At 42.6% G+C, this 576,716-nt stretch overlaps 4 protein-coding genes, 3 long non-coding RNA genes and 1 pseudogene across 24 annotated transcripts; 3 read left to right on the top strand and 5 right to left on the bottom strand.

Moving 5' to 3' along the window:
* The first annotated feature begins 108,678 nt into the window (after positions 1–108,678).
* Positions 108,679–116,959, top strand: astl2f.S (astacin-like metallo-endopeptidase 2 gene f S homeolog). Of its 2 annotated transcripts, XM_018260200.2 has the most exons (12): positions 108,679–108,703; positions 110,231–110,287; positions 110,518–110,631; positions 111,344–111,478; positions 111,663–111,780; positions 112,747–112,925; positions 113,493–113,574; positions 113,977–114,104; positions 114,656–114,771; positions 115,090–115,315; positions 115,459–115,577; positions 115,666–116,959. In XM_018260200.2, exons 2-12 carry the CDS (start codon positions 110,278–110,280, stop codon positions 115,930–115,932), a joined length of 1,494 nt encoding a protein of 497 aa, XP_018115689.2. In that variant the 5' UTR covers positions 108,679–108,703; positions 110,231–110,277; the 3' UTR covers positions 115,933–116,959. The 2 variants fall into 2 exon arrangements, with proteins under 2 accessions (XP_018115689.2, XP_041416853.1); XM_041560919.1 differs by lacking the exons at positions 108,679–108,703; positions 110,231–110,287 and having other exon boundaries at positions 110,456–110,631.
* A 7,659-nt stretch (positions 116,960–124,618) lies between these two features.
* LOC121393442 (traf2 and NCK-interacting protein kinase-like) lies at positions 124,619–176,620 on the bottom strand. Of its 3 annotated transcripts, none has more exons than XM_041561997.1 (13): positions 176,269–176,620; positions 176,132–176,170; positions 175,956–176,021; positions 175,738–175,791; positions 175,519–175,644; positions 175,315–175,425; positions 175,098–175,188; positions 174,826–174,953; positions 174,280–174,334; positions 174,022–174,094; positions 126,170–126,345; positions 125,711–125,901; positions 124,619–125,023 (listed from the first exon to the last, which is right to left on the bottom strand). In XM_041561997.1, exons 1-12 carry the CDS (start codon positions 176,293–176,295, stop codon positions 125,789–125,791), a joined length of 1,059 nt encoding a protein of 352 aa, XP_041417931.1. In that variant the 5' UTR covers positions 176,296–176,620; the 3' UTR covers positions 124,619–125,023; positions 125,711–125,788. The 3 variants fall into 3 exon arrangements, with proteins under 3 accessions (XP_041417931.1, XP_041417933.1, XP_041417932.1); XM_041561998.1 differs by lacking the exons at positions 124,619–125,023; positions 125,711–125,901; positions 126,170–126,345 and adding exons at positions 170,866–171,281; positions 171,973–172,163; positions 172,432–172,607; XM_041561999.1 differs by lacking the exons at positions 174,022–174,094; positions 174,280–174,334; positions 174,826–174,953; ... (5 more) ...; positions 176,132–176,170; positions 176,269–176,620 and adding exons at positions 127,788–127,860; positions 128,046–128,100; positions 128,592–128,719; ... (2 more) ...; positions 129,283–129,408; positions 129,502–129,586.
* On the top strand, positions 130,419–155,431 carry LOC121393449. The gene is made up of 5 exons (XR_005961070.1): positions 130,419–130,480; positions 135,542–135,581; positions 142,968–143,133; positions 144,806–144,876; positions 154,650–155,431. It is a non-coding gene; the product is annotated as an uncharacterized LOC121393449 (long non-coding RNA).
* Positions 150,115–152,010, bottom strand: LOC121393454. Its single transcript, XR_005961075.1, has 3 exons — positions 151,814–152,010; positions 151,240–151,294; positions 150,115–150,620 (listed from the first exon to the last, which is right to left on the bottom strand). It is a non-coding gene; the product is annotated as an uncharacterized LOC121393454 (long non-coding RNA).
* On the bottom strand, positions 153,740–153,830 carry LOC121393468 (annotated as a pseudogene).
* Positions 161,456–239,216, top strand: cttn.S (cortactin S homeolog). Of its 5 annotated transcripts, none has more exons than XM_041591262.1 (17): positions 161,456–161,476; positions 213,982–214,062; positions 215,730–215,803; positions 218,305–218,434; positions 220,736–220,846; positions 224,435–224,489; positions 225,472–225,582; positions 225,828–225,938; positions 227,605–227,715; positions 230,242–230,352; positions 232,385–232,440; positions 233,179–233,248; positions 233,397–233,545; positions 233,658–233,732; positions 234,575–234,713; positions 235,646–235,717; positions 237,702–239,216. In XM_041591262.1, exons 2-17 carry the CDS (start codon positions 213,982–213,984, stop codon positions 237,836–237,838), a joined length of 1,593 nt encoding a protein of 530 aa, XP_041447196.1. In that variant the 5' UTR covers positions 161,456–161,476; the 3' UTR covers positions 237,839–239,216.
* On the bottom strand, positions 194,758–196,496 carry LOC121393455. Its single transcript, XR_005961076.1, has 3 exons — positions 196,302–196,496; positions 195,719–195,773; positions 194,758–195,098 (listed from the first exon to the last, which is right to left on the bottom strand). It is a non-coding gene; the product is annotated as an uncharacterized LOC121393455 (long non-coding RNA).
* Positions 239,217–243,511: 4,295 nt separating the features above from the next.
* On the bottom strand, positions 243,512–543,168 carry shank2.S (SH3 and multiple ankyrin repeat domains 2 S homeolog). Of its 11 annotated transcripts, none has more exons than XM_041561941.1 (26): positions 542,918–543,167; positions 473,062–473,290; positions 468,839–469,042; positions 468,660–468,731; positions 467,678–467,786; positions 456,746–456,897; positions 448,259–448,426; positions 444,046–444,162; positions 441,180–441,257; positions 423,642–423,708; positions 392,261–392,567; positions 386,376–386,533; positions 382,513–382,626; positions 342,459–342,534; positions 322,728–322,810; positions 320,345–320,469; positions 268,048–268,183; positions 265,746–265,826; positions 265,484–265,495; positions 263,698–263,718; positions 260,947–261,006; positions 260,583–260,713; positions 258,919–259,030; positions 256,476–256,496; positions 252,828–255,240; positions 243,512–247,448 (listed from the first exon to the last, which is right to left on the bottom strand). In XM_041561941.1, the coding sequence occupies exons 2-26, from the start codon at positions 473,275–473,277 to the stop codon at positions 246,893–246,895; spliced, it is 5,589 nt and encodes a 1,862-aa protein (XP_041417875.1). In that variant the 5' UTR covers positions 473,278–473,290; positions 542,918–543,167; the 3' UTR covers positions 243,512–246,892. The 11 variants fall into 11 exon arrangements, with proteins under 11 accessions (XP_041417875.1, XP_041417876.1, XP_041417877.1 ...); XM_041561942.1 differs by having other exon boundaries at positions 265,484–265,492; XM_041561943.1 differs by lacking the exon at positions 256,476–256,496 and having other exon boundaries at positions 542,918–543,168.
* Between the last annotated feature and the right edge of the window lie 33,548 nt (positions 543,169–576,716).

Here is a 576,716-nt window from a genome sequence, read left to right as displayed (position 1 = left end):
ATTTCATATTAGGTGGCTTATTAAAAAATCTTACCAAACTGCAATATGTACTTAAGTAAATATTGCCCTTTTACATCTCTTGCCTTGATCCACCATTTTGTGATGGTCTGTGTGCTGCCTAAGAGATCACACGACCAGAAATACTACAACTCTTAGGCTAAGGCCACACTAGGCGATAGCGCCGCGATTTGACTCGCGGCGACTTTTCGCCGCGACTTTTAAGCCGCAATCGCTGGGGAAACTTTTGCGCTGGCGTCTATGGGGAATCGCCAGCGTAAAAACACATGCGGCGATCTTTTTTCTATTGTCGCTCGAAATCATCTAGCGAGGCAATTTCGAGCGACAGTAGAGAAAAGATCGCCGCGTGTGTTTTTACGCTGGCGATTTTTCGCGATTCCCCATAGACGCCAGCGCAAAAGTTTCCCCAGCGATTGCGGCTTAAAAGTCGCGGCGAAAAGTCGCCGCGAGTCAAATCGCGGCGCTATCGCCTAGTGTGGCCTTAGCCTTAACTGGAAGAAGTTTTGAAGCAAGAGACACAACTCTGTCTGTTAATTGGCTCATGTGACCTAACATGTATGGTTTGTTGGTATGTTTGTGTGCACAGTGAATCGTACGATCTCAGGGGGCGGCCCTTATTTTTTAAAATGGCAATTTTCTATTTATGATTACCCAATGGCACATACTACTAGAAAAGTATATTATTATGAAAATGGCTTATTTACATTAAGCAGGGTTTTACATATGAGCTGTTTTATGCAATATCTTTTTATAGAGACCTACATTGTTTGGGGGGTATAGTTTTCCTTTAAAGTTTTGCTAATGAAGGTGAATTTGCCCTTTAAGCTGCAAGTCACAGTTTCCCATTCCTTAACGTGTTACAACTGTTTCTTTGCTTATCTTAAATTGTTACAAAAGTATCTAAATACACCTGCCACATATTCTCGGCTCCAATTCAAAAGCCAATTACGTTTTACAAACGTATCTTTTTCTGGCTGTTCAGTGCAGGAGATCAAAGAGAAAGTCAGGACATTTCGGTAATAATGTAGAATAGCGCCAATTAGTGATGAGCAAATCTGTCCCATTTCACTTCACCAAAACTGCGAAAAAATTTGCGAAACTGCGAAAAAATTTGCAAAACAATCGTGAACTACATTAAAGTCAATAGGCGTTTATTACAAATATTTAGATTGTAAGTTCTTGTGAGCAAGACTCTTTTCTGCTTCCTCTATAATTACACCACTAGTGATCCCCTGCTTATTTCCACCATAAGACAATATAACCTCTGTACTTTAATTATTGTAAAGGTGGGCTTTGGGTGTCAGAATCTCTGTTGGCCCCTAAAAGGCCCAGTCTGAAAGTGACCCCTTCATTCGGCGAGCATACCTGCCAACATTTTGGAAAAAGAAAGAGGGGCAGAAAGGATTGCCGTGTGTAGAGTGGCGGAATTTTTTGCCCATTTTTATGGCCCCACCCCCTTATTACCATGTTCATTTTACAAAATTTGGCAGGTTATGAAAGTTTGAACACAGTTCTGTGTTTTTTCTGTGTTATTAAAGTTTTGCTAATGAAGGTGAATTTGCCCTTTAAGCTGCAAGCCACAGTTTCCCATTCCTTAACGTGTTACAACTGTTTCTTTGCTTATCTTAAATTGTTACAAAAGTATCTAAATACACCTGCCACATATTCTCGGCTCCAATTCAAAAGCCAATTACGTTTTAGAAAGGTATCTTTTTCTGGCTGTTCAGTGCAGGAGATCAAAGAGAAAGTCAGGACTTTTCGGTAATAATCCAGGACTGTGGGCTGAGCTGTCAAAATCACGACTGTCTTGCGGAAAACCGTACAGTTGTGAGATATGAGGAGGGGTGTGAAAAAGCGAGATTTCTTTAAGATTCCCTTTTAATCACACTTTTCTATGGCGACTTCTGACAAATCTGCTCCATTCTGACCTATATTCAATCTCTCAAGCAGATATTCCCATTCCCGGCCTTGTGTGCGCTCCATGCCTCAGACAGAGTGTTGCCAGCATAGATAGGTGGGCTTTTGGGAACCTCCGCATCCGACCTCCCCCACCCTGTTTCTAAAGCCTTTTCCATAAATGGGATAATGTGCCCTTTGACCTTTCTATATCAAAGTTTTGAAGCAGCAGCATCACTCAATTTCACACTCCTAATTCATCTCCTCACTCTCACCAGGGCTGGAATAAGAGAAAAAAAAACTATTCTAAGATGCATTTAACTCAGCAAATCATAGGAAATATCTGAATATTACATGTAACCCTTTCAATGCCAAGGGAGAAATGTATCTTTCCAAGCACAGTCCATATAGCAACCATTGGCATCTTGGGTACTATTTGTTTGGCAAACAATTAGCAGTTGCAAAGATACACAAATTTCTCTTTTATAATGTTTATTCTATAGGGAATTATGTTATCCCCCTCTGCTGTCAATTATAAGGATATTAAAAGTCACTGAGGAGGTATGTGACCAAATAAAGGCACAAGGCTGCAGGCTGAGTTATACAGGGAACTCTGAGTATCACTCATATATTATAAGGGATAATGTACCCCCTACTGTAAATGATAAGGATATTAGAAGTCACTGAGGGGTTGTTCTGTGACCATATAAAGGCACAAGGCTGCAGGCTGAGTTATACAGGGAACTCTAAGTATCACTCATGTATTATAAGGGATAATGTACCACAACTGTAAATAATAAGGATATTAGAAGTCACTGAGGGGTTCTGTGACCATATAAAAGCACAAGGCTGCAGGCTGAGTTATACAGGGAACATTGAATATCACCCATGTATTATAAGGGATAATGTACCCCCTACTGTAAATAATAAGGATATAAGAAGTCACTAAGAGGTTCTGTGATCATATAAAGGCACAAGGCTCAAGGCTGCAGGCTGAGTTATACAAGGAACTCTGGGTATAACTCAAGTATTATAAGGGATAAATAAGAAGAATATTAGAAGCCACTTTTTTTTTTTTGCCTACCTCTGGATCAACTGGCAGTTAGGCAGGTTAAAAAAAGTAAAACAGGTTGAACTTGATGGACGTGTGTCTTTTTTCAACCTAACTTACTATGTTACATTTTATTAATTTTTTAATGATTGTGAGTGTGTCTATAACTAATGATCTAATGGCCCAGGTCATACAGAGCAAACACTAGAATGAAACTTAGGCTTCACCATCTTGAAATGTACCAATATACAGCCAATAATACAATGATCGTTCACTAGATAAATGAAAAAAAAAAAACATGTAAGAATGAACTGCTCTCCAGACATGGAATGGACCCCACTTATGAGTTTTTGCAATAAGATCCTACATGCAATAAAACTCATATTTTCAGTCCACCTTTGTATCTTTTTTTTAGCCAACACATTCGTCTCACATTCTTCCTGCACCTTCATCACATTTGTCTGCATCGCTCCCATATCTCATGGCCTGGTGTTTACAAAAAGTTTACTCTGTCGGCCAAGGAAGGCTTTCAGCTCCTGGTCAGTCTACCGTAGAACTGGCTGGTACTAATTATGGTTCTGATCAACTCTTCTTTTCTAGTTAGTTTTTCCCCCTCTGGAGCTCCTGAAACTTTCCAGATGGCTACAGTGGACAACTTGGAGAAATTGCCTGACGGAAAAACGGTCAATTTAAGATAAAGGATTTTGTGACGGGTGCAAAAACCTAAACAGGGAGTAAGTGAATTTTCCAAATAAATTTCTAGATAGGGATCTTCTTTGTTTATTAGATGTGGATAGAATCTGAATTTGGTTCAGAGGAAAGAAATATAAACACTATTTTGTTAACAATAACAGTATGTCCATTCGTTTATATGTCTCCTTTTATGCTTTCTGCCTTAAAATGCAGATATGGGACCTGTTATCCAGAATGCTCGAGACCTGGGGTTTTCCAGATAATGGATCTTTCCAAAATTGGGATATTCATACCTTAAATCTACTAGAAAATCATGTAAATATGAAATAAACCCAATAGGCTGGTTGTGCTTCCAATAAGGATTAATTATATCTTCGTTTGAATCAAGTACAAGCTACTGTTTTATTAGTAAAGAGAAAAAGGATGGGTAATGGGTTTCCAATAAAATATCTTATACCTGTTTATGTATTTGTAGGTCCTGAAGGATTCCAGGTGGCCAAAATGGACAAATTGCTAAAAAAAAAAAAATCAAGTCTTCAATCATATCTTCCAACATTTGAAAACAGTTTTGCAAATGAAGGTGAAATTGCCCTTTAAGCGGCTAGACAACTGTATCTTTGCTTACCTTAAATTGTTACAAATGTATCTAAGTGCAGATGCTGAGTATACTGGGCTTACTGCCAAAAAGCCTCTTAATTAAGTTTCAGAAACTTTATTTTTCTGGAGTCAGTGCAGGATATCAAAGAGAAACATTGAACTTTTTAAAGACAGAAAAGTTGGGAGGTATGTTAAAGGCTCCATGGATCATTAGAGGAACTTGGACACTTTCAGATTTGGGAGTTGTGTAGCAAGCAAGCCATAAAAGTATATGCTCCACAAATGTTCACAGTTGTCTATCTATTGTGGAGACAGTTTATAGGTTGTTACCTACAGCCCAGACATTGCCTTGCTTGTTCATGTCCATATCGTTGTGTAAAATAATTGTTGCTGCCTGGACCCCATTCTAGGCCTAAAATTTTTAGAGCCCTAAGCAGCTGCTCCTCCCCGTTGGTGGCTCTGTAGGTAACCATTAAGTCTACTGGTCTAGTCCTAGATGCATCTTCATCAAAGACTGTCTGGCCAATTATATTGGTGCACGTATGGAGTAATCAGCTGGAATTGGGGGTATAAGTGGTGTTGCTCCTATGAGTCAGTCAATTGTCCTTCAGGTTGATTGACTATATTGTGGCCAAACTGAATATGGTCTATCAGATAGCCCTGGATGTCAAGTTCTCTGGTGGACGCTAGGAGTCCAGGCCGGTTACTTAGGCAACATTTCATCATATAAAATCTGTGTAATTTAACTGGAACTGCTGACTGTGTTTACAGTTAGAATGCCCTCAGGCAGCAGAAATGAAATGATGAGATTTTAGATGTTAATATGGATCCCTGAGATTCTAGCTAACTGTATAACAGAGCATTCTGTCCAAGTGGCTCCACCGATTCTATCTGATCCCCATTGTAAGTAGCAGTCCTGTCCTGCTTTATGGATGAGATTCTAGCTATCTGTATAACATAACAGACCATTCTGTCCCAGTGGCTGCACAGATCCTATCTGATCCTAGCCAGTATTTTACCGGACTGGCTGGTAAAAATGATGACTGATCCCAATGTTATTAATACGGAAAAAAGATAAATATGTAGGAAGGCCGGTACTTTTTTCCAGAAAAGGTGGCAACCCTATCTGATCCCCATTGTAAGCAGCAGTCCTGTCCTGCTTTATGGCAGCTGAGATTCTAGCTATCTGTATAACAGAACATTCTGTCCCAGTGACTGCACAGATTTTATCTGATCCCCGTTGTAAGCGGCAGTCCTGCTCTGCTTTATGACTGAGATTGACCGTGACCGTTTAAGATAGTATATTAATAAAGATGTCCCTCTTGTCTTTGCTTATTGTGCCAGTGTAGTGAACCACCTTTGCCCTGAGTAGGGTTCCTGCCTCAAGAATAATGCAAGTGCCTGTGTGGTTCTCTACAAGGACCCCTTTGCCAGAGGGAGGCTTGAAAGTGGATGGAGAATTGTCATAGAAACCTGGCGCTATTCATGCAGAACCAGCAGAGATAATGACAGTCTGAAAGTCTGTCTCTGAGAAAGTAGCCCCAGTCTGAAGAAGAGATGGGACAATGGCTGCTAGTAGATATATATGAAGGCATTTCTAAGGCCTGTTCGGATCTCAACTTTCTGTTCAAAAATAATCTGGCCAATATATGAAAACCAATTAAAAACAAAGATACTCACCTTGACATGGATTAGTTGTTATCAGGTGCAGATCATTTCTTGTTATTTCAGAAAAAAAAAATAAGCAAATCAATCAAAAATAAGATATAGTTTTCCTAAATGAGCATTGCTGTATTTCAAAGCTTTCTGGATAACTGATTTCTGTATAATAGATCCCATACCTGCAGTTTAAGGATTGGTCTTACTCATCGGGCAGAATAGATAGATGTAGGGTTTCCAGCCATGTGGGTTTCAACTGGACATCTCAGTTTGTCAAAGGGCTGTCCGAAATCTTTCTGTCCCATTTAAAACACTGCGAAAACTGGACAGAAAACCAGCCAGTTGCATGTAAGTGATGCAATAACCATGACCCGGCATCATAACTCCACGACATCATCTCTGATATCATCATGCCCACCTGAACATCAGTGCTCCACCCCCAATGCTATCTGCCCCTCCCCTTTGTTTGGGTTTATCCACCAGCAAAGATGGCAACCCTATTTGCAGCATACCCTCCATGTGCCATCTCTTGTCACAATAGGGTTGCCACCTTTCCCCCCAAAAAATTCCGGCTGGTGGGGGCGGGTACAAAAAGGGGGAGTGGTGTGACGTCAAAGGGGCGGGGTTATGCTGTAAAGGGGCGAGGCCACGGCGCGAGCAGGAGAAGAACCGATGGACAAGGTAAGTTTAAAGGGGATTGGAGGCTGGCCGAGGGGGTCTTATTAAGGGTATTACAAATTTACCGGCAGCTACATTGCCGGTAAATTTGTAATACCGGCCCCGGCCAGGTGGCAACCCTATGCTAGGCTCCCTGGTCTAGGCTCTTGCTTCCACGTTTAACAGCCGCCTTTCACCTCGGGAGGAGCCCTCGGCTAATTGGATGGCGCCAGGTCTTATTAAGAGAGGAGCCAAGCTACGGGTTCTGGACGAGCAGAGGGGCACGATCGTTAGCAAAGTCTTCTTGGGCAGAAGCTCACAGTTCAAGGAGCAGACAGAAAACGTAGTCAAACCAGGCCAGGTCGGTGCAGGCAGAATTCAGGCGAAGTCAGACAGGCAAAGGGTCAAAACCAGGATACCAATCAGAAGAGTCAGATAGGCACGGGTCGGAATACGGATTTCAGAATAGTCGGTTACCAGGCAGGGGTCAGGATCACAGAAGTCGGATTAGTCAGGCAGGCAGGGGTCAAAAACAGGAATCAGATACAAGATAATAGCAAGAATGCACCCAATGCGCCGATAAAAGAAGGAAATACACGCCATGAGCACCCATAGGAAACCGGCACTACAGCAGAGGAGAGCATCCCAGCCATCCCCCTCGAACCCCTAGACCACCAGGGAGAGCAGTTGTTACATTGCTGCACTCGTCACATCCGGCCTGGGTTACAAATAGAGATGTCGCGAACTGTTCGCCGGCGAACTTGTTCGCGCGAACATCGGGTGTTCGCGCTCGCCGGAAGTTCGCGAACGTCGCGCGACGTTCGCCATTTTGGGTTCGCCATTGTTGGCGCTTTTTTTTGCCCTCTCACCCCAGACCAGCAGGTACATGGCATCCAATCAGGAAGCTCTCCCCTGGACCACTCCCCTTCCCTATAAAAACCGAAGCCCTGCAGCGTTTTTTCACTCTGCCTGTGTGTGCTGAAGAGATAGTGTAGGGAGAGAGCTGCTGCCTGTTAGTGATTTCAGGGACAGTTGAAAGTTTGCTGGCTAGTAATCGTTTTGATACTGCTCTGTTATTGGAGGGACAGAAGTCTGCAGGGGTTTGAGGGACATTTAAGCTTAGGTAGCTTTGCTGGCTAGTAATCTACCTTCTACTGCAGTGCTCTGTATGTAGCTGCTGTGGGCAGCTGTCCTGCTTCTGATCTCATCTGCTGACTGCTGCAATAACAGTAGTCCTTGTAAGGACTGCTTTTATTTATTTTTTTGTTGTTTTACTACTACTACTACTACTACTATAAGAGCCCAGTGCTATTAGTCTAGCAGTGTTGGGGAGTGGGACTGGTGTGCTAATCTGCTGCTCCTAGTAGTTCAGCAGCACCAACTTTAATTTTTTTTTTTTAATATTCATTTTTTTTTATTTTACTTTTTTTATTTTACTACCGCTGTAGTAGTGTATAAGTTGACCTTTTAGGCATTATTTGCCCTGTAGGCATTATTTGCACACTGTTTTCTTCAACCCGCCATCTAGCTGTGTGACCTTGTTCACATTCTGTCTAAATATCCATAATATTACCGTCTCCAGAAAAAACACCGGAGTGACTTTTTTCAAGCAGCCATAATATATTTTACGTAATCCGTATCCACCGCTGTTGTAGTGTATACGTTGACCTTGTAGGCATTATTTGCACACTGTTTTCTTCAACCCGCCATCTAGCTGTGTGACCTTGTTCACATTCTGTCTAAATATCCATAATATTACCGTCTCCAGAAAAAACACCGGAGTGACTTTTTTCAAGCAGCATTCATATATTTTACGTAATCCGTATCCACCGCTGTAGTAGTGTATACGTTGACCTTGTAGGCATTGTTTGCCCAGTTTTTTTGGCCGCAGCCACTGAAGCACAGAGGCCAGAAAAAATATGCCATATAAATGCTGAAAATAGTCATTTTTTGCCATACGTTGACTCAACGTATATGGCAAAAAATTACTATTTTCAGCATTTATATGGCATATTTTTTCTGGCAACTGTGCTTCAGTGGCTGCGACCAAAAAAACTGGGCAAACAATGCCTACAAGGTCAACGTATGGCAAAAAATGACTATTTTCAGCATTTATATGGCATATTTTTTCTGGCAACTGTGCTTCAGTGGCTGCAACCAAAAAAACTGGGCAAACAATGTCTACAAGGTCAACGTATGGCGAAAAATTACTATTTTCAGCATTTATATGGCATATTTTTTATGGCAACTGTGCTTCAGTGGCTGCGTCCAAAAAAACTGGGCAAACAATGCCTACAAGGTCAACGTATGGCAGTTGTTTAAAGAGAACAGTAGATTACTAGCCAGCAAAGCTACCTAAGCTAAAATGTCCCTCAAATCCCTGCAGACTTCTGTCCCTCCAATACAGAGCAGTATCAAGCAGATTACTAGCCAGCAAATTTACTATCATCTGTCCCTGAAATCACTAACAGCTCTCCCCCTACACTATCTCTTCCAAGCACACACAGGCAGATTTTTCAGATACATTTTTGCCCTTGATCCCCCTCTGGCATGCCACTGTCCAGGTCGTTGCACCCTTTAAACAACTTTAAAATCATTTTTCTGGCCAGAAATGTCTTTTCTAGATGTTAAAGTTCGCCTTCCCATTGAAGTCTATGGGGTTCGCGAACCGTTCGCGAACCGCTCGCATTTTTGCGCAAGTTCGCGAATATGTTCGCGAACTTTTTTTCCGACGTTCGCTACATCCCTAGTTACAAAACTGCTCAGGAGTGGGACTACACAAGACGCTCTGCTGCTCTTTGGTCCTTCCATGAACTTTTCATTAATTGCCAGTTATCTAGATTTACAATCATAGAACACAGACCAGAGCTGCTTAAGACGTTTTGCTCCCTAAAGCTACCATTTTGTCATATTGTGTGTGCTCTATCTGTGATCACCTGACAGGAAGACATGCACGTTCGAAGCATAACAGGAAGTGGGGGAGTAAAAGACACGGCTCTGTCCATTCATTGGCTGGTTTAATCGAGCAAGTACGCGTGCCCTTGGTTTGTGTGTGAGCAAGGTGCCTCATAGAAGCCAGAGGGATAGACTTGAGGGCTGAAAATTGCAGGGTTTAATATCATTATTTATAAATGAATATATAGTGAATAAAGTACCCCCTCTTGTAAATTATAAGGATATTGTAAGTTACTGAGGAGTTTCATGACCATATAAAAACACGAGGCCGAAGGCTGAGTGCTTTTATATAGGTCATGGAACTCCGAGGTAACTTCTAATATCTTCATATTTTGCAACTGGGGGTACATTATTTATTATAATACACAAATTTCAGTGAGTCATGTGACAGAAATGACATCAGAACTCACCTTTAATAACTGATGACATCAGAACTCACCGTTTATAGCTGATGACATCAGAACTCGCCATTTATAAGGATATAATTTACAAGATATTGATGGCTTTTTTGTATTATATAGATATATGTACACAACTGCTGATACACAGATCAGTCATCTATAATCTCATACATTACCTATGATTTTTACACTGCTATAATAAAAATGGTATATATCTATTTTCCCGCTTAACCTTTCCTGTTGGATACGCAGACGAAGCAACTGACGGACATTGAATTTTTCTTTAATCCAATGACATCAGAAAGGCATCTAGCCGTGGCGTTTGATGTGGCTCGCAGCAATTAATGGGGCGCACTGCAAACAAACACTTTCTCTGTTTAGATGTAGGGCTGGAACAAGAAAGCAGGACTTGGCATGAGAGAGAAATGATGAGCGAACAACAGGCAAAGCCATTTCCTGTTTTCCATGAACGGATGTAGGGCACAAGACAGCACGCACTCACTTCTCCTTCCCTAAATCGAGTGTAAGAACAGCACGTCGTTTGTTTTCATGGAGGAAGTTACAGCTCATTTACATCTGCCGCTAGCCGGGGGGCTTGCATTGCACTGTGGGACCAGGCCGGTCCATCTAGAACGCTAGACCCCTGCGCTGTTAGGAAAGCAAAGGGCTGTTGCTATACACAAAGTATAGGAGTTACTACCAGTAGCAGGGGAATTTAGGGGGACTGGTACAGACCTGAGATGCTTTCCCCCAAATTATACCCTCACCAGACGGGAATCGTGAGTGGTGGTGGGTAGGGTTGCCACCTTGTCTGGAAAAAAATACCGGCCTTCCTATATATTGTATTTATTGATTACTCAGCAAGTCCAGTTGTTTTTAGATTTACCTATACTAGATATACCATGACCTGGATGAATGAAATTCTTCATAGTCATATTGTATTTATATTTTTTCCCTACAAATAACATTGGGCTAAACCATGATTTTTACCGGCCAGATGGCAACGCTAGTGGAGGGGCCTAAGCAGGGCAACAGTTGCAAGGAGGAAGAATGACAGCGATATCTATGGTAATGTACTGAATCAGTGCTTTTCAACTTGTGGCCCTTAAAGGGATACTATCATGGGGAAAAAAATTTTTTTCAAAATGAATCAGTTAATAGTGCTGCTCCAGCATCTGCACTGAAATCCATTTCTCAAAAGAGCAAACAGATTTTTTTATATTCAATTTTGAAATCTGACATGGGGCTAGACATATTGTCAATTTCCCAGCTGCCCCTGGTCATGTGACTTGTGCTCTGATAAACTTCAATCACTCTTTACTGCTGTACTACAAGTTGGAGTGATATCACCCCCCCCCCCAGCAGCCAAACAAAAGAACAATGGGAAGGTAACCAGATAGCAGCTCCCTAACACAAGATAACAGCTGCCTGGTTGATCTAAGAACAACACTCAATAGCAAAAACCCATGTCTCACTGAGACACATTCAGTTAGGGTAAGGCCAGACGAGGAGATTCAGGGAGATTTTGTCGCCTGGCAACTTATCGCCACGTCTTTTGCGCGACTATCTCCCCGAACTGCCTCAGTGTATTTTCCCCATAGGCTAGAATGAAAAGTCGCCTGCGCTAATGCACACGCGGCGATGCGTTTTCAATAGTCGCCCAAAGTTGCCTCACTGAGGCAACTTTGGGCAACTATTGAAAACGCATCGCCGCGTGTGCAGTAGCGCAGGTGATTTTGCGCTGTAGCCTATGGGGAAAAGACGACGAGGCAGTTCGGGGAGATAGTCGCGCAAAAGACGTGGCGATAAGTCGCCAGGCGACAAAATCTCCCCGAATCTCCTCGTCTGGCCTTACCCTTACACTGAGAAGGAAAAACAGCAGCCTGCCAGAAAGCATTTCTCTCCTAAAGTGCAGGCACAAGTCACATGACCAGGGGCAGCTGGGAAATTGACAAAATGTCTAGCCCCATGTCAGACTTCAAAATTGAATATAAAAAAATCTGTTTGCTCTTTTGAGAAAAGGATTTCAGTGCAGAATTCTGCTGGAGTAGCACTATTAACTGATGCGCTTTGAAAAAAAACATGTTTTCCGATGACAGGATCCCTTTAAGACTAGGTAAATTCAATTCATGTGTGCTTCAAGAGTAGGAAACGGCTCTTTGCAGTCCCAGGTGCACACTGTCAGCACAAAATTGTATAGACCAATAAAAGCAGCAGCACTCCAGTGATTTGTAAAAAGTCCAAACCTATACTTAAGGCAACGTTTCGGGCTACTATGGCCCTTTGTCAAGCCTTTAATTAACAATACCAACAAGTGTTTGAATACCCACAGGAGGGGCCAGAATTGGTCACCTCCAAATTACCCATAATGCACAGTGAAACATTTTAGTGTCTTAGATAATAAAAAGTGAAGCTTTTAACTTATACTTATACAGTGAAGCATAAAAGATATTATGTGTCATATATTAGATTGTTGTGATAAACATTGTAACAGTGTCATTTAAAAGTTGCAAAAAACATTGTAGCAATAAATATTGGACCTTACTTCAATGTATCTTAAATTATATTAAATATCTTGGAAATAGACCACATAAAGCAAGGAACATCACCTTATCCAATTGCCATGCACCTGGTTGAGGTCTCTGCTGGAACAGGCCTGCTCTGGGTGTCCCCTGGTAAAGTTGGGAAATGGGGACTGGGACTCATGCAGGGAGCACTGGGCTTAATGTTTGGGTTTTGTTCTTCTTTGAGCTGTTCAACAGTCGAAGGGAAAATGGATGAAACATATGATGGAAGAAATAATCATTTTTTAGCAGCAACAGAAGTATAATGGAGTTCCATGAAACAGACTGGTAGCAAGCCCCCTGCAATAAAAACAGGACTTCTGCACCAAATAGACCATTATTTACTTGTATAGGATTAACCAATATGGGAAATGAATAGGTTTGTGGTCTTAGTGGTCTGTTAGTGATGTTTAGAGAGGAGGATCCAGAATTATTTTTGTTATAAAGCAGTGTACACCTTTAACACCATCTGTTAATCACAGGCAATTACCCAAACAATAAATGAAAAGAGGCCACTCCAGTAACCAGAATCTGATCTTAAAGCTCTTCAGCTTTAATGCCTCTAATTGTATTTTAATTGTAGAAGATATATGTTTAATTACATACATAATTAGGAATTACGAACACACAATTAGTTTCATTGATTATTTCCTTGTGCCACAATATGACACTCTTTAAGTAACCTAAATCATCACACTGACACACGTGATCCTACGGCAGGAACCTTAGTGTCCAGCAAGCATTAAACATATCATCATGAATATCAAAGGCACACTAATCCTTTTTCCTTTTCTCTTTGTATTTTTCGATTATAATTATTCCTTCTATTTCACTCAGCATTGCAGCAGCAGGAAAAATACACCCTAAACTCACTTAGAATATATAAAATGTACCTTAAATTATATTATCACCATCTCTCCCTACTATACCTGCTATCTCACAGCGCCAGTCCCTTCCCAGAGACTATTATCCCACTGTTACTATAGGCACCATCTCTCCCTACTATACCTGCTATCCCACAGTCACACTCCCTTCCCAGAGACTATTATCCCACTGTTACTATAGGCACCATCTCTCCCTACTATATCTGCTATCCCACAGTCACACTCCCTTCCCAGAGACTATTATCCACTGTTACTATAGGCACCATCTCTCCCTACTATACCTGCTATCCCACAGTCACACTCCCTTCCCAGAGACTATTATCCACTGTTACTATAGGCACCATCTCTCCCTACTATACCTGCTATCCCCCAGTCACACTCCCTTCCCAGAGACTATTTTCCACTGTTACTATAGACACCATCTCTCCCTACTATACCTGCTATCCCACAGACACACTCCCTTCCCAGAGACTATTATTCCACTGCTACTATAGGCACCATCTCTCCCTTCTATACCTGCTATCCCACAGTCACACTCCCTTCCCAGAGACTATTATCCACTGTTACTATAGGCACCATCTCTCCCTACTATACCTGCTATCCCTCAGCCACACTCCCTTCCCAGAGATTATTATCCACTGTTACTATAGACACCATCTCTCCCTACTATACCTGCTATCCCACAGACACACTCCCTTCCCAGAGACTATGATCCCACTGTTACTATAGGCACCATCTCTCCCTACTATACCTGCTATCCCACAGTCACACTCCCTTCCCAGAGACTATTATCCACTGTTACTATAGACACCATCTCTCCCTACTATACCTGCTATCCCACAGTCACACTCCCTTCCCAGAGACTATTATCCCACTGTTACTATAGGCACCATCTCTCCCTACTATACCTGCTATCCCACAGTCACACTCCCTTCCCAGAGACTATTATCCACTGTTACTATAGGCACCATCTCTCCCTACTATACCTGCTATCCCACAGTCACACTCCCTTCCCAGAGACTATTATCCACTGTTACTATAGGCACCATCTCTCCCTACTATACCTGCTATCCCACAGTCACACTCCCTTCCCAGAGACTATTATCCACTGTTACTATAGGCACCATCTCTCCCTACTATACCTGCTATCCCACAGTCACATTCCCTTCCCAGAGACTATTATCCCACTGTTACTATAGACACCATCTCTCACTACTATACCTGCTATCCCACAGTCACCCTCCCTTCCCAGAGACTATTATCCACTTTTACTATAGACACCATCTCTCCCTACTATACCTGCTATCCCACAGTCACAGTCCCAGAGACTCTAAAACTGGCCATTTTCCTAACTGGTCCAAATTCCCCATATCCTTTGCATATATACAGCACTTGTGTAATTATTACTAAACGTGAAAGTTGCTCCTTAGGGCTACAAGTGAGTAATTGTTATCTTGGTTGATCTACAGTAAATATCACCGGAGTAAAAAGTAACGTCACTGAATGATCAATACATTCTACAAACAAATTCAAAATCAATGACAGAGGAAAGAATATTCCAATGGTTGAATAATGGTCTGTGACATTTTTCTATATTTCTCTAGTTATATCACATGTGCCATCAAATCTGTATGTGGTGCATACCTAAGGAATCATATCTGCCTTCCAGGTGTTTTCATGGGTGTGATCTCTTCTTGCAATTTTTCGGCACATACCTGTCAGGCTTGCAAACATTGGCATGTATGTGCTTCATCAATCTGCAGTGAGCATGTATAATTAACCTGATTCAGTGCAATCCATCTTAAGCTTGGGTTATCCGTGGGTGAGTGATAGATTGGGTTGCTGAGTAACATTCGCATAGGAGCACTATGACAGTCTAGGTTCTGGCTCATCCTTTTCTTCCACGAAATATCATAATGAGTCAAATTTAGCCTCAAAAATGATCTTTTAAATCCCAATTGTGTACATAAGCTTACCCTGATCTACTGTAGGTTACAATTAACTCCTCATACACTGAATGCCACGGACACCCGCTAAGTGCACTACTCAGTGCCGCTTTGCTCACTTTGAGAAATCTTTGCTCCAAGAGGCAGAATGCCAAATGTATCAATAAATATCAATATTTATAAGTTATGGATGGTATATATGGAAAAAGTAACAATTATTTGTGGCTGGTATCAGAGCTGTTTTTATGGTGGTTAAAGGGGTGTCTACCCTGGGTGCAACACATGGTGGGGTTACTGCAGGGCAGCATTTATAGGTTTGAGGGGCATCAAGTATAATTAGGCAAGATGGTGACATTTTATATTAATGTTGTCAAACCATCACCTCCTCAGCTGTAGCTATTACCCCCTCTGAATCATTCTCCATATCACACACACTATATCACTTGGTGTACCTCTAAGTTCAGTTTGTGGTTACATTTTGGAAAGGCATGAACCGCTATAAATCAGACTTTATGAATGCAGCTAAAAAACTCATTCTCATAGGATTTTGAAATATTGAAGCCTTCTCCCCTTGCCCCCTCTTCTCAATGAATAGTGTTAGGCATAGCCCTCAACTGACTCCTGCATGTCTAATCCCCTCACACTGGAAAATCCTTGTGCTGCGGGGTCTCAGCCTGGAATGTGCAGAGGGCAGACAAGGAACTGGGAAATGGGGTAGAGAGGAGGGAGAACCACACACACGCCAGCAAGGGAAGAGAGAAAAGGATTAGGTGACTGTTCAAAAGCAGCCTTGGGTGATGTACCACAGCCTGTCAATTGATGGATATACACTTGTAAGTCCAGAGGCACTAGCTCCAGATGTGCAAAGTCAAATTTGTCATTACAGTATGTAATTATGGGACAGACTCGTGCATCATTGTGCCTTGAGAAGGTATATTCTTTATACAACTAGTCTATATGTATAAATATGAATATATATATATATATATATACATATATATATATATATATATATATATACATATATATATATATATATATATATATATATATATATATATATATATATATATATATATATAAATATATTGAATAAAGTACCCCCTCTTGTAAAATATAAGGATATTATAAGTTACTGAAGAGTTTCATGACCATATAAAAACACAAGGCCGAAGGCCGAGTGTTTTTATACAGGTCATGGAACTCCGAGGTAACATAATATCCTCATATTTCTCAACTGGGGGTACTTTATTTATTATAATACACAAGTTTTAGTGAGTCATGTGACAGATATGACATCAGAACTCACCGTTTATAACTGATGACATCAGAACTCACCGTTTATAAGGATATAATTTACAAGCTATTCATGGCTTTTCTGTGTTATATATATATATATATATATATATATATATATATATATATATATATATATATATATATATATTGTTTTTTTATATGTTTAGGAAACTCCTCGGTAACTTATAATATCCTTATATTTTTACAATATATATATATTTTTTTTTTTTAGGGGTTAATCTGCACAGAATTCTAAATGCCCACATGCATGCTTGTGACCCTGCATGTAGTTTTGAGCAGCCACATATTGGGGGTCACTTTGCATTTAGTTCTGAGTAGCCACATTTTGGGGGGTCTGTGCCTTAAGTTTTGAGTCACACATGCTTGGGGGAGCACTGTGAACTTTGTTAGGGATCCTCTCTGCCTTTAGTCCCTGTGCATTTAGTTCTGAACATGAACACACACATGCTTGGGGAGTCCCAGTGCATTTCGTTTTGAGCACACACATGCTTGGGATAACACTGTGCATGTAGATGGCCATAGACTCAAAGATCCGATCGTACGAATCATCGTACCATCGGACTTCCCCATCTCCCGACCTGCCACTAACCATTCCGATCAAATAAAGTAGAAAATAACAGATCAGCCGATGTTCTGCCCCTGACAGAACGTACGAAAGTTATGTCCGACCAAAGCTAGTGACAGTCTCCCTCTGAAAATCGTATGATCGGCAATACACGCAGAGATATTATCGGCAGCCGACAGAGATCTTTTAACCTGTCCGATCGACCAAACGACTGATCTCCGCCGGACAAAAAATGACGGGACTCTTCGTACATGGTCCGAAAATCATACGAATTCTCGATTCGTATGATCTGATCTTTGCATCTATGGCCAGATTTTGTTAGGGATCCCTTCTGCCTTTAGTTTTAAGCACACGCATGCTTGGGGGGTCCCAGTTCATTTAGTTCTGAGCACACACATTCTTGTGGGGTCCCAGTGTATGTAGTTTTGAGCATACACATGCTTGGGGTAACACTGTGCATTTGTTAGGGATCCTCTCTGTCTATGCACATTTGTTTTGAGCACACACATGCTGGGGGGGAGGCAATGTGCATTGTATTGGGGTGCCCCTGTGCATTTAGTTCTGGGTGCACACATGCTTGTGGTGGGTCATTGTGCATTTTGTTGGGGATTCTCTGTACCTTTGGTTTTGAGCACACACATGCTTGGAGAGTCTCTGTGCATTTAGTTCTGAGCACATACATCCTTAGCGGGGGGGGGGGGCACTGTGTATTTTATTGGGGTGCCCCATGCATTCAGTTCTAAGCACAAACAGTGCTGCATACTTATTTCTGAGCTTACACATGCGTGGAGGGATGACTGCACATTCTATTGAGGGGCCACTGTTCTTTTAGTTCTAAGCACACATGCTTGGGGTGATCACTGAGCTTTATTTCAGGGCACACCCATGCTTGGGGGCCATCCTCCACACACAGAGGCAGGCTGTACAGGGAGCTTTCATTGTGCATATTTTTAACTCCCCTTTTTTATGAATGAGCTCAGCCAGTCTCCAATACTTGTAAAACTGCATTTTATAAAACCTTAAGGCAATTCTATGGCAGATGGATTATCTAGTTAAAATAGAACAAAGCTTATGCAAACAGAGCCTTCCCCTGGCGAAGGGGGTGGGGGCCCCGCGTGTTTATTCCTATCAACTAGTGACAGATGAACCGCGTTTCTGCCTTTAGCCGGATGAATGAAACCCCCGGTATCAAGCCATTTATTGATTGCAGGGAACCTGAATCTCTATCATAAATCTCCCAGCTCTGCTTTTGTCAAAGGTGAGATTTCTCAAAAGGCGGATTTGTTAGATGGGGAGGAAACATCCATTTTTGTTTTATTTTCACATGTGCTCTTTATTTCACTATTAGAAACGGAGTGTAAATGCTTTCATTTTGTGTGTGTGTGTGTGTGTGTGAATTCTTTCACATTCTAGTTAATTGCAACTCAAAAGGTAGCTTGATAATTAAAGGAATGGGGTTTGCAGAATAAAGGTCCCCGGGGTTAAAGGCACATGGGCCTCAAAATGTTAAATTACTTAAATCTAGGATGTTGAAACTGGTGTTCTCCAGAATTGATACCTATTGACTTGACAACATGGATAAGGGGGTTAAAAACTCTGGGGGTGCACCTCAAGCTGTGTCATTTTGACCAAGAATGGAAGCTTCAGTGAGTAGCTGTTGTTCAGTGAGTAGCCAGTGTATAACCTTGTTTGAAGATGTACAGAACCCTGATTAGATGATGATGGCACCATTGCTGTTGGTCAAAGTGTCTTTGGGTCTCTGTGTACTTTTGACTCCCAGTCCAGACCTGAGCAAGTCTATAATCTTGTTATAAGATTAGCAGAACCCTGATTAGATGATGGTGGCACCATTGCTGTTTTTCATAGTCAAAGCTTTTCCCTAGGTACCATTAGCCTTGATTATAAAGTTGTGGTTTCCAGCATCTTTGATTGGGCTAAAAGTGATATATGCAGCATAGCTACCAGTGTCGGACTGGCCCACCGGGATACCAGGAAAAGTCCCGGTGGGCCCAGGTGTCCGTGGCCCCTCTTGCTGCTAAACATTTGGCCTATTTCATGGTCATTCCCTATTTCTATGAGGAAAACAGGCTAAATAGATAGAATAATGAATTACAGTATGTAAAGAAAAGAGACTATGAGAATAGAGGTTGAGTGAGATAAGGAAGACAAATAGCAAGAGAGTGGGCCCCTGGTCTAAAGTTTTTGGGCCCCTGGTCTAAGGTTTTCGGGTGGGCCCCTGGTGTTCCAGTCCGACACTGATAGCTACTGCTTCCTTTTGGGTTTATTAATGTAAATCTCAGTACAAACATTTCTCAAACTCTAAAGGAACAAATTCCAGTGACGGACGGGAACAGAAAATATACTGCCACTGAAATAAAAAAGGCCCCTTGATAACATCTGCCAACGATATTCACTGAAAGGGCAATCCAAACTTCTTTTTAAACTTTCATCAGCGCAGCGTTTCCCAGAGTGCCGTGCAGCATCTGTCTGCCAGTCTGCAGCTGCCACATTACATCTCACAATAGCAGCGTCCTGTGGGGCTTCACTTGTTCTAAACTTAAGGCCCCCCCCACCTCTGAGGGGATTGCCGCACTAACACACACAAAAAAATGGGAAGTTCTAGAAGCGACAAAGGGCTGCTGTTTATTAATTCTAATCAGGGCCCGGCACGTGCAGCTTCCAACAATGATATAAAAGAGCAGCCTCTTAAAGGTTGTCCAACTGGGGGCCCTGGGGCAGATGTGCCCTTCCAAGGGATCAGAAACGGCCCCAGCCTGCCAATAGGCTTCCTTACATGATATCAACACTTCAATATAATAAAGCCTGAGAACATGTGGTAGGGGGGGGCTGTCTTTAGGGGCTGCCAGCACCCAGCAAGGTTGACTCTGTGGGGAGTCGTGTAGAGCAGCAGTTGGATATAGAGGAGAAGTAAAGAAACAACTTTGTGCACCACAGATGTCCCTTTTTTCTTTGGAAAGGGGTTGTGAAATGTGTAGAGTAAGATGTTGTTTGGGAAAGGGGCTTTAACAGTAGCAAAGTGACTATAGCACTGCATGCGGTGAATTTAATGTTTGTGTGGTGGAATCAAACCACAGTACTGTAATTTGGCATACGCTTACTATCAATGGCTGATGGGTCAGGTGCACCATGTTGACTAGGCTTGCCTTAAAACACCAGCTGGGTTTGCCCCTGAATCACCAGTCATCATAGCCATGATTTGTCAGGGAACACCCTAATTCACCCCAATTCCATCTCCCATCAAAGACAGCTTCCCCTGATTGGTTAGACCCCATCCTGATCTGTGTCTTCCCTATTATGCAGTGTCAGACTGGGGGGTCTGAGTCCATGACAGCTGCCACATCAAGGACTCGCTTCACACTCTGAGCCTCTCTCCACCCCCATGGCCCCCTGCTTCAGCTACAAACCCCCTCCTGCCTCTTTCCCTCCATCTTAATTGCAATCAGGGCTGGAGAGATCAGGCAATAGCTCAGATAGCCGTGAGGTGTGGGTCTGGGTCAGTGGGGCCCATTGGGTTTTTTCCCGGTGTCCTGCAGGCCCAGTCTGACGCTGTTGTTATGTCACTACTCCATGCCATTTACTTTATCGTCTGGTACTTGATACTGAGCTGTCAGTGGAAATAGTGAAACCATATTTGTATATAAGCCTGTGAATGAGGTGGCAGCTTTCTGGGGGCACCCTTGGGTGTCTTTATGAAAGGAAAAACAATTCTAAAAATAACCCCCCACCAAAGCCTGGCAGCTGAGGTGACAATGAGGGAACACATAGATTGTCCTGTTCTGTATGTAGGTCCGGAGGTCCTTGTGTCTAGGGGAACACTGGGCCTACATTAGGGTTGCCACCTGGCCGGTAAAAATTATGGTTGATCCCAATGTTATTCATAGGAGAAGAAAGATAAATATATAGGAAGGCCGGTATTTTTTTCCGGAAAAGGTGGCAACCCTAGCCTACATACAGCTGTGGGAATCAGCCCCGTTACTGGGCAGACATAAACTGCGTATAGAAGTATCAGATATCTCCACAGAAGGTGGCCATATTTCCAGCAAAGTATGGCCTGCTACATCCACTTCCTGGTTTGACAGCTGCAGAGGCAGGAACAACCAGGAAGTGCTATGAAAATGGCTTCCCTCAGCCTGTCCAAATACCCTCTAGAATTAGGGTTGCCATTTTACCAACCACAAAAGGTGGCGGCCCTAATTCTACAGTCTTTTTCAAGAAAGAGAAACGGGAAGCCATGTTCATAGCACTTCCTGGTTGTTCCTGCCACTGCAGCTGATTAGACCAGGAAGTAAATAGAGAAGGCCATACATTGCTGGAAACATGCCCGCCTTCTGTGGAGATCCTTCTGTGTCCTATCTGGAATATTACCTCTACATTCGTATCAGATACAGGGTTAAAGGGGTTGTTCACCTTTAGATGAACCTTTAGTATGATGTAGAGAGGGATTTTCTGAGACAATTTCTGAGACAATTTTTCAATATTTGTGTTTTTTGAGTTTTTATTCAGTAGTTTCCAGTTTGTAATTTCAGCAATCTGGTTGCTAGGGTCCAAATTACCCTACCAACCCTGCATTGATTTGAATAAGAGACTGGAATATGAACAAGAGAAGGTTGAATAGCAAGATGAGTAATAAAACGTAGCAATAACAATACATTCGTAGCCTTATAGAGCATTTGTTTTGAAAGCTGGAAAGAGTCAGAAGAAAAAGGCAAATAATTCAAAAAAGAAAAAAAAAAAAAAAAATCAAGTCCAACTGAAAACTTATTTATAATGAACCATTCTATAACATAAAGTTCATTTAAAGGTGAACCACCCTTTTAACAAACATCACTGTGTGCCCAGTCCCTTGGGGTAGCCTCTGGTGTCTGTAGTCCCTGGAACCCTTCCCATTCTACCTATTTGTTACTGGGCCCTCCTTGGCACAAGGTGGAAGCACATAAAGTCTGCCGCCATTGCTTCCCGCTAATAACCGATTTAACACCGGAATGCGTGGCCTTCTTTGTACGCAAGCCCACCTCAAGGAATCCCATTTGGACCCCTTTGCTGGGAACACAATCTGCCTGTGTTATTCCTGAGACTCGCCACCACATAGCAGCAGCCAGACACCAGCAAATAACAAGCAGATGTTTAGGGCCCGAATAACAAGGGGAACTCGGCACACACACCTCTGCTGGTTGCACTTAAACTAATCTAAGGAGCATAACAACCCTGCTGGGTCAAATGTTGGAGGCTGCTCTCTCACAACAGAGCTCTGTTTTATCCAAGTCTCCCTCGGCAGGCAGCAAAGGTCACCGGGGAGGAAATGTCCCTTTTATAAATCTTTCCCACTCTGCAAAACATGAATCAGCTGGATTTCATAGACCACATGCATGCAAGGAAAACAGCACTTCCTATTTATACTCACACTTTATCTTCCATTTAGTTTCCCTTTTACACACATTAAGTTCTCAGGGCATCACTTATTCAACATTCCCTTTGTAATTATAATTGTAATTATAATTTTGTTTTGTGCTACAAAAAAAGGTTGAAAAGAACGGCCACTGCCTGCCATGTGTTTGGCAAAATTTCCCATGATTCCAGTTTCATTCACCACTAAAAACAAAAGATATATATATATATATATATATATATATATATATATATATATATATATATATATATATACACACCTGTATATGTGTATATATATATATATATATATATATATATATATATATATATATATCTATATATATATATGTGTATATATATATCCAGAAAGCTCAGAATAGACTTTATTTTATCCAAATAATCCAAATTTTTAAAAAATGATTTCCTTTTCTCTGCAATAATAAAACAGTACCTTGAAACTAAGATATAATTAATCACTATTGGAAGCAAAACCAGCATATTGGGTTTATTAAATGCTTTCATGATTCTTTAGTAGACGAGGTATGGAGATCCAAATTACCAAAAGATTTGGATCTCCATACCTCAGGCATTTTGGATATATATATATATATATATATATATATATATATATATATATATATATATATATATATATATATGCACAGCAGTAGCATCTTGGCAGCTCCCACATTTTGCTAATAAATATAGTAAATAATGGTATAATGGTAAATAATAGGTAGTATAAAATGACCCCCGCCTAACACACACACACTGAACACTGAAAGAAAAATGAAGTGACAGTTACCACTACATTATCCGTAGGGAACTTTTCCTCTTTGAAAAGACTGTCTGATGTTCAGCTGGACCCTCTAGGGGTCCAAGGTCCCCTTTGACTTTGGCCTGTGTTCTTGGGAGTTAGACACATTTAAGCAGTGAAGAGAAGAGAAACTGGGCCCTGAAATGAGCGGAATTGAAGAAAGTGATATACGTGTGATTGTTAGCAACACGGAATGAAACAAAACCTTAGAGGAGGCGGAGGAATCAAAGGCAGAACTTACACTGGTGGGAAAAATGGGTCTGTAAAACAAACTCTTCACACGCTCTGAGAAAGGACAAAACAGCAGTCAAAATATATGTGACAGCTGCACAAATTGCCATTGGTGTTGTGTCTGCTCTAAACCAGGCCCAAAAATCCCACTTTCCTCTGAAATGTACGTCAGGGGAATGGGATGTTAGCGGGGGAAATTAAAGGGGTTGTTCACCTTTGAGTTACTTAGCTTTTTATTCAGCAGCTCTCCAGTTTGCAATTCCAGCAGTCTGGTTGCTAGGGTCCAAATTACCCTAGCAATCCATGCACTGATTTGAATAAGAGACTGAAATATGAATAGAAGAGGCCTGAATAAAAAGATGAGAAATAAAAAGTATCAATAACAATACATTTGTAGCCTTACAGAGCATTTGTCTTGTAGATGGGGTCAGTGACCCCCCGTTTAAAATCTGGAAAGAGTCAGAAGAAGAAGTCAAACTGGTAAGGTCATAGCAGGAGCTCCCCTGCCTTGGTATTGGTTAATAAAAAACACTAGCTGGAGGGGGGTACAAGGTGGTATACAAATATACATACATGAATCTCCTGGGATCCTAATAATCTCCATATATGTGTAACAATAGAAATATACAGGTATTAGATCCGTTATCTGGAAACCCATTATCCATAAAGCTCCAAATTACGGGAAGGCCATCTTTATCCAATTTTTTTTTAAAAATCATTTCCTTTTTCTCTGTAATAATAAAACAGTACCCTGTAAGATATAATTAATCCTTATTGGAAGCAAAACCAGTCTATCGGGCTTATTTAATATTTAAATTATTTTCTAGTAGATTTAAGGTGTGAAGATCCAAATTATGGCAGATCCCTTATCCAAAAAAACCCAGGTCCCAAGCATTCGGGATAACAGGTCCCATACCTGTATAGAGAAGGGATATTTTGATATTGTGCTATTTAGGGTCAGCAATATGGCAGCATTATATTATATATACCATATTTTCTGGTAGAGGCAATGACTTGGCTCAAATGAAAATAATGCACAGAAGAATATTTTTTTTAAACCTAAAAGAAAACACAGGATTTCACATATGTCCCATTAAACAGAGCTGGTACTATAAACCACAGCCGAGGACATAGGGTGAACTCGTAGCATTAATGGATTCCCCGCACACTAGTTTGTCTGAAGTGGCCACTAATGGGCAGAATGAAAAACAATCAACCAAAAGAATTTCATTATTTACTTAGACTTTTCCACAACACAGAGCGCATTCACATTGATGATAGAGGCGGTGAGCCGAGGTGATTAAAGGGAGAATATATACCGGAAAGATAATACCATTATTTTTGAATTCACGGTCTTCTAAATATATTCATTTGCACAGGCAATAAAATCTCCATTCCCTGTTCAACCTCTTCTTTTTATTTTTCGACACAGAATAAGCTGCTTCTACAGTTTAGTTTAATATTCTAGAATTAATCAAATAAAAAGCTTTTCACACTGGCCAATCTGCACAGGGAGCCCTATTTAATTGTATATTTATTTTATACCTAGCAAAGGTAGCAGCCATGTTTGCTCTAATGAGGCAATAGAGATGCAGAGTCTCATCGACCCCTGGTGGCTAAATGACTGGCAAAAATGGAGGAGATTTTGTAAATATATATTTATGCTTATCACATGGGGAGAAACCTCAGCTGGAGTATTCTGGAACTGACAGTGTATATATATATGTATAGAGATGCATGATAAAATAGTAAAATATTGGTGTAAAATTACTGTAGGCGTCTTCTGGGACTTGTGTGGCCACATTGTTAAAGAGTAGAGGTTGTTCACCTTTGAATTAACCTTTAGTATGATGTAGAGACAGTAACATAACTAGGGTTTCCACCTTTTAATAACATTTCCGCCGGGGGCGGGAACAAAACGGGGTGGGATGTTATGTAAAAGGGGGCGGGATGTGACTGAAAAGGGGGCGGATGTTGCATACAAGGGGACGGAGCCACATTGCGCGATGGCCAGAAGGAGGCAAAAAGGTAAGCTTAGAGCGGATTGGGGCGGGCCAAGGGCTTTTGTTAGGCGTATTACAAATTTACCGGCAGCTACATTACGGGTAAATTTGCAATACCGGCCCCGGCCTTGAAAGGCGTTTTACCGGCTAGGCAACCTTAAAAAAACCTAGGCCCCCCCTCAACCCCCTCCGGAAACGATTTTCTTGCCAACTACGCAGGCGCGCGAACCATCGGCGGGCCCTGAGGGGGTGCGGACCCTGGTGCAATCACACCCTCTACTCCCCCGGTAGTTCTGCCACTGTGTAGAGAGGGCTATTCTGAGACAATTTGCAATTAATTTTCACTTTTTATTATTTGTGGTTTTCAAGTTATTTAGCTTTTTATTCAGCAGCTCGGTAATTTGCAGTTTCAGCAATCTAACATAAATTAGGTGGAAAAAAAGAAACAAGTCCATCAAGTTCAACCTTTTAACTCTATTTTAACCTGTCTAACCTCCAGTTAATCCAGAGAAAGGCAAAAAAAAAAAAAACCCCATTTGAAGCCTCTCCAATTTGCCTCAGAGGGGGGGAATTCCTTCCAGACTCCAAAATGACAATTGGACCAGTCCCTGGATCAACTTATACTATGAGCTATCTTCCATAACCCTGTATTCCCTCACTTGCTAAACACCATCCAAACTCTTCTTAGAGCTATCTATCTGGTTACTAGGGTCCAAATTACCCTAGCAACCATGCACTGATTTGAATAAGAGACTGGAATATGAAAAGTAGAGGCCTGAATAGAAAGATGAGTAATACAAAGTATCAATAACAAAACATTTGTAGCCTTACAAAGCATTTGTTTTTTTGATGGGGTCAGTGACCCCCTATCTGGGAAGAAAAAGGCAACTAATTCAAAAACTATAAAAAAAAGAAAAAATGAAGGCCAATTGAAAAGTTGTTTAGAATTAGCCATTCTACACCATACTAAAAATTAACTTAAAGGTGAAGCACCCCTTTAAGAGGAAGAGACACCCTGGCTCCAGGAGGGCAAGGTGTCCATTTTTGAATAGCCGTAGTTGTGGTCCGGAAACTTTAGAAGATATTCAGAGAGATATCATTAAGTTGTCCTTTTTTTAAGCGGTAGGTTATTTTGCATATTTATCTACAATCTTACCCAGAGGCCTTTGCCCAACCTCAGATTTTCTTACACATTCCTTTCTCCTTAATCTATTAAATGGGATTTGCATGGAGGCAAATATAACCCTCCCCAAAGAGAAATGTCTCATGCAAATTCTAGAGAGGAAACATGGCTTTGATTACATTCCTTGCTGGGCAAATGTTGGGAGTCATGTCAGTACAAGAATTGCATGTGCAAGAATTAGCTGCAGATTGGCCTAGGTAATGCCAGGGAAGGCCTGACTATGGAGGCATCTCTCCAGAAAAGTAAGCTATATATCAATATTTCAAAGGAGAACTCAACCCCATTTGTTTTGTTTTTTTATTGCATCATGAAATAAATAAATCCAAGTAGATTTAAAATATTCATTCATTTTGTTTTTCTCCAGAGTTTGAGGCTATTTGTAAATGTATTTGCAATTGAAAGCAGCATTTCTTTATCCCTTTCTTTTCTCCAGGGTCTGACCATTGAAACAATATATCAGAAGTCTCCTCCAGGTCTGTAGAACAGCTTGCTTCTGCTGCTACATTGTTTCCGGGCTCTAGGGTTGCCACCTTTTCTGGAAAAAAAATACTGGCCTTCCTATATATCTTTTTTCCCTATTAAAAATTGGGATCAACCATAATTTTTACCAGCCAGGCCAGTAAAATACCGGCCAGGTGGCAACCCTACCGAGCTCCGAAGCAGCAGTGCAGGCCGATGTGGTCCTTGATCCAACCACCCATATTTTCCTTGTTTGATCTGATCATTGGGCCCTAGGGCCTATGATCGGATTGGCCTGATATTGCCCACCTCAAGGTGAGCATACTGGAGAGAGAGCTGCTTGTTTTGGCGACTCCACCAAACCTGCAAATCTCTGAATGTATTGCCAGCTATATAGTATCCAGTTGGACTTTATACAGGTTTCTTAGAACATACAGGATCAATCTATCTGGACATGGAAGAACAATTTATATCTTTCCAAAATACACATGGAAATGATCCTGTGCCTTATGCACAGGAAAGGGCATGGGCTGTATTTTGGCAGGCAGGGGGAGCAATTTTATGTTGCGCTTCTGCTCAGGAAGTGGTTACCCAGGTTGTTTCATATCTAGGTTGTGGTTATGCCAATTTTTAGTGTTCTCTACCTGTTTTGCAGAAGGAACAGACCCATTAGGATTCTTTGACTTCAAGTAGGTTTTGGCATTGGTGCTTTGCATAGTTCCATACTCTCAGCCCTACAATTTAGCCCGGGGCTTCATCCTCTCTGATAATATCAGCTGCTACAGACTTAAAAAATGGCAGGTTTATTTTAGCCTGAAATGTTGTTATAATTTATTGTTTTATGGAACCTTCTTGGATTCTTCAGAAAAGCACCCCCCAACCTTTAGGGGACCTGTTAAACTATTAAAGGGAAAATCTCTTTCCTACAGCAACACAATAGCACACCATGTGTAATTACAGACAAAAATTGTCATGTTTTGTAGCCATAATGCAGCATTCCTCTCCCCCATAAATATACAATATTACAGGGAACAGATGTACACTGAAGTCATGTGCTGAACAGTGGGGTGACTACAAAGGTAGTAGGTTCCACAACCACAGGGGGAGTCTGAGGAGGAGAAAGGGGTCTGCTAAAGGCCAACAAAAAGAGTAGTGAGCGGAGTGAAGTTTTAAATTTGAGTAGGGATGAAGATGTGCAATTGATGGAATGGAAAGAAAGCTTACACGGATGGAAAGGATAATTGCACAAGATAAAGAGGGTGCTTGCACGAGATGTACTTTAACGGAATAAAGAAGGTGCTTGCATGGAATGAAGATGGTGCTTGCACAGAATGGAGGAGCTGCTTGCATAGGATGGAAAGGGTGCTTGCTCGTGATAGAAAGGGTGCTTGCATGGGATGGATAGGGTGCTTGCATGGAATTAAGGTGGTGCTTGCACAGGATTGAGGGGCTTCTTGCACGGAATGAAAAGGATGAGTGCATGAGATGGAAAGGGTGCATGCAAGGAATGGAAAGGGTGCTTGCAGGGAATGGATAAGGTGCTTGCATGGAATTAAGATGGTGCTTGCACAAGTTTAAGGGGCTGCTTGCACAAGATGTAACAGGTGATTGTATCGGTTCTAGATGGTACTTGAACAGGATAGAGCAGGTGCTTGCACGGAATGAAGACAGTGTGGTTGCAAAAAATGGAAAGGGTTCTTCCATGAGTTGCAGAGGGTGCTTGCAAAGGATGTACATGGTGCTTGCACAAGGTGTACTTGGGATGGGATAGAGAAGGTGCTTGCATGGAATTAAGATGGTGCTTGCACGGGATGGATAATGTGCTTGCAGAGGGTGGATAGGGTGCTTACACGGGATAGATAGGGTGCTTGCACAAGATTTAGGGGCACGGAATGTAGAGGGTGCACATGATGGAGGGGATCCAGCACAGAACCCATGTCCTGGTGCCAAGTAGTGGCACCTTGGGTGAAGCAAGGAAGCTGGTCTGCACCAGAGAAACTCCTGTTTCTGCCTGTCCTTTGCTATTCCCTTCACTGCATTATCTTCCAGTCAAGAATCAATTCACCACAATGCCTTGCATGAGATCAGCAGACCTGAGAAGAAGGAGAATAAAAGAAGCATGCAAGGCATTATAGGAACTGGAGTCTTTATTGGAGGGGAGCTGACTGTCAACATAATATTTCAATATGCAATGTTGCAAAAAAAGTGAAAATAAGCTCCACTTCTGCCACGGTGATCATTTTCCACTGTGCTTTTGAAAGGGTTAAAGAGTCAACAGTAGAAATACAAGTTGTTCCACTCTGCCATGGAGTCTGGCATATCCGTGGGAAAGTATTTCTTTTACGTGTAGGTATAATTATCAGCAATAAATACAGCTTGACTATGTGCCACGAAGGGTGTGAGTATATAGACAGGAGCCTTTGCATTCCTCTACCTGAGCAAACAGGTTAATATAAAGGGGGAAATCATGTAATTTACATCTTGGAGATGAAGAGGCGTCAAAATATAGAAGGGAGGGGGCCAGGATTTTATTAATGACAGCAGAGAGGGGTGTACTATGATAACCCTACCAATGGATCTGCCACTCTATCTGATATTCCTTTATAGAACCAGCCCCGAGGAACTGAGAATGTTGGTACTGGTGAGGCCATGAGCAGAGGTATAATTACAAATTAATTTGCCCCACAGAAACATTGTAGAGCTCCCACCAAAGGCATTTTAATTAAAGAGGCGCTCCCTTCCCAGAGACTATTATCCACTGTTACTATAGGCACCATCTCTCCCTACTATATCTGCTATCCCACAGTCACAGTCCCTTCCCAGAGACTATTATCCCACTGTTACTATAGGCACCATCTCTCCCTACTATACCTGCTATCCCACAGTCACACTCCCTTCCCAGAGACTATTATCCCACTGTTACTATAGGCACCATCTCTCCCTACTATACCTGCTATCCCACAGTCACACTCCCTTCCCAGAGACTATTATCCACTGTTACTATAGACACCATCTCTCCCTACTATACCTGCTATCCCACAGTCACACTCCCTTCCCAGAGACTATTATCCCACTGTTACTATAGGCACCATCTCTCCCTACTATACCTGCTATCCCACAGTCACACTCCCTTCCCAGAGACTATTATCCACTGTTACTATAGACACCATCTCTCCCTACTATACCTGCTATCCCACAGTCACACTCCCTTCCCAGAGACTATTATCCACTGTTACTATAGACACCATCTCTCCCTACTATACCTGCTATCCCACAGTCACACTCCCTTCCCAGAGACAATTATCCCACTGTTACTATAGGCACCATCTCTCCCTACTATACCTGCTATCCCACAGTCACACTCCCTTCCCAGAGACTATTATCCACTGTTACTATAGACACCATCTCTCCCTACTATACCTGCTATCCCACAGTCACACTCCCTTCCCAGAGACTATTATCCCACTGTTACTATAGGCACCATCTCTCCCTACTATACCTACTATCCCACAGTCACACTCCCTTCCCAGAGACTATTATCCCACTGTTACTATAGGCACCATCTCTCCCTACTATACCTGCTATCCCTCAGTCACACTCCCTTCCCAGAGACTATTATCCACTGTTACTATAGGCACCATCTCTCCCTACTATACCTGCTATCCCACAGTCACACTCCCTTCCCAGAGACTATTATCCCACTGTTACTATAGGCACCATCTCTCCCTACTATACCTACTATCCCACAGTCACACTCCCTTCCCAGAGACTATTATCCCACTGTTACTATAGACACCATCTCTCCCTACTATACCTGCTATCCCTCAGTCACACTCCCTTCCCAGAGACTATTATCTACTGTTACTTTAGGCACCATCTCTCCCTACCATACCTGCTATCAACACAACCATGGTTCCTTCCCAGAGGCTATTGTACCCTTTCTCCCTTGTCCATGCCCACACAACAGCAAACCCCAATGTGTACAGTCTTAGGTACAGAAAGAGTTAATTGCTGAGTAAGTGAGTAAGTCCAAAAAAAATCAGAGATTCCCCATCAAAGCCTTTTTCTGAGTTCTGAAAAGCTCCTGAAACCTTTGGGCATAAATTCTTGTATGTAGATGTCAATGTTACAGTGGCTCTTTATATAAAGTATTTTATTGATTCTGTTCTTTACCATCATAAATCAGTAAGTTCGTAAACCTGACTTCTTTAAATTTCATACTGCGAAGAGTAAACAGACGCTCACGTGTAATGATTTTTATAATGTGGAAGACTGTGAATGAAGGAGCCCAGCAGCTGACACGTAGGCCAGAGTATCAGTCCAGATTAGTGGCTAGTGTAGATAACAGTTCAAAAAGTGGTTCTCCTTTCCTTCCTTTAACAAGTCCCAGGTATTAATCAATTGCTTTCAGACTGTCAGTCATTATCCCTTCCTTTTAAAGTATACCATATTTTGAAATTACTTTGCCTTTAGCTTTCTGGTGCTTTAAAGGGGTTGTTCACCTTTGTGTTAACTTTTAGTATGATGTAGAGAGTGATATTCCGAGACAATTTGCAATTGGGTTTCATTTTTTATTATTTGTGAATTTTGAGTTATTTAACTTTTTATTCAGCAGCTCTCCAGTTTGCAAGCTCAGCAAATCTGTTTGCAAGGGTCCTAATCACCCTAGCAACTATGTATTGGTTTGAATAAGAGACTGGAATATGAAACGGAGAGGGCAATAACAATAAATTTGTAGTCTTACAGAGCATTTACGTTTAGATGGGGTCAGTGACCCCCCCCATTTGAAAGCCGGAAAGAGTCAGAAGGCAAATAACTAAAAAACAATTAAAAATAAATAATGAAGACTAATTGAAAAGTTGCTTAAAATTGGCCATTCTGTTACATACTTAAATGTCATTAAAATGTGAACCACCCCTTTAAAGGAGCAGTAATCTCATCATCCAAGAAAGCAGACACTGGCAGATGGACGGAGTTGCCACGCTGAAATGCAGCCATTGGGTCAGCTTCGGATATATATTCCTTGAATACTTTGTAAAGCTGCTGTAGTTTAAAGTCTTTTGTTATCTCTTCAGTAGGAAGCATTGTGGGAATCCCCACCGGATATTTAGTGGAATTACACCTCTCATTAAAAGATAAAATAAAGGTATTTTAATGTTTTCTTTCCACTTCCTTGGTTAAACAAACTCCGCATAGGTGCCAGTGCCAATATTTTCCTGGAGAATGGTGTAATTGTAGCACGGTATTGTCCCAGACACAGCAGGTTTTTCTCCCATGTACTGCAAGGAGATTAAAGGGAAAAAATATATACAGAGATATGCAGCGCTTTATATGAATAAAAAGGGGTCTTACAATAATTTGGCAACATAAGATTGATATATTAGGGTTTTAAGATTACTTCTAGTAGTATTTCTAGTACAATGGGAACATTTGGTGGAAGGCTTTAATTGCCTTTAGAGGGGTGCCTCACCTTTAATTAAAATTTTAGTGTATTATAGAGCAGCCAATTCTAAGCAACTTTTCAATTGGGCTTCATTATTTATTTTTTTATAGTTTTTTATTTGCCTTTTTCTTCTGACTCTTTACAGCAGGGGTCCCCAACCCCCGGGCCGTGTATATATCTGAACTGGGCAGCCGAGCCGAGTCCGCATTTTATCATGAACGCACCGAATTTGACGCGGACGCACCGAATTTAACGCAGACGCACGAATTTGAGTCGGATGCACCGAATTTGAAGCTGACACTCCCAAATTTGACAATTGTGAATTTTGACGATTAGATGCGGCGTGCGCAGTTGACGCCCCCCACGGTCTTTGCAAGAAGTTCCGTCTTTACACCGGTCTCTGGGGCAAAAAAAAGTTGGGGGACCGCTGCGTTACAGCTTTCAATTGGGGGGGTCACTGACCCCATCTAAAAAGCAAATGCTACTCAGGCCCTTTCCTATCTATATTCCAGTCTGTCATTTACATCAGTGCATGGCTGCAAGAGAAATTTGGATGAAAATTGCTGAAATTGCAAACTGGAGAACTGGAGAGGGGAATCTGGGCAGTGCCTATCTTTTCCTGGTCCAGTCTTTGTTCCACCCCTGTCCCACCATCTGCTGTGCTCCCTGCTCCACTGCTTTGGACAATATTGGAGTAATAGTGGTCAACCAGGCAGTGGTTTGAATGAGAGACAGGAGTATGAATAGGTAAGGTACTAAATAGGAAGGTTAGCTGCTGGGGTCAGTGACCCCTATCTTAAATCTGATACGAATCAGAAGGATATCAGACAAATAATCAAAAAAATATTTAAAAAATTGCAAAGCTGCTAGAACAGGGCATTTTATAATATACTAAAAGTAAACATAAAAGCAAACAACTCCTTTAAAGCAGAATATATAGACAGTGAAACCTGACACCGGATGCACAAGGCATGTGAATTGCACCTTCATTCATAGATATGTGCAGGTCAAACCCAGTTGAAATATCTTTTAAAAGGCTTTTTATCCTCTCTAAAAAGCTTCGGGGGAAATGTAAATAAAAGCTGGAAGCCAAGTCCAATAAATGCACAGCAGATTGCTTTTCTGCTATAAAATGCTACTTGCTGATTGGTTAATATGAGTATCAAGGCCTGATGCAAACCTTTGACTTGTGTGATATTGCGGGTAGAATTGCATTTTCTCCCTGGAACCCAAGAGGCCCTGCAAACTAAGTAGTATGGAGGCCAATGATTTCTGATGGTGGACCTCATCAAGGGGTAAAGCAGCCTGGGTGTTGTAGTCTGCGGAGCGACATTCTCACTCAAGATAGTTTGTAAACACATCTGAATTCTGTCGACCCAAAAGTCAAGCATTGTACATTTTTGTTGACAAATTTTAATTTTGAAATGTATTGGGGAAAAACGGAATATTTCCATGTTGTTATGGTGGCTCCACCTTGGACAATTGTCTCCATTTTGCCCCATCTTGCTTTATTTTCCTGCTTCCACTACTGGTCCTATCTATAGCCTCCGATCTGAGAGGGACCCAGGGGAAGTCAACCCTACTGCACCCCTAAAGGCAATTTTGGACCAAGGTCTAGGGGGTGATATGGGAACACATATTAGACATTCCCCAGTGGAAGACCTTCAGTGACCCCAAAGTTAGTTCTGGATCAAGCTCCTATGGGAACACAACATACTACACGTTCCCACCACCGAAGAACAGTGGAAGACCTTCAGTAGCCCCTAAAATAACTCTGGATTATGACCTAGAAGGACCTATGTGAACACAAAGTATTAGACCTCCCTCCTCAGAAGAACAGTGAAAAGCCTTCAGTACCTGGGCAGGGAGGTGGTAGGGATTAATGGACTATATTTGACTGGTGGCATTGTGGCTTAGCAAGAATGCATTATTTCAGGACCAACCACTGGTTATTAAAATTACTACAATAATAAAGTTGTGCAGTGAGATCCCATAGTGACTAAAATGGCTAAACTACATACTCATCATAAACCCCTGTACAGATGAAAGTTCAAAGTTCACTTTATTCAAATACATTAAAAGGTATATTGACCCCATACAATCAGCCCAACACATTTCATGCTTACCTAGCACCTAATCATAGGCTCCAAAGAGGCCCTGACATTTGAATGTTCCCTTTAGAGCCAAGTACTAGGTAAGCATGAAACGTGTTAGGTTGTATGGGGTCAGTATACTGTAGCTTTTAGTGTATTTTTAATGAGGTGAACTTTGAACTTTAACCATGCAGTATTTGGAAAGAACAGCCTGGGCCTTTAGTGCCCTGGAGCAGTGGGTGGAGCCCAGAGTGACAGCTTCTGCCTGACCGCTAACATATTCCTTCCATGCTGCCAAGTTCTTGCTGACCTTCATTGTTTGTTAAAGCGGCTAAAGCTGAATGGGTGTAGCACAGCATGACAATTCTCAAACACACCTTCGTTTGTGGAGGAGCATGGCTTAATTGTGGAACGGATTGAAGCGTAAAATAAATACTATAATCTTGTCTGTGTGAATGGAAACACAGAATAAGTTTCCTTCCGCTAGCTGTAAAGGGCAAGGAAAGCCCAACCGCAGTTAAAGGAGCAGCTCATGGGACCTATTGGATAATCCTATATTCTTGTAAATATCCTTCTTGTCTTATGTGTGCCCCGGTCCAGCAGCATGCACACTTCTCTGCACTATAGGTTTGTGCCCATGTATCTGCCCTTTACAGCTGGGAATTGCTGGAATCCATATTGCCTGGCAAACTCAGAGTCTACTTTGTTGGCAGGGGCAATGGTTGACTCTTGACATGTGGTTGAGGGTTGCAACATTTGGGTGGAATATGCCTTCTATGGAAGAATGATGTCCCACTTTTACTTTATGGCCTTAAAATGCTTTATATCTATAAATTATTGTTTGAATCTATGATTTAAGATGCCCATGCTAAGTAGATACAGGCCCTAACCAAGCCTGCGGCCTATTGGCATGTGCATGGTTTGCAAATGTGGCCATTATGGTGTCTGACTGGAACTTATTCAGATCTCAAGATGTCATGGGGCCATGGATGCAGGTCAACATCAAAGACCAAAAGGAAAAATCACATCATGTCTGTATAAATACCTCTACTCTGCCGTGGGTCCCACCACCTCTAAAGGAGGGCCATGGCTCGGGCAAATGTCAACATTCTAGATTCTACCTACACAGATAACAAAATCAACACAGTCTGACAGATCCATCAGAAAAAGAATGTACGCTGTGCACAACATGATATCCACTTGCAACCTACTGACAAATGAGGGTTATTTTTAACCGTGGCATTGTACCTTCCACCCCCATCAACATTGTGGAGCTGTTACAGTAGTGCAGCTTCACAATGGGGTGAGTTTGTGGCTGTAGGCCCCTATAGAATGGGTGCCAGACTGGAGGCAATCATGCTTAAATCTTGTATAAACTGAGAAACAAACCATTCCGGTTCTTAGGCTTTGCACATATCTCTAGCACTCACCCCGAGAACATCGAAACACATAAGTAATCACGTACTGCCTTTGTGTTGCCACTTGCCAGTAAGTCATCAATATTTGCTTTTTGTTGTTTTTTTTAAAAGTTTATTCTCAGAATTTAATTGAGTCAGCAACAGGAGTTCACATTAAACTCTGCAGGAAAATTGAAAAACCCTGATGTTAATAAGCCTTACTTTGGCTAAAACTGACAACTGATGGTGCATAGGCTTTCACCGTCCATATACAGTATGCTCCTTGCATTGTCCCAGCCAGTTCTAATAAATTACATGGAAGTGCATGCTCATAGCGAATCAGGCACTAGTGCTGTAAGTGCATTGATCACAATGATTTGCCAAACAAAAACTAATCTCAAGCCCACATTGGTGCATTATAAGCAAGTTATAATAGACAAGCCTGTTCTGACAAAAATGCTAGGATTTTTCATCTAGATCTGTGAACTCTAAAATGAGTGACTTGGACCACCCTTGGTATAAACTAGCCTTATTTTGTATGGCAGAGACCACCACTAGTTTAATGTGTGAGGACTGGGTCTCCTAGGGCCTACTAAAGAACCTTACATTGAGGAGCCTCCAACACCAGGGTCACCATCAAACTTGAAGTGAGGTCATCAGAGACCAGCAGTGCCATCATCATACAATTTGAAGTGATGTCATCATAGACCAGCAATGCTACCTTCATAAACTGGAAGTGAGGTCATCATAGGCCAGGGAACAAGCTCAGATTCGGGGAGATTAGTCGCCCGGCGACAAATCTCTTCTTCGCCGACTAATCTCCCCGAATTGCCTCATGACCAGCTAGAATTGAAATTGAAATGGATCGCTTTGTTTTCCGAAGTCACCCAAAGTTGCCTCACGAGGAAACTTCGGCCAACTTCGGAAAACAAAGTGCTCTGGGGCAAATTCACTAAGCCGCGAAGCGCCGAACGCTAGCGTTAATTCGCTAGCGTTTGGCATTTTCGCTACTGCGCAAATTCACTAACGAAAGCTGGCGTAGTTTCGCTAGTGTTACTTCGCAACCTTACGCCAGGCGAATCTTCGCTAGCGACGAAACTACGCAAATTCACTAACTTGCGCAGTGTACTGAACGCTACCTTTTACGCTAGACTTCCTTCGCCACCTCAGACCTGGCAATAGAGTAGATAGGGATTGTTTCAAAAAAAGTCAAAATTTTTTCTAAGTCCCAAAAAACGCTGGCGTGTTTTCTACATGATGGCTGATAGGCTGAAAAAGATCAAAATTTTTTTGGGGCTCCCCTTCCTCCCCCCTACATTTCCTGACTCATGGCAACTTACCTAGACAGTGTGTAGGGCAAAATAAAAATTTTATTTGCTGATTTGAAGGTTTTCTAGGCATTTGTAGTGCAGATACGTGTTCCTCCATTGAAATTTGAATTTCGCGCCGTATGCAAATTAGCCTTCGCTAGCGTAACTTCGATTTATATAGCGAATCAACGCTAGCGCAACTCAGCAACCTTACGCTACCCCTGTGCGCAACTTCGGATTTTAGTGAATTTGCGGAGCCCTGGCGAAACTACGCCTGGCGAAGTGCGGCGAAGTTGCGCCTGGCGCAACTTCGCATCTTAGTGAATTTGCCCCTCTGAGTGCCATCTCGCGGTCAATTTAGATTCTAGCCGGCGGGAGGCAGTATGGGGAGATTAATCGTCTCGGAGAAGAGGAGATTTGTTGCCGGGTGACTAATCCCACCGAATCTGAGCTTGTTCCCTGACCCTAAGAGTCATGTTTTGATACAGAGGATATAACAATAAAAACAATAAAGCTTACAAAATGCAGCCCAATGAAAAAAAGGTTATATATAAAAGGGCAAATAACTTAAGCCAAATGATAGTGCGTAATTTCATCCCCACAGAGAAAACACAAGGTAAAAAACCAAAGGAGGAGTGGAAAGGTTTTTTTCCCTGTGCACTCTGCAAAGCCTGTAGGTATGGAAAGAAAGGGACACAATTTATATCCAGTGTGACAAAAAAAGAACACACCATTGATCACTGTATTAAATGCACAACACAAAATGTGATATATTGTTTAGAATGCCCTTGTGGCCTTCAATACATCGGTAAAACAAATAGGAAATTAAGGGAAAGAATTAATGAACACGTAAGAAATATAGAAAAGGGAGTTATGAATCACAGCGTGTCAAAGCACTTTAAAGAATGTCACAATCAGAAAGCTAAAGATTTGAAATTTTGGGGTATAAGTATAGTACAAAAAGACTGGAGGGGGGGAGATTTAACGAGAAAAACACTACAAGAGGAAAGCAAATGGATTTACAAGATGCACACTTTTATACCACAAGGGTTAAATATTGATATTAACCTAAGAGCTTTTTTATGAAAGATACTGAACACAAAAAATCTAGAACTAATATATGCGGGAGAAATTAATGAGAAAAAATATGTAAAAAATATATGAAATGAAAGATTTTTCATGTTTTAAAAAAAACAGAGAAACTACATTTCCCATAACTCCCCTGCATTGTTTCTTCTAAATGCTTCTAAATGCTATAAAAAAGTATGTATTTTTTGTATGTATATATGAATGAAAACAAAGTTTTTTGAACAGATAAAAAAACAGGGGAAACTACATCTCCCATGATCCCCTCTGATCACTATTTTTGCATATTTTTATATGTTGTTAGAAATATATATATATTCTTTTGAGGAGCTGGGTTGTTGTATTTTGGCCTGGTGGGGTATTAAGCCAGAGGAGCGATGAAAAGAAGACATGGGAGAGAAATATACTAGCCTACATTACAATACACAGAAGATCGAGACTTATATGCGCTAAACCGGAAGTGAAGACGCTGGAACGCACAAGCTGGAACGCATAAACCGGAAGTGAAAGCGGAAATCAAACGAACACGCTGGAATGGGCTTTAAAAGGAAGGATACAAACAAAGATGGTAGAGACGCCTCTGAGGAAGCTGGTAGCATCCAGCGAAACGCGTTAGGCATAGTTTGGGGGACGCAACAACCTGGACCAAGGCACCTGGAGTGAGCAGAAAAGATTTTTGGAGCAAGCTGGCAGGACTGCCTCTGGGGACCCCAGAAAAACTGTTTGTTGGACTCAATGCGCAAAAACCCGCAAGGGAAATGTGAGTGTAAATTTTAATTGCTTTTAATTATGTTTTAAATAAACGGTGTTACACTATCATCGGTTTGTATTCCTACTTTGGGAACCTGGAAGGAGTCGAACACTGGAGGAGAAACCTGAGAGAGCTTCATAATAAACGCATTATACCACGCTAGTGGTTTGTAAGTAGGCATTTTATATAGAAGGTGGAGGCACCTGCATCCTTGGAACATATTCCATTTTCACAGGAAAAGCACTCTTCCGCCCCTCTGTTCACTTGAATTGCCACTTTCATTCACTAATAGCCACCTGAAGGAAAAGGGGAAAACACATCCACTTAACATCCAGTGCAAGCACGGGGTGATATTCTACATTGCAAACGTATTGCGCTATTTTTGTTTTTTGTTTTTTATTTCTGTTGCCACAGGCGCTGATCGCTCCCTATACATATTCCCTCTTTTGGGGGTTTATATATATTCGATTTTTGATACAGAGGCCTGTGGCTGGTTAGCAGTGTAGGGACTAGTGGTTGCATGCTGTCTGTACAGTTTTCTGCAGAGGCCCAACACAACTAAAGGAAGCAGAGCCGGATAGGACAGGAAGCTATAATCCTTCTTGTTATAGTAAGTATGTACTATAAATATGTATGGTTTACAGGCATTAGAAAAGCAGGAAATTGGTGTTTTCACCTACAGTTGCTTGGATGCCCATCAAAGATCCTCTGTATTTTTAGTATCAAAGTCACAGAAAAAAAGGCATTGTTAGAAAGAACAGGCTTCTTATGTTCTTGGCAAGAGGAGCAGCTGCGGCGGCAGCAGCGGGGAAGACTGGATATTACTATATCTGACTTCATTCAAGGCTCACATTGGCTTCCCAGCGTTTTCTGTCCATTTCAGAGATTCCAAAGATGGCTTGTGTTAAGGGAATGCTGGGGTGGAATCTGAACCGAGGTGCAACCTCCGCAGTTATGAGCAAATCTGCGATGGCGTTTTATGGCTCGTTCAGCGCATCTCTGGGTTCATGGCATGCGTTCAGTCCGCAAACATCATTAAAAAAAAAAAAAGGATTGTTTTGGCAGAACATGAAGCTTTTGCAAAATTATATACATCCTGTATTCTAGAAACATATTGAGATTTTTCCCTTATTAATGCTTTTTATTAATTCAGTTAACCAAGAGTATTTCCTGTGGTTCCATCAAATTGCTCCTTAATGATCCAACAACAAACAGCCCATAGCATTCTTCATATGGTTTCATTAACTCTCTCCCTGGGACTTCTGGATTTTCCCACTTGGATTGCTCTATGTAGTGCCTCATAGATTGTAAGCTCTTGTGATCCCCACAAAACGTGGAAGTCTCTTTGATTCCTCCTCTGTTACTTCTGCTACTACCAGGTCCTGTTCTAGCGCATACAGACCCGGACACATTTACTTTTAGAATTAGTACTAAGGGGTGCTCCTGCCCTTGCATCCAGGGTCTCTGTTAATTACCCCTATTGACTGCATTTTGGCCTTTCATGATTCATCTGGCACAATACTGGCCAAAATAAGCACTATTCCTGATCATTATCAGCTTGGATTTACTCAAATATAGGTTGGAATCCAAGGGCAACAAAATAATTTCTCAGTGTTAGTAGTGTTGGTGACCTTGGTTTGAATCTGACCAGGGCAATAAGTAGCTAGTATGTTCTCCTTTGTTTCAGCATGGTGTTTTCCATGTGGGTGGGAGGGTTAGGGTTAGGGTTAGTCACCATGTCAATCTGATTTTTCCAAGATGTGGTCTTGGAGCTGCCTGTAGAAAGAATTACAAAGGCTTTGAAAGCTGGATAATCTAGGGAAAGCCTAGGAATAGCCTTGTAACAAACTGCATATACTTTAACTTATTCAGATTTGCCTGGGCTCACATATATTCTAGATTGTAAGCTCTGGGGGTACATGGACCTCTGCTTGAGTTTACCAAGTCACACAGGTGGCTTTGAGCATTTAAGTTCCCTTGTACTCTAAGATGCACTCAAGAAATGGTTGGATATGTGTAAGTCTTGGGCAGATGTAAGGATAGTCTGAAGCAATGGTAGGGTCTCTTTTATGAAATTGAGGAATAAGGTCTAGGGTGATTGAGACAGACACACACTTGGTCACTTGGTCTGAAATTAGTGACAATAACACAGTAACATCAAATCAACCAGGGCCACCTTTGGTTGTGGAGTAGTGTAAAATTGTGAAAGTAAAGCCCTTCAGTTGTTGACCTGTAACTCTTGGGTTCTGCCGTACTGTTACTACCTTGCCCTGCTATTTGCACCTACAAATGCTGTCCTAATAAAGGTCCCCATGTTATACCCAGGACAGTTGGGCCTCCTTAAGACAGCTATGAAATTCTAGTTTTCAGAGGTTGACTTTCTACACCGTCTGGTTAAGATCTATTTTTCCACCAATGTACATACGTATACAAATAATGTAGCTGCATTCCTGTATCTTATGGTGAGGTCAAAAAATGCTGAGATAAATTCGTCAATATATGTTCCCCTCCCCTAAATCTCTTATGGTTCATTGCCTCTGAAACAGGAAGAATGTGGTGAATGTTCTGTGTAAGAACTGCTGCCTTTTTTTTGCACATCTACCAACCAGATATTTATATGACCCCCTATAGCAGTGCTCAAGATAAAATCCCAAAATATACAGATACTACATGCAAATACTGACTGATACAATAGAAAAGGAGGGTTCGACTTTACAATACCCTTAAACCCTCTTGCAGAATAGAGTTAGTATACGCCTATGTCAATGCAAGTAGGCAACATTTAGTAAGGTTAAGATATCTAATGGTAGGCCAGATTTGTGAAGCTCACTGTAAGAAGTGAGAGATGTTGGTAGGCCAGCTAGCTGAGCAGCAAGTAAGGATTCAGCACCCCAGCAGTACCTTGCCAATTAGGGACCCGATGTAACGGTACCTGGTGGTCTAGTGGGGCAGCGAGGACACCCACCGCTCTCCTTGTGGGGATCCCTGCAGTCTCCCTCATAGAGTTGGTGCACGCATCCGCGTGCACACACTTCATGTTCGTTTCGGTGCGTGTCCTTTTATTCAGCACGCCACTTCTGATGTCATCACTCTATTTAAATGTGCCACGTCTTTTTTCAGGTTGCTTAACGTAGGTCTATTCTAGATAGTTCCTGGGTGTGATTTTTGTTTCTGTTCCTTGACCCTTGCCTGTCCTTGACCTTTCCTTTCTGTTGCCTGTTTACTGACTACCCTTCCAGATTCTGTTTCTGTACTGGGCTGACTGATTGGTTATTGACCTCTGCCTGTTCCATGACTATGCTTACTCTGTCCCCGTCCCTCCTGTAACATGTTCTTCAGGGCCGGATTTACCTTTTGTGCTCCCCTAGGCCCAGCTGCTGTGCCGCCCCCCCCCCTCAGAAGGGAATCTTAACCCAAATAAAAACAGACAATAAACTGGAAATAATTGTGTATATAGCAGGCAGCTAATTATAACATAAAAAACCCCTTTTAAAAAAATCTCTGCAAGCTGCATTTGTTAAAGCCTGTTTGAATTGGCTCATATTATTATTTTAGTCAGCAGACAGCTCAGATTAATATAATAATTATTACTTAACCTACCAAGTGGAACTGTGGAAGATAATAAATTTACAATAAAGGAAAAAAAGGACAGAAATCAAATCCTGCCTGCTGACTGTGACTGGCTGCGCTTTTAAATTGCAGATAACACTGCACTTGCTGACTTGCAGCCAAGCAGGCAGCAGCCACCAGCCAAATCTATCCTGTGCCGCGTGTGCGTGCTGTACACAGAGAGATCCGTGTCCGTGTGGCTTGCAGAGTCTGTGATGCGAACAACATCGCGGCCGTGCGCAGAGTGACATCACAACATTGTGTGCGCATGCACGGCACGTGATGACGTTCCTTGCGCACAACCAGGAAGAAGATATACGTGCTGGCCTGGCGGTTCCCTCTCCTCTCTCTGTGTCTAGTTGTCTACTCTTCTCGGCTCTTGGGGGCGATGGCGATCATGGCGAGGAAAGTACTTTGGCGAGGAAAGTTTGGGGCTTATACTGATAGTTATATAGATGTTAGGGGTGCCTGCTTGCCGCCCCTAAACATCTTGCCGCCCTAGGCCCGGGCCTAGGGGGCCTCTCCCTAAATCCGGGCCTGATGTTCTTGTTCCCTTGCTTGCCCAGAACCCTAGTCTTGTAGACTAGGAGCTGTAGATTCACCTGATCTAAAGAAAGAGAAACAAGAAGATTGGCAGCTGGAAAGGGCCAAGGCAATCCCTGTACAATATATGATGACGATATATGTTGGGCCTTGAGTGAGCAATGGAGACTGGAGAAGCTATGTTCATAAAACGGTTACTGTGTTCAACTGCAAGATTGTGTGGACCTCAAAAGTGTTCAACTACTGTAACGGTGGTGGTTAATTTCACTTCTAAAGTTGAGAACCCTCCGTACACCATGTTATAAGTGGCCCCTATAGTGTGTGTATGTGCATGGGCCTTTATATAGATGACTAAGTCCCCAATCCAAAGAAATTCAATTCAGTTTCTTATTCTGTTTCATCAATCCTTTTTGGTTAACAGGCCCATTGAAGTTCTCACCTCCAGGTCCTTCCAGCTGTTACCCTGGCGCTGCTTAAGGAAGACGCTCTGTGTGCAGTAGCGGTTTACAAAGGGTATCCATTCCCAACCTCAAATATGTTCCCTTCCTGATGTATCAGTATGACACCGGGGTGGGATGTTTTCATTGCACATTGCAGGGAATGGCAGCCTTAAAGAGGACATTGGTCATTTTATGCCTAATTACAGCACATTGTGATGACTTCTTGCTTTCTTACATGGCCTTTGTAGTTTCCAAGGGAAAGGGGAATTTTCTTACTTTGCCCACACACACTGCAGATTTATGACACTTCTTGCAGAGATGTGAAGTCGATTCACTACCGCTGGGATTTGTGGAATGTGGAAGTTCAGACAACAGGCGTGGAATGCAATGTAGCCGAGTCTTGTTCATGGTATTGTGAAGGGTGATGAGTGGGGCCCCTGACAATACATAAAGGCCTTGGCCCCCATGTAAGGTAAGGGAAAAATACATACATTGTAGCTTTGATGCCTTAATCTACCTGCCACTGGTCATTTGGCCACTGTGGAGAATCATGGTTAGACCTACACATGTATGATATGTTTCTGGAGAGGGGGTTGGGGTCTCCATAAAAAAAATTCCAGACCATCTCCTTCCTGCAATGTATTTACTGCCTACATTTCCCAGGCCCAACACCATGCATAGTCTCACTAAAGGCATGCATGGTATTTATTGGTGCTCTCCTTAAAACCATTCCAACATTTTATATGGTAGAATGTAACTGTCTCTTCTGCACTCAGCCCCCTGGCTATAAATATCCCATAGGAATCAGGGGCATTTATATTACAATAAGTCGCAACAAGGGGATGGTACTTAGAAAATAGAAAATCAGGACAGTAGAAAATCAGGACAAAGAAGGAGAAGACCTCATCATCATGATAGACCACTGCTGGGCTCACCTACCGAGTAAATGTGCTGGCTATGTGATCCTTGATCACTTACCAGTGCACCAAGTCAGCCATGGTGTATCAGCCGATCAGACAGTGAGGTGCCACAACTGTTATATATTTCTTCATCTTCTACAAGGTCTTTGCTCCTGCCCCAAGACCACCATGAAGTTTCCAGCAGGGGAAGAAAGAGACTCCAAAGCAGTTAGTGAGAAGGTATCATGACAAGGTATGAAGATAAAAATAAAATAGTACAAGGGAGTACCTATGCTGTCTTGACTAATGTTCCATCACTGTCCAGGTTAGAAGAGGTGCCCATTATAATGGACATTTTCATTTATGACCTTATTCAGCTGGCCACACACAGGGATGCCATACTAAACCTCTTGATTGCCGGGCCACATCCCTTCTGGCTTCTTGCTGGGATTATTAACACAAGAGGAACCTTTTGACACCCGCCATGGAATCACTTCCCGATCGCATATCAGTTTTCAAAAATGTATTTATTTTATTATTATTAATAATGATAATAATAATAATTCACTGTTCCCCTTCCAGCTCCTTTAAAAGGATCAACAGTTGATGGATGGCTCTGTGATGTGGATGCTGTGGGGTCCAGGAATCCCAAGTTACACCCCTGCACAGCATCATTTTTCCCCTTCTGCATTGTGCCCCCCATTTTATTAGTGTTGATGCAAATTGGCATTGGTCAAGTACCAAACGGAATTTGAACACTAAATTCTGATTTAAGAATATTTTTCAAAACTTAAGCAAGTAGGACCTAAGGAATTGTTTTGATTAGTTCTCCAAAGCTGTATGTTCAGGGTTCTGATTCAGGCATGGGGGGCCTTACATGAGCCCTCCCTAAAGCAAGGATTAACCCTCTATCTCTCAGTCTTCTATGGAACCTCTTGTCTTAAAGGGATATTGTTATGGGAAAACATGTTTGTTTGTTTTTTTCAAAACACATCAGTTAATAGTGCTGCTCCAGCAGAATTCTGCACTGAAATCCATTTCTCAAAAGAGCAAACAGATTTTTTCATATTCAATTTTGAAATCTGACTTGGAGATAGACGTGTTGTCAATTTCCCAACTGCCCCCAGTCATGTGACTTGTGCTCTGATAAACTTCAGTCACTCTTTACTGCTGTACTGCAAGTTGGAGTGATATCACCCCCCCAGCAGCCTAACAACAGAACAATGGGAAGGTAACCAGATAACAGCTCCCTAACACAAGATAACAGCTGCCTGGTAGATCTAAGAACAACACTTAATAGTAAAAGTCAAGTCCCACTGAGACTGATTCAGTTACATTAAGTAGGAGAAATAGCCTGCCAGGAAGTAGTTCCATCCTAAAGTGCAGACACAAGTCACATGACTGGGGGCAGCTGGGAAATTGACAATATGTCTGGCCCCATGTCAGATTTCAAAACTGAATATAAAAAAATCTGTTTGCTCTTTTGAGAAATGGATTTCAGTGCAGAATTCTGGAGCAGCACTATTAACTGATGTGTTTGGAAAAAAACATGTTTTCCCATGACAGTATCCCTTTTACTATTTGAGATCATGGCCAGTGTCTGGGTGCCCTTCTGCTCAGACAGAGGCGTATATATTTTGATCCCAGGGGGTTAATTTAGTATATGCAAAGCCAATCCCCTCTCCCCCGTAGCCCCAGGCGTATAAATTTTAGCTGCACATTCTACAGGGCGATTATATTTCGTCACCTGTTTCCACAAGAGAGAAATGTGTAGGCATCCTATATTTTATTGCCTAGCTAATGAGTTTGTTCCCGTGGCCGGCTTCAACTGCACCATAGGTTCCAGTTGCTAATTCCAACAGGAAATCTTGTGAAGCTGCCTCATGTCCTTTGAATGAGTTGACAAATCCAAATGATATAGATACAGCCCATTGGTGCCACTGCAGCTGTCCAGCCCTGACAAAGCTCTGACTGTTGGATAAAGCGGTGCCAGATGAAACAATCGGTTTCCCTTATTATTGGATGCCACGCACTTAGCCAAGTGGGCAGCTGTCCGCTTGGGTGGTAGCTGGGCGATATGAATGGGATGCCTTGGACTCATCCTGAAGCAATACCCCTGTCTGTGCCAAGGCCTGCCAATTTTATGAATGAAGCGGCCAAGGGATGATATCATCCAACGTGCTCACATAAATCATGTATGGACGGGTGCGTATCTGGGTTAGTCAGCTATTATCTGCACCCGGCGCTCTTTTGGATTATCCTCAGTGCAAGGGCATGGTACCAGCTGCATGTTTCTATGGCAGGCTGGAGCAAGTATTTGGTCAGTATATATATTGTATTTAAAGTTTCTTACATTTTCTACTTGTCTGTCAGGCAATAGAAATGCTGGCTTGGAGCAGTCACCCCTCCATGAACATGAATCCTTGCATTTTAGACCTTCAATTATTGGATGTGATTAAATGCAGGCAGGAGAAATTGCCCTCCAACTAGAGCAATGCCTCCTGCCGTCTGAAGCTCAGCACTACCTACAGACTGTAGAAAACACAAGGCCCCAACCTACAGTAAGACAATGTTCAAGCAAAACCAACAGGTCTGTACAAAACTAACTCTACAACAGAGGGATCATTTTATGGATTGGACCTCTTCGACCCGTCGCGGAACCTGATATCCAGGACCCACAGTAACAACAGATGGAGACAATGCAAAGTCATATACAGGTTATATAGGTTTGTGGTGGATAAAAAAAGATATGGCTTTTGGGCACTGTCTCATGTAGGCTCCATATATAGGCCACTGAATTTGTATGGCCACATTACTCGGTATTGAAAGTATGGAACAATTGACTTAAGCTTACTCTTTTGGTAGACTCCAAGGTATCTTAAAGGGATACTGTCATGGGAAAAAAATTTTTTTCAAAATGAATCAGTTAATAGTGCTGCTTCAGCAGAATTCTGTACTGAAATCTATTTCTCAAAAGAGCAAACAGATTTTGTTATATTCAATTTTGATATCTGACATGGGGCTAGACATTTTGTCAATTTCCCAGCTGCCCTTGGTCATGTGACTTGTGCCTGCACTTTAGGAGAGAAATGCTTTCTGGCAGGCTGCTGTTTTTCCTTCTCAATGTAACTGAATGTGTCTCAGTGAGACATGGGTTTTTACTATTGATTGTTGTTCTTAGATCTGCCAGGCAGCTGTTATCTTGTGTTAGGGAGCTGTTATCTGGTTACCTTCCCATTGTTCTTTTGTTTGGCTGCTGGGGGGGAAAGGGACGGGGGGTGATATCACTCCAACTTGCAGTACAGCAGTAAAGAGTGATTGAAGTTTATCAGAGCACAAGTCACATGACTTGGGGCAGCTGGGAAATTGACAAAATGTCTAGCCTCATGTCAGATTTCAAAATTGAATATAAAAAAATCTGTTTGCTCTTTTGAGAAATGGATTTCAGTGCAGAATTCTGCTGGAGCAGCACTATTAACTGATTCATTTTGAAAAAAAATGTTTTTTTCCCATGACAGTATCCCTTTAATTAGGGCTAATGCACATCAAGTTATAAACCATTTTGGAAAGTTCATTATAAAAACTGGTGTTATAAAGGGGAACCAACATTGGCTGCTGCCAAATCAACTGCCTCACCACGTATGCAAAAAGGTGCCTGCTCCCAAAGTGTACAGTGGCATCCACCATGTTTGGCTGCAAAACTGGGTGCACTTGGTTAGAACCGGTGATTGGTCTTATTGATCTGAGGACCCGCAGGGACTTAGAATAAGCAATTCATGGAAATGCTTTGTTATTATTACTACTGGTAACACCTAGTTCTAGGTGTCATAAACCAACCTATTCCACAGCACTGTGCAATAAAAGGTACACAAACAAGCTACATACATATACTGGCTGATTCAATTAGGAGTATCTTATGTTTTCATGTACCCTGCCTGCTTTTTTGGATAATTTGTCCAATTAAATATAAGGAAAAGCTGCCCTCCCATGAGTGGATTGCAGCTGTGTTGTCCCTCTAGTTAAAGACCCATTCATTTCCAAGGGATTCTTTGCCTTTAAGTCCATGCTGTAGATCCAGACCTATGTGAACTGAAAAAGTGGATCCCGATCTCTCACTTTCATCACCCATGGGCTTGACGTGAGCTCAGGTCACCGTGACTGTGAGAGCCGGCCACATCTATTGACTTCCTCGCATGTTTATCTTAAATGCTTCGCTACAGAGAAAGCCTGGACGTGAGAAAATAAAACAGGAGGGCGAGAATGGGACTTCCCTCATCAGAGCCTGCTGAAGCTGTATTTCTACCTGCCACATGATGGCACCAGCGTGCTTGTTGCCTCAGCTGCCAGATATCAGAGGAGTTGTCATGAGTCCCCTCAATGTCATTTGACTATGCCGATTGGTTTAGATCAGTGATCCCCAAACAGTGGCTCATGAGCAACATGTTGCTAACCAACCCCCTTGGATGTTGCTTCCATTGGCCTCAAAGCAGGTGCTTATATTTGAATTCCTGGCTTGAAGGCAAGTTTTGGTTGCATAAAAATCAGGTGTACTGCCAGTCTCCTGTAGACTGCCAGTCCACACAGGGGCTACCAAATAGCCAATCACGGCCCTTATTTGGCACCCCCAGGGACTTTTTTCATGCTTGCATGTTCCCCAACTATTTTTATATTTGAATGTGACTCAATGGTGAAAAAAAGGTTGGGAACCCCTGGTTTAGAGTCTGCTCAATTGTTGACTTTTCCAGAGCATTGGGATGGGACTAATGCAAGGAAGAATGTGCAAGCAATGTCTATCATCCCTGGAAGTTAATGAAAATGAAGCAGCAACATAACAGTAGTAATTAGAGCTTTATTTATTAAAGAGGAACTAATGTGAAAATGAAAGGTTACTTAAAGGGATCCTGTCATCAGAAAACATGTTTTTTTCAAAACGCATCAGTTAATAGTGCTACTCCAGCAGAATTCTGCAGTGAAATCCATTTCTTAAAAGAGCAAACAGATTTTTTTATATTCAGTTTTGAAATCTGGCATGGGGCTAGACATTTTGTCAATTTCCCAGCTGCCCCTGGTCATGTGACTTGTGCCTGCACGTTAGGAGAGAAATGCTTTCTGGCAGGCTGCTGTTTTTCCTTCTCAATGTAACTGAATGTGTCTCAGTGGGACATGGGTTTTTACTATTGAGTGTTGTTCTTAGATCTACCAGGCAGCTGTTATCTTGTGTTAGGGAGCTGTTATCTGGTTACCTTCCCATTGTTCTTTTGTTTGGCTGCTGGGGGGGGAAAGGGAAGGGGGTGATATCACTCCAATTTGCAGTACAGCAGTAAAGAGTGATTGAAGATTATCAGAGCACAAGTCACATGACTTGGGGCAGCTGGGAAATTGACAATATGTCTAGCCCCATGTCAGATTTCAAAATTGAATAATAATAATAATCATAATAATAATAATAATAATAATAATAATAATAATAATTGAATTGCTCTTTTGAGAAATGGATTTCAGTGCAGAATTCTGCTGGAGCAGTAATATTAACTGATTCATTATGAAAAAAATGTAAGTATCCCTTTAAAGCTTAATCTCATAGCGTCACCTGATGGTAACAAAAAGTAGTGCATCACATTCCCATTTTGGATGGTTCCCTCTGATGGGATACACCCCCTGATGAAAAATAAGTTATAAAGTATTTTGCAGAGTTTATTATATAAGAAAGTGGCATTATAAAGTGGAACTAACCTCTAAATATACTGCTTCAAACCCAACTGCCTCATGACCACAAAGGTCTCTTGTACCTGCTCCCAAAGTGCATAGCGGGGTTGGAATCCACCATATTTGACTGTCAAACAAGGTAAACTGCCATATTGTTTGCATTGACTGAAGCTTTCTCTATAAAAAATACAAGAAGAAGAGCACAATGTATTGGGACCACCAAAGGGCTCAGTTGTTCTTGCAGACAAATTTGCAGAGCAGGGGTTGAGTGCGGGCACCATAAATCCATCCCCTGTTAATGGGAGAATAAGTGGAAAATAAGTGCGGCTACAAACATATCAATTTCTTTCCTTCCCAGAAAGAGGATGTTGTGACATTTGCAAATGTGCAGGGAGAGGTTTTCACACTTCTCCAAATGTTCTACTGCGTGACCGGCTTTGTTCTGTAGTTATGTGTCGGAAAGGGGGTGGAGGAGGTAGAGGGGATCTGGATTAAATTGTATGTAAAAAGTGTTTTTGATGTGAGATAAAAATAAAGATAATTTCCATACAGTCGTGACCATAGACTAATCAGTGATATATAACCTACAGTTTGGGACTCATCAAGAAGCCTTTCGGCCTCGGGGGTTCAAGGTCCCTGATGTAAATGGCGTCGGAAGGTCCAATAGTAAATGCAACAAAAGCACTCTTTATACTGTCACATTATAATAAATCCATTAATGTATTAAAGCATGCTGGGAACTGTAGTCCAGCACAGAACTACAGAGAGAATCAGAGGACCACCCACAATGGAAAGAAGAACATCAACCTCAAGTTCCAGAATCCATCATTTTGCAGAGGGACAAGGTGAAAGATGGGTTGAATGAGCCTAAGGGGGGCTTGGGAAGTGGCCGGCGTCTGATATATTTATTTTTTAGGAAGTTCAGATAGTGTTTCATTTTGGTGATGCCTGGAGAGCTGCTGAACATCTGGGCTGGTACAGTGAGTTCCGTGTATAATATACAGCATTTATAGCCAGGTTCTTTTTTTAGGATTTGGTTCTCCTTTAATGAGCATCAATATTCCATAGCTATATATACGTTATCGATGTCCTTGAATAAGAGTGCGTCAGCTGAGCATAAGCAAGAACAAGAGATTAGCATGGTGGATGAATCCTCTTTGTTTCTCTTGAATGACACATTACAACTCCAAATGAAGGTTAAATACACCTGGCATTCTGTTCCTTAGCGATGCACCGTGTCCTGGGGCAAATCCGAAGGTGTCGTCTGTGACTGTCCTATGGTTCCTCTTAGTTCAGGGGGTTTAATCTTCCTCTTCTATTGGCTTTTAAATCCCATGAGGTCTATTTTTGACAGTGGTGCAAGTATCTTGGAAGAGGTCCTAAGGCTAATGGCATTTGGCCAATAAGGCACAGGCTGCTGGTAATTTCAGGTTTCCCATGTGTCCATCCACATAAAGATAACCCCACCCATGTTAAGGCTCCACATTCAAAACTGGGGCAGAACGTTGGCACAACCGGAAGTGGAGGCACAGCATCTGGAAGGCCTGGAAGTGCAGCTTGCATCTCAAGGTAGTCTGCAGCCATTTTTTCACCAGATCCCCATGACCCAATCTGGCCTGGACTGGCAATCTGTGAGTTCTGGCAAATGCCAGATGGGCTGCTGCAAGATGCCATAGAAAGTGACTATAAAGTGGGCTGGTGGGGGCCTCTATGTACTAGCAATGCCAGGGCCTATTTTGAATCCCAGTCCTGCCCCAAATGCCCAAACACAAACCTGATTCATGGGTGGCCACTTCCCTAAAGATCTTTTTGTTTGGTGAGCTGGCCAAACACACACCTCTTTCAACGCGTATTAAGGATTTATATAAGAGAGAGGAATATGTGTGAATTCCAAATGCATTTTTTATAATGTTGTCAGCTTCCGATAAATACTGGTTTTTGTTTACTCCTGAACCTCCTGGTGTCAAATTAGCCGGCACTGTGCAAACAGGCAGCGGGGCTTGTTCTCAGGAAAATGATCATTTACTTGTGGCTGTGTCTTTATAACTCACTTTCATTTAAAATTTCAATTTGTTTTGCTTTATCTGAGCTTGCAAAAAGAGACACCAGAGAAGCACAAACAAAGCATATTCCCCTCAGCCAGTACCGGCCTGGCAGGTAAAAATTATGGTTGATCCCAATGTTATTAATAGAGGAAAAAAGATAAATATATAGGAAGGCCGGTATTTTTTTCCAGAAAAGGTGGCAACCCTACTTATAATACATAAGTGATACTAAGAGTTCCCTGTATAACTCAGCCTGCAGCCTTGTGCCTTTATATGGTCACAGAACCCCTCAGTGACTTTTAATATCCTTATCACTTACAGTAGGGGGTACATTATCCCTTATAATACACGAGTGATACTAAGAGTTCCCTGTATAACTCAGCCTGCAGCCTTGTGCCTTTATATGGTCACAGAACCCCTCAGTGACTTTTAATATCCTTATCATTTACAGTAGGGGGTACATCATCCCTTATAAAGGTTTCCCATTCTCAGCCTCAAAACTATAGGCCGGTTAGTCTGACGTCAGTGGTAGGAAAGCTTTTCGAAGGGTTAATAAAGGATAAGATACTGGACTTTATACCAAATCATAATACTATGAGTTTGTGCCAGCATGGTTTTATGCGTAATAGATCTTGCCAGATTAACTTAATTTCTTTTTATGAGAATGTAAGTAGAGACCTTGATTCTGGGATGGCAGTGGATGTGATTTACTTACACTTTGCTAAAGCATTTGATACAGTGCCACACAAAAGGTTACTGGTTAAATTAAGGAATGTTGGCCTGGAACATGGTATTTTTACCTGGATAGAGAACTGGCTAAAAGATAGACTACAAAGAGTGGTGGTAAATGGAACATTTTCTAATTGGACCAGTGTTGTTAGTGGAGTACCGCAGGGCTCTGTACTAGGTCCCTTGCTTTTCAACTTGTTTATTAATGACCTGGAGGTGGGCATTGAAAGTATTGTTTCTATTTTTGCAGATGATACTAAATTGTGCAGAACTATAGGTTCCATGCAGGATGCTGCCACTTTGTAGAGTGATTTGTCTAAACTGGAAAACTGGGCAGCAAACTGGAAAATGAGGTTCAATGTTGATAAATGCAAGTTATACACTAAATGGCAATGTGTTGGGAGTTTCCTTAAATGAGAAGGATCTAGGGGTCTTTGTAGATAACAGTTGTCTAATTCTGGGCAGTGTCATTCTGTGGCTACTAAAGCAAAAAAAGTTCTGTCTTGTATAAAAAAGGGCATTAACTCAAGGGATGAAAACATAATTATGCCTCTTTATAGGTCCCTGGTGAGGCCTCATCTGGAGTATGCAGTTCAGTTTTGGACTCCAGTCCTTAAGAGGGATATAAATGAGCTGGAGAGAGTGCAGAGACTAAGTGCAACTAAATTGGTTAGAGGGAGGGAAGACTTAAATTATGAGGGTAGACTGTCAAGGTTGGGGTTGTTTTCTCTGGGAAAAAAGGCGCTTGCGAGGGGACATGATTACACTTTACAAGTACATTAGAGGACATTATAGACAAATAGCAGGGGACCTTTTTACCCATAAAGTGGATCACCGTACCAGAGGCCACCCCTTTAGACTAGAAGAAAAGAACTTTCATTTGAAGCAACGTAGGGGGTTCTTCACAGTCAGGACAGTGAGGTTGTTGAATGCACTGCCGGGTGATGTTGTGATGCTGATTCAGTTAATGCCTTTAAGAATGGCTTGGATGATTTTTTGGACAGACATAATATCAAAGGCTATTGTGATACTAAGCTCTATAGTTAGTATTGCTATGGGTATATAGAATTTAATTAAAAGTAGGGAGGGGTGTGTGTATGGATGCTGGGTTTTCATTTGGAGGGGTTGAACTTGATGGACTTTGTCTTTTTTCAACCCAATTTAACTAACTATGTAACTATGTAACTATGAGTGATACTAAAGTTCCCTGTATAACTCAGCCTACAGCCTTGTGCCTTTATATGGTCACGGAACCCCTCAGTGACTTCTAATATCCTTATCATTTACAGTAGGGGGTACATTATACCTTATAATACATGAGTGACACTCAGAGTTCCCTGTATAACTCAGCCTGCAGCCTTGTGCCTTTATATGGTCACAGAACAACCCCTCAGTGACTTCTAATATCCTTATCATTTACAGTAGGCAGCGGCGATTCTGACTAAGGAGCCGCCTGAGGCGGCTCCTGCAATGCCGCCCCCCGTCACCAACTTACGTGTTGGGAGGGGAGGCAGAAACACTATTGCGGAGAGCGCAATTGCGCTCTCTCGCAATAGTACAGTTGAATTTCCGGTTCAAAAACCGGAAATTCGGCTCTTAAAGGTGTAGGAGCGGCTTTTTGCCGCCCCTGGAATCCTTTCAGGTGCTGCCGCCTAAGGCGAGCGGCTCAGCTCGCCTCATTGGCGGCACGCCCCTGACAGTAGGGGATACATTATCCCTTATTCTACACAAGTGATACTCAGAGTTCCCTGTATAACTCAGCCTGCAGCCTTGTGTCTTTATATGGTCACAAAACCCCTCAGTAACTTATAATATCCTCATCGTTAACAATAGGAGATACATTATGCCTTATAATACATGAGTTAGTATGAAATTTCATAGGGAAGGATAAGCACAAACCACATTTCTTTTATATATCTGTATATTACAATACCACAAAACCTCAGTGTTTTTTTACAGCAGGACTTTCATTCACAAAATTCCACAATATTTTGATCTCTGTTTTGAGCCCACTACACACCCCCTCGGCTGCCATCATACATACCTCAAGCCCTTTCTTACTCTTACTAAATGTCTCACGACATAGTGTTTATTTTTGCTAAGCATGCAATTGGTTCCAGATGTCACATTGTGCACAATATACCTACATGGCCAATAGACTACTTGCATAGGATTTTGGGGGGGGAGCGAAACTGGAGACCTCTCTATTTGCCTTCTGATAAATAGGCCTCTATAGGGGGTTGGACCACCACAAGTAGTCAGTACCTTGATATAGATTGGACCCAACCTTCCATGAAACATTTGATCAGCTCTTCATAATGCTGTTTTGAGCACTGGTTCAGGATCTTGTATATAGAACTAACATATAAGAGACACCATTATCTTGCCCATCCAACCATTCCATGACTTCTCATTAGGGATGTCGTGGACTGTTCGCCCGCGAACTAATTCGCGCGAACATCGACCGTTCGCGTCCGCCGAATGTTCGCGAACGTCGCGCGACGTTCGCCAATTTGGGTTCGCCTTAGCTGGCGCTTATTTTTGCCCTCTCACCCCAGAGCAGCAGATACATGGCAGCCAATCAGGAAGCTCTCCCTCCTGGACCACCCCCACACCCCCTGGACCACTCCCCTTCCATATATAAACTGAAGCCCTGCAGCGTTTTTTCATTCTGCCTGTGTGTGCTTGGAAGAGCTAGTGTAGGGACAGTTGATAGTAACTTTGCTGGCTAGTAATCTACTTGATACTGCTATGTATTGTAGGGACAGAACTCTGCAGGGATTTGAGGGACAGTGAGTTTAGGTTAGTTAGCTTTGCTGACTAGTAATCTACCTTCTACTGCAGTGCTCTATATGTAGCTGCAGTGGGCACTGCTTCTGATCTCATCTGCTGACTGCTGCCTGTAACCCAATAGTCCTTGTAAGGACTGCTTTTATTTTCTTTTTTGTTTTTTTACTTTGCTACTGTAAGAGCCCAGTGCTATTAGTCTAGCTGTGTTGGGGAGTGGGACTGGTGTGCTGCTCCTCCTAGTAGTTCACCACTACCAGCACCAACCAGAGTCAAAATTGTTACAAAGTATCTTATTTGCACCTGTTAGCTGTTCTGAGCTCTCTGCCAAAAGCTAATTAAGTTAGAAACTGTTTTTTTTTCTGGCTGTTCAGTTCAGAGAAAAGAGGGACTGGTGTGCTGCTCCTCCTAGTAGTTCACCACTACCAGCACCAACCAGAGTCAAAATTGTTACAAAGTATCTTATTTGCACCTGTTAGCTGTTCTGAGCTCTCTGCCAAAAGCTAATTAAGTTAGAAACTGTTTTTTTTCTGGCTGTTCAGTTCAGAGAAAAGAGGGACTTTCCAGTACAAAAGAGGGACAGGGGGTTGAGTGGTCAAAAGAGGGACAGTTGGGAGGTATGCAAGTGCCACCTAGCTGTGTGAGCTTTTTCACATTCTGTCTAAATAACAATAATAATTCCGTGTCCGTAAACATCACCTGAGTGATGTTTTTACAGCAGCAATAATATATTCCGTACCCACTACTGTATACGTTGCCCTTGCAGGCATTGTTTGCCCAGTCTTTAACCAAGTGCCACCTAGCTGTGTGAGCTTTTTCACATTCCGTGTCCAGAAACATCACCTGAGTGACGTAGTGTGATTTCTGCCCTTTACAGCCCAAAACGCAGCGCTGTGTCAACAATGGATTTTTTAGAAACATTTTTGCCCTTGATCCCCCTCTGGCATGCCACTGTCCAGGTCGTTGCACCCTTTAAACAACTTTAAAATCATTTTTCTGGCCAGAAATGTCTTTTATAGCTTTTAAAATTCGCCTTCCCATTGAAGTCTATGGGGTTCGCGACGTTCGCGAACCGTTCGCATTTTTGTCGCAAGTTCGCGAACATTTTTTCCGCCGTTCGCTACATCCCTACTTCTCATGTTCCATGTTCTCATGTCTTAGAGCATTGCACTCTTGTCGGGATGGAGATGTGTCACTATGGTTTGAAGGTGTTCATGTATTTTATTGATTGCTGTTGAACTTGGCCTCAAAGGCAGAGGTCTTAAGAGTTTTTGGATTTGGGTAGTAAACTCACAATAAGGAAAATAGAGGAGAAGTAATGACACTCTCTAATGGTTCCAGTAATATCCAAGATACCTTCAAGCATGATCCCAACTGATCTTCAGGCAGGACTCCCTTTCTCTGCTTTGGATCCTCACTAGAACATAACCTATACAACTTTTCTTGGTTTGTAGAACTATATTTGATCAGAGCCATCCATAGCTGTTAATTAGGTTACCTGAATATTATAACATTATTATGACAACCATTCAGCCCTAGTAAGCCAGTGTTTACCCCAAATATTGCTGATGTTCAAGCTTGGATTTCAAAAGTAACCAGTAGAGTAATTTGACATTAACTCCAAAAATAATATTACCCTTACCAAGCTTCAGTCCCCATCAGCCACAGTTTTGGGCTGCCCAAAGAGAAGCCAGACCCACAATTTGGGAACCATCAACAGATGAGCTCATCCATTTGAGTTGATTTGATTGAAGAGGTGTAGCAAACTCCACTACTATTGCACCTGAGGATGGAGCAAAGAAGTGTATTGTAGAAGATATGCCAACGACTAGGTCAAGTAGGAAGACAGTAGGATCTGAGAGACCAACAGGGCAGCTTACAAATTATTCAGAGAAGCATGTAGACACATGACCACAACAAGACAATAAATCAAGCTGATGCTTCAGGATAGTCAGCAAACAAGACCAGGAATCTGCAGAGCAGGCCATGGTCCAGGTCAAAAGAACAAACTGAAATAAAACATAATGAGGAACTGGATAAGAAAAGAAATGGAGAAAATGTATTCCTGGAACCCAGCTAGGTTGCAAGATATTCAAGTGCCCTTGCGTACTTTGTGTACGTGATGTAGTAACAGGTGCAACATTACCTTTAGTTGTAGAAACCCATGGCAGCCAATATGCGATATGTACTGGCCTGATATTCAAAAGTAAATAATTCATTGGGTTTTCTTGAACACTAGATCAAGTGCCTCAACTTGACTCATGGAAGGAGCACCCACAGTGCTCTGATACATAAATTTGGACTGTAGTATACAAACAGATGGTGAAACACCCAAAGCACTTTTCTCCCAACTATAAATAGTCAAAGATAAGGAATAGTGCATACAGGTCATTATTGGGTACAAATGGTGCTTACACAGAAGCATGGGCCAAATTAATATACCTGAAAAAAAGAATGTGTAAAAGAGCCATTTTAATGACAGCCCAACTTATGATCCTGCAGCCAACTTGCAGTACCCTGATAGCCTTCAGCAAGGGCCACACGTACTCAACACTGTTTGTGTTCAAAAAAGTGTAATATACCTGCTATCCCACAGTCACACTCCCTTCCCAGAGACTATTATCCCACTGTTACTATAGGCACCATCTCTCCCTACTATACCTGCTATCCCACAGTCACACTCCCTTCCCAGAGACTATTATCCCACTGTTACTATAGGCACCATCTCTCCCTACTATACCTGCTATCCTACAGTCACACTCCCTTCCCAGAGACTAATATCCCACTGTTACTATAGGCACCATCTCTCCCTACTATACCTGCTATCCCACAGTCACACTCCCTTCCCAGAGACTATTATCCCACTGTTACTATAGGTACCATCTCTCCCTACTATACCTGCTATCCCACAGTCACACTCCCTTCCCAGAGACTATTATCCCACTGTTACTATAGGCACCATCTCTCCCTACTATACTGCTATCCCACAGTCACACTCCCTTCCCAGAGACTATTATCCCACTGTTACTATAGGCACCATCTCTCCCTACTATACCTGCTATCCCACAGTCACACTCCCTTCCCAGAGACTATTATCCCACTGTTACTATAGGCACCATCTCTCCCTACTATACCTGCTATCCCACAGTCACACTCCCTTCCCAGAGACTATTATCCCACTGTTACTATAGGCACCATCTCTCCCTACTATACCTGCTATCCTACAGTCACACTCCCTTCCCAGAGACTATTATCCCACTGTTACTATAGGCACCATCTCTCCCTACTATACCTGCTATCCCACAGTCACACTCCCTTCCCAGAGACTATTATCCCACTGTTACTATAGGCACCATCTCTCCCTACTATACCTGCTATCCCACAGTCACACTCCCTTCCCAGAGACTATTATCCACTGTTACTATAGGCACCATCTCTCCCTACTATACCTGCTATCCTACAGTCACACTCCCTTCCCAGAGACTATTATCCCACTGTTACTATAGGCACCATCTCTCCCTACTATACCTGCTATCCCACAGTCACACTCCCTTCCCAGAGACTATTATCCCACTGTTACTATAGGCACCATCTCTCCCTACTATACCTGCTATCCCACAGTCACACTCCCTTCCCAGAGACTATTATCCCACTGTTACTATAGGCACCATCTCTCCCTACTATACCTGCTATCCTACAGTCACACTCCCTTCCCAGAGACTATTATCCCACTGTTACTATAGGCACCATCTCTCCCTACTATACCTGCTATCCCACAGTCACACTCCCTTCCCAGAGACTATTATCCCACTGTTACTATAGGCACCATCTCTCCCTACTATACCTGCTATCCCACAGTCACACTCCCTTCCCAGAGACTATTATCCACTGTTACTATAGGCACCATCTCTCCCTACTAAACCTGCTATCCCACAGTCACACTCCCTTCCCAGAGACTATTATCCCACTGTTACTATAGGCATCATCTCTCCCTACTATACCTGCTATTCCACAGCCACACTACTTTCCTAGAGACTATTATCGCACTGTTACTATAGACACCATCTCTCCCTACTATACCTGCTATCCCACAGCCACACTCCCTTCCTAGAGACTATTATCCCACTGTTACTATAGACACCATCTCTCCCTACTATACCTGCTATCCCACAGCCACACTCCCTTCCTAGAGACTATTATCCCACTGTTACTATAGACACCATCTCTCCCTACTATACCTGCTATCCCACAGTCACACTCCCTTCCCAGAGACTATTATCCACTGTTACTATAGACACCATCTCTCCCTACTATACCTGCTATCCCACAGTCACACTCCCTTCCCAGAGACTATTATCCACTGTTACTATAGGCACCATCTCTCCCTACTATACCTGCTATCCCACAGTCACACTCCCTTCCCAGAGACTATTATCCCACTGTTACTATAGGCACCATCTCTCCCTACTATACCTGCTATCCCACAGTCACACTCCCTTCCCAGAGACTATTATCCACTGTTACTATAGGCACCATCTCTCCCTACTAAACCTGCTATCCCACAGTCACACTCCCTTCCCAGAGACTATTATCCCACTGTTACTATAGGCATCATCTCTCCCTACTATACCTGCTATTCCACAGCCACACTACTTTCCTAGAGACTATTATCGCACTGTTACTATAGACACCATCTCTCCCTACTATACCTGCTATCCCACAGCCACACTCCCTTCCTAGAGACTATTATCCCACTGTTACTATAGACACCATCTCTCCCTACTATACCTGCTATCCCACAGCCACACTCCCTTCCTAGAGACTATTATCCCACTGTTACTATAGACACCATCTCTCCCTACTATACCTGCTATCCCACAGTCACACTCCCTTCCCAGAGACTATTATCCACTGTTACTATAGGCACATCTCTCCCTACTATACCTGCTATCCCACAGTCACACTCCCTTCCCAGAGACTATTATCCACTGTTACTATAGGCACCATCTCTCCCTACTATACCTGCTATCCCACAGTCACACTCCCTTCCCAGAGACTATTATCCCACTGTTACTATAGGCACCATATCTCCCTTCTATACCTGCTATATAATTATACAATTACTGTATATTTTGGTTACATCTTGTGTATGAGGGGGCACAGGGATGTGCCATGTTTGGTACAAACAAGAGATCACAGTTAGTGCCAGCTATAGCAGCAACGTACTACAGAATTCTTGGTCATTATGTCCTTTTTTCATTGACTACAATTTCAACAAAAACACTGGAATGAACTTTTGCCTTTTCCTGGCTCAAGTCATATGTAAGGGAGAGGAAAGGGAGATGTAAGGAGAGTTGGACAGAGGGTGCCGTTGCAGCAGAATTTCCATTTGATTCCTTTTTGCTTTCAGGTTATGGAAAGAGGGAATGAAAGAGAGCAGCCTTTCCCGTGTTGTCAATAGGTTGCACTGTGCCGTCCTTTATGCCGCTTCACATTTCTTGCCATTGCTCTGTGGGGCTTTGAAAGGACTTTTGTGAGCGACCCCCCAATTAAATAAAGTATTTTTGTAAGAAGCGGCTCGAAAGTACAGAAAATCGGTTTTGGCAGAAAGATATAAATCATTTAGGCTGCGTGGTCAACCCAAGTACGTTAATCTCACCCTAATACTTTGGGAATATCTGCGAGTATCAAAGAGGCCTCTATGTGCCCGTCTTTTTATGAATGTTTGTGCCTCCAGCACGTAGATGCAGTAATGGAAAGCAAGTATGATTCAATAAACACATGTAAATATGGATAGGCATAGACTGAAAAGAACTTTTTGCTGTATGAGGGGCCCCCAAGTCACTTTAGCTGCTTGTACACCCATCGCCTTGATCCTATGAGGTTACAGAGCAGAGGGAGCAATGCACTGGGTCCCCACTTGTATAGGGGGCTGTTATGCTGGGTTTCAGGTTGGACACTATGAGACTGGGGTGTCTGGGGCAGGGCAAGAACTAGGGGTTGGCAGGAGAGGCATGTGCCTAGGGTGCAAAGCTTGTGGGGGGCCAGGCACGTACCTTCCCTATTGCCTACTCCTAGTACTGCTTGTTTATGCGAATGTCTATGGGCATATGCCTGCGTTGGGAGGGGTGGGGGGCAATGTGGCCGGCTGGGTTTCCTAGGGCATGCGGCTGGACAGGCTCGGCCTGACCTCCGGCTTTACCTCTAATAAATGCCAACCCCCCTGCACACACCTTGTACCTTACAAATACAATTCCACCTTCCAGCCGCAGGGCAGGGGGAGTGCTGGCTCCCACAGTTCTCAGCAGGGGTCACGGGTCTGAGTTTTTTCCCAGTGTCCTGCTGACCCAGGCTAACCCTGTGGCCCTCTCTCACACACAGCATGGCTGGTGTTAATTACAGGGCTTGTGCCTGTCCTACACAATCTGGTACAAGGTTGTTATGTTTTGGTAGCCGAGGATGAGTAGATTATAACAGTGCTTTTATTAGCAGGCTCTCAAGCAGCCATTACACAACAGTAAGCTTAAACTCTAACACTCTCAAGCTGTACAGAAAGTCCTGTGTGTGCACAGTACAAGTCCTGTGCACAGTGACACCCGCCGGCCATTTGTATAAACACCACAAAGGTGCAGAGTGTAGTCATTGTGCTGGATGCGAGTGCTTTTTGCACCGGTACGAACAGGTGCAATTTTGCTGGTACAGACCTTTGGACTGTACCAATTCTACTAATTAAAAGGACTCCCTAAGGATCATGTTTTAAGTCACTCTAGATTTCCGTGATCAGTATAAAAGCTCTCAGTCCTCATGGTCACAGGGCTCCATATCTGTAGATGTCGTTGTATTTATTAATGATTTCTCCCGTCTTTTCCATGTTTTGCATTGCTCCTTTCCAAAATGTACACCATCTTTTTTTGACACATATTTATATTTCCTTGTCTAACCCTCATGCGTATGGATCATATTGGGCCACTTTGGGTGTAATTCCCCTTCTAAAAATTATTTTCAGAATGTAGAGCTCCCAATGGAGGATAGCTCAGCCTATCAGCAGCCTTTTAGTAGCCCTATCCCAGGTGCCACAGACATCAGGACGCTTTGCTCGTTATATATATGAGATGATGTTGGGCGTAGGGGGCTATGTATAGCTGGAGCAATGTGTTCCCTGTAGGGTACGTTGACTAAATCTTGGAAATATGCATTGCTGAATTGTACAGGTATGCCAGAATTTACTTAGAAGCTACTGTGATTTACTGAATAAACAGAGATTTGTTTGGAGCAAATGAACAACATCTGGTACCCGTGTACAAGCACAGATGCCTCTGAGGATAGAGCAGGGATGGGAGAGCCAGCAGTGAATAGGTTAGTGATGGTGTCTGGGATTGGGGAGAGATGTGCAGCCATGGAAGCCTGGATATGGGCTCCCCTTATGCTTGTTTGGGTTTTTCAAGGAGCTGTCTGTTACCAGAGCTGGAAAAGGGGGTCCAGCTATTCTCCAGGACTCTAAACTAGAGATAGACAGAAAGAGGAGGCACATGCTCAGCCCCCCTCCCCCAGTGTTGTGCCCTAGGCACATGCCTACCCCTAGTTCCGACTCTGGTCATCACATTCCCCCAATGTCAATGCTCCACCCTTGATATCACTGACCCCTTTGTGCAGGTTTAACACCAGAAAAGGTGAACCCTAGATAGGCTGTGGACTTTGAGGACTTTACCTTGCCATCTTGGTGTAATTTGCATGTCCAAATGGTGGCTGGCATAAGCAAAAGAAGTGGTTGGCATGGCAGGGACAGGTCATTGTGCACCTGATCATCCACCTATATCAAGGAACTTTCATTTGTGTGTCTTCTTTATATGCAGTGTCGGACTGTGACCCTTGGGTCCCCTGGAGAACCTGAACCCCAGCACCACTGACTGGCCCTACAACCAATATCCTCATCCAAACCTCCCACCGCTTACATGCAAACCTGCACCGATTCACTAGGTGGCCCACCACTCGGTGGCCCACCAGGATTTCTCCCAGTATCCCAGAGCCTGTTTATATGCCATTCCTATCCTTCTTAATAGGCCATAAGGTATCATTCTCTAAGCAACATACTTGCCTCCCCACAATCACAAAAGCAAACTGACAGTGTAGAGCAGGCAGTTGTACTAAGGAATTCAGGAAACAATGCAGACAATCCGTATAACTGGCCACAGACCATGCGAAAGCAACGGAACAGCACAACTGAATCCTGGAACACAGGTGATGGTCAAGAAGAATGTGAGAATATTTAGCGATGCAACACATGAGCCGGCAAAGGCGGCCAAACAATGTCTGCTGATGGATTGATGAGGAGCCCTTGCTTGAAAAACCAAGGTGATAAACCCCAAGTGCCATGTAAGGAAATGCCTATGAGCATGGACCCAGCACTAAGTAAGTTGGGGAACACTGTCTTATTATGAGCAGTGACGGTATCATAATGGGGATCCTAAAAAAAAGATTCTGGCAGTGGTTCGTAATCAAGACACGGATAGACAGTGTAAGACACAACTGAATGAGTGATAATAAGTTATTGGGTCATTCGTTATATAATAGTGCAGAGCAGTTCCGTCCGCAATATCCCAGGGAGGGTATAACAGCATCTTTCCTCACTTTGATTTCATTGCATGCACTTATAGACACAACAGCGCCACCTACAGGGCTCGCACAACACGCCAATATATGTTTCTCAGCCACTTATCATCATCATCGGTTTTTTTACACAGCTTCAGCAAGTTATGCATAATTATTATCATTTATTTATATAGCTCTGACATCCTCTGCTAAGCTGTACAATGATTACACATCATCCACATGGGTCCCTGCCCCAGAGGAGCTTACAATCTAAGGTCACTTATACATTTAAGGTCCTATGCTGTTCAGACTCATAACCTTGTTTCTGCATTAAGAGTTTAGTGGTTTCACATAGGTATGGCGCCCCTTTTGGAATTGGAAAGTCAAACCCAACTGTGGGAACTGTTTGGGGACACTGTGGTATTGACTGAACTGAACAGTAGAGTAGATGGATCCAACAGATTCGGAATGATATTCCTCGCTGCTGCCAGCAACCTGCTACAGACTAATGTGCCATTAAATCCGGGCATTTTTCACGGCAACTATGCTCGTCAATAAACCCTCTATCCCTTATTTTTTCACCTGCTCCCAAGCCACGTGAGTGCCAGTCCCAGCATGCTCCCAACCACTTGTAAAGATCTCATCTTAAAGGGAAACTATCTCCACATTATGGTTTTGTTTATAACTTTTGTTTATAATCAATGTTTAAAAGGGAAGCTAAAGGTGACAGTGATGTAAACGTATTCTCTAATTAAATAAGGCACACTGAATGAAATACCTGAGGTTGGCAAGAGGAAACTGGGAGCATTCCAATTATCCCACTAGCAGATAGAAAGAGGGCAGACCACACCAGACACCCCTTTGTCTTGAGCCCCCCCAAAATTTGAGGGTTAGGTCAACACAGTTGGGCGCCCAAGGCAAGCCCCTGACCGTATCTACCCTTGCCTGCAACTCTCCCCTCCACTGACAACTCTAGTAACCCTGTTTTTTCCGCTTCTTCTGTTTCAATGTTCCCTGTAAACTCGCCACTGTTACAGGAGAGGTACGTGCCTAGCAGGGCCAGAACTAAGGGTAGGCAGAAGAGGCACGTGCCTAGGGCGCAAATGTGCCCACTTCCAACCACTTAACCCTAGTCCGGGCCCTCGACTGCACAGTATGTGAGCTCTCTGGCACCCCCTCCTGATGCAAAGTAGTGTAGGAGAGCACATGACCAATTGGGTTGCCTAGGGAGCCTGGCCAGCTTGGCCCGGCTCTGGTGCCTAGGGTTCTAGCATGCCACCTTTGAGCCCTAGGCATGCTCCTTTTCTGCCTAGCCCTAATGCCACTGCATCTCTGGCCATCTTAACACACTTCCAACTTGGGGTCACCTGTTACCAATGCTTCCTTGCCATCCATTTTGGTAAGCTGTAACTGCTTGGGGTAAAAACCTCTGACCAATCCAGCAGACTAATTCTAAGGACAATTTGGCCATCTCTGTGTGACCAAAGTATAACATTATGTGCCTGGCTAATCTGAAATCAGCAAGAAATCAGCAAGACTTCTTCTATTAAAGCCCTTCCCACAAAGGGCCCAGATTTGTGCATTCTGTGCCTTTCCTGGTGCGATGGCACAACTGTGTTTATAGTGTTCATAATAATGTTGAATCTCTTTAAACAATGAAGAGGAATCTTATCTCTCACAGAGTACAATCCTTGGAACTAGAGCACGGCCCAAGAGAATTATTTCATCCAAGTTGATTTTTCTCCCTCTCGTTGGATTTCCTTCTGTGATTTATTACCGTCCCTCATAACTCAAAAATGACATTCCCCAAAGCCTGTAATTGCAATTTCCCACTGGATATTAACATTATTCTGTGCCCGAAATGACATAACCAGGTTGGGATTCATTTATTTAACATCTGTTCAGTTCGTCCAGCAACCACTTGTCTTTTAAGATATGGATATTAGGGCAAGGCTTTAATAACAACGGAGGTCAATTATGGCTGGATAATGAAGTCAATGCCATAAACACTTGAGTAGATGAAGACTTTTTATTTAAGTTATAGGAGAGCCAATCAGAAGCTGCCATTTGTATTCGTAACACTGTTTCCATGATGACAATTCTAAGAATACATGGACTAACTGATGTACAGTATAAGGATTTTCACGCAGTTAAAGAGAAAGAATAGTCAGGTAATGGCCATTGTGCATCACTGCCTGCAGGGCTAAACTAAAGGGGATAATAATGTATTATATTCCAATAAATAACTTTGTAGGCTCTATAATAGAAATGGGTCCTGAAGGCCCAAAATGTTTTCTTTAATGCAATCTCCTAATTAACACTAGGGATCTACAGATTTGCCCCAAGTCAATTGGGAATTCCATTAGGATGCCATCCACAGCAACTGTGTGCCACAGGAAGTGGTAGCATCATTGGTTATGTATGGGGTAAACTGGGGATAACTTATGGTGGCCATCAAATACTGAGCAAGTACAGCTGCTACCAATAGAGCAGAGACAGACCTACAGTTACTGTATACTGCATGGACCTTCACAGTCAGATGAGGTGGATATACATATTAAGATCCAAACTTTTGACAAGGTTACCAAACGAGAGAAGACCTGGCTACCTACATGGTATACCAACTCAAGATGACCAATAGTTTTATCCCCTGGGTCAACAATTTATGCTAACCTGTCAAGAGAGGACTACATCAGATAAAGATCTACAGTGATACTGCATGCACCTTCTCAGCCAGTTAAGATGAATATAAATGTTAAGTCTCTTGTATGACAAGTTTGTCAAACAAGAAGCTCTTTAGTAGATTTGGCCACCAACATAATGGACCAAACCAAGATGACATTCCTGGACAACAATTTACACTAAGCTGTGAAGAAGGTACTGCATCAGCTAAAGACATTGATACTGCATGGACCTTCTCAATAAAGTGGACATAAACCAAGGCAACTGATAGTTTGTTCCTCCGGGCCAACAAATTAAAGGGTTGTGAGGGGACCACATCAATGTGTTGATGGGTTCCTCCCTCATCAGGATTTTCTAACCTACCTAATCGATATCTGCCTGATTTTTGGGCAGATATCGCTTGGATGGGATCTTCTGAGGACCTCAGACATGGACTTTCCTTAAGTACTTGGCCCATTGAACTCTGTGAAGATGGCCGCTATCATATAGTAAATTATAACCTTATGTTATCCTAAAAGACCAATATACCAGTAGGAGCCCAGTCCCAGTACTTATATAACTAGGGCTAAATTCACACGCTATGTACATGACTGGGAGTGTTACCGGCATGGCATCACGAGATGATTTGTTATTACATCTGCCCTTCCCCGGGGCAGAGCAGCTGGTATTGTTAATATTTGCTTGCATTTCTGATAAGAAGCCTCATTTCTTCATAGCTCATTGCTCTGTTATTTAGAACATTTCCTGTCCAAGCTATTACTGATAATCCCCGCTATACAGAGAGGAGCATTGTGCTTCCCTGTGTATCATGTTCAAATTGTTATATGCCAAGGCAAAGAAATGTGGGAAATTGTTCTTTCTCACAGCATGACCTTTACATTGAGCAGGACTACGGATTCATGGGCCGGTGCTGAAATAAAGATTGGAAATGTTATTTTAACTTGTTTCACATTAAAATGCTCTGTGCTGGATTTCACCTTCAGTGCCTCTTCTGCTTCCTGCTTGTGGGATGAACCCAACCAATTCCCAGCCTACTCCACCATATTGTTAAGAGTTAAGGCATTCTGGGTGATCATATGAGATGCTTTTGCTCCACGGCCAAAAACCTACTTAATGCAAGAGGACCCTCCAACAAGGATCCTTCATGTCTGTCCTTCCCTTGAAGCCCCATTTATGTTCAAGTGCCTGTAGACATTAAACGTACACAAATACTTAAAGAACACAAGTGTAAAGTGTTCTAGTGTTGAGCGGCGGACCCCAAACCATTTGGACCAGTTGGTTTACCTGTAGGTATGGAGGGTTCAGGGCAGCACAAGACTTTTCTAGAAGGTTGTGGGCTGGTGGTGAGTAGGGTTGCCACTGGGTGCTGAGTGGAAAGAGAAGTGATGTGGGGAAGGGATGGGCAATGATGTAATTGGGAGAAACATGTGGTAAAGGGGTGGGACTTGCCACAGATTCTGGACCATCCAGATGATCCATAAGGCTTAAGTCTATTGTTATTCCAGGGGCCCAAAAATTGGTTATTACGATTTTACCAGTAAGAACATTGCCGGTAAATGTGTAATACCGGCTCTAGCCTTTGCTGGTGAAAATCTAGTCAGATGACAACCCTTGTGATGGGCATGACTCTGCCCATAGCCCTCTCCACCTATGATGTTTGTGTGTTCCATTATTCCTGCATTCATCCTCCAGCTTGCTAGTGTTTCTCAATATACAGGTATGGGATTCGTAATCGGGAAACCCGTTATCCAGAAAGCTCCAAATTACGGAATAGCCATCTCTCATAGACCCAATTTTATCCAAATAATCCAAATTTTTACAAAATGATTTCCTTTTTCTCTGTAATAATAAAACAGTCCCTTGTACTTGATCCCAACTAAGATTGATGTAATCCTTATTGGAGGCAAAACCAGCCTATTGGGTTTATTTAATGTTTACATGATTTTCTAGTAGACTTAAGGTATGAAGATCAAAATGATGGAAAGATCCGTTATCCGGAAAACCTCAGGACCCGAGCATTCTGGATAAAGGATCCTATACCTGTATACTCATGCTCTCCCCCGTCAGTGACCCCAGCTTCCAAAAGTCAATTGCTGGTTTAGTTATGGGTGAGAGAAGAAACATACCCCTGCTTAAACATGACCCATAGGCCTGGTATTATGGGATATTCTATGACTGATACATGCAATGCAATCTAATTCAGCCCAGGGGATCATTCCTAAATACTTTTCCATTCAGCCAAAGGGCTGTTTAACATTTGAACCAGGCAATCAGCAAAATTAGGAGCCTCCCCACCCCCCTAGGGTTAAGTGATATGATTCCATTCTCAATATGGCATTTTAGCATCGGATACCTGTGGCAGATGGAGGGAGGAGGGGAGGCACCAAGACTGAGCCAGCACCAGAACAATACCCTGCTGCACACAGGGACCTACTGATACCTCCCTTTATCATTTCCTACTCCTACTGCTCCATGGGAGTCATGGCCGATCCCTGGGTTAAGTATTAGTCTCTGGGAAATAAGAGTAGGAGACATGCGATAGCCTCCAATCAGGGGAACAATGAAGGTTAAATAGAATATAAAATGTACTATATTATTATATTGGAGCACTGAAAGTCATCAGCAATATGGCCTCCCAGAGTCAGATCCAAATGTAGAACTATCCGATTCCAGGCTGTCAGTCTCGGCTGAACTATAGAACCTTTCTATCTATCTATCTATCCATCCATCCATCCATCCATCCATCCATCCATCCGCGAAAAACCTTGTCTGTATTTTCTCAAATGACTTATTTCTATAAGTGCAGCCATGAAATGTTCCGTATGATACCAAGATGGTGGTGATAAATCTAATTTACTGGCTCCCTTAGATACCTAAACACAATAAATATGCAGGATATAAGCAATATACAGTAATATTGTCTTTCCATATCTGTCAGTCTATCTCTATGTCATCATTAGTGATGGGCGAATTTGCACCGTTTTGCTTCGCCGAAAAATTTGCGAAATTCGCAAAACGGTGAAAAATTGTGCGAAACGGCGCCGGCGTCTCGTTTTTGACACCGGCGCCCGTTTTTTTTTACGCCGACGCCCGTTTTTGACGCGAATTTTCGCGGGCGTTTCACAAATTTATTCGCTGTCGGCAAATCGCGCGAATTCGCGCCTGGCAAATAAATTCGCCCATCACTAGTCATCATCAATCTCTCTATCTATCTATCTCTCTTTCAACTGTCTGTCTGTCTATCTATCTTTCTATCAAGTATCTATCTATCCATCCATCCATCCACCTCTATCTATCTATCTATCTATTATCTATCTATCTATCTATTATCTATCATCATCATCTATCTATCTCTCTATCTATCTATCTATCTATCTATCTATCTATCTATCTATCTATCTATCTATCATCTATCTATCTATCTATCTATCTATCTATCTATCTATCTATCTATCTATTATCTATCTTCATCATCATCTATCAATCATCCATCTATCTGTCTGCCTGCCTTTCTATCTATCATCTATCTTTTCAAATTCTTTTTATCGAATTTACAATAAAACAAATTGAACATTTTACAGCATATAAGTATATGTGTAGATTCATGTTTCAAATAAATGACATTCAGATTTATACATAAACAATAAACAATTATTAAATATTTTGACCTGTTTCTCATTTATTTATTATTCACAGTTGCCCAAACACAAGGATTTTAAAATCCAGATAGAGTGAACCAATAAATATCAATTGAAAATTACGTGAATGGAGTAACAACCAAATTCTATTCCAAAATTCCTAGTCAATCTTCCCCATAAGTTTATGTATAAATTCCTTTTTGTGGTCATCTAAGGTTTCCACATAAATTGACCATCTCCTTTTTATTTTAAAGAAAAATCTTCAATCTATCTATTACCTTCTTGAATACATAAACTATGCAAATATGAGAGTACTTCTTTAAGTGTGGGGGCTTTTTCTATCATTTATCAATCATCAATCTACATATTTATCTATTGTCTATCTATCTTCATCATTATCTATCAAACATCTATCTATTTATCTATCTCTATCTATCTATCTATCTATCAATCATCCATCTATCATCTATCTGTCTGTCTCTCTGTCTGTCACCTTCCTTGAGTAATTATCGTTCCATCTATCTATTGATCTGTATCTATTATATGTTGATCAACAAATATAATTATTATGTTTTTATTTATTGATTGATCTATCAATCATCTAGATAGTCTTTCTATGATATAGACACCTGTCTATCTATTATATAAAGTATCTATCCATATGTGTCTATACTGTATATTGATTATTATTATTATTATTATTATTATTAACATGTATTTATATAGCGCCAACATATTTCGCAGTGCTGTGATTATCAATACATATATCAATTGAGCCATCATCTATTATCTTATCAGCTGTTTTGTCTGTTATCTATGTCTCTCTCTACTGAGTCATCAGCTCTCTATTATCTTATCTATTATCAACGGAACCATCATGTCTGTTATCTTATCTATTATATCTCTCTGCTGCAGTTCCTCTGGGTACTCTAGTTTCCTCCCACCCACTAAAAACATACAGGTTAATTGGCTTCTGATAAAGCTGCCCCTAGACCGTGTGTATATTATAGGGACCTTAGACTGTAAGCTCCACTGGTGCAGGGCTGATGGGTAATCTGTGTAAAGGGCTTGGGCATACCTCAGCACTATATAATATATATTTGAGAACTAGAATGTAATGTTACTGTTTTGCACCCAAGATTTCTGCATATTGTATTTTTCTCGTGCAGGTCCTTTTTTCCCCATCCCCACAATGGGAAACATTGCCAGTACTCTAAGCGCTTTAGAAGCCATATTCTGGTATGGTTTGGCTGGAGATAAATGACACCTCATGCCGCCATGTTTACTGAACATTTGCTAGAACATTGTATGACTTCTTGCCAAACCTCATCTTCCAGATCGGCCCTAGCTGAAGTCACTCACGTGTACTGGTGATAAGGATATAGCAATGTACACTACTCCTTTTTTCCCAGGATTGGGAATCTAAGATTAGACCCGATATTCTTGATGATGCCCCTTTAGAATATGGATGACCAACATTCAGACTAAGCTCACGTGTGAGCATTCATATACATACACAGTACTTGTAAGTACATAAATAAGGGCACAGACCCCCAACATATATATATTGCTGCTCCCTATTGCCGCCTGTTCTTGTGCATGTATTGGAGTATGTGCAGGCCAAGGATACTGTTGTATATTTGCATATGCTGTGTTAAGTTTTATAAAGTTAATTACCTTTGAAGGATGTTAGAATGTTGCAGCCTTGGGAATAGTGGGAGGAGTCTGGGAAGCTAGTCTCTCTGTGTGTGTGTAAAATAAAGATGGTGAACTGTAGTGATGGGTGAATTTGCAAAAACCGGCAAATTTATTCACCGGCGGTAAATCGCACAAATTCGCAGCAAATTTGCACCTGGCGAATAAATTCGCCAATCACTACTGAACTAATAACAGCCTGTCTGCATTACTGAGATATAACAGATACCCCACTCTTCTTCTACAGTTATGATACTGCTCTTAGTAGACTCACCCATCCATGCTATTAAGACAGCTATGGAGAAGACAGGGTTTTGATAGGCAGGCAGGAAGCCTATGATCCAAATAAGAGGGGGAATTAATTTAATTATATAATCATGAGTGTCCAGCCTTTAACCCTCCAGCCTCACAGCCAAAGGTTTCCAGGTTTCCTGAAGAAGTCTGTGTCAAAAGAGTGAAGCTTAAAGAGACATGGCTACTGTTTCTCCCACACCATGCCAAAGATACAGCCATTTGGGCAGTTTATGGGTATTCTTCTGTGAATAAACCTTACATTATTTAATGTTCCTAAGGTTAAATGACATCCCAGAACCTGGGAATGTCAATCCCAAACAACAGCCTCTTGACGACTTACTCTAACCCTGCCCCAGTTTCATAAATTTCACTAGAATAACCCAACACCACTTGATCACCATGTTATTGTTGTTTACTCTTCCCTTATGTTGTTGAAGTCAAACAATGGGTTTGCCAAACATAAACTTTGCCTTTGTTGAAAGATGTCCAGTGCTGCTTCTCTTTCCCATGGGAAGTCAAAGAAACAATATCACTTTCCTAGGCATCCAACTCATCTCAAAGCCAAAGGAAAACATTTCAAGCATGAGAGCAAATGAGAAAAACACCCAACACAAGCAAACAATGACTACACTCCCTTAATTGCTTTGATGCCCTTTTAAGGCCACACTCACATGAGAAGAGAGAAAATCCATTGGAGCCAAGGGATTGCTTAGTTAGGGTGTTACACAGTTGCACATTTGGCTCTTTTGTCATGGCTAATGTCTACTACTATGTGATGCATTTTGGATGTACTGCACACCATTCATTTCAATGGAAGAACTAACTCAGTGGAGTTATCTCTATTAAAGAACTTTGATGTTCATATTAACCAAACAAATATATTGAGTTAGCCACTGGCCTCTAGCCACTAGTCATGTGGGTCAAAATCTAATCTAAGGTGAAGGGGGGTAAGTGGTTTCTATTCTCCTACTGGTTCAATACAATCTGTAATGCACATTTGACTGAACAGGAGGGATGAGTGTCACTTCCTGTATACCTAAACCCTACAGTAACCACACCAATGACCCCTATAGCTGCCACCAGTCGCACTGATGAGTGCCAACAGAGAGCATAACAATAAGGAAAGTAGACCCTGTGAATCAAGGGAAGATCCAATGATTATTGTGATCAAAGTGAGGCTCTAACTGATGTTACAATATGCACCATCTCTCCCTACTATACCTGCTATACCACAGTCACACTCCCTTCCCAGAGACTATTATCCCACTGTTACTATAGGCACCATCTCTCCTCTACTATACCTGCTATCCCACAGTCACACTCCCTTCCCAGAGACTATTATCCCACTGTTACTATAGGCACCATCTCTCCTCTACTATACCTGCTATCCCACAGTCACAGTCCCTTCCCAGAGACTATTATCCCACTGTTACTATAGGCACCATCTCTCCTCTACTATACCTGCTATCCCACAGTCACACTCCCTTCCCAGAGACTATTATCCACTGTTACTATAGGCACCATCTCTCCCTACTATACCTGCTATCCCACAGTCACACTCCCTTCCCAGAGACTATTATCCACTGTTAAGGTGGCCATACACGGATAGATCCGCTCGTTTGGCGATGGCGCCAAACGAGCGGATCTCCCTCCGATATGCCCACCTTGAGGTGGGCAATATCGGGCTGATCCGATCGTGGGCCCTAGGGCCCAGCGATCGGATCCTTCACGTTCGCAAACGGGCGGTCGGATTGCGGGACCGCATCAACAAACAGATGCGGCCGCGATCCGACGGGATTTTTAACCCCATCCGATCGAGATCTGGCCGACTTTCGGCCAGATCTCGATCGGGGAAGCCCGTCGGGGGCCCCCATACACGGGCCAATAAGCTGGCCACCTTTACTATAGGCACCATCTCTCCCTACTATACCTGCTATCCCACAGCCACACTCCCTTCCCAGAGACTATTATCCCACTGTTACTATAGGCACCATCTCTCCTCTACTATACCTGCTATCCCACAGTCACACTCCCTTCCCAGAGACTATTATCTCACTGTTACTATAGGCACCATCTCTCCCTACTATACCTGCTATCCCACAGTCACACTCCCTTCCCAGAGACTATTATCCACTGTTACTATAGGCACCATCTCTCCCTACTATACCTGCTATCCCACAGCCACACTCCCTTCCCAGAGACTATTATCCCACTGTTACTATAGGCACGATCTCTCCTCTACTATACCTGCTATCCCACAGTCACACTCCCTTCCCAGAGACTATTATCCCACTGTTACTATAGGCACCATCTCTCACTACTATACCTGCTATCCCACAGTCACACTCCCTTCCCAGAGACTATTATCCACTGTTACTATAGACATCATCTCTCCCTACTATACCTGCTATCCCACAGCCACACTCCCTTCCCATAGACTATTATCCCATTGCTACTATAGGTACCATGTCTCCCTACTATACCTGCTATCCCACAGCCACAATCTCTTTCTATTCCTACAGACCCTGCCAATAAAGTCAAAAGGTAAGCTTGTGGTAGATTGCTGAGAAATTCCCATGCGTATTCTTACCTACAACTGCTATATTGCGTTGCCCTGGGCTGTTGCCCCTGTTTAGACCTCCCTCAAAGACATCTTTGTCTATACCTGGCAGAGCACCTTGGGATAAAACACAAAAGATAATAAGAAGAAATACAAATGTGAATACAAGTGTTTCCTCTTTTCCCCTCTACGATCCTTTCCAATACACCTCTGGGCTAACAAAAAATGTTTCAAAGCCCACCCCAAATGTGACTGTGCTGAAAGGAATGCCTTAGGAACCCTCAAAGAATCTTCACTTGTGTGATTTTATTCTTTGGCACCCGTGCATGCAACTCGCTGAATATGAACACAAACAAAATATTGATTTGTGTTTGAAAGATGCCTCTGTTCTTCCTACCTTTTGTGGGTGTTTGGGTGCTGTTTGGGGAGGAAAGACTTTCCTTTGATGAAGACATCAAACTAAAGACCTATTCTCCAGGCATTAAAAAGGGGGGTGTATTTATTAATCCCATGGAGTAAATTAAAAAGCGCATCTTAAATCATTGTCGAGATGTTCCGTGTGACAGTGAGGTGTGCCCATCGGCAGTTTTACACAATGTTGGATCACACAATGGGGAAGACTTTGTTACAACTGGCCCAACTTCTTAGGCTCACAGGTGTTTTTGGAGGCTCCAAACAGGGAGGGAACTTCCTTGGATTCAAGACCCCCCAGAACAAGAGATAGAGTAGAGCAAGAAGGCAAACGTAGGGCATGACAGTGACAAAATTGGATATTTTAGGAATGGATTAAAAGGAAACTTTTCCTAACAATTTTAAGGTAAAGAATCCCTTTAATCTATTCCTAAAATATGCATTGGGTCCCTCAACAACTCCTGGTTCTAACTGTACCTAATATCCAGAAACACAAAGGGTGAGGCACTGGGCTGCCTAAAATTAAAAAGGGAGCAGCTGGACTACATTTTGCCCATGACCTCCCCCCTGTCAGTGTGATTATATTCCTTACTTTTGTATGCCCCATCCTACTCACTAGTGACGTCCAAGCAGGAGCAGGTCAATGGCATGAGTATGGGGGGGGGACGAAGAGGGCAGGTTAGGGATGGGTGCTGTTGTTGACCTGCATATCACTAGAGGGACACCCAACAGGGCTGCCAGAAACAACCTACCTTCATATTTCCAAACAGCCACAAGGTATTGTTCCAAAAGCAGCCAATCAGAACAGAGAGGGGAGAGGAAACTTTATAGCCCTGTCATGCTCCTAATCCTTTATGCACCGCTGTGTTCTGCTCTCCAAAAAGCTGTGATTGGAGCATTTGAGCATGTTGTTCATAATTGTCACTATTTTAATAAATACAATACATAGCCTTGATTATTATACAGCCATTCAGTGACCCTATAGCCACCTGAACTCAGTAGTACTCCCTTGGGTTCCTTGGGGTGCTCCATAATCCAATAGAATCAAGAGGACCGAACAATAAAAGTAGCAAATAATACGTTTAGAACGTTGGCCAGGTGGGCACTAGCAAATCATAAATCCAAATAAATACTGACATATACAGTAGACTATGACTTCATAGTGCAACTTGATTAGGGAAAGGATAATAGATGCAGACAGAGAATGAAATCCCCCCCCACCCAATGTATTCCTCTGCTGCATGCACTTCTGAGTCTGACTGTGCCGGGACGTTGCAGCCTTAGGGCAGTCATATGGCTGATTTATCTGTGAATGACTGATCAGTAGGTCTGTTAGGCTGTAAACATTGTGTTCTCCTCTGTATGTGATGCTGCATGGATTTCAGATGTACAATACAATTCCCTGACATTCATTCTAGTGCACCCATGACTCCAGGGTTTGTGGGTGCCACAACCTGCCAAGCTGGTCTCCTTACTTGACCAAATCCCCTTCCTAGGGAGTATACTGTACCTACCCATGCGGTGTCAGGCCTGCCCATTAAACCCCAAGCTCCCTTAGTAACATATTATTGTGGTCAACCATCTTGGGTTCTAACCACACCAAATAGTCAGTTACAGGTTGGAAGTGGGGCATAGTGATGTGCAGGGTGGTTAAGAACCGACAGGTCTGATGGGTCTGGGATGGCTTGTATATGACCCTCAACCTCAACATGCCTATATTTATCCTAACATCCACAAGATGCCAAAGCTATAGAGGGGGAAAATGAGGGGGTGAAGCAACATCCTAGTCCCTTAGTTCCCTATGCTTCGATGTGTGTCACCGAAACACTTGTTCTACTTTGAGACTATTTAATAGCAGCTGACTAGGATACAATGACTTGTGCCTGCCCAAAGCCCCTCACGTGAGGTACTCAGAATTAGAAGGCATGGGGAAAAAGAAAGGTCACTCAAGTGAGACAGAGGAGAATTAGGACAGAAAGGGTTGAGTAAATGAGAAGACGGCAGCACAAACCAAAGTACTGGGTTGAGAGAGTAGGAAAAGGCACAGTGTTTTGCCAAGGTGACTCCAGACAGTAGGGCCATTGGCTAATGGACCTTGGAAAATGATGTCCCAATATTTCAAACCAGAAGATACCTGCAAAGTGAGAAACAGCAGGGGATCAAGCGTGGGTGTTAGTCAGTTATACTGTATGGTGAAGCAATCTCAAATGCCGACACGCATCCAATAACAACATGTGGCTGGATGTTTGTGATGGGAAAGTGAGGTGGGGAAGCAAGTGTCTCTCCAAGTTTTGCAAATCTGTGAGAACCCTGAATCCCGAATGCAGCAAGAGAAAGAAAAGGAAATAAACATTGTGGGGATGTTTCTCTACTTGCAGGGATGATAAGGAGAAGCAGATAAGCTCATATTGACGTCTTCGTTTGCACTTGAAGGCCAAAGCCTAGGTAGAAATAACTTCTCCATAACCAGACCAACCACTATACTGTATATTCATATATAGGTTCTCCAATGGAAAGCCATCTATTTTTAGCCGCTCCAAACAAAAATGGTACCTTCAACCCTTATAGAGTCCTGCAGTCAAGTAATCAAATAAACCTGCAAAATACACGGGTATTAGGTGGGTATTAGTCCAGGTTTAGGTGATTACTGACTCATTGATGTCTATCATGGTGCACACTGGGTAGCTGTATGCCTCCATAGATTGGCTCATGGGTAAAAAAGTTTGGGGATCCCTGATCTTCTCTATATTTGTGCCATACAAGACATCATTCTAATTATTACAGCGCAACATTGACTTGGACAACCAAGCAGTGCTATTACTTGCGTCAACATGTGTTTCTTAAAGGGATACTGTCATGGGAAAAAACTTTTTTTTTTTTTTTAAAATGCACCAGTTAATAGTGCTGCTCCAGCAGACTTCTGCACTGAAATCCATTTCTCAAAAGATCAAACAGGTTTTTGTTATATTTAATTTTGAAATCTGACATGGGGCTAGACATATTGTCAGTTTCCCAGCTGCCCGAGTCATGCAACTTGAGCTCTGATAAACTTCAGTCACTTTTTACTGCTGCACTGCAAGTTGGAGTGATATCACCCCCCCCCACAGAAGCCTAACAACAGAACAATAGGAAGGAAACCAGATAGCAGCTCCCTAACACAAGATAACAGCTGCCTGGTTGATAGAAGAACAGCACTTAATAGTAAAATCCAGGTCCCACTGAGACACATTCAGTTACATTGAGTAGGAGAAACAACAGCCTGCCAGAAAGCATTTCCATCCTAAAGTGCTGGCTCTTTCTGAAAGCACATGACCAGGCAAAATGACCTGAGATGCACCTACACACCAATATTACAACTAATATAATTCATTCAGGAATTAAATTTTATACTGTAGAGTGAATTATTTGCAGTGTAAACAGTGTAATTTAGAAATAAAAACTACACCAAAAAAATCATGACCGAATCCCTTTAACATCTTTCTCAGGAAACTCCAAATATCAAATCTTGCGCTGTTCTAGGACTCCTGGGTTTCCCATGATATTGCCTACCTACATAACAACAGAAAGGCCTTTCATTTAATTTATGACCACCAGGGGTGCTGTTGTATCTGCAGTCAATGTAGAATATATATATAGTCATATATATATACAGTAGGTGCACACTTAGAAGATAGCAAACATTGCATAATACCCTGCAACTGTATATTTAAGATGACCAGTTAAAGTCATCCACATGGACTTACTGAGGACCCTCCTCCCCCTCATTATCATCTTCATCATCAAAATGCAAAGTGACAGGATTTCTTTGTTGGATTTCTTACACATATAAAAATTATGGCACCAACCAGTTCCATGTCATTTCCAATAAAGTCACAGTCAACTGCCACCCTGCAGCTCCGCCATGTGCCAGGCCCCTGTTGTCGTTTCTTTTTGCCTCATGTGAGCTCATTATTCTGCTCCTTCTGTGATGCAGAATAACTGATGTCCATCTATTATAAGATGGCAGTAAGAAAGTAGGACCAACTCCCTATTAGGTGACTTGAAGCAATGGCAGGAGAGGTTCTTCCTGAATTTTTATTTGGTAAGATAAAAGGGATACTGTCATGGGAAAAAAAAATTCAAAATGAATCAGTTAATAGTGCTGCTCCAGCAGAATTCTGCACTGAAATCCATTTCTCAAAAGAGCAAACAGATTTTTTTATATTTAATTTTGAAATCTGACATGGGGCTAGACATATTGTCAATTTCCCAGCTGCCCCAAGTCATGTGACTTGTGCTCTGATAAACTTCAATCACTCTTTACTGCTGTACTGCAAGTTAGAGTGGTATCAACCACCTCCCTTTTTCCCCCCCAGCAGCCAAACAAAAGAACAATGGGAAGGTAACCAGATAGCAGCTCCCTAACACAAGATAACAGCTGCCTGGTAGATCTAAGTACAACACTCAATAGTAAAAACCCATGTCCCACTGAGACACATTCAGTTACATTGAGAAGGAAAAACAGCAGCCTGCCAGAAAGCATTTCTCTCCTGAAGTGCAGGCACAAGTCACATGACCAGGGGCAGCTGGGAAATTGACAAAATGTCTAGCCCCATGTCAGATTTCAAAAATGAATATAAAAAAATCTGTTTCTCTTTTGAGAAATGGATTTCAGTGCAGAATTCTGCTGGAGTAGCACTATTTACTGATGCGTTTTGAAAAAAACATTTTTTTTTCCGATGACAGGATCCCTTTAACTTTAGTAGATGTTCATCTTGAGTGGGTGATATCAGGCTGATCTGATTGTGGGCCTTAGGGCCCAATGATCGGGTCACAAGGCTTGGAATGTAGGTGGGAATTTTAAGCCTGCTCGATCAACATCTGGCCAAAATATTGATCGTGGAAGCCTGTTGGAGGGCTCCATTCACTGGCCGTATATGGCCACCTTAAGCCCTGCCTGAAGGTCACTTAGGGTGAAATTTGGTGAAAATTCATGTCGGCTCTCATAGATGCACCTGAAAGCCCAGCTTGAAGGTCAGTTAGGGTGGCCTTTGGGGGAAGTTATTGATTTCCTCCCACAGATATTCTTGAAACAATGTCTGAATGACTGATGTGTTTTCCTATATTTGTAATGTGATTAAGGTTGGACCACTAAGGTGGCATTAACCAAAAAATGTCTGACAACCTCTACTGCTCAAGTAACATAAGAGTACATGGGAGCACATTTGAGCACCCACACACACGGGGGGGGGATGAGGTGGCCAACTGGTTTCCTAGGGTGCCTGGTCAGCTTGGACTGGGCCTGCAGATGTCACATTATGGTACACATGCTGTCTATTTTGCATATTCTATAAAAGATTGTATATAAAATTGTAGTTGCACCCATTTGGCCCACCTACTTATGTCCACAGTCCCTATCCTGCCAAATTAGTGGCCCTCAACCCCACTCCATGTATACTTTTGGGTCTCTAATGGCAGAACACATACGTATTCTTAAATACTACCCCCAGGGAAACACCTGACAATGCGTGACGGGTATAATTTCATAGAATGAAACATTAGCACATGAGACAATTTACCTTGTAAACATTAATCATTTTCTTTGTATTTGTTCTGTATTGTAAATAGATCATATAACTACATTTCCAGATACACAGCAAAGACAAATTTTAAATACATTTGCAGCAATAAAATGCTTTATACAAGAGATTTGCAACTGCCAGCCCTGCAGGCTAGAGACATCAGCAGACAGGATCTTCTGGGACAGCTGCCTCACCAAGGGCCCTTACAGAAGGCCAAATCAGTCAGTTTAAAGTGTCTGGCTGATCCAATTAGATAGTCATTAATAATGTTGGACTCAAGATCCTGAAAGCTAATCACAACCTCCAGCTTTCAGACAATCAAGTAATGGCAGGGGCCTTTGCACCCTGACATCTTCCATGTCATCCAATACAGTTCTCTGTTACAGTGTACAATTGTCACCCATAATAGCTGGTTATATAGTGTCCATAAATGCTGTTCACATACCTATTTGTTTTTTGAGGGCCTCATACATGTAAGATGTTTCAGGCCTCAAGTGACTAGATGAACAGCATCAAATCATGACCTTCATAGACCCTCATAGACCCTTCTTCTTGTACTTAATCATTTGCCACCTATGATATTCTGTAGGGGTCATTATGTAGACCTGGGACATAAGAACAGGATCACTAATGGCCTTTCAGCTGTTGTAAACTGCAATTCCCAGCATGCCTAAAAAGCTGGTAGATGTAGCTCCCAGCACATACAGGGCTGCCTGTATGGTCTAAGAGAAATCACTTCTTTACTCGAATACCTACTGATATGACACAAATCTGGCAGTCAGTAGGTATCTGAGTAATTAAAATGATGAAACCCTGAATTTATGTTATTGCCCCCATGTTTCCCAGGTCACCTTGCATTACATTCCTCTACATTCCTGAGCTGACACGTAAAACAGAGAAAATAAAATTTAATAATGTGCCGTGCATGTAAAGACATCACAATCCAATTGGCAAGAGAAAACACGACTCTGGCTGACAGCAACCTCCCAACATCTACCCAACACCCAACTGCCATCTTGTGTAATGCACAGAAGAGAAAGAATTTCCCTGGTTCATTGGGTTAAATTCGATGGACTTGTGGCACAGTAAGGTTATTCATGGTGCCCTTGGCTAATTTGGCTCATCATTCATTTGCCACAGAGGAACCTGAAACCTGAGCAGAGGAATGAGAAAGATTCCAGGTCAGATATCAAAAAATGATGGGAACTCTGAGCGTAGAAAAGTGAGGTTTTCCCATGAGTCTGTGTGCAAAGAGCATCACCATTAGTGTGGGTGAAAGATAACTCAGTGGGACTCGAAAACCTAGATCTGACCTTGGAACATGCTGGTTCTTAAAAATTTTAAAATAAAAACTCTTGAATAATACATACAGATGCAACACACTTCACTGCTGTATCTGGCACCTAATGTACATAGCACACTGTTCGTTTAAATGAGGAAAAGCGGTGTAGCTGTGTGTCTGAGGTTTCGATTGGGGGATTCTCCATCTGTAGGTTCCCAATCATACATTAAAATATCAAAAGATTGAGAAAACATTGTTTTGGTTTTGCACAGTTCTGCATAGAGTCTGCATAGAGTCTAGAACCAATGAGTATCCATACAATACCTGCAAAGCAGTTGGGTTTCTCATAGAAAATCCCTGTTCTTGTTGCCCCTTCACAGCATTGACCCCCCACTTGTGTAGTTGGCCTGTCCCTGCTGGTATTTCTCTTTATTAAAGGTGGCAACCCAATTAACCAGGAATAGGCTCTAATCTAGGGCCTCCCACTTCCTGAAGAGGATCAATGTCATTGGAGAGTTCTGCTTTGGGTTGTGGGTCAGTTGACCTATGCAGAACGAACACAGAATTAATTACAATATTAGAATTATTGATGTATTTAAATGAAATGACATGGTAAAACATGGTGAACCATCTGAGCCAGGTGTCCATAGAAAGTTTACTCCACCAGTACAACAAGAGAGACTAAATTAAGGATAGCCTAACTCACCCTTCTAGCTTTTGTGGATATACCGATGGTTTTAGTGAAAGGCATCATTAGCATTTACTGTGGGCCCCAGGTCTCATAGGGCACGCTTGACCTTTTTAAAGTATATGAACCTCGGGGATGACATACATCAACCATTTGCGTAATTTGCAGGATTGACATATATATATACTGTTACTAAAGACTATCTCCCACAAGCTTCCAAATCCTATCAGCACCAGCCCACATGCATTATTTCTAACCGACCTGCCATAAAACATACGTTATCTGCTGTGTAGGAAATTGAGCTATTAAGCATATCATGACATAATAGCTGTCAGTCCAAACAAAGGAACAATCTATTGCCCTACAATTGCTGGATTAGCAGACAGCCTGCGGATCAGAAAAACTGATAAACTGGTAGATAGTAACCTCCACCTCCAACATCTCCATGACCGGCAGGTGCAGGCAGCCATAATAGCAGCTGGGCAAACAGCAAAAACTATTTGCCTCTTCCTTTTAGTGTGATAGTCCCTGGGCTAATCAAATTGTTGAGCTACTAAAAATCCAGTTGACATTCCATATAAGGCAGTAAGGAGGATGTGCAAACAGAGAGCTTTCAGTTACCTGCCAGTGCAAGAAGGGACCTTCCCTACATAATCACAGAGCATGTGTTTTGGTTCAAGCCAACTTTGAGGTCAAACATTTAGGCCCTTACTTAATAACAAGGTTGTAGATACATGAAGGCTTTACTGTTGCCACACGTTGGCCAGAGTTCAAGTTTAAGCTGGACTTCCAGAAATATTTAGGAGGGCACCCTAACAGGTGCTCAGACAAGGTCCTCCATTACTACCTCCAGTAAGGGGACCAGTGGCACTAACCATGCTCCTCTTCCTCATTTTATCCTTCTTACTTTCTATTTTTTATCTTTCCTTTTAGTAACATAGTAACATAGTAAGTAAGGTTGAAAAAAGACACATGTCCATCGAGTTCAACCATCATATTATCCTCCATCTCTGTGTTATATGTTCCCTTTGAAGCAGCCATAATAGTAATAGAGGAAGTGCTATTATATCTGTATGGTACGTTATGGAGGCCATAGATAGACTTATAAGAATGTCAACCCGGCCTCCAGACAAAGTCAGCAGATTATTGGCCTTTGTTTGGAGCCAAGCAAATGGCTTGCCAGATTGATATCTAGCTGAACAAATATCTATTGGGCAGGTTAAGCTGGGCATTCACTAAAACTGGTTCTTTATTCAAATTTGCCATGGGCATGCTGGTCCAAATTGGGCTGGTTCAATTCTAATGGCCCCAGGCCAATTATTGCATCAGAGAGAGACCCATCAGGAAAAGCCTGCATCAGTGTGCTCCTTGACTGATGGGGTTTTCCAAACAAACCTGATAAATATGTAGCTGATGGAGGGCCATTAAGCTGCCAACTTGGTCTGTAGGGACAAGGTCAGCAGCTTTTATAAGAATGTGTATGGCTAACGTTAGAAAGTCCTGTAAAGTGAGGACTGCATCCAATCAGCATGATGTGGCTGACTCCAATGGAGTCCTGATGGAGTCCTAGCTGTGGCTGTACAGGAGGTCCATATTTGAAACTAGGCAAGAGAGTCATGGCTTCCACACTGCTATTAAAATCATAATAAAGGGTAACTTTAAAGTGAATAACCCCTTTAATCATCATTATATAGTCAGCATATGAAGATGGAAATGCACAGCAGTAAATTGTTCAATATTGGCCCCAGGAGACTGCTCTTCTGGCATAACAATGTAGTGTGGCCCTGTGGAAAATATAAGCTATAAACAACCGAACCAGGGAAATATTAAGCAACTGTGGGATATTTTGCTTCATATCTCATGGAAGATTAAACAGAGGAGGCTCTCAGTGGAGACTGAGGGAAGGCAGGAAATTTCTTGGGACATGTGGCGACGAGGAGAGGAGCCAAGTCCAACTGCCCACGTTACTGTGCTGTGACAGCCGCACCCAAGGCAGGAGATGAATAGCTTGTGTCAGGTCTCTGCTACTGTTCTGAAGCAGATTCTGGGCGACTCCCAAAACAAGCACGCATCATTAACATTATTACTATTGATAATTCTAGAAAAGCTGAATCCTCATTATGTTCTCAGCAGCCTGGCGAGGCTTCTACCCATCCATAACCATGACTGTGTGTGATGTTCCTTGGGCCTTCATTCCATTCTCCTTCTTGGGTCTTGGTGGAACGGAGCCCTTGCAGCTTATAAATTAGGTTCAGTGTTAATTGCTTACAAAGGATTTACCTTTTAATAAGCCTGGGGTAACAATAACAGCCGTGTGAGAAAGTTCCCTCAGATACTTATTTCTAAGGTTGGCCGCCTGCCTGTCACCACTAATAAGACTAGGGAGAACAGAGACATGTCACCATAATGGGGTTTTGGCCCAGGGCAGGTATGTTGGGTTTGTGGTTTATTAATTGTATAAAGACTATAAAAAACAACATTCATTTTTCCCCCAATCTCAGAATTCTTTTGCAATGTCACAAGTTCTTCTTTAAATATTTGGAATATCTGTGCCACACTGAATCAACCCCCCTTCTGGGGGTTATATTGGGGTATGAAGGGTCATCTACAATGACCACGGACAGATGAGCACTTTTTATAAGTGGCAGGGCACAAGGTACAAATTTCATAGACTTTGTACCTTGCCCTGCACTTAGCAGATGACCCCTCTAGAAACCAATCACATGCATTCATTACTGGCTGCTAGAGGTTACACGTCCAAAGCAAACATTGCACAACCCCCTCTCTATATCATGAAACCAAATTTAATTCTGGGCAACTCTCCATTCTATAGTAATTACGGTGTTGCAATGATTTCAACGTTCTTTGAAATGTGATTGCGATTGAAAGCAATCTCTCCTTCGCAGTTGGTTTTGACTTCACGAACCATTGAAACAATGTAGTAGTGATTAGCTACCTTCGAGATGAGATGCTGTTTCCCACAATGCCTTACATGCTGTAAGATCTGTATGGAAGATGAAGTGGGACATTCACTAAGATTCGTTATTGTGCCAGCGTCCGCTTCACCGCACTTCGTCAGGCTTATTTTCGCCAGCACTACGCAAATCCGAAGTTGCGCTCAGGGGAAGTGTAAGGTTGTGAAGTTGCGCTAGCGTTAATTCGCCAAGCAAAGCAAAGTTACGCTATCGATGATTAATTTGCATACGGCGCCAAATTGAAGTTACAATGGAGGTATATGTAACAGCACTACACAAGCCTGGGAAACCTTCAAAACAGTAAATAAAATTTTTATTTTGCCCTACACATGTGCCCACTGTATAGTAAAGTTGCCATGAGTTAGGAAATGTAGGGGGGAAGGAGGGTAGCCCCAAATTTTTTTTCAATCTTTTCAGCCTATCGCCCATAAAAAATGAAAAAACGCCAGCGTTTTTTGGGACTTAGAAAATTTTTTAACTTTTTTTGAAGCAATTCCTATCTTCTCTATTGCACTTCGCCTGGTCTGTGGTGGAGGTGGTGAAGGAAGTCTGGCGTAAAAGGTAGCGTTCAGAATAATTTGCGCGTTAGTGAATTTGCGTTGCACAAATTCGCCAGGTGTAAGGGTGCGAAGTAACACTAGCGAATTTACGCCAGCGTCAGTTAGTGAATCGGTGAATTAACGAAAATGCGCTACGCTGGCATATTCACGCTAGAGTTAGGCGCTTCGCCGTTTAGTGAATTTGCCCCGAAGTGTGAAAGGCACTGTGGGAAGTCAAGACTAGATTGGCGATTATTATTGCTGCATTGAATTCATGGTGCTTGTAGTCAGAACCAGCAGTGTAGAAATGAGCACCTGCTTTCAAAAGCAATTACATTTACCACTTGCTTTTTAAATGAATGTCCTTGCTTGGAAAGCTGGTTCTTTATTGTAATGGTCTATGTGGATAGCTAAGTGGTCGTCCAAATTGAACACATGGACCAGTGAACAAGGGGGTATGTGCAGACCTGTCGCCCACCGACTGCTTCCATATACCAGCTTGGTCCTTGGCCTACATTAAGGGGCAGATTTATCAAAGGTCGAAGTGAAGGTTCGAAGTTAGAAACTTCGAATTTCGAAGTCATTTTTGGGTACTTTGACCATTGAATAGTCCAACTTCGATTCGAAGTTGAAAAAAACGTCGTAATTCTAATTTTTTTGAAGTACTGTCTCTTTAAAACTTCGACTTCAACCATTCGCCACCTAAAAGCTGCCGAAGTGCTGTTTTAGCCTATGGGGGACCTCCTAGAACCTGTATGGAGGCAATTGGGGGAGTTGGGAGATTGAAGGTCGAAGTTAAAAAAAACTTCGAATTGAAGTAACGCTACTTAGAATCGCACGATTCGAAGTAGGCCCACTTCGACCCCATTCGGTTGGTCTTTTTGAATTCAAAGTTCAAAGTTTTTTTAACTTCGAACTTTGACCTTTGATAAATATGCCCCTGAATATCGTGCCAGATCAATATCTCAATGAGTCATAATCAAATATTGTTCAGGGAAGGGGTGATAGTAGGCCAATAAATGAACCAACAGTAAATGAGAATTAGGTAAATGCCTGAAGGCTCACCATAGATGTAACAATTATGATCTTTCTTGGAAAAGATCTTTCAAAGAAAGATTGTTTGTTTCAATACACACGTGTAGAGCTGAATGGTCAGATATACACGTAGAAACAATAGAATTCTACCTCTATCTGATGATTCAGCACTAACAATGGCTGATGTTTGAGTGCCTTCAAAGGCACCTGATCAAAATTTTTCATCCAGCCCAATCGACTAGCCAACTGATATCCAAGTCTTCTGCTGATATCGGTCGGTTCTTTTTCCACCATACACGCACCGAATATTGTATGAAAATTTGTTTTGGATGATCGGGGCGGATTTACATATCAGGCACCCCTAGGCCCACTGCCGTTCGTCGCCCCCCCCCCTTTATTCTGGCAAATTTTTGTTATTGGGACAGGAGCAATGGGTATTCGTGCACAGGAAATGTAAAAAAACTATCATATCTCCTGTGCATCCCCAGTGTTTCTGGAAAATGGGGGTGGGGTTGAGCAGCATGCCGCCCCCCTAAAATCCTAGGCCATGGCCTTGGTAGCCTTTCCACAAATCCGCGCCTGCGTATGATATTATCTGTGCATCTATGGCCACATTAATCCATATTTATACCAGAATGGTTATTCAGTTGGTGAAAGAATTGGTTAGCACTGCAGCTGTATGGCAGTAGCCAAGAAATAGTTTCTACAGATTCTTCTTCTGTTTTATTGTCTTCTTCTACTTCTACTTCTTTTATGTTGGTGTCATTTTCTACTTTTTCTTCTACCTCTTCTACATTAGTATTTTCTACCACTTCTACTTCTTCTACACTATTGTCATCTTCTACTTCCTCTTCTACTTCTACTTCCTCTTCTTCTACTTCTTCTACGTTGACTTCTCCTCTTCGACTTTTACTGTATTATGATCTTACTCTTCTTATTTCAACTTTTTATTGAGCCTGTGAGGGATTCATGCCATCAAGCTGAGGGCTACATGTGATCAAATGAAAGGCATGAGAAATTAAGGCTCCAAGGCACAACTCCCTCCCTTGAATTGTTTAATTACATTTCTGTCTGCAAACTAGGGTTTATTATAGCTTTCATGATTGCACAATATATGAGCATAAATCTATAAATATGTTCTCACTGAATTTTAAGTTAAAGAGAAGAAGAAGCAGAAGGAACAGAGCTTGGGTTTCTTTGTTTGCAGAGTTAATGACTCAGGGCATGAGGATTTCCATGACTTAGTCGTACATATATTATAACTAAAGAATCATGACAAACAAAAGAATTCAAGACAGCCTTAAGGCTACCCCTACACTAGGTGACTTTATTACAGTGAAGTAGGTTGCTGGCTATGGTGTGAGGTTCCTGCACATGAGTGAGAATTTGTTCTTTCCCCAGGACATTCTGGGTTTAGCTTTGTAGGCAACACTCCCATAGTGAGGGGCTTTTCACAATTCATGTAGTAAAGACATATGGGTATATTTATCAAAGAGTGAAGTTAGAGGTCGCCACAGTCATCTAGAGTGAAATTCCGCCACTCTCCATTCATTTCTATGGTATTTTTAAAAGAGTATTTATCAATGGGTGAAAGTGGAAGTTCATCCTTTAAAGTATATGCCTTTCAAAATACCATAGAAATGAATGGAGCATTGGTACAGTACATACAGAAATAAGAGGGGCAGCAGAATAGCTCATGCAGGCCACTGGAGGAACGAAGAGTTCAATACCATATGGCCACATCAGACAACAACTTTTTGACTATTGCTGATACTGACCCCTTGTTATGATTGGTATCCCAAACCTAGAACAAACCCCAAGGTCCCAATCACGGCTCACTCTTCCGCCTTTAGCAACCACCTTTGGCTTCGGGAGGAGCCCTCCGCTACTCGGGTGCAGACAGGTCTTAATATGAGAGGACCAAGGGAGGAGTTCTAGGCAAGCAAAGGGAACCGCACGTTATACTGAATGGGAGAACCAGGAACATAGTGGAGGTCACAGGCGGGTCAATATACCAGATGAGAAAACCAGATCAATAACAGGAGACGGTAGCGTAATCGAAGTCAGAAGCCAGGTCGGTTTCACCAAACGTTGCAGTACAAAACAGGCTGGGTCAAAATACCAGAAAGTTTCAGGATCAGACAGAATGGTCAAACACAGGCAGGGGTCAAAGACAGGCAGGGTCAAACATGAGTAGAACACAGAATAAACACACCCAGGAACTAATGAATAGACCTTTACATTGGGCAAAGAAAACTACACAGAGAGCCCCTTAAAGTGGACCCGTCACCCAGACACAAAAATCTGTATAATAAAAGTCCTTTTCAAATTAAACATGAAATCCAATTTCTATTTTTTATTAAAGCATTCATAGCTGTTGTAAACTCATTTAAAAATCTTAGCTGTCAATCAAATATTGTCTGCCCCGCCTCTATGCCGAGGCATAGAGGCGTGGCAGACAATTACTTTCACTTTCCATTCAGCACTTCCTAGATGTCACTGCTCTCCCCACATTCCCCCGTTCTCTTAACCATTTAATTGTGTAGTCAGGGCATGGGGATGGACATCGGGTCCCACATTCTGGTGCACAAACAAGATTCTGAGATGATACAAGGCTTGTCTTAATAACAGTGTGCACAAAATGGCTGCTGCCTGCTTGCTATAATAATGAATTCCCAGACTGAAGGAAACAAGATTCAAATAATTTATATAGTGAAATTAAACTTTAGTTTGCTTGACTAATGTGATACAATAGGATTTTGAATAATTTTTTTGGGTGACGGGTCCCCTTTAAGTTCTGCTAACCTTTGTATGGTCTTATAGTGGACAGGTTCCTGGTTTCATGATTTAATCACTCGTTTACTAAAATCTCAAACAATCAGATGGAATTAAAATGTCAAAAATTAAAATAAGTTTTACTTACAGATGTTTCTTGGGGAAGTAAGCGGTTGGACTGGGCTGGCAGGGCAATGGAAGAAAACCTGGTGAGCCCCGGCCCTCATGGACCCTGCCACCCATGGACCACCCCCAGATCATTGTGGAGTGGCCACAAGTTTTCAGGAGGAGGGATGAGGTACAACAGGCAGGAGGAAGTGGGGGAGGAATTTGAGACATGGGTGGGGTTAGTGGGCCGGTGAGGTGGTAGCCCCAGGACACCCCAGTGAGATGAAATGGTGCAGAATTTATACTACTCTGTGTTCTGGGAGCATTATATATGGAATTGGCACTAAATGTATCCTGCCATGTGTTCTGGGAACATTATATATGGAACTGGCACTGTATTTATACTATTATGTGTTCCAGGGTATTATATATGGAATTGGCACTGTATTTATACTACTACTATGTGTTCTGGGGTATAATATATGGAATTGGCACAGTATTTATACTACTACTGTATGTGATCTGGGGCATTATATATGTAATTGGCACTAAATGTATCCTTCCATGTGTTCTGTGGCATTATATATGGAACTGGCACTGTATTTATACTACTTTGTGTTCTGGGGTATTATATACGGAATTGGTACAGTATTTATGCTATTATGTGTTCTGGGGTATTATATATGGAATTGGTACAGTATTTATGCTATTATGTGTTCTGGGGTATTATATATGGAATTGGTACAGTATATATGCTATTATGTGTTCTGGGGTATTATATATAGAATTGGCACAGTATTTATGCTATTATGTGTTCCTGGGTATTATATACGGAATTGGCACGGTATTTATACTACTAGGGGGAGATTTGGGTGAGTGCTTATTTGTGCCCTGGGTACCCCTGGAACTATAGCAGGGTGACTGTTACCCCCAATGTTTCTATATGTCTGTAACCTTGTTATGAGCTTATGGGGCCCAGTCTGAAGGTCAGTTCTGGGGAGATTTGGGGTGAGTGCTTATTTGTACCCTGGGTACCCCTGGAACTATAGCAGGGTGACTGTTACCCCAATGTTTCTATATATCTGTAACCTTGTTATGAGCTAAGGGGGCCCAGCCTGAAGGTCAGTTAGGGTGAGATTTGGGGTGAGTGCTTATTTGTACCCTGGGTACCCCTGGAACTATAGCAGGGTGACTGTTACCCCAATGTTTCTATATATCTGTAACCTTGTTATGAGCTAAGGGGGCCCAACTTGAAGGCCAGTTAGGTTGAGATTTGGGGTGAGTGCTAATTTGTGCTGTGGGTATTCCTGGAACTATAACAAGATGACTGTTACCCCAAGGTGATAAGGATATTAGAAGTCACTGAGGAGTTCTGTGACCATATAAAGGCACATGGCTGCAGGCTGAGCTATACAGGGAACTGTGAGTATCACTCATGTATTATAAGTGATAATGTACCCCCTACTGTAAATGATAAGGATATTAGAAGTCACTGAGTGGTTCTGTGACCATATGAAGGCACAAGGCTGCAGGCTGAGTTATACAGGGAACTCTGAGTATCACTCATGTACTATAAGGGATAATGTACCCCCTACTGTAAATGATAAGGATATTAGAAGTCACTGAGGGTTTGTTCTGTGACCATATAAAGGCACAAGGCTGCAGGCTGAGTTATACAGGGAACTCTGAGTATCACTCATGTATTATAAGGGATAATGTACCCCCTACTGTAAATGATAAGGATATTAGAAGTCACTGAGGGTTTGTTCTGTGACCATATAAAGGCACAAGGCTGCAGACTGAGTTATACAGGGAACTCTACGTATCACTCATGTATTATAAGGAATTGAGTTGAAAGTGGCATCCAAGGCTCAGGAATGAGGAGACAGCAGCAAGTGAATGAGGATGACTTCAGGCTTGGATGAGCCATAATAAAGTTTAATTCTCACAGATCAGCAGATGGCTTTCTCTGGCTGTTTGCAGCGCAGCATAACTACACAGAGTTAATGGAGGAATGTGAGCAAACATTGTATTGTGCATCACTCTTTATCTTACATTTCCTCTGTAATATTTGGCAAACACAATTAATGTCACGCGGAAAGACTTCCCTGCAGCCGGTTAACCCTTCAAGGCTTTGCGGCAGAGGAAAGGCTGTGAGATGAGGACCTTTGCCTGTGGGGGGGTTTGTGCAGTCCCCCAAAAATGGATTATCCTCTATTTATATAGCGCTGATTTTATAAATCATTTATATCAGTCACCCAGCAGAGCTTACACTCTAGGGGTGGCGTTTACCCAAGTAGCATTGCTTTGGACACAGATACTACTTGAGGCTGCTCTCAGTGTATGTTCTCCCTGTGTGGGTTTCCTTCCACCCTCCCAAAATATACAGGCAGATTCATTGCTTCCTGATAATATTCACCATAACATGTGGGTAAATGTGACACTTAGATTGTAAGCTCCACTGGAACAGGGACTGCTGGGATTGACGTATAATCCCTTCAACATAGTAATTTAAGTTAATAAAAGACACATGTCCGTCAAGTTTAAGCTTTTGGTCCATATAAAACCTGCCTAACTGCTAGTTGATCCAAAGGAGGGCAAATACCCCATCCGAAGCTTCATTGTGCCCCAGAAGGGGTAAAAACTCCCTGTAACCCTGTATATCTTCACTTGCTAAAAAGGTCGTCCAACCCTTTCTTGAATCTATCTAATGTATCTGCCATTACAGGCATGGAATGCTTTATCTGGAAACCTGTTATCCAGAAAGCTCAAAATTATGGGAAGGTTGTCTCCCACAGACTTCATATTAAGCCAATAATTCTCTCTTTTAAAAATGATTTCCCGTTTGTCTGTAATAATAAAACAGTACCTTGTCCTTGATCTCAACTAAGATATAATTAATCCTTATTGGAAGCAAAACCAGCCTATTGGGTTTGTTTAAAGGGGTGCTTCACCTTTAAATAAAATTTTATAAAATGCCCAATTCTAAGCAACGTTTCAATTGGTCTTCATTATTTATTTTTCATAGTTTTTTAATTATTTGCCTTCTTCTTCTTTCCAGCTTTCAAATGGGGGTCACTGACCCCATCTAAGAGTAAATGCTCTGTAAGACTATAATTGTATTGTTATTGCCCTTGCTGGTTCCAGTCTCTTATTCAAACCAATGCAAGGTTGCTAAGGTCATTAGGACCCTAGTGACCAGATTGCTGAGCTTGTAAACTGGGGAGCTGGTGAATAAAAAGCAAAATAGCTCAAAAACTACAAATAATAATAAAGAAAACCACTGTTTTTCCAAAATCTAAGTTTAAAGTTGAATATTCCTGTCTCTGGTATTTGAGTCTGGCCACTCAGTAATTCAGGTGCAGACTCTGAACTGTTTTGCCACATTTAGTTGATCCATTTCTCAGCAGCACCTCTGGAGTATTAGCAACTATTGTATCAATTCTAACAGCTGCCTGTAATGAAACCCAGAGATTCTGCTCAGCAGGGACAAAGATAAGAAATGTAACAGTTTAGAACAGTTTACAGGGTCGGTGACCCACCTCCCAGAACTGCTTTAGAAGGCGAAAAAAGACACTTTACACTTCAATATTAGAAAAACGGCGACACATAGAAAATAGAAGGTAATTGGAAGAGGTCGTTATTACTGGCGATCTATCGGAAAACAACTAGTTGTTTGAAGGTGAACAACCCCTTTAATGTTTAAATTATTTCTTTTAGTAGACAAAGTATGGAGATCTAAATTACAGAAAGCATTGCAGATAATAGATCCTCTAATTGTACAGGGGAGAAAATTGTGTAAACAATCCCAACTTGTCCAGCCTGAGACTTTCCATAACCTTTCCCAGCTTAGTCGCCCCTTTTATTGTCTCTCTCTCTAATTTAATAATATCCCGTTTCAGCACTGGACCCCGAATTTGCACAGCATATTATAGATAGGGCCTTATCAGTGCATTGTCAAAGGGAAAGACTGACTATACCTTTAAGGAAAGACCAAGATATTTGCCCTTGGGTGAAAAAGAGGCCGTTATGAAGGAGCATTTTCATTCCATGCCAGAGAATACAGGATCCATATTTGCACTTGGGGATTGAGGGTAGCGCTGTGCAAATATCACCTTTATGTCTTTGGTTTGCCTGTGCTTAATGAACCTTAGCTATGAAAATATTGTGGAAGGAAAGGGGCACAGCAATGAACCCCCCTCCCTCCTCGCAACCAGGCAATTTTTTTGATGCACCAGAAGTGGATGAAAATGACGCCCTTTCCACAGCCTGGGAAATCACCCTTGTCAACATAGGCAAATACAGTCACTAATTAATGGTTTTTGCTCAGGTCCCTTGCTTGGATTTTTCAGGTCTTGTAAACCCTCCATGTAACTGTCTTATGGCTCCAGTGTTGGACTGGGACACCAGGGCCCACCCAAAAACCCCAGGGGCCCTCCTAGGGTTGCCACCTGTCTGTTTTTGACCCGGATAACTCGACTTTTTGAAGGGCAGCCTGGATCAAAACTGCCTGCCCTGTTTTCCAAATGAGGAAAACCAGGCAGGATTCCTGACCAATCTCAGACTGCCATGTCATAGACCAGCCCTTGACATCATGGACCACTCCCTGATGCATAATGGCTCCGCCCCTATTGCATCATGTCCCTGCCCCTTGCCCAGAGTCAGATCAGGCAAAAGGTGGCAACACTAGGCCAGCCAAAAAGCATTAAGGTGGCCATAGGCACCAAATGAGCAGATCTCTTCCCGATATGCCCACATTAAAGTGGGCCATATCGGGCTGATGCGATCGTGGGCCCTAGGGCCCAACGATTGGATCATAATGGATCCGATACAGAGGGTCGGATCGCGGGACCGCATAGATGCGGCCGCGATCCGACAGGATTTTTTAACCTGTGTCACACACGGCCAATAAGCTGCCAACTCGGTCTGTCTGCAGCTTTTATCGGCCCATGTATGGGGGCCTTTAGACCAGGGGCCCACTCTCAGAACTATTATTCTCCTCTCTTCACTCAACCTCTATTCTCCCAATCTCTACATACTATAATCTATTATTCCATCTATTTAGCCTCTTTGTTCTCATAGAAATAGGGTATGGCCATGAAATAGGCCAAATGTTTAGCAGCAGGGCCCACCGGGAGTTTTCCTGGTTGCCAGTGGGCCAGTCCAACACTACACGGCTCCCCTCAAACTCTCTAAAGCAGATGACCAAAAAGTCATATACACTTGCAAAAAGGCCATCAGCCATGGAAAGCATACATGTCCCAATGTGGATCCACCAGGCATCACCAACACTCGCATCGGTCCCAATGAGATACTAACAGGGCCACGATGACTTTGGACCACACACAGCCAATGTCATCCCTGCCTTCAGTCAAACTCAATTTAAACATGGGGTTCCCTTTCAATGAATAAAATCAAAGGAAACAAAATGCAATCTACAGAAAAGATTTAGAATTTGGAGCTGTTCCTTTTTATAAGTGAATTCAACCTAAATTCCTTGGGATTTCTAAGTAAAGAGGGTTAATGAGCCGTGCGATTCCGCAGCTCTGATGTTCAGGAGTGCGACACAGATGTTTCTCCCTCCACCTCCAACCCAGAGGTTTATCTCCTGAAGAAGTCTGATACATTCATGTTAATGGTCATTGTATTCAGCCAGAATGGGAATCAAATACCTTGTGTGTGGCCCATCCCATTAATAAAGCGCACCCAAAGGTGTCCTCTTCCAGTTACTATGCATTGAGGGGAGGGTGTATATCAATGATCAGTAGCACAAAGTCGTATTATCCACCAAACCTGCCCGAGGATCCTGAGTCTTAATGACAGTGGCAGTTGCCATTAAAACAAATGACAGCTTTCTGGGCAGGATTTCAGATCAAGAATAGGCTAGTAATTCTGCTGATTAATTATTATTATTATTAATAGTAATATAAGTAGCATTGCAGCTTCCCCATATATTAACATATGTAGGTTAATAAGTCTATCTGTGTGAGAGGCAGATGAGGTTGGCAGGTGTCCGTTTATATAGTGAATAAAGTACCCCCTATTGTAAAATATAAGGATATTATAAGTCATCGAGGATTTCCATGACCATATAAAAGCACAAGGCCAAATTCAGATTGCTTTTATACAGGTCGTGGAACTCCGAGGTTACTGCTAATTTCCTCATATTTTCCAACAAGGATATACTTTATTTATTATAATACACAAGTTTTAGTGAGTCGTGTGACAAAAATGACATCACTAAGCTCCATTTATAAGTGATGACATCAGTAAGAGCAGTTTATAAGGATATTATTCATGGTTTTTGTGTATTTTATAAAGAGATCATACATATATTTTATCTACAGTCTCACAGTGTCTTCCAGACCCTAAATTGATAGATCCTTGTCTGCCACCCAGTGGCAAGGTGTATAACCGCATTATTATCAATTTGTATTTATCTTTATTTTGGGTATGAGAATTAAAATGGGGTATTTTATGTTCCACTAGGGGACATGAAACAGTAAGCGAAATGGTACAAAAAGTTAAAGGGCATGTAAACATTTAATAAAACGGATTTTCCTGCACACATCTCTCTAGTGTAGATTTCCCAAACTTGATAACAAGAGGATCCTCCAGTGGTCATCAATACCAGCACTATATCAGTTATTGCTAGATTTATATAAAGGTGCATAATATAGAAATATATATATGTGTTGTTATTTCTATTGCAGCTGGCTCTCCAGAGGCAGATGGAGCTACTACTGCTTGTGGTTACTATGCTTGTTAATGCTGGGGGTCACTGTACTGGTTAATGCTGGGGTCACTGTACTGGTTAATGCTGGGGTCATTGTACTGGTTAATGCTGGGGTCACTGTACTGGTTAATACTGGGGTCACTGTACTGGTTAATGCTGGAGTCACTGTGCTGGTTAATGCTGGGGGATCACTGTTCTGGTTAATGCTGGGGATCACTCTACTGGTTAATGCTGGGGGTCAATGTGCTGTTAATGCTAGGGGATCAGTGTGCTGGTTAATGCTGGGGTCACTGTGCTGGTTAATGCTGGGACACTGTGCTGTTTAATGCTGGGGTCACTGTGCTGTTAATGCTGGGGATCACTGTACTGGTTAATGCTGGGGTCCCAGTGCTGGTTAATGCTGGGGTGGGTGGCAGATACAGGAAGGGTTCAGGTCCAATCACTTAGTCCCTTTGAGGTTTCGGCAATGATTTAAATCAGCTTTGTGGAATAAATTGAGAAAACTTGCCATGGGTCACAGCTTCACCCAGAATAAAGACAGGTGCTGCCATAATTGCAGCGGCTAAACATTAACTACATGGCTATCCCTCCCCGAAGTTGCAGAAGACCAGGTGTAGTTCCTGCTGGAGCAGGCAGCGACTTTGATTGAATGACAAAAGAGAATAGCTACCTTTTCATTTTGGGGGTTAATCTGCTGTTACAAGTATACAGGCTGCGGTGGCAAAATGTAAAGGACAATCTGCTTCCCCACCGGCACCTTCTGTTGGTCACTTTGATCTCTCATTGTGCGGCTTTAACACCTTCATTCTTTGTTATAAATTGATCTCCCTGTTCTTTGGGGCCCTGATTGTTCCCTGCCTTTTCACTAGGAAACCGGCAATTATCTGGGACACAGGAAACCAAATACCTGAGGGGTTTGTGCTTTAATGTAACACAAGAGCCATCTAATTGGGGGGTTTAACAATTTGGGCACCAAAGCGGAACTGGGCTGGTGACTTTGAACACCCTGATCGCCCTTCACTATGAAAAAGTGACAATGAAGTTGGGAGCATGAACTTCTGTAAAGGTTGACATTGCAATGCTCTGATTGGTTACAGGCTGGTCTAACCCTTTTATTACTATAATCTACTTTAACTTTAAGTATGACGTAGACTAGAGAGTGAGGCAATTTGTAATTGGTCTTCATTTTATATTATTTGTGGGTTTTGAGTTATTTTTATACAGCAGCTCTCCAGTTTGCAATTTCAGCCGTCTGGTTGCTAAGGTCCAAATTCCCCTAGCAACCATGCATTGATTTGAACAAGAGGCTGGAATAGGAATAGGAGAGGGCCTGAATTGAAAGATGAGTAACAATTTGAAAGCTGGAAAGAGTTAGAAGGCAAATACTTCTAAAACTATAAAAAAGAAATAATGAAGACCAATTGAAAAATTGCTTAGTATTGGCCAACGTACCATCCCAAGCAGCCTATGTATAGTGCCAGTAGAATTATAATATGTAGCTCAGCTAGTAAAGTTTTATAGTAACAATCTGAGCAACCTTAGGCTGTTCCTGCTGAATTGTGCTTTGTGCAGGGGGGATACCTATGAGTAGGCTACGAGCAAACCTATCTTTCTTGCAGAGCTCCATTGACTGACTGGGTATGGCTAGCCTTGCCCCAGTCATATCACACTAACCTCTGGGGGGATTATAACACAATAGGAGGGCTATGGAAAATGACTAAGAAGCTTTATGAAAGATGAAAGATGCTGGGCCAGTTAGAGGAGATCCTGCACTAGTGCCCAGTCTCTGTTATAAAACATTGAAAGGGGGTTTGTGCCTTTAAATTAACTTTGAGGATGATGTACAGCAGGGTTCCCAACCTTTTTCACCCGTGAGCAACATTCAGATGTATAAAGAGTTGGGGAGCAACACAAGCATGAAAAATGTTCCTGGGTGTTGCCAAATAAGGGCTGTGATTGGCTATTGGTAGACCCTATGTGGACTGGCGGCCTTCAGAAGACTCTGTTTGGCAGTACACCTGGTTTTTATACAATTAAAACTTGCCTCCAAGCCTGGAATTCAAAAATAATCACCTGATTTGAGCAACATCCAAGGGGTTGGAGAGCAACATATTTCTCACAAGCTACTGGTTGGGGGTCACTGATATAGAGAGTGATATTCTGAGACAATTTGCAATTGGGTTTCATTTTTTATTATGTGTGTTTTTATTTAGCTTTTTATCCAACAGCCCTCCAGTTAGCAATTTCAATAATCTGGTTGCTAGGGTCCAAATTACCCTAGTAACCATGCATTGATTTCAATAAGAGACTGGGATATGAATAGGAGAGGCCTGGATAGAAAGATAATAATAAAGAGTAGCACTAACAATACAATTGTAGCCTTACAGAGCATTTGTTTTTAGATGGGGTCAGTGACCCCCATTTGAAAGCTGGCAAGAGTCAGCAGAAGAAGGCTAATAATTCAGAAACTATAAAAAATGAAGGCCAATTGAAAAGTTGCTTAGAATTAGCCATTCTATAACATACTAAAAGTTAAGATACTAAAAGTTAAGGTGAAGTTTAACAACTAGACGATAGTGTGGCACAGAGGCTAACTGTTAAAGGGGTGGTTCACTTTTAACTTAACTTTTAGTATGTTATAAAATAGCTAATTCTAAGCAACTTTTCAATTGGCCTTCATTTTGTATTTGTTATAGTTTCTGAATTATTTGCCTTCTTCTGCTGACTATTTCTAGCTTTTATTGCAGTACGAAGATGTCTATACCCCTGCCCAATAACTTGCTCAGTGGCAAAGCTTTGTAAGGCTGAATGGGCAGGTGCTGGGTGCGGAGGCCTTTGAGCTGATAAGGGGTGAGGTTGGGCAAGGTCAGAATACAGCTGCCTTCACATGTACATAAACAGCAGCTGGAGAGGGAGAGAGAGATAAAGCTCCCAGGGCAGGTGTGTGAGCACCTTCCTACACACTCCATTAATCCTTATTATATAGTCCTGCTTCTGTATATCCTTATTATATACCCTTCCTGCACAGGGCCGCCATCAGGGTGGCACAGGGAGTACAACTGTACCGGGCTCAGGCCTGAAGGGGGGCCCAGCTGTGCTGCACTTTTCGGAAGAGCCGGCAGGATTTGTGGAACGGCCACCTAGGCCCGGGCCTAGGGCGGCAGGGTTTTAGGGGGGCGGCATGCTGCCCAATCACACCCACATTGATTCTAAAACACTGGTGATGAGCTGGAGATACAATCATTTCTAAAATTTCCCGTGCACCAATCCTCATTGCTCCGGTCCAGATGATGAAAATTTGAACGAATAAAGGGGAGGGGACAGGGACGACGAATCGCAGTGGGCCTAGGGGCGCCCGCTATGTAAATCCAGCTCTGAGAGCCGGGCCCCCTTGACAGCGCCAAAGCCGCGCCACCCTTCTGAAGTCCCATACTGCTGAAAAGCCAGAAGTCCTGAAGCGGTGAAAAGACCCAAAGTCACGAAAGCAGGCAAAGTTGAAGTCTGGGGTGGGGCTTGGGAGCCAGGGTGGGCGGGGCACCAGGGGGCCCCAAAAATTATGTTATACGGGGCCCCGTGATTTCTAATGATGGCCCTGCTCCTGCATATCCTTTTAATATACCCCTCCTGCATATTCTTATTAAATACACCTCCTGCATATCCTTATTATATATATACCCCTGATGCATATGCTTATAATAGACTATATACTTTGAATATATTCCTAGCTCAGCAAGAACAGGCCTGTACAATACAATAAATCTCATTGTGCTTATATACTTCTGGGGACATGGACAGAACTAGGGGTAGGCAGAAGAGACACTGGCCTAGGGCACAACTATAGGGGGGCACTGGGCAGGTACCTATTAAACTGCCGACCCATAGTCCAAGTTTGCTCCCCCCCCCTTCTCTCTGCCGCTCTCCCCTCCCTCTCCGAGTTGATTTGAGGCTTGGGATTAATTATCTACCCCAGGCACGGTTTACCTTGACTTATTTCCATTTCATTCTTTGTATATTCGAGGGATAACATTTTTCAAACAGGGAAGTAGTTTATACTCATTGAAAGAACTGTAACTGAATTATATGTGCCAATAGCAAGAGAATTATATTTAATGCAAAAAAAAGTGCACCTTGCCCTGTGAAAGTATTGATGCTGTTTTTGTCTCCCTCTAGTGGTCATTTTGAAACATGATCCCATAAGCACAAGAACTACAGGAGCCTGGCATCTGTACTAACTACAGGTGGAAGATAAATGCACCGATCCTTCAGAAACTTAACCCAATCCTAGTTTCATACCTAACCACATGAATTCTTCCTGCCAACTATCCCCCTAGCCCATCTTTTTGTACAGTGGATAATATCACTTTAACAGATGCTCCATACCTCCCAACTGTCCCTTTTTCAGAGGGACAGTCCCTCTTTTGACAGCTCAACCCGCAGTCCCTCATTTGTACTGGAAAGTCCCTCTTTTCTCTGCACTGAACAGCCAGAAAAAAAAACAATGTTTCTCACTTAATTGGCTTTTAGCAGAGAGCCCAGAACAGCTAACAGGTGCAAATAAGATATGTTGTAACAATTTTGAGAAAAACACAGTTTAGATAAGGAGAAATATTTTCAAACTTTCATAACCTGCCAAATTTTGTAAAACGAACATGGTAATTAGGGGGTGTGGCCACAAAAAGGGGTGTGGTCAAAAAATTTGCTGCACTACGTGCGGAAAATATTTTTTGTCCCTCTTTTTACTTCCAAAATGTTGGGAGGTATGGATGCTCTAGGTAAGGCTTCTCCCACCATTCCTGATATCAATTGCCCAATCCAGGGCTGCCCAGCTGGAGGCTCAATGACTGGATGTGGCCCTCCAAGGCATATTTAAGGCCCTAGATCTTCATAGACCTCTTTGTGTATTTACCAGTAAACTACAGTGTGATATCGTCAGGCAGGAGGATCTGAGCTCTAATAGGAGATGCTCAAGGCAGGGGTGATTCTTTGCCTCTTGCCATCTGAACTGCTCCTGCAATGCCACCCCCCCCCATATTACCTTTTTTGAGCAGGAGCAGGTCCAGGTGGAGCACCATCTCTAGTGCAAAGAGAGCAATTTCTCTCTCTCCGAGGAGCCAAAATTCTGGTTTAATAACTGGAAATTGGGCTCTTTAAGTTACCATGAGGGGCTTTTTGACACCCCTGGTAACTTGGGGGCTGCTGCCGCTTGTGAAGAATTTCTCAACTTGCCTCATGGCATCAGTGCCCCTGGCTCAAGGGTCAAATCCCCTTCCTTATCCCTATAAATACAGCAAATAAATTCAACCAAAAAAGGTGGAATTTGTTTTAATCTCATAATTACACATTATTAAAGAAAGGTGTGGGATCTATAACACAGGGTTGGGTTCTTTCATATAAACCAAGACACAAACTGAATAAATATAATTAAATACAGTATTTCTGAGGGATCAATGACTTTTCTCCATTGATTTTTTTAGTTCTTGTTCTTGGCACTGGAGAGAAATGAGATGCAAGAACACAATTTTAAAATTTTAAACATCCAAGTTGCTGAGTCCGTATCTCTGCCCAATAACCACTGTTGGGTCAGGTTGAATCTAGCTTGTCTTGCTTAGCAAATGCATTCCTAGAAACAAGAAATAGTTATTATAGGGTAGCAGCCACTGTCATCACTAGGTGACCCCAATGCACAACCATGACTTTGGGGGGGGTGGGTTGGGTTAAGGGTTAGTGGGAGGTTAAATGCTTGTTTTTCTTCTATTTCCCCCTGGAAAATAGCTTGACACTGTGCTCATCTATTCTCTGACTCCCCTCCACTTCCCCCCGTGTGCATGACAACACCCCTCCTTCAATGCTTGATCCATATGCTGAATGCCAATTGTCCCCACTGCTTTGTAAACATGCCCCACTTTTGTTTATGCCCACTGCTCAGTTGCAGCTCTTCTGCCTACCCCTAGGGATGACTCTGGGCATTTCTGGACCCCTAAGAATTCAGTAGGGTTGACAGGTCTGTACTCACCTTCCATAGTGCATAACAGAGGAGTAGTCATATTCCTGGCCAAGGTTAACAGTTGCTGGATAGAGGAGCCCAGAAGAGTCAGGGAAGAGCAATGGAGGCTGATGAAAAGGAGAAGACATGTTTTTATCTTATTAACATAGTGTTATTCATGCTCAAATGCCTTGGCAGCACCACTACCAATGCCCACTAGAATACAAGGGCTCAAGGGACAGAGCCATTGACCGACATTACCCAGAGCCATTTATAATTTGCACGTAGTCGTGTTCCACGGTGCACGGCACAAAGCGTACACAAGTGAGCCGATCATGAAATCCATCATTTTTTGATAGTTAGATACTGGCAGCATGGGTGGACCAATGTCCAGTGAATCTGAAGTCTGGTACTGGGAATAATCACTGAAGTTGGAAGAGATGGTGTATGGCACATTGAGAGAAAGAAACCAACTTTGGCTGGTTAAAATCCCATATTATGTGAGGACATGCCCCTTAGCTGTCATCTTATACATCAACATTGGCTCCTTACAATGAGATTATAACATATTGGTAGGTCAATGTAGAGCAGTGATCCCCAACCAATAGCTCATGAGCAACTTGTTACTCACCAGCCCATTGGATGTTGCTCCCAGTGGCCTCAAAGCAGGTGCTTATTTTTGATTTCCAGACTGAGAGGCAAGTTTTGGTTGTAAAAAAACAGTTGTACTGCCAAACAGAGCCTCCTGTAGGCTGCTAGTCCACATAGGGGCTACCATATGGCCAATCACAGCCCTTATTTGTCACCACCAAGGAACATTTTTATTCTTGCATTGCTCCCCAACTCTTTTTACATCTGAATGTGGTTCACAGGTAAAAAAAAGGTTGGGGACCCGATGTAGAGTGATAAGGGGCATGGTGAAAAATGCAGAAAAAGGTATAATCCACAATGTTTTTTGTTGCCAGTGTTCAGCCCCCTGTATACATGACAGGTATGGAAAGGCACATATGTGTCCTCACTCCCACCCCCAACCATCAAATTGCACATCATTCAGACTTTCCCATAAGGGAGCACAAGCTTCTGCTGCATCAGAGAGCCCTATGGGCAGGCAATAAGAACGGGGAATCCTTGCGCCCATCAGTGCTGCACCTAATACCAGATTTCCATTTGTGCAGAGCACGGCCAGGTCCAAGCACCTTTGGAATGAGAACTAAGGGGACTTCTTTTTTGGAAATTTAAATAGACACAAAGGAAAACTATACCTACCGTTTTTATTCATATTTTCAAAATAAATCAAAAAATCGAAAGAAAAAAAACTTTTTACAAACTGAAAAACAGTTGGCACAGGGCAAATTAAACTAATAGTATAAGAGCTATTATTAGGTAGGTCTAATTGAAGTCAAAACCCCATAGCAAATAGGCACGTAACTCACATAGAAACCATACAATTAATGTATAATTAACAATTAGGGGCAGGTGCCTCTAAAACCAAATCAAATACATTATGGGAGCCCCACCTCATTCCTGCATTGCATTGGAAGGTCTCACTTACAAAAATTTAGTTCTTGATTTGAAAAGGACTGACATATGAATAGGAGAGGCCCTGAATAGAAAGATGAGTAATAAAACGTAACAGTAACAATTAGGGATGCACCAAATCCACTATTTTGGATTCGGGTGAACCCCCGAATCCTTCGTTAAAGATTCGACCGAATACCGAACCGAATCTGAATCCTAATTTACATATGCAAATTAGGGGTGGGAAGGGGAAAACACTTTTTACTTGAAAAACAATACATTTGTAGCCTTACAGAGCATTTGTTTTTTAGATGGGGTCAGTGACCCCCATTTGAAAGCTGGAAAGAGTCAGAAATAGAAGGCAAATATGAAAAATAAATAAACAATAAAAAACTAAACAATGAAGACAAATTGAAAAGTTGCTTAGAATTGGCCATTCTATAACATACTAAACAGTAACTTAACAGTGAACCTCCCCTTAACAATAGGGAAGGAAGATTTTTTTTTCCAGAAAAGGTGGCAACCCTAACCCACCCCTAGTTTGGCATTAATGTCCCCTCCTTGGCTGACAAAGGAAATGGTCCTACTCATCACCCCCCTCATCAACTCACTTTCTCCCCCCTCGTCACCTCACTGTGGTGGTGGGGAGAATTGTGGGAAGGGGGCTTGCCTAGGGTGCCCCATAGTTTTGGTCCGGCACTGCAATCGCCTTTAAAATAAGCACTAAGTGGTGCACTTTACTATCATTATACTAACTATATAACTAGGAATGATTACATTACAAGACATTTAGATAATAAAGTTCTATAAATGATTATTTGTGTTTCCACTGCAGGATGTACCCACTAGTGACAAGTTTGGGAAGAAGGACTGGAGGAATCAGCACACACCTGTCATGCACCTGTATAATCCTAATAAACTCATGTGCAGGGTGGAAGCTCCCATTGTACAAACCAAGCACAACTAATCATATCAGGGACACACCGAGGGTGGATAATGGAACTCCTCTCAGTCCGGCCTGCAGGCAGAGGCAGCGGAAGGAGGGTCGGGAGTGCAACAGGTGCAACTGGGCCCAATTCTGGTAATTAATTACATAGTAAGGATTTTTCTGTAAAATAAGGACCCACAATATTTTTAGACTAAGGCCCCTAGTCTACCACTGACTGGGGAAATGTCAAATGGGGTAGTTGGGGGTTACAAAAAAAAATGTTTTTGAAAATTAGTACACCACATCGAATTGCTTCTTTCCGCCATAGACACTCATTATTGGGTTGGTGAGGGGGCTGCTTGGGCCTCTGTGAAATGGGAATTCCAGGGCCTGTTTTGAATCCCAGTCCAGACTAAAGTATTTAGCCAACTTTAGTTTTTCAGCCAGTGTGCTTGCAAGTGCAAAAATGTACAAAATGGTGCAGTTACTTCCATAAAAACTCCTGGGTCACCCGGCCAAAAGTTGCAAAGTTCTCCTGAGTTTTTTCAGACCTGCTTCACCCGAAGACTAGGGCAGGTCCCTTGATATCCCTGGCCAAAAGGTGTTGATGTCTCCTGAGTTTCTTCAGACCTGTTTCCGAAGACTAGGACGGGTCCCTTTATATCCGGCCTTCCCAGCCAAAAGGCCCACAGGGAAGAAGGGTTTTCAGTCCACCTTTGTGGCTAGGCTAGGGTGGTCCCTTTGTCCCTTCCCCTTCAGCCCAAAGGCTTACAAGGGGTCAAGGGATATAAATGGACCTCTAAAGAGTGCCCATGGAAGGGTCAGGTTCAGGGGAGAAGGAGCCTAATGGCCGCACATCTCCATCCTAGATCATTGCGTAGCCCAAGGGATTTATTGCTCCAAAAAGTGCTTAAAAGTATGGAGGGAAAAAAAATAGCTAATAGCTTATAAAAAAGTGGTTGTGTGCATCCCCAGCCGATTGGCTAGAATGTAAACATTTGTTCATCACCAGACCAAAAGGCTGGGGGTAAAAAAGCATGGTGCACAGAAAAGTGTTCAAGTGTGCAAAAGTGCCTGCTCCATTGTGTCCAGTCTCACAGGGAAATCAAGCACCCCAGGTTTGCAAAGGGGTGCTATCTCAGGCTCCATTTAGTTGTATCCTTTGGCCAGAAGATCATGTGCCTCTTTTCCTCACTAGTGAAGGGCCCCCCCTAGCACCAGTGGAGGGATTTGCCTACTGCCCACCCAGACCTTCAATTGCTTAATCAACAAGGGGCAGCCAATTGTAGCCAAGAAACAGGGAGCCCAGGAGGTCAGTGGGCCAATAACCAAGGTCTATTGGTGACTTTCATTGTGCTCCCCACTAGGACCAAACCCTGGACAGGACTCTCATTACAGCCTCTCCTCCAGTGTCAGGAGCCCTGTGTCTGTGAGGGCACCATGAATGAGCCACAAGGCTCTCTATCCATAATCTCTGGTGCCTTCTTTGCCATCATGTTTGCATCACACTTGGGACAGGAGGACACAGTTGAAGGATAGTCTAATGCTGGAATATTCCCAGGCACCTCCTGTACAGTTGGACTGGCACAGTGTAATGACAGTCATTATCATGTTAACATTGGTCACCCTAGATATCCATGACTTCATGCTGAAATTGGCTTTTTTTTTCCACGGGTGTGTCCTTTGTGGCCCCCATTCTTACTGTTTAAAAAGAAGGATTTACGGGGTTTTTAGGGCATAGACAGACACTGCACAAACAGACATGGGCGGCACAGCCAAACTGGTGGCCTTACTATGTATATTGCAGGCGGCTGCAGCAGTACCTCTGGAGGTAAGTACACAGCTTTCTGGCAAGTATATTGTACATTGGGTAAGACTGGCTTAGTATCTGCACATGGGGGAAATACAGTACATGTATGGGACCTGTTATCTAGAATGCTCGGGACCTGGGCCTTTCTGGATAACGGAGCTTTCCATAATTTGGATCTTCATACCTTAAGTCTACTAGAAAACAATGTAAACATTAAATAAACCCGATAGGCTGGGATTGCTTCCAATAAGGATTAATTATATCTTAGTTTGAATCAAGTACAAGGACCAGGAATGGGATCCGTTATGTGGAAACCCGTTATCCAGAAAGCATTTTTTCCCTTTCTCTCTGTAATAATGAATCATCAGCTTGTACCTGATACAAACTAAGATATAATTAATCCTTATTGGAAGCAAAACCAGCCTATTGGCTTTATTTAATGTTTAAGTAATTTCTTAGTAGACTTACGTTGTGAAGATCTAAATTACGGAAAGATTCTGAATAACAGGTCCCATACCTGCACTGTTTCATTATTACAGTGAAAAAGGAAGTCATTTTTGAAAATTCGGATTATTTGGATAAAATGATGTCTATGGGAGACAGCCTTTAAGTAATGTTCTGGATAGCTGGTGTCCGTAAAACGGATCCCATATATATGTAAAAGATGATAATAGCACAACAAAGGTATAACTGACATTTGTCTTTGTTCATTGTTATAGATCACTGACGGCCGCATCAATATCGGTAATGGTAAGTGTAAAAGTGTCACATAGACTTTATGAAATTGGGCTTCATGAAAAGGTAGCTTTTCCTTTAAAATGACATGGCTGTATAGGAGTCAGCCGCTGAGCAGGGGCGTAACTATAGAGGAAGCAGACCCTGCGGTTGCAGGGGGGCCCAGGAGTGTAGGGGGCCCAGTGAGACCCTAATTAATTAGCAATTTTAATATATCTTGGTAAAATAGGCCAACTTATAAATATTTTGGGGCCCTAAATTGAATTTGCTATGGGGCCCAGTAACAACTAGTTATGCCACTGCCGCTGAGCATTCCTACAGTAATTATAGCTTATTGCCCGCACTAGCTGTCCCTTCTGTGTACACTGGCATTTGTGCAAGTCCATAGGAGCTGCCATACTGATTACCATAAACTCTGCATTGAGGATTTCTTCCTTTTTTATTTTCTTTGTGTGTTTGCAGTGTAGACTGAGGGTAAAATCATTCAGTTTCCAGATCTCTGCCAGTCATCGACCTGATTGATTGATTATCAGGAAACATGGCCAATCGGGTTGCTGTGGCTGCTCAGGGGTGGGGACCAGAGACAGAGGCTACAGGTTGGGGCTCAGACATTGGGCCATGGAAACATTTAGGATTAAAATACTAGTTACACCTGCCTGTTCCCATATGCCTAACTAGGAAACCTGGGTAAGGCCAACCTGTTGGTGGTTCACAATGAACATTGGCTTCGGGCATTATATATAGGTACACTTGCATACCTCCCAACTGTCCCATTTTTCGTAGGACAGTCCTGATTTTGACAGCTCAACCCGCAGTCCCGTGTTTGTTACAGAAATATCCCGACTTTATCTTTGATCTCCTGCACTGAACAGCCAAAAAGAGATACAAAGTTTCTGACTTAATTAGCTTTTGGCAGAGAGCCCAGAATAGATACTTTGAAACTTTTGTAACAATGTAAGATTAGCAGGTCTCTTGGGAGAACTTAGACTCACAGCTTAAGGGCTCTTACTGACGAGCGGTTGAAGCTGCAATCCCCTGCGTACCGTTTTTGTGCGTTCAGCCGCAGGGGAGCACAGGAATAGACGCATTAAGTTTTTTTCAATGGGGCTGTACTCACACAGGAGCGTGTAGGCGCCGAACGCAGGTTGGGACGCAACATGCTGCATTTTTCCTGCGTTCGGCGCCTACACGCGCCTGTGTGGGGAGCGCAGCTTCAACCGCTCGTCAGTAAGAGCCCTTGAAAGCAATTCACCTTTATTAGCAAAACATAAAAACCACAGAAATATGTTCAAACTTTCATAACCTGCCAAATTTTGTAAAATGGACATGGTAATTAGGGGGTGTGGTCACAAAATGAGCATGGCAAAAAATTCACTGCGCTCTGCTCAGCAAGTCTTTTTTGTCCCTCTTTCTATTTCCAAAATGTTGGGAGATATGCATTTGTAAGCTGCATGTTGTACCTCTCAAAAAACATCACTTGTAGGCTAAAGGCTGCAATGAATGACACTGTTCTATCCCCACCCCTCTGATCTTTTTTTTCAGAATTCCAGGATAATTTGGGAAATGATCATTCTAAATCTCTTCTCAATATGGAGAAAGGTAAATATGAGATGGTTGGGGCATGGGGCATTTGTTATTACACAATAATACTAGCCATTTTCACATTTAGAATTCTAGGTCTACTAAACCACCCTTGTAACAAATCAGCATTTAGTCTGTTGCATGTAAAGAGGAACCTTGGATGAGGGAATCTTGGGGGGCCCTAAATTCTGAGTCCTTGTTGGAATAACACATTTAGGATTGTCTGTATCTGTTTATGGCTTTTGCAGAATTACAAGAAATGAAAAGGACCTTAGCATCTCTCAAGCTTCTAGAAGGTCAGAAGGAAGAAGGCAGCAGTGATCCACTGGACATCTTAAGTGAGATTCTACAAGCCAATGAAGGTAACAAAGGGCAAAAATAAGTTCTATATCTATAGTGGGTTCTATATCTGCACTGGGGCCATGGTGATAGGGGCCAGTCTGCTACCAAGGCACTGTGGGCATGGGAATGTCCTTCATGCTTTTATCTATGTTCTTCCACCCCAAGCAGGCCCGGACTGGCAATCTGTGGGTTCTGGCAAATGCCAGAGGGGCTGCTATAAGGTCCCATAGAAAATCAGTATTTAGTGGGCTGGTGGAGCTGTTTGGGCCTCTATGTGGCTGATTGGGCCTCTGTGTACCTGAAATGCTAGGGCCTATTTTAATTCTCAGTCCGGACCTGACCCCAAGGGTCCCCTTATGTTAGAGACCCAAGGCAAACACACCCATTCTACCCAACCCTGCCTTAAAAAATATTTTGCACCAAAAAATGTCCTCCTTTGTATACATCCATGGCCACTAGAAGTCAGAAGTGTCTAATTCAAGAGATGTACTTTTAGCGGGTAGACAAGGGAAATAAGACAGTGTGTAGATGCCACAGCCATAAAAAAACCCTGAACTCTTTAAGGCAACATCCATTTTTAAGGAGTCATGTGTCAAATGCCTAAAGTGCTGCACAATGACGTATCATATCCATCATAGCTAGGAACTTCTGTTGACCCACCAAAAGAACAAATGGTTTTCCTGTAATAATCAAGGGAACTGTACACATGTATGTTTATTTCTTATCCAACAGGTGCCAACATGCCAATAGAGTATGGAGATATATTCCAAAAACTGGGGCGCAGTGCCACAAACTGTACAAAATGCCTGTGGCCAAAATCCAGTAGTGGGCTGGTCAATGTCCCATATACAATATCCCCTGTGTTTAGTAAGTATATATATGTTAATTACACTATGTACTGTAGACTCAAGTACTGACATGTTGATATCAATGATGTGCAGGGGGTGCACAATTACTATCCCTTAGATCATTAGAATTTATGTGTTTTTTGTAAGGGGAAAGGTCAGGCAAAGAAACTCTGCTATGTAATATATTGCTCTCTTTCCATCAGGTGACAGTGAGAAGACACTGATTAGAGGGGCTCTAAATGAGATTATGACACTGAGCTGCATCAGGTTTAAAGAGCGTACAACACAGGCTGATTTTCTGAGGTTTCAGTCAGGGAATGGGTAAGGCTAAAAGAGATCCATTATGCCCAACATTCAAGGTGGCCCATACCCAGATGTTCCACAACCCACCCAGACCACACCCAGATGCTCCATGGCCCACTCAGATCACACCCAGATGTTCCATGGCCCACTCAGACCACACCCAGATGTTCCATGGCCCACTCAGACCACACCCAGACCACACCCAGATGTTCCATGGCCCACTCAGATCACACCCAGATGTTCCATGGCCCACTCAGACCACACCCAGATGTTCCATGGCCCACTCAGACCACACCCAGACCACACCCAGATGTTCCATGGCCCACTCAGAGCACACCAAGATTTTCCATGGCCCACTCAGACAACACCCAGATGTACCATGGCCCACTCAGACCACACCCAGATGTACCATGGCCCACTCAGACCACATCCAGATGTTCCATGGCCCACTCAGACCACACCCAGATGTTCTATGGCCCACTCAGACCACACCCAGATGTTCCATGAACCACTCAGACCACACCCAGATGTTCCATGGCCCACTCAGACCACACCCAAATGCTCCATGAGCCACTCAGGGCACACCCAGGTGTTCCATGGCCCACTCAGACCACACCCAGATCCTCCATGACCCACTCAGACCACACCCAGATGTTCCATGGCCAACTCAGACCACACCCAAATGCTCCATGACCCACTCAGGGCACACCCAGATGTTCCATGGCCCACTCAGACCACACCCAGATGATCCAAGCCTGAGCCATACTCAGATGCTGTGTAGGGCTATAAAAGTGGTGGGAGTTAGAACCAACTGGTAGAGCTTAATAAATCATTATAACAGTTACCCCATTCTAGTGTTGGTGAACTAAAAAAAGGAGGGATATACAGTAACTGACCTAAATAAGCACCTTGTGTAAAGTATAGCTCTGTATAAAATGAGAACTTGCAATTAAACAAAAATGTTTTTTTTTTAATTCTTTGTAGCTGTTGGTCATCTGTGGGGAAGACTGGAGGAAGCCAAGATGTGTCTGTATCCAAAAATGGGTGTATGTCTCATGGAATTATACAACATGAGTCTCTACATGCCCTGGGATTCATCCATGAACACAGCCGAAGTGACCGGGACAACTATGTGGACATCATATACAAATACATCAATGATGGTAGGAGCTGCATTTATTCAAACCAACATACTGATGATTCTAGGTGACTTGATAATCATATTATCAAAACATAATCTATATATCTGGTATTATGTATATTTTTGCATAAATAATTCTAGGTTTCTCTGAAGTGTTCTACACAGTCCCAAGTTTACAAAATGCAGAGCCCTTGGTATTTTCTCTGAACTCTTCTAGTGTCTTCTGTTATAGGTGGCAGATAATGATGGGTGAATACATTCACCAGACACAAATTTGCAGAGAATTTCCAGGTTTTGCCGCAGGCAAATTAATTTGCAAAACTGCGGCAACAATTTGCCGGCGAAAAATCCACTGCGTCAAAAAGAAATTGTCACGCGTCAAAATTATTCGGACACCCAATGACGAATGTTCTAGGTTATACTACATTACTTTGCAGGTGGCGTGATCAATTATAGGCCAAGAGATCAGGGCTTTACAATATATTCAAAAATATACAGCAGTGTTCTTCAACTGATGATCCTGCACAATTCAGGGGTTCATCATGCACCCATTTTGTATCTAGTGTCTAATTCATCTCTCATTTTACAGTCAACAGAGCAAGCTTTGATAAAGAAAACTCCAACAATCTTGGATTTCAGTATGACTACTCATCAGTGATGCACTATGGCAGGTAAGAGAACATTAGACTTTATTGGAGAAATAGCTGAGGCTGCTTTGAATATTGCTGCAATATTAATACATCCAGTGTTGGACTAGCTGACCTACCAGAATACCTGACATCCAAGACCCATTTTTGACACCAATTAAATGATAATAGTAAGCGTTACAAGTGTTATATATCGCTTTTTTTTAATAAGAAAAGGCTGATAAGTATTGCCCTTGGATGGGGCCCAGCCTTGAAAAATTCAGTGGTACTCTGGTAGGCCAATCCAACACAAACACAACTGAAGGACCTTATATTAGCTTCCCATTAAGGCAATGAGCAATCCGAAGGAGTTGTTCCCTGCTACTATAGATATACTATCAAGAAGTAATGACTAACACCATGTTATTAATAGTATCTTTTCTACAGATTTAGCTTCACCAACACTACCGGACAGGCAACAATAAAACCCAAACCAGATCCAACTGTGTTTATTGGCCAAAGATACGGCATCAGCAGACTTGATGTCTCTAAACTGAACAGGCTCTACGAATGCAGTAAGTGGGGAGATCTATGGGGACTTACAGTTTCCCTGGTTCTATACCTCTGCTCATAGTACCTCTAAAATTTATTCTCCCAAGGCCCTAGCACAATCCCATCATTGCCATTTTGAGAGGCCCAAGAATAAGTTGGGCTTTTCTTCTTACAGTGGAGTAGTACAATTCTACAGCAGAGCATTGTGTAGGTTGAAGATCCTTACAATAAGAAATACCTTTTCAACCGGAAACTTATACATCTGTAAAATATAGGTATATGTTGAAACCCACACAGGCACCACTGCCTGAATGGGAACCAAAAACTTTCATTGGGATTTTATGTTTAATTCATTGTCCCAATATAAGGGTGTCAGTCCTGAATCGAGGATCCCAAAATGGGATGGGGATTTGTGCAAAGTGGTGGTTGGGGCAGGTGTGTTGTAGTAGGCGGGCATGGTTATGGGTCAATAAGGGGTGTGGCCTAAAACATCCCACTATTTGCATACTAAAATGTTAATATAATTAAGGTTTATGTTATAGAGGTCTGAAGCATGTGTGTATTTGCTCTCCAGATATATGCAGCAATTTGCTTACTGAACCCAATGGAACTTTCACCTCTGCAAATTATCCATCTGCCTACCCTCCTAATTCCGACTGTATCTGGTTGATTCGGTTACCGGCTGACAAGGTTCGTCTCTTAACCCCGTTCCTAACTTCGTCTAGTTTGGCAATCTACAACCCTCAAGCTGTTGTTAGTGGGATGCTGGGACTTGTAGATTATGGCTTGAAATGATACACTTTATACTGAACATACTATACCAGCCCAGAGGTTGAGCAACCCTATAACAGGCCTTCGTCTTGGATCTTGTTAGGCATCTCTTAAGTGTCAGTGGCACTGCACATGCTCAGTGGGCTCTGGGCTGCTGTTGACTCTAAGCTTAGGGGTTTCCTTCCATTGTGATTTTTTTAACATTTAGATTAAGTTAAAATCGGTGTTTATTTGCAGGTTTTCCTCCAGTTCAATGCTTTCGATGTTCAGTCCTCTTCAAAATGTGCTTCGGATTATCTCAAGGTGTATGATGGAGACAGCAGGTCGTCCCCGGTGTTACTTGACAGAGCTTGTGGGACAGGGAAGTTGCCTCCTCTGGTGTCATCTGGCAATACAATACTGGTGGAGTTTGTCTCTGATGCTTCGGGACTTGGCATGGGCTTCAAGGCTTCGTACAGCACAGGTACACTTTTCTCCCTGTTATGCCCCAACTACTCTCCTTGGGGGGGTCAGATATAAATACAGGTGACTTCGAAACAATCCAGATCAGTTGACAAGTATGTAGTGCTGACCCATGCGATGCCAAATGCCAATCTGTGTTTGCAGTGACAGGTGGTGGCAGCTACTTGACGGACAATGGGGTTATTACATCCCCCGGATATCCTTCCAACTATCCTAACTCCATGGATTGCATCTACAACATTGTTGCCCCTACAGGTTACAAGGTGAGCAAATCTATTTGTGCTCTAGGATACGTACCTTCATGCTGTGCCAAGAATTACCCACGAGACATCTGTCTTTGACCATTTCCAGATTTCACTGGCATTCACCAGCTTCCAGACAGAGTTTGCCTCAAACTGCATGGCGGGCTACGACTACCTGGCAGTCTATGATGGCAGTAGCCTCACTTCCCCATTGCTGAGGAAACTCTGTGGCTCCCCAGAGAACATTCCACAGGTGGTCTCTACTGGGAACAACCTGCTTCTCCAGTTCATAAGTGATATCTTTATGAACTATCCAGGGTTCCATGCCACCTACTCATTTGGTAAGGACGAGGGGGGGGGCTGGCTCATGTTGTAGAGTAGAAATACACATGAGGGGGAGCTTCTACTGACAAGCAATTTTTGAATTCCTTTATCTTACTAATAAAGAAAAGCCACATCAATTATGATTATACAGTAGTGTAACTCGGTACCTTAGAAGATGTAGTATGTCAGCTGAACGATGGTGGAGAAGTCACGAACTGATTCTGACTTCATCCACTTCAAATTCTTGCTCTCCTGCTACAATCAAACTCTATCAATAGCTAAAGAGCAATACTTCTCTTCTTTAATCTCTACTCTGTCCTCTAAACTGCAGTGACCGTTTGCCACATTTAATTCACTCTTATGCCCCCTCCACTCCCTCCACCCATTAATATAACTGCCCAAGATCTTGCTCATTTCTTTAATGAAAAAATCGATCTCATTAGACTGAGCATACCGTCTGACAATCTCAGACTAACGTGCTGTCCACTTGCATCCACTTGTACTCCTTCACCCCTGCAACACTAGAAGCAAACTTCTAGCCTGCTCAAACCCGACAACCTGCTCCCTTGACCCCATACTCTCTCGCCTCCTTTATCCAATCTCTAAAACACTCTCTCCTGTACTTACCCACCTATTTAACATTTCACTTTCTACTGGTACTTTTCCATCTACAAACAAACACTAATTACTCCTATCCTCTAAAAACCTTTCCTTGATCCCAGCTGTCCCGCTAACTATCGTCCGGTTTCCCTTCTTCCATTCGCATCCAAACTACTAGAAAGGCTTGTTTACAAACGCCTGATCCAGCATCTCACTCACAACTCCCTTCTCGACCCCCTGCAATCTGGCTTCCGCCCAACACACTCAACTGAAACTGCACTCACCAAAGTAACCAATGATCTTCTACTGGCAAAGTCTAAAGGTCACTATTCCATACTAATCCTTCTAGATCTCTCTGCAGCCTTTAACACAGTTGGCCACCTGCTCCTCCTAGGCATTCGTGACACTGCTCTTTCATGGTTTACATCTTATCTGTCTGACCGTTCCTTTAAAGTTTCCTTCTCTAACTCTACTTCTACTACGTTCCCTCTCTCTGTCGGAGTTCCTCAAGGCTCTGTTCTTGGCCCTCTGCTGTTCTCGCTCTATACAACTTCGCTAGGAAAACGTATTCAGTCATTTGGACTTCAGTATCACCTTCATGCTGATGACACCCAACTCTACTTGTCTACTCCTGACCTCCCTCCTTCTGTCCTTTCCCAAGTTACAGTCTGTCTCTCTGCTGTCTCCTCCTGGATGTCACAGCGCCACCTGAAACTGAACCTTTCAAAAACAGAACTCATTATATTTCCTCCAAGATCTTCCCCTGTCCCTCAGATATCACTCACAGTAAACAACAACACCTTTCATTCCACCACACAGGCACGCTGCCTAGGAGTTATACTAGACTCACATCTGTCTTTTTCACCACACATCCAAACATTGGCAAAATATTGTCGTATTCAAGTGTGCAACATTGCCCGATTACGACCATATCTCAGTTCAGAATCAACCAAAATACTTATCCAGTCTCTTATCGTCTCCCGCCTTGATTACTGCAACTTACTCCTCGCAGGTATTCCAACAAGTCAAGTTTCACAACTCCAATCAGTTCTAAATGCAGCTGCTATACTCATTCATTTATCTCACCGCTCAACATCAACTGCTCCCATATGTATGTCCCTTCACTGGCTCCCAATCTCCACTAGAATCAAATTCAAATTACTAACACTCAATTCAAGGCCCTTGATAATGAAGCCCGTCCCTATATTTCATCTCTAATCTCCAAATACTCTCCTTCACGAAACCTTCGCTCTGCTCCTGACCTTCACCTCACTTCTCCTCTGATCACTTCTGCCCATTCTCGTCTACAAGACTTCTCTCGGGCTTCTGCTTTTCTCTGGTACTCTCTGACACAAGCTGTCAGACTTTCTCCTTCTTTCCAAACTTTCAAACGCTCCTGAAAGACCCACCTGTTTATAGAAGCTTATACAATGTACCTATCAAAAATCACAAAATTGTTTCTAAAATCCTAATGTCTCAATTGTACCCTAAACTTTAGTTGTAAACTCTAATTTGTAGGTCCCTCTAAACCTTTTGTACTCTGTAACCCTTGTTTGTTATACACCATTTATTCCCTGTTTGTTATAACTAAGGTAAAGCACTGCGTATCTTGTTGGCGCTATATAAATAAATGATGATGATCGATTATTTATCACTTCTAAAATCCAAAATCGATTGGCGGAAATTCCATTTAATTATTGTTTTTCTCTTTTTATTGTTGTTTTAGTACCAGCATAATGTAGAGAGAAGAGGCAGTGTTGCCATTTCAATCAGCAGAACTGATACTCTGATCTATGAAGAACATGAGAGAGAGAGTTTGCATGACTTCTAGTTAACATACACACAATAAAGTTTATTTTTAACAACCACAGTTTGTTCTACATTTTATGTATGTCTAACCTGTTAGCTTTCTTTTTCTACCTCTAGCTCACACAAAATACAACTCTGCAGATAAGTAGTTAGCTGCAGGTAGAACAACTATGAAGATACTAGCCTTTCTGATTGTTCCTGGGTTGTTAGAAAGAGGGAATAGTAGGGAGAGATGGTGCCTATAGTAACAGTGGATAATAGTTTCTGGGAAGGGAGTGTGACTGTGGGATAGCAGGTATAGTAGGGAGAGATGGTGCCTATAGTAACAGTGGGATAATAGTCTCTGGGAAGGGAGTGTGACTGTGGGATAGCAGGTATAGTAGGGAGAGATGGTGCCTATAGTAACAGTGGATAATAGTCTCTGGGAAGGGAGTGTGACTGTGGGATAGCAGGTATAGTAGTGAGAGATGGTGTCTATAGTAACAGTGGATAATAGTCTCTGGGAAGGGAGTGTGACTGTGGGATAGCAGGTATAGTAGGGAGAGATGGTGCCTATAGTAACAGTGGGATAATAGTCTCTGGGAAGGGAGTGTGACTGTGGGATAGCAGGTATAGTAGGGAGAGATGGTGCCTATAGTAAACAGTGGATAATAGTCTCTGGGAAGGGGAGTGTGACTGTGGGATAGCAGGTATAGTAGGGAGAGATGGTGCCTATAGTAACAGTGGATAATAGTCTCTGGGAAGGGAGTGTGACTGTGGGATAGCAGGTATAGTAGGGAGAGATGGTGCCTATAGTAACAGTGGATAATAGTCTCTGGGAAGGGAGTGTGACTGTGGGATAGCAGGTATAGTAGGGAGAGATGATGCCTATAGTAACAGTGGGATAATAGTCTCTGGGAAGGGAGTGTGACTGTGGGATAGCAGGTATATTAGGGAGAGATGGTGCCTATAATAACAGTGGATAATAGTCTCTGGGCAGGGGCGATCCTGGCCCCTCCGCCGCCTGAGGCAGCAGCAGTTGCTGCTGCCCCCCTTCCCCCGGAAATTCGCTCTTAAATTACCAGGAGCAGCATTTTTGCTGCCCCTGGTACCTAGTGGGGCGCTGCCGCCTGAGGCGACAGCCTCAACTTGCCTCATTGGCGAAGCACCCCTGTCTCTGGGAAGGGAGTGTGACTGTGGGATAGCAGGTATAGTAGGGAGAGATGGTGCCTATAGTAACAGTGGATAATAGTCTCTGGGAAGGGAGTGTGACTGTGGGATAGCAGGTATAGTAGGAAGAGATGGTGCCTATAGTAACAGTGGGATAATAGTCTCTGGGAAGGGAGTGTGACTGTGGGATAGTAGGTATAGTAGGGAGAGATGATGCCTATAGTAACAGTGGGATAATAGTCTCTGGGAAGGGAGTGTGACTGTGGGATAGCAGCAGAGCCGGACTGGGAGTAGAAATCAGCAGCCCACATGTAAACACACAATGCTCTTGTACTCAGATGCTTAAATATTGGGTTAAAACATATATATTGGGGTTCACTTTGTGTGTCTGTTCACCATCCATGTATGCAAATGATCCTCTAAATAACTGTGATATACTGGCATAGATGCTATAATTCATCAGTGCAGTTGCCTATATAAATCATAAATCCTTTAATGGCTTGAAAATTAAAGTAAAGGTCCAAATGGCTGTTTTCGGGAACCACTCTTGTGCAATTTAGCATCTGTTAGTAAATCAGCCTCAGTGTATTTATTAAAGGCAAGGTGCTAGAGGCAAAGCATAGATAGGATATCTGGTTTAATGTAAACAACCTGTAGGGCAAATAAAGCGACACCAGTGATTTTTGAGTGTTGAGATGAGGTAACAGACTCCCTTCCTCAAACTAGACAAGAAAGAGTATCCTATAGTTTTGTGCACACACTCATTGTTCCCATGCGAGGGGATGCTGGGAGTGTTGGAGAAAATGCTCATGACATCGGAATGCGGATTTTGATCACTAATCCCACAGCAGGTATATTTCCCTCTAATACTTCTAAATTTTCTACTTTGAAATGTTTCCCTCTAATAGCTGTAGGGAATAAGTAAGGACACCCTGTGAATGGGGATTTTCCTAACCATTCCTGAGCCATTTAACTTGTGAATCAAAGAATGGGACTGACATGATTATAATAACAAACAGAGTGGCCATAACCTACATATAGGAGCAGTTCAGCAGATAAGTTTAAGGACACATTACTGAAGAAATAACCATACCACAACATCTGGCTGAGATACAAAGACATTTAATGAGCGCTTGAGAAGCTGGAGGACCTTACAAATCCTTTGGAGGGAAACAAGTTTCCCCTAGGTGTCCATTTTAGAAACCTGTTCTACATAGAGGTCTTCCATCATTCTTGTTCTAGGTTAAGTAGTGGCAAATGGAAGTAAAATGTTCATGACTTCAACCAGGCAACAGAAGTGGCACACAAGTATTAATACCAGTAGCCAATTCTTATTTTATTTTCTAAAAGAACAAGTACTCCTTTCATTAAACAATTTCTTTTATCTCCCATTACCACTTCATTACCCTTCATAATTTCACTGTTCTCCTTCTATGAAGCTGAAAATAAAATCTGTTCTTCTATGTGCAAGGTATTATATTGTGGCCTACACAAAGACTTGTTTGTAGATAGGTTTCTTGTTTTTTTCTGTAAATGTATATATATTAAATGATCCATGCATCTCCAACTTCCGTCTGATTTTCATAATTAAAATTTTCCAAGACCCTTTTTGACCTTTTGTCCTGTATCAGTGGTTAATTTCATGCCCCCACTGGAGGTCCAACATTTGGTCAGGACCCCTCTTGATTTAGAACAAGGTTAAAGATATTGGAAAATATTGATGTATCCAGTCATTCAGCTATAGTTTCAAAAATACCCAGGTTATCCAATCGTATTCTTATTGACCATTGATGTATCTTGGGTGTATCTTAAAGAGCAAATAAACATTCTGCTTAAATCGTACCCATTCACAAGCCTTCAGACTGAAACCCTGCTATACTGCAAGCCCAATTCCAGTGAGGCTAGTCCTATAGTTTGAGTAGTACAGCAAGGTCATGGGCCCCCATCTGTGCCAAATTGTCCCTTTCCCAGCTCTCCCACGAGATTTGGGTAGAAGGTCTATTAGCTCTCCAAGATACACCTAAAAGCATGAAGGTAATTTTCCACTAGTGTTGTGACCTCCTCTTGCACGGCGAGTAAGGGGGACAGAATCACAGAGCAAGGTTAAAGTTGAATTTAGGACCAGATTGCTCTTGGCCACAAGGGAACTGGGAAAAGCACATCAAGTGACCAGAGATGGCATCCACCAAACCTTCTTCTCTACTCTTCAATGTGGCTAATATTGGGTTGTGTAGTTGTGTAGAAGAACTGTCTGATCTCCCATCTTAAGGTGGCCATACACGGGCCAATAAAAGCTGCAGACAGGCCGAGTTGGCAGCTTATTGGCCCGTGTATGGGGCCCCCCTACGGGCTTCCCCAAACGAGATCTAGCCGAAAGTCGACCAGATCTCGATCGGAAGGGACTAAAAATCCCGTCTGATCGCAGCAGCATCTGTTTGTTGACGCGGTCCCGTGATCCGACCGCCCTATTTATCAGAGGGAGATCCGACAGTAAAAGTGGCCATACACAGGGAGATTTAAGTTGTCGAATCAGGTCCTTTAGACTGGTTCAGCAGCTTATCTGCCGGTGTATGGGGCCTTCCGATGGGCCTCTCTGACTGATATCTGGCCAAAAATAGGCTAGATGTTGATCAGCTAGATGATACCCTCCTTGTCCAAACGGCGCAGGGTGCGTGGCACACACACCCTGCAGTCACCAGCACCAACCTCCTGCTGCATGCAAAGTTCTGCTTCACCACTGCACCTGTCTAAGTTTGCACTCCCTAGCCTGCCTGAATTCCCCAATGGCCTAAAAGAACTCAAGGACCTTCTTCTCCAGGGGCCTGAACTGTACCACCACTGAATCTACCTCCAAACTAAAGGGGACCTGCAAATTCTGCTGGAACCTCCTGCAATTTCAGGATGTGCCTACAAATATCTCCAGCCCCACACAGAGAAGTCGTCTTAATAGTGCACCATATAGCCATACCCGCCATACCTCCTGACAACACATTCAGTAAAACTACTAAACATCTCAAAAGTATTTGCAGAATATAGAATAACCCATAGGGAAAAAGAGAGAAATGCAAAGGAGCCTGTCAAACCAATTCCTGAACAAGTGATGGCATTCCCGGTGAAAGGGGAGGAGGCGGAATGCGATGCTGAAACGATAGTTTTTCTTTTCTTGTTGTGTTCTTGCTCTGCTTCCTTTATGTTGGCAGCACCCCTCTGTCTGGCTGCTCCTCTCCATCTGCCCCAATCTTGCCTGACCCTGCACTATCCCTGTTGGACTTACCCTCTTGCCATCATCTTCCTGTGCCCCTGACCCCATTGAACCTGGCACTGTGCCAGGCTTGTTCCAAACTCAGGCCCTTCTGGTCCCTACTTGTGTCTCTGTCACTGTGGTCCCCTGATGACTGTTTATTGCTGCCTCTCCACCCTGCCAGTCAATTCCTCCTACTCTCGCTGCGCTGCCACTTTGACTCCTGGCTAACCGGCGTCTCAGACCAAGACTCCTAACCTGCCCCCACCTCCTCTGCTCCACTTGCCTGTGCCTTCTAGTGGGTCTTGCTGAGAACTTGGTCCCCTCCTCCCCTGAGTGTAGGGTTGCCACCTGGCCGGTAAAAAAGATGGATGATCCCAATGTTATTAAAAGGGAAAAAAGAAAAAGGCCGGTATTTTTTTCCAGAAAAGCAGTGTCATTGGTAAAGTAACATCCCTCCACTTCAGCAGAACAAACCTTCCTGGTGACTCTGGACGGACCCTCCTCTTCCCATTTTCCCAAAGCGAGTGATATGTGCAGTGAACTATGGTAAAATATTCACTACGAATCAAAATATAGAGTCAATTATATACGTCTTACTTTGGCCCAGGGCTCCTTGAATTTCCAGTGGCCAATAATATCCCGCCTGTTATCAGTAGACCAAGCATGGGATGGACTGATGCCCAATGGAACATCACACAGACCTGCCCTTCCTCTGCCCAAATAATACCAAAGGCAACTTTATCATGGGAGATATGTCTTCTAATGACAGTGGCATGTTTATGGGTCAGCTCTTTCTAGACCCAATGAGTCTGTTTCTCCTTGGCCCAAAGAATACTAATGGAAGTGACATGTATAGCCAAGTCCCTGCTAGGCCCAATATAACATATTAATAAGTCAGCACCTTCTGAACCCAGTCTCATTATGTACTAATTCCAGTGATATGTTTATATAAACTATATATCATTTGTATGTGATTGATTGACCAAACCTCTGGCATCAGTGCAGATCAGTAGGACTAGGTCCCCTCCTCATATTTCTTCATCCTTAGCATCTCCTTTCACCCATTTCTCCCACCCCTGCCTCTTGATTCCACCTTCACTTTTCAGTGACCCTTTTCCCTTGCACTAGAGGTCTCCCTCCTCTGTAATGTTCCCTGGCAATACTATAGAACTATAACAAATGCAAGAACACCAATTAAATGTGTATTAACATATTTATTTATAAAGTGATTGTTTTATTTATGCATTTTAGATTAATTCATACTAATTTAGGTTGGGAAGGACTCACATCCATTAGGTTCAAGTTGTAAAAGGGATCTTCCTATTTAGAAGTTGATCCAGAGGAAGGCGAAAAACCCCATCTGATGCCGGAGCCAATTTGCCTCAGATGGGGAAAAAATTCCTTCCTGACTCCCAAAGGGCAATCGGACAAGTCCCTGGATCAACTTATACTAAGAGTTTATGTCAGTATCAGTACTAAGAGTTTATGTGAGGGTTTAGAGGAGGAGATGTGACTGGTTGTTGAGTGGAAGGCTGGAAAGGATAGAAAGACAATTTGAAAAAGGAGAAAGGAGAAACCACTGAGGAAATGGTGTTAGGAGATTGCAGGGGGGAAGCAAAAGAAAAAAGTAGAGAAGAGAAGCCTCTGTGTAGGTGGCAGGGGGCATCATTTTAGTGTGTGGTGGTGACTAAATGTCTTGTTATTGGTGGAATGGAAGAAAAAATGGAGGTACAGGAAGAAGGGTGAGGATTAAAAGATATTTTAAAGAGGAGAAACTCTTGATGATCTGTAAATAAAAGAAGATATTGGTGGAGGTGTGTTAGCACAAGGACAGAACCTGTGGGTAGAGGTAAAATATGGGATACGGGCTGGTGGTGGAGCTAAAGTTAAATGAAAAGTCCTTGGGTGGAGCGGTGGTAATTGGATACTAATGAAAACTAAGGTCCTAATAGTGGAGCTATGGTGTGAATGCTGCTAGTGGAGCTGTAGAAATGGATATGAATGTTGGAGCTATGGTGGCTATGTGTGAAAAGTAGATGCTTAAGGCAAGATGTTGGAGTTGTAGTAGTCTGCAAACAAAGGAAGATGGTTGGAACTATGGAACTACAGTTGAAAAGTGAGGTGGTGATGTGGCCCTTGAAAGTGAGACTGCTGGGGGAGTGATGTAAACTGAAGACACCACTGGTGGCGATGTGGTAGTCAGAAAATAATATGAATATGGAGCTACAGAAGGATATAAAGTCCCTGCTGGTGGAGTTGCGGGAATCTTGAAGTCCCCACTGGTTGAACTGCAGTAGCCTGAAAGGAGATGTTGCTGGTGGAGCTGCAGACGCCACTGGATCTGTATGAGAAAAAAGTATGTCAGTCAGTAATAGATCATCATGAATTCTCATTCAGAGGCATGGCATTAATGCACAAGCCTTATTCATTAGAGTTTTTCTCCCAGGCTGATGCTCCTTTTAGAAATAAATGCACTGACCATGGAAATAGGAAATAATGCCTGAATTTTCTCAATCACATTCTACCCTGTTGTGTTGCTGGAGTGAGGCTAATGTCCATCAGCACAGAAATCCTTGATTCAGCCCCTACTGCCCTGGGGAGGATTGTGACCAAGAAATGTACTTGTACTTGAGCATCTTCTAGCCGAAACCCACCTCTTGTGCACAGTGAGGATTCGGGTCGTACCAAGTAGACACCCACCAGGCAGCAGGGGATCAAATTGCTATTTGTCTACCAGCTGAGAACCATTATACAGGGATACTGACAGGTCCGGATTTGTGGCGAGGCCACATAGGCCCGCGCCTAGGGCGGCAAAAAATAGGGGCAGCATTCCGCCCAGCCGCATTATAGGGACGTGTTTGTCCCCATTCAATTACACCAGCTGCGCCGGCGCTTTTTCGCCGGCGCGCTGGGAAGGGGAAGTGTAGGCGGGCGCTAGGACTGCGCGGCCGCCTGGTCGGACCTCGCGGCCTAGGGGCGGCCAGCAAACAAATCCGCTGCTGGATACTGAATGGAAATGGGACCTTACCCTGTGGATGTTTCTTTTTCCTCTGCTGTGATTTAGGAATCTCATTGTGGGCTGTTGATGTAATTGGCCACAAAATCACTAACAGGAGAAGCCCTCCAGGGCCATTTGCAGAGCTGCTTCTTGTTCTGCCGATGTCCGTGTGCAGAAGTCATAAGCGAGCCGCAGGGTCCAGAGAGCTCTTTCCTTCAGTCCTGTATAGGGAAAAATCATATTTGTCATTCATGAATACTAATTACAGTTTGTAAATGATTCATAAACAAAAAAATAAAGACTGAAGACCAAATGCAAATTGTCTTAGAACGCCATTGTGACCATTATACTAAAATATAATATTAAGCTAAAGTACCCCTTAAAACATGTTTATTATTCCCAGTGCCATTATGATAAAACCAACTCTTGCAGCTGTTGAGTTACACTGTGTGATGGTGCAGTCGTATCAAATATAATGGATTCCCTCACCTTTCTTGGCCGGCCGGTTCTGCAGAGTCCGGAGATGGTTTTCAATCTCAGCCCTGATGATCTTCTTAGGCGGCAGTTGGGTGACAAATGGGTGCTGCAGGAGTTCTTCAGCACTCCCTCTCTCCGAAGGATCCTTCTTCAGACACGACTCCAAGAAGGACACAAAATTTTGTGACCTGGAAAAAAAGAGATTTTAGCTTTAGCTAGAAAAAAAAATCCCCAGATCATTATTTCCAGATTCCTGAAGCTTTTACCCAGTAACCATTAGCTATACACCAGAATATACATATATTTTGCAGTATATCTATCTATCTATCCTTCTATCTATCTATCTATCTATTGTCTATCTATCTATCTATTGTCTATCTATCCTTGTATCTATCAATATATCTAACTATCTATCTATCTATCCCTCAATCTATCATCTATTTATCATTCTATTTATCTATCTATCTATTTTGATTTGATCTCTTTAGGGAGAAGTGAGACCCATAGTATTACAGCATTACACATTATAGAAATCTTCTCCCAAAGTTTTGTCCCTACTGACTATGCCTTACCTTGTGCACTTTTTCATCTGCAATTTGTACCTGTATGTTAGCCTCCCAGTCCCATCCACTTAGACTGTAAGCTCTACGGGGTAGGGACCTCCTTCCCACTATGGGGTATATTTATCAAAGAGTGGAGTTAATAGTGAAGTTCCGCCACTAGAGTGAAATTCCGCCACTTCCCATTCATTTCTATGGGGTTTTTAAAGGCGTATTTATCAAAGGGTGAAATTTCACTTTCACCCATAATAAATACGCCTTTCAAAATCCCATAGAAATGAATGGAGAGCTGCGGAATTTCACTCTAGTGGCGGAACTTCACTCTTTGATAACTTTACCCCTATGTCTCTTACCACATTTAAGCTCTTTGTCCTATGATTCTGTATATATTTATTATGTGATTTGTCTGCCCCATGGATACTTTTATATATACTGTACTTTTATGCACTGTACAGCCATGCAGCTCCTTAACAGCGCTTTACAAATAAAGTTATACATACATCCATACAAGTGTTCCCAAACTCAAGATTCCCCACCACTATCCCAAACTGGTCAACAAGGGTATAACAAAGGATTTCAGTGGCAAATCTAATGTCTATAAGGCTATGAGGGACAAGGTAAGGTCCTGTGATTTTCCCACACCCTCTCCTGACTGCACCATAGTGCACATGGCCTGTAATCTCACAGTAGTGGGGCCCATAGTTATACTGTTATGCCCCTGAGACATACACACTGATTATATACATAAAATAGATCATATCCACTCTGCATTCATCTATATTTCCCTGAAAACACACATATCCCTGCCTGCATCTCATGGGCCACGTTTAAAATCTGCAATAGAAACCCCTCTATTTATCTTTAGGAGGTATTTAAATAAAATACACATCCCCCTGAGCTGAGACTGAAATCTCCCCATTATCCCAAATCTGTACAGACAAGGGGCATGGTGAGGGCAGACTGTGGAAGTGGATATAGGAGTATAACAAGTGTTAATAAGAAAATGTGGGGAGTTCCATGTCTGCAAGCGCAGGTACAATGTACAGTGACACGAGCTGGGACCGACTCACCAGGTGTTTGATTGAAGCCTCGGTGGTTGGGCTTCTCTAATCAGGTGCTCCACCGGGTATTCATCTGCGTATGCTAAAAGTGAAAAACATATATATCAGGCCCATCCAACATCTCTAGAAGTTATTTATTTAATCTACAGAAAACATTCTTTTTTTGCTGGAAATTGCAAATCACCCCAAATTCCTCCCATTCTGATATAGAACCTCTGCTGCTCAATGTATAAAATAAAGTAGCCACAATTGTTGGGATTTACTTACGTGGTTTTCCCTCAGCCATTTCGATGGCGGTTATGCCCAGCGACCAGATGTCACACTGCAAAAGACACACAAAGAGCATTAGAAGGAGAGAATTGGGTTAGTGGCTGTTTAATAAAATCTAATTAAAAAAGGCTACACTTATACAATTCTCTTTTAGAAACATATACATATATTATCATGGGTGCAAAAGTACACGCCATTCTCCTTAGCTCAATTATGGCCAGAACAGAACAGAATACAACTTCTAAAATAGCCCAATGCACCCCCTAATAAATGAACACAATATAAAAGTGTAAAAATGCTTTATTATATATAAACGTGTATACAGCAATACATCTCCATTACAAACAATAGCAGTTACAGAACACCAGCGTCACATTGCAAATGAGCAAATATATTAAAGCAGACACATTGTGCAAAAGGTTAAGAAACCCAACATTTCAGGAAAACTCCTTTCTCTCCATGAGAAAATGACTGTGTCTATGTCCCATTAAGACTGATAAGTAAATGCTCGGTGTTGTTACAAGTATTATAAGTACAACATACTTTGGTGTCGTACGCCAGGCGCTGGCCCTTCTGCCTTATGGCCTCGGGTGCCATCCAATGTGCAGTCCCGTCTGCTTCGTGGCACAATCCAGTCTGTGGATCCAGGTCCCAGCTGTTTCCAAAGTCGACTGAAATGACAAATAGAAACGAATAATGGAAAATAACTTGCTTAACCACAATAATATAGAAACCTGAATTATGAAAGCCCCTGACTCCATATTCACGTTAGCTCCCCACCATCCATTACTCTTATAACTGTAAGTTTTACTCACTGGTCTTCACTTTGGCCGTCTCTGTGAGCATGATGTTCAGGCTCTTGATGTCTCTATGAACGGCCCGGTTCTTGTGGATGTGGTGCAGCCCCTGGGGAGATTGAGATGTAGGTTATAAAACTTTAACAGATATGAGACTAAACATTACCAACAAAGAGATTGTATATATAATTTATGCAATTAAAGAAGTCTTTAAGGGGTAAATCTGGCCTTACCTTTAAAACCTCCTTGCAGACATAGCCAATCCAGGTCTCCTTCAGGGATTGGCCATTGGTCCTGCTGATGAGGGTGTGGAGAGAGCCGCCACCACAGTACTCGAGAACAATCTGCAATATATAGAAATTATTTCAGGTCATGTATTCTATCACTTCCAGTGGAGATTGAGAGGAAAGAACACGAGACAGTAAATCATTTCATACTTCCAAGTGCTCCGATGAGCACTCTGTGAGTGGAGCCCTGTAGTAAGCTCCATAGTAAGAGGCGATGTTCTTGTGTCCTCCGAACTGCTGGAGAAACTTCAGCTCCCTCATGACTGACTCTTCATCCTGGAGTGGAATAATAGAAATCCCTTTAGGTCACATAGGCAACTACACAAATAGGATTGATATATAGAGATTGGAATTATAAAGATACAGTACTCGGCTGATGTTGGCGATCTTCACCGCTACCACGCCTCTTCGATGGTGTCGTCCCTGTAATACAGACAGAAAGGTTGACTTATATACAAGTAGGAAAGAGAGGGTCTAATGCAGCCCCCAAACCAGAAGCTTGATATGTCTGCCTAAATCATTGTGTGATTGTGTCTAGTGATCACAATCTTGTTCAGTTCCCCTACTCTAATTGGTTGGTCTCTTACCTTGTAGACTTCTCCGGTGCCACCTTCTCCAAGAAGCACATCCTTGGTCAGCCGACCATCAGGAGGCTGGAAAAGAAAAAAGAAGGATTTTATTGATAACATAATATTCCCCAGGGTACAAAACATGTCTCACTTCCGGCAGTAGCGGCCAGTGTTTTACCCTCCTTTCTACTCACCTTATAAATCTCGGAGAGGGATCTGGATTCCGCCTGTGGCTGAAGGAGAAGAGAAAAATTCAATTACATTCTATACTTTATCTGTTCTCTATACAGCAAAACCCTAAATTCAGATAAAACAGTAGCAGTTGCCTTACCTTCCTCCAGGGGGCGCAGAATAGCATTGCGCCCAAGTTTTTTAGCTCTTAAAAGAGCTGTTGGGTTAAAAAGACGATATCAGCTGACGTCAAAGGAAGATGGTTTTTCCAAACGCCAAAAATCAGATGGAATTTTGCTGAATATCTCTATATAACAATCACTGCTAAATCGCTTGGAAAATCGCTCGGAAAATCGCTTCGAAAACGCTATAAAAACGCTTCGTCGCTTGGAAATTTCACTGTGTGGAGACATAGAAAGAAAGAAGAGATTGTCAGCTCACATGCACCAGCCCTCTCTGCTATACATATCAGGATTCACAAGTTGCAGCATTTCCCTGTATTGGCACCATCAATTCTTCCCTCTATTATAATATGAAGCCCAGTCCCTACTGAAATACAGACTCTCAACATCATGATATCACAGAAAAAGGACTAGTACAGGCAGCAGGTCTGACAAGGGATGCTGGGATTTGTAGGTCAGTAAAAGTTAGAAGACCACAAGCTGCTGGTCTAACAAGGGATTCTGGGATTCGTAGTTCATTAAGAGCTAGAAGGCTGTAGGTCTGACAAGGAATGCTGGGATGTGTAGTTCAGTAACAGTTAGAAGACCACAAGCTGCTGGTCTGAAAAGGGATGCTGGGATTTGTAGTTCATTAAGAGCTAGAAGGCTGCAAGTCTGACAAGGAATGATGGGATGTGTAGTTCAGTAACAGTTAGAAGACCACAAGCTGCAGGTCTGACAAGGGATGCTGGGATTTGTACTATAGGCTACAAGTCTTACAAGGGATGCTGGGATTTGTACTATAGGCTACAAGTCTTACAAGGGATGCTGGGATTTGTACTATAGGCTACAGGTCTGACAAGGGATGCTGGGAGTTTTTCTAAAGGCTACAGGTCTGACAAGGGATGCTGGGATTTGTACAATAGGCTACAGGTCTGACAAGAAATTCTGGGATTTGTACTACAGGCTGCAGGTCTGACAAGGGATGCTGGGATTTGTACTATAGGCTAAAGGTCTGACAAGGGATTCTGGGATTTGTACTACAGGCTGCAGGTCTGACAAGGGATGCTGGGAACTGTACTATAGGCTACAGGTCTGACAAGGGATGCTGGGATTTGAAGTTCAGTAACAGTTAGAAGACCACAAGCTGCTGGTCTAGAAAGGGATGCTGGGATTTATAGTTCATTAAGAGCTCGAAGACTACAGGGTGCAGGTCTGATAAGGGATTCTGGGATTTGTAGGTCAGTAACAGCTAAAAGATCACAGGCTGCAAGTCGGTCAAGAGATGCTGGGATTTGTAGTTCAGTAACAGTTAGAAAACCACAAACTGCTGGTCTGGCAAGGGATGCTGGGATTTGTACTATAGGCTAAAGGTCTGACAAGGGATGATGGGATTTGTATTTTATTAAGTGCAATAAGACTACAGGCTGCAAGTCTGACAAGGGATGCTGGGATTTGTACTATAGGCTGCAGGTCTGACAAGGGATGCTGGGATTTGTACTATAGGCTACAGGTCTGACAAGGGATGATGGGATTTGTACTATAGGCTACAGGTCTGACAAGGGATGCTGGGATTTGAAATTCAGTAACAGAAGACCACAAGCTGCTGGTCTGGCAAGGGATGCTGGGATTTGTACTATAGGCTAAAGGGATGCTGGGATTTGTACTATAGGTTACAGGTCTGACAAGGGATGCTGGGATTTGTACTATAGGCTACAGGTCTGACCAAGGGGATGCTGGGATTTGTAGTTTATTAAGTGCAATAAGACTACAGGCTGCAGGTCTGATAAGGGATGCTGGGATTTGTAGTTCAGTAACAGTTAGAAGACCACAAGCTGCTGGTCTGATAAGGGATGCTGGGATTTGTACTATAGGCTACAGGTCTGACAAGGGATGCTGGGATTTGTACTATAGGCTACAAGTCTTACAAGGGATGCTGGGATTTGTACTATAGGCTACAGGTCTGACAAGGGATGCTGGGATTTGTACTATAGGCTACAGGTCTGACAAGGGATGCTGGGAGTTTTACTAAAGGCTACAGGTCTGACAAGGTATGCTGGGATTTGTAGTTCAGTAACAGTTAGAAAACCACAAGCTGCTGGTCTGGCAAGGGATGCTGGGATTTGTACTATAGGCTAAAGGTCTGACAAGGGATGATGGGATTTGTATTTTATTAAGTGCAATAAGACTACAGGCTGCAAGTCTGACAAGGGATGCTAGGATTTGTACTATAGTCTGCAGGTCTGACAAGGGATGCTGGGATTTGTACTATAGGCTACAGGTCTGACAAGGGATGCTGGGATTTGTAAGTCAGTAGCAGCTAAAAGACCACAGGCTGCAGGTCTGACAAGAGATGCTGGGATTTGAAATTCAGTAACAGAAGACCACAAGCTGCTGGTCTGGAAAGGAATGCTGAGATTTATAGTTCATTAAGAGCTCGAAGACTACAGGGTGCAGGTCTGATAAGGGATGCTGGGATTTGTAGGTCAGTAACAGCTAAAAGATCACAGGCTGCAAGTCAGACAAGAGATGCTGGGATTTGTAGTTCAGTAACAGAAGACCACAAGCTGCTGGTCTGGCAAGGGATGCTGGGATTTGTACTATAGGCTACAGGTCTGACCAAGGGGATGCTGGGATTTGTAGTTTATTAAGTGCAATAAGACTACAGGCTGCAGGTCTGATAAGGGATGCTTGGATTTGTAGTTCAGTAACAGTTAGAAGACCACAAGCTGCTGGTCTGACAAGGGATGCTGGGATTTGTACTATAGGCTACAGGTCTGACAAGGGATGCTGGGATTTGTACTATAGGCTACAGGTCTGACAAGGGATGCTGGGATTTGTAAGTCAGTAGCAGCTAAAAGACCACAGGCTGCAGGTCTGACAAGGGATGCTGGGATTTGAAATTCAGTAACAGAAGACCACAAGCTGCTGGTCTGGAAAGGAATGCTGAGATTTATAGTTCATTAAGAGCTTGAAGACTACAGGGTGCGGGTCTGATAAGGGATGCTGGGATTTGTAGGTCAGTAACAGTTAAAAGATCACAGGCTGCAAGTCAGACAAGAGATGCTGGGATTTGTAGTTCAGTAACAGAAGACCACAAGCTGCTGGTCTGGCAAGGGATGCTGGGATTTGTACTATAGGCTACAGGTTTGACAAGGGATTCTTGGATTAGTACTATTGGCTAAAGGTCTGACAAGGGATCCTGGGATTTGTACTATAGGTTACAGGTCTGACAAGGGATGCTGGGATTTGTACTATAGGCTACAGGTCTGACAAGGGATGCTGGGATTTGTGCTATAGGCTGCAGGTCTGACAAGGGATGCTGGGATTTGTAGTTCAGTAACAGTTAGAAGACCACAAGCTGCTGGTCTGACAAGGGATGCTAGGATTTGTGCTATAGGCTACAGGTCTGACAAGGGATGCTGGGATTTCTACTATAGGCTACATGTCTGACAAGGGATGCTGGGATTTTTACTATAGGCTACAGGTCTGACAAGGGATGCTGGGATTTCTACTATAGGCTACAGGTCTGACAAGGGATGCTGAGATTTTTACTATAGGCTACAGGTCTGACAAGGGATGCTTGGATTTCTACTATAGGCTACATGTCTGACAAGGGATGCTGAGATTTTTACTATAGGCTACAGGTCTGACAAGGGATGCTGGGATTTGTACTATAGGCTACAGGTCTGACAAGGGATGCTGGGATTTGTACTATAGGCTAAAGGTCTGACAAGGGATGCTGGGATTTATACTATAGGCTACAGGTCTGACAAGGGATGCTGGGATTTGTACTATAGGCTGCAGGTCTGACAAAGGATGCTGGGATTTGCTTGTCAGTAACAGTTAGAAGACTACAGGCTGCAGGTCTGACAAGGCATGCTGCAATTTTTACTATAGGCAACAGGTCTGACAAGGGATGCTGGGATTTGTACTATAGGCTACAGGTCTGACAAGGGATGCTGGGAGTTTTGCTACAGGCTACAGGTCTGACAAGGGATGCTGGGATTTGAAGTTCAGTAACAGTTAGAAGACCACAAGCTGCTGGTCTGGAAAGGGATGCTGGGATTTATAGTTCATTAAGAGCTCGAAGACTACAGGGTGCAGGTTTGATAAGGGATTCTGGGATTTGTAGGTCAGTAACAGCTAAAAGATCACAGGCTGCAAGTCGGTCAAGAGATGCTGGGATTTGTAGTTCAGTAATAGAAGACCACAAGCTGCTGGTCTGGCAAGGGATGCTGGGATTTGTACTATAGGCTAAAGGGATGCTGGGATTTGTACTATAGGTTACAGGTCTGACAAGGGATGCTGGGATTTGTACTATAGGCTACAGGTCTGACAAGGGATGCTGGGATTTGTAGGTCAGTAACAGCTAGAAGACTACAGGCTGCTGGTGTGACAAGGGATGCTGGGACATTCAGGACATGAGTAACAGTGACTGGGATTTGCAGCTCCAAAACTTTTTCCTTTAAAGCTTTTTAAGAAGTCAGTTTTATATACAAAGTAAGATGCAACGAGAAATATGGAAATTAATAGAATTGGAGGAGAAATACCAAGTGGCCAACTGTCAACTGTCACTCCAAACACTGGGTGACCCCTGTTATATGGGAACATGGGAGATTTCAGTCTTTTCCCCTTAATCATTTCTTAACTTTCCCTTAAAGCTTTTTTAAGAAGTAAATGTTATATACAAAGTGAGATACAGAGAGAAATATGAAGATTAATAGCATTAGAGGAGAAACCTGAACAGCAAGTGGCCGTCACTCCAGATGTTGCCATAGTGACCCCTGTTATATATTAACATAGCAGATTTCTGACATTTTATTATTTCTTAACTTGCATTTCTGACTTTTTATTTCTTAACTTGCATTTATTTTAAATATAAAGCAATTGGAATCCTAAATGTTATTTTATTCTTTCTGTATTTAGCCTGACAGGTGTGTAGTCTCCCTGCATCCCTGTTCCTTCCCCCAACTCTCCTATAATCTATTAAAATGACAAAACCAAGGCTAATATCCCAGGCGCCACCTAGTGACTCAATTTAGTAGTGATTTTCTTCATTTATATCATTATAATTCATTTATTCCCATAAATTGTCCCCCCAGTGTGTGCTGTGCATCCACTCACCTCTGATCCCAGGAATGAAAGTGAGAAATCCGTTATTTAACTGTCAGTTAGTCGTGCGGCCAAATGCCAGGATGTACTTCTGTGTATTTATCCTGAGTTGTCTGTAGTCTGCCTGTTTCCCCATTCCTCCCATAATGATATTTTCTATTAGAATATACACAAAAGCCAGGCTAATATCCCAGGCACTAGCCAGTGTCACACTCAAATAGTCATTTCCTTCATTTCTGCCATTATTTCCCTTAATGCCCCCGTGTATCAATGCTCCGCTCACCTCTGATCCCAGAAATAAAAAAGTGAGTTTACAGCCAATCACGTTATATGTTTATACCCTGATAGTGATTGGCTGCAATTTGTAGGTCAGTAACAGTAAGAAGACTACAGATCTGACAAGGGATGCTGGGATTTGTACTACAGGCTACAGGTCTGACAAGGGATGCTGGGATTTTTACTATAGGCTACAGGTATGACAAGGGATGCTGGGATTTTTACTATAGGCTACAGGTATGACAAAGGATGCTGGGATTTTTACTGCAGGCTACTGGTCTGACAAGGGATGCTGGGATTTGTAGGTCATCAACAGTTAGAAGACCACAGGCTGCAGGTCTGACAAGGGATGTGGGGATTTGCACTATAAGCTGCAGGTCTTACAAGGGATGCTGGGATTTTTACTATAGGCTACAGGTCTGACAAGGGATGCTGGGATTTGTAGGTCAGTAACAGTTAGTAGACCACAGGCTGCAGGTCTGACAAGGGATGCTGGGATTTGTAGGTCAGTAACAGTTAGAAGACTACAGGACTGACTAGGGATGCTGGGATTTGTACTACAGGCTGCAGGTCTGACAAGGAATGCTGGGATGTGTAGTTCAGTAACAGTTAGAAGACCACAAGCTGCTGGTCTGACAAGGGATGCTGGGATTTGTACTACAGGCTACAGGTCTGACAAGGGATGCTGGGATTTGTACTATAGGCTACAAGTCTTACAAGGGATGCTGGGATTTGTACTATAGGCTACAAGTCTTACAAGGGATGCTGGGATTTGTACTATAGGCTACAGGTCTGACAAGGGATGCTGGGAGTTTTTCTAAAGGCTACAGGTCTGACAAGGGATGCTGGGATTTGTACTACAGGCTACAGGTCTGACAAGGGATGCTGGGATTTGTATTACAGGCTACAGGTCTGACAAAGGATTCTGGGATTTGTACTACAGGCTACAGGTCTGGCAAGGGATGCTGGGATTTGTACTATAGGCTAAAGGTCTGACAAGGGATTCTGGGATTTGCATGTCAGTAACAGTTAGAAGACCACAGGCTGCAGGTCTGACAAGGGATGCTGGGATTTTTACTACAGGCAACAGGTCTGATAAGGGATGCAGGGATTTGTACTATAGGCTACAGGTCTGACAAGGGATGCTGGGATTTGAAGTTCAGTAACAGTTAGAAGACCACAAGCTGCTGGTCTGGAAAGGGATGCTGGGATTTATAGTTCATTAAGAGCTCGAAGACTACAGGGTGCAGGTTTGATAAGGGATGCTGGGATTAGTACTATTGGCTAAAGGTCTGACAAGGGATGCTGGGATTTGTACTATAGGTTACAGGTCTGACAAGGGATGCTGGGATTTGTACTATAGGCTACAGGTCTGACCAAGGGGATGCTGGGATTTAGAGTTCATTAAGAGCTCGAAGACTACAGGGTGCAGGTTTGATAAGGGGTGCTGGGATTTGTAGGTCAGTAACAGCTAAAAGATCACAGGCTGCAAGTCGGTCAAGAGATGCTGGGATTTGTAGTTCAGTAACAGTTAGAAAACCACAAGCTGCTGGTCTGGCAAGGGATGCTGGGATTTGTACTATAGGCTAAAGGTCTGACAAGGGATGATGGGATTTGTATTTTATTAAGTGCAATAAGCAGGTCCGGACTGAGAATTATAATAGGCCCTGGCATTTCAGGTACACAGAGGCCCAATCAGTCCCCACCAGCCCACTGAATAGTGACTTTCTATGGCACCTTATAGCAGCCCCTCTGGCATTTGCCAGAACTCACAGATTGCCAGTCCGGGCCTGGCAATAAGACTACAGGCTGCAAGTCTGACAAGGGATGCTGGGATTTGTACTATAGGCTACAGGTCTGGCAAGGGATGCTGGGATTTGAAATTCAGTAACAGAAGACCACAAGCTGCTGGTCTGGAAAGGAAAGGAATGCTGAGATTTATAGTTCATTAAGAGCTCGAAGACTACAGGGTGCAGGTCTGATAAGGGATGCTGGGATTTGTAGGTCAGTAACAACTAAAAGATCACAGGCTGCAAGTCAGACAAGAGATGCTGGGATTTGTAGTTCAGTAACAGAAGACCACAAGCTGCTGGTCTGGCAAGGGATGCTGGGATTTGTACTATAGGCTAAAGGTCTGACAAGGGATTCTGGGATTAGCACTATTGGCTAAAGGTCTGACAAGGGATGCTGGGATTTGTACTATAGGTTACAGGTCTGACAAGGGATGCTGGGATTTGTACTATAGGCTACAGGTCTGACCAAGGGGATGCTGGGATTTGTAGTTTATTAAGTGCAATAAGACTACAGGCTGCAGGTCTGATAAGGGATGCTGGGATTTGTAGTTCAGTAACAGTTAGAAGACCACAAGCTGCTGGTCTGACAAGGGATGCTGGGATTTGTACTACAGGCTACAGGTCTGACAAGGGATGCTGGGATTTGTACTATAGGCTACAAGTCTTAAAAGGGATGCTGGGATTTGTACTATAGGCTGAAGGTCTGACAAGGGATGCTGGGATTTCTACTATAGGCTACATGTCTGACAAGGGATGCTAGGATTTTTACTATAGGCTACAGGTCTAACAAGGGATGCTGGGATTTGTACTATAGGCTACAGGTCTGACAAGGGATGCTGGGATTTGTACTATAGGCTACAGGTCTGACAAGGGATGCTGGGATTTTTACTATAGGCTACAGGTCTGACAAGGGATGCTGGGATTTCTACTATAGGCTACAGGTCTGACAAGGGATGCTGGGATTTTTACTATAGGCTACAGGTCTGACAAGGGATGCTGGGATTTGTACTATAGGCTACATGTCTGACAAGGGATGCTGGGATTTTTACTATAGGCTACAGGTCTGACAAGGGATGCTGGGATTTGTACTATAGGCTACAGGTCTGACCAGGGATGCTGGGATTTCTACTATAGGCTACATGTCTGACAAGGGATGCTGGGATTTGTACTATAGGCTATAGGTCTGACAAGGGATGCTGGGAGTTTTGCTACAGGCTACAGGTCTGACAAGGGATGCTGGGATTTAAAGTTCAGTAACAGTTAGACGACCACAAGCTGCTGGTCTGGAAAGGGATGCTGGGATTTATAGTTCATTAAGAGCTCGAAGACTACAGGGTGCAGGTTTGATAAGGGATGCTGGGATTTGTAGGTCAGTAACAGCTAAAAGATCACAGGCTGCAAGTCGGTCAAGAGACGCTGGGATTTGTAGTTCAGTAACAGTTAGAAAACCACAAGCTGCTGGTCTGGCAAGGGATGCTGGGATTTGTACTATAGGCTAAAGGTCTTACAAGAGGTGCTGGGATTTGTACTATAGGCTACAGGTCTGACAAGGGATGATGGGATTTGTATTTTATTAAGTGCAATAAGACTACAGGCTGCAAGTCTGACAAGGGATTCTAGGATTTGTACGATAGGCTTCAGGTCTGACAAGGGATTCTGGGATTTGTACTATAGGCTACAGGTCTGACAAGGGATGCTGGAATTTGTAGTTTATTAAGTGCAATAAGACCACAGGCTGCTGGTCTGACAAGGGATGCTGGGATTTGTAGTTCATCAAGAACTAGAAGGCTGCAAGTCTGACAAGGAAAGCTGGGATGTGTAGTTCAGTAACAGTTAGAAGACTACAGGCTGCAGGTCTGACAAGGGATGCTGGGATTTGTACTATAGGCTACAGGTCTGACAAGGGATGCTGGGATTTGTACTATAGGCTGCAGGTCTGACAAGGGATGCTGGGATTTATAGTTCATTAAGAGCTAGAAGACTACAGGATGTAGGTCTAGCAAGGGATGCTGGGATTTGTAGGTCAGTAACAGTTAGAAGACCACAAGCTGCTGGTCTGACAAGGGATGCTGGGATTTGTACTACAGGCTACAGGTCTGACAAGGGATGCTGGGATTTGTACTATAGGCTACAGGTCTAACAACGGATGCTGGGAGTTTTACTACAGGCTACAGGTCTGACAAGGGATGCTGGGATTTGTACGATAGGCTACAGGTCTGACAAGGGATTCTGGGATTTGTACTATAATCTACAGGTCTGACAAGGGATGCTGGGATTTGTAGTTTATTAAGTGCAATAAGACTACAGGCTACAGGTCTGACAAGGGATGCTGGGATTTGTAGTTTATTAAGTGCAATAAGACCACAAGCTGCTGGTCTGACAAGGGATGCTGGGATTTATAGTTCATTAAGAGCTAGAAGACTACAGGATGTAGGTCTAGCAAGGGATGCTGGGATTTGTAGGTCAGTAACAGGTAGAAGACTACATGCTGCAGGTGTGACAAGGGATGCTGGGACATTCAGGACATGAGCAACAGTGACTGGGATTTGCAGCTCCAAAACTTTTTCCTTTAAAGCTTTTTAAGAAGTCAGTTTTATATACAAAGTAAGATGCAACGAGAAATATGGAAATTAATAGTATTGGAGGAGAAATACCAAGTGGCCAACTGTCAACTGTCACTCCAAACACTGGGTGACCCCTGTTATATGGGAACATGGGAGATTTCAGACTTTTCCCCTAAATAATTGCTTAACTATTACTGAAAAGCTTTTTCAGAAGTAAATGTTATGTACAAAGTGAGATACAGAGAAATATAAATATTATTAGAATTAGAGGAGAAACCTGAACAGCAAGTGGCCAACTGTCAACTGTCACTGCAAACACTGGGTGACCCCTGTTATATGGGAACATGGGGGATTTCAGACTTTTCCCCTTAATCATTTCTTAACTTTCCCTTAAAGCTTTTTTAAGAAGTAAATGTTATATACAAAGTGAGATACAGAGAGAAATATGAAGATTAATAGCATTAGAGGAGAAACCTGAACAGCAAGTGGCCGTCACTCCAGATGTTGCCATAGTGACCCCTGTTATATATTAACATAGGAGATTTCTGACATTTTATTATTTCTTAACTTGCATTTCTGACTTTTTATTATTTCTTAACTTGCATTTATTTTAAATATAAAGCAATTGGAATCCCAAATGTTATTTTATTCTTTCTGTATTTAGCCTGACAGGTGTGTAGTCTCCCTGCATCCCTGTTCCTTCCCCCAACCCCAACTCTCCTATAATCTATTAAAATGACAAAACCAAGGCTAATATCCCAGGCGCCACCTAGTGACTCAATTTAGTAGTGATTTTCTTCATTTATATCATTATAATTCATTTATTCCCATAAATTGTCCCCCCAGTGTGTGCTGTGCATCCACTCACCTCTGATCCCAGGAATGAAAGTGAGAAATCCGTTATTTAACTGTCAGTTAGTCGTGCGGCCAAATGCCAGGATGTACTTCTGTGTATTTATCCTGAGTTGTCTGTAGTCTGCCTGTTTCCCCATTCCTCCCATAATGATATTTTCTATTAGAATATACACAAAAGCCAGGCTAATATCCCAGGCACTAGCCAGTGTCACACTCAAATAGTCATTTCCTTCATTTCTGCCATTATTTCCCTTAATGCCCCCGTGTATCAATGCTCCACTCTGACAAGATCTGACAAGATCTGACAAGATCTGACAAGGGATGCTGGGATATCTAGGTCAGTAACAGTTAGAAAACCACAAGCTGCAGGTCTGACAAAGGATGCTGCAGTTCATTAAGAGCTAGAAGACTACAGGCTGCAGGTCTGACAAGGGATGCTGGGATTTGTACTATAGGCTACAGGTCTGACAAGGGATGCTGGGATTTGTACTAGAGGCTACAGGTCTGACAAGGGATGCTGGGATTTGTACCATAGGCTACAAGTCTAACAAGGGATGCTGGGATTTGTATGTCAGTAACAGTTAGTAGACCACAGGCTGCAGGTCTGACAAGGGATGCTGGGATTTGTACTACAGGCTACAGGTCTGACAAGGGATGCTGGGATTTTTACTACAGGCTACAGGTCTGACAGAGGATGCTGGGAGTTTTACTATAGGCTGCTGGTCTGACAAGGGATGCTGGGATTTGTAGATCAGTAACAGTTAGAAGACCACAGGCTACAGGTCTGACAAGGGATGCTGGGATTTGTACTAGAGGCTACAGGTCTGACAAGGGATGCTGGGATTTGTACCATAGGCTACAGGTCTGACAAGGGATGCTGGGATTTGTACTATAGGCTACAGGTCTGACAAGGGATGCTGGGAGTTTTACTACAGGCAACACAGAAATTTGCCAAACACAAAAGGCTAGTGTAGCGGGGTTAACCCCTGCACGTTTATTTAGTCAAGTGATGTAACGTTTCGGGGGCGTGCCCCTTCCTCAGACATGCAGATGCACTCACAATTAGTGTTTAAAAACCCATAGTGATTGGCATAATTAATACAATGAACCAGTATTTAAGTGAAAATACTTAGATTAACAAATACATTGTGAACAGTATTTTTTTAAAAAAATACATAGTGAACAACCTCGTAAGAACTGGAATCGGTCAAAAGGAACAGTTACACTAGAAAATGAAATTGTTTTAAAGGAATGAGTGTAATGTACTGTTGCCCTGCACTGGTAAAACTGGTGCGTTTGCTTTAGAAACACTACTTTAGTTTATATAAACAAGCTGCTGTGTAGCCATGGGGGCAGCCATTCAAGCACAGGATACACAGTAGATAACAGATAAGTACTACTATAGTTTATATAAACAAGCTGCTGTGTAGCCATGGGGGCAGCCATTCAAGCACAGGATACACAGTAGATAACAGATAAGTACTACTATAGTTTATATAACCAAGCTGCTGTGTAGCCATGGGGGCAGCCATTCAAGCACAGGATACACAGAAGATAACAGATAAGTACTACTTTAGTTTATATAAACAAGCTGCTGTGTAGCCATGGGGGCAGCCATTCAAGCACAGGATACACAGTAGATAACAGATAAGTACTACTATAGTTTATATAACCAAGCTGCTGTGTAGCCATGGGGGCAGCCATTCAAGCACAGGATACACCGTAGATAACAGATAAGTACTACTATAGTTTATATAACCAAGCTGCTGTGTAGCCATGGGGGCAGCCATTCAAGCACAGGATACACAGTAGATAACAGATAAGTACTACTATAGTTTATATAAAGAAACTGCTGTGTAGCCATGGCTATTCAGAGCTGAAAAAGGAGAAAAGGCACAGGATACACAGCAGATAACAGATAAGCTCTGTAGTATACAAAAGGATTATCAGAATTTATCTGTTATCTACTGTGTATCCTGTGCTTGAATGGCTGCCCCCATGGCTACACAGCAGCTTGTTTATTTAAACTATTGTAGTACTTATCTGTTATATACTGTGTATCCTGTGCTTGAATGGCTGCCCCCATGGCTATACCTATATAATGTACCTGTACAGGGCAACAGTTCATTATATTGTCATTCATTAAAAACACTTTCATTTTTTGGTGTTACTTTTCCTTTAAATCCCATTAGCGCACTTTAAAAGTCACAGTTGTGTTGGGGGGATTATTGTAACACTGTCTTTTTCTGTAGGCTATATTATTATTATATTTTTAAATAGTTTACCTTATCATTAGTGATATAGTTTACCAGTTTCCTGTCCATCTTTTAGGATGATGATAAAAGCTTTAGACGGGCGCCGTCATGGAGAAAGAAATTTCGACCAAAGGATGTTCGAGGTTTAAGCGCTGGCTCTGCAGAGACTCTCCCTGCCAACTTCAGAGTCAACTCCTCAATGTCTTCACCTTATATGCAGCCAAAGAAAATGCAGATGGACGGTAAGTCCCAAGTCTCCCTGGCACAACCCTTATGCGTGTCCTGGTGCATGCGGTTATGAATAGCCGTGTGGATGATTTGCCTGCTCGAACTAAATATGTCTGTTGACCTGGTGTCCAGACTGTGTGTGTTTAACCTCTTTTTTTTAAGACAATATTTAATGCATGTGAGCAGAAAGTGATGATTGGAAAACAGAGGCATTTGAACAGGTGGTTTAGCTTGGTCTTAGATCTCTGATCCTCATATAATAAACACAAACTAGATGGACCTGAGCAATCTCTCAAGTCAAGTTTTGGCATTTCATCGCAGTTGGTAGTTTATTTTGTACGTTTCTTTGTTTCTTGAAGAACCAGTATCATTTCTATGTTCAGATCAGCTATAATGTACATATAATATTATACACATTACCATGAATGATAACTAACATTTCCTATAGAGGACACCTTGCTGTGTATGCATAGATCCTGTTATTTAAAGGAGAACTAAAGGTTAACTAAAAAATAAAAAAGTAGGCAGAAATGCTGCACATTATGTTTTGGGCTTCTGTACCAGTCCTTAAGCAGGGACGATCTCTGCCCCCAAAGATGCCCCTGTAGCTCCCCATCTTTTTTTCTGCTGATTCACTGCACATGCTCTGTGCTGCTGGCACTTACTGAGCTTAGTAGGGATGCACCAAATCCTTTGTGAAAGATTCGGAAGAATACCAAACCAAATCTGAACCCTAATTTGCATATGTAAATCTGCAAGGGAAAAAGAAAGGCGCAAAGGATGTGCGCGGTACAAACATTTTTTCCTTCCTTGTTTTGTGACGAAAATCTCATGATTTTAAGGATTCAGTTCAGCCAGGCACAAGGATTCGGCTGAATCCGAATCCTGATGAAAATGGCAGAATCCTGCCTGAATACCGAATCCTGTATTTGGTACAGCCCTAGTGCTTAGGGAACCACTCACAATACACAGTATGGATACAATGCAAAGGTCACAATAAAAGGCTGTTTAGTAAATAATTCAGATTATTATAGCTCAGAAAGAATCACTATTATGCTTAGAATTCGCCCTGTAGCAGCAGTTTGTATGACAGGGAAAACCGTATTGTCAGTTTGATCATTTGTTGCAATGGCCCCTAAGCTTCGCTTCTCAATTGCAGCCCAGAGCACACTGAGCATGTGCGGTGCCACTGACACTTCTAACAATATTTAAGATGGGGAGATGCTGTGACAACTTTGAAGGCCTGGATCATTAGTACTAGAGGGATGCTGAGCCTTTAATCTGGTGCAATAACTTCAATGTATAAAATTTAATTTTTGACCATATTTTTAGGGCTTGGTTCTCCTATAAATTACTGTATACTTCAATGTAGTGCATGGTAGGACAGTTAAACCTTATAAAATCAAGTCCCTGCTCTCTGCCTTAAAAGAACAGTAACACAAAAAAATGGAAGTGTTTTAAATTAATGAAAATATAATGCAGTGTTGCCCTGCACTGGTAAAACGGATGTGTTTGCTTCAGAAACACTACTATTGTTTATATATCTTCTATATTAAGAAAGCCTTAGACTCCCATTCAGCAGCAGTGCTGCCCACTCTTGTGTGTTTAATAGCTTGGAATTGTGCAGCCAATAACCGATGACTAATTGCATGCCGTGTTCTGCATGTCTCCTGTGGTTGTTGATAGGCAATGGGTCTGGAATACAAAGACTGGATTCCGCCACGGTTAGGACATATTCCTGCTAACGATGTCTATTGGTAAGTGACCGCTTCTGCTGCCCTGTCTCTGTACAGTCTAATCACATGCTGAATCATTCATGGCACCAAACTTCTTCTCTGTAGCTGAAATCCATTGAGGAAAGCTTGTTTTCTCCAATTCAACTTCATTTTTTTTAATGGAAACCTGTATCGAAAACTGTGCTGTGCATAATGAAACCATAAAACCATATCCAGTTATAAGCGACTTTCCCAATTCCAACTTTAAAGAGGTTTTTAGTTATTTGAAAATGTAATGGCTATTGAAAGCAGCATTTGTCTGATTTGTCTCCCACTGAGTATAATGTGCCAGGACCCACTGTCTCCAACTGAGTATAATGTGCCAGAACCCACTGTCTCCCGCTGAGTATAATGTGCCAGGACCCACTGTCACCCACTGTCTCCCATTGAGTATAATGTGCCAGGACCCACTGTCTCCCACTGAGTATAATGTGCCAGGACCCACTGTCACCCACTGAGTATAATGTGCCAGGACCCACTGTCACCCACTGAGTATAATGTGCCAGGACCCACTGTCTCCCGCTGAGAATATTGTGCCAGGACCCACTGTCTCCCACTGAGTATTATGTGCCAGGACCCACTGTCTCCCACTGAGTATAATGTGCCAGGACCCACTGTCTCCCACTGAGTATAATGTGCCAGGACCCACTGTCTCCCACTGAGTATAATGTGCCAGGACCCAATGAGTATTATGTACCAGGACCCACTGTCTCCCACTGAGTATAATATGCCAGGACCCACTGTCTCCCACTGAGTAAAATGTGCCAGGACCCACTGTCACCCACTGAGTATTATGTGCCAGGACCCACTGTCTCCCACTGAGTATAATGTGCCAGGACCCACTGTCTCCCACTGAGCATAATGTGCCAGGACCCACTGTCTCCCACTGAGTATAATGTGCCAGGGCCAACTGTCACCCACTGAGTATAATGTGCCAGGACCCACTGTCTCCCACTGAGTATAATGTGCCAGGGCCGACTGTCACCCACTGAGTATAATGTGCCAGGACCCACTGTCACCCACTGAGTATAATGTGCCAGGACCCACTGTCTCCCGCTGAGAATATTGTGCCAGGACCCACTGTCTCCCACTGAGTATAATGTGCCAGGACCCACTGTCTCCCACTGAGTATAATGTGCCAGGACCCACTGTCTCCCACTGAGTATAATGTGCCAGGACCCACTGTCTCCCACTGAGTATAATGTGCCAGGGCCGACTGTCACCCACTGAGTATAATGTGCCAGGACCCACTGTCTCCCACTGAGTATAATGTGCCAGGGCCGACTGTCACCCACTGAGTATAATGTGCCAGGACCCACTGTCACCCACTGAGTATAATGTGCCAGGACCCACTGTCTCCCACTGAGTATAATGTGCCAGGACCCACTGTCACCCACTGAGTATTATGTGCCAGGACCCACTGTCTCCCACTGAGTATAATGTGCCAGGACCCACTGTCTCCCACTGAGCATAATGTGCCAGGACGCACTGTCTCCCACTGAGTATAATGTGCCAGGGCCGACTGTCACCCACTGTGTATAATGTGCTAGGACCCACTGTCTCCCACGGAGTATAATGTGCCAGGACCCACTGTCTCCCACGGAGTATAATGTTCCAGGACCACTGTCTCCAATACACAATAATATTTTGAAAAAAACCTTACTGTTTAACCTGGCGTGCCTGCTGTATTAGCCCACCCCTCTGGTGGGGTAAAAGAAATTCAGGGTGACCGGTTCCCTTTAAGTTAGTCAGTATATGGTCAAATTTAGCCTCTCCAAACAAAAAAATCACCCTCCGCCTATGGAATCAGTCTTTCCAAAATGATAATTTGTAAATCATCTAGATGAACATTTTGAATTCTTGTTGAACAAGGAATTACTGTATACTGCCCTTTAAGAGATTTGGGTTGCTCTTTTTACTGGAGCCTGTGGGGATCCCTTGGTAGACTTTGGAATAGTGGGAGCTGCACTCACCCATATCAGTGTAATAAACCATTAATTATTTGTGCATAAATCTACCCCTCCTCTTTAAACAAAATATGAAATATAAAAAATAGACTGCATTCATTATTATTAATTGTAATATTATTTTTATTTACATATAATACACATTGTTCAACTTTTATGACTATATTTAACAAAGGTTTGTCCTCTTCCATGTTTGCTCATTCCTGATGTTCCATGCTCATGCCTCCCATTCTATGTTCACTCCATTGCCCTGTGGTCCATATCTGCTCCATGCTGCTGTGGTCCGTCTCGCTCTCCTTTGGCTTATCCTATTCTCACTTTTCCCTAGGATTGGTCTAGCCTGTTCTATGCTTGTGTCTCCCCTTCTATGTCCCCCCTCTGATCCTTCCTCTTCCATGTCTGGTCTGTCCATATGCACGGTTTCTGTATTATTCTGCTGTTCCCTTGATATTTGGTTTAATAGTTTGACTTGTGTAGTGAATTTAACATTTTGGGGGGGGTGTGATCCCAGCCTTTGTCAGGAATTCCTGACAGAAAATACAACTTGACTACATAAGTCAAACTTAGTAAAATAGTAATATACTAAGTTAGGTTAAAAAAATACATTTTAAAATCTTAACATACAGCCTGCCTACTGCTAGTTGATCCAGAAGAAGGCAAAAACCCCATCTGAAGCCTCTCCAATTTGCCTCAGAGGGGGAAAAATTCCTTCCTGACTCCAAGATGGCAATCGGACTAGTCCCTGGATCAATTTTTTGCATGAAATAAAGGGCAAGGAGCCTAAATGATATATGTGCCTGCCATTCCTATCCTTTCATGTTTCTACTGATGTTAAACCAAATATCCAGGGGGGAAAACAAAGGTGCAGTCTTCCTTCACCTGAATGAAATGTGCCTCCTACCTCCTCTTTTGTTTACATCTCAATGTAGAATTTTTTTTACAAAAAATGAAGATGCAGTATTCCATCTTCTGAATGAAATGTGCCTGCTTCCACCTCTTTCATTTATATCCCAATCCCGAAAAACATTTGCAAGAAATGAAGATGCAGTGGTCCATCTTCTGAATGAAATATGCGTCCTTCCTCCTCTTTCACTTATATCCCAATCCCGAAAAACATTTGCAAGAAATGAAGATGCTGTATTCCATCTTCTGAATGAAATGTGCCTCCTTCCTCCTCTTTTGCTTATATCCCAATCCCGAAAAACATTCGCAAGAAATGAAGATGCAGTGGTCCATCTTCTGAATCAAATATGCCTCCTTCCTCCTCTTTTGCTTATATCCTAATCCCGAAAAACATTCGCAAGAAATGAAGATGCAGTGGTCCATCTTCTGAATGAAATGTGCCTCCTTCCTCCTCTTTGGCTTATATCCTAATCCCGAAAAACATTCGCAAGAAATGAAGATGCAGTGGTCCATCTTCTGAATGAAATGTGCCTCCTTCCTCCTCTTTTGCTTATATCCCAATCCCGAAAAACATTCGCAAGAAATGAAGATGCAGTGGTCCATCTTCTGATTGAAATGAGCCTCCTTCCTCCTCTTTTGCTTATATCCTAATCCCGAAAAACATTCGCAAGAAATGAAGATGCAGTGGTCCATCTTCTGATTGAAATGAGCCTCCTTCCTCCTCTTTTGCTTATATCCTAATCCCGAAAAACATTCGCAAGAAATGAAGATGCTGTATTCCATCTTCTGAATGAAATATGCCTCCTTCCTCCTCTTTTGCTTATATCCCAATCCCTAAAAACATTTGCAAGAAATGAAGATGCAGTGGTCCATCTTCTGAATGAAATGTGCCTCCTTCCTCCTCTTTTGTTTACATCTCAATGTAGAAAAACATTGTACAAATAACGAAGATGCAGTGGTCCATCTTCTGAATTAAATATGCCTCTTTCCTCCTCTTTTGTTTACATCTCAATGTAGAAAAACATTTTACAAAGAAATGAAGCTGCAGTCTTATATCTTCTTAATTTTGTAGCAAATAAGATGTGCCTACTTCCTCCTCTTTTGTTAGTTGTCCAAAGTCCATATAAAAACATTTAAAAAATTATTAAAGCTATGTAAAGCTAAAGATTTGTGCTTCTATAGAAGCCTCACCTCCTTGCATAAAAAAAAGTACCAGTAACAATAATAAGAATAAAATAACTAAGCCAATAAAGCCACTAGCTTTTTCTCCAGTATTTTCTTCTAATACTGGGGCTTCTTCGCTGGACTGAAGTGGCGCATGTGGAGCCTCCACAGAATCACCCATATCATCAATGGTGGTCTGTTTCTTCTCCGTGTCGGTTGAGCCGACTTCCTTTTGTGGAGACAACTCCTGAACAACAGACAGTTCTGGGGCTCCTTCACTAGAATGAATTGTGTCCTCCTTAGGTGCAGTTGAGGTTTCAACATGTTGAGCCTTCTCAGATGCACCTATATCAATATGGCAAATGGTGTCCTCTTTCTTCTCAATGTCCGTTGCGCCGACTTCCTCTTGTTGAGTTACTGACGGTTCTGGGGCTCCCTCACTGGACTGAAGTGGGTCCTCCTTAATTATAGCTGAGGCTTCAACTTCCTTCTCAGTTTCACCTATGTCAGTATGACATATGGTGTCCTGTATTTTCTCGATGTCGGTTGAGCCGACATCTTGTGGTGAAAATGCCTCCACAAATTCTTCACTGGCTGGTTCATCCTCCTTAAGTGTAGTTGAGGCTTCAACTACCTTCTCAGATTCACCTATATCAGTATGACATATGGTGTCCTGTTTCTTCTCGATGACGGTTGAGCCGACATCTTGTGGTGAAAATGCCTCCACGACTTCTTCACTGGCTGGTTCATCCACCTGAACTTCTGCAGCAGCTTCTTCAGCATTTTCTGCTGTTTTTTCCATTTTTGTATCCAGTGACACAATATCATCACTGGGCATTTCTTCTACAGCAGCATTAGAAATGTCTACTGCTGTTTTTAAGGCTAGATCTACATCTTCAGCATTCTCTGCTGTTTCTTCTATTTTTGTGTCCAGTGACACAACAACATCACTGGGCACTTCTTCTTTTGTCTCAGATATTTTCTTTACAGATTGTATTACAGTTTTATCTGCAAAGGAAATAAAATAAAATTTAGGAATGTATTTTTCTATGTTTGATTATGCCTGATTTGGTAATAATCCTTATGTCTATACTAACAAAACCTTAATCTATCCATGTCCTTTACTACCTTTACAGATAAAATGCCCATAGCATTACCCATAGCATACCTTGCCAATCTCTAGCTGCATTCAGTCTTCTGACTAGGTCCTTTATTTCTGCTATGGCTTGCATTTCATCCTGTATATCTGTTATGAAGGGATGGTTTTGGAGCAGAAATTTAGCCGTTGGTCTGTCTTTGGGATCCTTGGTTAGACAGAACTCAATAAATGAATTAAAAGCTTTAGACCTGGAAAAAAATAAAAGCGTGTTGATTTAGAGATAATATAAGATGCTCCTTATAACTTTAAGAGCAGAATGTCTGGTTTTCAAAGTGGAAATTAGGCTCTGCTAGAGCACTCTCTGCACTAGGGAAGAGAACCCTCCTGGACCCCCTCTGGTGCTAAAAAGGTGAATGGGGAAAGGCAGGGCGGAGCCTCCCCAGGGTTGCAATGGGGTCAGGATCACTCCTTCAGATTATGACTAAAGTCAAATGGGATGTGGTTATCTTACCATCTGTATGGTCGACTCAGAGTTGGAGGATCTCCAAAAACAACTTGTTCTCCAACTGCTTCTCGTTGTAAATGGAGTAGTGCTAACGGGAATAAATAAATACAAGTCAGATTCCAGATGTTCCAAATAAGTCTAGGTCATTCTTTTAAAAATATTTACTGCCTGCCCAGCAAACCTTACAATCTACAATCTGATGAATCATACACTAGTGATTTTTAACCTGGGGTCCGTTAAGTCATTGTTAAAAAATAATTCCCAGGGTTCCCACTAAATGCTACAGAGCTAGCAAACTATTATATCTTTATTTCATTATTAATCATGGTTGGTAATAGCACTATTTCAGGTCTGGACTAAGAATCAAAATAGGCCCTGGCATTTCAGGTACACAGAGGCCCACTCAGCCCACACAGTGCCTAAAAACAGCCCCCCACCAGCCAACTAAATATTGACTTTCTATGGCACCTTATAGCAGTCCCTCTGGCATTTGCCAGAACCCACAGATTGCCAGTCCGGGCCTGCACTAATTTGTTCCTAAACTTCATGTTGCATTCTTACTTCGTCAGAGTTGGGGAGAGCTAGGCTTATGTGCAACATTACTTCTTTCATTCAACACATTACAAATACAACTAATATCTAATTGTGTTTGGTGAAAGCCCCAAACAAGTCTAACACAATACAAAAAAATACTTGGAAATACTCACGACATCTTGCTTGGGCCATCTCAATGGCAGTAATTCCCAAAGCCCATATGTCGCACTGAAAATGAAAAGAAAGGCAATTATTTCAATGAATCTACTTTGATTTACATTTGTAAAATTGTACTTTGATTTAATAGTTACATATTATTATAGGTTTTAAATCACACCTCTGTTAATTATTAAGTATGATTGAGGGGAAAAGACAACAAATTATCAGCACTGCTGACACTTTCATGTATTGATGTAAAAATCAAAGTAATAGTTTCAAGAAGAAATTGCTAGTTAGGACTTGTTTGACGTAAGTAAACCATAGAAATATCTCTTTTTAGCTTCAAACTGCTGTGTATATAATAAAACACAATATATATATATATATATATATATATATATATATATATATATATATATACACACATGCATACATGATACGGACAGCTGATACAATTGTGTGTGTTTTATTTATTCTTAGGCCTAAGGGGACAGTGGTGGTCAAACACTAATGTTATTTAATCAGAAAGGTGTAAAGCATACAGAAGTTGACCGCATTTAAAAATACTTGGTTAAGGTGAAGTCTTACCTTGAAATTATGTGAGCTGCATGTCCACACTTCAGGCGCTATGTAGTGTGGCGTTCCCTGCAGTTCTTTACAAGCCCGAAATCTTTTCACTTTTCTCGCAAGCCCAAAATCAACTGAAAATCATCAACAAAAATGTAATCAAAAAATGAACGGTAAAGTAATTATACTGATCTCAAAGTGAAAAATAGAAAACAATTTATAAATTTAAATTATAAATGCTGTTTTGCAAGAGCTGTATATATATATATATGTACATGTTGACTGCATGTCCTTGAGGATATTTCTTGGGACAGGGATCAGAAGAGTCAGGACAAAATAAAACTATTTGGTCAATATAGACACTGGGTTGTTGAAATTCTCCCTAAGCAGAATATAGTGTATTTTTTGGCAGATATCAAGATCTTCACTGGGGGGGGGGGGGGGTAATTGGTACAGTTTTTAATACATTTTTCCAATTTAAATGCCTAAATATTTTAAGCAAGACTGAAATGGTCTTATGAAAATACATAGGAGCATGTCAGTATTAGTAAAAAGTTGTGGCATGAAAATCAGAGCCTGCACACCAAAGCTGTTCAAAAACAGGAGCCCCTATGGTTTATTATATCAAGAAGAATACACAATGTTTTGGGCGCTTTACACTGGGTTGTGGTGGCATGATTCTTCTATAGGCTGATTATAAATTAAAATAGTACTGTAACCTATGGAAGGATTTCAGCTTGACTGACACAATTGCAAAGGAGTCTTTAGTTATGTTTGAGTGGAAATCGACCTGCTGAAATATGCATTAGCCTCCTCTTTTGCCTGCACTTGGAACACTTGTGTTGGGTCAGACAAACTCAGTTGATTTTGCACATGAATACATATCCCTGAAAACTTCCACGTTTGCCTGTACCCGAGCCTACAAAACGGTTCCGGGTGGCAGCAGGAGAGGAGGCATTAGTCTATGAGCACGTTACACATGTTTAATCACAGTTTTGAAAGAAAAGACTGTAGTGGAATATACTGTATTCTATTTTCTATCTGTCTATAATATCCTCTATTGCACTATTAAATAGTAACCCCAACCTTGACAGTCTACCCTCATAATTGAAATCTTCCATCCCCTTTATCAGTTTAGTTGCACTTCTCTGCACTCTCTCCAGCTCTTTAACATCCATCTGAAAGGATCTCTAAAATGACTCTAAATAGCCCCCAGAATAATAGAAGCTTCCTCCCTGCATTCTCTCCCCTGTAGATTTTGTATCACAAGCAGCTCTTCTTTTCACTCACACTGTGAAGTCCTCAAAGAGGCGTCTACTACACATTTTTTCTATGTTCCATGTTCTAGAATGTTTTTTGTAATTATTCACCCTTTCCTTTTTCCATGTTGTCCCTGACCCTGGCAGTCAAAACTACTGTTGTTTTATTGTTTTTTTAGTATTTTATTAATCCTTCCACTCCGGACCTCTACTATTCATTTTTCAATCTTTTATTTAATCAGTAGCCCGATTTGGCCGGATGAGCAATTCCAGTAACGTGTGGGGTTTCCCACGTTTCCCGCGTTTTTTTATTGAAACCTCAGTCATTATCTATTGCTCACACCCCCTTCCCAAATCCAGTGACTCACCAAAATATCACATTATTGCCGAAAAGTGAAACCTCGCGGCGGATACAGTGCTGTACTGACATTGCGCTGAGCTCTGCTCACCAAAGGCAAAGAACTGGGAAAGCCACACCCCAAACGCGCCTGTAATTACAGTTAACGTGTGAAAGTGACATTGCTTTAGCAATTTGTCAGGAATCTTTGTAAAAGGTGGGACTGAGTAGCACTAAACTACTAGACACATATAATGTGGGACTAGTTTTTTTAGGGCACCCCAGGTATGCAAGGCCTGGGACGCATAGCTCGAGCTCCAAATTACAAGCCAGCCCTTTGGCCAGAGGATCAAGTGTTTCCCCTTTCTATCTGATGGGACCTCCACCCCATCTGACAAATCAGGTACTACACTTGATCTTAGCCAAAAGGCCGAGAAGCGATCTTTGTAAAAGGTGGGACTGAGTAGCACTAAACTACTAGACACATATAATGTGGGACTAGTGTTCTCCCTCAATCTAATGAGCCAATCCCAAATGAGAATAGTCCCACTACCCTAAGAGGAACCAATACCGAAGCTCCTGTAAGACCCCACGTGGTCACGCACAAGCGAATCAATCATATTCATTGGGGATTTCAGCCCACGTGGTCCCTACCATGATTTAACGGAATAATCCAGATAAGAGGAAAACTGGGGTAAACAAATCAGCTAAAAATGAAAAGTCCTGCTGTAAATCTCAGCTGTTAAACCCATTTCCTACATGTTCATTAACAACCCAATCACCATCCCCGTTTGGCCTCCTCCTTCTCTTTCTGGAACTTGTAGTTTTGAGTGCTCAGTAGCTGGGACGCTTATATGAGGAAAAACTACAAATCCCAGAATCCTCGGGTATGAAATAAACTGTTCCTAAATAGAATTATGGTTTATGAGTAATGAGTAGAGTCGTTGGCTGCTGTGGGTGGGTCGGGGGATGAAGAGCAAATACTGACAACAGCTTATATTTGCATATTAGAGTCTCTGTTATAGTCACAGTATGGCCTCCCTCAGTGAAAGAACCCATTTGAGAAAGTAAGGGATTTTTTTAAAACCTGCAGTTTTTTCAAAAAACTATATATGTAGTTTGATTAAACGTGTTTGGCTTGTACTGGTCAGATTGTTAATATGTGTTTCATTTTGGCTGTGATAGGTGCCCTTTAAGCGGGTGCACCCCATTACCTCTACACCATCACACCTTCTCTAACGGATCTCCCCTTTCCTTGCAGTTTACCCACACTTCTTCTACCGATGATTATGCAACGTTGGAACGTGACGTGATTTTACATTTCCAGACCCGGGAGAGATCTCACTACAAAAAAAAAAAAAAAAATCAAACGAACTGTTCAGACACTTTGAGATATTTTAATACAGAGTTTTTAATTACCGATTAAAATTCTAGTTAGGGTAAAGATTTTAGAGTCTACTGTTTGTTATATTTCTGTAACTTCATTTTTCCATGTACCATTTGACTCCCCTGTATCCGTGATCCACTGTCTCATATGTGGGTTTTGTTTTTTTGTTTTGTTTTTTTTAAAGAAAAATTCTTAACCCTTCCCCCTTTCGAACGTACTATATCTCCACCTCGCCGATTCCCTGCCGGTCATCACATTACTTTGTAAATGATTCTAGTGTTGTAATTTTTGGATTTAATATTGAACCCAAGCAACATTAATTATATTTGTACAGTCTTATTAGACAGAGAAATGTTATATTGTAATTGTAAAGGTATTACCTGGTACACAGATCCCCAGCTTTTTAACTCCAGTCTAAGGATTCATTTATATGAGGCGGAAGCCAGACAATCGCTTCTTTTAAGGCTCATTAGGTTTATGGCACACGGAGCTGCTTTTGTCGGCTGTAGTCCGGGGCTTTTATATGCTGAAGCAAGGTCACCACTAGGGGGCGCTATAAACAGCGTTTGCTATGGCAAGTCTTAAAGGAGACATATCTAAAAAAAACAAGAATGTACCGGTGCATTTGACTCTTTTAGATCTAGAAGGAATGTACTAGTCCCTACTAGTCCCGCCCATCTGTTCCACTTCCTGCTCTCTGTATTCTCTGTGCAGGGGAGGCTGCGGTAGAGTCCTACAGTGGGTCGGGTACCCGCGGGTTACCTGAAAAAAAGCGGGTAACCTGTGGGTTGTGGGTAGAAGTTTCGGGTGCGGGTATAGACGCGGTTCTGCAGGGTCGCGGGTCTTCTCAATAGCAGGTTTTACTTGCGGATCACGCTTACTTCCGACTTGACGGTTCTGGTTTACAGTGACGGCACTTCCTGATCCTTGATGGTCAGCGGATCGGGTTGCGGATATGGTACTTGTGGGTCCAAGCAGGTAAGAATGTTGGTTGCAGGCCTGGACTGGCAATCTGTGGGTTCTGGCAAATGCCAGAGGGGCTGCTATAAGGTGCCATAGAAAGTCACTATTTAGTGGGCTGGTGGGGGCTGTTTGGGCCTCTATGTGGCTGATTGGGCCTCTGTGTACCTGAAATGCCAGGGCCTATTTTAATTGTCAGTCCGGACCTGGTGGATTCCGGGTCCCAAGTCCAAGCGGGTTTAACAAATTGGGTCTGTGCAGAACTCTAGCCTGCGGCACTCGGCACTGTATTACACGAACCAATCAGCAGCTAGCAGGACCTGATAGGGAACTGAAGCCTGTCTTTGTTTGTGTTACTGCAGGGCTGTGATTGGCTATCCCCCCTCCTACTGTGCTTCTGTCACCGACATCTATAGGGAGCTCCAATAAAGGGGCCACTTTTAAGGATAATTATAGTTTTTAGCCCCAAGTAAAACAAACACCATATATTATACATAATTACATGTTTATCTTTTAAATCTCCTTTAACAGGTGGTGTCAGAAACACCGCACACGCCGTAGACCTAAAGCTCTGGTGCGGATCCACTTAATTTGCATTTCACATCTGGAGGATAGTGGGGTGAACTGGTGTGACAAAGGGCTTAGGTTAAGGGCACACGGGGAGATTAGTTGCCCCCCCAACATCTTCATCAGTTTCTCCAAGGATTCCTAGTACCCCAGGGGGCCTGAGCGTATACAGTATGGTAAAGTCTTAATTGCTGTACTGAGCCAACCCCCCGGCTAAGGGCAGTGCAAGGGAACCCTGGGAAAACTGAAGATCATTTTGGATAAGGGCCCGACCCCATCCCCACTAGTCTTGTCTCCAGCGTCCGACACAAGTGCAAAACTTGGGGTAGCAGGTGTTTTTAGGACACATTGGGACTAATTTATAAAAACTGAGCAAATTTGCAGCTGGGCAGTAACCCATAGCAACCAATCAGTGATTAGCTTTTTCAGCTAGCTGCAGGTTGACCACTGGAAGCACTCATCTGATTGGTTGCCATGGGTTACTGCCCAAGTGCAGGTGCCCTTTGCGTTCTAAATGTAGATGTATTCAATTTCCTGTAAATTAGGGTTTCAGCGTTGGGGCCCCTGTGTTCTTGTTCTCTCCGTGACATTTTGGGTTGCCATCTGGCCAGTGGTTTACCAGCCTGGCCGGTAAAAATGATGGTTGATCCCAATGTTATTAATAGGGAAAAACGATAAATATATAGGAAGGCCGGTATTTTTTTCCAGAAAAGGTGGCAACCCGAATGACAATGGTGGTGGTCTGTTTTTGGTTTACGGTCTTTACTCTGTATGTGCCCCCTGCTCTCAGGGATGGGATTGGTTCACGGCTGTGATTGGCTAGAATAGCAATGTAAACAGTATCTCCAGCCTATCCCAGGCTTGAACGAAGAACAAACCACTGCCTATTGGGAAAGTCATGTGACTTTGGGGCCCCATGGGGGGGTTTATGTGGTACCGTGTCTATGAGTCTCCGGCCTTTGCAGTAGGTTCGGCGCTATTTTAAAAGGACCAATTGGCAGCTCATCGCTCAGCTGTTCTACAATGTCACCGACACTTCCCGATTTTACAAAAGGCCTTTCGACTTTTTCCTTTCGCTCTTCTTTTCCCTCTGCTCGTTTGTTTTTGTACCTGCTAAACCAATCAGGACTCCGCGAGATCACGGAAAGGTGAAAGTAGAAAAGGAACGTCGGTGAGAAATAGAAATCAATCTGTTCGGATCAGGATATATTATTTATTACCAGCCTCGTCTCGTTGTGTTGAAACTTTTTATTTGTCGTGTATAAATTGGATTCATTGTTACATTTTCTAATCCGGTTTTATTTTATTTCTTTGTGTAATTGCTGATTATGTAACTAAGTATGTACAGTCTATATGTACCTTTTGAACTATTTTTATCACAGTATTATTTATTGCTTTCTTTCAATAAAATACTGAAGCATTTTCCACTGCCAATAAAAAAGATGGAAATAATTAAACGCAAATGTGATTTAAATTGGCTGTGAAATCTCGTCTGTGCTGTCAAAACCAACAGATCAACTCAGGAACCCTATGTACTGGGCCAACCCTAACAGAACTGGGTGCCTTACATCCCACATAGGAACCCTATATACTGAGCCAATCCTAACAGAACTGGCTGCTTTACATCCCATTTAGGAACCCTATGTACTGGGCCAACCCTAATGGAACCAGCTGCCCTGACAACCCAGGTAGAAACCCTATGTACTAAGTTAACCCTTATGGAACAGGCCACCCTGACATCCCAGGTAGGAACCCTATGTACTGGTCCAACCCTAATGGAACCGACTGCTCTTACATCTCAGTTAAGAACTCTATGTACTGGGCCAACAGTAACAGAACTGCCTGCCTTATTTCCCATATAGAAACCCTATGTACAGGGCCAACCCTAATAGAACCATCTGCCCTGACATCCCAGATAGAAACCCTATGTACTGGGCCAACCCTAACAGAACTGACTGTCTTACATTCCATATAGGAACCCTATGTACTAGACCAACACTAATTGAACCATCTGCCCCAACATCCCAGGTAGGAACCCTATGTACTAAGCTAACCCTTATGGAACAGGCCGCCCCAACATCCCAGGTAGGAACCCTATGTACTAAGTTAACCCTTATGGAACAGGCCACCCTGACATCCCAGGTAGGAACCCTATGTACTGGGCCAGCACTGACAGAACTGGCTGCCCGCCCTTATGTCCCATATAGGAACCCTATATACTGGGCCAACCCTAACGGAACCAGCTGCCCTGACATCCCAGGTAGGAACCCTATATTCTAATCTTTGGTGTCCAAAAGGTAGATTGGGATCTCCCACCATTTTGCTCATGATAAATAGATCTGTATACTGGCAATGCTTCCTTGTTGCTGGCTGGTGCATTGCTTGGTACATATATAAATATAAAATTAAATAGGACGTGACAGGAGCCATAGAAATGTGCAGTGGTTTCATATGGAGCTAAAAACATGAAATGATTAAGGGATAAGATCAATGGCCCTGTGTCTGCTCTCCCCACTGACACCTACTAGTACTAAGTCATGTAAGGCCTCATTCCCACTGCAGAAAAATCATTCAAATTAATGAGGCTACAAACTGACACAAGTCTGACAAGTTTTTCTGTATCCAGCAGCCCCCCCCCCCCATCAATCCCTTCTGTTCTAATTAACAACTAGAACTCTAATTATATATATATGGGGTGGGGGAGAGTTTCCCTGGAAACCCCTTATATCCCAAAAGCTCAGAGTCCAAGCTACAAAACCAGCCCAAAACTAGTCAAGAGTCACGTCAAAAGTAGCCCAAAAATAGCACAATATTAAAGCCAAAACAAGAAATAAATATATGTCCTTTTTTTAAAATTTTCGATGTTTCCCAAATTTTTCCATGAAGCAGAATTGGACAGATTTGCCCATCACCAGGGACATAACTACAGAGGGGGCCCAGGAGGTATAGGGGTCCCATAAGGCCCTGATTCATATATAATTTCAATAAATATTGGTAAAATAGGTCAACCTCATTTTGATGGCTGGCAGATTTTTACCTCAAAATTGTCTGAAATTGAGGAAAGTCACCGGAAAATGTGAGAATGTTTAACTGGGGTACAAAGGCCAAAAATCTGATAACTCCCGACTTTTACACAAGTCAGTCCAATTGCATGCTGGGTATTGTAGTCAGGTAGGAACCCTATGTACTGGTCCAACCCTAATGGAACCGACTGCTCTTACATCTCAGTTAAGAACTCTATGTACTGGGCCAACAGTAACAGAACTGCCTGCCTTATTTCCCATATAGAAACCCTATGTACAGGGCCAACCCTAATGGAACCATCTGCCCTGACATCCCAGATAGAAACCCTATGTACTGGGCCAACCCTAACAGAACTGACTGTCTTACATTCCATATAGGAACCCTATGTACTAGACCAACACTAATTGAACCATCTGCCCCAACATCCCAGGTAGGAACCCTATGTACTAAGCTAACCCTTATGGAACAGGCCGCCCCAACATCCCAGGTAGGAACCCTATGTACTAAGTTAACCCTTATGGAACAGGCCACCCTGACATCCCAGCTAGGAACCCTATGTACTGGGCCAGCACTGACAGAACTGGCTGCCCGCCCTTATGTCCCATATAGGAACCCTATATACTGGGCCAACCCTAACGGAACCAGCTGCCCTGACATCCCAGGTAGGAACCCTATATTCTAATCTTTGGTGTCCAAAAGGTAGATTGTGATCTCACACCATTTTGCTCATGATAAATAGATCTGTATACTGGCAATGCTTCCTTGTTGCTGGCTGGTGCATTGCTTGGTACATATATAAATATAAAATTAAATAGGACGTGACAGGAGCCATAGAAATGTGCAGTGGTTTCATATGGCCCTAAAAACATGAAATGATTAAGGGATAAGATCAATGGCCCTGTGTCTGCTCTCCCCACTGACACCTACTAGTACTAAGTCATGTAAGGCCTCATTCCCACTGCAGAAAAATCATTCAAATTAATGAGGCTACAAACTGACACAAGTCTGACAAGTTTTTCTGTATCCAGCAGCCCCCCCCCCCCATCAATCCCTTCTGTTCTAATTAACAACTAGAACTCTAATTATATATATATGGGGTGGGGGAGAGTTTCCCTGGAAACCCCTTATATCCCAAAAGCTCAGACTCCAAGCTACAAAACCAGCCCAAAACTAGTCAAGAGTCACTTCAAAAGTAGCCCAAAAATAGCACAATATTAAAGCCAAAACAAGAAATAAATATATGTCCTTTTTTTAAAATTTTCGATGTTTCCCAAATTTTTCCATGAAGCAGAATTGGACAGTTTTGCCCATCACCAGGGACATAACTACAGAGGGGGCCCAGGAGGTATAGGGGTCCCATAAGGCCCTGATTCATATATAATTTCAATAAATATTGGTAAAATAGGTCAACCTCATTTTGATGGCTGGCAGATTTTTACCTCAAAATTGTCTGAAATTGAGGAAAGTCACCGGAAAATGTGAGAATGTTTAACTGGGGTACAAAGGCCAAAAATCTGATAACTCCCGACTTTTACACAAGTCAGTCCAATTGCATGCTGGGTATTGTAGTCCTACATTAAACTTGGCAGCTGGCAAATTGTTATACAAAAACTACATTACCCAACATGCATTGGGAGACGCACACTTGGCACATTAGGGCACGAAAAAAACGTTGTTTTCAAAGCACAGACCAGGAAAGTGTGACTATAGAAACACGGTGTTTGGAATGTACGGACAATTGACAACAATGCAGGTGTTACAATAACGAAGGACACTCTTTGGAATTCAGTTCAGCAGAACTACAACTCCCGACAGTCTCTGCCAGCAGGGCTAGAGATCAAGGAGCCCAGGGCGGGTGGGGTTGTTGTCTGAACAAGAGAATAACTGCGAGTGGAAGAGAGGCCTCACATTCCTGCCTCAGGTAAGTAGAACAGGACTAATGGGCAGGCTCTTGCCACTGAGGAGAATGGAATTCCTCCCACAGAGACACTCCCCGCATCACGTGACCGCTCCGCTCTCCCGCAGGAATCGGCCCCTGGGATAATCACGTGATCCAGTGACGTCAGGTTGGGAGAGACAGGAAGTGGGGTGCAGAGGTAGCGCCGGAGCCCGAGACAGATTTTGAGTAGCCGGACACCGACCCCCTAAAGGTGAGGGACACGTCTGCTCTTCCTCCTCCCTTGTGTATTCTCACACGATTTCCCTTTCTACTGTCCCATTCTTCCCTTCTGTCGTGTCTCACATCTCCAGTCACTCTCCCTTTTCCTCATACATTGGTCTCTGTGGTCTTTCTCTTCCCATTCCTATTCCCATTGCTCTTCCCTTTGCTTTTCCCTCTTCCCATTCCTCTTTCCATTCCTCTTCCCTTTGCTTTTCCCTCTTCCCATTCCTCTTCCATTTCTTCTTCCATTTCAATTCCAGCCCGTGTGTGTACGCTCTCCTGCCCCGAACCCCGACTCACACAAACACCCCTAGATCTTCTTTCTTTTTGCACTCGCCCCCATTCATTCTCTGTTTCCCCTGCTCATCTACCCCTCCTCCCCCTTGTGCCACTGCCCACCTACCCCTCCTCACTCTCTCCCTGTGCCTCTGGCCACATAACCCCCTTTATCTCTTGTTCCACTGCCCACCTACCCCTCCTCACTCTCTCCCTGTGCCTCTGGCCACATAACCCCCTTTATCTCTTGTTCCACTGCCCACCTACCCCTCCTCACTCTCTCCCACCCTCTTCCTCTGCCACTTACCCCACCTCAGCCTTTTTTACCTCTGTCCACTGGACCCTCCTAATCCTTTCCTCTCCGTTGCCCTCTTTGCCTCTACCCACCTCCCCCCTCCCCTTTGACTCTGTGCACCTACTCAATTTAGACCTTTTCCCCATTCCCCCCTTTGCCTACTTCGGCCCCTTACTCTCTTGCCCCTGCAGTGTACACTTACCTCCCCTTATTCTTACACCCTCTTTGCCTGTGACCTCTATAACTACCCTGTTTTCTTTCTGCACCTCTTCCTTCTCTTTCTCCCCCTATAAATCTACCCCATACTATTAACTCTTTAACTACTGCTGCTACCCTCATATACAGGTAACACTTTCATTGCTGCTTCCCTTTAGCCATGTTTGTTCTCCCTTTGCCAATATGGCTTCTTTCCCATCACCCTTTGCTTCTACCTCTAAATCATCCACTTACCTTCCCTGTTGCTTTCCCCTTGCCTCTACCCACCCTTGCTGTTCATTTTTTTAAAGCCAGTGCCTGTTCTTCCTTCTCTCCATGGCCACTGAGCGTATGAAGGGCCCAGTGCAATGTCGTCTGGCACTTCCAGAGATGAATAAACATGATTTCTAGTGAGCAGTGCAGCAGGCTGGTATACAGAGCGCTGCCTATCAGTAGCTGCTCCGTAGGGCAGGGTTTCTGATAACAGAGAAGTGTATGTGACGTGTAGTTGTACATGCAGGTCTCACCAAGCTGGGCGCTTTCCTTCATGTAAAGGAATTTCATGTACAGACCTGCCACTATCTCTCGCTAGATCACTCAGGGGCAATTAGACGTGTGCTGGCAGTCTGTGCTGTGGGGCTGGGGATATATTATTTGTGTATTTCTTGCTACATTCCTGTAAGAAGTAAACACATCTGTTTGGCTTTAATATTCACTGTTAAAGGGGTGGTTATGTTAACCTTAAGTATGTTTTAGAGTGACCAATTCTAAGCAACATTTCAGTTGGTCTTCAATATTTATTTTTTTATAGTTTCTAAATTATATGTATGCCTTCTTCTTTGGACTCTTTCCATCTTTCAAATGGGGGTCACTGACCCCATCTGAAAAGCAAATGCTCTGTAAGGCATATAATCAATACATTTTATTGCTCATCTTTCCATTCAGGCCTCTCCTATTCATATCCCAGTCTCTTATTCAAATCAATGTGTGGTTGCTAGGGTCATTTGGACCCCAGCAACTGGATTACGGACATTGCAAACTGGAGAGCTGCTGAATAAAAAAACACATATATCTGGATCCCATAGATCACTAGCAGGTTATTCCAAGAGGACCTGTATAGAGGAATACATGCAATAGTTAATAACATTAAGCTGGTGTGAAAAGGGTTAATGATTGGACATGGACAGAGCTGCATTGCTAAGGAGACTGGTTGTGCCAACATAACTGCGGAGCACAATGGCAGTTGCCTTTGGACGCTGGCAGTTGGATGGCACCGTGATTGTTTCCAGTGGTGCAGCCGTTCTGTTTAATTCCCCCCCTCGTGGTGCCGGGATTCTCCCCACTAAACAGATTGTTGTGACTCTGTCTGTGCAGAACTCGGTTCCTCTTTATTCCAGAAAGACGGGCATGTGGCTTACGGGCAGAAATCCAGGAGTTTCTGTTCAGCCGTTAGATCATCAGTCCTGGGATTGAGAGAGTGGACTGTAAACAAATTTTTCATGAGTCAGAACTGACAGTCATTTTATTCTGCTCAGGAGCGAGGGGTCAGTTTTCGCTATGAACACTCGTTCGTGTTTCCTAAAAATACTTTTTTTTTAAATTTTTTTTTTAATCCCCTAAAATGCTTTCTGGTTACCGCAGGGTGCACCAATAGACACTGCCCTTCCCTATATCAGTTCCTTCTCTACTTTTATTAGTTTCCCCTTTTCACAGTCTTTCTGACAGAAGTTTATTATATTTTCTTTTATTGTAGTTGTAAAATTCTATTACAAGAACGCAGTGCCAAGCAGAGACAAGGACTCAGAGATCCTACTGTCCTCCAGCAGGACAGAGCTTTGGACACTGCCATTCCCAAGTATTGAACCCCATTCATATTAGAATACATAAGCCACATAAAGTGCAACCCAGGACATAAGTAGCAGATCACACAGGGCTCTTTGTTCAGCTGTGTGTGCGCAGTTTTACTGTGGGGTTGGGTATTGATAATATATTTTTTTGATATTACCCCCCGTTACAGGGTATTGATACAAGGCCAGTGACTATCTGGGCTTTCTTAGGGATCCGTTTACATTTAGTGTGTGCTACACTTCCATGCCACCCACTTTAACTCATGCCAGGGGGTTAAAGCATGGTTTGCACAAACTTCCCCTTATCTCAGTGGCCAGTTCGGGGTGATCCTCGCCCGTCATTGGCCCGTTAGGGGGATCCTCGTCCGTTATTGGGTTAAAGCATGGTTTGCACAAACTTCCCCTTATCTCAGTGGCCCGTCAGGAGGATCCTGCCTGTCAGTGGCCCGTCGGGGATCCTCGCCCGTCAGTGGCCAGTCAGGGAGATCCTCGCCCGTCAGTGGGATCCTCGTCAGTCAGGGGGATCCTCACCCTTCAGTGGCCCGTCAGGGGGACCCTCGTCCGTCAGTGGCTCATCAGGGGGAATCTCACCGATCAGTGGCCCGTCAGGGGGATCCTCTCCAGTCAGTGGTTCGTCAGGAGGATCCTCGTCCGTCAGTGGCCAGTCAGGGGGATCCACGCCCGCCATTGGCCTGTCAGGGGGACCCTCACCCGTAAGTGGCCCATCGGGGAATCTCACCCATCAGTGGCCTGTCAGGGGGATCCTCTCCAGTCAGTGGCCCGTCAGGAGGATCCTCGCCCGTCAGGGGGATCCTCGCCCGTCAGTGGCCAGTCAGGGGGATCCTCGTCCGTCAGGGGGATCCTCGTCCGTCAGTGGCCTGGCAGGGGGCTCCTTGTCCGTCAGGGGGATCCTCTGCCCGTCAGTGGCCCGTTCCAGTTAGCAACATTTTTTCTAATTAGTCTTTGCAAGCTCTGTATAATGGTATTTGTCACTGATATGAAGCTGTTCTCCTATTGTATTATATGGTGTCATTGAGTGGGTGTATGGGAGTTCTGTGTGTGCCACTGGTTCCCACAAAGAATGCAGTTTGCCCTGTTATTTGCCCACTTGCTGTTTGCCGGAAATGCCAGTGTTCGCTGGGATATCTAATTCAGCTCCACTGTATTCCCAGTGTGGTCTGTAGCTCTTATGATGCAGGTTTATTAGGGTATCTTAGTGATGGAAGGACCTGGAGTAAACAAAACCCCATTTATTTTAACCAAGGCTGAGCCTCTCTGGCTGTTATAGATCTCCAGCTTCTAGCAGCCATGCAAGGAAAGTCTAAAGGTGGCCACACGGGCAGATAAAGCTGCAGTCGTTTAGACCAATTTGACACCTTATCTGCCCGTGTATGGGGGCTTCCAACGGGGTCTTGCTGATCAATATCTAGGCACGATATCGATCAGGAAGGTTTGATTTTTACCCGACCGAACTCGTCGGAGCCCCTTGGTGTATCGTAATTCGATCGTTCGACCATATGGCCGAACTTTCAAATTACCCCCGATATAGCCATGTCGTTAGTGGCATATCAGGGAAAGATCCGCTCGTTTGTCGATGTCATCCAACTTTGAGTCTATGGCCAGCTTAAGAGTTGTAGTTCAGTAGCATGAGGCTGCAGAACTTAAATTATATAGCATCAACAATATTCAACGCCGACAGTCCATTTTGAGAAGAGTTATTTGTAGGGTGAAGTAGAGATACTTTACTTTTCTCCTGTCCAGATATGGGATCTGTTATCCAGAAACCTATTATTCAGAAAATTCTGAATTAGGGGGATGGCTGTCTCCCATTATAAACAAACAATCCAAATGATTAAAAATGATTGAGTAATAAAAAGGAGCAATAACAATACATTTATAGCCTTACAGAGAATTTGTTTTTTTAGATGGGGTCAGAGACCCCCATTTGAAAGCTGGGAAGAGAAGAAAAAAGCAATAATTAAAAAAAACTATAAGAAATAATGCAGACCAACACTTCTTTGTCCTTCTTAGATCAGTTTTGGGAAAATAAAAGAAGATGATTATTTTATACATAGATACAAACAATAAAAAAAAACATGTGACACTGCAGTTCTCCTTTTACAAAGTCCTTGAATATGGATTTTTATTTCCTCCAGATGTGGAAATCCGCCGCCGGGCTCTCTCTCTCCATCTCCACAGATGAGACAGACGACTGGGAGACAGATCCAGATTTTGTGGTAAGTAGAAAGGCCTATAGGGTGGGATCATCCCTTGGAATGAGCAGCATGCTGGGCGGCCATCTTTGAAATGGCCTTAGGGCTGACTTTATCTTGTTAGCTGCCCTAGGCCAATCTGTTGTGCCAATTAGCCCCAAACCCTGCTTCACATGTGTATTTACAAAAATGAATGATTAATCCCCTTGCAGTGGTGTAACTAGAGTGCGCAAAAAAGAGGTGCCAGGCACGCTCCGTTCCCCATCCTACCGCCTTATTCCTGCCCCACCCGCGGTCCTCACAGACTCCGCCCATGTCCCACCCGACTCCACCCATGTCCCGCCTGAGTCAGACCACCTCCTGGCCGACTTGCTTCCCACTTTCCTTGTCAGTCTCCTTAAATCAAAGCATAAGAACTCCGTCCAGGTAAATTGTATTCATTATTTCAAAATAGGGGTTTTCACCTCTCTGGGACTGGGCCTGTGTTGCCTTTCCACTATCCCGAGCCTGCTTGGGGTATAAAGGTGCACATGTGCTGAGAAGGGTGGGGTACTGCAGTAGAACCCCGATTTTACGTTTTCCCAGATTTTATGTTGTTTTTCCATGGTCCCTTCATGTTCTAATACATTTCAATAGGAGTATTTCCCCGGGTTTTAAGTTTTAAGTTTTGTTTTCCCAAATGTATCACCCTTCTCCCTTGTCAATCACTCTAATTGTTTTTTAAGCAAAAACCCTTTTACTTTTAGTGTTTAGACTTTTGAAACGTATGACATGCTGCACATTCTGCAGGAATCGGCAAGAAGGTTTAAGGGACCGGGGCACAAGACTCAGTCCAGAGAGGCAGGAGTAAGGGACCGTGGTACTTCCTAATTACGTGTCCATAACACATTTCCCTTATTTTAAGTTTCTTTTTTTTTCTCTCCACGGTCCCTTGAAAAATGTTAAACTGGGGGTTCTACTGTATATGCTTAATCAGTCTCTGGTTCCCCTGCTGTTACGGATCTGGTCATTCGCAGTCTCTAGTGATGTGTGGGTCGGCCTGATACCCGCGGGTCGGGTGAGTTCCGGCCGACCACGCACGCTGCTTTCCAGGGCAGTTTGAGCTCTACTGGCTCCTCTCCCCGCCCGTGACCTTCCAAATGCGGTTTCCGACTTCCAGGTTGATCCTCTCACCGGTCCCTTTTGTGGCGTCATCTTTGCCGCGGGTCTATAAGAGGAATTCGGGCTCGGGCGGGTGGCGTGCGGGAAAAGCCTGACCTGCACATCGCTAGTAGTCACCAAGGATTTCCTTGAATCATTGTCCTTAAGGTGGCCATACACAACGATATTGTCGTACGAAACTAATTTTTGTGCGATATTCAGGGTTGGGGGGCCCCCAGTTGTTTCAATCACTGATCCCCTGTAGAGTCATCCCTCATATCCATTTGCACCAGACACAATGAACTGCCTCTAATAGAACATTTCTAGGTATTTATTCTGCACACGGATGTGGGCAAACTCCAGAGGAAGTTGAATATTTTGAGAAGCTGAAGAAAGCCACCGACGACTACAAGAATTTAGTGCAGAAGCTGCTCAGTTATATACAGATGGAAACCAGGCCCCCGTGTTTATAATTGAGCATAGAATTCATAATAATGTGATTAGTTTTTATTAATAAAAACCAACTATTTTGTATGATGTTTCTATGTGTGTCCATTTGTGGAATGTTCCATTATCAGATCCCAACCCTCTGCCACACGTCCTACTGAATATATAGATCTATAAAACTGTGTTTGGATTTGCTGTTTGATTCTTTTTCCTGCTTAGATCTGAAATACCCGAAATATGCTCCCCGGCTCATTCTTTGAGAGGTGGACTAGTCTGGCCAATGGACTGTACAAGAGCAGGGAGCTGATCAGTGGCTACTTCAGTCAAGGGTCCATTTCAAACCTGCCCAGATACATATGGCTGAGTTTCAATCAGAGATGAATGGGGTTGGCATATCACCAGCCTAACCAGTGATATAGCAGCCGAGACTGGGACCAGTGTTACACATTTAACCAGCAATGTATTTGCTCATAAATGTATAATTCCCTGATGTACCACCCCTGTCCTGTCCCTCCCCAATCCCTGCCTCCAGCTCCGCTTCTTTCCCTTCTTCCTATAATCCCCTGCTCCCTTATCGACCATATTTTCTCCCGAACCACCCCCTCATTGTCCCTCCCCTTTCTGTACAGACAGATTTTTTTCCAAAATGGTGACAACCCTAGATATTGGTCAGGCAGGACCTTCTGAGGGCCCATGTATGATAATGTCCCTGGCACAGCACAAGCCCAGTATAATGACTCTTCTGAGCTGACTGGACTGTGCTGGCATCCAGCCTAAATCAGTGCAATGGACTGTGAAAACCTGTTGGTGGCGCCTACTCCCACGAACAGCGTCTCCTATTTCCCCTGCTCATGTATGTCAGTGGGCATGGGTATTCTACTACTTCATTCTAAAGCATGGGGGCAACACCATCCAGCAGGGAGGCAGCAAGATCAACATGTGATTCGTTAAAGGCCTGGGCCCAACAGAATTTAGAAGCTTGATATGGCTGTACATTAACGTAACCCTTGCTCTGTCTACTGCCCGCCACTCTGTCTTTTAAAGGGCAAGTAAATCAAGTACTAAACATAAACTGCATGGATTAATATCAGGGCAGGGGGCTGCTGTACTGCCTCTCATGCCCAACAGCCGTGTCATTGGTAAAGTTACATCCCTCCACTTCAGCAGAACAAACCTTCCTCGTGACTCTGGACGGACCCTCCTCTTCCCATTTTCCCAAAGGGAGTGATATGTGCAGTGAACCTCTGAGGAGCAGTTTACTATGGTAAAATATTCACTTTGAATCAAAATATAGAGTAAATTATGTACGTCTTACTTTGGCCCAGGGCTCCTTGAATTTCCAGTGGCCAATAATATCCCGCCTGTTATCAGTAGACCAATCAGGGGATGGACTGATGCCCAATGGAACATCACACAGACCTGCCCTTCCTCAGCCCAAATAATACCAAAGGCAACTTTATCATGGGACAAATGTCTTCTAATGACAGTGGCATGTTTATGGGTCAGCTCTTTCTAGACCCAATGAGTCTGTTTTTCCTTGGCCCAAAGAATACTAATGGCAGTGACATGTATATCCAAGTCCCTGCTAGGCCCAAAATAACATATTAATAAGTCAGCACCTTCTGAACCCAGTCTCGTAATGTACTAATCCCAGTGATATGTTTATATAAACTATATATCATTTGTATGTGATTGATTGACCAAACCTCTGGCATCAGTGCAGATCAGTAGGACTAGGTCCAGACATGGCTTATCCCCTTCTTATATTTCTTCATCCTTAGCATCTCCTTTCACCAATTTCTCCCATCCCTGCCTCTTGATTCCACCTTCACTTTTCAGTGACCCTTTTCCCTTGCACTAGAGGTCTCCCTCCTCTGTAATGTTCCCTGGCAATACTATAGAACAGGGGTCCCCAACCTTTTTTACTCGTGAGCCACATTTAAATGTAAAAAGAGATGGAGAGCAACACAAGCATGAAAAAGTCCATGCGGGTGCCAAAAAAGGGCTGTGATTAGCTGTTTAGTATTGGATTGGCAGCCTACAGGAGGCTCTGTTTGGCAGTACATCTGGTTTTATACAACCAAAACTTGCCTCCAAGCCTGGAATTCAAAAATAAGCTCCTGCTTTGAGGCCACTGGGAGCAACATCCAAGGGGTTGGGGAGAAACATGTTGCTCACGGGCTACTGGTTGGGGATCACTGCTATAGAACTATAACAAATGCAAGAACACCAATGAAATGTGTATTAACATATTTATTTATAAAGTGATAGTTTTATTTATCCATTTTAGATTAATTCATACTAATTTAGGTTGGGAAGGACTCACATCCATTAGGTTCAAGTTGTAAAAGGGATCTTCCTATTTAGTAGTTGATCCAGAGGAAGGCGAAAAACCCCATCTGATGCCGGAGCCAATTTGCCTCAGAGGGGGAAAAAATTCCTTCCTGACTCCCAAAGGGCAATCGGATAAGTCCCTGGATCAACTTATACTAAGAGTTTATGTCAGTATCAGTACTAAGAGTTTATGTGAGGGTTTAGAGGAGGAGATGTGACTGGTTGTTGAGTGGAAGGCTGGAAAGGATAGAAAGACAATTTGAAAAAGGAGAAAGGAGAAACCACTGAGGAAATGGTGTTAGGAGATTGCAGGGGGGAAGCAAAAGAGAAAAGTAGAGAAGAGAAGCCTCTGTGTAGGTGGCAGGGGGCATCATTTTTAGTGTGTGGTGGTGACTAAATGTCTTGTTATTGGTGGAATGGAAGAAAAAATGGAGGTACAAGAAGAAGGGTGAGGATTAAAAGATATTTTAAAGAGGAGAAACGCTTGATGATCTGTAAATAAAAGAAGATATTGGTGGAGGTGTGTTAGCACAAGGACAGAGCCTGTGGGTAGAGGTAAAATATGGGATAAGGGCTGGTGGTGGAGCTAAAGTTAAATGAAAAGTCCTTGGGTGGAGCAGTGGTAATTGGATACTAATGAAAACTAAGGTCCTAATAGTGGAGCTATGGTGTGAATGCTGCTAGTGGAGCTGTAGAGGTGGATATGAATGTTGGAGCTATGGTGGCTATGTGTGAAAAGTAGATGGTTAAGGCAAGATGTTGGAGTTGTAGTAGTCTGCAAAAAAAGGAAAATGGTTGGAACTATGGAACTACAGTTGAAAAGTGAGGTGGTGATGTGGCCCTTGAAAGTGAGACTGCTGGGGGAGTGGTGTAAACTGAAGACACCGCTGGTGGCGATGTGGTAGTCTGAAAGAGATATAAATATGGAGCTACAGAAGGAGATAAAGTCCCTGCTGGTGGAGTTGCGGGAATCTTGAAGTCCCCACTGGTTGAACTGCAGTAGCCTGAAAGGAGATGTTGCTGGTGGAGCTGCAGACGCCACTGGATCTGTATGAGAAAAAAGTATGTCAGTCAGTAATAGATCATCATGAATTCTCATTCAGAGGCATGGCATTAATGCACAAGCCTTATTCATTAGAGTTTTTCTCCCAGGCTGATGCTCCTTTTAGAAATAAATGCACTGACCATGGAAATAGTAAATAATGCCTGAATTTTCTCAATCACATTCTACCCTGTTGTGTTATTGTGCGGTTGCTGGAGTGAGGTTAATGCCCATCAGCACAGAAATCCTTGATTCAACCCCTACTGCCCTGGGGAGGATTGTGACCAAGAAATGTACTTGTACTTGAGCATCTTCTAGCCGAAACCCACCTCTTGTGCACAGTGAGGATTCGGGTCGTACCAAGTAGACACCCACCAGACAGCAGGGGATCAAATTGCTATTTGCTGAGAACCATTGTACAGGGATACTGACAGGCCCGGATTTGTGGCGAGGCCACATAGGCCCGGGCCTAGGGCGGCAAAAAATAGGGGCAGCATTCCGCCCAGCTGCATTATAGGGACATGTTTGTCCCCATTCAATTACACCAGCTGCGCCGGCGCTTTTTCGCCGGCGCGCTGGGAAGGGGAAGTGTAGGCGGGCGCTAGGACTGCGCGGCCGCCTGGTCGGACCTCGCGGCCTAGGGGCGGCCGGCAAACAAATCCGCCGCTGGATACTGAATGGAAATGGGACCTTTACCCTGTGGATGTTTCTTTTTCCTCTGCTGTGATTTAGGAATCTCATTCTGGGCTGTTGATGTAATTGGCCACAAGATCACTAACAGGAGAAGCCCTCCAGGGCCATTTGCAGAGCTGCTTCTTGTTCTGCCGATGTCCGTGTGCAGAAGTCATAAGCGAGCCGCAGGGTCCAGAGAGCTCTTTCCTTCAGTCCTGTATAGGGAAAAATCATATTTGTGATTTATGAATACTAATTACAGCTTGTAAATGATTCATAAACAAAAAAATAAAGACTGAAGACCAAATGCAAATTGTCTTAGAACGCCATTGTGACCATTATACTAAAATATAATATTAAGCTATAGTACCCCTTAAAACATGTTTATCATTCCCAGTGTCATTATGATAAAAACAACTCTTGCAGCTGTTGAGTTACACTGTGTGATGGTGCAGTCGTATCAAATATAATGGATTCCCTCACCTTTCTTGGCCGGCCGGTTCTGCAGAATCCGGAGATGTTTTTCAATCTCAGCCCTGATGATCTTCTTAGGCGGCAGTTGGGTGACAAATGGGTGCTGCAGGAGTTCTTCAGCACTCCCTCTCTCCGAAGGATCCTTCTTCAGACATGACTCCAAGAAGGACACGAAATGTTGTGACCTGGAAAAAAAGAGATTTTAGCTTTAGCTAGCAAAAAAATTCCCCAGATCATTATTTCCAGATTCCTGAAGCTTTTACCCAGTAACCATTAGCTATACGCCAGAATATACATATACTTTGCAGTATATCTATCTATCTATCCCTCCATCTATCTATCTATCCATCCATCCATCCATCTATCTACCCAACTATCTTTCTGTCTATCTGTCTATCTATCCCTCAATCTATCATCTATTTATCATTCTATTTATCTATCTATTTTGATTTGATCTCTTTAGGGAGAAGTGAGACCCATAGTATTACAGCATTACACATTATAGAAATCTTCTCCCAAAGTTTTGTCCCTACTGACTATGCCTTACCTTGTGCACTTTTTCATCTCCAATTTGTACCTGTATGTTAGCCTCCCAGTCCCATCCACTTAGACTGTAAGCTCTACAGGGTAGGGACCTCCTTCCCACTATGGGGTATATTTATCAAAGAGTGGAGTTAATAGTGAAGTTCCGCCACTAGAGTGAAATTCCGCCACTTCCCATTCATTTCTATGGGGTTTTTAAAGGCGTATTTATCAAAGGGTGAAATTTCACTTTCACCCATGATAAATACGCCTTTCAAAATCCCATAGAAATGAATGGAGAGCTGCGGAATTTCACTCTAGTGGCGGAACTTCACTCTTTGATAAATTTACCCCTATGTCTCTTACCACATTTAAGCTCTTTGTCCTATGATTCTGTATATATTTATTATGTGATTTGTCTCCCCCATGGATACTTTTATATATATTGTACTTTTATGCACTGTACAGCCATGCAGCTCCTAAACAGCGCTTTACAAATAAAGTTATATATACATCCATACAAGTGTTCCCAAACTCAAGATTCCCCACCACTATCCCAAACTGGTCAACAAGGGTATAACAAAGGATTTCAGTGGCAAATCTAGATGTCTATAAGGCTATGAGGGACAAGGTAAGGTTCTGTGATTTTCCCACACCCTCTCCTGACTGCACCATAGTGCACATGGCCTGTAATCTCACAGTAGTGGGGCCCATAGTTATACTGTTATGCCCCTGAGACATAGACACTGATTATATACATAAAATAGATCATATCCACTCTGCATTCATCTATATTTCCCTGAAAACACACATATCCCTGCCTGCATCTCATGGGCCACATTTAAAATCTGCAGTAGAAAACCCTCTATTTATATTTATTTAAACAAAATACACATCCCCCTGAGCTGAGACTGAAATCTCCCCATTATCCCAAATTTGTACAGACAAGGGGCATGGTGAGGGCAGACTGTGGAAGTGGATATAGGAGTATAACAAGTGTTAATAAGAAAATGTGGGGAGTTCCATGTCTGCAAGCGCAGGTACAATGTACAGTGACACGAGCTGGGACCGACTCACCAGTTGTTTGATTGAAGCCTCGGTGGTTGGGCTTCTCTAATCAGGTGCTCCACCGGGTATTCATCTGCGTATGCTAAAAGTGAAAAACATATATATCAGGCCCATCCAACATGTCTAGAAATTATTTATTTAATCTACAGAAAACATTCTTTTTTTGCTGGAAATTGCAAATCACCCCAAATTCCTCCCATTCTGATATAGAACCTCTGCTGCTCAATGTATAAAATAAAGTAGCCACAATTGTTGTGATTCACTTACGTGGTTTTCCCTCGGCCATTTCGATGGCGGTTATGCCCAGCGACCAGATGTCACACTGCAAAAGACACACCAAAGAGCATTAGAAGGAGAGAATTGGGTTAGTGGGTGTTTAATAAAATCTAAGTAAAAAGGCTACACTTATACAACTCTCTTTTAGAAACATATACATATATTATCATGGGTGCAAAGGTACACGCCATTCTCCTTAGCTCAATTATGGCCAGAACAGAACAGAATACAACTTCTAAAATAGCCCAATGCACTGCCTCGTAAATGAACACAATATAAAAGTGTAAAAATGCTTTATTATATATAAACGTGTATACAGTAATACATCTCCATTACAAACAATAGCAGTTACAGAACACCAGCGTCACATTGCAAATGAGCAAATATATTAAAGCAGACACATTGTGCAAACAGTTAAGAAACCCAACGTTTCAGGAAAACTCCTTTCTCTCTATGAGAAAATGACTGCGTCTATGTCCCATTAAGACTGATAAGTAAATGCTCGGTGTTGTTACAAGTATTATAAGTACAACATACTTTGGTGTCGTACGCCAGGCGCTGGCCCTTCTGCCTTATGGCCTCGGGTGCCATCCAATGTGCAGTCCCGTCTGCTTCGTGGCACAATCCAGTCTGCGGATCCAGGTCCCAGCTGTTTCCAAAGTCGACTGAAATGACAAATAGAAACGATTAATGGAAAATAACTTGCTTAACCACAATAATATAGAAACCTGAATTATGAAAGCCCCTGACTCCATATTCACGTTAGCTCCCCACCAGCCATTACTCTTATAACTGTAAGTTTTACTCACTGGTCTTCACTTTGGCCGTCTCTGTGAGCATGATGTTCAGGCTCTTGATGTCTCTATGAACGGCCCGGTTCTTGTGGATGTGGTGCAGCCCCTGGGGAGATTGAGAAGTAGGTTATAAGACTTTAACAGATATGAGACTAAACATTACCAACAAAGAGATTGTATATATAATTTATGCAATTAAAGAAGAGGCATTAAGGGGTAAATCTGGCCTTACCTTTAAAACCTCCTTGCAGACATAGCCAATCCAGGTCTCCTTCAGGGATTGGCCATTGGTCCTGCTGATGAGGGTGTGGAGAGAGCCGCCACCACAGTACTCGAGAACAATCTGCAATATATAGAAATTATTTAAGGTCATGTATTCTATCACTTCCAGTGGAGATTGAGAGGAAAGAACACGATACAGTAAATCATTTCTTACTTCCAAGTGCTCCGATGAGCACTCTGTGAGTGGAGCCCTGTAGTAAGCTCCATAGTAAGAGGCGATGTTCTTGTGGCCTCCGAACTGCTGGAGAAACTTCAGCTCCCTCATGACTGACTCTTCATCCTGGAGTGGAATAATAGAAATCCCTTTAGGTCACATAGGCAACTACACAAATAGGATTGATATATAGAGATTGGAATTATAAAGATACAGTACTCGGCTGATGTTGGCGATCTTCACCGCTACCACGCCTCTTCGATGGTGTCGTCCCTGTAATACAGACAGAAAGGTTGACTTATATACAAGTAGGAAAGAGAGGGTCTAATGCAGCCCCCAAACCAGAAGCTTGATATGTCTGCCTAAATCATTGTGTGATTGTGTCTAGTGATCACAATCTTGTTCAGTTCCCCTACTCTAATTGGTTGGTCTCTTACCTTGTAGACTTCTCCGGTGCCGCCTTCTCCAAGAAGCACATCCTTGGTCAGCCGACCATCAGGAGGCTGGAAAAGAAAAAAGAAGGATTTTATTGATAACATAATATTCCCCAGGGTACAAAACATGTCTCACTTCCGGCAGTAGCAGCGAGTGTTTTACCCTCCTTTCTACTCACCTTATAAATCTCGGAGAGGGATCTGGATTCCGCCTGTGGCTGAAGGAGAAGAGAAAAATTCAATTACATTCTATACTTTATCTGTTCTCTATACAGCAAAACCCTAAATTCAGATAAAACAGTAGCAGTTGCCTTACCTTCCTCCAGGGGGCGCAGAATAGCATTGCGCCCAAGTTTTTTAGCTCTTAAAAGAGCTGTTGGGTTAAAAAGACGATATCAGCTGACGTCAAAGGAAGATGGTTTTTCCAAACGCCAAAAATCAGATGGAATTTTGCTGAATATCTCTATATAACAATCACTGCTAAATCGCTTGGAAAATCGCTCGGAAAATCGCTTCGAAAACGCTATAAAAACGCTTCGTCGCTTGGAAATTTCACTGTGTGGAGACATAGAAAGAAAGAAGAGATTGTCAGCTCACATGCACCAGCCCTCTCTGCTATACATATCAGGATTCACAAGTTGCAGCATTTCCCTGTATTGGCACCATCAATTCTTACCTCTATTATAATATGAAGCCCAGTCCCTACTGAAATACAGACTCTCAACATCATGATATCACAGAAAAAGGACTAGTACAGGCAGCAGATCTGACAAGGGATGCTGGGATTTGTACTACAGGCTACAGGTCTGACAAGGGATTCTGGGATTTGTACTATAGGCTGCAGGTCTGACAAGGGATGCTGGGATTTGTACTATAGGCTACAGGTCTGACAAGGGATGCTGGGATTTTTACTATAGGCTACAGGTCTGACAAGGGATGCTGGGATTTGTACTATAGGCTACAGGTCTGACAAGGGATGCTGGGAGTTTTGCTACAGGTCTGACAAGGGATGCTGGGATTTGAAGTTCAGTAACAGTTAGAAGACCACAAGCTGCTGGTCTGGAAAGGGATGCTGGGATTTATAGTTCATTAAGAGCTCGAAGACTACAGGGTGCAGGTTTGATAAGGGATGCTGGGATTTGTAGGTCAGTAACAGCTAAAAGATCACAGGCTGCAAGTCGGTCAAGAGATGCTGGGATTTGTAGTTCAGTAACAGTTAGAAAACCACAAGCTGCTGGTCTGGCAAGGGATGCTGGGATTTGTACTATAGGCTGCAAGTCTGACAAGGGATGCTGGGATTTGTACTACAGGCTAAAGGTCTGACAAGGGATGCTGGGATTTGTACTATAGGCTAAAGGTCTGACAAGGGATTCTGGGATTTGTACTATAGGCTGCAGGTCTGACAAGGGATGCTGGGATTTGTAGGTCAGTAACAGTTAGAAGACCACAGGCTGCAGGTCTGACAAGGGATGCTGGGGTTTTTACTAGAGGCAACAGGTCTGATAAGGGATGCTGGGATTAGTACTATAGGCTACAGGTCTGACAAGGGATGCTGGGATTTGAAGTTCAGTAACAGTTAGAAGACTACAAGCTGCTGGTCTGGAAAGGGATGCTGGGATTTATAGTTCATTAAGAGCTCGAAGACTACAGGGTGCAGGTTTGATAAGGGATGCTGGGATTTGTAGGTCAGTAACAGCTAAAAGATCACAGGCTGCAAGTCGGTCAAGAGATGCTGGGATTTGTAGTTCAGTAACAGTTAGAAAACCACAAGCTGCAGGTCTGACAAGGGATGCTGGGATTTGTACTATAGGCTACAGGTCTGACAAGGGATGCTGGGATTTGTACCATAGGCTACAGGTCTGACAAGGGATGCTGGGATTTGTACCATAGGCTACAGGTCTGACAAGAGATGCTGGGATTTGTACTATAGGCTACAGGTCTGACAAGAGATGCTGGGATTTGAAATTCAGTAACAGAAGACCACAAGCTGCTGGTCTGGAAAGGAATGCTGAGATTTATAGTTCATGAAGAGCTCGAAGACTACAGGGTGCAGGTCTGATAAGGGATGCTGGGATTTGTAGGTCAGTAACAGCTAAAAGATCACAGGCTGCAAGTCAGACAAGAGACGCTGGGATTTGTAGTTCAGTAACAGAAGACCACAAGCTGCTGGTCTGGCAAGGGATGCTGGGATTTGTACTATAGGCTAAAGGTCTGACAAGGGATTCTGGGATTAGTACTATTGGCTAAAGGTCTGACAAGGGATGCTGGGATTTGTACTATAGGCTAATGGTCTGACAAGGGATGCTGGGATTTGTACTATAGGCTAAAGGTCTGACAAGGGATGCTGGGATTTGTACTATAGGCTAAAGGTCTGACAAGGGATTCTTGGATCAGTACTATTGGCTAAAGGTCTGACAAGGGATGCTGGGATTTGTACTATAGGCTACAGGTCTGACCAAGGGGATGCTGGGATTTGTAGTTTATTAAGTGCAATAAGACTACAGGCTGCAGGTCTGATAAGGGATGCTTGGATTTGTAGTTCAGTAACAGTTAGAAGTCCACAAGCTGCTGGTCTGACAAGGGATGCTGGGATTTGTACTACAGGCTACAGGTCTGACAAGGGATGCTGGGATTTGTACTATAGGCTGAAGTTCTGACAAAGGATCCTGGGATTTGTACTATAGGCTACAGGTCTGACAAGGGATTCTGGGATTTGTACTATAGGCTGCAGGTCTGACAAGGGATGCTGGGATTTGTACTATAGGCTACAGGTCTGACAAGGGATTCTGGGATTTGTACTATAGGCTGCAGGTCTGACAAGGGATGCTGGGATTTGTACTATAAGCTACAGGTCTGACAAGGGATGCTGGGATTTCTACTATAGGCTACATGTCTGACAAGGGATGCTGAGATTTTTACTATAGGCTACAGGTCTGACAAGGGATGCTGGGATTTGTACTACAGGCTACAGGTCTGACAAGGGATGCTGGGATTTGTACTATAGGCTACAGGTCTGACAAGGGATGCTGGGATTTTTACTATAGGCTACAGGTCTGACAAGGGATGCTGGGAGTTTTGCTACAGGCTACAGGTCTGAAAAGGGATGCTGGGATTTGAAGTTCAGTAACAGTTAGAAGACCACAAGCTGCTGGTCTGGCAAGGGATGCTGGGATTTGTACTACAGGCTAAAGGTCTTACAAGAGATGCTGGGATTTGTACAATAGGCTACAGGTCTGACAAGGGATTCTGGGATTTGTACTATAGGCTAAAGGTCTGACAAGGGATTCTGGGATTTGTACTACAAGCTACAGGTCTGGCAAGGGATGCTGGGATTTGTACTATAGGCTAAAGGTCTGACAAGGGATTCTGGGATTTGTACTATAGGCTGCAGGTCTGACAAGGGATGCTGGGGTTTTTACTACAGGCAACAGGTCTGATAAGGGATGCTAGGATTAGTTCTATAGGCTACAGGTCTGACAAGGGATGCTGGGATTTGAAGTTCAGTAACAGTTAGAAGACCACAAGCTGCTGGTCTGGAAAGGGATGCTGGGATTTATAGTTCATTAAGAGCTCGAAGACTACAGGGTGCAGGTTTGATAAGGGATGCTGGGATTTGTAGGTCAGTAACAGCTAAAAGATCACAGGCTGCAAGTCGGTCAAGAGATGCTGGGATTTGTAGTTCAGTAACAGTTAGAAAACCACAAGCTGCAGGTCTGACAAGGGATGCTGGGATTTGTACTATAGGCTACAGGTCTGACAAGGGATGCTGGGATTTGTACCATAGGCTACAGGTCTGACAAGGGATGCTGGGATTTGTACCATAGGCTACAGGTCTGACAAGAGATGCTGGGATTTGAAATTCAGTAACAGAAGACCACAAGCTGCTGGTCTGGAAAGGAATGCTGAGATTTATAGTTCATGAAGAGCTCGAAGACTACAGGGTGCAGGTCTGATAAGGGATGCTGGGATTTGTAGGTCAGTAACAGCTAAAAGATCACAGGCTGCAAGTCAGACAAGAGACGCTGGGATTTGTAGTTCAGTAACAGAAGACCACAAGCTGCTGGTCTGGCAAGGGATGCTGGGATTTGTACTATAGGCTAAAGGTCTGACAAGGGATTCTGGGATTAGTACTATTGGCTAAAGGTCTGACAAGGGATGCTGGGATTTGTACTATAGGCTAATGGTCTGACAAGGGATGCTGGGATTTGTACTATAGGTTACAGGTCTGACAAGGGATGCTGGGATTTGTACTATAGGCTACAGGTCTGACCAAGGGAATGCTGGGATTTGTAGTTTATTAAGTGCAATAAGACTACAGGCTGCAGGTCTGATAAGGGATGCTTGGAGTTGTAGTTCAGTAACAGTTAGAAGACCACAAGCTGCTGGTCTGACAAGGGATGCTGGGATTTGTACTACAGGCTACAGGTCTGACAAGGGATGCTGGGATTTGTACTATAGGCTGCAGGTCTGACAAGGGATGCTGGGATTTGCTTTTCAGTAACAGTTAGAAGACCACAGGCTGCAGGTCTGACAAGGGATGCTGGGATTTGTACTACAGGCTACAGGTCTGACAAGGGATGCTGGGATTTTTACTATAGGCTACAGGTCTGGCAAGGGATGCTGGGATTTGTAGTTCAGTAACAGTTAGAAGACCACAGGCTGCAGGTCTGACAAGGGATGCTGGGATTTGTACTACAGGCTACAGGTCTGACAAGGGATGCTGGGATTTGTAGTTCATCAAGAACTAGAAGGCTGCAAGTCTGACAAGGAAAGCTGGGATGTGTAGTTCAGTAACAGTTAGAAGACCACAAGCTGCTGGTCTGACAAGGGATGCTGGGATTTGTAGGTCAGTAACAGTTAGAAGACCACAAGCTGCTGGTCTGACAAGGGATGCTGGGATTTGTACTATAGGCTAAAGGTCTGACAAGGGATGCTGGGATTTGTACTATAGGCTACAGGTCTGACAAGGGATGCTGGGAGTTTTACTACAGGCTACAGGTCTGACAAGGGATGCTGGGATTTGTACTATAGGCCACAGGTCTGACAAGGGATGCTGGGAGTTTTACTACAGGCTACAGGTCTGACAAGGGATGCTGGGATTTGTAGTTTATTAAGTGCAATAAGACTACAGGCTGCAGGTTTGATAAGGGATGCTAGGATTTCTAGTTCAGTAACAGTTAGAAGACCACAAGCTGCTGGTCTGACAAGGGATGCTGGGATTTGTACTACAGGCTACAGGTCTGACAAGGGATGCTGGGATTTGTAGTTCAGTAACAGTTAGAAGACCACAAGCTGTTGGTCTGACAAGGGATGCTGGGATTTGTACTACAGGCTACAGGTCTTACAAGGGATGCTGGGATTTGTACTATAGGCTACAAGTCTTAAAAGGGATGCTGGGATTTGTACTATAGGCTACAGGTCTGACAAGGGATGCTGGGAGTTTTAATAAAGGCTACAGGTCTGACAAGGGATGCTGGGATTTGTAGTTCAGTAACAGTTAGAAAACCACAAGCTGCTGGTCTGGCAAGGGATGCTGGGATTTGTACTATAGGCTACAGGTCTGACAAGGGATGCTGGGATTTGTACTATAGGCTAAAGGTCTGACAAGGGATGCTGGGAGTTTTACTACAGGCTACAGGTCTGACAAGGGATGCTGGGATTTGTACTATAGGATACAGGTCTGACAAGGGATGCTGGGATTTGTAGTTCAGTAACAGTTAGAAAACCACAAGCTGCTGGTCTGGCAAGGGATGCTGGGATTTGTACTATAGGCTACAGGTCTGACAAGGGATGCTGGGATTTGTACTATAGGCTAAAGGTCTGACAAGGGATGCTGGGAGTTTTACTACAGGCTACAGGTCTGACAAGGGATGCTGGGATTTGTACTATAGGCTACAGGTCTGACAAGGGATGCTGGGATTTGTACTATAGGCTACAGGTCTGACAAGGGATGCTGGGATTTGTACGATAAGCTACAGGTCTGACAATGGATGATGGGATTTGTAGGTCAGTAACAGCTAGAAGACTACAGGCTGCAGGTGTGACAAGGGATGCTGGGACATTCAGGACATGAGTAACAGTGACTGGGATTTGCAGCTCCAAAACTTTTTCCTTTAAAGCTTTTTAAGAAGTCAGTTTTATATACAAAGTAAGATGCAACAAGAAATATGGAAATTAATAGTATTGGAGGAGAAATACCAAGTGGCCAACTGTCAACTGTCACTCCAAACACTGGGTGACCCCTGTTATATGGGAACATGGGGGATTTCAGACTTTTCACCTAAATAATTGCTTAACTATTACTGAAAAGCTTTTTCAGAAGTAAATGTTATATACAAAGTGAGATACAGAGAAATATAAATATTATTAGAATTAGAGGAGAAACCTGAACAGCAAGTGGCCAACTGTCAACTGTCACTCCAAACACTGGGTGACCCCTGTTATATGGGAACATGGGAGGTTTCAGACTTTTCCCCTTAATCATTTCTTAACTTTCCCTTAAAGCTTTTTTAAGAAGTAAATGTTATATACAAAGTGAGATATAGAGAGAAATATGAAGATTAATAGCATTAGAGGAGAAACCTGAACAGCAAGTGGCCGTCACTCCAGATGTTGCCATAGTGACCCCTGTTATATATTAACATAGGAGATTTCTGACATTTTATTATTTCTAACTTGCATTTCTGACTTTTTATTATTTCTTAACTTGCATTTATTTTAAATATAAAGCAATTGGAACCCCAAACTTTATTTTTTTCTTTCTGTATTTAGCCTGACAGGTGTGTAGTTCCCCTGCATCCCTGTTCCTTCCCCAACCCCAACTCTCCTATAATCTATAAAAAATGACAAACCAAGGCTAATTTTCCCAGGCGCCACCTAGTGACTAAATTTTAGTAGTGATTTTCTTCATTTATATCATTATAATTGATTTATTCCCATAAATTGTCCCCCAGTGTGTGCTGTGCATCCACTCACCTCTGATTCCCAGGAATGAAAGTGAGAAATCCGTTATTAACTGTCAGTTAGTCGTGCGGCCAAATGCCAGGATGTACTTCTGTGTATTTATCCTGAGTTGTCTGTAGTCTCCCTGTTTCCCCTTTCCCTCCCATAATGATTTTTTTCTATTAAAAATATACACAAAAGCCAGGCTAATATCCCGGGCACTAGCCGGGTGTCACACTCAAATAGTCATTTCCTTCATTTCTGCCATTATTTCCCTTAATGCCCCCGTTTTAATCACTGCTCCACTCACTCTGATCCCAAAAAATAAGTAAGTTTACAGGCCAATCACGTTATATGTTTATATCCTGATAGTGATTGGCTGCAATTTGTAGGTCAGTAACAGTAAGAAGCCCTACGGGTCTGACAAGGGATGCTGGGTTTTGGGTACTACAGATTTACAGATCTTACAAGGGATGCAGGATTTGTACTACAGGCTAAGGTCTACAAGGGATGCGGGGATTTTTACTATAGACTACAGGTCTGACAAGGGATGCTGGGATTTGTACAAACAGGCTACAGGTTTACAAGGGATGCTGGGATTTGTAGGTCAGCAACAGTTAGAAGACCACAGGCTGCAGGTCTGACAAGGGATGGGGGGATTTCCCACTATAATCTGCAGGTCTTACAAGGGATGCTGGGATTTTTATATAGGCTACAGGTCTGAAAGGGATGCTGGGATTTGTACCATAGGCTACAGGTCTGAAAAGGGGGATGCTGGGATTTGTAGGTCAGTAACAGTTAGAAGACTACAGGACTGACTAGGGATGCTGGGATTTGTACTACAGGCTGCAGGTCTGACAAGGAATGCGGGGATGTGTAGTTCAGTAACAGTTAGAAGACCACAAGCTGCTGGTCTGAAAGGGATGCGGGGGATTTGTACTACAGGCTACAGGTCTGACAAGGGATGCTGGGATTTTGTACTACAGGCTACAGGTCTGACAAGGGATGCTGGGATTTGTACTACAGGCTACAGGTCTGACAAGGGATGCTGGGATTTGTACTATAGGCTACAGGTCTGACAAGGGATGCTGGGATTTGTATTACAGGCTGCAGGTCTGACAAGGAATGCTGGGATGTGTAGTTCAGTAACAGTTAGAAGACCACAAGCTGCTGTTCTGACAAGGGATGCAGGATTTGTAGTTCTTAAGAGCTAGAAGGCTGCAAGTCTGACAAGGAATGATGGATGTGTAGTTCATAACAGTTAGAAGACCAAAAGCTGCTGGTCTGACAAGGGATGCTGGGATTTGTACTACAGGCTACAGGTCTGACAAGGGATGCTGGGATTTGTACTAAGGCTACAGGTCTGACAAGGGATGCTGGATTTGTACTACAGGCTACAGGTCTGACAAGGGATGCTGGGATTTGTATTACAGGCTGCGGGTCTGACAAGGGATCCCGGGGTTTTTGTACTATAGGCTACAGGTCTGACAAGAGATGCTGAGATTTGTACTATAGGCTACAGGTCTGACAAGGGATGCTGGGATTTGTACTATGGGGCTACAGGTCTGACAAGGATGCTGGGATGTGTAGTTCAACAGTTAGAAGACCACAAGCTGCTGGTCTGACAAGGGATGCTGGGATTTGTACTATAGGCTACAGGTCTGACAAGGGATGCGGGGATTTGTACTACAGGCTACAGGTCTGACAAGGGATTTTTTTTTTTTTTTTTTTTTTTTTTTTTTTTTTTTTTTTTTTTTTTTTTTTTTTTTTTTTTTTTTTTTTTTTTTTTTTTTTTTTTTTTTTTTTTTTTTTTTTTTTTTTTTTTTTTTTTTTTTTTTTTTTTTTTTTTTTTTTTTTTTTTTTTTTTTTTTTTTTTTTTTTTTTTTTTTTTTTAAGAAGTAAATGTTATATACAAAGTGAAAAAATATAGAGAGAAATATAAATTAATAGCATTAGAGGAGAAACCTGAACAGCAAGTGGCCGTCACTCAGATGTTGCCATAGTGACCCCTGTTATATTTAACATAGGAGATTTCTGACATTTTATTTTTCTTAACTGCATTTCTGATTTTTTTATTATTTCTTAACTTGCATTTTTTTAAAAATAAAGAAATTTTGGAATCCCAACTTTATTTTATTCTTTCTGTATTTAGCCTGACAGGTGTTGTCTCCCTGCATCCCTTTCCTTCCCCCAACCCCAACCTCCTATAATCTTTAAAAAAAGACAAAACCAAAAGGCTAATATCCCGGCGCCACCTAGTGACTAATTTTTAAGTGATTTTTTTTCATTTATATAATTAATTCATTTATTCCCATAAATTTTGTCCCCCCGTGGTGCTGTGATCCACTCACCCTGATCCGGAAAAAAATAGAAATCCTTATTTAACTGTCATTAGCTGGGGCCCAAATGCCGGGTTTTACTTTGTGTATTTATCCTGAGTTTCTGTAGTCTGCCTGTTTCCCCTTCCTCCCATAATAATTTTTTTTGGAATATCAAAAAGCCGGCTAAATTTTTCCAGCACACCCATGTCCACTCAAATATCTTTTCCCTTTTCATTTCTGCATTATTTCCCTTTATCCCCCCGGTTATCCCAAATGCCCCACTCTGACAAAATTTGCCAAAGGGGATGCTGGGATCCCCCTTCGGGTAACATTAGAAAACCACAAGCTGCAGGTCTGACAAAGGATGCGGGATTTTACTATAGGTGGGGGTCTGAAAGGGGGATGCTGGATTTTTAGTACAGGCTACGCCCCGGGAGGGACCCCTTGATTTTACTAGGGGCTACAGGTTTACAAGGAAAAGCGGGTTTTTATACAGCTAGGGGTCGGGGGGGGGATGGGGGGATTTGTACTTAGGCTACAAGTTTTAAAAAGGGATCTGGGTTTGTACTATGGGAAAAGGGACAAGGGATGCTGGTTTTGTTTTGGGGCTACAAGTTTAAAGGATTGCTGGATTTGTAATCAGTAGCAGCAAAAGACCACAGGCTGCAGGTCTGACGGGATGCGGGATTTTATACAGGCTACATTCTGAAAGGGGATGCTGGGATTTTCTATGGCAAAAAGCTTCAAGGATGGGGGGATTTGTCATAGGCTACAGGTCTCAAGGATTCGGGATTTGTATATAATCTACAGGTCTGAGGGGGTGCTGGGATTTGTAATCAGTAGCACTAAAGACCACAGGCTGCAGGTCTAAAAAAGGGATGGGGATTTGTACTACGGCTACAGTTTAAAGGGATGGGGGGTTTTTACTATAGGCTACAGGATGACAAGGGATGCGGGGATTTTTACTATAGACTAAGGTCTGGCAAGGGATCTGGGATTTGTTCTATACTACAGGTCTACAGGGGATACTGGGATTTGTAGGTTCAGTAACAGTAAGAAGACTACAGTCTGACAAGGGATCTGGGATTTTTACTGCAGGTACAGTCTGAAAGGGATGCTGGGATTTTACTATAGGCTGCGGTTTCTGACAAGGGATGTGGGGATTTGTCCTAACAGGCTAAGGTCTGACAAGGGATGCTGGGTTTGTACATAGGCTACAGGTCTGAAAAGGGGGATGCTGGATTTCTACCATAGCTACGTCTACAAGATGCTGGATTTGTAGGTCATAACATTAGTAGACACAGCTCAGGTTTGAAAGGATGCTGATTGTACTATGGGGCTACAGGCTGACAAGGGATGCTGGGATTTCACCATAGGCTACAGTTACAAGGATCTGGGTTTGTACTATAGGCTACAGGTCTGAAAGTATGCTGGATTTGTCTATAGGCTACAGTCTGACAAGGGATGCTGGATTTCTTACCATAGGCTACAGGTCTGAAAGGGATCGGGGGATTTGTAGGTCAAAACATTATTAGACCACAGCTGCAGGTCTAAAAGGGGATGCTGGGTTTTACTATAGGCTAAGGTTCTGACAAGGAGCTGGGATTTGTACTACGGCTGCAGGTCTGACAAGGGATTCTGGATTTGTACTATAGCCTGCAGGTTGACAAAGGATGCGGGGTTTGTACTATAGGCTGCAGGTCTACAAGGGATGCTGGGTTTGTACTCAGGCTGCGGTCTGACAAGGATTCTGGGATTTGTACTATAGCTCAGGTCTGACAGGGATGCGGGGGATTTTACTACAGCTGCGGGTCTAACAAGGGATGCGGGATTTGTACTACAGGCTACAGTCTTACAAGGGGATGCTGGGATTTTACTAGAGGACAGGTCTGACAAGGGGGTGGTTTGTACCATAGACAGGTCTGACAAGGATGCGGGATTTTTCTATAGGCTACAGGTTGAAAAAGGAAGGGGACTTTTATACAGGCAACACAAAATTTGCCAAACAAAAAGGCTAGTGTAGCGGGGTTAACCCTGACGTTTATTTAGTCAATGATTTAACGTTTCGGGGGTGCCCCTTCCTAAAGACATGCGAGCACTCACAATTAGTTTTAAAAACCCATAGTTTGGCATAATTAATACAATGAACCATATTTAAGTGAAAAAACTTAGATTAACAAAACATTGTGAACAGTACTTTTTTTAAAAAAAAATCATAGTGAAAAAAACCTCGCTTCCTGACTGTGAAAGTACCACCTACTCTGCTTCTTTTTCTCTAGTCTGAGGGTGCCCTCTGGTGCAGTGATCCTTTATGGGTAAAAAGGTCCCTGCTATTTTCTATAATTCCTCTAATTTATTGTAAAGTGAATCAGTCCCCTTGCAAGTTCTTTTTTCCAGTGAAAATAACCCCAACTGTGAAACTCCCCTCATAATGTTCCATCCATCTAACCAGTTTATTAGGCATGTCTTGCACTCTCTCCACTCATTATATTCATCGTAAGAACTGGAATCGGTCAAAAGGAACAGTTACACTAGAAAAAAATTGTTTTAAAGGAAATGACATGTAATGTACTGTGCCCTTGCACTGGTAAAAACTGGTGCTTTGTTTTGAAACATACTTTAGTTTATATAACCAAGCTGCTGTTAGCCATGGGGGAAAGCCATTCAACAGGATACACGGGAATAACAGAAAGTACTACATAGTTTATATAACCAAGCTGCTGTGTAGCCATGGGGGCAGCCATTCAAGCACAGGATACACCGTAGATAAAGATAATATACTATATTTATATAACCAAGCTGCTGGTGCCATGGGGAAGCCATTCAAGCAAGGATACACATGATAAAAGATAAGTACTACTATAGTTTATATAAAAAAAACTGCGGTGTACCTCTTTCAATAAAAAGGAAAAAGGCACAGGATAACAGCAATAACAGATAAGCTCTGTAGTATAAAAAAGGATTATCAGAATTTATCTTTATCTTACTGTGTATCCTGTGCTTGAATGGCTCCCCCCCCATGGCTCACAGCGCTTGTTTATTTAACTAATTGTATACTTTTCGTTAACTTTTTATTGTTTTCCTGTGGTTTGAATGGCTGCCCCCAGGGTTTTTACCTATAAATGTATGTACAGGGCAACAGTTTTTAAAATTGTCATTCATTTAAAACACTTTCATTTTTTTTGGTTACTTTTCCTTTTAAATCCCATTAGAAGCCTTTAAAAGTCAAGTTGTGTTGGGGGATTTTTTGTAACACGGTCTTTTTCGTAGGCAATAAATTATTATTATATTTTTAAATTTTTACCTTATCATTAGTGATATAGTTTTACCAGTTTCCTTTCCATCTTTAAGGAGATGAAAAAAGGGCTTTAAAGGGGCGCCGTCATGGAGAAAGAAATTTTCGACCAAAGGTGTTTGGGGTTTAAGCCGCGGCTCTGCAGAAACTATCCCTGCCAACTTCAGAGTCAACTCCCAACCTGTCTTAAACCTTATATCCCGGCAAAGAAAAATTTCAAGGGACGGTAAGCCCAAGTCTCCCCCTGGCATACCCTTATGGGTGTCCTGGGGCACGGGTTAGAATTAGCCCATTGGGATGATTTGCCTGTCGAACTAAAATATTTTCTGTTGCCCCTGGTGTCCAACTGTGTGTTGTTTAAACCTCTTTTTTTTAAACAATATTTTAATGCATGTGGGGCCAAAAAAGTGATGATTGAAAACACAGGCATTTGAACAGGTTTTGTACGTTTCTTTGTTTCTTGAAGAACCAGTAAAATTTTTATGTTCAGATAGCTTTTAATTTAAATATAAATTATTAAAATTACCATGAATGAATAACTAACATTTCCTATAGAGGACCCTTTCTGTGTTGCATAATCCTGTTATTTTAAAGGAGAACTAAAGGTTAACAAAAAAATAAAAAAAGTAGGCAGTAAATGGGCCTGGACATTTATTTTTTTTGGGCTTCTGTACCAGTCCCTTAAGCAGGGACCCATCTCTGCCCCCAAAGATTCCCCTGTACTCCCCATCTTTTTTCCCGCTGAGTCACTGCACTGCCTTGGTGCTGGCACTTAAATGAGGCTTAGTAGGGAGCCAAACCCCAATCCCCTTTGTGAAAAGATTCGGAAAAAAGAATACCAAACCAAAACTGGACCCTAATTTGCATATGCAAAATCCTGCAAGGGAAAAAGAAAGCGCAAAGGATGTGTGTGGGTACAAACTTTTTTCCTTCCTTGTTTTTGACGAAAATCCATGTTTTTTTAAAGGGTTCAGTTCACAGGCACAAAGACTCGGGTAAATCCGAATCCTGAAGAAAATGGCGAATCCTGCCTGAAACGAATCCCTTAATTTGTTTTCAGCCCTAGTGTTAGGAAACCACCCAAATAAAGTATGGAAAAACAAGCAAAGGTCCCCAATAAAAGGCTGATAGTAATAATTCGATTATTATAGCCAGAAAAATCACTATTAAAGCTTAGAATTCCCCTGTAGCAGCCAGTTTTTTATGAAAGGGAAAACCGTATTGTCAGTTTGATCTTTGTTGCAATGGGCCCCTAGCTTCGCTTCTCAATTGCAGCCCAGAGACACTGAGCTGTGCCGGTCCACTACACTTCCAAACAATAAATTTAAGATGGGAGATGCTGTGAAACTTTGAAGGCCTGGATCATTAGTACTAGAGGGATGCTGAGCCTTTAATCTGGTGAAAAAACTTCAATGTATAAAATTTAATTTTGACCATATTTTTAGGGCTTGGTTCTCCCTTATAAATTACTTAACTTCAATTGTATGATTGGGTTAGGACCACTTAAACCTTATAAAAATCAAGTCCCTGCTTCTGCCTTAAAAACAGTAACACCAAAAATGAAAGGGTTTTTAAATTTTAAATGAAAAATATAAATGCAAATGTTGCCCTTCACTGGTTTAAAAAGGATGTTTGCTTCAGAAACACTACTATTTTTTATATATTTCTATATTAAGAAAATTTTCCTTTGACTCCCATTCAGCAGCATGCTGCCCAAATCTTGTGTGTTTTAATAGCTGGAATTGTGGCCCAATAACGTTGACTAATTGCATGCCGGGTTCTGCATGTCCTCCTGTGGTTTTGATAGGCAATGGTCTGGAAATTTCAAAGACTGGATTCCCCACGGTTAGGACATATTCCTGCTAACGAGTCTTTTTGGTAAGTGGGCCGCTTCTGTTTGCCCCCTGTCTCGGTACGTCAATCACATGCTGATCATTCATTTTGGGGCCCCATGTTTTCTCTGTAGCTGAAATCCTTGAAGGGAAAGCTTTTTTTCTCCAATTCAACTTCAATTTTTTTTAAATGGGAAACCTGTATCGAAAACGTGCTGTGCATAATGAAACCATAAAACCATATCCAGTTATAAGCGACTTTCCCAATTCCAACTTTTAAAAGGTTTTGTTATTTGAAATGTAATGGCTATTGAAAGCAGCATTTGTCTGATTTTGTCTCCCACTGAGTATAATGTGCCAGGGCCCACTGTCTCCAACTGAGTATAATGTGCCAGACCCCTTCCCCCCTGAGTATAATGTGCCAGGACCCACTGTCACCACTGAGTATAATGTGCCAGGACCCACTGTCTCCCATTTAGTAAAAATGTGCCAGGACCCACTGTCAACCCACTGAGTATAATGTGCCAGGACCCACTGTCTCCCGCTGAGAATATTGTGCCAGGACCCACTGTCTCCCACTGAGTATAATGTGCCTGGACCCAATGAGTATTATGTACCAGGACCCACTGTCTCCCACTGAGTATAATGTGCCTGGACCCAATGAGTATTATGTACCAGGACCCACTGTCTCCCACTGAGTATAAAATGCCAGGACCCACTGTCTCCCACTGAGCTAAAATGATGCCAGGACCCACTGTCACCCACTGATAATATGTATGTGCCAGGACCCACTGTCTCCCACTGAGCATAATGTGCCAGGACCCACTGTCTCCCACTGAGTATTTAATGTGCCAGGACCCACTGTCACCCACTGAGTATAATGTGCCAGGACCCACTGTCTCCCACTGAGTATAATGTGCCAGGACCCACTGTCACCCACTGAGTATAATGTGCCAGGACCCACTGTCTCCCACTGAGCATAATGTGCCAGGACCCACTGTCTCCCACTGAGTATAATGTGCCAGGACCCACTGTCTCCCACTGAGTATAATGTGCCAGGGCCGACTGTCACCCACTGTGTATAATGTGCCAGGACCCACTGTCTCCCACGGAGTATAATGTTCCAGGACCCACAATAATATTTTGAAAAAAACCTTACTGTTTAACCTGGCGTGCCTGCTGTATTAGCCCACCCCTCTGGTGGGGTAAAAGAAATTCAGGGTGACCGGTTCCCTTTAAGTTAGTCAGTATATGGTCAAATTTAGCCTCTCCAAACAAAAAAATCACCCTCCGCCTATGGAATCAGTCTTTCCAAAATGATAATTTGTAATCATCTAGATGAACATTTTGAATTCTTGTTGAACAAGGAATTACTGTATACTGCCCTTTAAGAGATTTGGGTTGCTCTTTTTACTGGAGCCTGTGGGGATCCCTTGGTAGACTTTGAAATAGTGGGAGCTGCACTCACCCATATCAGTGTAATAAACCATTAATTATTTGTGCATAAATCTACCCCTCCTCTTTAGACAAAATATAAAAAATAGACTGCATTCATTATTATTAATTGTAATATTATTTTAATTTACATATAATACACATTGTTCAACTTTTATGACTATATTTAACAAAGGTTTGTCCTCTTCCATGTTTGCTCATTCCTGATGTTCCATGCTCATGCCTCCCATTCTATGTTCACTCCATTGCCCTGTGGTCCATATCTGCTCCATGCTGCTGTGGTCCGTCTCACTCTCCTTTGGCTTATCCTATTCTCACTTTTCCCTAGGATTGGTCTAGCCTGTTCTATGCTTGTGTCTCCCCTTCTATGTCCCCCCTCTGATCATTCCTCTTCCATGTCTGGTCTGTCCATATGCACGGTTTCTGTATTATTCTGCTGTTCCCTTGATATTTGGTTTAATAGTTTGACTTGTGTAGTGAATTTAACATTTTGGGGGGGTGTGATCCCAGCCTTTGTCAGGAATTCCTGACAGAAAATACAACTTGACTACATAAGTCAAACTTAGTAAAATAGTAATATACTAAGTTAGGTTAAAAAAATAAATTTTAAAATCTTAACATACAGCCTGCCTACTGCTAGTTGATCCAGAGGAAGGCAAAAACCCCATCTGAAGCCTCTCCAATTTGCCTCAGAGGGGAAAAATTCCTTCCTGACTCCAAAATGGCAATCGGACTAGTCCCTGGATCAATTTTTGCATGAAATAAAGGGCAAGGAGCCTAAAATGATATGTGCCTGCCATTCCTATCCTTTCATGTTTCTACTGATGTTAAACCAAATATCCAAGGGGGAAAACAAAGGTGCAGTCTTCCTTCACCTGAATGAAATGTGCCTCCTACCTCCTCTTTTGTTTACATCTCAATGTAGAATTTTTTTTACAAAAAATGAAGATGCAGTATTCCATCTTCTGAATGAAATGTGCCTGCTTCCACCTCTTTCATTTATATCCCAATCCCGAAAAACATTTGCAAGAAATGAAGATGCAGTGGTCCATCTTCTGAATGAAATGTGCCTCCTTCCTCCTCTTTTGCTTATATCCCAATCCCGAAAAACATTTGCAAGAAATGAAGATGCAGTGGTCCATCTTCTGAATGAAATGTGCCTCCTTCCTCCTCTTTTGCTTATATCCCAATCCCGAAAAACATTTGCAAGAAATGAAGATGCAGTGGTCCATCTTCTGAATGAAATGTGCCTCCTTCCTCCTCTTTTGCTTATATCCCAATCCCGAAAAACATTCGCAAGAAATGAAGATGCAGTGGTCCATCTTCTGAATGAAATGTGCCTCCTTCCTCCTCTTTTGCTTATATACTAATCCCGAAAAACATTCGCAAGAAATGAAGATGCAGTGGTCCATCTTCTGATTGAAATGTGCCTCCTTCCTCCTCTTTTGTTTACATCTCAATGTAGAAAAACATTTTACAAAGAAATGAAGCTGCAGTCTTACATCTTCTTAATTTTGTAGCAAATAAGATGTGCCTACTTCCTCCTCTTTTGTTAGTTGTCCAAAGTCCATATAAAAACATTTAAAAAATTATTAAAGCTATGTAAAGCTAAAGATTTGTGCTTCTATAGAAGCCTCACCTCCTTGCATAAAAAAAAAGTACAAGTAACAATAATAAGAATAAAATAACTAAGCCAATAAAGCCACTAGCTTTTTCTCCAGTATTTTCTTCTAATACTGGGGCTTCTTCGCTGGACTGAAGTGGGGCATGTGGAGCCTCCACAGAATCACCCATATCATCCATGGTGGTCTGTTTCTTCTCCGTGTCGGTTGAGCCGACTTCCTCTTGTGGAGACAACTCCTGAACAACAGACAGTTCTGGAGCTCCTTCACTAGAATGAAGTGTGTCCTCCTTAGGTGCAGTTGAGGTTTCAACGTGTTGAGCCTTCTCAGATGCACCTATATCAATATGGCAAATGGTGTCCTCTTTCTTCTCAATGTCCGTTGCGCCGAATTCCTCTTGTTGAGTTACTGACGGTTCTGGGGCTCCCTCACTGGACTGAAGTGGGTCCTCCTTAATTATAGCTGAGGCTTCAACTTCCTTCTCATTTTCACCTATGTCAGTATGACATATGGTGTCCTGTATTTTCTCGATGTCGGTTGAGCCGACATCTTGTGGTGAAAATGCCTCCACAAATTCTTCACTGGCTGGTTCATCCTCCTTAAGTGTAGTTGTGGCTTCAACTACCTTCTCAGATTCACCTATGTCAGTATGACATATGGTGTCCTGTTTCTTCTCTATGTCGGTTGAGCCGACATCTTGTGGTGAAAATGCCTCCACAACTTCTTCACTGGCTGGTTCATCCACCTGAACTTCTGCAGCAGCTTCTTCAGCATTTTCTGCTGTTTTTTCCATTTTTGTATCCAGTGACACAATATCATCACTGGGCATTTCTTCTACAGCAGCATTAGAAATGTCTACTGCTGTTTTTGAGGCTAGATCTACATCTTCAGCATTCTCTGCTGTTTCTTCTATTTTTGTGTCCAGTGACACAACAACATCACTGGGCACTTCTTCTTTTGTCTCAGATATTTTCTTTACAGATTGTATTACAGTTTTATCTGCAAAGGAAATAAAATAAAATTTAGGAATGTATTTTTCTATGTTTGATTATGGCTGATTTGGTAATAATCCTTATGTCTATACAAAACCTTAATCTATCCATGTCTTTTACTACCTTTACAGATAAAATGCCCATAGCATTACCCATAGCATACCTTGCCAATCTCTAGCTGCATTCAGTCTTCTGACTAAGTCCTTCATTTCTGCTATGGCTTGCATTTCATCCTGTATATCTGTTATGAAGGGATGGTTTTGGAGCAGAAATGTAGCCGTTGGTCTGTCTTTGGGATCCTTTGTTAGACAGACCTCAATAAATGAATTAAAAGCTTTAGACCTGGAAAAAAATAAAAGCGTGTTGATTTAGAGATAATATAAGATGCTCCTTATAACTTTAAGAGCAGAATGTCTGGTTTTCAAAGTGGAAATTAGGCTCTGCTAGAGCACTCTCTGCACTAGGGAAGAGAACCCTCCTGGACCCCCTCTGGTGCTAAAAAGGTGAATGGGGAAAGGCAGGGCGGAGCCTCCCCAGGGTGGCAATGGGGTCAGGATCACCCCTTCAGATTATGACTAAAGTCAAATGGGATGTGGTTAGCTTACCATCTGTATGGTCGACTCAGATTTGGAGGATCTCCAAAAACAACTTGTTCTCCAACTGCTTCTCGTTGTAAATGGAGTAGTGCTAATGGGAATAAATAAATACAAGTCAGATTCCAGATGTTCCAAATAAGTCTAGGTCATTGTTTTGAAAATATTTACTGCCTTTGCCCAGCAAACCTTACAATCTACAATCTGATGAATCATACACTAGTGATTTTTAACCTGGGTCCCTTTAGTCATTGTTAAAAAATAATTCCCAGGGTTCCAATGAAATGCTACAGAGCTAGCAAACTATTATATCTTTATTTCATTATCAATCATGGTTGGTAATAGCACTAATTCAGGTCTGGACTGAGAATCAAAATAGGCCCTGGCATTTCAGGTACACAGAGGCCCACTCAGCCCACACAGCGCCTAAAAACAGCCCCCCACCAGCCCACTAAATAGTGACTTTATATGGCACCTTATAGCAGTCCCTCTGGCATTTGCCAGAACCCACAGATTGCCAGTCCGGGCCTGCACTAATTTGTTCCTAAACTTCATGTTGCATTCTTACTTCGTCAGAGTTGGGGAGAGCTGGGCTTATGTGCAACATTACTTCTTTCATTCAACACATTACAAATACAACTAATATCTATATGTGTTTGGTGAAAGCCCCAAACAAGTCTAAAACAATACAAAAAAATACTTGGAAATACTCACGACATCTTGCTTGGGCCATCTCAATGGCAGTAATTCCCAAAGCCCATATGTCGCACTGAAAATGAAAAGAAAGGCAATTATTTCAATGAATGTACTTTGATTTGCATTTGTAAAATTGTACTTTGAGTTAATAGTTACATATTATTATAGGTTTTAAATCACACCTCTGTTAATTATTAAGTATGATTGAGGGGAAAAGACAACAAATTATCAGCACTGCTGACACTTTCATGTATTGATGTAAAAATCAAAGTAATAGTTTCAAGAAGAAATTGCTAGTTAGGACTTGTTTGACGTAAGAAAACCATAGAAATATCTCTTTTTAGCTTCAAACTGCTGTGTATATAATAAAACACAATATATATATATATATATATATATATATATATATATATATATATATATATATATATATATACATTCATACATGATACGGACAGCTGATACAATTGTGTGTGTTTTATTTATTCTTAGGCCTATGGGGACAGTGGTGGTCAAAACACTAATGTTATTTAATCAGAAAGGTGTAAAGCATACAGAAGTTGACCGCATTTAAAAATACTTGGTTACGGTGAAGTCTTACCTTGAAATTATGTGAGCTGCATGTCCACACTTCAGGCGCTATGTAGTGTGGCGTTCCCTGCAGTTCTTTACAAGCCCGAAATCTTTTCACTTTTCTCGCAAGCCCAAAATCAACTGAAAATCATCAACAAAAATGTAATCAAAAAATGAACGGTAAAGTAATTATACTGATCTCAAAGTGAAAAATAGAAAACAATTTATAAATTTAAATTATAAATGCTGTTTTGCAAGAGCTGTATATATATATATATATATATAGATATAGATATATATATATATAGATATAGATATAGATATATACAGCTCTATTTCTAATAGGTATGTATATTTTAAATGCTAGAATTTGGCCTGGCCATGGCTTGACATGATCAAAGGGTGTCATAGTTTTGGTTAAAGTTTTGTAGTAACAGTCTTTACAATGGAATAATATACAGGTATTGCTGTATATGAAACTAAAATTCTACAAATATATAATCACCCTTTGGAGCCAGAATTGACACCATTTTCGGCATGCCATTGGAATGTTTGTTATCTATGCTATTAATATCATTGGTATCAAGAATAATTTTAAGCAAGGTGTTTAAAATACTGCCAGGTGGCAAAACTAAAAAATCTGCAGTGGATTAATAAAAAAAAAACAATGATATCCTATAATTATCATAGATTAGATCAATTTTTCTTACTTAAACGTATCCCGGCGTCTTCGGTTAGCGCAATATTGAGGGGCTTGATGTCTCTGTGCATTATGTGCTTTTTGTTGAGGTGTGACAGACCCTGTAATAAAGAAAAAGCAAAAAAAACAAGAATAAAATAGCAATTTGTCAATGTTCTCTAACACAAATTGTAAATAAATACTTAGCACATGCTTGAATAAGTTGAGCCTGACGTACCTTCAACACTTCCCGACATACATAAGCGATGCAAGATTCGGGAAGACCTTGACTATAAGGGTTGTCTATCAGTTGGGAGAGTGTCCCACCTCCACAAAATTCCATTTCAATCTGCAAGAAAAAGACAAATATTAATAGCATGTTCCTGTATGCTCCCCATAGTATTGAGTTTAGTAAAAAACAAGGTAGAACAGGTGTACTACATATTCCCTCATACTCATCCAGCCAATAGTTTTAGCTGAACAATATATGGATAAGAGTAGTCAACGCTATGTATCTGTACAAACATAGTCTTACCATTATAGGCATCATTGTGGAGCCAGGTTGCTGATAGGCTCCATAGAATGAGGCGACGTTTTCATGCTTTGATGCTTTTTTGTGGATCTTAATCTCCTTCTTGATTTCCTTCAGAGTATCCTAGGTAAATAGAAACACTTGTAAATACAGTGCACTTTCTTAAGTAAAGGCAAAATGATGAGTTTTCTCATAATTTAATGAAAAAGATATATTACCTCAGAAGGGTTCATCAATTTAATGGCCACAACATTGTTGGTTTTCAGATTGAGTCCCTGTAAAAGCAAAAAAAGGATTTTGTTAACATTTGAAACTTGCCTTTTTCAGTTCCCATCCCTCTATAGTTCCCATCTTTAGATAATTTCCTATAATAACAGGCTAGCTTATTATAAGATGTTTATAGGTAGCCATGCTTACAGCAGAATTAATCAAATCTTTAGGGGAAGTCTACCTTTATGTTACATTTTAGCATGATACAGAATGACCTATTCTTCACAAAGTTTTTGTTCATCTTTAGTTTTTTATTTCAATCATTTTTTTTCAATGAATTGTTTTTCTCAATCCAGCTTGCAGTTTATAAATTTATCTGGTTTATGTAAATCTGTTGCTCAATGCTCTATAATTTCTATTCATTTTCCAGTCTGGTACATAGTTGCTATGGTAAATAAAAACTAGATAGCTCCTGAAATTCTAAACTTTTGAGCTGCAGAACACCATATTTAATTAAAAAAAGACCAATTGCAAACCGTCTTAGAAACTGTCTCAAGATCTACACCACCCTAATAATTATTTCATAGGCGACCAACCAATTTGTTATTATTTATCTGCTATCTCTGTGTTAGATACTTTAGTTTACCTTGTAGACTTGGCCAAAGGAGCCGTCGCCAATCTGTTTTCCCAGGTCCAATGTTCCTCTGGGTTCCTAGAGATATTAAAAAAATATATTATTAAAAACAAAGAAAAAAAGGGAAGTGACCAAAGAATATTAAATAATATAAAGTAATTATAAAGAAGTGATGCAACTATAGAAGAAGCAGCCTGACCGTGGGGTCACCTTCCTCTATAGCCATACTAAAAATGTGTTTTTAATATACACAATAAAAAGAAATTATAAAATACAATCCATTACCTTGAAATGAGTTGAACTCTCTTGTCCCTGTTTTGGATAAAAGAACAATAGAATATTTAAGTAAGGAAGAAAGTAAGGCAACTGCATACAACATACTAAAATGGGCTCAAATGCAACTTCTGACTTTAATAATGACAAATATAAAGAAAATTAATATATATGAAGCCCACTTTGCTCTAAAATAACTGATTTTAATCTCTGTGCACATAATGATAACTCGTTCAGGTATTTGATAATAAGAGGGAAATCCTTATTAATGAGTCAAATAATGAGGGACATTACTCAATAATTATTAATCCTCTCTGTAACCCCAAAAGGAGAAGTGTTACCAGGTTTTCCTCTTCTGGCGCCATTATTATAGCCCATATTTTGTGCACTTTGCACTTGTATTTCTCACCATTCTACCCCTATCTTTTTTAATAGACTTACCGTAAAACAAGCGGTCAAGTTTCTGAGCATTTTTCCTGCTTTCAGCAAGTCTCTCTATGTGCAGAAACTTTCACAGAAATCTGTAAAGAAAAACAGAAAAATCTACTTAATTTGATTTGTAGAGGAAAGCAAAATCAAACCATCTTTTTAGCTGATTTAGCCTACACAGGGTATATAGGGTTTATTTATCCTTCACACCGCTCTGTTTACTATGACATCACATTTAAGCCACACCCCTATATAAACATAAAGTCATTGTAACACTAATAAATTACTTTTCAAGTTATTTATGTACACTGAAAGTTATCTGTAGGGCATCTTGACCATTTTTCACTGATAATGCTCCATTCTGTTACTTAAAGTTCTTAAACCTGACTATAAGTACCACTTTAATGTTCAATGCTTACAGATCTAATTATTGTGATGTTACAATTAAGCCCCACCCCCATATTAACTTAATGTTTAAAGTAGAGATGCACCAAATCCACTATTTTGGATTTGGCCGACTCCTGTATTCTTGATGAAAGATTCCCCGAATACCGAACCAAATCCAAATCCTAATTTGCAGATGCAAATTAGGGGTGGGAAGACGAAAAAATGTTTTACTTCCTTGTTTTGTGCCAAAAAGGCAGGCAATTTCCCTCTACACCCCTAATTTGCATATGCAAATTAGGATTCGTATTCAGTTCAACCGGGCAGAAGGATTCAGCCGAATCCGAATCCTGCTAAAAAAGGCCGAATCCTGGCCAAATCCCAAACCGAATCCTGGATTCGGTGCATCCCTAATTTAAATCTTACAGATATGTCAAACAGCTGGCACATTTATAATTTGACATCCCACATCTACAGGGTGTATGGATTTTTTGTTTGCATCTTTATTACGGTTTGCTAAGGACCTTCTTCTCGTGTGCTGGATAGCAATGATTAGGTGTTTGGTGTGTCAGGTTTTAATCAACTCTGTTCATTGTGACATCATAATTAAGCCCGCCCCATATTAACTTAAGGCTTACAGATATGATCATTGTGACATCATAATTAGGCCCCCCCCCATATTAACGTAATGTTTAAGGCTTACAGATATGACAATTAGTCAAACAGCTGGCACTTTCAAAATGTAACATCCCACAATCTACAGGGTATATAGAGATTTTTGTATGTATTTTTCTTACCTTTCACTAAGGTTCTTCTTCACTAGTGTCCCTTCACTAAGGTTCTTCTTCACTAAGGTTCTTCTTCACTAGTGTCCTTTTCACTAAGGTTCTTCTTCACTCGTGTGTTTTCTCTAAGATTCTTCTTCACGCGTGTGTTTTCTCTAAGATTCTTCTTCTCTCGTGTGCTGGAATGAAATTAATAGGTGTTTGGTGTGTCAGGTATCAAGTCAACTCTGTTCATTGTGACATCACAATTAAGCCCCGCCCCTTATTAACTTGAGGCTTACAGATCATTATGACATCATAATTTAGTCAGCCACATATTAACTCAAGGTTTATTTCTTACAGATATGCCAATTAGTCAAACAGCTGGCACTTTCATAATTTGACATCCCATAATATACAGGGTATATAAAGTTTTTTGTATGTGTTTTTCTTACCTTTCGCTAAGGTTCTTCTTCTCTCGTGTGCTGGATAGCAATGATTAGGTGTTTGGTATGTCAGGTAACAAGTGAACTCTGTTCATTGTGACATCACAATTAAGCCCCGCCCCCATATTATCTTAAAGGGACAGTAACACTTAAATACAACTTTTTAAAATATACATTTATATTTAAAATTACCCATAATTCATGTTGACCATTTTCACTGATAGGGCTACTTTTGTGATTAAGTGTCACTGAAAGTTCCTAAGCCTGACTTTTGCCAGTCAGTATCTCTTTAATGTTCAAGGCTTACAGATAAGATCATTGTGACATTAACTAAACCCACCCCCATATTAATGTAATGTTTAAGGCTTACAGTTATGCCAATTATTCAAACAGCTGTTACTTTCAGCATTGGATATCTGATCTCATCTAATCTACAGGGTATATAACATTTTTTGTATGTATCTTTCTTACCTTTTGCTAAGCTCCATATTCTCTGCTGTACATACTGTCTTATGTGTGACTCTTCCCAATATCAATGGATGTTAAGTATGCACCAACATTATGGCTTTAGAGATCCTATGTTTAGACTTAGCCCAGATAGATTTCTAAAAATGTTGACTGCTTGTCCTTGAGGATATTTCTTGGGACAGGGATCTGAAGAGTCTGGACAAAATAAAAAAATTTGGTCAATATAGACACTGGGATTGTTGAAATTCTCCCTAAGCAGAATATAGTGTATTTTTGGCAGATATCAAGATCTTCACTGGGGGGGGGGTTAATTGGTACAGTTTTTAATACATTTTTCCAATTTAAATGCCTAAATAATTTAAGCAAGACTGGCATGGTCTTATGAAAATACATAGGAGCATGTCAGTATTAGTAAAAAGTTGTGGCATGAAAATCAGAGCCTGCACACCAAAGCTGTTCAAAAACAGGAGCCCCTATGGTTTATTATATCAAGAAGAATACACAATGTTTTGGGCGCTTTACACTGGGTTGTGGTGGCATGATTCTTCTATAGGCTGATTATAAATTAAAATAGTACTGTAACCTATGGAAGGATTTCAGCTTGACTGACACAATTGCAAAGGAGTCTTTAGTTATGTTTGAGTGGAAATCGACCTGCTGAAATATGCATTAGCCTCCTCTTTTGCCTGCACTTGGAACACTTGTGTTGGGTCAGACAAACTCAGTTGATTTTGCACATGAATACATATCCCTGAAAACTTCCACGTTTGCCTGTACCCGAGCCTACAAAACGGTTCCGGGTGGCAGCAGGAGAGGAGGCATTAGTCTATGAGCACGTTACACATGTTTAATCACAGTTTTGAAAGAAAAGACTGTAGTGGAATATACTGTATTCTATTTTCTATCTGTCTATAATATCCTCTATTGCACTATTAAATAGTAACCCCAACCTTGACAGTCTACCCTCATAATTGAAATCTTCCATCCCCTTTATCAGTTTAGTTGCACTTCTCTGCACTCTCTCCAGCTCTTTAACATCCATCTGAAAGGATCTCTAAAATGACTCTAAATAGCCCCCAGAATAATAGAAGCTTCCTCCCTGCATTCTCTCCCCTGTAGATTTTGTATCACAAGCAGCTCTTCTTTTCACTCACACTGTGAAGTCCTCAAAGAGGCGTCTACTACACATTTTTTCTATGTTCCATGTTCTAGAATGTTTTTTGTAATTATTCACCCTTTCCTTTTTCCATGTTGTCCCTGACCCTGGCAGTCAAAACTACTGTTGTTTTATTGTTTTTTTAGTATTTTATTAATCCTTCCACTCCGGACCTCTACTATTCATTTTTCAATCTTTTATTTAATCAGTAGCCCGATTTGGCCGGATGAGCAATTCCAGTAACGTGTGGGGTTTCCCACGTTTCCCGCGTTTTTTTATTGAAACCTCAGTCATTATCTATTGCTCACACCCCCTTCCCAAATCCAGTGACTCACCAAAATATCACATTATTGCCGAAAAGTGAAACCTCGCGGCGGATACAGTGCTGTACTGACATTGCGCTGAGCTCTGCTCGCCAAAGGCAAAGAACTGGGAAAGCCACACCCCAAACGCGCCTGTAATTACAGTTAACGTGTGAAAGTGACATTGCTTTAGCAATTTGTCAGGAATCTTTGTAAAAGGTGGGACTGAGTAGCACTAAACTACTAGACACATATAATGTGGGACTAGTGTTCTCCCTCAATCTAATGAGCCAATCCCAAATGAGAATAGTCCCACTACCCTAAGAGGAACCAATACCGAAGCTCCTGTAAGACCCCACGTGGTCACGCACAAGCGAATCAATCATATTCATTGGGGATTTCAGCCCACGTGGTCCCTACCACGATTTAACGGAATAATCCAGATAAGAGGAAAACTGGGGTAAACAAATCAGATAAAAATGAAAAGTCCTGCTGTAAATCTCATCAGTTAAACCCATTTCCCACATGTTCATTAACAACCCAATCACCATCCCCGTTTGGCCTCCTCCTTCTCTTTCTGGAACTTGTAGTTTTGAGTGCTCAGTAGCTGCGACGCTTATATGAGGAAAAACTACAAATCCCAGAATCCTCGGGTATGAAATAAACTGTTCCTAAATAGAATTATGGTTTATGAGTAATGAGTAGAGTCGTTGGCTGCTGTGGGTGGGTCGGGGGATGAAGGGCAAATACTGACAACAGCTTATATTTGCATATTAGAGTCTCTGTTATAGTCACAGTATGGCCTCCCTCAGTGAAAGAACCCATTTGAGAAAGTAAGGGATTTTTTTTAAACCTGCAGTTTTTTCAAAAAACTATATATGTAGTTTGATTAAACGTGTTTAGCTTGTACTGGTCAGATTGTTAATATGTGTTTGATTTTGGCTGTGATAGGTGCCCTTTAAGCGGGTGCACCCCATTACCTCTACACCCTCACCCCTTCTCTAACGGATCTCCCCTTTCCTTGCAGTTTACCCACACTACTTCTACCGATGATTATGCAACGTTGGAACGCAACGTGATTTTACATTTCCAGTCCCGGGAGAGATCTCACTACAAAAAAAAAATCAAACAAACTGTTCAGACACTTTGAGATATTTTAATACAGAGTTTTTAATTAGCAATTAAAATTCTAGTTAGGGTAAAGATTTTAGAGTCTACTGTTTGTTATATTTCTGTAACTTCATTTTTCCATGTACCATTTGACTCCCCTGTATCCGTGATCCACTGTCTCATATGTGGGTTTTGTTTTTTGTTTTTTTTTAAAGAAAAATTCTTAACCCTTCCCCCTTTAGAATGGACTGTATCTCCACCTCGCCGAGTCCCTGCCGGTCATCACATTGCTTTGTAAATGATTCTAGTGTTGTAATTTTTGGATTTAATATTGAACCCAAGCAACATTAATTATATTTGTACAGTCTTATTAGACAGAGAAATGTTATATTGTAATTGTAAAGGTATTACCTGGTACACAGATCCCCAGCTTTTTAACTCCAGTCTAAGGATTCATTTATATGAGGCGGAAGCCAGACGATCGCTTTTAAGGGTCATTGGGTTTATGGCACACGGAGCTGCTTTTGTCGGCTGTAGTCCGGGGCTTTTATATGCTGAAGCAAGGTCACCACTAGGGGGCGCTATAAACAGAGCGTTTGCTGTGGCAAGTCTTAAAGGAGACATATCTAAAAAAACAAGAATGTACCGGTGCATTTGACTCTTTTAGATTTAGAAGGAATGTACTTAAAAAAGTTGTGTTTCTGCAAAATCCCTACTAGTCCCGCCCATCTGTTCCACTTCCTGCTCTCTGTATTGTCTGTGCAGGGGAGGCTGCGGTAGAGTCCTACAGTGGGTCGGGTACCCGCGGGTGACCTGAAAAAAAGCGGGTAACCCATACCTCCCAACATTTTGTAAGTAAAAAGAGGGACAAAAAAAAACTTTTCCGCACGTAGCGCAGCAATTTTTGACCACACCCCTTTCTGTGGCCACACCCCCTAATTACCATGTTTGTTTTATAAAATTTGGCAGGTTATGAAAGTTTGAAAATATTTCTCCTTATCTAAACTGTGTTTTTGTGTCTCAAAATTGTTACAAAGTATCTTATTTGCACCTGTTAGCTGTTCTGGGCTCTCTGCTAAAAGCCAATTAAGTGAGAAACTTTGTTTCTTTTTCTGGCTGTTCAGTGCAGAGAAAAGAGGGACTTTCCAGTACAAATGAGGGACTGCGGGTTGAGCTGTCAAAAGAGGGACTGTCCCTCTGAAAAAGGGACAGTTGGGAGGTATGGGTAACCTGTGGGTTGTGGGTAGAAGTTTCGAGTGCGGGTATAGACGCGGTTCTGCGGGGTCGTGGGTCTTCTCAATAGCAGGTTTTACTTGCGGATCACGCTTACTTCCGACTTGGCGGTTCTGGTTTACAGTGACGGCACTTCCTGATCCTTGATGGTCAGCGGATTGGGTTGCGGATATAGTACTTGTGGGTCCAAGCGGGTAAGAATGTGGGTTGCAGGCCTGGACTGGCAATCTGTGGGTTCTGGCAAATGCCAGAGGGGCTGCTATAAGGTGCCATAGAAAGTCACTATTAAGTGGGCTGGTGGGGGCTGTTTGGGCCTCTGTGTACCTGAAATGCCAGGGCTTATTTTAAATCTCAGTCCGGACCTGGTGGATTCCGGGTCCCAAGTCCAAGCGGGTTTAATAAATTGGTTCTGTGAAGGACTCTAGCCTGCGGCACTCGGCAGTGTAGCACAAGAACCAATCAGCAGCTAGCAGGACCTGATAGGGAACTGAAGCCTGTCTTTGTTTGTGTGACTGCAGGGCTGTGATTGGCTATCCCCCCTCCTACTGTGCTTCTGTCAGGGACTGTTAGGACCAGCCCATCCCTCATTTAAAACACCGACAGGGACCAGTGAACATCTATAGGGAGCTCCAATAAAGGGGCCATTTTTAAGGATAATTATAGTTTTTAGCCCCAAGTAAAACAAACACCATATATTATACATAATTACCTACATGTTTACCTTTTATATCTCTTTTAACAGGTGGTGTCCAAAACACCCCACACGCCGTAGACCTAAAGCTCCGGTGCGGGTCCACTTAATTTGCATTTCACATCTGGAGGATAGTGGGGTGAACTGGTGTGACAAAGGGCTTAGGTTAAGGGCACACGGGGAGATTAGTCCCCCCCCCCAACATCTTCATCAGTTTCTCCAAGGATTCCTAGTACCCCAGGGGGCCTGAGCGTATACAGTATGGTAAAGTCTTAATTGCTGTACTGAGCCAACCCCCCGGCTAAGGGCAGTGCAAGGGAACCCTGGGAAAACCGAAGATCATTTTTGATAAGGGCCTGACCCCATCCCAACTAGTCTTGTCTCCAGCATCCGACACAAGTGCAAAACTACTGGGGTAGCAGGTGTTTTTAGGACACATTGGGGCTCATTTATAAAAACTGAGCAAATTTGCAGCTGGGCAGTAACCCATAGCAACCAATCAGTGATTAGCTTTTTCAGCTAGCTGCAGGTTGACCACTGGAAGCAATCATCTGATTGGTTGCCATGGGTTACTGCCCAAGTGCAGGTGCCCTTTGCGTTCTAAATGTAGATGTATTCAATTTCCTGTAAATTAGGGTTTCAGCGTTGGGGCCCCTGTGTTCTTGTTTTCTCCGTGACATTTTGGGTTGCCACCTGGCCAGTGTTTTACCAGCCTGGCCAGTAAAAATGATGGTTGATCCCAATGTTATTAATAGGGAAAAAAGATAAATATATAGGAAGGCCGGTATTTTTTTTCCAGAAAAGGTGGCAACCCGAATGACAATGGTGGTGGTCTGTTTTTGGTTTCCGGTCTTTACTCTGTATGTGCCCCCTGCTCTCAAGGATGGGATTGGTTCACGGCTGTGATTGGCTAGAGTAGCAATGTAAACAGTGTCTCCAGCCTATCCCAGGCTTGAACGAAGAACAAACCACTCCCTATTGGGAAAGTCATGTGACTTTGGGGCCCCATGGGGGGGTTTATGTGGTACCGTGTCTGTGAGTCTCCGGCCTTTGCAGTAGGTTCGGCGCTTTTTTAAAAGGACCAATTGGCAGCTCGTCGCTCAGCTGTTCTACAATGTCACCGACACTTCCCGATTTTACAAAAGGCCTTTTGACTTTTTCCTTTCGCTCTTCTTTTCCCTCTGTTCGTTCGTTTTTGTACCTGCTAAACCAATCAGAACTCCGCGAGATCACGGAAAGGTGAAAGTAGAAAAGGAACGTCGGTGAGAAATAGAAATCAATCTGTTCGGATCAGGATATATTATTTATTACCAGCCTCGTCTCGTTGTGTTAAAACTTTTTATTTGTCGTGTATAAATTGGATTCATTGTTACATTTTCTAATCCGGTTTTATTTTATTTCTTTGTGTAATTGCTGATTATGTAACTAAGTATGTACAGTCTATATGTACCTTTTGAACTATTTTTATCACAGTATTATTTATTGCTTTCTTTCAATAAAATACTGAAGCATTTTCCACTGCCAATAAAAAAAGATGGAAATAATTAAACGCAAATGTGATTTAAATTGGCTGTGAAATCTCGTCTGTGCTGTCAAAACCAACAGATCAACTCAGGAACCCTATATACTGGGCCAACCCTAACAGAACCGGCTGCCTTATATCCCACATAGGAACCCTATGTACTGGGCCAACCCTAACAGAACTGGGTGCCTTACATCCCACATAGGAACCCTATATACTGAGCCATTCCTAACAGAACTGGCTGCTTTACATCACATTTAGGAACCCTATGTACTGGGCCAACCCTAATGGAACCAGCTGCTCTGACAACCCAGGTAGAAACCTTATGTACTAAGCTAACCCTTATGGAACAGGCCACCCTGACATCCTAGGTAGGAACTTTATGTACTGGTCCAACCCTAATGGAACCGACTGCTCTTACATCTCAGTTAAGAACTCTATGTACTGGGCTAACAGAAACAGAACTGGCTGCCTTACATACCATATATAAACCCTATGTACAGGGCCAACCCTAATAGAACCATCTGCCCTGACATCCCAGATAGAAACCCTATGTACTGGGCCATCCCTAACAGAACTGACTGTCTTACATCCCATATAGGAACCCTATGTACTAGGCCAACACAAATGGAACCATCTGCCCCAACATCCCAGGTAGGAACCCTATGTACTGGGCCAGCACTAACAGAACTGGCTGCCCGCCCTTATGTCCCATATAGGAACCCTATATAGTGGGCCAACCCTAACGGAATGAGCTGCCCTGACATCCCAGGTAGGAACCCTATATTCTAAGCTTTGGTGTCCAAAAGGTAGATTGGGATCTCCCACCATTTAGCTCATGATAAATAGATCTGTATACTGGCAATGCTTCCTTGTTGCTGGCTGGTGCATTGCTTGGTACATATATAAATATAAAATTAAATAGGACGTGACGGGAGCCGTAGAAATGTGCAGTGGTTTCATATGGCCCTAAAAACATGAAATGATTAAGGAATAAGATCAATGGCCCTGTGTCTGCTCTCCCCACTGACACCTACTAGTACTAAGTCATGTAAGGCCTCATTCCCACTGCAGAAAAATCATTCAAATTAATGAGGCTACAAACTGACACAAGTCTGACAAGTTCCTCTGTATCCAGCAGCCCCCCCCCCATCAATCCCTTCTGTTCTAATTAACAACTAGAACTCTAATTATATATATATGGGGTGGGGGAGAGTTTCCCTGGAAACCCCTTATATCCCAAAAGCTCAGAGTCCAAGCTACAAAACCAGCCCAAAACTAGCCAAGAGTCACGTCAAAAGTAGCCCAAAAATAGCACAATATTTGCAGCCAAAAAAGCCAAAACAAGTAAATAAATATTTGTCAAAATACGCCTTTTTTTAAATTTTCGATGTTTCCCAAATTTCTCCATGAAGCAGAATGGGACAGATTTGCCCGTCACCAGGGACATAACTACAGAGGGGGCCCAGGAGGTATAGGGGTCCCATAAGACCATAATTCATATACAATTTCAATAAATATTGGTAAAATAGGTCAACCCCTAGACATTTTGATGGCCGGCAGATTTTAACCCCAAAATTGTCTGAAATTGAGGAAAGTCACCGGAAAATGTGAGAATGCTTAACTGGGGTACAGAGGCCAAAAATCTGATAACTGCCGACTTTTACACAAGTCTGTCCCATTGCATGCTGGGTATTAGAGTCCTTTATTAAACTTAGCAAATTGTTAAACAAAAACTACATTACCCAACATGCATTGGGAGACACTTGGCACGAAAAAAAACGTTGTTTTCAAAGCACAGACCAGGTAAGAGTGACTATAGAAACACGGTGTTTGGAATGTAGGGACAATTGACAACAATGCAGGTGTTACAATAACGAAGGACACTCTTTGGAATTCAGTTCAGCAGAACTACAACTCCCGACAGTCTCTGCCATTAGGGCTGGAGATCAAAGAGCCCAGGGCAGGAAGGGTGGGGTTGTTGTCTGAACAAGAGAATAACTGCGAGTGGAAGAGCGGCCTCACATTCCTGCCTCAGGTAAGTAGAACAGGACTAATGGGCAGGCCCTTGCCACTGAGGAGAATGGAATTCCTCCCACAGAGACACTCCCCGCATCACGTGACCGCTCCGCTCTCCAGCAGGAATCGGCCCCTGGGATAATCACGTGATCCAGTGACGTCAGGTTGGGAGAGACAGGAAGTGGGATGCAGAGGTAGCGCCGGAGCCAGAGACAGATTTTGAGTAGCCGGACACCGACTCCCTAAAGGTGAGGGACACGTCTGCTCTTCCTCCTCCCTTGTGTATTCTCACACGATTCCTTCTATGTCATTCTCCTTCTGTCTGTCTCACATCTCTCACTCCCCTTTCCTCATACATGGTCTCTGTGGTTCCTCTCCCTTCTTTCCTTTCCCTTCTTTTCCCTTTCCATTCTCTTTCCATTCTTTCCTTTGCTTTTCCCTCTTTCCATTCCTCTTCCATTTCAATTCCAGCCCGTGTGTGTACGCTCTCCTGCCCCGAACCCCGACTCACACAAACACCCCTAGATCTTCTTTCTTTTTGCACTCGCCCCCATTCATTCTGTTTCCCCTGCTCATCTACCCCTCCCCCCCTTGTGCCAATGCCCACCTACCCCTCCTCACTCTCCCTGTGCCTCTGGCCACATAACCCCCTTTATCTCTTGTTCCACTGCCCACCTACCCCTCCTCACTCTCTCCCACCCTCTTCCTCTGCCACTTACCCCACCTCAGCCTTTTTTACCTCTGTCCACTGGACCCTCCTAATCCTTTCCTCTCCGTTGCCCTCTTTGCCTCTACCCACCTCCCCCCCTCCCTTTGACTCTGTGCACCTACTCAATTTAGACCTTTTCCCCATTCCCCCCTTTGCCTACTTCGGCCCCTTACTCTCTTGCCCCTGCAGTGTACACTTACCTCCCCTTATTCTTACACCCTCTTTGCCTGTGACCTCTATAACTACCCTGTTTTCTTTCTGCACCTCTTCCTTCTCTTTCTCCCCCTATAAATCTACCCCATACTATTAACTCTTTAACTACTGCTGCTACCCTCATATACAGGTAACACTTTCATTGCTGCTTCCCTTTAGCCATGTTTGTTCTCCCTTTGCCAATATGGCTTCTTTCCCATCACCCTTTGCTTCTACCCTCTAAATCATCCACTTACCTTCCCTGTTGCTTTCCCCTTGCCTCTACCCTCCCTTGCTGTTCATTTTTTTTAAAGCCAGTGCCTGTTCTTCCTTCTCTCCATGGCCACTGAGCGTATGAAGGGCCCAGTGCAATGTCGTCTGGCACTTCCAGAGATGAATAAACATGATTTCTAGTGAGCAGTGCAGCAGGCTGGTATACAGAGCGCTGCCTATCAGTAGCTGCTCCGTAGGGCAGGGTTTCTGATAACAGAGAAGTGTATGTGACGTGTAGTTGTACATGCAGGTCTCACCAAGCTGGGCGCTTTCCTTCATGTAAAGGAATTTCATGTACAGACCTGCCACTATCTCTCGCTAGATCACTCAGGGGCAATTAGACGTGTGCTTGCAGTCTGTGCTGTGCGGCTGGGGATATATTATTTGTGTATTTCTTGCTACATTCCTGTAAGAAGTAAACACATCTGTTTGGCTTTAATATTCACTGTTAAAGGGGTGGTTATGTTAACCTTAAGTATGTTTTAGAGTGAACAATTCGAAGCAACATTTCAGTTGGTTTTCAATATTTATTTTTTTATAGTTTCTAAATTATATGTATGCCTTCTTCTTTGGACTCTTTCCATCTTTCAAATGGGGGTCACTGACCCCATCTGAAAGCAAATGCTCTGTAAGGCATATAATCAATACATTTTATTGCTCATCTTTCCATTCAGGCCTCTCCTATTCATATCCCAGTCTCTTATTCAAATCAATGTGTGGTTGCTAGGGTCATTTGGACCCCAGCAACTGGATTACTGACATTGCAAACTGGAGAGCTGCTGAATAAAAAAACACATATCTCTGGATCCCATAGATCACTAGCAGGTTATTCCAGGAGGACCTGTATAGAGGAATACATGCAATAGTTAATAACATTAAGCTGGTGTGAAAAGGGTTAATGATTGGACATGGACAGAGCTGCATTGCTAAGGAGACTGGTTGTGCCAACATAACTGCGGAGCACAATGGCAGTTGCCTTTGGACGCTGGCAGTTGGATGGCACCGTGATTGTTTCCAGTGGTGCAGCCGTTCTGTTTAATTCCCCCCCTCGTGGTGCCGGGATTCTCCCCACTAAACAACAGATTGTTGTGACTCTGTCTGTGCAGAACTCGGTTCCTCTTTATTCCAGAAAGACGGGCATGTGGCTTACGGGCAGAAATCCAGGAGTTTCTGTTCAGCCGTTAGATCATCGGTCCTGGGATTGAGAGAGGGAACTGAAAACAAGTTTTCATGAGTCAGAACTGACAGTCATTTTATTCTGCTCAGGAGCGAGGGGTCAGTTTTCGCTATGAACACTCGTTCGTGTTTCCTAAAAATACTTTTTTTTGTTTTTTTTGTTTTAATCCCCTAAAATGCTTTCTGGTTACCGCAGGGTGCACCAATAGACACTGCCCTTCCCTATATCAGTTCCTTCTCTACTTTTATTAGTTTCCCCTTTTCACAGTCTTTCTGACTGAACTTTATTATATTTTCTTTTATTGTGGTTGTAAAATTCTATTACTAGAAAGCAGTGCCAAGCAGAGACAAGGACTCAGAGATCCTACTGTCCTCGAGCAGGACAGAGCTTTGGACACTGCCATTCCCAAGTATTGAACCCCATTCATATTAGAATACATAAGCCACATAAAGTGCAACCCAGGACATAAGTAGCAGATCACACAGGGCTCTTTGTTCAGCTGTGTGTGCGCAGTTTTACTGGGGGGGTGGGTATTGATAATATATTTTTTTTATATTATCCCCCGTTACAGGGTATTGATACAAGGCCAGTGACTATCTGGGCTTTTTTAGGGATCTGTTTACAGTTAGTGTGTGCTACACTTCCATGCCACCCACTATAACTCATGCCAGGGGGTTAAAGCATGGTTTGCACAAACTTCCCCTTATCTCAGTGGCCAGTTCGGGGTGATCCTCGTCCGTCATTGGCCCGTTAGGGGGATCCTCGTCCGTTATTGGGTTAAAGCATGGTTTGCACAAACTTCCCCTTATCTCAGTGGCCCGTCAGGAGGATCCTGCCTGTCAGTGGCCTGTCGGGGATCCTCCCTGTCAGTGGCCCGTCGGGGGATCCTCGCCCGTCAGTGGCCAGTCAGGGAGATCCTCGCCCGTCAGTGGCCCGTTAGGAGGATCCTCGTCAGTCAGGGGGATCCTCACCCTTCAGTGGCCCGTCAGGGGGACCCTCGTCCGTCAGTGGCTCATCAGGGGGAATCTCACCGATCAGTGGCCCGTCAGGGGGATCCTCTCCAGTCAGTGGTTCGTCAGGAGGATCCTCGTCCGTCAGTGGCCAGTCAGGGGGATCCGCGCCCGCCATTGGCCTGTCAGGGGGACCCTCACCCGTAAGTGGCCCATCGGGGAATCTCACCCATCAGTGGCCTGTCAGGGGGATCCTCTCCAGTCAGTGGCCCGTCAGGAGGATCCTCGCCCGTCAGGGGGATCCTCGCCCTTTCAGTGGCCAGTCAGGGGGATCCTCGTCCGTCAGTGGCCTGGCAGGGGACTCCTTGTCCGTCAGGGGGATCCTCCGCCCGTCAGTGGCCCGTTCCAGTTAGCAACATTTTTTCTAATTAGTCTATGCAAGCTCTGTATAATGGTATTTGTCACTGATATGAAGCTGTTCTCCTATTGTATTATATGGTGTCATTGAGTGGGTGTATGGGAGTTCTGTGTGTGCCACTGCTTCCCACAAAGAATGCAGTTTGCCCTGTTATTTGCCCACTTGCTGTTTGCCGGAAATGCCAGTGTTCGCTGGGATATCTAATTCAGCTCCACTGTATTCCCAGTGTGGTCTGTGGCTCTTATGATGCAGGTTTATTAGGGTATCTCAGTGATGGAAGGACCTGGAATAAACAAAACCCCATTTATTTTAACCAAGGCTGAGCCTCTCTGGCTGTTATAGATCTCCAGCTTCTAGCAGCGATGCAAGGAAAGTCTAAAGGTGGCCACACGGGCAGATAAAGCTGCAGTCGTTTGGACCAATTTGACACCTTATCTGCCCGTGTATGGGGGCTTCCAACGGGTCTTCCTGATCAATATCTAGGCACGATATCGATCAGGAAGGTTTGATTTTTACCCGACTGACCCGTCGGAGCCCCTTGGTGTACCGTAATTCGATCGTTCGACCATATGGCCGAACTTTCGAATTACCCCCGATATAGCCATGCCGTTAGTGGCATATTGGGGAAAGATCCGCAGAACTATTATATAGCATCAACAATATTCAACGCCGACAGTCCATTTTGAGAAGTTATTTGTAGGGTGAAGTAGAGATACTTTACTTTTCTCCTGTACAGATATGGGATCTGTTATCCCGAAACCTATTATTCAGAAAGTTCTGAATTACGGGGATGGCTGTCTCCCATTATAAACAAACTATCCAAATGATTAAAAATGATTGAGTAATAAAAAGGAGCAATAACAATACATTTATAGCCTTACAGAGAATTTGTTTTTTTTAGATGGGGTCAGAGACTCCCATTTGAAAGCTGGGAAAAGAAGAAAAAAGCAATAATTAAAAAAAAAAAAACTATAAGAAATAATGCAGACCAACACTTCTTTGTCCTTCTTAGATCAGTTTTGGGAAAATAAATGAAGATGATTATTTTATACATAGATACAAACAATTAAAAAAAACATGTGACACTGCAGTTCTCCTTTAACAAAGTCCTTGAATATGGATTTTTATTTCCTCCAGATGTGGAAATCCGCCGCCGGGCACTCTCTCTCCATCTCCACAGATGAGACAGACGACTGGGAGACAGATCCAGATTTTGTGGTAAGTAGAAAGGCCTATAGGGTGGGATCATCCCTTGGAATGAGCAGCATGCTGGGCGGCCATCTTTGAAATGGCCTTAGGGCTGACTTTATCTTGTTAGCTGCCCTAGGCCAATCTGTTGTGCCAATTAGCCCCAAACCCTGCTTCACATGTGTATTTACAGAAATGAATGATTAATCCCCTTGCAGTGGTGTAACTAGAGTGCGCAATAAAGAGGTGTCAGGCACGCTCCGTTCCCCATCCTACCGCCTTATTCCCGCCCCACCCACGTTCCTCACAGACTCCGCCCATGTCCCACCCGACTCCACCCATGTCCCGCCTGAGTCAGACCACCTCCTGGCCGACTTGCTTCACCCTTACTTGTCAGCCTCCTTAAATCAAAGCATAAGAACTCCGCCCAGGTAAATTGTATTCATTATTTCAAAATAGGGGTTTTCACCTCTCTGGGACTAGGCCTGTGTTGCCTTTCCACTATCCCGAGCCTGCTTGGGGTATAAAGGTGCACATGTGCTGAGAAGGGTGGGGTTCTGCTGTAGAACCCCTGCTTTTATGTTTTCCCAGATTTTATGTTGTTTTTCCATAGTCCCTTCATGTTCTAATGCATTCCGATAGGAGTATTTCCCCGGGTTTTAAGTTGCAAGTTTTGTTTTCCCGAATTTATCACCCTTCTCCCTTGTCAATCACTCTTTTTTTTTTTAAGCAAAAACCCTTTTACTTTTAGTGTTTAGACTTTTGAAACGTATGACATGCTGCACATTCTGCAGGAACCTGCAAGAAGGTTTAAGGGACCGAGGCACAAGACTCAGTCCAGAGAGGCAGGAGTAAGGGACCGTGGTACTTCCTAATTACGTGTCCATAAAACACTTCCCTTATTTTACATTTTCCCGGATTTTAAGTTTTTTTTTTTTTCTCCACGGTCCCTTGAAAAATGTTAAACCGGGGTTTCTACTGTATCTGCTAAATCAGTCTCTGGGTCCCCTGCTGTTACAGATCTGGTCATTCGTAGTCTCTAGTGATGTGTGGGCCGGCCTGATACCCGCGGGTCGGGTGAGTTCCGGCTGACTTTGCACGCTGCTTTCAGGGGCAGGTTGAGCTCTTCTGACTGCTCTCCCCGCCCGTGACCTTCCAAATGCCGGTTTCCGACTTCCAAGTTGAGCCTCTCGCCCGCCCCTTTTGTGACGTCATCTTTGCCGCGGGTCTATAAGAGGAATTCGGGCGAGTGGCGTGCGGGTCAGGAGAAGCCTGATCTGCACATCGCTAGTAGTCACAGTAAGGTGGCCATACACACACCGATATTGTCGTACAAAACTAATTTTTGTACGATATTCAGGGTGTGTATGATGGGAGACAATTCGGTGGGTATAGGCAGAAGACTTTGGTCAGCTCGTTGATTGATCCAGGCAGAAAATTTTGATTGGGCGTCTTTGAAGGCCACTGTTTAGTGCTGAATCGTCAGGGACAGGCAGAATTCTATTGTTTCTACCAGTATATCTGACCATTCAGCTCTACACGTGTGTATTAAAACCAACAATCTTTCCTGGAAACATCTTTTCCAAGAAAGATCGTAATTGTTATGTCTATTTCCTCCTTTAGTCTTTGTAGTAGTCAGAAACTTTTACAGAAAGATGGAGACTAATGCTTTTTCCCCCCCTCTTTTTTTTGGACAGAATGATATAGATGAGAAAGAACAGAGATGGGGAGCAAAAACCGTGACGGGGTCTGGACATCAAGAACACATCAAGTAAATCATGCGCTATAGAGCTGTCAGTTATTGCTAAAATCTACTTCTCAGGCACACACTATTCTTAGACATTAAGAGTGAAGGAATAGAAAAAAAAAAAAACTTCGAATTTCAAATGTTTTTTTTGGCTACTTTGACCATCGAATTGGTTACTTCGACCTTCGACTTCGAATCAAACGAACTAAAAATCGTTCGACCATTCGATAATCGAATTACACCACCTAAAACCAACCAAGGTGCAATGTTAGCCTATGGTTAAGGTCCCCATAGGCTTCCTAGCAATTTTTTGGTAGAAGAAAAATCGTTAGATCGATGGATTAAAATCCTTCGAATCGAACAATTCGAAGGATTTAATCGTTCAATCAAACTATTTGCGGTAAATCCTTTGACTTCGATAGTCGAAGGATTTACATTCGGCAGTCGAATATCGAGAGTTAATTAACCCTTGATATTCGACCCTATGTAAATCTGCCCCTAAATATATTGGGCAATAATATTACAAGAATCCATTGGTGGATAACTAAAGCCTACATCTTAAGCTTTCCTAATGATTTTTTAATCAAGCTGCTGTACATGAGAAGTACACACCTGTGGCTAAAAATGCCATTTTTATATACTGAACTTATTGCACCAGCCTAAAGTTTCAGCTTGTCAATAGCAGCAATGATCCAGGACTTCAAACTTGTCACAGGGGGTCACCATCTTGGAAAGTGTCTGTGACACTCACATGCTCAGTGGGCTCTGAGCAGCTGTTGAGAAGCTAAGCTTAGGGGTCGTCACTTATTATCCAGCAGAAAATGAGGTTGGTCTGTAATATAAGCTGATGCTAAAGGGCTGAATATTACATTCTGATGCTAATTGCACTGGTTTCTATACTGCCATGTAGTAATTATCTGTATTAATTACTAATCAGCCTTATATTGTGACATTTCTATTCTATGTGTACTGTATATTGTGAGTGGGTCCCTAAACTAAGGAAATGACAGCAGCACAGAGCATGTGCAGTGAATCAGCAGAAAAGAAGATGGGGAGCTACTGGGGCATCTTTAGAGACACAGATCTTTACTACTAAAGGGCTCTGGTTGCCTTGGGCTGGTACAGAAGCTGTACAAAACATAATGTACAACATTTCTAGCTACTTCTTTAGTTAAGCTTTAGTTCTCCTTTTAAACATTACTCTTCCCCATTTAATCACCTTGTGTAATTCACCTATTGGGCCCCAGATTATATGTACATTTCTTATAATAAATATCAGAGATTACAGCTCTGCTGCTTCTGTGTTCCAGTCTCCTGATGCCCAAAACTAGGCAGATATGATATGATGTGCTCAGTATTCTGTAGGGGGGTTGCCCTGCAGGAACCCAGAAAGTAGAGGGGATTGTGATTGCTGGCTGTTATTAGTGTGTATGTTTAATTGATCATTCAAGCTGGACATGCATCCCACCACCATACAGCACAGGCACCTAACAGATGTAAAATGAAAAATATTACAACTTAAATTGGGGCCTATGAAGCTCCTATACCCAGAGAGGATCATGGCTTGCTAAGTGCATTATTGGGTCACTGGCTAGTGTTTCATTTTTGTATTGCACAGATACAGATATTTAGGGAGCACTGTTCACACTTCGCCGGTGCTGTTCCTAGACGTACAGCCACGTCATCATAATGTGAAATACTCAAAGGAAAGTCCTAGCACTTCACCATTTCTTGCTGTGCAATTATTCCTTTATTAAGCCAGATTTGCCACACAAAGTATGCAACAACGTTCTGGGGGAGGGGGGTCTACAACTCCCTGACGAAAAGAGTTGTAAACCCCCCCCAAAACATTGCTCTGTACGTTGCAAAACGGGAATAATAAAGGAATAATTGCACACCAAGAAGTGTTGAAATGCATTTTTTTATTGCAGCAGTAGTTAGAGCTCAGAGGAAGAAGTAACTACCCAAGAAGGACAGCCTCTCTCCCATATCATCAATACTCAAGTGAACAGTCTATGGAGTAGGGATGCACCAAATCCACTTTTTTGGATTCGGCTGAAGCCCTGAATCCTTCGCGAAAGATATGACCGCATACCAAACCGAATCCTAAATTGCATATGCAAATTAGGGGTGGGAAGGGGAAAACATTTTTTACTTCCTTGTTTTGTGACAAAAAGTCATGCGATTTCCCTCCCCGACTGAATAAGAATCCTGCTGAGAAAGGCAGAATCCGGGCCGAATCCGGAACCGAATCCTGGATCTGATGCATCACTACTATGGAGAACTCAGTGGCGGAACTACCGGAGGAGCAGGGGGTGCGAGCGGGCCAGGGCCCGCACCCCCTCAGGGCCCCCCGGCAGCTCACCCACCACTGTCAAATGCGGCCGAACGGAGGGGGGGAGGGGCCCGGCTGCGCCTCACGCACCAGGGCCCGCCCCCCTCTTGTGACGCTACTGGGAGAAATGGCTACTTTTCCAGTGGTTACATGTTTACATTGATGCTGACCTGTGTGTGGTTCTTTTCAGTATTCATCAATTGCGGCAGAATGTGTCGCATGAACATAAGGAAATAAAGGAGAAGGAGTTAGAGGTCGGGCCTAAAGCGTCTCACGGCTACGGCGGCAAGTTTGGTGTGGAGAAGGATCGCATGGATAGAGTGAGTGATTGAATAGACTGTAACACAATGGGTGGATTAGGGGATACTGTACGTATTGGCTGACGCGATACATTGTCACTTTGTTTGAAACAACCATTTAAATAAAATTCAAATAGTCTTCTTATTGGGACACCACTTCTTGTATGGAAATACTGTCTGTGTATTTTTTTTTTTCATTCATAAATATTGCTTGATGTGACTGGAGCATACTCTGGTTACAGATATTCATAACGGTTTAGTACCTTTGCCCAGTGGGGTAACTAGAGTGCGCCAGGCCCGCCTGCAAAATAAATCTTCAGAGGGGCCCAGTGCATTCCGATCCCCATCCTCCCTCCCGAAGTGTCTCTCCTGTTTAAATAAACCTGGGCCTCATTTGCTAAGTGCATGCCAGGGTGCAAAAAACTAGGTGCAAAAAACTAGGTGCAAATAGACATGTTTTTTGCTACCTGCCCTACTTAGCAAATCGGAAAGGGGTGTTTCTGTGCCAGAATGAGGCTCAAAGACTTGTGCTTCTCCTGTTAAAGCAGTGATTTATTCATGAGGTCTGGACAGGGGGCACCTCCTTGAAGACCTAGATTGAGTGTCATTCAGCCAGAGTAGGGCCTTAAACAGGCTTGCATTGTACTGACTGCTGTGGTTTGCATCTGGCTCTGGATTCAGCACAAGGCCACCCCTAAAAACCCATATGTTTTTTTTTTTATATATATATATATATATATATATATATATATATATATATATATATATATATATATATATATATATATATATATATATATATATATATATATATATATATATATATATATATATAAAATCACTCAACCAATTTATTTAAGACAGAGACAGTTTGTGCCTTAAGCTACTAAAAAAATGCCTTTCCCCTTTCAATAAAACAGGGATTGTTTGTCCATATATTGCAATTTATTTAAGCTGGGCAACTACTTCAAAGTCATCCCTGTCTGACGAGTCTTACAACTTTCATCTGATTCATTAAGAATTCTATTGCTTCATTATACATTTTACACAGGGATTAAGTTTTACCTGCAGCGTTAATAAATAATAAATAAATAAAAACTTACTTGCTTCTTTCAAGGGTAAAACTCCCAAACATGGCTGCCCTTTTATCGGCCAACACTGGGATCACCTGACTATAGCTGGAAAGGGTGGGAGCTATAACATGAAGCTGCCCACTTCTCCTGTATAAATTATAACAAACAAGGGAAAGTTGTGCTCACCACTAATTTTTAAAACCATTAAGACGGGGTGCAATGAGGCTGTGACCACAAAATACATATAGACAAATATAGACAAAGTCCTCTGCACTCAACCCATTATCAATATATTTAGGAAATTGAGAATTTTTTTGCCTTAAGCTACTAAAAATGACTTACCCTTTAAACACAACAGGGATTGTCCATATACTGCAGTATATTTAAGCTGGCCAACTACATCCCTGGTATGACCAGTCCTACACTCAACTTTTATTTGTTGGATCCTCTTAGGTAAGAGCAAAGTAGTTGATACTTGAGGCCCTCGTTGCTGTTAGTGAGCTCTTGAGCACTGTAGTGGTTGTGTTATCTGTGCTTGGGTTTTGTTGCTGTTCAGAGTCGGCAGTTGAAGAGACCCAGCACACGAGGTTGGTACCCTGCCAAGAAATGGTGACCGATTCAGAAGGCCAGCGAAGGAGCTGCCAGTGAATCTGTAGCATAATGAGCCTCCTGCCGTGCCAGTTTATCAGTCGGCACCATTCATTTGGCTTTGTGTGTGTAGGAAACAGGAAGCTCCCCTTCCAAGTCTGCTCTGGCAAATGAAACAGATTTCCCGCTGACTGTCTCCTTATGTGACTGTCATATACACTGCCAAGTCCTATCAGCTTTGTATTTAATAGCACCCACAGTGCTGACTGATCTCACTTTATACATTTAAAGGGACTTTACACTCATTATTTCACAGAAGGACATGGTTTATGTATTTTAATTCCCATTATTTAGCATTTTTTTGGTTAAAGGCGAAGTAAAGCTAAAATCACAGGGGCACACAGGGCGCGTCCTAGTGATCCTAATGGCTAACCTGCTACCCTGGCCCATACTTCTGTTTAAAAGCATGCAGACCGGGTGTACTTTCTTCTGAGCTCCGTGTCATCTAGTCATTTTCCCCGGAATTCTCTGCACCCCCCTATGCAATCGCATGTTTAGTGCAGAATGGGGTTTCGCAGTTTCAAGGGAAAGTACCCACTATTAATAATTGGGCATTGGCTTTCTCTTTCTTTGCTTTATTTCTGTTGCTTTTCTCATTTAGTCAGCTGTCGGCCATGAATATCAGACCAAGCTCTCCAAACACTGCTCACAGTCAGATTCCGCAAAAGGCTTCGGAGGAAAGTTTGGGGTTCAGACCGACAGAGTAGATCAGGTAAGCTCAAAATATCTCTGTACTCATACTGTGCTTAAAAAAATAGGTTTATTATATCATATTAAAATATATAACAATAACTCCACATGGAGCCCAACGCGTTTCATGTTTACCCAGCACTTAATCATAGGCAATCAACAGTACAGATTAAATGTGTATTATACAAATTGTACAAACTATAACCTTATAGATTATACAAAACATGTCACATCAAATGTAAAATTCATGCCTAATGGTAACCGCGTCTGTAAGTAAAAAATACAATACACTTCTCGTTTACGTAACCTGGTTAGAGTATCTCCTCCTCCTCCTGTACCTATTTTAACCTGTTCAATCATTGTACCGAGACATACTTTAAGTTCCTATTATTACATTCCTAGTGACAGTGGATCAGGTAAGCTCATGCCAATATCTGTTTCCTTTTTCTAGGTCAGGGTGGGTAGCTTGTGGTCATCCTGATATTAGATCCTTTATCTGGAAACCTATTATCCAGAAAGCTCCGGAACGGTCATCTCCCATAGACTCCATTTTATATAAATAATCCACATTTTTAAAAGTTGGATTATATATCGGCTAATTAAAATGTATTAATCAAGTACTTGAGCTACTGTAAGCGATATAAATGCAGATGACGCTCAAGTCATTACCATTTATCTTTATATATATATATATATATATATATATATATATATATATATATATATATATATATATATATATATATATATATATATATATATATATATATATATATAAATATTCACAAAGTACCTGCACTCCTTCCTCGTTGACGAGAGTGGGTGCTCGGTCAATCAGAGTATACAATGTTCAAAGTGGACCAGCACACCAAATCTTCAATCAAAAAAGGTTTATTTCAACATCACTCAAGTGTCCAACGTTTCGGCCCACATTAGGGCCTTTATCAAGGATAAGTGTAAGTGATCATGTGGGTGTTTAAATACAACAAAAGTGACGCCTACTTTTTTTGTATTTAAACACCCACATGATCACTTACACTTATCCTTGATAAAGGCCCTAATGTGGGCCGAAACGTTGGACACTTGAGTGATGTTGAAATTAACCTTTTTTGATTGAAGATTTGGTGTGCTGGTCCACTTTGAACATTATATAGAGATAGATAGATAGAGATATATAGATATAGATATATAGATATAGATATATAGAGATAGATATATAGAGATAGATATATAGAGATAGATATATAGAGATAGATATATAGAGAGATAGAGAGATAGATGTAAAAATAACGGCACTCACGAAAAAGTTGTCTTTGTTGCCTGGGTGCAATTCCACAAATCATATGAATCATCCAAGAAGGTAGCTGCACTCGCAGGACTTATAGTGGACAAAAGATGCTTTATTGCAGGTGAAGAAAAACTGATGTTTCGGCTGATACACCAGCCTTTTTCAAAGTGACCCAGAAATACAAACATCAAACTAAATACAAGGTATGGCGCGAAAGCCGAGTGACCCCCCAGGATGTGACGAAAAAGAAAAGCAAGAAAAAAAGGAAAATAAAACATCTACAATCTACATTGCAAAAATAACAAGCACATGAATAATATGTACCTCCAATACACCTCGTGAATTAAAACATGAGCACCTACTGAAAACTTTGTGTAACATCGTATCATTATTGTGTTTCACCGATGTTAAAAGCAAGTCTCTCCTACTTTAAGAGGAAGTCTTCAATTAGTGATTGTTAATATTGTAACATTTCTAGTTCGTGAATGAAACAATGTTACCTTAATACCCCCTACCTGGAGATCGTTGTGAAAACAGTGGATAAATCAATAAAAGTACACTTTGAATGCTTTCAGTTTGTCTGTGATACGCAACACTCGTACCTCGTACCTTCGTATCTACGTATACCCATTATAAGAGATCGGTGACCTGATACAACACTTTTGCATAATCTATGAACCAGTGTTACGAGCAAATAATTAATAGTTGCGCTGGGAGGATTAACCGACTTAGAGCTTAGTGTATATTTCATTCCTTGTCAAAACATAGATTATTACTTTCTTTGTACTACACACTATAACTTATAGTAACTGACTTTCGCTGTGAGATTGCAAACAACTCTTCTTTCGTACGCGAACAGTAAAAGATATATCAAATAATTTACGAGCGTTGCGTATCACAGACAAACTGAAAGCATTCAAAGTGAACTTTTATTGATTTATCCACGGTTTTCACAACGATCTCCAGGCAGGGGGGATTAAGGTAACATTGTTTCATTCACTAACTAGAAATGTTGAAATATTAACAATCACTAATTGAAGACTTCCCCTTAAAGTAGGAGAGACTTGATTTTAACATCGGTGAGACACAATAATGATACAAAGTTTTTAGTAGGTGCTCATGTTTTAATTCACAAGGTGCATTGGAGGTACATATTATTTATGTGTTTGTTATTTTTGCAATGTAGATTGTAGATGTTTTATTTCCCTTTTTTTCTTGCTTTTCTTTTTCTACACATCCTGGGGGGTCACTCGACTTTCGCGCCATACCTTGTATTTAGTTTGATATTTGTGTTTCCGGGTCACTTTGAAAAAGGCTGGTTTATCAGCTGAAACGTCCGTTTTTCTTCACCTGCAATAAAGCATCTTTTGTCCACTATAAGTCCTGCGAGTGTGGCTACCTTCTTGGATGATATATATATATATATCTATATATATATCTATATATATATATATATATATATATCTATATATATATATATATATATATATATATATACATACCAATTATTCTCAGACCAGCACTCCCTGTTATAAAAACCAATTACTTTATTGTTGCATCGTATCTGTGCCCGATGTTTCAGTCCCTGTTGGGACCTTTTTCAAGATCCTTGAAGCAAAAAGAAAGTGGATTTATTAAACGTTTCGGCTCTTAAACGCGAGCCGTCATCAGTGGGTGCAGGCCAAACACAAACAAATCTATTTATTGTTTGTATTTACTGACTTCCCTGCTCTTCTGGGAAGTCTGTTTTGGTGGCACCAGACCCCCATTCTTTTTCGATTTGCCAATGTTATTCAAAAGACGGCCTACACTTCTGAACATACACATTATAAATCTTTTTATTAATAAATTGGCTCAAGACTTTGAGAAAGGCCTTGGATGGGGCCAAAACATTAGTCTTGAGCCAATTTATTAATAAAAATATTTTCTACAATTTTGAGACCAGAGAGTGCTGATCCTTTTGCATTTGTTGGAAATTAAATTATGATCGTGCTCCCAGGCATACTAACACTCTATATCGAGAATGCCGGCTGTGTGTGTGTGTGTGTGTGTGTGTGTATTTAGAGCCATAGATTTAGGCCAGGTATCATTTTGTCCTTAATAGAAGAAGCACAATATTAAAACACTGATAATACACAAGTGCATGGAAACTAGGGCTATGCATGTATTAAAGGATATAGGGCAGCGCAAGGAATATAATGCATATGCAGTGTCCTACAATTGTCCTACCTTCAGTTCATTCCATAAATAGAGGTAAAAGTTCTGTGTGAGATGTACCGCTTGTGCTTGTTATGTGTCTTACATCCTTCATGTCTCTTGCAGTCTGCTGTGAACTTTGATTACAAGGGGAAGACCGAAAAACATGCATCCCAGAAAGGTGAGTGCATTCTTCTATTCAAATCCCATACCTTTCAACATCTCTGCCCATTGTAAATAAACACCTGGTGTGACACAAGTTCTATCTTGTTGTGTTGGGGGGCTTGACTGACTGTCAGACTGTTTTAGGGAGAGAGCGCCTATTTGGACACCCAAAAGCAGCTAAAGGGTTGTTTTTGCCAGCACACTCATAGGCAATAAACCTGTTACACTTCTATAGTCATGAAAACCAGCTCTCCCAATTGGATAAATGGACTAGAAATTAACCTAACTGCTAAAAACTACCTCTTTCTGCACTGCTGGTTCTGATCCTTGCAACAGTGTAGCAGAAGTCAGATTTCCACAATGCCTTGCATGCTCTTTCACAGAACTGTTCAAAAACCCTGCTACATTGTTCCAAGAGTTGGAATTGGCACTGCAGAGAATAGCAGGAGACTGACAAATTCTGTAAAAACTAGTGATGCATCGAATCCACTATTTTGGATTCAGCCAAACCCCCGAATCCTCCATGAACGATTCGGCCGAGTACCGAATCGCAATTTGCATACACAAATTAGGGGTGGGAAGGGGAAAACATTTTTTACTTCCTTGTTTAGTTAAAAAAGTTACGTGATTTCTATCCCCATCCCTAATTTGCATATGCAAAATAGGATTCGGTTCTGCCTAGCCGAAGGATTCATCCAAATCCGAATCCTGCTGAAAAGGCTGAATCCTGGCCGGATCCCTAACCAAATCCTGGCCATATACCGAACCAAATCCTGGATTTAAAACCACTGAAAGTATTTAAATAATCATTTTTGAATATATGTTGTATTTTAGAGTAAGGTTTCCCTTTTAAGTCCTTAATGTTCACCTTTACAAACCCTCTTTATGTTAATAGCAACCAAGGCATTCTCCACCCCCCCCCCCAGACTGTGTTTATAACAACCAATCACCTCTATTACATTGCCTGACTCATGAATTAAAACAATGTTTCCTTGCAGATTATGCCACTGGCTTTGGGGGCAAGTATGGAGTCCAGGCCGATCGAGTGGATAAAAGTGCCCTCGGCTTTGACTACAAGGGCAAGACTGAAAAGCACGAATCCCAGAAAGGTTAGAGTTGGACAGAGGAATGCAGCTTGCCACTTCAAGCAATGTAGCAAAAGTTGGTTCTACTTTTTAATGAACTGACTGCTGCTACTGAGCCAGAAGTGCAGAGAATATAAACGGTCAGGCATATACTGCTTTTAGTAGTTCTTACATTTAAAAATGGTTTCAGTGCCGCTTGGTGATAATCAGTAGCTCCGTGCTTTGTACACATCTTTATTAATATGCTGCTGTTTCCTTGTGTCGGACAGATTATACAACTGGCTTTGGAGGGAAGTTTGGCGTACAGGCCGACCGTGTGGATAAGAGCGCAGTCGGATACGATTACCAGGGGAAAACTGAGAAACATGAGTCGCAGAAAGGTTTGTGTCTGTACCCTACTGGATTTATCTATGAACGTCTTTCTTACCTTTCTGTGTTTGCAGTGGAGGGTACTCTGTTTCTTAAAAGAGAACTAAAGCTTAACTAAAGAAGTAGGTAGAAATGTTGTACATTATGGGCTCCTGTACCAGCCCAAGGCAACCACAGCCCTTTAGCAGTAAAGATCTGTGTCTCCAAAGATGCCCCAGTAGCTCCCCGTCTTCTTTTCTGCTGATTCACTTCACATGCTCTGTGCTGCTGTCACTGAGCTTAGGGACCCACTCACAATATACAGTACACATAGAATAGAAATGTATACAATACGGGATACACCGAATCCACTATTTTGGATTTGGCCAAACCTTCGTATCGTTTGCGAAAGATTCGCCCGAATACTTTTCCAAATCCTAATTTGCATATTCAAATTAAGGGTGGTAAGGGGAAAACATTTTTTACTTACTTGTTTAGTGACAAAAAGTCACGAGTTATCCTTACCTGCCCCTAATTTGCATATTCAAATTCGGATTCAGTTCGGCCGGGCTGAATCCCGAACCAAATCCTGGATTGATTGCATCCCTAGTCACAATATAAGGCTGATTAGTAATTAATATAGATAATTACTACATGGCAGCACAGAAACCAGTGCAATTAGCATCAGAATTTAATAATCAGCCCTGTAGCATCAGCTTATATTACAGACCAACCTCATTTTCTGCTGGATAATTAGTGACGACCCTAAGCTTAGCTTCTCAACAGCCAATCAGAGCCCACTGAGCATGTGAGTGTCACAGACACTTTCCAAGATGGTGACCCCCTGTGACAAGTTTGAAGTCCTGGATCATTGCTGCTATTGACAAGCTGAAACTTTAGCCTCGTGCAATAAGTATATAGAATATATATAGCCATATTCATTTTAGGGTTTGGTTCTCCTTTAAAGGAACAGTAACCTCAAACAATAAAAATGTTTTAAAATAATATATAAGTAATATAATGTACTGTTGCCCTGCACTGGTACAATGACTGTATTTGCTTCAGAAACACTGTTATAGTTTACATAAATTAGCTGCTGTGTAGCAATGTTAAGGGGAAAACATTTTTTACTTCCATGTTTTCTGACAAAAAGTCACGTCATTTTCCTCCCTGCCCCTAGTTTGCATATACAGATTCGGATTTGGTTCGCCTGGCAGAAGGATCCAGCTGAATCCTGCAGAAAAGGCCGAATCCTGGCCGAATATCGAATCCTGGATTCCGGTGCATCCCTAGTAAAAAACTATATTTACCTGTGGCAGCCATTCAAAGAAGAAAAGGCTCAGGTTACACAGCAGATAAGCTCTGTAGAACATAATGGTGTTATCTGTTATCCACATATAGCCTTTTTTAATTTCCACCATTGCTACACAGTAGATTGTTTATATAAAATATAGTAGTGTTTCTGAAGCAAACACATCAGAATATCACATCTTATCCGACGTTTCGGTCCCACATGGTTACCTTTCTCATATATATACACACAATAGGTTGCCCTGAACAGGTTAAAGGACCCTGGCATAGACCGGGTTAACATTTACCCTCTTCTCTGTGACTCCTGGGCTCCTACATATCTCAAAGCTTCTGTTTCTCCCCCCAAGTGTTCCTGCCAAGCTTATCTGTTGTTTAATTTGCTCATAGATTATTCAAAAGGTTTCGGTGGTAAATATGGAGTTGACAAAGAAAACGTGGACAAGAGCGCTGTTGGGTTTGACTACCAAGGAAAAACAGAGAAGCACGAATCGCAGAAAGGTTCAGTATGCGCTTAGCAAATGCGATTTGTAGAATAAGATGATGTTACAGTCCCGCTTAGCGGAGTGTTCTGCTTAATATTAAATGGGGCAGAGTCTGACTAAAAAAAACATTGCTTACAGTAAAAATTGTATTCTTTAAAATCATTATTCATTCTGGTTACCAGGGTCATTGGTCCTAGCAACGGGATGTAAAACTTTATTTTAGAGAAAAGCAGAAGGTGTAGTTAGTTAAATTTATCCTTAGCCCTATAGAAGGAGACATCATTACGGAACATTCATTAAATGTCGCTGTAGCCCCCCGCTAATAGTGAACTCTCGGTTGCTCTTGTGCAATTATACCTGTGTGTATGTAAATAAGACACCCCCCATGTTCATGTCGAAACCACGTGTTTTGTTCATGCGTGACCTACTATTGCTAATTAATAGTTTGATACTTCTCATCCCGCAGAGGGCACCAAAAACTTTATATACTTCATACTTTACTGTCTCTTTAAAGGGGTTGTTCAGCTTTGAGTTAACTATTAGTATGATATAGAGAGGGATATTCTGAGACAAGTTGCAATTGGTTTTCATTTTTTATTATTGAAGGGTTTTGAGTTATTTAGCTTTTTATTCAGCAGCTCTCCAGTTTGCAATTTCAGCCCTGTGGTTGCTAGGGTCCAAATTACCCTAGCAACCATGAATTGATTTGAATAAGTGGAAAAGTTGCCATTCTATTACATACTGAAAGTTTGCTTAAAGGTGAACCACCCCTTTAAGGGGACAAGAATTTACCATATAATAGACCCCCCTGTTGCTGTAAGAGCAGGCAATTCCTGACATGTTTTTGCTGCCTTGTTACTACTTGCCCTTTACATTCCCCAAAGGGCTGCCACCACTCTCTCTGGGGGGGTGTTCTACAGGGACGGTGTCTCTTATCCTGACTTTAACGTGTCTTGCTTCTCTGTTACTGACCTATCAATTGAATAATCATGTGTATTATTCTAATGTTCTGTTTGCTGAGCAGGGTGAGCTTGGAGTGGAATCTTCTGACATAAATGTTATACACACGTGTGTCCCAAACCTGCCCTGCACCCCCACCTTATTTGCAGAGCCAGACTCTGACATGGACGGGGGCCTCTTTCTAAGGGGGAAAATGTATATACGTTAGGGATTGCCAGCGTCCAGCCCTAATGTGTGTGTATATATAGTGAATAAAGTGCCCCCTATTGTGAATTATAAGGATATTATAACTCACCGAGGAGTTCCGTGATCATATAAAAGTACGAGGCTTTAATACAGGTCATGGAACTCCAAGGCGACTTCTAATATCCTTATATTTTACAATAGGAGGTACTTTATTTATTATAATACACAAGTTTTAGTGAGTCATGTGACAAAAATGACATTACTACTCACTGTTTATAACTGATGACATCACTAGTCACCATTTATAAGGATATCAGAACTCACCGTTTATAACTGATGACATCAGAACTCACCGTTTATAAGGATATCATTTACAGGATATTCATGGCTACTATTATATACTAGCCATGTACTATTATATACTAATATATCTAACAGTTAGTAATGTATCTTTTGTGCTTACACATTTTCTCCCCGGGGGGCCCTCCCTTGCTTAGGGCCCAGGTCTCCCACCTAAATCTGGTTCTGCCTAACGGTGACATAACGAGTGTTTCTGTGCCTAATGCTTTTTGGTAAAGAAAAACCTCCATGATTGTTTTTTATAAGCAGCAATCCCGGCCATGGTCCTTAAAAGACCAGTAACTTAAAAGAAATTAAAAAAAAAAAAACACTTTTTGAATTTAAAGTTAAAAGTGGGTGGGTTTTTTTTTTTCGTTATACAAACAATTTTTTTTAAATTTTTTTTTATGTTACTGGTCCTTTAGAGGACATGAAAATACTAGGGATGCACCGAATCCACTATTTGTGATTCGGCCGAATCCCCGAATGCTTGGTGAAAGATTCGGCCGAATACCGAACCGAATTTGAATCCTAATTTGCATATGCAAATTAGGGGCATGAAAGAAAAAAGTGGAAACTATTTTTCTTTTGTGACGAAAAGTCACGTGATTTTCCTACCCGCCCCTAATTTACAGATGCAAATGAGGATTCAGATTCGGTTTGACCAGGCACAAGGATTCGGCCAAATCCTGGATTTGGTGCATCCCTAGAAAATACCCTATTCCTTAGGCTAAAGGCCGTTCAGCTGCCTAATAATAAATCGGCATATGTTAGTTCATGTGTCGTTCTGTAATGGAATCAGTGACAGGAGGAAGGTCCCCTAGAAGCTTAATGTATGGGGCACCTCCGGGTTTGATTTTTTGGCCCACAGAACCTGCTTATAACCTGCTTATGTGATGGTTTTTCTTTAGCGCCCTCTGCTGGAAGGTTCTTGTGCAGCAGTGAATATTGTCGCAATCTTACTGTGCATGACATGAGTCAAACATGTTTCAGAAGTGCATGTTCTGGGTTTCTCCCTATTAACTGTTTAATGGCACGTGGATTTCTATGTGTGTAGACTATGTGAAAGGGTTTGGAGGCAAGTTTGGTGTGCAGACAGACAGACAGGACAAGTGTGCGCTTGGCTGGGACCACCAGGAAAAGCTTCAGCTGCACGAGTCCCAAAAAGGTACACGGTATCCATTGTGTGTGTGTCTTTAATCCCCCCTTATTCTGGTCTTTCTCCTCTTACTGTGCTCTTGGGCTCTCTGCTCTGTTGGGCAATTGGGTTCTGTCTTCTCTCTCTCGCTAATGGGCAGTGCCCAGGTCCAATACAGGTTTTTCTGGGCTAATAGTTCAGAAATGATCTTCTCTAGGAAGAAACTATAGAGGCTACAGCTTACTGTTCCTTAAAGGAGAAGGAAAGGCTAAAACTAAGTAAGCTTTATCAGAATGGTCTATATAAATACACCAGTAAACCCTCAAGTAATGCTGCTCGGAGTCCTCTGTCAAAAGAAACACAGCATTTCTTTCCTTCTATTGTGTACTCATGGGCTTCTGTATCAGACTTCCTGTTTTCATCTTAAACCTCCAGGGGCTAGGGCTTGAGCATGCTCAATTGTAATCTGAGCCCAGAGCTATGAGTGAGCAGGGAGAGACTCAGGCAGGAAGTGATGTCACACCAAGCTAATATGACAGCTGCTATCCTAAACAAACAGAGAGTTTCTAGAGCTGGTTACTCAGGTATCGTAAAGCATTCTACAGAATAAATATAGTGTTATAGCTTGCACTATTGTGGCTAATCTATTGGCAATAAACTGCTTCGGTAGCTTTCCTTCTCCTTTAAAGTGGAACACTCCTCTTCTGAATATTATTATTCATACCTTCGATGAGCGGCCATATTGTTTTCACTCATTTGCAATGGAAGATCGCAATATCTGCTGCTTTTCTGTATCCTAAGGGGGCCTCTTCACTTAACTTAACCAGGGAACAGCCTATCCCAAAAACATTCATTAGCTGACCAATCCTGTGCAGTATTTTAACTGGTCAGCACTTCACAACACCAGGAAAAGGTGTTCATTGTCTATTTTGACCAATCGGATTGCAGGATAGAGAAAACCAGCCATTGCGCTGACAAGCACTTCCAGATAGTTGAACAGCATGTTCTGAGTCAGCCAAAGGCCTGACCAAATCTAGGCGCGGATGACCCGTTTCAAAATGAGATTAAATCCCTTGACTGCAAGAATGGAGAGAGCCCCACGTGTGCCGGGAAATGGAAGCAAAATTCTATATCCTATGGGGTTTTCTGTCATTAAAGGGATACTGTCATGGAAAAGCATGTGGTTATTTTTTTTTTTTTTTTCAAAAGAGTAAACCGATTCTTTTTTATTTAATTTTGAAATCTGACATGGGGCTAGACATATTGTCAGGTTCCCAGCTGCCCCCAGTCACGTGACTTGTGCTTTAATGAACTTCACTCTTTACTGCTGTACTGCAAGTTGGGGTGATATCACCGCCTCCCCTCCCAGCAGCCTAACAACAGAACAATGGGAAGGTAACCAGATAACATCTCCCTGACACAAGATAACAGCTCCCTGGTAGATCTAAGAACAACACTCAATAGTAAAATCCAGGTCCCACTGCGACACATTCAGTTACATTGAGTAGGAGAAACAACAGCCTGCCAGAAAGCAGTTCCATCCTAAAGTGCTGGCTCTTTCTGAAAGCACATGACCAGGCAAAATGACCTGAGATGCACCTACACACCAATATTACAATTTAAAAAAATACACTTGTTGGATTAGGAATTGAAATTTACATGAAATTTACATGGTAGAGTGAATTATTTGCAGTGTAATTTAGAAATAAAAACGACACCATAAAAATCAAGACAGAATCCCTTTAAAACCTGCACATTGTCTTGTGCGCCCCCGATCTATAGATCAGAACTATTATTTAGTCCATGTTATTCTGTGTATTCTGAGAACACTGACACCTAGTGGTTGAGTTGATCATTTCTCCCTTTACTTCCTGTTCCCCATTCAAAGGTGTTATCCTCTGTAATAAAAGCACAATAAAAGCAGATTTTTGCTTTTGTTTTTATGGGAAGCTCTTCCCACTTTTTTTTTGATTAAATAAAGTCCGTTTTGTTATATTTTTTGGAACTTTAGGCATAAGGGGGCCTTAAGAGGTTGTCATTTGCCTATTGCCTCTTATTTCAGATTATTCCCAGGGATTTGGCGGAAAGTACGGTGTGCAGAAAGATCGCATGGATAAGGTATGGGAACAAGTCACTTTTATATGAACAGCTGGATTCCGCCCTTTTAATAAGGCACAGAGAAATGTTCAACTTTACATTAACGTGTAGTATAATGGATAGAGGGATATTCTGAGACAATTTGTAATTGGTTTTCATTTTTTTATTATTTTGGAGTTATTTAGCTTTTTATTCAGCAGCTCTCCAGTCTGCATTTTCCTCAATCTGGTTGCTAGGGTCCAAATTACCCTAGCAACCATGCATTGATTTGAATAAGAGACTGGGATATGAATAGGAGAGGCCTGAATAGAATAGAAAGATGAGTAATAAAAAGTAGCAATAACAATAAATGTGTAGCCTTACGGAGCATTTGGTTTTGAGATGGGGTCAGCTGGAAAGAATCGGAAGAAAAAGGCAAATAATTCAAAAACTATAAAAATAATGAAGACCACCTGAAAAGTTGCTTAGAATTAGCCATTCTATAACATACTAAACGCTTATCACCCCTTTAAATCCAAACCCATTTCAGGCTGTCCGAGAATTCTTATTCTTGTTCTCTGCCTGGTGAACCAGGTTTAAAGGATAAGTAAACCTTAAAAATAAGTGAATGTAAAATTGATGGGGGTGCTATTCGAAGCACTTTAGTAATGTACATTCATTATTTATTTTTCCTTGTGGTCAGTCCCATTAAAGGATTATAGAAATGGATTCATTGGTGAATACTAAAACTCATGCTTCTTATTGGTCCCCTTTTTGCAGGCGGCAGCATCGTTTGAAGATGTAGAGAAAGTCTCTTCGTCCTACCAGAAGACCCGGCCGGTGGAAGTCGGTAGGTTAAAAAGATGGCCAACAGAATAATCGAAGTTATTGCGCTGGGGCAGACCATTAAGCAAGCGTTGGCATTTAGACTGGCTGTGGGTATGAGGGCAGTGGCCATTCCAGCAGGCAGGTAACCCAGCTTGTTGTTTGCCCCGCAGAAGGAAGCAAAGCCAGCAGCATCAGAGCAAACTTTGAAAATTTGGCCAAAGATAAAGAGCAGGAGGACCGGAAAAAGGCAGAGGCGGAGCGAGCACAGAGATTGGAGCGTGAGAGGAGAGAACAGGAGCAGGCAAGGAGGCAGCAGGAGGTCAGTGCCCTCTAACAAACTGATTATGATTTATACTGAGCCCTGGGCTCCAAACCAATCCTGGGCCTCTGTGATTGCTAATTATATATTCCAACTTTATTATGTTTTGCAGGAGCAGGAAAATGCTAAGCCTCAGACCCCACCCGCATCTCCTAAAGCCACAGTACCAGAGAGCCCAATCTACGAGGTATGTTTTCTGCAGAAACCCCTCCTAGCTTTTGGGAAGGTGGGGGGCGGGGTATTTTACACCACCTGATTGCTTTCAGGGTGACCACTTATCTACTTGCTATACACACAGGGAAACTACAACTGCAACTTCTGTTTTAAAGGAGAACTAAAGCCTAACTGAAGATATAGGCTAGAAATGTTGTACATTGTGTTTTGTGCTTCTGTACCAGCCCAAGGCAACCACAGCCCTTTAGCAGTAAAGATCTGTGTCTCCAAAGATGCCCCAGTAGCTCCCCATCTTCTTTTCTGCTGATTCACTGCACATGCTCTGTGCTGCTGTCACTTACTGAGCTTAGGGACCCACTCACAATATACAGTACACATAGAATAGAAATGTCACAATATAAGGCTGATCAGTAATTAATACACATAATTACTACATGGCAGCACAGAAACCAGTGCAATTAGCATCAGAATTTAATAATCAGCAAACCTGTAGCATCAGCTTATATTACAGACCAACCTCATTTTCTGCTGGATAATTAGTGACGACCCCTAATCTTCGCTTCTCAACAGCCAATCAGAGCCCACTGAGCATGTGAGTGTCACAGACACTTTCCAAGATGGCGACCCCCTGTGACAAGTTTGAAGTCCTGGATCATTGCTGCTATTGACAAGCTGAGACTTTAAGCTGGTGCAATAAGTTCAGGATATAAAATATGGTATTTTTAGCCATATTCTTTTTTAGGGTTTAGTTCTCCTTTAAGGGGAACTACAGCTCACTATAGCAATTTATTTTCCTCACTGGACCTCTTCCCGAATACTTCTGTGAGCCCCATGCTGATATTTGTTTGTGTACAGGATGCCTCCCCTGTGTATGAGAGTGAGCCGCACAGAGAACCCCCTGTGTCTGAGCCTGTGTATGAGGACCACCAAGATGCTGGGGGGCACCAGGAGGCGGAGCAAGAAGCCGTGTATGAATCGGCAGATTACCAGGAAGGTGGGTCACATCTCAAAGGGGAAACCCACAACTGTGTATTGGATCTTATCTTTTTGTTTCTTATTCTTTAAAGCATTGCCCAGAGGCATTCTGGCCCACTATTTTGGATTCGGCCGAAACCCCCGAATCCTTCCTGACAGATTTGGCCAAACAATGAACCGAGGGGTGGGAAGGGGAAAACTTTGTTTCCTTGTTTTGTGACAAATAAAGTCACGAGATTTCCCTCCCTGACCCTAATTTGCATATGAAAATTAGGATTTGGTTCGGCCGGGCAGAAGGATTTAGCCAAATCCGAATCCTGCTGAAAAAGGCCGAATCCTGGATTCGGTGTATCCCTAATCCCTAGTAAGGATGCACCGAATCCAAGATTTGGCTGAAACCATCTGCCTGGCCAAACCGGATCCTAATTTGTGGGGAGAGAAATCACATGATCTGTCTCAAAACAAAAAATGTTTTCCCCTTCCGACCCCTAATTTGCATATTAGGATTTGGTTCAGTATTTGGCTGAATCTTTTGCGAAGGATACCAGTGTACGGCCGAATCCAAAATAGTGGTTTCAGTGCATCATGCACCGAATCCAGAATTTGCCCTTTTTCAGCAGGATTCGCAATCGGCAGAATCCTTCTGCCTTCGCTGAACCGAATCCTATTTTGCATATGCAAATTAGGGGCGGGGAGGGAAATCGTGTGACTTTTTGTCACAAAACAAGGAAGTAAAAAATGTTTTCCCCTTCCCATCCCTAATTTGCATATGCAAATTCTGATTCGGTATTCAGCCAAATCTTTCACGAAGGATTCGGTGGATCAGCGGCATCCAAAGTAGTGGATTTGATGCTTCCCTAATCTCGAGTATAAATGTGTGATAAATATATGTGTGTGTCGATTTAAATAATATCCTTTAAAATAACGAAACTCCCCTTTGTGCCCGTGCAGAAGAGAACACCTACGATGAATACAGCGAAGACCTTGGAATCACCGCCATCGCCCTGTACGACTATCAGGCTGGTAAGTGACCCCCAGAGGCGCCATGTTCTACTTGTGTATTTTTAACTTGTGATGTCAGAGTGTGACACACCGTAATTACTGTCTGGGCCAAATAAACAGCAGAGCCAATTAGCATGAGCCCTGTCCCGCCCACTGGTTGCTATGCGCCCAAACACTCTTATTAACCCAATCACAGGGAGCTGTCACATTCCATCACAGCTGCTCCGGTATTAATAGGTTAGTAACCCTTTCTTTCCTGATCATTGCACAGATGCTCTGTGATTAATTAGTAACCCTTTCCTTCTCAAACACAGGAGAGCTGTTCTGGGATAGATTAGTAACCCTTACATTCCCAGTCGTTCAACAGCTACACTGATCTTGGTTAATAACCCTTTCCTTTGTACAGCTGCTCTGTGATTAATTAGCGACCCTTTCCTTCTCAAACACAGCAGAGCTGTTTTGTGATAGATTAGTAACCCTTTCCCGCCCCCAAACACAGCACAGCTGCTCTGGGAGTAACCCTTTCCTTTCTGATCATTGCACAGTTGCTCTTTGATTAATTAGTAACCCTTTCCTTCTCAAACACAACAGAGCTGTTCTGGGATAGATTAGTAACCCTTACATTCCCAGTCGTTCAACAGCTACACCGATATAGGTTAGTAACCCTTTCCTTCCTGATCATTGCACAGCTGCTCTGTGATTAATTAGTAACCCTTTCCTGATCATCGCACAGCTGCTCTCCTTTCCACTCACGACGTATCTGAGCTTCTGCTCAAAGGTTTTGGGGCTTTAGGAGCCCATTGTTAATTCAGCATTTGGTTGGGCTTCTCTCAGCCCATAACAAGATTGAATGTGCACCCCCTCTGTAGTTCCAGGAGAATCCAGAATAGTTGTCCCGTTTTACGTCACTAAAGGGCTTTATTTTTGGGCCAATCCTTTTCTCACCTGTCTAATGTACTTCACTATAACCCTTTCATGACTCGTCAGGCCTTGATTTATTGACTCGTGTATTTTGTGTTTTTTTAATTTGTGTGTGTCTGTTCCTACAGCAGTAAGTCAGTCCTTTAGCTGCTTCTCCTCTGCTTTAGATGTCAGTAGGGTCTGGGAGAGCTGGTTACCTATTTGTTTCTGTAACTTACCTATTAACCTGCCTGACTAAATGGCAAGGGTGGGGGTTGAACCCAAAACCTTGGAGAGCCAATGAGGGCATTACGACTGCCAAGTGTTTGAGGAGTAGTTCACCTTTACATTAAGGGGCAGAATTATCAATGTTCTAAGAAAAAAATTCAAATTTCGAGCTATATGTACTTCGACTATCGAATAGGCCAAAATTTGAATTTGAAAAAAATGTGACTATTCGGATATCAATATATATTTATCATGTACGGTCTCTTTAAAACTTCGACTTCGACCATTCGCCATCTAAAACCTGCCGAATTGCTTTTTTAGCCTATGGGGGACCTCCTAGAACCTTTTTGGAGTCATTTGGTGGACCTTAAAAAATCAACGTTTTCTGGGGCAAATCCTTCGATTCGAATTCAATCGGATGCACTAAAACTTCAATTCGACAACAGTCTATTCACCCGAAGTTACAAACTTCAATTTTTTTATTTGAGTTTCGAAGTTATGGGAGTTTAAGAAAACTCCCATTTCTTCGAAATTCGACCCTTGATAAATCCGCCACCAACTTTGCAAACGATCTTGAATGATTGAGCTTTTTCTTGTTCTGCAGATTTCCAGTTTGGAATTTCAGCTGCTGTCTGGTTGCTAGGATACAATTTAGCCTAGCAACCAAGGAGTGGTTTGAATGAGGGATGAATAGGAGGGGCCGGAATAGAAAGATAAGGGATTAAAAGTAACTGTAACCACGACAAATTGTAGCCTCACGGAGCAAGTTGTTTTGGTTGTTGGGGTAAAAAAAAAGGCCAACTGAAAAGTTGTTGAGATTAGGGCATCGGATAGCTTAAAGGGGAAGTTCTACTCTAACACACCTTTGTATCCCCAGCTGGAGACGATGAGATTTCCTTCGACCCCGACGACATCATCACAAACATCGAGATGATCGACGAGGGCTGGTGGAGGGGTCGCTGCAAGGAATGCTGCGGTCTCTTCCCGGCCAATTACGTGGAGCTTCGCCAGTAAGGCTCCTCATTAGCTACAGGGGGAGGGGCCTGTAACACATTTTTATTTTGGCTGCTTTGGCTAACAAGCGGCACTCGCCCCGTGGCTGGTTTGCAGGCTCCTCCCCCAGCGCCAAGTGTTGCCATAACTAAGCCATCGGATCCTTACACTACAAATCATGAGTTTTTGGAGAGGGTTTAGATTTTTTTTAAAAAATATAATTTTTTTCCCCTCTGGCTTTTAACGAGCAAACGATTCATTTAATGACTATTAACCCATTCGCTGCCAGATGTGCCTCCGCTACCTTGGACAAATCTCTCGGGCTGTCTCAACGCCACGGTTTTGGTTCTTCTTCCTCATTTCAGCAGCGCCCGACTGAGGCTCCTCTTTCTTTTGTCTCATTCATTGTAATCAGTGGCTGATTCTCTCTCCAAACCCCCCTCCCAATAATTGTTACCCCGGAACGTGCTCCCCAGATACGGAACATTCTGCAAGTGAACCGTCTGATTGGCTGATCAAGGAGCCGCCCCTTATAAGCCCCAAATCCCCTTCCTTAGTTTTGCTCTTAGTTGCCCTTTACAGTGACCAATCTCACACTGTACATTCCGCTATTTTTTATTTTTTTTAAGCAAATACCGTCCTTCTACCGGATCAGGCTGTGATTGGCTGATGTGCGCTCATGGCGCTAAACTCCTCCCCTCACGTGTAACGGGAACCCATCAGTATTATGAGCACACCATGTTGTGATCCTGCTGAGCTTTTAAGGCTGTGACGACCCTATTAACGACCCTCCATCAGGGCTGCAGGGAGTTCTAGTCCTTTAACAACTGGTGTTATAATAAAAAATAAATTTCTCCAAAGCCCCCCAGCAGTTTTCCTTTGCCAATGAACCATTTGAGAAAGAAGCAGATGTGCCCTCTTGTAATACAAAGGGCCACCCTAGAAAAAAATGCAATTTCTTGAAGGTCATGTAAACCCTTAAATAAATGAATGTGAACATTCTCTGAGCTCTCTCCTGAGCACTTTAACAATTTAACGTTTTTTCCTAGTTTTCAAGATATTTGCAGTTCTTAAACTGCTGTTAGAATGAATTTGAAACAATATCTCCACCTGCTGGTCATTTTAGTTATTCCACCAAAATGAGCAGCAGGTGGCGCTGTTGTTTGAAATGCGTTCTTATAGCTGCAGATTTTGGACCAGTATTTAAGCCGATACTAATGGTGCGGTAGAGGGCGGTGTGCGCCAAGTAGGGCGATTCCTACGTTTCTTTCGGGGAGGAGGGGGGTGAAATACATAAACATGGGTGGGTTTTTTATCCTTTAGTTCTTTTTATCTGTTTTTGCATACGGCACTTCATGTATGATTTTGTAACTGATGCTTCAATAAAGTTTTTTTTTTTCAACCACTACAAGTGATATAAATATATATTGTGCGCCCACATTCCTGCCCTGCTCAATTGTGTATATACGGAGGCCGCACTCAAATACACATTTAGTGACTGTCCTATAGCTTAATAGGATTCGGAAAGTTTGAAATCTGACATGGGGATAGACATATTGTCAGTTTCCCAGCTGCCCCCAGTCACGTGACTTGTGCTCTGATAGACTTCAGTCACTCTTTGCTGCTGCACTGCAAGTTGGAGTGATATCACCCCCCTCCCTTCCCCCCCCAGCAGTCTAACAACAGAACAATGGGAAGGTAACCAGATAGCAGCTCCCTAACACAAGATAACAGCTGCCTGGTAGATCTAAGAACAACACTCAATAGTAAAAACCCATGTCCCACTGAGACTGATTCAGTTACATTAAGTAGAAGAAATAGCCTGCCAGAAAGTAATTCCATCCTAAAGTGCAGGCAAAAGTCACATGACTGGGGGCAGCTGGGAAACTGACAATATGTCTAGCCCCGTGTCAGATTTCAAAATTAAATATAAAAAAAATCTGTTTGCTCTTTTGAGAATTGGATTCAGTGCAGAATTCTGCACAAAATGCGTTTTGGAAAAAACATGTTTTCCCATGACAGTATCCCTTTAAGGACATTGAAACATTTTGTGCCTTAAGCTACTTAAAATGCCTTACCCTTTAAACAAAACAGGGATTGTTTGTCCATATATTGCAATATATTTAAGCTGGCCAACTACGTCCAAGTCATCCCATATCTGGCCAGTCCTACGCTCAATTTTCATCTGATTCATTAAGAATTCTATTGCTTCATTATACATTTATAAACCATAACCCATTCACGAAATAATCTATAAATATGTGACATTCCCTTATTTTGTTGCTCTTTATTATATCTGTTGTGTGTTCCCTGAGAGATCTCTTCGCATTACTGTCCATCTATCCCTTGCCTTTCTCTTACCCAATCGAACTCTCTGATCGTCTGGACGAAGTCTTCTGATTGGCCGTTCTGTTTCATACACAGAAATGAATAAAACATGAACAATGAGACCAAAGCAGAAAACGATCAAAGGTTCAATGTTCCAAACGTGAGAAAAGATTCGGTGTTCTGAGCCTCAGGCGATGGGAGATATTTCTGTCCCTATATTCCGCCTGAGATGTTCGCTTAAACTACATTTTAAAGGGCGGCCATCTTTGTTTAATTTTTATTAGGGGGGTTTTACACTAAAAATATGATCGAATTACTGTTCATTTTTGCCAAATAAGCACGGCTGGCAGAAGATTTAGTAGTGTCATCGTGAGATTGTTCTGCTTAGAGATGACTCTTCTCTGCTCACTAACTTCATTTTCTGAACAACATCACAAGACTTTCCTTCTCTCACTACTATCATTTTCTACTGATTGTGGCCAAGTCACCAGCAGGTGGTGTTGTTGTTTCAAAATCATTCTCCAATAAGAGCAGCTGGGGATGAAGGGGAATGTTTCTGTGCAACTAGATTCAACACAGGGAGATAAAAACATAGACTTTACCACTTTGCTCATTAGAAAGAACAAGAGACGGTCACACAGTTTGTATGTGGCCCTACACAAGAGATTACCCCAGTGAGTGATGAGCAGGGTTCAAAGTCCATGACAAAACTGTATTTAGATAGGAAGCAGGCCGACTGGACTGTGATTGGTAACTTGGTACGCATGCTAATTAGTGAGTAGGCCTTGGCTAGAGCAAGAAGCCAGAGATATAAGGATGTTATGTTTTTTTATTCTAAATGACACTGTTTACACTGCAAATAATTCACTCTACAATATAAAATTTTATTCCTGAACCAACAAGTGTATTTTTTTTAGTTGTAATATTGGTGTGTAGGTGCATCTCAGGTCATTTTGCCTGGTCATGTGCTTTCAGAAAGAGCCAGTACTGCACTATGGAACTGCTTTCTGGCAGCCTACTCAATGCAACTGAATGTGTCTCTCAGTGGGACCTGGATTTTACTATTGAGTGCTGTTCTTAGATCTACCAGGCAGCTGTTATCTTGTGTTAGGGAGCTGTTATCTGGTTACCTTCCCATTGTTCTGCTGGGGGGATGGGAGCGGGTGATATCACCCCAACTTGCAGTACAGCATTAAAGAGTGGCTGAAGTCCATTAAAGCACAAATCACATGACTGGGGGCAGCTGGGAAACTGACAATATGTCTAGCCCCATGTCAGATTTCAAAATTAAATATAAAAAAATCTGTTTGCTCTTTTGAGAAATGGATTTCAGTGCAGAATTCTGCTGGAGCAGCACTATTAACTGATGTGTTTTGGAAAAAGAACCTTTTTTTCTAATGACAGTTTCCCTTTAATGAATTGGAACTTTTGGCCGATTCCCAATTGGAAATGTCATCAGAAAGTGTTTACTAGCCAAAAAGGCCAAATGTGCCAATTTTCCTAAGGGCTGTTACTTGGATGTTTGCATTTAATTATACACTATATGGCCAAAGGTATTGGGACTCCTGCCTGTTCGGAATCTTATTCCAAATCCAAGGGGAGCCTTAGTGAAGTTGGCTATGGATGTTGAGGGTTCAGGCTTTGTTCGCAGTCGGAGGGGAGGGGGTTCAATTAATACTACAGGGGTTCAGTTGGGTTGGGGTCAGGGCTTTGTGCAGTCAGATTCTTCCCGTCTCAGCAAACCCTTCTTGTACGGACCTGGCTTTGTGCCTGGGACATTATTCTGCTGAAATAGAAGGGAACCTTCACCAAACTATTCCACCAAGTAGGAAGTGCCGAACAGTCAAGTAATGTCTTTGTACCCTGTAGCCTTCTGGTTTAGTTTCATTGGAACCAGAAGCCCAAAGCATTAGAACAGTCATTTCTCCAGCAGTTTCCACACAAGTCCAATGTTGGTGCCCTTTACACCACCGACCCTTGGCATTGCACATGGCCATATTGGAATTGTTTGCCTCTAATCACCCATAACCCACCACCATCCCGACAAATAGTCCTTGTGCCGCCACAGTTTGGAACTCGGCAGGGACAAATGTGCCGACCAATACACAGGTTCCAAGTGAAATCCACCCAGAATAATGTCCTACGGGGCTCGTGTCTATAGGTCTATATTTCTGCAGGTCTGGGAAACTACTACTAAGAGAAATACAGTGAACCCTGATTTGAAGTTTTTCCACCATTTTCGGTGGTCAAATCAATATATAAAGTAAAATATATTTCCCTGAAAAAAAGATTGTGAATTTTGATAAATGGGCCTCTAGGTCTCTGTTTTCAGAACTTTTAAAAAACAAAAAAAAAAACAGCTGATAACAGATGGTCACTTACTATTGGACGCCTGATAGACGCGCCCCACCCAGGCCGATATACTTCAGCTAAAAAGTTGGCAACTTTAGATAGAGGCCATATTTGTCTCTTCTCAGGATGCAATTCAATTGGGCTTCAGCCCAGTGCTTGAATTGGGGTGAAATGCGGTGGGATGGCATCCTGACACCAATTTTTTTTTTTTTCACTCAATTACATTCTGCCAGGCAGTTAGAGTGGTTGAGCACTTTAATAAAACAAGCCCTAACCTTGCCCCTGGTACCCTAAGGGCAGAGACACACGGTCAGATTCGGGTAGATTAGTCGCCCGGCGACAAATCTCCTCTTCCTTTGGAACAAAGGGAATTGGTAAAAATGTATTGATTTTTCAAAAGAGCAAACTGATTTTTTTTATATAAAATTTTTAAATCTGACATGGGGCTAGACATGTCAGTTTCCCAGTTGCCACCAGTCATGTGACTTGTGATCGAATAAACTTCAATCACTCTTTACTGCTGTACTGCAAGTTGGAATGAGTAACAACAGAACAATGGGAAGGTAACTAGACAACAGCTCCCTGACACCACCTAGAGGTAGATATGAGAACAACACTCAATAGTAAAAATCCAAGTCTTGCTAACTCAAATCACGTCTGAGTAGTTACATTGAGTAGGAGAAACAGTAGCTTATCTGTAAGCAGTTCCATTGTGAAGTGCTGGCTCTTTCTGAAAGCACATGACCATGCACACTGGGATGGCTGCCTACACACCAATATTACAACTAAATAAAAATATTTTTATAGGTTAAAGAATAACATTTTAAATGGTAGAATAAGTTATGTGCAATGTACACAGTGTAATTTAGTAATAAAAACATACCATAAAAATGTATGACTGACTCCACCCCTCTTGTCCACAATAGCCTCTTCCACCACCTGTTTTGGTTGTAGAAACAATATCAGTTCAGCATTTGTCCAAACAGAACATTAGTCTGTAATCAGAGCCACACCTTTAGTGCAATATGATATTTATTTATCTTTTTTACAGTAATTTAATTTGGTTGCCATACAATAGTATCGAGGATTTGGAGAAAAAAGTGCAATTACAGTAGCTTGTTTTCTTTTTTTTTCAAAAAAAATTTGTTCTGTCATGGTAATTAAAGCACAAAATTACAGCAAACATTAACAACGTGAACACAGGCTGGTAATACAAAACTGAGCAAGGAAAAGACAAAAAAAAAAAAATATTTGTTGAATTTGTCATGGGGGAAAAAAAAATCATGAATTTTGAATTCCTGGCTCTGATATAATTGATTTCAAATGAAAGGGTAAAAGATTTCAGTCACTTTAATTAAACTTAATACCCCCCTCCCTTGAGTATTAATCAACAGTCACACCTAGTTATCTGTATAAGAGAATTAAAAAAAAAAAAAAAAACTAAATTTTTCCGTCACTGGCTGCTGTGCAGATTTTACACAATTTACAATATTTTTTTTAAAAATTTTTTGTAAAATGTTGGTGTCGTATACACAAAAAATGACATAAACTAGATAGGTAAAGAAAAAAGTGTTAAATTACACTATGTAACAAAAAAAAAAATTCTAATGTCCCTACACGTCGTATCAAGCACTGTGATAAATAACGTTGTGCCGGAGCTCCACCGAACGAGCTCCGAGAGCAACTCTTTTTCTTTTTTGGTACCCTTTTTAATTCTACATCCCCATTTGCTTTTGTGGGATCAGCAAAAGGGCTGGAGGCTGATCCCACCCCCCAAATGGTTCATACGCAAAGTAATTATGGCAAATCTCTTTAATTAGCAAACATAAACAATTCATAGCCTACACCCCATACAACCTTTCATAAGACACCATGTAAAAATATACTATTTAATTAGCTCTTTAAAATGTTGTTGTTTCTACTAAATACATATTTGCGTTAAGTGCCTGAACATATACATGGAAAATACTCATTCCCTCTTGGAAAGGAGGCCTTTAAAGCATCAGTCAACACACTGGCAGTCTTAATCCGCACAATCAACGGCACGATGAGTCTGAGACTTTACTACAAGCAGACTCGGTTTTCTGGCACATTGTAGAGAGGTAATACCATATGCATCCAAGAAAAGAAAAATTAGCACGGCCATTGTGGTTTAAATATTTAATTCCAGAATTATCACCAAGTGGAAGACAATGATGGCTGCAAAAAACTATTTGTACACTTTTTAAACAAAGCTGGAGGTTCCACTACGGAATAATGGCTATAAAACAGAAATGAGAATGTAGAATTTTGTTAAAATGAGTAGTTGTGTACAGTCCTTACCCAGTTGATCATGGAAAAAATGATATATGGTATTTATCAGGGCCGGAAAAGATAAGAGGGGGGTCACAGACGACCTATAGTCCTAAAGCTGTTGATTAAACTCCAGCCTCAAGTGTCGGTGGGAATCAGCTGCAGTTGGAAGACTTTAGGTTAGACAGATCCCCAACCTGAGGTCCTCCAACTGAGTGTCCATAGCCTAACTGCATGACCATCTGTGGAGGTAAATCCTGCAAATTGGTTGAACTCCAGTTCCATGTGGTGGCAGGATTCTGAGAGATGCATTTGGAGAACTTCAGGTTGGACAAGTACTTCAAATGAAAGTCCACAGCCTGTGTGACCATCTAAGGAGATGAAATATCCAACCTGTTGCCCTTGATTAATCTAAGTGTCATTGGGATTCAGAGAGGCAATTGGAGGACTTTAGCTTAGACAGATGTCCAACCATGAGGTCCTTCAACTGAAATTGCACAGCCTCTATCTGAGGAAGCAAAAATGTTCAACATGCAGTGTTTAAACTGATCATGTTAGATGAACCTGAGGTCCTCCACAGCCCAGCCTTTAGTAGTTAAATCTTGGTTTAACTCCAAGGGGGGAATTCACAAAAGTGTCGGGAACAAAAAAACGTTTTTTAAATGTCGTAGAAAGTGTTGTAGTAACAGCCGACAATTTTTTGCAAATTTTCCGACGTGTACGACACTTTTGAAATAATGACGTTAAAAGTGGCCATGTTTTTTGGCGCCACTTTTCCCAACATTTTTTATGAATTGCTCGTCAACTCATTTGTTCACAATTCTCCGACGCGTTAGGATCTCCAAAATGAAAATATAGGTCAGATCTTTTGAAAAAGCTTGGTAAAACGTCGTCTGTCCGCCGAAAAGATATACATTTTAGAAAATGGTTGGACTTACAAGACATTCAGAGACGGTAACAAATGTGAATTTGTGAATTTGCAGTTCGTACATGTTACAAATTTGTCAACCGCCACTTCTGGGTTACTTATTTTACCGACACTTTTGTGAATTCCCCCCCCCCCCAAGTGTTTTTGGAATTCAGAAAGCTGCAGCTGGAGGACTTCAGGTCGGACAGATGTCTTACCTGTGGTCCTCCAACGTAAGAGTCCACAGACTGTTCCAAGCGTTGTTGGAATTGAGTTGGAGGACTCCATGTCAGATAGATGTCCAACTTGATCCAACCTCTAAATAAGAGTCCACAGCCTGTCTCCATGCCCAGCTGCAGAGGTTCTAACCTGAAGTCCTCCAACATCAACTGTCAGAATCCCTCCTGTAAATACAGGAATTATCAATCTATATTTAAGTAATATATGCTTTGTACTTTTATCTGTGAGAAAATGCCCTCTATACTGTACCCGAAAACCAGCCCTGGTACTAATAAGGACACCTTTTTCATTTTCATACAATGATCTTGGAAATGTTCAAATACAGACCTGCAAAGGAATAGACACAAAACTTCTAACCTGTCCAAGTTAATACGTTGCCAAATCGTGAAGGTTCCTTTCATGCCGAAGAGGAAGAAATGACTTGTTTCCATAAGGGGCTTTTACATAAAATCGTTTTTTACATTTTTTTTTTAAATATATATATTTATATCTATATATATATATATTTACTAAATGCTGCATGATTTATACCCATCGTTGAAGAAATATTTATCCTTCTATGAAGAAGTTCTAGCAAAGATACAAAAAAGTGAAACACAGCTCAGCTGGTTCTGGTGCATCCAAATGAGGCTGATCTAAAAAGGTCAATCTTTTGTGTCTTTTTTTTCTTCATTTTTTTATAATAATTATTCCACAGAAATAGTATTATTAAATCACAAAAGTTTTTTTTCCTTTTTTTTTTCTTTCTAGAACCAAAGTGGCACCATGGCAGCCCAGTAGACCAGCCACTTTTATCTCCTTAAAATATTGTGCTTATAAATTATCTGTACAGCTATTTAAACTTGCAGTAATGAAAGATAATTAAGTATTTCAGGGCCCCCATTTAGAAATTCGACTGTCAGAAAGACAAGGGTCGTCAAAGGGGATAAGAGTTGACGAGGCAATGCTAGGTACTTTTATCTGTCCAAAAGCTGTTTTAAAGCTCGCTCTATGTTCATCCGGTGGCCTACTCTGGTGACACCAAGGTCTATTAGATCTTCTTTCTGAAGGTTCGGTAAATGGGTTCCATCTATCTCATTATCCATAAACATCTCTTTATGTTCTCCTAGATGGAGGCTTTCTAACCAGTCAGCCACGTCCTGTTTAGTCCACATGTGGATTGGCTTTGCGGAAAAAGGCTTATTAGAAATTGACTGCTGTAAAATGGAAGGGGAAGGGGATCTACTTCTTCCCATGCTCATTCCAAACATGTCCCCTGAAGGGGGCTGGCTGGGTAAGATAAAGACGTCGGACATGGAGGCTGGTGGAGCTGACAGGGGACCAGGCTTTATATCTCTTGTGATCTCGGCTGGTGATACCACAGGACTGGGGGCTCGCCGCATTCCTGCAACCCGACTGTCAAACTCAGGCGTCCTGTTGTGTAATGAAATTGGCTGGTTGGCTCCAGGTCGGATGGTGAAAGTGACCGCGGTGTTCCGGTTACCTGAGACTGTACTCAAGGCATCTGTGCCCCTGTAAAAGAGAACACAAGTCAAATGAGGGACCTTGTAAATAGTGAATAACGGGTCTGAAATGTTTCAACTTGACCGACCCAGTTCAAAGTCCTCGATTAATTTATTTAGGGATTCTGCCTATGACTAAGTGCTGGGTAAGCATGAAACGCGTTAGGCGTTAGAGGGTATACTATTGATGCTTTTTAACAATTGATGTGAATAAAATATATTTTTTTACTAATTAGCATGCCTTGGAGAAAAATTCTTTGTATTTGTAGATTCTACCTCTGTTTGGTCACCAGAGGTCTCCAGGTATGCGCTTTCATAGTATTTACTGAGTCTGCTCCCAATTTGATCTTTATAGTACTCGATTAATTTATAACCTGCAGTTGACCAGACTCCCCTTTGGTGACTCATATATGGGTTGGATCAGCCACCACATAGGAGGAGTCAATACTATTACATCACCAAAGGAGGGGCCTTCATGGAGGTTGACCCAACAAATGCCTGAATCTGCACCTGGGTCTAAGCTTCTTGTCCTCAACCAACCCAAGTCAACCCAATCATCACTACTTGTAACTGGGGCCAACTAATTATGTTACATTTATTAGAAACCTGCATTAAAGCAAAACGTGGGGTAGATTCTGTGACCACTGGGACAGAGTGCTGTGTTGTAAAGATAGCAGGAAAAGCAAAGGAGCCACAAAGTAAGAGTCATACTAACACAGCACTTGGACTTGAACATACACATACAAACTTTCTCAGATTATTCTTATATTGGTTCTAAGTGTATTCCAAACTAAGTGATATAACCGTGACCCATTGGCAACTTTCCCAGAAGACTATGTTTTCCCTTGTGTCCACACAGGCCTTAGATAGAGAGATACTGTACAAATCTAGAAGCAAAGTTTTATCCAGCCTTATGGTACTCCTTTAAGAATGCAAAGCACTGGAGAGCGTGATCACAGCATCCTGCTTAAAAGGTTTTGGAGCTGAGGAACATTACTCAAAACCAACAGTAGACTCTCCCTTTTGCTAAATATATCTGGTCTTCCTTAGGCATTTGTAGTTAGATCTTAGCAATTACATGTTTTTAAGCATAATCTACCCCAAATCTACAGGACTGCTACTTGAAACATGTATGAAGATGGCAACACGCAACTTCCAGCTTGAACTAATCCTGTATGTACTTACTTCAGATGCTGAATCCTGGGTAGGCAAAAACAAGAGCGTTAGAATTGCAATGTGTTATGAGGAACCAGTCTGAAATTTCTAAATAACACTCATTGGGAATATCTATTAACTAAAGCAAAGTCTACCTTGGCCATGGACAATGTTCTCCTTTGTGTACCATCCTCACACACAGTAACCTCCTCTCCATTACACAGCAATCCCAGCAGTAGAAGTTAGAGTCCTGCGCGAAACCATAGACCCAGACCCGAAGCCCGCGACCCGAACCGCAACCCGCATATTTACCCACTTTGATCTGCTACACGACCCAGACCCGCAACTGCCTTATCCGCAGCTTGACCAACAACCTGCCTACCACAATCAAACAGGAAGTGATGGTGCTGCAAAGGAAACTTTAAAAGGAGTAAAATATGGACAATATTACCATAAGATAAGAAATTTATATGAGACCCACGGCCCGCATCTATACCTGCACCTGAAAATCCTCCCCTCATTCTGCAAGGTGCCTGATTTTTTTGCGGGTATCCGACTCACTGCAGGTCCCTAACCATACAAACAGTTGCATGGAGAAGCCCAGACAAATGTCAGGCATGCAAAGAACTCGGTGACCAAATTAATTAGAGCAGAATCATGAAAAGCAATAAGTGGTGATGAGAAGAACAATGAAGCAGGTCAATCTGGGCCAGGGCCCAAAGTCACATAGATTTCCAATAAAGAATGTTGGGTGGTATGAGAGGGGAGCACCCGGACGAGGTGACAGAGAAATAAGGTGATGAGGTGCAGATTTGTCATAGTAACCAGGTAGAATCTAAGAAATGATTGACAAGCGACTAGTGTCAAATAGATTGAAAGCAAAGGGAGACCCATCACTCCCACCAAACTGTCATATCCTGCACCTGTCACTCTCAGGAATTATGGCTGGGATGGAACAGATTTCGGATGAAGTGGACCATTAAGGTTAAAGAGCACCTTGATGGCTTCCTACTAGCTAATGGGGATGAATGATTATGGTAGCTTTGTGCTCCTCTGGCGTTTGATGGAAAGATTTCGCTCTGCTGCACTTGACACATTTCTGTATCTTTCTGTATCTAAACATATAATGAGCTTTCTGACTCTCAAATATGGTATCAAGAGAAAGCTTTGTGACACTAAGTGACTAAAACAATGGCACAGAAATGCCTGTGACCACTAATATTGTCCTTACATCTTGCCATGCACTTGCTTGAAAACGCTCAAGTGTCCAGGCCAAAATCCACCCTGGTGTACAGGGACAGGTGGAGTTGGCAGGGAGCAAAGACAGTACTGGGCAGAGATAGACTTCCATGCCCAACGAGAATCCACTCAGTTTGACATTAGTCTAAAGCTGGTCATACTGATAAAATTATACAAAACAATGTACAACAATGTTGACCCATATGGATACAGACCGATACAGTGAATGTTGGTTGGTTTTTTGCTTCGACAGGCCAACATACAATGCACTGCCCAAAATGGCAGTTGAGAAAATGAAGAGGAGACACACTTTTTTCCAGATTCTACTGTAACAATCACTTGGATTGTTGACCCCAATGAACACAACAACAGAGAGGTGGCCTCATACGCTACTGTCCATTCATAACACAGGCTGCTTGGTTGGATACTATATGGGATTGGACTGTGCATGTAATCAGAGAAGGATACATTTAGTTAACTTTGGCGGCTGAGGAAGCAGAATTGGCCATTAATTTGGGTTGCCTGTTCATTCATCCCACAAGCTGATGACTCCGATACGAAATGGGATGGGACTGTGTATGGCCAAATCTAGTGTAACTTGAAGGCACTCTGACTGCTGTTGGAGAGTAAAGGTGGCCATACACGATAAGATGTTTGTATTAACCCAATATCACCCTGCCGTTGGTGGCATATCAGGAAAGATCTGCTCATTTGGCGACCAAATGATCAGATTATACGAAGGAAACGGGCTCCGACAGGTCGTAGGCTCTAGCCGATGCGGTCTTCGATCGCAGGAAAAATCAAACCTGCCTGATCAATATGTGGCTGATTTGTGGCCTGATATTGATTGGGGAGACCCGTTGGAAGTCCCCACACATGGGCAGATAAGATGCCGAATCAGTCTAAAGGACTGATATCGGCAGCCTCAATCTGCCCGTATATGGTCACCTTTATTCTGATGCTTGAAACTGGTTATGTTGTGTCTCTCGGGTATCAGCCAGTAAGTGGTTTCTTTCTCTCCATGATGCTGAGACTAGTTGTCTTTGAAGCATTTGATCATAATTAAAAGTTATCTGGCTTGATATGGATGGTAAATGAGATGTTGTTGTATAATTAGAAGTGAAAGATCCATCTTTCTTTGATGATAAGAGAACAAGACAAAAAAGACCATGCCTTCTGGAAAGTGATTCCAATAACGCAGTAATGGCCACCTTACGCCCCCAAAACAGTCATGTTCCTAAGAGCCTAGTGGATGAGTCAGTGAGGGAGCCATAAAGACACCATACCTGTCCCTTATGCAAGTAAGAGGTTACAATAGGTTTAACATGAATTATTTGAAGCATGAACAGGCTGTTCTCGGATAAACTAGTAACTGATTTCCCGAGAGGAGTCTGATTGCCTTGCAACCAATGTCAGTTTTTATTTGATGCTGTCTATGTCTTTAGGGCGAATTTATTAATTTTACATGTTATCGTTCTCAGAAGTAATACAGAAAACATTCTTTCAGAATAACAGTCCCCGAGGCAGTAACTCAATTAAGTGTAATAGTGTCCCTTCAAAGGAAAGAGAGCTCCGCTATCTGGGATCCGAGAAGTGTCTAGTTATTTTTGTGCCCGTGGCAGCACCTAGCAGATTTACACATCGGAACCAGGCTTAATGAATAGCTGAGTATGAGCTGAGGTGAAACCATATCTAGACATATGAAAGTATATGTAGATGGCATGTTCTTAGCTGGACACTGAGTACTAAGGACCCCTTCCATTCTGCTAATTACATTTCTCCAATAATAACGTATATGAAGCAAATAGGGTTGGTGATAATGCACATATTCATTATTCCAAATAAAAGAAGCATAAAAGACATTAAATAAAATACTATAAAGCAGTGGTTGACAGACTTTTTTGGTTAAAGCCCTCTCTTTGAAGGCCAAACTTTGGTCAAGGCCCCTTAGCTCAGAACAAGGTAACAGATATACTGTAGAAAAAGATCAGTGTATCCAAATATCTAGGACAGCAAATAAGTTTTCACCAAAATCTCACTCTAGGTATCTAGGGGAGCAAACAGGCAGTCACACCAAATCTCACCCTAATTTCTCTTCAAGCTGGGTTTTTCAGGGGTATCTAGGAGAGCAAACATCCATTCTCCCTAAATCTCACCCTAACTGCTCTTCAAGCTGGGCTTTCAGGCGCATCTAGGCAAACGTATTCTCCACAAATCTCAACCTAACTGGCCTTCAAGAGCTTTCTAGGAAAGCAAATCTCCCCTTGACTGACCTTCAAGATGGGCTTCAGGGGTATATAGGACAGCAAACAGACATTTTCCCAAAATATCACCCTACCTAATCTTCAAGCTGAACCTCCATGCCACTGTTTTATGCACCTCCCAGTTTGGAAACCAAGGGTCACCATGCCTTGATATTTGATTTATGTATCTTATATATAATCTCACTCTAACTGGCCTTCAAGCTGAGCTTTTTGGAAAAGCTCCCCCTTACTGACCTTCAAGATGGGCTTCAGGAGTATCTAGTAGAGTAAACTGGATTCTCCTCAATCTTGTTCTAACTGACCTTCAGACTGAGCCCCCATGCCACTGTTGTATGCACCTCCCAGTTTGGGAACCACTGCTATATAACCAAGGTTCACCATGCCTTGATATTTTCTTTGGTTTAATTCTCTAATCTTTCATGAAGGCACATTGTTCTCTTAGCCTGGACAGCGAGATACCAGTTCAGGTAACTAAGATGAAAAAGGGGCCCATTGCAATCTCCCTGTTCTCTAGAGGCCATGAACCCATCAGTGCAGTTTGTCAGTGGAAGCCATATGGACACACTGGTGCTCAAGGCAAGTACAGCAAATGGAAAAATGTGGGTGCTCCATTGTGTATCCTCTCTGGTGCTTTCCACTTGCATTTCTAAATGAGCCCTCCAGTGTTCCAAAAAGAGCTACAATGAACCACAGGCACACATATATTTATATGTAAGAAATAAACAAATTACCTTGTGCTGAGACTTGCAGTTTTCATGCCAGTGGGTGAATCCAACCCTTCCCCTGGCTTTGTAGCTCTCTCTCTGTTCATCTGTTGCAAAATGGAATTTAATTCACTAATAACACTGGCTTTGGGGCTTGGCATGACTGAGCTTTTGACTTCTGTGCTATCACCCCATAACTTGGAGGTCCTTTGCTGTCCAGCTTTGGTCATGCTGGGCTGAATACTTAAAGGTAGAGGAGGCGGAGCAGGAGGGGGGACTGCAAAATTATCTAGATCTTCTTCCAGGACGGCATCCTTATAAAGTGCATTGCTTTTGTTGATTATGGGCTTTACTTTTGGCTTTGGAGGTACTGGGGGTTTGTCCACTAGAAACGCTTGCCCATCTGCATAGACTGTACATGTGTCCAGGTTCTCTCCCCCCTCAGAAGACAAGGTAGATATACTGGAGACAGTGGAAATAGTGCTTGTCGTCTCTAAGTGATGGTCACTGCTGCTTCGACTATCCACCTCTTCGATCCCAGAGTCAGTCACATTATCAAAGCTTTCGGGGTGCTGCATGAAAGAGGTGGGCAGGCAGTTAGACAGGACCACTGGCCTTTTACTTTCTATAGAATTAGAGGCAACATTGGGATTAAATGGAGGTGGAGGAAAAGCTCCGTTCTTCCTCTGAATCAACATATCGGCCAGACTAGCGACCGGCATTTGTGACGCATCCTCTGGGATATCGAAACTGTTGGCGAACTCCAAAGGAGGAGGCAGTGGTTCGGTAAAAATAAAGTCCTCATCCACATCTACCGAGATAAAAGGAGGAGGCGGGATACGGAACGGTAACATAACTGGCTCTTCTACAGAGCAGACGGATACAATGGCTTTGATGGGAGGAGCTGCGGGGGTTCCACACTCATTAGCCTTGGGTATGGAATTCTCTAGCTCTTCCCTGTGTTCGGATACTGAAGAGATTGAGTTCTCAGGCGGTGGGCCCTTCTCTGTTTCTTCACCTTCAATAAGTACATCATCTGCTTTGGTGGTGTCTACAGTATGTACCATGAGCAACCCAGCTGTCTTCTGCTGCGAGGTGTCCATGATGCTGATCAGCATATTTTTTTTCTCCTCTTGCCGTTTCTCCTCCTTGGATGAGTCATGCTCATGCTTAATCTCCGTCTCCTGTCTCTTTAACATCCCTCGCATGTTCGGTCGATTTGCATTGATTGTTGCTGCAGAGAAGGCCGTCTCCATGCCAGTGCGTAACTTGGTATCTATATAAAGTGGCTTGTTCAGATCTGCTTTTTCTGGATCTGTAGGGCTGGGGCTGGGTTGGTTTTGTTCCTTCAAAGCTCTATCTCTAGCAGCCAAGGCCAGCGCCAGAGGTGAGTTTGGGTCGAGCAGCTTCCCTGTGACTGGATGCATGTAATTACCAGAGGCGTTGGTACTTTTTGCTGGAGCTGCATTGTTCTCAGGCCCTTTGACCTTAGACATCCTTGCATTGCTCACGTCTCCCTGATGGCTGGAGTCATTGTTAGTAAAGGCATTAGGAGGTCCTCTGCTGATAATCAAAGAGCGGGGAGTCATGAGATTCTTTGTGTTCTCCTCATTGTAGAACATTCCATCATCGATAGACTTTGAATGCTGTAACCTTGGGCTTGGTTTGGGACCCACGCTCTCATCACCCAAATCCGTTGATAGGAAGGCCGGAGAGTTGCGCCTGGCCTCTAGTCTCTTTTCCCTGTCTCTTACTGCTCCAGCAATGGCAGCTGCAAATGGACTACTTACATTAAGACTATCATCAGGCCGCAACTGTCCTACTTGCTCTGAGATTTGGAGGTCCGTCTCCATGCTGCTGCCCTGGCTGCTCTTGCCGCTACTACTGGTTGAAGGCTCTTTAATGATGATTGTTGGGATTGGAATGGAACATGTCTTTTCAGGGCTGTCTTCCACATTGGATTGTTTCACCAGCATGCCCTTCCGCCTGGCAGGTTTGGCCGGTACATACACTGCTTTATTTCCAAATTTTCCTACTTCAGAATATGGGTTTTCAGGCATCTTGCTTCTTTTGTTTATAAAGTTCTGCTGGGTTGACATGTTGGTGTTGTACAACTCCTCAGAGTCCAAGGAGAACCTCTTGGCTTCGTGCCTGAAGAACATACTTCTATCTCTGGCGATTGTTCCTACATTGTCCGACCTTACGGCTGGTGATGGAGACTTTGTTCCTGAATTCTGGGTGAAGGCTGGTTTAATAGTTCCATACCCCCTAGGAGCTGGAGATTTTGGGGAGTTAAATGAAGACGGTGAAGGAGGTGGCGGTGAGGGCGGTAAGGTTGCTGGTGGAGGTGGGATATCTTCAGAGGCATCTGGCATGGATAAACTTCTAGTAAACTTCAACATAGGGGGCGCTAAAAACTGCCGTTCCTCTTCAGTGATGCCTGCAGGGGGATACATACATTCAGATTTATGCTGAAAGCATTGGTTTATCTAATATCTCAAACTTCAATAACTAACAGTGCCCATCGTTACCAGCATTGCTCAATGATAGTTTCTTTTTCATCAAACTAAGCCCAAAAAGAATAACTGCCAACCAGTAGCCATGGCAACCCTGTGCCAAGTGCAAACAGAGCAGAGAAGAGTCTGTAATTATTGTGAAATATTCGCCGTACCATTGATCAAGGTGGTTGGCAGAACTGACCAGCAGGTGGTGACGTTGTTTCAATTTTAATATATCAGCAGTGTAAAAACCACTCAAATCTTGACAACTAAAAAATCAATATTCATGTAAATTGCAAAGGTGCTCAGAAGAGCACTCTCAACCATTTTACATTCATTTGTTTTGAGGATTAAGATTTGATTTTCATTTTAAAGAGCTAGGAAGTATCTTGCATGATACCGGCACATAGATCATTTTTTCTTATAAAGCTCACTCCCTTGGCATCTCTGGGGAATAAATGAGCTCTCATTCCAGTGTGGGAGCTGCTACATTGCTTGCCCTAATCCAAAGGATTCTCCATGAAATCGTCACAAACAGCACCTCTGGTGGTTTAAAACTGACGGAGAAGGCTTATGCTATGGCAAGAGAAGTGGCAACCCCAGTACATAGGCACAAGAACAATATAAAGTTACATACTGTACTGTACATGGTAACTCCCACCCCAGCTCTGTTTGCCCACGTCATCACACTCCACGGCACCAGCAAGTTAAACCTATGAATAGGGATGCACCGAAAGCACTATTTTGGATTCGGCCGAACCCCCGAATCCTTTGCGAAAGATTCAGCCGAATCCGAACCCTAATTTGCATATGCAAAGGGGAAAACATTTTTGCTTCCTTGTTTTGTGACGAAAAGTCACGCTATTTCCCTCCCCACCCCTAATTTGCATATGCAAATTAGGATTCAGATTCGGTTCGGCCAGACAGAAGGAATCGGCTGGATCCTGCTGAAAAAGGCCAAATCCTGGCTGAATCCCGAACCGAATCCTGGATTCGGTGCATCCCTACTGATGAACAGCAGTTCCAGCCAATAAAAAAAAAAAAAAAAAAAGCTGCTACAAATGAGGCCAATGGTGTCTTGCTGGCGCCGCTCACACAAAACGCAACTCAGACAGGTACATGTAACAGGCTGTGATTATTATATTAAACATCCTATAATATCGGCCGAGCTACTAACCTGACAAAGGAATTCTGCTGTCTGACAAAAGGAAACAATCCGGTAATTATGGTGAAATCATTAGGCAGTTTGCGCGGCATCAGCATGGCATTATATACAAGCCTCGCTCATATTCAGTGTTACACAGGCATATAAATGTACACCATGTGCATACAGACATACATTAAAGGCATACAGACATACATTAAAGGCATACGCTATGTACATATAGACACACGCTGTGGATATAGACGTGCACCATAGGCATACAGGTATATACCATGGGCATATAGACATAATGTACTCACGCTATAGACATTTAGCCATACGGTAAAGGCATATATACATACGGTAAAGGCATATAGACATATTCTATCGGCATTTGCTATGGGCAATTAGATAAACATTACTGAGATATAGACATGCGCTATGGGCATGCGTTATAAGCATAGACATACACTATGTGCGAATCGACATATTCTGTGGACATACAGACATACCCGACTGGAATACAGACATACGCTATGAGCATATAGATGTAGGCTATGTATATATAGACATATGTTAAGGGCATATAGACGTACTCTACGGACAAATAGACGAGCATTGCTGGCATGTAGACATGGGTTTACGCTATGGACATATAGACATATACTATACACCAATATAAATATGCTGTGGACATATAGACACACCCTATTGGCAAATAGACATAAGATATTGGCATATAGACATAAGCTATTGGCATATAAACATATGATATGGGCAAACAGACAAACACACATGAGGGACAGGACAGGCATATTCACAATATAAATCTCTGAGAGGAGAGAGGCCACAGAAAGTAAGGGGTTCAATGGAAAAAATGATGTGTTGTGGCTGAAATACAATGATTTGAATTACACAAAACATTGGGATAAAAACACAACGAGCTCGGTCTCAGACCTGTCAACACTCTTGGATTTATCAAGAAATAGTCTGGGAGGAACAGGACATGGCTAAAAATCAGTCGGGTTCAGAAGTAAAGTGTTTGGGCTATATTTGGGTTTGGCATGGCAATGGGAAGGCTGGGAGAGAGTGAATATCCAGGGCCGGATTTACATAGCAGGCACCCCTAGGCCCACTGTCATTCATCGCCCAGTCTCCTCCCTTTTATTCAATCAAATTTTCATCATCAGGACCGGAGCAATGGGAATTGGCGTACAGGAATCTCCTGCGCCTCCCCAGTGTTTCTGATCCAAATATGGGAGTGGTTGGGCAGCAAGCCGCAACCCTAAAATCCTGCCACTCTAGGCCCGGGCCTTGGTGGCCTCTCCATAAATCCGGGCCTGGGAATAACTAATTATATACCCAGGTGTGTGAATGTGATACAGCATTTTCAGGGTATGTAATTTGGCAGAGCTCAGATTTATAACAAGGTTTAGATTTGGCCTTAATGGTCGCCCCAACTCAAGCCTGTCCCCTTCATTTGGAGTTGAAGGTTGGAGTTTGAGCCAATTAAGATGAGCTGTGGGGTAGAATGTTCATATACTGCACAGGATCCTGCTAGAAAAACTACAAAAAGGTGACTTTTAAGCCCATGTTTTAAACAAACTTTCAAGGGGCAGTTTACACCAATAATTTGGAAAAGATTGTGCTGGAAATGAGTGTATTGTTGTACAATACGTTGTTTTTATTATTTGCTGTGAAAACAGTGCGGACAGTGTTTCTTTCTTAGTTCTGGGCATTTGCAGGAGAAAGAGAAGACATTTAACTAGATTCTTCTTCCAGACAACCTATTAAAGCTCCGGAATATTTTGTATTCCTTTTGTATTCCTTTGCAGTTTATATCTATGCCAGAAGGGGGACTCCAGCTCCATCACACTGCTCCATATGCTTTTCTTTGCCTAAGAAGGCCTACAGATAGTTCCAGCTAGGCCTAAAAGCCAGAACCCAGATCTATATACGAAGTAGGGTCATGACCTCCCTTCCAAGGCGAATCAGGAAGGGGAGAGAAGGCCAGGAATATCATCCCTGTCTAAATAAAAGGAGAAGATAAACCCAGGAGCACTGACCTCTGACAAAGAGGAGGAGAGCATCCCAGATTAACCTGAAGAAGAACAGCCCAGGAACAGGAAGTATAATAGACGTTTTTTTTACAGGTTATAAGGATTGTCAGGCTCCAGGAGATAAGGTATAATATTTTTTTTATGCAAATGAATATGGTTTTATATTGAAGAATGTGTACATGAAGTTAAGTTACAAAGTTAACAAAGTTGAGAATGTAGAACCTGTAGTCTGAAGGTACAAGGATGTGAGGGTGAAACACACCTACATTCACAATAAGGCCTAACGGACATAGGTCATCTGTTCCATCGGGGGTTACAGACTCTACACACAAAGCACACTCAAAGCTCCGGAACATGGGAGATGAATAATGCCATGAACAAAAAAAAACCAACACGGAAAGAAAAGGATGGCTTACCTATGGATTTTTGCCTTCTCATTGTGCCACGGGGTATGCCCAGAAATGGACCTTGATGGCTTCCTGGAGCAGTGGGCGGGATTACAGCGATACCCTGCCTATCATACATTGACTAAAATAGAATAGAATAAGACACAGCTAATGGGGGCGTCCTCCAAACCCACCCACACCTCCAAACACCTTTCCGCTATCAGTTCATACATTTTTAATACTGTTTAAACTGGACCAGTTGAGCTTCAGGGTCTCCCAAAAATCCTCCCAAGGCTTCCCAAACCCCTGGCACCAAGTAGGGCTCATTTACAATCGCCATGTCATGCACGTGCTGCATTAGTGTCCTGTTCTCTTGGCGCAAGTCTGTTGACAAAGAACCTTGAAGTTTCCTCCAGGTCCAAGCTTATGGTATTTCCAGGGCACCCTTGCATCAATACATGCGATTGTGGGCATTTCACTAGAGCAGGACAAAGGGGCGATGCTGCAAGTTGCAAAGAAGCATCTCTCCATTTTGGCACTTTTGCGCTTCTAAATGAGCCCCACTGGCTTGGTAGGTCCTGGAAGTAGTCTTGGTAAGGTTATTATAGCAAATGGAACAGTTAGTGGAGGGAAGTAGTAAAATATTTAGGAACATGCTCAGTCTCTAGTATCATTAGTACAGAATGACCCTTTAAGTGGCAATGCGGAAACAAGGGTGCCCCTTATCTCTTATAGCTATATTATAACTCGCCTCCATAATGTGAGAGGGCAGGTGCCCTTTCTGACCAACCCTATAACTAGCCCTGCTCTGAATTATACATTGCCAACAGCCAAAAGCAACCAAAAATACACAGGGGTGAGGTGAAAATAACATTTTGTAACATTCATGGATACAGCCAATTTATAGGGATGGTAGAATGGTATTGGCTGGTATTGACTGGCTGGGGATAGGAGGCCTAAATAGCGTGGGGGTAACTTCCAAGTCTTTTTGGCAGTGGTTTAGGGACCCGAAAAAAACGACCTTAGTCCTATTTCTTGCCAGTGACAGTGATAAAACAGCTGCAGACCACTAGTGATTGGCTGTAGTTGTGTATTCACTTGAACATTGCCACCAATTAGAGTCTGAGTTCAACCATTTCTTACTGTCACAAATAATCAGTAAATTATTGCTCAATTCATTTAACCCCACAAATAAATAGCAGTTCAGCTGCCCTACTGCCAGTGGTGTGAGCACCATTGCTATGATTCAACAGGAGGGCCTTTAAGCTCCTGCACAGGGTGGGGAATCATAGGCACCGGCAACTTAAGTCATCAATAAGGCTGAAATATCCACTTTTTGGAGATCTGGTTGTGGTGACACCCTAGATCCACTTTTGCCTCACCACCAACCAACAGTGCTCACCAGAGCTATACTTTCCATTTTTGTCCACTTGATCGGAATTAGGTGGAATTCCTCTCCATAGTGCTCAGCAATGTGTTACTGCCAAATGACTTATCAATGGATGGTACCCATGAATGTTACAAGATACAATTAGGCTTAGTTGAGTTGGGATATTGCATCTCTGATCCATCAACTGGTCTATTGTCTTTGCAGTGCAACATGGTGGGGCAGTGTGCCAATGTTCTAGAGGGGAATGTGCCCAGCCATTCTTTCTTGGCTTTACTAATATGTACAGCTCAGCTCCCCTACTCACATTGGTGTCTGAAGCAGCAGGGAAGCATCTACTAGTTGGGCGCTGTTTAACTGTGGCCACTCTGGAGTCTACTGGTGTGTTGTCCAGTGGTCTTAGGGGCTTTGAAATGGGACCAGATTCCTCCACTTTGTCTGCAATAAAACGACACAGGCATGTGGTCATCAGACCCTGGCGATGAGAATCACGTACAGACACATACAGACATCCAGGAGACCAGGGCTATCATCAAAAGCAGGAGGGCATGTATTTCACAATGCACTGCGTTAGCGTCAAAACTGCCATGGCGTGCAAGCAAAAACTCTCTGGAGTGGCTCTATGCAGCATGCATGGTTTGATTTGAAGCCCACATGCATGTGAGGTTTACTTAGTGCAACGCGAATTACAATCCTCCTCTTCAAACACTCAACATCTGAAACTTGAACATCTACACAAAAACGGAGAGAAAACCTTTAGCAAAGACACAAAATACACAAAATACAGAGTAACCTATCTGATCCTGTCTAGGGTGCGGCTTCGGTAGAGCAGAAGGTTTTGTGTCCTCTGAAATGATGTATGTCCCATCGCTGTCACCAATTGTATGTTAGAAGATCTAACTTTTTTGGGACAGGCTGCAACCAATTGCTTAGTATGTTCCATCACTAAAAATATGATCTACATAAGCAGATCTTTAATTCCTATTCATTCTGAGACATTGTGCATCTAACATACATTAGGCAGCCTATTTATCTCAACCAAAAATGCACACCAACCTGTGTTGATATTCAGCCCTTTTGGTCCCCTTGGGTAACTGAATCCAAAGTACAACCAATACATAACTAGGTAATGCATTCTGATTCGAGGGCTGTATTGGGAGGAGACTGGAATAAGTTACCCAGGGGACAGTCCTAATGTGGTGGATTCAGTGGGCAGATTGGCATTTACTCTTCTACTTGTCTTTTGCTGTTGGCCTGTTGATGTGGCTCCAGAAAACTCTTTCTACAGGTTGTCTTTTGTCATAGTTTTTTCTGGTAGGATCTGGTTTTACACAGAGGTTCATCTCCATTCTCATTCTCCAGCCTGGTGAGGATGTATCCCTTGCCTCATCTCTGTTCATACCACTGCATATCCAGCAGCTTATTCCCAAATAGCCTCTTTCCAGATTGTCGTCTCACAAGCAGGTAATGGAAGAAGCATATCGCGCAAAGGATAGAAAGCAAAAGCTAAGTGCAGCCAAGCAGAAAGCACCATTCCATAGCATATCGGCCAACCATGTTGAGTTCTCATTTCCCAGCTGATCATTGTCTTTGCAGGTTTAAAGTCTCCTGATAATTGCAATGCATTTCTTACTGGAAAGTTCTGGCACTGAGGCTTGGTATAATTCCCAACCAGGCAGAAGACCAAAACCTCAATAAAATTCACGGTTTTTCTGTTTAGTTATGATTTCATCCTATTTAGGATATTATTGGTGAAGAGCCTTGTGTAAAGTCAATATCTCATCAACAATCCGTTCATTTAAATGGAGAGACAAGTTTATCTTAAAAGTGAAACTTTATTATCTTGGTGACCGTAGCAACACTAAGGTGGACCTCTGCTTTAGGCTTCCAAGATGCTCTGAAGCAACCACTGGTTTGAGATTGACTAGCTCGTGAGATTTTTCTCCAAATATAAAAGTCAGTATTGTTAATCTCTTATGGGGATTGATATGTAGCACTGTATGATGTCTCCTGGATACGAAACAACTAAAGGTGGTTAGAGGGTTCTGTAAGAAGAATAGTCACCTAAGCTCTGCTGAACAAAGAACAGAATCCAACTGCGCCCCTTTAAGAACTGTTCACATCCTCCTCCTACACTTTGAGACAAGGTTGTGGCACCATTTTTCTTTATACCATCATTAACAGCAAGACAAACAGATCCTTGTGACCAACTAAAAACTCCACTAAAAATTCCATTTGGAATCTATTTGACACCACAGTGGGAACAAAGCACTGGTTCCCACTGAAAAACAAAGGTATGTACGGTGCCAAAACAAATGTAAGTGTTAGCTGCCCGTAAAAAAATGTAAACTTCAAGATCTGCACTGAAGAATTAGCTAGAAAGTGGCTCCATTCTTACCAACAAATGATAAGGCCATAATCTGATACTAGGTCATGGCTCACAGTACCTTTAAAACATTTACTGCAGATATTAACAAAGCCCGTGCCACCATATTTTGTTACAGGCTAACTATGTTTCTTCAGGGTATTCAGAAAGAATCCTCCATTACAGGACTTTAAGGAAGGGATAGACAACCCCGATGCTCCAGTCCACGTGACTTCCACCTCTATGCATGTGCTGGGTGCAGTTCTTGAACATTTTGATGACTTGAATACCTAGTGTATGATATCTAGACCTGGCAGCAAAGGAGGACCAGTTAATTTAAACATCTTTATTGAAATGGTATCTCCATGAAAAAAGCCATCTTTATGGTTGTTGCTAAGACTGTGGTGCAACCAGCTTTGAGACCACAGGCACATATCCACTAACTGGATAGCATAACACAGACACCCCAAGGTGCAAACTAAACTCCTGTAATTCATCTTATTGAAATTAATCGGGAACCATTCTGTGTATTGGATCGCCCACGACATATACTATGGCAGAGGTTGGGTCAGTACTGTTCTTCATATTGCCCAGCAAGAAGCTGCCCATAGACCAATTTCTGCAGGAGATTCATTAACGCTCATTACTTATGTGGCAAATGGGTAGTTACCACTCCTTGATGGCCTTGATTACCTTGAAAAAAATTCAAGGAATTAAAAATGATTTTGGAAACACAGTGTGTTCCACTACCAATTCACAGATCATGTGTATTGGTATAAAAATGTGTGTCTTTGATCCACCTATATAGAACTCCAAGACTTTGTAGTCATCAACACACAGAGACATCACAAAATACAAAGACACAGAACTGAATCTACCAGTTACTCAACAGCAGAGCACGGATCCGTCACTGAATATACAGTGCATACACAGGCAAACTACAGGGTAGGGGGGTGTCAGTGGGACTTGATGGGACAGGCAACCCTCGGAACCAGAACACTGTTATTTGTGAAGACAGAACGACACAATTCACAGAAAGTGCAATATGCACCCTTACCCTTCCTTCTCCGTACAGAGGCTTGGAAATAGAAATGAGATCAATGGTGAAATCATCAATAACAAAAACAAAGTCTGTTTGGTAAGTACATGGCATATGGTCAAGTCACATTTGATATATGTATCTCCTGGCAAACACCAATAGGTTTTAAAGCATTAGTCAAATAACACATGGACCAAATTTTATATATATATATATATATATATATATATATATATATATATATATATATATATATATATATATATATATATATATATATATACATCCTAGAAATTTTTTTAGGCGGCCATACATAGAACTATCCTGCTCAATATGTGACTGAGCCAAAGGACAGATGCCATATATGAGACGACTGACTTTTTTCATGCTGTTGGCCGTGGTAAGGACCCACGGAAACAGAAGCAAAGTCTGATCAAGAAAAGGAGATTCATAGTACACAAATATCAGCTGGAGTCACCTGGGTATCATATTCATAGTGAAAATCTTTAATTCCTAATATTTTAACAGTCCATGTATGGGACCTGTTATCCAGATATTCGGGGTCTGCCGGGTCTTTCCATAATTGGGATCTTCATACCTTAAGTCTTCTAGAAAATAATATAAAACATGAAATAAACCCAATAGGCTGGTTTTGCTTCCAATAAGGATTAATTATATCTTAGTTGGGATCAAGTGCAAGCTACTGTTTTATCGTAACAGAGAAAAAGGAAATACTTTTTAAAACTTTGGGATATTTGGATAAAATGGAGTCTATGGGATATGGCCTTTCCGTTATTCGGAGCTTTCTGGATAATGGGTTTTCCAGATAATAGATCCCATACCTGTACTGTTTAATGTCCATGTAACTAAATCCCTCAGTTCAGGGTGAAAATTGCAATCGATCTGTATCAAAAAACCTTAAAAGCAAAGTGCTATTGCCAGTAGTGACTCTAATAATTCAAGGCAACATCTAAATTATGTCCGTTATCTACTTTTATCCATAATTAAAGATGGCAATTGTCACTGGAAAAATCTAAAAAGTGTATTCAAGTAACAATTAACAATTCGCCTGCACAACTACTAAACACTCAGGTTAGCAATCGAAAGATAGCTTGAGCCACAGCCATAAAGCATGACAAAACTGCTGCTTTGAGTAAGACAACTTGATTAAGGAGATGATGTTTTCATCCCCCCAAAGCTACTTTGAATAATTCACACATTATTTGTTGTACAGTTGTTTGGGGTAATAGGGACACTATTTTGATGTATGCCAATGAGGTGCTGTCTCTGGGCACCGTGCTTTTTGGCCAACTAAAAGCTCTCAGCGTGTGCCGTTACCCATAGCAGTAATCAACACTATTCTTTCATCCAATGAATGTACACACCTGCCTCTTCTCTGGAATGGAAGTGCCCAGCTGGGACTCAGATGGAAGATCAAAAGCTTTTTGCTATGGTCCAGCTCTATTAGGGCGAATTGCTGCTTGTCAATAGCCCATCACCAGAATAACAAGTCTTTACTTTTACCAGAAAGCAATGGTATAAAGTAGTTCTGTTTGTGGCGGAGGTAGAAATGGGGATGTAGTGTACATAGAATACTCGGAAATCTTACAGTCATTTACAAGACAAATAAATGAGAGTCAGTTTAACCAGTCTATTGCTTTCGACAGACACAACTTTTTGTGCCACCAGTCCGGTCTCCCCTCATTGGGTTCCACTAGTCTTTCCATTGTCTGAGGGGGGTAAGAGAAGTGCACTTTATTGTAATGGGATACATTGTTTTTGTCCCTAACCAGTAGCATCTTACCTATATCCACTGCTGAGAGGGCCAAGGAATTCAAGATAAGAGAGAGATATTAGATACAATCAAAAGCACCGCACAGAAACATTATACAACACACTCTCAACTCCCGTTCACTGCAGCACACGGAACATGGATGGCACGAAAGTCACGGAGAAATAAAACATGCAGGACATGCAACATGGCGCTGGCGCGTGGAGTATGAAGATGTTTCAAGCCCACCCCAGACAATCAGCCACTCCACATGCTCCACAACTCACGCTCTTACCAAGTTCTTCAAGCTCTGAGGTCATTGATTTAGATCTCAACGAGAGCGCGGTAGTCGGGGCTCGTTTTGGCGGTGGTGGGGCTTTGTATTAAACAGAAGGATATGCAGACGTGTCAAAATGGTAGATCTGAAGAGTTCCGTGTATAAAGATGGTGGGCATTGCTCGGCCCACTACATGCAGGTCATTATAATCATATCTTACATTTTCAAGAAATGGATTTTCTTCAACCTAATGGACAACAGGACTAAAAAAAGCTGACTGACTGCCCTGGTTGGAACACTATAAACTAGGCCAGGGCAGGGCAACTCACAGCAGTTGGTGGATTTGTTTCCACTTGCAGGTTAGTCATCCCACCTTAGTTCACAAGAAGGATTTAGAAATGTGAAAATACTGACATATCAGTAATTCTACCATGACCTGGACAATATCTACTTTTGACCCCATATCTCACCCTAATGGACCTTAAGGATGGGCTTCCAAGTGTATCGAAGAGACTTTAGACTTGGCTTCAGGCTTAGCTTTTAGGTGTATTTAGAGTACATCAAGACATATCCCACAATATTTTTCTCCTAAACTGTATAAAACAGATTAGGACAGGTCCAAGAGAGTTCCTTAATTCGAACAATATAATGCAGACCAGGACTTCAAGGGCTTTCTTCCCTTTACCATATTTATTTAGACCAGGGCTAGACAAGACCCATGTACTTTCTCTTGTAGACCAATATAATGGCTTGGAGCACCAATATAACTTACAGGAGGTACAGCCAATCCACACCGTCCCAGAATTCCAAATCATGGCAGGCTAGGAGCATCAGTTTACCTAAAGTGTCATACTTCTTCCAAGATAAGTACCTATGGCAACCAATTAGCAGTTTCCTTTATTAGTTTAGTTCAGTTAGAATATTAAAAGCAACCAACTGATTGGTGGATGCTGCTTCCTATATGCCTTTTGCAAAACATTCTAATAGGCTACAAACTAAATATATAGGAAGTAAAACAAGGGTCTATTTTAAAACACTTTAATGAACTGCCAATCTACATACACAGTTTTGTTCAGCAAGTGCTTTTGTGATTGCACTACAAGTGTCATACCTCCAATACTGGGGAATCAGCAAGGTACTCAGGAGATGCCTCAGCCATGGGATAACACTATCTGCACTTTGTAACTGCCATGTTCCATTGTCAGATAAGCACTTTCCCTTTCGGTGTGTGATCCCAAGAGCTGGTGCATCAGACCTTGATGGGAGTCAGGGAGAGCTTTCTGTCGCTCAGAGCTGATGACAGGACTCCCTGTACCTCTGTCCAGCTGGATTTGCTTTGGATAAAAATGCTATAATAACAGAGGGCTCAGACACACTGGATTCTACTGACTTTGGAGATGATTCATCATAGGACATCAAAGACAAAGAAAGATGGATTCACTATGGGTGCAAATATGTCAGCCCACCTAACATTTTGGCACCCCCAGTGAATTAACCTTTCCTTGTCCTTTAACAGACAGGAAAAGCAACATATTTAGCTATACTGATGAGATTTATCCTCCACGTTGATCTCATATTAAGAGTAACTGAAGACATGCCCCCACTAACACACAAAAATGTACTCCCCCTTAAATCCAGTAAGGTGTATAAGTCATCTATTTTCCCTTAAAAAAATGAAAGTATAAGGCCAATGCTCACTATTTGTATGGAACAAGCCTTCTTATAATTTAAATATGCTCATAAGTGGAAGCTACCATATTGTACTCTCTATATAAGACAAAACTAAGCACTTCTTGTCTATGGACAATACTACTGACAAGACTAGCTCAGGTTAATACTTGCACTGGGGTTTTTATATGGTTATAATTTTTAAAGTTGGTTCCCCTAGCCACATCTCTAAAGGTGGCCATAGACACACAAATCGGATCGTACGAATCGAGGATTCGTACGATTTTCGGATCGTGTGTGGCGTGTGCCGACATCTTTCGCCCGGCGGAGATCGGTCGTTTGGTCGATCGGTCAGGTTTGATTTTGACCCGACCGATCCCGCCGGAGCTCATGGCACATCGTAATCTGATAGTTCGGCCATACGGCCGAACAATCAGATTACCCCCGATATAGCCATGCCTGTTAATGGCATATCGGGGAAAGATCCGCTCGTTTGGCAACATCGCCAAACGAGCGGATCTTTGCATCTATGGCCACCTTTAGACCATGCCCAGTTTCACCCTACCATGCTCCTGATTGTCTTAAGTTGAGATGATCCACTCAGTACAGAAATATCAATTTACATACACAGTAGAAGGGAACGTATCCATACCTTTCTTTCTCGCTGTATCATCCGGATCCAGATTCCTGGTCACGGTCACAACCTTGAGGACGAGGTGGTTGCCTCCATGCCTGATCATGTTCACTACCTGCCTATGACCAACTTTCACCACATTCTCGTTGTTAACCTGCAGGAAACAAAACGAGATCCTGTGAAGCATCTGAGCATGAAATAGAAAAAAAGAGGAGGACAGGTTTAGAGCATCAGGGCCCACAGCAAGTACATTTAAAGATACTACTTGGCCACAGATGTCAATGATGGATAGAGACGCAATCAGTAGTTATGGTGTCCCCTATTACTGTTCCAAGGGTTTTCCCCAGGGTGGCTCTCTCTACCAGCTAATATAATAGGGCCACAATTTAAAAAATGCCCTGACTTGCCCTTTCTGATCTGCCCTGGGCATCCCTTAACGACCTAAATGCCCTGCCTACTATCCACCCACACCCCACCCACTCCAGCCCAAGCCTCGCCCCTTTTACAACCCATAAACCTTTCTATGCCATCTTGTGGTCCCCCTCTACCATAGGACTTCTGACTGCTGTACCCCTTGTACCCCCACTGATGACAGCCCTGATGATGGATAAAAAAAACTTAGCAAAATAGGCCACACGTGTTTCCTTTCCTTACATCCAGAAAACCCCAAGGGATGACTTCCTTATCTTACCAAACTGAATATTAGAATGTTCCATTATAGATAAAGTTATAGATACAAAGTCCCATAACATCCAGTATCAGCATTAACATAGAGCAATGGTCAAGAATATTACATGACATGACTGATTAATAGACAACAATATGCTAAAATAATGTTTTAGGTCTTCTTGGACTTACTTTGGTGGCCACTATCTACACCCAATCTACCATAACTGACTTTCATGATGGAGCTGTTGGGGCCTCCTCCTTGGGAAGCAGTCTGACAATCTGGGACCTTGCACTTTGAATTAAAATGTAACTGCAATTTGTCCTATAAACAAATACCTGTGCTTTTAAGGGTGTCCATTTACTATAGTGCAAGAAAGCGCAGCAATATCTTGAACCTAAATCAATGTAAAAAAAAAACACAACTCTACAGGTTCCACTGCCACCTGGAAAGTGGTTTTATATAAGACTTTAGTAAACATGGTTGCTGCATTCATTTTGCTCCTAAAACAATTCACAGACGTGAATTACACAGGTGTAATGAATTATAGATAACTTCAATGCACTTTATCAGATGCCTAAGGTCAAATGTCTGCCTTGGTGAAATACAACTGGGGCTGTATGTGAAATCATTACAAAAAGAGCTCAGTCCAGCCTTGCAAAATATACCAAAGGCATTTGTTAAATACGTGTCTGGGATAGCAGCTTGGTAGAGTTGCTAAATATCTGCACCAAGAGCAACCAGGTTTAAGGGGGGGGAATGCAGGTTTGGTTCTGTTAGAGGAACGGAGACCCACTTCCCAAGGCAGTGGTTCCCAATCTGTAGAGCTGGCCCACCTAGGGGAGCTTGATTCAGTGGCTGCAGGGGCTCAGTCCGAAGGTTAGGTAGGCTGACAACCTGAAATCTCACCTTAGACTTGGGATGAATGTGTGTGTGTGTTGTCTTAGATATTCTTGGGTGGTCTTGGCTAAAGGTTTGATGTTAAGTGGAGCTTAAACTGTAGCATATTCATGTATCTTACATTATTTTCTGATCTGACTATTTCTTCAGTCAATTATGATTTTCATTGTCTGAATGCATGATGCCAGCTGTCAAACAGGCTGATAGGGCCCCCATCCTTCAATCATCCAGCCAACCAATGAAAGCTTGGATTTGTCCTTCTGTGAAATGTCATGGGAACTGTCCAACTAAATTCACACACACAGGTCTCTACCGTTAAAGCAGGGACCCCAACCTTTTTTACTTGTGAGCCACACTCAGATGTAAAAAGTGTTGTTGAGCCACACAAGCATGAAAAAGTTCCTTGAGGATGTATAATAAGAGCCACGATTGGCTATTTGGTAGCCCCATGTGGACTGCTGGCCTACAGGAGGCTCTACCTAGAGTAAAACTGTGTCTCTATTTTTCCCAAACTTGTCTCCAAACAGAGATTTAAAATTGAGCACCTACTTTTGAGGACACTGGGAGCAACATCAAAGGAGATGATGAGGAATATGTTGCTCACAAGCTCATGACTGGTTGGGGATTACTGCCTTACAGGCTCATTAAAGACCCTTGATAAAGCATTCCCTATATGTGAAATCACAATTCAATAATTTTTTTAATAATAGAAACAGTTCCCCTTGAAGCAACATAACTGTAAGTATAGTAGTAAACTGTATGAGGCTTGACTGGCTGGATCAGAGCAAGGCAACATTTGGGATGAGTCTATGGATCCTCTACAATGTGTAGGGCCCAATGTGAATGCAAAGTACAGGTAGACAAATATCTAGTGTAGCTTTGCCAATGCACAGCCCAATCAAATCTCAGCAGACTGGGGCAATCCTACATACACAATGGATTAATGAAACCGTACGATTTATTTGTAAGTCCCAGTCACTTGTGTGCCACAAGCCTCTTACTCAGTGCTTGCTCTTCCCTTGTTCCTGGGATACATGTAATCCTGGCTAGTAGGGTGGTAGACGATTAAGATAAGATAGGGATCAATAATATCCAGGGTGATTGATACAAGTGATTTACTATGTGAAATTGTCCAACGTCTCCTCGTGATCAGTAACGAAAGGGGCCAATCGAACATTTGCTTGTAATTTTCAGAAAGGCTGCCATTAAACAACACGTCAACAGACTATTACTCAGACGTGAGTTCTCGGCTATAAAGAGTTGATGGATGTTTTTTGCAGTGGGCCATCTGCCCGCATTGTTATGTGGAATTATGGTGTTTGACATTCGATGTAGAAAACCATTTCATCTGAAGCCTGTTTGCTTTTTCAATTGGAAATAAATTACCACTTACAAAAAAACACGAGTTTTGGGGGGAAAAAGTAGAAACCACGTGCTCCTATAATAGAAAACCACTTTGGCTTGTGATTTATAGCAGGTATTTTTAACCTTTGGGTCAGGACCCATAAACAGATGTAGGCTGGGTCCCTATGACCCCCTTTAATAATGATCTACAGTAGTATAATAAGGTGCATGAGGGGTTCTAGAACATTTTTTTTGTGTTGCAAAGCTGATGGACTTCAATTGGGGTCTGAGAAAATGGTTACCCTATGTGTTTTATTAATGAGAGTTTTGTTTCAAGAGATGGGAACTGGTTTTATTTGTATTGAGGTTAGACATTATCCTTAGTTTGGACAGAGGGAACCTGAGTGATATTTTGAATTCTTAGAAGTGACCATTATGTAACCAAAAGGTGAATGAATGGTCCATCTTATATGCACCTATAGTAAAAATGCTATAAATGGCTATTTGGGCATCAATAATCCCCTAGAAGACACCTACCTATAGGCCATATTAGGCAAATCTGATCGTTCACCATGCCAACCATTGTATCTTAAATTGGGCATATGGAGACCCACCAGGAGACTGCATCAATTGGGTGCTTGACAAATTTCGGTCAGATCTTCAAGCGTATCCCAATAACAAGCTGCTGATTTAGTTTGGAGGGTCCAAATCTGATGCTTGTATCGGCCTGTGTATGGATAGGGTGGTGGAAACGAGACACAATACTCGTACTGTCCTAACCGGAAGACTTAAAGGGGAAAAAGTCTAAAATAGAATAAGGCTAGAAATTCTGTATTTTGTATACTAAACATAAACTTACTGCACCACAAGCCTAATCAAACAAATGATTTATGCTTTCAAAGTTGGTCACCATCTTGTAAACATCTTTGCAAGACCAAGACTGTGCACATGCTCAGTGTGGTCTGGGCTGCTTAGGGATCGTCATAAATTATCAAAACAAGACTGATTAATATTTAGAATATTTAGAATAGGCAGACTGCACTGAGTCCTGTGTTGTCATTTAATCTAATGTGGATTTTATAGTTTTTGTATTGTTTAAAACAAACTTTCTCCAACTCTGCAGAACCAGTGGCTGCAGCAAAATAATCCTCCACATAGAATCCCAGTTTATTGGAGATAGGTTTCCTAAACTGCCCCCATACTACTCAGTACCACCTCCTAGTAGAACCAGGTCCCTCTGGATTTTCTTCTGGTACCCCAGTGGGTCCATCTGTACCTGGAATTAAAGGTAACATTAAGGCCTCAGACCTTAAACATTCAGGGCTCTCATTAACTACTGCATTGGTTCATCAACTATTATGTATATATTCGGTAATATGTTGGTGTAAACAAACAGAAGAATCGTTCCACACCAATAAATATAACGTCTTATTTGCTTTACTTTCTTGACATGTCCCAAATTCAGTCCCTTAGAGATGCCCCCCCTCTTGTACCTCCCACTTCCTCCGTTCCTAAAGCTCATTTTTGTACAGCATAAGGAAATCATTTGTACAATATCACAAATATCACCCATGAAAAGCAGCAGAGCACACTGTGGCTAATTAAGCGTTGCCTGACAGACACGTTACAAAGCAGATTACAGAACACTACAAGTTAATTAGCAACAATGGCAGATTTACAATGCTACTAACATATGAAGTTGTGTAATAGAGGCAGCAGTAGCCTTGGTACAATGCATACAATCCTCTACCTGCTGCAGGCAGAGAACATTGTACGAAATATTAACATTACTCTGTATAGAACTCTACTGAAATATCCCTAGTCTCTTATGAACAGTCCCACAACACAGAGTAAAATATATTACTATATAAGAGACAAATGAGACAATACCCTCATACAGGTAAGAAGCAACATTTAAGGCTACTTTCTTCTTTGTATGGCTACAGGACATTGGTTCGTTGATTCAGTCCTCCCATGACGGCCTCCATTGGCTTTTGTTACCATTCCATCATTGGCCCAATCAGATCAGCCCAATATGGCCCAGCACACACTATAGGTGACCATATTGGGCAAATATGTGCTTGTTTGGCAACCTTGCCCAACGAGTGGATCTTCAGGTGTATGGCCACCTTAACTCATAGACTGGCTATTAATCAATGAGTTTCCCCAAAGTGAACAAAGCATTATATGTGGTACTTGGGCCAAATAGCTTTAGCTACTTCTATGAAATTTGTTGATGAGCTAATTCAGCCAGTTCTCTGAATGAGGGTCTTCATTTGGCCTGAGGAATACCTGACTGTTGTCCTTAATCTACAACACACGCCATAAATCTTGACCCCCTGAAGAGTATTTAATCCTTAAATAAAAGGAGACTGGATATATTACTCTTTGTCACCTAACGGGAACAAATTATGGAATTTCACTTACAATTACACATTGCCTTCAGGGGTCATATATAAGTGAGCAAATACTGTCCCCACCAAATCAGTGTGACGTAAATTGCAGACTCTTATTCTTAAAAAGCACATTAAGCGTTGCTCCATGCAACTGTTATAATCTGTTCCCCCAATCAGCTGGATTCCCTGGGCAATATACAGTACAGGCAAAATGAGTTGGTCATAGATGATGATGCCAGAGTAGACCAACGACATGTTACAAATATATATCCAGGAAGTCTTCAGAGTCATTCAGTTCAAGCATAATATTTATTCAGGGCATCCCTTACATCACAACAACATTTCAAACATATGGAAATGTGAATGAGCAGTTCAGCCACTCATCCAAGAATATATTGGGTGTTAATTGCTCACCGCAAACCTTGTTCTGGCTAAACTTCAAGATGGGCTTCCAACCCTCAAATATGTTCCAACTGGCCTTCTGTGATGATCAGGGATCCCTTGGAAGGCCACAACCGTCCCCGGGTCTTGAGTTGGAAACAACTGAATGGCGGTATCCACTGGACCAACTAAAATGTAGGTTTATTAGGAAGGAGTAATGGTGGCCATACATGGGCTGAAAAAAGCTGCTGACAAAGAAAGTCGGCAGCTTGTTGCTCAGTGTATGGGGCCTTCAGACAGACTTCTGCGATTGATATGTGGCTGAAAATCGGGCATATGTCAATCGGACAGGTTTAAAACTCCAGTTGGATCAAGAACCGTATCAGTTTTTTTTATGTGGCCCTTGGTCTGACCTGCATTACTTGCATTGTAACATAGTAAGTTAGGTTGAAAAAAGACACATCCATCAAGTTCAACCTTTTAAGTCTATATATAACCTGCCTAACTGCCAGTTGATCCAGAGAAAGGAAATAAAACCCTCATTTGAAGCCTCTCCAATTTGCCTCAATTTCTTACTCCAAGATGGCAGTCCCTGGATCTGATCAGACGGATATCGCAAATATAATTCCAAGTGCACTGCCACCACCAGAGTGCAATGGAATAAAAACACAGCACCGTATAACACAACCAAAGGATTATAGATATTTGAGGGCTTTCCTGACTATACCACTATACCACTATCCTATTACTTGGGTAAGAAACATTGACAATAATAAAACCCCCTCTGATTAGAAAAGAGCTTCTATAATCAGTAGGAGGATGGGGGGGTTGTGTAATTGGAAACTGGCTTGTTATATACTGAAAGCCCCCCTGACTTGTGACTACCCCTTCTACTCAAGGGACTGAAATTGATAGTGGAGGGACACAGGCAATTATTATATTTGATGGGAAACAATGTGCTAAAGAAATGCAAACAAGCTCAGGTTGGCCAAGCCAAGCTTCGAACACTCAGTTGTCAGACCATTCAAGTTTTTTACATCAGGACACACAATCCTATTGGAACAAGTGCTTACACCTCATGGACACCTACCTATAATAGCAAAGAACGAAGCTACAGCAGTAAAAAATACAAACCCACTTCAATGACTATTCTTTAATCCCTTCATTTTCATACAGTTCAGTAACCCAGTTCCTTGAACATTATTCATCGATACGTGCCCTAATTTCATATTGAACGCCAGCAATATGATTAAGTGAAGTTGCCAACGCGCCCAGTGCTCACTGACAGAAGGATACTCGTTAGCGACTTTTGTGATTATCCCAGTATGACCCTCTCCTATATATATATATAATGATCGCACTCACAGGACTTTCACCAGAAAATAAGCCCCAACAGGCTGTGACGTTTATTCCTCAACGTTTCGGCTAGCAAACTCTAGCCGTCCTCTAGCTGTCCTCTAGGTGCAGACCCCGCACCTGGATACCCCCAGTCGCTCTCTTACCTACGGCGGGCAAGGGGGACCCAGGCTGCCAGGAGATTTTGGCGTGAGCAGGAAGTAGGCTTTCGCTGGGCGGGGAGAGGTTTGGGAGGGCAGTTAGGGATCGCAATGTGCCGGGCCCCTCTGAAGATTCTTTTGTAGGGGGCCCGGCGCACTGTAGTTACACTACTGGGGTTAAGGTGTGGATCATAGTTTTTGTTGACCAGCACATCAGTGCTGGCCAGGTACGAACAATTAGAACTAACACCTCCATATTGTGCCCTGTGACACCTGCAAGAAAACCGAGGTCCTGCAGGTTTTGGGCCCCACCCCGCACATCGCTAGTCCTGAAAGCCAAAATGAGTCTATAAGAGCCACAATGTTACGCTGTATTTGCTAGTTTTCTTTTAAGCGCCAGCAGGCCTAAGATCGGGGGCCACACATAAAAGCCAATGATGCCTAAGATGACATTTAGCAGCAGACGACAGGCAGAATATGAAATCCGTGTTTGGCACTTTGGAAGGATCATTGATTCCGTTTTATCTGCTAAACAAAGGAAGCGGTGAAATGAGGCGAGAGAGGCAGAATAGCGAGGTCACCCCTCGGGGCCCCGTTTACTGACCCTTCTTATTAAAAACCGTAGCCTTTCCTGATGAATGATCAAACTGTGGGGGGACGGAGACTAATTAGCACTCGGATAAACATCTAATCGGCCCTGTCCAGAGAGTACTTTTCATTGGCACATGCTCATATTCAGCGAGTAATTATGTTCTGCACTGCCGTGATGGGCTACTGAAATGCACTTCATTTAATCAATTAATGAGCAGCATGGACAGCCCGTAATTACCCTGCTCATGCTTTATATGGGTTCATGTCTCTCTCTCTCTCCAGCAGTGGTTTTAACTGAAATTGGATGCAAACCATTTTCCCCAGGTTTTAAAGTTGTTTGTAAATGTAATTGCTATTAAAGAAGAAGGAAATGCTAAAATTAAGAAAGCTTTAAAGGTCTATATACAGTAAATACACAAGAAAACCCTTTGAAGTAATGTTGCTCTGAGTCCTCAAGAGTTAAAAGAAACACATAATTTCTTTCCTTCTATTGTGTACACATGGGCTTCTGTATCAGACTTCCTGTTTTCAGCATAAACCTCCAGGGCTAGGGCTTGAGCATGCTCAGTTTGCTCCCCTCTCCCCCTCCCTTTTACCCCCTCCCTCCCTGCTGTAATCTGAGCCCACAGCTATGAGTGAACAGGGAGAGACTCAGGCAGGAAGTGATGTCACACCAAGCTAATATGGCAGCTGCTATCCTAAACAAACAGAGAGAGCGTCTAGAGCTGTTTACTCAGGTACGGTAAAGCATTCTGCAGAGTAAATATAGTCTTATAGCTTGCACTATTGTGGCTAATCTGTTGGCAATAAACTGATTCAGTAGCTTTCCTTCTCCTTTAAAGGAGAACTAAATCCTAAAAATGAATATAGTTAAGAATGCCATATTTTATATACTAAACATATTGCACCAGCCTAAAGTTTCAGCTTGTCAATAGCAGCAATGATCCAGGACTTCAAACTTGTCACAGGGGGTCACCATCTTGGAAAGTGTCTGTGACACTCACATGCTCAGTGGGCTCTGATTGGCTGTTGAGAAGCTAAGCTTAGGGCTCGTCACTAATTATCCAGCAGAAAATGAGCTTCCCCTGTAATATAAGCTGATGCTACAGGGCTGATTATTAAATTCTGATGCTAATTGCACTGGTTTCTGTGCTGCCATGTAGTAATTTTCTGTATTAATTACTAATCAGCCTTATATTGTGACATTTCTACTGTATATTGTGAGTGGGTCCCTAAGCTCAGTAAGTGACAGCAGCACAGAGCATGTGCAGTGAATCAGCAGAAAAGAAGATGGGGAGCTACTGGGGCATCTTTGGAGATTTTTACTGCTAAAGGACTGCGGTTGCCTTGGGCTGGTACAGAAGCTCAAAACATAATGTACAACATTTCTAGCTACTTCTTTAGTTAAGCTTTAGTTCTCCTTTAAAAGCAGTAACTGTTTGTCCCTGCCCTTGGTGCAACAGTGTAGCAGAAGCCAGCTGATTAACGGACACATGCAAAGTTTCAAGAGGCAGAACCAGCAGTGCATAAAGGGACAAACAGATACTGCTTTCAGTAGCAAATGCATTTAGGAACAAGTAGACGATTCTGTATTCCGGCAGCAGCAAAAGGAGAGGTTTCTGGAGGCACAGGGGTATAAGGGACCAGCAGACCTTTGTTACAACGTATGGGTGAGAAATAGCTGGTCCATGAAGCCGAGTAGATTCTTATTGGGACCGGCATTGCATATTATTACATTGATTTTTACACTGCTGCAGGCACAAGACACGCTTGGAAACCTATAAAAAGACTATGAAAGCCGAGGTCAAGGAACGGACAAGACAGTGGTGATGTGGAAGAGCTGAGCAGCGGGCAGGAGGCAGATAACCAGGTTAGGGCCAGGCTGCAGGCAGGGGAAATCAGTCAGGCGAGGGTGAGAACTTGATGAAGACAAATCAGAAGCTCATACAGAAGTTTCAGGAAAAGAGACTACTGGGCTAATAAACCCCTATCCAACAACAGCAGTCTCCACTGAGAGCAGCAGATGGAGGCTAAAGCCCGAGCATCCCTAACTTTACCCTACAATGGCACAATATAATTACAGGTACGGGACCTGTTATCCAGAACGCTTGGGAACTGGGGTCTCCGGAATAACGGATCTTTCCATAATTTGGATCTTTATACCTACTAGAAAATCATGTAAACATTAAATACATCCAATAGGATTGTTTCAGTTCCAATAAGGATTAATGATATCTTAGTTGGGATCAAGTACGAGCTACTGTTTTATTATTACAGAGAAAAAGGAAATCATATTTAAAACTGTGACATTATAATGGAGTCTATAGGAAACAGCCATTCCGTAATGTAGAGCTTTCTGAAAAAACAGGTTTCTGGATTACTGATCCCATACCTGTATATGTAATTGAACTGTACAGTACCTGCCCTCCCCGTGCTGTCGTAATACAAAGGATTTGAATGGAAAAGTGTGACGCTGAGTTTCAGCCCAAGTGCAGTTAATATTTCCTTCCCTTCAGCAGAAGATGCCTGCGGCCTCTGACCTGAGACTAATGCGCGACTCTATACGCTACATGTGGACAAAGAAGCGCATTAAAAACAGACACTTTATAGCTGGAGATACTTTTAATCCCCCAGTCACCTCTTTCTCCCCTACAAAGGAAAGCTATGGCTATGTGTCGAATGTTGAATAAAGAACTATAATCATGGTGTACGGATTGGAGCTTTATAACTATGTTTCTGTGCCCTCCGATGCCCATGTATATATTGCAAAGGAGAATTTAAACATTAGATAAGTTCAGGGGCCCTGCGCCAATGAGGCGAGTTGAGAAACTCCTCACATCAGGGGCGGCAAAAAAAAAACAAAAAAAAAAACGAATTTCCGGGTATCAAACCAGAAATTTAGCTCTGCTATCGTAGAGAGCGCAATTGTGCTATCATCCTGGGTTCCCCTGGACCCACTCTGGTGGCATTATGGACCCCTCCAGCCAAAGAGCATGTAAAGGCAAAAAAATAAAATCCAATTTTTACTTTCTTTAATGAAAAAGAAAACTATCTCTATTATACTTTAATTAAAAAATGTGTACAGTTTTTATAAGAAACCTGACTGTATGCACTGAAATTCTCCCTTCATTTACTGCTGTGGATAGGAATTGCCAGACGGTCCCTAACTGCTCTGCAGGGAAACAATCATACTTATTAACAGCAGGGGGAGCCCCCGCCTTACTTCCCAGCCATGCAGAACTCAAGCAGCTTTGTTTGGTTCCCTGTAGAGCAGTCGGCGACTGTGTAGAGATTTATATTGGATTTTATTTTTGCCTTTTTATCCCCTTTACTGTTTCCAACTCCAGCTGCAGGGACAAAGATCATGGAACCAGATTTAAACAGATAAACTGGGATTCTATTTTGAGGATTATTTTGCTGCAGCCACTGGTTCTGCAGAGTTTGAGAAAGTTTGTATTAAACAAAACAAAAACTATAAAATCCAAATCAGCTTCTGGCAGATATTATTTGACTTGTGTTGTTTTGATAATTTATGAAGATCCCTAAGCAGCCCAGACCACACTGAGCATGTGCACAGTCTTGGTCTTGCAAAGATGTTTAACAAAGTTACAAGATGGTGCACAGTTGAACTGTTAAAGTTCAGGTACTGAACAGTGAATAAAGTGAACGGGGACAGTAAATACGGTGGCAGTGATAGAGAAAGGGACAGGGAGAGGTGATGGCTATGGGGGCCTTGGGCTGGTACAAAACCCCAAAACATAACGTAGCATTTCCAGCCTATCACTTTAATACCAACCCTTAAAGCACAATATTAATCAACATTGTTCATATGCCCAGCCTGGAGCTGCAGAGTAAGAAAGGTGCAGCACAAAGAGTAGTTGGCAGTATATATTCTGGTATCTAGGGCACCTACATAATTGCGGCACCTGGGAGCGGGTCAAGACTCTATGCATTGCTGCTGATGTGCACATAAACGGCATGTGAATCGAGGCAGCAGCTATTGTCTCCTATGAATTATTCACTCGAATGAATTATTTATCCACACACCGGGCAGGGGAGCGGAGAGCAAAGTACACTGTAATTAGGGCCAACGTGCAAGATATAAACAGTGTCATCCCTTTAGCATAAGGGAAAGTAAAGGCAGGCCCTGGCATTTGTTCAGATAATAAAATGGAAAACTGATCTACAGTTGCTGTTCAAGGTCTTCTCCCAATAGATTAATATAACTTTTAAGTTACAAGCGATATGGTGGCTCCCATGCGTATGTATACCTTTAAATCTGCACGGAATTGTTTTTTAGGCTTAGTATCCTTGTCCTCATACTATTGGCTGTTCACTGGAAAATATCAGTGGAAGGTAAATCTTTATTGCCATTACAGGTATGGGACCTGTTATCCGGAAACCTGTTATGCAGAAAGCTCCGATTTAGGGAAATGTTGTCTCCATTTTATCCAAATAATCCAAATTTTAAAAAATGATTTCCTTTTTCCTCTGTGATAATAAAACAGTAGCTTGTACTTGATCCCAACTAAAATATAATTAATTTTAAGGTATGCAGATCTAAATTACAGAAAGATCTGTTATCCAGAAAACCCCAGGTCCTGAATATAGCAATTCGGAAGGTACCTGCACTTCCAATTCACGGGTGCTTGGTCGTGTAATCATATACAATAGTTCAAGACGGACCAGCACACCGTTTTTTTAAATTATTAAGAAATAATATTTGATATTCTATTCCATGCTTATCATCAGTGACCCGCAAATGTGTATTTCTAACCCAAAAAAAATCCTTTCCATGTATGTAAACAACAGGTAGTGTGGAAGAGGTGTTGTCCCATCTCCACAAGCTAAAATGGGGCGACGGAGAAACATCATGCGTGCCATTGGCCCAGAAGTAAAGGGAAACTATCAGTTAGATAAGGGTTTATGATGGCAGGGCATGCCTAGTGAAGCCAGGCATCATGTCAATGAGAGGCTGTTGGTAGTGATGAGCGAATCTTTTTCGCCAGGCATGGGTTTGCAGCGAAATTCCGAGAAACTGTGGCAAAAATTCGCTGAGACAAAAAAGTTGCCATAAGAAAAAATGCCCATTGAATTTAATGCATTTGGGACTGTCTATGCTACAGGTTATGTACCTAATAGACAAAGGAACAGGCCATTTTCTGCATTTTTCTGCAAATCAAGGACTAGGGTAAATGTGATCATCAAATCCATGTTAAAACATCAAGCTCGTTCCTGCTGCCAAAGACCTGCAGCTGGGCTGTAAATGCAGCTTGTGATCCACCTCCGCCTTCTAATGTCATTCCTACTCTCTTATTTCCGACATCAAACAAAATATTCTCCTTCTCAGTATTCCCAGATAGACCTGAGAGCGCTCAGTCGGCCTTCCGTTAGTCTGGTGCCCGGGGGACCCCTTCAGCCGTTTGTTTGTGGAGTTTTGTCGCACTTTCCGTGGATTGTTTTCCCACAGTGATGCACAATTACCTGCGTCCCTTTTATACATCTCGTCGTGTTTTCTGTATGAATATGTATTGCTGGAGACGGAGTCCAAGGGCAGATGATGGGGGGCCACAGTCATAGGATAAACATTTCATTTATACATCCACAGCCAAACATTTTGAACATTGAATATTGGAGGAAAAACCAGCCTCCCAAACCGATGCTCCTCCAGAACTCCCATTGAACAACAAACACATGGATACAATGGCCCTTTCCTGGACCCACCACCAAACAAGCAAAGATTCACTCATTTGATGAGCTTGACAAATGTGTAAGGTCATCTACAAAGAACACCCATGTCTTGTATGACATTGAGTATTTCTCAAGGTTGGTGCTTTAGTGTTGGGGGCACAAATTCTGCTGTGACTTTTTTTTGGATGCAATGACACCTCGGTTCTGGGAAATTCTTGGTATTGTGTGGATTGCGCTGATGCATTCTGCCCATTAGTAAAGGAGTCCCGGTGTATGATATGCTATCAATTAGGGCAAGTGCTGGCAAGCTGTAGCCCCTCTAGATGGAAGTGGGGGCTGCACACAAGAGTGGGGATCTGCAAGGGGAAAAGGGGTGGCCAGAAGCCATATATGAATACAGCAGCCCTACACTAAACCAGTGTGAATGGCACGAAATATACTACAGGTATAGGATCCCTTATCCGGAAACCCGATATCCAGAAAGCTCCGAATTACGGAATGGCTGTCTCCCATAGACTCCATTTTATCCAAATTTTTAAAAATTATTTCCTTTTTCTCTGTAATAATAAAACAGACGCTTGTACTTGATCCCAACTAAGATATAATTAATCCTTATTGGAAGCAAAACCAGCCTATTGGGTTTATTTAATGTTTAAATGAATTTCTAGTAGACTTAAGGCATGAAGACCCAAATTACGGAAAGATCCATTATCCGGGAAAACCCCAGGTCCCGAGCATTCTGGATAACAGGTCCCATACCTGGTATCTCAGATTTCAACTGCCTGGCTACAGTTTGGTAACAACTGACTGAATAGATATTTATTATTATATTAATAGATATTTATTATATAAATAACAAAAACCCCAAACCCATTCTGAGAGCTGCAAGCCAAGGGCAATGTAAAGTCTATTTTATAGGCGACATGAGAGCTGCAGCGCTAAAGAGCTTAAAAATAGGATCACCGTATTGACTGCTCCGCTCTGAATATGCACTCACTGTACTCGCTGGAGCTGGGAAAGGGGCCCCAAGGGACATTTTAAGTGAAAAGGAGTTCATTTAGTAGAGTACATGAAGGAGGCTTTCCATACACAGCAAAGGCACGGGGTTCTGCGGGAAGGAAATAATCACATGGCAGGTCAATAACGCTGGATTTGAGATGCCCACATAACACATCAATGAACGACGGAGACAGAGGAGAGTAACAGAATACCCCTAAATTACACTCAGAGCAACCAATCAGATATAGGGTAGTCTTTTGGTAATTGACTGTTCAGAGCTAACTGCTGATTGGTTACCATTTGTGTGGCCACTTGCACCACGAGCTTAAACACAGTGCGGGGCCACTGCACTCAATATGGTGCAATATCTATTCTTTCCCCATTCTGGAGTGCCAGATCTGTTTGCTTAGACTTCCGCTGGGGGGGGGGGCATGAAATCATGGTTATGTGACTGATGCTGTTGATGCTGATGACTGATGCTGCTAGTGATGTGCGGGCCGACCCCAAATCTGTGAGGTCAGCAAACACATGTTTAGCAGGAGGCTGGCCAAAGCCTGCCCACCTCACCTGCAATGTTAGCATGCCATCCCATGATTTATATTAGGGATGCACCGAATCCAGGATTCTGTTCGGGAATCGGCCAGGATTCGGCCTTTGTCAGCAGGATTCGGATTTGGTCAAATCTTTCTGTCTGGCTGAACCGAATATGCAAATTAGGGGCGGGGAGGGAAATCACGTGACTTTTTGTCACAAAACAAGGAAGTAAATTTTTTTCCCCTTCTGAACACTAATTTGCATTTGCAAATTAGGATTCAGATTCGGTTCGGTATTCGGCAGAATCTTTCATGATGGTTCGGCCGAATCCAAAATAGTGGATTCGGTGCATCCCTAATTTATATACTGATGCCTGCCCACCTACTCTAGTAATGTCAGAGAGGGGCAGGTCAGACGCAGGTATATAATTAATGACAAGTCGCTAGGTCGGGACGGGTCTGGTTAGGGAGAGGGCAGGTTGGGTCTGAGTAGGGTCAGGTATGTGTTGGCTTTTTGTCAACCTGCACATTAGTGATGTGCGGGACCCGCACCCGCCCACCCTCCCTCCACCAGCGCCTCCTCGAGCCCGACTTCCAGGTTCCTTTTATAGACCAGCGCTGCCCCTCAAATGATGTCACAAAAGGGGCTGGATGAGCAGGCGCAGCATCTATTAAAAAAGAACCCGGAAGTTGGAAGCCGGCATTTGAAGGTGGCAGGCGGGAGGAGCAGGAGAAGAGCTCAACCTGCACCTTCCCGCCACCCACAAAGAGGAATGTGAGCTCCGCCTGACCCATGGGGTAAACCTACTACTGCACATCACTAACCCCCACCCTCTGCCTTACTGAGCTGCTCCTGTGAAATATGAGAGGGTAGAGAGTAAATGTAAATTTTAAAAAATGAAATAAAATTTGAAATATGAATCAAAAGATGTTTTAGTGGTGAACTTCCCCTTTTATACTACTATTCCAAACCTCCCAACTGTCCCTTTTTCTGTGAAACAGTCCCTATTGTGACAGTTTAGCCCCCAGTCTTGGGTTTCTTACTGAAATGTCCCGACTTTCTTTTTGATCTCCTGCACTGACGCCAGAAAAAGATACAAAGTTTCTGAAACTTAATTAAAAAAAAAAAAGGCTTTTTGGCAGAGAGCCCAGAACAATCAGCACCTGCACTTAGATATGTTTGTAACAATTTTAGATAAGCAAAGATACAATCGTAACTATTTAAGATAAGCAGGTCTTTTAGGAGAACAGAGACTCGCAGCTTAAAGTGCAATTTCATCTTCATTAGCAAAACTGTTATAACACATGGCCCTAAAACTCACAGAAATGCAAACCTCCCAAATGTCGCATTTTTCACGGGACAGTCCTGTTTTTGACAGCTCAACCCACAGTCCCGAATTGGTACTGAAATGTCCTGACTTTCTCTTTGATCTCTTGCACTGAACAGCCAGAAAAAGATACAAAGATTCTAACTTAATTGGCGTTTGGCAGAGAGCCCTACCTTTGTAACAATTTAAGATAAGTAAAGAAACAATTGTAACAATTTAAGATAAGCAGGTCTGCTGAGGAAACTGTGATTTGCAGCTTAAAGGGAAATTCCCCTTCATTAGCAAAACTGTAATAACACAGAAAACCACAGAAATGTGCTTTAACTTCCATAACCTGCGAAATTTTGTAAAATTTGACATGGTAATAAGGGGGTGTGGCCATAAAACGGTCATGGTCAAAAACTTTCACTGCAGTTGTTTTTGTTCCTATTTACGTTTTTCAAATGTTGGGAGGCATGCTATTAGGAAAGCAAAATATCAGATACCCACTTTGGTTTCCCAAGTGCCTTTAAAGCCGCCATAAATTGACTCAAAGCTCCTTAAAGGAGGCTCTTGTATGGAGACAAACCCAGCGGGGCCCTGACACCACTGCACTAAATCTGGATACAGAGGGGAGATTTGCCATAGAGATAATGAACTGTGAGGGTGAGTGATTGACTGTAGTGGGAGCAGAGGGCCCTCGGATGTGGCAGTGGGTGGATATGAAGCGTGTACCGAGCACAAGGCTTAATTAGTTTATAAGCAAATGCTTGACCTGATTAAGGTACAATTAAACCCAATTACACAAGGATAATGGGACATTTATCATTTGTCATCTAATTTTAATGCAATGTGGGGGTCTGTAAACAGGAAGAGCAGGCAGGAGGCACGGAGAGATAACTGCACTCATGGAACACTCGGCAGAAAGTAGAATTCCTACTGGAGCTTGAAAACAACCTTGGAATCGTTTGGGGGGGGATGATTTACCTGAATTCTGGAAAAGTTAGTCATTGATAGTAGTTGACAATGTAATAGGGCACTCACACAAAGGCAGTATAACACCCCCACTTCATACACTGAGCAATTAACAGGAGTAATTAGCAGAGGGAGTTGATGATAAAGCTTAAAGCTACCAAGCTAATTTCAATGCTTTCTGCACTGCAATGCTCCTGCGCTTGTGGCAGGGGCAGTAATAAATTACCCCTAGGGTCCCTTTAATACCAATAAAATGCCTTTTTTTACTCAGTGGAGGCAGTTTTGGATGTGGATGATGGGAATTGTCCTTGGCCTGGACTGCTGGGAGATTCTCCAGTACTTTGGCATCCCAGTCTGACACTGACTAGATATTTCAGTAAGGGAACTACTAGGGGTGTGGAGGGTGCGACTGCACCAGGGTTCACGCCCCTAGGGTTTCCACCTCACCCCTTAAAAACTGAACACATATAGAATCCACAGCCTGCATGGCTAATTAGCAATTAATTTCAAAGCATGTTGCAGACTGAACTGATTAAAGGCTCTTATACACGGGCAGTTTTTCCTGCACTCCCATTCGTTGCGCTTCCTTCCGTTCAGCCTCAGGGGAGCGCAGGAGTAGACACACTCAATCAGTGTCGGACTGGCCCACCGGGATACCAGGAAAACTCCTGGTGGGCCCCAGTGTCAGTGCGCCCTCATACTGCTCAATGTTGGCCTATTTCATGGCCATTCCCTATTTCTATGAGAACAAAGAGCCTAAATAGATGGAATAATAGATTATAGAATGTAAACAAAAGAGACTAGGAGACTAGAGGTTGAGTGAGGAGAGAAAGAATAATAGTACTGAGAGTGGGCCCCTGGTCTAAGGTATCTGGGTGGGCCCCTGGTGTTCCAGTCCGACACTGCACTCAATCATTGTGAAGGGGGCTGTACTCACACAGACGCATGTATGTGCCGAACGCAGGTGAAATGCGTCCCTCTGTATCAGTACAGCCCCCTTCACAATAATTGAGTGAGTCTACTCCTGCGCTCCCCTGCAGCTGAACGGAAGAACGTACAATGCATGGGGGGTGCAGGAAAAACCGCCCATGTGTGAGCCCTTAGGCTGGAACTACACAATGCATCTTCATCAGATCCGACACGTTGAGAGGAAACGATTGCAACGAAACAGATGCAATGAAAATAAGGTGAGTAATAGAAATGTCAGGCCTTGTCTCTGTGTGCATCCAACACGACTGTCGGATGCGAACAATGACGTTGCGTCTTCATCCCACAGTCATGTCGTGTCGAAAGCAACAGCGACAAGATCCGACATTTCTATTACTTACCTTATTTTCGTTGCATCTGTTTCCTCTCATCATGTCGGATCTGATGAATATGCATCGTGTAGTTCCAGCCTTATGTGCAACCATGCATCATGCATCTAAATGAATTGCTAATTAGCCATGCAGGCTGTGGATTCCATATGTGTTCGGTTTTTAAGGGGTGAGATGGCAACCCTATATCCCCCTCGGGGCTCGTCGGGAGTTCTCGCTCAAGTGAAACCACTGTGAAAATCGGCTTGAGTGGGAGGGGGGTCTGCACCTGGGCCCACAGAGTATAATAACTGGGGCTGAAGGAGAGTATAGGGTAAAATATGGGCACACATGTGGTTTGCCAGCCCATACATATCACTAAGAGATTCGACAAATGTGAATGGCATGCATTGGCACTGGCAAGATTTTCACTAATCCATACGCTCAATTTTTTGCAGTTGGGGATATTACCTCTTTTATTATATCACCAACAGTATCAATGCCAGGTCAACGGAGGGCCAGCACCACCAGTGCAGTACGTGTGAATTGCAGGAGTGCTGTGGATTCATCACATTAACCTAATTCATTGGCACTGCCCATTCGGGTATTGGCCTTAGACACAGCTGTGCCAACCCAACCAGAATGTAACCGAGACATCACTACATTTCAACACTGATCTAAAGACGTTGCTTTTGATACCCAGAGGACCAGCAACGCAATGGGAGGCTTATTGCTGACAAAAAATAGAAAGTGGCCCATTAAGCAGCTCCGCGGGGTTCCGGTACTGACAAAGAGATGGATCTGATTAAATAAATTCAATCTAATTCCAGAAAATGATCAGTGTGGAAAAAACAAGGTGTCTCTGACCCAGGAGTTCCTTTATTATCGTATGTTTCCTGCTTCTCTCTGAACCCCATCCATAAGCATTTATTAGTGAAGCAAAGCACTGGGCAGACTATTATACTGTGGATATCAGGCCTTACAGGGTACTGACCCAAGGTGCACACAGCTACAATGGATTTATTGCTGCTTTAATGAAAGGGAGATTAACGCATCTCTATAGTAATACGAGAAACTGTCCGGCTCAGCAGGAGGCAAATACTTATATAGGGAGCAAGAATAAAAATATATACATATATACTATTCAACAACTTTTGATTTTTTTTTATGATGACAACACATGCTACACATTAAATATAAAGTTTTTTAAAGGGGTTAACTAATTAACTTTTAGTATGATGCAGAGAGTTGTTTTTCATTTTTCATTATTTGTGTTTTTTTTAGTTATTTAGCTTTTTATTCAGCAGCTCTCCAGTTTGCAATTTCAGCACTTGGTTGCGAGGGTCCAAATTACCCTAGCAACCATGCATTGATTCGAATATGAATAGGTGAAGGCCTGAATAGAAAGATGAGTAATAAAAAGTAGCAATAACAATAAATGTGTAGCCTTACAGAGCATTTGTTTTTAGATGGGGTCAGTGACCCCCATTTGAAAGCTGGAAAGAGGCAGAAGAAGAATGCAAATTACTCAAAAACTATAAACAAAAGAAAAAAAAGAAGGCTAATCCAAAAAAAAACAATCGGATCACAAGAAGGAGAATAAGGACGGTCAGGTCGGATGGGATTTTTAAACATGCCCGATTGATATTGATAAGGGACAGTGATAGACGAATTTCGCCTGCGTCAATTCACATAAATTTTGACGCTCACGTCAATTTTGACGCTGCGTTAAAGTCAATGGGTATCCGAATAATGTTGACGAGCTACTGGTTTAATGAGAGCGACTATTCCAACGCGCGTCCAATTTTTTTTGACGCCAGCAAATTTTTGATGCAGTTTTGAGAATTTATTTGCCGGCGACAAAACACGGAAATTCCCCGCAAATTTGTGCCTGCCAAATTTATTAATTTATCATTAATTAGGGAAGCCAGTCAGAGGGCCTCATACACTGCCCAATAAGCTTTCGACTTTATCTAGTCTGGGCCTTGCATGTGGCTATACTGCATGCACTGACAATATTTTTATTTTGAGGGTATCTTGGTTTTTACCAAAATCCTGCAAATGTTCAGAGAATGTGTAAAAAACCACCAATGCAGAAGAAAATAAAAACCACAATATGATATGGTATGATATCAGGATTCATACAAGAGGCTGACAATCAGCCAGGCATTATTGGGCCAACAAACAAGGAGAATTTGTTATGCAAATGAGCTGCTTGCAGGTGACAAGGGTTTACAACAAGGGGGGTGCGCAAGGAGATGCTGCAAGTTCCATTGCTTAGTAACAAGGGGGAAATGCATTCAGTGCCGCACAGTGACTCACAGGCAATATCCGTGCATCAGCTGCTCGCATCCTAAAATGGAAGGGGTGCTCCGGCCTTGGGATACAAATATGTATGCATGGGGGGGGGGGGGTTTAAATACACAGCAGTCTAGTGGGACCTCCAGGCAGAAAATGGACTTCAAGCATTTATATAGAGATACACAGAGAATAGTTTTATCCACAAGATAAAGTGTTCACATTCACATGCCCTTTTACTGAATGGTAGCCATATTGGTTCCATATTGGTTCCCGTTTTCATAAGCTTCATCTACTGCTTTGTACCCCAGCTTCATCGGTGGTCTTATGCCTCATGCTCTGGACAAACACCCTCCCTTGGGGGTCCCTAGGCTCACTGATGCATCACTAGTGGGGCTGCCTTAGTTCCCACACGTCTTATACACAGAACAGGGGAAACACAGAAATATAGGTGTATCAGTAACTGTAGGGGCTTCATCAGTAACTATAGGGGCTCCATACTGCTAAGTTTGGATAGGGCCTCAATGAAAAGGCCTCATGCCCCTGATCTAACCCAGACATGCCCTACTGCAACCTTATTCCACCCATAAATCACCTATGACCTGCCCACTCACCACATGCCTTGCCCTTTCTGCACCCTGTTCCTTCTGCCACTAAAAAGCTAAGAACAATACTTTGCCCCTAATGTGAAAGGTGCACATTCCTGCTGGTGCCCAATGTCTTCCTTAAAACGTAAATTTCCAAGTAAATTTAGTGTAGATGGTTTTCCCTTTAGTTGTCGCCATTTCTGTGCTCCCCTGCCCATTTGTCCATGTTGGTACACCTGTATGCCTTATTATATTGAAGTCCACCTTCAACATAATACCTTGAGGGTAGTTCTATCACTTTCTTCTTGGAGGAGTAGGGGCCCGCCTATAAGATCTTTGCCTTAGGGACATTAGTACCTAAGGGCTGGGACACACTGGGCGATTTGGGGAGATTTAGTCGCCTGGCGACTAATCGCCGCGACTTTCCACGACCAATCTTCCCCGAATGCCTCCCCTCGCTGTGCGCCTGGCTAAAATGAAAAATCGCTTGCGCTAATCACACGCGCCGATTCGTTTTCTGAAGTCGCCCAAAGTTTCCTCGTGAGGCAACTTCGGGCGACTTTGGAAAACGAATCGCCGTGTGTGATTAGCACCGGCGACTTTTCATTTTATCCAGGCGCAGAGTGAGGGGAGGCATTCGGGAGAAAAGTCGCTGCGATTAGTCACCAGGCGACTAAATCTCCCCAAATCGCCCAGTGTGTCCCAGCCCTTAAAGGAGAAGGAAAGGCTAAAATTAAGTAAGCTTTATCAGAAATGTCTATATAAATACTCCAGTAAACCCTCAAAGTAATGCTGAGTCCTCTGTCAAAAGAAACACAGCATTTCTTTCCTTCTATTGTGTACTCATGGGCTTCTGTATCAGACTTCCTGTCTCCAGCTTCAACCTCTAGGGCTTGAGCATGCTCAGTTTGCTCCTTTCTCCCCCTCTGCTGCAATCTGAGCCCAGAGCTCTGAGTGAGCAGGGAAAGACTCAGGCAGGAAGTGATGTCACACCAAACTAATATGGCAGCTGCTATCCTAAACAAATAGAGAGAGCTTCTAGAGCTATTTATTCAGATATGGTAAAGCATTCTGCACAATAAATATAGTGTTATAGCTTGCACTATTGTGGCTAATTTATTGGCAATAAACTGCTTCGGTAGCTTTCCTTCTCCTTTGAAGAGGCCTAGCATATGACCAAGAGATCCTGATTAATATGAGGACATGAAGAGTATTCCATGGAAGAACCACATGGTGCAGAAGAGCTGCAACACCAAGCTCATTAGATACCACAAAGGGCCACTCTTCTCCAAACATCATATTGACATTTCACTTCCAGCAACCATAATGCACTGTCTGGGAGTATTATTTACTCTCAGCTATTAGTTGCAAATTAATTACACAGCAAATGACTGGTAATTCTAATGCCAAACATTACTTAGCAGTCCTGTGCTACTTTATTGATTTTCAATAGCAGATGGGAATCTCTGCTGAGAGGAGGATAAACTTGAGTAAAGGGGGGAGCTCTGAGTCTGCGATAACGATAGAGTTGAGCGGCCATCGGATAGCCACAGAATCCTAATATCCAGGGCACAAGAACTTCTTCTTGTGCCCTGGATATTGGGATTCTGTGGCTATTCCATGCAAATGCTTGTCAGACTTTTAGAGTTCAAGTCTTTCCCCTTGGAGGTCAGGGTTTGCCTAAAACAAGTAAAACATTGGTATATCAGATATTCAGCCATATTCCCAAGAATATCTAGTAAAGAAAGCAGGTGCTCCCCCAAATCTGACCCTAACTGACCTTCTAGGTGGGTTTACAGGACTATGTATGAGAGTAAATAAGAATTCTTCTAAATTCTCATCCTAACTGACCATTAGGCTGCACCCCTCCTGCCACTGCTCCATGTCCCCCAGAGAGAAGCCAACCCCCCCATGGCTTTGGAAGCACTGGACTAGGCCAATGAATACTGTGCCCACTGACACTATGTAGACAATGAACATCCGGCTATTAGACAGGGCAGGGTAGGGCTGGGACACAACATAGATGGGCTGAAGCCACCTTCCAGCTCTTACGGATCCGATGTTTCTCCTCTATAAACATTTGCCGGCTAATGAATTGTGCATATGGTCCAGGCAGGATATATGATCCACATTGGGCTCTTGATGGGAAAATACATTATGGCCATTAAGATTTTAACAAGAGCAGCGATCGCTTTATTGGAGGAAGTCAACACAAATTGTTATATCTCCTGCCACTGCTTATGTTAAATGTGCATTATGTTGCCAATGCTCCTTGTCACATCTCGCTTTCACCCCACTTCACCAGTCATCACCCCGTAAAGCTGGAATATTTCCCTTTCCTTTATTCCATGACACTTCTATCCAGAAGACTGTAAGCATAATAACGGAGTATGCACCTACATCATGCCATGGACTCGTTCCTCTGCATCCAAAATTCCCTGCATGGGGCCAAGACATTAGGGAGAGAGCTTTCATTATCTGCATTAGGATTTAGGTAGTCTGCCTTAAAGGGATACTGTCATGGGACAAAATATTTTTTCAAAATGAATCAGTTAATAGTTCTGATCCAGCAGAATTCTGCACTGAAATCCATTTCTCAAAAGAGCAAACAGATTTTTTTATATTCAATTTTGAAATCTGACATGGGGCTAGACATATTGTCAATTTCCCAGCTGCCCCAAGTCATGTGACTTGTGCTCTGATAAACTTCAATCACTCTTTACTGCTGTACTGCAAGTTGGAGTGATATCACCCCCTCCCTTTCCCCCCCCCCCCAGCAGCCAAACAAAAGAACAATGGGAAGGTAACCAGATAGCAACTCCCTAACACAAGATAATAGCTGCCTGGTAGATCTAAGTACAACACTCAATAGTAAAAACCCATGTCCCACTGAGACACATTCAGTTACATTGAGAAGACAAAACAGCAGCCTGCCAGAAAGCATTTCTCTCCTAAAGTGCAGGCACAAGTCACATGACCAGGGGCAGCTGGGAAATTGACAAAATGTCTAGCCCCATGTCAGATTTCAAAATTGAATATAAAAAAATCTGTTTGCTCTTTTGAGAAATGGATTTCAGTGCAGAATTCTGCTGGAGTAGCACTATTAACTGATACGTTTTGGAAAAAACATGTTTTCCGATGACAGGATCCCTTTAATATGAAATGAGGCACACTCAGAGGCCCCCAAAATGACATTATATCCAACACATTCTCTGGTGCATGGCTGTTTGCAGAGCACAGATATAAGGGACTGCTGTAAGATGCCATAGGCAATAACTTTTTAGTGGGCTGGTGGGGAGGTGTTTTGACCTCTGTGTTCAAAATGCCTGGGCATTATGAATTCCAACAAGGATTTGGCCAGCAATGGCCTTAAGGGAAGACCCTTGACCAGATGTAGCCAGAAATGAGACATTATCATTATCAATATGGGAATGGTCCTTATCTGAGGCCCACCAGGAAATCCTCTGTTAGAACCTGCCCAGTATAGACCTATGGTGGAAATAAGGGCTTATAGGAATGGTCCTTATCTGGGCCCCACCAGGAAATCCTTTGTTAGAACCTACCCAGTTCCTAATTAATGTGATTGACCTCCTTGTTATTGTGCATTGTGTAAGAACTGTGTAATTGATATTGCAGCCTATGGAGAGGGCCTTCCCCAAGGTAACCAGTCTGACAGCTCACAGCCCCACAGACTTCAATGGTAAGCACTAGTGAGCAGTGTGGCCTTAAAGGAATTGTTCATTGTAAAAATAAAAACTGGGTAAATAGATAGGCTGTGAAAATAAATAATGTGTCTAATATAGTTAGTTAGCAAAAAATGTAATGTATAAAGACTGGAGTGACTGGATGTCTAACATAATAGCCAGAACACTACTTCCTGCTTTTCAGCTCTCTTGGTTTTCACTGATTGGTTACCAGGCAGTAACCAATCAGTGACTTGAGGGGGGGCACATGGGTCATAACTGATCAATTGCAAACTCACTGAAAAGTTAAGTCTTGTTCTGCGTGGGTTTCCTATGGGAACTCCAGTTTCCTCCCACTCATACAGTTCACTGGTTCCTTAACCCTAGTGTATGTGAATGGTATAGGGACCTTAGACTGTAAGCTCCTCCGGTGCAAGGAGTGATGGAAATGATGTATAATCTTTGTAAAGCGCTGTGGAATATGTGGTCGCTATATAAAGAGAGGTTTATAATAGTAACAATAATCTCCCACTTCCCTATCATATGCTCTGCTGCCCAGAGCATGCTTTCCTCTATACTGCACACCCCATGCCTTGGATTAGAGGCTGCAGCAGCTGTCTTGTTCTCTCTTACATCCCTGCTACTGACAAGGTGCAAGGTTTGTTGCTAGGATACTGTTGCTCCGAGTAACAACTCAACTAGTGATGCACAGCAGAACAGTTAGAATATTCCCGTGCACCGGTGGCACAATGTGGCAGGCCCAGCAAGGGAGCCCGCATAGCATCACCACGCAACGAATCCTGTGCCGATTATTAGGGCAAATAATTCACTCACGGGAGACCTGGCTGCTGCAACTATTTCATTATCGCCTCTCGCCAAGACAAGCGGAATGAAACTTGTCTGTGCGAATCAAGTCAGCCCAAATAACGTTCTGGCAAGCCCATTGCGGGCCTTCTAGCTCTAAAAGCTCTTAATGTTTATGCTGGTACACAGAGAGCTCAACACAACCGGCGCCGATGCGTTTGGAAACAGATTGTGCCCTACTCCTGACGCATTTCATATGAGAGAAAAGAGGCTGAGATGAACACAGAATCCAATATTTATGATGGCTTCTATTTTTAGATGATCTGCTGTAAAATCTACAAACTATGCAGAATCGCCTATAAACAAGATCTGACCTGGTTTTTATATTGCTGATTCGGCTATGGTGCGTCATTAACATCGTCCTCATGGTCCAACATTTAGTCAAGTATATAGATATGAAAACATGATCTTATAGTCATCCTACTATGGTTCCAGGAATAACTGAGACCCAAAATCTTACCACAATGGTGCATCAGGCCAGGACTCTATATTTAGGGGACCAAACAAGCACCCTAAATCTCCTGCTAACTGGCCTTTAGACTGGGCCCCTTTAGCTCATAAAAGTCACCCTTATATAGTTCCAGGGGTATCCAGGGCACAAATAAGCACTCACCCCAAATCTCCCCCTAACAGGCCTTCAGGCTGGGCCACCTTAGCTCATAACAAGGTTACAGATATATAGAAACATTGGGATAACAGTCACCCTGCTATAGTTCCAGGGGTACCCAGGACACAAATAAGCACTCACCCCAAATCTCCCCCTAACAGGCCTTCAGGCTGGGCCACCTTAGCTCATAACAAGGTTACAGATATATAGAAACATTGGGATAACAGTCACCCTGCTATAGTTCCAGGGGTACCCAGGACACAAATAAGCACTCACCCCAAATCAACCCCCTAACTGGCCTTCAGACTGGGCCCCCTTAGGTCATAACAAGGTTACAGATATATAGAAACATTGGGGTAACAGTCACCCTGCTATAGTTCCAGGGGTACCCAGGGCACAAATAAACACTCACCCCAAATCTCACCCTAACTGGCCTTCAGGCTTGTCCCCCATAGCTCATAACAAGGTTCCAGATATATAGAAACATTGGGGTAACAGTCACCCTGCTATAGTTCCAGGGGTACCCAGGACACAAATAAGCACTTATTCTCTTTAGTTTTCATCACATGAGCAGTTTTACATTGCTAATATCAAGATTTTCGCGAGCAGAGCTGAATTAGTTTGTTGTCGCAGTAGCATCCAGCCTGCCTCGCTAAACTTGTACACTGTGATACATTAACTGATACGTTTCTCAATAGCAGCACTTTTCAGCCCCTTGAGTGAAGACCACAAATGGGCCTCCCAAACTGTTATCTGGCCAATAATAGACAGATATCCATAAGCAAGGTGAGAAAATCTCATTGGACGAGGACCGCATTGGCACACTGTCTTTCATCCAATAGAAGTGCTATTAAAGGAGAACTAAACCCTAAAAATGTCATATTTTATAAACTAAACGTATTGCACGAGGCTAAAGTTTCAGCTTGTCAATAGCAGCAATGATCCAGGACTTCAAACTTGTCACAGGGGGTCACCATCTTGGAAAGTGTCTGTGACACTCACATGCTCAGTGGGCTCTGATTGGCTGTTGAGAAGCTAAGCTTAGGGCTCGTCACTAATTATGCAGCAGAAAATGAGCTTCCCTGGCTGTAATATAAGCTGATGCTACAGGTTTGCTGATTATTAAATTCTGATGCTAATTGCACTGGTTTCTGTGCTGCCATGTAGTAATTATCTGTATTAATTACTAATCAGCCTTATATTGTTACATTTCTATTCTATGTGTACTGTATATTGTGAGTGGATCCCTAAGTTCAGTAAGTGACAGCAACACAGAGCATGTGCAGTGAATCAGCAGAAAAGTATATGAAGAGCTACTGGGGCATCTTTGGAGGCACAGATCTTCTCTTCTAATGGGCTGTGGTTGCCTTGGGCTGGTACATAAGCCCAAAACATAATCTACAACATTTCTAGCTACTTCTTTAGTTTAACTTTCCTTGTCCTTTAAACACACTGCATTAGCAATGCAGCCCCCCCCTTCAACCTGCTCCAACACAAGAAAACTGGGTGAATGGGGTTGCCATTGGCTGGGCTGCCTCAGGATTCTGAATTGAGCTTGCCTGTCATTAGCCCTAGAACCAACAATAAGATCAGCTTAATTTGGGCCAGCATTTGGGTGGCCATAACAGTGACACCCCAATCCCCTGGACGGAAACTGGGAAACATGAGACAGAACGTACACTGTGTCTGAGTGCAACACTGGAATAACAGAACACAACATGTGGCCAAGGTGGCTACTAACAATAGAGATGAGGTGACAGCCCCCGGTGGGCCTTGGACACCCCCAGCTGGACACTACAATATACTTATTTACTTAATACCATGAGAGCCCAAGATGCACAGCCCTGATGTGACGTATCACAATTAAGGGGCAATTCAGGATTTGGTGCAATTAAAGGGAATTCTGGAGTCCATACTGCCCAACATTTGAAAAATGGAAAAAGGGCTAAAAAGATCTGCAGTGTCATGAAAATATTGTCTACGCCCATTTTCTGGCCACACCCCCCTAACTACCATGTCCATTTTACAAAATTTGTTATGAAAGTTTAAACAGATTTCTTGGAGTTTTAGGGTCATGTTTTATGCGATACAACAGTTTTTCTAATGAAGGGGGAATTGCCCTTTAAGCTGTCACAGTTCACCCAAGAGACTTATTTATCTTAAATTGCTACAAATGTATCTAAGTGCAGGTGTCGAGTATTCTGGGCTCTCTGCCACAAACCTTTTATTTAATTAAGTTTCAGAAACTTTGTATCTCTTTCTGGCGTCAGTGCAGGAGATCAAAGAGAAATTCTTTAATTCTTTAATGAAAATTCCAGTTCTGTGGACTGAGCTGTCAAAATCTGGACTTTAATGCAGATAACAGGACAGTTGGGAGGTATGGGATTTTGTGTAATTAAAGGGACTTCTGGATTCTGTGTAATTTAAGATACTTCTGGATTCTGTGTAGTTAAAGGGACTTCTGGAATCTGTGTCATTAAAGGAACTTCTGGATTTTGTGTAATTAAATGGACATCTGGATTCTGTGTAATTAAAGGGACTTCTGGATTCTGTGTAATTAAAGGGACTTCTGGATTTTGTGTAATTAAAGGGACTTCTGGATTCTGTGTAATTTAAGATACTTCTTGATTCTGTGTAATTAAAGGGACTTCTGGAATCAGTAATTAAAAGGACTTCTGGATTCTGTGTAATTAAAGGGAATTCTAGATTCTGTGTAATTAAAGAAAATTCTGGATTCTGTGTAATTAAAGGGAATTCTGGATTCTGTGTAATTAAAGGGAATTCTGGATTCTGTGTAATTAAAGGGAATTCTAGATTCTGTGTAATTAAAGGGAATTCTGGATTCTGTGTAATTAAAGGGAATTCTGGATTCTGTGTAATTAAAGGGAATTCTAGATTCTGTGTAATTAAAGAAAATTCTGGATTCTGCGTAATTAAAGGGAATTCTGGATTCTGTGTAATTAAAGGGAATTCTGGATTCTGTGTAATTAAAGGGACTTCTGGATTCTGTGTAATTTAAGATACTTCTTGATTCTGTGTAATTAAAGGGACTTCTGGAATCAGTAATTAAAAGGACTTCTGGATTCTGTGTAATTAAAGGGAATTCTAGATTCTGTGTAATTAAAGAAAATTCTGGATTCTGTGTAATTAAAGGGAATTCTAGATTCTGTGTAATTAAAGGGAATTCTGGATTCTGTGTAATTAAAGGGAATTCTGGATTCTGTGTAATTAAACTGAATTCTGGATTCTGTATAATTAAAGGGAATTCTGGATTCTGTGTAATTAAAGGGAATTCTAGATTCTGTGTAATTAAAGAAAATTCTGGATTCTGCGTAATTAAAGGGAATTCTGTATTCTGTGTAATTAAAGGGAATTCTGGATTCTGTGTAATTAAAGGGACTTCTGGGATCTGTAATTAAAGGGACTTCTGGATTCTGTGTAATTACATTACACATTACACTACATGCTGCGAACATTTTTTACCATTTTTGTGGCCACACCCCCTAATAACCATATTCATTTTACACAATGTGGCAGGTTATGAAAGTTTGAACACATTTCTGTGGTTTTTATGTGTTATTACAGTTTTGCAAAGGAAGGTGAATTGCCCTTTAAGCTGCAAGTCACAGTTTCCCTGAGAGAACTGCTTATCTTAAATAGTTACAATGGTTTCTTTGCTTATTTTAAATTGTAACAAATGTATTTAAGTGCACCTGCCGGATATTCTGGGCTCTCTGCCAAAGTTTTAGAAACGTTCAGGCTGTTAAGTGCAGGAAATCAAAGAGAATGTCGGGACATTTCAGTTTCATCCAGGACTGTGGATTGAGCTGTCAAAATCGGGACTGTCCTGCGAAAAACAGGACAGGACCTACACATGTGAAAACTTGCACCACAAACTAAACCCCCCTCCTGGACAGGCACCAACACTTTAGCTAAGCACCAACACTTTCCCAAAGTGCCCACCCAGAAAAGCACAGAGAGATGTACATACAGCTCCCATGTAGGATTCTTCCCTGGTCCACAAGGGAAAACTTACAAGAGATCATATCCTACCTAACAAGTGTCATTTTATTCCCTAATCCCGGGAGCAGAACATCCCGACAGAAAGGGAAAGGTAATTAATGCAGCGAGCAGCAGATTATCATAGAAAGAGGCTTAAAAAGGGTTTATAGTTCTGCATTATGCAGGATACAGTATATGAAGCCGCAATTTATAGCCTAGGCTTATATAGAGCCCCATCTATAGAATTCTTCTTCTTCTGTTGATGTTTATTCATCGTCCATGCCAAACTCCTGCCGTATTTAGAGTGCTGAGGTTTTGCTTGCCCTTCTGTCGCCTATTCCTCTCGCTCAATCAAAGGCATCTGATCAGTGCAACAAATACAAAAAGATGGAAATAACTATTGTTCCAGGTGACAGGTATTTGCTACACTTAGGGGCAGATTTATTAAGGGTTGAAATTTTAATCCAAATTTGAAATTTTGAGATTTATCATACTCTGGCCTTTTAAGAACTCAAATTCGTCTTTTTGCCACCGTAAACCTGCCCAAGTTGCTGTATAAGTCAATGGGAGAGGCCCAGGGATCATTTTGATGATCATTGCAGCCTTCCTGACATTCGAGTTTTTTTAATTTGATTCGAGTTTTTTAAATTCGATTCGAGTTTTTTAAATTCGATTCGAGTTTTTTTTAATTCAATTCAAGTTTTTGGGTCAATCAAATTTGTCCGAGCTGAGAAAATTCGATTTTTTAAATACATTTCGATTGGATGAGTTCTGAGTTATGGGAGTTTTAAAAAACGCACGTGAATTCGAAATTCAACCCTTGATAAATGTGCCTCCCCTTGTCATGAATTCTTGACTTGTCTCTATACAGGGGCGTAACTACAAAGGAAGCAGACCCTACAGCTGCAGGGGGCCCCATAAGGCCCTAATTACTAAGCAAATTCAATATATATTGGTAAAACGGGACAATCTCTGGATATGTTGGGGCCCTAAAATGAATTTGCTGCAGGGCCCAGTAACATCTAGTTACTCCACTGTCTCTATAGATGAGTTCCATTGAGTACAATATTCTCAATGGAGGGCATGAGGTGCCAATAGCTAAAAGGCACAAGAGCACCTGTTTTTTTGGACTCTACACATTGCTAAGGTGGTCATAAATGACCCCTGTAATCTGACTTAATTGCTCACCTATTTAAACTGTATAATTGTGTAACAATGTAGCAGAAAATTAGCAAATTGCACTCGCACACCCTGGCCTTGGATAGAAGATAGTCCCTGGTGCACAGCAATGGTAGAATCGGCATCCCACCTTGAAATGACGAATCAAAAGGAAATTCACTGGCACACAGGTAATACTAGCAGGGTGAACCCTTGCTATTTTATTCAATGGTTTGCAGCATGCAACGTTTCGGGGTAACCCCCTTTATCAAGCATACAAGATGCTTGATAAAGGGGGTTACACCGAAACGTTGCATGCTGCAAACCATTGAATAAAATAGCAACAATGTAGCAGAAGTCACTTGTCTTTCAGATCTCTTAATCAGCTGGATTTTGCTGCAGTGCTTCAGGAGTCAGAACCAGCAGTGCCACATTAAAGGAACAGGAGAATAGTGACAGTAGAGCAACATGACATCGGTAAAGCAACATTGCATCAGTAGGGCCACATGGTGAAAGTAGAAAGAGCTGTCACCCCTCCAAATTTTTCGGGAGTCTACCAAACTGGGACTTAAAGGCAGGGTTGCATTTAGGGTGGCACCAGACCTAACAGTGCCCCAATGTACTGATGTTGTCATGTGAACAGATTTTGTACAATGGGCCTTGTACCCCTTACCCCACCAGCTCTGCCTCTGGATTTTAGTAGTGAGTCTCCCACGGCACCTGGGGAGGATTTTTTCATTTTTCAATGAAATATTTCTTCAATGCTGTAGGCACCCTTTATATAAAAGGGGAATGTGCTTAAAGGGATCCTGTCTTCGGGAAACATGTTTTTTTCAAAATGAATCAGTTAATAGTGCTGCTCCAGCAGAATTCTGCACTGAAATCCATTTCTCAAAAGTGCAAACAGATTTTTTTATATTCAATTTTGAAATCTGACATGGGGCTAGACATTTTGTCAATTTCCCAGCTACCCCTGGTCATGTGACTTGTACCTGCACTTTAGGAGAGAAATGCTTTCTGGCAGGCTGCTGTTTTTCCTTCTCAATGTAACTGAATGTGTCTCAGTGGGACATGGGTTTTTACTATTGAGTGTTGCTTTTACTATTGAGTGTTGTTCTTAGATCTACCAGGCAGCTGTTATCTTGTGTTAGGGAGTTGTTATCTGGTTACCTTCCCATTGTTCTTTTGTTTGGCTGCTGGGGGGAAAAGGGAGGGGGTTGATATCACTCCAACTTGCAGTACAGCAGTAAAGAGTGATTGAAGTTTATAAGAGCACAAGTCACATGACTTGGGGCAGCTGGGAAATTGACAATATGTCTAGCCCCATGTCAGATTTCAAAATTGAATATAAAAAAATCTATTTGCTCTTTTGAGAAATGGATTTTAGTGCAGAATTCTGCTGGAGCAGCACTATTAACTGATTCATTTTGAAAAATTTTTTTTTCCCATGACAGTATCCCCTTAAAGGGGTGTAGCCAAGTTATTCCAAAAACTTCCGCTGGGAGGCTGTCACACTTTCTATCAGTACTGCTCAGTCTGTGGTCCTCAAAAGTGTATTTAAGATGCCAGGTCACAGGCGTTGGAACTGGGGTGGGTTTTGATTCACTAAAGATGAAGAAAAACAAGGATGATGGATTGAACAGGGAATGGCTCTTTGCTATGAACCAATTAGTAGTTACTTAGCAACCCTCTGTCTCTAGGCAATGGGTTCTACACAAATAACATCATTAAAGGGGTGCAAAAGCAGAAATCCAGGTTGTGTTATCAACGAAGTACTGGCCTGGGCCCTTGGAAATCTGCAGGTCGTCCCATTACACCCATTAGTGATTGAACAGAAATGGTAGGTCCTGCCAGCACAAGTATGAGCCTAACTGGGCTCAAATAGGTGCAGCACATGCCGGGCTAATATGTTCCATCTCTTTAAAACCTAATAGGTCTTTAAATGACGATAAAGCACAGTATATTCGTCATTAATATTATTAACGTCCACGGTAATTAATTAGGATGAGTGAGCAGATTGGATGGACAGATTTGTAGGATCCAACAGCCAAGAGTCCTATCCACAGAGCTCGGCATTTGATGCTGTCGGAAGCTACAGGCTGGTGCTGTGCCCACTGGCAAGAGAGAGAGCGGGGCGAAACCCCTGCTTCCAGCCAATCAGATTGATCACAGGTTATTGGTTACCTGACTAATATATTAAAGCAGGAGAACTGGGGGGAGCACTCGCTTCCCCATCATCCACCCTTGCAACAATAAACTGACAATCGGAGCCTGAATAGCTTACTAGATAGTACTAGTTTTTTATAGGGATGCACCGAATCCAGGATTCGGTTCGGGATTCGGCCAGGATTCGGCCTTTTTCAGCAGGATTTCGGATTCGGACGAATCCTTCTGCCCGGCCGAACCGAATCCGAACCCTAATTTACATAAGCAGGGGTGGGGAGGGAAATCGCGTGACTTTTTGTCACAAAACAAGGAAGTAAAAAATGTTTTCCCCTTCCCACCCCTTATTTACATATGCAAATTAGGGTTCGGATTCGTTTCCGCATTTGGCCGAATCCTTCGCCAAGTATTTGGGGTTTCGGCCGAATCAAAAAAAAGTGGATTCGGTGAATCCCTAGTTTTTTATACAAGGAACTATGGCAGGAATGTAATAAATGTTGCTAAGTGCACACAATGTCTAGTCACCCATAGCAACCAATCTGCAGGTATCATTTACAGTTCTACTGTTTGGAAGTAAACACCTGATTCAAATGGTGCGACTATTATTACATTAATGATCATTGCTTTGATGATAATATTCAGAATATACAGAATCCTTGTAAAGGCTGAGGGGGGACGGGACGCTGGAGGGCCACATTCACCCCCATGGATTGCAGCTGAATCTAAAAATATTCACTTGCTACTTGCTGAGCTCCAGCAATAGCTTATTGTGCTCTCAGAATGCCCAAGTGATTTGGACTTTGGTAACATTCATCAAACTGACATGCTCCATTAAGAATGAAAGCGGCTGTTCCACTCAAGTAAATGTGTAAATATCAATAAATGTGCTTTAAATGATTAAATTGGGCTCATAATTGATTCCAAATGTAATTGAGTGGCAGCACTGGTTAACAAACAAATAATTGGCCCCATTTTGGCAGCTAAATAAAAACCTGACCGCAGAGCTGGCACTTGTGCTTGCAGCTGTCCCCTGTGAGCGAGAGAAGGCAGGATGTCTCAGCCATAAAGCAGGACAGGACTGCTGCTTCTAATGAGAATAACATCTGTGCAGCCACTGGGACAGAATGTTCTATTATACAGATAGCTAGAATCTCAGCTGCCATAAAGCAGGGCAGAAGAAATTTATCCAAAAATAATATGCAAAAAAATCAATCAAAAACTAAGGTGAGCCGAACGCGTTTCGACCTTAAGGGTCTTCCTCTGGGGCACAAAATAAACAAAAAAATAATAAAAAAGGCATTTTTTGTTTTTTATTTTTTGTTTATTTTGTAATAAATTCATTTGTTTTTCAAATCGGTGTGCTATCTAATTCATTTGGAGACCCTTATGGGGAGTCACCTATGGATTAGCACCCTGTAATTTCATTTTAGGGTGTGCGCCTTCTATCTCTATTTTTGTATAAAGCAGGGCAGGACTGTTGCTTACAATGGGGATCAGACAGGATCTGTGCAGCCACTGGGACAGAATGCTCTGTTATACAGATGGCTAGAATCTCAGCTGCCATAAAGCAGGGCAGGACTGCTGCTTACAATTGGGATCAGACAGTGTCGGATTGGGACACTAGGGGCCCACCCAAAAACCTTTGGTCAGGGGCCCCATCATTTAATCTTAGACCAGGGGCCCACTCTTAGTACTATTTTTCTTCCTCTCCTCACTTAACCTCTATTCTCCTAGTCTCTTTTCTTTACATGCTATAATCTATTTTTCCCTCTATTTAGCCTTTTTGTTCTCATAGAAATAGGGAATGACCATGAAATAGGCCAAAAGTTTAGCAGCATGAGGGGCCACTGACACCTGGGCGCACCGGGAGTTTTCCTGGTATCCCTGTGGGCCAGTCCGACACTGGGATCCGATAGTATCTTGCAGCCACTCTACTGTATTTCCCTATAAAAACATGCATGTTTATTACCAAAGACAAACCCCCACATGTTATAAAAGGCACTAAGTTTGCCCAGCAGCAGTAACCTCTAGCAACCAATAAGATGTTTGCTTTTAAACATGTGACCAGTAAATTCTACCTGCTGATTGGTTGCTATAGGTAACTGCCCCTGGGCAAACTTAGTGCCAAAGAGTGCAAACTTATATAAGCAATTATGAAGGTGTTTCCCCCCCACCCATGCAGAGCACATTTGCTTCTGTGGACACGGAAGTCTCCCATCTCCCTGGCAGATGTCTGCCCACTGATAAAAGGCTGGTACTAGGTCTTCAGATAAACGCTGATGACGTACTGGATTTTTGGAAACTCAGTTTACAACTTCTCAGCAGTGCTTGCGCCTGAGAAGGGAAAGATAACAGGCAGCCATAAGGATTTACAGCCTTCAAAGTCAGTCATTGGCTGGCACGGAGAAAAGCTTGCACTTTGCAAAGGCTCCGACCGCTGAACATCACTTAAGCTAAGCACTTGTGTTTCTCTCCTTAAAGGGCATATAAAAATATATCCCTTTATTTGTATTCTTAAAATCATTCTCAACCCCGAAACATCTATTGCACAATGTCAGAAAATAGAATTCTTTAAATTATTATATTTATATAATATTCTTCTATATTGTTTCACACATCAAAAACAGAAGAGGATAAACAAAACATGCTTTCAATTAAAATTACAAACTAGAGCCCTTATAAAAAGTATTTAGTAGTGTTTGGTATGGCACAGGGGGCACTATATATTACTCCAGCTTGGGGCTAAACCCCCCTACAGGCACCCTCCAGAGTCTAGGGCATCCTGGAACAGTGGCAGGGGGAGCTGAGTCTGGGCAGGACACCTGGAGCAGTGGCAGGGGGGCTCAGGCTAATTAGGGTTCACCTGAAAATTCAGATCAAAGCCGGGGCAGATGTAATATGACCACATATTTGTTGTCCTATATAGACTAGCAACTATGGTAGATACCCCAATGCTTCCTGGACCTGGAGCAATGGCAGTGGCTTAGCCTGAGGAGGAGACTTGGAACAGTGGCAGGGGGGCTTAGCCTGAGGGAAAGACCAAGAGCTGTGTCAAGGGGGCTTAGCTTGAGAAGGAGACCAGGAGCAGTGACAAGGGTTGCTTCGTCTGAGAAGAAGACCTGGAGCAATGGCAGGGGGGCTTAGCCTGAGGGAGAGACCAGGAGCAGTGGCAAGGGTTGCTTAGACTGAGGAGGAGACCTGGAGCAATGGCAAGGGGCTTAGCCTGAGAAGGAGACTTGGAGCAGTGGAAGGGGCTTAGCCCGAAAAGGAGACCTGGAGCAGTGGTAGGGGGTTTAGCCTGAAAAGGCGACCCGCAGCCGTGGCAGTTGGCTTGGCTTGAGGTGGAAAGCTGGAGCAAGGGCCAGGGGGCTAGCCTGAGGAGGGGAGCTGGAGCAATGACAGGGGGCTTAGCCTGAGAAGTTTAGAAGTAGACCTGGGGGCTTAGTTTGAGAAAGAGACCTGGAGCAGTGGCAGGGGGCTTAGCCAGAGAAATAGACCTGGAGCAGTTGCAGGGGGCTTAGCCAAAGAAGGAGACCTGGAGAAGTGGCAGGGGGCTTAGCCAGAGACAGAGACCAGTAACAGTAGCAGGAGGCTTAAGGCTTGAGGAGGAAGGAAAGCTGGAGCATTGGCAGGAGGGCTTAGCCTGAGGAGGAGACTTGGAGTAGTAGCAGGGGGGGGCTTAGCCTGAACCCAGTTTGAAGGCCAGTTTGCCCTAGACATTCTAGGAACTATGGCTGATGCACAAATGCTTTCTGAAACTGGGGCAGTGGCATTGGGACTCAAGGGGGGAGAACTTGAACCACTGGCCAGCTACAATTGTAGGTTGCCCACCATGAGTCAGAGCAAATGCAGGAGACATTAGCTATGACTGAAACTCAGACTTTTCATATATAATCTGTTACCAAGTATAATTCTGCTGTTTTTCTCATGACATTAATTGCTTGTCTGTGCAGAAAATCTGAAGGAAGGCAGCTGATTAAGTACCAGAAAAGAGGCTCCTGAGATCATCAGAAGTGATATCCCAAAATAAGTCTGTTCTTCTCTTAGAAACCCCCCCAGTGTACGACTGTAACGCAACATCAACGCAGGTCCCTGGGAGGATTTCCATTGATGCAGAGACAGCAGAGGGATGACCCTTTTACATAAATTTAAATCCAGTTTTACACATGAAATAGTTGCCAGCAAAGATGAGGTGCCAGGTTCCTTCCATAGGACAGAGCTCAGGCTTAAGATCTCAGCTTTCCCCTGGAGTGTGATGGAGGGGGGTCTTATAACCTATACACTCTGTGATTCGGCTTCAGTTGTGTATTCAGAAGACAAGATCTATTCAGGACGTAACTATAGAGGAAGCAGACATTGCAGGGGGGGCCGCAGGAGTAATAGGGGCCCCATTAGGCCCTAATTCATATAGAAGTTAAATAAATATTGGTAAAACAGGTCAACCTCTCGACATTTTGGGGACCTGAAAAATAATTTGCACATTAATATCTAGTTACGCCACAGACTCTGTTATATACAATTAGACCGGCCGTTGTACGCTCCCCTTAGAGGTCCAGCCTTTGTTCAAGGACCCCATAGGTCAAAACTGGCTTACATATATAGGAAACAAATGTGAATCAGCCATAGATTCAAGGATATCTGAGACAACAAATGCATATTCACCCCAAATCTCATCCTAATGGACTGTCAAGCTGGACTTTTAGGTTGTAACCAGGAAAGTATATCGGCATTCTCCCCCTTATTAGCCTCAAAGGACAAGGAAAGCTAGAATTACTCTAGAATTACTAGGGGTGCCAAGCAATGTCTATTTGGGTACATGGGGGCAACCAGGACCACTGCTGTCCGCCCAATTGACCATATGAGCATGCACACATATCACAACCCCAGGGCTGGGCCATTCTTGCTCCACACTTGCCCCCAGTGGTGTAACTAGAGTGCGCAGGGCCCCCCTGAAAAAAAATCTTCAGAGGGGCCCAGCACACTTTATCCCCATTCTCCTGCCCACTTCCCGCTTCCGTCCACGTCCTTTCCGGACCCCGCCCACTTTCCAACCAGAATCCATCCACTCAAGCGATCAAACTCCGCCCACTATCCGCCCCGTGCCAACGCGCTCTGAGCGACTGATACAGGAGGGATACGAGGACCTGGTCTAGGGGACTGCAGGCAAGAGGCACATGTAAGGAGGCTGGAGAAGACTTGCTATGGATGTAATAAAATGTTGCGACAAAACATTTAACAAAACTGCTGAGCAGGTGTTAAAGGTTCGCAATGCGCATTTAAGATTCACAATGAAATAAATACCTAACAAAGAATATTAAATTGCGACAAGCAAATTTTTATTATCATTTCATTTTTATTTACATTTCCTCCATAAATCCTGGTTTCAAAAACCTCTAAAATTCGACCTTTAATAACTAGTTAAAAAAAACAATAGAAATTCGAATGTTTACGCCTCTTGGAAAAGCAGGTTTTAAGCATTTCTCCCACAGTTTTTTTTATTGTCTTTTAATATCTCAAACACATCATAAAACAAGCCAAAGAGATGAATGAAATAACTGTTAGTATGGTTCAATGACGCACCGCCGTGCCTTTCAACAAGATATATCTGCTTTAGTTCCCCTTCAATGTTCTATTAAGGACAAGTACAATTATATGTTTGCAGTAATAACCATAAGTGCTCTATGTAGGTCTATAATCTATATCCTCCATGATTAGAAGGGGGATCATAATACAGACTGACCTCTTCCCTCCATTACTAACACTTTAGATGGCGGCTGCTTTACAAGTTGCTACCGGAAGTCCTTTACGTCAAGTTTTACTCCCCTCTCCCCAACCAAGTGACGGTGGAGAAAAACCTTAGTTTTATAGATCAAAAGAAGGACAATGTTGACCTTTAATATCGCTCGTGGTGTAAAATCTTGTCATCTCTTACGTGAAAAGGTTACTCTGTACAGCGCTCTCTTTGCGAATCCGAAAAATCATTTGTAACTTTTATATTCACCCAGATGTGATCAGATTGATTCTTTGTGAAACACATAAAATCAGTGGCGTAAGTAGTAATTACTGGGTCCCCCAGCAAATTATTTTTCAGGACCTCAAAATGTCATATAGGGGCGGGACTGTGACGTGTGGGTCAGGACTGGGATGTCAGGGGCTGGGCTATGACATGGCGATCATCGATTGGCCGATCGCTCCATCAATCTCAGGAAATTCTGCCAGTTTTGACCCAAACAGCCCTTCAAAAAAACGGGTTGTCTGGGTCAAAACTGGATAGGCGGCAACCTGTTTTACCAATATTTATTTAATGGTATATGAAATAGGGCCTCATCCCCTATACTGCCTGGGCCCCCCCTGCAGCCGCAGGGTCTGCTTCCTCTGTAATTACACCACTGCATAAAATACAACATATATGGGATTATACTATTGTATATTATAAGGATATTATTTGTCACATAGGGTTTCCATGACCAAATTAAAGAATAAAAGGGTTATTTATTGATAATGGGGTAAGGTGCAAAGTGCAGAAATCAGGAACAATGAATTCCACACTTCACCTTGCCCCACTTACAACTCCAAGGTGCCTTTATGTTTTATAGCAGGGGGATATTAATGGATACCGAATTTATCGCAATATTTTCTGCTACAAACGCCGCTCAAATCCGCTCTGTTTTTTTTACGCTTATTTATTATTACATTTTCCCGAAAATTTGCTTTGCAGGAAAAATCCAATTTTCTCGAAACCTTGCACCTGGGGAAGAGGGTGAAATTTGCATTCGGAGGGGCTACCCATAGAAAGCTTTCCATTGGGGGGGGAGTATAATTCTATATAAATATATAGATGCTCACATGGAAGTAGACTGTGTATAACTGCTGACAAATTCTGATCCCACTTGTACTGTATCTGAATGGAAGGATCACTGAGACCACCATTAAAAGGAGAAGTCATCCATCTCAGTCAGTGACTGGGATACAATAGGAACTAATGGAATAAGCATGTACTACGTATAAGCCTACACATGTCCTGGTGCCAGCTGCCATATTGCTTGGTCTGTCATTGAAAATAATATATTAGCATACATGCCAACTGTCCACAGTTTGCCAGGGCAGTCATCAAATAGGTGGAATTGCTAACATGCGATGGAACAGTTAGTCAGCCAAAAATGTAATGTATAAAGGTTGGAGTGACTGGATGTCTAACAGAACAGAACCCAACTTCCTGCTTTTCAGCTCTCTAACTCTGAGTTAGTCAAAGACTATAAGATACCTCCCAACATTTTGGAAGTAAAAAGAGGGACAAAAATGTTTTTCACACTTAACATGAGTAGCCACTCCCCTTTCTGTGGCCACCCCCCTAATTACCATGTTAATTTTACAAAATTTGGCAGGTTATGAAAGTTTGAAAATAATTCTCCTTATCTAAACTGTTTTTTTGTGTCTCAAAATTGTTACAAAGTATCTTATTTGCACTTGTTAGCTGTTCTGTGCTCTCTGCTAAAAGCCAATTAGAAACTTTCTTTTTCTGGCTGTTCAGTGCAGAGAAAATAGGAACTTTCCAGTACAAATGAGGGACTGCAGGTTGAGCTGTCAAAAGACGGACTGTCCCTCCGAAAAAGGGACAGTTGGGAGGTATGCTATAAGGAGGGCCACATGGGACATATCTGTTCAGTGAGTTTGCAATTGCTCCTCAGCATTCAGCTCGAAAAGCATCACTGATTGTTTACCAGACAGTAACAAATCAGTGGAAACCAAGAGAACGCGATGCGTTTTCTATAGTCGCCCGAAGTTGCAACTTTGGGCAACTATTGAAAACGCATTGCCGCGTGTGCATTAGCGCAGGCAACTTTTCATTGTAGCCTATGGGGAAAAACGCTGAGGCAGTTGGGGAGATAGTCGATTAAAACACAAGGCGATTAGTCGCCAGGCGCAAAAAATATCCCCGAATCTCATTGTGTGGGCTTACCCTTAGACACATTTTTTATTTTGCACAGCCTATCTATTTACCCAGTTTTTATTTTGAAACTGAACAATCCCTTTAAAGGGAAAGTAAACATTCCATAATAGGTGGGATATCCAAATGTTGCTGGACTATAAATCTCAGCACACTACAACATATAAAGGATTTAAATATGCCAGGAGGAAGCTTTTTGCACCTTGCACTCTGCTCAATTAGATCTCATTTTCCAGTTGTACTTTTGTCCATCAAACACTGGGTTTAAGCAAAAATAAGAGTATATTTTGTGATCATAGGGTCCCTTTAAAATAACAGCAACATGACTCATTTCCTATAGGCAGTGGTGTAACAAGAGGGTGCTCCCCCCCACCCAAAGTCTTTGGAGGGCCACACAGCAGCTAACTCCACTCACCTCCGCCTGCTAATGGGGCCTGCGCTAAAATTTAAAGAAAAACAGCAGCTGTGGAGGGGGGATTGTTATTAGGGATACACCGAATCCACTATTGTGGGTTCGTCTGAACCCCTGAATCCTTCGCGAAAGATTCGGCCGAATACCGAACCGAATCTGAATCCTAATTTTCATATGCAAATCTGACAAAAAGTCATGCGATTTCCCTCCCCGGCCCTAAATTGCATATGCAAATTAGCATTTAGATTCGGTTCTGCCAGGCAGAAAGATTCGGCCGAATCTGAATCCTGCTGAAAAAGGTCGAATCCTGGATTTGGTGCATCCATAGTTGTTATGCTTAGCAGCCCTCCACGTTCCAGGTCACCCTATGCCCCCGGCCCTTCAATGACCGCAGGGTCTGCTACCTTTAAAGTTATGCCACTGTATAAAGGGACAATTTCTCATTGGAGAATCCTCTGGCATGTGTAAACGTTTAAAAAATAATGATATCTGCCCTTTAAATATACTGAGCAATATGTATATATATAATATAACAAAAGCACAGAGCTCACACAGCAGAGCATTAGAATGTGACTGTGGGAATCTCCAAAGCTTCTGTCCTCCTTCCCCTCAGGAGATAAAGGATAAGGGGGTAGAGTTTTTATCTTGTTTTGTTACATGTCAGTGGCTGACCCTGAAATTTCATTGCTCCGAGCATCAGGCTTTTTTAGTTCTATACACAAAGCTTTTAGCTCAGATCTGTCCTTCCTTCAGAAGACTCCAGGGCTCTCATCAGCATGACCCAGATTAATAAAATATTCTTGGCACATGAAGCGCCCCAAACCTCATACGGGTACAGAGAGTCAGTTCGAGCCCACTAGGAGCCAAAAAGCCCTAATTTAACTGATAAGGAGGTTTGCGACTACAGATAGAACCTTTGCTTTGTCCTATTCTATTTCCCGGGTACAAGAAATGTGCAGTATGAAAAACAATGTAGTGTTCAGCAGGCTCTGGAGAAGGAATGGTATCATTGGGGGTTACTCTTCTTCATCCAAAAATGCACCAGCCTTGAGTACTTTTCTTCTTTGTTCCAAATAGTAGTTTTCAAAAAGTACAGGTATAGGATTCGTCATGCAGAAACTCAAATTACGGAATGGATGTTTCCTATTATAATCAAATAATCTAAATTTTTAAAGATGATTTCCTTTTTCTCTGTAATAATAAAACAGCAGCTTGTACTTGATCCCAACTAAGATATAATTAGTCTTTATTAATTAATTCTTATTGGAGGCAAAACCAGCCTTTTGGGTTTATTTAATGTTTACATGATTTTCTAGTAGACAGAAAGATCAATTATCCAGAAAACCTCAGGTCCAGAGCATTCTAGATAACAGGTCCCCAACTCTGGAGCCAAAAGTTAATAGGGATGCACCAAATCCAGGATTAGATTCGGGATTCAGCTTTTTTCAGCAGGATTTGGATTCGGCCGAATTCTTCTGCCCGACCGAACCTGAATCCTAATTTGCATATGCAAATTAGGGGCAGGGAGGGAAATTGCGTGACTTTTTGTCACAAAACAAGGAAGTAAAAATGTTTTTCCCATCCCTAATTTGCATATGCAAATTAGGATCTGGTTTGGTGTTCGGCCAAATCTTTCACGAAGGATTCAGCGGGTTCAGCCGGATCCAAAATAGTGGATTCGGTGCATCCCAAACATTTATAAACACTGGTCACATTTCTACCTGGGTAGTAACCCAGAGCAACCAATCAGTGACTGGCTTTTTTCAGCCATCTGCAAGTTGAACAATGAAAGCAAACCCTTGATTGGTTGCTATGGGTCACTGCAAAAAAAAAGGTGCAAATTTGCCCAGTGTTTATAAATGAGCCCTACTATGTTCATTGGGGGGGTTCCTATGTAAATGGCACAATCCATTGTGAAATGCACCTTCTTGCCTAGCCAGGGGCCCTCTCTGGTCCCAGTTTTTTTCTGTGACATTCCCCATCGCTGAAACAATAAGCATCCATCTAATCTCCAGTGCTACAAAAACCTCATGGGACTTAAACCTCTGCCATCTGTGATTGAAATAGTATTATAAAAGACAATCCAGATTAGGCAAGTAAAAATGATTTGTATGTGGAATTATAATCCGTGTCAAAAACTGATACGGCATCACCCCAAATTCTCACCATCGGGTGCTCTCAGCAACAGTCACAAGGCATATTTCTATCCTGCAGGCTTTTTTTCCCTATTCTAAATAATGAATGGGTATTTATAGAGATTAATTTGGGTGGGGGGTGCAAGGAACAAGCACCTTGCCCTTTGTTGGGCCCTATAGAATAACAAATGTCTACAGGGGAAAACTCCAGATGTCCAAATGCATTAGAGTCAATGGGTGTCAGCACCATGCAGTCAAGCCCATGGGTGAGGATACAGTGAGTGAGGATACTATGCTTCATAAAAGACACTAGTTTTTGGATGAGGATAATGTGCCCAATAGAACAGACACTAGCCCATATGTGAGAATACAGTGGGCAAAGATACAATGGGTAAGGATCCCATTCTCCATAGAACAGACACACTAGCCTGTGCGTGAGGATACTGTGGCCCATAGAACAGACACTAGCCTGTGGGTGAGGATACTGTGGCCCATTAAACAGACACTAACCTGTGGGTGAGGATACTGTGGCCCATAGAACAGACACTAACCTGTGGGTGAGGATACTGTGGCCCATTAAACAGACACTAGCCTGTGGGTGAGGATACTGTGGCCCATAGAACAGACACTAGCCTGTGGGTGAGGATACTGTGGCCCATAGAACAGACACTAGCCTGTGGGTGAGGATACTGTGGCCCATAGAACAGACACTAGCCTGTGGGACAGGACAGGAAGAAGAGCTAAGATATTGCTATTCTGCACATTCTAATCCTCATGACCAGTTCCACAGTCACAAGCAAGCCTGTAGTCAGAAGCCTGGAGTCAGAAGCCCGGAGCCATCAGGAGTCGGACGGCTGTTGTCTCCTGTGGTTTTATTTTATTTCGCTCATCTAACACCTGTGGTAGCCTCCATCACAATGTAACAACCTCTAATAATTGGAAACACTGGGAGTATTGATTTACCCAGATCCCACACGCCGCTCACTTGTTCTATAGCCCCTGGGCATATTAAACAAGTCAGGGCAATACAATTGGCCACTTTATTCTTAAGGGAACAGCACACTGATACGGCATCACCCCAAATTCTCACCATCGGGTGCTCTCAGCAACAGTCACAAGGCATATTTCTATCCTGCAGGCTTTTTTTCCCTATTCTAAATAATGAATGGGTATTTATAGAGATTAATTTGGGTGGGGGGTGCAAGGAACAAGCACCTTGCCCTTTGTTGGGCCCTATAGAATAACAAATGTCTACAGGGGAAAACTCCAGATGTCCAAATGCATTAGAGTCAATGGGTGTCAGCACCATGCAGTCAAGCCCATGGGTGAGGATACAGTGAGTGAGGATACTATGCTTCATAAAAGACACTAGTTTTTGGATGAGGATAATGTGCCCAATAGAACAGACACTAGCCCATATGTGAGAATACAGTGGGCAAAGATACAATGGGTAAGGATCCCATTCTCCATAGAACAGACACACTAGCCTGTGCGTGAGGATACTGTGGCCCATAGAACAGACACTAGCCTGTGGGTGAGGATACTGTGGCCCATTAAACAGACACTAACCTGTGGGTGAGGATACTGTGGCCCATAGAACAGACACTAACCTGTGGGTGAGGATACTGTGGCCCATTAAACAGACACTAGCCTGTGGGTGAGGATACTGTGGCCCATAGAACAGACACTAGTCTGTGGATGAGGATACTGTGGCCCATAGAACAGACACTAGCCTGTGGGTGAGGATACTGTGGCCCATTAAACAGACACTAGCCTGTGGGTGAGGATACTGTGGCCCATAGAACAGACACTAGCCTGTGGGACAGGACAGGAAGAAGAGCTAAGATATTGCTATTCTGCACATTCTAATCCTCATGACCAGTTCCACAGTCACAAGCAAGCCTGTAGTCAGAAGCCTGGAGTCAGAAGCCCGGAGCCATCAGGAGTCGGACGGCTGTTGTCTCCTGTGGTTTTATTTTATTTCGCTCATCTAACACCTGTGGTAGCCTCCATCACAATGTAACAACCTCTAATAATTGGAAACACTGGGAGTATTGATTTACCCAGATCCCACACGCCGCTCACTTGTTCTATAGCCCCTGGGCATATTAAACAAGTCAGGGCAATACAATTGGCCACTTTATTCTTAAGGGAACAGCACACTTACATTAATTATGTTCTTTAAACAGCAGCAGCAGCAGTTACCAACATGGTCGCTTATACTGTGGTTGTTGCAGAAATATAATGGTAAACAGATCTGAGCTAGGCCTTTGATTTGTATCACATTCCGAGTACTAGAGCTGCTCCCGGGCCCCCACAAACATAAACTAGCCCCGTGGTACAATCTTACATAAAGGTATCCCCTGTGGATTTTACATAGATAGGAAAATGTTCCAAACTATTCCAGGGGTGGAACTGCTTCACTGTCCCTCTGTATATTACGCTGCTCTGCAGGGCTCCAGACAACCTGAGGGTTGGAGTAATAACTAGGGTTGTCCCCTTTTTAAAAAAAATTTACCGGCCAGTGATGGGGGGCGGTAACACCGTGACGAAAAAAGGGGCGGCCACGGAACACCGTGATGAAAAAATGGGTGGACCACGGGTAAATGGGCGGGTTGTGATGTAAAAAGGGGCGGGGCCACGTGCAGCATGATGCGAAAGGGGGCGGGGCCCCATCGCAAGAGGGGCAGAAGACGAAAGAGGGGTAATTTCTGCCGGAGGGCCAACGGCTTTTGTTATGGGTATTACAAATTACCGGCAGCTACATTGCCGGTAAATTTGTAATATCGCCCCCGGCCCTGGCAGGTATTTTACCGGTAAAATACCGGCCGGATGACAACCCTAGTAATAACCCTGCCTTGCCACGTTTCTCTACCAGCTCTGGGTACAAAGTTGACTGGATGGATGAAGTTAAAGGGATACTGGGAAAAAACACATTAGTTAATAGTGCTGCTCTAGCAGACTTCTGCACTGAAATCTTTTTCTCAAAAGAGCAAACAGATTTTTTTTATATTTAATTTAAATCTGACTTGGGGCTAGACATATTGTCAGTTTCCCAGCTGCCCCCAGTCATGTGACTTGTGCTCTGATTAACTTCAGTCAATCTTTACTGCTGTACTGCAAGTTGGAGTGATATCAGCCCCTCCCTTCCCCCCCCCAGCAGCCCAACAACAGAACAATGGGAAGGTAACCAGATAACAGCTCCCTAACACAAGATAACAGCTGCCAGGTAAATATAAGAACAGCACTCAATAGTAAAATCCAGGTCCCACTGCGACACATTCAGTTACATTGAGTAAGAGAAACAACAAGGTCCCGAGCATTCTGGACCCGAGCATTCTGGATAACAGGTTCCATACCTGTACCAGACATTTGATATTTCTCAAAGTTTGACCTTGCTTAAACCCTGTTTATCAAAGTGCCCTTGTGGGCATAAAAGGGTCACAGGTGACATTTAGGACTCTTACGTCATCAGAGACCAAAAAGGACAATCATTTGTAACGCACACAGGCAAGCTGCTGGGCAGAGGGACAGAGCTCAATGGATTGTACCTGATGAGCAAATTAAACTTGTCAGATCTTGACATTGGGGCATTTAGCAATATGTTTAACAGAGGACACTTAATATGATCCAGGGCAGAAGTGCAAGAGCATTAGGGGCCACATGAGTGCAAGTTGAGGGGAAGGGTAGGTGTTGGGAGAAGGGAACCCTCTGTGCTTGTCCCTTCTGCCCTACATGCACTTTGTACCCTGCCTTTTACAACATAAATCACCTTATAAAGTATAACAAATGTGCTTGCTGTCACCTTCATTCCCTCATCAAGTTTAAAATTGGGAGTCTACTTATACAAATCATTCTGCTTAAATGAATAATTCAGAGATGATCCACACTGTGATCTTTCTGGTGTACCACTCTCTCACTTGTTATATGTGTTCCCTACACAGGTTATAGCATTGTGCCTTCAGTGACTTCTAATATCCTTAACATTTACAGTAGGGGGTACATTATCCCTTATAATACATGAGTGATACTCAGAGCTCCCTGTATAACTCAGCCTGCAGCCTTGTGCCTTTATATGGTCACAGGACGCCTCAGTGACTTCTAATATCCTTATCATTTATAGTAGGGGCTACATTATCCCTTATATAACATGAGTCATACTCAGAGTTCCCTGTATAACTCAGTCTGAAGCCTTGTGCCTTTATATCGTCACAGAACCCCTCAGTGACTTCTAATATCCTTATCATTTACAGTAGGGGGTACATTATCCCTTATAATACGAGTGATACTCAGAGTTCCCTGTATAACTCAGCCTGCAGCCTTGTGCCTTTATATGGTCACAGAACCCCTCAGTGACTTCTAATATCCTTATCATTTACAGTAGGGGGTACATTATCCCTTATAATACATGAGTGATACTCAGAGTTCCCTGTATAACTCAGCCTGCAGCCTTGTGCCTTTATATGGTCACAGAACCCCTCAGTGACTTCTAATATCCTTATCATTTACAGTAGGGGGTACATTATCCCTTATAATACATGAGTGATACTCAGAGTTCCCTGTATAACTCAGCCTGTAGCCTTGTGCCTTTATATGGCCACAGGACCCCTCAGTGACGTCTAATATCCTTATCATTTACAGTAGGGGGAACCCTTCCATCTTATTATTAAAAAATAATTTGCACTTATACCGTTTAACAATGAGAATTTTAGGCAGCAACAATTTTCATATAACGGAGATGGCTAAATTATTAAAAGGGGGATAAATACAAGATATAAAACTGAAGAGATGACAGTGTCCTCAGGGCCAGTTCTAGGGATGAACAAAAAGAACAATATTTTCCCTGGACCCTCAACATCAGAGGGACCCCTTCAAATGGCAAAGCAAATACAAAGGCATATTATATTGTGTAAGAGCAGTTAGATATTTTCAGCAGATATGTCACCAGTGAATTCTGTGTTTATCACATACAAGCCTCATACCCCTGCAGATATTAATGAACCTGACAAAGGTCATTAGGGAACAGCAAAGCCGCAGCCTCTGCCAGGGGGTTACTCAGTATGTCAACACACGCACACAGCATCCAGCTTTTTATTCCTTTCGAGTCATTTTATGGGCATTTACTAAAGTATTTCATTATCCAGGCTTCCAAAAATCTAAACCAAAGGCCTAGAATCATAGCTACCGTCACCATGGAAACCATAGCCCAGCAACTACATCAGGCAGGCAGCCATGTTGGAAATTTTATCTAATTACTTCTTAGTGGGGGGAAAATGCTCTGCCTGCTTATGTAATTTCCCCATTTGCTAGCAGACTTTTGTGGTATTTTGCCGAAATTATTAGATCTGATATTCCCATGTGTTATTATGTATTTTCTGATCCCTATAAATGGGGGGGAATGTTTTTTTTCTACATGAATTTTTTTAAAAAATTTTTGTCCTCAAGATTGGGCTCATTTTTCTGGATGCTAAAGCTTTTTTCAGAAATCACTAGATATCAAGGTCTTTGGGAAGGGAGTGTGGATAGCAGGTATACTAGGGAGAGATGGTGCCTATAGTAACAGTGGGATAATAGTCTCTGGGAAGGGAGTGTGACTGTGGGATAGCAGGTATAGTAGGGAGAGATGGTGCCTATAGTAACAGTGGGATAATAGTCTCTGGGAAGGGAGCGTGACTGTGGGATAGCAGGTATAGTAGGGAGAGATGGTGTCTATAGTAACAGTGGATAATAGTCTCTGGGAAGGGAGTGTGACTGTGGGATAGCAGGTATAGTAGGGAGAGATGGTGTCTATAGTAACAGTGGGATAATAGTCTCTGGGAAGGGAGTGTGACTGTGGGATAGCAGGTATAGTAGGGAGAGATGGTGCCTATAGTAACAGTGGGATAATAGTCTCTGGGAAGGGAGTGTGACTGTGGGATAGCAGGTATAGTAGGGAGAGATGGTGCCTATAGTAACAGTGGGATAATAGTCTCTAGGAAGGGAGTGTGACTGTGGGATAGCAGGTATAGTAGGGAGAGATGGTGCCTATAGTAACAGTGGATAATAGTCTCTGGGAAGGGAGTGTGACTGTGGGATAGCAGGTATAGTAGGGAGAGATGGTGCCTATAGTAACAGTGGGATAATAGTCTCTGGGAAGGGAGTGTGACTGTGGGATAGCAGGTATAGTAGGGAGAGATGGTGCCTATAGTAACAGTGGGATAATAGTCTCTGGGAAGGGAGTGTGACTGTGGGATAGCAGGTATAGTAGGGAGAGATGGTGTCTATAGTAACAGTGGGATAATAGTCTCTGGGAAGGGAGTGTGACTGTGGGATAGCAGGTATAGTAGGGAGAGATGGTGTCTATAGTAACAGTGGATAATAGTCTCTGGGAAGGGAGTGTGACTGTGGGATAGTAGGTATAGTAGGGAGAGATGGTGCCTATAGTAACAGTGGATAATAGTCTCTAGGAAGGGAGTATGACTGTGGGATAGAAGGTATAGTAGGGAGAGATGGTGCCTATAGTAACAGTGGATAATAGTTTCTGGGAAGGGAGTGTGACTGTGGAATAGCAGGTATAGTAGGGAGAGATGGTGCCTATAGTAACAGTGGATAATAGTCTCTGGGAAGGGAGTGTGACTGTGGGATAGCAGGTATAGTAGAGAGAGATGGTGCCTATAGTAGCAGTGGGATAATAGAAGGTATAGTATGGTGACAACACAAGTGTAGGCCAAACAGCCCTACTTTACAAATAAGCAAAGGAACCCTCTGCAAATCCAATAATTAACAGGGCTATGGTCAGACAAAAGAGAGCTCTGTCAAGGGAGCTACAGTGACAGTTCATATGATGGCCACCAGTTAAGACATTTACAGTACTGACAAAACATGTAGATGTTTCATTTATACTTTCTTTGACACTGAAGGCAATGTACATTACGTCTAACAGACTAGCAGAATCAATGACCATAGCCAAGAAGCAACAGCCAGTAGTTTCTCATCATTTAAAACGCAGCATTGGACTTTAAAAATATACAAGAGCTGAAATGCAGAATATCAAAAATCATCCTGGATATAACGGACACATTTGGCTTAAAAAGTGGAATATTAATATCTCTACTTATACAGTCAAGTATACAACTGGTAACCTCTGGAGCCTGGCCATGTAGCAGCCTACAGTTTTCCTTTCCTCATTATGACAACCCCTCTTGCACAAGTATCCAAGAATGAACATTTTTCTCATAGTTATAGATATATTAAGTTACTTAATCTCTTCTTCCATGCCCCTTTCCTCTAATAAATGTGGATATTTCAATTTAAAGACCAACCCACTGCTGATCCCAACGAAACCAACAGAACTGATACTACACTGATCCAGCCTTATTTCATGATAACAAGTCTTGCACCATAGCATAAGAAAATAACCAGGCCCATAATGAGCTTGTTCTCCAGGCATGAATTATTTTGCCAAAGGAAATTATTGGTTATATAAGACGTGCTACCGGCAGTGTATAAGAGATCACTGGGTCTACTAGAATGTCATAACCAAACATGTGTTCCTCTAATTACAGTGACATATATAACTCAGAGCTTGGCCAAACTGTCTCAGGCTAGAGAACAAGTCACTGAGGTTGATCATTCACAGCAGCGAAAGAACCAAACAAGACATTCCAAGGATTCGACTTTTTTCTCTGCACAGAAATCCACAATTTATTATACAAGTCAACACAAGTCTCAACAGAGAAACCTTGATCTGGGTAGAGTTTGTTCACCAGGAACCCAGTTAAGAATATTAGAAGACAAATATACATATCAGATTAAGAAAAGCAGCACTGACTTAAACCACCACCACTACAATAAACTAGGACAAAGACATAGCCTTTTTTGAAAAAAACAACAGTGTTCCTTACCTCAATCAGGAAGTCCCCAGTCCGTAGTCCAGCTTGCCAAGCCACCCCATCTTCATCCACAGATTCCAGGTACTGTAGGGCCGGAAATGCTGGTGTTGGGTTGAATTCCTCAATAGGCGTGTCAGCTTAGGGGGCAAACATAAGAAACCATGATCCATCCTGAGCAATATTGTGCTGAAAGTGAATGGTTACTCCTTATCTGAATAATGTGCACATATAGGATGATGTTCAACAGAGTGATTAGAGTTACTTAGCTGGATACTAATGCATGGAGAAGCACCCCACCCCAGAGCCAGCCAATTGAAGAGGTCCATAGACTTGTGTTGCTTTATAGCATCACTTTAACAAAGACTGTACTGTAGGTCAAATGAGTAGTTTAGATGATTTTATGGTAACATTTCAACAACTCCTCAGTGAATTCTGCCCCAAGCTTAGCCAGTGAGCATTGAGTGTGATGTTGGGGGACCTTATGTGTTGTATTAGATGAGTCTTCTGTTGTGTTGGTGGAATTGGGGCAAAACAAAAGCAAGGCGTGATCAACACACACGGAATTCTCACTCAAAACTTAACACAGGCCTCACTTAAAACAACACAACAAAATCCGATGGCACACAGGACTGAAGGAATTCTTCCAAATTTTATTTCAAAGCGGAATGCATTTGCATTTGCATTCCGCTTTGAAATAAAATTTGGAAGAATTCCTTCAGTCCTGTGTGCCATCGGATTTTGTTGTGTTGTACCCTATCGTGAGGTTAGCTGAGCCTTTACCCTTGTGCATCAAGCGTCTCTTTCGTTCTGCAGGGTGTGCGAGGTCCTACACTGCTTTGAACCTCACTTAAAACAAAACATTAACTAAAGGGTAGTCAACTTTTTTTTTACCCATAAGCAAAATTTAGATGTAAAATGAGTTGGAGAGCAACACAAGTATGAAAAATGTTCATGGTTGGTGGAAAATAAGTGCTGTGATTGGCTATTTGGTAGCCCCTATGTGGAGGGGCAGCCAACAGGACACTCTGCTTGAAAGTACTCCTGTTTTGTACGCAACCAAATCTTGCCTCCAAAGCCAATTAAAAAATAAGCACCTGCCTTGAGGCTGCAAGGAGTTGGTGAGCAACAAGTGGTTCATAAGCCACTGGTTGGGGATCACTGGCATTAGCCCAACACAACACACAGGTCAGCCAACACAAGCCAAAACTAATCGAATACAACATACAAGATTCCACCAACCCAACACTCATCACATACAAAACACAAGATTCCACCAACACAAGACAACCCAATTGTCCTGGTTTTCACTAAAAGCTACAGTGTTGTATCCCCAAATCATCTTTCTACTGAGCTGGCCGAAGTCACAGCAGGAGACAGAATTAAAGGGGGTGAGGAGGGGAAGAAAACCCCTGTTGTAGAGCATTGTGAATCGGTTACTCGCAAAGGCAAAATTCTATACCCTTTATTTAAATTCCTTGCTCTTTTGGGCCTTTGGAACAGGCATGCTTTTACAGTTATACTGAATTCCAAAGTTTCCTTTTTAGAGTAACATTATATTCTGTCTATAATAGTGGGTAAATGGCTTAGTTCAAGGTGGTGCTTGACAGGTGTCACCAAACAAAAAAAAAACCCCAGCAGCCCCTTGACAGCCAATGGCTGCTGGGGAGTTAGATTGTCGCCCCGAAGAAGAGGTGATTTGTTCCCGGGGTGACTAATCTCCCCGAATGTGCCCGTTTGTCCTTACCCTTACAGTTCAGGCGGAGAGCGACAAGTTTCAGACACCTGCGTCTAGTGACTACTGATGTCATTGGTTCCACGGTTCGTTTGCATAACACTGCAGGAGGATAACCTTAAAGTTAGACCCTCTATCAATAAGGTGGGAGCTACTCTCACACATTAGAGACGGGGGCTTTTTTTTTTTTTGCTTTTAGAAGGAATTTACTGCATTTAGAAACATAATGATGTGCTGTCAGTGGGAAGAACAATACAGTATACACAATTGTGCATAATTTATATCCCACATCAACAGCTTGCAGAGTGCTTTAACCCTTTCACCACCAAGTGGGCCCTGAATCGCAATGGCAGCCAGGCGGCTGGGCAACGCGGATCGTGTTTTTTGCAGTCAGAAAGTTTTTATTGTTTTAATTCCTATAAGGTGCAGGTATGCAAGGGTTAGGAAGAAAGCGCAGAAGGATTGTCTGCCTGAGAAATGGGCAAGTGGAACTCCTCCAGATGCATCTGACAACATCTGGATGGTTTTCACTTGGGCACAACCAGAAAGGCGAAGCAGAGGCTCCCATTTCGGGCCAAAATCAGGGATGATTTCTGCTTGTTACATGCATATAGCAACATATATATTGACAGACATTAGGATAATGACATGTAGTGTACTTACCCTTTGCCCCTCGGAGTACAAATCCGAAACCTTCATTATCCTTTTTCTGCAGCACCACGGTCTTCTCCTCGATGATGCAGTCACTGTAGGGAGAATTTCGAGCATAACGACTGTTATTAAATCCTCTCATCATTACTGCAGCAGTTGGTCTTCGAGAATGCATCTTCATCATCGTTACCGTCACAGCCAATTACTCAGACAGCAATGCAGGTGGCAAGCATTACATTAAAGAAGAAAAATCAGTAAGGAAAGGCATAAGGACAAAAAAGAATAAAAAAAAAAAATAAGACAAATTAATCCGATATGACATAGTGGAAAAGCTGCAAGAAGGAAGAAGAGGAGCGAGGGAGGCAGACAGCGGGCATGCTGATCTCCGCTACGTACAAATGGCTGGGAGAATGTGTAATCATGTCAGCTGTGTGCTAGACAGGACTACCAATAGGAGGGGGGTACAAAAAAAGTGAATAATGATCTCCTTAATAAAATCTTCAGCTGTAAATCCAAGCGAGGCATCCCCCAGCCGAGCTGCCTCTAAACCAGCCGGAGTAAAAAATCAGGAGGCATCACTTTAAAAAGTGGGCTTTCTCCTCCCCTGGTCGGAAAAAAAGGCACACATGAAATCCCAATTGCCTTGCATCAAAATCCCATTCCCAGGGCTACTGGAGGCTGCAAGAAATCTCACACGGTCACATGACTTGCCTACAATGCAAGCAACGTGCAGCTCCGCGTCACCAAGGCACTGATTTCCACAGCATTAGAGGGGGGGAAAAACTGCATAATTTAAATAGTAACAGAAGAGGCTGGAATGTTCAGGGAACCTGAGGCACATGTCATGCTGCAGGGAAAGTGCTTGCTTCAGTGCAGCATATATAGGAGGGTCTCATCCCTTATAATAGCCATAGTCTGCCACAGTCTAGTCTAAAAGCCATGCACTTCCTTCATTAGGAATGCCCGTTTTCTGCATTTGGGAAGACTTATCCCACTGCTACAATAGGCACCATCTCTCCCTACTATACCTGCTATCCCACAGTCACACTCCCTTCCCAGAGACTATTATCCCACTGTTACTATAGGCACCATCTCTCCCTACTATACCTGCTATCCCACAGTCACACTCCCTTCCCAGAGACTATTATCCCAGTGTTACTATAGGCACCATCTCTCCCTACTATACCTGCTATCCCACAGTCACACTCCCTTCCCAGAGACTATTATCCCACTGTTACTATAGGCACCATCTCTCCCTACTATACCTGCTATCCTACAGTCACACTCCCTTCCCAGCGACTATTATCCCACTGTTACTATAGGCACCATCTCTCCCTACTATACCTGCTATCCCACAGCCACACTCCCTTCCCAGAGACTATTATCCACTGTTACTATAGGCACCATCTCTCCCTACTATACCTGCTATCCCACAGTCACACTCCCTTCCCAGAGACTATTATCCACTGTTACTATAGGCACCATCTCTCCCTACTATACCTACTATCCCACAGTCACACTCTCTTCCCAGAGACTATTATCCCACTGTTACTATAGGCACCATCTCTCCCTACTATACCTGCTATCCCATAGTCACACTCCCTTCCCAGAGACTATTATCCCACGGATACTATAGGCACTATCTCTCCCTCCTATACTTGTTATCCCACAGTCACCCTCCCTTCCCAGAGACTATTATCCCACTTTTACTATAGGCACCATCTCTCCCTACTATACCTGCTATCCCACAGTCACACTCCCTTCCCAGAGACTATTATCCACTGTTACTATAGGCACCATCTCTCCCTACTATACCTGCTATCCCACAGTCACACTCCCTTCCCAGAGACTATTATCCCACTTTTACTATAGGCATCATCTCTCCCTACTATACCTGCTATCCCACAGTCACACTCCCTTCCCAGAGACTATTATCCACTGTTACTATAGGCACCATCTCTCCCTACTATACCTGCTATCCCACAGTCACACTCCCTTCCCAGAGACTATTATCCACTGTTACTATAGGCACCATCTCTCCCTACTATACCTGCTATCCCACAGTCACACTCCCTTCCCAGAGACTATTATCCCATTGTTACTATAGGCACCATCTCTCCCTACTATACCTGCTATCCCACAGTCACGCTCCCTTCCCAGAGACTATTATCCCACTTTTACTATAGGCACCATCTCTTCCTACTATACCTGTTATCCCACAGTCATAGACCTAGTCCAAGTTCTAAATAGAAATACTCCTGAGGAAGGGGCTAAAATTCCATTACATGCGCTGGTGGAAACAAGTATAGATGGCTGCACTCAATGAATTCAGTCCGTATTACTGCCCCAGCTAAACAGTAATACCTCAGCTAAATGATTTTGTTCCTGGTAGCAATATATTGTTCAGGTACAGAAAAATGTACAGTTAAGTGGTTTGGGATCAGACTGCACCATTTCTGTTCCTAAGCAAGGCCTGTATAGTTTAGCCATAACAAGAGAACTGATCAATAGTACACGCTGCCCGTCAGGTTAAAAGGGAATCTGACCAGAATTTTTAAACACCCTTCGTCTGGCTTGACCAATTATCCCCCCCTATTTGCTTTTGCTCACTATTTTTTGGCAGGGAAGTGGTTAAACACATTGTGTAATGCAACCTGCAGCACAGTGAATTATAATAATGCCAGCTATGATCATGGCAAAGTTGTATTGGCAAGTGACATAATATCGAGGGAAAGCTGACTTGCCCTTTATTTATACAGAGCTGATGTAGTCACAAGTGCTTGACAGAAGCTGTTCAACATTCACATCAGTTCCTGTCTCATGAAGCTTACAATCTGAAGTCCCTATTATATTTCCACTCAAGCTATGGTTGATTCTATCAGAAGACAGTTAACCTTGTCTAATGCAGTGTTGGCAATGACTAGGACGGAGATGTTCCCTCTGGGGCGCTATTCATATCTATTGAGATGGGAACTAAAAATACATGGGATACCAAACAGGTGTATGGGGTGTATAAAGGGTATATTAGCTATGTGCTGTCCTGTGTCACTATTAGATTCCAGCCTGCAGTACAGTTAGATTCTAAGCATGCAACACAAGGAAGTCCCAGTTTACAGGGCCAGAAGATCCCTTGCATTCAGCTATGTTTGATTGCTGGTATGTAGATCTGCAGAATGCAACCCTATAAGACAACTGGTGTTTTGTATTATTAGACCACTGACATGCAGCATAATTAAATTCCTGGCATCCAGCACTATTAGATCCCCGACATGCAGCACTGATGGCTTCCTGGAAGGCAGCAATATTAGATCCCTAGCACACAGCACTATTAGATCCCTGGCATACAGCACTTTAAGATCACTGACATGAGCACTATTAGATCCCTGGCACACAGCACTATTAGATCCCTGGCATACAGCACTTTAAGATCCCTGGCATGAGCACTATTAGATCCCTGGCATGCAGTACTATTAGATCGCTGGCCCGCAGCACTATTAGATCCCTGGCAGGCAGCTGTTTTAGATCCCGGGCAGGCAGCATAATTAGATCCCTGGCAGGCAGCATAATTAGATCCCTGGCAGCAGCAGTATTAGATCCCTGGCAGGTAGCACTATTAGATCCCTGGCATGCAGCAGTATTAGATTCCTGCCATGCAGCACTATTAGATCTCTGACATGCAGCACTATTAGATCCATGGCATGCAGCACTATTAGATCTCTGGCACTATTAGATCCCTGGCAGGTAGCAGTATTAGATCCCTGGCGTGCAGCATTATTAGATCCCTAGTACGCAGCACTATTAGATCCCTGGCAGGCAGCATTATTATGATCCCTGGTGTGCTGTTTATACAAATTGCGTGTAGATGTCACTGTGCTCAAGACTTATACTGTGCATACTTCCTGACAGCTTAAAAGTGAAAGTGAAAGCTTACTGTTGTGTAATGGCTGCATGAGTCTCTGCTAATAAAGCACTGTTATACTCTCCTCATCCTCGGCTAGGGTTGCCACCTTTTAAAATAATATATACAGGCAGGTGGAGGGGGCGGTGTTAAAAGGGTGGGGCCGTGACAATAAAGGGGCGGGACCGTGACACGCTATTGGCTGGCCGGGTCGTGATGTCAAAGGGGCGGAGCCATACGCGCGAATTTGGCAAGAAGCCCAGGAAACAGGTACGTTTGGAGCAGGCTGGGGGCAGGCCACAGGCTTTTTTTTAGGTGTATTACAAATTTACCTGCAGCTACATTGCCAGTAAATTTGTTATACCGGCCCCAGCCTTGTCTGGTGTTTTACCGGCTAGGCTGGTAAAATACCGGCCGGGTGGCAACACTATCCTGGCGTGAAGCACTATTAGATCCCTGGCACACACCACTATTAGATCCCTTGCAGACAGCAGTATTATATCCCTGGCTGGCAGCATTATCAGATCCCTGGCAGGCAGCAGTGTTAGATCCCTGGCATGCAGCAATAGTAGAACCCTGGCATACAGAAGTATCAGATCACTGGCACACAACACTTTTAGATCTCTGACATGCAGCATAGTTAGATCCCTGGGATGCAACACTATTAGACCCCTGGAATACGTGGCTGTAAAATATATGAAATCAGCGGCGTAACTACAGAGGAAGCAGACCCTGTGGCTGCAGGGGGCCCAGGAGGTACAGGGGGCCCCATGAGGCTCTCCTTGATGAGCAATTTGAACATATATTGGTAAAACAGGACAAACACTGGATATGTTGGGGGCCCTAAAATTAATTTGCTGTGGGGCCCAGCAACATCTAGTTACGCCACTGTATGAAATATTAGTTTACTACAGTTTTAGCATTCGTGCAAACAGCATGCCATTGTGCAGGATGGTTCCATCAATATCTGCAGCACAGCGGTAACCCCAGAATAGTAGAACTGTTAACTCATCGACATGCGGCTCTAACAGATGCTTGTCACTGAATTTGGTTGCAATGTCAATATTTCTTATTGGGCAGGAAGGCGATGCATGAAGATCTTAGAAGAGGAAATGTAAAGAAGTGATTTGATGTACGTTTTCGTATTAAATTAAGAATACTGGCAACTAGGGGTACAGTCAGTCTGAAGGACAAAAAAAAATCTATTTTTTTACAGTAGTGTAGCAAAAAAAATAATAATGGGCACTGTAATCCTGAGCTTTCAAGATAATCTATTTTCTTCCTAAGAACAGAAATTGCATTACACCAAAAACTGTGGTAGACAGACTGTCAGTTCCCGCTGCAGGACATTGATGGATGAAGTTATCTCCCTTCTAGTAAATGTTTGCTGATTACTAAGAATCACAAAAAGATCATTAGTATGTATTGCTGTGAGACACATTTTAGCAAATTACATCGCCCCAGGGGGATCCTGTTGGCTGTCACACCTTGGTGACGCTTTTCTATGGTTTTTACATCCATTGTGTGTGAATCTACAATGCTGACAAAGACCCTCACTCATCAATCGGCTGCTAAACATGGATTACTGGAAAATCTATACTCAGCCAGAAGCCTGATTGATATCACTGTGTGGCCCAGAGTCGGCATGTGCTGCCCAATCATATCAGAGAGACCTTTAATGTAGTGGTCTTTTTAGAGCAGGAAAGCTAAACCTAGGAGTCAGAACTTAATTTAGGGTCTCTATGTTCTCCCTTTAATACAATGATAAGAATCTGTGCTGTAATTGACTTGTTGCAACATTATACATTTACAGACAACGGACTTGCTGGTAAATGTGTGATTTTTCTTTTTCCCACCCCAATTCATCCCTGGCACCAAGGCATAATGACAAATAGCCAGCTCTCCACTACTTGCCCACAGGCAACCCAATCCTCACCTCTGTATTGTAATTGCCCCACTTCCCACACATCACCGCAATTAAATCTGCCCCTGCACTGACCTACGGGAGAGAATACATCCCATTAACAAATGTGTCGGGGAGGATTTAGTTCTGAAAGTGGCAACATGAACCTGTAACGGGCCAAAATTTAAGGTGGCCATACACGGGCCGATAATAGCTGCCGACAGACCGAGTCGGCAGCTTATTGGCCTGTGTATGGGCCCCCCACGGGCTTCCCCGACCGAGATCTGGCCGAAAGTCGGCCAGATCTCGATCGGATGGGACAAAAAATCCCGTCGGATCGCGGCCGCATCGTTGATGCAGTCCCGCAATCCGACCGCCCGTTCCTATTTGTTAGGATCCAATCGTTGGGTCCTAGGGCCCACAATTGGATCAGACCGATATTGCCCACCTCAAGGTGGGCATATCGGAGAGAGATCCGCTCATTTGGCGACATCGCCAAACAAGCGGATCTCTCCGTGTATGGCCACCTTTACACATCCCTTATTTTTTTCTTAGATAAAATAAGTTTAAGAAAGTACCTCTTTGAAAGTAGGCCAGATCTCGATCGGATAGGACGAAAAATCCTGTTGGATCACGGGCGCATCTGTTCGTTGATGCGGTCCCGCGATCCGACCGCCCGTTCCCATTCGTTAGGATCCGATCGGATCCTAACGATCGGATAAGACCGATATTGCCCACCTCAAGGTGGGCATATCGGAGAGAGATCCGCTCGCCAAACTAGCGGATCTCTCCGTGTATGGCCACCTTTACACATCCCTTATTTTTTTCTTAGATAACATAAGATTAACAAAGTACCTCTTTATCCAATTTTAAAATAGCTCTTTATATTAAAGGGAAATTCAACCAAAAAACCCTATATTTTGATTAATGAAAGAAAGCACCATTTCAAGAAATTTTCCAAAATGCATTCATTAAAGGGGTTGATCACCTTTGAGTTAACTTTTCGTATGCTGGAGAGAGTGAAAACTTGCAGTTGGTATACATTTTTTTTTTATTATTTGTGGTTTCTAATTTATTCATCAGCTCTTCAGTTTGCAATGTCTGCGATTTTGTTGCTGGAGTCTACATTACCCAAGTAACCATGCACTGATTTGAATAAGAGACTGGAATAGAGGGGCCTGAATAGAAAGATAAGTAATAAAAAGTGACAATAACTGTGGATGAATCGCAGAAGGCCTGAACAATAAGATATGCAATATATATATACCTTCGAAGAGCAAGGCTTGGTTTGCTGGGGTCAGCGACCCTGGAAATCAGACGGTTTAGCTCTGTGCATTTTCTAATGCTACTGTTCACATATACAGTAGGTCAATCAAGCCCTATGTACTACTGCATGGATACTGTATCTATACCCAATTATCTTGGCTGACATGCCTGACCATAGCCATAACTTTCCGCACAGATACAAGAGTATACTTATTGCATATACCAGCCAATAAATACTTTTCCCTCAAGCACAGGAATAAAATATAATCTATTGACAGCTCAACACTAACTTCTGCTATAGAATGTCTGACGCGAGCACAATATCATTTGTTGTTTGCACAGTGGCCGACATATATCCCCGTACAGCATTCATCTTCATTAGCATAAACATCAAGCTGTAATTACATGGCCCAAACACCAGTCACTGTCAGAGCTGTCATTAATTCTAGAGCGATGTGGGAATGCCGGCTGAGCTAGATTAGGGGCAGTCAGTGAGTGAGTGTGCCACCTCTGCTGACTGGCGCACACACAGAAAACCAATATTGTTTTGCAATCCTTCTTGCCGATATGGAATGGTGCAGACAGACAAGCAATTCATACAGGGCTATGAATTAATTAGCCATTTAGATCATGTGATGTGTGATGCAGGAGAAGATGGCACCTCTATGTGCCCTCCATACTGATTGGCCCAACACTCACCCATGTATGTGCCATACATTATGGAAATAAAAAGAGGGACAAAAACAGTTTTCTAAATGAAGGTGAATTGCCCTTTAAGCTGTGAGTCTAAATTTTCCTAAGGGACCTGCTTATATAAATTGTTACAATTACTTATTTGCTTATTTCAAAATTGTTACAAAATTATATTAGCTATTCTGGGCTCTGTCAAAAACCAATTAAGTTAGAAACTCTGTATCATTTTCTGGCTGATCAGTGCAAAGAAAGTTGTGACTTTTCAGTACAAACGCGGAACTGCGGGTTGAGCTGTCAAAAGCGGGACTGTGCTTCTGTATCAGACCACCAGGGCTAGGGCTTGAACATGCTCAGTTTGCTCCTCTTCCCTTCTCCCCCTCCCTTGTACTCCCTCCCTCCTCCCCACCCTGTTGTAATCTGAGCCAAGAGCTATGAGTGAGCAGGGAGAGACTCAGGTAGGAAGTGATGTCACACCAAGCTAATATGGAAGCTGCCATCCTAAAGAAACATAGCAAGCTTCTGGAACTGTTTACTCAAGTAGGGTAAAACATTCCGGCGGAATAAATATAGTTTTATAGCTTGCGCTTGCACTATAGCTTTCCTTCTTCTTTAAATCACCCCACCCCCATAATTGCACTTTCTTGGCTTTCACAAAGCAGCACCAGTCTGCAGAACCAGTAGGTGTCCATTTACATCCAATTAGCAACTACAGTTAGGCCCATAAATCTTTGGACAGAGACAACTTTTTTCTAATTTTGGTTCAGTACATCACCACAATGAATTTTAAATGAAACAACTCAGATGCAGTTGAACTGCAGACTTTTATCTTTAATTCAGTGGGTTGAACAAAAAGATTCCATAAAAATGTGAGCTAAAGGTTTTTTTTTTTAACACAATCACTTTATTTCAGGGGCTCAAAAGTAAATTAAAAAACTGAAAATAAAATGTTAATTTCTAATACTTGTTTGAAACCCATTTGCTGGCAATGACAGGCTGAAGTGTTGAACTCATGGACATCACCAGATTCTGGGTTTCCTCCATTTAATGCTCTGCCAGGACTTTACTGCAGCCTCTTTCAGTTACTGTTTGTTTGTGGGCCTTTCTGTCCGAAGTTTAGTCTTCAGCAAGTGAAATGCAGCTCAATTGGGTTCAGATCAGGTGACTGACTTGGCCATTCAAGAATATTCCACTGCTTTGCTTTAATAAACTCCTGGGTTGCTTTGGCTGTATGTTTTGGGTCATTATGAAATGTCTCCCAATCAATGTGACTGCATTTAGCTGGATTTGAGCAGACAGTGTCTCTGAACACCTCAGAATTCATTGGGCAGCTTCTGTCCTGTGTCACATCATCAGGGCCGGATTTACATGGTGGGCGCTCCTAGGCCCACTCCCGTTCGTCACCCCTGTCGCCTCCAGGGTGACAGGAGCAATGGGGATTGGCGCACGGGAAATTAAAAAAATTATTGTCTCTCCAGCGCATCCCCAGTGTTTTTGAACAAATGTGGGTGTGGTTTGGCAGCATGTCGCCCCCCTAAAATCCTGCCGCCCTAGGCCCGGGCCTAGGTGGCCTTTCCACAAATCCGGGCCTGCACATCATGGATAAACACTAGTATCCAAAGTGCCACTGGCAGCCATGCACGCCCAAGCCATCACACTGCCTCCCAAATGTTTTATACATGATGTGTAGTGATGGCCAAATTTATTCGCCAGGTGCAATTCCTGCGATTCTCCACCGGCGAATAAATTTGTGAAACCGATGTGAAAATTCGCAGGCGTCAAAAAAAAATTAACGCCGGCATCCATTTTTGTTGGACGCCGGTACATTTTCACCGGCGATTGTGAGACATTTCATAATGACCCAAAACCCAGTCAAAAAGGACGCCGTTTTGCAAATTTCGCAAATTTTTCTGCGAAGCGAAACACCCCAAATTCGCCCATCACTAATGATGTGGTATGCGTTGGATCATGAGCTGTTCTCCATACTTTTTTCTTGCCATCATTCTGGTAGAGATTGATCTTGGTTTCATCTGTCCAAAGAATGTTTTTCCAGAACTGTGTTGGCTTTTTAGATGTTTTTTTTTTAGCAAAGTCCAATCTAGCCTTTCTATTCTTGAGGCTTATGAGTGGCTTGTACCTTGCAGTGCACCCTCTGTATTTACTTTCACGCAGTCTTCTCTTTATGGTAGACTTGGATATCGATACTCCTACCTCCTGGAGAGTGTTGTTCACTTGTTTGGCTGTTATAAAGGGGTTTCTTTTCAACATGGAAATGATTCTGAGATCATCCACCACTGTTGTCTTCCGTGGACGTCCAGGTCTTTTTGCGTTGCTGATTTCGCCAGTGCTTTCTTTCTCAGGATGTACCAAACTGTAGATGTTGCCACTCCTAATATTGTAGCAATTTCTCAGATGGGTTTTTTCTGTTTTGCAGCTTAAAAGAGAAGGAAAGCTCCAAGACAGTTTATTGCCAACAGATTAGTCACAATAGTGCAAGCTAGAATGCTATATTCATTCTGCAGAATGCTTTACCATACCTGAGTAAACAAGTCTAGACACTGTCTCTGTTTGTTTAGGATAGAAGCTGCCATATTAGCTTGGTGTGACATAACATCCTGCCTGAGTCTCTCCCTGCTCACTTACAGCCCTGAGCTCAGATTACAGGAGGGATGGGAGGAGGGAGGGAGAAAGGAGCAAACTGAGCATGCTCAAGACCAAGCCCTGGAGGATTAAGCTGAAAACAGGAAGTCTGATACAGAAGCCCATGAGTACACAATAGAAGGAAAGAAATGCTGTGTTTCTTTTGACAGAGGACTCTGCAGCATTACTTTGAGGGTTTACTGGTGTATATATATATGTAGACCTTTCTTTCTAAGGCTTACTTAATTTTAGCCTTTCCTTCTCCTTTAAGGATGGCTCGTTTCACCTGCATGGAGAGCTCCTTTGACCGCATGTTGTCTGTTTACAGCAAAATCTTCCACATACAAGCAACCCCCTCAAATCAACTCCAGGGCTTTTATCTGCTTCATTGATAATGACATAACAAAGGAATTGCCCCCACCTGCCCATGAAATAGCCTTTGAGTCAATGGTCCAATTACTTTTGAGCCCCTGAAATGAAGCGATTGTGTTAAGAAAAAGGCTTTAGTTCCTCAAATTTTTATGCAATCTTTTTGTTCAACCCACTGAATTAAAGCTGAAAGTCTGCAGTTCAACTGCATCTGAGTTGTTTCATTTAAAATTCATTGTGATAATGTGCAGAACCAAAATTAGAAAAAAGTTGTCTCTGTGGGCCTAACTGTATATCATGGATTTCCAAAAAGTTTGAGCAGCACCTCTGGTTAGCGAACCACAAGACAGCTTTTTCATTGTCACTTTGCTAGGGTTCTATGATAGAAAATGATGGTCTTGGTTCAGCTACATCCTGTACTTAAGAGCTAATGATTGCCTACATGCAGGAATGAATAAGAAAACCCATTAAATGTTAATAAAGTGCTATTAAAAGGCTATGCATCTGTTTTAAAATACCACTTGTCCAATTCAATTTAACATTAAATAATTAAAATTAATTCCAGGCTCTTGAGGATTGTCAAATTAGCCTGTGTTTATTCTGTATCCTGACACTTCCTATGTCATTTATTCTTGTGTTATATGGAAAGGGAACCCAAAATCCAGAATCAGAAGAATCCGCATAAAACTATGGTTTTTGTAGATTGTGAGTTTGGCCCACCTCAGGGGGAGGGGCTGGAAGCAATGGCAAGGGGGTAAAATATGCCAACCTAGATCCAAAGTGATCTGGGGCAATGGTTTTGGTCCTGTTCCCCCAGTGGGCTCCCTGCTCCACTGCTTTGAACAATATCTAGGACTTTGGGTGAAAATTCTATTTATTTCCATTGAAGTTTAGGGTGCAAATGACTTATTACTTCAGGTGACCAGGGGAAAGGGGCTTAAATCAGGGGGACTCTTGAAAATACAAGTTGACATGTCTGGGGTGCCTTAACCTGATGGTCAGTTAGGGTGGGAGAATGGCTATTTGCTTTTTTAGATACACCTGCAAGCCCAAATTTAAGTCAGTTATCAGTGGCATAACTATGGAGGAAGCAGACCCCACAGTCGGAGGAGGTCCCAGGGAACAGGAGGGCCTGGACTGTGGGGTCTGCTTCCTCTATAGCTAATTAAAAAAAAGCCTCCTCCACAGCCGCTCTCTCTTACTGGCGAGGAAGGGGAAGCAAGTTGGATGGGAGTGGGTGGAGTGGGGGTGGGACATGGGCAGGGTTGGGCGTGATGAGGGTGTGCCGGGCCCTTCTGAAGATTTTTTTGCAGGGGGCACTCCAGTTACGCCACGGCCATTTATGATGAGATTTGAATACAGAGAGATTTACTGGCTTGATCTAAAAAAAAAAAAAAACCCTCTAACAGCCTAAAGAATTAGATCTTTCATAATCACCATAACAAAAAAGAGGCACTCTGCCAGTGGCGGAACTACCGGGGGAGAAGGGGGTGCAATTGGGCTAGGGCCCACACCCACTCAGGACCCCCCGGCAGCTCGCGCACTGCCGATTTCCGGTAAAAAAAATCTGGTATGGAGGGGGGCGGGGGCCCGGCGGCATGTCCCGCACCAGGGCCCGCCCCCCCCCCAGTTACGTTACTGCACGTTATAGCCGACTCCAGTATATATATAAAACTGTCCTTGTCCATAAAGAGATGCTGACATTGCAAATTAAATTTTTTTATTTTACATCTATCATAACATTGTCTTTGCATGCTATTTATTAATTTGCCATAAAAGTATTTGCCTATCTGATTCCCCGTGTTTGGCTATGTGGGGGCAGTCATATTTGTGCAGCAGTAGGCCGTTCGCATTAGAAACTGTAACCCACATGTTAGAAGCGACAAAGGTTGTCAAACGATCACGTTTAGAAGGTTCAAGTAACGATTACTTACAAAAGAAGACCAATCTACGAAAAATGATCAACATGATCTATAGGTAACTTTTAATGTACATTTGGGGGCCGATTCATCAATAGTCGAATATCGAGGGTTAATTAACCCTCGATATTCGACTGGGAACTAAAATCGTTCGACTTCGAATATCGAAGTCGAACGATTTTGCGCAAATCCTGCGATCGATCTATCGAAGGATTTTTCGTTCGATCGAACGATTAAATCCTTCAAATCGAACGATTCGAAGGATTTGAATCCAACGATCGAAGGAAAATCCTTCGAACAAAAAATCACAGGCAAGCCTATGGGGACCTTCCCCATAGGCTAACATTGACTTCGGTAGGTTTTATCTACCGAAGTAGGTGGTCGAAGTATTTTTAAAAGAGACAGTACTTCGATTATCGAATGGTCGAATAGTCAAACGATTTTTACTTCGAATCGTTCGAATCGTTCGAATTCGAACGAATTTAACCAATTCGATGGTCGAAGTACCCAAAAAATACTTCGAAATTCGAAGTTTTTTACATTCGAATTCTTCACTCGAATTTTGTTAATCTGCCCCTTAATATTTAGAAGAGTAAGGACCACATAAAACAAACTGCTGGCAACCTAACCACGAATATAGCAATCCTGCACATTAAGCTTCCCATAACAAAAGGCTTGCAGGCCCCCCATCTTGCTGAGAGACGGCTAGGGGATGGGCGAATTTGACCCGTTTCGTTTCGCCAAAAATTCGCCGCCGGCGAAATGTCGCAGACGCCCATTAAAGCGAAATTATTTTGTTGCGCGTCTTTTTTTTTGACGCACATCTCCATACAAGTCTATGGGCGTCATTTTTTGGCGAAACGAGGCGAAAAAATTCGCCAACCCTATGAAAGCTATGCATTATGCAAACCACCATTCTCTGTTCTTTCTAATACAAACTATTAGCAAATCTGAGCCGACGGGAGAACCTTTTAACTATTTTCATAACCATAATGGCAAGTACTAAAATCCTAAGCATGTGAAGCTATCTGTTCATTACTGTAGGGACATTAAATATCTCTCACACTGCTTAATAACTCCCAGCATCCTTAGTCGGCCATTGAATCCTGCTCTTGCACTAGGAGACCCCATTTGTCTTTATATTTAATTCATACAGCCACAATAATGTTGATTATACCAGGAATAGGCACCCCTAGTGGTGAGGCTCTAATAAACATGAAGATATCATTCAAAAGAAATGCAGAATAAAGAAAAACACATTTTGCACATATTTCAGGACCAAAAAGAAGTCTTTTTTTATTTGCAGATAGAAATAAAGATCATGAAAAGACAAATGGACAAGCTGACGTAGACTAATGGATCAATAGACGGATATATAGAAAGACAAACCGATAGGCAGAGAAATGAATCAATACATGAGGCATAGAGACAGGCAGTTGAATCAACCTACTGATTGACAAGCAGAAAAATCCATTGACAGACAGCTAATTAAACCTAAAGGTGAATAATTGGCTCTGATTTCTCCCACCTCTACTCTTTTATCTAGTTCAGTCCTTTAAAAGCAAAGAATTTGGATTCTGAGGAGTTAAAGCAAGCACAAACAGGCCATCCTAAATTATTCATGGGCGTTTAATTAGAAGTGAGCAATGCTGCTCAGGAGTTACACACGGCTGCTAATAACACATTACCGGTAACTGGGAGTGTTTTAAGGTAAATACAAGTGGATCGGCCATGTACGTTCCGGTGAGAGATTAATCAGTTGGAAACACTAAGGACTATTATTGTGCTGCAGAACTCATTTATCTTCACACTCGGCTCTACACAGGAGGGCATTTTATGAATGGACGGGATACGCTGCCATTCGTTGCCCCGGGCAAGTTATCTCGTGGGCTTCATATCTCACACAATAATGCAGAGTGTGAATGTGACACAGGGATGCGGTGTGTGATTATGGTGCAGTGAGTGGGTGTTAATATGATAAAGGGAAGGATGGTGTAGGTAACATTCCTGGTGTTTGTCGGAGAAGCACTTTGACTCCGTGACATTGGTGTTTTTAGCAGAAAATTTAAAGCGGAGGTAATTGTCCTGATCGGATCGCCTGGAAATCGATGTGGAGTCCTACCCTACAGAGTAGCGCATAGTCACCTCTATACTATGTATGGATCTGTGATATAGCAGGTGTATAAAGCCTTGGTGATATCAGGTATAGTAGGGAGAGATGGTGCCTATAGTAACAGTGGGATAATAGTCTCTGGGAAGGGAGTGTGACTGTGGGATAGCAGGTATAGTAGGGAGAGATGGTGTCTATAGTAACAGTGGGATAATAGTCTCTGGGAAGGGAGTGTGACTGTGGGATAGCAGGTATAGTAGGGAGAGATGGTGTCTATAGTAACAGTGGGATAATAGTCTCTGGGAAGGGAGTGTGACTGTGGGATAGCAGGTATAGTAGGGAGAGATGGTGCCTATAGTAACAGTGGATAATAGTCTCTGGGAAGGGAGTGTGACTGTGGGATAGCAGGTATAGTAGGAAGAGATGGTGCCTATAGTAACAGTGGGATAATAGTCTCTGGGAAGGGAGTGTGACTGTGGGATAGCAGGTATAGTAGGGAGAGATGGTGCCTATAGTAACAGTGGATAATAGTCTCTGGGAAGGGAGTGTGACTGTGGGATAGCAGGTATAGTAGGGAGAGATGGTGCCTATAGTAACAGTGGGATAATAGTCTCTGGGAAGGGAGTGTGACTGTGGGATAGCAGGTATAGTAGGGAGAGATGGTGCCTATAGTAACAGTGGATAATAGTCTCTGGGAAGGGAGTGTGACTGTGGGATAGCAGGTATAGTAGGGAGAGATGGTGCCTATAGTAACAGTGGATAATAGTCTCTGGGAAGGGAGTGTGACTGTGGGATAGCAGGTATAGTAGGGAGAGATGGTGCCTATAGTAACAGTGGATAATAGTCTCTGGGAAGGGAGTGTGACTGTGGGATAGCAGGTATAGTAGGGAGAGATGGTGCCTATAGTAACAGTGGGATAATAGTCTCTGGGAAGGGACTGTGACTGTGGGATAGCAGGTATAGTAGGGAGAGATGGTGCCTATAGTAACAGTGGATAATAGTCTCTGGGAAGGGAGTGTGACTGTGGGATAGCAGGTATAGTAGGGAGAGATGGTGCCTATAGTAACAGTGGATAATAGTCTCTGGGAAGGGAGTGTGACTGTGGGATAGCAGGTATAGTAGGGAGAGATGGTGCCTATAGTAACAGTGGGATAATAGTCTCTGGGAAGGGACTGTGACTGTGGGATAGCAGGTATAGTAGGAAGAGATGGTGCCTATAGTAACAGTGGATAATAGTCTCTGGGAAGGGAGTGTGACTGTGGGATAGCAGGTATAGTAGGGAGAGATGGTGCCTATAGTAACAGTGGATAATAGTCTCTGGGAAGGGAGTGTGACTGTGGGATGGCCTGGGGGTGCAATAATCTTATGTTAGGCACAGTCAATGATGGAATGATGGAAATAATGAAGTGACAAAGCAACACTACGCTGGGTAATTACATTGAGTATGTGCTCAGTGCTCAGACAATCTGAAAATTCAGCAATTGCGCAGTGTTAAGGGATCTGGCAAAATATTATTCATTCATAGGTTGTTAAGCCTAAGAAAATAACAAGCCAAATCTGAGATGCGTTATAGTCAAGAGAGTGAGGCTACAAAAAAAGTCAGCAGTTGCTGAATGGAAACAGACTTTAAACAATGTTTGGGTACAATGCAGGTATTGGAGTCATTATCCAGAAAGCTTTGAATTACACAAGGGCCAGTCCCACAGACTCCATTCTAATCAAATAATTCAGATTTTTAAAAATGTTTTCCTTTTTCTCTGTTATAATAAAACAGTAACTTGTACTTGATATAATTAACCCTATTGGAATCAAAAGCAGCCTATTGGGTTTATTTAAAGGGGTGGTTCACTTTTATTATTACTTTTTATTATGATTCTTTGCAGCTTTCAAATGGGCATTGCTTCTAAAAAACAAATGCTCTGTAAGGCTACAAATGTATTGTTATTGCTACTTTCTATTACTGATCCTTCTATTCAGACTCTCTCCTATTCATATTCCAGTCTCTTATTCTAATCAATGCATGGTTGCTAGGGTAATTCAGGCCCTAGTTACCAGATGGCTTAAAATGCATATTGTAGAACTGCTAAATAACTCAAAAACCTTCAATAATAAAAAATGAAAACAAATTGCAAATTATCTCAGAATATCCCTCTCTACATCATACTAAAAGATATCTCAACGGTGAACAACCCCTTTAATATTTACATGACTTTCTAGTAGACTTAAGGTATGAAGATCCAAATTACAGAAAGATCTGTTAGTTGGAAAACCCCAAACATCTGGTTGCTAGGGTCCTGTATCCTATAGCAACCAGGCAGTGTTTTCACTGACTACAAGGATAATGCTATATGTCTTGGATCAGGTATATCAAAACAGGCAGTTTGCCAGTCACTGGTATCAGCTCACAAGGGTTGCAGGGAGTTGCATTTTAAAGCAGCAGCTAGAGAAGTTTGATTTTAACTTGATTTCAAGAGTTGAACCCGAATGTTCCAAAATGAATGAAAACTTCAACCAGAAAGAACCCTAAAATCAGCAGACTCTGGATTCTTATACCCTTAAGACCTGATCTGGGATGGGCTGTACGGGCTGCAGGAGTAGAACTGGGGATACAGATAACACGGCGTTCAGATGAGGAGCTCCGTCTCCAGAGCAGATGCTAAACCCTGCTAAAATCAATAGTAACTCAGCCCACACTGCTAATTATGAGTAATTATGCATAGCAGCACAGAGAGAAATCAGCACAGTATTCAGACTGGTGACAACGACGGAGGAGGTGGGGGGGATGGGGGAACAAAACTTAAAAATGAAGGTAAAGCTCATCCAAATAATAAAATGGGTCACTGAAATAGGGAAAGGGAATGTGGGAAATCATGGACTCCCAACACCAATGCAAGACAGGGAATGAGATAAAATCCTCAATACAGGGGCCAGAGGGGACTGAAAGAGGTAAGAGATTGGGCAAAATGCCAGAATAAGTGCTCTCACACACTGCATTAATTGAAAGGTATGGCTAGAAATGGAAGGTATGACTAGAGAATGAGATTTATACAAGGTAGGGTCACATACATAAAAGCAACTAGGTAGGGCCCAGAGAATGAAAGCATTTACCTAACTATAGAGGGGGCAGATCCAACAGCCCCGAGGGAACAGGGGCCAGTAAGGGGGGTGATGGAGGTGACCTGTGATTTTACATATATTGCAGATCACCCAAAAAAAAGCTTTTTTGCAGGGAGCCCAAACCCCCAAAGTCATCCAACTTAGAGAGTTGAGGTGGTCAAACAAAGGCCAAAAAAGCTTTGTATGGGGCCAACTGTAGGGCCTGAACAACCAATATCTGGCTTAAAATCAGCCAATGATTGGATCAGCCCTACTTGGCCCAGAATGTATGGCCAAAAAGGGGCCATATCCAATAGTTTGGTAACTTCCCCAAATGAGCTGAGCTATCCATGCCTAACCTTTAGGCAATAGAAAGTAATAGAGAATAACAGCAAGGCAGAGAAGGGAGCCACACGCACGCCAAGGCAGTTGAGTAACTAAATGTTACTAGGCCTTACAGCAAAATCATTTTAGGTCCCCAGCAGTCTGTGAAATCTTCCAATAAGTCCAAAAGAAATGTTGACCTGTTAACTGGTACTGGATTCATTAGGTTACATGTTAATCTGCATGTGCCAGCAAGACCAACTGTGACATGAGCAATATGCTCTCCACTCTGACAGGTTGCACTCTGGGAAATTCCATTAGAATACAATGAGAGAGAGACTGACAGCTCCATTGGTTCCTCTGTGTGGCTTTGTAACTAATAATGCTTAACACCTGGAAAACTTTCATTATTGATGCCCAGATATAAACCCAACAGTCACCTACACTGTATGAATGACAAGCCATGCCCAGTACTTTATGAAATTAAATGTACAGCACCCAGGGAGGGTTACCACCATTTCTGGATAAAACAAAGCTTTCTTAAAGAAACAGTTATACTTTGCCAATCATACGATTGTTTTGCAAGTGAAGAAATAAAGTGACAACTGATAAAAGTTCATTGTGGGACAAATCATGCCAATCTGAACCAAACAAAGGCACTGATCCTTAACATTACTCTACAAACAACATGGTTCCAATATTTAAAGGAGAATGAAACCCATGCTTTAATCATAGGGCCCCTGCTTTGGGCCAAATTCCCTCTTCCAACAGTAACAATGTGACCTTCTAGAATGGTCCTGTTGCCCTGTGCCTGAGCTCAAAATGCACATCTGCTCAGCAGGGATGTATTTAGGAGGTGTCCTAGGCACTGGACCTCAGGCCACCCCATTCCTTCAGTGATTGGCACATGTGCAGTACCCCTGTACAGTTGGTACATTTGTCAACTGCAAAGAGGGGCCAGGCCGAGACTGGCAATCTGCGGATTCTGCCAAATGCTATTTTTTTTAGATGTGGCCCTCGGGTAAATAGAAAACCCAACCCTGCTGCTCAGTAAGGTTGGAGGCCACTACATCTATCTTCCAACCCTGTTGCACACCTCTGAATTTTAGTATGAGGGAGCAAGGGTGTTCTCATTGGATAGACTCTCCTTCAGAATGGAAAGCAATGATCAAATGAATCCCCATGCCACCTGGGAATGCAGATTTACCAGAACCTCCTGCAATCCAACCACCAGTTTGCTCTGATAATGTCAACTGCTGATGTCCCTTCTTGGAAAGTGGATCGGTCTCTAGCCCTAGAAGCAATAGGGGCTACAACTCCTTTGTATTTCCATTTATAACATCTTGTTTAACCACTGGACAAACCAACTCTATGCCAATTAGGCAATATTCAAGAAAAGTGCAGTTAGGTGACACAAAAATTAGGCCGCATAGGGCTATCAAGATAAACTTTTGCGTGAATCCTTACGTTTTATATGGTATATGTGCTATATACATACAAGTTCAGTAACATCCAAACCAAGTCTTACCTGGATGCATCAAAGCTGTCATAAGATCCAACAGTATAGTGCCGGAAGAGCTTTTTGGTTCTGTCGGTGCGTGTCTCTAGAGGAGAAAAATTAAATAAAACATATAATTATAGGGTTAAATTGTGAGATAATCCGACTCCGAGAAACTGATCGGGATTAAAAGAAAACAAAGTACAGCAACAAGTTGCCAAAACACGTTTGAGCTCAAGCCCCCGCTCGCTCGCAATCATTTCTGAAGCTGCGACATCTGTTCGCTATATAAATATCACTTGGAGACAGCGAGCCTTTTCAATCAGGCAGACAGTCTCAAGTGATGGAGGGGAATTTTCTAAAGTGGCTGCTGATTAACATCTTGTGCCGGTTTTGCCTTATTACATTAATGGGTGATCAATGGAAGGGATTTAATACGCAGTTCGCTGCACTAGGGTGTTGGGCAGCAATGTGAAATGTAAGGCAGATGCAGATTCCAATATCATTGCATTGTAAAGCCTACAATAAACAAGTGAATTATATTGTGGATTTTAGACATATTTCCCTATGAGGATGGCACAATGCCTAGTGGCACCCACATTTACCCAAACTGTAACTGAAGCTTCAAAGGAAGAATCAAGTTAAAATCATACAGGTGATCCATTTGTCCAGAGACCGCAGCCGATACCCCACAAACTGCTGGATTTTTATGCACTTCTGCCCACTCAGAACCTGAACATGTAGAATGCATGAACTAGTGTCTTCAGTGTTGCTTAATTTGTGGTTATGAGCTGTGTGCTATGATCAACAGTTTTTCTTTACTGCATACATTTGTTGTGGATCAATGAGCAGTTGCCGCAGGCATTATTATTTTAAAAGCTCCTAAAAACAGAACATTTTATCAGTAATTTGATTCTGAATATTCCCAGCTTTAGGAATACCACCTCTATTTGTTCATTGACTAGTCTCATACAGTGCATTTTGTCCAAGACCTCAACGTGCTTTCTAAACTGAGCTTAATCTACAACTCTACCACACCCCTGCATTTCCAGGCCAGCGATACCTTTCTTCTGCATGGAAGAAATATCCTCCATCTACATGTAAGTCCCAACTTCTGCATATAGAGCTCAGTAACATTCCATCTACAGTTAAGCTAAGCAACAACTCTGCATTTCCATGTAAGCCCTCTATCTACATGTAAAAAACATACTCCATCTACATATGTCACACACTTTGCATGTACTGTTTAACTACACCCCTGCATCACCAGCTAAGCAATGCCCTCCATCTACATGTAAAAACACATACTCCATCTACATATCATATAAGCCACACACTCTGCATGTACAGCTTACTGTAACTACACACCTGTATCACCAGGTAAGCAATGCCCTCCATCTACATGTAAAAACACATACTCCATCTACATATCATATAAGCCACACACTCTGCATGTACAGCTTACTGTAACTACACACCTGTATCACCAGGTAAGCAATGCCCTCCATCTACATGCAAGACAAACACTCCATCTACATGTATGGCGCACCCTTTTCATGTAAAGCTAAACAACATCCCGGCATCACCATGCACAAAATGCCCTCTACATTTAAGAAACACCCTTTAGCTACATTTATGCCTCCATTTCCATGCATTCTACAGGAGGTATACTCAGGCTACATCATGCCTGACATTGACAGCTTCTGCGAGTTGCAATTTACTAGCAGTTGCAGAGTCTTAGGTAGGGTTGCTACCTGACCTAGCCATTAAAATAGCAGTTAAAGCCAGGGCTGGCATTACAAATTTATTGCCAATGTTGATGACATTGCTCCGTCCATCAATGTCAGCACCCTGTCATCAGTCAACCCATTTACTGCCCCTTTACGATATTGGCCGCCCCCTAGCATACCCAGCCAGTATTCCCCTTCACTAAAGGTAGCAATCCTAGCTTTAGGCCAGGGTTGGCCTTGCCTTCCAGAATACCCGGGGAACTGGTGGGCCCCAGCCCAAGACAATTCCCATCAGGCTTTTCTTATTTCTACACTACGCCTATAATGTTTATCACTACCTACATCATATTGCTGTGTGAGTGGGCCTGGTGTTAGGTTCTCTGAGGCCCAGTCTGGCAATGTCTCAACTGGAGCACAAGTTTTCAAGTCAGATTAAAATAGACCCTTTACTTAGTGATTTCCCTACACTCAATGCTGTAAGCGCTAGCTTTCCCTTTAACACAGGAAGTGACCTCACAGTTAACAGTCTAAATATAATATAAGGCCTCATTACCATCAGAGCTGCCTTTCTCTGCACATCAACATACTGTTTTCTGTGTGTTTTTTTTAATGGTTTATAATTATCTCTCCTAACCTATAATTATCCCCAAGTAGCAAGAAGAAAGGCAGGCAGCAGGATTCAGGCACAGCCGTCCCTTTCAAGCATTATCTGAAGCATGCAATATATTACCCAGCCAAACAACTGCATTGTAATCCTAGCCATAATGACCAAATGAGATGTATTTCCTTGAAACACAAACCAGTGATTTGTTTCCCCTTTAATTTATTTTAATCTTCCCTTCTCCAGTAAAGCATAACAACATGATTTGGATTCAATGGGTATCTTATTTTACCTGCTGCAAAGAAAGTTTTGATATTCCCTGCCAGGTGTGACATGCAATTCAGTGTATCTTTTTAAAAATGATAACCAGATAATAAAATATCTACAGGCTAAAATAGAAACAACCTGGCAGATACTGCTTTCAATGGCAATTACAAATAATTTTAAAACCAGTGCAAATGTGCAGTAAATAAATGTATATTGCAATTATATTTTCTTTTACCTTTTCCTTACAAGCCACATATTTGTTTTCTGTAGGAATCATGGTGACCCACCATCAACAGCATGGTTGACCATTGTTGGGGGCTGATCCATAGGTTCAAGAACCCCAACTTAATATTTAAAAAAAAGAAAAAAGATTTGACTTAACTGTCTAAAATAATTGTAAATGCCCTTTACAGGGGCTAAGCCTCCCGCACCTACATGTGAAAGCACACCCATGCGCATAAAGTGCAAGTCCCCCATGCATGTGACATAAGAGTGGGGAGCGTGCCCACCATCTCTATACCACATACATGATCCTAATAAGTGAGCCAGGAGACTAGCCCATTATGCAAATTTGTGCCACCAAACATGGCTGCCCTCACTGCAAGCTCCTTGGGGAAAATTAGTATTATTTCCCCCAACTGGAGTTCAGGCTCTATTAATCCACACCTCCAGTGGGAGAAATAATTTTTCTGTGACAGGTGCCCTTTAAGACCTGTTACACTAATATCTGATGTTCTTATTATGATATACAGTATCTATGCCCCCATTCCCTCTGAGAACCCTGTGTTTTTAGGGGCCTAGGTCAAAAGATCTCTGCTCTACCCTAATACCATCCCTGATTAGAGAACTGGAGAATTTTAGTGTGGCTCCTGGCACTTTATCGAATACCTGTACAGATGTGTTATTCATTTTACCGCAAATCTTGGGTGACAAAAGTGAGTTTTTGGGGTGCTATAATCTGCCCTCTCCTTACTAGTGACAGGGTGCTGTTTGTGATTGTAGGACATATTGCAGTGATCTCTCTAATATTGGTGGGAAACAAATCTGCATTCTCTGCACTGCTTGTTCAGACTCCAGAAACATTCAAGCAGAATCTAGCAGATTACCAGACCTTGTGTTCCATTGTTTCAAGAGTCAGAACCAGAGAAATGAAAGGGACAGAAAAAAATACTGCTTCCAAATTGCAATGACTCTAAACCATCTTAAAACCATTATTTAAAGTGACTCAGAATGACATTTTCTTTCATTATTCCAAAAAAATGAGGGCGGAGATCCCCTTTAATAGCATTAGCAAATAAGGAAGCTTAGCAAGACAAAGAAGAAACAGTCCACGCAATTGAATGTAACTTTATGAATACTGGAAACTGATGACCATTACTATAAAGTGCATACATTTTAGAAATATCTCTGAGATTGTTCTTAGTCGTAACTGTTATTTATATAGCGCTGGCACATTTTGTTTTATAGAGAATATGAATCATTCCCATCAGTCCCTGCCCCTGTGGAGATTACAATCTAAAGTCTGTATCCCATTCACACTCACTATGCTTATGCACCTTTAATTCTTACCCAGCACATGTCGTTTCCTAATCCTGCAAATAAACCCCCTCTCCTTTCATCCTAGTCTGCCTGTTTGGCTGGGTGGCGCGGCGTCTGTATGCAGAAGCACGCGTGCAGGTGATTTAAATACAAAGGGTTCACCTGTGTGTCAGAACAAATCACTCACCAGACTCGACCGCTGAGAGAGGAGATTTACTGCACAAAATTGCAGACACTCATCTCACTTGGAAGTCATGGCACAAAAAAGTAAGGGATAGAAATCCTGTTTTTTTTTTTTACAGGAAACAATGAGTGTGTGTTAAAATATAATAAATGGATCATGTTAATTACTGACTTGACAGTCTCTCTGTTTCTGCAGGAATCACAATAGTGCTATGGAAAAAACACTTACACAATGAAAGGCACACAAGAATCTTTACAAAATCACTTCTGTCAACACAAAAGCACTTCTGTCATTTTGCCAAACAAATGCACACGAGACAGTACCTCCGAAATGCACTTTCTTCTTAAATTTTGAACTCTCGGCCATAGTTTGCAATCTGGATGTAACCATGGCACAGTCAGACACTTCGCCTGCCCATTCCCGAAGGAGACGCCCCCCGTTCCGCTGGCGTTACTTCATGATCATTTTTCTTTTAAATGATTGTCTTGCTGTAAAGTTTGTTAATTTTTTTAACCTCCAAATTACAGAATTGTAATCCAAGCGAGTACATAAACTTTCCCCAAAAAAATAGAATTGTATTTTGGACCCCAAAAAAGAAAAAAAAAACCAAGAAAAAAAAAAACCATGAAAGCCGGATGGTGCTGTTTTACACAAGTTGTAAGCTGGGAATAAGGAGCGCAGCCTTCTGAGCCCACTCTCTGTAGCAACGCGCTCTCGTTCTCTGCAGCAAGTTACCATGGAAATGCATCAGTCACCAGTCTAAATAAGTGCGGGTGAAGGACGACTGAAAACCTACAGCGATTACGCATGTCATTAGAAAGGAAAAGAAAGATTCAATTCATTTATTGGAAACATGGCATAGCGCAGAGTCTGATTTTCTGGCTTTTTTTCACCTCAGAAATCATTTATTTTTATCTAAGCCACTACTTCCCCCCCCTTTTTTTTTTGCTCTCCTGGAGCCAATACACCTTTAAATTTTCTTTTGGATTTGTCTAATAGAAATATTAAGAGCTGATATTTTCCGATTATCCCTATCCCCCTCACTATTTTAGTGCAGGTTCAGTTTGCAGTTTCAGCCCTGTCTAAATTGCCATTGTCTCACATTCCATTCACACACACAGCCTCCTATTGCATTATAAGTCCCTAAAAGCTGGTGCATCCTAGCTTCTTGCGACATTAATGGAGGCATGTAAAACTGACTGCCCCCTTCCCACTTTGGCATTTCAGTTTCCACATTTGTACGGTAAAATGTCCAGACAGAGGGATTGGTTGGTCGGGCAGGTGATATCAAGGGTGGATGATGGGCTATGACCCAGCAGTCCGCCATTGGCTGACTGAGGCCTCAATTAGTCCAGAGCTGACTTGGACTTGGCCAGCGGGACACCAAGAAAAACCTGGTGGGCCCATCACACCCAGACCTCCTCATGATTGTGGCAAAATGGGGGTTGCAGCACCGGGTATGCCACGATAAGAATGGAGTGGGGGCCCCTGAGGTAGCAGCCCTGTCGGGCCCCTTAAAGGAAAACTATGCCCCCATAATGAATAATGAATACTTGAGCACCAGATAGTTTATATCAAATTAAGTGTCAAATTAAAGAATCTTATCAAACTGGAATATATATTTAAGTAAATGTTGCCCTTTTACATCTCTTGACTTGAACCACCATTTCGTGATGGTCTGTGTGCTGCCTCAGAGCAGGGCCGGGCCGCACAGGCGTCAAAGGCAAGCCGACGGATGCTGCACCGGCTTAGCGCGAGTGCACATTCGCAAGGTGGTGCTCGCATGTGCATGCACAGGAAAGACTGTGCTTTTAACTTCTTTTTTCATCCTGTGCATGCGGGAATTGGCGCGAACGTGCACATGCGTGAATTGGCGCGAGCCTGCGTTCTCACGCATGTGCAGGAGTGCAAAAAGAAGTAAAAAACCACAGAGAGTCGGGCACAGAGGGGACTGGACTGGGTGTAGGAGACACAGGAGGTACGTGCCTGGCGCACCCCCAGCTTTGCGCCCTAGGCACATGCCTACTCTGCCTACCCCTTGGCCTGGCCGCAGAGATCACCTGACCAGAAATACTGCAACTGTAACAGGAAGAAGTGTGGAAGCAAAAGACAGAACTCTGTCTGTTAATTGGCTCATGTGACCTAACATGTAGGGTTTGTTTGTGTGCACCGCGAATCATATGATCCCAGGAGGTGGCCCTTATTTTTTATAATGGCAGTTTTCTATTTATGATTACCCAATGGCACATACTACTAAAAAAGTATATTATTATGGAAATAGTTTATTTCTGACACAGGGTTTTACATATGAGCTGTTTATGTTGTTTAAGGGTTATAGTTTTCCTTTAAACCCCAGTAAGATACTAGGCAAAACTTCTGACTCAGTGCGCCCATAATGGCTGCCTTGCTTATGGTAAAAGTATTTTGAGAAAAGCTGTGTATATTATTAAAAAAACCACGATTCATTTATCTTATCAGAAGTGGCTTATACATATATGTACAGCTTTTACTTTGAGCAACCATTTTGTGATGTTGTGTGTGATCACCTGACAGGAAATAATGCAGGGTCTGTCTGTGAGAGGAAGGATCGTGTGAGACAAGACATGTCTCTGTTCATCATTGGCTGATGTAACCTAGCATGTGTATGTGCCCATAGTTTGGGTGTGAACACAGTGCCAAAAGGGCTCACGTTATTATATATAAAATACTGTATATACAGTATCTATGGTTTTTTGTTTTTTTTTAGACAAAATATGAAACAGTGATTAAACACTTGTGGGGTTGTGCAATAAAAGGCACTAAGTTTGCCCAGGTGTGGTAACCCATAGCAACCAATCAGCAGGTAACATTTACTGGTCACTTGGTTGCTACGGGTAACTGCTCCTGGGCAAACTCAGTGCCTTGTTTTTTACATATGGGGTTTTTATTTTTAAAGCCCTGCAAAGATCAGGGGGTATCGTTTCTGTTTTTAATTGGGGATGAATGCTTATTTTATGCCGTTGAATTAAATTCCCTTTGCGATATTACTACCTAAGTACGTGAGGTTGAACCAACACCAAACATAGAATCGCAAGGAAAGGTATGTACGCTGAAAAAACAAAAACCAAGCAGCTTGGTGCCCCTGATATTGCCATACAGTGAGTGTATAAATGCAGTTTGTATTGTTTCACGCAATGGCTTATCGTTGTAGGTTGGACAGGACTACACACAGGTCCCCCTAGTGGTCATAAAAAGCTTGATTTATGCAGATATTGCCCGTAGATAAGTTTAATATTGTCAATATTATGTTCCAACACTTATCAGTTTGGTAGGTCTAATTTATATATATGAACGGCTTTCATTGACCCCTACCACACAATTACCCCTGTCTCAGGGGCGATCCTGCCCAATTTGCCGCCCAAGGCGGCCTTGGTTTTTGCTGCCCCCCGCCACTCACCTTCAGCACCGGACGGGGGTTCCACGTTGCTAGTGCAGAGAGTACAATTGCGCTCTCTGCACTAGAAGAGCGAATTTGCCACCCCTGGCAACCAGGGGGGCGCTGCCGCCTGATGTGAGTGCCTCAACTCGCCTCATTGGCGGAGCGCCCCAGCCCTGTCTGGAAGAGTTAAGCTGGCCATAGACGTACACATATAATGGTACGAATCCTTGATTCGTACGATTTTCGGACTGTGTGTGGAGTGTCCCGACATTTTTCGTGCCATGGCGATCGGTTGTTCAGTCGATTGGACAGGTTAGTAAATTTCTGTCAGCTGCCGATAATATCTCTATATGTATTGCTGATCTGACGATATTCAGTGGGAGACTGTCACCAGCTTTTGTCGGACATAAACTTTCGTATGATTGCTGTCAGGGGCAGAACATCGTCTGATCTGTTCTTTTACTCCTTTATTCAAACTGAAGGTTAGTGGCAGGTCATTAGATTGGGACGTCCGTTCTTTGTCCGATATTGCAGGTAAACCTGCACGTCTATGACCATCTTTAGAGATTGACACAGACCAGGTAATACAGGAAAGGCGAAACGAGGACTTGGACCACCTCTTTCAAAAATAGCTGCACCCTAGGCAAGTACCTCTGCTGCCTACCCCTAGGTTCAGTTATTGCAACATAGAGGCAGTTTTGTGTAAAAGCGCAGGCCAAGAAACTCCCCCTCTGCACCCATCTGCTCTCAATTATGTCTGCACCTAGAGGCATTACATGCCGAAATCTGCTCTGTGTGGCTGCACCCCACAAAAAAGTCTTTAGATAGGAAGGCGTGCACTGGAGCTAACCTACTCCCTCTCCACACCCACTCGCAGGTGCGTGGCTGTCCATACAGTCAGAAAAAGTGCACATTTTCCAGGTGTAAAGAGGCTATAGGGGAAGAGTGGGGCATGGCATGTGGACAGTAAGGCAGGGCTCCAGGCCTAGTAGCACCAATACTTATTCTAGGGACACAAAACGCTATGCCCTTACCAGGGGCATAACTACATAGGAAGCAGACCCTGCGGCTGCAAGGGGCCCCTGGAGATATAAGGGGCCCCATGAGGCCCTAATTAATGAGCATTTCAATATATATTGTTAAAGCGGACCGTCACCCAGACGCAAGAATCTGTATAATAAAAGTCCTTTTCAAATTAAACATGAAATCCAATTTCTATTTTTTCATTCATTCATAGCTGTTGTAAGCTCATTTAAAAATCTGGGTTGTCAATCAAATATTGTCTGCCCCTCCTCTATGCCTAGGCTTAGAGGCAGGGCAGACAATTGCTTTCACTTTCCATTCAGCACTTACTAGATGTTTCTGCTCTCCCCACATTCCCCCGTTCTCTCCACCATTTAATTGTGTAGCCAGGACATGGGGATGGACATCAGGTCCCCCATTCTGGTAAACAAACAAGATTCTGAGATGATGCAAGGCTTGCTTTAATAACAGTGTCCACAAAATGGCTCCTGCCTGCTTGTTATAATTATGAGTTCCCAGATGGAAACAATATTCAAATAATTTATATAGTGTAATTAAAGTTTATTTTGCTTGACTAATGTAATAAAATAGGATTTTGAATATTTATTTTGGGTGATGGCCCCCTTTAAAACAGCCTCTGGATATGGTGGAGGCCCTAAAATGGATTTGCTGTGGGGCCCAGTAACATCAAGTTACGTGACCGTACCTTACTGTTTATAGTACAAGGGAGAGCTTACTTGAATTTTGTGGAGGGGGGTTCAAGAGCCTCTTCTCCATGTAAAATTTAGTTTGGATTGTTTTTGTGCACATATCATAATTACAGATAAATTGATATAGTTTTGGAGGCATGTTGGTTCGGGTGGCTGTACCCCCAAATATGTTCAGTTTGTGGGAAGGAGGAGGAGAATAATAAAGTCATCTTTAAAATGGTGTCAGCATCACTTTAACTGCAGCGTAGCCTGGATTACCCCACCCCCTAAATCATACAATATCGGATAGTGTTTCCCAGTCTGTGAGTGACACTGTATTGTTGCACATAATAACAGCATGTTGTGTTGTGCATTAATTTCCTAGAAGTGTAACAACAGAGTTTGCTGAGCCTGATGTGTCATAGTGACTGTCATCCTTCCTACACTTCATAGTTTCAATTATGAAGAATAATGACACTTTGCCAGTCAGACGGCCGCGGTCGGTTATCTAGAAGATACTGGGCCAATGGGTCACACAGTAAAATACTTTATAGGGCAATGGCACCTAATGAGATTGCAGGCTGATTTCTGGCAGCAAAATGCCATTTCCCTTCAATGTATCTAAATGCTGGTGCACTCAGAAGGTCAGGCGACTATTACTGGACAATGTGACAGTTAGCGATTCTGAGCGATGATTACCTGCAAGGTCTGTGTGTTTTCCATTCAGGGCAATTGCAAGGATTTTGCTGTCTGCTAAACCCCCCTCCACACACATTTGGGGGGCCTTGACAAATACACAGTTCCAATATATTTGTGCAAACGGAAAATGGATAATTCTAATAATCCCTAAAGTTTGGGGGTCCCGAAAACCATGTTTCTGTGAGGCTGCCCTGTATGTGTTCATGAAATACTGGCAGTTAGGGTTTTAAGTCATGTTTATATCTCCATGCAAAAGTACATTACAAACCTCTGGGGCCAATTAGAGTATTTAGAATTTTCTGAAAGTAACAAGAGATTAGCGCTCTGAGCCCCATCCACACAAAGTCATCAGTACACAAGGGGCCGGCGTTGTATCCTGCATAAAAGGATATTCTCGGAGTGCAGTGTGTTGGGGGGTCGTTCTCATGGAAAACAAATGACAGAGGCCATGGTGGGAGGTTTAGAAGAAATGCACAGGCTTGTGCCCAGTGCTAATACATATGGTATTCAGATTGAACAGATTACCCTACAAATAGGGGTCAGGAGACCTTGAGCAGCGGCACAAAACATCCAGCCCTAGGATAAAGTAATGATAATAATCAAGATAATTCCCATCTCTCTTAGGGCTCTTACTGACGAGCGGTTGTAGCTGCCCTCCCCTGCGTTCCGTTTTTCTGCATTCAGCCGCAGGGGAGCGCAGGAATAGACGCATTTAGCTTTTTCCAATGGGGCTGTACTCACAAAAGCGAACGCAGGTTGAGACGCAACATGCTGCATTTTTCCTTCGGCCCGCGCCTACACGCGTCTGTGTGAGTACAGCCCCATTGCAAAAAGCTAAATGCGTCTATTCCTGCGCTCCCCTGCGGCTGAACGCAGAAAAACGGAACGCAGGGGAGAAGGAAGACACAATTACCATTCTTCAGCAGGTACATCAGAGACTAATTAAGGGTCAATTGAATGTGCCGGGTTCCTCTTTTGGGCACTGAAACCAACCATCCCCCTACCCCCCCGCCCCCCAATAATCCTCAATTTTGCAGAAGCTTAAAAGGGATGTAACCCCCCTAGGGATGCACCGAATCCAGGATTCGGTTCGGGATTCGGGCTTTTTCAGCAGGATTTGGATTCGGCCAAATCCTTCTGCCCAGCCGAACCGAATTCAAATCCTAATTAGCATATGCAAATGAGGGGCAGGGAGGGAAATCGGGTGACCTTTTGTCACAAAACAAGGAAGTAAAAGATGTTTTCCCCTTCCCACCCCTAATTTGCATATCGGTTCGGTATTCGGCCGAATCTTTTGCAAATGATTCGGGGATTCGGCCGAATCCAAAATAGTGGATTCGGTGCATCTCTAAAACCCACAAAATATATTCTGTTAATATTTTGTGATTAGAAGTAACTTTCCACTATACATTCATTAAAAATGTCAAAAACGTTCCCTGTCTAATGGGACCTCGTGAATCCTGATGGCGGCCCTAGCATACCATATTTTCTGTGAGTTTTAAAGCTATGTGAAAACATACCTCCCAACATTTTGAAAATATAAAGAGGGACAAAAATATTTGCTGCACAGTGCGAGGCAACAGTTTTTGACCATGCCCATTTTTCTGGCCACACCCCCTAATTACCGTGTTCATTTTACAAAATTTGGAAGGTTATGAACACATTTCTGTGGTTTTTATGTGTTATAACAGTTTTGCTAATGAAGGTAAATTGCCCTTTAAGATGCAAGTCACAGTTTCCCCAAGAGACCCGTTTATCTTAAATTGTTACAATTGTTTCTTTGATGATCTTAAATTGTTACAAAAGTATCTAAGTGCACCTGGTGGTTGTACTGGGCTCTCTGCCAAAAGCCAATTAAGTTAGAAACTTTGTATCTTTTTCTGGCTGTTCAGTGCAGGAGATCAAAGAGAAAGTCGGGACATTTCAGTAACTGCGGCTCAGCGGTTTGAGCTGTCGAAACCGGTATGTGAAAATGTAATTGCTTCAGTAAGCATGATCTGTCTGAATGTTTGTATTCTCTGCACTATTGGTTCCGGCATGTGAAACTATATAGCAGCAGCCAATTCTTGTCTCATGAGTCAGGAGCAGAAGTGCAAAGAAAAGAAACAATTAGGAAAGGCTTTCAGTAGCAATAACATTTATACATAACTTTAAAACCACTGAAACGTGTAATAAATGTATGTTGGGAAGTTGCTTAAATTTGGAAACACTTTCAATTCCTTTGTCAGAATAAGACCTTAAAGTGTATATTGAAGGTGAATGGAAATAAAGAGACCCTAATACTGTGTTTACTGCCTGCAATCACCCAACCCCAAGTAAGCAATCATTTCTTATATCTATTATCATTTAAAACAGATATGGGACCGGTTATCCAGAATGCCCGAGGCCTGGGGTTTCCCAGATAATGGATCTTCCTGTAATTTGGATCTTACCTTAACGCTACTAGAAAAACATGTAAACATTAAATAAACCCAATAAACTGGTTTTGATTCCAATAAGGATTAATTATATCTAAGTTTGGATCAAGTACAAGGTACTGTTTTATTATTACAGAGAAAAAGAAAATATTTTTTTTTAAATTTGGATTATTTTATTATAATGGAGTCTATGGCCATTTCTGTAATTTGGAGCATTCTGGATAACAGGTTTTCAGATTCCTGTAGTAGTTGTCAAACCACCTGTTCACAAGCAGCAATAGCACCAATAGCCAAGCTCTAGCTAGGGTCAGGCTGTGGGCACCACTAACAAATACTACTTTATGAGTGAGCCAGAGCAGAACATTGGCCTGGCTGGTTCTCCCGATGTCACATATACAGATAAAACCCCGTCGCGGCTGCGTGACAGTGCCTTCCACCCACAGAAAATATGTATGAAGATGGAGAGGATTTCCCAATTCGGTGGCTTCCAGCTGGGTTTTTAGTATTCCGCTTGAAACCATTCATTCAGAGCCAGACTGGCAAAGCAAATCACAGGGATCCTGACATCATATAAGAAAGGAAGATAAATGGTGTCTGCAAATAAGAGTCTGAATGAAGAAATCAAGGGACGGAGAATATTTGGGGATGAGAGTAATGCCTGATCTAAAAGGAAAAGGCTACAGGGCTCACTATGCCTGATTGGATAGGGCCATTTTTTTTATTAGGGGTGCACCGAATCCAGGATTCGGTTCAGGATTCAGCCTTTTTCAGCAGGATTCGGATTTGGCCGAATCCTTCTGCCCGGCCAAACCGAATCCGAATCCTGATTTGCAAATGCAAATTAGGGACGAGGAGGGAAATTGCCACAAAACAAGGAAGTAAAAAATGTTTTTCCCTTCCCACCCCCAATTTGCATATGCAAATCAGGATTCGGATTAGGTTCGGTATTTGGCCAAATCTTTTGTGAAGGATTCGGGGGTTCGGCCGAATCCAAAATAGTGGATTCGGTGCATCCCTAATTTTTATATAGGCACCCAAGGGCTCAGGCCTAAGTGGCAGGTTTAGTTGGGATCATTTAGGTGCCCATATGGAAAATAAAAACCAACAGGGGAGCTAAGGGTAAGGGAATGGAGTGTACACCCTCCTACCCATTTAGTGCAGGCACATATAGCACTTTTGCCAATCAGGTAGGAGAGGGTGACAGTGTAGACTACCAGAAAATTGCATTAATGGGAGAACAGGTTCAGATATTTGAATGCATCAGCTTGCAGTTGCATAAATGCATACCTCCCAACTGTCCTGTTTTTCGCGGGACAGTCCCGATTTTGAGAGCACAACCCACAGACCAGCATTGTTACTGAAATGTCCCGACTTTCTCTTTGATCTCCTGCACTGAACAGCCAGGAAAAGATACAACGTTTCTAAAACTTAATCGGCTTTTTGGCAGAGGCCCTAGAATAAGTGGCAGGTGCACTTGGATACTTTTGTAACAATTTAAGATAAGCAAAGAAACAATTGTAACAATTTAAGATAAGCAGGTCTCTTGGAGGAAACTGTGACTTGCTGCTTAACCCTTTGCCTGCCAAGCACGTACACCGTACGTTCTGGCAGGCAAGGGCTTTAACTGCCAAGCACGTACATTGTACGTGCTTGCAGTTTTACTTGCTGTACTCTGCATCAGCGGCTTTAGCCGCCTCTGCAGAGGTTTAGCAGCATTGACAGCCCCCTGGGCAACGAGGCTGGGGGGCTGTCATGTCGGTCCTGCGACTGGATTGTCGCAGGGCCGACCTAAAAGAGGCAGACACAGCAAATCGCGTGTCTGCCTTGCTGCTCTGCTTCCTCCTGCTCACCTCGTGTTCCAGCGACGCCCACACACTTCCTGCTTGCTGTGAATCTGCAGATCTCTCTTCTCCAGCTCTTAGATCAGCCAAAAACGGTAAGTGCCCTTTATTTTACACACTTGCATACACCTACCTACCTTATACACACATACACACATATTTTAGTAGTAAAAAAAAAAAAAAAAAACGTTTTTTTAATTTTTCATTTTCCACTTATATGCACTTATATGCATTTATATACACTTATATGGACTTATATACACACTTATACACACTTATACACTGTCACACAATTCTTGGAAGTGTACACACATGTATACACATTTTATTTTTTTTACTTTTTCATTTCACCAATTTGTGTTTTTTTTACCCATAAAAACTGTTTATTTCAGCAGCATGACTATTGGATAATCGATTTCGGCCACTAATTATGCTGTCGGTGCAGTTATTTTGTTATTTCATTGATTTGCACAATTTTTGTGGTTTTATTGCAATTTTATCCCTGGATTATTGTTCCTTATGTATCTTTAGTATAGTTTTGCTGTTTGGTGCTTTGGTATATCATTTTACTTAGATTGATCCGTCAGAATATATGCTTTCCAAAAATATATGGTTTTCTGGGGTCTTTTTACAGTTTGGGGGTCTTACGGCACATAATGCACAGTTGGGGTTCTCTTTTCAGCAGCTTAGTTGGCCAGCGTGAAAATTCATATGCACATTTTTCATTTGGGGCCGTACACACCATATACTTTGGTAAATCTATGCATATTGGGCATCAAACTATTCAGTAGACCTCTGATGTCCATATTTGGGGTGATTTTTCTTTGTACGTAAAACATTGTGTGAGATAAATGTGGCATACTTCAACATTTTTAGGCGATTTTCAGAAATGTAAAAATCTCTATGTTTATAAAAGTTTTGCAGTTTGGTACTTTGCTGTAGAAAGACGTCTTTATCTTGGTTGTTTTCGTCAGAATGTGTACTTTCCAAAAACATATGGTTTTGGGGGGTCTTTGCTGTTAGGAGGGTCTTGAGGCACATAATATGAAGTCAATGGTCTATGTTTACAGAAGGCGAATCGGCAGCAGAGAAAACTCATATTCACTATTTACATTTGGGATCCGCACATGCCAGCTGCCTTGGTATATCAATGCATATTGGGCATAAAACTGTTCAGTAGACCCTTGGCATCAGTATTTATGGTGTTTTACAATTGTATGTAAGAAGTTGGGTGAGATAAATGCGGCCAATTGCAATATTTTTAGGCGATTTTCAGAAATGTAAAAACCGTTGGTTTTATCGCCAAATTTAGGAAAGGCTTGCGACTTGGTACTGTGGAGTACAAAGACATGCATACCCAATTTGGATTCGCGGGAATGTGTACTTTCCGAAAATATATGGTTTTCTGGGGCGAACATACTTTTTTCTACCTTTGCCCCCCCCCAAAACTATGTAAATGTGTTGATTTTGCAGTACCTGAAATGACAGACCATATGGGGGTCTTCCTTTTGGGGCCCTATATGCCACGTGCTTGGGTACACCTATACATATTGGGCATCAAACTGTTCAGAGGACCCTAGGCTTTCATATTTGGGGTGATATCTCTTGATACCTAAAAGTATGTGGGTTATACGATGCTGCAGGGTAGAAATTTTGAGGTGATTTTTGGAAATGTCGCCAAAATTATCAAATTTAGGAATGGTTTGCGGCTTGGTACTTTGGAGTACAAAGACATCCATACCCAATTTAGATTCGTGGGAATGTGTACTTTCCGAAAATATATGGTTTTCTGGGTTGAAATTACTTTTTTCTGCCTTTGCCCCCCCCAAAACGATGTAAATGTGTTGATTTTGCAGTACCTAAAATGAAAGACCATATGGGGTTCTTCGTTTTCGGGCCTCTATATGCCACGTGCTTGGGTACACCTATACATATTGTGCATCAAACTGTTCAGAGGACCCTAGGCTTTCATATTTGGGGTGATTTCTCTTGATACCTAAAAGTATGTGGGTAATACGATGCTGCAGGGTAGAAATTTTGAGGTGATTTTTGGAAATGTCACCAAAATCACCAAATTTAGGAATGGTTTTCGGCTTCGTACTTTGTAGTACAAAGACATGCATACCCAATTTAGATTCGTGGGAATGTGTACTTTCCGAAAATATATGGTTTTCTGGAGTGAACTTAATTTTTCCTACATTTGCCCCCCTCAAAACGATGTAAATGTGTTGATTTTGCAGTATCTGAATCGACAGACCATATGGGGGTCTTCCTTTTGGGGCCCCTATATGCCACGTGCTTGGGTACACCTATACATATAGGGCATCAAACTGTTCAGAGGACCCTAGGCTTTCATATTTGGGGTGATTTATCTTGATACCTAAAAGTATGTGGGAAATATGATGCTCCAGGTTGGAAATTTTGAGGTGATTTTTGGAAATGTCACCAAAATCACCAAATTTAGGAATGATTTGCGGCATTGTACTTTGGAGTACAAAGACATGCATACCCAATTTAGATTCGTGGGAATGTGTACTTTCCGAAAATATATGGTTTTCTTGGGTGAACTTACTTTTTTCTACTTTTGCCCCCCCAAAACGAGGTAAATGTGTTGATTTTGCAGTACCTGAAATGACAGACCATATGGGGGGGGGTCTTCATTTCAGGGCCCCTATATGCCACGTGTTTGGGTACACCTATACATGTTTGGCATAAAACTGTTCAGAGGACCCTAGGCTTTCATATTTGGGGTGATTTGTCTTGATACCTAAAAGTATGTGGGTAATACGATGCTGCAGGGTGGAAATTTTGAGGTGATTTTTGGAAATGTCACCAAAATCACCACATTTAGGAATGGTTTGTGGCTTGGTACTTTGGAGTAGAAAGACATGCATACCCAATTTGGATTCAGGGGAATGTGTACTTTACGAAAATATATGGTTTTCTGGGGTGAACGTACTTTTTTTCTACCTTTGTCCCACCCCCCCCAAACAATGTAAATGTGTTGATTTTGCAGTATCTGAAATGACAGACCAAATGGGGGTCTTCCTTTTGGGGCCCCTGTCTGCCACGTGCTTGGGTACACCTATACATATTGGGCATCAAACTGTTCAGAGGACCCTAGGCTTTCATATTTGGGGTGATATCTCTTGATACCTAAAAGTATGTGGGTAATACGATGCTGCAGGGTAGAAATTTTGAGGTGATTTTTGGAAGTATCACCAAAATCACCAAATTTAGGAATGATTTGCGGCTTGGTACTTTGGAGTACAAACACATGCATACCCAATTTAGATTCATGGGAATGTGTACTTTCCGAAAATATATGGTTTTCTGGGGTGAACCCACTTTTTCCTACTTTTGACCCCCCCAAAACGATGTAAATGTGTTGATTTTGCAGTACCTGAAATGACAGACCATATGGGGGCCTTCCTTTTGGGGCCCCTGTATGCCACGTGCTTGGGTACACCTATACATATTGGGCATCAAACTGTTCAGAGGACCCTAGGCTTTCATATTTGGGGTGATATCTCTTGATACCTAAAAGTATGTGGGTAATACGATGCTGCAGGGTAGAAATTTTGAGGTGATTTTTGGAAATATCACCAAAATCACCAAATTTAGGAATGGTTTGCAGCTTTGTACTTTGGAGTACAAAGACATGCATACCCAATTTAGATTCGTGTGAATGTGTACTTTCCGAAAATATATGGTTTTCTGGGGTGAACTTACTTTTTTCTACTTTTGACCCCCCCAAAACGATGTAAATGTGTTGATTTTGCTGTACCTGAAATGACAGACCATATGGGGGTCTTCCTTTTGGGGCTCCTGTATGCCACATGCTTGGGTACACCTATACATATTGGGCATCAAACTGTTCAGAGGACCCTAGGCTTTCATATTTGGGGTGATTTTGCTTGATACCTAAAAGTATGTGGGTAATACAATGCTGCAGGGTAGAAATTTTGAGGTGATTTTTGGAAGTATCACCAAAATCACCAAATTTAGGAATGATTTGCGGCTTGGTACTTTGGAGTACAAACACATGCATACCCAATTTAGATTCATGGGAATGTGTACTTTCCGAAAATATATGGTTTTCTGGGGTGAACCCACTTTTTTCTACTTTTGACCCCCCCAAAACGATGTAAATGTGTTGATTTTGCAGTACCTGAAATGACAGACCATATGGGGGCCTTCCTTTTGGGGCCCCTGTATGCCACGTGCTTGGGTACACCTATACATATTGGGCATCAAACTGTTCAGAGGACCCTAGGCTTTCATATTTGGGGTGATTTCTCTTGATACCTAAAAGTATGTGGGTAATACAATGCTGCAGGGTAGAAATTTTGAGGTGATTTTTGGAAATGTCACCAAAATCACCAAATTTAGGAATGGTTTGCGGCTTGGTACTTTGTAGTACAAAGACATGCATACCCAATTTAGATTCGTGTGAATGTGTACTTTCTGAAAATATATGGTTTTCTGGGGTGAACTTACTTTTTTCTACTTTTGACCCCCCCAAAACGATGTAAATGTGTTGATTTTGCAGTACCTGAAATGACAGACCATATGGGGGCCTTCCTTTTGGGGCCCCTGTATGTCACGTGCTTGGGTACACCTATACATATTGGGCATCAAACTGTTCAGAGGACCCTAGGCTTTCATATTTGGGGTGATATCTCTTGATACCTAAAAGTATGTGGGTAATACGATGCTGCAGGGTAGAAATTTTGAGGTGATTTTTGGAAATATCACCAAAATCACCAAATTTAGGAATGGTTTGCAGCTTTGTACTTTGGAGTACAAAAACATGCATACCCAATTTAGATTCGTGGGAATGTGTACTTTCCGAAAATATATGGTTTTCTGGGGTGAACTTACTTTTTTCTACTTTTGACCCCCCCAAAACGATGTAAATGTGTTGATTTTGCTGTACCTGAAATGACAGACCATATGGGGGTCTTCCTTTTGGGGCCCCTGTATGCCACATGCTTGGGTACACCTATACATATTGGGCATCAAACTGTTCAGAGGACCCTAGGCTTTCATATTTGGGGTGATTTTGCTTGATACCTAACAGTATGTGGGTAATACAATGCTGCAGGGTAGAAATTTTGAGGTGATTTTTGGAAGTATCACCAAAATCACCAAATTTAGGAATGATTTGCGGCTTGGTACTTTGGAGTACAAACACATGCATACCCAATTTAGATTCATGGGAATGTGTACTTTCCGAAAATATATGGTTTTCTGGGGTGAACTTACTTTTTTCTACTTTTGACCCCCCCAAAACGATGTAAATGTGTTGATTTTGCTGTACCTGAAATGACAGACCATATGGGGGTCTTCCTTTTGGGGCCCCTGTATGCCACATGCTTGGGTACACCTATACATATTGGGCATCAAACTGTTCAGAGGACCCTAGGCTTTCATATTTGGGGTGATTTTGCTTGATACCTAAAAGTATGTGGGTAATACGATGCTGCAGGGTAGAAATTTTGAGGTGATTTTTGGAAATATCATCAAAATCACCAAATTTAGGAATGGTTTGCGGCTTTGTACTTTGGAGTACAAACACATGCATACCCAATTTAGATTCGTGGGAATGTGTACTTTCCGAAAATATATGGTTTTCTGGGGTGAACCCACTTTTTTCTACTTTTGACCCCCCCAAAACGATGTATATGTGTTGATTTTGCAGTACCTGAAATGACAGACCATATGGGGGTCTTCCTTTTGGGGCCCCTGTATGCCACGTGCTTGGGTACACCTATACATATTGGGCATCAAACTGTTCAGAAGACCCTAGGCTTTCATATTTGGGGTGATTTCTCTTGATACCTAAAAGTATGTGGGTAATACGATGCTGCAGGGTAGAAATTTTGAGGTGATTTTTGGAAATGTCGCCAAAATCACCAAATTTAGGAATCGTTTGCGGCTTGGTACTTTGTAGTACAAACACATGCATACCCAATTTAGATTCGTGGGAATGTGTACTTTCCGAAAATATATGGTTTTCTGGGATGAAACTTATTTTTTTTTACTTTTACCCCACCCCAAAACGATGCAAATGTGTTGATTTTGCAGTATCTGGAATTACAGAACTGATAGCTCAAATGAGGTGTCTACATTTTAGGGCCCCTATATGTCACATGCTTGGGTACACCTATACATATTTCGCATCAAACTGTTCAGTGGACCCCAGGCTTTCATATTTGGGGTGTTGTACATTGATACCTAATGATGTGTGGGAGATACGATTCTGTAGATTGGAAGCTTTGAGGTCATTTTTCAAAAAATTCACCAATTTCTATAAAACATTATAACTTTAGGAAACAATTGCAACTTGGTAGTTTGGAGTACAACGACATGTTTACCCATTTTTGATTCACCAGAATCTGTTCTTTCTAATAATGGGTAGTTTTCTAGGGTAAACCTACTGTTAGTGGAATGTTTGGCCTTGAAATCAGAAGTATGCCGTTTGGGGAGCGGTGCTTTGGACATTTGCTAGTGTACTGCTTTTAGATTTTGATCTATACAAGTGAGAAATCTCCATAAAACTATATATATTTGGTATTGCCGCGTTCAGGAGACATAGACCTTTCCAAATCAGCTGTGTTCTCATACATAAAGTAAATAATGTTTCTGATATATGTGATTGTTCTTTGTGAAACATGATTTTTTTCATTTTATTGGACACTTAGAAGCCTATATTTTTTTACAGAAGTAGAATTACACCAAAATTCTTGCATATTTTCAAAGTTCAGGTTGTCCTGAAAAAAACAATATATTGTTTTCCTGGGTAAACTAAAAGACCGCCCCAGGAAGGGGCCTAAAAGTGAAAGAGTGCAAAATATCTAAAAACTGCTTGGCAGTAGATGTTCGCATCTAGGACAAAACGGCTGGCAGGGAAAGGGTTAAAGGGCAATTCACCTTCATTAGCAAAACTGTAATAACACATACAAACCACAGAAATGTGTTCAAACTTTCATAACCTGCCAAATTTTATAAAATGAACATGGTAATTAGGGGGTGTGGAAAAAATGTGTGTGGTCAAAATATTGCCATGCTACGCGTGTGTCCCTCTTTCTATTTCCGAAATTTTGGGAGGTATGTAAATGAATATGTTCTATTCAAGAATCCTCTCCCAGTTATTGGGCTCTCCCTGCATAGCACAGAATTAGACCTACTGAATGGTCATTATCTAAATTACTAATGATTTACAGGCTGCTCCAGGACAACATCTCTGCTCTACATGGAGTGCCGGCATGATAACGGATAGCTCAGGGATAGAATGTTCCCCAGATATAGGCATATAGGATGCCAGTATATTGATGTATATTAGTACAGGTATGGGACCTGTTATCCATAATGCTTAAAACCTGGGGTTTTCTGGATAACAGACCTTTCCACAGTTTGGATTTTCATACCTTAGGTCTACTAGAAAATTATATAAACATGAAATAAACCCAACAGGCTGGTTTTGCTTCCAATAAGGATTCATTATATCTTAGCTGGGATCAAGTACAAGCTACTGTTTTAATATTACAGAGAAAATGGGAATTATATTTAAAAACTTGGATTATCTGGAAAAAACGGAGTCCATAGGAGACGGCCTTTCCGTAATTCGGATCTCTCTGGATCATGGGTTTTCAGATAATGGATTCCGTACCTGTACATTATAAACCACAGATAATTTTATATGGGAAGGAATCTCACTGTTAACACACAAGCGGATATGGAAAAGCCAGTTATTGCTAAAATGATGCGCTGCCAGTCCTGCCCTTCAGAGCGTAAAATGAGTAAAGCGTTAAAAATGCATTCTCTTTGGATCACAGTGCTTCTCAATAGCCATTTATTATATTGCATTATACTACAGGGCATATATGACTCAAGCTCATCTTGAACTGGAAAGGCTGACCTATTAGGGGGCCACGCATCATTAATATTAAGATGTTTTTTTCTTGAAAGCTATATACAAGATATAAAGGGGACGTTTAAGAAAGAGTGGAGGGATTAAGGCCAGATTATAATGGTTGGGTTGAAGCAGATGTGATGAGGACAGATAACGAGTTATGGCCAATATATCTTGATATGCCAAGCCAGGAGAAAAGTCTTGGTGGCGCTGTCCTGCTGCAGTCTATGGAAGATGCCTGGTGAGCACTGGTACTGCAACCGGCAAATCCATCAGCGCAATCGCCCAACGGCAGGAACCTTTGGATAAAGCTATTTCAAAAAGCCAAGGATTTTTTTTGTCATGAAATACTTCCCCTTTAAACAGCTCATCTGTTACGCAGCGGAAGAAATAGTTAAAAGAAGTGAAAAAGAATAGAATTTTTCCACCTTCAATCACAGGTGTGGGGGGGGGAACCGGTGGTTAAACATGAGATGCAAATGAATATACTGAGTATATTGTGTTATCAGTGTTTTGCGCTTTGCTCTGGATTCACCCCAAGGTGCAAGGCACAGTCTGCCCTGAAATCCCAAAGCTGCCAGCTCTCTGTGTGTTTTCTAAGGGGGCAATTTTGCACCCCACAGGGCTCTAGCACCTCATACATGAACCCTCCTGTACGTTGGCATTAGCCTAATCCTTTGGGTGCAGGTGATGTACAGTACAAAGAGTCCTTTGAAGCAACACCGCTGGCCGGGCAGTGTCTATGTAGAACACACTCCACAATAAGTTAATTACAGCTTTCAAGACTTTCCCTTTCACAAGTCTGTCTCTCTCTGACCTTGAGACTTTTCTTCTTATTCAATCGCCTCTCGGGCCAAGCTTAATTGCTCCTATTTTCCCAAAGCACAAAGAAAATGAAATATTCTCCGTGCGTTCTGCAATTAGTCCTTCTCGTCACAAAAATATTCTAAAAATGTCTAAAACAGGGGGGAAAAGAGCTATTCTCAGCTGCCACTTGGCAAAGGAAATTCCATACAAGCTCACCGCTCAAGTTACACCAGTGGGGCTTGTAAGGAGGCAAAATGGTAATTGTTAAATAGTTAATGTATAAGTAGTTTGGCCACTGGGTGGCAGTGCTTCCTTAGTTAAACTGTGAAAGTTGTTGGTACTGAAAAGGGAATAAAGCAAACAGGAACAGGAAATACGGTGGCCATTGTGGCAGTGATAGGGACAGCAGTCTTTGTTAGTCTGTTAGGGAGAGGTGAGGAGAAAAGAATGTGCCTCTGTCTACCTGTTATAAAGGAGTCATAGCAATAAACTTCAACTGTTCAAGAGAAAGTCTTCCATACCTTGTGTCTTAAGTTTACAGGCTCATTTGCTCTATGCTCATTGTTGCACAGGAACTCCACTTTGGTGCCCACCACCATAATGCTTTCCCTCAATATTTAAAAGCTTAAATACCAATTGCACAGAAGGATGCAAAGTGCAAAGAATGGGGCACCATGTTTTTTGCACATCTGCATCATTTGCCATGCACTGGGCATTACGCATACACATTAAAGAGCTCCTTAAAGTGCTCCTTTAAATGCAGCTCGGCAGCATGCCATCCCTGAAATCTTGACGCCTTAGGCCTTGCCACAAATCCAGGTCTGGCAGGGAGAACCCTGGAATTACTGTCATTTTGAACGTGGTGGCGCAGAGGGCAATTGCAAGGAGCACCTTTGGATGCAATGACATCCGTATAAGCTGTTTTTTACACTGAGCACATTTTTAAAAACATTAGACGCAAATCATTATAGGGATGGTTCACCTTTAAGTTGACTTTAAGTATGTTATACAATGGCTTATTCTAAGCAACATTTCAGTTTGCCTTAATTTTTTTTTTTATATAGTTTTTTAATTTATTTGCCTTCTTTTTCCTACTCTTTAAAGCTTTCAAATGGGGGTCACTGACCCCCATCTAAAAAAAATAAATGCTCTGTAAGGCTTCAAATGTATTGTATGTACTTTTTTTATTACAACTTTTTATTTTTATTAATATACTATTATTACTATCAGTGGCGTAACTACTGGGGGAGCAGGGGGCTCGCACCCCCTCAGGGCCCCCCGGCAGCTCGCGCGCCACGAATTCCGGGCAGTTCCATGCTGATTCCGGGCATATAGAGGGGGTGGTGGCTCCCGGCTGTGCGTCTCGCGCCAGGGCCCGTCCCCCCTCTAGTTATGTTGCTGATTACTATTTCTATTCAGGCCTCTCTTATTCATATTCCAGTCTCTTATTCATATCAATGCATGGTTGCTAGGGCAATTTTTGACCCTAGCAACCAGAATGCTCCAATTGCAAATTGTCTCAGTATATGACTCTCTACATCATACTAAAAGGTAATTTAAAGGTGAACAACCCACTTTAGCAATCACAGTTGAGAATCACGAAAAAATTGCTGCAATACTGCATGTAGGGGAAGACGGGTAGGGGGCAGGCCGGGACAGGTGATGTCAGGGGCTGGACGGATAACATCGGGGGTGGACCGGATGATGTCAGGGGCGGGGTGGATGATGTAGGGGATGGGGTGGATGGCGTGGGGGCCGGACTGATGACATGGCGATCACAGATTGGCTGATCGCCATGTCATTCACTTCAATGTCCTGTCCCCCCCTCTGGCAACCCTACCTGTATGTCTATAGAGATGGGTCTATGATCACGATGGTGAAAGAGGGAAACGGTTCGGTGTTTCGTGGCGCAGGCCCACCTTTTCCTCCAGGTTCCTTGGGCCTCGGCATACACATCTACACACAATAACACCCTTATAAACAAACAGAAGGATAAATTGAGTGGTTCCATGACGTCTTCTTTGAATATGGAGGCAGAAAGATTAAAGAAACTGATGTAGTGCCTTTCCCTGGAGCAACATCTGGTGCCCACTGTGTCCGTGAAACCTTAGTGAGTTTTTCATCAGGCTCCCATCGCAGGAAGGGCCGAGCCCATTTATCTTGGGCATAATGCCGAGGGTACTTGAGCAGAACACAGAAGGTACAAATGGATCAGAGGATAACATCTGTGTTCTTTGTCTACATTTGCACGGCTAGGATGTATCTGATTCTTATCTGTCCACATATGTTTTCTCTGCACTTCCATCTGCTTAAAATCCCCTTGTGGCTTCCAACACATGTAGCACACCATCTTCCCCAACTTGCCAATTTCCCTAACAAACGCAGTTTATCATGCGATTAGCGTGGCTTAACCACTAACGAGGGATGGATTTCATTCACGTCCAGAAGCTTGTTATTGCAACGTCATTTCTGTTATAGAATGGCTAATTCTAAGCAACTTTTTAATTGGTCTACATTATTTATTTATTTTATAGTTTTTTTAAAATTATTTGTCGCCTTCTTTTTCTGACTCTTTCCAGCTTTCAAATGACTCACTGACCCCGTCTAAAAAAACAAATGCTCAGTAAGGCTACAAATTTATTGTAATTGCTACTTTTTATAACTCATCTTTCTATTCAGGCCTCTCCTGTTCATATTCCTGTGCATTTTGGTTTTATTGCCACCTGCTCACTTGAATACATACGTTCCCAATGATGGGTATGACCACCTGGGCAGTGGCAAAGGCAGAAGATAGGTGAACAATTTAGGGTGAAGAATGATTGGCTGCCGTAGATGTTCCTTGAATGAAATGACCTCCTTATTCACAAAGCTTCACCCTGAGCCACAGAGTTCACAATATCCTAAGGATGAGGTTAAGCAAGGGATCATTCAATTTCAGAAATCTGGTTGCTAGGGTCCCAATTACCCTAGCAACCAGATTTCTGAAATTGCAAACTGCAATAAAAAGCTAAATAACTAAAAAAAACACACATGATAAAAAAAGAAAACCAATTGCAAATTGTCTCAGAATATTGTTTAAAGGTAAACAATCCCTTTAAGAGTATGAGGCCCATGCCAAGTGGTTCATCAAGTCCACAGTGGAAATAACTGTACATCCCAACATTTTTCAAACCTAAATGGATTTCGTTTGGGCTCCACTCCCATCTACAGTTTATTGTAAGGTCAGGTATTACACCCCATACATTGCATATTGGTCAGTTTGATCATTTATAGTTTATTAGGGTGATGTACATGGAAGAAGTGCAGACTGGCGTATCAGATATATTCCGAGAGACAGAATATTTTGATGCACAATTTTATCCCTGGTCATAGACACACAAATTTAGTTGTAATATGAATAAACATGGGATAAAAAAAAATCCCCACCCCATCCCGAGTCTTTGCATAAGGCAGAGGGGACAAACCAGCATAAATCACTAAATGATTCCACGGTTTTGGCTTTCAGAACAAGAAGGAACTAACAGAAGCCACGTGGGAGGGGAAGTGGGTGCACCATATTTTATGCTAATTATCTCCTGGTCTATTTTTCTTCTCTAAGCTGATTTTGATAAATATTCAACGTATATCCGTGAAACATATTGTTGGTCCGCTGCACAGGCTGCAGTCACATAATCCAAGTCAAGGCCTGCATGCCACCATGTGGACCTTACTGCAGTTTAGTGTTTGGGGACCTTGCCTCTGTCTTATTTTGTCCAAACATCCAGGTTGATGCGGACCAGTCTAATAGAAAATGAAGGAATTTGGTCAACTTCGTCCACCATAGGTCTGTCTGCCACTGGCCATAATGCCTTCCCCTTTCCATAAGGCCCTGTGAGCATCAAGTAGTGGACAGATTGGACTACCTGCATGATCCCTTGCTTAACCTCATCCCTAGGATACTGTGAACTCACTGGCTCAGTGTGTAGCTTTGTGGATAAGGAGGTCATTTCATTCAAGGAACATCTACTGTAGCCAATCATTGTTCATAGTAAATTGTCCACTTATCCGCTGAGGTGGTCATACCAACCATTGGGAACTTATATATTCGAGTAAGCAGGAGGGAATAAAACCAAAATGCAATCTATTATATCAGCCATCTTGAAGCTTCCATAAGACTCACTACTCCAAAGGGTCAGGAGAAGCAGAAAGGGCATTTGGATGTCCAACCTGACGCCCTCTAGCTATTGTCCGCAACATCCCTGTGCCATAGCATAAAGTACTATATATATGTTTTTAGGTACCCCTACACCTGTACTATCCTTACCACCCCTAAGTTTACTCATGCCACAGATGGAGAGTATGCAGGAACTGGGCTGATCCATTCCCAAGGCTCCAGGAAAGCTTCTCTTGCATCTGCTCTCAGAATAAACCCTCCCTACACCCCTGTTACACTTTGTTCTGGAATGTAGCTGCTTAGCGCAGTTAAGTGATGCCTACTGGATTAAAATAGCACAGCATATTATTCCAAATAACAAGCAAGCCACAGGAGCGCTCTATGAGTGTCAGAAATGCACAGCATGGAGAGGAAATCTCGCAGCCGAGGACTGCCAACACTGTGTATAATGCCCTTCATTTGTGCCACAGATACCACCTCCTTTCCTTTCCATCCAGCTGTTGGTTAACTAAAACTCCCAGCAACCCCTGATGGCCATTGGCTAAGGATATCTGACTTGGGCCCTCTAGTTGCTGTAGATGTCTTAACATTTAGGCAATGCCTCGTTCCGCCTCAATCATGCCATGGTATGCCAAACTGTGCCCACAACTTGGTTAGCTCAGTCTTTGAAACTTACAATTCAAGACTGCCCTGCCTAAATCGAGACCCACAGTTCATTGAAATTAGGGATGTCCAGCTTGTGTCCTTCAAATGTTTTATGGTTATTTCATCTTAATGACAAAAGCCCCTTAACACTTGTATTTTTTTATGCATTTTGGAAAGGTCCACATCAAGAGCAGTGGACAGAGTACCCAGAGATTGAAAAGGCCCATTCATCAGAAATAGCATTGCCCAGGCAACAGGAGAAGCTCTATCACACAGGATGCTAAACAACCCTAAACTTATGACAGGTAAACATTACAATAAGTTCTACATAGACCCACAATTGATACTGTTACCATCAGGTATTACCTGGGCATGAGGAACCAGAGACTCAAAGATGCCCCTCATCGCCCTCCCCTGCCCTAGACCCCGCTGGCTATTCTAAGAGCCTGTGATTAAGATCATTATGCCACAATCAAACCATCAGCACAAAAATCCCCATGACAACACAGAGCTACAAATGGTCAGACACAAGAGGAGACTCGGCACTAGGAAACATTTATGTTCTAAACCCCGAACAAATATCCATCTTTGACATCTGGTGGAAGAGGAAGAAGGGGAAAAAATATCCTTATATTATATAAAGGGGGGAGTAAGAATTCATACAAATCATTCCGAGGCATTAAAAGACAAGCAAAAGGGCTCAGTGTGCCAAAGTTATAAATCCTAGTCTGGTCCAGAAAATCCCTTAAAATACAATCCGGAACCTGGACAAATCCAGTGTCATAAGGGGCCCACCAAAGAACCTGGCATTGAGGGCCCACTCTTGACAATAATTAGGAGTAGACAGAGATAAATGTAATAGGTGTCATATAAAACTATGGTTTACTAAAAAAGGGCTCATGGGAACACCTGGAGATCAATCTGGACCTAGGAAAATCCAAATATTATGTATAGGGTGCAAACCTTCTTTCATTTAAACTATAGCAGGTCCTACATAGAATGAGCCATGCCTTTAGTTGATTTAACCATCCAAACTATCAACTAAAGAGAGCATGACCATCAGCCAACAATCTAGGTCACAATGGAGCCTCATACAAGGCTCTTGGCTTGTGTGTGACCTCAACCATAAGGACTTTCTGCTCAGCCTGGTTAATATTGGATTAAGTCCCAATCAGACAGGGAAGTAAATATTTTAGGAACATACAAGGTCCAGCAAACTTGGTATGATCCTGATGGACCACTTGGTCAAGAAATGATAAGCAGTCTGCCTATGTACCTTCATGTCTCAGTGTGGCTGCATCAATGCTTTTAATGGCCTTGCAACAATATTCTAAATGTCAACTTGATACCTTGAACAGGGCACACAGCACAGCTTAGTTGGTGGTCGAGATGGAGCTGATGTTGTTGGCCTGTAGCAAAATCTGGCCTTACAGCTATCCCTAATTGCCAGCAACAATGTCTCAATGTCTGCCATGGTAAGTATCCTTCCAACTATACTCCAGTTCTGACCTCGAGTCAGAACTGTTGATCAGTCAGCTTTTCCTGTATTGTTTCAGGAGTCAGAACCATCCGTGCCGAAAATATAAACAGCCAGGCGGATACTGCTTTCAACAGCAGCTACATCTACAAACTATAAGGCCATCTATCATTTTAAATTAATATATACTAGAAGGTTGCTTAGAATTATTTCCTCTTATACCAAACAGCAAGTGACTGGAGGTTGTGCAGATGTAGCACAAGTGATCACTCTCGCTTATAAAGACATGCAGGCAAAGGAAAGTCCACAAAACTGAAGAATTTCCAAATCCTCTCTGAAAAGTAGGAGATCTGGCCTATAGAACAAAGCTGTTTATTGACTGTAGAGGAGATGGTCGACTAAATGCAGCACAAATGAAATAATCAGACTGCAGGAGAATTATATACGTAGATGTCTCTGCAGTAAGCTGCCCCCTCATCTGCTCCTATTCATGCACCTGGTATTAAAGGCAGGACTTTATTGTAAACATAAACAGGATTTCCAACACAACCCCTCCATATATTTTCTCTCTCTTCCCAAGGTCCCTGACTAATCCTGCATTCACTACTACATGATTCCACCTTTATTCATCTCCATCTATTTCTCTCAGTCGTTCTGTCTTTGTGAATACGCACCATAACAAGGTTACAGATATACAGAAACATTGGGGTAACAGTCACCCTGCTATAGTTCCAGGGGTGCCCAGGGCACAAATAAGCACTCACCCCAAATCTCCCCCTAACTGGCCTTCAGGCTGGGTCTCCTTAGCTCATAACAAGGTTACAGATATATAGAAACACTGGGGTAACAGTCACCCTGATATAGTTCCAGGGGTACAAATAAACTCACCCCAAATCTCCCCCTAATTCACCTTTAGGCTGGCCCCCCTTAGCTCAAAACAAGCTTACAAATATATAAAAACATTGGGGTAACAGTCACCCTGCTATAGTTCCAGGGGTACCCAGGGCACAGATAAGCACTCACCCCAAATTTCCCCTAACTGGCCTTCAGACTGGGCCCCCTTACTCCATAACAAGGTTACAGATATATAGAAACATTGGGGTATCAGTCACCCTGCTATAGTTCCAGGGGTACCCAGGGTACAAATAAGCACTCACCCCAAATCTCCCCCTAACTGGCCTTCAGGCTGGGCCCCCTTAGCTCATAACAAGGTTACAGATATATAGAAACATTGGGGTTACAGTCACCCTGCTATAGTTCCAGGGGTACCCAGGGCAACCAATAAGCACCAAATTAAAATCTTACTATAAATAGGCTTTCAGACTGATTCCCCCATTGACTGCTTTTGCCCCCTATGGGTATTTAATCTGCCCAATGAACTACTCAGAGAGAAACATTAGTGCGGCAAGAAGCTATTTGCGTGGTTTCTGTCAGTTGATTAGTGTTACCATAGCAACATTAAATAAACTGTTCTATAAAAATCTTTGGGTTTATAATAAGTGACCATAACCCCCACCCACAAGGATGTTACTATAATATCCTATAATAATACTATGTCAGTATTACAGGCTGGAGGGTCCCCCAAAATGACTATTAGTATCCCTTACTAATCATCATGCTATTTATGGCACAAGGAAGCCGGCAGGAATCCACATCTTTGTTAAGGTTTTGGGAAAATTTTAAAATTATAGCTTTTATCTGATCTTATATCCTCCATATACTGTAAAGAATAAAAGTATAGTTTAGTACATTAAAAGCCCTTCCCCCATGGCAAATGAGTTGAGGCTGCCATAGTGGTTGTCATATATTGACAGTATGGCAGCTCCCACGATCCTACAACCAGCTTTCAAAAAAACAAACAAAAAAACGTGGCATTTCTGGTGGCACCTTAGTGACCTTTGGGAAATGGGTGGATCAGGAGTTGGGTCTGGGAACTGTACATTGTGAGGGCAGGGATTGTGAACTTAAAATGCCAAGTAGGGTAGTAGAATATAACTGCCGGGTAACAACCCTATATACTCAGATCCAAAGTGCCATGCCCTGACCTGCCCCACCCTGATGTGCTCCAGATGCTTCGGATGATATTGTAGAAAGTTGGGTGCCAATTCTATGCATTTCAATGGAGCAGGTTAGTTGGGTTTACCTCTACCCAACCTTTTACGCAGTGACTATTAATGATGCATTAGATTCATTGAATACTGACATCATAAAGGATCAAAAGCAACAATGATGTCATACAAAGGGTCCAAGAGGCCATAAACCCTTGTAGGGCCACATCCTGCCTATGGGCCACCAGTTGAACATCCCTGGCCTAGAAAATCCAACTGTAATTACTCTTGGGTCCATGTGATGCTATTTATGCAATAATACCAGCCCATACTTCCCAACTGTCCCGTTTTTTGCGGGACAGTCCCAGTTTTGACTGTTACTGAAATGGCCCAGTCTTTCTCTTTGATCTCCTGCACTGAACAGCCACAAAAAGATACAAATTGGGGAATGTAATAAAAGTTGCAAAGAGCAAAACAATTTGCACGAATTTGTAAGAATACAAATTCGCATTTTGCAATGTAATATTCTTCCTTAAACTGTTATTGCATTGCGAATTTTCCTTGCGCATTGTGAATTCTTATTGCGCATTGCCCACTTTAAAGAAATGCTTAAAGGTGTCGTAATCTTTTGGAGCAAACGTAACAACTTTTTCAGTAAGAAGTTTTATGACATTCACTGCGCACTGGCGCAAACGATAAAATTCACAAACCTTCTTCCACTGTCGGAAGTGGTCGCTAGACAGTTTCCGGGTTCATAAAAGCTATATTAAAAAAAATTTTGCACAGAGGCATAACTTTTCGCATTGCGAATATTTTTTCCGTTTCTAGAACTTAATTGGAGAGCCCAGAATACATGGCAGAATACATGAATTTTGTTACAAAAGCGCCACCTGCTGGTCATTTTCCAACCAGTCTGACCACCAAGTAGTCAAGGAAGTTGTCAGGAGAAAGAAAGAGGCTGCTCTGATGTTCTTCTGCTTAGGGAAGATGTGAGAAAGGTTTCTAATTCTTTTCCTAAGCAGAAGAACATCAGAGAAGCCTCTTTCTTTCTCCTGACAACTTCCTTGACTACTTGGTGGTCAGACTGGTTGGTGGAGCTGTTGTAATAAAATTAATTCATATTAACAGTACATGTATCCCATAATAACCTGGAATAAAAAACAAATAAATAATGAATGTACATTGCAAAAGCGCTTAGAATAGCACCCTCATCAATTTTAAATTCACTTATTTTTAAGGTTTACTTATCCTTTAAGTTAACTATTAGTATATTATAATATGATCAGGTCTAAGCAACTATTCCATTGGTCTTCATTATTTTTATATCGTTTTTTAATCTTTTGCCTTTTTTTCTGACTGTTTCCATCTTTCAAAGGGTGGTCCACCTAAAAAAACAAATCCTCTGTAAGGCAACAAATTTATTGTTACTGCCACATTTTATTACTCATCATTCTATCCCCCCCAATTCATGTTCCAGTCTTTTATTTAAATCAATGCATGGTTGCTAGGGTAACTTGGACCCTTGCAACCAGAGAGCTGCTGAATAAAAACTACAAATAATGCAAACTGAAAACCAATTGCAGATTGTACCAGAATATCACTGGGGGTTGTTTATACAGAGGCCCTTATCTCTAGTAAATCCAAGTCAAATTAAAAGATAGTCTAAATGTTCAACCCGTGCAAAGCTTTCTTTAAAATAAATATGTCATGATCTGAGATCACCCAAAATGCAGTCATTTCACCCCAATATCTTTTCTCGTGGTACATGTAAGCTCTTATTCTGCCTTGCACTGCCATTTGTTCCACTGGAGGGGAGAATGTGCAGTTCTCCAAGCTTGGACATTTACATTAGGGATGCAACGAATCCAGGATTCGGTTCGGGATTCAGCCAAATCCTTCTGCCCGGCCGAACCAAATTATAATTTGCATATGCAAATTAGGGACGGGGAGGGAAATCGCATGACTTTTTGTCACAAAACAAGGAAGTAAAAAATGTTTTCCCCTTCCCACCCCTAATTTGCATAGGCAAATTCGGATTCGGTTCAATATTTGGCCGAAACTTTAGTGAAGGATTCGGGGGTTTTCGGCCGAATCCAAAATAGTGGATTCGGTGTGTCCCTAATTTGCACCCCCAACTTTCTTTAGGTGCTCACCCTGGGGATGTCACAAAATAAGAAAGAGAGCCTGGTCAGCTTGTTAGATAAATGTTAAAGTACTGGGTTTAAATCGCTGGGAATTTGCCCCAACATCACAGTAAAACCACACCAGGTACAAAGATTATTATAGGACAGTTCCAACTGGGTAACTAACCAGGAAGGGCCACTATCCAAAGTCTAAATAACATTATAACACTGGGAAGTACTGGGAGGATTCTCTTTGCTTGTATCTATAAAACAGTGACAAAAGTATCCCCATTCAATTTTTGTCCTCGCTCTCACTGATGTCAAGAAAGGATTTTGTTTTCCATTTAAATGGCGCCATCTACTGGGCAGACAGCAGAAATCGTTTTTCTGGGTATCCAGACACTCAGAACTTTTTAATTTAGTATTTTTATGTATAAAAATAGGACCCTGTGCTGGATCAGTACTGGAGAGTTAACATTGGTGTGGCTTCAAAGCAGTGTAGGGTTCCAACTGGCTGGTATTTTACTGGCCTGGCCGGTAAAAATGATGGTTGATCCCAATGTTATTAATAGGGGAAAAAAGATAAATATATAGGAAGGCCGGTAGTTTTTTTCCAGAAAAGATGGCAACCCTAAAGCAGCGGTGTAACTAAATGTTACTGGGCCCCTCATGATTTCGTGTTTCTCTGTAATAATAAAACAGTAGCTTGTACTTGATCCCAACTAAGATATAATGAATCCTTATTGGGGGCAAAACCAGCCTATTAGGTTTATTTAATGTTTACATGATTTTCTAGTAGACTTAAGGTATGAAGATTCCAAATTATGGAAAGATCCATTATCCGGAATACAGCAAGTCCCGAGCATTCTGGATAACAGGTCCCGTACCTGTACTGATAAGTTCCTGCAGATTTTCATGTAAACATATCAGTATTCCTTTGTTCCAGAAAAAATCTAATTCTCGGTACCAAAGAAATTGGACAGCACCTCTGTACAGTATTTCTGCTCCGTTACACTAAAGGTTCAGGGTATCTGCATTCCTTAACATTAAGGGGGTTATTAATCAAAGTCCGAATTTATCTCAGTATCTTCTGAAAAAAACGCTGCACAGCTTTTTTGGGCTTATTTATTCATTTTGTTTGCAGGAAAATCGTGAAAAATCTGATTTTTCATTAGATTTTCATGATTTTTTGGGATTTTTCACCCGAAAACTCAGAATTTTGCCCCGAAAACTCCGAAAACTTCGGGGTATTGCCAGAAACCCATCGCACATCAAAAAATCATTTGGACTTCTCCCATTGACTTATATGAAACCTCGACAGGCCTGAGATGCCGGATTTTCAGATTCTGACTTTTCCCATCCTCGGGGTTTAATAAATTCCGTAAAATTAGTGATTTTTTTAAAAGTCGGATTTTATTTAAAAAAAATCAAGATTTTTTCGTGATTCTTGCATTCGGAGTTTAGTAAATAACCCCCTAAAAAACCACCCTTTAAAACATAACTGCACCATAATGCCCTGTAGTATGGCAATAATCTCACCCATGCACAGTGCAATTACACACACAGGTCTTGGGGAATAATCAAGTTCTGACCATAAACAGGGCACGTGATAAACCTCTACAAGACACAGGTCTGTAAAAGACACTGGCTGGGTGAATAACGGGGAGAAATAGCCTATATATGTTACAGTATTTATGAGAAGAGGTAACGGGCTTTGAGACATGTGCCCAGGAGCGCCACTCTGTAATTCAATAGGCTGCCGTGCTCCTGTGCCAGTGGCATTTCATGGAGTTGGGAGGCAGATGGCAGTGTAGTGACAGGGATGGAAAAACTGTCATATTCAGCCGCTGTGCTGATTATCGTCATGTTAACCCATTTTGTTTGTTATAAAAACCAACTCCAGCCCAGTCCTGAGGGTTCTATGTAGACTGGGATGGACATCTTTTGCTCTTCATCCCTTACAGCTACCCACATACTATCAGTTCCAGACATGCAGGGGGTAACTACAGAGGAAGCAGACCCTGCGGCTGCAGGGGAGCTCAGGAGGTATAGGGTTCCCATGAGGCCCTAAATAATGAGCGATTTCAACTTATATTGGTAAAAAAGTACAACCTCTGGTTATGTTGAGGGCCCTAAAATTAATTGGCTGTGGGGCCCAGTAACATAGAGTTACTCTACTGCAGACATGGCTAAATGCCAATGTCTTCACGGGCCAATCAGACGCCTATGTAATGTAATAAAGAAATGCACAAGGGCTATAACACATTCTACATGTTTGAAGCAAAGATTGATGGCATTGGTGCTGATAAGAACTAAATCATTTGATTAGGGCTCCTATATATTGCGGGCATTAGTGATGGGCAAATAAATGCGTCAAATGTGAATTTGCAGCGAATTCCCGCGTTTCACCGCCGGTGAATACATTTGCAAAACTGGAGCGAAAATGCGCGCTTCAAAATGTGTGCGTCAAAATGATCCGGACGCCCATTGACTTCAATGCATTTGGCCAAAATAGCCACATGTTTAACAATTGTCGCGGCGCCAAAATTGATGTGAGTCAAAATTATTTTGACGCCTATCGACTTGAAATGCGTTTCGCAAAATTTTCGCTGTTTCGAATTTTTCGGCCAAGCAGAACGAGACAAATTTGCCCATCACTAGTGGCCACATTATAGAGCCTGGAAAAGCAGTGTTTGGCTTCCAATCTATGGGAAGCTTTTATGTTGGCCCAATCCAGAGTGGCTCCAACCAGAGTGAGTTAGTAGCTATGTATGGTGCCTGAAGACTGACCTGCCCAACTGATATCTGGTTGACTGAGTAGCTTTGAAAATGCATTTGGGCCATGACCACATTGCATGACCCAAGTGATCAACATTATGATCCAATCACTGAGGCAGCTCAATGTGTGAGAGGCTAAAACGAATGTCCCTGCATTACTTCTACTGTCATTGAGAGGTTGGCGAGACTAAAGCGTAAAGGCTCTTCCCTTTAGAGAGTGCACCTTAGAGCCCTGCCCACCTCTTTTCTTAAGAGCCGTTGGCTCTTTTGAGGCCATTGATTGGAGATTGGAGATTGATTGGATCTGCCTGGCAGTGCTTGAGATGCAGTCTTCATATGGAGGTGCATTGATTCGGAAACCATTCCTGCAGGTCAGAATAATATATATTGATTGGGAATTGATGGATACTGCCAGGCAGCACTTTAACGAAGAATCAAGAATAGGCAGGATTCACCAGGGTAGTAGGAAAGTGGCATTTTAAGACTTGATGCCTGGCTTGTCTAGAAACAAAGAATGGAGCAGCAGTTCTAATGCTAATATTCCTTCCATAGACCACAGAATGTTATATCATTCACAGATATTAGGGTGATTATTTCAGGAATTAGATTTAATTAGACTGCACTCCTTTATGGGATTAAGTCCAGCCCTCATCTACTTATCTATGGCTAGAACAAAGCATTTATTTGAAAGACAAATGTAAAGGATCTATCATGGAGGTGTATTTCTGTATCGCTTGGAATTATGGAAAACGTCCAATAGAAAGAGATGAGACACATGACTTCATATTGACCCCCACTGAAGTCACCATTTAATCTGACAATTAAGGTGTATAGGCCAGACCAAGCGTCTCAGGGAATATGTGTGATTCCGTTGTGTTCCTAATGGGTCGATCCATTAATGTGACTTTGATTTGTTCTAAAGGTCGGTCAATGCAAATACCTGCAACACAACACAACACATTTGTAGAGAGTAGTTCTACCTATGATGTTCCCTGGGGTTATCCTTTCCCTCTAGCTGAAGGTCTGGGACTTGGCATCTGGGCCATCAGATTAATGGTGAGAACATTGCTATTTGAACCAGGGTTTGACTGAGATACTTTGGGACAACTGGATGACTTGACTTCTAGGGCAAGCACTGCCACCATCTCACTCATCCCTAGTCCAACCACATTATCTCTGATATTCTCTTCACTCTGCTGTAGCCACATTTCTTCATTTTACATTCTCCTCCGTTGAGGTTGGCCGACCCAAGTGAGTAGACCAGTGAGTGAAGGTGGGGCTAGAGTGGCAGACCCACCAGGTTTTCTCCCACTAGCCTGGTAGGGCTTTTAGCTGGATATGAAAAAAACCCAGGAAGCTATATCTATCACTAGCTACACTCCAATAATACCAATAGAATTATAACACAAGAGGAGGCCAAAGGGTGATGATGTTTCTGTGGGGAGCAAAGCCAAATCAGTAATCATTCACCCTTATGTTTTCTTTATATAGGTAATGAAATTATGAAAAGAGACCCAAGTGTCACTCCAGGAAGTAATAACGAAGCAAGCACGAATAGATCTCAAAAATGTAAAGTGCCTGCTGAAAAACGGAGGGGTAGGATATCCCCTCCTAATGTCTGACGGTCCCATCAAACCTAGAAGGATTTCTCCAGATGATGGATTTATTTGGAGAGGGGAAATGGAATTAATTACGAGCTGAAACAATGATCAGAACACAATTCCTTCCATATCGTTTTCCGCTGTGTGATTTCATTACATGGTTTCGCCCTGCGGAACCTGACTTTTAATTAATGGAGCGGCTTTTTCCTCTTTTTATTCAAGCTTTGCCATGGGAAGATTTCAAAGTCACGTTGAGATATCATTTCTGTTTGCCAGTGTGTGAGGCGACACCAAACTAGTATCCTTTAGAGACTGACATCTGATGAACTGAAGTCAGTTGCTGTTGACCAAAAACACAGTCGGTTCACTTTCTGCTTCATGGCTGGGATTTTAGCTATCTGAGAACAAGAGTCTTACAAGACCATTAGCATTGATCCCACACGTATGACTTCTAGGGACTCACAAGGCTCAGGGCACGGTGTAAAATGCAACAACAGATGCAAAACCCCTGAATACAGCACTGAGGTGTAAGCTCATTCAGATGTGTAAGCTTGGGAGCGCCATCAGGCATTAGGTCCCAGGGAGCCATGTTCTTACCAACAGTCTATGACAGGTATTAAGTACAAGGTTTTCCTTTGTCTGACAATGCCATAGGCTGCACTTTGACTGGCACAAGATTTAGAGAACAGCAAATCCCACAGAGATTGCTCAGTAGATGGGTTTCATTAGATTGAGGTGCAATTATACTTCCCTTAGGGCTCTTGCACTTACCCTGTGGATTTATTAAGAGAGTCCAATTAATCAGTCATAATGAAAACTGTTCAAAAGATTTAAAGATTTACAGTGAAATAAAAACAGGAGGGGCTCTGACAGTATCTCTTTGAATGACCAGCAAGGGCAATAAGCATCATGTGTCTCATTTCCAGCTGACGATCTATTGCTAGGTCAGGTGCTCTCACCGCACTCTTCTTCTAATCAACCCGGCACTTCAGCTTGACATCAGAACCCTCGAAATCCCATCTATAAAGTGCTGTTTAAGAAATGTCAGAGCACTCACATTTATCTTGTGTTAGATGCAGTAACTTATTTAGTGGCGTCATTTGGCATTTGTGTCTCAGGACAAAGTATATAGGACTTCTAGGGTGCAGCTTTTAGTCTGGCTTTAATAACTTGCACATTGGTAGCCTTGACTACAGGGCTTGGTTGCATGGTGCTAGCCACCCGTCATGTCTTTCAGAATCCAACAAGCGACTGGCCATTGATGTATAAACACAACCATAGATGAGGTTTGGAGGAGCATAGTGGTACAAGCATCATCTTGATCTGCTTGCTCCTGGACCCATCAGAACTGTGTAGCTCCAACCCAACCCTCATTCAACTGGAACTGATGTCATTGTGTGTTGGTCACGACCCCATCATAAAGCCCAGAAAAAACAATGTCATCCAAAGTGCAAGGGCAGGAGGCAAGGGCAGCAGACAAGCCTACTTTGAGGCTCACTGACCCACACGCAAGCCTATAATTCCTACCCATCAACAGGGCCGGTCTTACCAAGTCCAGATCCCAATTTAGGTAGGGTTTGTCCAGAAACATCCTGGACTGTGCCCCAAAAATGAGCAATGCATACTTTTTTCCACCCCTGAAATTTTCAGCCTGGTTCTTGGTGAGCATCAGATATAGTTATGCACAAGGTCTCCAGCTTATGGTAAACTGCAGAGCAAATCAGTGCTCATCTCAAGTCTATACGTACACATACCATAAATATACATCTCTATATGCTGTGTATATATATATATATATATATAACCCTTGCTGCCCATGTGGGCCTCACATAATATACTGATTCATAAAATACAGACATAGTATCATCATGAGACCAATACCCTGTTCAAGAGCTTACAATCTAAAGGTGTATAGAGCAGTTTCTCTTTAACATAAAGCCAATAAATATGGCAACTCCCACAAATATACATGAAAGAAATGTTCAGTGGTAACTATAAGCTATACTTTTAACTGTACTGTCCAGGGGGCTGTGGCTGATGGTGGAATGTTGGAACCTCAGCTTCCTTGGATAACCCGGACCCACCTATATGTGTAACTGCTACCCCTGTATAAGTCAGTCTCTTACCCGATCGTCCATCACTTGGCTTGGGTTGAATCTCTTCCACACATTCAGCGGGAAACCATCCCACATGTCCCCGGGCATTTCCTTCCCAGAATCCTCCTTCACCAATGCTCAGAACTGGACCAATAATAAAAAAAAAGACAGGAATGTAAATGGAGACAAAATAAACAGATAATAATGCATAATTTCATAAATATATTTTCGTTAGCACAGAAGCCTATTGAGCTTCAAGATCCCACCCCTCTGACTGCCAAGTGGACAGCTCCCATGAAGAGCTACGTATCAGTAAACACTGCAGTTGGTATATAATAAGGGGCCTACACCATTAAGAGAATTTGCAGTTCGTATTGATTGTATTATTTCTTATTTACTTTTAATTTATTTTTTGTGGTTTTTGTGTTTATGAATGGTTTCATTTTTTTGTCATGCAACTCTCCAGTTGCCTGGTTGCTATTGTCTGACTTATCCTAACAACAAGGCAGGGATAAATTAGGAAGACAAGTGATGATCACAATGCAGCCTTGGCATCAATCCAATCTAGGCTATTATGGAGTGGGGACTTAATGGGAGAATGTCATGGTAAATTGTCCCGACCTCCAACATAGTGACCACTGCAGTTCAGCTTTACTGCAGCACAGGGGACGCTATTCCCTGAAAATGTTGTCCTACATGAGATATTTCTGTTTATCAGGGAGCTGCATTACTTGCTCTAGCCCCATGGCAAGAGTTCCATGCATGGTAATCAGAGGATCAGAAGGGATTAAAGTGCTGTGTATCAGGAACCAACATAATTTTATTCCATAAGATTATTATCAAACCCCAATGCAAGGCCATGCCTCCATGTGCTTGTTTAGAAGACTACACTGATGCTATTCTTATGGGAAGAATTCACAGAGCTACAGTATATGTCCAAAACTATGCTTGTCCAACCAGCCCCTAATCTACTGGGAAGATTCCTCTTAGATTGTGGAACATTGTTGCCGGGAATTGCTTCCATTCAGCCACAAAGCATTAGTGAGGTTGGGCAGTGATGTTGGAGGATCAGGCCTGGCTCCCAGTTAGGCTTCCAATGAGTTCAAATGGGGATGAGTTGGGTTGAGTTCATGGCTCTGTGCAGGTCAGGAAACATCTCAGGAAACTCTGCAAGAGAATTACTTTGTGCATGGGGGCATTGTTGTGCTGAAACAGGAAAGAGCCTTCCTCAAACTGCTGCCACTAAGTAGGAAGCTCACCCGTCCCTGTAGCCTTAAGGTTTGCATTCAGTGGAACCAGGAGCCCAAACCATTGAAAACAGCCCAAGCCATTATACTGTACCTCCTCCACCAAATCTCATTGATTACACCTTAAGGCCTATTGGTATCTGCCAAGCCCGGACTTGTGTCAGATGGTAAAATGCCATTTAGCATTCTAGAGGGCTTTTTTTCCAAAGGTGGTGCCATTTACAGCACTCCAGATAGTGCTTAGCATTGCACATGATTTGCACAATAGTCCTTGCTCTGACACTGAATCTAGTTCGGAACTTGACAGTGAGTGTTCCAGCTGAGGACGTCTTAGATGGAATGTCTGCATACTATTGGTTAAAAACTTCTAGAATTCAAAGACTTTTCCCTGCTGCAAACAACACACTTCTGCTGTGAGACACATACTCACTAATTACCTCATGTCTAATAAGATGATTATAGCATCAAGCAATGTTTTGAATGGCCAACCGTCAAACAGCATGATTGGTGTGTTTGCTGCAGGAAAAAAAATAGGTTGAGGTCAGGGCCGCCATCAGGAGGGCACAGTTGTCCTGGGCTTACCGGTTTTTGTGTCAGACATGCTTCACTTACTTGAATAGCCGGGCCCCCCTGCTGTCAGCCCGCTGCAAGCTTTAGAAGAAAGGATAGGAGCTCCGGTGCCAGCATGATTTTTCTCCTTTTCAGTTCTCTGAGTTCTCTGTACCCTCGTTGGTCACTTAAGTTTAAGTCCCAATAAAGATGTACAGGGATTGGATGGGTGAAGTAGGAACTTTCCCTCCAGCCTATCCAATCCCAATGCTTGGGGGCAGGCAGGAACAGAAAATGTTGCCGTACAGGGCCCCGTGATTTCTGAAGACGGCCCTGGTTGAGGTAGTAGAGTAAAAGACTATTTGATATCTCAAAACTATAAAAATAAATATATATGTGGAAAAGATTTATTTGTATGTTCTGCAACAGCTTGAACACATATTTCTGGCTCTTTCCATTGTCCATTAAATACCCCAGTGCACTGATTCTAGCAGCATACTGCGTGACAGCAAGCAATTTGGCAGGACGGCACTGAATGTGTTATTGTGTTCCTCTGGGGCAACCCAAAATCCACTGTGTCCAATAAGGGTCAGGTTTTAGCCGTCTTGATATTTAGAACGTGACGGATGGGCTGCAACTCAAACAACACACTTCATTTCATTAATCAGGCAATAATCTGCCAATGCCATCTGCTCACTATGGGAGAGCTCCGTATTCCCGGTTTCCTCTCCAAACCTCTTATTAAAACACATGGCACCCAATCCAGATTGGCTCAGTAGAGACTATGCAACAGAGGGCTGCCTGGGAAAACTCGGCTTGGTTCAATAGGGTGCAAATGGGCACTGCAGGTAGGAAGGATAGGACATAGCAGATACCGTCAGTTTCGGACTGGCCCACCGGGATACCAGGAAAACTCCTGGTGGGCCCAGGTGTCAGTGGGCCCTCCTGCTTCTAAACATTTGGCCTATTTCATGGTCATTCCCTATTTCTATGAGAATAAAGAGGCTAAATAGATGGAATAATAGGTTATAGTATGTAAAGAAAAGCGACTAGGAGAATAAAGGTTGAGAAAGGAAAGGAAGAAAATAATACTTAGAGTGGGCCCCTGGTCTAAAGGTTTTAGGGTGGGCCCCTGGCCTAAGGGTTTTGGGTGGGCCCCTGGTGTCCCAGTCCGACACTGGATACCATAGGGTAAAATGGCAACAGTAGGGTAGCAGTAGTAGTTTATTCCCAACCTGCAGCCCTTCAGCTCTTGCAAATGGTTGACAACGGGCCACAGGGGAACAGTCTTCCTTTACATTACCAATTGGGCCCACAAAGACTTTTACACTACAATAAAAACAACCACAAAAAAAAAAAGCATTATCCTCCAGGTTCCAAAAACAAGGATTTTTCACCAAAACCTTCTGGAACTCAAGGGGTTCCTCGTCCAATTATTTCCCTGTTCTTATACAGGTATGGGATCCGTTATCCACAAAGTTCCAAATTACGGCCGTCTCCCAAATAATCCAAATTCTGTATAAGCAGAAGAATTAGGCTTTAATCTAAAAGCTATCTAAGGATCAATGTTAAAGAGATCTAAGGATTAATTGTTTCTATAATTCTAAGGGAACCCAAGGAATTGTTTGTTTTTGGTTTATGGGAAACGGAGCACAGGCCGACTGATTTTAATCGAAAGGAGGAAAATGGACATTTTCTTTTTTGAAGGTCCTTTACCATTGCTATAGTGGTATAGCGTTATAATAACGCTCTGTATAAACTACAAACTATGCCAGTATTCCATTATCAGTTTATTTAGCTGACCAGACCCCCGTGGATTTTAGACCACACAGTTGGGATGTTATAGCTTGAAGTAAGGGGGTAATACTACAAAAAGAGGCCAATAGCTTGTGATAAAGTAGACAGAGGCCTTAGTTGATGGCAATTCAAGCTGAATCTACAAGAAGAGTCTGTAGCACCTTTAAATAAGCAATGGGAGACCATAGGAGGGAAATATGATGCAATGATCTGCATATTTACATTAATCAATACAAATGCAACAATAAAAAATATAAAAAAGGTAAAGTAGCCCTTTAAGCAGAAGAACTAAAGACTAACCTCTTATCCTGTCTCCCTTATGGAGGGGGATTTCTCCTTCACCTTGGGGCTGATAGGATTTCACCACGATGAACTGCCTTCCAGGCAATGCACTGTACAGCTTGCGTTTGGGACCCTGATAATCCAAGGCAGGCGCGGGTTCCTTGTTGGCACCAGGACTGCAAACACAAACAGAGCGGCATCAAGAACTGGCAGTTAGTTATTATGTATTGTGCACGACTGCTTATAACCCTGTACAGTCCACAATAAGAAGCACAAAAAGCAATATGGCAATTCCAGACCATAGCAAAAAGTACAGAGACCGAGGTGGAGAGCTTAAAACCTTGAACACATACCTTTGTGGTACCAGGTGCTGTACTGAAGGACCCACGCCTGTTTCAGGGTCAAGTAATCCAGTCCAAGCAGTTATCAGCAGCACACCGTAGATTTGAACAAACGAGAAATTTATTGCATCAAAACTTTTTAAGCCCTTTATCAAGCCTAGTGTTACAGTTCCCACATCCATATTTAAAGCGTAAGGAGGGGGTGTCAAAAAGTACAGTCATACAAATTTACTCTGTGTCTATCAGCCTTCATATCACCAGCAGTTAGCATCGATTACTTTACTGCTTTTAGGCCAAAGACAGCGAAGGTCTCATTGTTTGCTGCAATGCTGCAAAGTTGAACCTGCGACTATGGCAGCAATAGGAGCATCCAGGCAAAACATTCTGTGATCTCCCTGAAAAAAACACACAGTGGTTTCCAGACTTCAGCTCAAGCCCCTTCTTTGAGGTCCAAACTTTGATCTAGGAACCCCATAGCTCATAAAGACAGACCCAAGCAATGTTTTGTGCATACATGGCCTTTTATCCAGTCATTTTGACTGTGCTGCTGTCACTTACTGAGCTTAGGGGCCCACTCACAATATACAGTACACATAGAATAGAAATGTCACAATATAAGGCTGATTAATAATTAATACAGATAATTACTACATGGCAGCACAGAAACCAGTGCAATTAGCATCAGAATTTAATAATCAGCCCTGTAGCATCGGCTTATATTACAGGGGAAGCTCATTTTCTGCTGGATAATTAGTGACGAGCCCTAAGTTTAGCTTCTCAACAGCCAATCAGAGCCCACTGAGCATGTGAGTGTCACAGACACTTTCCAAGATGGTGACCCCCTGTGACAAGTTTGAAGTCCTGGATCATTGCTGCTATTGACAAGCTGAAACTTTAGCCTCGTGCAATGAGTTCAGTATATAAAATATGGCATTTTAGCCATATTTATTTTTAGGATTTGGGTCTCCTTTAACACAAGGCTCCACCAAATACAAAGTAAACGGATGAAGTTTTTTGGGGTGTTACCTGAAGGTGGAAATTTTTTGAGGGTAACTTTACTGCTTGCCCAGGTCATACAACTACTCTTACTAACAGTGAACCCAACTCTTGTTTTTTTGAGAAAGCGTTTGCATAGGATGGAGTCATTACCCCATTATAGTCCCTCTTATCTGCAAATAAAAGACATCCTTCAAAAAAATTAACGATCAGTGACTGGATCCAGACCCCCAACATTTGGGATGGAGGTGTAGAAGTTCTGTCTGTACATCATTCATCACCCACCAGAACTCTTCCTGGACTTCATGGTATAAAGGCAAATGGAGTTTGTGGACCTTGGAGAGAATTTAAGGGCCAGGGTAACCAGTTTAGACTGAATTGAGAAAAATTAAGTCTATAACCTGAGCTGATAAAGTTCCCTCTACCAAAATAGAGATTTACCTTTGTATCCTCAATATGGGATCTTTGTTTAATCTCATATATACAATATAGTAGCTCCTATTGTCAATGAACTTCTTGAACACATAAATCAGTCATCACGACCACTGCTCCTTCTTCGTCGGGAGATAAAAATATTAGGTTGTTTTTTTAACTGTTTTAATGTTCTCCTCCTATTTAGATTGGGGGCACTGTCCCTTCCAATACTGTTATAGACAAGATCCTTTATTCTTGATACTTGATTCTGCCTGTATGAGCTCTGCAGCAAGTTCAGATAATCCTTTCTGGATTTCCTCCATAATCTCTACCATTAAATCAATGGAGCACTTCCCGCGGTTTAAACAATACTTCAACCTCACAAAACAGCGTTGGTGTTAAGCGAGCTCTCAACCCCTGTGGGATTCGCTTCACATGGACATATTCAACCAAAGTCCGTAAATCCCATGCTGTTTGCTCTTCAAAGAAATGTCTCAAGTTCCCTAAAATCAATATTATTATCATGGTGAGTTAAAAATTCCATGTCTGCCTTAAATGCTGTGAAAATTCTTTAAAGCTTTGCACAGATCACAGGTGCTCTCACTAGAGGAACCGCAGGCAGGACAGCACACTTTCCAATGAACAATTTGGGCCTCCCAAACATTGACATGGGGGAGACCAAATTACACAGATTGGGTGGGTGTGGGCCATGTTGCACAGCATAGAACCAATTGCTCCATCTGTATTTTTAAGTGTTTCTCTGTCTGTGGTAGCCCTAAAAATGGGTTCCTCCAATGTGGCCAGAGATGGTCAAGTGTAAGAGAGGCATAAAAGTGAGGCATAGGAGGTATAGCAAAGTACGGACAGTAGGGCAAGATGGCATCATTAAAATTTACCATACATGGCCCAACAAAAGCTTCCAATATGGCCCCTGCCGACATGGCCCTCCAGTCAGTAGCTTCTTGGAGAGTGTATGGGACTCCCAACATAGGCCCCCTATAGGCCTGCGGTATGATCCAATCATTGGCCTTGGGGCCTCTAGATATAATCTTGGCAAAGCCAGAAGAATAAGAAGGAAGAGTTAATGACTAACTTGCTGACCAGTACCTGCTGTCCAATAACCCGCAGTCCATGAAAATTGTTGGGAAAGTGGTCTAAGTAGAAGTTACTGGGCCAAAATCATTTTAGAGTCCCATTAAACTTTGGGGAAAAGATATTTATCATAAACATAAACAAATTGGCCTCCTATACCTTGTAGGCCCCCAGTAGTGACAGGGACTGCTGCTCCTTCTACAGCCTTAGCCAGGTAGTAGAAATGAAATTAACAAATAACTCCAGACCCTATAGCTCCAAGTATGGCCACTTTTCAACCGACCTAACAAATAAATTGATGGTAGAAATGACCATGATTTCCATTGTTATGTATGGAGGCTTTTAGGCTATACCCCTCATTGACCTCCTTGATCATGCCTAAGAACTTCCCATATTCAACTGACCACGCCTTTTCACAACAAAGCAATTCAGAATGGAAAGAGTTAAAGAGTAAAAGGGGTGGTTCACCTTTAAGTTAACTTTTAGTAGGTTATAGAATGGCTAATTTTAAGCAACTTTTCAACTGGCCTTCATTTTGTTATTATTTTTCTTTTGAGTCTTTGCAGCTTTCAAATGGGGGTCACTGACTCCATGTAAGAAACAAATGCTCTCTGTAAGGCTACACATGTATTGTTATTGCTACTTTTTATTAAATGGGGCATAGGCGAAAACCCCCGAGGTCAGTGGCGGAACTACCGGGGAAGCAGGGGGGCCCCCACCCCCTCAGGGCCCCTCGGCAGCCCGTGCGCCACTGACAAATGCGGCCGTACGGAGGGGGACGGGGCCCGGCTGCGTGTCACGCACCAGGGCCCGACCCCCTCTAGTGACGCTACTGCCTGAGGTTTTATATGACAGCTGCTTCCTGGTCATGCCCTGTTATGTCCCTAACTGCCCCCTCAGTGGCATAACTAGAGTGCACTGGGGCCCTCCTGCAAAAAAATCTTCAGACGCACTCCGATCCCCATCCTCCCACTCCACTTCCCGCCCTGCCCATGTCCCATCTCCGCCCTGCCCACTCCTCACCCCAACTTTGCCCACTCCTGCCGGACTTACGTCCCCCTTCCTCCGCAGGAGGAGGTTTTTTATTAGCTATAGAGCAAGCAGACCCCACAGTCTGGGCCCCCCTGTCCCAAGCCCTCCTGCAACTGCGGGGTCTGCTTTCTCTATAGTTACACCACTGTGAGGATATATGGGTGCTGTTAATGCATTCATTTCATTCTAAATGTAGTTCTTTTTATGCCCCGGCTCCTACTGTGCTAAGTAAATCCAACGGCACAAGACTCGGGGTGCTAGCGGCGCCACAGAGAACGCCACCTTCATTAGGACCCGGGAAGATTCCGTTTGGCATTTACTCTTCTCCTTGTCTGTTTTACTGCTGCATAAACGGTTCAACTGTAAGTGAAGGGCTAAAGACAGAATACATTAACATATAAATATCACAGCCTCCCTGCACCAGAGAAAATCATCTGAGCCAAAAATAGAGCCACAGATTCAAACCTTCACATTGCACTTTTTTTTTTTCCTTTATGAAAAAATGGATCTCAGAGCAATGAGACCCCCAAAGGTGGCACTTAAGAAGCTGGCGGATAGGCAAGTGTAGAGTGGTGGCAGGGGGCTGATTGGTCACGTATGGAATTAGCAAAGAAAAGGGGTGGGGATCGTTTTTACCCAGATATAATGCCCTAGGAGTAATTCCACTACACGCAAACATATTACTCAAAAACTGCATGGGCATACCCAGAGGGTGTAACAACCCAGGCAGCAGACCCAGTGGCTGCTGTGGGACTTAAAGTAGAGCAGGCCCATCTCTCCCTGCTACAGCTGTACATAGTTACATAGTTACATAGTTAAATTGGGTTGAAAAAGACAAAGTCCATCACGTTCAACCCCTCCAAATGAAAACCCAGCATCCATACACACACCCCTCTCTATATACCCATATCTATACTAACTATAGAGCTTAGTATCACAAAATACATAATGTACATACATAATGGGGTCCCAGACCCCACCCCAGCTTAAAACATAAAAGGACAAAGGGTAAATTCCAGTGGGTTGTCCTAATGCTCAGCTCTTGCACAGACCAGCTGACTCTTCCCTCGCTGTCACATGTGATATTTACCTTCTGATTTGGAGCATTTTATAAAAGGCAGAACATGTTAACAGCTGCTCTAAATGTTCCACACTTCCCCTTATGTGAGAATTTCACTAAAGGTTACAATCCATCAACAGCTCTCACTGGTGTTTCTTCTTCGATTTATTGGACTTCCCTGGAAGGTGCCGTCCCAGGAGCTTCCAACAGACTTAACTATTACTCATCCTCAACGGAATGATTATGCCAGGGGCAGCACATTACAGTTGAAGGGCAAAAATGATTTGCAGAGCCTCAATGCATTAGACAGTCTATTCAGTCCTTCAGATAATTACTTGCAACACATGATACCCCCCTTCTAAAGTATATAATCCCTACTGCTACTAAAGGCACAATCTCTCCCTACTATACCTGCTATCCCACAGTCACACTCCCTTCCCAGAGACTATTATCCACTGTTACTATAGGCACCATCTCTCCCTACTATACCTGCTATCCTACAGTCACACTCCCTTCCCAAAGACTATTATCCCACTGTTACTATAGGCACCATCTCTCCCTACTATACCTGCTATCCCACAGTCACACTCCCTTCCCAGAGACTATTATCCACTGTTACTATAGGCACCATCTCTCCCTACTATACCTACTATCCCACAGTCACACTCCCTTCCCAGAGACTATTATCCACTGTTACTATAGGCACCATCTCTCCCTACTATACCTGCTATCCTACAGTCACACTCCCTTCCCAGAGACTATTATCCCACTGTTACTATAGGCACCATCTCTCCCTACTATACCTGCTATCCCACAGTCACACTCCCTTCCCAGAGACTATTATCCACTGTTAATATAGGCACCATCTCTCCCTACTATACCTGCTATCCCACAGTCACACTCCCTTCAACTCAGTCTTACAACTGCAATGTAATAGACAGATCAGCAACGATCCTTTTTGGACTCACCTGATATGCCTGTGCTGTTGTCTCTTTGCATCCTCCCCCAAGCGGTTCAACGATGGTGAGCGACTCCGTGGTACCTGGGCATAGCTCCCAATCGTTTTCACTGTACCATTAGGATTATTCTGCATCTGTTGCAGTAGCTGTGGTGAAAGGCTGCGGTGTAAAGAGGCCGAGGAGGCTGACCACTCCGGGAGGTTGTTGACGTTGAGGTTGTTGTCACTGTTGGAGCGGAGCAAGACTCTCGGTGCTGCTAACGTGTTTTGAGGCCCCCTTCTCCGATGAGAGTAGCTGGGCGCTTCCCTGAATGGCACTGGGAACAGAGAATAGGAAACATTAAATTAGGTTAGAAAATCAAGATGGGCATCTGTCTCTTGTCCTATTCATAAGAATCCTCTGTATAATATCCTGACAGGTTCAGAAAGAGATCCAAGAATACACACATCTCCTCCTCCAAATTTAATAAGACACCAGGTCATATTTTGGCTTCCACCACTTAAACTTTGCAGGTTTATCTATTTCTACACACTTTGATCTGCTTGCTTGGTAAAGTCGCCATATGAGTAAATCTGTGCCCGATCCGGCCACCTGCACGCTGTGCCAAACTGGTCAGATCCTAATATTTCACACTGGGTCCACAACTGCTTCATAATGAGGGCCAATGTAGACATTTGAAACCGATATGAACCTCACCCATTGGGTTTTCATTTCCCCATGCACATTGTTATAGGGCGGCAGCAGCTGGAGAAGACGTGTAGAGTCTAGCAAAGTCTAGCAGGTCGAAAATTGCGGGAGGCTGGGGCAAAATTTAGTTTCAGAAGGTGGAAACACATCATCACTGTAATGGGAAATAACACCCCCTTTCCCATTAGGCCCCCTGCACAATGTCACGAGCAAGAGCATGCAGTGATGACCACCAACCACCTGGAATAATATGACCAAAAATAGTGGATACCAACCCTGCTGCACTTGGGAGTGGAGAAAGGGGGAAGACATGAACTTTTAGCCAGTAGGAAAAATGTCCTCAACCAAGTGCAATTGCTTCAAAATATGGAGTATTTTTGTGAAACAACTGAAGCTGAACCTTAATGATCCCTAGGTCTAATGATAAGAGGGGCCCCTACAGATAATTTCTCAAGTGATCACTGTGTAAGTCTATCAGAGAAAACCATTCCTTTCTGCAATGTGTAACATGCCATATAGTAAATATTCCGATGGCTTAAGAACATGGAACACAAAAGCCTTCTCTGATTTGAAGAGAATAATTGCTCAGGCCATGTATTTTTATTCAGCTAGCAAACTGTCTTTGCAGATAAATACGCTGTGTATGTGCGGCAGATTGGAGAGAAGGGGAAGCTTGTTTCTGGCTACTGGAGCCAACGTTCACTGAGTTAAATTTAGAATCAAACACTTCCTCTCTATATAGCTTGCCAATGATGGCTCAGTATGAGCTCCACTGACACACAGAGATAAATATCTGCTTCTTCTTCTTCTCTTCAACTGACAGAATGTTGAAATGTCTTTAGTGGCTCCAAGCAGGGGTTACTACACATAATGCATCAGATGGTGGTGCCTATAGTAACAGTGGGATAATAGTCTCTGGGAAGGGAGTATGACTGTGGGATAGCAGGTATAGTAGGGAGAGATGGTGCCTATAGTAACAGTGGATAATAGTCTCTGGGAAGGGAGTGTGACTGTGGGATAGCAGGTATAGTAGGGAGAGATGGTGTCTATAGTAACAGTGGATAATAGTCTCTGGGAAGGGAGTGTGACTGTGGGATAGCAGGTATAGTAGGGAGAGATGGTGTCTATAGTAACAGTGGATAATAGTCTCAGGGAAGGGAGTGTGGCTGTGGGATAGCAGGTATAGTAGGGAGAGATGGTGTCTATAGTAACAGTGGATAATAGTGTCTGGGAAGGGAGTGTGACTGTGGGATAGCAGGTATAGTAGGGAGAGATGGTGTCTATAGTAACAGTGGATAATAGTCTCTGGGAATGGAATGTGACTGTGGGATAGCAGGTATAGTAGGGAGAGATGGTGCCTATAGTAAAAGTGGATAATAGTCTCTGGGAAGGGAGTGTGACTGTGGGATAGCAGGTATAGTAGGGAGAGATGGTGCCTATAGTAACAGTGGATAATAGTCTCTGGGAAGGGAGTGTGACTGAGGGATAGCAGGTATAGTAGGGAGAGATGGTGCCTATAGTAACAGTGGAAAATAGTCTCTGGGAAGGGAATGTGACTGTGGGATAGCAGGTATAGTAGGGAGAGATGGTGTCTATAGTAACAGTGGGATAATAGTCTCTGGGAAGGGATTGTGACTGGGATAGCAGGTATAGTAGGGAGAGATGGTGTCTATAGTAACAGTGGATAATAGTCTCTGGGAAGGGAGTGTGACTGTGGGATAGCAGGTATAGTAGGGAGAGATGGTGTCTATAGTAACAGTGGATAATAGTCTCTGGGAAGGGAGTGTGACTGTGGGATAGCAGGTATAGTAGGGAGAGATGGTGTCTATAGTAACAGTGGATAATAGTCTCAGGGAAGGGAGTGTGGCTGTGGGATAGCAGGTATAGTAGGGAGAGATGGTGTCTATAGTAACAGTGGATAATAGTGTCTGGGAAGGGAGTGTGACTGTGGGATAGCAGGTATAGTAGGGAGAGATGGTGTCTATAGTAACAGTGGATAATAGTCTCTGGGAATGGAATGTGACTGTGGGATAGCAGGTATAGTAGGGAGAGATGGTGCCTATAGTAAAAGTGGATAATAGTCTCTGGGAAGGGAGTGTGACTGTGGGATAGCAGGTATAGTAGGGAGAGATGGTGCCTATAGTAACAGTGGATAATAGTCTCTGGGAAGGGAGTGTGACTGAGGGATAGCAGGTATAGTAGGGAGAGATGGTGCCTATAGTAACAGTGGAAAATAGTCTCTGGGAAGGGAATGTGACTGTGGGATAGCAGGTATAGTAGGGAGAGATGGTGCCTATAGTAACAGTGGATAATAGTCTCTGGGAAGGGAGTGTGACTGTGGGATAGCAGGTATAGTAGGGAGAGATGGTGCCTATAGTAACAGTGGATAATAGTCTCTGGGAAGGGAGTGTGACTGTGGGATAGCAGGTATAGTAGGGAGAGATGGTGCCTATAGTAACAGTGGATAATAGTCTCTGGGAAGGGAGTGTGACTGTGGGATAGCAGGTATAGTAGGGAGAGATGGTGCCTATAGTAACAGTGGATAATAGTCTCTGGGAAGGGAGTGTGACTGTGGGATAGCAGGTATAGTAGGGAGAGATGGTGCCTATAGTAACAGTGGATAATAGTCTCTGGGAAGGGAGTGTGACTGTGGGATAGCAGGTATAGTAGGGAGAGATGGTGCCTATAGTAACAGTGGATAATAGTCTCTGGGAAGGGAGTGTGACTGTGGGATAGCAGGTATAGTAGGGAGAGATGGTGCCTATAGTAACAGTGGATAATAGTCTCTGGGAAGGGAGTGTGACTGTGGGATAGCAGGTATAGTAGGGAGAGATGGTGCCTATAGTAAAAGTGGATAATAGTCTCTGGGAAGGGAGTGTGACTGTGGGATAGCAGGTATAGTAGGGAGAGATGGTGCCTATAGTAACAATGGGATAATAACCTCTGAGCAGGGAGTGGTTATATTATGTTTTATTATATAAATAAATAATCATATTAATAATGGGACAGTAAAAAGTTTGTACAGCCCTGAACGCATCTAATAAATTGAGACATATTATATTATAAATATTATTTATATTATAAAGATATATCAAAGGTCAGAACACCATGATACCACAGGATTTATTGCAGTAAGCACTATTGCAGTCACTACTAGAAAATAAAGTGCAGTAGGGTATAGCTCATTCTGTGTACTAGCCAGTGCATCCACTGCTTTGGGGAACCGCTGTTGTAACCCAAGGGCATGTTTCTACTCCTTAGCCCAGTCAGAGCTCGGTGCTACAAGAACATTAGGGTGGAAAGTCAAGATGCCGGAGCATTAATACAAAATACAATATCATGTAGTTCAAATGCATTTCATAACAAGGACAGCCCCACTGAGGATAATAAAACTTAAATCCCTGCAATTTTTAATCTCAGCAATTCAGCTGCAAAAAACATCTGCAGCCCTCAGGTAGAAAAGCAGTACAGCATCCAACTGCACATCATATTAGATTGTAAGCTCCAGTGGAGCAGAGTAGAATGTAAAGTCTGTATAATCACAGGTGTTGGTGCCACAGATATTTGTACAATCTGGCCTCAATGCACCACCCACCTGCTAATCTGCCTAGGGTGATGGAGCCCACCAGAACCAGAATCCACCACCAGGGCTTTCTCCCAGTGTCCTAAACCTGGAGGTGGGAAGGATGTGGACTTCTCCAGACATGGCCCTTGCCTTAGGATCATTGGTAACATGCAAGGCAGGAGCACCAGAAGATGCTAGGAGCAAGGGAGCACATGGATTTAAGCCTGTTGCCTTTAGAAGAGCAGAGTGCACCTTACACCTAACAAAGTTACTAGCGCAAGGGCTTTTTTGCACACTTGTGTGTCCAGATTATTATAAAACAGTTATAGCAACAACGAGGAGAACACTTGGCATGTGGGCGACAGTTGGACAGTCCTGGTCTACATATTGAAATTAACTCTATAACAAACTGTCCTTTAATTTGGACTGTTTACATCCTGACTCTTTTTCCAACGCCCACGCGGAGGGAGTTATTGGCACGGTTGTACACTTTATTCTGTTGTTGTCGGCGAGTCATTAGATCCTGTTACACATAATTCATGGTCTTGTGTTTTGCAGAAAGGGGCACAGCAGTTGCCAGCGGCTCGGGGGGCTCGAGGGAATAGATTATCACTGCCGCTGCTGATCTCAAGTGTTTGTGTCCAGCTTCAGGTACGACAATGGGCACATTATGAGAGCGGCACTGGGAAGGGGACCCACTTCAAACGCCACTGATTAAAAAAGCACTCTCATTAAAACCTCTTCCTAAGGGCAAGATGGGGAGGCAGCAGCACCTCTTCAAATGGGATGCTCCATGCTACAACCCTGTGAATAAAAGGAGCCTCTTTCCTAGAAATAAGACTAATCCTGTTTGGAGAGCAGTAGGCCTGACTGTTGGTTTTCTAAAATTAATTGGGGATAAAGGCTGCTCCTAAACCAGATGGGTGACTAAACCCCAGAATAACCCACCAAAGCACAAAAGGGATTAGCACCATATATTATAAACTCTAAATCCTGTCCTAGAGAGCAGATACACACCCCATTCATCTAGAGAAGGCCTTATATGTATCTCATGTTTATAAGGAAGCATCACTTACAGCAGTGCTTAAAGGGATACTGTCATGGGAAAAAATTTTTTTTTCAAAATGAATCAGTTAATAGTGCTGCTCCAGTAGAATTCTGCACTAATATCCATTTCTCAAAAGAGCAAACTGATTTTTTTTATATTCAATTTTGAAATCTGACATGAGGCTAGACATATTGTCAATTTCCCAGATGCCCCAAGTCATGTGACTTGTGCTCTGATAAACTTCAATCACTCTTTACTGCTGTACTGCAAGTTGGAGTGATATCACCCCCCTCCCTTTCCCCCCCAGCAGCCAAACAAAAGAACAATGGGAAGGTAACCAGATAACAGCTCCCTAACACAATATAACAACTGCCTGGTAGATCTAAGAACAACACTCAATAGTAAAAACCCATGTACCACTGAGACACATTCAGTTACATTGAGAAGGAAAAACAGCAGCCTGCCAGAAAGCATTTCTCTCCTAAAGTGCAGGCACAAGTCACATGACCAGGGGCAGCTGGGAAATTGACAAAATGTCTAGCCCCATGTCAGATTTCAAAATTGAATATAAATAAATCTGTTTGCTCTTTTGAGAAATGGATTTCAGTGCAGAATTCTGCTGGAGTAGCACTATTAACTAAAGTGTTTTGAAAAAAACATGTTTTCCGATGACAGGATCCCTTTAATAAATATTTAATTCAGAGGCATATACATTCTATCATGGTACCCTCCTCCCCCATACAGTCCTAAAGCAGAGCTGCTTACGATGGGGATCAGGTAGGATCTGTGGCTAATAGTCAGCATCATCTGATTGGATATCAGTATTCCCACAGATACTGCCGGCATGGAAATGAAGCATCGCTAATAGCGGAAGACTGATAAGCTGAAGCCCCCTCCCAGTTCCATTCAGATTGAGGCCACCGTGCAAGTGAATGAATAACTGTTACTTGGCCTTCTATGTGAATGGGCACATTGGACAAAATTCAGTTGTTTCCTAACAACCAAGCCAACCAGTGTATGGTTGTCTTTCTAGTCATAGAGATGTATACCTTCACAAAATAGAACATGGATAGTATTGACTGAAATCAGGTAATGAAGAGAGAGGACCATACTGTTAGAGAGAGGGTCATACCACTCACAAGGAGCACACAGTATTTCTATGGTGAGGGCAACAGTCTCAGAGAGCAGGTGAAAATCTTGAAAAATAAGCAGTAATTTCAGATATCAGGCAGCACTCTCAGAAAGCAGACAACACTCTCAAAGAGCAGGCAGCACTCTCAAAGAACTGACAGCTCACTGAAAGAGCAGGCAGTACTCTCACAAAAGAGGCAGCACTCTCAAATGATAGGCAGTACTCTGAAAGAACAGGCCGCAATCTCAGAGAGCAGGCAGCAATCTTAAAGAACAGGCAGCACTCTAAAAGAACAGGCTGCAACCTCATAGAGCAGGCAGCAATCTCAAAAAACAGACAGAACTCTCAAAGGACAGGCAGCACTCTCAAAGGACAGACAGCACTCTCAAAGAACAGGTAGCAATCTCAGAGAGCCGGAAGCAATCTCAAAGAGCATGCAGCACTCTCAACGAACAGGCAACAATCTCATAGAGCAGGCAGCAATCTCAAAAAACAGACAGCACTCTCAAAGGACAGGCAGCACTCTCAAAGGACAGACAGCACTCTCAAAGAACAGGCAGCACTCTCAAAGAACAGGCAGCACTCTCAAAGGTCAGGCAGCACTCTCAAAGGTCAGGCAGCACTCTCAAAGGTCAGGCAGCACTCTCAAAGAACAGGCAGCAAACTCTGAGAGCAGGAAGCAATCTCAAAGAGCATGCAGCACTCTCAAAGAACAGGCAGCACTTTCAAAGAACAGGCAACACTCTCAAAGAGCAGGCAACACTCTCAAAGGACAGGCAGCACTCTCAAAGGACAGGCAGCACATCTAGAGAGCAGGCAGCACTCTTAAGTAGCAGGCAATACCAGGAGGGATTCACAATCACAGAGGCCAAGCGCACAATGTCACCACACTAAGCTGAAGCTGGGGTTTTACAGAAGGGAACCTTATCTAAATAGGGCAGAGAACACCAAAACAAGATGTGGCACTGACAAACAGACACTGCAGGTAATACAGAGCATATCATTCTTGCAGCAGGAAACATCCACACTAATACTCACAAAGCCAAATAACCTTAGGTACAGTGGGCAAAATCCACTAATAGCAGTCGAGCAAGTTGTTTTGACCTTTTTAAATTGAAGTGACTGCACAAATACTCCTTCCAGGTATAAAGAGAAAGCAATTAAGGATTTGCCTTATAATAGAACGATAGAACAGATGTTGCTGTGAAACTGGACCAGTGAAATATTGTTGAGCAGGCAAGAACCAGCGACAATTTTCCTGGTCGGTACCAGAGAAATGTTTTTGGCAAGGTAGGTACTAGTGACAAGGTTCTTGCTGAGTTCCGTACCCATGAAATGATGCTGAAAGGCTGACTATCTCACACAGTAGGGGCAGGCTGGTGTCATTAATCAAGGCTACGTTGCCTCCAAGTGATTAATTTCAGGTCCACTACGATCACAGCTGTGTCCCAAATCAGCCAAACGATAAAGGGAAACAAACCCATCCTGATTCATTATTGTATCTCCTGCTCGGAACTTCTCACAGCAGGAGCACCGATCCCCTCTGCCCTGTAAATGCTGTGCTTGGGAACATTCCTCCACATTAAAGATGCCTTTCAAGGCAGGGAACAATACATCTAAACAAAATACCCAGCGAGAGAACCAGACGGGGGCATTCATCAAGTCACCAAACAGCTCAATACCAATTAGGTAGAACAACCCCTACTTCTCTCATTCACTCCACTATCGGATCTACTTGATAGGGAACTGTGTTCCTCATAGAGAAAAACCCCTGGACTGCAATAGTAGATTCCCTTTAAGGGCAAAGATATACGAGTTATTTCTCAATAAACTATAGCAAGAAATCCAGTTGGCAGCACCATCAGCAAGCCTCTTACCTTCTTTCTTTGTGAAAGCGCTGAACAAAGACTTCATTTTGGAGACAGTTCAGCAGAGATCTCCAAAGTAAGGGAAGGAGGGAGGATTATCCAGACTCTGTGCACCCTGGATTGAGAAGGAAGTGCCCGGGAAGAGTGGAAGACGGAGCATAGCTGGGCATGCAGCACCCAGGACTCGGGTGGAGAAGCCCACCCCTCATCCTGTCTGTCAGCTGGGAAACGGCTGCGCGCAGACTGGAGCAGCTCAAACATCTTGCGATCTTTCACAGAAGTGAGTCATGTGAGCAGCCCCAGCCCAGTCCCCGGCTATTGTAAGGCTTGTTATTAATGATGAATCCGGCACAGGACTGGGGAGTGAGGGGGAGGTGAGATTGGTCACCCGCACACTTGTGAGTTGTGGCATTAGTGTCAGGCTAAGGGAATAGGGAGATCTTGGCACAAGGTGCAGAGAAGGCTTTGGTTTATTATTGTAGAGGAGATTCTGAGGATACTGGGGATCATGTGCCACTAACTCCAGGGCATCAAGTCCATCACCATGCTGTCGCCTTCAGTGTTTGCATTGAGAGCAATCTCATTAATGTCAGTTTCACATATCCACCTCTGAACTGTCTGCTAAACTATTCCTGAACTGTCACAGCAAACCAGTCCTGATGGTTGTCAGCTAAACTAGTCCTGAACTGTGCCAACAAGCCAGTCTAGATAGCTATCTAGTAAACTAGTCCTGAACTGCACCACCAAACCAGTCCTGATATTTGTCTACTAAACTCGTCTTCAACTGCACCACCAAACCAGTCCTGATAGTTGTCTACTAAACTAGTCCTGAACTTGCCAGCAAACCAGTCTTGATAGTTGTTGTCTAAACTACTCCTGAACTCTTCCAGAAATCCAGTCCTGATAATTGTCTATGAAACAAGTATTGAACTGTGCTAACAAACCAGTCCTGACAGTTGTCATCTATACTAGTCCTAAACTGTGCTAACAAATCATTCCTGAGAGTCATCTAAACTAATTCTGAACAGCGCAAGCAAACCAGTCCTAATAGATGTCATCTAAACTAGTCCTGAACTGTGCCAGAAAACCAGTCCTGATAGTTATCTACTACACTAGTTCTGAACCAGCAAACAGGTTCTGATTTGTGCCAACAAAACTAGTTCTGAATAGCACAAGTTCATCAGTCATCATTAATGCCAAATGGGACTGCTGATACCAATCAGCAGTCCCATTTGGCATTAATGATAAAAATCTCAAACATCTCCACCAAAACCAGTACAGTCTGGTATCAGCTAAACTAGTCCTGGATAGTACCAACAAACCAGTGTAGATTGGTGTCAGCTGCACTAGACCTGGATAATGGCAACACACTAGTCCAGATTGATGTAAGATAAACTATTGCTAGATACAGTAGTGTCAAAAAACAGTTCAGGTTGATGTCAGCTAAACTAGTCCTGGATAGTGCCAACTATACAGTCTAGATTGGTGAGCTAAACTAGTCCTGAATAGTGCCAACGAACCAGTACTGTTTGGTGCCAGCTAAATAAGTAGGAATAGAGACAGCAAACCAGTCCTAACTGGTGCCAGCAATGTCCACCCTACAAGGTAACAAAAAGTCAGTCCCATTTGGTGTCAGCTGAACAAATACTAAGCAGAACCAGAAAGCCAGTCCTGTCTGATGGCAGATAACCATGACTTGAATAGTGCCAACAAATGAACATTGGTGCCAGCAGCTCAACAGACCCATAACAGTGCCAACAAAATGGTGCCAGTGAAATGCATGAGATACAAGCAAGTAAGTCCTGTTTGGTGTAAGCAATCCATTTCTATTTGGTGGCAGCAAAAACACAGAAAACCCATCCTGTTTACTGTCAACTGATCCAATCCTAAACAGTACCAGCAAAGCCTGCTTGGTCTCGTAACCTGAATAGAGGAATCAAATCAATTTTAAACAAGCAAACTAGTCCTGATTGGGCTCAATAAAATAGAACTTGAAGAATGCTAGCAAATCAAGCTAAACATGCCTGGGATGTTGCCAAGAAACTAGTGCAGACATGTCTCAACTAAACACATCTAAGACAGAGCCAACCTAACAATTCCAGCAAACTAGTCCTGATATGTGGCAATGACACGATACCAGTCACGGAATCTATTTTATGAGTCCTGATGAGTATCAGCTATTTGCTTGCTGAACATGCCTAGTGTATATACTGATGTGTAATATATGCCTTTTGTTCTGACCCCAACATTTATTCCTCATCCTTACACTGAAATGTGATAGCGTAGAATGGCATGACAACACGTAGAATGGCATAGGTCAGAGAGAAACCTGGAGGCTACAGCACTGGCACTCAACTGTTAAAATATGCTATTATATAAAAAATGAATATAAAAAGTATATAAAACTAATCTTAGATAAATAGTAAAAGTTCTGGTGAGCCATCTCCTTGCCTAAATACCCGTCTGCACACGTCTGCCTGTTGAGAACAAACAGGGTAGATTTTGGGGGGCAAACTGGTGTGAGGGGAGGGAGGACCTTCTTGGAATACTAGCATATAATAATAATAATAATAATAATAGTATTTTTCTAAGGTTTTTGTTCTCCATTAAGCTAGGGCTAAGATTTAACCACAGTAGCAAGGAAAATCCTTGGGTGCTGCTGAACCCCCCTAAAACTGCTTCAACTTAGAAATCCATCAGTGAGAGGTAATATCTAGTTTAAGGTTAGTCGTGGGGGTTATGGAAGCCAAAGTGATATCTGCAAGAGTTTGCATGTTCTCCCTGTGTTTGTGTGAGTACTAAATATGCTCATTCTCATTTGCATGATCCCTGTCCCTGGTACTGAACTATGTTCTTATTGCCATATTCTGAAGTCATGATCCCTGTCCATGGTACTAAATATTGTTCCCATTTCCGTGTTGAGTTGGAAATATCCCTATATCAGTGAAAGAGTTGCAGCAGTTGTGCCCGACAATAATAAATATTACCTCCCCATCCCAGAAGGAGCTGCAGATGCCAAATTCTGTAACCATGATCCTTGTCCATGGTACTGAACACTGTTCCCATTGCCAAACCACTCTATAGGTATGATCCCTGTCCATGGTACTGAACACTGTTCCCATTGCCAAACTACTCTATAGGTATGATCCCTGTCCATGGTACTGAACACTGTTCCCATTGCCATACTACTCTATAGCTAGGGTTGCCACCTGGCCGGTAAAAATGATGGTTGATCCCAATGTTATTAATGGGGAAAAAAGATAAATATATAGGAAGGACAGTATTTTTTTCTGGGAAAGGGTGGCAACCCTATCTATAGCTATGATCCCTGTCCATGGTACTGACCACTGTTCCCATTACTAAACTTCTCTATAACTATGATCCCTGTCCCTGGTACTAATTGCTGTTCCCATTGCCAAACTACTCTATAGCTATGCTGAGGATTGTAGTTCAACAGCTGGAAGGTTGCAGGTTTCAATTCCTTCCTTATTATTCCTGCAATGCACAGGGGCCCCTTATCTTTCACCTGAGCTTACATGCATTTAACCCTATTCCTTGAATGTCTCATTTCAGTTCCTTTGATTATAGCCAATATCATGCACAAGATGACCAGACATGGGCTAGGGTATTTTTGTTCCACAGCCTGCTGATAAATAGCATAGGTTCCTTGGTGTATCTCAGGCTCTATACAGACATGACATTGACTCTCCTTATTCCATATTTATTTCCTTATTTAACCTCTGTCCCTCCGGCCGGGTCAGACCCCCCATCTACCGGCCCCCTGGCCCCCTACAGTCTAATAACATCCCTTCCCACCAGATTCCTCAAGTAAAACCAACTGCACTCAGACGTCCAACGTGACCTACATTTCAGTACAGGGAAGAATCAGGCACCAATTATCTCCCCCACAGTAATTATGTTAAAGCGCTGGGAGAAGGTGGGAAACAGGAAATGATTTATAAGCAAAACAAGCGTTCGGCTGTACATGTCAAACGCAGTGACTGATATTATACAGGAGACGCGCACATTAAGTGTCTCCCCACAAACTGGTGTCCAGGCCCCGAACAATGGTGTCAAAGCCAAAAAATACATTTTTAATAGTGGAGAATCTCATTCTCCCATCATCAAAATATGCTTGAAGTATGCTAATTCATATTAAAGGGGAAGTTTCCCTCTATATTTATGTTTCATTTGTTTTAGATAAACCAATTAAACTAAGCACTTGGCCCTCTTTATTTATACGGTATGGGGTTTTGAATGGTTAGCTAAAATGCTGTCTTGTTGTCAGGCGGGTTATGGACCCTAGCAACCAATTATTTTGAATTATTTTAGTTCCTCTGCTATTGATCCTCCATTCTGATTTTAAAGCGGTTCACTGTTTGCTAGGGTAATTAAACCTAGCAACTGTCTAACAGTTGTAGGAAATAGAAAGCAATGGCAGCTTTTCTTGGAATTGTGTTGCCTGCACTATTCCAAAAGGTGAACTGTCCCTTTAAGCACAGTCCAATAATAAACATTAATTCAGGTAAAAGTGAGGGGTACAGGTATAGGCCCAGTAGGTCAGATCTATACAAGTTTCTATATCCAGTATAATAAGCAACATTTTACAACTGCAGTGGGCTTGCTACCTCAACCACTTTACTTACTGATACTGTTAATATTGAGATTCCCAAATTGTGGGCAGGACTTTATTTAAGTCCAGTGTGGCCCTAAGCAACAAATCTCAACCAGTTGCCTCTTGCCTGTGGTAGGGGAGGGTTCTTTTAAACTTAACACCTGAGGGCCATCACCTATAGCTGCCTTCCTAGACATGGGCCCTTGGGTCCCTATAAAGAAAATACAGGCCCGGCTATTGGAATGGCCCCATCCTGGAGGATCAAAGCTGGGAAAATTTAAAAAGATGAAAGTTCATCTTGAAAATGTATAAATAAAAACAGACATTCCTATAATTTGGAGCTGTGTAGATAATAGGTTTCCAGATAGATGGCATACCTGCAGTATATCATATTGCGTCTGTGTGTTTTTTACTTGCGACTATATTGCCTGGCGTCACGCAAGACGTTAACCCAGTTGGTGCCTGATTTATTGCATTAAAATGTATGATTCCATTCATTTATTAAGCGGCGTTATTAAAATCAAGCGAAGCAGATCTGCGCATAGAAATGAAGCCCCTGATAATGATGATGATCAATGGAAGCTGTTTGATCCATGTTGTTTTTCTTTCTTTTGCAAATTTTTTCTCTCCCCCCCCCATCTCTAATAGAGAGACAGCAGGTAATGCTCTCATTAACATATACGCCAGAAGCCTCAATGTACACATTGCGCAAGGGAGATCACAGATGTACGTAGGAGGCAAAGGCTTTAACACAGCCCCTAGCAAAAAGCAAGTATGTATTGCCAGTCCTCTATCCCGTGATCACATCCTCCATATACTCAATATGTGCCCTGGAACTTGAACTCCTGCTGAAACCAGAGCACATCCTGATTTCTAGGAAAACTTCTCTTTTAAGTACACTGGTTTGTAATCCCCATACCACATTAGCTGGAGGCTGTTTGCACTATAATATATCCTGGTGCTGACTATGGAGTATTATCCCAAACCTACTGCTTCCCTCCTCCATACCATGTTCCCCCCCTTATGTCACATCTCTGCCCCTTTACGTCCCAGCTGGTATAATTCCTGCAAAAAGGTGAAAACCTATTCTGCAGGCATTTTTATATAAGCAATTAAATAAAAAAAAACAACTAAATTGCATGCATGGCCACACCAAGATCCTCCCTGGCCAAACCCTATGATCCCACCCATGATCCACCCAAACCCTACCCACATTCCTGCCAGTCTATCAACTAAAGGACAGGGGCAGTCTTGGGGGCCCATTTACTTAGTTCGAGTGAAGGAATAGAGGAAAAAAAGTTAGAATTTTGAATGGTTGAATATGGCTATATATGGCGATATTCAAAGTCGAATGATTTTACTCCGACAGTTGAATATCGAGGGTTAATTAACCCTCGATATTCGACCCTAGGTAAATGTGCCCCTTACTGTTGCATTATTATTCCCCCAGCCTTTAATTGATGTTCTGCAGGATTCCGCTTATAACAGGTCCCCTCTTCCAAAACCCTCCCAGAATGGTTTAATAACTATTTACCTCCTCCTCCCACAATTCCATATTATACTATTTATTTTTTCCTGTTCTCCATCATTTCTCTTTGCTTTTAATATTAGCAAGATTAGTTCCATTATTCCTTGGCCACTGTGCCGCACGAGGCTTGTGATTCACGCTGTAAAAATAATTCCGAAGTAAAAAAAAAAAAAATCCCAGTAACACCAGGTTATCCGGAGGTGTTTTATTTCAAGCCACAAATCCTACCGGGAGAAAAGTTCTGTACGTGTAGGTGGGGTGATAGCAGGCAGCACAATAGCACCGGCAGGCTCTGGAGTTCAGGCCAGCTCTTATTTCTATATTAAAGAGAGGCTCAGATAAATAAATTGGTAAGTGCTCATAAAAGCACCATTTAAATTAGTAGCTTGCAAGCTTTTATATTTCTTTATTCATTACCCTTATTCTGTGGTATAATATATGGCATTCAGTGCTCTCGCCTGTGCTGACTCATATGTACAGGAATGAGCTGGCACCTTATTGTGCCCATACACAGACTGACTGCCTACCGACTCAGCCAACAGTTTCCTGTGTATAGTAAGCTACAATATAGCTAAAATTGGGACAAATAAATTATTACAGATATACAGTATAGAATTCTGGTAACAGTCACCCTGCTTTAGTTCCAGGAGTACCCAGGGCACAAATAATCACCCCCAAATCTCCCCTAACTGGCCTTCAGGCTGGGCCCCCTTAGCTCATAACAATGTTACAGATATATAGAAACATTGGGGTAACAGTCACCCTGCCATAGTTCCAGGGGTACCCAGGGCACAAATAAGCACTCACTCAAAATCTCCCCCTAACTTGCCTTCAGGTTGGGCCCCCTTAGCTCATAACAAGGTTACAGAAACATTGGGGTAACAGTCACCCTGCTATAGTTCCAGGGGTACCCAGGGCACAAATAAGCCCTCACCCCAAATCTCCCCCTAACTGGCCTTCAGGCTGGGCCCCCTTAGCTCATAACAAGGTTACAGATATATAGAAACATTGGGGGTAACAGTCACCCTGCTATTGTTCCAGGGGTACCCAGGGCACAAATAAGCCCTCACCCCAAATCTCCCCCTAACTGGCCTTCAGGCTGGACCCCTTAGCTCATAACAAGGTTACAGATATATAGAAACATTGGGGGTAACAGTCACCCTGCTATAGTTCCAGGGGTACCCAGGACACAAATAAGCACTCACCCCAAATCTTCCCTTAACTGACCTTCAGGCTGGGCCCCCTTAGCTCATAACAAGGTTACAGATATATAGAAACATTGGGGTAACAGTCACCCTGCTATAGTTCCAGGGGTACCGAGGGTACAAATAAGCACTCACCCCAAATCTCCCCCTAACTGGCCTTCAGACTGAGCCCCCTTAGCTCATAACAAGGTTACAGATATATAGAAACATTGGGGTAACAGTCACCCTGCTATAGTTCCAGGGGTACCACAAATAAGCACTCACCCCAAATCTCCCCCTGTGTCATGGACCTATAATTATAAGGCGCCTCAGAGACTGCTCTATGAACTGCAATTCAGATATTAAAGGAAAACTACACTATGGTCACAATTACAGGGTCTATTCTAGTGTAGTTTTCCTTTAATATCTGACTTGCAGTTCATAGAGCAGTCTCTGTGGTGCCTGATAATTATAGGTCCATGACACAGATTCACAGTCCCAATGGATAAGGCTTAAGGACTGAATTTTTATTTTTATATCAGTGGGTCAAAGCTCAATCAATAACTCACCAACCTGTAACTGTATCAGATGTGAGAGAGTATAACGGCACAACCCTGGGGTAACTTTCAATAAGCTTAATTGGTGTCTGTGACCCTCTAAACTCCATCTGCAGTCCTGCAACCCTCTCTCCTGTGTCCTCCTGCAGTTCATTCCTACTTCCAGGCACAACTGCTCTGAGACAGGCGTGTCCCATGACTTCTCCAGGACCCCTTACAAAAAAGATTTCTGAAGCACAAGTGGCCCACTATACCACTGCACCTATACATGTGGTGTAGCAAAGCAGGTGCAGGTAAATAGAAGGACCACAGCTCCTCAATAGAACTCCATCTTGGCCACTGACCTAAACCATTTTTGTCTGAATAATCCCAAGGCCTCAGTTGAACCTGTGCTTCCAGCTACTCAGAATGACAATGGTAAAATCTCACAAATTGCCTTCTATTTCTCCTGCCTCAGCTCCTTAATAACTGTCTCTAGCTCCTCGTGCTCTCTTGGGTTGGATCAGATCCCACAGCGGAGGGGAATGGGAGCCCAATTTGCCGGTTGCCACAGGACATGCTTTAAATGATTCATTTAAGTAAGATTCTATTGGATGAGGCTTCCCATTCAAGCTGCTGCACACTAATAGCCACATTCATTCCAATTACTATGCAAAAGCCCGCAGATAAAGGGGCAGCAACAACAAACATAATGAAATGGCACTTACATGTTAACATATAATGAATGCAGATGGTTTTTTATAATGACTATAAATTACATTTTTATATGTCCAAGTTATGATTGCGCATGCCTTGCTGATGGTCTTTTGGCTGGATAAGGACCTCCAAAAGTATTATGACTCCTTCTTCCCACTGGCTTCAAAAATTACTTTGACATAATTTCCACATAATTCCTCCTATCAACATGTCATATATGGTGACCCTACACTGGCCAACTTTCTAGGTACTCAACCAACCAGCTGACCTTCTAGGTACCCAGCAAACTGACTGACCTTCTAGGTACTCAACCAACGGGCTGACCTTCTAGATACCCAGCCAACTGGCTGACCTTCTAGGTACTCAACCAACTGGCCAACCTTCTGGGTACTCAACCAACTGGCCAACCTTCTGGGTACTCAACCAACTGGCCAACCTTCTGGGTACTGAGCCAACTGTTCAACCATCTAAGTATCCATCCAACTGGCTGAACTTCTTGGTACCCAACCAACTGGCCAACAGGCACATTGAGTGATTTGGTCATCCAGACTACAAGTCATGCCCATGTAATTGGTCATGGTCTTTCTAGGCATTTGGTCAGCCCAATGAATCAAGATAGACTGAACTGACCTAAAACTGAATACAATAGCCAGACTGAATGTGTGAATTTGTGTTCATTCTGGTTTAGCAGGGTCAATCAACATGTGGATATTTATTCACTTCTGCATTCAACGTGATTGGCAAAATCAGAAGGAGCCTTTGGAGGAGAATCCGATCACCCCTGATCTCCGTGAAATGCCATCGGCCATTGACTGAACGCATTTCTCCACCCTTCATGGCTGAGCACAATTAATGCCACTTTCATAGCACACACAACTCCCTGGGTGCTACCATAGAGAGAGTGATACAATAAATCAGCTCCAGCAAAATAATTCCACTGTAGTATGTACAATTCTGCAGGACAAATTAAGTTTATATTTGGCCTTTGAAACAACAACAAGTCAGTGTGAGGTCAGTCGTTAAGATAATGAGCTGCTCTACGAATATCACATGATCTTTCCCAAGACACAGGCATCTTAGCCCTTCTGGGCTCTGTTCATTGCCTTATTATTCTGACTCAGTGCAGATTTTGTTATTTTAGGATCTGATTAATTGTAATCAGCTGATCTAACCTTTAAGTACATTCCTCAGTCTGTTCTGGAACAGCCCATTCTAATTCTTTTGTATGCCAAATCTCTTAGAGCCACATCAAAAAACACTTAGTAGGTGAGCACACACCCCACCACTACCTCTACTGTTGTGTCTCTGGATGACCTCTACAATCACATTTAGCCACAATATCCTATCTACATACTGGTGGGCCAATGTCAAAACAGATTTTGAGGATGTCCCAGATCCCTCCAAAAGCCTTAGGCTGGCAGCATAAGGCTAACAACCTTAATAGACTGCCCAAAAGCTTTGTAGTCCGATTTGCAAAATGCAAGACTTGAACTGAACTGAAAATGAACTGAACTGAAAATGAAAAGTCATATCTGTAGGAATCATGGGTATTTTTCGGTATGACCACAGGCATAACACGTCAAGAATGTTGTACTATTGAACCAAACTCAGAAGCCTTGAAATCACTTAGGTAGGTAGAAGTAGCTCTCCAATGCTATGGAATGGTGCAAGGTCATTGGTCAGGTGGGCATATGAAAAATCCTAGGGGCACGTTCACCATACCATGCGCTGTTCTGAGTAGTTCTCTGATACTATAGAATGTTTAGTACTCATAGGGCAGATAGATAATGGGTGTCTATGGAGGCAGAAGATCATGGTTTTTTCTAACCACCTCCCAGATTGTCACACCTTATGGAATGTATATAGATCCAATAGGTCAGTACAGATAACCAATGTTTGGTCAACAAAAAATATCTGCCAACTTCATCCTGATGAGAGAATGGCCCAGGCATTCTATCCCACAATCTCCATGGAACTGGTGAGCTAGTTGAGAATTTTCTATGGGACAGTAATGCTGCACATTGTCTAGAACTGCTACCTTGTAGTGTTGGAGTCAGTGTCAAGACCGGGGTAACTAGAGACCACTGGAAAACCTACAACCTATAGCTTACCACTCTGGCCACCACATTGATTGCATCAATTTACAGGATGAGGGTTTCGAATATTTAACCAACAACCAACAACTTGAGTGAGAGTGCAGAATGCGCCAGCATACAACGTATATGTATAATTCCATGCAATTTCATCCTCAGACTTTACCAAACATGATTATTACATAATTGGGATACCATGGCAACCATTAAGTCTCCAAGCCAATCCAGCCCTTGGATTTCTTTGGGTATCATCTTCTTCGGAAACTAGACAGAAACCTACTGAGGACTCATCTGCAAACCTCTGATCTTTATAGAAGTATTTATCCATTTCGGAGTTGGCCTCCAACCAAAATAAAGAAATGGAAATAAAAAAGCTCAACGGTAGGCTTTGAAACCGCTGCAGCCCAGTAGATTGGAGCTTACTAAACCCACAGACACGGGGGCATGAAGGAAATTGCTTCAGCCACTGCTGCAGAGGGTTAATGCAGTGGGAAAAATATGCAGCTAATTTTAAACCTTTTCTCCCTATGCAACACAACAAGCAGAGGATGTGCAAGTGCAACGTGGAAAGCAGCTGCTCTTCGTCGCTGTACATCAGATCCCCCAAAGCCGAGAGATGAGTTGGAATTATTGTTTATCCCTTAAGGCAGAAGGATTTCCTGTTCAGTTTAATTGCACGGTCAAAAAACAGCATTTAATGCGCATTGGGTTAAATAAACCCTAAATAAAGGCCAGTTGTTTGTTATTGGTAGAAAAAAAGAGGCTGGAGAAGAAGTTGGGCAGGTGGAATGTGAAGGCCCCTAGACTGGCAACTCATAGGTAGGGTGGTAACGGGACAATATGAGTAGAATCCTGAATGAGATGCCACCACTCCCCAGTAACGCAGTACATCAATTAAAGAGTATTCAGGGCATATGACCTTCATCATGCTCTCTGTACATCCTTAGTAGCTGTACCATGAGTTACACAAACATGAGAAGCACAGAAGTGTGGTCCTATGGAATCCTTATTACACCAATAATGCTTTAAGGACATTCCTGGAACCTGGAAGATGGAGTCTCTACAAAGATCGCAGGTCTCAGTGGCCGCAATATCAAGTTCTCTTGGTATGGAGCACAATGTTGCACTTCTCCAAACCACTACTGGATCCAAGTTCTGCACACAACCATCTATCCTCATGCTCCAGGAGAGATACATCAAAACTGGGACATTCAATTTATTTCCAAACCCAACCAACGAACCACTCATCCACAGCTTCCTATGGTTGTGTTTTTCTCTATGTAACTGTCCTCATAGTGCAACCTACTAGTGAAAGTGGAACCTCCTATCCTTAAGTCTCAAAGAATGTTATCTTGCCACCTGAATGGATATGTTGGCCATGTTCCCTTTCAGGCGGCTCCTTCTATAATTAGCAGATCAAAGCCTATATAAATGTAGGTCAAAAAAATATTTCCCCTAATTCCTTTGTCTGTTCGTCTCTGAACCCTTTCAATGGCTTTATAACATTACATGGGTGCTGAGATCTGCACCCCTTTGTTCTAAGTTGTAATGCTCTACAAAACACACAAATCTCAATGCTCTACTACTCCACTACTACTGCTATTAAGGTAAATGGCATAGTTAGGATTCATACCAAACATTTGTAGACGTGCATCATCAACCTAGCGTGTTCCATGTATTCTTCAACAGTTTATTTCCTGTGATGTCAGCAAGACCACTCATGATGTCATTGTAATCCACAGGGAAGGAATGTGCATGGATAGGTGTTTAGGCAGTAAATCGGACACATATATGCCTTTTATGAGTTATTTGGATCACCTGAATCCCAGGAAGCCAGCCACAATACAAGGCCTTGCCCTTTTTTAAAGGGACAGTACAAAAAAGTGCACATTGTTCCTATTAGAAAATAAATATTCTGTAGACGCCTGATGGAAGCAATTTTGCAATGAAGTTTTAGGGGATGGGACAGTGCAGCGAGAGGAGGTTGCTTTTCTACCAAGCACTAGTCCATCTCTCTGAGTTTCTAGAAGTTCAGAACCATACCATGGGAATAGCAACGAAGGAAACAATATTTCTCAGCTCAAATTTCATAACTATAACAATGAACCTTTAATGGTGCAAAGCAGTTGAAACAATAGATAAATTACTGTTCCATATGCTTATGCTTGGATCCCTGCACACTTCTGCCCCCCCCCTCTCCTCCAATAATGGCTGGCTCAGCTTTCTGTGTTATTACACCTCTGGCATCACTATCCCCTTCCCAAGAATAGAGCCAGGTAACATATTCAATAAATCTGCAGTTTATTCGGGGGAAACTGTACTGAGCAACCGCATTCCCTTTCTCTCTCCCCTGCCAGATTGCAGCAATTACCGTCGGCAAGCATGGGTAATTATAGAAACGTCGTTAAAATTATTATATAAAAAAAAAATATGTTTTCGAGACGCCCAGGACCTGCACACATACACTCACATGGCTTGTGTGTATAATTATACAGGAATAGTGCTGGGAACCTAGCAACGCTCTGTGCATATTCACTTAGTTGAAGCATCCACTTCACAAACTGGCACACACATATATACACACTCCAGCTCCAGTGTGTCTCATAAACATTTCTGGCAGGAGGACACACAAACCATCAGAGACACCACGGCTTTGCATCCCCCAGCGTTTTAAATGGCATTATCTGACTGAAGAGGTCATCATCTTGTCAAGTATATCATTTTGGCACCGACGGAAAGTGGGCCAGCCTTTGACCTTGCACCAACCGCCATTGTCTGCATTCCCGGGGCTCCATTTTTTTCACACATGCTTCCTAAACCCTCCGTGCTCATTAATTTGCAGAGGCTTGCGCCACGGGATGAAAACCGGCCAGGGATTAACTTTTTTTCCCCCCTGTTCACAATTGGTTTTGATCTATTTCACTGACCCCCTCGCCCCTGGTATGCAAGAATTCATACGCAAGAAAAGGAACGGATTTATTTGGAGTGACATTAGGGATTCCGAAAATTGTAATTAGCAGGAATAACGGTTAAAGTAGCTCAGTAGTCTTTAGTCCTGCTTTATCCAGTGGATTTATTCATGGGTGAAAGTGGGAATACTGGTGGGATTCTTTAGATAATTTATACATTAACGGGATGATTTTTTGCCAAAATGCATGTTCAAGGGGCCGAGAACCAGGCCCGGACTGGCAATCTGTGGGTTCTGGCAAATGCCAGAGGAGCTGCTATAAGGTATCATAGACAGTCAGTATTTAGTGGGCTGGTGGGGGCTGTTTGGGCCTCTGTGTACCTGCAATGCCAGGGCCTATTTTAATTCTCAGTCCGGACCTGCTGAGAACCCATTGATTGGCCAGATTAGGAGCACCCAAATGCAGGGCCAGAACTATGGATTGGAAGAACAGTCACAGAACTAGGGCGCAATGGTGGGGTGGGGGACGCTAGGCACCTCTTCTGTCTGCCTCCCCCCAGTCCTGATTATTTCTAATGGGGAATCCGTGTAAACTGATTCATGTAGATTCAAGATGGGCCAGAGGGACTTGCCCCGGTTCCAAAGGCAACCCCAATATAGAAAAATAGATATCAGAGATATATGTCCCAAGGCTCAATTGTTAGTTAAAAATTAAAATATTTATTACAGTTCAAGTTTAAAATGGTCCATAGGTCCCCCTAGTCCTGGCCCACATGCCTCCACCGCCCTCTTGTCACAGGCAACTTGGCAAATGGCTATACTCATTTGCAAAAATTGCTACTACCGAGAGGAAGAAGACATAAGTCTTTAACCATCGCAGGTACCATTTGGGTTTGTGTTCCAGTTTTCCTGTATCTGTAGTTAATTATGCAAATGAAAGTTATGCATCTTCCACTCATGCCAATGGCTGCTATTGGGGGGTGAATTGAAGCCAGGGGCCCTGAGATGGTTAGACACAATTAGAGGGTCTCAAAAGGATAGGGCTTGCAGGATATGGGTAGATCATGTCAGACTTTGGCTTGATTGGGGCATGTTCAGGGCAGATCAGGGTTTTTTATGGTGCCCCATTTTACTTGTAGGCAGCGCTCATCCAGGAGACCCAGAAGACCAGTGGGCTAATAACTGTAGCCCAACAGAAAAAGTTTTTTTGCCGCACACCACTTACTTTCTTGCTGGGTGCATCCGTATCCCTGGCTGCTTCCACGCCAATTGTTACAGCAAACAGGGCCGGACTGGGAGTAAAAAGCAGCCCGGGCAAAAAAATCAAAGCAGCCCACATGTAAACACAATGGTTTTGTACTCCACAGATATATTGGCGTAAAACTGCAAAAATTATGTGCATAAAAAGCTGCCTTTCTTAACTGTAATTAATGTGAAATATTACAGTTATTAATTAACTATTATTATTAGTTACCCAAAGGGCATACCTAGATGTATATAAAGGGCCCACTGGCGAGTAGTTATGCCACTGGAAGTCAGTGACACCTTAGGGTGAGGCTCTATACATGCACTATATATATATATATATATATATATATATATATATATATATATATATATATATATATATATATATATATATATATATATATAACTTCTCCTTAATCAGTTAACCATTCAATGCTATCCCAAAACTCCTTTTTATATCATTTTAATTTTTGGCCGGGGATCTTTCACACACACACACAGTTTTCTATCTTTCGCTGAATGCCACCTTTACAGCCCCAGCCAACAAAAAAATGTAATAGCAGGCAGTTCTACTGACCTTTCAGCTATCAGTCATGTACAAGAAGAGTTACTTATTGTAAGTGGCTAGCCAATTCCCTGGTCCAACGGATCTGCAAAGCTGTGATTAGAGCAGCCAGAGAATTCCATGCAAGGAGAAAGTTGTATCCAAGTTGTCAGGACAAGTCCAGGCATTGGGGGGAGCAGTGCCGGACTGGGGCACCTGGGACTCACCAAAAGACCTGACTCAGAGGGCCCCCTGCATAACTATATAAGGTGATAGCTGACTATGAGGTGTAGTATGTAATGTCCAGTGCAAATGGCACGGCTGTCTCAACAATGTCCTCTTTATCATGTACCTTTCTCCATTCAATTTGAGACTTTCTTTAGCCAGTAATGAGCATTCCTTAATCCAGATATGCCAGTATGGTCACTGCAGAAAATGCATTTGGAGAATTTCATTAACCCCCTACATGCTAGTAAAAGATCATTGCAGACAGCAGCAAATCAACCCCATACATTCCAAAATGTTGCCTCTTTCCCTTCCTAATGCACCCACTATTCCCTTCCATATTTACATTCTGCACTGTCAATCTCAGGTTCTACACACTTTACTACTCCCCCCTCACCCACCATTTTTCAGTGTTAATCTGTTAAACAAAGCAAATCAAAGCAGTGCTGTTCCTTTAAATTAATATTTATTGCTTCTAACTTGTCTTGCTGGTCATTTTATCCTCTTCCCTGTGCCTTTTAGGAATGTGCCTACCTCCCCTGCTAGATTTATTACTTGCTTGACTGTTTTTTCATTTGTCATGCTCATTGCACATCACAGGCAGAGAGCTCCTTCAGAGAACTGGTGATCCGCTGTGTGATTGGTTAACGAGCAACGTGCAGACCCGGTGTGTCTTATTTGATCGCCGGTATTTTGACGGAACTCTCTGCACTGATATGTAATGAGGAAAAAAAGAGAAGCTAATACCGGAGAGCGGAAGGGAGGGAGAGTGGCAAGTTCCCTAACCTAACTAGAGTTAGGGAATTGCAGGGGTGGTGTTCGAGGCTCTCTCCCTTCTCATTTGCTGCCCCCTCCCTTTCGTCCTCTGCCTTTAGCCCCACCTCTCAAAATCAGCCAGCTCTGGGACAAGGCTCACGTCACGTGAAATCCCGCTCCTCACCTTCCAATTCCCAGCGTCTGTGGTAGCAGCTATCACGGCTCCGGCAGGCCCCTGGTAGTTATGTTACTGCGGCCCAATTGTAAAAAAATATAGCGGCCCCACGGGATTTTGCCCGAACTGACAAATTGCCAGTCCGGGCCTGACAGCAAATGTATATCCAAAGTGGGAAGGAGCACACCAGAATAAGCAGGCAATGCCTTAGGTCATTTGCAGATTTATTGAGTACACAAGCTTTCGGGGACACAACCCCTTCCTCAGGTGCAATACAGAAACAATGAACATAGTGCAATTTAAACATTCAACCCCCAGACGGAAACGAGCAATTAATCCATCATGTGACTTATTAACCCTTTCAGTATTTATCCAAATCAAAAAGTCCCAAAAGATAGTGGTCAATCTGTGTGTAAATTATACGGATCAAATATCACAGTCTGCTTTCTTATCTGAAAAAGTATAACGTTACAAAACATATTAAAAACAATGTTACAAAAGTCATATACAATATATATAAAAAGATCTATAAAAAGCATCTAAGGCCAAAACTTTCATTAAGTCCCCTAGGGGAAAGCGAATCTATTTTGTTAATCCAAAAGGCCTCCCTCTGAAGTAGTTGTTTATTAACATTGCCCCCTCTTGGCAACTTGATCTGTTCTAATCTAGTCCATCTTATTTGGGCAACAGTATGCTTAGCATAATAAAAATGTTTGGCCACGGATAACTCTGTTGCAAATTTACTTGAGTCTCCATTTTTTGATTTTTCTTTTTCGGGATTATAATTTCTTATATTGCTTTTGTGCTCATTCAGGCGAGTTTTTATACACCTTGACGTTTGCCCGACATAGGGAAGCCCACATGGGCATTTAATTAGGTATATTACATTAGAACTATTACAAGTGAAGTGGCCTTTAATCTTAATCGGGGTTCCTTTGGTGGGATGTGCTATACTATCACCCTTGATAATGCCCGTGCAATGTGCACATTTAATGCACTCAAAGGTGCCCATTCTCAAGGGTGCTAGCAGGCCAGTTGTTTTTGGTTTTTCTAAAATTTCTAATAACTGTAGCCCCCCATGTGTGGAGGCCCAAGACCTAAAGATATCCATCTATATCAACAACCCTGCTTTAGATGCATCCGTTAGAGCACTACCTGAACGGAAACAGAGAATGGGTATTCTAACCCTTTTAGAACTATTTTACTTTAACAAAAATCTCTTATTGAGTGGATGTTGGGAGGTGTAGTTCAACAACCCATGAAAACCTATTCCTGACTTAATTCAGAACTTCCACTTCTGAAGGTCAGGGTAGCTGGAGCGTAATACGCATGCCTTAATCATCTCATGTCATCCTATAATCCCATGATCCAGCAGTTACTCCCTAATACCTGAAGATTGGTATTAAAATACCAACTAAACATGTTCTATCATCTGCAAGCTCCCTGCTCAGGGTCCCTGGAGATAAGGACAGATGCCGACATTGGAATTACACACAAGCCTTCCTAACAGGAGTCAACAATAACCTTCTTTGGTTTTCCGTAAACAGTACAATAGTGAAACACACTCCAATCACTGCACAATAGTCATCATCACCAATGGAAGCGTTTTATGTATTCAAACTGCAAACACAGTTCCTCAACAGAACTGGAATGCTGGTTTAGGACATGGATGGCGGGTAGAGATCTACACAGTTCAATACAAAGTTCCTCCGCACACCACTTACTTGATTTTCAAGGGTGCAAACACTTCCTGGCAGCTTCCAAACCAAATAGTATCCAGTGACTTTGTATAGAAGGGGCACACCTATGGCCAGTGCCTTCAGGGTCGGACAGGGCTGTGGGACAACGGGAAAAAACTCGGTGGGTCCCGCTAGCCAGACCCGCTATAACCGCTGCTCCCTGAACTCCCTTCCGGCCCAGAACAGTGTCTTTGCCACTGGGGCAGGGGTGCCTGGGGAGGTTTGGGGGCCCAGGAAGGAGCATCCCCGGTTGGCCCTATGCCCCCAGTCCGACCCTGAATGCCTTTCAATCCATTTATTGCAGCAGAAAATACAGCACAATGAAACCATACTGTATGCTTATGTGACACAATCACATGATCTATTAACCACTTAGTGTTTTATATAGCAAAACCCTTTGGTGTTTAACACATAGTCCATAGTTCAGTCCATATCCAACCAACACCATTGAAATTGGGTACTTTTGATTTAATTGCTCACATTGTAATGGCATCATTCATGGAGACTCTATAACACACCCAACCAAGGGCACTGCAATTAAAATCAATGGACACTTTACAAGCAGCAGTTCAACAGTTATTTATTTGATAAAATGCCTATGCGGATATGTGTACGTCGGACAAACATCTAGAGCAGTATGGGTACGTTTGAATGAACATAAAAGTAATATATGCAGTTATACTGTACACCGGAAGTGGAAGGCAAAAGTAAAAAAATTGGGAGAACTTTTTGAAACGCAATTATCGGTTGCAAAATATTTTTATTACAATAAACATTCAGTGGCCCAAGTCAGATGGAGGGTATTAGAACAGGTGAATTTGCCTAGAGGAGGTCATATCCAAAAACAATTACTAAAGAGAGAAGTAGTATGGATAGAAAAAATGTAATTCTCTTTCTCCAATAGGATTAAATGAAAGTTTTACTTCACGATTCTTTTTATGAAATTTACAGGAACAGATGTCTTATGCAAAATTATTTAAGCAGTGTTTTAGATAACTTATTATAATTGTATTTTTTTTTATAATATATACTCTACTGGATATACCATGATGGTTGGATATGGACTAAACTATGGACTAGTTGGAGTATGTTTGCTTCCCAGGCCACCTGTGGCTCTCATACGGACATAAATAACTACACTTCCTCTGTTCTGGTCTACATTAACTCCACCATTGACAGTGTTACTACCCAGAAACAGATCACTATATACCCAAATCAGAAGCCTTGGATGAACAAGGAGGTGCGTCTCTTGCTAAAGGCACGTAACACTGCCTTCAGGTCAGGTGATGCACAGGCCTACAGGACTTCCAGGGCAAATTTGAAGAGGGGCATCAAAAAGGCCAAGCACTGCTACAAATTAAAGCTAGAGGATCACTTTTCCAACGCTGACCCTCGACGCATTTGGCAGGGCATTCAGGCCATTACAGACTACAAACCCAGCAACTCCACCACAACCACTAATGTCGGCTTTCTGAATGAGCTTAATGACTTTTACGCTCGCTTTGATAGAGACAACAACCATCCAGCTACCAGGATTTCTCCCTCAACCGACCACTCAACCATCATACTGGCCTCTTCAGATGTTTGTACTGCACTGAGCCGGATCAACGCGCGCAAGGCTGCTGGACCAGACGGTATCCCTGGACGTGTACTTAGAGCATGTGCAGAGCAGCTCGCCTGGGTATTCACAGACATTTTTAACATGTCTCTTGCCCAGGCAGCTGTTCCAACATGCTTTAAGTCCACGTCCATTGTGCCAGTGCCAAAACACTCTAGCCCATCGTGCCTAAATGACTACCGCCCTGTAGCACTCACACCCATTATCATGAAGTGCTTCGATCGGTTAGTATTGTCACATCTGAAAGACTCTCTCCCATCAACTCTGGACCCTCACCAGTTTGCTTATCGCAGCAATAGGAGCACAGAAGATGCAGTCTCTTTAGCATTGCACTCTGTGCTCTCACACTTGGACAATAAAAACACTTATGCACGGATGCTGTTTGTTGACTTTAGCTCAGCATTCAATACTGTCATACCCTCTAAGTTAATCACTAAATTTAGAGCCCTGGACATTAATTCCTCATTTTGCAACTGGATTATGGACTTTCTGACCAACAGACCACAGCATGTCAGGTCAGGCCACATCTGCTCCACTAACATCACACTCAACACTGGTGTACCACAGGGCTGTGTGCTGAGCCCCTTCCTCTACTCCCTCTTCACCCACGACTGCAGACCTGTAAATGGATCTAACACCATTATTAAGTTTGCAGACGATACCACGGTGATTGGTCTCATCAGCAACAATGATGAGACTGCCTACAGGGAAGAGGTCCAGCATCTAGCCACTTGGTGCACGGACAATAATTTGCTCCTTAACACCACCAAGACTAAGGAGCTCATTGTGGACTTCAGGAAGAAGAAGAGAAGTGGCTCCCATGATCCCATCCACATAAACGGGATGGCTGTTGAACCTGTGTCATCCTTCAAGTTCCTGGGAACTCACATCTCGGAGGACCTGTCCTGGACTACCAACACCTCCAGCCTGGTCAAGAAGGCTCACCAGCGCCTCTTCTTCTTAAGAATACTAAAGAAAAACCAGCTGTCCTCAGCCATCCTAGTGAACTTTTATCGCTGCACAATAGAGAGCATCCTGACCAGCTGTTTCACAGTGTGGTATGGGAGCTGCTCTGTTGCTGAGCGCAAGGCGTTGCAGCGGGTGGTAAAAACTGCCCAGCGCATCACAGGGATTCCGCTTCCATCCATTGAGGACATCCAGAAGAAGCACTGTCTTCGTCGAGCACGCAGTGTTCTTAAGGACTCCTCTCACCCTGCCCACAGACTGTTTTCTCTTCTGCCTTCAGGCAGGCGTTTCAGGTTACACCGGACAAGAACCAGCAGACTGAGGAACAGTTTCTTTCCTAGAGCTGTCTCCATACTGAACTCTGCACCTTACTGACTCCTTTAAACCCCCCCACCTTACACTATCCCCATTACCATTGCACATTCAATATTGTTGTACTGCAGCAACCTGTACATTTGTTCATCTGCTTGTAACTACTGATTATAGTTACTACAAACTATATATGTTCATATATATTATGTATATTATGTTCATATGACTGTAATCACTCTGTAAATATTATCCAGTTCATTCTTGTACATACCAATTATAATTTATACCTTATCCTGCACTTACTGCTTATTGCACTACTGGTTAGACCTAAACTGCATTTCGTTGCCTTGTACTTGTACTTGTGTAATGACAATAAAGTTGAATCTAATCAAATCTAAACTATGTGTTAAACACCAAAGGGTTGTGCTATATAAAACACTAAGGGGTTAATAGATCATGTGATTGTGTCACATGTTAAGGAATATATTTAAGCATATGGTGTGTGTATTGCACCAGAGAAAGGGGGTATCCACCGAAAGCTTGTGCTGAATTTTCTGCTGCAATAAATGGTTTGAAAGGCATAGGCCATAGGTGTGCTCCTTCCATACTAAAGGTGGCCATAGACGTAACAATTACGAACTTTCTTGGAAAAGATCTTTCCAAGAAAGATCATTCGTTTCAATACACACGTGTAGAGCTGATTTGTCAGATATACAGAAAGAAACAATAGAATTCTACCTGTATCTGACGATTCAGCACTAACAACAGCAGATGTTTTGGTGCCTTCAAAGGCACCCGATCAAAATTTTCCATCCAGCCCGATCGATGAGCCGACCAATATCCAAGTCTTCTGCCGATATCGGTCGTCTCTTTTTCCACCATACACGCACCGAATATCGGACGAAAATTAGTTTTGTACGATATTATCTGTGCGTCTATGGCCACCTTTAGTCACTGGATACAGATCTACAAAATTTCCTTGTTGGTCTCGAACAATTCTGTGCTTTCCCAGTCACAATAATGGGGCAAAAAATAGGGTAAACAAAGGCAGGACAGCCCAGAGGTACAGAGACCTTAAGTGAAGACACAAGTGAAGATTCGGGGAGATTTAGTCGCCGGCGACAAATCGCCTCTTCTTCGGGTGCCTAATCTCCCTTCCCATTGGCTAGAATCTAAATCTCCGGGATGGCACTCGGAGCGCTTTGTTTTTCGAAGTCACCAAAAGTTTCCACGTAAGGCAACTTCAGGGGCATATTTTGAAAACAAAGCGCTCCGAGTGCCATCCTGCCGGCGATTTAGATTCCAGAAGGGGGGGAGGCCGTTTGGGGAGATTTGAAGAGGAGATTTATGTCCGGGCGACTAATCTCCCTGAATCTGACTGTGTGTCTCTGCCAGGAGGACTGAGCTTCATTGGTTCCAGCTGTTTGTGTACTAACATTTGCACATTGGAGGGAAACGTAAACTCCAAGTGGACTTGGCTTCTATTAAATGAGGTTGTCCACCTTTAAATTATCTTTTATTAAATTGATGTTCTGAGACAATTTGCTGTTTGTGTTCTTTTATTTTTTAATTATTTAGCTTTTTGTTCAGTAGCATTCCAGTTGGGAACCTCAGCACCCATGTTGCTGCTAGGGTTTAAATTACCCTAGTAACGGGATAATGGTTTATATGAGAGACTAGACGATGAATGGGAAAATGTCTGAATACAAAGATAAGTAATACAAAGTAACAATAACTATAACATTGTAGCTTTAAAGATCAATCGTTATTTTGGCTGCCAGTGTCAGTGATCCCCATTTGAAAGCTGGAAATCGTCAGAAGAAGGCAAATAATAAGAATAACAAGAATAATAAGAAGGCAAAGTCCAGAGACACTTGTACCTTAGAGATCTCCACTATGGCAATGACAGATTATTTTTCTACTCACCAGTATCGGATTCCTTGTGATTCTTAATAAATTCTGCAAGTTCAAAATTCCCAGCGATAATAGCAACCTGTCAATGAAAAGGATGAAAAATGAAAACAGTTTGTGATCATGTTGAGTCTGAAGGATAATCAGATTCGATGTTTATTTCTTGTATACAGGAAACCCATATAGCCATATACTGCAGAAGATTACGGATGCTTTAATGAAATAACCCAAAATGAAAGAATGATTAGTCAACAAATGTACTTGTTAACCTTCCCCATAGGCTAACATTGAGTTCGGTAGCTTTTAGGTGGCGAACTAGGGGGTCAAAGTTTTTTCTTAAAGAGACAGTACTTCGACTATCGAATGGTTGAATAGTCGAATGATTTTTAGTTCGAATAGTTTGATTCAAAGTCATAGTCGAAGGTCGTAGTAGCCCATTCAATGGTGGAAGTAGCCCAAAAAACACTTCGAAATTCGAAGTTTTTTTACTTCGAATCCTTCACTCGAAGTTAGTGAATCGGCCCCTAGAACAATTTTCTTTTAACCCGGCGCAGTGGTGAGCAGTAGGAAATACTGAGGACCAGACCAGCTATGGGAGATTTGGGCAGAATGTCTAATTCAGGGGCCCCCAACTTTTGTTTTAACTATGAGCCACATTCAGCTGTAAAAAAGAGTTGGGGAGCAACAGAAGCATGTAAAAAGTTCCTGGAGGTGCCAAATAAGTGCTGTGATTGGCTATTGGGTAACCCCTATGGGGACTGACAGCCTACAGACGATTCTGTTTGGCATTGCACCTGGTTTTATGAACAAAAATTGTCTTCAAGTCAGGAATTCAAAAATAAGCTCCTGCTTTGAGGCCACTCAGAGTAACATGTGGCTCACAAACCACTGGTCTAATTGGTCACCCACATAGTCCTGGAAATTTAGCCTATATAGATTTAGGCGAGATTTGGGCTGGGCAAGTGAGTCCAGTACCAGATAATCAGTGGGCTCACACTACCTGGAGTCCTAGCACACTGAAGTCGCTTCTTGAGTCAAGCTACTTCTCATTGATTCACGGCACTTCAATGACAGGCAGGCACCATCAAACAAATAGTAGAATCCAAGAGCCAAAATTTGAGTATAAAAATAAAATGTTTCTTTATTTTACATTATGATTAATATGATTAAGTGTCCCTGGATGACACGAAACGCGTAAGGCTTTATCTTTTTAGACATAATGTAAAATAAAAAAAATTTTGGCTCTTGGATTTTACTATTTGTTTGATGGATGTTCCGGAGTGGTGCCTGGCTGTCATTGAAGTGCCGTGAATTACTCCCCTATGCTGAAGGTCTGGGGCATGAGCACCCGGACCCAACTGGGAAAGCGGTAAGCTGATCCTGATGATCCAATTAGTTCATGCTTTTCATGAATATTTAGTTTAATTGTACTTCTCATTGATGCCTCACAGAACTATGCCTTTTTTGAATACCTTTTACCTCTTAGGTGTACTATGAGGGCAGAGACACGCTCAGATTCGGGGAAATTTAGGCGCCCTGCAATAAATCGCCTCTTCTTGGGGGTGACTAAACCTCAAACTGCCTCCCAATGGCTAGAATGTAAATCGCCGGCGGGATGGCAATTGGAGCGCTTTGTTTTCCAAAGTCGCCAGAAGTTTCCTTGTGAGGCACCTTCGGGTCTTCGGAAAATGATGCACTCCAATTGCCATCCCGCCGGCGATTTATATTCTAACCAGCGGGAGGCAGTTCGGGGAGATTAGTCGCCCCGAAGAAGAGGAGATATGTCGCTGGGCGACTAATCTCCCCTATTCTGTGTGTGTCTCTGCCCTGACAGGATGCTAGTCTGTTACTTACTAACCTCATTCCTGGGTCCTTGTTACCCCTACATTTCGAAATCTAATCTTGGATCCTTAGAATCTGAGATCTACCTTCACCTCAGATCCTCTGGCAGAAACATCTCTTACTATGCTAAAGTCTAAAAGCAGACGTTGCCCCAGCGTTGGACTGGGCTGGCGGGACAACAGCAAGAAACCAGATGGACCCTGTGGGCACATACTTGCTCCTTGACCACCTGAGATCCCCCCCTGCGAAATAATAAAGGTACATCTGGCTGGTGTGTTGGGGAGCCCTGAGATAGCAGCCCCGTTAGGCCCCAGACCCCCAGTGTGAAGCTGATGTTCCCTCCCTTTGTATACACTGGAGGCAGAAACTGGTAGCCTTGTGCCAATGGGGCAATACTTACCTCTCTCGGGTCATAGGCAATTGACTGGGGACTTCCTGAGCAGTAAGGAAGAGTTATCCCTATGAGCATTCTACATTTACTACATCTGTTTGGTTGCTATGTGTTATAAAACCCTTATAGGCTGTTAACGGTCTAGGTTAAGATTTAGGTCATATACCCAATGGGCCCAGATAAGTGCATGGGAGTTTGTTAGAGTGAATACAGAAATGACTGCTAAAAACATATTCTATTGATTTCTAGACCTTTAACCTTCTTAGGGGAGCCTGGATCCAAAGTATTAAAAACCTCTGTCCTCTATCTTAATTGTTGCTGTTGCTCTTCTTTTCGCCACTTGGTTATTAACAAGGCATTACACTAATTACAATGAGCCGAGGGAGTATTCCCAGCCCTAACAGGCTACATAACCTCTGGGTGTTTGCTAATCATTATCCTAATATGTCGCTATTCAGCAATAAAAAAGCTGGAATGTCCCAGAACCATAGTTCACCCCCCACGGTGCTTCAAAGAAAGAATATATAGCTATTTATTTGGGCTTGTTTGGTAAATGCAGTGCGCGTTTGCTGCTTTTCGGAGAGTGATTTGATATTCAGATATGTCTTTATCTCATTGTTCCAGACCACAAGGGCTAATCAAGCCTCCTGAAAGGCTGCATTGCCTTGAATCAAATCATAATGAGTTGTGCAGAATAGAGGCGCATCCTGCAGCTTTGGGGAGCGACGGACCTGACAATACTAAGTGCTGAAACGCAGGGAAATCACAACAAACAGCTGCTCGGATCCCATGGCGAGTGCTGACTATTCCGCACATCTGATCCAGAATTATTCCAGGCACAAAGGACTTACTGCATCTGGGGAATTCAATTGGGGCAAAACCAAACACAGGGATTTCTGATCCAAGAAATCTCCATGGGACCTTTAACTATTCCTTCTGAAAAGAGGGGAATAATTGGCTGCCATAGTTTTATGCTATTTTTATGCCCAGGGGACTAGGGTTAGGGTTAAGACTAGGGGGCACATTTACTTAGGGTCGAATATCGAGGGTTTATTAACCCTCGATATTCGCCCGTCGAAGTAAAATCCCAAGGATTTACTGCATTTCCTACGATCGAATCGAACATTTCGAAGGATTTTAAACTCTCGATCGAACGATTTTCCTTCGATCACAAAATTGTTAGGAAGCCTAAGGGGACCTTCCCCATAGGCCAACACTGATGTTCGTAGGTTTTCGGTGGCGAAGTACTTGGTCAAAGTTTTTTTTAAAGAGACAGTACTTCGACTATCGAATGGTCGAATAGTCGAACGATTTTTAGTTCGAAACATTCGCTTCGAAGTCGAAGGTCGAAGTAGCCAATTCGATGGTCGAAGTAGCCAATAAAAACATTCGAAATTAGACTTTTTTTTCTTCTATTTCTTCACTCGAGCTAAATAAATGTGCCCCTAGGTGTTAGGGGACCATCACTACTGAATTGAGCTTGGGGAACATATATATCTCTATATTGCTAATTTATGCGACAAATAGGTTCAAAATAGGATCTTGGTGGTCCTGAATGTTTTAGTATAGCCAGACTCTCAGCCATAAAGCAGGACAGGACTGCTGCTTCCAGTGGGGATCAGACAGGATCTGTGCAGCAACTGGGACAGAATGCTCTGTTATACAGATAGCTAGAATCTCAGCCATAAAGCAGGGCAGGACTGCTGCTTACAATGGGGATCAGATAGGAAAGTTTTATTTAGTAAATCAATTTACAATAATAATCATCAGCTTAGCTAAATCAAACTGATTTTAGACTATTCACCACCAATAAGCAATTAGTCCATGAGTCCATGAATCTTTGGCCTAGCTTAGCAGACCCTCTCAGAGTCCTTCCTCTGTCCATAATTCCCACCCAAAAACTCAACCCTGGCAAAGTCTTTCCTTTGTCCGTGAAAATATGTTTCCTCCCTCCCCACCCATCCTGGGCCTGGGCCTCACTTTGTCTGGTAGCCCGACCAGCCCTAGCAGGGCCTGGGCTTGTTCCGGACATTGCAGAGCTCTCTGACACACGACTGCTTGCAATGTGGATCGGATAGGATCTGTGCAGCCACTGGGAAAGCAATGCTCTGTTATACAGATAACTAGAATCTCATAAAGCAGGGCAGGATGGCTGTTTTACAATGAGGATCAGATAAGATCTGTGCAGCCACTGGGACAGAATGCTCTGTTATACAGGTAGCTAGAATATCAGCCATAAAGCAAGGCAGGACTGCTGCTTATAGTGGGGAGTGGTGTATAGAGGTAGCAGAACCTGTGGCCAGGGGGTCCACTTCCTCTATAGCTCTAAATAATCCCTCATCTCCCTTTAAGTGGGGACTTCAGGGAGGGAAAATGCAGGGAGGAATCAGAATGGGCCGGTAGGGGTTGGGAGAGGGCTGGCGGAGTGCAGAGATTAGGTGGTCAGGGGCAGGTATGGATTGCCATGAGCTGGGCCCCATGAAGTTTTTTTTTTACAGGGGGGCCCTGCTGAAAACCAGCTATGCCACTGATTGTAAGTGAGTAGATACACCTCCTGCCCCTCCAGAGTACCAGCTTACTGGCTACATATGCCCAACTTTTATCTGGGTCCAGAGACAATGATTTCTCATTCTCACGTTGGTGCAAGGGCAGCATAAGCATTGGACCCAATCCAGCCTGTGGCACAACAAGGGACATTTGGTCTGCTCAAGGTATTTTATTGTTCATTCCATTCACTCCATTGTGCAACAGTGCTGTAATAACAATGGCAATATATGTAATATCCTCTGTTCCATTTGTATACTGTGTGTGTGTAGCTATTTGATTTTGCAGAGCATTGTGTGCTTACTGTCTGCAAACAGACCTTACTGTCTGCAAACAGACAAAGAGTTAAAGCTGTGCTGTGACAGAGTTAAAGCATACCTCCCAACTGTCCCTTTTTCAGAGGGACAGTCCCTCTTTCGACAGCTCAACCCGCAGTCCCTCATTTGTACTGGAAAGTCCCTATTTTCTCTGCACTGAACAGCCAGAAAAATAAACAATGTTTCTCACTTAATTGGCTTTTAGCAGAGAGCCCAGAACAGCTAACAGGTGCAAATAAGATACTTTTGTAACAATTTTGAGACACAAAAAAAAATTTAGACAAGGAGAAATATTTTCAAACTTTCATATCCTGCCAAATTTTGTAAAATGAACATGGTAATTCGGGGGTTGTGGCCACAGAAAAGGGCGTGGTCAAAAACGTTTGCTGCGCTATGTTCGAAAACATTTTTTGTCCCTCTTTTTACTTCCAAAATGTTGGGAGGTATGGTTAAAGCTGCAAGGTACCAAATTAGTCCTGGATGTCTAAATAAGTGATCTTGGCTGTGGTGTTTATACAAATGGCCTGCGGGTGTCACTGTGCACAGGACTTGTACTGTGCATACACAGGACTTTCTGTACAGCTTGAAAGTGAAAGTGAAAGCTTACTGTTATGTAATGCCTGCATGCCTCTGCTAATAAAGCACTGTTATACTCTACTCATCCTCTGCTACCCAAAACATAACATTGGCTATATCACAAGGACAGACCACAAGAATCAACATTACCCAAGGGGACAGGGTGATTATCAATGGCTCTTTTCTGTCAAACCAAGCAGATTAAAACCAGACGGCCCAGGTGCAATATTACAGTATTACTGAGTATATATATATATATGCAGCCTATATAGGGAGCACTCGCTCTTCTTCTTTCAGATATATACCCTGTACCCGGGGCTGTGCAGAACCACAAGACATCAGATCCTACATTTGTTTCCTGCGGCAAATCAATGATTTTTTTTTAGCTCTGCTATTTTTATATGTCCAAATGCTGTGACTGTTGTGCAACTCCCAGAATACACTAAAAGCCTTTGGCCACTGACTAAAGTAAATAAAAACAGTTAGAAGGCAGCAAAGAGTACATGAACGCAAACCCATAGTCATTTTATCATAGGGCGGAGATGTGCTCCTAGAACTCAGTCGGACTGACCCACCAGGATACTTTAAACAAAAAAAACCTCCCTGCTAGTCCCACTGTCTGAACCAGGAGTGGGGAAGGCCTTGACCAAAGTATTCAGTGGGAGGGATTTTTACAGTGTTTGTGTCATACAGGGGGTCTGTGGCTGTCGGAGGTGGGCCCTAGATCTTGGGTTCCCGGTGAGCAGTCCTGCAGTCCGACATTGGGCAATAGAACCTTCTCTCATCCCCTCATACCCAGAGGAATAAAACAAGTGCTCTGGTCCCAGGCACAATACACCCCCCATAGGCAGAGGGTGATTTTTGTGACTGGGGAGGTTAATTATTAATCAAATTTTTTACATTGAGTTCTTAATGGTTTAGTAGCCAATTCTATGTACAGTATAATGTCCCCAGAACACATAGCAGGATAACTCCCAGACACAACAATAAGGCAGGAATTATGGGTGGTGGGTTGGGTCGGTTGCAAGTCTCCCTTCTTGTATTGATCAACTAGCTGTTGAAGAAGGCCATTTAATGACAGACAAACCCTAGAGGTCAAAAACTTCTGTTCAACTATCCTCCCGAATTTCAACACACCCGAAAACATTGGTTAGCTTTTTCTTTTCCAACAACTTCTTTCTAATACCCATTTCAAAAGCTCTCGAGTTAGAGCTTCTAAAGGGAACACATCCAAAGTAAAAAATAAGAAAGACCAGATCCAGCCTTGCCAACAGATCTACATAGTATATAAAAATCTTAAAAATGATGGCGCCTGAAAGAAGCCAAATGCTTCAGACTCTCCTGGCTTCCTACTCAGTAATTGATCTGATCTAATGGAATATCTCCTGGAGTTCTATTTCAAGAGATGTGTCTCCTTGTACTGGTGGACGACATTCTTCCATGTAATAGAACTAAGAATGTCATTAACAACCCCCATTTCAAAATTCCCTTCTGCCCTGGCATCAACTGCCTGTTCAGTGGAACACCCTAAAGCCACCGGTTGAGTACCACTCAAGAACATAGAAGTCAGCAGAGATCGTTCAGGGATGCACCCACAAAGTGGTCTAAAATAGACGCAAAGTAGAGTGCCTATTAATGCAATTCGTTAAGGTAATCACATTCAAATAATAACGAAATGGATGGACATCAAGCCTCCCACTGTTGGTGGAACTCCAACCATCCATCAAAGTGACCTATTAGGAAGCCTGGCTGGAGGAATACCCTGAAGCCGAGTTGTGAATCATGTGCTACTGCATGAATGGGAATGCCTTATATAATTAAGCTTAGCTGTTGCCAGGTCGAGGGACTACAAGATGATCATGGATGTCACTGTTGTCTTCAGTGATATCTTATTGCTACTCTATTCCAATGTGAAGGGACCACTCTCTCTAATGATTTCCATCTTCTCTTTCTATATGTCCTCTTAACTCAATAAAATCGTTATCAATGCATTTTCTCCAGCAATAAAACATGGAATTTTTACAAGAGTAGGAGGTGCTTTGGCCAGAGTATTCTCTTGGGGTGCAAAACCAGAAGCCCTGTTGCCGTTGGGGTTCTATGTAGAATGCCTTCCATCATGGAATTTAATGAGCATGGATGTGTATGGAGCATCCTTGAAACCTCCAGTGTTTGTTTGTATTTGCGGTTATGTAATGGAATAGACGGCAGCAAGCTTGGAGCACAAACCTTCTTCCGAGCCAGATCCTCAACTGCTCTATGTATCGAGCGAGTCCCTGGGTAACACAGAAGTACTGCAGGCTGCACTGCCTCTTCTACTGCATTCCCTTTCCAAATAAGTTTCCTTGCCTGGATCAGATCTGCTTTAATTACCCCTGCAAGATGAAATCTACCTTCAAAGGCAACCTGTCAAGCACTTCCCATGGCTACTCAGCATCCCAGTAGGAAGCATCCCAGTATCTAGCGAACCTGTTACACAGGGAACCTCATAATGCAGTAGAAAAACAACTACAATAAGAACGGAAAGTAGAATGAAGATAATGAAATCAACGTTAGAAAGAAAAGAAAGCAACAGACCTGTTTAATCTCTGCAAGTGTCACCCCAGCAGGTAGAGGCGGGGGACGAACTCAGCTGCATCCCCCACATTGCGTAAATCTCATAAACAGCAGTGATAGGGAACTGCAAGCATGAGATGTATATAGAACATCCCCAGCCTTCTGTTATATTATATTATATGCCTTAAACCCCTCTAGCAAGGCCAATTTGTACCCCCAAAATGATGCCGTTATCTGCCGTGCCGAGTCCCAGGAGGTTGCACATTTTAGTGCATCAGCAGCGCTGATGGTGAGTTTCTTCTCTTGACCAAACGGATCAATTGTAAATTAACCAGCAATCCCCAGTGGAAGCAATTAACTGCTCGGTCAGTGGATTGTTAACCCACAGTGGTAGCGGAAGGGTTAAATGCTAAGTAGCTAATACAGTAGCGCAGAAGTGCTCCAATGAGCAGGATTTCTGCCTCGGATAAAGATTCTCTAACTGCTTTGATGGAAGGGAATATTTACCTTCAGTTGTTGCTGTGCCGGCTGTTACTGTTCATCTCACCCACAAGTCTCTCGTACCCTCCTCCAAAAAAATCTACACTAGTTCTCTCTCCGCCACTGCTGCTATTCACTGCCTTGCCAATAATACCCCACTTACTTATTAAAAAGGGAAAAAAAGTCTCTTAGCAACGGTTTCTTACTCCTTATAATGTTTTTAGCTCCTTCAAATATGATTCATTATTCCATCTGTGCTTTGACAGTGAGAAGACAATGATCCTAAAATAGTCTTCAGATGTCAGGTACTTTATGGGCAATATCTCAAGAAAAAGTCAAGGGCCAGGCATTGAGAAATGACTGGAGTTCCCAGGCTGCGGGTGGGATGTGGTCTGTGGTTCTAGCGGTCCATCAGGCTAGCTGGAATTCCTGGGAAAACTCCTAGTAGATATCAGCTGTCTAGGAAAGGCATATTCAATCTTCAGAAATTATGTAATAGATCTGAGTAACCTCTAAGTCTTAATGAAGTAGTTGTCAAAACAAAAAAAGATGTACCTTCAAGTAGGACCAAAGGTTGGTCCAATCTTTGGTCATAGTCCTACTTGAAGGTCCATCTTTTCGGAAAGGGGAACTATTGTGAAAATGAAAATTTAATATAAGCTTCAGCATACTGAAATAAGAAACTTTCTAAATACAACCAATTAAAAATGTTGTACCGTTTCTAAAATAAACAATTTTATATTCACTATTCCTCTCTCAGCATCTGTTTCTTTTCCTTCTGTCTTCATTCAGGAGTTGGTTGTCAGATGAATGATCCAATATATCTTGTAGAGGGGCTCCTTTTGCCTAGAAGATGTATTAGAGCTCACTCTATTAAAATAATCAGAAATCCTGTCTCTCTACATGCAGAATTTGTGGATCATTTATCTGACACCCAACTGCTGCATGAAGACAGTATGAAGAGAAACAGATGCTGAGAGAGGAATAATGATTGAGGAGGTTTATATTAATTTTTTAGATAGTTTCCCTTTAATATCCCCCACTGAAGGTTCAACATGTGATCAGATTCCCCCTTGAATGTCTAACCTTTGGTCTAATCCACTTGTAGCTCATAAAATGGGTACAGATATAGGTGTATCAGTCATTCGGCCATAGTTCCAATAATATCTAGGGCAGCAAATACATATTCACCCCAATTTTCACCCTAACTGATCTTCAAGCTGGGTTTCAGGTGTATCTAGAAGAAGAAAAGCCCTTTCTCCCCAATTCTCACTTAAACTGGCCTTCAGGCTAAGCCCCTCTGAGACTGCTCCAAGTCACCCACAATTTGGGAACCAATGGAGAGGGATCCAGCAATTAGAAGTTTTTTGACAGCTAGAGTGACAAATACTACCTATCCAATGTGTGGAAATCCATGGACACCAAGCTAGGGTGAAATTATGAATAATGTCTTGCAGAGTTGTATAGTTATCAGCAATTTATGGTATCTGGAGTCGGAGTTGCTAACTCTAGTTGCTAACTTTAAATACAAGCACTGAAAATCAGATTTAAGAGCTTCTAAGGAGAATATGGCAGAAGCAATTCTGTTTCTAAGAACAATAGTTTGGATTCTATTTAACAGCTATTCTACAGCTATATGCCTGGTTCAATTAATATAGAAGTTGTTTTAGGTTTTCCAATTGTTTTTGGCTTAACTTTGATTTTGGTTTAGAATTACCAAAAGATGTGGTTTATATGTGTGAGCTTTGGCAGTGATATGCCTTGTATGTTGTGTACTTAACTTCTTCCAATCATCATGGAAAATACATTAGTGTATTAAAGGAACGGTGTCCCCATCGGACAAAGGGGCGTGCCCCCGCAAACGTTACACTTCAATAAACATGCAGGGTTTACCCCGCTTGCATGGAGTCCTGTATGCTGGTAATCTTTTCTTTTTCCTGGTGAATTTGGAGGGTGCACCGGACCAGCTTTTGTTGATAGGCCAGGGTGTGCTGGTGGGTTACCATTTGGAAGGATAAATGTAACAACACACCAGAACAAAATATAGAAGTGTAAATATGCACAAGGCAAAGACAAGACCAAGGATGGGTTGACACCAACATCGATCGGCACCCTGAATCCAGAACCAGTGCTAGGCACCTTGGTCTCAGCTCTGCTTCTGCCTATAACAGCCTTTCACTTCGGGAGGAGCCCTCAGCTAATAGGATTCCGCCAGGTCTTAATTAGAGAGAAGCAAACAAAAGGTTCTGGACAAGCGAAGGGGCACAGTCGTTTAGCAAGGTTTTTGGACGGAAGGTACAGTTCAGGGTTCGGCAAAAGCGGAGTCAGACAGGCCGGGTCAGTGCGGGCTGAATTCAAGAGGAGTCAGACAGCAAGGGTCAAAGACGGGAGTTCAATCAGAATGGTCAAGACAGACATGGGTCAGAATACAGATTTCAGAATCGTCAGTCAACAGGCAAGGTCAGGATCACGAAATTCAGATTAGTCAGACAGGCAGGGATCAAAACAGGAATCAGAACAGACAAAATAGCACCCAGGAATCTAACCAAGCAAAACCTACAATGGCAATGAGTTTGAATGAAAAGCCCCTTTAAATACCTCTTTGAATTTGGCCCCCTTGCGCGATGACGTCATGACGCCAACGTCGATGGGCATAAAACCCAGAAGTGTGCGCCGCCATAGAGAACCAGCAACCAACAGAGAAGGATCAACGCAGCGGGCGTCCCCGCCGGCCCAGTAGACCACTAAGGTGAGTCTTCACAGAAAGCCTGTTGGTTGCATGAGGTCTATAATTTATGCCATCTTTTGGTTGGCTCTCCTTTACCAGAGAATAAGAATGCTAGACAACAGTTACACTACAACAACATTTAATGGGGGTGGTGGTGAACAAGACATGTTTCACCAAAGCCCCTTTTCAGAGTTCTTTAAACAATAATGTTGTTCACACACAGATCCTGGAACAGTAGAAGCGGCACCAACACCCTAGAATTTTAAAAACCAAGGTGGCAAACACTGCACCACCTTCATAAGTGAAATTGAAACATTAAGCTGAACTCAATGTTATTATACCTCATGGCAAAACATAGACCTCTTCCAACAGTTTCCTGGAATTACAGAAGACAAAACATAATGTCAACCTACAATGGACTATGGTGACTCTTGGTCCATCTTTACACTGGGGGCCGAGGAAAAAACTCCAAAGATATTTCTATTCTGTTTCAGCTTCAAAGTTTGCACAAGGCTAACAACAATATCCTGAGGGCTTCAATGTCCTGAGGGGTCAGATAAAAAAAAACTTTATCTCAATGAAACATGTTTATATTGGGATTAAAATACTCTTAAATCAGACAGTAACATACAATGTGCAACACAAAGCTCTGCCCCCAAGTCAGGTCTTTTTCTCCCACACATCAAGGTGGGATTCACAAAACTGGAGCAATCCATAGCGACCAAGCAGCCGTTAATCGACTGGTTGCTATGGGTTACTGATACAGATGAAAATTTGCTCCTGTTTTGTGAATACAACCCTTTGTCTAGCAGCTTTTAAAGGCAAATATGGTTTTCCATTATATAAATATATTTAAGATATTCTGGCAGCAATATGAGTAATGCATCGACCTTAAAGGATATTTAAACGTTAGTGCACTGGAATTGTTCCATATCCATCAGACGGAAGGGCTCGTTTAAAATCACAAGAACAATGAGCAAATTGCCACTTTTTTTAACATAATGCATATTTATTTCCAAGAACTGGAGCATAATAGTGGGTGCAGAAACTTACACGGGGGGTTCCCTATGCAGGTGCAAATTAGGGTCCATGATGGCAAATCAAACCCATGTTGAGTTTGCATTTTGTGGGCAACAATGGGGCTGCTATGAACACAGGCAGCTCATACATTTTATATTTAGGATTCCGAGTTTAATCAGCAAATACTCTTATTTTAACAAAAAAAGAAAAAATCCCAGCCTGAGCCTGACTGGCAAAGCTCATGGTACCCATAGCTCGTGGCTCCCATTGATCTATATTAGTACAAGTTTTAAAATATATGTCAAGCAAAGCACAACAGCTGCTTGATTTGACATTTCAATGGAGACGTACTGAGCTCACAATCAAAGGGAGCTGCGGTATTCTGAGATCTCAGATTGGTGCCCCGGGGAAGGAAAGGGAACAGCTCCTTTGTTTTTTCCACGCTGATGAATTCACATGGACATTTTTAGGGCTGGACCCTGTTAACTGTACTGCACCCAGCGAGGCAGGTGGATTTATATGTCTAATAACGGCTGTAGCCTTCCAGAAAGAAAGTCAGATGCAGCAAAATGTTCACAATGAAGTATTTTAGTGACTGCAAAGCCAGAAAACAAACGCAAGTTGGATTTTCACTTGGTCATTTAAATCAGAGTTACCTTTAAGGGGATCCACAATGAGGGCTACCCCCCCCCCCCCAAGCCAAAGGATAAAAGGATAGATAAAGAGAGCTCAAAATTTTACTGAATATGTCCCTCTTGACTATGCAGGCAGCATAATAGTACGTATAGTAACAATGGGCATAATAGTTTTGGAAAGAGAAAGTGCGGAGAGATGGTGCCTATAGTAACAGTGGGATAATAGTCTCTGGGAAGGGAGTGTGACTGTGGGATAGCAGGTATAGTAGGGAGAGATGGTGTCTATAGTAACAGTGGATAATAGTCTCTGGGAAGGGAGTGTGACTGTGGGATAGCAGGTATAGTAGGGAGAGATGGTGCCTATAGTAACAGTGGGATAATAGTCTCTGGTAAGGGAGTGTGACTGTGGGATAGCAGATATAGTAGGGAGAGATGGTGCCTATAGTAACAGTGGGATAATAGTCTCTGGGAAGGGAGTGTGACTGTGGGATAGCAGGTATAGTAGGGAGAGATGGTGCCTATAGTAACAGTGGATAATAGTCTCTGGGAAGAGAGTGTGACTGTGGGATAGCAGGTATAGTAGGGAGAGATGGTGCCTATAGTAACAGTGGATAATAGTCTCTGGGAAGGGAGTGTGACTGTGGGATAGCAGGTATAGTAGGGAGAGATGGTGCCTATAGTAACAGTGGATAATAGTCTCTGGGAAGGGAGTGTGACTGTGGGATAGCAGGTATAGTAGGGAGAGATGGTGTCTATAGTAACAGTAGGATAATAGTCTCTGGGAAGGGAGTGTGACTGTGGGATAGCAGGTATAGTAGGGAGAGATGGTGTCTATAGTAACAGTAGGATAATAGTCTCTGGGAAGGGAGTGTGACTGTGGGATAGCAGGTATAGTAGGGAGAGATGGTGCCTATAGTAACAGTGGATAATAGTCTCTGGGAAGGGAGTATGACTGTGGGATAGCAGGTATAGTAGGGAGAGATGGTGCCTATAGTAACAGTGGGATAATAGTCTCTGGTAAGGGAGTGTGACTGTGGGATAGCAGATATAGTAGGGAGAGATGGTGCCTATAATAACAGTGGATAATAGTCTCTGGGAAGGGAGTGTGACTGTGGGATAGCAGGTATAGTAGGGAGAGATGGTGGCTATAGTAACAGTGGATAATAGTCTCTGGGAAGGGAGTGTGACTGTGGGATAGCAGGTATAGTAGGGAGAGATGGTGGCTATAGTAACAGTGGATAATAGTCTCTGGGAAGGGAGTGTGACTGTGGGATAGCAGGTATAGTAGGAAGAGATGGTGCCTATAATAACAGTGGATAATAGTCTCTGGGAAGGGAGTGTGACTGTGGGATAGCAGGTATAGTAGGGAGAGATGGTGGCTATAGTAACAGTGGATAATAGTCTCTGGGAAGGGAGTGTGACTGTGGGATAGCAGGTATAGTAGGGAGAGATGGTGTCTAGTAACAGTGGGATAATAGTCTCTGGGAAGGGAGTGTGACTGTGGGATAGCAGGTATAGTAGGGAGAGATGGTGTCTATAGTAACAGTAGGATAATAGTCTCTGGGAAGGGAGTGTGACTGTGGGATAGCAGGTATAGTAGGGAGAGATGGTGCCTATAGTAACAGTGGATAATAGTCTCTGGGAAGGGACTGTGACTGTGGGATAGCAGGTATAGTAGGGAGAGATGGTGCCTATAGTAACAGTGGGATAATAGTCTCTGGGAAGGGAGTGTGACTGTGGGATAGCAGGTATAGTAGGGAGAGATGGTGCCTATAGTAACAGTGGGATAATAGTCTCTGGGAAGGGAGTGTGACTGTGGGATAGCAGGTATAGTAGGGAGAGATGGCCTATAGTAACAGTGGGATAATAGTCTCTGGGAAGGGAGTGTGACTGTGGGATAGCAGGTATAGTAGGGAGAGATGGCCTATAGTATCAGTATATATATATGCGTATATATATTTCACTCTGATAGCGGCACTCTCGATAACTGCGGTAAATGTGCCTGGGTGCAGCAAAATAAACAAAATATATCCAGAAGAATCCGCACTCACAGGTCTTACTAATTAAAATTTAAGTTTTGTTTTTAAAACACGGTCTGACATTTCGGTCGACCCACGGCCTTTCTCACTTTATATATATATATATATATATATATATATATATATATATATATATATATATATATATATATATATATATATATATTGTATTTTAACTGGTAGGCCATTCTGTGTGGGTGGCTGCTAACAGTAGGCACAGCTTAAGGGTGCAGCATATAATGAACAGCCCTATACAATACTATATATTAATTATAATATACTTTAAATCAATATTGCCCAAAGCCCCACCTGTGCTACAAATGTATGTATGTACAAATATTATCCCTGTCCATTTAGAAATGCCGGGACCCTGTCCCCCAAAAAGAATTAAGTAGAAAGAGTAGAAACATTATATCCGCGTTACAGTCTCTCCAGATAAAATATGTCACAGGCATCACAGAACCGAAGAGGTGGGCTCAGAATCTCACTATGACAGATGGAAATACAGAGCTAATCAGCGGCTTCCTCGGAGCTGAGCTACACAGTTACGCAGAATGGGGGGAAAAAAGACAAACGTCTATCAAGTTTAATCCATCAACAAAACATTTGGTTGTTATTTTATTACTGTCAACCCCCCCCCCACCCTCCCTGTCTCCACTGATGCGCTAACCCCATTATAATTCAAGAAAAGAGAAGAAACCATTTCTAGAAGACAATTAGATTTCTCCCCTAATCAGAATTGCTGGGATTCAATCACTGTAACCCCCGAAACTACGCTTGCTTTTCCCAGGAAAAAAAAATATGTAAAGGCACAGTAACAAGAAATAAAATTAAGTTTTCAATGAGAAGCCGACCGATTCAGAAGCAGAAGTAGTATCTGTTTAAAGGTCTGGTTTGGACCTGGACAATCCAGATTCTCCTTGGGCTGTCTGATTCCAAATTTATTTATAATATTGGTGTGTAGGTGCATCTCAGGTCATTTTGCCTGGTCATGTGCTTTCAGAAAGAGCCAGCACTTCAGAATGGAACTGCTTTCTGGCAGGCTGTTGTTTCTCCTACTCAATGTAACTGAATGTGTCTCAGTGGGACCTGGATTTTACTATTGAGTGCTGTTCTTAGATCTACCAGGGAGCTGTTATCTTGTGTTAGGGAGCTGCTATCTGGTTACCTTCCCATTGTTCTGTTCTTAGGCTGCTGGGTGATATCACTCCAACTTGCAGTACAGCAGTAAAGAGTGACTGAAGTTTATCAGAGCACAAGTCACATGACTGTGGGCAGCTGGGAAACTGACAATATGTCTAGCCCCATGTCAGATTTCAAAATGAAATATAAAACAATCTGTTTGCTCTTCTGAGAAATAGCTTTCAGTGCAGAATTCTGCTGGAGCAGCGCTATTAACAGAAGCGTTTTAAAAAAAATAGAACCTGTTTTCCCATGACAGTATCCCCTTAAGTATGTTACAGAATGGCCGATTCTAAGTAATTTTTCAATTGGTCTTCATTATTTATTTTTTAAATTTTGTAATTATTTGCCTTCTTCTTATGACCTTTCCAGCTTTCACCTGACCCCATCCAGAAAAAAAAAAAATGCTCTTATTCAAATCAACTCATGGTTGCTAGGGGAATTTGGACCCTAGCAACCAGACGGCTGACATTGCAAACTGGAGAGCTGCTGAATAAAAACCTACATAAGTCCAAAACCACAAATAATAAAAAGTGAAAACCAATTGCAAATTATCTCAGAATATCACACTCTGCATCATACTAACAGTTAATTTAAAGGTGAACAACCCCTTTAAGCAATGCCCCCTTCCTCATGTTGTCACCATCAGGGTTGATACGCTCTATCCTGTGTCAATACGCACATTGCTCCACTTCGAAAGAGGAGACAGGGCAGAGACTGATTTAAAACTGACGTGTCCATTTTAGCACAATACTCCCCACTTTCCACCAGGTTCTTATTCGCACTCCCTTTTACCCAGCCAAGAAGAGCACAAGTTTGGCGCACCAAAGGAGCCGATTATTCGTCCGTTAAAAAATAGAAATTTTTTAAAAAAATCTATAAAAATAGTAAAGGCATGCCCAAAACATATTGAAGGCTGCCCACTTTACGTGTTTCGTGGCTACCAGCCACTTCCTCAGAAGCCTTTTACCCAGCCACGTACTTTTACCCATGATCAAACAATTTTACATTGATCCCTCTGTACTGTAATTTTCCTATACATATAGTGAACGTGAAGTCCTAGGGCCCTGGTGTTTAAACAATGCTTCAAACTTTGCAATCTTTAATCATAAAAAAGTATTATTCCCTTTATTAATTACGCTGTTGTTTCCTGTACGTTTGTGTAGTTTGTGTATTGCTCCAATGCCTACCCCCACCAAACAAACCCCTCATTTATCTGTGATAATGCAGTAGGCAGTTCCCTTACCTGGAATGGAGACTGGCTGTTGTAGTTCTTTATCTCCTTGTTTGTCCCTCGGAACAGTAGCACCCGGGCGCAGCTGTCCTGTATCAGGGAAAAGCAGTCAGTGATGAGCCCATTCCTAACCAGGTCACAGTCTGATCTTCTTCCCTTCCATCTCGATGAATGAATATTACAGAGGGGGCAGAGCAGCCAGTAAGAAGGCAACGAGGGCCCCAGTAAAGGCTCCTAATGGCTTATATATCATTAACGCACCGCGCATGAGAGCGCATATTAATCTAGTGACCGTGATGCAGAATGTGCCTGGGGCAGTGGGCGCCGCTCAGAGCTGGCTCAGAGGAGACTTTGGATTTTATGGGGCAGAAAAGTGTTCTAAAGGGAACTTACAATCTGTTTAAAGGAGAACTAACCCCTAAAAATGAACTTACTGCCCCAGCCTAAAGTTTCAGCTTGTCAATAGCAGCAATGATCCAGGACTTCAAACTTGTCACAGGGGGTCACCATCTTGGAAAGTGTCTGTGACACTCACATGCTCAGTGGGCTCTGTGAATTGGACACTAAACATTTTCTTTTCGAAATATTAATCTGCATTAAAAGTTACATATAGGTCATGTTGGTCATTTTTCAGTTCTTTGTAAGTAATTGTCACTTGAAGTTACTAAACCTGACAGTTTTGCCAACCTGACTGTCACATCTCAGCCTGTCAGTGAGAGATTCTAATGCTAACGCACAAATATGGCAGCCCCCTCACACAGGAACAGGGGACACCAGACAGGTAATGTAAAAGCATTGGGCAAATACTTTATGGCAAAGTTATAAGTGGCTTTCAAAGGCAATATTATAATAGATGTAAAAAAGAGTTAAATTGTTGGTGTCAGGGGGTGCTTCACCTTTTAGTATGTTATAGAATAGCTAATATCAAGCAACTTTTCAATTGGCCTTCATATTATCTTTTTTTTAAATGTTTTTTAATTATTTGCCTTTTTCTTCACTGACCCCATTTAAAAAACAAATGTTATGTAAGGCTACACATTTAGGGGCAGATTTATCAAGGGTCGAAGTGAATTCGAGGGAATTTTCAAAGTAAAAAAATTCGAAGTAACTAAATTCGAAGTAATTTTTTGGATACTTCGACCATCGAATAGGATACTACGACTTTGACTTCGATTCGAAGAAAAATCATACGAATATTCGACCATTCGATAATCGAAGTACTGTCCATTTAAAAAAACTTCGATTTCAATACTTCACCAAATTAAACCTGCCGAAGTGCTATGTTAGCCTTTGGGGACCTTCTAGAGCATTTTTCTAAGTTTTTGGAAGTCGAAGTAAAATCATTCGATCAATCGCTGCAATCCTTCGAAACGTTCAATTCGACTTCGACCGCAGGATACCCAAATTCGCTGAAAAAAACTTCGACTTCGATATTCGAAGTCGAAGTATTTCAATTCGACGGTCGAATTTCGAAGTATTTTTAATTTCGAAATTCGACCCTTGATAAATCTGCCCCTTATTGTTACTTTTTATTACTTATCTTTCTATTGAGGTCTTTCCTATTCATATTCCAGGCTCTTATTCAAATCAGTGCATGGTTGCTAAGGTTATTTGGACACTAGCACCAGACGGCAGATATTGCAAATTGAAGAGCAGCTGACTAAAAAGCTAAATAATGTTAAAAAAACGCAAATAATAAAAAATGAAAACCAATTGCCAATTGTCTCAGAATATCACTCTCTGCATAAATGAACTAGAGTTAATTTTAAGGTGCACAGCCCCTTAAAGTGTCAATAATTTCCATTACAGTAACCCACTAATATTGTACTAAGTCGGATCTCGCTGCTTTGTGCTCAGTAACGGAACTATCCGTGCGCATTTTCTTTGCGGCTGCAGCCGACTCCAGCCGGCTAAAGAGCACGCGATCTGCCGGGGGGGGGGGTGGACCCTGGCCCAGTTGCACCCCCTGCCCCCCTGGTAGTTACACCACTGTTTGTGCTGACTCCACATGAATGCAAAGTATCTCAGGCTAAAGTCTCATTAAGCCGATCCTTCTAGGCACTTATTTGATGGCCGGGGAATTTCTTTTCTTAATAATCGTCTCTCTCTCTAGCACAGATCCTGCTGAGCTCACACTTACTGAGCAAACCCACAAACTCCCCGGGCCTCTTTGTGCCCACTGAGCATTTTACTGCCTCATTAACTGCCCTCTGAGACACCCCTACCCGGAGACAATGGGGAGATAAAGGAGACACCTCACCTGAGCTGAACCCAGAGATCTCTTATACGGTTTCATTCACAAGAAATGGATCTGACTTAAAGGGGTGGTTCGCCTTTTAGTATGTTATAAAATGACCAATTCTAAGCAACTTTTCAATTGGTCTTCATTATTTATTATTTAGAGTTATTTGCCTTTTTTCGTCTGACTCTTTGCAGCTTTCAATTGGGCGTCGCCGACCCCTTCAAAAAAACAAATGCTCTGTAAGGCTACAAATGTATTGTTATTGCTACTTTTTATTACTCATATTTCTCTCCTATTCATATTCCAGTCTTTAATTCAAATCAATACACGGTTGCTAGGGTAATTTGGATCCTAGCTACCAAATTCCTTAAAATACAAATTGAAGAGCTGCTGGACAAAAAGCTAAATAACTCAAAAACCTTAAACAAAAATACATGAAAACCAATTGCGAATTGTCTCCGAATTTTACTCTCTACGTCATACTAAAAGTTATCTCCAAGGTGAACAACCCCTTTAATGGAATAATTAGGAACAAGATGAAATGGGTTATAAAAAGGGAAAAGGCACAATGCCACTTGAGCAATGAATGAATAATGGGATATTGACAACGCTCTCCTGGAAAATGGGTTCACCGACCTGATTATAGAGAGCACAGATATGAAGAGCGGTGTTTCCGGACGCATTTTGCACTCCCGTGTGGGCGCCATAGAACAGCAGGTGCTCCAGGTGCTGGAAGTGGCCGTATCGGCAAGCCTGCAGGGGAGACAGACGGGGGTCAATATGTTGCAGAATTGGGGTTATACACAGATACAATAGTCAGTACAGAGATATTAGAGGTCTGGGGAAGTCTGACTTATTCCCAATGGGATTCCGCCCTCACATGGGAACATACACCCTATATATGCACAGTTGCACTACATGGAGTTCATTGTATATTCTCCCATTAGATAAGGGCAGAGCTCACTGCTTGTACAGAATATTCATTGCTGGATAATTAAATGTACACACGGATGAGAGCTGCCATGCCATTTGCATTAGACAAGACAGTATGAAGACATAGCTGTTTGCCCAGAGCATTCACATATTGCCGAGGGCTGGTCTGTTGTTTCCAAACAGAATGAGGGTTTAGTTTACTGTATGAATACAAGTGGAAGCTGCCATAGTGCTTACTGTAGCTGAGATATTACCCATACATACAGGATGCCCTTACAGAGAAGCTTCTAGATAATCTATAGATACACTCAGAGGTACCATCAAGGGGGTACTGCAGGTATCAGCGCCATGGCAGAGGGGACCCCACTGCTTTAAAATAGGTTTGAATTAGGGATCCAGGATTCGGTTTGGAATCCTTCTGCCCAGCTGAACTGAATTTGCATATGTAAATTAGGGGCGGGAGGGAAATCTCGGGAAATCGTGCATATTCAAATTAGGATTCGGATTCGGTGTTCGGACGAATCTTCCGCGGAGGATTCGGGGGTTCGGCTAAATCCAAAATAGAGGATTCAGTGCATCCCTTGTTTGAATTGATGGAAGTGAACGGGGTTTTGGTTGAAAGTGTGTGGGGTTTAGTGCAATGGGCATGTTTAGGGTTGATCAAGGGTGCAGTCATGCACCCGAGGGTAATTGTTTTTTTTTCAATTGGGACCCCACACTACTTCTGCCCGTGTCTAGGAGACTGGTGAGTTAATAATTTGGGCCCCTTTTAAGAAGGAGGGCACTGCTATGCAGTGGGGTGGGGGGAGATTTGTGTCTTAGTGGGCACTTGAGTTATATATAAATATACCTGGGTAGGTATCCGTCCATTTTAAAGAAAGGTAGAAGGGAAAGCAAAGAAGCAGCATGGCAGCACCCACAATACAATAAATAAATATATGTAGGTATGAAACTCTCTGTATATAGCAGAACCTATTAGTGGTCACAACTAAATCACAAATTCAATGGAATTTGCAGGAAATGTTGCAGGCTCCGTATTTCTATATGTACAACTATTTTACATTACATAGTACTACTTGTGTGCCCAGCTCTGCCCAGTAAGTGGCATGGTAAAGAATTTAACTGCTAACCTACTTCCTAATAATGAGGGTACAGGTAATACTGATTAATGTTTCAACCATGGCCACTAGCAGGGTTATTGCAACAAAAGGCATGTGATTGGCCCCAGTCCCTGTATATCCCAGGAGAGACCTTTGCTAAGACGTACAGTACACTAAAGATTCCGGTACAGTAAGGGGATAACTGTACAGCTACTGTACAACGTCTCAACCAGCAGAGGGCGCCAGAGGCCTTGTGTGGGGCTCAGTCTGTTCTGCATGAGAAACTCAAGATGCTTTTTGTCAGGCCGACTCTTAATTCATCATTTAGGAGCAGAAACTCAGCGCAGGAACAATGTGCAACACAAGCTCAGGCCGGCAGGATCAGCCGGGCGGCGCATGAATGTTTCATGATGATGTCGAATCAGGCGGCATTGTGTCTTATTGCTTTCATTAACTAGGCTCGTTTAAAGGGGAAGCGCATTCTTTCTTCAAAAAGGGGATAATAACGCTTTAAAGTCCAGTAGCCCATAATGAGCAGTGTATGCCCATGAATGGGAGCTGCCATACAGTACTGCCACTTGTCTAACCAGAATGTAAAATATTGGCTGGAGGTAGGGGGCGCAATGAATTTAGGACTAATTACTAAACCAAATTGGAACCCTGATTTGTATATTTAAATCTGAATGAAATGGGCCAGACTGCATACTGGGAAATGCTCAGCTCCAGTATATCCATAATCAGGTATGGATTTATAATGGTCACGTACATCTTGTCTTTGGGCGGCAGGATTTTGGGCAATAGGTTGGAGATGTGAGTGCAAATTGGACTATACACCCCCAGGTTGTTATATCAGAGAAAGTTCTGACCTCAGGCGGTTGCCTGTTACTGATACAGGAGGCTTCTTCCGATGCTTTTCTGCTCAAGCCCAATACTTCTGCTCAGGTCCGGACTGAGAATTAAAATAGGCCCTGGCATCTCAGGTACACAGAGGCCCAATCAGCCCACACAGAGGCCCAAACAGCCCCCACCAGCCCACTAAGTACTGATTTCTATGGGACCTTATAGCAGCCCCTCTGGCATTTGCCAGAACCCACAGATTGCCAGTCCGGGCCTGCTTCTGCTTCACGGCACGCGAGAAATGAGCTGAGCATTGCGCATTGTGATCTTGTGAACATTATGCATGTTAGAATTTGCAGTTTTACACTTCTAATGGCATGAATTTGATAATAGGAGCACCCCCTTCTTTTCTCAACTTAAAGCAGTCAATATCGATGTGCAGGTGGGGATTTTCCTGACCTGCAGCCGCCCTCCCACCACCTGCGCCCACCTGAGCCCGACTTTCTTTTATAGACCCGTGCCGACCTGCGCTCCCACCACCTGCGCCCGCCCAAGCCCGACTTCTGGGTTTCTTTTATAGACCTGCGTAACCTGCCAATGACATCACAAAAGGGGTGGACGAGAGACGCGGGTCTATAAAAGTTCAACCCGGATGTCGGCTTTTGGAAGAGGGAGAGCAGTCAGAAGAGCTCAATTGTGCGGATTGAGCTCTTCTGACTGCTCTCCCTCTTCCAAAAGCCGACTTCCGGGATGAGCTTTTATAGATGGGCGTCACTCTCCCGCCCCTTTTGTGACGTCATCGGCAATATAATAATAATAATATAATGCGCCGTCCGCGACCCGAAAAGGAGCTTGCGAGGTCGGCCCGAACCCGCCCTACCTGCGGCTATCGGGTCGGCCCGCACCTCACTAGCAGGCAAGGCTGGGGCACACTAAGGGGATAGTGAAATTTCTACTCCAAATAGGTACACTTTCTGGCAGGGAGGGAATTTTTAGTATTGGTAGTGTAAAACTGCTAATGTCATGAAAACTAGAGGGAAAAAATGAAAGTAAATTGCAAAAGTGTTTAGAAGAGTGCTCTGAGCACTTTTATGTTATGTCACATGGGTGGGTGTAGGCAGGCCCGGACTGGCAATCTGTGGGTTCTGGCAAATGCCAGAGGGGCTGCCATAAAATGCCATAGAAAGTCACTATTTAGTGGGCTGGTGGGGAGCTGATTGGACCTCAGTTTACTTGGAATGCCAGGGCCTATTTTGAATCCCAGTCCAGACCTGGGTGTAGGTTCCCCTTTAACCAGCTCCCTGTAGCGTGTTAGTGAAAAAGGCTGGAGGTGCGATACCATCTGACATGTTTCTTTGCACTAAATGCATAACGAGAGTGAGCAATTAATTACAGATGGAAGATGCTCTCTGGAGTGAATAATATTCTCCCCTTGCTCATAATGATCCAGCTGAACTGTTCCTGCACCCCCCTCAGAGCTGACAAGAGTAAAGGATGGTGCGCGGCGACTCTCCTGCTCGTTCAGCAAATACATTGCATTATATAGGGCAGTCACAATGGATCCATATTTCTAGTATGAGCGGCCAAGTAAAAGCCAATCACGCGCATCCCGATAGGCGGTTAAAATTCCGGGTATTTATGTCATCTTGTAAAGTTTTTTTTTCATGATTAAAGGGAAATATTGGGGCCGCAGGGGAAAACAAATAGGCGTCAAATCCAAACACCTGTAACATAGAAATGTCAAACTCTTATATCTGCGTCTGTAACATAAACAAACGTGGGAAGTGGGATCTGCGGCAACTTAGTCTGTGCCTGTATAAAGGCCACATACACCCACGCGTTTCTAACTGCTAATTCACTAAACAAATGCCTAATGAAAGGAAATGTCATTCTAAGCAACTTCCCAATGTACATTCCTTACTCATTTCCAATGGGGATAATTCTGTACCAGGAAACGGCAGCAGCCGCTGGGCACTTACCTGGTGAATCTCCTGCCAGCCGTTTTCATCCTTGCACCCGACTGTCGCATGTTCATGAAGCAGCAGCTCGCAACAGTAAGGGTCCCCTCCTACCATGGCCGTGTGGTACAACGGGGTCAGACCCCGGCTATCCTTGTAATCCGGAGAAGCCCCCAGCTCCAGCAGGGTCTATAAAAAAAGAGACAGAATTGTACTTAAAAGATGTAAAGAAGTAAACTTTAAAAATGAATGAATGTAAAATAAGTGAGGGTGCTATTCTAAGCACTTATGCAATGTACAGTCATTATTTATTTATTTTTAATTCCAAAATATTAAGGGATACGTGTACTGTTAATATGAAAGAAATTTGTTCCAACAACGCCACCTGCTGGTCAGTTTCCCACCAGTCTGACCAGCAAGTAGTCAAGGAAGTTGTCAGGAGAAAGAAAGAGGCTGCTCTGATGTTCTTCTGCTTAGGAAAAAATAGAAACCTTTCTCAAATCTTTCCTAAGCAGAAGAACATCAGAGAAGCCTCTTTCTTTCTCCTGACAACTTCCTTGACTACTTGGTGGTCAGACTTGTTGGAAAATGACCAGCAGGTGGCGTTGTTGGAACAAAATTAACAGTACATGTATCTGTTAATATCTTGGCATTAAAAATAAATAAATAATGAATGTACATTGCAAAAGTGCTAGAATAGCACACAAATCAATCTTAAATTCACTTATTTTTAAGGTTTACTTATCCTTTAATAAGGGGGTGATAATGAGATCCCAGTGCCGTCACTAGGGTTGCCACCTTTTCTGGAAAAAAATACCGGCCTTCCTATATATTTATCTGTTCCCTATTAATAACATTGGGATCAGCCATCATTTTTACCGGCAACCCTAGCCATCACTGCCATGTTCTTATGCAATCACATATTGTCAAATCAGGGGTCTTCAGTTTTTAAAGGACAAGGAAAAGTAAAGTCACTGGGGGTTGCTCAGTTGTGAAAGGGATTGTTCACCTTTAAATGAACTTTTAGTATGATGTAGAGAGGGATATTCTTAGACAATTTGCAAATGGTTTTCATTTTGTATTATTTCTGTTGTTTTTAGTTATTTAACTTTTTATTCAGCAGCTCTCCAGTTTGCAATTTCAGCAATCTGGTTGCTAGGGTCCAAATTACCCCAGCAACCATGCATTGATTTGAATAAGAGACTTGAATATGAATAGGAGAGGCCCGAATAGAAACATGAGTAATAAAAAGTAGCCTTATAGAGCATTTGCTTTTTAGATGGGGTCAGTGACCCACATTTGAAAGCTGGAAAGGGTTAGAGGAAAAATAAGAGGAAAAATAAAAGTTGCTAGGAAAAGTTGCTTGGAATATGCCATTCTATGACATACTTAAAGTGAACCACCCTTGTAACTATTCTCAATATAAAGAGAGACTTCTTGGTGCCTCCAGCTGCTGTACAGGAACCCTCTTATCCAGAAACCCAATATCCAGAAAGCTTACTTAGTTTACTGCAGTGAAATACTGGACCAGGCCATAAATGCAGGTCTCCCAGCAGGCCCCAATAAGAGAATAGAACCTGGTGCCATTGCACCCCACTGTAGATTAGGGGTTGTGCTGTCATTTGGAACACCATAAAAACTGTCATAGGGACCTTAGACTGTAAGCTCCACTGGGGCAGGAACAGATGTGAATGATGTATAATCTCTTTCCAGTGCCATCGGATACGGTGGCGCTATATAATCTAGGACTAAATACTAAATGCTGCCGGCACACTATAAAATGACTTTTGGCCAAGTGACATATCGAATCCTGGACTCTGAGAATCCCTCATTTTAATTTTGAAATCTGACATGGGGCTAGACATATTATCAGTTTCACAGGTTCCCAGAGTCATGTGACTTGTTCGCTGATAAATACCAGTCACTCTTTACTGCTGCACTGTAAGTTGGAGTGTTATAACACGTCTCCTACCCCCCCCTCCCATCAGCCCATCACCAGAATAATGGGAAGGTAACCAGATAACAGCTCCCTGGTAGATATAAGAACAGCACTCAATTGTAAAAATCCAGGTCCCACTGAGACACATTCAATTACATTGAGTAGGAGAAACAACAGCCTGTCAGAAAGAAGAGCACTGGCTCTTTCTGAAAGCGCATGACCAGGCAAAATAACCTGAGATGGCGCCTACACGCCAATATTACAACTAATAAACTAATAAAAATCCACTTGTTGGGTTAGGAATTAAATTTTATATGGTAGAATGAATTATTTGCAGTGTAAATAGTGTCATTTAGAAATAAAAGCTACACCATAAAAATCATGACAGAATCCCTTTAATTTATATCAGGGATATAACCTTGCGTGTGTCTGTAGCAAGTCACAAATCTCTGCAAACAACTCCAAGATCCGGCACATCGCAGCCCTGTGTAACTTTTGCTTGTGCCAATCATACCCCTTCCCAGCGTCTCCTGAACTCCCAGCAACTTCTGGCCAGAGGTGAGTTGGCACACAGAGATTTCAATATTTGTTTTATGTGCACAAAGCTTAAGGGAATCTGTAATAATCCATATAAAAGCCTTGTTTCTTTTCAACAGAAGGGGCAGCGCATAGATTGGAACCCACCCAAACCCTAATTGGGTAGATAACTGATAGGAGTAACTGGCTTTTCTGTGTCCCATCCAGCTTTTCGCCTGCTCACTGAAAACAAATGTAAATAAAAATACAGTGACAATATCATATATAATACCCCAGAACTCACCAAAACGTACCAACACATGCCACAATATTTCCTAACATGTGTTCTGGGGTATTATATATGATATTGGCACTGTATTTTTATTTACATGTGTTTTGGGGTATTATATATGGAATTGGCACTATATTTATCCTGCCATGTGTTCTGGGGATATATTATATGGAATTGGCACTATATTTATCCTGCCATGTGTTCTGGGGATATATTATATGGAATTGGCACTATATTTATCCTGCCATGTGTTCTGGGGATATATTATATGGAATTGGCACTGTATTTATCCTGCCATGTGTTCTGGGGATATTATATATGGAATTGACACTATATTTATCCTGCTATGTGTTCTGGGGATATATTATATGGAATTGGTACTGTATTTATCCTGCCATGTGTTCTGGGGTATTATATATAGAATTAGCACTATATTTATCCTGCCATGTGTTCTGGGGATATATTATATGGAATTGGTACTGTATTTATCCTGCCATGTGTTCTGGGGATATATTATATGGAATTGGCACTGTATTTCTCCTGCCATGTGTTCTGGGGTATTATATATGGAAATAGCACTATATGTATCCTGCCATGTGTTCTTGGGATATATTATATGGAATTGGTACTGTATTTATCCTGCCATGTGTTCTGGGGATATTATATATGGAATTGACACTATATTTATCCTGCTATGTGTTCTTGGGATCTTATGGAAATGGCACTATATTTATCCAGCCATTTCTACTGGGGATATTATATATGGAATTGGCACTGTGCATAGCTACATAGTAAGTTAGGTTGAAAAACAACACACATTCATCAAGTTCAACCTTTTTAGTCTATATATAACCTGTCTAACTGCCAGTTGATCCAGAGGAAGGCAAAAAATTGCATCTGAAGCCTCTCCAATTTGCCTCATGGGGGAAAAATTCCTTCTTAATAAAATTGCAATTAGACAAGTCCCTGGATCAACTTGTACTATGAGCTATCTCCGATAACCCTGTAATCCCTCACTTGCTAAAAAACCATCTAATCCCTTCTTAAAGCTATCTAATGTATCAGCCTGTACCACTGATTCAGACTAGAGAGCAGAAAGCACACTCTGCATGGAGAATGTCTAATCAGCAACACGTTAATCTCCAAGGGAAAGTCACAAGTATGGAACCTACTATCCAGAATAATCCAAAAACCATAACTGTTTTGTTAAAATCTTCTTCGTTTTCTTTAGGGGATGCACCCAATCCCAGATTCAGTTTGGGATTTGGCCAAAACTGAGCTATATTTTAGCAGGATTCAGACTCCAAGAGCCTGGACGAGTGCAGGAGATCAAAGAGAAAGTCGGGACATTTCAGTAACTGCTGGCTGAGCTGTCAAAATCGGGACTGTCACAGGAAAAACGGGACAGTTGGGTGGTATGCCAAACAAATCCATGTTAATGGCAAAACATTTTCACTACTAAAGAGTAAAAGACAAGTAACCAAAAAATCAAGAATATGGTCACATAGCACAGGGAGAATAATGTTAAATAATTCAAGGCAATAAGACAGGAGGAGAGTCCAGAGCAGATGGGCCTCATTACACCATGTTGGGCATTACTGTTACTAACCCATAATCTAAGTGGCACAGACAGGTGACAAGGGCGCAGGTAGATTTTCATTTTAGATTTTCCTCTCTAATATTCAATCTGTTCCTTCCTTAAAGGTGCGCCGCCAGAAGGAGCAGCCTGTAATGTAAAATATTCCGAGTCACACTGAAGCTAATGGAATATCTTGCAGCAGGTGACCCAGTAAGATGCCGAAATATGCAAAATTACATTCAGGCCACGGGAAACCCTGGAGAAATACTTGCTCTGAGAGATGAGAAACAGTTTGAAATGCTGAGGGATATTGCTGCCAGCATGAGGGTCAGAGGAATCGAGCCCTGTCTCATTAAAGGGCACAGATAACCAAATCAATGAGGGGGCCGGGAACATGGAGCAGAGGGGTAAAGGCCACGGATGATTGAAATGTCAGCTGGTTTAACCCCCTTTATACAGGGCATATATTAAAGTTATAACTACACCCACAGGGCCACAAGAAGGTACAGTGGGGATGAGGGAAAGTGTATTTACATGTGAGGAGAGCAGGGGTTATTTAACAAAACTACTCTATTGCTTGTAACAGAGTAAATGTTCCTGGGACTTCTGACTCCATATGTGCCAACTATAGACAACATTTGCTGATTGCAACTGCAATGTGTCCCCACTTCTACTACTACATCTCTCCCTACTATACCTGATATCCCACAGCCACAGTCCCTTCCCAGATACTATTATCCACTTTTACTATAGGCACCATCTCTCCCTACTATACCTGCTATCCCACAGTCACACTCGCTTCCCAGAGACTATTATCTACTGTTACTATAGACATCATCTCTCCCTACTATACCTGCTATCCCACAGTCACACTCCCTTCCCAGAGACTATTATCCACTGTTACTATAGGCACCATCTCTCCCTACTATACCTGCTATCCCACAGTCACACTCCCTTCCCAGAGACTATTATCCACTGTTACTATAGGCACCATCTCTCCCTACTATACCTGCTATCCCACAGTCACACTCGCTTCCCAGAGACTATTATCTACTGTTACTATAGACATCATCTCTCCCTACTATACCTACTATCCCACAGTCATACTCCCTTCCCACAGACTATTATCCCACTGTTACTATAGACACCATCTCTCCCTACTATACCTGCTATCCCACAGTCACACTCCCTTCCCAGAAACTATTATCCACTGTTACTATAGACACCATCTCTCCCTACTATACCTGCTATCCTACAGTCACACTCCCTTCCCAGAGACTATTATCCCACTGTTACTATAGGCACCATCTCTCCCTACTATACCTGCTATCCCACAGTCACACTCCCTTCCCAGAGACTATTATCCACTGTTACTATAGGCACCATCTCTCCCTACTATACCTGCTATCCCACAGTCACACTCCCTTCCCAGAGACTATTATCTCACTGTTACTATAGGCACTATTTCTCCCTACTATACCTGCTATCCCACAGACACAGTCCTTTAGGCACAATAGCTCCCTATCCCTCGCCAGGTATGGATAACGAATTCTTTTCAATAAATCATTATAAGCTCCACTATGTGCCGAACCAAGGACAGAAATTCCCTATTTTCATCTTTCAGCTTTTCCCAATACATAGGGAAGTGCAAGTCAGAATCACAACTTCTCTTGCCATAATCGCATTGCTCTCCTGAAACATATGTAAAATGACATAAGGTGTATGATTGTGATGTCTTCTTCTTGTTACAAGGAATATCTATGCACATGTTTTAAAAAAAAAAAAAAAAAGTAATCTTAGGAGTTGTTAGTCAATCGAAAATTGAATTGCAATGATTCGGATAAAATGTAAATCTTTGTGAAACGATTTGCTTGCTGCCAACCTTAAGTTCTTATTTCCATGATGTCCATCAATGTCAGCGAGTGAGATTCACAGAGTCCCCAGAAGCAATAAAACCTTCCCTATATTTAGTCTGCCTTTAATGCTATGAGCTGTCATTTGGAGGGCTTATTTATTAAAATGTGTGATCAAGGGTTGGGCGCACGAGGCTCCAGCTTCATTCATTCCAGCTGAAATATTCCAGTAGAAATTTAAAGTCTAGAAAAAAAAGTGATGATTATTTTGTTTCCTGGGAGCCAATTACTGCAAGCAAAAATTAAAGGGTCTGTTTTATCTAAGTGTGAGCTATTTTATTGAGCGAGCGATCGTCTTCAGCAGGAGATATTCAATAGTAAAATACCTGTTGGTGTTATTGATCTGAAAGAAGAGGAGGCCCTTGAAATAAAGGAAGTCTCAAACTGCTATCAGAGGAGTAAAATCATGGGGGCCGGTAATCAAGGAAAATTATAAATAGATTCTTTTATACTATCCCATGGCCAGTTTCATATATAAAACCCCTGAACACATCACAAAATAAATACAGTGCCAGTTCAATATATAATACCCAAGAACATATGGATGTGTAAATGTATTGCCAATTCCATGTTTAATGCACCAGAACACTTGGAAGTATAAAAACCTACCAATTATATATATAATACGCCAGAACACAAAGCAGGATAAATACAGTGCCAAATCCATATATTATACCCCAGAACACATGCCAGTGAAAATACAGTGCCAATTCCATATATAATGCCCCAGAACACCTGGAAGTATAAATACAGTGCTAATTCCATATATAATACACTAGAACACACGGCAGGATAAATACTAGGGATGCACCGAATCCCAGATTCGGTTCGGGATTCGGCCAGGATTTGGGCTTTTTCAGGAGGATTCGGATTCGGCTGAATCCTTCTGTCTTGCCGAACCGAATCCGAATCCTAATTTGCATATGTAATATGTAATTTGCGTATTGCCACAAAACAAGGAAGTAAAAAATGTTTTCACCCTCCTACCCCTAATTTGCATATGCAAATCAGGGTTCGGATTCAGTTCGGTATTTGGCCGAATCTTTCGCAAAGGGTTCGGGGTTTGGCTGAATCCAAAAAATGGATTCGGTCCATCCCTAATAAATACAGTGGTAATTCCATATATAATACCCCAGAAAACATAGCAAAATAAAATAAATAAATAAAATACAGTGTTAATTCCTTAACAAAAACATTTTAGTACCCAAATATCCAGTATGACTGTATAATACCCCAGACCACAGCGGGATAAAGGCAACTTCACGTACAATACCTCCATCCTGTTTGTTGTAGGGAAATTCATTTAAATCTACCCATGGGCAACATATGCACAAATGAAGATGTCCAATCTACAACCCTCCAGCAGGTGATCAATATTGACTAGAAAGCTTTAGATTAAACCAGTGGTTCCTAAAATGTGACAATGACCTGTAAGGCCAGGCAAAAGGAGGGGGTGATTTCTTGGTCTTCTGCAGAGGGAATGAAAGACCAGAAACTAAGGTGGAAACAAACCCCAGCAATGAACCGTGGGACAAGGAAGGGTAGGGATGAATAGTGTGAGGTCAACCATTAGTCTCAAACTGATCAATGTAAGAAGGAATCCCTGTTATGTTTTGGTAGCCGAGGATGACTAGAGTATAACAGTGCTTTATTAGCAGGCTCATGCAGCTATTACACAACAGTAAAAGTATGTGTCCACCAGAACAGAGTGTTACATAACACAATTTGTTTGAGACACACTCACTTGTGACCAACCCAACAACCTATTGGCCAGTTTAAGTTCTTGATCTGTTATTGATTGGAGCAGGATGAAAATCCCACCGGTCACAGACTATATAAGGTTATGGATGCAAACCAATAGGTTTGGCAAACTCGGCAACATTTCAACCAGTGGCGTAACTAGATGGGCCTGCAGCAAATTTATTTTCGGGCCCAACATATTCAGAGATTGTCTCTTTTACCAATATATATTAAATTGGCTCATTAATTAGGGCTCTGCTTCTTCTGTAGTTATGCCCCTGGTTTCAACTACTTGGCTAGAACACCCCACAGAGATACTGTATTTAATGTAACCTGTGTACAGCTGGAGTAGCAAAGTGAATGAAATGAAAAGACCCAGGGATAGTTACACATGGTGCCTCACATGTTATATATTAGGTGATATCCAATATCATTGGACTCGTTCTCATAAAAATATGAATGTCCAAATATGAGGAAATACACCAAGTATGTTTAGTGATGGGCTGGTGGACGGGTTAATAGCACCTACCACAAGAGCTGACTGATTCTTTGCCCTTGCTGCTTTATGCAGAGCTGTCATTCCATCTTTGGCTCTGAAGTCCAAGTGGGCCCCCCCGTTGCGCAGAGCCTTGATCATTTCAATTGCGTTATCCATCTGCGCAGACAGTGTCAGAGGGGTTTCTGCAAGACAAGGGAGAGACAAGTCCATCCAGCTCTTCCATCGGTGACATGCAAACACAAAGAAGATGTATTCAAAGAGCTCTAGATATTCTACAGGCTCAGTTTCCTTCCTGACACTCTTGGTTGAGGTCTGCTGATTCCATGGATGGCCACAAATAACACAAGTGATGCAGAACAGGCTAAACACATGAATATATCAGGCCGTATACAAGAAAAGCCCAGCTTTACTGGAGACATTAAGCTGAAATACAGGATTGGGAAGAGGGGGCCATAGTGGTCCCCATTAAACATCTGCTACTGCTGAATTGTTTGATGAGAAGGAAAATATAATAATCTAATTTTATAGTCAGGTAAAACACATGGATGGGCAGGAGACAAGAACTGACCCATATTGCTGCACACTTCCATCCATTGCATTCAAAGTCTCATGTAGAAAATTGATTAAAACATAACTTTTAAAAACCAAATTAAAATAAAAGGTTGTCCAGAGATCAGCAATTAAAAACAGGGTTAGTAGCAGGGAACCAAATTGACCAGAGGCAGTGGGTTGGTCAGATGTACAGTATAGCTACTTGTGATGTATCTGGGGATTTGATTAACCTGCCTGATACAGTAAACTATATGACAGCCACAGTCATCTATCGGTAATGGTTAAATGGCTTAGGAGATCAAGTCCTTAACCTTCTCAGGCTCCAATCCATCACCATCCCTTCGCCCACATCAAATCCCCTTCCAGATAATAGATAAGCAAATCGACACCTAGTGTCTGGTTTATCCGTGACTTTAAATATGCTATGCCTCAGGCACTTGGTAAGTTAGAAAATGCCCAACCCCTTCGCCCACAGAGTATTCCCTCCCGGATAGTGGATAGCTACCCCTTAATTAGGTTTTGTGGGGCGCCCTGCCTAACCAGCTTCTAAAATTGCGCCAGGAGACATGGCTCATTGATTTGAACTCTCGACAGAGCATCTTAGTTGACCTGCGCCCTCAAGTCAGCATTATATGTCTATACGAGGCATTAAATGACATTTATGTTACGTTGACTTTGCCCTTTTGTGCATTTTTTACTGTCACTCTCTGGAACAGGAGGCTCATTTGAGGCTCCCCTGTGTCCTGTTTAAAAGACAAGACTAAAGACTTAAAGGGAAATGTACACCATTTCCAAAGTAGGGTTTGTCTTCAGTTTAATGAGGGCATCCAGTTCTTTTGAAAATTCTCCCCACTCTCATCTCTTGTATTGAGTACTGTTTAATACACTAGTTACACAGCCTAGTTACACAGTACAGGACTCCAGAGTAGGGATGTAGCGAACGTCGGAAAAAAAGTTCGCGAACATATTCGCGAACTTGCGCAAAAATGCGAGCGGTTCGCGAACGGTTCGCGAACCCCATAGACTTCAATGGGAAGGCGAACTTTAACATCTAGAAAAGACATTTCTGGCCAGAAAAATGATTTTAAAGTTGTTTAAAGGGTGCAACGACCTGGACAGTGGCATGCCAGAGGGGGATCAAGGGCAAAAATGTATCTGAAAAATCTGCCTGTGTGTGCTTGGAAGAGATAGTGTAGGGGGAGAGCTGTTAGTGATTTCAGGGACAGATGATAGTAAGCTTGCTGGCTAGTAATCTGCTTGATACTGCTCTGTATTGGAGGGACAGAAGTCTGCAGGGATTTGAGGGACATTTTAGCTTAGGTAGCTTTGCTGGCTAGTAATCTACTGTTCTCTTTAAACAACTGCCATACGTTGACCTTGTAGGCATTGTTTGCCCAGTTTTTTTGGACGCAGCCACTGAAGCACAGTTGCCAGAAAAAATATGCCATATAAATGCTGAAAATAGTAATTTTTCGCCATACGTTGACCTTGTAGACATTGTTTGCCCAGTTTTTTTGGACGCAGCCACTGAAGCACAGTTGCCAGAAAAATTATGCCATATAAATGCTGAAAATATAAATTTTTTTGGTTGCAGCCACTGAAGCACAGAGGCCAGAAAAATTATGCCATATAAATGCAGAAAATATGCATTTTTTTGGTCGCAGCCACTGAAGCACAGTTGCCAGAATAATTATGCCATATAAATGCTGAAAATATAAATTTTTTTGGTTGCAGCCACTGAAGCACAGAGGCCAGAAAAATTATGCCATATAAATGCAGAAAATATGCATTTTTTTGGTCGCAGCCACTGAAGCACAGTTGCCAGAAAAAATATGCCATATAAATGCTGAAAATAGTCATTTTTTGCCATATACGTTGAGTCAACGTATGGCAAAAAATTACTATTTTCAGCATTTATATGGCATATTTTTTCTGGCCTCTGTGCTTCAGTGGCTGCGGCCAAAAAAACTGGGCAAACAATGCCTACAAGGTCAACGTCGTTGACCTTGTAGGCATTGTTTGCCCAGTTTTTTGGCCGCAGCCACTGAAGCACAGAGGCCAGAAAAAATATGCCATATAAATGCTGAAAATAGTAATTTTTTTGGTCGCAGCCACTGAAGCACAGTTGCCAGAAAAATTATGCCATATAAATGCTGAAAATATAAATTTTTTTTGGTTGCAGCCACTGAAGCACAGAGGCCAGAAAAATTATGCCATATAAATGCTGAAAATATAAATTTTTTTGGTTGCAGCCACTGAAGCACAGAGGCCAGAAAAATTATGCCATATAAATGCAGAAAATATGCATTTTTTTGGTCGCAGCCACTGAAGCACAGTTGCCAGAAAAATTATGCCATATAAATGCAGAAAATATGCATTTTTTTGGACGCAGCCACTGAAGCACAGTTGCCAGAAAAAATATGCCATATAAATGCTGAAAATAGTCATTTTTTGCCATACGTTGACCTTGTAGACATTGTTTGCCCAGTTTTTTTGGTTGCAGCCACTGAAGCACAGAGGCCAGAAAAAATTAAACCAGTAGGGTTTGCACCCTAGTTTGTAACGGTGGCGGAGGGAGGAGGAGGACGCTAAAGGACAGCTGTGTGTGGAGTCATGAGGCTTGAAGAGAAGGACAGCTGCATAGAAGTCAGAACAAGTCTTCCGGCGTGCAGTAACCCTCCGAGATCCACCCCTCATTCATTTTAATAAAGGTCAGGTAATCGACACTTTTGTGACCTAGGCGAGTTCTCTTCTCAGTTACAATCCCTCCTGCTGCACTGAAGGTCCTTTCTGAGAGCACACTTGAGGCGGGGCAAGACAAGAGGTTCATGGCAAATTGTGACAGCTCTGGCCACAGATCAAGCCTGCGCACCCAGTAGTCCAGGGGTTCATCGCTCCTCAGAGTGTCGATATCTGCAGTTAATGCCAGGTAGTCCGCTACCTGCCGGTCGAGGCGTTCTTTGAGGGTGGATCCAGAAGGGTTGTGGCGCTGCCTTGGACAGAAAAACATTTGCATGTCTGACGTTACAGACTGGCCAAAGGGCTTTGTCCTTGCAGGTGTGGCTCGTGGCAGGATTACTGGCACCTCTGCCCCTGGAATGTTGATGAGTTCCTGAAGTGACATCACCCTTAAAAGCATTGTACAACATGTTTTGCAGGCTGGTTTGTAAATGCCGCATCTTTTCGGACTTGTGGTATGTTGGTAACATTTCTGACACTTTATGCTTGTACCGAGGGTCTAGTAGCGTTGCGACCCAGTACAGGTCCTTCTCCTTAAGCCTCTTGATACGGGGGTCCTTCAACAGGCATGACAGCATGAAAGACCCCATTCTCACAAGGTTGGATGCAGAGCTATCCATCTCCGCTTCCTCATTATCAAGGACTGCATCATCCACGGTCTCCTCCCCCCAGCCACGTACAAGACCAGGGGTCCCCAAAAGGTCACCACTAGCCCCCTGGGAAGCCTGCTCCTGTTGGTCCTCCTCCTCCTCCTCCACAAAGCCACCTTCCTCCTCTGACTCCACTTCTGGCACCTCTCCCTGCGTTGCAGCAGGTGCCTGGGTTCGTTCTGGTGATTCCGACCAGAAATCGTGCGCTTCCAGCTCCTCGTCACGCTGGTCTACAGCCTCATCTGTCCACTCGTCGCACGGCACGCTCCAGGAAGAAAGCGAAGGGTATTAGGTCGCTGATGGTGCCTTCGGTGCGACTGACCATATTTGTCACCTCTTCAAAAGGTCGCATGAGCCTGCAGGCATCGCGCATAAGCACCCAGTAACGGGGGAAAAAAATCCCCAGCTGTGCAGATCCAGTCCTACCACCCAGTTCAAAAAGGTACTCGTTGACGGCCCTTTGTTGTTGCAGCAGACGTTCCAACATAAGGAGCGTTGAATTCCAGCGAGTCTGGCTGTCAGAAATCAAACGCCTGACTGGCATGTTGTAGCGCTGCTGAATGTCAGCAAGGCGTGCCATGGCTGTGTAGGAACGTCTGAAATGGGCCGACACCTTTCTGGACTGGGTGAGAACGTCCTGGAATCCTGGGTACTTGGAGACAAAACGTTGGACTATTAAATTTAACACATGTGCCATGCAGGGCACATGTGTTAAATTGCCTAGTCTCAACGCTGCCAACAGATTGCTTCCATTGTCACACACCACTTTTCCGATCTGCAGTTGGTGTGGGGTCAGCCACCGATCGGCCTGTGACTGCAGAGATGACAGGAGTACAGATCCGGTATGGTTTTTTGCTTTCCAGGCACGTCATCCCCAAGACAGCGTGACAACGGCGTACCTGGCACGTCGAATAGCCTAGGGGGAGCTGGGGGTGCACAGGTGTGGAGGAGGAGAAGGAGGACCCAGCAGCAGAGTAAGAAGAAGAAGAAGACGAGGTAGAGAGCGATGGAGGAGTAGAGGTGGTGGCAGAACCGCGTGCAATCCGTGGCGGTGACACCAACTCCACTGTTGTTGTTGAGCTACCCATTCCCTGCTTCCCAGCCATTACCAAGTTCACCCAGTGGGCAGTGTAGGTGACATACCTGCCCTGACCATGCTTGGAGGACCATGCGTCAGTAGTCATATGGACCTTTGGCCCAACACTAAGTGACAGAGATGCGGTAACTTGGCTCTGCACATGTTGGTACAGGTGTGGTATTCCCTTTTTAGAAAAAAAATTGCGGCTGGGTACCTTCCACTGCGGTGTCCCAATTGCTACAAATTTGCGGAAGGCCTCAGAGTCCACCAGCTGGTATGGTAAAAGCTGGCGGGCTAAGAGTGCAGACAAGCCAGCTGTCAGACGCCGGGCAAGGGGGTGACAGTCAGACATTGGCTTCTTACGCTCAAACATGGCCTTCACAGAAACTTGGCTGGTGGCAGATGACTGGGAATGGGAACAGGTGGTCAAGGTGGAAGGCGGAGTGGAGGGTGGTTCAGACGGGTCAAGGAGAGCAGAGGTAGAGCAGTAAGATGCTGGACCAGAAGGAGTGTGGCTTTTAGTTTGCCTGTTGCCTTTGAGGTGTTGCTCCCAAAGTGCTTTGTGCTTGCCGCTCATGTGCCTTCGCATAGAAGTTGTACCTATGTGGCTGTTGGGCTTACCAAGGCTCAGTTTCTGACTGCACTCATTGCAAATTACAATGCTTTTGTCAGAGGCACACACATTAAAAAAATCCCACACTGCTGACTTTTTGGAAGTGTGCGATCTGGCGGTAACAGTAGAAGTTGGCGGAGTTGGCGGTATTGGCGGCAATGGCGGGTGCGTTGGCCGGCTGAACACAGGTGCCGATACATGTTGTTGCCCTGCTGATCCCTGCGGGCTGTCCTCCCTGCTTCTTCTAAGTCTTATTCTCCTACTGCCTCTCTGACTCTCCGTCTCTCCATCTGAACTACCCTCCTCTTGCTCTCTTCTACTAGGCACCCACAAAACATCAATCTCCTCATCATCATTCTCCTCAGATGCATCAATTTCTTCTGACACATCACAGAAGGAAGCAGCAGCGGGGACCTCCTCCTCATCACTCATTATGTCCATCTCTATCGTGTTCTCTGCCAGAATTAAATCTGGTGTAAGGTCCTCATCTCCTTCATCTTCTTCTGGCAATAATGGTTGCGCATTACTCAGTTCAAGAAACTCATTGGAAAATAACTCCTCTGACCCCAGTGAAGAAGGGGCACCGGTGGTGGAGGAAGTGTTACGTGGGGTGGCCATAGCAGTGGAGGATGAGGAGGATGTTGTGGTAAAGTTAGAAACGGTAGAGGATGGGGTGTGCTGTGTAAGCCAGTCAACTACCTCTTCAGCATTTTGGGAGTTCAGGGTCATTGGCTTTTTAAAACTGGGAAATTTGCTAGGGCCACAGGATTGCATAGCAGCACGGCCCCTAGCACGGCCTCTGCGTGGCGGCCTGCCTTTGCCTGGCATTATTTTTAAAAAAACAACAACAACAACAAAAACTCAGTTGGTTTTTCTGGAAACGATAATACACACAGCTAGATGGCGGGTTGAAGAAAACACTGTGCAAATAATGCCTACAAAGTCAACGTATACACTACTACAGCGGTGGATACGGATTACGTAAAATATATGAATGCTGCTTGAAAAAAAGTAACTCAAGTGGTTTTTCTAGAGACGATAATATTATCAATATTTAGACAAAATGTGAACAAGGTCACACAGCTCGATGGCGGGTTGAAGAAAACAGTGTGCAAATAATGCCTACAAGGTCAACGTATACACTACTACAGCGGTGGATACGGATTACGTAAAATATATGAATGCTGCTTGAAAAAAAGTAACTCAAGTGGTTTTTCTAGAGACGATAATATTATCAATATTTAGACAAAATGTGAACAAGCTCACACAGCTCGATGGCGGGTTGAAGAAAACAGTGTGTAAATAATGCCTACAAGGTCAACGTATACACTACTACAGCGGTGGATACGGATTACGTAAAATATATGAATGCTGCTTGAAAAAAAGTAACTCAAGTGGTTTTTCTAGAGACGATAATATTATCAATATTTAGACAAAATGTGAACAAGCTCACACAGCTCGATGGCGGGTTGAAGAAAACACTGTGCAAATAATGCCTACAAGGTCAACGTATACACTACTACAGCGGTGGATACGGATTACGTAAAATATATGAATGCTGCTTGAAAAAAAGTAACTCAAGTGGTTTTTTCTAGAGACGATAATATTATCAATATTTAGACAAAATGTGAACAAGCTCACACAGCTCGATGGCGGGTTGAAGAAAACAGTGTGCAAATAATGCCTACAAGGTCAACGTATACACTACTACAGCGGTGGATACGGATTACGTAAAATATATGAATGCTGCTTGAAAAAAAGTAACTCAAGTGGTTTTTCTAGAGACGATAATATTATCAATATTTAGACAAAATGTGAACAAGCTCACACAGCTCGATGGCGGGTTGAAGAAAACAGTGTGCAAATAATGCCTACAAGGTCAACGTATACACTACTACAGCGGTGGATACGGATTACGTAAAATATATGAATGCTGCTTGAAAAAAAGTAACTCAAGTGGTTTTTCTAGAGACGATAATATTATCAATATTTAGACAAAATGTGAACAAGCTCACACAGCTCGATGGCGGGTTGAAGAAAACAGTGTGCAAATAATGCCTACAAGGTCAACGTATACACTACTACAGCGGTGGATACGGATTACGTAAAATATATGAATGCTGCTTGAAAAAAAGTAACTCAAGTGGTTTTTCTAGAGACGATAATATTATCAATATTTAGACAAAATGTGAACAAGCTCACACAGCTCGATGGCGGGTTGAAGAAAACACTGTGCAAATAATGCCTACAAGGCCAACGTATACACTACTACAGCGGTGGATACGGATTACGTAAAATATATGAATGCTGCTTGAAAAAGTGACTCCGGTGTTTTTTCTGGAGACGGTAATATTATGGATATTTAGACAGAATGGGAACAAGGTCACACAGCTCGATGGCGGGTTGAAGAAAACAGTGTGCAAATAATGCCTACAAGGCCAACGTATACACTACTACAGCGGTGGATACGGATTACGTAAAATATATGAATGCTGCTTGAAAAAAGTGACTCCGGTGTTTTTTCTGGAGACGGTAATATTATGGATATTTAGACAGAATGGGAACAAGGTCACACAGCTCGATGGCGGGTTGAAGAAACAGTGTGCAAATAATGCCTACAAGGCCAACGTATACACTACTACAGCGGTGGATACGGATTACGTAAAATATATGAATGCTGCTTGAAAAAAGTGACTCCGGTGTTTTTTCTGGAGACGGTAATATTATGGATATTTAGACAGAATGGGAACAAGGTCACACAGCTCGATGGCGGGTTGAAGAAAACAGTGTGCAAATAATGCCTACAAGGCCAACGTATACACTACTACAGCGGTGGATACGGATTACGTAAAATATATTATGGCTGCTTGAAAAAAGTGACTCCGGTGTTTTTTCTGGAGACGGTAATATTATGGATATTTAGACAGAATGTGAACAAGGTCACACAGCTCGATGGCGGGTTGAAGAAAACAGTGTGCAAATAATGCCTACAGGGCAAATAATGCCTAAAAGGTCAACTTATACACTACTACAGCGGTAGTAAAATAAAAAAAAGTAAAATAAAAAAAAATGAATATTAAAAAAAAAAATTAAAGTTGGTGCTGCTGAACTACTAGGAGCAGCAGATTAGCACACCAGTCCCACTCCCCAACACTGCTAGACTAATAGCACTGGGCTCTTATAGTAGTAGTAGTAGTAGTAGTAGTAAAACAACAAAAAAATAAATAAAAGCAGTCCTTACAAGGACTACTGTTATTGCAGCAGTCAGCAGATGAGATCAGAAGCAGGACAGCTGCCCACTGCAGCTACATACAGAGCACTGCAGTAGAAGGTAGATTACTAGCCAGCAAAGCTACCTAAGCTTAAATGTCCCTCAAACCCCTGCAGACTTCTGTCCCTCCAATAACAGAGCAGTATCAAAACGATTACTAGCCAGCAAACTTTCAACTGTCCCTGAAATCACTAACAGGCAGCAGCTCTCTCCCTACACTATCTCTTCAGCACACACAGGCAGAGTGAAAAAACGCTGCAGGGCTTCGGTTTTTATAGGGAAGGGGAGTGGTCCAGGGGAGAGCTTCCTGATTGGCTGCCATGTACCTGCTGGTCTGGGGTGAGAGGGCAAAAAAAAGCGCCAACAATGGCGAACCCAAAATGGCGAACGTCGCGCGACGTTCGCGAACTTCCGGCGAGCGCGAACACCCGATGTTCGCGCGAACAAGTTCGCCGGCGAACAGTTCGCGACATCTCTACTCCAGAGAGCAAAGTGCAAAGGAAATTGCCAACTGCGGCCTTTTAATGCTTTTTGCACCCTATAAATGATCCCTCTGCCTACAGAAGAAATTTACGTCCATGGATTTTAAGCTTTCCTGGAACTGACACTGTTTTATTGGCGGCCCCACACAAACCGCTTTTTTTCCGTACTAGGATCTTACATTTTCCTGGTAATTGACGCCCAGTTTGACATGGTCCCCTGGTAAATGGAAAGTTGGGGTATTACTGTATATATCCATTTAATAGTTGGAAGCGAGAACAGATAGAACATTTGGCAAAACTGAGTCGTTCATTTTAAAGGCCAAATGAAGAAACATTCTAATTTGAAAACATACATGACTTGCTATATGCTAGTTTAAAACCAGAAGACCACAGTAAGCGTGGGCTACAGAATATATATATATAAAATATGGCATTTTCAATTCTGTTTCCTTAGCGCAGATAATATTCTGTAACCCCTGCAGAGCCGGGACATCCATCTCTCCGATGTTAATCCTGCAGTCATCACATTTTCCTAATCGCTTTCCGGTGAATCCACGGATGCAGCCTCTGATCTGAGTTCTTATCTCCGCAGAGAGGAACAGATAAGTAATGTATTAAGTTTTATCCCAGCCCCTTATTGAATCCCTAATAGAAAATGTTGATGATTAAATCCTTAAAGGAACAGTAACACTAAAAAATAAAAGTGTTTTAAAGGAATGACAATATAATGTACTGTTGCCCTGCACTGGTAAAACTGGTGTGTTTGCTTCAGAAACACTCCTTTTGTTTAGCCATGGGGGGCACATGATACACAGTAGATAACAGATACATTCTAATGAATACCGTTGTATACTAAAGAGTTTATCTGTTATCTTCTGTGTATCCTGTGCCTTTTCTCCTTTTTCAGTTTTGAATGGCTGCCCCCATGGCTCACAGCAGCTTGTTTATATAAACTATAGTAGTACTTATCTGTTATCTACTGTATATCCTGTGCTTGAATGACTGCCCCCATGGCTACACAGCAGCTTGTTTATATAAACTATAGTAGTACTTATCTGTTATCTACTGTGTATCCTGTGCTTGAATGGCTGCCCCCATGGCTACACAGCAGCTTGTTTATATAAACTATAGTAGTACTTATCTGTTATCTACTGTGTATCCTGTGCTTGAATGGCTGCCCCCATGGCTACACAGCAGCTTGTTTATATAAACTATAGTAGTACTTATCTGTTATCTACTATGTATCCTGTGCTTGAATGGCTGCCCCCATGGCTACACAGCAGCTTGTTTATATAAAACTATAGTAGAAGCAAACAGACCTGTACCAGTGCAGAACAACAGCACATTACAATATCATTACTTCAAAACACTTTCATTTTTTGGTGTTACTGTTCCTTGAAAGACAAGCATGAATTAAATGGTGGGGGTTATTGAATAATATATACATTTATATGAAACCCTGTATAAAATGTGCAGCTATGGATTGGGTCTGTGGTGTTTATATACTGGATACATACAGAGGAGAAGTCATTGTATGTCTCCATATGTGAGCATTGCAGAAATTGCACTTTTCCTACCTCCATTATCTGGGTCGTGGTAGTTTGGGTCCAGCCCTCGGTCCAACATCTTGCAAATTTTCTCCACGGAGCAGTGATGCACATAATCCATAAATTTCCTTAGATTACCCTGAAATATGGAACAATCAGCAAGAATTTAAAAAAAAATTAACTTGTCCAGTTGGGTTAAGAAGGGGGTTCTAGAACCGATGTGGACCTGCTCCATCTATTGATATCAGAGATGACCTCATAGAGTTTAGGGCTTTCACCAGACAAGATTGGGAGGCCTTGTGAGTAGTCTGCTCCCCAAATCACCCCTCCCCCAAAATAGAAGCCCAAACCAACTATCCCCCAGTTTTCAGGTCATGCTTCACATCACTATTTAGGACACCCTAGCACTTGATTCAAAGAAAACCAAAGTTGGTGTTGGATGGTGTTTAGCAAGGGAGGGAATACAGGGTTATGAAAGATAGCTCCTAGTACAAGTTGATCCAGGGACTGGTCCATTTGCCATTTTGGAAGAATTTTTTTCCCCCTCTGGAGAGGCTTCAGATAGGGTTTTGCCTTCCTCTGGATCAACTCGCAGTTAGGCAGGTTATATATAGACTTAAAAGGTTGAACTTAATGGACGTGTGTCTTTTTTCAAATTAACTTACTATGGAACTATTTTACCCCATAATATAACAGTGGAAACATCATCTTTTCAGATGATTAACATGCATGGCTACTGAGGAGGAGGAAACTGTACCCAGAAACCTGGCAAAGCATAAAGAAAGCTGTAGCTCAATGGCTGCTCAGAAAATGAAGTTGGTAAACAGAGTCCCATCCAACGTTTCTGTGGTCAGCTCTGAGCTGTGCAACATCACAAGACTTTCCTCTATGCACTAACTTAATTTTCTGCCAGCTGTATCCAGTTGGTCAAAATGAACAGCAAGCAAATACTGACTACAGCAATACCTACTTAGGATACACTGCCCATTTATAAGCATTTTGGCACATGTACCTTGGTATGTAGCTTGGCTATCTGCTTCTCATCAAGGCTGGGCTCTTTGTACAACCTCTTCTTGTAACGAAACTAAAAAATTTAAAACAGGACAATTTAAATAAAAATAAACTCAACCTATCATTGCAAAGTTACAGAACATGATTATTTCTTTGGAGCAGTTGGGTAAATATACAGACCTCCAGAGTTGGAACCCCTCTGCTCATGGGCTGGGGGTATTCCCTGAGAAGCCTCTCCTCTTCCAGGAATTTGCCCTCCCTCCCATTACTGAAGGGTTGGTACAGTCCGTAGTTGAGGACGTCCTTTAGACTCTGGTTGAGGGTGCACAGAATGCGCTGCTTGGCCACCCAGACTGTGGCATGAGGGTTGAAGCGGATGCATTTCTGCAAATCCCAAAAAATCAGATATTAGAACCATAGCACCTAATAACCAATAAAAAAGATTCATAATAATTACTGTATAAGGGATACTGTACCCCTGGCCCCTACCATAAATTATAAGGAAGTCACTGGGGGGTTCTGTGACCATATAAAGGCACAAGGCTGCAGGCTGAGTTATACAGGGAACTCTGAGTATCACTCATGTATTATAAGGGATAATGTACCCCCTACTGTAAATGATAAGGATATTAGAAGTCACTGAGGGGTTCTGTGACCATATAAAGGCACAACTCTGAGCATCCCTCATTAGCCTTTTAGCTGCTAGCACTTGCAGTCTGGGGTCATACAGTAGTATACTGTATGTGGATGAGTTTTCCCTAGTACCCAGGACCGCCATCAGAAATCGCAGGGCCCCATACGACAAAATTTCCTGGGCCCCCTGGGCTGCGCCCACCGCAAGCCCCGCCTACAGGTCCGCCCTCCCCACCACACAGTAAAAAAAACAAAAAAATATTGGTGGCTAGGGTTCCCACCCCATTAAAAAATATTGGTGGCTAGGACCCCACATCAGGAAAAAAATTGGTGGCCAAAATTGGTGGCCAGCCCCCCCCCCCCACACATTATAAGAAAATTGGTGGCCAGGGCCCCTTAAACGTCCATGCCTTCCCGAAGTCAGCAGCTCTCAGAAAGATGGGGGGCCCGGCTAATCAAGTAAGTGTGGCGTGGCCGGGGCCGGGGCCCCCTTACCCTCGGGGCCCTCTACAACTCCCCCCCTGTCCCCCCCGATTTGTACCCACAGTTCATTGCAAATCATGGAGGGCACAGACATGTAATTCAATAACTGCTTGCCCCCCACACCCAGTTACTGAGTAGTGGATACAGTAGCGCATGCAGACTATAGGCAATTAAAGGGAACTGGTACAAGTGCACCAATGATTATCTATTTATGTTTTTTTCTTTTTAATTTGGGCTCCTGGGGATCTGAATGTCCTTAATTAGCCTGCGATGTGTAAACTTGTTACTCCCTCCATAATTATCTTTAATTTCCTATGATGTCTGGCTCTGCAATTATGGTTTGCTTTATGATTTATGTATTTGTACGTTGTGATTACAGGACTATGAAGCCTTCCTAGAAGCCCCTGGTCAGGGTCAGTCCTGCTCCCCAATAAACTGGCCCATCGGTGTCTTTCCCGTTCACATATATCGTGTGACAGGGGTTGTGGTGGGGGCCCCTGGTGATTGCAAGAAGGGCCCTTTACTTTGCAGCCCAGTGCGCCAATCTGACCCTGTTCCTGGTCACTGGATTAAGCAGAATTTCTTTGGCCAAGAACAAAGAAATTCATTATTTGCTTTTGCGGCAGCACAGGCAGTGAATTGCATTGCGAACGTAGTTCCTAATAGATGTCTCAAAGCTAACAGTTTGGGTCTCAGAGAATATACACTGTAGGTGCCACAGTTCAGCCCTGTAACAAAGTGAGGCTTAAGGTGGCCTGGCCATGGGTCCTTCAGGCCAATTCAGCAGCTTATCTGCCAGTGTATGGGGGCTTCTGACAGGTCTTCCAGATGGATATCTGGCCAAGGTTTGATTTTTTTTTGGCGATCGAGGACCACATTGGCTAATTGATGTGGTCCTCATCACTTTGGCATTCTCTTCATTGTAATTGGATCATGCGGCCCTACCCTTTGATACTGCCCTGCCATTGGTGACAGTGGCATAACTATAGAGGAAGCAGAGTGGCTGGGTGGCCCGGAGAACAGGGGGTCCCTGACTGTGGGGTCTGCGTCCTCTATAACTAATTTAAAGAAAAACCTCCTCCCGAGCTGCTCTCTTACTGCGACGCAAGTCGTGCGGGAATGGGTGGGGCAGAGTTGGGATGTGGGCAGGTCAGACGCGGCACAGGAATTGGGAATCTGAAGATTATTTTTTACGCCACTGGTTGGTGGGCAAATCGACCACATGAGCGGATCTTATCTTGTAAGGCTGGACTCCCATGATTTAAAAAACAAAAGCATCTAACAATCGTCGCGCAATATAATTTATCCTTTTGTAGTTTAATCAACATATTTCCCACTCCCAAGGAACCCTTCTGATGCCAGAGGCCACAGGGCATATAAAATGCCCTGGTGGTGCCCTTTAAGACCTACGGCTGCAGACGCCAGCAGTCACATTAGGGGAAATATTTCCTTCTGTTTGGCTCAGCTCCGCCGTATTAGTAAGCACATTGTTGTGCTGAGTGAGTTACTGGCATATTTTGTTTATAAGCCGGGGGCATTGTTTGTTGGCATTCACTAGGCGAAAGCAAACTGGGATTACACACACGTAATAAAGATGGGTGAAAGTATAAAGGGCCGCTATATCCTCAAAATATCCCTGCAAAATGATGCTTAGTTCAAGGAAATATACCTATGCTGGCATTGATTTTTGGAATCCCTTTGTAAAGGCTGTGAGCAATCACAAGAGGGCTCTTCCTGCTGAATTGTGCTTAGTACAGGGGAATACGTATGCTGCCATAGTTTTATGGGTTATCTCTGTACAGACTATGAGCAAACTTGGGGACTGTTCCTGCTGAATTGTGTTTAGTACAGGGAAATACCTATGCTGCCATAGTTTTACGGTTTATCTCGGTACAGGCTATGCGCAAACAGGGGGCTTTTCTTGTAGAATTGTGCTTAGTAGAGGAAAATATTCTTACAACACTAAAATATATTTATGGTACCTCGCTGTGCAGGTTATGACTACTTAAAGGGGTTGTTTACCTTTAAATTAACCTTTAGTATGATATAGTGAGTGATATTTTGAAACAATTTGCAATCGGTTTTCATTTTTTATTATTTGTGGATTTTGAGTTATTTCGCTTTTTATTCAGCATCTCTCCAGTTTGCAATTTGAGCCATGTGGTTGCTATGGTCCAAATTACCCCAGCACACATACTGATTTGGATGGAAGGTGATTGGGAGGCTTGTGACTAGTCAGCTGAAAGTCTACTAACCTAATATTAACCCACAGCAATTACTCAGCAGGCAGAATTCTCCAGTCCCCTGTTTTAATGCAAATATCTGATTGGCTAATATTGGTTATCAGACCTGGTAACCAGGCACATGTTTTGCACCTTTTATTTCTTCGCCCTGTATATCTACAGTAGAGAAATCTATAAGGAAAATAAGTCAAGGCATATTGACTCTTTAGGGTGATTTTTACAAATCGGGGCACCTTGTGTTGTCAGAACCAGAACCTAAAGACAAGCCTGGGGGATTTTGCAGCTGACTTCTGATTCAGAACCAGTACTGCAGGGAACATAAACAGCCAGACAGTTGCTGCTTTTAATAGGAAGGACATTTACAAATAACTATAATATCACTAATGTGTATTGAAATGGCATAGGGAAGAGTATGCCCCATTGAGTGAATCATGAATGCACTGGAATGTACAAACCAATGAAGATAGTGACACATACCGTCAGTGATTGATACTTCTCATTCTTATCAGCACAGATACAGGCTTTTGTATGTCCCTATCTGCACTGATGTAGGAAGTAGCAATCATTTACAGAGATACTACACTACAGCCATTCATTAAACTACATTGTAGCCCCATTATCTAATCAGGGATTGGTCAGATACAGACCATCTGGAAAATTCAATCTTCCCAGAACTAAGTGTCATTCTTGCCCGATGTGTTTAATTCTTCTCATAGCTGCCATCCTGGTGAAGCCACAAGTTGATACAAAGTGAGCCTCAACAGCTTGTAAGGTTTTACAATACCTGTATGCATGAGACAATCCTATAAAATAAAGTTTTTTAACATAGTATAGATGATAAAAGGTGCACAACTGGGTCTACTGATGCTGGGGAACCCTGGAGCAACTGCCACCCTGGACCTGGCAGTAGCTTTAGGATTCCCATATCGGGTTGCATCAATAGCAGCACTAGATTTGCACCCAGTGAATCCAGTGGCAGATTCACATTTAATAACAGACCAACCAGGAGTGATCCTTTAACTACGAAAGGAATCAAGGGCTCACGGTTTGCTGAAGATCTGTGATCACAATCCTGATGACCATAGTATTGGTCTGGATATCTTCCAGCCGACTGGTCGGACGCTCCGCAGTGGCTTTGATGGTGTCATAGATGGTCTCTTCTTTAGAGCTGTCGGATTCCGATTCCATTGAGTAGTCTGAAAAGCTCTGCGCCATCTCATCTTCACTGGAAGTGGGACTGCGGGGCATGTTCAGTGTCATTCACCATAAAGCACTACAACCATAAAGAAGATGAGAGGCTTTCAGAATGGAGAAGGTTCGGCAGTGAAAACAAAACAATGAACTATCAATGAAGAACAGAAGAAACAAACCAAGAAAGAAGATGTAAGAGAATGTAGAAAGAAAGTATAGTAGAAGAGAGAATATGGGTCAAGGGTTTAAGGACATTGTCACATTGGTCCACCAAGATACCAGGAGATGTATGATGGGCCCTGGCTTCAGTGGATCAATGAGTCTGCTCAACTAGATGAACTAATTTTTTGGAAAGTACCATGATTCTACACCCTTGTCACTCTTGTTGTTCTCAGGCTTCAGTGGATCAATGAGTCTGCTCAACTAGATAAACAATTTTTTTGGAAAGTACCATGATTCTACACCCTTGTCACTCTTGTTGTTCTCAGGCTTCAGTGGATCCATGAGCCTGCTCAGCTGGGAAAGTACCATGACTCTACAACCCTCACCACTCTTGAAAGACTTGGGCTTCAGTGAACACTTAAGTCTACTCAACTAGATGAATTAATTTCTGGGAAACTAGCATATCTCTACCCCATTGTCACTCTTGATAAAAATGGGCTTCAGTGGACCATTAGATTATCTAATTTCCTGAAATTAGAAAGCACCATGGCTACTCACTTGTCACTCTTGATAGGTTCAGGCTTCAGTGGACCCATAAAACAACTCAGCTAGATTAACTTATTTCCTGGAAAATACAGTGACTCTGCACCCCTGCCACCCTGGATGGACTCAGGCTTCAGTGGACCCATTAGTTTATTCAATTAGAAGAACTCATTTATTAGTTACATGATGACTCTACATCCTTGTCATTGGTGCGTTAGAGACCTCTCTATCTACACAGCTCGATTAACTAATTTTCTAGAAAGCCCTGTGGTTCTACAACATTACCATTGGCCACTGCAGGAATCTCAGGGTTGGACCTCCTGTCCAACCATAATGAGGTGTGTTGCACCATTAAAAATTCAGAGCTCTATGGCTCTGTACAAGAAGGACATCATACCCTCAACACTTAAGGATAAGACAAGTTGATAGTAAGCAAACAATGCAGAGAACTTCAGAATATAAAAGAGGAGAGATAGAAAGATGAAACAGCAGTGGATAATGAGCAGAAGGTGAATGTCATTATGATAACAGGAAAGATAAAGATGCAACAAGTTGTTACAATAGTATTTAAATATAATAGCCGGAATAGGTTTCTTACAACAATATGATTTATACCTGGTGGCTGTGCAGACAAGACTTATTGTCTAACTTGTCATTTTCTCTATCATTTGCAAGATAATGACTGCACAACCTCTGTACGATCATATTCCCCAGCTGTCTGTCACCCACAACAATGCAACATTATTCTCGCACCATGAATTCCCAGCAAGGCCTACCAGTTCAACATATGGGTAAAAAATGTAGTAAAAAAAAAAAAAAGAGCAATCAGGGGGGGTAAAGACTTTTTGGGGTTGGAAGCCCAATTTATAGTCCACTGTTTGGGAAGACCTCAGTTTATAGCTAGTTTATACACACCCATGGCTTAAAAGTCACTGCTGTAGGATAAGCTACTAGGGCAAGTTTTACAGCATGTTCCTATCGTTCTACTCAACTCGTTGGCTGTTTGGGCCCTCAAGCCCCATAGTATGAGGGTAGGGTTTACAGTGGGTAACACATGATTCCTTCTGTGAATATTTAAACTTATAATGCAGCCTATGGGGTATTTAATGCACAGATGTAGGATGTTCTGCATACACCCCTGTGAAATGGACCTCAAGAGCCACAGTATTTCATGCCTTCCAGGGTCCATTTTCTTTTATACATGAAGAATTAAAAGTAATAGATTCTTGAGAAGCTCTATCCCATATGTGAAAATTGCCTTTTTCTCTTATAATGTAACATTCTATTATCCCAGCCATTATTCTTTCCCATTACATATTCACCCTGAGATGTCTCTGCAATCTCACCCAATCTCGTCTAGTTTGTTTTCATAAGGGAAATACAGTATATATATATATATATATATATATATATATTTGGGAGAATGCACAAAAATAATAAGCATAAGAGTAGACCAGGGACGGGCAGAGGTATATTTTATCATTAGAAAGGCTGCAAATGTACAAGAGGAGATGTAAATATTCTATAATAATTAGAGGTATAGGACAATACAGACTTTTCGTATTATTGATTATATTTCCCTGAAACATAGCTTCAGTACGTGCAGTGGCGTAACTACCAGGTGGCCAGTGGGGCTATAGTTATTTTATTTCATGAAGGCACATCATTCATATAAATAAGATATATCATAAGAGCTGTCACATGTTTTTTCTTAAACCAAAGGTTTTATGGACTCAAGAGCAATAACCTTTGTGTGCCAAGATTCATTTGAGGGTGCCCTCCACTAAGGTTACAAAAATAAGGTCATCCTGTCTGTGGGAATGGGGTCCCTGTCAGAACTCTTGGGGCTTTATACTATTTAGTGGACAGGGCCCAACCTTCCAGAGGTTCTTAGCATGATGGGTTACCTTGGGTAGTGGGCCTTGGCAATTAAGAAGATTGGGGACCTGTGTTTAGAAAAACAAAGCTTGCCTTAAGTCGCTCCTGGTCATACCCTGCTTCTCCCAAATATGCAGAGGTCTGCCCAAGCACACCCATTATTGACTAAGCCACATCCCTTTTGTGGTCCATAGTTAGGGATTGTTGTAACTTTCAGTGCCCCCATTTACAACAGGGCACTTAACTGTTGCTGTAGTATAAAAAAGCTGAAAAGGGACTAGGTTTTGGTTCTTGACTCTAAATATTCCAGATATTGGGCACCCCCATTCCTGGAAAAACAAAAATTGGTGCTGTAGTTTAAATATCTGGGAAGGAAATAAGTTCTGGCTCTTGGCTCTCTTCTAGTAAGGACCCCAGATTTTGGGTGCCTCTATTCATGGGAAAAAATTGAACCATACCTAAAAAGGGATTATTTTTTGTACCTACAAATAACAATGACATTCAGCATTATTGTCAGCAGCAGGAGCTGAAAATGGCATCCAGGTGGCAAACCTTCCTTGAGGTGGAATAACCTGCAGAAGATGCCGAGCTTTCTTAGGAGACCCCAGGAGTGATATGGTAGTGAGGGTTCTGTCTTGATGTGTCCCCAGAACTACAACTACCAAAATTCCTGAACATATTAATGGGGTAAACATGCAGGGGCAGCTGCATTCCAGAAATATCTGGTGACCAAAGCCTACAGGTGGCCATACAGAGGTTGATTTCAACCCACAGATCCTGCCTTCTTTATTGGCCCAAGTATGGAGCCCACTAATGGGACTGCCCAAAAAATAACTAGATGAAAATCGACAGGTTTGATTTTCCTGTCCGACAAGGGCCACATCAGCCTTTTGATGCTGTCATCATCCAACTAAGCCATAGATGCCTCTGTATGATCCAAGTTTTGTGGCCCTGGTCATAAGATCAGATCAGCTAGCTTTGGGCGAGTATGTGAGCCTATGATTAAGTCAAAACAAAAAAGTCAGACAGCGCACAACCAATTTAACAAAAGTAAGGTGCAGTACTTACGGGACTCCCCAATGGAGTCACCAAGGGTAAAGAATGTTCCAAAGGTGAAGACTGCACACTCAGAAATTGAAAAAATATATTTATTCCATCAATTAAATATTACAAAACATAAAGGCCCCATAAATATAGGCCTTACGCGTTCCGGGGGCTTCATTAGGGGCAAAAATATACAGTACGGTGGTCCACTCCCTGAGCTGAGGGTTCAGGGTAGTGCACCTGGACCCCCCTTCACAACTGGTGAGTTCTACAAGCACCTAAGATTTGATCTACTTTCTATACTGACTTCTATCAAGAAATAGTGTGTGAAGGAAGGAAGATTCAGTATAACAAAGGGGGTGGAGCTTCATATTAGATAAGGAAGCTACTGATTCCCACTGCAGGTTACAGCTTCTTGAAAGGACATCAGACTCAATGTTAGAAGAGAGGTCATTTTGGGGGCTGTTTAGAGTCTTTTTAGGGATTTTAAAATAATCAGTTTACTTATCCTTTAAGTTGCAAGGCTGGAGTTAACACTGTATCAGCTTTATTGTATAGGAAAGGCACAAACAAAGCTGTAGCCAATCAGAGCATCAGAAATGTTCACCCTGCTAAAACAAGCTGCCAATCAAAGCAACAGGAGATTTTTACACCACTCTATCCTAAAAGGGTACATGCATATAAGTAGCACTAATAACGCAAATAAATGATTAGCATCCCACTTAAAAGTTAATTTAAAGGTTAACTTGCCCATTAATAAAGGGCCGTCTGACGCATTCCGCAGCAGCGAATTTACAGGGCCCTAAAAACGTCATCCCTGGAATGAAAGAACATTTGCTCCACCCCGGGACGTGACTAATTTACATTCATCCACTGATGGTTTTCTTTGCACCTAACAATAAACAAACAATGCTGCCAAAGGCTTGTCGTTCTCTAACGATCAGTAAGTGCAAATTAAAGACATGACAGTTTAAATATCAGCATGAATTTCTGGAGGCTAGCATTTCTAACCTCAATCTCTCAGCACATGACGGGAAATCTTTAGGGAGAGGCAGCGTTTCCCATAGGGGTGGCTGTCGAGATTGGTGAGTGACAAATATGGATTTGCGGTCTATTTCCTCGTCTGTCAATATATGGAAAGAAACTACTTATTCCTTGAAGTGCCAGAATGTAATTAGGTTCTTTTCATCCTCCTTGTGTGTATTTAATGATATAAGGAAAGCGGGTGTTATAGAAGTTATTGAAGAGTCTTAAAATGAGTTCCAGTCTTCAGTCACCCCAAGTCTGTACTTCTAGGTCTTTCCTTGGACTATGGAATAACCAAGCATGCGTATATCATGATGACATCATTACATAATGATGACATAATTAAATGACATGAGCTCCATTTGCGCAAAGAGCAAATGGTGGGAGATTTAAAACTATTAGAGCTAACTGGTGGTTCACCAACATGGAACACTTCCTCCACTGGTGTCTAGTCTAGTTGACAGTCTAGTTGGGCTTTCAGGAGTATCTAGGAGAGCAAACAGCCATTATTCAAAAATCTCACCCAATTCGACCTACTAGTTGGGATTTCAGGGGTAACTACAAAAACAAATCGATATTGGACTTTCAGGGGTATCTAGGAGAGCAAATAGATATCCCTAAATCTCATGAAACAGAACTTCTAGTAGCTCTTTCAGGAGTATCTAGGAGAGCTAATAGACATCAACCACAAAGCTTACCCAATTTTGACTTTATAGTTGAGATTTCAGTTGTATTCAGGAGAACATTTATGTATTATACCTAAAATCTTACCCTAAATGACCTTTGAATTGAGCATCCGGAATAGTAGAGCAAATAGGTATTATCCCCAAATTTCACCCAAATTGACCTTTGAGTTGGACTCAGGCCCGGATTTGTGGAGAGGCCACCAAGGCCCGGGCCTAGGGCGGCAGGATTTTAGGGGGGCGGCATTCTGCCCAACCACACCCACATTTGTCCAGAAACACTGGGGATGCGCAAGAGATACTATAGTTTTTTTAAATTTCCCGTGCACCAATCCCCATTGCTCCAGTCCTGATGATGAAAATTTGAGTGAATAAAATGGAGGGGACGGGGCCGATGAACGAAATTGGGCCTAGAGGCACCCGCTATGTAAATCCGACCCTGGTTGGAATTTCAGGGGTATCTATGTGAGAAAATAAGCATTACCCCCAAATCAAGCCATAATCAGTCTTCTAGTTGGGTTTCTAAGGGCTATCAAAAAGAAAATAAAGGGGTGCCTAGGTAAAAAAAAAAAAACAAGCATTATCCCCAATTCTCATTCTAAATGTATTTTAAGAAGGGCTTTCAGGTTCATCAATGAGAACAAATAGGCATTATTCCCATATCTCACCCTAATTAGTCTTTATGCAACAGCCCCACAACAAAAACAAAATGAGTTGCTATCCTGGGTGAGGCACAAAAACCTCTGTTTTTCTCTGATCTCTGATTGGTTGCTATTACTAGACCTGGTGAAGACTACTTGTATTGTATTATTTGCTCCTCTTGCTTTAACACAGCACCACAATGCACTTCCAGTACAACATTAATTCTATCTGCATTGCAGATTCATTTAAACTGCTCGAGAGGCTTTCAGGGCTTTAGGAAAGATACAGCGGAAGACTGGTTAACAATGATCCTAAGTAACAAACCCAACCCCCTGAGAATTACAAGATTCAACAAATCAATAATTAAGTAGAATTACAATTCCTTGAAATCCCATGATCTTCTAATCCTAGACAAAAGGTTGATCGGGTTAGTAGAGCAGCAACACTGGGGACCCACAGTTAAGGGTCAGTCCACACACGAGCAGATTCGGGAGATTTAGTTGCCTGGCGACTAATTGCCTCTTCTTTTGGGCGACAATCTCCCCGAACTGCCTCGCGTGTCTTCCCGTCCGCTATAATGAAAAGTCACCTGCGATAACGCACACGTGGTGCTTCGCTTTCCGAAGTTGCCCGACGTTTTTTCGTGAAGCAACTTCGGGCTACTTCTGAAAACGAAACTCTGCGCATGCTTTAGCGCAGGCGACTTTTCACTATAGCGGACGGGAAGCCACGCGAAAGCAGTTCGGGGAGATTGTCGCCCAGAAGAAAAGGCTATTAGTCACCCTGAATCTGCTCGTGTGGACTGACCCTAAACAGTGAGATAGGTGGACCCAAGCCTAGAGTTACAGGGAACGGAGGAAGGCTGGGTTTCAAACCTGAAATATACAACTTGAGGCCTCCAGAACAACAATGCCCATCATCCCAGGAGTGGCCTACAAAAGGTACAGTTCCCCATCTAAAGCAGCCTATGCCTGATACAGGGCTCTGGGGCCAGTGTCAGACTGTGGAACCTGGGGCCACCAATGGCTAAGTAGTTAAGGCTACTGGCGTGCCACTCACTCCACCCTGCAGGTCAAGTGCAGTCAACCCCAATGTCGATTTTCTGTGCTGTAAGTAATGTCAAAGTCCAGAGATATTCACCTTCCCAGATCCTTTCTATTCCACCACAATCATGCCCAGTACTGCCAAGACCACACACTACCAACTGTGCCACTGCTGGAGGTAGCATTACAAGAGACTCCCAAAAAAGGGCTGACAGGTCTTTGGACCCCAGAGCAAAATAAATCTAGGTCCTCATTAAACTTAAATGTTTTTTTCAAAACCTATAGTCCAACTGCTTTCGAGTCAGTGCACAACTAGCCCACCTATACCTTCTGGAGCCCCCAGCAGTCACTGGTTCTGCTTGCTCTATAGCAGTGATCCCCAACCAGTAGCTCATGAGTAACATGTTGCTCTCCAACCCCTTGGATGTTGCTCTTAGTGTCCTCAAAGCAGGGGCTTATTTTTGAATTCCAGGCTTGGAAGCAAGTTTTAATTGCATGAAAACTAAGTATAGTGCTAAGCAGTGCCTCCTGTAGGCTGCCAATCCACGTAGGGGCTACCAAATAGTCAATTACAGCCCTTATTTGGCACCCCAAGAGACTTTTTCATGCTTGTGTTGTTTCCCAACTCTTTTTACAAAGGTTGGGGACCCCTGCTCTATAGTTAGCACAATACCTATTCTAGGTAATTAAAACAACAACAAAAAGTGAAATGATACCATGCCCCCCGTCAGTCTGACTGCCGCTAACGAGTGGGGCTTAATTAATTATGAAAATAATTCTAAAATCCCCCTTTATTCATCTATGGAAATGGATAAGAATCACTAAGCTCCAGAAGGCATCTCTCTCTCTTTATATTAAAGTATGTTACCCAGCTCATTATCCCGGGGAATTGCGGTCTCAACGAAGTCATTTTAATAATAATTTCATTAAACACGCCGTCTCTGCTCTTCATGTTCAAAGCCGATTCCTTCACTTATTAATCAAATATCATGTCAATAAAATGACACCTAACAAATTACGCCTTTATTAAAACAGGAGGCAACGCGTAATTACACCATGAAACCAGTGATAAGTACAATAATGGGGGTAGGGCTGTCACTGGTTCGCGTATGGGATCTGTTATCCAGAAACCTGTTATCCAGAAAGTTCCAAATTATGGGAAGGCCGTCTCCCGTCGACTCCATTTAATCCAAATAATCAATTTTCTTCCTCTAATAATGAAACAGTAGCTTGTACTTGATCCCAACTAAGATATAGTTAATTCTTATTGGAAGCAAAACCAGCCTATTGGGTTTATTTAATGTTTACATGATTTTCTAGTAGACTTAAGGCATGAAGATCCAAATTATGGAAACATCTGTTATCTGGAAAGACCCAGGTCCTGAGCATTCTGGATAACAGGTCCCATACCTGTATTGCAGTGGCCTAGCCTGTAGTTCACCAGCTGAGGCCGGCAGTGGTATTTAAAATTTACTGCCAATGAACTTACCAATAAACTTGTAAAATACCCTATCCTTTCCCTCCCTTCACAGTTATACCCCCAATCTATCTATATAAGCCCTCACATCCAGTGCCAAACTGGGATACCAGGAAAACTCCCGGTGGGCCCAGTGTCTGTGGGCCCTTGTGCTGCTAAACATTTGGCCTATTTCATGGCCATTCTGTGGTGTTCATGCAAATGGCCTGTAGATGTCACTGTGCTCAGACTTATACTGTGCATACTTCCTGACAGCTTAAAAGTGAAAGTGAAAGCTTACTGTTGTGTAATGGCTGTATGAGTCTCTGCTAATAAAGCACTGTTATACTCTCCTCATCCTCGGCCGGAACTAGGGGTAGGCAGAGAAGGCACGTGCCTAGGGCGCAAAGCTGAGGGGGCGCCAGGCACGTACCTGCTCTGTCGCCTACCCCGTGTCCGGTCCTGTGTCTCCCTGACCGGCGTCGGTCATTTCTGTTTTCTGTGTAGTTTCGCGCATGCGCGCCGGCGCACACTAAGCCAGCGCCGTGCCCGGCCAGGTTGCCTAGGGCGCCTGGCCGGGTTGGCCCGGCTCTGTCCTCGGCTACCCAAAACACAACAAATGGTGACAAGGATGGCTTTTCTACACTGTGGCCTAATAATGCACAGTCACAGGCAAAATTCAGTGCTAAGGAAAGGGATTCACCTACACTGCAAAACCATGCAGCAAATACAAATAGAAAATACTGCTTTCGCTGTGGTTCAACACAACACCATGCATATCGTGTTACATGTCCTGCAAAAGCTAAACGGTGCCGCAACTGCACAAAAGTAGGACATTTTGCTAAGATCTGCCGTAGTTCTGCTAAAGATGTTCATGAAGTCGCTACTACAAATGTCACAGTATTAAGTGTAGATAAAGCTGGTACATTTATTCCAGACAAGTTTATATGTCAGTGTCAGTACTGCTTCTGCTGACAAGGGACACTCCATTAACCTGATTGATACAGCTTGATACAGGTTCAGCTGTTTCTATACTGCCAAAGGATATTTTCTTGAAATACTTTGCAAAAGATCCGCTTGTTGCACCTGCCCTAACACTGGTCAGTTACTTAAAGGATCCAATACAATTTGAATCAAATACTGCAAAATGTGACTTTTACATTGTGAATAAGGGAACTGTTATACTTGGAAGGGATCTCTTTGCTGCATTAAAGCTACAATTAGTTGATGGTCTCATTACTACAGCACCAGTGCCTGCCACACAGCCAGTGTCTAAAATTTCACCACAAAGCAACACTTCACTCGGTTATGCAAAGAACTTTGTACACAAAGTTAAGTTGAGACCAGATGTAAAACCAGTACCATTCCCTGATTCAGCATGGGAAAAACTTGCTATTGATATTGTCAGTCCCTTTACAGATGCTCCTATAGATTGTAGATTTGCTATAACCTTGATAGACTATTACAGTAAATGGACAGAATTTGCATTTGTTTCTCATATAACATCAGCTACAGTAATAACATTTCTGTCTACAGTCTTCAGCAGAGAAGGTAATCCAAAGGAGTCAATATAAGACAACGGACCACAGTTTGTCTCATATGAGTTTGAATCCTTTCTGAGAGAGAGGAATAATGTGCATAGGAAATCTTCAGTGTATTACCCACAAGCAAATGGAGAAATCGAGCCATTCAACAGAAGTCTGAAAGAAGCACTACAGACAGCAAATCTTACTGGGAAATCTTGGAAAGTATTTAAAACAGAGTTCCAACATAACTACAGAGCAACGTGCCATGCGACAACCCAATCATCTCCAGCTGAATTATTACATGACAGATGAGCACTAAGTTACATGTTGCAGACATCAAACGTCCACAAAATACTGTGCCTGCAAAATCATCTACTGCTGACATTGTGAAACGTCAACAAGCCAAATACAAGGCTTATACTGACAGAAAACATGGTGCCAGAGAAGTAAACTTTAAGCCTGGATCTTTAGTCAGAATTAAGAAACCAGGAATACTGAAACAAGGACAATCTAAATTTACTACATCACTTGAAGTGAGACGCCAGCGAGGACCATAGACATATGAACTGTCTGATGGACGCATATGGAATGCAAGTCGTCTTGCTCCTGTTGATGAAGGACATTTTCCTACTCTTGATGCCAACTGCAATAGGCCTGAAGAAAGTGAACCTATAAGGCGTACTGAGAGAATCAGAAAACTACCTGCATGGACCAAGGACTATGTGATGTGAATAATGTATATTATTGCTTTAAAATGCATACTGTTTAATGTTGCTGTTTATTATGGTGGTCCAAATGCTTTCCTACTATAGGGGAAATATGTGGTGTTCATGCAAATGGCCTGTAGATGTCACTGTGCTCAGACGTATACTGTGCATACTTCCTGTCAGCTTAAAAGTGAAAGTTGTGTAATGGCTGCATGAGACTCTGCCAATAAAGCACTGTTATACTCTACTCATCCTAGGCTACCTAAAAAATAACACATTCCCTATTTCTTTGAGAACAAAGAGGCTAAATAAATAGATGGAATAATAGATTATAGCATGTAAAGAATAGAGACTTGGAGAATAGAGGTTGAGTGAGGAGAAGAATAATAATAGTACTGAGAGTGGGCCCTGGTCTATAGTTCTTTGGTGGGCCCCTGGTCTAAGGTTTTTTGGTGGGCCCATGGTGTCCCAGTCCAACACTGTTCACATCCATCCCACCATGTTCATCTCCCAGTAGTCCACCCATGTGCCATCATAACCCTGCTGGTCTGGTATAAAATACAAGCAAAGACAGCAGCCCTTATAGGGTGGGAAAGCTGCACCCGGTAAATTCTGGAGTCAGATTTCAGCATTTGAGTTGAACAAACATTACATATAGAGCTTCAACAAAGTGTCTTGTGCCCATGGGGGTCTGCAACTGAGGAAGATATGTGGCACCTCCGAAACTGTCCGAAACATTTGCCCCTGACAGTAAGGGAATACAGGTATGGGACCTTTTATTCAGAATGCTCGGGACCAGGGGTTTTCCAGATAACAGATCTTTCCATACTTGGATCTTCATACCTTGAGTCTACTAGAAAACCATTTAAACATTTAATCTGAGCTTTCTGGATAATGGGTTTCCAGATAACAGATCCCATACCTGTACTGAGAAAAACTGCATATTGTATGGTGTTCTGCACTTCACCCCCAAGGGACCTTAGAGTCAATTGTCTGATTAAAGGGGAAGGAAATGCTAAAACTAAGTAAGCTTTATCAGAAAGATCTGTATAAATACACCACTAAACCCTCAAATAATGCTGCTCTGTGTCCTCTGTCAAAAGAAACACAGCATTTCTTTCCTTCTATTGTGTACTCATGGGCTTCTGTATCAGACTTCCTGTTTTCAGCATAAACCCCCAGGGCTAGGGCTTGAGCAAGCTCGGTTTGCTCCTCTTCCCTCTACCCCTCCCTCCCCCCCCTGTTGTAATCTGAGCTCAGAGCTATGAGTGAGCAGGGAGAGATTCAGGCAGGAAGTGATGTCACACCAAGCTAATATGGTAGCTGCCATCCTAAACAAACAGAGAGCTTTTAGAGCTGTTTACACTGGTATGTAAAGCATTCTGCAGAATAAATATAGTATTATAGCTTGTACTACTATGGCTAATCTATTGGCAATAAATTGCTTTGGTGGCTTTCCTTCTCCTTTAAGTGAAAATAATGCACTAAAACCAGTATATACATATAGCTATTTAATCATAGTATCCTTCACCTTCAGAATGTGCTTCTTCTTTACAGATCACAATTAATTATAAAACTACAGGCAAGGTGACTCAACACTGAGAAAACAGATAACAGGCAAAGGTCAGACCTGTTTGTTTAACACCGAAACAGCCAGAATCCTCTGCAATATTTTTCCAGGGATACTGGGATACTGCCTTACACAAAAAGCTTGTTTACACATGTAGAAGTTGAACATGGAAGCACCCGGGTTATTTTGCTGCCTCTACAAAGTGAACTCTAACAACTTAGAACAGAGGGTCCAACAGAAAAACCCTTGCTAACGTAAATGGGGTCATGTTATTTATGTTCAATGGAAAAATAACAGGTGAGCAGGGTGTTATTTTCCCAAAGTGGTGTAACATGGTAGAAAGCAAAACAGAAAGGGGTGGAAGTCACATGTTGTACAAACACATATAAACCACACGCAGGCATAATAACGACTGCTGCGTCCGGCTCATCTCTTCTGCCTTTCAAAATACAGGGCACTTTTAAATTAAACCTCAGAAAGCAGCTATGGTTGGCTCTCTGCCCTTATTTTGGTAAAAATGACACTCGCTGCCAATGATATTAATAAAGGGGATAATGATAAGGATGAGCAGCATTCAGCACAAATAACCCCTTCTCCCTCTGCATGGGAAATCAAGGTTGTTTCAACTGAATACCTATAAACAAACACATTCACCCAAAAGGGATAATTCATTTGACAGTTTGATTTTACAACCTTTATTGCCCTGGACCAGTGGCTTTCAAGAGTATTTAGGAAGTAATTATTCTTAATATAACGTGAAGTCCTTCAAGCGGATAAAGGTGCCTTCTGTTCAGCTGCATCAAATGATATATAAAATTGGATTGCAAATGATCTGTGCGCTGCTAGATAATGAGAGCTGGATCGCTGACTTGCACTGAGAAACACAGCATAATGACTGATTTTTAGAAGAAAATTTGGGTAAAGGAAAGTGAATAGGAGAAAATGGGAAAGAGGAATAAGAATACAGGAGTGAGAATGTGAGAGAGGAATGAAGAAGGGGAAGAAGAATGAGAGAATGAGAAAAGTACGAGAGTCAGGATAAAAATAAAGGAAAGGAATGGGAGTAACAGATGAGAATAGTGAGGACAACTGATAGAGGGAAGAGGAGCAAAGGAATGGGAGAGAGGGATGAAAAATGAAGAAGAGGAATAGGAAAGAAGAAAAAGGAGAGGAATGCAAAAGATGATGACAAAGTGGAGTAGGAGAGAGGGATCAGAACAGGAGGGAAAATGAGATTGAAGGATGAGAATGTAGAAGAGCCATGGGAATGTGGAAGAGGAAGGAGAAAGGGAAGAAGGAATAGTTGAGGATAAGAAAGATAAATGGAAGAGAGAAATAAGAATAAGAAAGAGGGAGTTAAGGTGATAATGGCAAAGAAATTGATGAGAATGGGGATGGAATGTGAAAGTGGGACTGTTAGGGGGGGGAGTTGGGTCAGAACAGGGAATAGCAAAGGGCAAGACATATAAGAATGGGAATGAAGCTTTAGAGATTGACATAGTAAAAGGAAAGAGTTATGAAGGCAATGAGTGGACTGATAATATAAAAAAGGAATTGGAAAAGGCATAAGAATGAGGGAGAGGAATGCAAGACAGGGATAAGAACGAGGAAGAGAAATGGGAGAGAGCAATGAGAATGAGGGTTATAAGAAAGGAATAAGAACAGGCGGAAGAGTGGTTTAGAGGGATCGGAATGGGGAAGAGGAATGAGAATGAGGAGAAGAATAGAGGGATAAGAACAGGAGGAAAGTTGTTTGGTTGGATGAGAATGTGGAAGAGAATGGGAAAGAGGAATGAGAATGAGTAAAAGAGTAAGATAACGGTATAAGAACGTAAGGACATGCCCATTTAGACTGGACTGGAGAAGAGGAATTGGAGAGAAGGATGAGAAGGATGAGAATGTAGAAGTGAAATGGAAGAGGGGTAACAGGACTGAGCAATGTGAGAGATAAAAAATGGGAGAAGAAACAGAACAGAAGTACCCCCAACCACTTTAGAGCTTTTAATTAACTTTTAATTATTTTTATATTATTTTGTGAAAATATTTCCAGCATCTTTCCCTCTCTGCCCCCTTCATTCCAGCCCATATCCACATATACTAGAACCCACGATAAGCTCACTACTGATACTGTGCAATGAGCTGACATATCCCGTACTGTTGGGAATCATAATTACAAGCACTGGGAGCTATTTACTAAGGCAAACACTCTTTATGATAAATCATTTGCCAACTAATGCTGATTATTAAAGGCAAAAATCCAACCTATTCCATATGCAGTGTTTCCTTACACAGACAGAACAGGGGGTATAGTTTCTTGCAACATGTACAACATACTTCCTCTGTGTAAATGTGATTATACTTATGGGTGGTAGATGCTATACTGTCCATATATGGGAGAGCTATATAGGTATGGGATCTGTTATTCAGAAAGCTCAAAATTATGGAAAGGCCGTCTCCCATAATCTCCATTCTATCCAAAAAATCCAAATTTTTAAAAATTATTTCCTTTTTCTCTATAATAATATGACAGCACCTTGCACTTAATCCAAACTAAGATATACTTAATCCTTATTGGAAGTAGAACCAGCCCATTATTTAATGTTTACATGATTTTCTAGTAGACTTAAGGTATGAAGATCAAAATTACAGAAAGATTTGTTATCTGGAAAGCCCCAGGTCCCGAGCATTCTGTATAACAGGTCCCATACTTGTTCTATGCACCTTAAATAGTACAATAGATGGGTATATAGTATATACATGGTACATTATATAGAGATATATTAAGATTACTGGGTGTGCAAAATGTTCCTCCCCAGCTTGTCCATGGGGGGGGGGCAGATAATGGTTTATGGAATATAAAATACAACACATAATAACTGCACCCCCTTACCCTTGGGGGGCTGGAATGGGAGGAATTCAAGGCAATTATTTTTCCAATAATCATTTTTTTTTCCAAAGGACGACCCTTGTTAGAGTGTTAGCATGCAGAGTTAAAGGGATACACAAAAAAGAACCACAGCAATGGGGTCACAGAGGGGAGCGACCTTAAAAAAAAAAAAAGCAAAAGATCATAAAAAAAGCGCATGAGTTCAGCAAAATTTCTCTGTACCCTTGAGCAGATCTCCAGAGGGTGCAAAGCTCCAGCTCGCAGTAAATCAATCTCAGCTCCCCCAGAGCAGAAACCAGTCTGCAAATTGGCCCAGAAATCAGCAGAAATACATGAGGTCGGGGCTAGGAGAAGGGCATTATGGCTCGGCCATTGTTTTCTAGAGAATAAGTTAGAATAAATGATGTTCTTTGATCCCACGAGAGTGAGTATTTCTATGTCAGCCGTAAGGAGGAAGCTCAGGGTACAAAGGCAATTAGGAACATAGGTAGAAGGATCCAAGAAATGAGGGATCCAATGCTAAAACTTTGGCACGGTTTATGTCGGAAAAGGGAAAGAACACTGCGAAAACAATGGTAATGTTGATACTGGTTCTGTAATTACTTGGCAGGGTCACTGATATTTGTGAAGAGAATATAGAATAAACGTATTTCTATTGTAAATGGTCTATTCCTGTGGGTTTTATGATAAGTCTAAATTGGGGTGATACATTGTTCAGGGTCCCTTTTTACTCCATTCAATGTCAATGTTTTGCCCTCGCCTTTAGCTATAAAACCTCTGGGCATCACAGTTTAATATGCAGGTGCCCAAGTAGCTCTTGAGCCGGTGGCAGGGTTGCCACCTTTTACCTGGAGACGATCTAGACAGGAGGCAGGCTGAATGACATCATGGGATGAGCTGATGATGTCACCGTTGAAGTCAATGAACTATGGGGTTGTGACACAGCATGCAGAGATTACATGGGGGTTTGTCCCATTCCAGACCTCTGGAACCCCGAACAGGCAGTTTTGCCAGTCCAGGAGAGGTGGCGACCCTAGCTGGTGATCAGTACATCACAAAAGGCATTTTTATACACAAACAGTCCCATTATTCTCATTATAAAAATTGGGAATTTGACTGATTTAGATGAAGTGCGCAGTCACCTTTACAAATATGGGCCAAGGGAATGGGTTTTAGAGAAATGGAAACCAGTTTTGGCTGGCACAAGGGACCTCAAAATGTTGCACTTGTAAAGGGCCCTACTTACTGTAGAGATTGGATATAGGGTTGTCACCTTTTTAGAAACAATATACCAGCCAGCGTGGGCAGGGGGACGGTGACAAAGTGGGTCAGCCTGTGATGTCACAGGGAGCAGAGTGATGACTAGATGGGGCGGAACTAGATTGTAGGTGGAATGCAGGTTCAAGGGGGCATACCAGAGGCCAGTAAATTTGTAATACCGGCCTTGGCAAGTATTTTACCAGCAAGGCCAGTAAAATAACCTCTGGGTGGCAACCCTAATTACAGGGCACAGTGGGTACACAGAGGCCCCTGAGCCCATAAGGCCCATTTTTGGCACCGTACGGGGTTCAGGGAGTTTTGGGCCATCCAGAGTGTTAGCGCAGAGAAATACAATTGTGCTTTCTGGGTTAGAAGAGCCTAACATCGGGAAACTGGAAATGCGGCTCTTAAAGTTACCAGGAGCGGCATGTTTGCTGCCCAGGTCACCAGTAAGGCACAGCTGTCTGAGGTGAGTTGAGAAATCGGCACAGCGCCCCTGCTTGACACTGGCTTTTTATTGTCCCTCTGAAAGCCACAAATATTGATGCATAAAAATATGTAGAACTGTGGCTGTTTTGCCTTTGGCACGTTGCAGGGCAGCGCAGTGTGGGAATAAGCACATTGCACAATATCTCATGTGTCGGCTGCTTTGTCACTGGATCCCTGCCCGACCTTCTTCCCTGTAATTATTAAGCAGCTCCTAAAGCAAATCTGCACCGACATCCCAGATTGTGCTGACAATATTCTATTCCCACGAGTGCCCAGAGTGGTGTGTACAAGCGGTGAAACTAAACAATAACTCAATTTTGAAACCCCCTCGGGAATCAGGGTTTGTCGCGTCTCCTCGAGGCGGCAGGATAGATGATATGCAGAATGTAGATCTGATTAAGGCACTTGCAACAAAAAGCTCAGGCAGTCTAGATTTGTGGATTCTGGTTGGTCGACCTGTAGAGAGTCTGTATCAGAGATTCTTCTTGAAGTTTCCATATACTTCTCCACTGACCCAGTTAACTTTTAGGAGCAAATTCATCAAGGGTCGAATATCGAGGGTTAATTAACCCTCGATATTCGACTGGGAATGAAAATCCTTCGACTTCGAATATCAAAGTCAAAGCATTTTGCGCAAATACTGCGATCGAAGGAATAATCGTTCGATCGATCGATTAAATCCTTCTAATCGAACGATTCGAAGGATTTCAATCCAACGATCGAAGGATTATCCTTCGACCAAAAAAACTTAGCCAAGCCTATGAGGACCTTCCCCATAGGCTAACATTGGGTTCGGTAGCTTTTAGGTGGCGAACTAGGGGGTCGAAGTTTTTTCTTAAAGAGACAGTACTTCGACTATCGAATGGTCGAATAGTAGAACAATTTTTAGTTCGAATCATTCGATTCGAAGTCGAAGGTCGAAGTAGCCCATTCGATGGTCGAATTACTTCGAATCCTTCACTCGAAGCTAATGAATTGGCTCCTAAGTATGATGTACAAATGGATATGCTAAGAAAATTTTCAATCAGTTTTAATTTTTTATTATTTGTGGTTTTTGAGTTATTTAGCTTTTTATTCAGCAGCTGAAGGGTCCAAATTCCCCTAGCAACCATGCATCGATTTGAATAAGAGACTTGAATATGAATAGGAGAGGCCTAAATAGAAAGAGGAGTAAAAAACAATACATTTGTAGCCTTACAGAGCATTTGTTTTTTAGATGGGGTCAGTGAACCCCATTTGAAAGCTGGAAAGAGTCAGAAGAAATAATTAAAAAACCATAGAAGATAAATAATGAAGACCAACTGAAAAGTTGCTTAGAATTGGACATTCTATAATATACCAAAAATGAACTGAAAGGTAAACAACCCCTTTGAGCCCTTAGTGCCTGCCACACCAACAGTGCCTGTCCCTGCAGAGTCTACTGTATGGTAGTTCAACCATTGAGTTCCAGCTACAAACTTTAGTCGTATGAATCCAATCTGAACCCAAAAAGTGAGCACAGGAAGAATGCAAAGCAACACCCCCACCCGCCCACCCATCCTATATTTTTATAGCTTTTGCTGTGCCCATTAATTTTGTCAACAGCATTCTTTTAAGGGAAAGGATATCCAGAATAATAAGCAAGATAAACTGTGGCATCAGCTGAGACAGAGAGAGCTCTCTCCCTGCCTAACGGATAATAATGAAATATTCATGCCGGACTCGCTCCATCCGGAGAGACTGCAGCAAATCCAGACTAAGGAGAGCATTACGGCCATTAGCTTTAGAGAATAACACTCTTCTGTATGGCGCAGTGTCAGAAACTCATTCAACACCGAGATTGGCTCCTGATTGGGCTCTAAAATAACTTCACACTTGGTAATTAGACTTGGAACAATGGAACTACAAGCTCCGAATAATACGACTGCAAAGTTACTGCTTTATAAATCTAGGGCATATTACTCTCAAATCAGCATCATGAAACCAAATGAGCCTGGAGCACAGTTCTGGGAGGGTAGGGAAAGTACATTAAATGCAACTTTAATGTTATTTTATCCTTCTATATTATTCTGCCAATGCTATCATTACCAACATCACATTTTATCAAAATGACCTGCCGTTTAAGCCAATACTTTCTTAGAAAAGCACTTTGAAGGAGAACTACAACCTAATGGGTATATGGCTAGAAATGCTGTATTTTATATATTGTAGTTACTGTACCAGTCCAGAGGTTCAGAGTTCTACTCTATAGCAGTAATGATACAGTCCTTCCCAGTTGCCCCCAGCAGCTCCCCATCTTGGATCTTGTTAGGAATCTCTTGTGTGTCAGTGACACTGCACATGCTCAGTGGGCTCTGGGCAGTTGTTGGGAAGCTGAGCTTAGGGGTTTGTGGGAGATCATGAAGCAGAAAGTAAAGTTCATCTCTCATAAGCCACAATTGCATCAGGTGCACTTTACCCTTACAGCTGCAATTATTGTCAGTTAAAGACATAGCAACTTGTGTCCAAAATTGCACTTGGCACCCTGTGCTTGCACTCATAAATGAGTTAGCTGATGTGTATCAAAATTCTTTGTTGAGCTTCAGTTCCCCTTAAAATAGCATTGCTTTCAAGGTTTGTATCAGGGCTACAAATCCTATCTATCCAGCTAGGCAGACTCACTTTTTGACAGCATGTGACCCCTTCTGTCCGATTCCCAGTGGAGTGAAATTAAAAGCCAGACGGGCACTAGAACCTAGAACTTGAAAACCCCTGGAAATTCTAAATGAACGTATATTGGAAAGTTACTTGGAATAAGATTAGTCATTATGCACAAAAAAACTGTTCTGGGTGGGAATCTGCCTATTTAAACCTGAGTAAATATTGACAGAATAATGTAATAAACCCTTAATATCCATTTAAAAAACAGCACATGGTAATCATCAACTCAGCAAGAAAGCAAATATATATATAGAGAGTCTGCCCCTCTGTAATTACTGTATCAGTGAAGCCGTCACTGTCAGTTCTCCCTACCAGGCAGCATTTCCTTTCCACCAAAGGTCTAGATTGGATTGGTGTGAATTTCTATTCTGCCCGTTCCTTCCGCTCTCTAGCAAATGCTGCTTATAATAAAGAGGCAGGTATTTCGGCGCTCTGGGAAATGAGGTTAGCATGCCATTTTAGATAAAGTGCTGCCATTTTTCAAATATGGGTCAGAGAGGCTTCAGAGAGCGGCTTCCCAACTGCAACGTGTCACGCTCCGTTTCAGCCTGCGGCTCGGGCGCTTTAGAAGTCAGTGTATATTTGAAGCAGTTTCAGAAATTCCTATGAATTCCCTTGGAGAGGTTTATGGTCCTGAGCACCAGTGGTATAAATTGAAGTTACGGAACAAAAGCAATTTAGGGCCCCCCTCTAAAGTATAGGAATAACACTTATTTTCCATAAATGTTCTGCAACTGCTTATAGGCAGTTCTGTATTTTGGTCCCGTGCCATCCATTTGATCCAGCTTTTGTCACAGCGAGCCTGGTACCCCTCACTCCCCCAACTCCACCGCCACCTTTATATAGAAAGTCACCTACAACTGCCGACCCCCTAAAGTTGCCAGACCCTCAAGTGCCTAAAAACAAATATGGCCCTGCTTATGCTCCCCCACCACCAGACAGCCAACCCAAGCTGGATCTCTTACTGATAAAAGATGGCTGCCCTGGGTGGAAACTCCCAGTTCCTAGGGGAGTAAACTATCTATTTTGCAGAGAAGCGACCTTACCAACTTGATTGGAACTGGATTATGCAGAGTTTGATCGTGCTGGCCCTGCAGCACCAGGGGTCATTGGCTTTTTTTTTTGTTCTAATGTAGCTTTTCATTCATTTTATAGGGTACATTAGAGGAACTCGATAAAATGGTTGAGCCCTGTGAGCTGTGAGGCTGGATACCTCCGGGATAACAGGATATAATGGAGTCTGGATAACAACTAAATGTTAATTAAGATGAGTGCCCAGAGGCTACTTATTAGGTATTGAACTTGAAATTCAGAAGATCATTCAATATTACACTGAGTAACAAGTGAATGTTCTTATAGAGGACCCAAAAGATAATTCCTGTTATTCCAGAAGTCCTAGGCCTGTAACCTTTGCCCAATTGAGAATCTTGCCCCCCTAGACCCCCTCCAGCTCCAAAAACAGGTGAGCATGGGGGTGGCAGCAGCAAGCTGCCTCAGGTCCAGGATCAGCCCTGGTCCTGTGGGACGGAGGTTTTCTAATTGGACCAAGGGTTTTGAAAGTACTTCCAGCCCATACTTTATACAAGGGGATGAAGAACATGGCTCAGCTTCTTTAGTCTGTGCCTGGGTTCCTGGGTCCAAAGCTTTATACTGGAGCATAAGCCCCAGTATCAAGCTTTGGACCCAGTGGAACACTATTCTTAGAGTAGTGGAGTAGCAGGGACCTTGTGAACAAGATACATGCAGTGTGTAGTCGTTTTCGGACTTTGAAGGCTCATGGGAGTAGCAAGTCAGGCCAGCAGTGAAATAGAAGCTTCTGCTCCAAAGGAATTAAAATGTGTTAAAACCCCAAGGCAACACCTTGCCTGAGTGTAGGGACCACAGTCTGGAAATGGATTCTAACTATATGTTATTTGATGCTGGTATCCCAACCTGTTGCTGGCAGAACATCAGATCTGGCTGGAATAACTCCAATCTCATTGGGGCATAACAAGCTCAGACACCCCCTTGCCCTGGCAGCTGCTTCCAGACATTCACTGGTATGTTTCAATAAAGACATGGGGAAAGCATTCAGAAATGATAAAGGCTAAAAACGAAATACTGTATGTAACAAAAAAGTCATTAGAACCTTCCGCTAGCCCGACTCTTGAGGATCGGCAGATAGATTAGAGAGCCGTGTTTAATAGCCCAGGGCACAGGAGGGAAATTATCTGCAAAGTGACCACCTGCTGCCAATCAGAACCTGATAAGGCATGGTGCAGGGTTAAATAGGCATATTCAGGAAGAAAAAACTGAAGAACACCTATTAAAGGGACAATTTAATACCCATGATAAATATGGAACAATGACTGTATATTATAATGGTTCCATTAAAACAGAGCATAAAATCAGATAGAAAGTTCTAACTGGGTCACCGGCCTTTCCACAGAGGTGCTCATTTGGCAAGGTCACCAAACAAGCAAATTTAGACCTGAATGATCACTCATGTGCTGGAACAAATTGGGATGATCTAAATTTTGGACATAGGGTCAAAGACTGGATCATATAATGGGGCCTACATGCCTATGTTGGACAAGAAATGCATCAATGAGCTCCTTGTCTGATGGGTTTTTAAAACCTGCCCGATCTATATTTTGGCAATTCAGCGGGTCACATACATAGTCTAATAAGCCGTGAACTTTGTCTAGAGGTACAGAAGTGGCAGCTTTCATTGGCCCCAGTGTATGGGAAGGTGTATTCAATTCAATCACTGGCAAATAGACGTGGAAGAGGAAGCTATATATCCATTTATAGAAGGGCCAGTGTACACAATGCCCATCGGAAGAGGGTGATTTTTGTGTTTGGAGAGGCCACGGATTCCCACACAGTATTCCAGGACCATGTATATTACCCCAGAACCCGTGGCAGAATAAATACAGTGCCAATTCCTTGTACAATACCCAATAACTCCTGCTAGGGTAAATTAAATTGTCAATAATTTGTGCAATACATCACAAAATACATTGTGCGTCCATTCCTATGTACAATATATCAGATCCATGCTTGATGTTAGTTTAGGGAGTCTTAGCCTAGTGACCCCCCTTGCTCTGGTCTGAGCACAGGGGTTAAGTTTGAAGGGGGGGGCATCAGGTCAGAAGACCCAGATATCAAACCTGCCCAACAGGGAACTACAGGGTTATGAATATCATAATATATGTATGGGAGTATATTATTTTTAATATGTTTGGAGGACCAAGAGTGGCAGCTACTTGTGCAACATCAGCCAATCATTAACGGTCTATGATGAACTTCCCATGCTAGAAGGTTAAGTCCAAACCATATGGTGCATAGTTTACGGTATATTAAACCCATTGTGTGTTATATATATCACGGATTATGGCCAGAGCCTAAGAGAGGGTGACGGAGGATCGGAGGGCAAACACTGAAATTGCAGCACAGGGGCTGCAAGAAATGGGAAATAAATGAACCATCAGTCATGTGACCCATGTCTGACATGTCCCAGAATTCATCTTACTCACCCCCTAGCGTGTCTCAGCCACACAATGTCACAGAGCTTGTAGGGCACAGCAAGTACACGTAACCCGAATGGTGTTGAGCATAAACCAGAGCCCTATTCTAGATTTATTTAGTTTTATTGCTGCTTATGCCTGTGGGGTTCATTGCTTCCTTTTCACTTCCCATAGACCTCCCATTGTGTTACTGAATCATTTCAGATGGGGGTCACTGGCCCCAACAACCCAAAAAACAGTGATACTACAGGACACCACTGATTTATCTAGCTTTCCTGACAAATTTTTATGCCCAGGGTGCCCCTCTCAGCTTGATGGTCAGGGGGCTTTTCCAAAAATGAGCCGTGACTAGTAGAACATATAATGACCCAACAGATGCCCCGGGATCACTTGTTTAAGGGTCCAATTATCTAAATATGACAAATGACCTCAGGCCACGGGATGGACAATTCTCTGTAAAAGACGAGATAGTGAATAAATGTGCAATAGAGAGGAACCCATATCACAAGGTCAGGCAAAGGACCGGTCCTTACGCTTTACTGGAAGTAAAGGCAATTCTCTTTTCCTGCTTATACAGATTCAGGATAAATGACTCTGTGTAACAGTATATCATTATGTGCGAATATCTCTGCCCATATGCCGTAATAGCTCAATCCTGGAATATCCATGGAGCACAAAATTGCACAATTTATTTTCTTACCATTGAGCAGCCTTACATGGTCACTATACACTCAGTTTGTTCCAGCAGGACTGTGCTTAGTACAGGAAATAGCTGGTATGGGATCCGTTATCTGGAAACCCGTGGATAGCTCTGGATAAAAGGAGAGCCATCTCCCTTAGACTCCATTGTCATTAAATAATTCCCATTTTTAAAAATGATTTGCTTTTTTCTCTGTAATAATAAAACAGTACATTGTACTTGATCCCAACTAAGATATAATTAATCTTTATCTGAGGCAGAACAAAACGTTAATATTTAAAATGATTTTGTAGTAGACTTAAGGTATGGTGCTCCAAATTACGAAAATAATACTTATCTGGAAAACCTCTGAGCATTCCGGATAACAAGTCACACACCTGTACTGATATATATATCTCTCTGCACAGCCTGTATCAGCCTAAGACTGAAACCCATAGATTTACCCACTGGTCAGGTTGGTGCAGGTTGAAATGCCATCATCAAAGGTGGGTGGACCTACTCCTTCCTACTATTAGGGCACTATGCCCAATGCTCTCCATTAAGGGCACCAGGTGGGGACAGGCAGAAGTCTTGTCAAGAGCCCAGACAGGCAGGAGAAAGAAGGGGGTTCCTGCGAAAATAAACAGACTTTGCGCAGATCAGCGTTGGATCAGGGGTACAGTAGAGCAAGTTGGAAGTCCTATCCAGGCCGGCATACGAGGCCCTGTGGTGCCTGTTACCATACTCATCTCTGACATTATCATAGGGATGGCTTAAGATCGTGTCTAATACATATATAAAAAGTCTGTGCCGGTTTGGATGGTTTATGGTCTGGAATTTCCTGGGCATCACTGCAACCTAGGATTGTTCCTGCTAAATTGGGCTTAGTTCAGGGAACTACCTGTGCTGGTGTAAATGTGTGGCATCTGTACACACTACAGCAAACCAAAGGGGTTCTGAAAGCCAGAAATGGGATACCATAGGGGGTGCAAGGCCACATTTTGAGCAGGGTAGAAAAATACAATGAAACACAATACAAATATCATTGTATGTATGTGTGTAGGTGTTCAATTGGTCCTTAGGGATAAAGAATTTAGCAGAAAAACAAAAAACTGCGGCATCCCTGGTGCAGGAAGGTATAATCCATTCCCAGATCTCAGGTTATTTGGCTTTTCAAGCAAAGTTGGCAGAAGCCTCGGTGCCGTTCCTGCTCTGCCGTGTAATTCCTATAATCAGCGCTTATTACGGAGCTTTAGCTATAATAGAGCACCTGTGTCTTTCAGGGAATCATCAGTCTTGTCATGATCATCGCTTGTCTATTATGTGGCTCATGCCCAGGAGCCCTGCCATCTCCGGCTGCTATTCCTTTAACAAAAAGAAGCAGATGAAAAGGGAGGGCGACAGAAGTCAACTCTGCAGAAGACTGACTTGTTTTAAAGGGTAACTTCCGCCTGTGGTTTAATCCTTTACATGCTGGATGGTGGAGGGTCTAAAATATCTGTCCTGCTTGTTGCCACTATACACGGAGCGCAGCACCAATCAAAGAGAAACCTGGAAACATAAAGTGATGGTGGGCAGCAGATCAACCCATAATAAAGTCTTCTGCACTTGATTAGCCAGCCTGCTTTTCAGTGAAGGGTGCATGTGATCAATAAGTTAACAGAGCATTCAACACAAGTTCAAAATATATAATGAGCCTATAGGTCAGGGCTGTCCAACTGGAGGTCAGTGGTCCATGGAATGCCAACAATCTCCCTAGACTTCTTTGTAAGACATCACTGTTATCCAATATATATATATATATATATATATATATATATATATATATATATATATATATATATATATATATATATATATATATATATATATATATATATATATATATATATATATATATATATATATATATATATATATATATATATAAAATTCATTTTTGAAACAGACAGTTCAGTTTTGATGGGCGGTTCAGTTTAAACCTCCTGTCCAGATTAAGAAGTTTGAAAGCTGGACAGTAGTCATGGGCAAATCTGACCAGTTTCACTTTGACAAAATTCGCAAAACAGCAAAAAAGTTTTTCAGTGAAATATTTTGTTCATCCCTACTGGACAGGACTTTGCACCAAATGACATGGCAGTCAGCCAATCAGGGGCTGGCTGATCATAGCCCATCCCTAACATCACAAGGCCATTACCATTACCCTGTTTGGACTTAACAGCGACACAAAGGTGGCAACTCTAGTAGGATGAGGTGTAACTAAAGGGAGGTGGCAATGAATCAATCCAAGATGGATGAGTACAGTACAGTATTGTCCACTGTTTTTAGACCCCTTGGAGTTTCTAGCTAGGCAGCTGACTGGGACCAGAACTGTCAATTACTAGATGCCTGTCAGGAATTCTTTGTGATATGTGTAGCATTATAATGGAATGCTGGGGGAAAGCCAGGGCAGAACTGTTCCCAAGAGGCTCTGACCTTTCTGCCATGAGGGTGTTTGTACTTATGTCCAGCTAAAGTCAATGAGTAACTATTGCACAACGTAGATGAAAAGCGTACTCTTTGACTTGGGAGATAATGACATAGCCCTTCCAACCCCGTAACTCGCCATCATCGAACTGACTCAGGGCACTGAATGTTATTAATGGGGGTTAATCATCGGCTTTCGGGATGTTTGTTAAATATTTACAGCAAGGGGCACACATTCCTTCCCTAGGTATTTGTACTCTTATACAACATGTGTGTGTGTCGGGATGTGTGTGGTGAATGGGAAGTTCACTTTATAGTCACTATCAGAGGTAATTCTCTTTTTAGTTATGGTTGTTGAAAGCCTTGCCTTTCTATTCTGCCTTTTATATTGAAACATACAATTTCATCTAGTCGACAAGCTGCCCATACATCGGCAGATATTGTTTAAGCCATGCTTGAGAGTGTACAGGGGGTCGCATGCAAGATGGCCCCCTTCTCATTGCTCCAGTGGATCATGCAAAGTCACGTGTGGCCCATGCTCCATGCGATCGTTGACTTAATCCTTTAGCAGATAACATTTTCAAACCAACTAATATCCATAACAGGTAAATACTGGTTGGGGTTGGCGGGCTACCATATATATATACCAATAATATTTCCATGTATAGGGCCAAAACTATGAACTCACCAATCAAAATCTGGGCTGGTACAAGTTGGGCTGAAGATCAAGCAACTCACTATGCAACACCATTAGAAATGGGCTAGAATGCTCCGGCAGACCAACAGCAATATTACATGAAGGAACATTCCCCCAACCTCATGTACAGCTCAGACTGACAGTGCCCCCACCCACACCTCCACCCACACCTCCAGCTTTGACAATATGAGGCTCTGAATATTGGACCCTGAAGGTTCTTGTCTGCTATTCAGACTGACTCATCAGATTCTAATGGCTGCCGGGGTGCAATCATTCTTGATGGTTTTATTCTTGGGATTCAGGGATGACGTGTTTTGGATTTTCTAAGGGGTTTTAGTTGGATAGACCAGTAGATAGTGGGGCCCGTATGACTATGAGAAGTCTTGTCAATCATACTTATGGCCAAATAAGAACAGAAACTGCCAAGTTTAAGACTAATATAACTGCATGTTTTCATTTATATGTGTAGAGCAGCTATATTTGCTCTGATGAGCGATTCTCATGATGGGTGCCCACTAGTCATCAATGTGGAATACAAGATGGGGCATTTACAGAAGAAAATGCAAAAAAAAAAATGATGCAAAATATATATTCTTTCTAACTACACAGTATAATGTGCCTTGAAAGGACACATTTGTATAGAATAAAGGCCTACAAAAAAGGAGACAAGGACAAGATGAGGCAGAAGAAACACAATGCACACAGTCCCTAAACAATTAAGACTGGCAAACCCACTGTGTTACTCCCCACCAATAATACAGGAAATATGTGCTACCAATCTATGTGCCCTGGGCACAATGCCAGTGGCTTCCATCCCTAGCCTGGAACTTCTCCGCTGCCAGTCACGCCAAGCAGCCGGGAACATAAAGGAGCACGCTGGATCCTGATCTCTTCCTGCGTGGTGGCAGAGACTTGTAGATCTCATTAAAAACCAGATAATCCGTTGCTGAACCCTTATCTTAAGAATTCATTAAATTCAAACTGATATTAAAGGGCGGCCGAGGTTATAGCAGTAGAACCATGGATACTGAGCCACATTAATATCTGATTTTGTCAACCTTCTGCTGCTGCAGATATAAACGGGCTATTAGGAAAATAGAAAACTCCACTTTGGATCTGCTGAAATAAAGCAATGTGTTCATTTAAAGGGAACTCATAGCCTTAGATCAAAGAAAGATCTCTAACAATAATAATTGCTGCATATGAGAGGAAGGTGCCAAGCCAAATTAAAAAGTGTCAGGACAATCCATGTCCCATAGAGGGTGTCAGAACGTTTGCTCAAGAAGGGAGGCTACAATTTGGTAGACTCTCTCCCATATGTATGAGTGAGGAATGTTCTGCTCACCCAGCAAGCTACTTCATTCCATAATTTCTTTTCTTGAATACAGGGTATTTGCTCAGAATTTCACTAATCTTATCTACATTTCTATCAGACTGGAAGGTTAGGGGATGGAAACTGATGAATGAAAGATGAGGAACAGTGGGTGATGAATAAGATAAAAATGGTGAGGTACAGTTGCCCAGGGATTCAAAACAGTGGCATAGAAATGGCTCAGGGATGTTAAATAGTAGGTCAGGAGTAAGTGACAACAGTGGGCGAGGGATGGGAAACAGCAGAAAAAGGATGAGGAACAAAGGATAAAGAATAAGGAACTGTGGCCAGGCCAGGGTTGAGTAACAATGGCCCAAGACTAGGGATGCACTGAATCCAGGATTCGGTTTTGGATTCGGCCTTTTTCAGCAGGATTCAGATTCGGCCGAATCCTTCTGCCTGGCCGAACCCGAATCCTAATTTGCAAATGCAAATTAGGGGTGGGGAGGGAAATTTTGTGACTTTTTGTCACAAAACAAGGAAGTAAAAAATGTTTCCCCTTCCCACCCCTAATTTGCATATGCAAATTAGGTTTGGGATTCAGTTCGGTATTCGGCCAAATCTTTCACAAATCCAAAATAGTGGATTCTGTGCATCCCTACCCAAGACTGAGGAAAAGTGTCTAGAGGGATGGATGACTTAAATTAGGGTTGTCAAGGTTGGGGTTCTTTTCTCTGGAAAAAAGGTACTAAGTACATTAGAGGACATTATAGACAAATAGCAGGGGACCTTTTTACCCATAAATAGGATCACCGTACAAGAGGCCACCCCTTCAGACTAGAAGAAAAGAACTTTAATTTGAAGCAACGTAGGGGGTTCTTCACAGTGGCTTGGTTCTTCAGAGTGGCTTGGATGATTTTTTGGACAGACATAATATCAAAGGCTATTGTGATACTAAACTCTATAGTTAGTATAGGTATGGGTATATAGAATGTATGTGAGTGTATGGATGCTTTGTTGAACTTGATGGACTTTGTCTTTTTTCAACCCAATTTAACTATGCAACTATGGTGACTCTGGGATGAGGAACGGTGACTTGGGATGAGCAAAAAGAGGGTGAAGGATGAGAGACTGTCGGTGAAGGATAAGAGACTGTAGGTGGGGTTAGGAGTAGGGATGCACCGAATCCACTTTTTTGGATTCGGCCGAACCCCCGAATCCTTTGCAAAAGATTCGGCCGAATACCGAACCGAATCCGAACCCTAATTTGCATATGCAAATTAGGGATGGGAAGGGGAAAACATTTTTTACTTCCTTGTTTTGTGACAAAAAGTCACTTGATTTCCCTCCCCTAATTTACATATGCAAATTAGGATTCGGATTCGGTTCGGCCGGGCAGAAGGATTCGGCCGAATCCTGCTGAAAAAGGCCGAATCCTGTCCGAATCCCGAACCGAATCCTGGATTCGGTGCATCCCTAGTTAGGAGACTGTAGACAGTGGCGGAACTACCGGGGGAGCAGGGGGTGCGAACCCCCTCAGGGCCCCCCGGCAGTCCGTGCGCCACTGAGAAATGCGGGCTAATGCGGTGGTACGGAGGGGCGGGGCCCGGCTGCGCGTCACGCACCAGGGCCCGCCCCCCTCAAAGAACGCTACTGACTGTAGACAAAAGGATGAGGAAGAATGGTAGAGAGATGAAAGAATAGTAAGTGAGGGATGAAGAAGAATGAGTCAGAGAAAAAGAAAAATTATGGAAGGGTGCAGAGCAGGGCACAGTGGATGAGGAACAATGGGTGAAGAATGTTTGTTGAGAGATAAGAATGGATGGTAAAGGATGAGGACTTAGTTAAAGAATGAGGAACAAATGAGAAATGAGAACAGATGCCTGTGAGAGACAGTGAGAGATAAGGTAAGGAAAGATTTTGCAGGGGTGTAGGTCTAATGGCTGAGGGCCAGTGACAAATGCACAATCCAGAAAATGTCCGAAACAGCAACAAGCTGGCTGAGATACCTTCTGTTTTACATATGGATGTCTGGAGAACAAAGGAGGTTCATGCACTTCAGTTTCACCCCTGAAAGCTCCAGGTCACATATCAACCATCTGACAAGATCACAGTTCCCAGCTCACTAAGAGGAATATGGATATAGAGAAAAGTAAGGCTGGTTTTGTAGGAGGCACAGGTAGGGCTACAGAATGACTTGGTATGTATGAGTTATTTATGGAATACAAATCCATCTCACCTGCCTCCTCCATCACAAGTGACAAGAAATGGGTTACACTCCATATGCAGCAACTAGAGGCAAACCCAAGGTCTGATCCTATGATGGCTTTTCTGAGCAGTTAGGGACTCCAGAAAAGCATGCATGTAAACAGCATTTGGAATTAAAACAAAAATATATATAATGGTGTTGCAATAGAAAGCAGTTTGGGGGGGCTATAAAACATAACCTCCATGGGGAAAAAGTCCAGGCAGATTTGCCCTTTGCAATAGTCTAGTTTCTCATTTACAAAAGAAACTACAAGGGGAAACTGACAGCCTCTTACACAACTGTCACAAACTGCTTCATTTTGGAGGCCACGTGTTCTTAAACATAATGTGCTCTCGTCTCTTTAGGTAACGGCAAAGCAAACAAACGCAATATGCGGGCGAATAGGAGGCTAATAACACTGGGTTCGGTGGGTTATTTCCCCTTTGGCAGCCTGATGAAAAGATGAAACCATATGAAAAGGAAAATAAATTGCAGAGTGAATGAGATCTTAATTACAGCCTAATTGCACGTTTCAGCTCCTTTCACTCAGTATCCAAATCAGACAATATGAGAAAAGGGAACCTGCTCACCTCCTGCGCCTACCCAACAGAAATGACATTCATAGAGAATTAGGAAATCCGCTTATTATTCACAGTCGCGCGTTACGCAGGCGATAATGGGTTCATCATAGAAGGATATGGTTATTTGAACACCATTCATTATTCTATTATTCTGTTAATTGTGTCCTTTAGGGTCTCTTGAGAGAAACACAGAGCTGGAATTCCCAAAACAAACACTGTGCCCTCTGAATTTACCTTGCTATTGGGACACAAAGTGTATAGGGATGTCCTGGTTTCTATATAGCACACTATTGGTTTATGGTGATGGATTATGACTCATATGACCAAATGCTCTGTTATAGAATTTCAGCCATAAAGCAGGGCAGAACTGCTGTTTCCAATTGGGATCAGATAGGTTCTGTGCAGCCACTGGGACAGAATGCTCTCTTGTACAGATAGCTAGAATCTCAGCTGCCATAAAGCAGGACAGGACTGCTGCATCCAATGGGGATCAGATGTGAGCTGTGCAGCCACTGGGACAGAATGCTCTGGTATACAGATAGCTAGAATCTCAGCCATAAAGCAGGACAGGACTGCTGCTTCCAATGGAGATCAGATATGGTCTGTGCCACTGAGAAAGAATGCTCTGTTATACGGATCGATAGAATCTCTGCCACAAAGCAGGATATGACTGTTGTTTCCAGTGGGGATCAGGTAGGATCTGTGCAGCCACTGGGATATAATGCTCTGTTATACAAATAGCTAGAATCTCAAGCATTAAGCAGGGCAGGACTGCTGCTTACTATGGGGATCAGGTAGGGTATGTGCAACCACTAGGACAGATTGCTCTGTTAAACAGATAGCTAGAATCTCAGCCATAAAGCAGGACAAGACTGCTGCTTCCAATGCATGGGTATAGAAATAAAGTTCAGTCATATGAGAGGTATGAAACTAGGGAGTTAAGCTATGGGTCAGATGGTCAATCCGTTGCACTGAAACCTCAGAAAACAGAACTTCTGTGTCCAATTATTTCAGCTGGCATTACACCCACCATGTTTCTGGGCACTGGTCCTAAATATGCTAATAAACCACTTTACCTGGCCGCGAGCACATACTTTATGACAGCTCAGAACGCTAAGCGAGAAAGCCCGGCCAGGAAGTCAATCAAACCGAACAAGCAATTATTCATTAGAAATCATTTGATGCGAGAAGATGAGCAGATGGTCTTTGTACTGGAAACAATATTAAGCACCTGTGTCTCCCCGCACTGTTCAGAATTATAATGCGACCCGCTGAACCCCATGCTGATGCATGCGACAGGGATTGGGCGCCTGCAGTTAAATCACAGCAGTTTAATACAGCAGAATTCATGAAAACTGGCTGCCACCACTAGAGTATAACTGGCCCCATACTACTTAACCGGCAGGGTTCTCCCCCAACTGCACAAAATGTTCACCTACTATTCAGGCTTGACCATGTCCCAAATCCATGCCACACCCAAGCATGCCCCCTCCCTGGATATAACCTTATAAAAACACTAGCTTTTATAGAAACTGATGTGGGCTCCTTGCTTGAGAAGGTCCCACACCTTTCATTCCCATGTTTTGGAGAGTCACAAAAGCAGGAAACAAAGATCTAAAATTGCAATATGAGTCTTATGATTGGCTAGCCCACAAAAGGTTCTGATAGGCTATAGACCCATATCTTTGTATCTTGTAGGCTTCTGTCTCTCTGTGTAATGTGATAAAGGGCACAAAGGTTGCCCAAGTCCAGGCAAGGAACTCTATGTTCTAAAGAAACCCTTGCCTGATGACATCTGCATTGACATGGGAAAATGGGCCAACTGCTTTGCATTGGCTTTGGGATTGACCCAGTTTAAACACAAATGTCCACTCTGAGGAACTAGGGGTACGTTGTTATTCTGTTGTTCCCCCCACCCTCTCAAAACTCTGAAGGTTCTTCAACCATAACATTCCAATTTAACAGGATGCAATCTGTTCCGGTATCTTTCTCTCCAATATGATGTGACGGGGGGCCAGTTAAAGCTCCAGCATGGATGAGCGCTAAAGCAGAGATGAGTCTCCCGATTCCAATGGCAGCTCCTATATTTCATCCTTATTAAACCGGTGACATTTGTAATTGGTAAACAGTCACGGCCGGCCTGTAGTTGAGAGCGCCGTACGGGGATTCGACGGCTGATGAAACCAGCTGCTCTGTTCAAAAGCCAGAATGGAAAGCCTCTCTGTACTTTTTCATTAAATGCCACTTTCATATCATTAGAATAACTAAGTGTATAAGTTAGCGGGTTCCAGGGTATACCCATTTCTTAGAAATAAGATCATTGAGAAGGTCTAAGAGCCACAGAGCTGATGTTGGGGCCACTTAGATTAAATGGAAGAGGGTGCGGAATGATCTATTTGTTAATTCAGTAGTTTGTTAATGATTTCTGGGTTTTCTCATCCAAATCCAATTCACTAGGAACAGAGAAGCCTCAAGTTGGGGCAAATGTGCCACATGTGCAAAACAAACGTAATACCCCCCAGCGCCAATAACAGCCATGACAAAAGCAGTCAAGTGGGTTAAAGAAACCCATGACATCTGGCACGGGAAAACACAAACAACCGCAATTCACTCACACAATGGCCACAAATCAGGTGCCCACCTAACCCATATGGATAATGGCTACCAGCTCAGCCTCTCTTAGCCCTCAACCAGCTCCTCTGAATGACAGATGAACAACCCAACCACTTTTGTGGACTTAAAGTCTTTTCAGCCCGTGTACTCCCTATCTAGTAAAACTAACTAACTAAGTTAAGGGGTGCTTAGTTTCTTTTAAATTGAAGTATCAGATGCCAGGCTGCTCCCATGGGGGAAAAACTGCATGTGTGGCTGTATTTTAGGGAGATTTCTAGCTCACCTAGCAGCTTGAACAGCAGGGAGTGGAAAGACTTGTAACAGGTCAACCAGCAGAGAGAGCAGCCTATGCAGGGAGAAGAAAGATTTAAAGTGATACTGACACTCGAAATTTTCTTTTCAAAATATTAATCTACATTAAAAATTACCTTTAGGTCACCTTGATCATTTTTTGCTGATAGGTTTGTTTTTGTAAGTAATTATTATTGAAGTTCCTTAACCTGTTTTGCCAACCTGACTGTCCCTTCTCAGTTAGAGTTTCTAATGTTAACCGACTACTGCTGCACAAAGAAAGGTATTATTAAAGCATCGGGCGAATACTTTTATCATACCTCCCAACATTTTGGAAGTAAAAAGAGGGACAAATGTTTTTTTTCCGCACGTAGCGCAGCAATTTTTTGACCACACCCCTTTCTGTGGCCACACCCCCTGATTACCATGTTTGTTTTACAAAATTTGGCAGGTTATGAAAGTTTGAAAATATTTCTCCTTATCTAAACTGTGTTTTAAGTGTCTCAAAATTGTTACAAAGTATCTTATTTGCACCTGTTAGCTGTTCTGGGCTCTCTGCTAAAAGCCAATTAAGTGAGAAACTTTGTTTCTTTTTCTGGCTGTTCAGTGCAGAGAAAAGAGGGACTTTCCAGTACAAATGAGGGACTGCGGGTTGAGCTGTCAAAAGAGGGACTGTCCCTCCGAAAAAGGGACAGTTGGGAGGTATGCTTTTATGGCGAAATTATAAATAGTATTCAATGATAATGTTATGATGGATATAAAAAGAGATTATTTTCTGGTGTCAGTATCTCTTTAAGTCTGGAGAAGCCACCAGCATTGATAAGAAAATCCTATGCCAGCAACTTTGCAGAGATTCTAGGCTATAGAGAATCCGTTAGTAGAAACAATTCCTAGCTTTACATAAATAAAGGCATCTAGAGAATGCTTTGTGCCCGTTTGCTGTAAATGTTCTGAATTACCTTTAACAACACTGGCAAAGCCAAGGGCGGGTCACCTGCAGACTGAAATTATAATAGAAAATTTGGAAGAACTCCGGGTCCCCTTATTCAAGACTCCCACTCCTTGCAGAAGGCTGATGGACAGGAGAGCTATTAGGTTCATCATTCTGACGCCTTTCAGGCAGATTTCAGAGACGCAACACAAACGCTACATCCCTTTCCATACCAGAGTGAGGGGGTGTAACTTTCCTCTGAGATCAATTTGCTCTTAAGGTCTGATCTTCCCTTTAAATGAGGCGGCTGCCGGCTCAGCTTTTGAATGTCAGGATTTTAATTTGCCTTTATATCTCTCACTAATCAATAAAAGAGTCAACAAGAGCCTCTTTAAACAGGAGAAATGGGAAGAAAAAATAGGGAAAATACATATTTTTGAGCAAAGTTGCTTTGGGGGGGGAGAGATGTGCTGAAAGGTAAATAGAGTCGCTAAGCAGGATCTGCACAGACAGTGCTTGAGAGACTGGAGAGCTCTTCAGGTGAATGGCAACGGCAGGAGCGGTGGGGGCATCTCTGTATAATGCCAGGCTCAGGTGGCGGAGTTCTTACATGAAAGCGGCAGATTACATTTCACGTTGGCTATCATGTACATAGGGAAATATATTCTATATAAAGCCCAGGTTTCCAGGGAAGGAAGAGAATCTGGAGATTATGCAACATTAGAGAAAGAATGTTTAGAGGAGAACTGACATACCTGACTCACAAGTATTTGTTTACCCTTTACTAGGTCACATGATACGTTACCAGACTGAGTTCATTCTCTGTTTGTCTGTATTAACGCTTATGCGATTAATGGTGTACGGGGAGCGTTTCTTAAGATTATACCTTTTACTTCATAATTTTTGGATAATGTTCCGCTTTAAAGTGCAGCCCAGAACCATATGTTTAAAGGAACAATATCACCAAAAAATTTAAGTCTTTTATAATGTTCTGTTGTGCTGCACTGGTAAAAATTGTGTGATTGCTTCAGAAACACAACTATAAATTATATAAACAAGCTGCTGTGTATCCATGGGGGCAGCCATTCAAGCACAGGATACACAGTAGATAACAGATAAGTACTACTATAGTTTATATAAACAAGCTGCTGTGTAGCCATGGGGGCAGCCATTCAAGATCAAAATGGAGAAAAGGCACAGGACACACAGCAGATAACAGATAAGCTCTGTAGTATACAATGGGATTCTTCAGAACACATCTGTTATCTACTGTGTATCCTGTGCTTGAATGGCTGCCCCCATGGCTACACAGCAGCTTGTTTATATAAACTATAGTAGTACTTATCTGTTATCTACTGTGTATCCTGTGCTTGAATGGCTGCCCCCATGGCTACACAGCAGCTTGTTTATATAAACTATAGTAGTACTTATCTGTTATCTACTGTGTATCCTGTGCTTGAATGGCTGTCCCCATGGCTACACAGCAGCTTGTTTATATAAACTATAGTAGTACTTATCTGTTATCTACTGTGTATCCTGTGCTTGAATGGCTGTCCCCATGGCTACACAGCAGCTTGTTTATATAAACTATAGTAGTACTTATCTGTTATCTACTGTGTATCCTGTGCTTGAATGGCTGCCCCCATGGCTACACAGCAGCTTGTTTATATAAACTATAGTAGTACTTATCTGTTATCTACTGTGTATCCTGTGCTTGAATGGCTGTCCCCATGGCTACACAGCAGCTTGTTTATATACTATATATATAGTAGATTTTCTGAAGTAAACACCCCAGTTGTACCAGTGCAGGGCAACAGTACGTTATATTATCATTCCATTAAAACACTTACTGTGTACTGGAGTAAACTTCCATGTACCCAGTATGCTATGCCCTTACATTTAGTTTCCACATAAAGAACCCCCCTCCCAGCCATACCCTGTGGGCACACATCTACTTTATTTAACTAACCCTCCAAGGTACTGCCGACGTGACTCACGCTAAACTCTCTACAAAGACGCACTGATTGCAAAGAGAAAACCCGCCCAATATGTTCATTCAGAGAAAAAGAAGTGATTAATATTTTTGGTCAGAGATTGTGCTTTATCATAAATATAAATATATAATAATATAAATATTAACCCCCTCCGGCTGACAGTCTGTATATAAAATGGCAAACACAATGTTTTTCAACTTCAAAATCCCATGACAGCCCTACAGTCAGAAGATGCAAGAGGATGGCAATGGCTATAGCCTCCATCTTGGATCTGCTGAAGAGATGAGAGTCTCCATAGAAACGTGGCTTCCCATTGGCTGCCTTGCATCATATGGGCTTCCTGATCTGTGCATCATCACTACACTGAGAATGGAAGGAAGTTATATGCAGTGAGCATGGTCTAAGCACCAGGTGGAGGAGCACTGGGGCAATGATGCTACTTTTATTATTGCAACAGCAAGGCCCACATATCTCATTCACAGCCAGGGCCGTAACTAGGGTAGGGCACAACTATTTTTGGAAATGGGGGTCGTAATCTAGTCCATAGTGGTTTTCTATTTTGGTATATCAGGAACCTTGAAAATAGCGGGTACACGGGGATGCACAGGTAACCCCTGTGGATTCTGATGTTCATCGATGTCCTTTTGGGGCCCCGGGCTTTCTGCTGCGGAACCGTCAAGGAGTTAGTGCGTAAATAGTAACAAGTCTGTAAAGGAGGTACCGGCAAGGATTAGGAAAGGCGTAGTCAAAAAACGGGCATTAGGGTAGAGGCAGGCGGCCAAAATCATAGTAAAAAAAACAGGCAGAAGTCAAAAAACCAGGATATTCTAAACAGTAGTAACGCTTCGGCAGGATCTGTAAACAGAAGCCAGCTTGGGCACCGTCAAAATGGAGATATGACCTTTTAAAGGGGATTTGGAGCCAAAATTCAAATTGCGCGCCGAATGATGATGTCATGACACTCGGCATCAAAATGCAAACGGCAGCGAACCGCCAGGAGGTAAGATTGCTATATAAATACTATTTATATTAATATATTCACTAGGGTATACTATTCATAAGACACCTTATGGTTAGGGTTGCCACCTTTTTTGGATTATTTCCCTATTAATAAAATTGGGGTCAAGCATCATTTTTACCGGTCAGGCCAGTAAAAAGGCCATGGAAAGTTAATTTCTAGGGGGGGTGCCAATATGTCTAGGGTAACAGGTCAGACACTAGAATCACTGGGGGTGTCTAATAAACTGCCCCTCCCCCAGTAATTTTACCTTTCATTGTCCTTGTTCTTTCTCACCAGACTCAGACTGGACCAGCAGGACACCGGGAATAAACACGGTGGTCCCCTGCCAAAACAGACCCAATCCATGCCATTGCTTTCCTGTTGTCCTCCCTCCCCCAATTGCAGCAGATGTAAATATAAGGCACGGGCAGGGGCTGGCGGGGGTAATGGTTTGTTGGCTGGAGTTCTAGAGGAGGTGTGAAGGCCCCTGGAGTGGCAGCCCCAGGCAATGATGGGGAGCGGAGCGGGTGACGGAGGGAGGGACCGATGATCTGGCGATCATCGATTGATTCACTTCGATGTCCTGTCCGGATTTCCTCATTTGGACTTTCACCCAGGCAGGTGGCAACCCTACTCTTGCCTTAGGTGTCAAAACACACTTTTACTGCTGTGAGACCAGGATCGAACCACGTTCACATTAGCTTTACTTCTCCTTTAAAAAAAAAAAACAATAAAAAGGACCAATTGCAAACTACCTACTGACCAACATACCAATATTAAATTTTATAGCTGAGCTCCCCAATTAAAACCCTTCTGCTGAAAATATGTGATTCCTTGCAGCACTGGGGTCCTAGGTTTGATTCCAGCCTGGTCACTATCGGCAAAGAGCTTGTGTAGGTTGTAAATAAAGGATAATAAAATAATGTATGAATTATGTAACTGTGTCACTGCCCCTCCAGCCTGCAGCAGTGCCGTTCATACCTTTCCCATTGAGAGATATATTTACAATCCAGAAGCACAGTATAGATGGCAGATCAGTACGGGAGCGGGTGAGCTTTGACAGTTATGTTTCCAGGCCTGACAGTGACAGACTGCCTGCGATGTAAAACCCGTCGCTACATTAAAGACACGTTGTGTACACAAATAAGAGGCAGAAAAGGGCATAATGAATGGGGAGTGACAGTTTTATACACTATCTAAGGAAGGAACTCAAATACAAACATTTATAACCTACTTATCCAGTGACAAACGGAGACAGTAATGAGAGCATTCAGAGCTGAATGAGATCCCAGTGAAACACAATAACGGCATCAACGAAGAAAAAAGAACTCCCACATCGCTATAAGGCCGGAAGATCGCTGTAAAATCTAAATGTCATGGCGTCTGAAAGCAGCATTTGTTTAGCCCTATTTGTTCCCTTGTTGTGGTCTCCTCCAGAGCTGTTATTCAGCTACATTGTTTCAGGAGTCAGAACCATCAGTGCTGAAGACATAAACAGCCAGGCAGATACTACAGAACTGTAAAAACCATAAATAGGTTTAAAATGAATGTATATGGAAGAGTTACTTTGAAAGGCATCTGCTCTCCAGTGGTTACGTTCTCTCGCACTGAGGACCCTATTCAATTCAGGCGTTTACTGATCTATATAAAGGTCCCCTGAGAAAGTAATTTCTGGTGAAAGTACATCAATATATTCATATGTTAAAGCAATGTGACCCAGAAATGTATGATATTGCTTTGAAACTGGTGCACAAAATACCCTCGCACATGCACAACAGTCTCATGGACACATAATAGTGTTTTCCTTAAAGGGGTGGTTCACCTTATAGTTAACTCTTTATATGTTATTAAATGGCCAGTTTTAAGCAATTTTCCAGTTGGTCTTCATTATTTATATTTTATTGTTTTGTAATTATTTGCCGTTTTCTTCTGACTCTTTTCAGCTTCAAATGGGGATCACTGACCCCATCTAAAAAAAAAATGCTCTTTAAGGCTACAAATGTATTGTTATTGTTATTTTTTTACTACTTTTTCTGTTCAGGTCTCTCTTATTCATATTCCAGTCTCTTATTCAAATCAATGCATGGTTGCTAGCGTAATTTGGACACTAGCAACCAGATGGCTGAAATTGCTGGAGAGCTGTATAAAAAGCTAAATAGCTCAAAAACCACAAATGATACAAAATGAAGACCAATTGCAAATTGGGCGTTCAGCTGGAAGATAAGTTAGTGGAGTAACAAGAAGTGGAGCAGACTCTAGGGGAAAAAAAGGCCTAATAAATACCAGAGAAGGTAAATAATAGATAATGAGTAGGTGGTGAACCCCCACATGTGCCATGGGATGGAAGGGCACTAAGATTTCTTTTTCACTTAGGGCCTGGGTAATGCAGTTATGGCCTGGGATAAGGATTGGGAATTCATAAGGTCTAGTGTCAAATGGACCTCTAATGTTTCAGTGTGACTTAACTCCTGCTCATATCACCATTAGCCAGCAAGTCTGACCCCAGATGATGAAGGAAGAAGCAAAGTACTTCTGACCATGGTAGTCATTTCCCAAAAAAAAAAAAAAGGTTTTGGAACACAATCCGTAACATCATCTACACTGACTGGTACCTGAGGAACCAGCAATTTCCCAATGATATTAAACAAAATCCAGTGAACTGTCAGAAACCCTACACAAGACCATATGGTTCCTGCTTATTGTTTCCAATCGAATGATAATAAAGCTGGGGAAAGCAGGGAAACACCTCTAGAGGCCAAACGTAATAGAAACAATGGGATCGGGGTAAATGAGAAATTACCCTGGATCCTCTTACATTCCCATAAGCAATTAGTACATATCTGGGGTTGTATATAGAGTTGGGAACGAGCAGCCCAAGGTCTCTTCTCAATATATAGAAGTAAGTGTTGGCCAAGGGAGGGGGGAGGGTTTGAAGGCACCTTGACAAATACCTGGGGCAAACTGGCACCATTACCTGCAATGACTTTAATTATCTAAACTTGTTGGACTGGTCAGGGGAAAGCTGGAGCCTTCCAGTTGTGACGGCTCATTTAGAACGTGATTTCCCTTGTTGTGCATTGTGATAACAGATTGCAATAAAACATACAGAATAGGAACATACACCTGATCAGGGTGCAAATTCATGTAGGATCTGCCATATTGATCTGTGCCCCAGCCCTCATTCCCAGCCCATACAGAAATGTGTTCTTTCTAGCACAGTCCAAAAAAGCACCCCACGCCATTCTCCCAGCACACATCAAGACTACCGAGTTCTGTTAAATTTATATGGGTCAACAAGTACAAAGAGCTCAATAGCACTGAGCAATGAAAAGCTTTGGAATAGGTGACCTGTACCCCCGAGGGAAGGAGTAGGTGGATCTGTCCCTACTGATAAGGCACAGGAGAAATATCGGGACGTTCCACCTGTTTGAGCAGCAGGGGATTTTCCATTTACCGGTCACCGAGTTAAAAAGGAAGATGAAGTGGAACACAGCATTGATATATTGCCTGAGGGCAAAGCTGCTTTAATGTTCAAATAACAGATACTGTATAATAATATATATATTGGTTACGGCATCTGTTGCCTGGGACACTGGATTGGAAAAGAGTGTAGCCAACAGTGATTAAACCAGGGATGGCCAACCTTTTGGCTTCTCTGGGCCACATTGGAAAAAGAAAAATTGTCTGGGGCCACACATGAAATACACAAACACTTTTGATTTGTAAAATGAAAGAAAATACACAGAAAAGAACTACAATACCAGTTGGATAACCAGATTAAGCTCTACATTGGAATATATGACACCTGGATATTAAACAGACTTATTACATGTAAAACTGGTGTGCTTGCAACACAAACTCTACTATAGTTTATATAAACAAGCTGCTGTGTAGCCATGGAGGCAGCCATTCAAGCACAGGATACACAGTAGATAACAGATAAGTACTACTATAGTTTATGTAAACATGCTGCTGTGTCGCCATGGGGGCAGCCATTCAAGCACAGGATACACAGTAGATAACAGATAAGTACTACTATAGTTTATATAAACAAGCTGCTGTGTAGCCATGGGGGCAACCATTCAAGCACAGGATACACAGTAGATAACAGATAAGTACTACTATAGTTTATACAAACAAACTGCTGTGTAGCCATGGGGGCAGCCATTCAAGCACAGGATACACAGTAGATAACTGATAAGTACTACTATAGTTTATATAAACAAGTTGCTGTGTAGCCATGGGGGCAGCCATTCAAGCACAGGATACACAGTAGAAAACTAATAAACCCTGTAGAATCCCATTTTATACTATAGAGCTTATCTGTTATCTACTGTGTAATCTGTGCCTGTTCTCCTTTTTCAGCTTTGAATGCCAGCTTGTTTATATAAACTATAGTAGAACTTCCAGTTTTACACATCAGTTTACAGAGCAGGGCAACAGTACATTGTAGTTTCATTACTTTAAAACATTTTCAATTTTTGATGTTACTGCTCCTTTAAGTCACAGCAACCAAAAAGCAGGTAGCATTTGATTGGTTGCTATAGGTCACTAGACCTGGATAACTTACATATCTCCAAAAATGTGAGCAACTCCCCATATGGCAGAAATCTTAGGCTGGGGTTTAAAAAGAAAAAAAGAAAGAAAATTATACATTCTCCCCTATATGTTTCCCATTTAATTGCAGCCATGCAATCTGCCAAGAGTTCATCAAGCAGGAAATAGTATGCAAATTCGGGAGCATTTCATGTTTCTGAGCCGCAGCCAAATTGGAGCAGCCAGTCTCTCACATCTCTTCCGTGCCGTATGATTTATAACGTGCCAAGGTGCCATATGCCCAGTGCAAAACTGCATTAAACCCGCTCCAAATCCGGCTACTATAACATTCCACCTTGTGCTTAAAGGGGCCTCATTGTAAGCAGTATGGCAGCGATTTTCATTGGATGGCTTCCACTAATCCAAAATAGTGGATTCGGTGCATCCCTAGTTATTTATCCTGAATTAATTCAATTATGAATTTTCTTTTCAAAAAATGTGAACGAACAAATACATCTATGGGTTACCTTTAGCCATAATAGTGCTGTAAAGCCTATTTAACAAGCTGTGCAGGCTCCCTTTATGTCAGTCAGTAATATTACCAGGAAAGGCAGTTGCGCTAAATTTGATATGATGACAAAGCTACAGTTATTTTAGCCATTCCAGTGCTGTATCAAGCTATACAGGCTCCTTTTTTTAATCCAATCCATACAATTCTTGTGTATTAGAAACATATATAATGCTGACCATAATCAGCATAAATAATATATCCATTCTAACATTAGAATTAGCACCCGCCAAACTCATTGGTTCAGGTCATAGTGCCCCAAGGAAGCCACTTAAAGGGCACCTGTTGCCCCAAATTTGCAGACTAATAAAGCCTGGCGTATTTTAAACCAACTAAATCGAATGCACTATGATCAGGCTCCTTCTTGTCAGTCCAAGGCAGTCTAAAGGTGGCCATACACTATTAGATCCGCTCAGCTTGTCAATAGCAGCAATGATCCAGGACTTCAAACTTGTCACAGGGGGTCACCATCTTGGAAAGTGTCTGTGACACTCACATGCTCAGTGGGCTCTGATTGGCTGTTGAGAAGCTAAGCTTAGGGGTCGTCACTAATTATCCAGCAGAAAATGAGGTTGGTCTGTAATATAAGCTGATGCTACAGGTTTGCTGGTTATTAAATTCTGATGCTAATTGTACTGGTTTATGTGCTGCCATGTAGTAATTATGTGTATTAATTACTAATCAGCCTTATATTGTGACATTTCTATTCTATGTGTACTGTATATTGTGAGTGGGTCCCTAAGCTCAGTAAGTGACAGCAGCACAGAGCATGTGCAGTGAATCAGCAGAAAAGAAGATGGGGAGCTACTGGGGCATCTTTGGAGACACAGATCTTTACTGTTTAAGGGCTGTGGTTGCCTTGGGCTGGTACAGAAGCACAAAACATAATGTAAAACATTTCTAGCTAATTCTTTAGTTAAGCTTTAGTTCTCCTTTAAGGCAGCTTATCCATAAAAAGGCTGTTACGCCTACCTAACAAGTTGTGCCTTTTTATCAGCCAGCAACATTACCTGGGGAGACAGTTTATAGCAGTTTTAAAATGGACCCAAGTCATAAAAGTGCTTTAAAGGCGAGCCTGTGATTGGCAGCAATTGCACCTATTGGTTGAATATACCGTTTTCAAAGAATAAGTCGTTATATATGGAGAGTCGGGTAATGAATGATGATTAAAAGCAGCTTGGGTGCCAAAGAAATCAAAGACATCTGCAAAGCCAGCTTTAGCCGTGTGTTTATTGCTTACGCTCATTAGCGAACAGACCCTCCAGTCTCATTAACACCGTCATTAATACACAATTCCCCGCACAAGAGCTGCAATCCTGCCCACCGCGCGCCCCTCACAAGCCAAAGCAAACAATTTTATAAGCAAATTTGGAGCTAAATTAAATTTAATGCCTGGAATTAGGGCTCCACGTTTTCCAAGGTGGCGTTGATAAATGATCACTTAGTGTTGGCAAGTTACCCCTATTAATCAGATTTAAAAACCCTGCGGCTTTTACACGGTGCCCACGTATGCGGCGAGCGGAGATTGGAGGGTTTGTTTTTATAACGGCACATTATGTTCCAATTTGTTCTTTCGGGGAGATTTTATTGCTCATTCCGGAAGCTGTTTGTCCTGTGTCACTTTATTTTTATAGCTAAACACACCTTAGTTGTAATACACAGGCAGCACCAAAAGGCCATCATTAGTACTAGGGATGGGGGCAATATTTTACCCTTTAAATTATACATTTTTCCAGTGTTAACACTATGACTTTCATCACCTCAACCCACTACACCTATCATATTCATAATTCCCACAATCACACTCCCTTCCCAGAGACTATTATCCCACTGTTACTATAGACACCATCTTTCCCTATTATACCTGCTATCCCACAGTCACACTCCCTTCCCAGAGACTATTATCCACTGTTACTATAGGCACCATCTCTCCCTACTATACCTGCTATCCCACAGTCACACTCCCTTCCCAGAGACTATTATCCACTGTTACTATAGGCACCATCTCTCCCTACTATACCTGCTATCCCACAGTCACACTCCCTTCCCAGAGACTATTATCCCACTGTTACTATAGGCACCATCTCTCCTTACTATACCTGCTATCCCACAGTCACACTCCCTTCCCAGAGACTATTATCCCACTGTTACTATAGGCACCATCTCTCCTTACTATACCTGCTATCCCACAGTCACACTCCCTTCCCAGAGACTATTATCCCACTGTTACTATAGGTACCATCTCTCCCTACTATACCTGCTATCCCACAGTCACACTCCCTTCCCAGAGACTATTATCCCACTGTTACTATAGGCACTATCTCTCCCTACTATACCTGCTATCCCACAGTCACACTCCCTTCCCAGAGACTATTATCCCACTGTTACTATAGGCACCATCTCTCCCTACTATAACTGCTATCCCACAGTCACACTCCCTTCCCAGAGACTATTATCCCACTGTTACTATAGGTACCATCTCTCCCTACTATACCTGCTATCCCACAGTCACACTCCCTTCCCAGAGACTATTATCCACTGTTACTATAGGCACCAGCACTCCCTACTATACCTGCTATCCCACAGTCACACTCCCTTCCCAGAGACTATTATCCCACTGTTATTATAGGCACCATCTCTCCCTACTATACCTGCTATCCCACAGTCACATTCACTTCCCAGAGACTATTATCCCACTGTTACTATAGGCACCATCTCTCCTTACTATACCTGCTATCCCACAGTCACACTCCCTTCCCAGAGACTATTATCCCACTGTTACTATAGGCACCATCTCTCCCTACTATACCTACTATCCCACAGTCACACTCCCTTCCCAGAGACTATTATCCACTGTTACTATAGGCACCATCTCTCCTTACTATACCTGCTATCCCACAGTCACACTCCCTTCCCAGAGACTATTATCCCACAGTTACTATAGGCACCATCTCTCCCTACTATACCTGCTATCCCACAGTCACACTCCCTTCCCAGAGACTATTATCCACTGTTACTATAGGCACCAGCACTCCCTACTATACCTGCTATCCCACAGTCACACTCCCTTCCCAGAGACTATTATCCCACTGTTACTATAGGCACCATCTCTCCCTACTATACCTGCTATCCCACAGTCACATTCACTTCCCAGAGACTATTATCCCACTGTTACTATAGGCACCATCTCTCCTTACTATACCTGCTATCCCACAGTCACACTCCCTTCCCAGAGACTATTATCCCACTGTTACTATAGGCACCATCTCTCCCTACTATACCTACTATCCCACAGTCACACTCCCTTCCCAGAGACTATTATCCACTGTTACTATAGGCACCATCTCTCCTTACTATACCTGCTATCCCACAGTCACACTCCCTTCCCAGATACCTTACATAATTCTGCTGCAGTTGCCATGCGGAGGGTGTGGTACGTCGGAGTAAGCCAAAAGACAAACAGTAACACAATACTAAATACATATCACAATTAAAATGTTGGTCATAATGCTAGATTAAAACAAGAGTCACATTGTCACTAATCAAAAGGTATTTCGCATGCAGTTGATAATAGGCCCAAATATGTTCCCAGCTAACCAAAAAGCCGGTATTTCCCAGACTTCACCGGAACAAAATAAGAAGAGGAAGCTTGGTAAGGGCATACGGTTTGTAAGGTGCAGTAACCCCTAGCAACCAATAAGATATTTTCTTTTAGACAGGCGACCAATAAATGCTACCTGCTGATTGGTTACTATGTGTTAAAAGACCTGGGAAAACTGAGTGACTATTACATAGTCACTTAAGTCTCAAAACCACAAGCCGAAAAACTGTAACAACAAAATAGGAAAAATGAAGACATACGTAAGACTGAAACTGCCACCTGGGCCAGCAACAGCTTCACAGGCTTGGGAACACAGCCAGAGGGGAAATAACTAAACATCTACTTCTTTCTACCTGTATTTCTTATTAGGCAGATTCTAAGAAGAACAGACAAATGATGGTATTATGGGTAAAAGAATGAATGCTAAACCCAGTATTATGTGCCTTTGCCTTCGTATCCAGAGAAATCTTTACACATCAAAGGCTGCGACAAGGTTACAAAATGTTAAGCTGAAGTGGCTGAATGGATGGAATTCTATACAGCATTAAAATAATTAACTGGGGCCCCTTTGATTTTAATCCTGCTGTGTGTGGAATTCGGCTAAACTACGGCAGAAATTACTTCTATTCTTCTTCCCTGTATAATAGGGAAATATACATTTAGGGCTTATTAAAGTCCCTAAAATGAATGTTAAAGAAGAAAGAAACAGAATACTGAGTGTACAAGACCCTCCTATTCTGCATATTTGTATGTATGTATATACTGTATATATCAGTACTCTGAAGAAGCAATTTATATGGCAGCTCCAACTGGAGAGGACCCAGTAGGGAAACATGGACCTCAGGTGTCTATGTAACACCCCTGCTTTCTAGCAGCTGGAGATTAATATATAGGAGCCTGGGGCAATATACTATTACCCTATAATTTATACATTTTGCCAATGTTAACATAAAGTATAACTTTCACCATCTCATCCTAATGCACCTATCATATAGATAATTCCCACAGCCCCAGTCCCTTACTGTGCTTACACCCACATCTCTCCCTACTATACCTGCTATCCCACAGTCACAGTCCCTTCCCAGAGACTATTATCCCACTGTTACTATAGGCACCATCTCTCCCTACTATACCTGCTATCCCACAGCCACACTCCCTTCCCAGAGACTATTATCCACTGTTACTATAGGCACCATCTCTCCCTACTATACCTGCTATCCCACAGTCACACTCCCTTCCCAGAGACTATTATCCACTGTTACTATAGGCACCATCTCTCCCTACTATACCTGCTATCCCACAGTCACACTCCCTTACCAGAGACTATTATCCACTGTTACTATAGACACCATCTCTCCCTACTATACCTGCTATCCCACAGTCACACTCCCTTCCCAGAGACTATTATCCCACTGTTACTATAGGCACCATCTCTCCCTACTATACCTGCTATCCCACAGTCACACTCCCTTCCCAGAGACTATTATCCCACTGTTACTATAGGCACCATCTCTCCCTACTATACCTGCTATCCCACAGTCACACTCCCTTCCCAGAGACTATTATCCACTGTTACTATAGGCACCATCTCTCCCTACTATACCTGCTATCCCACAGCCACACTCCCTTCCCAGAGACTATTATCCCACTGTTACTATAGGCACCATCTCTCCCTACTATACCTGCTATCCCACAGTCACACTCCCTTCCCAGAGACTATTATCCACTGTTACTATAGACACCATCTCTCCCTACTATACCTGCTATCCCACAGTCACACTCCCTTCCCAGAGACTATTATCCCCACTGTTACTATAGGCACCATCTCTCCCTACTATACCTGCTATCCCACAGCCACACTCCCTTCCCAGAGACTATTATCCACTGTTACTTTAGGCACCATCTCTCCCTACTATACCTGCTATTCCACAGTCACACTCCCTTCCCAGAGACTATTATCCCACTGTTACTATAGGCACCATCTCTCCCTACTATACCTGCTATTCCACAGTCACACTCCCTTCCCAGAGACTATTATCCCACTGTTACTATAGGCACCATCTCTCCCTACTATACCTGCTATCCCACAGTCACAGTCCCTTCCCAGAGACTATTATCCCACTGTTACTATAGGCACCATCTCTCCCTACTATATCTGCTATCCCACAGTCACACTCCCTTCCCAGAGACTATTATCCACTGTTACTATAGGCACCATCTCTCCCTACTATACCTGCTATCCCACAGTTACACTCACTTCCCAGAGACTGTTATCCCACTGCTCCCTACTAACTCCCAAAGGACTCCCAGGATGAGTTTCTACTTTGCATAGAATTGGTGTATGACTAGGCGCGAATTCGCGGCGAATTTGTGCGATTCGCTGCCAGCGAATAAATTCGCGAAACGCCCGCGAAAATTCGCGGCAAAAATTCGCCGGCGTCAAATTTTTTTCGGAAAACCGGACGCCGGCGTCAAAAACGAGACGCCGGCGCCGTTTCGCGAAATTTTCCCCGTTTCGCAAAATTCGCGAATTTTTAGGCGAAGCAAAACGGCGCAAATTCGCCCATCACTATGTATGATCAGTAGAGCCCACCAGCTCTATAGAAAATGGTACAGTCCTTTACATCAAGTACCCCTTGCTTCCTTTAAAGGTGAAGCGTAGCACAATGCAAGATAAACCCTTATGCAGCCATAGTGCACACTAAAAATGATTGACAAATATTATCCTTTGAGTTCAAACTCCAGAGATTTATTAATTGACGAATCTACATAGTCGATTTCCCCTTAGATCTTTATACACCCCCATGCCCAACTGATAAGGTCTCTTCATTGCAATTCATAACTGAAGATAAGAGCCTTACATGCATATTCTATCAGCTTTGCTGCTGCAGAAGTCTTAATCACCTCTTTTACTAATAAAGTCTCCCGCAGTGAAGGGCCCTGAACACTTTTATCCATAATTTCTTACAGGGAAAAAAAGGGAAAGCTGTGCTGTCTTTTCAACATAACGAAGACAACCTATGCTTGGCCTTTTCTACATACACTATGGCCAAAACTATCAGCCCACCTGGCTGTCAGACATCTCATTGCCAGTCCAAGGGAGTAAATATGAAGTTGCTTCTCTTTGCTGCTATTATAGCCTCTACTCTTCTGGCATGGTGCCTACTAGATGTTGTAATATTGGTGGCAGGATTTGCTTCCATTCAGCCACATGTAAGGTTGGTCACTGATGTTGGGGTTCAGGTCTGGCTCACAGTTAGGTTCCACTACATCAAACAGGGGTTATGTTGAGTTGAGGTCAGGGCTTTATGTGGGCCAGAGAAGTTCTTCCACTATCTCAGAACATCCATTCTACAGAGACCTGGCTTGCTGCATGGAGGCAATATAGTGCTGGAACGGAGAAGGGCCTTTCCCAAACTGCTGCAGCAAATTAGGAAGCATGGCATTATCTAGTATAGCATTATACTCTGTACCCCTAAGGTTTGTTTCAATGGATCTTGCATAAAACTGTGATAAACAACCCAGGTTCTTATCCCTTCTCCACTAAACTCTGCAGCCAACATTATGGCAGGTAATGTTCCTGGTACCCACAAAATTGAGGACCATTCTTTAGACTACCAGATGATGAAATGCGGTTCCTCAAGCTTGAAACTATGTTTCTCCTGGTTCACTGCTGGGAACGTTTATATGCCAGATGTAAACATTAGAGAATTATTAATACAACACACGGGTGCTGGGGCAGGTCACAGAGAGGAGAGTCAATACATAGTCAGGGTGACCATACACATTACAAAGAGACAATGAGAAAAGCAAGGCTAAGGACGGGTGAGGAGCACTAATAAAAAACAAGCCTTGGACCGGGAATGGTGCTTCATGATTGGATCTATCAAAGTTACAATTGTAACATACACATAATATATTGATAGTCATCCATGGGTGCTGTGCAGACATATTGATGCAGCTATTTAGGTGGCGTTGGAGAGCCCCAAACTGTCAGCCTCAGTAGGGGTGAGACTTACTGGGAATTGAAAGGGATTGGCTGGGTGTGGTTGTCACATGGCCAGTTTTTAGTTTTCAAATGTTGGGAGTTATCCAGCATTTATTTTTTTTTAAAAAAGGGTAAGTTGCAGTCCATTGTGGCATTTTTGGGGATTTTCGGTAAAAGCATGACACTCAAGGCACCGAGCCCTCTTATGCCACAAAACAGCAGCCCCTTTCCCCTACTGCCATGTTTATTTTCTAGCAAAAGGTGGCAACCCTATCTGCTCTTCCAGTGGTAGATCTTGATTGGAGAGCATTGCTTAAAGTAGACCTGGTAAAGTCTGGAAACTAGTACTTTTCAGGTTGGAAATTTTGCAACCTGTATACTATGTAACCCACCCCTATTCTCATCCAGATCCCCACTGGGCCCAAGGTTGAAAAGGCACTTTAAGACGTGAGCACACAAATGATCTTTTCTATACACTGTGGTGGGTCATTGTGATTCATATCCTTGTGGTGGCCTAACTCATGCTAAACCTCCCAACTTGCATTGAAGCCCAAGTTTTCTATGGGTTTTGGGCTTTCCCTGATAACACTTCTGGGCACCACTGTTTTAAAACACACCTTCAAGCCCTTAAAGGTCCATCTCCATACTCCTGCTGTGCAATAAGCTTTCAAGTCAATGACTTTAGCTGCCATAAGGCCAACTATGAGATACAGCATGTGTATTGGCAGCTACTACAGTAACACACTTTTCGATGTATACGGTCAGCAATACCGCAATGTATCAATGTCATTTACAGATTCATTACAAGTAAATACATATTTCTCCCTCTCACAGTTATCAGTTTGGCTCATATCAGCATTTAATTGCATTTCTTTATTTGGCTTTGTTTTCCCATTACATTGAGTATAATGGATTCGCCGCTGGTTCCCTAGGGATAAAACAAGGATCGATCTCAAGTGACCGCAGAGATTTCTTTCTCAATTCTCTCATTTCAGGATTTACTACCCGGAGGGGGTGTAACAATTGTAAATTTTAATTCAAGCGAGGCCATAAAATTCTTCTTATTTGAATTGTTTTTTTTACAAATAAGATAATAAGAGAGAGACTAACAATCCATGTCAAAATAGGCATTCCCTTGTACTAGGCATGGTTCAGCAGGAACAGCCCCCTTCATTTGCTCATAGCCTGTACAGAAATATTTATTTGGATTATAGCATAGGTATAGCTCTGTACTGTTATCCAGTGAAATGCAAAGGAAAAGCAGCTCTTTAATCAGCAGATAACATTACAGAAAAATCCTATTATAGTACAGAAACATTTGAGCTAATGCTATTCTTCTATTGTCATGTGATTTGTTGTGCAAAAGGGATTTCTCAGCCTTTTTTATTTCATTCACACTAATTGTATATATATATATATATATAGTTATATATGTGCACTCCACATACTGGGTGCCAAGTGACAAATATGTAAAGCAAAATGTAAAGACTGGCACACTCAGGGTTTGTATATTATGCAAAAAAGGATAGTTTATTCGACGTTTAGGTCCTCAACCAGGACAGGACCTTCATTGGGAACAGCAAAGAACCTGCTGTTCCTGACGAAGGTCCTAGTTTAGAAACAAAACGTTGAATAAACTCTCCTTATTTGCATAATATAGAAACCCTGAGTGTGCCAGTCTTTACAATCTGAACATTCGGCTCTAGGGCCGACAGTCGGATTACAATGAGGAGCAATGAGCTCCGACAGGTCGGTCGACGAAAAAATTAAACCTTCCTGATCGATATCGTGGCCAGATATCGATCGGTAAGACCCGTCAGAAGCACCCCCATACACGGGCGATAAATTGCCGAATTGGTCTAAAGGACCAATATCAGCACCTTTATCTGCCTGTGCATAGCCCCTTCCTGATTGGTGCTGATATATCAATAAGGCAACATGGACAGTCCCATAGCCCATGGATCACTATAGGTGTGCAAAACAGTTCACCTACCCCAGAGTTTGGGGTCCCTAAAAAGACATTGCTTTACTGTGATCCACTCGCCCCATCAGCTGGCAAAATGGGTAGAAAAAAAGCCTTGAATGGAGCATGATGGACAGAAACCAGCAGTTCCCCAGTGTCGGCACAAGCAAAATTATACAAACTCCCAAGTTCCATTATCATATTATTGACACCTCAGACAGAAACATTGTAGCACAAAGAATTGACTAACGTGTCGAGGACTTGCGGGTGGGAGCACGTTGGCCCAGCTCGAGAGGACAGAACAATGCACATCACTCACTGATAATATAGGCGACAGCAGGACCGTGGCGAGAAACATTACTCGAAAATTGCCTGGCGTTATTTATCTGCAGAATGTGTGATACGTATTTAACGGCATGAAAATTAGATCTCCCCTGGGTCTATCTACAAAGAAGGCACTTGCTTGGGTAGAAATTATACACAGACAGTACTGGCAGTCTCAGCCTATTTCAATACTATGGTTGTCTTTAAGAGGGTGAAGAATGCGCCGAACAACTAATAGGGAACTAATGGGGGAAACAAGTGAGTAACCTCAATAAACATGTTGAAAATATATTCCTTGAAAGTGCAGGCAGCACAGTGGTATCTAGCCTAGCAACTGGTAACGTAAGAAAGTTATCCCAGTATCAGTGATTGGCCTAAATGTCAGCGGTCCAGGTCTATGCTGTCCACCTCCAAACCTCAAGGGGCTTAAAATCCTACTCCTACCCCCCCCCCCATTTGAATGCCAACTTTTGCTCAGAGCCACCCAAGCCCTAACTTATAACAAGGTTTCGGGAAAACATGGGTGTCATACATTCAGCCATGGTTTCAAGAATATCTAGAAGAGCAAACCTCAGCCTAGCTGATCTTCAAGGTGGGCTTCCAGGTGAACGTAGGAGAGCAAATAAGCATTCTCTCTAAATCTCCCCCAATCCTGCCACTGATCCATGCCCAACCTAGGGATTGCCCTCCTGGAGCCATCTTGTCCTACTATATCTTCTATTCTTCCCTCTTACTACAAGCTTCTCTACTGGACCACTAGATACAAGGTCTATTGCCATTCCCATTTTACTTTTAATATTAAAAGATAGCCCTGCATGGATATCTGCAAGATATACATAGTGGCAGAGGAATGATGATACCCCCAAATCCTTTCCATGCTAAATCTCCATCTTCTTTTATTCCACCCCCAGAGGATGTTGTCCCTTCTTAATTATGTAAATGACATGGATACAGAATCCATTAAACAGCTGTGTATCTCTTACTCGCTACACAACACTCCTTGTAGTAATGACATTGACTACTGCACTGAGGGTGAGTCAGTTCATTTGTCCTTGAATCACTTTAGGAATCTATTGCATGTCATTATATAGACCTATCTCTATATGTTGTATGTAGCCCCTTCATCATACGCAGTTCAGAATCACAACCACAGAGACAAGAGGCAGCTGTGACAAATCTGGGCCACGACGTTCATAAATAACATGGTTTCATCGCTAAGGGAATAAGAGACAACTCTGCTTGTGCCTTTAAAAAGGACATTATCTGCTGTATTTATAGGGAGATCTGTAATGTAGAAATGTGTTAGGGGGGCACTGCTATAAGCACAATTTGGTATATCCATAATACTCCACTCATTTCCCAGGGATAATTCCTAATTTCCTGATCAGTGATATCTATAGAAATAAATCAAATCAACTGGACTTGCTGGACTTCCTTGAAGACGTTTCACCAGCCATCCAACTGAATTGAGAAAGCCAGTTGGATGATTGGTGAAACGTCTTCAAGAAAAAAAAAGACATCAAATCCGGTTGATTTGACTTATTTCTATACCATGACCTGGATGGATGAGAATCTTCACAAACATCCTGATCAGTGACTTAAGGAAGCTGACTATAGCTCTTGTATAGAGAATGCCAAACTGTCTTAAGCTGGGCATGTGTGCAGGGTCGGACTGGGAAAAAACCCGGTGGGCCCCGGCTCTCATGGGCCCCAGCTCTTATGGGCCCGCCTGCCCAGACCCGCTCTCTGCCCAAGTCCGCAGATCCTGCCGCCAACCTCCCATTCCAGGACAGTCTCGGCAAAAACACAGGTGTATGCCTGATGGCAGAAGCTGAGAGATGCGGGTTCTGAATCTGGGTTGTGGCAAGGGCGGGGGACTGCATGTGTGAGTTGAATTGCCAGCTTATTGGCCCATCAATGGGGTATAAACAACCCCCCATCATTTCTGATCACGGCTCCGTCAGTTGGAAAGGAAACCCCTGTATCAGGCTGTGAATGCGGTACTCTAAGCGGGGGTCTTCATGAGGCCCCTTGTAAGAGCCAATGGTTGACACATTAGACAAATGGTTGGATCAGCCCAATTTGATCTAACATCCGGATGCCCAAAATAAGGACAAATCATTTTCAGATATTGCAATCTACATTATAGACAGAAAGGGTAATTTGCGAAATGCAGGATGAAAAGTGAAAAACAAAGGTACAAACCAGGGCTTTATTTAGGTCCTGTACACCAGGCCGCCAATGTAGAGAGGGGTCGACTGGAGGATCTGAGGAGCACCAGGATTTCGCCACCACAGGTACGGGGATTATTTTTTTCTAGTTTTGTTCTTACCATATAGGCACCCAAGGCCTGACCCTCTAAATCTGCTATAGTGACAATATGATCAATACAGCCCTGGTCCAATTTGTGCCCCATGCTGCACTTTTCTGCAGTGTGTGCCTCATAACTAGAAATTACTGGGCCCCACAGCAGATTATTTTTTGGGCCAACAGGTTGATCAGTTTTACCAATATTTAAATAAATTGTATATGAATTAGGACCTCATGCGGCCCCTATATGGTGACTACCTCCTGGGCCGCCCTGCAGCCGTAGGGTCTGCTTCCTCTATACTTCAATGGAGTCCTGTATTTACCCCCTGCCATAGGTACTGTGACAGAATTGTGTCCAAATTGTTCATATCTGCCACGTTCTTGTTCATCCTTATTCCTTCCCTCGCAAAAGATATCAGTGCATCCCCAGTGTCTCCAATTGCCTAGATGGACATGTGAGTGGACACACAGCACCTGGGGCAGCCTCTGGCTCCTATGCAACATTAATATGGAACAGAAAAACAACGTCTCCAGCGCCCCAATCACTGTCTGTCTTCCCTGGGAACAGAGAAATGAGCTCTAACGACTTTATCTCGTGCCGATATCAGAACAGTGTATCACGCAGGGAAACCCACGGTGCAGCAAGGAACTCGGCAGATGCCGACATGAACTCAGCCCTGTCATACATTAACTTTCCAGTCAACCTTGGCTAATAGTTCCTCCATATGAAACGCTGGCAGGGCTCCATGTAGGTGCCAGAATAATTAACAGGCAAGGCATTCCTCAGCAGGGGCCCCGGCTCTGTGATGCATTATTCCCTTACAGTTAATCAGGGTAACCAGCAGCAGCGGAATGTACCTTAATCCTGAATGAAAGAGTATTTTCTATATGTTATAGTGGATCCAGTGATATGGCCTGCACTGCTTTTCAGCAGGTGATCATGTTGTTGTTATTTGTCATTCCCTTTTTCTGCTCCATCTGCGTTATATTAACAGGGGCTTCTGTTTAAAGGAGTAGAAAAAGGTTAGAACTAAGTTAGTCTTATCAGAAAGGTCCACCTAAATATACCAGTAAACCCTCTGTCAAATGAATCACTGCATTTCTTTCCTTCTATTGAGTACACATGGGCTTCTGTATCAGACTTCCTGTTTTCAGCTTAAACCTCAAGGGCTAGGGCTTGAGCATGCTCAGTTTGCTCCTCTCCTGCTCCCTCCCCCCTCCTTCTCATAGTCCAGAGCTATGAGTGAGCAGGGAGAGACTCAGGCAGGAAGTGATGTCACAAAACTAATATGGCAGCTGCTATCCTAAACAAACCGAGAGCTTCTACAGCTTTATATGCAGGTATGGTAAAACATTCTATAAGATAAACATAGTGTTAGAGCTTGCAGTATTGCAGCTAATCCATTGGCAATAAAATGCCTCCGTAGCTTGGTGGCCAGCGCCTGGTACGAGGCCAGAAATGTAGAATCCAGCAGGTTAAAAGATTCCCATTAAAAAGAAGATCTTTGCACAAAAATGCAAAACACAGAGCGATTAACATTTCCGTATGGTAATTCCTGCAGATGGCAGGTTCAGATGACATTATAAGGCAGCAAAGTATAGGGTATTATTCAAAGGAATTTTATTCTTCTCTTGGTATGAAGGAACAGAACTGGTGTTTAATAAGGAAAAACGGCACATATTTTATATACGGTACACCATCTTTTATGAGTGCAGAGTCTTAGTACTTCCTAAAGAACTGAAATTCACAGAGACTATTATCCCCATTGCCACATCTCTCCCTACTATACCTGCTATCCCACAGTCACACTCCCTTCCCAGAGACTATTATCCCACTGTTACTATAGGCACCATCTCTCCCTACTATACCTGCTATCCCACAGTCACACTCCCTTCCCAGAGACTATTATCCACTGTTACTATAGACACCATCTCTCCCTACTATACCTGCTATCCCACAGTCACATTCCCTTCCCAGAGAATATAATCCCACTGTTACTATAGGCACAATCTCTCCCTACTATACCTGCTATCCCACAGTCACACTCCCTTCCCAGAGACTATTATCCCACTGTTACTATAGGCACCATCTCTCCCTACTATACCTGCTATCCCACAGTCACACTCCCTTCCCAGAGACTATTATCCCACTGTTACTATAGGCACAATCTCTCCCTACTATACCTGCTATCCCACAGTCACACTCCCTTCCCAGAGACTATTATCCCACTGTTACTATAGGCACCATCTCTCCCTACTATACCTGCTATCCCACAGTCACACTCCCTTCCCAGAGACTATTATCCCACTGTTACTATAGACACCATCTCTCCCTACTATACCTGCTATCCCACAGTCACAGTCCCTTCCCAGAGACTATTATCCCACTGTTACTATAGGCACCATCTCTCCCTACTATACCTGCTATCCCACAGTCACACTCCCTTCCCAGAGACTATTATCCACTGTTACTATAGGCACCATCTCTCCCTACTATACCTGCTATCCCACAGTCACACTCCCTTCCCAGAGACTATTATCCCACTGTTACTATAGGCACCATGTCTCCCTACTATACCTGCTATCCCACAGACACACTCCCTTCCCAGAGACTATTATCCCACTGTTACTATAGGCACCATCTCTCCCTACTATACCTGCTATCCCACAGTCACACTCCCTTCCCAGAGACTATTATCCACTGTTACTATAGACACCATCTCTCCCTACTATACCTGCTATCCCACAGTCACATTCCCTTCCCAGAGAATATAATCCCACTGTTACTATAGGCACAATCTCTCCCTACTATACCTGCTATCCCACAGTCACACTCCCTTCCCAGAGACTATTATCCCACTGTTACTATAGACACCATCTCTCCCTACTATACCTGCTATCCCACAGTCACAGTCCCTTCCCAGAGACTATTATCCACTGTTACTATAGGCACCATCTCTCCCTACTATACCTGCTATCCCACAGTCACACTCCCTTCCCAGAGACTATTATCCACTGTTACTATAGGCACCATCTCTCCCTACTATACCTGCTATCCCACAGTCACACTCCCTTCCCAGAGACTATTATCCACTGTTACTATAGGCACCATCTCTCCCTACTATATCTGCTATCCCACCCATATTACCCCACCAACACAGTCATGGTGTCTGTAACACTGAATGCAAAGTCAACTACTGAGCTTTCCCTATGTAGGACTCTGGGGTCTCTGGGGTCAGACCAGTTAGCAGAGCTTGGACCACACAAGGGCAGCACTGTCCCCATTACTCTTACTGTACCCCATTAATAATTAAACCATCTGACAACTGAAGCAGCCAGAAGCTGAGGATAAGTTGGAGAGGAATCAGATTCATTATTGTGAGATGTCTAGAAACCCTGTGAATGGAAATGGAACCAAATTTAGCAGAATCAAAAAGACGTAAGACCTGCCTCTGCCAGTCGCTGCTTTTGAGGAATTTGCTGAAAGTAAGAAACCGCCTGCAGAGGATTATAATGAGCCACGTCAGGAGGAAAACACTTTTTGTCAAATAAAGGAGGTTTCACTTAATACACTTTGTAATTTGTCTTTTAATGATGCAGATGTTTCACACCCCCTTATTATCAGAACATTTAAATTTTTTATCCCCTTCAGGGTAGTTGCCTGGCAACCAGTGTGCTTTTTTGAATTCTTTGGGGGGGGTCTTCTGCTATGGCTTCTGTTCAGGCATGAGACCTGTTATCCAGAATGCTTGGGATTTTCCAGATAATGGATCTTTCTGTAATGTTGTAAGTCTGCAATAAGGATTAATTATATCTTAGTTTGGATCAAGCTCCATAATTTGGCGCTTTTTGGATAACGAGTTTCTGGATAACGGATCCAATACCTGTATTTGTGGTCATGTCCCAAATGCCAAAAGCCAAGAGGGGAATTCCTGGTTTTATATAAAGCAAATTTGTTCTCAGCTTAATTTTTTTGCAATTAAATATCCAATGTATAATTTCACTTTTTAAATAAATAAAATCACATTTTTGTTATTTATACATCTAGAACTGATGGGTAGGGGCGAGAGGGGTGATGCCTGAATGCCTCTGCCACCCCTTATGGATACAGAGCTGTTGACTGCAGGCGTCACTGTATTCATGACAACAACTGTAATTCATTAAGCGTGTTGCTAAGGGTTACTAGACCTGGTTCCCAATGTGTTAGCTTTTTATCCTCCCCTTTTTTTTTATTTTATTTCTGACCTTTATTTGTTAAATAGGGATATTTTGGTATTTAAACCTTCAAAACGACCACATTCAGAACCTGAATATGATGCCAATCCATAAGCATTAACTACAGGCAAATTATACATGAGAAATTATACATTAAACCTTTGCTTCCTTGAATCTGATCTGTGTTTTGACTGCATTTTAACACTGGCGAAGGTGTTGTTGCCAGGCAACATCAATGTGCAATATGTGGGTGTAAAAAGAAATGTCCCAGACATCTGGCTAAAAGATAGACTACAAAGAGTGGTGGTAAATGGAACATTTTCTAACTGGACCAGTGTTGTTAGTGGAGTACCGCAGGGCTCTGTACTAGGTCCCTTGCTTTTCAACTTGTTTATTAATGACCTGGAGGTGGGCATTGAAAGTACTGTTTCTATTTTTGCAGATGATTCTAAATTGTGCAGAACTATAGGTTCCATGCAGGATGCTGCCACTTTGCAGAGTGATTTGTCTAAACTGGAAAACTGGGCAGCAAACTGGAAAATGAGGTTCAATGTTGATAAATGCAAGGTTATGCACTTTGGCAAAAATAATATAAATGCAAGTTATACACTAAATGGCAATGTGTTGGGAGTTTCCTTAAATGAGAAGGATCTAGGGGTCTTTGTAGATAACACGTTGTCTAATTCTGGGCAGTGTCATTCTGTGGCTACTAAAGCAAATAAAGTTCTGTCTTGCATAAAAAAGGGCATTAACTCAAGGGATGAAAACATAATTATGCCTCTTTATAGGTCCCTGGTGAGGCCTCATCTGGAGTATGCAGTGCAGTTTTGGACTCCAGTCCTTAAGAGAGATATAAATGAGCTGGAGAGAGTGCAGAGACTAAGTGCAACTAAACTGGTTAGAGGGAGGAAGACTTAAATTATGAGGGAGACTGTCAAGGTTGGGGTTGTTTTCTCTGGAAAAAAGGCGCTTGCGAGGGGACATGATTACACTTTACAAGTACATTAGAGGACATTATAGACAAATGGCAGGGGACCTTTTTACCCATAAAGTGGATCACCGTACCAGAGGCCTCCCCTTTAGACTAGAAGAAAAGAACTTTCATTTGAAGCAACGTAGGGGGTTCTTCACAGTCAGGACAGTGAGGTTGTGGAATGCACTGCCGGGTGATGATGTGATGCTGATTCAGTTAATGACTATAAGAATGGCTTGGATGATTTTTTGGACAGACATAGTATCAAAGGCTATTGTGATACTAAACTCTATAGTTAGTATAGGTATGGGTATATAGAATTTTAATTAAAAGTAGGGAGGGGTGTGTGTATGGATGCTGGGTTTTCATTTGGAGGGGTTGAACTTGATGGACTTTGTCTTTTTTCAACCCAATTTAACTATGTAACTATGTAACTATGTCCCTTTCCATCATGTTTTTGAAAGAATCGATCATTTGATTATCTTTTTCACTGGTTGGACAAGAATGTTCTTATGGCAAAGAATTGGATCATCCCTTTTATTCAATTAGAATTATAAGTTATCGGCTTTATTCATTTTATTGCACTTTTTTCGTTAACACTAAGGGAGTTATTTATCAAAGTCCGAATTTATCTCAATATTTTCTGGAAAAAAAAAACTCCGACCAAATCCATACAGGTTTTTTGGGCTTATTTATTAATACACTTTCCCGAGAATTTTGTTTGCGGGATAAAATAGTGGAAAATCAGATTTTCACCATTTTTTTGGATTTTTCATCCGATTTTCATGATTTTTTCAGATTTTTCACCCGAAAACTTAGGGGTATTGCCAAAAACCCAGTGCGCATTAAAAAATGTATTGGGACTTCTCCCATTGACTAATATGCAACCTCTACAGGTTCGAGATGCCGGATTTTCAGATTAAGACTTTTCCCATCCTCGTGGTTTAATAAATTGCAAAAAAAATTTGATTTTTTTTTAAAATTCCGATTTTTGCATTCTGCGTTTAGTAAATAACCCCCTAAGTATTCCCCAGGGGGCGGCATTATAGGGGCAAATTACTGCTGATTAATAGATGACTAAGGGAAGATTGGTGTGAGCGGTCAGCCTGAATGGAAATAACAGCAGAACCACACACATGTATGTCCCCCCCAGTAGGGTATCCATCCAATGAGCCTATGAGTAAGTGCCTATTCAGGCACAAAACTCGTTAGGCCTAAGCATGTCCTTATAAAGCCTTTTTAACTTATCATGACTTGAGCTACTGTTTTACTTGGAAACGGACCTCACCTCACTTAGTTTTTGTATCCATCCAATGAGCCTATGAGTAAGTGCCCAAAAAGGCACGAAACGCGTTAGGCCTAAGCATGTCCTAATAAATCCTTTTTAACTTATCATGACTTGAGCTACTATTTTACTTAGAAACGGACCTCACCTCACTTGGATTTTGTATCTATCCAATCGACCAGCTATGTCATAGGGTCAGCCATGTCATAGGGAATAATAACAATTGGCTATTAACAAGATGACACGCAATCAGCCAATCACTCACTCCCGTGGCAACTCACTGCTATGCTGAATTACATATTTGGCTTTCATTTTCCTCTAGTGCAATTTAGCACTTGTGTTTGGAAATCAGCCCCCATGTCAACTATTTCCTTGGTTTAAACATATGAGGGAAAAAAGTTTTGATATATAAGCCCCATGGGGGGCTTGTCTTTCCAAATACAAGTATGGGATAATGGTTATCCGGAAACCCATTATCCAGAAAGCTCCGAATTATGGAAAGGTTGTCTCCCATAGACTCCATTTTATCCAAATAATCCAAGTTTTTAAACATTTTTTCCTTTTTCTCTGTAATAATAAAACAGTAGCTTGTACTTGATCCCAACTAAAATATAATTAATCTTTATTGGAGACACAACTAGCCTATTGGGTTTATGTAACGTTTATATGATTTTCTAGTAGACGTAAGGAAGATCCAAATTACAGAAAGATCCATTATCCAGAAACCCCCAGGTCCCGAGCATTCTGGATAACAGGTCCCATACCTGTAGTAGTGATAGCCCCCCACCTCCAGCTGCAAAACCCCAGTATATCCAACCTCTGCTGAGAAGAATCAGAACACTGCATCGGCTAAGGGTTAAAAACAAGCCACACGCCAGGGAAGGGTTAAAAGGTAGGCTATTAAAGAAAAAATAATTAGGCCTCACTTATCTTAAAGCAAGTCCTGCCTTTGTAATTGGATTTTTTTTGTACCAGTTTTATCCACAAATAACTCTTCTGTACCAAAATAGAAACACTTCTCGAGAAAAATCTAAACCTGAGCTCGGCGACAGGCGATTATCCAGGTAGGAAAGCAAAGGCGCGTATTGTGACACCAGAACAACAGTACAGGTGGGGGGGATCATGGCACCCGCCATTCTACTCTCATTGTACTTATATTACTCACATTATAGTAACGTGACGCAAGATGGGCAAATGCCGCTGGGTTGTTTAATTGAACCCCTTAAAGGGACATTACACTGATGAACTGTAGGGTTCATTATTACCTGGTCCAAAACATGAGGATTAGTTACCCTTTAAGTCGCTCACTCATTTGCACCCTAAAGTGGGCATCAGAAAAAACTATTGTTATCTAGCAGACACAAACCTGTCAATTTTTAATTACCCTCCACTTGTGTAGTCCAGCTGTCATCAGTGGACAACAGTCAATCATACTGTCTTCTGGGGAAAGCAGCTTATTATAGAAGCTTCTCGGAACAGCGGCCAATCATACAGAGACTTCTGGGGACAGTGGCCAATCATACAGAGGCTTCTGGGGACAGTGGCCAATCATACAGTTGTTTCTGGGGACAACAGGCAATCATACAAAGTTTTCTTGAGACAGCAACCATACTTGGCCTACAGAGGGACTCACACACATCCACTTGTTTAAAGGCAACATATTCCTGCCAGGTAGATTTTTCAGGCCAAGGTCTGATTTCGGCAGCAGCCTATAAACCATGCATTTATACAGTATGAGGCAACGAGGAGGACACTTGCACAAATTAAGAGCATGCAGTGATATTTAGATATATTAAGCAAAACTGGGGATTTTTTCTGCTTGCTGGGAGAAGTGCTTACTTCCTGCAATAATATTTTTTGATTGGATTGGGAAAAAATGATTACTTCCTGCTTGTTATTAAGCAATAGTTGTTTTCTGCTTGCTGAGAGAAGTGCTTACTTCCTGCAATAATATTTTTTGATTGGATTGGAAAAAACGCGTACTTGCTGCTTGTTATTAAGCAATAGTTGTTTTCTGCTTGCTGAGAAAAGTGCTTACTTCCTGCAATAATATTTTTTAATTGGATTGGAAAAAACGCGTACTTCCTGCTTGTTATTAAGCAATAGTTGTTTTCTGCTTGCTGAGAGAAGTGCTTACTTCCTGCAATAATATTTTTTGATTGGATTGGAAAAAACGTTTATTCCTGCTTGTTATTAAGCAATAGTTGTTTTCTGCTTGCTAAGAGACGTGCTTATTTCCTGCAATACTATTTTTTGATTGGATTGGAAAAAATGCATACTTCCTGCTTATTAAGCAATAGTTGTTTTCTGCTTGCTGAGAGAAGTGCTTACTTCCTGCAATACTATTTTTGATTGGATTGGAAAAATGCTTACTTCCTGTTTGTTATTGAGCACTGGTTAGTTTCTGCTTGCTGGGAAAAGTGCTTACTTCCTGCAATAATATTTTTTAATTGGATTGCTTGCTGCACCACTATTTGTCTGGAATGGATAAATTCTTTTCTGCTTGCTGGGAGACGTGCCTACTTGCTTTGGTAGGGGAGAGAAGCTAAATTCTTAGGGGGACAATTTTTCTACTTTTTTGGGATAAGAGCTTACAGCCTGCTTGCTATTGGCTATGTTTTTTTCTGCTTGCTGGAAGATGTGCTTGATTGTTACTATGTAATACTATTTCATGCTTGAAGTACATACTTCCTGGTTGTTACTAAAAAAATATTTTTAAAATGCCTGCATCCAGCTGGTTTATAAGACATGCTAATTTTCTGCTTACTGGAGAGAGAAACAAACTTCCTGACTTTTAGTTAAATAAACTAAGCTTGCTAGCTGGGAGAAATTTTTACTTTCTGCTTGTTACTAAGCAGTACTATTTTTCTGTTTGTGGGGAGAAATTCATACTTCCTGCTTGTTGCTAAGAAATGCTATTTTTTGAGATGGGTTGCAGTTACTAAGCAATACTATATTTCTGCTTGCTGCAGGTCCTAACTTTCCTCAGCTAAACTATTTTCTGCTTCCTGGGAGAATTTCTTACTTCTGCTTGCTGGGAGAAATGCATACTTCTTACTTGTTACTAAAAAAAACACATTTTTTCTTGATGCGGAGATGAATACTTCTTGCTTGTTCTCAACAATACAATTTTTTCTGTTCGATGGGAGATATGGTTACTTTCTGCTCGTTATTAAGCAATACTATTTTTTTTTTGAAGAAGAAATGCTTATTTCCTGTTTGTCTCAAATCAATGCTATTTTTATGCTTTCTGGATTAAATTGTTAATTGTTAACTTGCAATCAATTTTTCTGTTTGATGGAGTAAATGGTTTCTTCCTGTTTGTTGCTAAGCAAGATTATTTTTTCTGCTTTCTCAGAAAAGAAATATAACTTTTTTGTTTTTTGAGAAGAGTACCTACTTCAAGTTAGCTTAATCTACATGGCCATGTGCACCAACCCTCCATCCAATGGCATAGCAAAGTGCTGGCGGGCCCCCCCACAGGGGGTAGGGGGGGTAGGTTTTTTTTCGTTAACAGTTGAATTCTCCTTTAAGAGGGTCTCTCTGTTAATCACCTATCTTCCAGCTGGCTTTCGTTGATCTCCGCAAGCTCTCAGTTTGGAGAGTGGCTGGGAAATGGAGAATTCCATGTAACTTTATAGGAAGAAGACCCCAAATCATGAAACTCATCCCATTATACACAAGCCTCATGCAAATGCGACAAATATCCACCTATAAGTGAAGGTAAATGTGCAAATTACACAGTAGCACTGTCTGGAGACCCCACGTGCCATGAAACTAGATTCAAGGGATGCACCCAACCCACATTTATAGAATTCGACTGAATCCCGAACTGAACCCAATGCCTAATTTTCATATGCAAATGAGAGGGGGGGAAAAAATCACATTCAGTTGTCCAGTGGTCTTAGGTTACATGATACTGATTAAATTAAAGCTTCAGATCAATTAGAAGTCAAAATCCGGAACCAAATCCAGAATTCAGTGCATCCCTACTGGAGAGTGAACATCAGAAGCTTTTTCTCTTCGCCCCTCGCGTTTCCAACCAGCATACTATACATGTAGCTTGCACTCCACTCTGTCAGACCTACTTTAAGGGCCAGCCAATAGGAACAAGTCTGATGGGATGCTCCTCCCATCACTATATAGCCAAATCATATAGTGAGCGTTAACCCCTTCCTAGCTAAAGGGCTTTACCCAGCATGCAACATGAGAAAATAGGTTAAAGAATCCTATTTAGGATGGGCCCTCAGGCACATGGTGATAATATGCACTTACACGTTACACGTACGTTGCACATGTACAGTATTTTTCTACAGTCGATGACTTTTCCCGTTTATCCACTTAACCTCTTTTTAGTTCCCTTAGCGCCTTGATGGCAGAGAATCATTAACCCCCATCCCCTCCAGCTCATGAGATTAATTTCATATAAAAATCTAATTACAGGCCCACTTTTGGTTTTTCAGAAGGGATCATGGGAAATATAGTCTGCTCCGAATGTCTTCTGCCCAAAAACGTTAGGGTATGTGACCCAGCCCCAGATGAACAGTGTATGTTCTATTGCAATACTTAACAGAACACGTGGAGAAAGTGATCCCATGAGTCGAACCCCCCCCCTCTCCAAACTGAATTTTGATAGGCTTTATTTACACATGGAAACTGTGCAAACACTCTGTGCCATCAGCATCAGGGGACTTTAATCCCCAAACACTTCATTTCATTTGCACTTGAATCAACTCAAGCACAAGTCACAGAAGTCCCGGGCATCCAACTGCCGACTGAAGATACCAGGATGGCATTTTGTGCCTGTATTGATTAGTCAACCGGCCGTGAAAGGAGATGTGATTGTAAGAAACACTCATTAATCTAAAATGTTTAAAGGTTTTAATGTAATTGGTACGTTAAAGGGATCCTGTCATTGGAAAACATGTTTTTTTCAAAACACATCAGTTAATAATGCTACTCCAGCAGAATTCTGCACTGAAATCCAATTTTAAAACAGCAGATTTTTTTATATTCAATTTTGAAATCTGACATGGGGCTAGACATATTGTCAGTTTCCCAGCTGCCCCAGTCATGTGACTTGTGCCTGCACTTTAGGATGGAACTACTTTCTGGCAGGCTGTTATTTCTCCTACTCAATGTAACTGGATGTGTCCCAGTGGGACTTTGCTTTTACTATTGAGTGCTGTTCTTAGATCTACCAGGCAGCTGTTATCTTGTGTTAGGGAGCTGCTATCTGGTTACCTTCCCATTGTTCTTTTGTTAAGGTGGCCATACACGGGCCGATAAAAGCTGCCGACAGACCGAGACGGCAGCTTATTGGCCCGTGTATGGGGGCCCCCGACGGGCTTCCCCGATCGAGATCTGGCCGAAAGTCGGCCAGATCTCGATCGGATGGGATTAAAAATCCCGTTGGATCGCGGCCGCATCTGTTCGTTGATGCGGTCCCGCGATCCAACCGCCCGTTTTGCATTCGCTAGGATCCGATCGTTGGGCCCTAGAGCCCACGATCGGATCAGCCCGATATTGCCCACCTCAAGGTGGGCATATCGTGGGAGATCCGCTCGTTTGGCGATCTCTCCATGTATGGGGACCTTTAGGCTGCTGGGGGAGAAAGGGAGTGGGTGATATCACTCCAACTCGCAGTACAGCAGTAAAGAGTGACTGAAGTTTATCAGAGCATAAGTCACATGACAGGGGGCAACTGGGAAACTGACAATATGTCTAGCCCCATGTCAGATTTCAAAATTGAATATAAAAAAATCTGTTTGCTCTTTTGCAAAATGGACTTCAGTACAGAATTCTGCTGGAGCAGCACTATTAACTGATGTGTTTTGAAAAAAAACATGGTTTCCCATGACAGTATCCCTTTAACTTGTTATTAAAGTCAGTCTGAAGGTTTACATTCCTGAAACAATGGAGCAGAAGCCAGCTGCCTGACAGACCTGGAGCAGAACCGACTCCTGTTACCTTGTAGCAAGAGACACACCAGGAGAGCAGGAATGGAACAATGGCCGCTTTCAAAGGCAAGAACAGTTGCAGAAAACTTTAAAACCACAAGAAACATTTCATGAACGTAGACTGTAAAGATGCTTAGAATCACATTCTTTTTCATTGGGCGAAAAAAAATATTTTGGGTGGAGTTTCCCTTTAAGGCGTGTGCCATATTAGTTTCTCACAAGCTGCCCTTTCCATGGCTAGAAGCGCTCCCAGGACCCTACGTAGGAAAAACCGCAGTCCAGCAAGTCAGGAGATAAGGGCTTGGCACCCTAACTGGTTCTGCTTATTAACAGGAGGGGCAGGAGAATTTTGTAAGCAAAGATATTATAATAGATGTTCAGGCTCCCTTATCAAAATGCCAAGCGGTTAAGATGAGTGGATTGTGAGAACTGATGTCACATCAAGCTGGCCCCTGATTAAGGGGGGTTATTTGAAGCAGTTGTACCCCGCCAGACCGCCATGAATCTATCGTCAACGCTGTTAGTTTCCTAGCCGAAAAAAAGTGCCTCCCCCACCACCAAAGCTCCTATTAAGACTCTCATTAACCCAGATATATGCTCAGAACTCCGTTTGTGATCAAAGGAGTTAATTTTAATTGGCAGTAGGGGGTACATTACCCTCTATGCAAGAGCATGTTGGAAATATCATGATAGCAGGTTAGGCTCCCTTTTATCAACGGTCCAAGAAAACCAGGTCATTTTGAAGTGTCCACTAGTGTCTCATCAAGCTGCCCACTGATACAGGGGGGGAATCGGAAGCAGGTGCAGACCTTCTGAACCCCCCCCCCCAACACTATTAGTTATTTTGCAGAATATGCTGCTATTAACACTTTCAGTAACCGAAATATGTGCTTGGAGCCCTGGCTTGCAATCAAAAGAGTTTGCAGTGTTTCGGCATAAGGGGAACAGAATTTTGGAAGTTTAACTCGTTAAGACTGTGGAAGAACTAATACCTATCGTGATAGAGGGTCAGGCTCTCTTTGATCAACGGGCCAAGCTTTACTGCTGATGTCACATCAAGCTGACCACGGATTTAGGGAACATCTGATGCATCTGCAGAGCTCCTGCCACCATTAAATCTATTATGGGGCCCCTAAGGGATACGGTATAAAACTATGGAGACTGTGGAAGAAAGAGCACAAATCCATGAGGTCCCATGCTCCTCACAGGTCGCTGCAGCACCTCTTGCTCCCAACGCTGACAGTTATCATCCCTTCCCGCTACTGACAACAAATGCAGAGACCTGTATATCTGAATCATTTATTTAAAGGACATACTAAAAGCATTCTTGGGAAGATGGCTGGCATTCATAATGTGCAAAATGGCAAACAGTAATAAGAGGGGTGACCTAAAATTTATTTGAATAAAAACTACCTCCCCCTGGTATAAACTCTATGTTAGTGGCAGGGCAATGGAGATTGGGCGCACCCCCGAGCTTTTCTGCATTTACAGGGTTTTTTGTTTTTTTAATGTAATTCAAAGAACTTTCCTTTTCAAGATGCCAGCTGTTGTTGAACTGTAACTCGAAGTGCTAGTAGATGTTGGGAGCAGTATAATGACAGATGGAGGACTGGACACCCTTTATCTGTTTATTAAAATAACTGTTTTGCCCAAGCAGCCCTGGTTTCCAGGAGGGGGGAGAGGCACATTCTCTTTCTGCATTACCTTAAAAACCAGACCTGCAAAGCAACTGAAATTCCTGCAAAGACAGAGACGGAGCTGGATATGTGTAAGGAGATAGCAGCCAGCATTGTGTTCCACTGAAAAGAGATAGCTGTGGGCTGTTACCATACACTCCCCATGTCCCCTAATTAATTCCCTCTGTATAATGCACTTATTCACAAGTGCACTGAGCTCAGCAGCACCCACTGTAAAGGTGGGACCCATATAACCTGGACTAAGTAACCCTAACAGGACTCCAAGTAAATATCCACTTGTCCCCAAATATTCAGCATCAAGGTGGCAGCTGTTAGCCTGCAGGGCAGTTGTTAAAAGTGTGCTGGGGCGCAAAGGGGTTCATGGATCACTTACCTTTGCAGGGCGAGAAGCCTCTCATCAGAGCAGAAGAAAAAGTCCAAAAAGGAAGGAATCCTGAGTACAGAAAGAGATCTCTGTATCCGCAACTCCCACAACAAGATTAGGCGTCCCCCAGTTGGAATCAACTGGGAGTCCTGGTAACGGGGTTGGGGATCCCTCTGGCTGAGAAAAAGAAGCTTTAGGAGGTAGTTGTGAATGAATCGGATGGAGGTGCCTAACTGCCTGCTCCCAAGGAAACTGTGCGAGTGAAAACCAGAGGGAGACCTGAGTTGGAGGAGAAAGGGAGGGTGAAGAGGAGGGAGAGGAGGAGGGAGCGCTGTGGGCGCACATATCTTCTTTCTATTCGGTGTATAGCGCGCACTGCTCACCTGGCTGCTCTCCTCCCCACGGCTCCGCGCGCGCTGACTCTGGCCAATTGCGCATTGATCCACCTGCTGCCATGTGCGTGCCAGTCAATGAAACCCACGCAGATTAGTTTATATCAAGAGAGGGAAAGTGAAACACCATTTAACCCTGTTTAGCCCGGACACAGCTAGATGTTGCAAGGGGGCCCTTAAGGTGGGGCCCCGACAAGATGAGGATGAGGAATGTAAAGTACTGACAGAGGCTATTTTTCCAATGTATTTCTGGTATCTCCTGCCCCTGGCTACATAATAATCACCACGGTAGGTAACGCCATGCAATTGGACGGTGCTGTATTTGGGACTTGAGGGGCAGGTTGAATTCCTAAAATTGCGCGGAGGTGGGTGAAGGCTCCGCGCAATTACGCAACAGCTGTGGCTGCTTTACTGACGCGCTCCTGATAGGCGCGCTTGCTAACCCCTCCATGTGACGTTTTCAGAGACAACACTAAGGGTTGGGGCAGATTTGGGGAGCTTTAGTCGCTTGGCGACTAATCACCTCTTCTGTGGGGCGACAATCTCCCCAAACTGCCTTCCGCCCGCTTGAATGAAGAATCGCCTGCACTAATGCACTCGCAGCACTTCGATTTCCAAAGTCGCCTGAAGTTTCAGGCAACTTCGGGCAACTTCGGAAATCAAAGTGCCGCAAGAGCTTTAGCCCAGGCGGAAGGCAGACGGAAGGCAGTTCGGGGAGATTGTCGCCCCACACAGAAGAGGCGATTAGTCGCCAGGCCACTAAATCTCCCCGAATTTGCCTGTCTGCCACAACCCTAAAGTGCATGTCACCAGGATGGCCAGGTCTAATTTGCAAAACCAGCCAGAGTCAGCTACAAAACCAGCCCATAACTAGCCAAGAGGCACTTCAAAAGTAGCCCAAAAATAGCACAATACCTGGAGTAAAATTTTTTAATGAAGCAAAATGGGACAGATTCACCCGTTACCAGGGGTGTAACTACAGAGGAGGACCCAGGAGGTATCGGGCACCATAATAAATAAATATTGGTAAGGTTAACCTCTAGACGTTTTGGTGGCCAGCAGATTTTTGCCCCCAAATTGTCTGAAATTGATGAAAGTCAATGGAAAATGCAAGAATGCGAGAATGTTTAAGAGTGACAGGGACTGGGGAATAGGGCCCAAAATCTGGTAACTCCCAATTTATACACAACGTAGTCCCATAGCATGCTGGGTATTGTAGTCCTACATTAAACTTGGCAGTTGGCAAATTGTTAAACAAAAACTAGATTACCCAACATGCATTGGGAGACACAGGCTTGGCACATTAAGGCAAGGAAAAAACTTTCAAAAAAACTTTACTACTCAACTGCTGCAGTCTATATAGGCCTGTCAAAAAGGGCCAAGTGCTGGAATATAGCCCCCAACTCCAAAGGGCACTCAATTCAAAAATTCAAAGATATATTTCCAGTCAATTCTCAAAGTTAAAAAATCACTTTTTATTCATCATAAATATTAAAAGTAGGCATACAGACCAACCGATACTCCGCCCTACACGTTTCGCACCCACAGGCACTTATTCATAGGCATTGGAATGAGTCTATGAATAAGTGCCTGTGGGTGCGAAACGCGTAGGGCGGAGTATCGGTTGGTCTGTATGCCTACTTTTAATATTTATGATGAATAAAAAGTGATTTTTTTAACTTTGAGAATTGACTGGAAATATATCTTTGAATTTTTGAAGAAAAAAACTTTGGCTGGTTTCCAAAGTACAAACCAGCCAAAAGCCCAAAAAGCAGCCCAAACCTTGGCTAGTTTGTACTTTCAAAACCCACCTGGGCTTTAAATTAGTAGCCCAATTTGGCTGGAAGACCACCAACCTGGCAACCCTGCATGTCACAGTCTTGAACTGCCACGGTTGTCAGTTCGGTGGCCAAATTATGCTACTAACTTTGTTTTGAAAGTGCAAACTAGCCAGGGTCAGGGGTGCTTCGCCAATGAGGCAAGTTGAGGCTGTCGCCTCAGGCGGCAGCGCCTCACTAGGTACCAGGGGCAGCAAAAATGCTGCTCCTGGTACTTTAAGAGCGAATTTCCGGGGGAGGGGGGGCAGCAGCAATTGCTGTTGCCTCAGGCGGCGAAGGGGCCAGGATCGCCCCTGGCCAGGGTACTACTACTTGTTGGGCCTTTGGCTGGTTTGTACTTTGGAAACCAGCCAAAGTTTTTTCTTGCCCTAATTTGCCAAGCCTGCATCTCCCAATGCATGTTGGGTAATATAGTAATGTATTGAATTTGTATATGTATTAGGGCCTTATGGGGCCCCTATACCTCCTGAGCCCCCTTCTGTAGTTATTAGACCTGGCAACCCTGTAAACCGAGTTAATCCCTAAATAGCACCTGATCCATTTCTGCATATTTAAAGGGGAAGGTTAACGTTAAATGCATTTTTGATTCTACATTTGCTGTTCACTATGGTATAGGGTTGTGTGGGTTATTAAACACATCAGGTCTGGAGAAGGGTAAAGGGAGCCGACTAGAAATGCAGGAGGACTGGGCCCCCAGCAGGCGGACAGGGAGGGTTGCACACACCAGTGATATCCAAGCTGCTGCCCTTTACCGAAAATATCTAATAGTTAGAGAGGGGCAGGTTTACTAAAATATAAAAATCATTATTTGCTTCCCCCACTTTTCCTCCCACAGACAAAAATGAGCACAAGTTTCCCCTTGGCTTTCATTGTGATGATTTTTTTTTAGATGTGGTTACTATTTTTTAAAGAAAATGTAAGTTTTCTGTAAGAATACAAATAAAATCCAACGTTTTGACTTGCCATTTAGCTGGGCCAGGGCTGGACCCTGTAGGGCCCCCCAGAGATAAGAACTAGATATAGTGGGGCTCATTTACATGTTATCGACAAACAAGTGTCTGAGCACTAGGGGGAGCAAAATCTTATCCCTAAAGGTGGCCATAGACATAGAGATCCACTCGTTTGGTGATGTCCCCAAACGAGACATTGAAGTGGGCGATATCGGGCTGATCTAATCGTCGGCCCTAGGGCCAAATGATTGGATTATAATGGATCTGATACGGGTCGCGGGACTGCATAGATGCTGCCGCGATCCAACGGGATTTTTTAACCTGCCCGACTTATATCTATATTTTTATATATCTATATTTTTTAACCTTCCCCAACAGATATCGATTGGGGAAGCCCATCGGATGGCCCCACACACAGGCCAATAAGATGCCGATTCCGTCTGTCGGCAGCTTTTATCGTCCGGTGCATGGGGGCCAATGTAAGGAGCATTTGTGCCTGTATGTTTTTGGGGTGGAGGCTGGGCAATGTGTACAACACTCTTGGGTGCAAGGGAGGAATGTTATTTATAATAATATAGTTGCTGACAGGCAATGCTGAGAGTTGTAGTTAAATTAACTACTGAATATTAATGAGACCCCATGCAGATTATTTCCCCCCCCGACCACAAAGCACAGCCCTGCTTTTAACCCCCCCCCCCCCCCGATGCATTTTTGAATCTAATAAAGCAGAATTACAATCTCTAAATTCTAAGGTGAGTCAATTAGCCTGAATGCGCCTCTCATGGAAGTGATATTGACCGGCCTGCGCTCCAGCGACAATGTCTTTAATATGCGGCTAATGGATCCTTGTGGTGAGTACATCTGAACAGGCCTTGACTCATCCTTCACTTTCATCTGCTGCAAAATATGTGGCACTCAATGGCTTGGGCACCGTTCCCTATGCCCAGCTGAGCTCTGTGTCATTGTAGGGCATCTTACCACCCCTCAAGTGCTTGGGAGATACAGCATCTGCGCGTGTGTGAATGCAGCACGGCACCAGTACTGTAACTGGGTCAGAACAAAAGAAGAAAAAAGCAATCCCCAGTACAGATTATCCCATGCTGGGAGCTGTAGTTTTAAAGAAATATTGCACAGGAAAATTCTCCCTATCTCTCCAGGGCAAGCAGCCCGATTAATATGCAAAGGAATACTGCAATGAGAATCCCAGCTGATCTGTGTCAATCTGGCTCCATGTTCTGTGTTCCTGCAACTGGAAGATGGAGCAACTAAACAGCAGTCTGTCCTCTCTCCAGATGCCTCATTCCAGTGTCATGTACGTAAAATAATCTCCCTATCTAAGATAAAAGTAAGATGTCTGACATACAACTGGTAAGCATGATTCTCATTGGTTGATTCACTGCATCTGTAATTATGTTTTGTGGGTTGATATCCCCCTTAGGGCAGAGACACATGTGGAGATTCGGGGAGATTAGTCCAAATCGCCCAGAGTCGGGCCAGGCGCCCCCGGCAACCCAGTTGGTGAAGGCGCCGGCTGAACGCGTGAATTGGCGCTCGTGCACAGCCGGAAAAAAGGCAGAGAAAAAAACCCAGAGAGTCGGGGAGAGAGGGGACTGGACTGGGGGTAGGCAACAGAGAAGGTACGGCCTAGGCATGTGCCTACTTTGCCTTCCCCTAGATACAGTCCTGGAATCGCCTCTTCTTCGGGTGCGACTAATCTCCCCAAACCGCCTTCCTGCCAGCTAGAATCGAAATCGCCGGCAAAATGGCACAAGGAGAACTTTGTTTTCCGAAGTCGCATGAAGTTTCCCTGTGAGGCAACTTTGGGAGACTTCAGAAAACAAGCGACCTGAGTACCATTTTGCCGGTGATTTAGATTCTAGCCGGCAGGTAGGCAGTTCTGGGAGATGTCACCTGAAGAAGAGGCGATTTGTCCGAATCTCCACGTGTATCTCTGCCCTTAATATGTCACTCCCCACCCCCAATGCGTGTGATCCCCAGATCAAATGCCCCCCGGCCACCCAGTCCCTCCGACCAGTCCAACCCTGCTTGCTGCTGATTGGTTGCTATGCTTTTCTCCTATGTCTCCCAAAAAGTAACAGTAGGAACAAAAAGGGAACACCCTGGGTGGGTGAATTTGGCACCATTCGGTGTGGGGGGGCACCTGTTCTCCTGATGCCATGTAAGAGCTGGCACCTTTGCTCCAGAGATCAGGCTGAGACATGCAGAGGAGCAGTTATATTAGCAGCGCAGAGTGAGTTTGGGGAAGAAGAAACGCTGCCCTTTTCCAGCCATTTGCATATGAACACAATATCGACATCCCATAGGCTGGCAGAGGTGGTTGCCCAGCGCGAGAGGAAAGGCATCTGTTTGCTTGAAAGAGTAAGTGCCAGGCAGGGAAACAGTTTGTTGCTACCTATGGGGATTATTTGAAATGTTTGATTTAGAGGTGGGGGTATCCAGGGCCCAAGGTGCCCCAAAAGTTTTGTTGTACGGGGCCCCGTGATTTCTAATGGCCGCCCTGCCTGAACCATTGCAAGGTCTGCAGTATGGTAGTCCCCTTCCCTAGCCTCTTCTGCCACTTTAACTTCGCCACCCACTGAAATCAAATGGAGGACAGCAGGGTGGGATCTGGGGGAGGTGTGAGTATGAAGTGCTCACGTCTGGAGTGTGGCCCTGGATGATGGATCCTGCCAACAATTAGTATGTGGCCTGCTGGTCCACGTCCCTGATTTACTCCAGCCACAACAAATTATACCAACACACCTCCCTTTGCACCAACCAATAAGCCACCCAGGTCCCACCCAAATACCACCCACTCCACACAAGCTCCATCCACTATGACCTGCAAATCACAATTTTGCCTTTATTGGGCCCCCTGATACAGTGCCGCCCAGACTGGGAATACCCTCTGAGTGGTTTCCAGTTCTATGTTGGCACAGGGGCACAATTTAAGGAGGAGTTGAGTTTGGAGTCCTGTTACTGGCCCGGAGAATCATCATGATCCAGATTTGTGGACCTTTAAAAAGGACAGGGAATGGACAGGTTTTGGGTGGATCAGAGTGTGTTCAATGTCTGTAAAGATGCAGAATATGCCGGCATAAAATATTCTGCCCTACCAGAGCTCTAGTATGGGGCCCCCGGGATTTCCGTAAGGGGTGTAACTACAGAGTTGCAGAGTTCCCAGGAGGTATAGGGGCCCAATAAGGCCCTAATTCATTAGACATTGCAATAAATATTGGTAATACAGGTCAACCTCTAGACATTTTGGGGGCCTGAAAAATAATTAGCTGTGGGGCCCCTCAATATCTAGTTACGCCACTTATTCCCATGCCACATGTGACTTATGCTATTGTACTGTAGCCATCAGGGAAAGGGTTAATGCCAGCACATCAGCGGAAAACACCGGTTAAGCTTAAATTGTCGTTTGATGCCCACATGGCGGATAAATGCGGCTGCATGCGGAATATATTAGCCGCTAACCAATTGTTATCTCTTGGCTCAGTCGACATTGATGATAATTGATGAAACAGAGTTTCTGAGAAATGGATCGTTGCTCCTAAGGATTCCGGTTGCCGCAGCCCTGCAGGTAGCACATGTCACGCTGCTAACTAAGAGCAAGGACCCTCTTCTTAAAGGAATACGCTCCTCAGAATAAAAATAAATAAAAAAAGACACTTTCTAGGTCAGGATGTTACTTGGTACTCATGTGACTGCTTCTGTATCTATAGGATTCTCATTGAGGGATACTATTGTGTTCATTGGGCTGCTGGTACTGGGAAAACCTTGAATGGATTCTCATTGGAGGATACTCTTGCATTCATTGGGCCACGGGCCCTGGGGAAGCTTGGGATAAATTTTATTTAGTAATATTGCTGTCAAACCTGCTGGTAGGCTGCTTCTCTTGCCAACCTATGCCATCAACATACTTATGCCTTACAAAAATATCTACCGGGTATAATAATTCTCACTCCTTTCTTAAATAGCACTTATTGCAATGAATGGGGTCTTACCTATTGCCACTGCTGCATCCAGTCAAGGGACCCAGAGGGAGAAGGATATGAGAAAGGGCAAGAAGATTGGCAGTTACCATGGCAACACCCCGGGACACTAGGGCAAATGAGAGCTTCACATTTATTCATGTATAACAACAAATTATCATAGGGATGTATTCAATCTGATTGCATGGTGGGTGGTCTCAATAACCTCTAATGAGGTCTTTTCTGTTAATCCTTCAAAAGGAAATGTAACATGAGGAACAGCGCAAAGTGCCGATGGGACTGTACAGGTCACTGATATAGGTACAAAATATCAGACTTCAAAAGGGATCATCTGAGCAACATTACTTACAGCAACCAGTGTAATGTGTTCAGTTAATTAGACGTAATGGAAATATTTATATACAGTAATAAGCTACACTTTTTCAGTCATAGGATTATAACTGTCTACACTGTATAGCAGCAAATAAATCATAATATGTAACCTTTATCTAAATTGCTAATACTGGGATAACAGAATTAATAAGGAGAAATGGTGCCTATAGTAACAGTGGATAATAGTCTCTGGGAAGGGAGTGTGACTGTGGGATAGCAGGTATAGTAGGGAGAGATGGTGCCTATAGTAACAGTGGATAATAGTCTCTGGGAAGGGAGTTTGACTGTAGGATAGCAGGTATAGTAGGGAGAGATGGTGTCTATAGTAACAGTGGGATAATAGTCTCTGGGAAGGGAGTGTAACTGTAGGATAGCAGGTATAGTAGGGAGAGATGGTGCCTATAGTAACAGTGGATAATAGTCTCTGGGAAGGGAGTGTGACTGTGGGATAGCAGGTATAGTAGGGAGAGATGGTGTCTATAGTAATAGTGGGATAATAGTCTCTGGGAAGGGAGTGTGACTGTGGAATAGCAGGTATAGTAGGGAGAGATGGTGCCTATAGTAACAGTGGATAATAGTCTCTGGGAAGGGAGTTTGACTGTAGGATAGCAGGTATAGTAGGGAGAGATGGTGTCTATAGTAACAGTGGGATAATAGTCTCTGGGAAGGGAGTGTAACTGTAGGATAGCAGGTATAGTAGGGAGAGATGGTGCCTATAGTAACAGTGGATAATAGTCTCTGGGAAGGGAGTGTGACTGTGGGATAGCAGGTATAGTAGGGAGAGATGGTGTCTATAGTAATAGTGGGATAATAGTCTCTGGGAAGGGAGTGTGACTGTGGAATAGCAGGTATAGTAGGGAGAGATGGTGCCTATAGTAACAGGGGAATAATAGTCTCTGGGAAGGGAGTGTGACTGTGGGATAGCAGGTATAGTAGGGAAAGATTGTGCCTATAGTAACAGTGGGATAATAGTCTCTGGGAAGGGAGTGTGTCTGTGGGATAGCAGGTATAGTAGGGAGAGATGGTGTCTATAGTAACAGTGGATAATAGTCTCAGGGAAGGGAGTGTGACTGTGGAATAGCAGGTATAGTAGGGAGAGATGGTGCCTATAGTAACAGGGGAATAATAGTCTCTGGGAAGGGAGTGTGACTGTGGGATAGCAGGTATAGTAGGGAAAGATTGTGCCTATAGTAACAGTGGGATAATAGTCTCTGGGAAGGGAGTGTGACTGTGGGATAGCAGGTATAGTAGGGAGAGATTGTGCCTATAGTAACAGTGGGATAATAGTCTCTGGGAAGGGAGTGTGACTGTGGGATAGCAGGTATAGTAGGGAGAGATGGTGTCTATAGTAACAGTGGGATAATAGTCTCTGGGAAGGGAGTGTGTCTGTGGGATAGCAGGTATAGTAGGGAGAGATGGTGTCTATAGTAACAGTGGGATAATAGTCTCTGGGAAGGGAGTGTGTCTGTGGGATAGCAGGTATAGTAGGGAGAGATGGTGTCTATAGTAACAGTGGATAATAGTCTCAGGGAAGGGAGTGTGACTGTGGGATAGCAGGTATAGTAGGGAGAGATGGTGTCTATAGTAACAGTGGGATAATAGTCTCTGGGAAGGGAGTGTGACTGTGGGATAGCAGGTATAGTAGGGAGAGATGGTGTCTATAGTAACAGTGGATAATAGTCTCTGGAAGGGAGTGTGACTGTGGGATAGCAGGTATAGTAGGGAGAGATGGTGTCTATAGTAACAGTGGATAATAGTCTCAGGGAAGGGAGTGTGACTGTGGGATAGCAGGTATAGTAGGGAGAGATGGTGTCTATAGTAACAGTGGGATAATAGTCTCTGGGAAGGGAGTGTGACTGTGGGATAGCAGGTATAGTAGGGAGAGATTGTGCCTATAGTAACAGTGGGATAATAGTCTCTGGGAAGGGAGTGTGTCTGTGGGATAGCAGGTATAGTAGGGAGAGATGGTGTCTATAGTAACAGTGGGATAATAGTCTCTGGGAAGGGAGTGTGTCTGTGGGATAGCAGGTATAGTAGGGAGAGATGGTGTCTATAGTAACAGTGGATAATAGTCTCAGGGAAGGGAGTGTGACTGTGGGATAGCAGGTATAGTAGGGAGAGATGGTGTCTATAGTAACAGTGGGATAATAGTCTCTGGGAAGGGAGTGTGACTGTGGGATAGCAGGTATAGTAGGGAGAGATGGTGTCTATAGTAACAGTGGGATAATAGTCTCTGGGAAGGGAGTGTGACTGTGGGATAGCAGGTATAGTAGGGAGAGATGGGCCTATAGTAACAGTGGGATAATAGTCTCTGGGAAGGGAGTGTGACTGTGGGATAGCAGGTATAGTAGGGAGAGATGGGCCTATAGTAACAGTGGGATAATAGTCTCTGGGAAGGGAGTGTGACTGTGGGATAGCAGGTATAGTAGGGAGAGATGGGCCTATAGTAACAGTGGGATAATAGTCTCTGGGAAGGGAGTGTGACTGTGGGATAGCAGGTATAGTAGGGAGAGATGGTGCCTATAGTAACAGTGGATAATAGTCTCTGGGAAGGGAGTGTGACTGTGGGATAGCAGGTATAGTAGGGAGAGATGGTGCCTATAGTAACAGTGGGATAATAGTCTCTGGGAAGGGAGTGTGACTGTGGGATAGCAGGTATAGTAGGGAGAGATGGTGCCTTTAATTCTCAATGTTCCATTTTTGCATCCAGGGAAATAATATGGTTAATATTTTTTTATTGCTCACCAGGCTGATGTTGCACATTACAGAACGTGTATCCCCAGTGACGTTGGAGGAATAGAAAAGCAATAATTGTTTGAAGCTCGGCCCTTATTGGAATTGGTGACACTTTGCTGGATGTCAAATCTCCAAATGTAAAACCTGATTGAGAATTAAATTCCTTCTCCCCCCTTGGAAGTCTGGGCAATTTGAGTTCTAATTTCATTTATGAAATGGGGAAATTAATGGCAGTTTTAGCATCTCGGTCTGTATACACATTGGATGTGAGAGGCAATTACAGAATCTGATTTATGGGCCAGAAAGAACCATTCGGAGAGGGGAAGCGAGAAGACCCCGCGCATGATATTCACTATTTGTAAATAAGAAATAAACACGTATTTGAGGCCAGTGAAGTTTCTTAAAGTGACATTACATTGACTAGCTGTGGGGGTTTTATCATGAAGGCGCAGTTCTTGGCAAGTAACCAATCAGTAGATAGATATTATTGGTCCTATAAGGGCAGAATAATGAAAGTAACATCCGTTTGGTTGGATTGTGGGGGGTCTGCTGACCAAGTAATATTGCTTTGTCACTGTCTTTAAATTAACTGTTAGTGTGCTGTAGAGTGTGATATTCTGGGACAATTTGTAATTAGGTTTAATTTTTTATTATTTGTGGTTGTTGAGGTATTTAGCTTTTTATTCAGCAGCTCTCCAGTTTGCAGTTTCAGCAGTCTGGTTGCTAGGCTCCAGATTCCCCTAGCAACCATGCACTGATTTGAATAAGACACTGGAATATGAATAAGAGAGGGTCTGAATAGAGAGCCGAGGAATGCAAAGTAGCAAATACAATACATTTGTTGCCTTACAGAGTATTTGTTTTTTAGCTGGGGGTCAGTGACCCCCCATTTGAAAGTTGGAAAGAGGCAGAAGAAAAAGGCAAATAATTCAAACATTTTAAATAATGAAGACCAATTAAAAAGTGGCTTAGTATGGGCTATTCTATAACATACAGAAAGTTAGTTTAAAGGTGAACCACCCCTTTATGAACCCTCAGCTGTCTCTAAACCTTAGGGGTTTGGCCTAAATTCATGCTAAATAAAAACTCTCTGCTCCCCTGGAGGCCCATATGTGCTAGGCCCTTGGATTCACCTGCCCTATGAAGTTACCTTGCCTTGGGTGCCAAAGCTCCTTGACTTGACTCTTTTCCTCTGCTCTACATTCATTCAGTTGTTGAATTCTAAGCATGGATGGAGCCTGGTTGACTGAATCTCCCCATACAGGAGCGTAATTACAGGGGTAGCAGACCCTGCAGCTGCAGGGAGGCCCTTAAATAATGAGCAATTTCAACGTATATTGGTAAAATAGGACAACCTCTGCATATGTCGGGGGTCCCTAAAATACATTTGCTATGGGGCCCAGTAATATTCAGTTACGCCACTGTCTCCATGTACCCCCAGAAATCTGAGATTGGACCTGCCCAGGGCACCACCAATAAATGAATTTATCTGCAGTCGGGCCGTTCAGTTGCTATCTGCAGCCCCCCAGCCTCTTAATGATTCGTTTATGGACCAAATGTAGCCGCTCCACTCAGAACCGATACAGTAAAGGGCAGAGACACACGCTCAGATTCGGGGAGATTAGTCACCCAGCAATAAATCTCCACTCCTCAGAGCGACTAATCTTAACAAACTGACTCACGCCAGCTAGAATGTAAATTGCCGGCGGGATGGCACTCAGAGCGATTCGTTTTCTGAAGTCCGATTGCCATCCTGCTGGTGATTTACTTTCTAGCCGATGGGAAGCAGTTTGGAGAGATTAGTCGCCCCGAAGTAGAGGAGATTAGTCGCTGGGCAACTAATCTCCCCGAATCTGAGCGTCTGTCTCTGCACTAAGTCTCTGAATAAGAATCCAGGGTGATTATTCTCGTCCTGGGGATATTCTTCCTTTCTCCTGCTATTTAATTACAGGGAATATGGGTAAGGGTAAGGGCACACGGGGAGATTCGTTTGAAACTTCGGGAGACTTCGGAAAATGAAGCGCAGCGAGTGCCATTTCGCTAGCGATTTTTCATTCTAGCCGGCAGGAAGGCAGGGGAAGGCTGTTTGTGGAGATTGTCGCCCCAAAGAAGAGGAGATTTGTCGCCCGAATCTGCCTTTCCCCTAACACATTTGCATGCTCTCTCCGGGGTTGTAATCACTTTCGTTTACTAAAATAATTCAGCTTCTCTAAATAAAGCAAAGAACCCCCACCGCTGTGATATTTCTATGTTTCTATGGATTATGGACGCCCGTAGCGCAGAGGCGATCGAGAGAGGAGATTGGGGGCAGTTTCTCTTCTTCTTTGACCTTGAGTTGTAGATTTGCTTTCATGCAGAATGTAGTTAGTTCCATGCAGAAATAATAATATTGTGGTTGGATTGGGGTCTGCAGCCTGAGCAGCCATTGGCCGGATGTGAGTGATTTATGTACAGCACACAAAGTTGCGCACAATTGCATCCCTGTTGCCACAGAAGCTTGCAGAACCTCAGGTCCAGTTTCTCTATAGCTGTTAAAGAAATCATAACGGCCAGGTGGCAACCCTATGCCCAGTAGTCAGCACGTTCATGAGGAGGCCTGGGCTGCGGGTTATGCTTCCTCTTTAATGGCAGTGAACGGTCAATTACAAGGTGCAGCAAATGGAACTTCAAGAGCCGAATTTCCAGATTTTAAACAGTGCACTATTGCTCTCATTGCACTAGCTATGCGACACTGATGTTTTAAGCTGCCTCAGGGGGCAACAGCCCCAGGATCACCCCTGCCCGAGGTGTACCATATGTGCTACACCCTTTGGATTCACCTGTGCCCGCCCTATGAGGTGCCTTCCCTTGGATGACAAAGGGGCAGGGGAGTGCCAATCATGTGAGACAGTCACTACAGGGGTCAGTAATGGAATTAGATGCTGATGGGCCTTGGGGCAAAATTTACAACCAGGCATCCCTTGCCCACTACCTTCTATTCCCTCCCCCAGAACTACAGAACAACCCCTACCCATTTCTTTGCCAGTCACACTCCCTGTCCCATTGGAAAGTGGGTTGGAATGGATGTTGGAACCTCTGGTTAGGGCTGAACAAGGAGGAGAGACAGGATTGGCACATGTCCATGACCCAATGAAGGCACCAATTGACAGTCCAAAAGTTCTTGCAATACTAGATCAGGTGCCTCCATGTCTACAATCAAAATTCCTTGTATCCAAAAGATAGCTGTCCCAAAGGCTTGCTTTTCCGTAAAAAATTCCTTTATTTAAATTATCATTAAAAATATTTGGTTACATTCAGTCCCCCCAGGCCCACCTAGGAATTTTGGAATTTTGATATATGTGTCGCCTGTGAACTGGGGCGAGTACCTAAGGCTTCACCAAATGTAAATCAGAGGCGGATTCCCAATTTTGATATATATAATCCATGTCTACAATGCCTTGCTTCGCTGTGAAGGAAGCCCACCCATCCCTATCACAGTGGCACCCATATGTAATAAACTTGCAGAAAATCAATACATCCAGTAGTGATTTTTGGGAAGGGCATTAATAGTGATGCACAAGCCCCCTGGAGGATGCTGGGAGCTGTAGTTCAAGAGCAGGGGACGTTACAGTTGGAACACTATCCTATGGTTTAATCTTAGGAAGGGAATCTGTGCCCGACTGCAGCTTTAACTCCATGCGTCACTGATCTCTGTGCCAATTCCTGGGTGCGAGGATCAATATGTTGCAAAGCCCGGAGGTAACGCAGTTGAGTGATACCAGCAGCTCTAATAGGCACCTTGCCCAGGTCAGCAGTCACAGGCATAGGCAAATGACACACTATTTATTCCAGGCGCTGAATAGTGGAAAAGGGAACCTGTAATTTATGGAGAAACGGCACCGGATATTATTATATGTACAGAATTACCCCCTCGCCCACACACATCATTGCAAGGCATGAGAGCATACAATTCCTCATGTGATTTGAGCCAAAGCTGTGAGCTGTATAGTGCATAGACAGAACGCTTAGTACAAGCTGCTGAGAGTTGCAGTTCATCAGCAGTGGAAGCCGAACAGACCCTATTTACTGTATATATCACCTTCAGTTCTAGGATATTTATCCTGCATCCTTCCAACATCCACTATTAGCCTTCATCTAACAAGGAATGCTGGGAGTTGTAGTAGCAACATCAGTAGGTGAAAATGATACTACCAACACGGAAACACTGACATAAAAGGGTTAAGTTACTAACCAGGCCCAAAACGGGGCATGAACAGCACTTTTCTCTACCCAACGTTCCAACCTACATTCATTCCTCATTTTCATTGGCTAAAGGGTCAGGGCACACAGGCAGATTCGGGGAGATTAGTCGACCTGGGGAGAAATCTCCTCTTCTTCGGGGTGACTATTCCCCCGTACTGCCTTCCCGTCGGCAGAAAATCGCCTGCGTGATGGCACTCGGTGCGACTCGTTTTGAGAAGTCGCCCAAAGCTTCCTCGTGAGGCAATTTCGGGCGACTTCGGAAAACAAATCGCTCCAAGTGCCGTCCTCTCTGCGGTTTTCATTTTAGCCAACAGGAAGGCAGGGGAGGCAGTTCAGGGAGATTAGTCACCCCGAAGTAGAGGAGATAAGTTGCTGGGCGACTAATCTCCCCAAATCTGCCTGTGTGCCCTGACCCTTAAAGTTGTTTGTAAATGTCATCGCTATTGATCATTTATTTCTTCACTAGGCCACAGGCTATTTTTTGTTTTACTTACCCTTTAATCGATGTATATTCCCTAGCCCCCTGAGGATAAGTTGTGTATTTACTGTTTATACAATCGCTTTGGAATGTAATATTTGTAACCATATATTTAATGTAAATAAGCCCCGTGTTAAGGTTTCTACGTAATTATATATTCAGAGCCTACCAGATAGCAGGACGCATTCGATTAGAGTTTCCATGGGAGGATCTCATAGCAAGTCGCTGTCTTTTCAGCTGACTTCCTTCTTAATGGGGTAGTTCACCTTTAAGTTAACGTTTAGTATGTTATTGAATGGCTAATTCTAAGCAACTTTTTAATTGGGCTTTATTTTTTTTCATACTTTAATTTTTTTATTATTTGCCTTTTTCTTCTGACACTTTCCAGCTTTCCAATGGGGGTGTAAATATAAATGTTCTATGAGGCTACAAATGTATTGTTATTGCTGCTTTTAATTATTCATCTTTCTATTCAGGCCTCTCCTATTCATATTCCAGTCTCTTATTCAGATCAATGCATGGTTGCTAGGATAATTTGGACCATAGCAACCACATGGCTGACATTGCAAACTGGAGAGCTGCTGAATAAAAAGCTAAATAAGTCAAAAACCACAAATAATAAAACATGAAAACCAATTGCAAATTGTCTCAGAATATCCCTCTCTATATCATACTAAAAGTTAACTCAGAGGTGAATAACTCCTTCAAGGGCACATAAAGCATAGACATCACTCTTATGCCCTGGTACCAAGATCATGGAGAGGGATACCTTAATACCTGTCCCACCTTAAGTGCAAATGGGCCCAAGTTCCCTTCAAAAGCCATTAGGTGCATTCAGATCTAGGAGTAAAAGCTGCCATGTTGTTTGCTGCTCAGCTGGCTTTCTGTATAGGCTTTGGAAGTACATGTTTTGACCACTAGGGGCATTGCTTTCCTTTCTTCTTCTGATAGCACTGAAACAGCAGCCTGTTTCAGTGCTATCAGAAGAAGAAAAGAAAGCAATGCCCTGATTTGTATAAATGCAGTTTCCAAATTGGTAACAGTTTTCATCTATAAGATACTTTAAAGGATAAAAGAGATGAGAGTGCTATTCTAAGCACTTTGGTTATTCATTATTTTTATTTATTTTTTATTCCAAGATATTAAGGGGTACATCTACTGTTAATATGAATGAATTTTGTTACAACATCGCCACCTGCTGGTCAGTTTCCCACCAGTCTGACCACCAAGTAGTCAAGGAAGTTGTCAGGAGAAAGAAAGAGGCTGCTCTGCTTAGGAAAGAAATTAGAGACCTTTCTCATCATTCTCTCTTTCTTTCTCCTGACAACTTCCTTGACTACTTGGTGGTCAGACTGGTGGGAAACTGACCAGCAGGTGGCGATGTTGTAACAAAATTCATTCATATCAACAGTAGATGTACCCCTTAATATCTTGGAATTAAAAAAAATAACAAATGTACTTTGCAAAAGTTCTCAGAAAAGCACCCTGATCAAATTTACATTTACTTATTTCAAAGGTTTACTTATCCTTTAAAAGGCAAAACAATTGTTCCCAGAGAGTTATGTTTTGGGCCCCACTGTCTGTGTGTGTTTTTATTATATTATATTTATTATATTTATTTTATTATATGATATGATGTTTTATTATCAGCTTGGTCACATGGTACCATTTCTCAGTGCTGATGGAAGGGAGTTATAGTTCATCAGGACGGCAGATCCAATACCAGAGAAGGAAATATCCGTTCAGTGGTTTTGTTTTCCCTTGTCTCAGTTGAGCTTGCTGGCCGCATTATTTTTTTCACTTATAGCCACCCAATAGGAGTAGCCGGAAAAACAGACAAATTCCAATGTCATTATTAGACTTTCTGCCTTGTTTTGCTCTGCCCATTGGCTCCAATGTATATGGCACAGATTTCAATGGTTTTGCATTTTTTTCAGCAAAATGGGTCTGTTTTGCTCATCGCTACACACAGCGTTTTTATTCCATATAATGTCAGCGCCCCGTGTTTGATTCCGCCCTCGCGTCCATAACACGCCGGGGTCCCCGTGGGAGTATCTGCAGGACACACAAAAGCCATTTAGTGGGCAGATCTCCGCGCCGCTCATCACACTCACTAACTGCAATTGTTGTGACATCTCCATTCCAGTCTCCTCTGTTGTGGAGCCGCTTATTATTCCAGGGGGGATTCTCTTCTGTGAGCCGCAGACCCCGCCGGCTGTTCACTTTCTGTTAGCTGTAGGAACAAGAGGATTCGTGGGATAGACAGGAACTCTTCTGTGTCACTCACTGGGCTTTCGAGATTTAGTCTCCTGGCAATTAATCTCCGCTCCTTCAGGCGACTAATCTCTCCGAAAAGCCTTCCTGACGGCTAGAATCTAAAACACCAGAGGGATGACACTCAGAGAACTTTATTTTCCGAAGTCGCCCAAAGTTTCCTTGTCAGGCAACTTTGGGCGACTTTGGAAGACGAAGCTCTCCGAGTTCCATCCCGCCAATGATTTAGATTCTAGCCGGCAGGAAGGCTTTTCAGGGAGATTTAGTCGCCTGCCAACTAATCGCCTCTCCTTCTGGGACTAATCTCCCCGAAAAGCCTTACCGCCAGCTAGAATCTAAATCGCCAGCGGGATGGCTCTCAGAGAACTTAGTTTTACGATGTCTCCCAAAGTTTCCTCATCAGGCAACTTCGGGCGACTTCGGAAAATGAACTGCTCCGAGTGCCATCCTGCCAGAGATTTAGATTCTAGCCGTGGGAAGGCTTTTCGGGGAGATTAGTCGCCGGAAGAAGAGGCGATTAGTCACCAATCGACTAAATCTCCCCCAAATCTTCCCATGTGTCTCTGCCCTTATGTTGACTTTTAGTATCTTATAGAATGACCAATTGTAAGCAACTTTTCAATCTTCATTATTTCTTTTTTATGGTTTTTTAACTATTTGCCGTCTTCTTCTGACTCTTTCCAGTAGGGATGCACCGAATCCAATATTTGGGATTCGGCCGAATCCCCGAATCCTTGATGAAAGATTTGGCCGAATACCGAACCGAATCCGAATCCTAATTTGCAGGGAAGGAAAATGTGGAAAAAAGTCTTCTTTTGTGATGAAAAGTCACATGATTTCCCTACCCACCCCTAATTTACATATGCAAATTAGGATTCGGATTCGGTTCAGCCAGGCACAAGGATTCAGCCGAATCCGAATCTTACCATAAAATGCCCGAACCGAATCCTGGATTCGGTGCATCCCTACTTTGCAGCTTTCAAATGGGGGTCATTGACCCAGCTAAAAAAACAAATGCTCTGTAAGGCTACAAATGTATTGTTATTGTTACTTTTTATTGCTCCTCTTTCTATTCAGGCCTCTCCTATTCATATTCCAGTCTCTTATTCAAATCAATGCATGGTTGCTGGGGTAATTTGGACCCTAGCAACCAGATGGCTGAAATTGCAAACCAGAGAGCTGCTGAATAAAAAGTGAAATAACTCACTCTCTACATCATACTTAAAGTTAAAACAAAGGAGGACAACCCCTTTAACAATGGACAGAAGGCAGAACTGACAGTCAGAGGTAGGAATGAGAAAATATTTTGCCGGAAGAATAATTTTACTCTTTTTGTCCCTTTCTCTCTCATCCTATAATCAATAGCCATTAATGATCCGCACAGTTTGATTCCGTGTCTGTTTAACTCACGCTGGGGGTTTAGGCAAAACATTTTCATACGAGAAATGATTTCTGGATAGAAAAGAAAAAAATATTGGTTGGAAACAACGGGGTCGTTACGGGCGGCATTGATAGAACAATGTAAGTGTTTCTGGGCGACTCTTTTGGAATAGGATGGATTCTGGATTGTTTGCTCATTCTGTCGCTTCAGATGGCATGGCTGTGTAACTCTTGGTGTCCCAGGAACAAATGTAGTGTTTAGTAGATCATTGGTCAGGTATTTAAAGTGTCGTTCTGAATCAGTGGCTCCCGGCATTCCAACAGCTTCCCAGCTCAATGGGCTTGTCAGCCAGATTCCTATAGTGTCTGCAGAACTGGGCTTAGTACTAGTATGGAATTTCAGCAACATATGAGCAAACCTCGGGGACTGTTCCTGCTGAATTGTGCTTAGTACAGAGGAATACCTATGCTGCCATAGTTTTATGGGATCTCTCTGTACAGACTATGAACAAACTTAGGGGACTGTTCCTGCTGAATTGTGCTTAGTACAGGGGAATACCTATGCTGCCATAGTTTTATGGGATCTCTCTGTACAGACTATGAGCAAACTTAGGGGCTGTTCCTGCTGAATTGTGCTTAGTACAGGGGAATACATATGCTGCCATAGTTTTATGGGATCTCTCTGTACAGACTATGAACAAACTTAGGGGACTGTTCCTGCTGAATTGTGCTTAGTACAGGGGAATACCTATGCTGCCATAGTTTTATGGGATCTCTCTGTACAGACTATGAGCAAACTTAGGGGACTGTTCCTGCTGAATTGTGCTTAGTACAGGGGAATACCTATGCTGCCATAGTTTTATGGGATCTCTCTGTACAGACTATGAACAAACTTAGGGGACTGTTCCTGCTGAATTGTGCTTAGTACAGGGGAATTACAGTTCATTGACATTAGGTAATGTAGGGCTTGATGTCCCTCGACGGTTTAGCTCTTTCTAATCAGAACAATGTAAAATTGGATATTGTATTGATATAGAAAGACATATAACTGTATAAAAAGGGTGGCAGGGTGACCCGCCTTAAACACTAGCTTTTTAACTTGCATATTATAGTTTTTGGGTGAAGTTACCCTTTAAAACCTATAACCCCAGCCCATTAGGTTACACTGTTCCTCTCTGTTTATCCAAACTGAGCCCATTTTCACCCAGCAGGATCAATGCTAAATACCAACCTCTGTATCCACCCCGTGAGTCTGATTGTGATCCGGTGCCCGTCATAACAGATTGTGTATATGCGGGTGTGGTGTACCGTACATTGTGCAGAGGAATGAAAACAACCCAACAGTCTGTTTCTCATGGAAGATAAAGGAATTGTCCTGCTATAATCTCTATTGTTATCCTTTATTTCTATAGCGCCAACATACTCCACAGTGCTGTATACAGATTCTATCTCATTCCCATAGGTCCAATAGGATGACTAATATTTTTTTTGGATCGTATGAGCCCTATTTATATCTATCCGCCCCTGTGTATACAAGTAGATGTTTGCACAGTATGTGTTGGGAATATGCTGTTTAGACAAATGCCTTTAAAAGGGAACTAATGCAGAATAAAGAAGTAGGTAGAAATGTTGCACATTGTGTTTTGGGCTTCTGTACCAGCCCATGGCAACCACAACCTATTAGCAGTAAAGATCTGGGTCTCCTGACGTTCTGCTTGATGATTTCCCACAACCCCTAAGCTTAGATTCTCAACAGCAGCCCAGAGCCCACTGAGCATGTGCAGTGCCACTGACACACGTAAGATGGGGAACTTTGAAGGCCTGGATCATTACTGCTATAGAGCTGCTGAAACTCTAGGTTGGTACAGTAAGTTCAGAATATAAAATGATGTGCACCCTTCTGTACTCGCCCCTCTACGCCCCATACAGTTACCCCATTGGAGATAGGGATGCCAACCATACAGGTGCTGAATCCCATGTTGCCAGGCATGACAGATGAGTAGAAGCGGCACACGTGTATTTGCACACATGTATCTGTACGAGGCGAGGATCCGGCAGATGTGTGAGAATAATTACCAGTGGCCTCATTTTCTCGCTCGTACCTTGCAGTCCTGCTGTGACCTGTTTTCCATTCCTGTACAACTTGCACCGATACGGACCTGCAGTGAAGAACCCACGGTCATTGGGACCCCTTTCAGCATTGGTGCATTCAGCTCCCCCCAACTCCGGGTGTTGTTCCTACTCCAGGCACCATTTATTCTAATTTTAATTATTTGGGGTTAATGGACCATCATGGTGGATAATCCCTGTCCCTAATGTCCCCAGAGCACAGATTCTTTGCTTAGTTGTGGGTATCTAGGTGGACAGGGGGTAACCAGAGTTGGTTACAGATTGGATCACCTATAGGGACACCCTATTGTGGCATAATTCCCCACATTATATAAATCACACCCATATAGCCTAGTAATATGCAGATATTAAATATTAGGGTCTGTACCTGACCCCAGTGTCGGACTGGCCCACCGGGATACCAGGAAAGCTCCCGGCAGGCCCAGGTATCAGTGAGCCCTTGTGCTGCTAAAGATTTGGCCTATTTCATGGTCATTTCCTATTTCTTTGAGAACAAAGAGGCTAAATAAATGGAATAATAGATTATAGCATGTAAAAATAGAGACTAGGAGAATAGATGTTGAGTGAGGAGAAGAAGAATAACAGTACTGAGAGTGTGCCTCTGGTCTATGGTTCTTTGGTGGGCCTCTGGTCTATGGTTTTTGGGTGGGCCCCTGGTGTCCCAGTCCGACACTGCCTGACCCTATCCTGCCCCCGTGTGACCCACATCGAACCCAAAACCAAACCCCTAACCCACGGGTTTTAGCCAACCCATGAATCACTACCACTGCCGTCTGGAGGCAAGAGGTCTGGGGGGATCACATACCTCCCAACTGTCCCGTTTTCAGAGGAACAGTCCCTCTTTTGAAAGCTCAACCCGCAGTCCCTCGTTTCTACTGGAATGTCCCGTTTTAATCTGCACTGAACAGCCAGAAAAAGAAACAAAGTTTCTGACTTAATTGGCTTTTGGCAGAGAGCCCAGAACAGTCACAGCTGCAGATAAGATACTCTTGTAACAATTTTGAGATAAGCAAATAAGTCATTGTAACAATATAAGATAACGGGTCGCTTGGGAGAAGTTAGACTCACAGCTTAAAGGGCAATTCATCTTCATTAGCAAAACTGTAATAACTGGAAAAAAAACACAGAAATATTTTCAAATTTTCATAACCTGCCAAATTTTGTAAAATGAACATGGTAATTAGGGGGCGTGGCCACAAAAATGGGCCTGGACGAGAAATATGCCAAGCTGCGCACGGCAAGTTTTTTGTCCCTCTTTTTATTTCCAAAATTTTGGGAGGTATGGGATCACCAAAGATAAAGTCTGGGGAGTAGGGGCTGTCACCATGTCTGTCATACCAGCTAGCAACACCCAGTATAGGGGCCCCGTGAAATGATCCAAAATGGGCCCCGCACATGATAAGACCAGCCCTAACAGAGGCTATAAATGCCTTATGCCCCCTAGGCCAAATTAAAGCCATTTTTGAGTTCTGCCATTGGTTTATTTATGACTCCTGCCTGCTCTATATTCCCCCCAGTTTCTTTGTTCATGTAATTGTCACTGCATTAAATGCACTAATGGAGGAGGACTGCATCGTATTCTCCCTACGTTATGACTCCATCAGTCTAGCTGCTGTTTGTCTATAGTTATCATTGGGCCAATTGTTGGATAGAGCAATAGACGAGTTCTATGAGCCATTTACTTCCCTTCACCACCAACTGAACCTGTCTGTGAGACTGAGCCTGTCTGTGGGACTGAGCCTGTCTGTGGGACTGAGCCTGTCTGTGAGACTGAGCCTGTCTGTGAGACTGAGCCTGTCTGTGAGACTGAGCCTGTCTGTGGGACTGAGCCTGTCTGTGGGAATGAGCCTGTCTGTGAGACTGAGCCTGTCTGTGGGACTGAGCCTGTCTGTGGGACTGAGCCTGTGTGGGACTGAGCCTGTCTGTGGGACTGAGCCTGTCTGTGGGGCTGAGCCTGTCTGTGGGACTGAGCCTGTCTGTGGGACTGAGCCTGTCTGTGGGGCTGAGCCTGTCTGTGGGGCTGAGCCTGTCTGTGGGGCTGAGCCTGTCTGTGGGACCAGAGAAGTGAGCAGCACGTCTTTATGTTCCTTTATTACAGGTTACAGGTTAGGGGCACGGGCAGAGCTGTGCACTGTGATCCAGGGTCTGTTGCGCTAACCTGTAATAAAAATGCTATTATTGGAAAATACAGACGTGCTGTTCCCTGCTGGGATTGAACAGATTTTCCATTAGCTGCCACTGTGATACATGCACCGTTAAAGGGGCTACATAAACCTCTTTACACATATACGTGCAAAATAAACAGAATCCACTACCAGGATTCGGTGCATCCCTACTTAATTTGTTCATTATTTGATAAATGTTTGGCTGTATGGGCATCTTTCTGACTCCCCAGTGCTTCAGGCCAGGAACCATACCTCCCAACTGTTCCATTTTGAGCGGGATAGTCCCGCTTTTGACAGCTCAACCCAATGTCATGGATTTGTACTGAGAAGTCCTGAGTTTCTATTTGATCTGCTGCACTGAACAGCCAGAAACAGATACAAAGTTTCTAACTTAATTGGGTCTTGGCAGACAGCCCAGAATAGATACTTAACATATTTTTGTAACAGTTTGATACGATAAAAACGGAGACTCACAGCTTAAAGAGCAATTCACCTTCATTTGCAAAACTGTAATAACATATAAAAACCACAGAATTGTGTTCAAACTTTCATAACCTTCCAAATTATGTAAAATGAACATGGTAATTAGGGGGTGTGGCTACAAAAATGGGTGTGGCCAAAAATTGCCGCGCTACGCTCGCCAAATCTTTTTGTCCCTCTTTCTGTTTCCTAAATGTTGGGAGGTATGCAGGAACCAGGGGTAGACAGAAGAGACACTTGCAATTTGGGGTATAGGTGCAATTAGGGAGAGAGTGATCTACAGAGACTGGAGAGTGGCAGTTTGAAATATGTAGCAGAGGTGGCATCCAGGTGAGTGATGTGGGTGTGGTCTGAGCTGCAGGGGGTGGGGGTCCTTATGACTCTCCAGCTGAATTTAGCAGACCTTGCCTGGTCTCTTTATGATACAGTTGGGAGCGTTCTCCCTGCCCCTCACCTTATGTATGGCAACTTATAACAATTCCATCCAATTCCAGCTGTTTTGGGGGTTGTTTGGGCGACGCCCGTCACTTCTTAGTAGTTTAATTCTTTGGAGGGGATTGTTCTCAATAAAAACCTCCACTTTGCCATTAATGCAACTGGCAGATAGGTAATTAATAAAAAAAATTTAAAAAAATAAAAAAAAAGTTGAACTCGATGGACATGTTTCTTTTTTCAACCTTACTTACTATGTTACTATGTTACTATGCAGGGTCTTCCTTGGAAACATCCTGAATTAACCATCTCCCCCCGCACATCTATTCACAAGGTAACCAAGGAAACGGAAACTAGGGAAACCATTGCAGGGGATTTTATTTGTAAGCGGAGAGGGGGGGGTATAGGATGCAGATGCAGGGCTTCCTCATTGTACTTGGGGGTCACTGTCATAGTGGTATAGGAACACCCCCCCCCCCAAAATCCTTTAGAACTCATACAGTGCCTTCCTCTTAAATACTTTGGTGATAAATCCAACGTTTTCTGTAATTGTCTACTTTAAACTTAAAGGGCCGGCAAAGGAGACTGACAGTTAGGCAGTTGACAAACTTTTGTTGCTTAGCAACCATTCCAAAATACTGAATAAGTCTTTCCGGCAGTCAAGGGAAAAATCCCCATGAGTTCTTAGGAGGCAACGAATGAGCTTATTGATCATAGGCTCTCTTTCAGCTCACGGATCATAAATTCTAGAGCTGACCCTGAATGAAGAGCCTTTTATGTGATTCCATTTCCAAGTGATAATTCGGTAATAGCTACATTATGACAATTGATTGGCTGCTTCTGCGGCCGCTTATAAACAGCAATGTAGGTGTTTAGTAGGAGTGATTGGGTACCCTGGGAGTCTGCACACCAGATGTAGTGTGGCTACTGGCAAGACATGGTGTATGCCAACCCCCTTTTTCTTAGCCCAGGGCATTCTTTGGGCACTTGGCCAAAAAATAGCCAAGAATGGTTTTGTTCCCCTTTAAATCATCTTCCATTGGATACAAAGATGGAGACATGTTCCTTGACATTTATTATTATTATTATTAATAATATTATTATTAATAACATTTATTTATATAGTGGCAACATATTTCGCAGTGCTGTAAAGTAAATGTGTTTATACAGCTAAGTCACACGAATTACATACAAAGAACATATGTAGTTACATACATCACAACCAATACCGGTGCAAAAGGTAAGGAAGGCCCTGTGCAAAAAGAGCTTACAATCTAGGGAGGGAGCTACGGAACAAGGTGGGGGAGTGGGCAAGATCAGAAATAAGTGCGTGAGAGATGTGGTACTGTATGTGGTATTGCATTTGGCAGTTAAGCAGAGTGAGGGTAGGCTTCTCTAAATAAGTGCGTTTTGAGAGATCTTTTGAAGGCAGAAATGAAGAGGAGGGGTGCAGCCCTTGCAAAGGCTTGAATGGGAGCATGTGTGAAAGTAATGAGAGAAGAGTTGAGGAGCAGTATAGTAGAGTAGTAAGCGGTTGGGTGAGTATATAGAGATGAGATCAGAGATGTAGAGTGGGGCAGAGTTATGAAGTGCTTTGAATGTCAGAGTCATTCATTTGAATTTGATTCTAAAGGTAGCGGAAGCCAGTGCAGGGATTGACAGAATGGCGAGGCAGAGGAGGAGCGGTTGTTGAGGTGTATGAGCCTCGCAGCAGTGTTCATTATGGACTGGAGAGGTGACAGTCTCTGGAGGGGGAGGCCAAATAAAAGAGAGTTACAGTAGTCTAGACGTGAATAAGAATTTTGGCAGCATCTTTATCATATTTTGGATATGTTCCTTAGGTGGAAGTGACATGATTTAACAAGTGACTGGATATGGGGAGTGAAGGACAGGGCAGAATCTAGGATAACCCTAAGGCACTGGGCCTGGGGAGAGGGGGTGATAGTGGAATTGTTAGCTATGATGAATACTTCCGGGATGTTACTGGTGTTAGTTGGAGGAAAGAGAACCATTTCAGTTTTAGAGAGGTTTAATTTAAGGTAGCGTTGTGACATCCAAGTAGAGATAGCGGACAGGAGGGACTGGAAGAGGAGAGGGTGATCTACAGTGCCAAATGCAGCGAGAGATCAAGCAGTATTAGTAGTGAGAAATGATTGTTGACTTTAGCTGTTAAAAGGTCATTAGTTAGTCAGGTTAGGGCAGTTTCAGTGGAGTGTTGTTGATTAAAACCAGATTGTAGGGGGTCCAGCAGGTTATGGTTGGAGAGAAAACATTAGACCGTAGTGATGAACGAAACTGCCCCTTTTCACTTTGCCGAAAAAATAGCAAAGACCACAGGAAAACATGCAAAATGCATTGGCCAGAGTGCGTTTTTTTTTCTTTTCCTCCCGTCAAATGCATTCAATTCAATGGGGGGTTTTTTTCATGAGTTTTTATTCTCCCACCAAATGCATTGGAGTCAGTGAGTATTTTTTTTTTCTTGCATTTTTTTCTGCATAAAAATACACAAAACAAAAGGCATGGGAAAATGCTTGCACAGATTTACAAAAAATGTTTCAATGTGAATCTGTGTTAGGCGAAAATAATTGCCCATCCCTAGTGCCCCATGGAGCTTTCCATGATTCGTTTTTTCTTTGGATAAGGTAAATTTACAGTTACTCATTTTTTTATATCAAAACTCTTCCTCCCCAATACAGATCATTACTTTGTCTTTTGGCACCAGAATAATTAAAGGAGAACCAAAGCTTTAAAGGGAAACTAAACCCTAAAAATGAATAGGGCTAAAAATGACATATGTTATATACTGAACTTATTGCACGAGGCTAAAGTTTCAGCTTGTCAATAGCAGCAATGATCCAGGACTTCAAACTTGTCACAGGGGGTCACCATCTTGGAAAGTGTCTGTGACACTCACATGCTCAGTGGGCTCTGATTGGCTGTTGAGAAGCTAAGCTTAGGGCTCGTCACTAATTATCCAGCAGAAAATGAGCTTCCCCTGTAATATAAGCTGATGCTACAGGTTTGCTGATTATTAAATTCTGATGCTAATTGCACTGGTTTCTGTGTTGCCATGTAGTAATTATCTGTATTAATTACTAATCAGCCTTATATTGTGACATTTCTATTCTATGTGTACTGTATATTGTGAGTGGGTCCCTAAGCTCAGTAAGTGACAGCAGTACAGAGCATGTGCAGTCAAAACATAATGTAAAACATTTCTAGCTACTTCTTTAGTTAAGCTTTATTTCTCCTTTAACAAGCATACCTGTAAGTCTAGAAATGCAGTATCTTATACACTGAATCAACTGTACCAGCTCAGAGGTTCAATAGCTCTTTAACAGAAATAATCCAGGCATTGAAACTTGCCCCAGCAGCTCCGCATCTTGGATCTTGTTAGGTATCTTTTGTGTGTCAGTGGCACTGCACATGCTCAGTGGGTTCTTGGCTGTTGTAGGCTGTTGTTGGGAAGCTGAGCTTAGGGAGCGTGGGAAATCAACTGACTGACTTTTATATTCTATATATACAGTAGATTGTGAGTCATTCCCTAAGCTCAGGTGAGTGACAGTGAAAAGGAGTCACTACGGGGGTATTGATTGAGACACAGGTCTTCACTGCTAAAGGGAATTGCCCAAAACAAGTCAACAATGTCAACTCTAATTCTTTGTTAAGCTTTAGTTCTCCTGTAAGGTGGAGGATCAATGTGTCTTTTCTGTAGAGTAATCATTTTCTGTATTTTGGCCCCAGACCAGTGCAAGGCTCCCTGATGAAAGGAGAAACCAAAAGGTCTGGACAGGGTGCCAGTAGACGACACTTACCTTGATGGCACCGAGAGAAGAGCAGTCACCATGGTAATTGCTAATACAGTGCAAATATTCCATCCTTTTAACACCATCTAATTATTCCTTAGTGCAATCCTGATGTGTTTTTTACAACTTAACCCTGGGGCTAAACCATTTATATCAACTCGGCCCCATGAATATATATATATATATACGTATATATATACATATATATATATATATATATATATATAAATATAAAGATTTATCTATATTTCTGCTGTTAAAAACAGAATGTAATTAAAGTATTGAGTTGCCTATATCTGTCTATTATCGATGCTCTTTAGATATTTTCTGTGTTGGTGGGATAGGGGCTGTCCATCTTGTTCTGGGGGTTAGGCTGGAAGAGCCTCTTCTTCATCTGTATACAGCACATGTGTTTAACAGTAAATAGTAGTAGAAACCTTTATATGGATGGCTTATAAGCTGAAATATTAATTCTGGGGGTTCTGCTACTGGGGATCATGGCTTTACTGGACCACAACACCATACACCAAGTCCATGTGACTATAACAGCTCCTACCTATCGGTATAAATACAACTATACAGAAAAGGAATGTTCTGTTCAGACAATAAACTCACCCCTCATTCTGTGTTGTCTCAGGGGAAGCAATATGGCACCTCCCACTCACGCGTCAATATACAACACGAGAATGTTCTGTTCACAAATTAACTAATGGCGTCATATTTAAACCTTTCAGGGGATGTAAACATAACAGAAGGCAAATTCTCAGCGCAATTTTGATATATTTTCACTTCCATTCATAGTCATAGAAATATAGAGATTTCTATACTTCCTATATAATCACCTGCCTCTACATTCAGGGCTCACATCTTGTACCTCAAGTATCACCAATGAGTTTCCCTGGGCATTATATTGGTGAGTAGAGTTGACAAACTCATTCCTCTGTTCTTTCTGGCAGAACATGATTTACTCAATCTGCCAGTGCTCTGGGTCGTAGATAATAACAGCCTTTGCCAGAACATAAAAAAAATATATATATATATATATATATATATATATATATATATATATATATATATCAGCCAAGCAGATCCGCACTCTCTTAGTTAACCCTTACGTGGTCCGCCCGGGTGCCGCACCTGGGATCCAGATATATATAGAGAGAAGAACGGTAGCGCACTCCTGGGACTTGAATAAAAATATACTTTATTTCGACATGGTATAAAATCAACGTTTCGGCTCCCCTCTAGAGCCGAAACGGGTCTTGATAAAGGCTCTAGAGGGGAGCCGAAACGTCGATTTTGTACCATGTCGAAATAAAGTATATTTCTCTCTCTCTCTCTCTCTCTCTCTCTCTCTCTCTCTCTCTCTCTCTCTCTCTCTCTCTCTCTCTCTCTATATATATATATATATATGGAGCGGGCTACAGTGCTCTTGCATTAAGGCAAATGAAGGACGCACCATTGGTGGAGATGATTTATTACTGTGCTGAGTCTGCCCCAGAAACCAAGAGTGAATCTGGGACACTTTCTTCTTCTTCAAAAGCCACACAAACAACTTGCTTTACAATATAAGGGAATGCTGTAAGAAAGCCAGGGTGGTGACCAGACAAAAGAGGGACTAGGGGTGTGAACATGCACAGGCCATTGTGTATATGGTAAGGTAAAATGTTTCAGTGCAACAGGCTGTAGTTGTGGGGTAGTGTCTATAGTAAGGGGAGATAGTGTACTATAAGCACTAACTCTCCCTGCTCTCAAGCAGCCACAGACCTTTCCCAGAGACTATCCCACAGTCATACTCCCTTCCCAGAGACTATTATCCACTGTTACTATAGACACCATCTCTCCCTACTATACCTGCTATCCCACAGTCACACTCCCTTCCCAGAGACTATTATCCACTGTTACTAAAGGTACCATCTCTCCCTACTATACCTGCTATCCCACAGTCATACTCCCTTCCCAGAGACTATTATCCACTGTTACTATAGGCACCATCTCTCCCTACTATACCTGCTATCCCACAGTCACACTCCCTTCCCAGAGACTATTATCTAACTGTTACTATAGGCACCATCTCTCACTACTATACCTGCTATCCCACAGTCACACTCCCTTCCTAGAGACTATTATCCACTGTTACTATAGAAACCATCTCTCCCTACTATACCTGCTATCCCACAGTCACACTCGCTTCCCAGAGACTATTATCCCACTGTTACTATAGGCACTATCTCTCACTACTATACCTGCTATCCCACAGTCACACTCCCTTCCCAGAGACTATTATCCCACTGTTACTATAGACACCATCTCTCCCTACTATACCTGCTATCCCACAGTCACACTCCCTTCCCAGAGACTATTATCCACTGTTACTATAGGCACCATCTCTCCCTACTATACCTGCTATCCCACAGTCACACTCGCTTCCCAGAGACTATTATCCCACTGTTACTATAGACACCATCTCTCCCTACTATACCTGCTATTCCACAGTCACACTCCCTTCCCAGAGACTATTATCCACTGTTACTATAGGCACCATCTCTCCCTACTATACCTGCTATCCCACAGTCACACTCCCTTCCCAGAGACTATTATCCCACTGTTACTATAGACACCATCTCTCCCTACTATACCTGTTATCCCACAGTCACACTCCCTTCCCAGAGACTATTATCCCACTGTTACTATAGACACCATCTCTCCCTACTATACCTGCTATCCAACAGTCACACTCCCTTCCCAGAGACTATTATCCACTGTTACTATAGGCACCATCTCTCCCTACTATACCTGCTATCCCACAGTCACACTGCCTTCCCAGAGACTATTATTCCCACTGCTGTCAGCTCTTATGGACAGACCCCCCCCCCAGTTCTGCAGTTGCAGGTTATACTAAGCTGGGCAGTGCTACTAGATGCAAAGCCTGTTAACCACTCACTAAATAAGACCCTGAATGTTTTATTGATATTTCTACATCTTTGGGCAGTATGACTTGCTTGTTATAAAAGAGCAGGTAAATCCAACAGCACCCTCCCCCTCAAGTAGCAACCATAGACCCTAGGGGCGCCGATCCTACTTCTAACAAGGCAAAATGTATTTACAAAGGGGGGGGGGTGAATCCGCAATTCAGCCTCATTGCTATACGTTAGACATAAATGCATTGGATATGGCAGACAGCTGCACAGAGATTCTCCAGAGATTCAGATATTTACAAGAACAGACAGTATTTACACTCCATTGTGCATGAGTGGGTGAAGCTCTTGGTATAGAGTCTTTCCTGGACCATTTTGGGGGATTCTTCTCTAACCTTTTTATAAATTCCTTTAATGACAAACAGTAACCATGCTATTTATATCAGTATTTCATGGAAATGGCATGCCGAGCTCAAACCGCTGTGTGTTACCTGGATATTCCCCTGCGACTCAATGTCCTTTCTGTTTAAAAATAGCACAACATCTGTAGCCATTAGGAAATGTGCTGCCCCTTGTAAGCCCTGGGTAATAGTCATTATATTCAATCTGTTCCTGTTTCTGGGACTACCTGACCTATGGCTTGTGTAAAGCTGGAGGAACATTCTTAAAGGTCAATGTGCCTTCTTCAGTCCAGTTATTGACTGACTTGGACAAAAGTCAAGCATGCCCATTGCTAGACAGAAACATCGGCAGCCCTCCAACCCCAATATTTCTAGTCTTCCTCCCCTTGCACATTGTCCCTATCAGCACCCTTAAAAATAACTCTACGTTGCTTCTAGAATGGAGTGCACAAGGCACTGGTGCCTGGAGACTCTACCTACTAAAGTTGGCAGGTTATAGTTGGGACCACCACACCAATGGCATCATTCAGGATGCCAAGATCATTGCAGTGGAAATCATTTTCCTACAACCCATTCAACAAGGTGTAAACATTACTGACCCCACCAGAACCAGGTGTAATTATTTTGGCTCCCTCAGTTCCAACACATATGCAAGATGCCCAGTACTTAGTGTCTGCTCAAGGTGCTCTGTGCCCTACAGACTAGTAGAAGAACTAACTATGGATAGGGGCACCAAGGCTAAGTAAAATGGCATACAAATATGTACTGTAGCACCCCATACATATATGGAAACAGAGAAATAGATAAATGTCCAATGGATGGTGAGAACATTTAGATGCCTTTTTTTATCATACATTCCAATATACAAACTAACATTCCCCCACTGTACACCCATGTCTATTTGCTGTTTATCTATCAGATTCAACCATCAGGGAACCCTCCACTAACAGCCCGGTGCTGCTTGACTCTGCTAATTGGCCAATTTGTAATAGAAAGAAATGTATCCTGAGCCAGAGCCAATTAAAAAGCGCGGCTGGAGTAGGAGAAAATACACAACACCAACAGTGGGTGAGAAGGGTTAATAGGTGGGCAGGGGGGAATGTAGAGATATATCTGTGTATATCAACATATTCATCATGGTGCTACACTTGGACAGTAGATGACCTCTAGGTTACAAATCCACCGACTAGTATCCTCGTTATCTGCCAAAGTCATTGATAGTGTAGTTTTTCCTTCTTCTTAACATATATAAGCAATGCATGGACCTTGCTTGCTGTTGCATGGTGGGTTGTACATAGGAAGAACATATTATTTTATCCTTCTTTGGGTCTTTCTCTGAAGCCCCCAAGCAACCCCCTTGCTGTGAAATGCATTAGAATCACATGAGTGGAACGCCTGGGTCTGGATCCCCCCTGAGACTCGTTAGATACAGTGGAAGTCAAGAATATGCTATTTCCTTGGGTAACGCCATTGATCATGCAACTGGATCAGCAAACATACAGCAGGGAGGGGGTGAATAGCGGGAATTCATGTAAAAAAAATCCAGTAGAACTTTGGAGCCAGTCCTTCAAACCACTGGAAAGCAGTGGGGCTCAGTCAGTTCCTCTGATGGGACTTAATGCTAATCTCTGCCTTCTCAATTGGCTGCCAAAAAAAATATCCATACAGTTTTATTATAGTTTGATGCGTAAAGGGACTTTCAAAATAGACTGGAGATATGAGCTGGGAGTGTGTAACTGACTACAAGGAGTCCCTTTTATCTGGTAATTGAGGGCAAAGGAACTTATATGAAGGCACTGTCTGTTCCATTATTATAATATTGCTGACTATGTTAAAAGGCAAAGCAGATAATAACAGAGTAAAGGGACCACTTATGATGTGCCACATATTGGTGATAGGGTATCATTTATGGGCATTAGAAACCAATACTCCACCCTAGCCCTATCATTCATATTCACTATAACTATTTCATTTACCATTAATTCCTAGTTAACTAATTGTATGTGCTGTAGTTTGCTTCTCTTGCTGCCTTTTACCACGGCTTCTCCATTCCTGTGGTCCTTGTCTGTTGCTCAATGCCCCCCTGATGGCATTCCACATAACTTTCACCTCTATTTTTTATTCCACTGACAGGTAGGTCTTTATGTTTTATGATTGGCCAACCCTCTAATGATCTCTGTATGCTGTGGAACAACCTTAACAGGTCTAAAGATTGACATTTTGAGCCTGATGTTACTTTTTAAGGGGACAGTCATGATGCCTTTTGTTATATGTTCTTCTATATGACATGTAATATTACTAATATGAACATTATTTGTATCGGATGTATGAACAGCCCCCTAAAATAGTTTCAAGAGAGAGTTGAATATATTCCAAAACATTTTAAGGGGACCAACAGCTGGGCTTAAAATTCTTTGCTTTGGGAGCTAAGCCATTGACATGGCCACTGACCATTATTATAACAACTACTTCAAGTTACTCCCATAGATTTGGCCTGTGCTGGGGGCAACAAGTAGGGAACCATTAGTGAAGAAAGCCCAACCCAAATAGCATCTTAAGCCAAACTTAAATCTCATCTGGGCTCACATGGGCACCATTAATCAAGAAAGCCGGACCCAAATCTCATCTTGACTCACAAAGGAACCATAACTGAAGAAAGACCAAACCAAATTGCATCTTGACTCACAAGGGAACCATTAATAAGGAAAGCCAAACTTAAATCTCATCTGGGCTCACAGAGGCACCATTATTTTCAGAAAGTCAGATCTAAATATCATCTTGACTCAAAAAGGAACCCTTACTCAAGAACACCCGAT

The sequence above is a fragment of the Xenopus laevis genome, chromosome 4S (assembly GCF_017654675.1).
Source record: "Xenopus laevis strain J_2021 chromosome 4S, Xenopus_laevis_v10.1, whole genome shotgun sequence".
Taxonomy (NCBI): domain Eukaryota; kingdom Metazoa; phylum Chordata; class Amphibia; order Anura; family Pipidae; genus Xenopus; species Xenopus laevis.
This window is presented reverse-complemented; position numbering and strand designations above follow the sequence as displayed.

Bases quoted from the DNA above. Each gene is read 5' to 3' on its own strand.
- astl2f.S (XM_041560919.1), top strand. From the start codon at position 110,505: ATGGCTTTTGCAGAATTACAAGAAATGAAAAGGACCTTAGCATCTCTC. The intron at 111,479-111,662 runs GTAAGTATATAT...TCTTTCCATCAG, and splicing joins TACAATATCCCCTGTGTTTA to GTGACAGTGAGAAGACACTG. The intron at 114,105-114,655 runs GTAAGTGGGGAG...TTTGCTCTCCAG, and splicing joins GAACAGGCTCTACGAATGCA to ATATATGCAGCAATTTGCTT.
- LOC121393442 (XM_041561997.1), bottom strand. From the start codon at position 176,295: ATGCTATTCTGCGCCCCCTGGAGGAAG. The intron at 175,645-175,737 runs GTACTGTATCTT...ATTCCACTCCAG, and splicing joins AGATCGCCAACATCAGCCGA to GATGAAGAGTCAGTCATGAG. The intron at 174,954-175,097 runs GTGAGTAAAACT...TTGTCATTTCAG, and splicing joins GACGGCCAAAGTGAAGACCA to TCGACTTTGGAAACAGCTGG.
- cttn.S (XM_041591262.1), top strand. From the start codon at position 213,982: ATGTGGAAATCCGCCGCCGGGCACTCTCTCTCCATCTCCACAGATGAG. The intron at 214,063-215,729 runs GTAAGTAGAAAG...TTTTTTGGACAG, and splicing joins AGACAGATCCAGATTTTGTG to AATGATATAGATGAGAAAGA. The intron at 224,490-225,471 runs GTGAGTGCATTC...GTTTCCTTGCAG, and splicing joins AAAACATGCATCCCAGAAAG to ATTATGCCACTGGCTTTGGG.
- shank2.S (XM_041561941.1), bottom strand. From the start codon at position 473,277: ATGACACTGAACATGCCCCGCAGTCCCACTTCCAGTGAAGATGAGATG. The intron at 448,427-456,745 runs GTAGGTGCTATT...CTTTTTTTATAG, and splicing joins AGAATCAGTCAGCTCTTGTG to ACCCTGCTGGAGCTGGGGGC. The intron at 444,163-448,258 runs GTAAGTGCCCAG...TCTCCCCTGCAG, and splicing joins GCTGGCAGGAGATTCACCAG to GCTTGCCGATACGGCCACTT.